The sequence below is a fragment of the Chelonia mydas genome, chromosome 6, assembly GCF_015237465.2.
Source record: "Chelonia mydas isolate rCheMyd1 chromosome 6, rCheMyd1.pri.v2, whole genome shotgun sequence".
Taxonomy (NCBI): domain Eukaryota; kingdom Metazoa; phylum Chordata; order Testudines; family Cheloniidae; genus Chelonia; species Chelonia mydas.
Window position 1 is genome coordinate 72,391,452 of NC_051246.2, and position 576,716 is coordinate 72,968,167.

General features: G+C 43.3%; 9 protein-coding genes and 1 long non-coding RNA gene across 41 annotated transcripts; 4 read left to right on the top strand and 6 right to left on the bottom strand.

The window, feature by feature from the left end:
• Positions 1 to 28,779: 28,779 nt before the first annotated feature.
• Positions 28,780 to 84,415, bottom strand: RTF1 (RTF1 homolog, Paf1/RNA polymerase II complex component). The gene is made up of 18 exons (XM_007055775.4): positions 84,210 to 84,415; positions 80,205 to 80,315; positions 73,666 to 73,813; positions 69,983 to 70,187; positions 55,727 to 55,841; positions 53,255 to 53,366; positions 51,866 to 52,001; positions 50,839 to 51,016; positions 49,531 to 49,613; positions 41,599 to 41,686; positions 41,393 to 41,500; positions 40,622 to 40,699; positions 39,318 to 39,439; positions 37,905 to 37,962; positions 35,911 to 35,988; positions 34,589 to 34,684; positions 33,113 to 33,224; positions 28,780 to 31,612 (listed from the first exon to the last, which is right to left on the bottom strand). The coding sequence occupies exons 1-18, from the start codon at positions 84,285 to 84,287 to the stop codon at positions 31,506 to 31,508; spliced, it is 2,013 nt and encodes a 670-aa protein (XP_007055837.1). The 5' UTR covers positions 84,288 to 84,415; the 3' UTR covers positions 28,780 to 31,505.
• A 2,314-nt stretch (positions 84,416 to 86,729) lies between these two features.
• NDUFAF1 (NADH:ubiquinone oxidoreductase complex assembly factor 1) lies at positions 86,730 to 106,140 on the top strand. 5 transcript variants are annotated; one of them, XM_043550142.1, is made up of 5 exons: positions 86,730 to 86,921; positions 92,704 to 93,332; positions 95,325 to 95,510; positions 95,953 to 96,027; positions 98,750 to 99,076. In XM_043550142.1, exons 2-5 carry the CDS (start codon positions 92,826 to 92,828, stop codon positions 98,888 to 98,890), a joined length of 909 nt encoding a protein of 302 aa, XP_043406077.1. In that variant the 5' UTR covers positions 86,730 to 86,921; positions 92,704 to 92,825; the 3' UTR covers positions 98,891 to 99,076. The 5 variants fall into 5 exon arrangements, with proteins under 5 accessions (XP_043406077.1, XP_027673966.2, XP_043406076.1 ...); XM_027818165.3 differs by having other exon boundaries at positions 86,755 to 86,889; XM_043550141.1 differs by lacking the exon at positions 98,750 to 99,076 and adding an exon at positions 102,924 to 106,140 and having other exon boundaries at positions 86,774 to 86,921.
• Positions 99,981 to 169,867, bottom strand: NUSAP1 (nucleolar and spindle associated protein 1). 2 transcript variants are annotated; one of them, XM_043550140.1, is made up of 12 exons: positions 169,736 to 169,867; positions 124,983 to 125,048; positions 123,058 to 123,249; positions 120,097 to 120,274; positions 117,503 to 117,601; positions 112,563 to 112,675; positions 111,701 to 111,766; positions 111,299 to 111,486; positions 110,724 to 110,908; positions 108,763 to 108,876; positions 101,953 to 102,064; positions 99,981 to 101,297 (listed from the first exon to the last, which is right to left on the bottom strand). In XM_043550140.1, the coding sequence occupies exons 3-12, from the start codon at positions 123,118 to 123,120 to the stop codon at positions 101,210 to 101,212; spliced, it is 1,206 nt and encodes a 401-aa protein (XP_043406075.1). In that variant the 5' UTR covers positions 123,121 to 123,249; positions 124,983 to 125,048; positions 169,736 to 169,867; the 3' UTR covers positions 99,981 to 101,209. The 2 variants fall into 2 exon arrangements, with proteins under 2 accessions (XP_043406075.1, XP_007055839.2); XM_007055777.4 differs by lacking the exon at positions 169,736 to 169,867 and adding an exon at positions 132,253 to 132,498.
• Positions 132,781 to 144,911, top strand: OIP5 (Opa interacting protein 5). The gene is made up of 5 exons (XM_007055810.4): positions 132,781 to 133,178; positions 134,146 to 134,212; positions 135,611 to 135,733; positions 136,769 to 136,850; positions 142,616 to 144,911. The coding sequence occupies exons 1-5, from the start codon at positions 132,872 to 132,874 to the stop codon at positions 142,772 to 142,774; spliced, it is 738 nt and encodes a 245-aa protein (XP_007055872.1). The 5' UTR covers positions 132,781 to 132,871; the 3' UTR covers positions 142,775 to 144,911.
• Positions 169,868 to 174,260: 4,393 nt separating the features above from the next.
• On the bottom strand, positions 174,261 to 213,487 carry CHP1 (calcineurin like EF-hand protein 1). The gene is made up of 7 exons (XM_037900464.2): positions 213,107 to 213,487; positions 203,089 to 203,161; positions 184,302 to 184,382; positions 180,970 to 181,097; positions 179,702 to 179,763; positions 178,193 to 178,315; positions 174,261 to 176,282 (listed from the first exon to the last, which is right to left on the bottom strand). The coding sequence occupies exons 1-7, from the start codon at positions 213,171 to 213,173 to the stop codon at positions 176,229 to 176,231; spliced, it is 588 nt and encodes a 195-aa protein (XP_037756392.1). The 5' UTR covers positions 213,174 to 213,487; the 3' UTR covers positions 174,261 to 176,228.
• On the top strand, positions 213,441 to 246,956 carry EXD1 (exonuclease 3'-5' domain containing 1). Of its 26 annotated transcripts, none has more exons than XM_043550022.1 (12): positions 213,441 to 213,606; positions 214,632 to 214,870; positions 215,962 to 216,030; positions 218,292 to 218,334; positions 222,748 to 222,878; positions 224,958 to 225,025; positions 230,419 to 230,505; positions 231,595 to 231,699; positions 231,817 to 231,897; positions 234,527 to 234,670; positions 236,008 to 236,199; positions 243,982 to 246,950. In XM_043550022.1, exons 2-12 carry the CDS (start codon positions 214,738 to 214,740, stop codon positions 244,759 to 244,761), a joined length of 1,833 nt encoding a protein of 610 aa, XP_043405957.1. In that variant the 5' UTR covers positions 213,441 to 213,606; positions 214,632 to 214,737; the 3' UTR covers positions 244,762 to 246,950. The 26 variants fall into 26 exon arrangements, with proteins under 26 accessions (XP_043405957.1, XP_043405951.1, XP_043405962.1 ...); XM_007055812.4 differs by having other exon boundaries at positions 213,565 to 213,681; positions 243,982 to 246,956; XM_043550021.1 differs by lacking the exon at positions 213,441 to 213,606 and adding an exon at positions 213,681 to 213,756.
• Positions 246,957 to 252,070: 5,114 nt separating this feature from the next.
• Positions 252,071 to 381,471, top strand: INO80 (INO80 complex ATPase subunit). Its single transcript, XM_037900465.2, has 36 exons — positions 252,071 to 252,519; positions 275,428 to 275,613; positions 278,328 to 278,494; positions 278,620 to 278,687; positions 282,126 to 282,287; positions 289,113 to 289,233; positions 290,570 to 290,784; positions 295,415 to 295,468; positions 298,111 to 298,314; positions 299,813 to 300,008; positions 300,224 to 300,291; positions 300,640 to 300,849; positions 301,525 to 301,605; positions 302,587 to 302,682; positions 305,808 to 305,867; positions 306,326 to 306,468; positions 308,028 to 308,112; positions 308,649 to 308,766; positions 310,044 to 310,129; positions 312,774 to 312,941; positions 313,391 to 313,524; positions 315,987 to 316,054; positions 317,982 to 318,075; positions 319,942 to 320,119; positions 328,993 to 329,133; positions 337,170 to 337,395; positions 350,248 to 350,375; positions 364,684 to 364,778; positions 367,120 to 367,192; positions 372,304 to 372,462; positions 373,744 to 373,846; positions 374,444 to 374,532; positions 375,672 to 375,827; positions 377,091 to 377,250; positions 378,097 to 378,312; positions 379,412 to 381,471. The coding sequence occupies exons 2-36, from the start codon at positions 275,471 to 275,473 to the stop codon at positions 379,627 to 379,629; spliced, it is 4,683 nt and encodes a 1,560-aa protein (XP_037756393.1). The 5' UTR covers positions 252,071 to 252,519; positions 275,428 to 275,470; the 3' UTR covers positions 379,630 to 381,471.
• A 25,301-nt stretch (positions 381,472 to 406,772) lies between these two features.
• On the bottom strand, positions 406,773 to 410,544 carry CHAC1 (ChaC glutathione specific gamma-glutamylcyclotransferase 1). Its single transcript, XM_037900468.2, has 3 exons — positions 410,119 to 410,544; positions 409,558 to 409,593; positions 406,773 to 408,655 (listed from the first exon to the last, which is right to left on the bottom strand). The coding sequence occupies exons 1-3, from the start codon at positions 410,320 to 410,322 to the stop codon at positions 408,251 to 408,253; spliced, it is 645 nt and encodes a 214-aa protein (XP_037756396.1). The 5' UTR covers positions 410,323 to 410,544; the 3' UTR covers positions 406,773 to 408,250.
• Positions 410,545 to 438,046: 27,502 nt separating this feature from the next.
• LOC122466246 lies at positions 438,047 to 449,246 on the bottom strand. 2 transcript variants are annotated; one of them, XR_006291623.1, is made up of 3 exons: positions 449,065 to 449,242; positions 446,617 to 446,745; positions 438,047 to 438,849 (listed from the first exon to the last, which is right to left on the bottom strand). It is a non-coding gene; the product is annotated as an uncharacterized LOC122466246 (long non-coding RNA). The 2 variants fall into 2 exon arrangements; XR_006291622.1 differs by having other exon boundaries at positions 438,055 to 438,849; positions 449,079 to 449,246.
• Positions 449,247 to 466,345: 17,099 nt separating this feature from the next.
• Positions 466,346 to 482,333, bottom strand: DLL4 (delta like canonical Notch ligand 4). Its single transcript, XM_037900470.2, has 11 exons — positions 481,288 to 482,333; positions 480,905 to 481,168; positions 480,256 to 480,313; positions 478,930 to 479,199; positions 477,368 to 477,428; positions 477,154 to 477,284; positions 475,281 to 475,450; positions 472,171 to 472,390; positions 470,869 to 471,577; positions 469,961 to 470,069; positions 466,346 to 468,084 (listed from the first exon to the last, which is right to left on the bottom strand). The coding sequence occupies exons 1-11, from the start codon at positions 481,339 to 481,341 to the stop codon at positions 468,079 to 468,081; spliced, it is 2,052 nt and encodes a 683-aa protein (XP_037756398.1). The 5' UTR covers positions 481,342 to 482,333; the 3' UTR covers positions 466,346 to 468,078.
• Between the last annotated feature and the right edge of the window lie 94,383 nt (positions 482,334 to 576,716).

Genomic DNA, 576,716 nt, shown 5'->3' on the forward strand with positions numbered 1-576,716 from the left:
GTGGAATCTCCATCACTGGAGATTTTTAAGAGCAGGTTAGACAAACACCTGTCAAGGATGGTCGAGATATATTTAGTCCTGCCATGAGCGCAGGGGACTAGACTAGATGACCTCTTGAGGTCCCTACCAGTCCTATGCTTCTATGATTCTAAATGCATGGATCACCATGGCTAAGTCTGAATTTGACAGAAGAGGAACAAAGTCTTCTTGCCAGCAATAAGGATCTTTCCTTAGCTGTGGTGATATCCTCCAGTTCTTCTGTCTTCTAAATAATCACAGGCTTTTGGGCTATATAAGTCCTGCCATATCTCTAACTTTTTCATATTCCCAAGGCCTTTTCATTCTCCATTATATCATAATTATATTGAGTTGGTCAAAACTGGATACTGTAGTTCATACTAGGACTTACCTTTGTTTCATAATGCCATCTTTCGTATAATAAAAAGAGCGAGAGAAAACACAGAAGTGTGTGCTTTTTCAACTGTTGCTTTATAGTGGGCAGACATCTTCACTGAGCTGTCCAAGAGGACTTTCTTCTCAAAGGATACTGAGAATCCAGAAGCTTTGAGCATATGAGCATTACTTTTGCGACAGACAAATTCCATCTTTCTCCCAGTGTGAGACCTGGATTTCCCTATTCTTTGCTCCCAGGGCACCAAACTCATGCAAGTCCCCTTGTGCCCATTTCAATTCTTGGGCAAAGCTGGTTTCACAGCAACATTAAGAGCTTTTCCATTTAGAAAGTTTGAGAAATAATCCAAGCAATTAGTTTTCAGTTAAGAGGCTCTGAAAATGTTAGGATTTTGTGTGCTGCATAAAGTATTCTCAGTTCGTTTAGTGCATTGGTCTATTATAACATGTGCTTTAAGATATGGCCTTTCCCATCCATCTACACAACTAGAACGCTCATCCAGGCTCTCAGCATCTTGCACCTCAATTACTCCAACATCCTTTTCTCTGGCGTTGACAAATGCAATATTGTTCCAATCACATCTGTTCAAATACCATTTTCCTAGCCCCTTGCTGTGACCATGGGACCGCACTCTTTGCATTCCCCTGCAGACACCCCCTTTTCCATCACATCAAACATAAGCTACTTGGATTCACTGTCAAGGCCCTTTGTAGTTACCCCCCTACTTTACTTATTATTTCTCATTCACTACGGAGATGCTGACTCCCAACTCCAGTTGGCCTATGGTGCCAGTCTCCATTGCCCATTTGTTAAATTTCAAACAAGCATCATTGTGCTTTCTTCCATGCTGCCCCACATGCTTGGGAGGTGCTCCCCATAAACATCTGCAAAGTTACCTCATTGCCCTCCTTCAGATCCCTCCTTGAAACGCCTTTTCTGTGATGTCTACTGAAAACTTTGCAACAGTTAGGTTGCTGGTGTGCTGACACCATGGTTGATCAAGCAGACCAAGATTTATCATTGTTTCCTTGTACTCCCCCCCCAGTGTGTCTATCGCCCCCTGTTGTCTCTTCTCTTATACTTAGATTGTAAAGCTCAGTGAGGGAGGGACAATCTTTTTGTGTTTCTATAATGTCAAGCACAGTGGGGTCCTAGTCTATGGTAACAAACAACAACGTTGATATCACTATAAATGTTATAATATATGCATCTTGGAGCTCTTTGGGTTCAATTCTACCACCCTTGTTCACAATAAGTAGCACCTCGCACAGAGATTTCAAGTGGACTACTTGTGGAGCAGGGCGCTACTCAGCATGAGCAAAGGTGGCAGCACCTGACCCTTAATGTTGATCAGTACATATATTATTGGCATACTTGCCTTTAACATTACTAGACAAGGCAAAAGGAGATAAGGTTTGTTTTCATCAGGCAGTCACCACATAGGGAGTTTAGAATGTTTCCATTTCTATTCCAGATAAACACTGGTAAACATCTAGGATGAATACATTATATGGATTAGAGAAATTTACAGTTCAAGGGGATGCTTCAGAACAAGTCTAAACACTGTTTGTTCTTCAACTTATCCTTGCACGACATGTGTAATCAAGATAGGAGTGAAAAATGCCATTCTTAGATCAGCAGAGACCACAATTCTCAAAGTCAGGAAACTCAGCTACAAAGCATTGTGTCAGGAAATCTACCCCAAAAAGGGGAACAATCCAAGTATGGCTCCCCAAAATGCTATTATTCTATAGGACTGTCCTCTGATTCCAATTTAAAATTCTTACAAAAGAATCAGTTCAGGAGAACAAGCATCTTACAAGTGTGAGGATGTTGTTACACTACCTTGATCTTTTTCGCCATAATCCTACACATCACTCTCTGAGTTGCACTAATCAGAACTGCAATACACTGTTGCAACCAACCACTGTCAAATACCCTTTATAGAAAAGTTCCAGTGATACTATTTGAATATATCACTCCTCATGTAAAGTTTCATTTTCAATTTTATAAAGATAATTAAACAAGGAGAACTCTATCTGGTACGGCTCCTTTATCTTCTGAGTTTGCTCTGAGTTGAACTTTCCTGAGGTACTCCATAGTAATAGCATCATTGGTCTGTTTCTCAGAGCAAGATGACTTAAATTAGGTAATGCAAACTCTAATGCTCTTGAGAACATGTTCAGCATACGGCTCCAAGGTCTCATACTTCCCCTAAACCATAATGAATGTTAGGAGGATCACAAAGAAGAAACACTGGTTTCCAGTGAATATCCAAATGGTCTTGTTTTCTTAACGTTATAAAGTTAAACTCCTGGAAAGTCACCTTTTCAGTCCAATTTTTGTTTTTGCTGAACATGGCTTTAACCTCATCTGCTACCCCTACATAATATGGCTCAGAGTGTGCAGGAGTTTCTGTCCGTAAGCTGAGACCAGCATTTCCAGGGGATCCCTGGCGAACATCACTTTAATGTAACTATTCAGCAGCTCCACCTCCTGGGTGGGAGAGTAAGAACTCAGTCTCCCCATCAGTAGAGAATTATGGACCCTTTTTTTCCTGTTTCAGAAGCCTTCCTGCTCTGGTTCATTGTAAGGAGAAAAACTACCCTCTTCCACAGTTGACACAGCCCACTTTGGCACCTCACAGTAGATGAACTTGCGGTTGTGCTCCACAAAAAGCTGTCTGGCAACTTGAGATTGCAAACGATTTCCAAATCAGAGAGGCTGTACTTCAGGCAGATGGCACTCAAAGTGGGTTTTCGATAGAATTGATCCATCAGCCAATCTTCTGTAGGGCCTGAAAGAGATGATATGCAGAAGAAAGGAAGATAAACAATCACTATGCAATAACCTCCTGGAATTGTCTTTGCATTCAGCCATTCATAGAGCTCAGGTTAACTTTCTGAAGAGTCTAAACTAGTCTAACCCCCCTTCCCTACCTGGGTTACTTGGGAGCAGGCAACACTCACCTGTGTGCCTGGGTGCCTGATGTTGTTGACAGTAAAGGAGATCCTGAGTACCCCAGTGGCGATGTTGGATAGTGTTAAGGAAAAGTTAGCATATGTGACTCCATTTTGGTTTGGGGCCCACCATTGTCTAAAAGCAAGCACATCATGCACCAGGAGGAGTGTTCCTTAGATACTGCATTCCTGTGAAACTCCCCCCACCCCCCGCCCCTTGTTTCCAGCCTGTCTCGACTCCCAGTTTCTGTTCTTTGTCTGTTCCTAACTCCCTGCCTCCTGGCCTTGATGTGAGCCTCCCATCCTGATAAGAAAGGCTACTGGCGCATTGCTTTAGGACCATGTTGTGTAGTTGAAGTAATGGTTTAGCACGGGGGATGAACTTAGCAGGGATAGGTGGTAGATAAGGGAAGGTTTGTCTATTGGCTAAGGTTTCCGATGCACGAGGGCAACATGCTTTGCTAAAAGGTATATAATCTCTGTATAACCTGCATTCGGGGTCCCCTCTTGATTAGCAGGGTGGCACGATGCTCGAGCGTAATAAACTTAGTATCTTTGGGAACTCTGCAGTTGTGGACTTTGTTCGTGTGCCTCAGCCTAGACTCGAACTGTGCGTGACCTGTCGGATATAATTCGCAGCAGTTCTTGTGCGTGACCTATCGGGTATAATTCGCAGCAGTTTGTGTGCGAGACCAATTAGGTATAATTTGTAACAATAGGAGGGAATCCTCTGTCCACCCCTCTGCTGCAGTCTTTTTAATTGTAAAGGAAATTAAAGTGCTTCCACCTGGCTGGGCCCTGTACACACTCAATGTTGTTTTGGGAGCCTCCATGAACAAAACTAAGCTATTCTCCCCAATGGGTGTAACTCAAAAATACCAATTATAAACAATACGCACCCAATATACACTTTGATTTGGTTAAAAGACCTTTACTTAACAACCTAAGGAAACATGGTATAAAAGAGTGAGATTAAATATCACAACTAACTTAAATCAGCTGGGGGGCAGTTTGATAAATCAATTAACAAATAGAGTTTACAGTAGTAAATGAAACTTCTCTAACTTGCATTTACACTGTCACCATTTACCCCACACTGAATGTACACTCTGCTAGATTTCAGTGTTCTAAACACTTGCTTGCATGGGCATGCTTGAAGATCTTGAAGCTGGGGACAGCACCCTGTTGGTCCAGCCAATGCAACAAGGGGCAGAACAATTCTAGTTTGGGATAATTCCAAGCTGCACAACCCTTTGAACACTGGAATTGTTTAAACCAGATGTCAGCAACCCTGGGTTCTCGTTAGATGACAAGACCACTCCACCTCTTTTCAGACTCAGACAACCCCTTTAAGTCTCTTTGCTGTCCCCCTCTCCTTTCAAGCAGTTTCCCAGACAAAGGTGGTGATTACTCACAGTGCCTGTACTGCAGACCCACCTCTGTCAGCTCTGGGCACAGCAACAGTCTCTGCCCTGGCTCCAGTGAAGCCCACCAACAGCCTCTGGGGGCCCCTGTTTGACTCTCAAGAGCAGCTTCTGGCTTTCTAGCAGCCGCTCCTGGTTTGGACAAAGCTTCATCAAGCTATCTCAGCTCCTCTCCAAAATGGAGCCCACCACATGGTCTCCCTGCACTCCTTGGAAGTCTCTCTCTTCCCCAAGGCAACACGGAAGTTGCGGTCTCCAAAACTGGATAGCAGCACTCAGGATCTTCCCAACTGGGACACTCCCAGTTAAGTTCAGTGGCCCCTCTAGCAAAGGGTGCCTAGACCTACACTAGCAAATCAAGGTTAAAAACTATCTACAGCTGACTCTGCATAAGAGTACGCTTCATAGCATAACTCAATGTACAGTTGGTAGGGGGCAACAGAGCCTTCCCCCAAACACACTTTTGTTTAGGTGGGAAGGGAGGGGAAGCAGCAAAGGAGACAGAGGCTAAGTCTGCTGAGGGCAGCGGTGCTCTCCTGAGGGCAGCGGTGCTCAGAGCTCTCCATCTTCTCACCTCTCGTCCCCTGCTGGCTGCTGAGCCCCTTTAGCTGCTAAGTTCGACAGGGGGAATCTGCAACTGTAGCCTTCCCATCAGCAGGAGTCACTACTTCCTGCACTAGGCAGGCAGGAGCCTTCAGCTGTGGGTCCAGCTGTCTCAACCCTTCTTGTGCTGGTCTGGAGGGCCTGCAGAGCAGGAGAGTCCTGGCTGGGACCTGGGGGAGGCGCCCTGGTTGGAACAGTACTGTCTTTTCTCTTCCCCTCAGCCCCCTTGGGGGCAGGCACAAGGTCAGGGGAGAAGAAGGGGGACAGATACAGGAGAGGACAGGCACAAGGGGGAGGAACAGGCACTAGAGGGCAGCTATGAGGGGAATTTTGGGGACAGGGCTAGATGATGGAAGGATTTGAGAGGGAGAAGAGACTGGGGCAAGAGGTGTTTTAGGGGAGAGAGAATGAGGGGCTTGGGGGATACTGAGATGAGTTTGGGGTAAGGAAGAGGGGAGACTAGGAGAATGAGAGTTTTGGAGAAGGAGGTGAAAGGTGACTTGGGGGAGAGGGAGAAGACCCTAGAAGAGTTTGTGGGAAGCAGTGGAGTCTGGGACCAGCTCTACGCTACAAATTTACAATTGATATAACTATGTCACTCAGGGGTGTGAAAAATCTACATCCCGAGCAATGCAGTTACACTGACCTAGCCCTCCATGTAGACAGCCCTACGTCGACATGAGGGCTCCACCCGTCAACATAATCCACCGCTGTGAGAGGCAGTGGCTAACTATGCCAACAGGAGCAGCTTTCCTGTCAGTGTAATAGCACCTTCACTGAAGTGCTACCGCGGCACAGCTGTGCCGATGCAGTGGTTTAAGTGTCGACCTGCCCTGGGAAGATTTGACATTGAACAAAGTCTGGAGGGGAAACAGGAGAGACTGCAGGATTTAGCTTGAGGAGGGTGGAAACTCCTGGCTTCCACATGAAAACTGCTACAGAACAGGACAAGAACTATCACAGACAGCAACATAGAAAGAGTGGCAGGAGCAAACCAGCTTAAGTCCTGGGAGGTTTTGGGGTTCTTTTAACAGTGTTGGTTGGGGAGAAAGGAACTTGTATTAAAGCCTTTTTGGGGTTGCAGTGGATGGGGTATTCTTGTAGCACTGTAGGGAAACGTATTCGACATTCAGGGCAAAGTTATTCCACTGGCTTAATTGCCCATTGTCCCTGAAAAGTGGTCAGTGTTGCCCTCTGTAGATGTAGTAGGCAGTGATAAAGGAGGATACAAAATCTCACATTTGTGGATGTAAATGTTTATGGGAGGAGAAGAAGAAGAAAAGAATCTTAGAGAGCCAAATGTGCCAGATGGATGTGTCTGGTATTTGAAGAGGACAGAGAACAGGCTAGAGAATAGGACAGTTGGAAAGATATTGAAAGGAAGGCAAGTTCAGAATCTTGCAGAAATTTTGTGCCAGATTCTGAACTGAAGAGGCAGACAGTGAAGATGTTTTGAGGACAACTGTGACTTGTTCCCATGTCAGATAATAGAAGATACAAGTAGCAGCTGTAACCCATATTAGCACAGTATGTGTCTTTCTTTCCCCACTAGCAGATGATCAGAGTTTAATACAGCTAATAGCTAAAGGAATCACCCCTTCAGCTCAACAAGTGAGGCTCATGTTTGTCTTAGTACTGAAGGCCCAGATTTCAAACCTGCTGATGATCTGAACAGAAGATAATTACACAGCCACAATAAGAACAAACTGAAGTTTGGAGATTAGAAACTTGGAGACCAAAAAGAAGGGCATTTTGCATAAATTATACGTAACAGACATGCAGTGGATCAAATTATAATGACTTCCAAAGATCAGAAACTCTACAAAGTTTTTAATATGAGGTTCTACTAGAAAATGTGAGGTGATTTTTTTCAAAACAAGTAAATTAAATTAGTAAAAATCTCCAATGAGCAGAGGAATGGTTCAATTAATCTATAACTTCTTACTCGTTGGAATAGTCTGCCACGCCAGTTTCTGTAGGAGGGATTTGATATGTGCACATCTGTTTATTAGGAAGCAGACAGAAACCACCAGATAAGTAATTGGTATCTGTGAAATTATCACTTTTGACTGCTAACACACTGTGTAGTATTTGAACCAATGAACTGTAGTGAAAAGTTTCTATATCTCATTACCTGTCCCCCAAACCAACCGATCCCTGCCTTTACTATGCATTTTATAGGAATCTCTCCCATCTTCCACAACTTTTCAGAGATAATCGCTAATGGCTCAGATACCTCCTCAGTCAGCTCCTTGAGTATTCTCGGATGTATTTCATCAGGCCCTGGTGACTTGAAGACATCTAACTTGTCTACATGATTTTTAACTTGTTCTCTCCTTATTTTAGCCTCTGATCTTACCTCATTTTCATAGGCATTCACTATGTTAGACATCCACTCACTACTAACCTTTTTAGTGAAAACTGAAACAAGTCATTTAACACTTCTGCCATTTCCACACTTTCTGTTATTGTTTTTCCCCCTTCATTGAATAATGGGCCTATCCTTTCCTTGGTCTTCCTCTTGCTTCTAATGTATTTACAGAATGTTTTCTTGTTACCCTTTATGTCTCTAACTAGTTTAATCTCACTTTGTGCCTTGGCCTTTCTAATTTTGTCCATACATACTTGTATTATTTGTTTATATTCACCCTCTGTAATTTGACCGAGTTTCCAGTTTTTGTAGGACACTTTGAGTTTCAGATTGAAGATCTTGTGGTTAAAACAGGGTGGTCTCTTGCCAGACTTCCTATCTTTCATACATAGTGGGATAGTTTGCTTTTCTGCCCTTAATAATGTCTCTGAAAAACTGCCAACTCTCTTGAACTGTTTCCCCTTATACTTGCTTCCCATAGGGTCTTACCTACCAACTCCCTGAGTTTGCTGAAGTCTGCCTTCTTGAAATCCGTTGTCTTTTGTGTGTTTTCCCTTCTACCATTCCTTAGAATCATGAGCTCTTCTACTACTTCATGGTCATTTCCACCCAAACTGTCATCCACTTTCAAATTCTCAACCAGTTCCTCCTTATTTGTCAAAATCAAATCTAGAACAACCTCTCCTCTCCCCTAGTAGCTTTCTCCACCTTCTGAACTAAAAAATTGTCTCCAATATGTTCCAAGAACTTGTTAGATAATCTGTGTCTTGCTATATTATTTTCCGCAACAACTGTCTGGATAGTTGAAATTCCCCATTACCCCAAGTCCTGGGCTTTGGATGATTTTGTTAATTGTTTAAAAAAAAGCCTGACACACCTATTCCTGGTTAGGTGGCCTGTAGTAGACCCCTCCCATGACATCACCCTTGTTATTTACCCCTTTTATACTTACCCACAGACTTTCAACAAGTCTGTCTCCTATTTCCATCTTAACCTCGGTCCAAGTGTATACATGTTTAATATATAAGGCAACACCTCCTCCCTTTTTTCCCTGCCGGTCCTTCCTGACCAAGTCTTACCCTTCTATACGCATATTCCAGTCATGCGTATTATTCCACCAAGTCAATCTGTGATGCCAACTATATCATAGTTGTGTTTATTAACTAGCATTTCAAGTTCTTCCTGTTGATTCCCCATACTTCTCGCAGGCCGCTGTCTGCAAATCCACACCAGGATCTAGGTTCTCTGTCTGGATACAGGCGCAGGTGGATGAGACAGGAGCAATGCTGGCACTGCTTGTCTTATTTTTGAAATTAAACTACTGAACACCTTAATCTCAAAACAGTAAAATATCCTAGTGTAAGCAGTGTCAGGATGAGCTCCACCCTGACATCTGGTGGTGAGGTGTGGCAAGTTGTGAAAAAAAAACTTCAGGGGCCGATCTCATTTGCATAGGCACACCCACCCCGCCTAGACTGAGGCCATAGCTGCCCAAATGGTCACTTTGGCTGCTGTGGGATCCCCAGTGTCTCTGTTATTGGGGCAGGAAGAATAAATTGTTATTATGTTACATCCATTGTGTTATTGGAATGGATCCCCTAGATATTGAACCCGGCCCTTGCTGCTGCCAACTCTGATGGGCAGAAGGGTTACATTTTTGGGGGCTCGTCCGGGATCCCTGGGTCAGTACCCCTCGCAACACAATGCAAACCGGCTCGAGCCCCCACCCAGTGACCTGGAACAAATATATACCACCCCCGCTGGGCGCCTCCAAGAGGCAATACTTCCCCTCTCGCAAGCACATAGTCTGAGTGTAGCAAAAGCCTTTTAATAACAGAGAGAAACAATGTGGCATTATGTTGGGGAACACCACCAACAGGATTCATAACACAACCCATGAGCAAAAAAAAAACCACCCCAAGCAAATTGGGGCATGCCCCTTTCCCTCGGGTTCTTGAGTCCCAGCACCCAAACGTCTCTTGAGTCCAGCAATCCACAAATCACCCAAAGTCCAAAAAGTCCAGCCCCTGAGTTCAAAAGTTCATCTGCATAGTGTTACTCCCCAGTCTGGCTAAAATGTGCCTGTGTGTGGGGGGAAAGGGGTAAGGGGCACCTTACGTGTCCTGAAGCTGACTGCCCCACAGGGCTCTGCTCTGCTACGCTGTCTCACGAACAGCTCTGCTCCACCACGACCGGCTCCGCTCTGCACAGCTCACCGTCTCACGAACAGCTCTGCTCAGCTCGCTGTCTCATGAACAGCTCCGCTCCACCACGACCGGCTCCTCTCTGCACAGCTCGCCGTCTCACAAACAGCACCACTGCACTCTAGATCTTCCGGCTCCCCACTACTTGACAGAGTGCTCAGTGATTTCAGCTCATAGTAGTGGGGGCCTTAGTGCTGGTGCACCATAAGGCCAAAGTGAATGCAGCACAGTACCTGCAGCAAGACTCTTAATAGACCCAAAATTAGCTCTGACATTCCACAGTGGAGAGAGACAGAGGTGCAGTTGGTGCTTCAGGCCCTCACAAAGGGGCCCACACCACCGGGTACTAATACCTGTCTCAAGTCTCTCTCAATTCACACAGTTTTGGAACCCATGACCCTTGCCTAGCGAGTGCTACTTAGTTGATGGTGAGTCCCTCCATCATAGCAAAAGGCCAAGTACAGTTCCAAGCACAGTTCCCATAATCAGGGTAATAACAATTTATTCTTCCTGCCCCAATAACAGAGACACTGGGGATCCCACAGCAGCCGAAGTGACCATTTGGGCAGCTATGGCCTCAGTCTAGGCGGGGTGGGTGTGCCTATGCAAATGAGATCGGCCCCTGAAGTTTTTTTTTCACAACTTGCCACACCTCACCACCAGATGTCAGGGTGGAGCTCATCCTGACACTGCTTACACTAGCATTTGGGGGGAAAGACCATCTCTACATAGTACAGAGCACCTCTGTCTCTAGTTATCCCTGAAAAAGAGATTGAATGAAGGAAGAATATCACAGCATCCTGTTAAAAGGTGTGAAATAATGCAGTGAAGAATGGGGAACACACTTTCAAACAGCTATATAAGAGAGACAACAGGAAGCCATTCAGAAACCTATTTCATTCTCTCTAAAAGAGAAAATTCACAAATCTGTTAAACAGCATTAGACAGAAAATAAAGAAATATTTTATTGGTGGAACTCTGAGAATTACACTAATTTTATATATAAAGGTGAGTAAAAGAAAGGATTGCTAATAATTTACTGTACCTATACATCTAGATCATGCATAGTTTCTCTGTTTGTAAGCCTTTCAGCTAGGGATGCCTAGAATTTGGCATTCCTGTTCTTTCCTCCTAAATAATCCCTTGCACGTGATGTTATGGTTGATTGGTTTCCCGTTGTATATTCAGCAGTTGATTCTTGTGCTACCAGATTGGTGACAAACCTCACGTTAGACTGGTTTCCATAAAATTATGTTTTGGATTTATAACAGTACCCAGAAACAGTCTGTACAAGGATCATGCCTTCTAGAGGTTTCATGGGGAGTTTTAAGCATAATGGACGGTCAGTTGGTCAAAACCTCATAGATAAAGTGGAAAGGAAGATTGAAGTTATGTAATGAAAAAAAGTAAAGCTGAGTCTTAGCTGCAATGATGAGCATGGCATAAATGCCTAGACAAATACCCAGGGTTTGGAACTGAACTTTCAAAGATTTGGAGTGTGTTTGTCTTCAGGGTCCTATTTTGGATTATTCTGCTATATCCAACCCCTTCACTGGTGGAATATTTGTATGTCCAAGATGCCAATTAAATAAAATTTCTGTTAAAAGTAAAATGAGCAAACTCTCAGGGTAAATTTGTTTTGTCACCACCCATGACATTCAATAGGAATTGGGATGGATGAGGACATTCCTGCTTTGAAACCTTCCTAGCCTCCCTTTTGGAAAACAGCTGGCTCATTGGGCTTTTTATCTCTATTCTGATCAATTGTTGAAATTTGATTCTGTTCTATGTCCAGTGACTTGAATTCCTCACCAGTTGACCTCTTTTTAGAGGTCTGTATGGAATGAGTTAGTGGGTCTCAGCACAGTATCTGCTGACGAAATATCAGCATCTCAAAAAAGACCATTATTATTAGCATGCTGTGACAATTTGGAAATATGCCTGTACACTTTATGAATCGTGTGAGATTATGACTCTTATGTGGCTGGGTTGTGCTGCAAACTCCATTTGGAATGTGCAAGCTTTTCCCTTTTCTATGGTTGGTTTTCCTCCATGTTGGGTTGAGTTTCCAATGGCTGGTGGCAAAAGAACAGAAGGAAGTTGACTAAATACCCAATCATTGGAAATCTAGTCACTCTAGACAAAAAAAAAAGGGTCCCTTCCCAAAAGAACTGGTTTAGTAGGGAGGGGGAAACTCACTTGGCTGGGAGAAGCTGGGAAGGGTGTCACCTGCTACAGGGGGCTGAAGGTTTTTAAAAGGGAAAAAACTGTTCTACTCAATGGCCAATTTCTTCACTGCATGAGGGAGAGGCCCGTAATCATGTGACAGCCTGCATGAGGCAGGGGATGCCCTGCCTGGACACTACTGCCTATGGACTCACAAGGGAAGGGTGAGCCAGAAAGTGAAGGACTATGTGATTTCAGCTGTTTATTGTTTTGGATTATTTGTACTCATTTGTGCTTTGTGCGATTGAGTATAAAAGAGCATAAAGGTGTTAGACTCTGTGCAAAGTGTGCAAGTGTGTGTTAATTGCTTCACACCTGCTGCATTCCCCTGACTGATTTAAACTGTAACCAGAAGCCTCACACCTTTGGGGTGGAGTTCTGGAAGAAGGGTGACTTTTTTTATTTTAAAGTACCTGAGTTATTTGGAGTGTCCGTGCCAGTCCAGGGGGCCTAGGACAGGGGGATGGAGGTGCGCTATTTCCAAGAAGTGGTAGCAGACAGAGTCAGTGCCCAGGAAGTGTTCCAGAGAGGCCAAGGGAGGAACTAGGGCGGTAGCCTGTTGAGACCTACGGGAACTTGAAATACTTGGGAATTCAGAGCAGCAAAGGCTTGGATTCCATCACAGCAATCCTAGTTGGTGGCCAGGAAGTAGTGCACACTAAGATAGTGACACATGCTTATGTGGTTTCAGGCCAGATGCAAAAGACTGAATGGACCATGGAGACCAACATACCCGCTCATCCAGAGCGGTGGCTCCTCCAGGGCAGGGATGAGGCAAACTGGAAGAGCTGCTGTTTAGTAGAGGCTGTGAAACTATCACAAATACGGGGCCTCAGTCTCCAGAGGTATCAATTTCGTACCGCTTTTAAATATTAAATACCACATATACTTCTGGGCTAGAAAGGAAAGGGCCTGTGCTATACCTGTTCTGTGATTTAATAGTGGACTTCAGTCTCCAGGACTGTCAAGTTGGCACCTTTCTCAAAATACTAAATTCGTGTTTTAAAAACCCTCAGATGTCACAAAAACAGAACATCATTCAATGGGATGGTAGAAAGCCATTGGGAAAAAGTCTTGTGCGGAGTTGTGAGGCAGACTGAGGAGGACGAGACACAGTGAAGATTTTGAGGAAATCCAGAGAAATTAGTTTTCAAAGTCATCAAACCCAACCTATTCCTGTCTACCACAACCACATACATATTGCTATACTAGCAAAGTAGTCATGGATGTTTGGCTCATATTAACACTGCAAAAATAAATAAAACATATTATTCCAAACAAAAGATGTCCCATTTCCTTGTGAAGCTATGCAGTCCCCACACGTTGCCCCTAGTCTAGGGAAATCAAGAACCAGCTTATCAAAATGTCTGTCCCCAACATTGAAAAATTAAGTTAGGGAATTCCCAGGCATGTACCCTACACCCAACACTAGGAAATTAAATCTCGACACACTGTTTACTCGACATATCCTCTCACTCTTAGCTTCTGCACCATACTTCACTCTCTGACATTCCCTGGGAGCTGTAACAGAAAATCCCCACCATGCAATCGCAACACTAGTGATGATGAACAGAAAGGAAATCTCAAAGAGGGAGTGGCTGTTTAATTCATTCTGGGTGTGTTCAAAGCAGCTTCTGCCACCAATCACCTCCAAACCTTGTTTACAGACAAGTCATAGTGTAATTTTTCAATAAGCAAAATTGCTATTCTATAGTCAAAAATGTATATATTGCTCTATTGGTTTAGTAAATCAGAATAAACAAGACAAAATCCATCTGATATAGCTCCTTTATCTTCTGAATTTTCTTTTGGAGATACTCCATGGTAATATCATCAATAGTCTTTCTCTGACCTATATCTCTTAATATGAAAGTAATGCAGACCCTCTGGGGCACCAATGCTCTTGAGAATCTGTTCAGCATCTCACCCCATCATATCACATTTCCCCACAATATCAAAGTGAGTATTACAGGGATGACAGAGCTGAAACATGGGTTTCCAATGAATGGTCAAGTTATTTATGTTTTCTTGTCAGAATAAACTCCTGGAAAGTCACCTTCGGAGTAGAATTTTTGTTTTTGCCAAACTTGGTCCTGATCATCTTTGCCACAGTGATAGTACAGTATGGCTCAGAGTGCAAAAGTTTGCCTGTAAGCTGAAACTAACCATTCTAGGGAATCTCTGGTGAACATCACTTTGTTGTAACTAGTCATCAGTTCTGCCTGCTGATCAGGAGGGTAAGAACACGACCTTATTATGAGTGCAGTGTTATGGACAGTCTCACGTTTTACCTCAGAAACCTCCTTGCTCAGGTTCATTGTGAGTAGAAGAATGATTCTCTTCCAGTTGGAGCAGCCCACCTTTGGCACCTCATAGTAGAAGTACTTGTGGTTATGTGCGACAAAGAGCTGTCCAGGAACCTTGGGGCTTAGTCCGTTTTCTGAATGAGAGAGGTTGTACTTCAGACAAGTGGAACTGAAAGTGACTTTGTCAGTGCTGACTTGTCAGCTAGTCTTGTGTATCAGTAGGACTTGGTATGCCCAAGAAAAGGAGATAACATCAATGATAGGATTGGTAAAAGGAAAACTGTGGGAATTCCTTAACTGTGAACATCACTAGGCAGAATATAAACAATTCAATTATTTGAGGATGGGGAAAATGAGTAAAAAAGAGTAGGAAATTTACTTTACCTATATGTCTGGCCCACGCTAAGTGTCTCTTCCTTTCAGAGTCTTTCCTTTCAGGTTCACACACTTGGTTTTTTTTTACTGCTAAACTAAATAAATCTTGGTGTGTGATGTTAAATTTCAGGATTGGTGTATACTCTGTGATGAGTAAATTCCTGTTCTACTAGTTTGTGGTCCAACTGCAGGACTTGAATACAGTTAATTGGGGCAAGACAAACATTGTGATCAGCAGTCACCCTATCTATATAGGTTCCAATGTAGGATATGTCAATCATAGCCCAGTGGTTAGAGGATTCACCTGAGAGGTGGGTGGGAGACCCCTAGTCAAATCCTTTCTCCCCCTCTGGCGGTGAGTGGGGAGGGGAAATGAAACCTGGGTCTCTTACATCCCAGTAGAGTACTCTAACTACTGGGTTAAAAGTTACGAGGTGGGCACCACCCCTGATTTTAAATGGGACCCAACCTGGCAGCCATGGTCAGAGGCCACCTACAAGATCAGCCCCTGCACATGACTTAGATGGCCAAATATCTGTCTTCCCCAGTTTGTGAATTGCTCTAAGTTTGGGATTGTGGATCTGGGCCTAGGAGATTTCATTGAATGGGACTTGGACATAGAAGCCCATTGTGTGACACAAATTCATAGAGTTTAAAGCCAGAAAGGAGCATTAGAATATCTGCTCTGGCCACCTGAATATCCCAGGTCATTAAATTTTACCTAGTTACCACTCTATTGAGCCCAATAACTTGTGCTTGGCAAAAGCCTATCCTCAGAAAGGCATCCAATCTTGATCTGAAGACGTGAAAAGAGAGAATTCACCATGTCCCTTAGTTTGTTCTGGTGATTAATCATCCTCACTGTTAATGATTGTGCTGTATTTCTAATTTGAATTTGCCTGGCTTCAGCTTCCAGCCCTTGATTCTTGTTATGCTAGGGTGACCATATGTCCTGTTTTGGTCAGGACAGTCCCTTTTTTAAGTCCTGTCCTGGCCGTCCCCACTTTTTTGGCAAAAGTGGTCATTTGTCCCATTTGCTTTTGCCAACTTGATCAGTTGGCAAGAGCAAACAGGACAAATGCCCACTTTTGCCAAAAATGGTGAGGTGCAGAGGAACATGCAGAAGGGGGTGAGCAGCGATGCCGGGGTCAGCTAAGCAGGAGAGAGGGGCCTCGGGCTAGCAGCTCAGGCCACTCCCATGAAGGGGGAGGGCTCTCAAGAAAGTGGCTCAGGCCAGCCCCACACAGTGTCCTGTTTTCCCTTTGTTATGCCTTTCTCTGCTAGATTAATGCAAGAAGCCTGGGAAACAAGCAGGGAGAACTGGAAGTCCTGGCACAGTCAAGAAATTACGATGTGATTGGAACAACAGAGACTTGGTGGGATAACTCACACGACTGGAGTATTGTCATGGATGGATATAAACTGTTCAGGAAGGACAAGCAGGGCAGAAAAGGTGGGGGACTTGCATTGTATGTAAGAGAGCAGTATGACTGCTCAGAGCTCTGGTATGAAACTGCAGAAAAACCTGAGAGTGTCTCTGGATTAAGTTTAGAAGCGTGAGCAACAAGGGTGAAGTCATGGTGGGAGTCTGCTATAGACCACCGGACCAGGGGGATGAGGTGGACGAGGCTTTCTTCCGGCAACTAACAGAAGTTACTAGATCACAGGCCCTGGTTCTTATGGGAGACTTCGATCACCCTGATATCTGCTGGGAGAGCAATACAGTGGCGCACAGACAATCCAAGAAGTTTTTGGAAAATGTAGGGGACAATTTCCTGGTGCAAGTGCTGGAGGAACAAACTAGGGCAGAGCTCTTCTTGACCTGCCGCTCACAAACCGGGAAGAATTAGTAGGGGAAGCAAAAGTGGATGGGAACCTGGGAGGCAGTGACCATGAGATGGTCGAGTTCAGGATCCTGACACAGGGAAGAAAGGAGAGCAGCAGAATATGGACCCTGGACTTCAGAAAAGCAGACTTTGACTCCCTCAGGGAAGTGATTGGCAGGATCCCCTGGGAGAATAACATGAGGGGGAAAGGAGTCCAGGAGAGCTGGCTGTATTTTAAAGAATCCTTATTGAGGTTACAGGGACAAACCATCCTGATGTGTAGAAAGAATAGTAAATATGGCAGGCGACCAGCTTGGCTTAACAGTGAAATCCTTGCTGATCTTAAACACAAAAAAAAAGCTTACAAGAAGTGGAAGATTGGACAAATGACCAGGGAAGAGTTTAAAAATATTGCTCGGGCATGCAGGAGTGAAATCAGGAAGGCCAAATCACACCTGGAGTTGCAGCTAGCAAGAGATGTTAAGAGTAACAAGAAGGGTTTCTTCAGGTATGTTAGCAACAAGAAGAAAGTCAAGGAAAGCGTGGGCCCCTTAGTGAATGAGGAAGGCAACCTAGTGACAAAGGATGTGGAAAAAGCTAATGTACTCAATGCTTTTTTTGCCTCTGTCTTTACGAACAAGATCAGCTCCCAGACTATTGCACTGGGCAGCACAGCATGGGGAGGAGGTGACCAGCCCTCTGAGGAGAAAGAAGTGGTTCAGGACTATTTAGAAAAGCTGGACGAGCACAAGTCATGGGGCCGGATGCGCTGCATCCAAAGTGCTAAAGGAGTTGGTGGGTGTGATTGCAGAGCCATTGGCCATTATCTTTGAAAACTCATGGCGATCGGGGGAGGTCCCAGATGACTGGAAAAAGGCTAATGAAGTGCCCATCTTTAAAAAAGGGAAGGAGGATCCTAGGAACTACAGGCCAGTCAGCCTCACCTCAGTCCCTGGAAAAATCATGGAACAGGTCCTCTAGGAATCAATTTTGAAGCACTTAGAGGAGAGGAAAGTGATCAGGAACAGTCAGCATGGATTCACCAAGGGCAAGTCATGCCTGACTAATCTAATTGCCTTCTATGATGAGATAACTGGCTCTGTGGATGAGGGGAAAGCAGTGGACGTGTTGTTCCTTAACTTTAGCAAAGCTTTTGACACAGTATTCTTGCCAGCAAGTTAAAGAAGTATGGGCTGGATGAATGGACTATAAGGTGGATAGAAAGCTGGCTAGATTGTTGGGCTCAACGGGTAGTGATCAATGGCTCCATGTCTAGTTGGCAGCCGGTATCAAGTGGAGTGCCCCAAGGGTCGGTCCTCGGGCCAGTTTTGTTCAATATCTTCATAAATGATCTGGAGGATGGTGTGGATTCCACCCTCAGCAAGTTTGCAGATGACACTAAACTGGGAGGAGAGGTAGATACGCTGGAGGGTAGGGATAGGATACAGAGGGCCCTAGACAAATTAGAGGATTGGGCCAAAAGAAATCTGATGAGGTTCAACAAGGACAAGTGCAGAGTCCTGCACTTAGGAAGGAAGAATCCCATGCACCGCTACAGACTAGGGACCGAATGGCTAGGCAGCAGTTCTGCAGAAAAGGACCTAGGGGTTACAGTGGACGAGAAGCTGGATCTGAGTCAACAGTGTGCCCTTGTTGCCAAGAAGGCCAATGGCATTTTGGGATGTATAAGTAGGGGCATTGCCAGCAGATCAAGGGACGTGATCGTTCCCCTCTATTCGACATTAGTGAGGCCTCATCTGGAGTACTGTGTCCAGTTTTGGGCCCCACACTACAAGAAGGATGTGGAAAAATTGGAAAGAGTCCAGCGGAGAGCAACAAAAATGATTAGGGGGCTGGAGCACATGACTTACGAGGAGAGGCTGAGGGAACTGGGATTGTTTAGTCTGCAGAAGAGAAGAATGAGGGGGGATTTGATAGCTGCTTTCAACTGCCTGAAAGGGGGTTCCAAAGAGGATGGCTCTAGACTGTTCTCAGTGGTAGCAGATGACAGAACGAGGAGTAATGGTCTCAAGTTGCAGTAGGGGAGGTTTAGATTGGATATTAGGAAAAACTTTTTCACTCGGAGGGTGGTGAAGCACTGGAATGCGTTGCCTAGGGAGGTGGTGGAATCTCCTTCCTTAGAAGTTTTTAAGGTTAGGCTTGACAAAGCCCTGGCTGGGATGATTTATTTGGGGATTGGTCCTGCTTTGAGCAGGGGGCTGGACTAGATGACCTCCTGAGGTCCCTTCCAACCCTAATATTCTAGAATTCTATGATTCAAGAGCCCGTCAGTACCTGGTGTTTTCACCCCAGTGAAGTTACTTCTACACTTTGATTTATCAAAAAAGACTGAGGTGACTTAATTTAACAGATCGAGCTTTTTAAGTCTCTCATTATTAGGCATTTTTTCCAGCCTTCAAATCATTTTTCTGGCTTTTCTCTCACCCTCCCTAATTCTTCAACATCCTTTTTAAAATGGGGACACCAGAACTGTACGCAGTATTCCAGAATCGGTCTCACCAGTGCTTGTATGCAGAGGTAAAATCACCTCACTACTCCCCTATTTATGCATCCAAGGATCACAGTAGCCCTTGTTGCCACAGCATCACCTGGGGAGCTCACTTGAGTTGCTTGTCTGCTATGCAGCAGTGTGAGCTAGTGGATGGAATAGCGGACTGGGACTTCGGAGAGCTGGGTTGTAGTTATGACTCTACCACTGGCCTGAGGGGTGACTTTGAGCGAGTCACTTTGTCATTCTTTGCCTCAGTTTCCCCACCTGTAAAATGAGGATACTTACCTCCTTTGTAAAACTCTGAGATCTATGGATGAAAGTAGTAGTATCATCAGCTCTAAATCCCTTTCAGAGTCACTGCTTTCAAAGATGCTGCCTCCCATTCTGCAGCTGTGGCCTATATTCTTTGTTCCTAGATGTACAACTTTGCATTTGGCTGTATTGAAAATGCATTTTGTTTGAATGAGCTCAGCCTACCAAGTGATCCAGATCACTGTCTCTGACTGACCTTGTCCTCCTCCTTATTTACCACTCTGCCGCATCCAATTTTATCAGCAGTGATTTTATATTTACTTCCAGATCATTGATGAACTTGTTGACCACCATCTGACCTAGTAACCTCCCTGTGGAACCTCACTAGAAACACTCCATTCAACAATGATTCCCATTAACAAACTACTTTTTGAGCTCTTTCAGCTAGCCAGTTCTTAATCTATTTAGTGTGTGCTTTAGTGATATTTTACATTGCTAATTTTTTAATCAGAATGTCATGCAGTACTAAGTCAAACCCCTTACAAAGATCTAAGTATATTACATCTTTGTGGTTAATTTCATCAACCAATGCAGTACGCTCAAAGCATGAAATTAGGTTTGTTTATGGAAAACAGGTCGTGTTAAAACCATGTTGAATGGCATTAATTATATTCCTATTCTTTATCAGTTTAATCCCATATTGACTTTTCCATTATTTTGCCCAGTGTTTGTACCAGGCTAACCAGCCTATAGGTGGCCCAGGGTATCCCACTTGCCTTTTTTGAAAGTTGGCACATTGTCACTTTTCCAGTCTTCTAGAATTTCCCCAGTTATTCCAAGATTTAGTAAAAATTAACATTAGCAGGCCAGAGGGCTCCTCAGTCAATGCTTTGGTAACTCTGAACTGCAAGTTATCCCAACCTATTAATTTAAAAATGTTTATCCCTAACAGATGTTATTTAACATCCTCCTTAGTTACTATGAACTGGAAAGTCTCCTCCATCTCCTTATGTGATACAAGTATATCATCCTGCTTCTTTCAAAATACAGAACAGAAATATGTATTGAACACACCTGCTTTTCCTGCATCATTTTTAACAATTTTACAGTCTATCAAGTAATGGGTCCATACTATTGCTAGGATTATTTTGTTCCTAATAGACAAACTCGTCGTCATCCTCACCCCACCGGTCATTTATTTTTCCCTTATGGGTTTAGCTTCCTTTATCCGCTCTCTGTACTTCATTAACTTCTAATTTATGGTGATCACTATCTATTTCACCTTTTTTTCCCCCATCTGATATATTTTTCTTTTACTTCTAATTGATTCCTTCACTTCACCACTGAGCCAGGACGGGTTTTTACCCAAAGTTGTCCTAGTCTTTGATTGTAGAATTGTGGGGTTTTGGCCACATCGAATAAACTGTAAGATAGGTAGGGAGGGGATAATGGATAACCCACTTTAGTGAGATGTGGTAAGTGTAACATTTGTTTAATATGTTTACATGTCAGTTGACAATGTTGATGCTAGACTTATGACAAGTTTTTCATGGCTTTTTTTTGCCCTGATTATGTTGGATTTTGGCATTGCACTCTCATACCTGCATGCACGCACCCCCCAGTGTTCAGAGTTTACGTGGGGAATGTCTATTTGATCATTACAGCTGAACGTTCACTAACTGAAAATGAACTGATGAAACTGAGCTTCCCAAAACAGAGATGAATAGAACCTATATTTCCCTGGTGTAAGAAAAATTTTTTTGCCAGGAATTTTAATTCCTAGACACATCAGTCACATCAAAATGAACACTTTCCAGCACTTTCTGCAAATTACAGAATATACCATCAGCCAAAATACAGAATCTTGCCTGCCTCGGCAGTAAAATAATGTTAAACCTGATTTTTACAATCAAAAGCACTTGAGGAAAGAGGTGTGAAAAATACAAATGGAACTAACTGTTCCTCGTTTTCACATGCTTCTGAGCCTGGTCAATGCCATGAAGTACTAAAATACCATGAGAAATCTTACATCCAGGCAAAATTAAAAACTCAAGGAGTTTACCTATAGCATGCATAACTATGGCATCAATGTTAGTAGTAATTATCAAGTTATTCATCCCCTTTTATATATATCCTAGTATTGAGACTCTTTTAGGCAGCCAATCTGAGAATTAATGATTTTTTAATCCATTTCTGATCAACTCAAATTATTCCAAAACTGCAAAACAGGGTGTTCAAGCACATTGGTCTTATACAGCAAAAATATGTAGTGAAGCCTGGAGGGAAAAGTTTAAGCATCTGACACTTCCAAAACAAAGAAAAGAAGTGTCTCCACCATTGACTTGTCCCAGCACTATTCATGTACACAAACCAATACCACCTCCTCCCCATTGTTTAATTCTAATTTTAATAACTTAATACTTTTTCTTTTATGTGATTTTTTCAGCTGATAATCTCAAAAATCTCTGATAAGCATTAAGCAAGCCTTTCAACATCCCTGGGAGGGTGGCTACAATCCCATTTTTACAAGCCATCTGGTAATGGCTTAGTTTAGTGCTGTGCTTGCAACTGTAATTCTGTAACATCAGAATGTTCATATATTTCATGTAAAATGGAGGACTCTGAACTCTGAGCCAGGAGGTTGAGTGTATGTGAATTCCAGTAACTCATAGCTCTCATTAAACGAGCAATGATTCTGTTTCCCCATCTCCATGGAACAATACTGGGATTTTTAAAACTATCCAGATCTTAAGATAAACACCACCTTTTAAAATTCCAGGGTGGAGAGAAGTAAATAGTTTGTAATAGTTAACATAAGTCACTCACCAATATGTTCTCTAAATTCAGAAACATATTTGAGAACATGGCTGATTCTGAAAGGGATTTTCAACAGCGTGGGTGGAGATAACAGTTCTCTGGAACCAGACACTGTATTATAGCTCAGACGGGAAACAATATTTTATATCTTTAAGTCAGCCTGCCGTAAGAGCTAGATCTTATCACACCGCCACCCACAACAGGAGCCAGATCCCATTGTGAGGGCAATTGTATACATGCAGAGACAAAGTCCCCAGAGGGCCTCTGAACTATATTTAGACAGTTCACAGGTGACCTTCAGTAACATATGGTAAATCTGAGGAAGAGTAATGCAGTTCAATACTGGACACCAATGACTTCTGATCCTGACAGGTCAGCCAGCTCTTCGTTACACTGTCAGCAAACTAAGGCCATGTCTACTTTTACTGGTAGATAGGCACTGCTGTGATTGATTGAAACCAGTTGGAGAACACTTCAACATCCCTGGACATTCAATTACAGACCTAAAAGTTGCAATTCTTCAACAAAAACAACTTCAAAAACAGACTCCAACGAGAAACTGCAGAACTGGAATTAATCTGCAAACTGGACACCATTAACTTAGGCCTGAATAAAGACTGGGAGTGGATGGGTCATTACACAAACTAAAAACTATTTCCCCATGCTAATTTTTCCCGTACTGTTACTCACACCTTCTTGTCAACTGTTTGAAATGGGCCACCCTGATTATCACTACAATAGTTTTTTTCTCCTGCTGATAATATCCCACCTTAATTTATTAGTCTCATTAGAGTTGCTATGGCCACCCCCATTTTTTCATGTTCCCTCTGTGGGCGTATATATAAAATAAAATGTGTGTACATATATCTTCCTACTGTATTTTCCACTGCATGCATCCGATGAAGTGAGTTTTAGCCCACGAAAGCTTATGCCCAAATAAATTTGTTAGTCTCTAAGGTGAAACAAGTACTCCTCGTTCTTTTTGAATAGGAGTGTCCGTTGTAGCCACAGCTGCAGCCCTAGGCTCTCGCAGCTATGGTAGCTGAAGGCATAAGGGGTAGGGCAGCTGCATTCATCACTCAGTTCCTTCTTATCACCCATGGTGTGAGAAAGTATCAGCAGCATATGTGCCTCCATGCAATGTAACAGTTTCCATTCACTTTGTGAATTCTTTCCTTATTTACTTTTCTTCATTCTTACCCATTGCTTTCATTATGGTGAACTCCAAATCTCCCAGTTTTAAGACCTGACTCATGTAATTCCACCACAGCCATTCATGAACACTCCAGATGCCTTATCTGCCTGGGAGACAGTGTCAGGGACTGTGGATCTCAAACCCTGGTCCACAGGGCGCTTTAGAACTAGCAGGTTCCAACCTGCCACCTAGGGACCTGCTAACTGTTGTCAGAAGAGGAGCTGAACTCAGACAACCAACCCCAGTGCTGGGAGCAGATTGGCAGAACGCTGGGGGTTCTGACTGGTCCACAGCCCCTATTTAAACCGAGCACTGGAACAGGAAGTTGTCCATGCAACTGGAATCCACCTTGCTCTGGACTGTGTGCCTTGTGCTTCCTGTTCCTGCTCCCCTGGCTTGACTTCCTCGTACCCCAATGTGGTCTGACTCTGGTTATCAATCCATGGTTCTGCTCTCAAGTTTGTCTCTTGCTTTTTATCTTCTAGTAACCTGACCCTGCCTGCCTCCTGACACTCTACTCTTGGTTTGCCCCCTGACCTATCTTGGACTCTGACCTTCTCGTATCTGACCCATCCTGGCTCCCAATTCCTGTTTTGACCACTAGGTCAGACCATCCACATCTTGGTCTTGACAGAGGGGCACATTCCAGATCACAGCTCCATATGCCACTTCTTGAAAGGTCCTTCTAGAAAAGAACCCAAAGGTGAGGCTGAAATTGTTCTTGATGGAGAAATCCATACAACCTCAGTTCACAGCCACCAAGACAGACACTCAGTATTGGCTATGTGCACTACTACCTACACCTCTCATGCAGTATCCTTGAATAGATCTCACTCGGCTACCATGTCTGTGGCACGAGAGGGAGGGAGGGAGGGAGGAAGGAAGAACTGCTCTGGTAAGGACTTCAGACCTAGATCACCCTCACCAACCCTAAGACAGACATCTCCTTGGGTGTCCTTTCCGAGAGTTCACAGTCTAAACATTCTCCCTAGCGTCTCAACACCTAAGGGTAACTCGACACTGGCAGCTTCTTCATGCTGGAAGGACTGCACTGCTTCAGGCACTGTGTCAGCACAGAATGTTCCGGTGCCTACCCCAGCACGAAGACCTATGGAAGTACCATCTAGCCTCTGGTACCAATCATTTCCTCAGCATCCATCCCTACTCCAGTGCCAGATCTCAGCTACAAAACCATTTATAGTACCAGCAGTACTATCAATCAGTCCAATACCCAAGTCCCTTTTTCTAGATCATTGGACAGAGGTGATCTTTAACCAGCTCTCTCCTTTGGCCTCAGTCCATCCCACACTGTACAGACCCCATATCCTGGACAGGACTGCTCCTCAGCCGGAAGAAACTTACTCCTAGATCGAGGAGTACTTATGGCACCTTAGAGATTAACAAATTTAATCTAATTTAATTTAAATTTAAATTCCATGCAGGGGAAAATACAGTAGGAAGATTATATATATGTATGTATATATACACACACACACAAGATTATATACATACACACACATACACACCCACAGAACATGAAAAAATGAGGGTTGCCATACCAACTCTTAATGAGACCAATTGATTAAGATGGGCTATTTTCAGCAGGAGGGGAAAAAAAAACTTTTTAGTGATAATTAGGATGGCCCTTCTCAAACAGTTGACAAGAAGGTGTGAGTAACAGTAGGGGGAAAATTAGCATGGGGAAATAGTTTTTAGTTAGTGTAATGACTCGTCCACTCCCAGTCTTTATTCAAGCCTAATTTAATGGTGTCCAGTTTGCAGATTAATTCCAGTTCTGCTGTTTCTCACTGGAGTCTGTTTTTGAAGTTTTTTTGTTGAATAATTGCGACTTTTAGGTCTGTAATTCAGTATTCAGGGAGGTTGAAGTGTTCTCCGACTGCTTTTTGAATATTATAATTCTTGATGTCAGATTTGTATCCATTTATTCTTTTGTGTAGAGACTGTCCAGTTCGGCCAATGTACATGGCAGTGGGGGACTGCTGGCATATAATGGCATATATCACATTGGTAGATGTGCAGGTGAATGAGCCTCTGATAGAGTGGCTGATGTAATTAGGTCCTATGATGGTGTCCCTTGGATAGATATGTGGACAGAATTGGCAACGGGCTTTGTTGCAAGGATAGGTTCCTGGTGTGACGGATTGGATCATAGAAACCCCCTGGGAGCTGCCACCTGATGTGCCAAGACTGCTTCTGCTCCTGCTTTCCTGCCCTGGCAGCTTAGGACTTCAGTGCCCTGCCTGGTTTGAGCCAGACCCGCTAGCCTGCTGCAAACCCAGACCCAGGTCTGAACCACGTCCCCTAACAGCTGTAGGCTTAACTGAAAGCAGCTTACAGAAGTGTTCCTGTCTTTAACACTCAGATGCCCAATTCCCAATGGGGTCCAAATCCTAAATAAATCCATTTTGCCCTGTATAAAGCTTATACAGGGTAAACTCATAAATTGTTCACCCTCTATAACACTGATAGAGAGGTATGCACAGCTGTTTGCCCCCCCCCCCCCCCGCCCCCCAAGTATTAATACATACTCTGGGTTAATCAATAAGTAAAAAGTGATTTTATTAAATACAGAAAGTAGGATTTAAGTGGTTCCAAGTAATAACAGACAGAACAAAGTGAATTACCAAGCAAAATAAAATAAAACACAGAAGTCTAAGTCTAGTACAGTAATAAAAACTGAATACAGATAAAATCTCACCCTTAGAGATGTTTCAATAAGTTTCTTTCACAGACCGGACACCTTTCTAGTCTGGGCACAATCCTTTCCCCTGGTACAGCCCTTGTTCCAGCTCAGGTGGTAGCTAGGGGATTTCTCATGATGGCCGCCTCTCTTTATTCTGTTCCACCCACTTATATATCTTTTACATTAGGCGGCATCCTTTGTCCCTCTCTAGGTTCCCACCCCCTCCTTCTCAATGGAAAGCACCAGGTTAAAGATGGAATCCATTCAGGTGACACGATCACATGCCACTGTAAGACTTCATTACCCACTTGCCAGCACACACGTATACAGGAAGACTTACAAGTGAAACAGAGCCATCTACAGACAATTGTCCGGGTTAATCAAGTGTTTGGAGCAACAAGTTACTAATCCTGAACATAAAGGTGTCCATGTATCAGGCTGGTGTCCTTTGTACCCTCCTTTAGGATTGTGAAAGCTGGGTTACATACTCCAAGCAGGAGCAAAGATTGAACCGTTTCCATCTCCAATATCTTAGAAAAATCCTTGGAGTTACTTAGGACCAACAGATCACCAACAACAAGATCCTTGAGAGAACCAGCCTACAGTCTATGCAGACTACGCTGGATGTTCGCAGGCTTTGCTGGTTGGGACACATGGACTGCATGCCAAAGGCTGTGCTCTTAAGAACTGCCTGCAACACAGAGGAAGGCCAAAGTGCCAATACAGCAGCAAGGTCAAGCAAGGTCTCAAGAAATTCAGCATTCCCATTGGGAAAATCCTGCCCACAATTGCTCAGTTTGAAGACGACGGGTTAAAGCTGGTGCAGTCACTGTGGAGTGCCATCACAGAGCCCAGGCTGAGGCCTGCAGGCAAGCCAGGAAGCAGAGTATGCTTCAACCTCCATCTCACAAGTGGACCTGTAGCCACTGGAAGGTTTGCTGCTTGTGCATTGGGTTCTTTTCCCATACCATTGCTAAGCACCACTCGTGGACTTTGTTGCGTCTCCTTTAATCTGTCAAAATGTTAGATGGCGCACTGGGAGCTAGTGTTCAGCTGATTATCCACCAAGAGCCCCAAAATCTTTCAGATCACTGCTTCCCAGGATAGTATCCCCCATCCTGTGAGGCCTACATTCCTGGTTCCTAGATGAAGGCATTTATATTTAGTGACGTTAAAATACATTGTTTGCACTCAATTCATCAAGCAATCCAGGTCACTCTGAATCAGTGACCTATTCTCTGCATTATTTACAACATCCCCCAATTTGTGGGTCATCTACAAACTTTATCAGTGATTTTGTTTTCTCTTCTAGGTCATGGATAAAAATATTAAATAGTGTCGGTCAATGCCTCTGGAACCCCACTGGAAAAAGACCCAGGATGGAAGGCAACAACATGTCTTCAAGCAGATGACCGGACATATGAATTTGCATACCTTGGGGAGACTGGCATATCAAGAGAAAGAATTTGGAAACCTATGGTCTATTTCTTGACATGTATGATCAGTGATCCATTGTTGTACACTGTAACCCTCATATCATTTCCACTTTACATGTGCTATTCATTGAACACTTAAGTTTGTCTTCTCTTACTGCCAGTTCTTTCTTCAGGGAACCAGCACCCCCCCTTTGACTCAAATTTTACCTACTTACGCCAAAAAAAGTTAACGCCCCACACCCCCAAATATTGCCTTCATGAAAACTGCCAGAAGTCTTGTGATGCTGCAAGATTCCACTTAGCATTTTAAAAGTGCATTTACTTTGAATTCAGCAGGAAGACAAAAGCACAGATGTATTTTAAAGAGTTCAACAGTGACCAATAGGTATATACCTACCTAAAAGTGACAAGACAAACTATTATAAATAGCAAACTTAGCAGATGATCCAGACACACAATTTTCCCAACGGATTTAGTGAGATAGGGTCAGTTTCTGCAGATTTGTTTTCTTCAAAAAAGATTCCTTGATGAGAAGTCTCTAGACCAATTTAGAAAATGTCAAGGAAACAAACATGCTACCAAAACAATAGTGTGTCCACCATATAAGCCCCCTAGTCTCATGACAGCTCTCTTCAGACAAGGACCTGTGTGTACGGAGGGCAAGCCAGAAGGAGACAAGCCAGATAAAACTGAAGGAAGTTTAAGTGATGGGGCATCCATTTCTTTAAATAGCTTCTCTGACCTCAGTTTCATGGTTCAGCATTTCTGACAAATAATGAGATGGGAAAAGAGTAGCTCAGGTTTCTGTGGAATGAACAGAAGTAAGTTTGGGTCTGCAGTGAAGGACAATAGAAAGGCATAAATCATAGTGAACTATCCTTCCCAGTGACTCTACTTCACTCAACACTTAATAACATCAAGGAGCCCACACTTGATTTTCTTGTACCCAGAAGTAGAGAGCTGCTCAGAAAACAATTGTCCATTTTACCATTAACAACAGCAGCGCTTTTCAATAAGTATGTTATAATGTTGGGCTTTTTAATCATTTCAAGTCATGTTATGGACAAAAATGCATAGGAACATGGAAAAAACACAGGTTCCAAGCATGTGGAGACCAGAGTGCCCCATATCAAGGGATTAAACATGATCAATCTTATTAAACCAACCAACCAAGTTTATTTATAGAAGTCTGTACATTTGTAATGAACTCAGCTAGGACACCAATGAAACAAAAACAAATAAACCCATCCCTTCCCAGTGAACGGGAGGTGTCACTCACCTTTACATGCACTTAAAAAAGCAAAAATAAGATTACATCTTCATACACAATTAGTTCTGTAACTATTCAAGAAATGGAGTCCCTTGATGCATTATTCTCAACACAGAGTGTGGTTTGCATACAGTAACTCCTTGGCTATTGCCTCTGTTCGACAGTATTTCCGCAGAAACCATTCAGACTTCCAGAAGGTTGCAAGTGGTAGCTGATAACTGGGGATGCTCAGGACATAACCACTTTACAAGTTCTGCACACTAAATTCACTGTGTGCACCCATCTTTTTAATTTGATAAACTCCATTAATTCATGTGGGAAAACAAAGCAGATGTACTATTTACAACAATATCAGGGTCTCATCACTGTTTTTATTATAAAGTCTGTATCTTAGTTTGTAACTCAGTTGCAGACGTTTACTCTGGGATGAAACGGCACATCAAGTGAAAGCATGTAAAAAGAACTGAGGAGTAAAAAGTTTCTCTGTAGTCATTGTACCCCACAATAGTTTTTAGTAATTTTTGTAGGCAATTCAAGTTTTGCCTTGCACAATTTTGCAGTTATTTTTGTAAATCTTCAGAAATTTTGATAGTTGGGAAACCGTCTACTGCAAATAAAGTTTTTTTATTACATATCTGTAACATCATTGTAGTTGCTGCAAAACCAAAATGATATCAAATGCATATCTATCCAGTGGATCATGATGTCTCGTACAAAGCTATAATGGCAGATTCCATAAATCCACTTTTTAAAAAAATGTCAAAAGGACATATGTAAATGAGAGCCCACAACAGCTCCAGAGAAGTTGCTACAGACAGACGATCAGGAAAAAGTCTATGATTACATATTTACACAATAGTCCATAAAGGAGTTCCAAAGCTATGGACTATCTAGTAAATAAGCTATTAAAAAGTCCACAATTTGTTTACACAGCAAATAAGAGCTGCTTCAGAGGTGGAATTTTTTTTATACACAGTTCATTATATCAATTTTCACACAATTACATGACACTTCTTTAAAACTACTGTTAAAAAATTAACAAAAGGAAATTAAAATAAGAGCTAGATTAAAGTTTCATTAAGGATCCAACAAGTAAGTCACCAAGAGTCAGACTCAGGTTTAGATATAACCACTATATGCAGCTCTTAGAAAAATAATGCTACAGCACTCCAGGAGGAGGTGTCAGGATCTTCCGTTCCTTCAAGACTCAATTTAGAAGAGCATCCTTACTTGTTCAGCACTTAAGCTCATGCTTTGGTGCTTAACTCAAGCAGGGTCTCTGAATTGTCAGACCTCTAATGCTTTTTTAATTTAGTTCTTAGTTCAGTATATTCAGCTGTATTTGTTTTGAAAAGCTCTTTGTTAAATGCCACTTATATTTACACTTGGATTTTTACACCTGAGTGATTATCAAGCAGTCATCTTGTTTCTAGTCAAACATTCCATAAAGCCACACAATCCTTGTGCTAGTGTTTTACTGCACCTGTACCACTTATATATAGAAAATATGTATCAGCAACTGCCCTCAGACATTTTCAGTACAGTTTCTACCTTGTCCTTCCCCTTCCACACAATATGAACTGATTTTTTTTTTTAAAGCCTAGTTTAGAATTGCTCACAAAGCTAAAAAACAAAAACCACAAACAGATTGGAGCCCAGTAAGGACAAGGTGACATGAGAAAGATGGGACGTTGAACGATTAGTTGGATTTGTAGAAGAAATATAGGAGCCTACCTCATGAGCGCCCAGGGGCATCCCAGAAGGAGCTACTTCATTCAGTTACAGCAGGAGACTCAAGATACTCTACAGATCTACAGAGGACGAGTCTCACACAAGAGCACTTTGTGGAACTCTCAACAAGTATGTGTGAGTAAAAAGGGGAATGTGAAGGTACACAGCTATATCAGCCAGGCCTGTTTAGTAAGAATCACATTTAATGAGTTTCTTTCTTTCAATTTCAGATGCTCAAATACAGCTGATAGAAATTCAAAAACAGCCGTAAAGAAATGTGACAGACTGATACAAATAGTACTGCAGCATAAAAAATGATAAAAAAAACACCTGAAAAAAAGTCACGTAACACCCTCCCCCCACAAAAAAATTTACACTTTGAACCTAAGCCAGTTTTTGAAGTTTCCCTTCTCCAGAGCTAGGAGGAGGAAGAAGAGGAGGAAGAAAGTGCAGATGACCTTCAAGCCACAAAGGTCTTGTGCCAATGTTTACTCGCCATGCCTGTGGTGGTATGTACGGAGAGATCACCAAGTGCCGATGCTGCCACCACCAAAGAGATTCCTACAGAAATCCCAACTTGAGGCTAATACTGAACACAACGAGCTGCATCAACAATAAAAACAAAAAAATAAAAATAAAATCAAACTAAAAAGTGGGAGAACCCCAAATAGCACAGATCCACATTTGTGAAAGGGCAAGAAGGGAGGTCTATACAGTAAATAGTCAAATGGTTTATGTTACAGATGACTGGCAGTTTTAAAGAGTCTCTTCCCAGCTCCATTGCTGCTCCAACCCAGAAGGGGAACGGAAAAGGAAGGAAGAAGAGAAGTTGGGACATCGTCATGGAGCATGCGGGATCAGAAGCAGCGGAGTGGGTATGCTCAAATAAGCCCCCGCCTTTTCTTGTAGTCTTCCAGGTTCAGTGATCGCCGAGGGGCACCATCTTTTGCTGGTGGAGCTTTGGAGGTGATGGCCAGCGTCTTAGATTCTGTGAGGAAATAACAGAAAGTCAGTGCTAGAATACATGAAAGTGGAAGTTCTTTTGCTTGGTGGTAATGATAGGAGAGAAGAGATTTCAACCTTCCTGCCACAAAATAAACCAAGCTTCTTTGTGACAATTTCACCTTGGAAATATGGTTAGCTTCTCTGCTAAACATTAGTTAAAGTAATAGTACATTGAACTAAAGGCATTTCCAATTATATGACAAGCATGTTCAATTTTGACTTTGCACTTCTTAAACCTGCTCTCTGCCACCAATGCTTCCATCTCCAGAAGAAACTACTCTGAAGTTACTAATGTTGCTGTCTCACATGCTGCATTGCAGTGTTCTGACAATGAAGGACATTTGTTACATGAGCATAGCAGAGACACAGGACAGACCTCACAAGGGGGTAAAACCAGTCAAGTTTTCTATGCAACATTTCTTTACTTCCATAATAAAAAGCTTTGTCCAAGCTGAGTTTTTTCATGTTGACTAGTGCAACCTCCCTCCCTCTGACCTCCCTGACGCCCATCTCATTCTCCTTCAATTCATCCAACACATTAATGTCAAAATGCAACGTCACAAAGAATCTATCTGCTCTGAACACATACAGTCACACTCAGATCCCTATACTGGTTCTCCCTCAGCAGTAAAAGCCACATTTTGCAAAATCCCAACTTGTCACCCAATCTTACATTAGATTTAAGCTCCCTGCCGTGGCATACACTGCACTGTCTACCTTTTGGCTCTACTTTGGATTTACCTCCCTTGCTCACTTCATTCCTCCCAAGCCCTTCACTCCCACTACCCCCTTGTGTGTCCTTCAACTCATCTTTCTGACTTCTTCCACTCTGACCCTTATGCCTACAAGGCCCTTCTTGGCCTGTTCTGCCATGACTTGACGTTCTCTTTCATTTCCCTCCTGAAACTACAACATAGGAACTTCCATATTGGATCAGCCCCATGGTCCTCTTCTGAGACCCTTGCTAGCTCTAGTCCTCCCAGCAACTTGATGCAAGTTAATCTTCATTATTCACACTGTGTTACACCCCCACCCACTCCCTACATTTATAAAGTTGTCTGTTTAGACTGCAAGCTCTTTGGGACAGGGGTCTTGTCTTCCTATGAGTCCCAAGCCGATTGCTGGCAGTGCATAAACAAACGCCACCATCAAAAAGACTATGTAGAGAGGTAGCCACAAGTTCACTGCTACAATTAACATCTTATCTCCTTACCTCATTAGGCTACTGTCTTGGTGCCCCAAGAGTTTTACTAGTAACATGAATCTCAAAGCAAAGTCACAGATGTTCCTGTGGTACAGCACCTTCTCTTAAACGTATTTGCCAGAACTACAGTACAAAGCCCGCAAGTCCCATTCCCAAGTCTGCTGCTAATCCAGACAGCAGCTGACTCCCAACTAAAACTGGCAGCCCTGGTCCACATACTTCTGTAATCTATCAAAAACTGGAAAATCACCTCCCTACACATACATAAGAGACACCCACCTGAGCTGGGAACCTGGAGATCAATCTTCACATCAAAGTCATGCACTTTGAACAGGTCCTCTGAGAGGTCACTAGCTGATTTTGAGTTCACGTCTTTGTCCTTCCCCTGACCCTGAAATTTAAACAAAGTTTCAGCAGTAGCAGCAGCACAAATCTGACAAAGTAGAGTCACAGAAAGAGATGAGAACGTTTTATTAGCCACCAACATGTTCAATCTGGACCTTCTGTTGTAACAGAGGCTACACATTTATCCTAATTATGAGCTTAATTGTAAAAAGTGAGTGAAAATTCACAAAATGTCACAATAACCTATAACAAACAAACAGATAAAAAGAGGTCCAAAACGGAGACAGAGACTGAATTAGTCCAACCAAAAAGGCCTGCTGATATAACTCCAGGCCAATGTTAAGATCACGCCTGGTAAACAAGAGAAGTATGGAACTGGAAATCAATTAACCAAAATGGGTATGTAGAAAATTAAGCCTAATGGGTGAACAAAATAATGAGGGGATGGGGTATTGCCCCACCACTCCCTTTTGGGGGTCTTTAAAAGACTTTGGGGGAAAAAACAATTGAAGGACAAATATGGACTCTGGCTAAAAGACTGGAGAACAGGAAAGAGCAAGCTTCACCATCAGGGCTGCCATTTTCACCATCTCTCAGACCTTGAGATCTACCATGAAACCATTAGGCCTTCATTATCCTAATCCTGAAAATATGTCCCCAGACTGGGAGTGGGGGGCAGCAGCAAAAGGGACCCAAATGACATTGCCATCTCCACCTGACTCTTGACCACCACCTGGGGTACAAGATTGTCTTCCCTGTCCCCTTGTGTGTCCTTTCCCTCCCCCACTTCATTTTCTTCTCTTTTCTATCCCTCTCCTTTTTCCTTCTGTCTAATAAAAGACTGGCTTAGCCGGCTAAGACTGTGTATTTCGCAACACTGCTGTAACCAAAAGGTAAATAAAAGCAGCTCAACTAACTTCTTTTCTTTCCTCCAAAAGGACAGTTATTACCACCTTTAATGCCATGTAACGCCCTGCCAATTAGAGGGGGTGGAAAGGTTTCTTTTTGAAAATGCTCTCCAGCAAGAAGGTACAAGGAAGGTTGTTAACATGAAAACCTTAATAGTTTACATTTCAAATGCTCTCTTTTTTCCCCCCTCTGTTCTGTATTTTTAATAAAAGGTTAAAAGACATTTAATGGTGTTTGCGCCATGGTACTAAGCAGGCTAAGGTCTCTGTACCCCAAACCTTGTGTAACACTGTTTAATACTGGACAGTAATAGCGTCATATTAAAACCTTCAATTCTTTGGGCCCATACGTTCCATCTCAATTAATACAACACTTCTCTATACCCATGACTCCAAGGCACTATGATAATACAAATAAATAATAATAGTACCTTAAAATTAAACTGCAGGATTCTAAATAAAAAGGTGGAGGAACACAGCAGAGGAGGGATGCAGTACTTGCCTTGCCTATGTCCTTTGGTGCATCCGGTAAAGCACCAGATCCATATTTTGCATTTAGTTGGGCGAGGATGGCAGCTTGGACAGCAGGATCCCTGGACTATGAGCAAGAGAGACAGTGAGCAACTGCATATCCTTAGTGATACCCATGCGAGATCTGTCCTGATATTAAAGCTCAAAATGCTCAGATTCAGAGAGCTTAAGGCCCGAATGGACCATTAGATCATTTAGTCAGACTTCCTATATATCACACAGTTACCCCTGTATTGAGCCCAATAACTTGAGTTTGGTGAAAGCACAGCTTCCAGGAAAGCATCCAGGCTTGATTTGAAGACATCAGGAGAGGGAGAATCCACCACTTCCCTCGGTGGTCGTTCCAACTGTTAATGACCCTTACTGCTAAAAAAAATTGTGCCTAATTTCCGATTTGAATTTTTCTGGCTTTGGCTTCCAGCTATTGGATCTTGTTATGCCTTTCTCCTCTACGTTAAAGAGCCCTTTAGCATGGGGTATTTTCTCCCCATAGAAGGTACTTGTACACTGTAATCAAGTCACCTCAATCTTTTTTGATACGTTTAAGTCTCTTACTGTAAGGTATCTTCTCCAGTCCTCCAGTAATGTTCGTGACTCTTCTCTGCACCCTCGCCAACTTTTCAACATCCTTTTTATACTGTGGACTCCCAAACTGTATGCAATATTCCATTGTGCTATACAGAGGTAAAACACCCCTCCCTGCACCTACTCCCATTTATACAAGGATCACATAGCCCAGTTTTGCCACAGCATTGCACCACGAAGTCATGTTGAGCTGCTTGTTCACTATGACCCCTAAATCCATTTCAGGGTCACTGCTTTCCAGTCCACAGTCCCCCTCTTCCCCCCGGGATGTTTTAGGAAACTATGCACTCAACTAAATATTTTAAGCATTAAAACATATATTACGTTACACAGGGAGACTTTGCAGCTATACCAGAGCAGGTTGTTATATACAGAGCAGGTTGTTGACCCAAAGGTGTCCTATAAGAATTTACTAGTGAGTTCCAAAGCACCATCATCTCCCCGCTCCTCCATGCCCATGTCCAGATCACGAATCCGATACACTTCGCTAAGAATAATGGGCTATAACACCTTTTCCTTGCAGTGGGTGTATTGATCCTGGTCCGAGTATGTATCACCGTTGTATCTGGACAACTGTTCCCAATAGTCCTTCCTGACTGTGACACAACAGGATATTTATTCTTTTCCTTTCTATTCCACACACGGACAGTCTGCACTGCTCCCAACCATCCTCCACTTGCCTTGGACTGACTTCAGTGTTATACTTACATTGGAAACTATCGTGGGCTTGCACTGCCGCCTAGTAAAAGGGTCCATTTGCTGGTTTTTCATATTGTGACTTTCAGCCTACAGAAGAAGCAATGAACAGTCTTACATACCTCACTACGTTCACCTCTCTCGTCTTTGTCAACCCCAACACAGACATCATAGCCATCTGCAGCATCAAGGTTAGAAAGACAACAAGCACCACCAATAACCTCTACTAGATCATATCCACAAATTTTACACTCCAATCACTCTACTCCAGGGGTCGGCAACCTATGGCACGCGTGCCAAACACGGCACGGGAGCCAATTTTTAATGGCACACTGCTGCCTGCCCGACCCGGGCAGACAGCAGCGTGCCACTAAAAATCCTGCCCGGCCCGCTCTTTTCTGCCCTCCCTCCATCGCTCTCTCCTAGCAGGGCAGGCAAGCTTCCCCCTCCCCCTGCCTCTTCCCCCAACTGGGTTCCTGCCCCTCCTCCTCTCCCTCCCTGCGGCTGATCAGCTGACAGCCCTTGCCACGGAGCGGGAGAGGTAAAAGCAGAGCCGCAGCATGCTCTCTGCTCTGGGGGCCTTGGGGAAGGGGGTGGGAATCAGGGCATATCCCCTCCAGCTCCCTGCCGTGAGCCGCTCAGGGCAGGGGGCTGGGAGCATCCCCACGACCCTAGCCCTCTGCCCTGACCCCTGAACCCTCCTCACACACACCCAGCCCTCTGCCCTGATCCCTGAACCCTCCCCACAACCCCAGCCCTGACTCCAGCACCCCCCACACATACCCAGCCCCACCATGCCCTGACTCTTGCACCCCCCACATTCCCACTCCCACCCTGAGCACCAAACGGGAGCTCTTGCACACCCCGTCCCCCACATTCCCTCCTGCACCCCTTGCACCAAATGGGAGCTGCCCAGGTAAGCGCTCTACACCCAAACCTCCTGCTCCAACCCTGAGCCTCCTCCCTCATTCTAGCTCCTGGCCAGACCCTGCACCCCAACCCCAAGCCTGTTCTCAGCACACTCCCACCCTCATGTCAGTGCAGAGAGAGGAAGAGAATGGCTAGAACCAGGGAGAAGGTAGGTACCTACTCTATGTGGACAGGGCCGGGACTCCAGACCGGCAGCGGGCTGAGCGGGGCCGGTAGCCGGATCCCTGGCTGGCAGGAGCCGGCGGACAGAACCCCAGACCAGCAGCAGGCTGAGCCGCTCAGCCCACTGCCAGTCTGGGGTCCCGGCCATCGGCCCTGCTCAGCCCACTGCCGGTCTGGGGTTCTGGCTGCCTGCCCCTTGCCAGCTGGAGTCCCAGCCGCAGGCCCCACTCAGCCCGCTGCCAGCCTAGGTGAACGGAACTCCAGGCCGGCAGTGGGCTGAGCGGGCCGGGGTGTAAGATCAGCATTTTAATTTAATTTTAAATGAAGCTTCTTAAACATTTTGAAAACCTTGTTTACATACGACAATAGTTTAGTTATATAATATAGAGACTTAGAGAGAGACCTTCTAAAAAACGTTAAAATGTGTTATTGGCATGCGAAACCTTAAATTAAAAGTGAATAAATGAAGACTCGGCACACCACTTCTAAAAGGTTGCCGACCCCTGCTCTACTCCCTGAAAGACAAAGTGGAGACGCTACTTGCATATTTCTCATGGATGTTGTGAGGCTTAATTAGTGTTTGTTAAAATACTTTGAAGTCCCTTGAATGAAAAGCACTACAGGGCAGAGCAGTATTTCCCTCCATTACTATACCTTCGTAAGTCTGATTTCTGACTCATGCAACACCCAATATTCTACTATTACAACCACCATGGAAACCTGCTAAGAATGTGGCTGGTCATGGGAGGGGCATGTAATTTCTTTATAATGCCACTTTCTGAGTTTTGTTTTTAAAGAACATCTTGTAGGATAAAATAATATGTGGTAAACCTCACCATATAATTAGCTACCCGCCACTCCCCTGAAAATTCCTTTTTTTCTTGTAGCCCAAGAATTGCTTCAACATTCCTTACCACTAGAGCCTTCTCGGACTCCACAATGTTCCATTCTCTATTCCTCTGGTTGATGTAACTGCAAAAAAGAAGGGGGGCAGAGGGGAGGGGAGAGGAGACAGAGTACAACAACAGTGTTATTTAATGCATGCTACCAAAAAGCAGGAAATCATAGAAACCCAGGACTGGAAGGGACCTTAATAAGACATCTAGTAGAGTCCTCTTCACTGAGGCAGGGTTAAGTATTATCTAGAACAGTGGTTCTCAACCAGGGACCCGAGGCCCCCCGGGGTGCCGCGAGCAGGTTTCAGGGGGTCCACCAAGCATGGCTGTCATCAGACTTGCTACGGCACAGGACAGAAACCCAAAGCCCTGCCACATGGGACTGCAGCCAGGGCCCCCGAATCCCACCACCAGGGGCTGAATCTGAAGCCTGAGCACTTAGCTTTGTGGTGCCCCAGGCAATTGCCCTGCTTGCTACCCCCTAACGGTGGCCCTGGCTTTTAGACGTAGAAAACAGCTGTTGCGGCACAGGTGGGCCATGGAGTTTTTATAGCATGTTGGGGGGGGCCTCAGAAAGAAAAAGGTTGAGAACCCCTGATCTAGAAGACCATCCCTGACAGGTATTTGTCTAACCTGTTCTTAAAAACCTACAAAGGAGATTCCACAGCCTCCCTAGATAATTTGTTCAAGTGCTTAACTACCCTTGCAGTTAAGAAGTTTTCCCTAATGTCTAACCTAAAGCTCACTTGCTGCAATTTAAGCCCATTGCTTCTTGTCCTGTAGATATGGAGAACAATCCCCTCCTCTTTATAACAACCTTTTATGTGCTTGAAGACTTTTGTCCCCCCCTCCCCAATCTTCTCTTCTCCAGATTAAACAAATCTAGTGTTTCCAATCTTTGCTCACAGGTCATGTTTACTAGACATTTCATCATTTTGTTGCTCTCCTCTGTATTTCTACAATTTGTCCACATCTTTCCCAAAGTGTGGTGCCCAGAACTGGACAAAGTACTCCAGTTGAGGCCTTACCAGGGCTAAGTAACCCTTTATGTCCCTGGCTAGTTTAATCGCACTTTGTGCCTTGGCCTTTCTAATTTTTTCCTATATGCTTTTAATAGTCATTTTATTTAAGTGACTGCTCTCACTGGCAATCACTTTCTGGCACACAACCCTTTATTTGAGATGGTTGGGAAGAAAGTTTTCATTTTTGACAACAGGAAATGGATTCTGGTGCATACGATCAAGGGAGAGAAACAGCAAGTGAATAAGTAGCATAATTAGCAATCAAGGTATTCAGGTCATAAGTATATGTACAGGAAAGACATGCCAGAACTTGCAAGTAGCACTAAATGTTTTTTGTAATTGGTTTCTCTCTTCTGTTGCCTTTTTATTGATGTGCTTTAAAGGGACAATGTCAACTTCAGGTACCTACCTGATTGCAGAAATGTTTTTTGTCCGCTGGCGATCCAGGGCCTCTGCTCTTTCTTCCAGTTCATTAAGCTGATCTTGAATCTGTTTTGCCTTGTCCTGGTCCCCCAAGTCTTCTGCCATAGCCTTCAACCAACCAGTAATTTGTTAGGCATAATTCTCCTCCACAAGGCCAGTCAGATATTAGGGATAGACCTAGAGTCATCTAGCCTGTTTTACTTCAGTGCCGTTCTTACTTCTACCACCAGAATAAGAGGATCTCATTTTTTGTTCCTATACAGAAGGCTGCTATAGTTTGATTAAAACTCATCTTTCCCCTGCCCAGTACAGGAAAAGACTGATTATTATTGCAATTGTGAATTTTAGTTTAGTTAATGCAATGGAAGTTTAATCAGACTGCTCATTTAATGAGATATACACTACCACCTTTGTCATCCTTTCAGAAGGTCAAAACTCAAAAGCTTCTCTCTCACCAACAGAAGAGGGTCCTATAAAAGATATTACCTCACCCATCTTGTCTCTCTAAAACTGAAAATACACCACCACACAACCCACAACTCTGCATAAGTGAATTTCAGTAAATAATGGTTTATCGAAAAAGTTAAATCAGTCCAAAGCGTGCAAGAGCAAACTTAACAGGATGCTAAATCCCTTGTTTTCTTGGGTTTGTATTTTCTAGTATCAAACTTAACGAGAAAACCAAGTGTAGATTTTTCCTTGGTGTGAGAAGCTACGGCAATTTTTATTCTTCAAAGGTATTTTAAACTGTTTGACTTTTAGGCCTGTGCTATGCACATGACCAAGTAAGCCACTCAAGGCTCTGAATATTCAAGTCTCTTCACATCACACAGCTGCATGGAAAGAAACCATAATGGCCAGTAAATGGTTCAGCCATCCATTCCTTTCAATAGGAATTTGAACAGCGGGCTGTAGAAAAACCAGTATAGGCAAGCGATTTTCAAATTCTCCAGAGTATATAGTAGCAACAACGAGGAAAGAAAGTGAGCTTCTACAGCCATCAACTAGGAGTGTCTCACCCTGAGGACAAGAAAGGACAGCTGAGACAGCTGCTGGCCGTTGTGCCTCATCAGCAGGTGGCAAGTGCCCTCTGGTGGTGAAGGAATTTAATGATTCTGACTGGCCTCCAGATGTTCTGGAACCCAGCAGTTCTCTGCGTTCTATTTGCTGTTGAATTTAAGTCAAGTTGCTGCAAAGTACGTGGTGCTTTGGTTATAACTAGCATCCAAATAAGCTTTGATTCTTCAATCAAAAGAGCTTTGCACTAAGTAGGGGAGTATCATCTCTTACCTTCTCCTTTAGTAGCTGAGTTTTCTTCATGGCATAGTTGGGAGGGGCTTTTCGGAACCTCTCTTTCTCTTTTACAATCTTTCAAAAGAATCAGAACAGAGAAGTTATAACAATATATACATTTTATAATATCTGGAGGAGCTACAAGTGACAGGCCAACCAGTACCGTTAAACGTAAGACGATATTTACTTCTACAGAATTTTTTTTTCAGCTGTATCTGACCTCTGCATTCGTTACTCTACCAAAACACAAACTAACAAGTTACAACCTTTTACTGTATATATGGCCTATAATAGACTAATGACACCAAATTACACTTAGTAAATACTGAGCTAGTAAAGAGCTGAAGAAATTTATAATAGCCAACTTTAACTTTAACTGTAATGCTAATAACTACTTAGGACTCCGTACTATTTTACTCTGCTCAGAGAAGGTGTAACTAAGTGAAGGAACTCTTTGCAAGGCTGCAGCATAAGCCTGAGATGGGGCACAGAACACAGAGAGGATATAATAAAGTAGGAGCGGGCATTAAAAATCAGGCCTACTTAGACCCTAAACTATTCTTTCCATCTCTTTCATTTATTCCACTTAATTTTATTACTTGCACCTTTCCCACTCACCCTCACCACAGTGAAACCAAGCATGTCTGACTTCACAAGCTCCAGAGCTCTGCTCTTGTGAGTTTCTGCTCCTTTTGAGCACTGCCCTAGTGTCACTCTAGGAGACCTTACTTACAGGGCCCCATCTCAAAGTACAGTCATTTTGTTTACCTCCTCAATGTCTTGGTCATTAAATTTGTAGTTGAGGGCTTCTTTGATGGACACTTCCTTCTTGTTTATCTCATCTAGTGTAGGCAACTGCATCCCAGCAGAGAACATCTAGATACAAAAACAGAAGGTGTCAAGATCATTCTCCACTCATCAGAATATCCCTGGCAGAGAGCTGCTGCGAAGAGGAAAAATTCGGGCAAACTCACCGCTTCCTTCCACTTCATGAACTCACTTTCAGTAAATTCCTGATTTGAGACAAACTCCAGACGAAACACACGCTGGTCACTGCCATGCCTGCAACAAGAAGAAAAAAAAGTTACTGGAAAACTTATGCCAACCAATACAGCAACGTGCCCATCTGCTGGATACAGGGCAATGACTTGGGTCTACAAAGAAAGACAAAAGGTTCAATGTACTCTAGCCAGTTAAGTGACAATTTAGGCTGCTCTAATTGTGTTCACTAGGTGTCTACCTCCATCCCAAAATTCCTGCACACACACTCCAGTGGGTCAGTCCTGTTCCAGTCTGCATGTGAAAAACTGTATGGTGGGGGGGGGGGGGGGGGAAGCATACTATCCTACAGCCTGGGGATAATCAAGGAGGCCTGGGGGCTGGGCTATTTAAACACATGACCAATAAGTTGAGGGAAGGAGACGCCAGACAGGCTGCAGTGGGTGGTGGTTTCTCTCAGAGACCAGGAGAAAAGCCTAACCTGATTCTCAGATTTGGGTTTGTGGACTTGTTTGGGAGCTCTGAAGCAGGGCCCTCATGAACTGTTTGTTGTAATGATTCCTGTCCTGTAACCATATTAAGAGGGGAGGTGGCATTTGGTCAATGTGTGTTGTTTCTCCCTGCCCTGAGCTGTTTAAGTGACTCTACCTTGGGAAATTAATGAGACTGACTGACAACATCCTTTAATATGTTGTGAACAAGCCTAATGGAATTAAGATAAAAACTTAATTCAATAAAGTTAAACCTCACTTAAATAGGGTTAATACTTTTGGGTAAATTGTATTAAAAATGCAACTGTGTACTTTCTCAAGCAGGAGGGAGGATGCTAAATGAACTTCCTCCATCAGCAGCCTTGGAAGAGCCAGGCCATCCCTCTCCTCCCCAGCCCGCCCCCGCCCCCCCAGGAGATACATATTCTAGTTCAAACTAGATTCTTCAGTGACTAACAGACAAAGAAAATACTTTGATAAATAACTTGGGTTTAGATGGACTCAGGGCCTTCTTCCTGATCCAGCCAATGGACAGGACCTCTGATACATGGAGGGTCCCAATCCTTCAGGGAGGGCTGGAAGGATTTGGTCTATTAAGGCCCCATAGGACTGGGTGCTTGTTCTGAGTGGGAGCTGTGGTAAACTGTTAAACACAAGGACTCCCCTAGAGTGGGGGGTTAAAGGACTTATCCTGGCAGAATCCATGTTGGGACTGGGGTTCCTGGTAAGCTTATTAGTGTGCATGGAGATTCTTTTATTATTTTCTCTGTAACGTATAAAGTAGGCTTGCTTAGAAAGAACTGTGTGGTAACATATCTATAGCAATTATACTCTTTATCCATCTCTGAAGAGAGAGCAAAACAGGTCTGTTTTGGCAGACTGTCTTGGCTGGGAAATAAACAGGGAAAGCAGGGAACTGTGCAGCCTGCGAATACCCTGATCACAAGGGAAGAGACATGGGTCTCCACCCAGAAAGGCAATGACTAGGAGCTGGAAGCCGAGAGTCAGTGTCCTTGCTGAACCACTGAAGGGAAGTGTGCCCTGAACTGTGAAAATTAAGGTGGGGCATACTTGCAGTGCCACAATAGCTAAACGGGGCATGGAGGGACTGCCCATGCCTTTACATTGCATTACTACTTAGTAGCCAGTTTCTAAGGAGCATGAAGCTGACGATATCCAGGCATATTATATGGTGGCACTAGTTCCATCCAAAGGCACAAGAACACCCATCTCTCCCCCAAACCTTGACAGCATATGGCACTACCCACTAATAAATAGGATTCTCCTCCACTACCTTAGTTTTGAACAGTGACATTTGATAAAAGGAAGTTACTCACCTTGTACAGTAGTGATGGTTCTTCGAGATGTGTCCCCCTATGGGTGCTCCACAACCTACCCTCCTCCCCTCTACTTCAGAGTTCTTGTCAAGTACTCTGCAGTAGAGAAGGATCTGGGGGTGCGGGGGGGGAGGGGGTCAACCGCCTGCATGTGCTGGTTAATTCACAGCACTTCATCAGCTGGTTAGTTCAGCAGCAGCACAAGGACACATGTTCACCTGTATTGGAGCATCCACAGGGACACAAATCTCAAAGAATCATCGTTACTGCACAACATGAGTAACTTCCTCTGAGTAGTGTCCCTATGGGTGCTCCACCGCAGGTGACTCCCATGCAGTATCCCCAGTGGGAGGCTGGGGCTTCAACATCGAGTCTGCTATGAATGACAATGCTGTGGAAGCAAAGACAGCATCAGAAGCAGAGCCCCTGGTAATCGCATAGCATTCTGCAAAGGTATGCTCAGACGCAGGGGTTGCTGCCCTGCAGATTTCAGAAATAGGGACATGCCTGAGGAAGGTAACAGAGGAGGAACCCAATCTCGTGGATTGTGCGTGGATTCCAGATGGAGGTACTACGTTATGAACTGATAGCAGTGTTTGATACAGTTCAAGTTCCATTTGGAGAGTCTCTAGGATGATATCGCGGTGCCTTTAAACCTTTGTGCAATAGAAAGGAAAAGCTTAGGAGATCTCCTAAAGGCCTTCATCCTGTCCAGGTAAAAGGCCAGGGCTCTTCTAATATCTAGTGTGTGCAGTACAGCCTCCCTGTTATCATGGTGAGGCTTAGGGTAAAAGGTCAGATGAATCAGTTGGTTTATGTGAAAAGATGAGGTGTAGTGTAAGAGTAAGCCTGTCCTGAAAAAATATTGTATAAGGGAGGGGGGGTGCTATCAGTGCCACTATTTCCCCTATTCTTCTCACTGATGTGATCACCAACAAGAAGGCTGTCTTCATAGACTGGTATGTGAGCAAACAAGTAGCCATGGGTTCAAAGGGCTGCCTAGTCAGGCTCTTTAGTATTAAATTTAGGGCCCATGTTGGGATAGGATGTCTGGGTTGGGGGAAAAGGTTTACTATACCCTTGAGGAACTGATTTGTGGTTGGGTATGAGAGCACTGAGCATCCCTCCTATTTGTTGATGGAAAGCTGCGATGGCAGCTAGGTGAACTTTGAGTGAACTAAGAGATAGTCCTGATTTCTTGAGAGTCAGTATATCATCTAAGACCACTGGGAGAGTAGCAGATGTCAGGGAAATTTGTCTGGAATTACACCAAACTTAAAACATGGTCCACTTCTGCAGGTAAAATACAATGTGTAGCAGATTTTCTACTGCGTAGTAACACACCCTGTACCTCCTCAGAGCAGGATCTTTCTATGTGCTGGAACCATGAAGGAGCCAGGCCTCGAGTCAGTATCTACAGGCTGGGATAGAGAGTGCATCCTTCATTCTGCGAGAGGAGGTATGGAGCAGGTTAGAGAGATATCAGCAGGCATGTCGCCAATTATGACAGGTAAGGGTACCACGTCTATCTCAGGAGGGAGCAATCAGTATGATGTTTGCTCTCTTTTTATTTTTAAGAGGACTTTCAGCAATAGAGGGAATGGGGGGAAGGTGTAGAGAAGGTCCTTGTCCCATGGAAGAAGAAGAGTATCCCCTAAGGAGTACTGTCCTATTTCTGCCCCGCAGCCTCGACATTTTTTGTTCAGGTAAGTTGCGAACAGGTCTACAGTTGGTGTCCTCCACCATCTGAATATGTTGTGTAGCACTGCTGAGTTTATCCCCCATTCATGGTTGCATGGGAACTTGTGTCTGAAATAGCCTACTTTCATGTTTTATACTCCTGGAAGATAGGTCGCTGATATGGTGACAATGTGGGAAACACACCAGTTCCATAACCCACACAAAGGGAGAGCGATCTGGCGCCTCCCTGGTGATTTATGTAGTACATGCATGCTGTGTCAAGTCCCGAGTGTGTGTACCCTTGATTACTGGAAAGAAGTGGGTGCAGGAATTCTTAACCATGCTGAGTTCGAGGAGGTTGATGTGAAGAGATGTCTCTGTGGATGACCACTTGCCCTGTGTCGTAAGATTGTTGAGATGTGCACCCCACCCTATGAGGGGTGCACTGGTGGTGAGGCGAAGTGATGAGCAAGTGTGCAAGAAGGGGATCCCTGTGTAGACATCTGATGTGGATGATTGTGATGAGGAAGACTGGGAATCTGACAGTTTACATATGGAAAATCTGGATTTTTTCTTTTGTGGCTCATAATAGCATTGAGTTGCAAAATGTGGTGTGCAGGATTTATGTTGTGGTTGCGGACTACATTTTCTTTTTTGTCCAGGTGTATAAATCCCTAATGACTGGAGAGCGACCCTTGAGTCTTTGAGTGTATGGAGGGATGCATCAGTCTTCATGGCAAACAATTTGGTGCCCTACAAAGGGGAGGTCCTCTACTGTAGTCTGTACTTCTTTAGGGAAGCCAGACAGGTGCAACCAGGACACTCGCCGCATAACCACCACTGTAGAGATGGACCGGCTGCTGTGTCAGCTGCATCAAGCGCTGATTGTAGCGCTCTCTTGGCCACCAGGTTTCAGAGTGGTAGCTGTGTCAGTCTGTATCAGCAAAAACAATGAGGAGTCCTTGTGGCACCTTAGAGACTAACAAATTTATTTGGGCATAAGCTTTCATCAGATGCATGGAGTGGAAAATACAGTAGCAGGTATAAATACACAGCACATGAAAAGATGGGAGTTGGCTTACCAAGTGGAAGGTCAGTCTAATGAGAATTCAATTAACAGTAGGATACCAAGGGAGGAAAAATCACTTTTGTAGTGGTAATGAGACTGGCCCATTTCAAACAGTTGACAAGAAGGTGTGAGTAACAGTAGGGGGAAATTAGGTTTTGAAATGACCCAACCACTCCCAGTCTTTATTCAGGCCTAATTTGATGGTGTCCAGTTTGCAAATTAATTCCAGTTCTGTAGTTTCACGTTGGAGTCAGTTTTTGAGATTTTTTTGTTGAAGAATTGCCACTTCGAGGTCTGTTATTGAGTGACCAGAGAGACTGAAGTATTCTCCTACTGGGTTTTGAATGTTATAATTCCTGATGTCAGATTTATGTCCATTTATTCTTTTGCGTAGAGACTGTCCAGTTTGGCCAATGTACATGGCAGACGGGCATTGCCACCAGTTGTCCTTCACTAACAATGGCTCAAAACTGTTCCCGATGTGACTCCGGGAGCTGATCAATAAATGCATTAAGCTGGTGTAATTGTCGTAGTCGTATTTTGCAGTCAGAGCTTGATAGTTGGCAATTCTGAATTGCAGTGTGGCAGATGAATAGGCCTTTCTCCCAAATAGGTCAAAGCACTTCCAATCCCTGTCGCTGGGGGTGGGCTTCACATGGTGTTGGCAACCTTGGGAGTTCATTCAATCCAAAATGATAATTGCGGGGGAAGGGGTGGGAACAAAAGAAATTCCATATCCTTAGCTGGGACATATTTCTTATTGGCCTGTTTGCAGGTAGGCATGACTCATGCCGGGGTTTGCCACATAAGTTGGGCTGGGTCAAGAAGGGCCTCTTTGATGGGGAGGGCTATTCTGGAGGAAGAGGAGGAGTGCAAGATGTCCAGGAGTTTGTGATGGGTGTCTTTTACTTCTTCAAGAGGAACCTGTTATGCGTTTGCCACTCATTTAGCTAGATCTCGAAAGAGCCTGAAATCATAGTCTAGGGATAATAGAAGGGGCATCACTACCTCATCTGGATAGGAAGAAAAGATGTGAGTCTGTGGGTGTGACTTCCTCCTCAAATCCACCCTTCTGTTCCTCCATAATCTCCTCTGGAGGTTCAGAGGCTCTGGATACTGTGGCTGAGGGAAAGCATCTCAAAGGCTCACAGCAGGCCAGATGATTGAGAGGCTTGGAGTCTGTATGCCACCCAGGGATCCCAGTAGGGCCAGTGGTTCCCACGCTGGCCATACCAAGGTGGTTGAGGAGCAGACAGAAGGTATGACTGAGGGGGCCCAGGTTGGTAGAGGGCACAATGAGGACTGGGGGAAGAGTGATGGGAGACTACCTCTTCCTGCTCACTATCTGATTCACCACTGGAGAATGGAGATGTGTGACACAGCACGAGATTCCTGCACCCAAAGTGAACTCAGTACTGGAGCCCCATGAGGTTTTAGAGTGCCTGAATTCTTGTTGTGCCGACCTCCTAGGTGCTGATGGTCATTGTCGGTGGCCATGGCACTGAAGGGATCGGTGATCTGGGCTGTACTAAGCGCTCTGAGGCTGGATGGCTTGCTGTTGACAGTGCCAATGGCAAAGCTTGTATTGGCAGGGTCTTCTTAGTGGTGGTGCAGTCTCTGTCCTTGCCTTTATCTGTCAGTACTGTTGCTTCGGTGCCCATCAGGTCTTTCAGCACAACAATACCTGCCACTTCAGACCCTAGTGAGTCTGGCTACTGTGTTTAAACTAGTAAACTCAGTACCTACGATACCAAATGATGATCTTTCCCAGCTAGCTTAGGACTCACGGTTCTCTTTTTTGAAGCCTTACATGAGGGGTCCGTGGCTATTTTCTTTGACACATAGTCCTTAGATGTCAAGGGCTGTGGGGAAGATTCGCACCATCTGGGTGACTCCTGGCATGGGTCCAGGGATGGCTGAAGAGCTGCCTCCATGAGGAGTTTTAGTCTCAGCTCTCAGTCCTTCAGAGATCTGGACTTGAGTTGTTGGCAGAGACTATAGTTTTGGGAAATGTGGCTTTCCCTAAGGCAACAGATGCAGTGGGAATGTTTATCCACTACAGTGATGGCCTCCTTGCATGTGAGGCACCTCTCAAAGCCCAGTGAAGTGGGCACACTCCCATGCTGGGGCAAAGGTTGTTTTTTTGTTATTTTTAAAGAAAGAGAAAATAAAGATAGCTCTACAACTCAGAAAGGGATTAACTAAACTACTGAAGTGCTAAGCAAGAGATTAGCAGTCTGTTCACCGTATTGTTAACAGCTCAGTCTCTAGCCAGAGGCGGTTGAGAAGGAACTGGGCGGGGTGGGGGGGGGGGGTGGGGGGGGGGGGGGGGGGGGGGGGGGGGGGGGGTTGTTCACCTGTGCACACTGGTTAGCCTCATGGCAGAGCACGAGGGGGGGACAGCACATGTGCAAGCTGAATGGACACTTCTACCAAAAGTTTTCTGATCAGCTGGGCTGGACACAAGCACCCACAGGGACACTACTCAAAGATGACTAAATTATACTGTCCTTAACACTAAGAGAAGGAGTCCTCCTTCTAGTTTCTAAACAGTATCAAAAGTTCTCACCATCAGCCAGTCAGCATTCTATTTCTGATGAGCATCTCACATGGCTCTCAGATTACCAGGGAATCCCTACTGCCTGAGGAAGTTAGCTGCCCTGATGAAACATTCCCTTAGACTCTAAGGCTTACAGTAAGGATTTCTCTCCTTAAACTAGGAAGCAGAGGCTATTACCAGCCATCAAAGTGTTAATGATTAATAAGGCTCTTTCAGAGAGTTTATCAAGTTATTGCAAACCTGCACCAATATGCAGTCTCCAAACATCTGTGAGAATTAAGAAAGCAGGTGTCTCATTTTTGTACCTCACCAGGATGTTGTGAGGATCAATGTATTACCATGCTGAGTGCCTCACAATCTTTAATGGGGTCCATATAGGTACCCGAGAGAGAGATTTGATATGTCACCCTGTCCACCATCTGGTGTTTAAGCAGCACTGTGTGCCGATCCCTGTTCTACCTCTGCCATAGGAAGATACATTTTCCCATTGCCCTGTCTGGAGGTGGTGAAGAGGAAGAAGAAATACAGATGGCTGACATCGCACAGCAGGAATATGCAGACCTCCGCTCTGGCAGTCTCCAGATGAATTTCTTGGACAGCAAGGGAAGGAAGTGGCCATTTTGTGAGCTATTTACCACCTCCCTATTTAAGGGGGAAGAGCGTTCTGACAAGCAATCTGCTTTATGGCTCTTGTCTCCATATCACACAGGAAACATTCCATCCCATAAGAGGGCAATGTACCAATTGATAGAGTAATTTTATCACCTTACCGTAACTGTAGTCCTTTGTTTGTCCTGGTACCCCCAAGCTGGTAAACCTTTGCAGTTTCTACAACACCAGTTATTTCAGCAACCTAGACCATTAAAAAAAGATGTGCAGGAGAACAGACTGAGGACTAAGTTCATGACATTTTCTGAACACTCTCCGTACTTCGAAGTCCTCTCCGCTTGAGACCAAGCTTAGTCTGATTAATAATTCTAACTAGAAATCATCATTTAGAGCAAAGAAAGTTACACTGAAGACTCCTCCCTGCTATGTTAGCAGATATTATACAAGTTACTTCCTATAGTTTTGTTCTTCACCTTCAGCTAGCAACTAGCTGGCAGTTTATGATGCCAGCTGAAATAGGTATGGCGTTTAAGTGGTCTCAATTCTTCCCCAGTAGCATGATGTATATAATCCTACAGTAAAACAGCTGTATCTGGTATAGGGAGGAAATAAAATACACCTTCAGCTCTGCCCCATGTATTAGCACAATCACTCTGAAGTACCAGTTTTTGATTGGAACTTCAGAGGATGCTGCCATATTCTTTCATGTAGTCACTGTGATGAACAGCAATTAAATGATTAAATTATCTCCCCAAGGATAGTCAGATGTGTCAGATTGTGTAAAATAAAATAAATTAGCACAGGAGAAAAAATGGATCTATGGTCTCTCTCATCAGTTCAAAAACCCAGTTTGACAGCACTATCTTGTCTTCACTGTAGAGCATAGCTGGTGTTAAATCCTTTACCAACGTCCTCAAATTCACTATCAGTTTTGAAGCAGCAAAGCATCATTTCCCCAATTACCCTCTTTTCTGAAGAGCACAGGCAAAGTGGAAATGTCTGATACCGTAATGCATACTTTGATTTCTCAAGAGACGAAGCGGTAAGAATTTATGGGAGTGACCACAAATTACAGGAAGCGGGAATCATACTGATCCTTACTTGGTCACAGCAACAACTCAAAAACTAATTTTCAATACAGAATATAGAGAAGCAGAGCAGCATCAGTTAGGGTTGGAAGACTAGGTTTTCAATATTGTTTTAGTATGGCCCCAATTTATCGCATTGGATTTAGAAATCAGTAAGCTGCGGCTCCCTATTTGGTCACCTTTCCCCCCTCAACTTTTTAAAAAAAATACAGCCGTCTCCACTACTCTAACAGCAACAGGCTCCGCAGTACATAATGAAGAATTGTTTACTTGTAATCACCCAATAAATTATGGGCACTTTCTCGTGAGATACCAGACAAATAACGGTAGCTGTGAATACTGCTACCAAATGGGAATCAAATCCCTGGAAGACAAACTTACCCGATAGACAGGTTTACTGTTGTGGTTCCCAATGCCAATACGCACAAAGCAGCCGGTGACTGTCTTGGCAAAGAAAGGCATATGACACCAACGCTCCAGCTTATGCCGAGATAACCGTACCCGATTCAGTTCTTCAGGTAAGGAGACTGGCTGGGATTTGGGAGGAATTTCTTCTTTTCTGGTTTGGAAAAGACAAGGAAGACAAAAGGAATATAAATCTATTAGCACCAAACAAAGGGGCTTTAGATAAGGTGTGGACCACCAAATGCTAACTAACTGAAACATTTGTAAAGGAATTCAATTTGTCAGGATGGAACAGTGTAGCTATGTGAATTTAGTGCTCATGAGAGGTGTCCAATGGAAAGCCCTGGAGACCAAAGCCCTCTATACATAGGACAGGTACAGCATGGGCAGTAGTTTCCCTTACACTTCTCAACTATGAGCCATGTTCTTCAGGGTGCAAGTACTTTAGTCTCCAGGGCAATTTAATCCTTGGCTCAAGGTCACCAAATCACAAATCAATGGTAGTAAATTTCAGTCACTAAAAATATGGGCACAATTTGAACAGTAATGTAGGCTTCTTATCCCATCATTATGAGGCTCCTCAACCAGCCACTTTATACTCAACGTTTTTCACAATGCAAGTGTGTAGCTTCAATTTTTCAACACAACTGGGGCTATTTCAAAATGTTTCCCCAACTGGCTTAGCCCTCAAGGTTCAAGTGCAAACTCTGGTGCCAACAAGCAAGAATTACCTCACCTTCCAATCACTGAAGACAACAGGAAAGAACACACTTGGGCCAAAAGAGTCTTAAATCCTAGCTGCTGATCCAGTGGTGGGAAGCTGGACTATAAGAGGGAATGCAAATAAATCCCAAATCTACCTGCATATAGAAGCCTGCAAATGACATTGCCACCTCTGATGCACCAAATTGCCCCCACTTAATCCTCTGTACCAAAACATGGACAGGTATTTTAAACACATACACAGAACAGCAGTTTTCTATAACCTGTGCTCAATACTTACTCTTCCTCCTCATCAGATGAGGATGATCTGGACGTGCGATCACTCTTCTCACTAGACTTATCATCTTCCTCTTCCTCTTCATCGTCTGAGTATACTTCACTAGTTTTTAATGGCTGTTTTTTTGCAAGCAACTCAGCTGAAAAAAGAAATAATTGAGCCTTTATTTTTGCTGAAAGCTACTCCTTGCACATGTAACCCTCAGGCTGTAAGAGACAGGATAACCAGATAATTATGTGCTCACAAGCTGGAAACCACTTCATAGCATGCAGTTACACTTACACCTAAGCATTCAGTTAGTCACTGTAGGTATACTGTTTGAAACAGACAAACAGGAGTATGCAAAAGTTTCCTAAATCTCAACTGTGCTCATTTGAAACACTTGGTGGGGAATAGCAACGTGATAAGGAAACAGGATTCACATACACATACTTGAGCTTATCACTACCTTGCCAGTCTATCTGCTCAGGACACCAACTTTTGGAAGAAAAGGCACAAACCCTGAAGGTATCAGACCTTTTTAACCATTCTAGCCAAGGACCAAGGAAGGCCAAAAGACGGTGTCGCAACTGTAATCTGCAACAAGAAGCCTGGGGCATGTGGTGGAATGAACAAAATGTGTTCGGTTTACATGTATAGAAACAGATGGCCATAGACAAAACATTACTAAGAAATTAACAGAATCTGGGTGGTTTAGGGGATTAGTAATGGAACCTTTCATCTCGAGGTAGTCACTTGAACTATATCTCAAGCTGGCAGGAATGAAATGTTGCCATGTGCTCACGATTCAACAGACTGTGTCAAATTATTTGGTGGTTTCAGTCCACTCCCCAGTGAATACATATACATGTCTCACAAGCCACCACCGCCAACTGGCACCTTTGTTTGCAATTTCAGTCAAAAGACCAAGGAAAGAGAGAACATGGAAATGGCAGTTCTGGAGTGAAAAAAGGTCAAAATTGGAGCATGTTAGGGGTGGAATGTGAGAGCTTAAGGATTTTGGGCTAAGTTTACATGAAACTGTATTGAAGATTTTTTTTTTAAATTAAAAACCACACAGTTTTGGAGATATTACAGGGTTTAGAATCAGTACAGTAGGCCACTAAAGAACAAATGTACTGGCTTTTAAAATGGTGGAGGCAGCACTATAGGGAGAAGTGGGTTCAGGAAAACTCTGCCCAAATCAAGAACTGGGGGCACACAAGGAGGAAATGGGGCACAAGACCACCAGCATTAGTTTCAAAACCAAATCAACCCACTTAACTGAGTTTTTTATATTGACACCAGTTTAGAGACTAATGCCCCAGCATTACCTGTTATAGCCATATTACATGATTAGCAAACACTCCAAATTAGGTTCTTTGCAGGTCGACAACAAATGTTCATATTCACCTGTTCTGTTCTTCCTTTTCTCTCTCTCTGCTTTCAGTTCCTCCATGGCCTGAGATTTCTTATCCAGTTTCTCATCCCGCTTTGACCGTCGTTCTTTGTTGTGTGACATCACCTAAAGGGCGTGCACAGAGAACACTTCACTACCTAGCCACAGCTCAGACTGAAATGAGGAACAAAATTAAAAAAGTTCTCTATTCTAGAGCTGGTTGAAATTTTTCATTCAAACCATTCAATAAAGTCCCTTTCCCTGCCCCCAAAAAACCTGAAAATTTTCAGAAAAGCCTTTGAAAATCCTAAGCTCTTTGTCAAAACTGAAGATTGATATTTCAAATTTCAAAGTTTAATTTTTTGTTTCTCTCCTGCTTTTTCCTCCTTTTTTACTTCCTAATTCCCTTCTGCCACTGTGTGTTGCCTCGGGTTTGTTTTCACTTTTTTTTTTTGCTAAATTTCAGAACTTCTTCAATTTTGGAAGAGTTACAGAATGGCAAAAGCAAAAATGAAACTAACTTTGCCACTAACTTGGAGAGTCTCAGAAGTCTTGAAAAGTTAAAATGGCAAAGGAAAAATGAGTCAATCAAGGTAACATCATTACATCATACACCTGGACATCATTCATTTTATTGCACGCAGTGACAAAAAGGGAAAAAGGGGGATGATGGGGAAAAAGTTATACATTTTTCAAAATATATTTTGCACAGAATTTCAAAAAAGCTAAATGTTGTTCCATTTCAAACTCTGCAAGATGGAAACAACTTGAAGATGTCATTTCTCACAAGAGATTTTTCCATTTTGAGCACCTCTATCTCAAATACCTGGTAGTGTAATATGGAAGGTTCTATCAGCATAAGTCCTGAGCGACTTATGCAGGATATTCTTGGACAAAACCCTTCTAACACACCATTATCTGAGTGTTCTCTTTATGCTGTGTGTTACAGAACTACTATAGTACAAATGATTTGGGTTCAAGAGTTACTATTTTTCCCCCCTCCAGACTTTCTTGGTACCACAAGCCCAAGAGCATGGACATCAAGGGCAAAAACCAACTAAAGTTTTTAGATGTAGCTGAAAGTTTCCTGAAGTAGCTCTACTATCATCACTGTAAAGTCTGATCTTGGAACTTCCCAATGGAACACAAGCAGAAAGCTCAGACTCTTCCCTTTCCAGTGGTATAAAACTCTCATTTCTAGCCCTCCTGGGTTATGAGATAGCAGACTTTACAATCTGTCATTGGTGCAAAAGTGCATATTGCACAACCTGCACTTCAGACCAATGACATTTCTTTGCAAGGTCAAAAAGACCACCACCACCAAAAAAATCATCTCTCTGGCAGGTTGTTTTTCAAAAAAAAAAAAAAGTGCAGTTTGAAGTTGTTCAAATGTTTGGAATTTTAGAGGTAGCCCCTAGGAAAGATGGAATAGTTGGCAGAATACATGCCAGTCAGTTAAAGATGCAGGAAAAAAAGTAACATGTGGCTCTGCCATTTATCACATATAAGTAAAGTACACAAGGGAGGTTACCCAGGTAGGAGACAAAAGACTATATAGACAAAGTGGATTCTTTCTTTATATTTGCTAGATGACAAAAATTGTGTAAATTAAATTTCACACAGAAAGACATACTAAAAGAGCATTCAGGTTGCAAAGTGAAGCACTCAAGAGGCAAGAAATGCCGAAGTGTTCTTGCATAATTAACTCTTACCCCTTGTGCATATGAATTACAATACAGTCCTTCATGACATGAACACATTCCTTCAGAGCCCTATCTCTGGTCCTCCTAGAACATTGCCACATACACTTGCAGGTGTAATGAGAAATTCAGCTCAACTTCCTTATAAATGCAGGTAATAGAGTCATTAGAATATTGAGAGGTCATTCTTCAAAGAGAACTCCTGTATAAAAGTCTGTACACATGCACAACACACGTTTAAGAAGTTATAACTTAACTTAATGCTAAACAGATTTTCACCAGACTACAGAAAGTCTCTAGGTTGCAGATGTGCTTATTCTTTGTGCTCAAAAATGGCTTAACTGTTTTTGGTCAAACTCCCTTAAAAATGCACTTCCGCCATGACAACAAATGTGGGAAATTTCAGCTTGAAAGGTAAAAAGTTTGACAAAAAGATATAAGCAACAACAAAAAGCCACTTTAGAATGAAAGCAGTTAAGCAAATATTATATAATAGCACAACAAATATAGCTATAGTTTTTCTTTAATTTATACATTCTTTGTGAAGAGTCGCCTGTACATTCCTCAATAGACAAAAGATGTTTGGTAGCTTTATTTTTTTTATTTATTTATTTATTTTAAGTGATCTGAAAACTCAAGATTGCATTGAGCACAGAAGGGACCTGACTTCCCTGCCCCCTACCAGGTTGCCAAGAGGGGTATGGAAAGTGGCAGGAAGGAGGACAAAAGACAGCAGCATTCTTCTGTGGGATAAAGTGACTAGTAGTGAGAATTGCTGTTTCTTACCTGGCACTCCTGGATCTGTGTGAGCTTTTTCTTCTCCTGCTCTTCCTCTTGCTTTTTCTTTTTCTCCTTTTTTTCTTTCTTTTTTGCTGTTTTTAGTTTCTTCTTAATTTCAAATCTGGACATAAACAAGTGGGGGTGAAGAAGTAGATGAAAGTATCCCTCCTCGGGGGGAGGGATAGCTCAGTGGTTTGAGCAGTGGCCTGCTAAACCCCGGGTTCTGAGTTCAATCCTTGAGGAGGCCATTTAGGGATGTGGGGCAAAAATTGGGGATTGGTCCTGCTTTGAGCAGGGGGTTGGACTAAATGACCTCTTGAGGTCCCTTCCAACCCTGATATTCTATGATTCTATGAAAGGGCTGAAACCAATTTCTGGCATGACTCAGACAAGGACAGCATCAGATTCAAGGAGCATTACGGATTAAAAACTGAGATGGACAGTAAGTGTAAAATCTTGAGTTCTCTACCACTAAAATAGTGCCTGAAGTTAAAGAAAATGGATACATGCTCAGACTCTCACAGCTGAGCCATAGTTATGCCGTGATAAAGTGGGAATTGGAACAGTCAAGCGAAGTACAGTAAGAATCAGTAGTTGAAGTTTGATAGTAATCTAGAACCCAGACACAGACTCGTTGGAAAGGTACATGTGATACCACATTATACCTGGGGGAACAGACATACTAACTAGCAAATTTTGTTATTTGTTACATTGCAGCACAGTTCCTAAATGTAATCAGGTTCTTTAGATTTCAGCCTATAAGATTGTGAAGTTTCTTCTTCAGCACCTATACAAATCTCAGTGTTCAACTCCACAGCTATAGACCTTTCCAAAAGAACCAGAAAAAGCATGTATCTAGTATTCATAAGCTACAAGAAACAAAATAATCAAAATTGCATTTCAAACTTGGTCCCAGTTCTATTATACACATACTTCACATTATAAGACAGCCAGAGAACAAAGACATGGCTTGACAACTTATATTTATTATTATAAAAGTACAAATAGGGTTTCCATTCAAACACCCGCCAACTTAGGAAGAGACATGCACAGAATGGGTAGGAGTGCTGGAGCAGAGTGATTGAGCCTGCAGCAGAGAAAAGCAGCATATTTTTGATGCCTGCATATACAAACTCAACGCTGACCTGTATAGCATCATTTATGTAGATGGGTCTTCCCATGGGTTTGAATGTATTCCATGGAAACAATGTTAATTTAAGGAAGAGAAGAATCCAGATTTTCTGGTTAGAGAACACCATCTCCACTCTAACAGCCCAATCCTGCAAAAGATTGAGCATGTGAGTAACTTTACTCAACAAGTAGTTCCATTGGAACACTTAAACCCCAAAAAGAATGTTGAGGGGCTTTTATTAATGTGCTCTGTTGAGGGACCAGAGCTGAGTAAATGAGTTTCCAGTTCTCGTCAACCTCCTTTCAAGAGGCTCAGTCAATGAAGACTCTCTACCACCCCACTAAGAATCTCCAAAAACCTGCTGCTGAGCCCTGGAAGAAGATACCCTTTTTGGAGTGAGCAGAATATCACTTGCTACCCACTGGCCCCAGCTCCCAGGATGCTATCAGAAAACCACAATTAGTGTTTCCAGAGTTTCAAAACACCAGCTCCATGCTGGTGCCTCCCCATATCTTGTTCAACATGCAATACACCTTGCCTTAAGAGAAAGGTAAAGTAGAACGGAGGGGAAACTGGGCACTGAAGAGCACAGATCAGGGGAAGTTGGAACTACCCCACAAGGGGTGAGGAGGAGGCCATGTGGGACTAGCTTCTCCCTAGAGTCCAATCTCAACTTCCTCTTCCTCTTCTCCAGCACAGTGGCTCCCTCCAGGTTGCCGCAGCAGACACCTTCAAATATTCAAAGTTGACTATTCCAAGGTGTTAAATCTCCATAACCTAAAGGATGATCACATAAAACCACCAACATGTTAACATTTTTAGTTCAACTCCACTTTCCTAACGCACAGAACAACATAACAGCAAGTCACTGAGGTGGATCCAAAACATCATGGATTGAGGAGTTACATGGGTATATCACGGAGTATTTCCTCGGATGAGAAACTAAACTTAGGTCACTTCTCCTCATCTAGCAAACTTTTGCAAAACACTTTAATTTTTAAAGATTTGGCAACTTGTTCAATTTAAACAGAAGACCCTGAAAAGATCTTGAGCCGCTCTTAGCAATGCTCAGCTGTTTATAGATTTTCTTAGCCAGCATGGTAACTAGACCAACTGAGCAGATGGTTTGTAAGAGATGGGGATTCTCAAGTTATTCTCCTGGGGATTTAGAGAGACACTAGCTCTATTCTGGCCCTTTCAGTACAGCAGGAATTACCTGAGCATCAGGAATTCTGCACTGAAGGTGATCAAAGCAGTAGCAATGTAGAAGCCCATGTAAGTTTTTAAAATGAAAGGAAATCATAGAATATCAGGGTTGGAAGGGACCTCAGGAGGTCATCTAGTCCAACCCCCCTGCTCAAAGCAGGACCAATCGCCAATTAAATCATCCCAGCTAGGGCTTTGTCAAGCCTGACCTTAAAAATCTTCTAAGGAAGGAGATTCTACCACCTCCCTAGGTAACGCATTCCAGTGTTTCACCACCCTCCTAGTGAAAAAGTTTTTCCTAATATCCAACCTAAACCTCCCCCACTGCAACTTGAGACCATTACTCCTTGTCCTGTCATCTTCTACCACTGAGAATAGTCTAGAACCATCCTCTTTAGAACTACCTCTCAGGTAGTTGAAAGCAGCTATCAAATCCCCCCTCATTCTTCTCTTCTGCAGACTAAACAATCCCAGTTCCCTCAGCCTCTCCTCGTAAGTCATGTGTTCCAGACCCCTAATCATTTTTGTTGCCCTTCGCTGGACTCTCTCCAATTTATCCACATCCTTCTTGTAGTGTGGGGCCCAAAACTGGACACAGTACTCCAGATGAGGCCTCACCAATGTCGAATAGAGGGGAACGATCACGTCCCTCGATCTGCTGGCTATGCCCCTACTTATACATCCCAAAATGCCATTGGCCTTCTTGGCAACAAGGGCACACTCTTGACTCAGATCCAGCTTCTCGTCCACTGTCACCCCTAGGTCCTTTTCCGCAGAACTGCTGCCTAGCCATTCGGTCCCTAGTCTGTAGCGGTGCATTGGATTCTTCCATCCCAAGTGCAGGACCCTGCATTTATCCTTGTTGAACCTCATCAGATTTCTTTTGGCCCAATCCTCCAATTTGTCTAGGTCCCTCTGTATCCTATCCCTACCTGCCACCGTATCTACCGCTCCTCCTAGTTTAGTATCATCCGCAAATTTGCGGAGAGTGCAATCCACACCATCCTCCAGATCATTTATGAAGATATTGAACAAAACTGGCCCGAGGACCGACCCTTGGGGCACTCCACTTGATACCGGCTGCCAACTAGACATGGAGCCATTGATCACTACCCGTTGAGCCCGACAATCTAGCCAGCTTTCTATCCACCTTATAGTCCATTCATCCAGCCCATACTTCTTTAACTTGCTGGCAAGAATACTGTGGGAGACAGTGTCAAAAGCTTTGCTAAAATCAAGAAACAATACATCCACTGCTTTCCCTTCATCCACAGAACCAGTAATCTCATCATAGAAGGCGATTAGATTAGTCAGGCATGACCTTCCCTTGGTGAATCCATGCTGACTGTTCCTGATCACTTTCCTCTTGTGTAAGTGCTTCAGGATAGATTCCTTGAGGACCTGCTCCATGATTTTCTGCGGACTGAGGTGAGGCTGACTGGCCTGTAGGATCCTCCTTCTTCCCTTTTTTAAAAATTGGCACTACATTAGCCTTTTTCCAGTCATCTGGGACTTCCCCCGTTCGCCATGAGTTTTCAAAGATAATGGCCAATGGCTCTGCAATCACAGCCGCCAATTCCTTTAGCACTCTCGGATGCAACGCATCTGGCCCCATGGACTTAGGGACTATTTAGAAAAGCTGGACGTGCACAACCACCTCTTTCCCCACAGAGGGCTGGCCACCTACTCCGCATGCTGTGTTGCCCAGCGCAGCAGTTTGGGAGCTGACCTTGTTCGTGAAGACAGAGGCAAAGAAAGCATTGACTACATTAGCTTTTTCCACATCCACATCCTCTGTCACTAGGTTCCCTCCCTCATTCTCTAAGGGGCCCACACTTTCCTTGGCTTTCTTCTTGTTGCTAACATACCTGAAGAAACCCTTCTTGTTACTCTTAACATCTCTTGCTAGCTGCAGCTCCAGGTGTGATTTGGCCCTCCTGATTTCATTCCTACATGCCTGAGCAATATTTTTATACTCTTCCCTGGTCATTTGTCCAATCTTCCACTTCTTGTAAGCTTCTTTTTTATGTTTAAGGTCCGCAAGGATTTCACCGTTAAGCCAAGCTGGTCGCCTGCCATATTTACTATTCTTTCTACACATCGGGATGGTTTGTCCCTGTAACCTCAATAGGGATTCCTTGAAATACAGCCAGCTCTCCTGGACTCCTTTCCCCCTCATGTTATTCCCCCAGGGGATCCTACCCATCAGTTCCCTGAGGGAGTCGAAGTCTGCTTTCCTGAAGTCCAGGGTCCATATTCTGCTGCTTACCTTTCTTCCCTGTGCCAGGATCCTGAACTCGACCAACTCATGATCACTGCCTCCCAGATTCCCATCCACTTTTGCTTCCCCTACTAATTCTTCCCGGTTTGTGAGCAGCAGGTCAAGAAAAGCTCCCCCCCTAGTTGGCTCCTCCGGCACTTGCACCAGGAAATTGTCCCCTACATTTTCCAAAATGTGTTCCTCTGAGGGGTCCAAGCTTCTCTTATGGCACATAAGCTGTAATATAATGGCTATGCAGCATTCTCCACTTGGCTAAGGGAGAAATAAATGGATTCCCTTTTCTCCTACCCTCTGATTCTTTGCACAAAGCCTGCATCCATTCACCTCAATAGAGTGTTAATGCAAACCTAGAGACAACAGTTTAAATTCTCAGCTTCAACTACTTCCTCTGCTGATTGCTTTAGCAGAAACATGCATTTCAACTGAGGCTGTGAATGCAGAGTGGGTAGAATACCACCTGTTTTTCACGCAAACTGATTCATGAACCATCTTAAGACAGATATGGTTCAGAGAAGACTTGGAAGAAACTGCTAAAAGCAGACTCTTAACAGCCCTGCTGGGCCAGACTCATGAAGATCACATAACTGATCATACTGGCATGGGTTGTAAGCCAGAACCTTCCCCTCTACAGACCTGCCACAGGAAAGGTGGGAAGAAGAGATGAAAAACACTGAGAAAAAGCAGAATAGAAGGGAAAAATCTGTTTCGTGTAAACCATAATTTTGTCAATTACACACAACAGCACCACCTTTAACGGAAAGGATTTTGTCACTGAAATAGCAAGTCTGACGAGAGAGACACAAAACCCACTCAATCTAAAGCCTTGTCTACACTACAAAGTTTTGTAGACAAAAGGCATCTTTTGTCGACAAATCAGTAGATGCGTACACACTGCGATGCGACTTTTGCCAGCAAAAGTGCCCTGTTTTGGCAACAAATTAAAACCACCCCAAACGAGAGAGACAAGGCTTTTTGCACAAAATTTGTGTCTACAAAGTGCCAGTGTAAATACCATGCTTGATTTTATAGCTTTAATTGGCCTCCAGGAAGCGTTCCACAATGCCCATTGTGGCCGCGCTGGTCAGCAGTTTGAACTCTACTGCCCTGCAGCCAGGTAAACAGTTATTCTCCCCTCCCCGCCGAAAAACCCCGGGAATTTTTGAAATTCCATTTCCTGTTTGCTCGGCATGGAGAGGTCTCATCACATCTTCCCAGGTGACCCTGACAAGTTATTGCACAAACGTTTTCCCACTTAGACCACTGCGGAGCTGCTGGGTATATGGGGAGAGGAGGCTGAGCAGTCCCAGCTGCACTTAAGCCGTAGGACTTTTGATACCTACGGACAGATTTCTCGAGGCTTGCGTGAAAATGGCTATGATCGGGACACACTGCAGTGCAGAGCGAAGATAAAGGAGCTGAGGCAGGCGTACCATAAGGTGAGGGAGGCAAACCATTGCTTTGGTGCTGCACCTAAGACCTGCTGGTTCTATAAGGAGCTGGACACTATCCTTGGTGGTGACCCCACCTCCACTGCCAAGAGCTCCATGGATAGTTCGGCAGACCTGGAGGCGGCGGAAAGAGGACCTAACCCAAAGGACCAAGTCACTGATGAAGAGGTGGAGTTAGAGGACGATGTGGAGCAGACAGCCAGGAACTGTTCACCACTTTGGAGGTGTCTAGCCAGTCCCAGCAGTTCCTCTCCAGCGAGCAAGAAACAGGAGAGGAGACACCTGGTAAGTGGCTGTGGTTTGTGTAATGTGATGGATTCAGGGTATTGAAATGTACAAGGCTGGTTGTGTTTCTGTGTGCTGGACATTCCCTGTGTAGCTAATCAGTAGGGCAGAACAGGGTGTTGATGCATGCCCAGATCTCACAGGAATCCTCCAGAGAGATCTCTAGGAAAGTTTCCTGGAGGTACTTGGTAATCCGCTGCTGAAGGTTCCTTGGCAGATCTGCTTTGTCCTTCCCCCATAGTAGGAAACTTTCCCGTGCCATTTGGCAATCACTTGTGCAGGGACAAAAGCGGCACACAAGCAAGCAGCATAGGGACTCAGGGCGGAAGCCACAAGCATGTAGTAGATGAACCCTTGCTTCCCTTACTCTCAGCAGTGAAATACCTACTACAATGACCTCCCGCCTGTGGAAAAGTGTGGGAGAATTTTAGAATTTTTCCCCTAGCCAGCTGCACCACAACCCTTGCAGAGTGCTTTTTCCCCCCAGTCAACACTCATCATGCTTTGGGTGTTCACCGAGATGTGTGCTTGCCAAGGGTCAGTGAGAAAGTGATTATGTTACAAAAGGTATTTTACTGAAGTGTTTCAATGCTGTGCGTGAACTTAACAATCATGCTTCTGTGCATTGTTCCTTCTGCTTCAGCAGATGTGGCCTTCAGGAACACAGCACACACCAGCTGAGCGTCTCCGATAAGAAATCGCCGAAGACAGAGCAAAGAAGACATGTTCCGGGAGGTACTGCACTTCTCCAATGCAAAGAAAAGGGAACGAAAGGAGTGCTGGGAAGCCGAAAGGCAGGACAGAAAAGAAAATCAGGAGTTTGTTAAGGATGCTACTGAGCAGATGATTAAAGTCATGGAGGAGCAAAAGCGGATGCTGAAGTCCTTAATAAGGCTGCAGACTGAGCAGATGCGTGCCTGCCCTCCCCTGCAGCACGTTCACAATTCTTTTCCATGCCCCTCCCCCACCCCAAACTCCGCCCACATAGTCCTTTCTGCTTTCCCCTTCACTCCACCCCCTTGGACAAACTTTCAAAATGATAGCTGGACCTACATGCAGCTCTGAAGGTCTACCTTTCCCTGATACCTCCTTTCCCACCAAGCATCTTTGTGTGTGTGCGCTTTCTTGTGCAATAAAAGCAAAGTTTTTGAACGATAACTCATGTTTGTTTCCTATAAATTGAGATAGCAGGCACTACCAATACATACACAGGTAGGTCAAACATTTCCTTACTGGAATGTAAGGCTCCAAACGCCACCATTGCTTCCCAGGAAAACTACATGCAATGTAACATTGCAGCACCAATCGCAGAGACAGACATTACTGGTTTTTATTTTCAAATGTTGCCTCAAGGCCTCCCTGATTTGAATTGCTCCCCTCAGGGCCCCTCTGATACCCCTACCATCTGGTTGCTCAAAATCAGCAGTCAAGCAGCCTGCCTCAACACTCCATCCTTGAGCAAACGTTTCACCCTTAACTTCAAAGATTATCCAACATACAACATGTGGCTATGACCATGGGAATATTATCTTCACTGAGGTCTAACCTGCCATAAAGGCAGCACCAACACACCTCTAATCTGCCAAAGGCACATTCAACAACTGGCTGAGTAGATGCAGGATGACAGTGGAACCGCTCCTTACTGCTGTCTAGGTTTCCCGTGTAAGGTTTCATGAGCCATGGCTGTAAGGGGTATGCCGGGTCTCCCAGGATCACTACGGGAATTTCAACATCCTCCACTGTAACATTCGGATCTGGAAAGAAAGTCCCTGCTTGTAGCTTTCTATACAGGCCGGTGTTCCTGAAGATGCGTACATCATGCACCTTCCCAGACCACCCTGCGTTGATGTCAGTGAAAAGCCCATGGTGATCCACAAGCACCTACAACACCATGGAGAAGCACCCCTTCCTATTTATGTACTCCATTTCAAAGTGGTCTGGTGCCAAAATTGGAATGTGCATGCCATCTATCGCCCCTCCACAGTTAGGGAAACCCATTTCTGCAAAGCCATCCACTATTTACCGCACATTTCCCAGAGTCACGGTCCTTCTTAGCAGGATGGGATTAATTGCCCTGCACACTTGCATTAATGCAGCCCCAACAGTCAACTTCCTGACTCCAAATTAATTCGCAACCAACTGGTAGCAGTCTGGAGTCACCAGTTTCCACACAGTGATTGCCACACGCTTCTCTACCAATAGGGCAACTCTCATTCTGGTGTCCTTGTGCCGCAGTGCTGGGCTGAGCTCTGCACACAGTTCCAGGAAGGTGGCTTTCCGCATCCGAAACTTCTGTAGCCACTGCTCATCATCCCACAACTGCATGACAATACGATCCCACCATTCAGTGCTTGTTTCCTGAGCCCAAAAGCGACAGTCCACCCTCTGCAGTTGTTCTGTGAATGTCAAAAGCAATCTAATATTGCTCCTATCCGTATCACACAGCATGTCAGGCAACTGGGAGTCTTCTTCAGTTACGAATTTCACGATTAACTGCACTGCCATCCGCAATGTCTTCATGACAGTTATCAGCGCATCGGAGAGCAGTGCAGGATCCATCCCTTCTCACAAAGATGCTGGGGTGCACAGCAAACAAGGGCCGTTGAAAAATGCCGGGAAAGAAAGCCAGAAGCCCAAGGAACACTGGGAAAGAAAGCAATGCATCATGGAACATTGAGCCCAGTCCCAAGATAGGCTGTGATACGCTCCGCCTTCCCACAAGACCTAGCGGCAGAAGGCGTCGAGTTGGACTGTGGGATAGGTATCCACAGTGCACTGCTCACACTTTCTATGCTAGTGCCCCAAGTTTGGACGTGCTCTGCTGACAGAGGGATGAGTGTGAACATGCAATACAGATTTTTATTATAGTGCTTTTTGAGTGTCAACATAACTTTTTTTGACAAAACTCTGTAGTGTAGACGAGGCCTAAGATAGGAAACCAGAAACAACCCCCTGAAAATGACAGAGGAGAATGCTGAGAAGCCCACAGAAGAAAACAAAGAAAGGTTACATAATTTCTTTTGACTGTGTGTGGCTTAAATGTGTTGACTACAGATGCAGAGGTAGTTTATGCAGATAATTTCCAGATGCTCCCTCTCCAGCTTCCCTCCCACTTCTGGCCCATCCAAGAACTCTCACTCCCTCTGCAGTTTCCTTTCCCTTTCTAACTATGTGTTGCCCCACTATACAGCTCTCCATGATTTCTGAAAAAATTGCAGAGTCCAATACTACCTGTTAGATTTACCACTCTAGGCAAAGTATACTCCTTGTATAACCTCTCAGACCATATAATGGTATTTTAGAAAACAGTAATGGGGAAAGGCAAGAGAGAAATGGATTCTCTTTTGTACAGATTAGCTGGCAACAAATCCCTGAGAAGCAGCAGGAGCTTTAATAGTAGTAGGCAGAGACCACCCTATTATATCCAGCAATGAGGAAACAAGCTTTTACAGCTACTTGAACATCTGAGAGTTACAACATTAAGATGTGTCTAAGTTTTATCTTCTGTGGAGGGAGTGGAAAAATAGAAATTCCATTCCTCACACACTCACCACCATCTATTTGTTTTTGGTGGCATTGGAGGACATGGATGGCCACCAGTTCACACAGCACAAACTAATAGATTAATGTAGTCTATAGCCTTGTTAATTAATTAACATAGGAACTGACAGAACAGGACATACTAATTACATCTGGTCTAGTTGCCAGTTTCCAGCAGTAGCGAAATCTGGAAGCCTCAGTCAGTCCTCCTCCTTCCTCTGGTAGATTCTCAAAGAAAGGGGGGGAATCTCTATTAGGAATATTGCACAGCTGCTTTTATGGAATTAGACTCAAAGGGATCAGGTATTTGCTCAGCTACCCTGAGCCTTGGCTTCCTCTGGAGCAACTCTCTCCCAATATCTAGACTGATTCTACCTCCCTATTGTGATGTGATCCCGGCACTGTGGTGTTTTTAACAAACCTTAAAATTTAGGGGTTGGATTTCTATGTGAGCATGTAAATGCATCAAACCTTAGTCCCCTCATACCTTTGCTTTACACTTCCACATGACGTGAGCAGCAGTCAGTCTTTACCAACTGGTGCCCATTAGGTCTGACAGGGAAATTTCTGTACTATTTTTTCCTTCCCTCCTTCATTTTTTTGGTTTAAAAATAAATTAAATATAAAAGCTATGCTAATGCAACCTCAAAGTAACACACTGTAAATCACAAACCCAGTAAGATTTAAGACTTCCAGCAATACTTCCAGCTGTAGTTTCTATTCCTGTTTCTGTATACGTTTTACACACCATACAACACACAGGATGCGCAACAATGAGTTAATGTGGCTGTAGGATTTGTGATTTTACCTGTGTAACCTTGATGGTGCGTTAATTGTTCTTTCAATTTAATATCAATATTGTAACACACCAGTTTCTGTACAGATTATTAGTTATTTGTATTACTGTAGCACCTAGGAGTCCCAGTCATGGGCCAGGACTCAATTGTGCTAGGTACTGTACAAACAAAACAGACAGACCCTGTCCCAAAAAACTTATAAGCTAAATATGAGACAGGTGAATAGACTGGGGAAGACAAGGAAACAATGAGAGAATCTTGGACAGAATGATCAACAGTGGTCTCAGCACACTAACGGCGTACCCACTGTCAATATATTGTATTTCAAGGAGGGATTCAAAGGAGAATTTCAAGGAGGGATTCAAAGGAGAACAACAAAGTGGCTTTGTGAATGTTTACAGGGAGCTCCTCCCAACTACAGGGACAGCATGGGATCACACACGAAAGTGCTTGTTTGAAAGATCGTCACAGGCCAGTAGGAGGCAGGACTTCATCTCTCCATAGCAAATGAGAGAAGTAGGTTGGGGACTGATCATGAGGGGCCACAAAGGTGAAAACATGCATTTTATGTCTGATGTGATAGAGAATGGGGAGCCAGATGAGGAATACAAAGAGGCTGTGACATGGTCAAAGCAATGGACTAAGAGAAGGATCTCTGCAGCACTATGAACAGGGTAAGATTGCATTTGCCCACACCAGGAAAAAACAAAACAAAACCCAAAGGGTTCATGCAGGGTTCATGCACTAGGAAACATTCAGGGCACACCCTGAGTGTTGTGTAGGAGCAGTGCACACACTGCTCCTTCCAAGGACATGAACCATAAAAAGTCGCCCAGAGGACATGAACCGTGGGAAGCTTCCTTGAACTGGGCTCAAGACCTAAAAGCAAAAAATGTAATAAATAAATAAATAAAAATATTAATCAAAGTCATATTATTCCTTATTGTTTTCCTTTTGCAGTTAAAGTATATAATGCGCATAAGTAAAAAAAAAATTAAAAAAGGGTAAAAAGCCGACACGGCAGACCTTCCCGCTTGCTTGCTAAAAGCTTTGTTTGTCTTGCATTTAAACCACAACAAAAACCAATGTTGCAATAATTTACACACAAGGCAAATTAACTGAAACTATAGTGAACAACAGAATTATCAGACACAGAGATGAATGCGGCATGTTGGGGAAGAGTCAACACACAGCTTTTGTAAAGGGAAAATCATACCTCATCAATCTATTAGAATTATTTGATGGTGTCAACAATCACGTGGAAAACGGTGATCCAGTTGATATAGTGTACTTGGACTTTCAGAAAGGTTTTGACTAAGTCCCACACCAAAGGCTCTTAAGCAAAGTAAGGGATCATGGAATAAGATCATGTGACAGTCAGTACGTTTAGATTCACCCTTTTTACAAGACTGAGAAATTTTGTACAAATTATGCCTTGTGAGGTATCATTTGAAAACTCATGATGTGCTGATCATTATTGTCCTGGTCAAATGTGTGTGGCAACACTGTATGTAAAATTATAAGAGTCTACTGTATAACGTTAGTGAAACATATTCCAAGTTTAGAAAAGCAGGCACAAACAGTTCCTTGAAGACAAAAACCAAACTGATGCCTCAGCTAGGTATAAACAAAAATCAAATGACCCATCACCTAGTTAAGCGGCCATTCTTTAGCAGGAAAAAGGGTGTGAGCAAGAAATTTATATCCTGACAGTGGAACAGCTGGAAGTTCCCATGCAAACAGACTTGCTGTCGCCTGAATCCCAGCTGGAGATGATTCTCAAAGAAGGGGAATGCTATATATGCCTGGCTGCTGTAAGCATGTGGTGAGAGAAACCTTTTTGCTTTAAATTCACTTAGCTTTTAAGTATTAATTTGCATTTTACCTTTTATTTCTTTGTAACCATTTCTGACTTTTATACCTCATTACATGTAATCACTTAAAATCCATCTTTCTGTAGTTAATAAACTTGCTTTATTGTTGTATCTAAACCAGTGTACATTTGGATTAAAGTGTTTGGGCAACTTCATTTGAGATAGTCTGTCATTTTATTAATAGAAAATGATGTTATCTATGAGCTTGTATTGTCCAGAAGGAAAGAACTGGGTAGTATAAGACGTACATTCTGGGGACAAATCTGGGACTGGAAATTTGCTGGTGTAACTATGCAATATAATTCAGGAGTGAATGGCTAGAGCACTCTCATAACTCAGCTGGCAGTAATTTACTTGCTAGAGGCCGTGTGTGAGCAGGCCAAGAGTGGTTGCTCTCACAGCAAAGCAGCGTAAAATGCACCTAAGGTTGGAGAATTGAGAGGACACAGCTGTTCAGCAGTCCAGATTGTACCCTGAGTAATGTCACATGGTCTTCTCATGAGTCAGTAGCTGGTTAGAAGACAGGAAACAAAGGGTAGGAATGCATGCTCAGTTTTCACAGTGGAGAGAGGTAAATAGCAGGGTCCCTCAAGGATCTGTACTGGGACCAGTGCTGTTCAACATATTCATAATAAATGATATGGAAAAAGGTGGCAAAGTTTGAAGATGATACAAAATTACTTGAGATTGCAGTCAGCTTTGGATTTAACTACGAGTTACAAAGGGATCTCACAGAACTGGATGACTGGGCAACAAAATGGCAGATGAAATTCAATGCTGGTAAAAGCAAAAATAGTGCATGTTGAAAACATAATCCCAACTATACATAAGAAATTATGAGGTCTAAATTAGCTGTTACCACTCAAGAAAGAGATACTGGAGTCATCACGGATAGTTCTCTGAAAAACATCTGCTGAGTAGCAGTCAAAAAAGCTAACAGAATGTTAGGAACCATTAGTAAATGGATAGAAAAGACAGAAAATATAAGGCCACTAGATAAATGTATGGTACGCCCACGCCTTGACTACTGCATGCAGTTCTGGTCGCCCCATCTCAAAAAAAAAAAAAAAAAGATATTAGAATTGGAAAAGACACAGAGAAGGCAACAAAGATGATTAAGGGTATGGAACAGCTTCCATACGAAGAGAGATTAAAAAGACTGGGTCTGTTCATCTTAGCAAAGAGACAACTAAGCAGGGATATAACAGAGGTCTATAAAAGCATGAATGGTGTAGAACAAGTGAATAGGGAAGTGTTATTTACCCCTTCACATAATACTAGAACTAGGGGTCACCCAATGAAATTAATAGGCAGCAGGTTTAAAACAAACCAAAGCAAACACTTCTTCACACAACAAACAGTCAACCTGTAGAACTCATTGCCAGACGATGTTGTGAAGGGAAAAAGTATATGTGGGTTTAAAAAAGAACTAAAGAAGTTCATGGAGGATAAGTCCATCAATGGCTATTAACCAAGATGGGCCAGGACACAACCCTATGCTCTCGGTGTCTCTAAACCTCCAACTGCCAGAAGCTGCGAATGGATGACAGGGGATGTATCATTTGATAGCTGCCCTGTTCTGTTCATTCCCTTTGAAGCATCTGGCACAGGCCACTGTCAGAAGATGCAATCCTGGGTTAGATGGACAAGTGGTCTGACCCATTATGGCCATTCTTATGTTCTTAATTCATAAACTTACCTTCTCTTCAGCACTTCCCTCTTCTCTATCCGGTTAAACAGCTCCTGTTCCCTCTCCTTCTCTGTCATCTGTTCCAGCCGAGCTCTGTCCTCCTCATCTCCCATCAGGTCCTCCCCATAGCCATCATGGAACTCCTCATCTTCAGATGATGAATCTGAATCTGAGCTGGAGGAGGAGCTGTTGCTCTCAGAATCAGACACTTCACCTGAAATGAAACCATGGGACAGTTACGTTATGCTGCAGTAAAACTAAGTACTCCAGCTTGGCCCTACCAACAAGGGATGTGGAATATGGCATCTGTATTAGTTCTCCACTATGCTAGTAACAATAGTATGGAATAAGGAATCAGAATAAAGCCAATTAAATTGAAAGACAATACATTTAAAAACTCAAAATGGAATACTCAGTAGTGCATTCTGTGTGAAAACAATCTTCAAAGTATCATGGAGTCCAAGGATTTTACAGAATTTCCAAGAGATTATGGTGTCACTACTGTTCCACCATAACGTCCACTTAAAGATGCAATGAAGTTTTCATTTTGACAGGACTGTTAAAAATGTATTTTTCCTGAAATGTAGAAGTAACAAAAATATTGAGTGACAGAGTATGTGAATTTTTCACATTGTTTTGATGCAGATCAGGTTGACACACACGGAATAATAAGATATCAAAAGTGACTACCAGTTTTGAATTTTTCAATCCCTTTTGACAAGAACGTTAAAGTCCTGTGATCTGATTTTTGCCCCATATATTACTTTACATCTGCTAAGTAGGACACAGAACCTACTTATAAGTGGCATTAAGTTTCCAACAAGTTAGTTTTAATACACTAACATGAAGCTGACAGCTTAAGCACTGTCAACATCACCATTCCCATAGTTGTTGAAACAACAGAATGTTGTCTGCATAGGACTTCAGGTGACAACATTGCTAAGCTACAACACAGGCTAGAGCTGAGACAGACTACCCTAATGGATAGTTCCTTGAGGGGACCTTAAGTTCATCTCTCAACTCAACTGATGGTAGTTTATAGTTCCATACCCTTCACCACCCTTATTGCTAGGCAACCCAAGAAGGCAATTAAAACTGCCAGTACCTCCCCACCAACACTTTACAAACAAATTAGCTTCAGGCACTGCTGAATACAGAGCCCAGGCCTCTGATATGACCACCCAAATATTACCCAGCCATATTGCACCACAGATTGATTGTTCCACATTGTTATTTTAACCAATACACCATATTGCCCTCCCAGAGTCACGGATAGAATCTTGGATTCCTGACCCCATTCCCAACAGATACTAAAAAGCAATACAGCCCTAGGGCCCTATGAAACCCATTTTATTATTGTGGATTTTCAGATTTATTATTTTCTGATTGTTTTTCCCCCCCCATTTAAAAAAAAAATCCGTCTTTATGGGGTTTTTTAAATCAAAATTGTTTGATATATTGACAATTAAGTCGCCTTACCGTAAATGCATAAAAATGTTCAGATTTGGACTGCAATGGGAAAAACTGATTTTACAAAAACAGTCCTACCATTTAAACAAAACATCCTGCAGATATACAGTAACACATTTTAAATCACTTTTTAAAGTTGTGCTCAGTAATGTGACCAAACTGACACTGCTGAACAGTAACACAAGCCCACAGAAGTAAGAGCTCTTACAGTGTCAATTCAACTGAATTCATATTTGAATAATTAAAAAATTTTTAAAATGCACAAAGCATAAATATTTCATCCTTGGAGCAGTTGCCATTTTAAATTAAACTCAGTACTTTCAAACTTCTTATATTCTGAAGGAATGCTTAAATTCATTTTGAATGTGATTAAATAATTTTGAACTATCATATCAGTTTATTGCTGAGTCGCATTACAAATTGACAAACTTGAATGTCATTTTTGCCATCTCTGGCAGACATCTCCACTGTGATACAACATGGTTAGCCTCGTAGTGTTTTCTTCAGAAAGTGATTCCCTCTTGGCTGTAAGTAGATTTTTATATTTACTAAAGCTTCTTTATGTGTCTACAGAGCTGACAGAGAAAAAGACATAAGGGTAGGACAATCTCTGCTATTTTAGGCGCTCGTCCCTTCATAACCTTCCAGTAAGTGCAAAGATACAGTGCATCTGGGACAGGTTCATTCTCAGTGCTGCACAGAAATACCAGCCATTGTTTATACAGTTCTGGTGAGGGGTGGGTGAGAGGTGGTAGCTTGCTGTACTGATCAATGTTTTGTTGCATTGCTGGAGTTTGCCGGAGAGCTGCAACTCCTGTGAAACTAACACAGCAAGGAACTGAGTTCTCAAAAGCTTCATTTAAATCCCAGATGCTGGCCCTTCTCCCCTAGCCCTTGCACTCACGGGTGGCCCTAGCGCCCTGCGTGTCCCTCCCCACACCCTAGCCCCTGTGCCCCCGTCCCAGCATCCACTGGTCTCTTACCTCCGGGGCTGCAGTTAGCTCAGCTGTGTAGCCTGCACTGCCCACCTGCCACTGCGGTCCTAATGCCGGGGAGAGCCTGGATTCTGTATTATTTTGATTCCACGATTCTGTCTGAGTTCTCATTAATGGAGATTTCATATGGCCCTACATCCCCCAACTTCAAACTTGCAATCTAGCACAAATCCTTAAATAAACTCATATGCTTTTATATCAGCAGATTGGCATATCTAACTGTCACACAGTTCATTCACTTAGGAAATTATTCTGCCTTAACATTGCTGTGGTCACTGTTAAGTTTTTCAGTTAGAGTGAGTTTGATAAAGCTGGAACATATTGTTTTTCAGTATTTGTTGGAAATGGAAGTAACAACCCTTAAACTTGTCAGAATGTTACCACCACGGTTGGCATTATGAAAGTGGTGTAGAATATGGGCGAGTTTTCCCTTAAATTTATTTTAATTAGAGATGTGGGATGTGTCTGGATACAACAAGATGTGCCGGGATGCAACAAGAACTGTCATTGAAAGTTTTTCTTTGCATTAACATGGATTACAGCACCTTCCTCTGAAATATCTGTTACCAGCCATTGTTCAAGACAGAATAATGGAATAGATAAACAATGGGTCTAACATCTTCCTAGATCTATTCCACTCCCAGGTACCTGCCTGACATTTTTACTATAAACAAAGTTACACTTGATTTTTCTTCTACAATTTCAGCAACACATAGTATAGAATTTTGATACAGTGTATAGGATAATGAGCAGTCTTATATGAATACATAATTAAGTATTCCCCATACAGCACAGTACCTGCAATAACAGCCAAAGGAAAAGTTTATGGGAGTGTGGGCAGGAAATGAGGAGGAACATCCATGGGAATAAAAGATCATGGGCCCTAAAGGGGAGGAACAAACTAGAGGGCCTAAAAACTCTCCCCTCCCCATCTTTAATTTCTAACAGAGACTGAGATAGGTTTAACATTTTTCTGTTAAAGTACTATTTAGTATTTTTAATAGGTGCTTTCAGCAATACTGTAGTCAACTACATGCAGTTTGAGGTCAGCTCCGAGCTACCACAAGTCTAAAAATTATTTGACAAAACCATCCAGATTACTAGGAGGGTAACACAAGTATTCTGAAGATGATTTGGGGTATCACTGACATACTGAATAGCACATAAAATGAGGTAGCTTCATTCTGAGTAGCCCTGGCAGCTAGTGCACAAGGAGTGTTTTCTTACCCTCTTCAGGTGCTGAACTCTCAGCTGAGCTGTCTTTGTCTGAGCTGCCTGAGGAGGCAGCTTTGTTCATCTGTTTCTTCATAGCTCCCTTCTTCTCTACTTTGCCAGCTTTTCCCTTCTTTTTGTTTTTAGAACCTCCAACAGTCCACTGAAAAGTAAAAGGAAAGGACAGAAACATGAGACAAGACACTGGAAGACCCCACCCACTATCCTCAAAAATAATCAGTACCACACCACAGTGTAAGAAATACAGTTTTGAGAAGCATCCCAATATACAGACAGCTGGAAGACAAATCAGTGCTACAAGAAAACTGAGGCAAATGGCAAGCCGTGCATTCATCCCATCAGACTTAACAGTCAGTCACATGAAAATCACCCAGATTTTTACCAGCTGCTAACAGATGGCTCATATTGATAGGACAAAACAGTTTTAAGTCACAGGAAGGTCCCCAAACTCTAAAATCATAGTTTTGTAATATTTAACAGCAAATCTGAGACGTGAGGGCTTTTACTCAGAAAAACAAGTTTACCGATATAGCTGGACATTGCTTATTCAGTGTTTTAGCTTTAGTCTCCCACTATTAAACAGGCAAAAGCGATTGATTTGTTTCCAAATCAAGTTTATTCAAGAAGCATATTTTAGATTCCACTAAGGGAAAGAGGTAGAGAAACAGAGTCCTGCGAAAAAGTCCTCACCCTCAACCCCTACCAGGAATACACAGAACAGACAAGTATCAGAGGTGCAAGTAATTGCAGCTTTTCTTGCCCCAAGATTAATGCATGAAACACCATATGCAGTAATACAAAATATTTCCACATACATAAGAGACACAGTAACCGCTGCAATGGGAACTATAAATTTAGTTTGACTTCTATACTTAAAAGGCTCAACTTCAGCATTCTCTTAACATCCTTCTCAGCTTGTTAATATGCTTAAATTATAAGCTTCCTGGGGCAGGACTGTACCTTCTTGTAAGGGGGTGGGTCGATGAGGTTCTGTGGCCTGCAATGTGCAGGAGGTCAGACTAGAGGATCATGATGGTCCCTTCTGACCTTAAAGTCTGAAAGTGTGTATGGAGGGCACCTAGGACATGGTGCAAAAAGATTAACATTGTGTCCCTGTAGTTGCACAAATTCCTTTTACCTTCTATTATACAGTATATTTTTATATTAGGTTTCTTCATCATCCCTAACCACTCATCACCCAGTCACAGCTGACCAACCAACAAGAAGGGTCAACGATCATTCAGTAAACATATACTGTGTTCATGTGCTCTGGTCCATCATTAACTGCCAGTAGTCTTGTGCTTTTGAGAATTCCCACTTGATATGAAAGAAGGTTCCTTTATCTCCAAAAGGGGTAAGAGTTTTAAAATTTTTGTATCTTGACACCATGCCATTACATTAACTTCATCCCCATGACCACGCCAGTCAGGGTCCACTGACATTATTTAAGCAACCAGTCCATTAAACGGAAACTCCTTGTGGTATAACAGATATCCTTTTGCATGAATGAGATCTTGCACTCAAAACCATTCCCCCAGGCTATTTTAAAAAGAGAGGGGACACAAAACTACTGCCTAATTAATAGGGCTGTCAATCACAGGTAACTCATGCAATTAACTCAAAAATTAATTGTGATTAATTGCACTGTTAAATCATAGAATACCAATTGAAATTTATTAACTATTTTTGGATTTTTTTTTACATTTTCAAATATATTGATTTCTATTACAACACAGAATACAAAAGTATACAGGGCTCACCTTATATTATTTTTATTACAAATACCTGAACTGTAAAAATGAAAAAAAAAACAAAATAGTGTTTTTCAATTCACCTTATACATGTACTGTAGCGCAACCTCTTTATCATGAAAGTGCAACTTAGGAAAAAAAACCCTACGTTTGTGTTACAAAACTGCTCTCAAAAACAAAACAATGTAAAACTTTAGAGCCTACAAGTCCACTCAGTCCTACTTATAGATTCATAGATGTTTAGGTCAGAAGGGACCATTATGATCATCTAGTCTGACCTCCTGCACAACGCAGGCCACAGAATTTCACCCACCACTCCTGCGAAAAACCTCTCACCTACGTCTAAGCTATTGAAGTCCTCAAATCATGGTTTAAAGACTTCAAGGAGCAGAGAATCTTCCAGCAAGTGACCTGTGCCCCATGCTACAGAGGAAGGCAATACTTCTTGTTCAGCCAATCGCTAAGACAAACAAGGTTTTTACATTTACAGGAGATGCTGCTGTCTGCTTCTTATTTACATTGTCACCTGAAAGTGAGAATAGGTGTTCGCATAGCGTTTTTGTAGCCAGCATTGCAAGGTATTTATTTACGTGCCAGATATGCTAAACATTCATATGCCCCTTCATGCTTTGGCCACCATTCCAGAGGATATGCTTCCATGCTGATGATGCTCGTTAAAAAATATTGCGTTAATTAAATTTGTGACTGAACTCCTTGTGGGAGGACTGTATATCTTCAGCTCTGTTTTACCCGCATTCTGCCATATATTTCATATTATAGCAGTCTCGGATGATGACCCAGCACAAGTTTGTTTTAAGAACACTTTCGCAGCAGATTTGACAAAACGCAAAGATGATATCAATGTGAGATTTCTAAAAATAGCTACAGCACTCGACATAAGGTTTAAGAATCAGAAGTACCTTCCAAAATCGGAGAGGGACGAGGTGTGGAGCATGCTTTCAGAAGTCTTAAAAGAGCAACATTCAGATACAGAAATTACAGAACTAGACCAATAAAAAGGGAAATCATCTGAGTCAGATGCCACCAGCAGAAGGTTGATGAAAATGAACATGCGTCGGTCCACTCTGCTTTGGATCGTTATTGAGCAGAACCCATCATCAGAATGGACACATGTCCTATGGAATGGTGGTTGAAGATGAAGGGACATATGAATCTTTAGCAATTCTGGCACATAAATATCTTGCGATACCGGCTACAACAGTGCCATGCAAACACCTGTTCTCACTTTCAAGTGACACTGTAAACAAGAAGCGGGCAGCATTATCTCCTGCAAATTGTAACCAAGTTTGTTTGTTCAAGCGATTGGCTGCAGTAGGACTGAGTGGACTTGTAGGCTCTGAAGTTTTACATTGTTTTGTTTTTCAATGCAGTTATTTTTTGTATATAATTCTATATTTGTAAGATCAACTTTGATGATAAAGAGATTGCACTATAGTACTTGTATGATGTGAATTGAAAAATAGTATTTCTATTGTTTACACTGCAAATATTTGTAATAAAAAATATAAAAAGTGAGCACTATACACTTTGTATTCTGTGTTGTAATTGAAATCAATATATTTGAAAATGTAGAAAACATCCAAAAATATTTAAATAAACTGTATTCCATTATTGTTTAATCGCGCGATTAATCACAATTAATTTTTTTAATCGCTTGACAGCCCTACTAATTAAGTATTATTAGGAGACCGTGTCAGACCTGAACGTAGTCACATATATACCTCAGACTGCACCTGTTATTCCTTTTGGCACATATCAACTCCCATCCTCCCTGCCTGCAATCAATGGTTACAAATCAAATTTGACTTTGTTCTCCTTCAGCAAGTACCCTTTTTCATCCAGTTAGCCTGCCATTCCTAGAATGCATGGACACCACAGATTTCTGAATTAATTCTCTTGATACTCAGTTATAGACTTTATCCTCTGATCTGTCAACAACTTTTTATTTTTCCAGCTCTTGATTTCTATGTTCCCTCTTTCATCCTCTCGATACAGTTCTCCACAATTGACAGTTACTTAGTGCTGTGCAGTACATTCTCTTCCTATGTTTAAATATCCTTTGCTCATCAGTTTATGGGGGAGGCTCCATCACTTCCAGAGTTTTTGAAATGTATACAAGTACTATAGACTGATCAAACAGCTAAAGTATATTCGTCTCAAAACCCACTAGCAGCTATTATGAATACTAACGACCAACGATCTTGTGAGATCTTGGGATAGTGAGATTTGACAGATGACTAGCAAGGTGTTTATCGGTGTATTCCATGCTCTCAGCATCCTTCTAAGTGTTCCACTTAGTGTCACAGATGTTAAAGACCTGCAACAACCATGCAATTTCTTTATGAATTTTTTTCTTTTAACATTAAACTCTGCCCTGCTTCCACATGGCTGTTCAGCAGGGAAAAAAGCAGAGAGAGGGAATGAAGTAGAACATGACGGATAGCTAGCTTCCTTCCCCCCATTTCCACCTCACAAGATACGATATAGCAGAGGTGCTGCTGCATTTCACTTAAGAGGCCAATGAGTTGCTGAATATTATAATTATGTCTGCTGCCGATCATTTACTTAGAAGCACACTTCTCACCAAAGCAGAGGAAGCCCCAGAGGAGCCGCAAGAATAGAGGTGACAATAGCGTACTGACAGGTTTCAGAGTAGCAGCCGCGTTAGTCTGTATTCGCAAAAAGAAAAGGAGTACTTCTGGCACCTTAGCTTATGCTCAAATAAATTTGTTAGTCTCTAAGGTGCCACAAGTACTCCTTTTCTAATAGCGTACTGCTGACTCTCAGCAGAAACACTGGGCTAGTTTACAAATCTGGGGATGGAGTATATAAGCAACTGGATAATTGACTGAAGGAGAACAGTCATGGCCCTGTCCCTCCCTCCTTGCAAACCCTACCATGTCAAGAGCACCAAACACAGCAGAATTTAGCCATAATGAAAGAAAGAAGATTTTCCATGGTTACCTTCTTGCTAAGACGACTCCCCTCTGTTGCATACAAGATATTTTATGTCGGAGTCTTCACTTATGGAAAAAATCTACTGCAATGATCAAGGTGCATGAATAGCACATGATGGAGCAGAAATATGTACTTCATCTTAAAATTCAGTGTGGGTGAAAACTGAACACTTTGCTTTATTTTTCCTGCAATTTACAAACCCATTTATTTTCATATTTTGTGCACAGTGAATATGGAGGTTTGACGACTGAATCGTGATGCAATCAAATCCTAAATTAAACTTCAGAATATGTATGGACAGGTTTTTTTTATCTGTATTTATTCAGAGTCAAAAACCTGCATATAAATACTTGCGCAAAGTGACAAGACAGTCAATGACGAGGAACTGAATTTTTCACATCCCTAAGATGTACACTACATTTAGAACAAATCAGTTGTGTGCCAGAAAATCAGAATGCATAAAATAAGTGATTAAAAGCCAACAGTCATCAAATAAAATAATGTACTTGTTAATAATACCACCTAGCTCTGATATAGCATTTTTCATCTGTAGATCTCAAAGATGTACTAAATATAATAGAAAGTCATTGGAATGAAGCTTCACAGCATCATCTCCTTCTTTAAAGACTTAACACCACAGTTTTGTTTCAATCCTTGTTTTCTATAAATGTCTCAGCAGGAGAACTATAGCCAAACACATTCTTCCTACTCGTTTATATTTATTGGAAGAACACTTTACTACGTGCTAGAAATTTGGGAGAATGGCTGTTTATCATTGGTCTACACTAGTGGTTTTCAAATTGTCAAAATGTTCTTTCTTGCAATTATAGAAAGAAGAATTCCACAGCTCCTGGTGTGACCATTTTTAAAGGGTGGAATGAACCATCACTCCACTTAGAACAGAAGAACTGAAGAAACTTCCTGCAGAAAGATGTTTGTAAAGCTAACTGTAACACTGCCAGACTCTTGAGCCCAACATTGCAACAGAATATTTTTACTCATGTAGTTGCACAAACAGCTTGTTAATTTTTGTGTCTTACTGGGTCATTTTTATTTTAATTTTTAATAAAAATGAAATTAGGAGGCACCGATCCCCAGTTCTAGAATTCCTAAACACCAAGACCAAACAAAAAAACCAAAGCCAACAGCCAGGCCTTACCGTATAACAGAAATAGTCAGCCAAACCCTTAGAACAAGAGACATCAGAAATATCTTGCTCTCCCCAGGCATCCCCACTTCCTCAAAAGCTCTGGTAAAAAGATGTGCTCTGTAGCATGCTGATGATCATCAAATCTGGGCTATTTCAGACAAGGTTTTCTGGAGGAAGTTAGAGAGGAACAATGCAAAGGGCAGTTCTAACGCCAAGCCCCTCAACTCCAAAGAATACTCAAGTTCTAAAACAAGCAGTCCCTCAAACTGAAGGGCTCTCAAGCACCTCCACAGATCTCACCTATGACAATATCATATGAGGAAAGCAGTAGTTTTAAGCACGCAGGTCAAAAACCATTTAAGCCATTTTCTCATAGCATTAAACAAGTGCTGAATTTTCTAAAGATATTCAGTGTACCGAGCATACAACTACAATTCTGCATTTGCTGAATTCCAAGAGAAAGAAAAATGTTCTTTCTGAAGCTATTTTCTCTAGGCTTAGTTAAGCCTCTCAGAGAGGCCAGCCTCACTTTATGTGTGTCTATACACAATGGTTCTGAGCATACTGTATAATAAAAATATTATCACTGCTAATAATGTCAGAACTCTCAAGACAAAAGCTGTAGCAACTCAGATATACCGTGTCAAACTTACCTCATCATCACTGTCTGAGGTCTCAGAGTCTGAAGAAGCTGTTGGTTTGCTAACAGGTGGCTCTTTCTCCTCAGAGTCGCTGCGTTTCCGTTTGGCCAAAGACAGGAGCTCCTAGTACAAAAAATAGTTTACACTTATTTTAAAGACACATAACTGGATCTGCTAATCCATGCTTTTATATTTGTACACCTCTCTATAGTATCCAAGAACTTTCCAAAAACAGTAGGTCTCTCAGTCAGCGTCAATCATCAAGTTTGCGTTTGCATTACATGAAAATAAAAACAGATCAATTCTGGAAAAAAATTTTGAAGATGACAAGCCATAAGTGCTAGGTATCATTATTACTGTTTACTTTGTAAAGAGACACAGCATCAAGACTGATTACTTTCAGAGACAGATTACCTTTTGGTGATGCCACATGGCAAGGTGCGTTACAGACACTTTAAGTGCATTGTTGCATGATCCAAAGGCCAACTGCCTCTAACTAATCAGGTAATTCCTAAGTAATCTCATTTTTTGAAGTATGTTAGTAGTTATATACTTTTAAAGTAAGTTATTTTAAAGTTGCAAAGACATTAAGACATACACGATTCAGAATCCTAACTGGTCCATTCAATCCCTCTTCACATCCCATAACTACAATAAAATGACACACTAAATCTTTGTATAAACACATTCATATGGCAGGCCTCAGGCTGGAAGATTGTAAATTAGCAGAGTCATGCTCCCACAACTCAAAGTTCTAATAAGCACTTTCAAAAACTGGGAATGAAAATAAAAATTTATTATCAAGAGGAGTAAATATTAGCCAAAAGTAAATATCAACTGTCAAGAATCAAGGGCTCCACTAATAGGTCCAGGGGCAATAAAATAAACTCCTACTACCTCAGCTAGGTGGAGCTGGGTGCTGGGATTCTATGTTCTGCAACAGCCTTTGGCTAGTTTGTGTCTGATAAACCAGTGGTTCTCAAAGCTGGTCCGCCACTTGTTCAGGGAACGCCCCTAGTGGGCCGGGCCAGTTTGTTTACCTGCTGCATCTGCAGGTTCGGCCGATCGTAGCTCCCACTGGCTGTGGTTCGCCGCTCCAGGCCAATGGGGGCTGCGGGAAGGGCAGCCAGCACATCCCTCGGTCCGCGCCGCTTCCCGCAGCCCCCATTGGCCTGGAACAGCGACCAGTGGGAGCCGCGATCAGCCGAACCTGCGGACGCGGCAGGTAAACAAACTGGCCTGGCCCACCAGGGGCTTTCCCTGAACAAGCAGCGGACCAGCTTTGAAAACCACTGTGATAAACCAGAAGTGTCAACCCTCCCTAGCTGTTAAAAGGAAGAGGAGCTTTTTGTCTTCTGTTTGCTGTAAGGATGTAAAGAGTCACAACTTCTCTAACCTTACCTTATTTCTGGACTCTCCCACCATGAATAATTCCACTCCCTGGCTCCATTCCTACCTCTTTCAAGGAGCACAAACAACCACATGAAATTGACATGACTCTAGAGTTTAGATGTTGCCTGCATCGTTCTGAACAGCAGATTCTCTAAAATCCTTCACTGCTGCTGCTGAACTTAAGCTATCAGTAGCAGCATCACCACATGGGAACTTTTGCAGTCTTGGGAAGATAACACTAAACTGGTTTACAAATAGTTTCCACAAATGGAAGGTTTACCTCACAACCATATGATTTGGAACTTCAGTTTTTAAATGCATGTAAATTCTGCAGAAATTGATGGCTTAGGTCAGCACACTTGCCAAGAAAGCGTCCACTGGCAAGTGGTTTTTTCAAGCCTCTCTCTGAAACAAAGGCATGTAACATCAGAAGATTAAGTTTATATAAGATTGTAATTTTTCTGAAGCAGTGGTTCCTGATCTTTTTTGTTGGAACTCCTAACCACTTGCACAGAAATGGCTGAATAGCATCCCTCACCCCACCTCCCTGTGTATCCCCTCACACTGTCACCATTGTCCTTTTATTCTTGACCATTTTCCTTCTTCTGTCCTAAATGTTTTGGGGTTTTTTTTTCTTTTCTGAGTAACTATTCTGAAGGGTTCCTTCTTCTCCAATTTACCAAAAGACTATATGCTGCAAGGCTAGAGGGGAGGCACCAGTCAGGGCCCTATTTAGCATATGCTTTCCCAGTGGAGCCACAGAAGATAAAACTGCATCTCTGCTACCTGAGCCTGAAGTCCAATACACGTGAGCGGCTAATATGGTTGTCTCAAAGGCCTCTGTGGAACAGTAGGAGTAGATGGGTAGCTTTGATGGAGCCATCGACTACTTCACCCACAACTGTGAACACATGTTTGTAGTGTATGGGGGAAGGGGATCCACAAGCTCCCCTCACGCACAATGATTCTCTGGCCTATGCCAGCCTGCTCTAGCCCTGGCTTGTGGTCATTCTCAGGCTGTTTAACACTGTGAAATTAGTATGAATTTAGTGATGGTGAAGAGCTGAAAGCTCTAGAGACTGAAGTTCATTATTCATGCAAAGAACAGAGATAAAACCATAGCATCTGTGCAAGTTTTCCTATCACTGCTCCACTACTATTTCTCAACCTTTCCTGAAGGAGCCACCTCTATGGGTCATAGACAAATTCAGTCTCCAGGCGATGTTCATTCTTCATCTTTCTACCGAAATGCCAAACAACAAAAGTTTGTTTAAATTTGTATTATTTCCCAACACTACAAAAGCTTCTCCTATGAAGTTACCAGTTAATGGACCAGTACCTGCATCCGCTTCAGATATATGTATGCTTAAGAATATTTAACCAAGATACCCAACTGGATGAACCTCCTTATGTGAGTTATAATATATACTGTACAGAAATATATCACATCACCAGTGACTGTTAAGATTACAGGAAAATTAAAAAGATGGGATGTCTTTTGAACAAAGTCCACTCCACAGGGCAAAAGAAGTGGAGTCTAACTTCCATGCCCTTTTTGAAGCTCTCATGCACTTCAATTAATGCCAGATATAGTATTTTTCTTTTGGATTCCTCTTGAGATGTGCAGACACTCTACCTCATTACTATTTCTGGGCTCATAACCTCAAGTAATGTCCCACCAATTGAGCTCCCCAGGTTCAGCCACTGAGGCTCAGTGGAAACTAATGAATGTGTATTAATAATTCCCACAGTAGCCCATCTTGACCCTCTACGGACATACGGTGCTAGAGGGTCTGGAGAGAGAGGGGACCTGATTATATTTATCTTCCCCTAATTGGTCTCCTAGCATCTGAAACACCATGAGAAAACTAACTGTTCTTTTAAGTATATTCCACTTATTCCTGCAGTTTTTGGTGTACCTACAGGCATAGGCCACCTGAACCCTCAATCTGACAAGCATCAGCAACTGAGTGACACTTTTCCCATGGAGCCAGCAACAGGAACTAAGTCCAGGGGATGAAAGCATTTTAGAGCGTCAAAATTCCTCCAACTTTTAACAGCCTACCTGACCCTCAGACCTTCATCTTTAAAACAGAACACACTAACACTTTTTCCTAGCAAGTAAGACTAGCTATGAAAGAGCTCTTTCCAAGGCCTGGATGAAAGTAGCCACCATTCTACAGCACAGACATTTACCCTCTGCCCCACATTCTAGTCCAAATTGATGCCAAAGTTTCCATGGATTCTTATATCCCCAGGGGGGTGTACCATAATTAACACCTGTATCCAGGGCTCTAGAGCTTCTGTTGTCACCCCCCGCCTCCCGCAGGGGGCCCCACCACCCCACGCCAATTTCACCCCATGCCACCCGCAAGTGCCGGGCTACTCTCTACCAGCACCCGCTGCCTCCCTCCCCCCACATGCGCTATGCCCGGGGCCTCTCCCGCGGCCCCGGAGCCCAATCGGGACCCCATCCCCGCAAGGGGAGGAGGGTCCGAGGCCTCCCCCAGCAGGGCGGAGCGAGCTCCGGCCGGCCCCGGCGGGGGGACAGTGGCGCCCAGCCGTGTGCCCCGAACAGCGAGCCCGAGCCCAGGCCCCGGCCCTGCCTCCCGCTCAGCTGCGTACCTGGTCCAGGTTCTCCTCGCTGCCGCTGTCCTCGGTGTCGGAGTCGATGAGGACCCGGCCTTTCCGCTTCTTCACCATGGCGGGGCCGACTCCGCCGCGCTGAGGGGCCCGCGGACGGTGCGGCACTGAGAGCGGCTCGGCCTCCCCCGCGCCGCCCGACCGCCCTGGACACAAAGGGCACCGAGCATGCGCCCCGCGCCGCCCCGCCCTCCGGGGCGGGGCCTCCGCAGCCACTGGCAGAGGGGGCGGGGCCTGGGCCGGGTGCACGTGCCTGTGGGGGGCTGCTGGGACGCGGTGTCACCCGTGGGGCGGGGGTGTCTGTCACCGCAGCCTCGCGCCTGCCGCCACGGCCCCTCGGCGCCCCGGGCCGCCGGTGCGCTGCAGCTCGTGGCTCCCGGGTGACTGGGGCCGACTGGGATTGCGGAGAAGTATGTTCTTCTCCGTTTTCCAGTGCGGGCTGGTGTCTCAGGGCATCTGGCAGCGCTCTGAGCGCAGACACGTTTGCTGCCGTCCCGGAGAGTCAGGCCGATTGCCCCCCTGTCTGGGTGGGGCTTTCATAGCGCAACTGGGTTGAGAAAATATTTAAAACACGGGAAACTGTGACTGTGAAGTCTCCAAACTGGGAGGGAGGGGGGACACGACTACAAAGGCGTGTGTGTAATACGCAAAAATACTTTGAACTGAGGCTTGAAATTGACTAGATAGCAAAGTAAGCACTGACACCTTGGACAAAGCCCCACTGACGTCAGTAGGGCTCTTTAGAGGTGCAAGTGTCATGATGCAGAGCTTGTTTCAGGATTAGGGCTCAAGGGCTCGATCCTGCTTCCACTGAAAGTCAGCGATCTAACTCCCACTGACTTCACTGGTGCAGGTTTCAGAGTAGCAGCCTTGTATTCGCAAAAAGAAAAGGAGTACTAGTGGCACCTTAGAGACTAACCAATTTATTTGAGCATAAGCTTTCGTGAGAAGTGAGCTGTAGCTCACGAAAGCTTATGCTCAAATAAATTGGTTAGTCTCTAAGGTGCCACTAGTACTCCTTTTCTTTTCACTGGTGCAGGATCAGGCCCGAAATGAGGACAGAATGTATCCTGTTGTTTTTATATTATAACTGAATGGGTTCAATCATGAGAGTGGGTTTATAAAATCACCTTTTAATAAGTAAAGATCTAGAGCACTGCAGCTTCATGACCACACAAACATCAAAACATTCAGCTAGCTGTACATATGAGAGTACAACCTGACGTTTTTACTTAGGTTGTACTTGAGCAAATTTCCCATTGACTTCAGAGAGTTTTGACGGAGCGAAGTGCTCAGATACCATACCATGGTGATAGGTACCATATAAGAAATATTATAGAATTCAAGATTTGCCCCTGGAGAATAGAATATAACTTTCTTTTCTTAAAGCACAGATTACATACTTCGTCCCTGATTCTGCATGAGGCTCTGCAGTTGGCAAGACATTTTCTTAGCTGTACATATGTTTAGATAAGGACTAACGGTTGTTATTAAGAATAATTACTTTTGTAATCAATACAAAAATCTTCAGTAAATTATAGTTAAGATTGTAAATCAGTATATATAATCTAGGGGGGTTCCATTAAATACCATTGATATTGGAAAGCCATGAACGTGAAGGTAGTGTTTAAAACCCCAAACAACAGATGTTGAGATGTATCAATGATATAGTTAAGGTACTCTAAACCAGTGGTTCTCAAAGCCAGTTCGCCGCTTGTTCAGGGAAAGCCGCAGGGCAATGGGGGCTGCTGGAAGGGCTGCCAGCACGTCCCTTGGCCCTCGTCGCTTCCCTCGGCCACCATTGGCCTGGAGCGGCAAACCGCGGCCAGTGGGAGCCACATTCGGCCAAACATGCGGACGCGGCAGGTAAACAAACCGGTCCAGCGTTCCAGGGGCTTTCACTGAACAAGCGGCGGACCAGCTTTGAGAACCACTGCTCTAAACAGCCTTAACTCTGACCTTCCCTAACACCACAGAGTATCGTCGTTACTCTGGATACTTTCAATGTAGTATAAATTAGCCTGTACTGTACTAAGTATCACACGCTTAACTAGTTAACAGTTCATATAATGAAAAACAAATCCTTAATGCTGTTCATAGCATACAGAAAAAAAAACCCTTCTGATGTTTCAATAAAACTACATGTACAATTAAATAATACTTTGCACTTATAAATCTCATTTAAAAAATTTCAGCTGAGGATCTCAAAAACACTTTACAAGCATTAACGATTTAACCTTCACAACCTCTCTGTGGCTAGGAAACGTTTAAGAGACACCTGACGAACACAAGTGACTTGCTCAGTATCACACAAGGAAATAGTGATACAGTTGGGAATAAAAACCAGGAAACCTGATCCTCAGCCCTTGTTCTAACTAGTAGGTGATGCTGCCTCCTGGCAGAGGGATCTGTATCCTGGAGGGACGCGCGCGCACACACACTAGGGAACCCAGCTGCAGACAATGACATGCAGGCTGAGCGGGGACTGCGGTGGCTGTAACTGTGAGCACTGAGGTTCCGAGTAACTCGCTCCCACGTGAAGCTAGTCCGCCAAAGCGTTGCAGCGCCTCAGGGGGGTGCGGAACCTTTGCGACGCGGCCAGGGTTCCCCTGACGGGGGCTGAATGCGGCGGACCGGGTCGCTGGAGGCTGAGCTGCCTGTGGTAAGGGGGAAGCCTGTGGTCTCTGGTGTTAGGTGAGGCCGTTGGAGGGGGGGCGTGGCTGTCCTACGGCGGGCTCGCTTGGGAGCGGCGGGTGGCCAACCTACCCCCGGGGAGTGGGGCTGGTCTGCGGGGAGGAGGTTCCTGCCTGGCATCGGCCCGTTTCTCCTCAGCACCGATCAGCGCCCCCAGCCTGGTGTTCTCCAATGAGCTGGTCTGGGGAGGCTGCTGCAGGCGGGCGCCTTGTGACAGTCACCGCGTCGTGACATGATGCTGCCGAGCTAGCCCTAGAGTAGCGTCCAGGGCCGCTGTAATCATGTCTGGAAACGGTGGGGTTGGCCCCTCAGAGGTAAATGGCGGAGCTCCTTTGTGCTATGTGTCATGTCCCCCCACGCCCTCACACATCAGGGGGATTCGAGAAAACAATCTGTTAATTAGGGCAGAGCTTAAGTGAGTGCATATATGAGTGCAGAGGGGAGCATGGTGGGAGCGCTTGTGTGTTAAGGGGGGGGTGAATGCATGGGCATTATTCAGCTCTGGGTGCATTTGTTTATAGTCACAAAATGCTGCAGATTCGGTAGAACCCCAGCTCTCCAAAGGTCTCTGAGGACCCCTGGAGACTAGGCAGTGAGGTGCCTGCCAAGGCAAACTTTAAAGGTTACCTGCAAAGAAGAATAAATTGGGCTTTTGCTCTGATTTGCTTCTCTGTGATCTATATAAAGGACTGAATGGCTTTTTTTTAAGATTGTTTTTCACTCCTCCCTTTCCCTGCTTGTGTTGTAAAATCTGGGTTCTGCTTCCACTGAAAATTCTATGATGACCAGAAAACTAGTGAAATGGTGATATCACAAAGGTAAAAAGAGTAAACATTGAGCCCCTGAGAGAAGGGATTTTTAGTCAGACTGTTTAAAACTCTCTTTTGAGTTGTTTTAACATCTGTGATAAATTAACATTTTGGAAAAAGGATGTCTTTGCTAAAGAGTAAAAGAGCCCTCCACTAATATATGTGCTGAAATCTGACTTTACTTATAAAAATTTATGCAAATAATTTCTACTTAACTGACTAAATTGAAGTTCTATAACAGTTAAGTTTTATCAGCACTCTGTCTCTTAGATCAGTGTTTACATGCTTTTAAAGTGGAGATCAGAACTGTAATGTAATTTACAGAATGAATAGTAAATTTGCCAATCCATCTCTCTCCAAAGCCTATGGGGGACCAGAATAAATCTATGTTGAGCCTGGCCTATTAATCTTCACTGCACTTTGGAAGGGCTGAGGTCTGCATAACATTCCTAGGACTGTCAATTCTCTTTTAGTTAGTAACTGTACTTTGTTTTAGGGAGGATCTTTACTTCATCCCTTGCCAGCAGGGAACTGCAAAACTTGAGCGCTTTCCTTGCCAGCCATTCTGATTGAACAGTAGTGTGTGTGTTTATGGGGTGGGAATTCCTTGTCCTGAAAATGATTTTAGGCTACAACATGTATCCCTTGGTCTGTCAAGAAGCAAACATGGGACATGAGAATAACAATAATGCTACAGTCTATTTCTCCACTCTCATAACAGTTATGTGCTGGATAAGCAACACTTTCTTCTTTTTTTGACACACATGTTCTTCTGTCATGCTTTCTAATCTTTGGTCTGCTACTGCTTGCCTGGACCTATCATTGGTTAGGTGGCAGACTCCCACAGGACAACCAGCAACAGCTGCTTCAGAGTAGCACAGTGCTAGTGTTGAAGCTGGCTGTAGAGGCAAATGGCAAACTAATTATAACTGATCTAGTTTCCTGATGCAGTCAGTACTACATGTAAAGTGCTTCTGTGCTTGAGTTAGTTGCTCCTTTGTAACTGCTTCTGACACTGCAAGGAAAGGAGAAGAAAAAGGGGAAAAGAGAGGAAGAAAATGAGAAGGACTGGAGGATAAGCAAATGCAGAGGGTTGGAGATAAGAGTCCTGCTGATGTTCCACAAAAAATTTTAACTTTGAATTATATGGGACATCAACATTCAGAAGAAACTCTGGGGTAGGGAAGTTGGACTTTTGAATTAAGAATTCCCATGGGGAAAGAACAAGTACAACTGTTGAGCATTATTGGCACTTTGATAATATTTATCTTGAACACCTTTCTTAAAATCCCAGAGAAAATAGTGTATTTTAAAATGTCAGGTCAATTTCTATAGCAAGTCCAATCCAGTCCAGTTTTACTTGTCTGAAATTATAATAGCCAATACATGGGGCTGTGAACATTAGGGATGTGAAATAGAGGGAAAAGTGCGTGGGTGGGGCGGAGGGTAGCTGTCTAAAAAGAATACAGAGAACATCCTTTCTTCTCCTAAGGGGAAGATTGTCATACTACTTCGGGGTGGAAGCTTTAAAAGCATTTTTGGGAATGTTTTCGGATGCAATCTGCCATCTTAAATCCTCCAGCCAATTTAACTCTTCCTGGCATTTCTATGGTGGTAGCCTAAATGTGATCTGTTAGATATGCAAAGTGGGTGAGTGATGCTTAATAATGACAGGCAGAATGAGGGAAGGTACAGTATGACTGCTTAGACTTTCTGCATATTTGCATCTGAAAGGTCATAACTGAATGCCAGATGAAAGGACCATAGCAGTCCATATGGCATTATGGTTCAGCTGCTGTGCTCTTCCCTATGGACTGATCTACACTTAAAATGCTACAGCTACGCTGCTGTAGTGCTTCAGTGTAGACACTGCCTATGCCAACGGGAGGGATGCTCCCATTGACATATATAATCTACCTCCCCAAGAGGCAGTAGCTAGGGCCATGTCTACACTAGATAGTTTACAGCAGCACAGCTGTAAGATCTCTTGTGCAGCCGCTTTATGCTGATGGAAAAGAGCTCTCCTGTCAACATAAATTACACCACCTCCAATGAGCAGCAGTAGCTATGTCAGTGGGAGAAGCGCTCCTGCCAACATAGCGCTGTCCACACCAGTGCTTATGTCGATGTAACTTAAGTTGCTCAGAGGTGTGAAAAAACATAAGTGGCATAAGTTATGCCAATATAAGTGGTAGTGTAGACATAGCCTAGGTCAACGGAAGAATTATTCCTTCAACCTAGTGCTGTCTACACAGTGGGTTAGGTGGGTTTAGCTAAATTTCTCAGGGATGTGGATTTTCACACCCTAAGAGATGTAGCTATACCGCTGTAAAATTCTGTGTAGACCAGGCCTATGCCTCTTACTGACTCTGCCATGTTCCCCGCAGGGAAGAATATTGTGCAGATGAATTATGGGCTTTTCAGTTTTTCCATGTCTGGCATTTGATACTGTTGGAGACAAGATACCACAGGGGTTTTCAAACTTCATTGCATTGCAACCCCCTTCTGACAACTAAAATTACTACATGACCCCAGGAACGGGGAACTGAAGCCTGAGCCAAAGCTCGAGCCCCATCGCCCCGAGTGGGGAAGAGGAGGCAAAGTGAAAGCCCAAGTCCCGCTTCCCCAGATGGGGAGGCCAAAGCTGAAGCCCAAGGACTTCAGCCCCAAAAGGAGGCCTGTAACCTGAGCCCTGCTGCCCAGGGCTGAAGCCCTCGGGCTTCAGGTCTGGCCCCGGGTCCCAGCAAGTCTAAGCCAGCCCTCGCGACCGTGGGTGCCGACTCTGTGGGTGCTCTGGGGCTGGAGCACCCACAGGGAAAAATTAGTGGGTGCTATACACCCACCGGCAGCCAAGCTCCCCTCCCCGCTCCATCTCATCTCACCTCACTTCACCTCCGCCTCCTCCCCTGAGCGCGCAGCGTCCTCGCTCCTCCGCCTACCTCCCAGCACTTGCCACTGCAAAACAGCTGTTTCGTGGCGTAACAAGCTCTGGTGGGGAGGGGTGAGGAGTGGGAATGTGGTGCGCTCAGGGGAGGAGGTGGGGAAGAGACAGGGCCGGGGTGGGGATTTGGGGAAGGAGTCCAATAGGGGCAGGGAGGGGGTGGAGTTGGGGTGGGGACTTTGGGGAAGGGGTTGGAATGGGGGTGGGATGGGGCGGGAGGGGACAGGGCAGGGGTGGAGTCAGGGTTGGGCCAGGGGCAGAGTGGGGTCGAGCACCCACCGGCACCAGAAGAAGTCGGCGCCTATGCTGGCGATCCCATTAAAATGGGGTTGCGACCCTCTTTGGGATCCCGACCCACAGTTTGAGAACTGCTGAGAGAGAAGATGATATGGGCCATTGCTGTCCTAGTATGGAGTTCCTGTTTTTTCCCACGTTAGATACCAGATTGCTTCAGTTACTGGAATGGCCAACATCGGATGATATTATCAGAACAAAGATTACAAGGGATGTCGTACTGAATCTGGTCTTTCATAACATTTGCTCCATGACTTCTTTAGATGAGGTTGTCGTCTTCTTCAGGATTGTCTTTTAACTTGTGCCTAAATAAGGGATGTAAAGCAGGGGCTGAGCTATTGCACTACAAGGTCTACCTTTGTCAAGTGACCTTCTCCTGTCCTGTGACAGAATTCAACATACTGTGGTATCTGGGTACCACTGACCTTAGAGTCTGAGTCCCAGTCTTCATGTTAATAGCTAGGCTGTGAATATTTCTATGCAATTACATATCTGCAGTTCTCCTTTCACTTCCTGTCAGGCTATGGTGCACATATGTAGTGATTATTCCCAGACATATAGTTATCTTGAAATTGTGTTCAGATTTGTTAATTAGAATTCAGGAGTCCTCTAACAGTTATGGTAGGGTATTTAGGAGCTATTTATACAAAGAGATGAAATGTGTATTTTTTGAGCTAACATGCCTTTTTTTTTTCTTTTCTTTTTTTTTCTCCTTTCTTCGGTTCTCTCTTTTGCTTAGCGTATTCCCTGCACACTAAGTTCCATCCAGCTACAGAAACTTTTCAACTTTTAAAAATATTTTATAAGAAATTATGTGGTTGGGTTATCAGACATGAGCATCTTTCAGTCTGTGAGTTTCTAGTGGGATGCCTTTGATATGAACTCTAAAATAAATGCAGTAATGAATTGGAAAATTAATAGTCATTGAGATGGATAATAACATACGTAAGTAAAAAAAAAAAAAAAAAAAAAAGTGAGGTGGAAATTCCCTTTGCATGAAACCTAGTAATTTAATCTGTACTTAGTTGTCCTAAAAACACTGTTTACTACATGATGATTCCTTAACTGGTTTGGGTCAAAATTGTTCACAAAATTCTGTTCACACAATGCTTTAAAGCAGGGGTTCTCAAACTGGGGGTTGGGACCCCTCAGGGGGTCGTGAGGTTATCACATGGGGGGTCGTGAGCTGTCAGCCTCCACCCCAAACCCTGCTTCGCCTCCAGCATTTATAATAGTGTTAAATATAAAAAAATGCTTTTAATTTATAAGGGGGGGAGGTCGCACTCAGAGGCTTGCTGTGTGACAGGGGTCACCAGTACAAAAGTTTGAGAACCGCTGCTTTAAAGGTACACCATCAACTTGAAAATTTTATATCTCTTTGTAAAAGTTGTATCTACTGTTGTTACAAGTAGCACCTGAATTTACTATAATGGAAAGAGAATAAATGGGGAAATATCTTTCAGTTGATTTACTTTATGCATTTGAGAGTACTTTGTGTAAGTCAGTCATTTTCTCCTGTTTGTGTGTGTCTTCAACACAACAAGGGCAGGCAAAAAGTATTTAAAAATTAGGAAAATGTCACTGTAAATTCACAAGAGGGCTCAGCAGGTGTAGTACCTGAAACTACTTTTAACTCATATTTTTTGAATTGACTGGATTTCAAGTTGGTGTCCCTTTTAAAATAAACTTGCAAGAATGCTTCAGGTATAGCTTCTCTAATTGTTTCTTCTCATTACAGGTGGAGGCAAGCTACATTAACCAAAATAGGATCTATCTCAGTGGTTTTTTTTTGAAGAATTTGTTTCCAAGCTGATAGTTATCTTAAGGAATTCTAATTATTCTTCAACCTTGTTTATCATTATGGCTCTATCTTTTAAACTGCTGGACAGTATCTTTCTTTCTAGTAGGTGCCATAGGCAAAATGCCTTGCATCCTTTGCTTGGACCTCTCCTCAGTGATTGCATCTCAAAATTGTACAGTAGCTATAGGAGACCAGGGACATCACCTGATAACACTCAACCTTGGAAGATGAATTTCAGCTTTGAGAAGGGAGTGGATGGAATTAAGAAACATTTTGGTGTCCTAAAAAAGGAGTTGGTGGATCACTGGAAAGGGCCTGAGGGCTATCGTTTCGACGAGTACTTGTTGGAACAGACTAGAGTGGTCTGGGAGTTTCGCAGCCAGAAAGATTTAGATGAGTGGGTGATTTCTTCTGATGTCGAGATCGGAGGGAAAAGTGAAGCCTACCTAAAACTGGGTAAGAATAATCAGACTGCTCTGCTGTATGGGACCCTCAATACTGAAGCACCTCGTGATGGGGAAACAGAATACAGTGGATATTGCGCAATGAGAGCCAAACTGCCAAAGGTGAGTATAACTTAGTGACTTAAGTTATTAACATTGTGTTGAATCAGTCAGCATTTCTCTGCAATCAGGACTGGAGCAGTAGAGACTTGGGTGGAAATTCTCTCTCTAGAAGAATACCTTATTGTGTCATGTTTAATTTAAATGAGGAAAGAAAACAAATGTTCCCTGATGCAAGAAAAAGAGAAACAGGCTGAAGTTACATACTATGCATCCAAGTCTTATTGCACAAAATTGACTTCATGCCACGCCCAACTGGAGAAACCTCTACCCCTTGGGTACTCGTTCTTCTGAATATGAATAGCTGATGTGTTTACTTGGCACGGTGCAGGGAGCTTACAGATGAACTTTCACTATTCCACACATTTCACAGTCTGTCCATTGAATAAAAAAAGCAAAGCTCATACTATTGCTTTTTACTGGTATTAGCTAATTAGGTTTCTGAATTTAAATTTATAACAACTTAATGTGTCAATTTGACTAAAACAAAGGCAGCCTTTCACCTAGGATCAGAACCTCTTGAGAATTTAAAAGGAAAATCTATTGTCCTGTGTTTTACGGCTGTATAACTGCTTTTCAAACCAGCCAGAATAAGTGGTCTTTTACTTGTTGCAAATGTATCGGAGCATCTGAAGGAATGAGACACTACTGCATCAATCCATTTAGTGATGTAATTGTTGCCCTGCTCCGTGAGCAGGCTCAATGAAGCCTTATCTCAGGGCTAGATCTTCCTTTTCAGGAAAGAAACAAATGACTTTTTTTTTATCAGCATAAAGTGGGTTTCCTACTGCACTTTGATAACTGAGTAAAAGACAACCTTGTGTATGGTCTCCCCACAAACCAAAGATCTCCTGCAACAAAGTTTTGTATCCAGAATTGGTTTGTTTTAAATGATTGGTTTAGTGACCAATCTGGACACTAATCTGTGTTCCCCCAGAGTCTCATTCATCTCAGTGGGGCTCCTTGTAGGTGCTTGGGTCTGCCTGTGTGGAACAAGTTGCAAGATCAGGGCTGCATCTTATAAAATAAAGGTGATGAAATAGGGAAGGTGTGCAAGGGTCAGAGGAATTGGACATTTATATGGATAACAAGGGTGTTAGCATCTAATACATTTTGGAAAGGATGGTAGTTATATAAATGCTAGTTTCAAGGCTCAAGCTAATTTTTATTCGGGATTAGAACGAGACTTTCATAGGGGGCAGGGTGTCCCACATCTGCCATCTGTGAGGTTTCTTGCACCTTCCTCTGAAGATGCTGGGCTAGATGGAGCATTGGTCTGATGTAACATGGCACCCCTTTTTATGTGTGGAAGTAAAAACAGATGTTAGGTCTGCTACCTTTGAGAGGGTAATCTGGTGCTGGAAATGAAGTCTCACTTGTTGTTGTGATTGAAGAAACAGCAAGCATGAATCTTTAGACCAGTGGTTCCCAAACTTGTTCCATCGTTTGTACAGGGAAAGCCCCTGCTGGGCCAGACCGGTTTGTTTACCTGCCGCGTCCGCAGGTTCGGCCGATCACGGCTCCCAGTGGCTGCGGTTTGCTGCTCCAGGCCAATGGGAGCTGCTGGAAGCGGCGCGGGCTGAGGGACGTACTGGCTGCCGCTTCCAGGAGCTCCCATTGGCCTGGAGCAGCGAACCGCAGCCACTGGGAGCTGCGATTGGCCGGATGCGGCCGGTAAACAAACCGGCCCAGCGTGCCAGGGGCTTTTCCTTCATCAGTGGTGGAACAAGTTTGGGAACCACTGTTTGAGCATTCAATCCCATTTGAGGCCTGTAACACATTACCGAAATTCTGTGTGACTGATAGCGTAGTGGAAGTCACTCACTCTAGCTTTCCTTATCCTCCAGTTTCCAGTAGGTCACAGCAGATAGCTTGGATAAGGAGAGTGCCCAGAAAGGGGAAATTGATCAAAGTGGTGGTTACCTGTGGTCTTCATAGTAGTAATTCTCATTGAAATATTGAGCTGCAGTAACATGCTTTATTTATAACTTCTAGGGAGCGTTTGAAAGGAAGAAGTATTATGATTGGTCAAACTTCAATAGTCTGTATTTACGCATTCGTGGTGATGGTCGACCCTGGATGATAAACATCTATACAAACCCATACTTCTCCCATCAAAAGGATGACCTGTACAATTACTTCATATTCACCCGAGGGGGTCCATACTGGCAGGAAATTAAGGTAACTTTGAATATTTCCTTGGGACTGAGGAAGATTAATCCTCTTCAGTACTGTATTGCTTTAAAGATTGCTGCACTTATGCATACTTAGTTCTTTGGCTTATCAATACTGACAGAAGCTCCCCCAACAGCTATTCTTTTTCTATCGAGAAAATAGCTAGCTTATATAATTCTGTCTAGTCACAGGGTGAGGTCATGGAGTTCCACAGGGCAACCAGCAACAGTCACCACAGAAGAGTATAGGGCTGGAGCTGGCTTCAGAGGGAAACAAAGAATAAGTTTGATCTGGTCCATCTTCTGTGTATTAACTCCATGTGTATGACTGGCACTATTGCAGGAGCCAGACAGAGCATAAAATGGGTTATTAAGCCTTTTGGGGAAAGTGGTTCTTCTGGTATTGTATGTGTACATGTAAAACTAAAGTCCGTATTCCTTATTGTCAGATTCCATTCTCCAAGTTCTTTCTCTCAAGTCGGGGGAGAATCCAGGATGATCAGCACCCACTCTGGTTAGATAAGGTAAGTTGTTTCTGCACTTTATACTACTGAAATTCTCATTAAATGATAGTAACTGTGTAAGTGAAGACCATTTAAAACTCTTCAAGGTATCTAGAGCTATATGAACTTGAAATTGCAGTATTTTTTCTCCACAGATATTAAATATATCTAGTTTCTCACCTTTCCTCTTAATATTCCAAATTTAATTAAAAATCTCTTATCTAAACCAGTGGTCTCCAAACTTTTTTGATCGCGCACCCCTATCGGTAAAAAATTTTTGAGCACGTACCCCCAATATATGTATATATTATATACATGTACTAATATAGGGTGTAAATTATAAAACATACACAAAAAATAGAAATTAAACGATGAAATAAAGATGAAATAAATAAAAAAATTTAAAAATATTTAACAGTACAAAACCCCTTTTTGCTCATTAAAAAAATTATTATTAATTTAGTGAGCAATGTGATTGAATATGCTTTGTTATTTTTGAAAATCTTGGTTTAACACTTGGTGATATAGCAGGCGCTCAGGGTGGGAGTGCAGGGTGTGGGAGGGCGCTCAGGGTGGGGGTGCGGGAGGAGGCTTAGGGCTGGGGCAGGCAGGGGGTGCAGAGCACTTACCTGGGGCAGCTCCTGTTTGGTGCAGGGGGTGTGCGGGTGGCTCTGTGCAGCACCACCCCCATGGCCACGATTCTGGGAGCTGTCCCCCCACGGTGGCAGGCAGGGCCACCCAGAATGCAGGGGCTTCAGGGCCCTGGGCTTAGGGGGCCCCGGGGCCCTGGCCTGCAGCTCTAAAGCCCCTTTTGGAATGCGGCCCTGCGAGCACGGGCCAGAAGACTCAGGAGGAACTGGGGCAGCCGCACAGCCAGTGGCTGGAGAGAAGCAGCGCTTTCCCCTTCAAAGCGCCGCTTCTCTGCGGCCGGCTTTGAAGGGGAAAGTGCCGCTTCTTTCCGGCCGCTGGCTGCCCTTGCTCCTCCATGGGCCGAAGGACTCAGGCCTGCCCCTCCCCCCCACTTTTTTCCCTCCTCCGGCGGTGCTCCTCCTGCTGTGCCGCCTTTTTGCTCTGGCGGTGCGCCTCCTGCTGCACCTCCCCAATCAATCGTCTTGCGCACCCCCCTTTGGAGACCACTGATCTAAACAAATTTGAAGAGATGTGGTTACTAAGAATCAGTTGACAATTTATTGAGGCTTTCAGAGAGCCTTGAAAAACTAGTGATGAGAAGAGGCAAAGTCCTGCATTTAGACAAAAAACCGTCAAAGAAAAAGTAGATCTAAATGGTCAATTATGGCAAGAAAGTGGGGTGTACTAGGACAGGTATTAAATATGTATTAGCAACCTCAAAAGGGCGAGCAGTGAGGTGATAATTTGTAGCTCACAATTCTTTAGGATAGTCAAGACAGAAGAAACCAAAAGCTAGGTGAATGGGTAACACTGTAGCATATGAAATTCACTGTTGGCAAATGCAAGGTGAGAGACATTGGAAGCAATGGGCTATTTGTACACCTTACTGGGTTCTAAGTTAACTCACGAGAATGCTGGTCATCACTGAGGACTGGTCAATGTACAGTTTGTCAAAAGTAAGCAAACAATGTAAGGAGAAGAGTCATTTTATGTAGTACCCATTACATAAATCAATGTTATGTACTCACCTGGAATACTGGGTTCAATTTAAGAACCCAGTTAAAAAAAATAGATAGGGGGTTCAGAGAGGGGTGATGAAAGTGATTAACAGCATGAAAACACTTCAGTAGTAAGAATGAAGAAATTGGAACTGTAGATGAGACATGGTAAAGGTATACAAAAGAGCAATTGATAGAGTAGGTAAATCAGATATAAGAACAAGGAAAATTCAATGAAATTAAAGCTTAAATACAAACCTAATAGAATACTCAACGTTACCCTGTCAGACTCCTTACCACAAGATATCATTGAGACTACAGGCTTAAGGATCAAAAAAGTATTATACCTTTTGTACAGTTAATGAGAACATCCAGAGTTACATTAGTGAAGATTAAAAATAAAACCTAAAATCTTGTAAGAGAGGCTTTACATTTCAGGGCATTAGCCACCCTCTGTTTGATGAGGGCCAGAAAGAAACTATCAGAGTAACATAAGCCAGAATTGGCTACTACAAAATTTCATGCACTTTCCTTGGTCTGATTGGGTATGGGAATTCTTGTGTGTAATACCTGACATTTCCTCCTTACATCCCCCCCTTCCGCAATGGCCTCCATCCTTTTAACATTTTTGTTTGTGAAAACCTTTAGCAGGCTACTTAAGTTTGAAATCCTAAATTACATGGAAATAGTCATTATGTCAAATGGGAAGTTTGCCGTGAATAAATGTCTGCATATTTAGCAGTATACTTAAAGGCAGAATCAGAGAAATATGCAGCATTGAAGAATTTCCTGGGTTAAAAATTCCAGGGCTTTTCCAGGATCAATAACACTCCTTTTTCCATATAGCTCAACATAGTTCAAAGGGTTTAGAAAATACACAAGGGCACATTATATCACTCTTAATCCCATTCTGTAGTATTAATCCAAAGTGTTTCAGGAGTTAATTTTGCTGTAGCAGTGTTGCACATTTGAACAGATTCCTGTTGTAACATGAATATGCTTGTGTGGTCAATGCACTGTATGGAGAACATGGAAAAGTTTCCTAGGCTTTACTACCTCTAATCTCCCCATTACTTGAAACAATATACAAATGAATAACCAATTTCTTTTATCAGATTAGTACTGTTGGATTCACACTGGGAGACAAGGCAGATGGCCCTTTCCAGCTGGAGATAGACTTTATTGGATTGCTGAATGACAGAGCTCATACAGAGGAATTCGCCTATGAAACATATGAAAGAAATCCCAAGGTCTAGATGGGCCTGCAATCCTGTGGAACCTGCTTCAATAGCTCATTTTATTAAATACTTATACACCATGTTAAACTTGAGTTTCTTCATGCATGATGGGGGTGGGAGTTCACATAAATATTAAAGAGTGACTGCATGAAGTGAGTGGGATGGACTCCATAATAAACTGAGCAGACTTGCAGCTTCAGAACATATGGTATTAAAGGTTTCTTGTGGTTTCCAACAGCCAGTTGCAGAAGTCCACTGTGAAAACAGACTATATGAGATTATTGCTCTATTGTTGGGGAGATAGTTTCAAAGCGAATCAGGGTCCAATAGTGCAAAGTTATGTTAGAAACTGCTGTCTGGATATATTGTTCAGGCACATGCCTACTCGTTAGAGGCAGTTTCTATCCCAAAACTGACACTAGGATTCTCCAGAGTGGGGATTCAAAAGCTGGGAAAGGCCTACACATCTTAATTTATACAACATGTAGCAGGGTGTGGAGGTGATGAGATTTTCCTGAAGAGGGTTTAGTTTTCAAAATGCATACGTTTGTTTTAGGACAAGGGGTGCTGGGTTTCAGTTCTTCCATAATCCTGAGGAAAGGTTTATATTTAATAAAGGATTTCAATCAAAATAGTGTTCAAAAAGTGCTCAACTTAAAGTCTAGAGAGTTAGAACAGTTCAGATGCTGTACCTGCTTATATTCCCTGCCAGTCTGAGGCATATTTTCCTATTCAAGTGTCTTTCTCCCATTATGTCAGACTCAGACAGTAAACTGATAAGACCATACACAATATTGTCAAAAACAAAGTAACAGATATTCTGTAACATTATCCCTCTGTCCCTGCTAATCACTATCAGTAAGAGTGTTTCAAAACTCTAATTTAGGACATCCCAACAAATGAACTGCATCAGTAAAAGTGATTAGGTGGACCACGAAGCTTGGCAAATGGTAATACGTTCCTTTTCTTTAGTGGAAGAGAGGATATGACCTGTATGTATGAGCACATCTGGCAATTGCATACGGTTAAACTTTGTGTCTGTCTCTCTCTCTCTCACACACACACACTAACAGCCATACTTATTATTTAAGTCATAAGCAACAGCATATAATACAAAAAAAAAAGTTTATTTTCCCCAGTTAAACAGTATAAAAATTTATATAAAAAGCTTTTCTATTTCTGCATCTAATGTTTCAGCAAATATCACAGGAAAGGTTAAGCCTAAACACAAAAGTGAACCTATTACTTTGTAAATATTTGCTCATAAGTCCAAAGAGCTGTAATGAAATAGCAACGGCAATGCCTCCTCCTCCCCCCACTCCCTTCCCCTGTGCTTCCAGTCCATTCCATGATGTTTAATGATAAAATCAAGATGATTTTTCTTTACATATTACCTTGGGAAATTGCTGATATTACTGCTACAGGCTTTCTAAATCTACTCTAAGTACATCATACCTCGAAAGAACTTGGTTTACTAATATAGAGTATCTTGTAAACACTTCAGACTAGACAACTGTTCTATTATGCCAAATTTTATCCTGTAATAAACATGGAGAGGGACAAAAAACTTAATAACTGCTCTTCACATATCTGATTAGCAACCTACCAAGGTTTGTGTTAACCTCTACTTATTTTTTTCCTATTTTATTCTAACAGGGTACCATTATTTAGGGCTTTTAGTTCTCCAGAAAGCCCTTATAATATGGTTTTCCCTCTCCTAGAGATTGTCGTTTACTTCACAAAGGACTTAAATATAGGAAACCGCTCTAGCAATTGCTACTACATATACCCTACTTGTCAGAGAAATCTCCCAGTGTCTTAAATTTCTTGATAATGGAACATATTTGAAGTTATTTAGCATCTAGAGAAATATGCCCCACTGATAAGTGACAATGTGAATAGGCTTCATGATTATTCCTTTAACATTTCCTCTCCCCCCCACCCCCCTTAATATCTCTTCAGTCTAATAGTTTTATGGAATCTGCTTACTTAGGAGAAAGCTTTTGTTCAAAATCTACAATCAAGAATATCTGGCCAATCTAAAACCTAACTGGATGAATGGCTCCAAGTGATTTGAGATACTCTGGGGCTCTACTTAAAACATATTAAAAGATTTAGAGTATCGATATTTTATCCAACTTGTAAAATCACTAACAATGTTAAGCTCAGCAGCACTAAGAAAGCCTGTCCTACATGGCTAGTAACATCCAGTCAACTCAGGTGACTTGACTCATCCTTTAATGCACACATTACAACCAGAAATATTTACAAAGGTTGGAAAGATTTTTCCTGAGAACAGTATTTACAGTGAGTCCTTAAGAAGTTACTAAATTCCTCCTAAGCCATAGATAGTCCCCTGCGGGTTCCAAGCAGCTGAGCCTTTTTCTGCTTTCTGTCCTGCACATGCTTCTCACGCCTCCCTTCTCTGAAAGTGAAAAGAAAACAAATCACACTAAATCGGAGCAGGTGAGCAATTAGTTGTATAGGCACAGATAACTATATGCATAAGCAATTAGAAGGAATCTTTTAGGTTAGCCAGACTAGAGGCTCCCAAATTCGCTTAGTTGCACTGGCCATCTGCTCCATTTTTTACTCATTAGATTACATATAGAAATGTGTGGCTGGAAGGAACCTCAAGGAGCCATCTAGTCCAGCCCCCTCCACTAAGGAAGGACCAAGTAAACAGAGGCCATCCCTGACAGGTGTTTGTCTAACCTATTCTTAAAAATCTGACTCTTATGAACTCTTTTGCAGAAGCACAGCCCATAAAACATACAGGTCCCACTATACTAGGCTACATCTTGAGCTGATCAACCTGTTAAAATCAAGGTGGGGCCTACCATGCTGGCACCTGTACTTTCCAGCAGTCACATTTAGCCTAGGTAGAGGGCAGCTGTGAGCTATACTTTGGTCATCCTGATGCTAAACATTTTGATAGAGATAGAAAAATTTCTCTAACATAAGTATGGTTAAGGACAGTGCATTTATTTAGAAGTGTTGGCTTGTCACACATTTAAGTCTTAGTGCTCTCCTACAGAGTTCTAGTGTTAAAATGGCACCTAAAACACCCTTGTACTGACCTGGTCTGGAGATGTGGCTGTTTGTAATCTTTTGTGTGTGAAGAGATGCTGCTATTCATAGATTTATTCAGGACAGTGTTTTCTTTTGAGTCACCCCAAGGTTTCAGTCTTCCTATATTGTAAGAAGCAAAAAAACCCAACAAAAAAACCAACAGACCAGCTAGTTATTAAAATTTAGTAATTGTGTGAACTTATGTTGTTAATACTGGCATTCTTATCCTCAACTCTACAGATAACACAAGTTGCCGGACTGCATTTAAGATCAAGCACAAACACCCTGGTGAATTACATCAATCTGGGTACTAGCCAGCTATTTGGGGAGAGGGCTTTCTATTGGGGGTAGAAGAAGCCTCTGCTCAGAACCCTGCCTGTGGGGTAGTATTAATTGGGAACTACCCCATAATGGAGCCCTCTCTGCTACTGTGGAAGGCAGGGATCTGCCACGATGGTCTTCGGCTGACAAAATCCTTCCCGTTCCTTAATCCACTGTGCCCTGTTTTAGAGGGAGGGGAAGTGGCCTGGTCCAGAAGAAGAGCAGCCTCAGCTCCCTGCCATCTGAGCAGAAAGCTCTGAGTGGGGCTGTCTTGCCAACACAGCAGCAGACTCTAGGGTCAGCAGAAAAAAAAAGAGTTACCAACCTTTCGTAACTGTTGTTCTCAGAGTTGTGTTGTTCATGTCCACTCCATTGTAGGTTTATGTGCTCACCACATGCACTGGTGCTGAAAGTTTTTCCCTCCGTGGTATTCATAGAGAACCAGCTCTGGTGCCCACTGGAGTGGTGCATGTATTCACTGGTATAAGGAGCGCCGCCAGCTTCTCCCTCCCTCAGTTCCTTCTTGCTGGAACTCCGAGAGAGGGGAAGGAGGGTGGGTCATGGAATGAACATTAGCAACACATCTCAAAGAACAGTTACAAAAGGTTAGTAATGGTTTTCCTTCTTCGAGTGATTGCTCATGTCCATTCCATTCTAGGTAACTCCTAAGCAGTACCTCTGGAGGCGGGCAGGAGTTCATGGACGTGTCAATTGCAACACAGCTCTGCCAAATTTAGCATCATCTCTGGCCTACTGGGTAATGGCGTAATACATGGTGAACGTGTGTACCAAAGACCGGCTCACAGCCCTGCAGATGTCCTGGACAGGGCCACGCACCAGGAAGGTAGCTGAAGACACTTGAGCTCTAGTAGAGTGAGCCTTCACTATTGGTGGAGGCACAGCCTGTGCCAACTTGTAACAAGTGCAGATGCAGGTGGTAATCCAGTTTGAAATCATCTGAGAGGACACCGGAAGGCCCTTCATCCTGTCAGCGATAACAGTAAAAAGCTGAGTCAATCTGTGGAAGGGCTTGGTGCACTCCAAGTAGAAAGCCAGGGCACACCTGACATCTAGAGTGTGCAGGCATCTCTCCTCGTTGGTCGTGTGAGACTTTGCACAGAACACTGGGAGGAAGATATCCCGACTGACATGGAGGTGAGACACCACCTACAGCAGGAAGGCCTGATAGGGTCAGAGCTGAACATTGTCCTTCTAAAATACTGTATACGGGGGCTCCGAAGTGAGGGCTTTAATCTCGGAGACTCAACTTGCTGAAGTAATGCCTACAAGGAATGCAACCTTCCATAACAGGAGGAGGGGGAACAAAAAGCCATAGACTCGAAGGGTGGACCCGTGAACCTGGAGATGACCAGGTTAAAGGTCCCATTGGGGAACCAGGCTGGAAAGAGTCTTTCAAGAACCTGAGTCATCTCATGTGAGAATACAGATCTACCCTGAACACAGGGATGGAAGGCCAATATGGCTGCTAAGTGCACCTTGATCGAGGAAAAGGTGACGCCCTGGTGCTTCAAGTGAAGCAGGTAATCCAGATGGGACTGCAGGGACGACTGGGTCGGGGAAATATTCCATTCCGACTCCCAGCAGGAGAAATGCTTCCACTTTTCCAGGTAAATCGCTCTCGTGGAGGGCTTTCTGCTCTCCAAGAGAGCCTGCTGTACCTGACTAGAGCAGGCTTGTTCCTCTAGGTTCAGCCACACAGCAGCCAAGCTGTGAGGTGGAGAGCGGCGAGGTTCGAGTGCAAGAACTGACCGTGATCCTGGGAGATAGGTCCGGGCATTTGTAAAGTGTCCAGGTCCATGAGCATGCCGAACCAATGCTGGTACAACCATGATCCATGCCTTGTCCCGCTTGATCTTCAAGAGAACCTTGCTCATGAGTAGAATCAGCGAGAAGGCATACATCAGGTCGGCTGACCATGACAGGAGAAAGGTATCGGAAAGTGAGTCTCTGCCTAGGCCTTGCAGAGAGGAGAACTGATGACACTTTCTGTTCTGTCTGGTGGCAAACAGGTCCACTCGGGGAGCTCCCCACTTCTGGAAGAGTATCTTGACGACCTCTGAGTGAAGGGACCACTCATGGTGAGAGAAGAAGGACCTGCTGAGATGATCCGCTAGCGTGTTCAGGACGCCAGGGAGGAGCGAGGCTTCCAGGTGGATTGCATGCTAAATACAAAAGTCCCATAGACAGAGGGTTTCTTGACACAGAGCCAATGAATAAGCTCCACCCTGCCTGTTGACATAGATGATGGAGGCTGTGTTGTCTGTCAACACCTGCACCACCCGAGCAGACTGCTGGGGAGGAAGACTCTACAAGCCAGGCGGATGGCTCTGAGTTCTCTGATGTAATGTGAGATCCTCCCGAGACCATAATCCCCGAGTCTGCAGTGCATAGAGATGTGCTCCCCACCTGAGGTCAGACGCATTTGAAATCAGGGAGATTGTGGGTTGTGGGCTTGCGAACGGCACACCTTCCATTACCAGAGTTGGATAGGACCACTACTGCAGGAAGGTAAATACCTGTGTGGCGGGATTGTGACAGTCTTGTCCAGGTGATATCTGGCCAGGGAGTAGACTGACACCAGCCACATCTGGGAGGGGAGGCAGCCTGAGTCTTGCGTGACGGACAACATATGTGCAAGCTGCCATGTGCCCCAGTAGTCTGAGGCAGACCCAGGCAGTGGCGAGTGGATGGGCCATGATGCTGGCAATCAGATCTGCCATTGCCCTGAACCTGGTCTCCGGCAAGAATGCTCTAGCTTGGATAAAGTAGAGTATCTCTCCAACAAATTCTATCCTTTGGATCGGGATTAATGTTGATTATTGTTCGTTTATCAACAGGCCTAAAGCTTGGCAAGTGGCCCACAACTTCTCAACGTTGTGCTGGACCTGGAGCGGCCTTTGATGAGCCAGTCGTTGAGGTACTGGTAGATCTGGAACCTTGACGTCTGAGGTAGGCCGCTACCACCAACGTGCACTTCGTGAATACTCTTGATGCCTTTGCTAGGCCAAAGGGGAGCACGACATTGGTAGTGACTGGTCCCAACTATGAAATGTAGGAACCATCTGTGTCCTTGAAATATCAATATGTGAGTAGGCATCCTTCAGGTCAAGGGCGACGTACCAGTCTCCCAGATCCAGAGAAGAAATGATGGAGGCCAGGGATACCATGCGGAACTTCAATTTCTTGAGATACTTATTGAGGACCTGCAGGTCGAGGATGGGGTATAGACCCCCTTTGGGATAAAAAAAAATAGTGGGAATAAAACCCTTTTCCCCTTAAGTGCAGAGGAACATCCTCTACCGCTCCCACCTGCAGAAGGCCCTGCACCTCCTGAGCGAGTAGATGCCTGTGAGAAGAGTCCCTGAAGAGGGACAGGGAGAGAGAAGGGGGATAGAAATAAACTGAAGGGTATGCTCCCCTGCTACTGTGCTGAGGACCCACTGGTCCAATGTTATAGAGGCCCAGGCAAGGAGGAAGGGAGACAGGCGGTTGTAAAAAAAAACAAAAAAACAAAAAAACCAACGCCAAGCCATCAAAGGGAAGGTCCTGGATGGGTTGCTGAACCTCTGCTGACAAACCCCGACGACTGCAACCAGAATGCCCGCCTCATTGAAATGGCCAAAGTCATAGACCAGGACAAGGAGTCTACTGCATCTGAGGCTGCTTGCCTGCCCTGACTACCGCTCTGCCCTCCTCCAGAATAGCCAGGAATTCCTTCCTGGGCTCCTCAGGCAGCGACTCTGTGAACTTGGCCATGGACTGCCCAATGTTATAATCAAAGTGGCCAAGTAGGGCCTGATGGTTGGCCACTCTTAGCTGAAGGCTGGTTGTAGAATAAATCTTTCTACTGAAAAGATTGAGCCTCTTCACCTCCTTATTCTTAGGGGTCGATCCCGGTTGGCCTTGTCTATCGTGCTTATTGGCTGCTGACACTTCCAGTGAGCTTGGGGTGGGGTGTGTGTACAGATATTCAAACCCCTTAGCGGGAACATAGTACTTCCGCTCCATCCGGTTAGAGATGGGGGGCAGGGAGGAGCGGGTTTGCCAAAAGGGCTTTGATCAGTTTCACAACTCCCTTGTGTACTGGTAATGCCACCTTTGAGGGGGCTGCTGCACTCAGCACATCGAACAGGGAGTCCAAGGGCTCCGCCAGCACCTCGGCTTCCAGCTCGAGGTTTGAAGCCACCCTCTTCAAAAGCTCTTGATGGGCTTTTGCATCATCCTGGGGGACCGTGTGAGAGGGCCCCGCTGTCACCTCGTCAGACGAAGATGAGGAGATGGGTATAGGTGGGCCTTGTAACTCCACTGCCTCCGCCAGGGGAGCCTCAGTTGGAGCTTTCTCTGACTCTGCTTCCAAGTCAGGGGGCGGGTGGGAGACTGTGACCGACTGTCTTTCCGATGCCCGAGACCAACTGATTCTCTGGCAATGGTTGGGGAAATGCCCAGAGGTTCCACAGGTGCCAGGGGGTTGGCAATTGGCCCTGGGGCCGTGCAGCCCGTGGGGGCCCAGAAGGAAATGCCGATGGCCCCAGCGGCTGGCCTTGGCCCGTGTGTAGGAGTTCCTCCTTGCTTTCAGAGCCTGAAGACAGGGAGGCTTGTCTGGGGGGGACCAGGATGGGACTGATGTTGCCTGTCTAGCCTGTTCCTGTCAGCTCTCTCTGTGGACCTCCACTGGGGAGCTGTACTGGGACGATGATGTCTCTTGGTGCCACGATTCCAGTGACTGGCAGCTGCGTTCAGTGACAGTACCCCAGCAATTGACGCCTCACGCCATAGGGGCGGTGCTGTTCTGTGGACCAGGAGTGAGAATGGGAATGAGAGGATCGATGTCTTGGAGACTGTCAACGCACCCACGGGCATCTGTACCAGTGAACTGGAGACTGGTGACAGGACTCTGCGGACCAGCGGACCAACCCTCCGGAATGGTGCCGTGAGCCTTATGACCGATTCGGATGTTCCAGGTGCTGGGGCTCTGGGGACCAGTGATGCGCTTCCAAGGGTCTGTGCCAGACAGCAGGTGATTGATGCTAGGATCCCAGTGAACACCGCCTAGAGACCGGAGAACAACGCTGGGAACTCTGGCAGGTAAGCTGACCTGCATCCAGGGGCTGGTGGGCGGATCTCAAAGGGGGCTTGACAGCTCTGTAGGTGCTGGAACCAGGCCACCGTCTGTAGAGAAAGAGCTGCCCCTCACATAAGGGTCTTTGCTGTCCTCCAACTCTCTCCTTCCCTTTACGAGACACAAGAGAACACCCTCTCCCGGCCTTTCTTTGCTTTTCAGCTGGTACCAGGGATGGGGATTAGCGCCAGTCTGAGGTTGGTGCTGGCAGCATGCTCTGCACCGAGGCTTCAGTGCTCAGAGCAGAGTCCAATCTAGTCAGCTCCAATGCGAGTGCGAGGGCCGACTCCATAAGGAGCGCTCAAAGACGAATGTCCCACTTCTTTTTCGTTTGTGGCCTGAAGCTCTTACAGATGCGACACTTGTCGCTCACATGGGTTTCCCCCAAGCACTTTAGACATCTTTTATGGGGACCACTGACTGGCATAAGTTTCTTGCAGCAGTCACAAGGCTTGAAGCCCAGGGACCAGGGCCTGCCCCATCCCTAGGCTAAGTCCCATCCAGGACTAACCAACTATTACTAACTCTAACACAAAGGGAACTGTATAAACTATATACAAAAAGTTCACAACTAGACACAGTTGAGAGACGTAAGCTTGCGGAGGCAAGGAGACGTTCCAGCACTGTCACTGGCAGTAAGAAGGAACTGAGGGAAGAGGGAAAACCAGCAGTGCCCCTTACACCGGCACATATGTGCACCACTCTAGAGGGCGCCAGAACTGGTCTCCTACGGATACCACTGAGGGAAAAACTTCCGGGACTGGTGCATGTGGTGGGCACACACACCTACAAAGGAATGGACGTGAGCAATCACTTGAAGAAGAACTTGATTTATGTGGGTCATATGTTTCTGTGGAGATGTCTCAAAACTGACTTGTTTTGTGTGGTGGTGGTGGTAAGAGGGCAGTATTAATTGGCAGCAGAGCTCAGTCTGTAGGAATCCAGTATCTATAGGCCCAACAGGAGGGAGTGTTTTTCAGCCTGGTGAATAGGTGTTTGACAGGGCTTGGGAAAAGTTGCCTGTTTATTTGAACTTGATGTTCTGATACCTAGAATGCAGTATGTCTACACACTTAAGAAAAACTAGAATTCTTCTAGCAGCAAACAGAAAGAACCAGTCCAGCTGTTAAAAGCCCAGATTGTTTTACCAAAAGCCTCTCTGCTAGAGAACATACTTTGAATGGTTTAACTTCAGAGCACAAGCTGTCATTTTTAAGGCTGCATCCCCATGTAGAGTGTGTGATCAGATATGGAATATGACAGAGCTGCTTTGTTGCTGCCCATAATGTAAGAATGCCCTCTTTCATAAGTTCAGTACTTGTGTCCCCCCTATGGAAATAGCACAAAGTCATAGTACCTCTGTGTGGCTGATATCCAAGTGGCCTTGACAGACTTGCTTTCAGATCAAATGTTGGCTTCTTGGTACTTGTGGGTTCTTCAGTCTGAGCTGCAAACTTGAACGGCGTAACAACTAAAAAGAAAACCAGGGTACCATGTTTAGAGAGAGGGAACAAGAGTTTCCAAACAGCCAAATTTAAGCAAACAAACAGTTAGGAAACTGTACAAGGAGAGCACTACAACAGCCCAATTCTATAAGCCAGCCAAACCAAAGAACCATAGGGTCTTACAAACTACCAAGGATTCACACACTATAAAATGTACTCCACTGAAAACACATTTAACACATGGGATAACAGGGAAGAGGTTGAACAATATGGGGCAATAGTGTACAAAGGACAGATGTGGAAGATCTCACACTTTTGGTTGGTTTTTAAGTAGATCGCCCTGGTGTGTAGCAGATCTGCTAAGCCATACATCTAGTCCAGTACTTCTCAACTGGCCTGTGGCCTCCCAGTGGTCTACAGAGAGCACGCTGATCACATGATGCTTATTTCCAGCTGTCACATTAAATCACAACTAAAAATACATTAAGTACTTAATGCTATTTTTTCATGTAAGCAATTACTGTAGGTTACATAAGGTTGGTCTGCAATCATGAAGAGCAGGGAAGGTGGTCCACAAAACTATGAATGGAAAGGGAAGTGTCTGTGACAGTCTAGCATGTGATCTACACTGGAAGACACTGAGGGTAATGGATGGCTGTTAACAGTTCTACCTGCACACCACTGAGCAAACTGTTAGTGCCAAGTAAAAGTTGTGAGTCACATATATAATGCAATTTACATGGTCATGTAGTTTGCTATGGAACCATGGACTATTTTAAAAGGCTACATAATTTACTCCAGAATCTAAGTCTTCATTTAAAAACATTAATTCTCTAGTAGTTCAAGATTCTCTATGTCTTGATCTCATGTTTCAACAGAAAAACAAAACAAAACAAAACAAAAAACAAAACAAAAAAAAACAGATAACCAACAAATGGATACTGTACTGATTGGCATAAGTGCCTGCATGCCATTCTTGGGTCCTTGACACATAGGTCAAACGTGCCACATAGGACATAAAGTGTGAATGAGTGAGGAGCTCAGTCCTTTCTTAAGATGTTTAAGAAAACAAGACTACGTGGGGTGCCTTATCCCTTTTATGTAAGCCAGCTACTATCCCATACAAACTTAAATTCAACATTTCCTGGAAGTGTTGAATGTAACCCTAATCCTGAACTACCCAAAACAAAGTAAAACACTCAAGCAGTTCTAATATTGACTTCTTGCTCAGGATTGATTTATTTTAGCTATCGAATTTATTTCTATCTCAGGACATGACCTTCACATGCTGTCCAACACTTGCTTCCCTGCTCTCAACTTCAGTACTCTGTAGGATATGAACTGTTGGTTTTATTATCAGGAGTGGGACTTCTATACAATTGTATGAGCATGTTTCGAGACTGGTAAGTCATGCATCACACCATACATGATTTTCCACTTCTCCAGAACAAGTTTGATAGCTCGTTCCCTATTCCATTGTATGGTTATTTGGTTGTCCAGGGAGCTTTTATACAAGGACACTTAAACCTCTTCTGGAGTACTCTAGTACCAAGTCTGCAATGGTGTTTTTATGTTTCCTTGGGGCAGTTTTATCTGCTAATAGCATAATACAGAAACTGCTCAACCACACACAATAAGTACAGCTAGACTGGAGATAATTTCTTGCCTTTTATCGTATCCAAAGATTTTTAGCACCTACCTTTTTCAGTTCAAAGGATTGAAAGAAAATGTAAAATTTAAAAACAAGATATTGCCGTCCCCTAAAGAATCACTCCTGTCTTGGGAAGTATTTCCCCTTGCCCTTTGCTAAAGCATTAAAGTTTGTTTCCAAATATTATGTAAATTTTAAAGCATCAGTTTCTCAGAAGATTACCATTAGGGTTGGTCTTTGATGCAGTCAGCTCCTGGTTTGTTGCATTTCCATTAGTGCTCTTTCTAATTGTGGGTTTGCCACTTTTCTGGCTATCAGGTGTGCAGATCTCCAAGAATGGTGACTTTCTAGATGGAGTCTTGGTAAGGGAGCGCTTGTGTTCATTATCTTTTGTAGCTTCTGAGAATCTGAAAGGAAGTAGTTATTAGTCAGAATAAAGATCTGAACCTTCCTGCATTAACAGGTGCTCATTAAAAACATTTCAACCAATGTAAGTCTCTTATTATCTACCAGAGAAAACACGAAATGCTGTAATACATGATCCTTTGGCACATTCCTTGTCATGAATATGCAACAAGAATTTGAATCTGCATCAAGTGCTATCAACAACTAATGCAACAATCACACAATGTTTTTATTACAATTTGATTTTTGAAGTTCAATTTTTAAATTTCATGATTTAGTTCACTTTTGGAGTTATGAATGTAGTAGGATAAATCAAAGTAAGTGTTCATTAATCTTGTTGTTTATATATTGTGCCAAATACTTGACTGATGTTTTTGGTGAGTCCTTTTTACCTGACATTCATTTTGGTTGTTGAGAGAATGGAGGGATTGAATGAAGATTTCTGTGATAAAATACTCCGATTTGTGGTGCCTACAGAGATGCGTGGGGAGCGCCGCAGGTTGCCTGGAGTACAACTGGTAGAGAACCTTCCTCTTTGGGGATTTGGGCTGAATAAAAACACTCTGCCGCTGGAGCATTTCTAGAAACAGAGACGTGGGCGTTTAGCACATTCTATGAGAGTTTGGCATTTGGAACGGCATTGCTGCCTGGATTGTGCTGGAGCTACAGAACAGAATACATTTAATCATAAGTGCACAGATCAGTCTGCTTTAAAGAATAGTATTTCAAAAAAGAGAAGAAGATCTCCCTCATAACTAGACAGACAACATTATCTGGGGGGAAAAAACTCTCACCTTAGCATTGCTGTGTGGAGTTCCTTTCTCACATGCCTTTGCGTGGTTAGCTTTTTTAGCCAACATCTGCAAAAATAAAATGTAAGGGGTCTTAAATAGATACCAAGTGTATGGATGAGTGAGTATCAGCAAGATAAGAAACATAACATTCAGAATAAGTTTCAATTTTCCTGTTTTGACCATATTCATTGGTGTACATTTCTGTAAATCTTAGCATGTGCACACATTTGTCACACCTGGAAATGCCATTATTTTGGAATTCCCACACGTTCAAGTTTAGAATACAGAATTTGAGAGAGATCCACGGGCCATCAAGAACCATTTACATGCCAGGTCTTTTGAAGGTGAGTTGAATGCCTTTCCCTGAGAAGGTATATAAAAAGCACTTAAGTTTTCCACTTTGGATGGACATTGACCAGTCAAGACCATCATTTAAATCGCACTTTTTAAGATGCTCAAGTTCCATGGCAACCCAGACACAATTAAGATGTTTGGCTTTTTTGTCTAACAACCCCACCAATGTAATTAGGAGTCTACTTTTGTAAAGAACTACTTATAAAGTATTTATGCTACCCTGATAGAGTCAAAGAAAGATTAGTTCTGTGGGAGACAGAAAGAGGCCCTGGGGGACAGTCAGAGTACTCAGGATAGACTTATATCCTCACAGTCTATGGGACGTTAGGATTGTTGAAATTGCATGGGCCCCCTACCAGTCAATTAGTCCTCAAAAATGGTTCTTTAGCCACATGGGAAAATGCATGACTCATACTGAGGCACTGTGGGGAGACAATGCAATAAAGAACCCTCTCTAGATTTTAGAAGAATGTAGGGATGAGGGATATGATCCTCTATTGATTCCTACCTTGACCTCATTGATAGAATTGCTGAAGTTTTCAATCAGTTTATTTTTTCTCTCAATGTAAGCATCAATAGACTCCATTTTCTCGAAGTGAGCCTCATGCAGCTTCTTGAAGTCTTCAAAATTCCAAAAATATGGAAGAGAAATTGTCAAGATTGGTCATTTTATAGGTAAGTGTAAATGATCAGAGGATGGAGCAAACCTGGAATAATTGTCACTAGGGGATAGGAGAAAAAAATATTTAAGTGCACTATTTTTTCTGACTGTATCCTGTGAGTCTAAGTCAGTGGTTCTCAAATGCGGCCCACTTGTGGCCCAAATCAGCACACAGCTGCGGCCAATGTGACATCCTCAGGCAGTATTATTTATCTATATATTTTAGTGTAGATGTGGCCCACATAACAAAGCCCTGGTCTACACTACGAGTTTAGGTCGAATTTAGTAGCGTTAGATTGATTTAACCCTGCACCCGTCCACACGACGAAGCCATTTACTGCGACTTAAAGGGCTCTTCAAAATCGATTTCTGTACTCCTCCCCCAACGAAGCGATTAGTGCTGAAATCGATTTTGCCAGGTCGAATTTGGGGTAGTGTGGTCGAAATTTGACAGTATTGGCCTCTGGGAGCTATCCCAGAGTGCTCCATTGTGACCGCTCTGGACAGCGCTCTCAACTCAGATGCATTGGCCAGGTAGACAGGAAAAGGCCCGCGAGTTTTTGAATCTCATTTCCTGTTTGGCCAGTGTGGCAAGCTGCAGGTGAGTGCAGATCTCATCAGCAGAAGTGAGCATGATGGAGTCCTAGAATCGCAAAAGAGCTCCAGCATGGACCGAACAGGAGGTACGGGATGACAAATCCATGCTATCAGACCTCCGTTCCAAAAGAAGAAATGCCCAAACATTTGAAAAAATCTCCAAGGGCATGAAGGACAGAGGCTATAACAGGGACCCGCAGCAGCGCTGTGTGAAACTTAAGGAGCTCAGGAAAGCCTACCAAAAAAAATGGCTGCTCAGGGTCAGAGCCCCAGACATGCCGCTTCTATGATTAGCTGCATGCCATTCTAGTGGGTGCAGCCATCACTACCCCACTGCTGTGCTTTGACTCACTCAATGGATTATCACGCAACAGGGATGCGCATTTTGGGGACGAGGAAGACGATGACGAGGAGGTTGAAGATAGCGCACAGCAAGCAAGCGGAGAAACCGTTTTCCCCCGAGAGCCAGGAACTGTTTCTCACCCTGGACCTGGAGCCAGTACCCCCTGAACCCACCCAAGGCGGGCTCCCGGACCCGCCAGGCGGAGAAGGGACCTCTGGTGAGTGTACCTTTGTAAATATAATACATGGTTTAAAAGCAAGCATATTTAATGATTAATTTGCGGCCAGTACAGCTACTGGAAAAGTCTGTTAACGTGTCTGGGGATGGAGTGGAAATCCTCCAGGGATATCTCTATAAAGCTTGCTGACAGAAGGCAGGAGTCAATTCTGAGGCTACTGGAGGATCAAACTGATATGCTCCGGCATATGGTTGAGGTGCAGGAAAGGCAACATGAGCACAGACCGCTGCTACAGCCCCTGTGTAACCAACTGTCCTCCTCCCCAAGTTCCATAGCCTCCTCACCCAGATGCCCAAGAACATGGTGTGGGGGCCTCCGGTCACCCAACCACTCCACCCCAGAGGACTGCCCAAGCAACAGAAAGCTGGCATTCAATAAGTTTTAAACTGCAGTGTGGCCTTGTCCTTCCCTCCTCCCCCAGCCCTCCCGTGCTACCGTGGCAGTTATCCCCCTATTTGTGATTAATTAATAAAGCATACATGAATTTGAAGCAACAATGGACTTTATTGCCTCTGCAAGTGGTGATCGAAGAGGGGAGGGGGCGGTGGTTAGCTCACAGGGAAGTAAAGTGAACCAAGGGGCAGGGGTTTTCATCAATGAGAAATAAACAGAACTTTCACACCGTAGCCTGGCCAGTCATGAAACTGGTTTTCAAAGCTTCTCTGATGCGCACCACGCCCTCCTGTACTCTAACTGCCATGGTATCTGGCTGCATGTAATAAGCGGCCAGGCAATTTGCCTCAACTCCCACCCCACTATAAACATCTCCCCCTTACTCTCACAGATATTGTGGAGCGCACAGCAAGCAGTAATAACAATGGGAATATTGGTTTTGCTGAGGTCTAAGCGAGTCAGTAAACTGCGCCAGCGTGCTTTTAAACATCCAAATGCACATTCTACCACCATTCTGCACTTGCTCAGCCTATAGTTGAACAGTTCCTGACTACTGTCCAGGCTGCCTGTGTCTGGTTTCATGAGCTATGGCATTAAGGGTAGGCTGGGTCCCCAAGGATAACTATAGGCATTTCAACATCCTCCACGGTTATTTTCTGGTCTGGGAAGAAAGTCCCTTGCTGCAGCTGTTGAAACAGACCAGAGTTCCTGAAGATGCGAGCATCATGTACCTTTCCCAGCCATCCCACGTTGATGTTGGTGAAACATCCCTTGTGATCCACCAGAGCTTGCAGCACCATTGAAAAGTACCCCTTTCGGTTTATGTACTCGCTGCCTTGGTGCTCTGGTGCCAAGATAGGAATATGGGTTCCGTCTATCGCCCCACCACAGTTAGGGAATCTCATTGCAGCAAAGCCATCCACTATGACCTGCACATTTCCCAGAGTCACTATCCTTGGTTGTTGCATCCGATGAAGTAAGCTGTAGCTCACGAAAGCTTATGCTCAAATAAATTGGTTAGTCTCTAAGGTGCCACAAGTACTCCTTTTCTTTTTGCGAATACAGACTAACACGGCTGATACTCTGAAACCTACCCTTGGTAGCAGCAGCTCAGTGATTGCGTTGGCTACTTGGATCACAGCCACCCCCACAGTAGATTTGCCCACTCCAAATTGATTCCCGACTGACCGGTAGCTGTCTGGCGTTGCAAGCTTCCACAGGGCTATTGCCACTCACTTGTGAACTGTGAGGGCTGCTCTCATCTTGGTATCCTGGCGTTTCAGGGCAGGGGAAAGCAAGTCAAAGTTCCATGAAAGTGCCCTTACGCATGTGAAAGTTTCGCAGCCATTTGGAATTGTCCCAGACCTGCAACACCAGTCTGTGCTTGTTTCCCGGGCCCAGAATCGGCGTTCCACGGCATGAACCTGCCCCATTACCACCATCTGTCCCTGTACTTGGTGTCCACGTTGCTGGGGCACGTACTTGAGAGACGTCTGTGTCCATGTCCTCATCGCTCTCCTCACCGTGCTGCCGTTGCCTACTCGCCTGCTTTTGCAGGTTCTGGTTCTGCATATACTGCTGGATAATGCGCATGGTGTTTAGAACAGTCATAACTGCTGCGGTGATCTGAGCGGGCTCCATGCTTGCCGTGATATGGTGTCTGCAGGAGACCAGAGTGGCAGTGGAAGCGGCAGGTGGATGACAATGCTGACAGAAATATGGCGCCCGCACGGAAAAAGGCGTGAAACGATTGGTGGCCATTGCTTTCACGGAGGGAGGGAGGAGGGAGCAAGGGGTAGGCTGGCAGCAGACGGTGGAGTATGACTGCTAGCTATCATCGTCTCCTGGGTGCTCGCTGTGCTGCTGGCTGGGAGAGCAGCCTAAGGCAGAATGGCCCCTTCAAGGATTGAACTCACAACACTGGGTTTAGCAGGCCAATGCTCAAACCACTGAGCTGTCCCTCTGCCAATATTCCAGGCAGGACTGAATCTCCATTAGATAAAACTTAAAGAAGAGAATGACCTGAGTCACTCCCATTTATATCAAGGAGCCCTGACAGACCTCACTGAGGTCTGCCAGGAGCACCCATGTCTGCCCAGGTGCCCCGACCGACCTCACCGAGGCTGGCCCAGAGCACCCAGGAGACGACAAGGACAGCTACCAGTTGTAATGCACCATCTGCTGCCAAAAGGCAATGAGCTGCTGCTGTTTAGAAATGCAGTCCCGCGTCTGCCAGCACCCAGGAGACGTACGGTGAGCTGAGCGGGCTCCATGCTTGTCGTGGTATGGCGTCTGCACAGGTAACGAAGGGAAAAAGGCGCGAAACAATTGTCTATGGTTGCTTTCACGGAGGGAGGGAGGGAAGAATGGGGGGGGCGGGGGGGGGGGGCGGCTGACGACATGTACCCAGAACCAGTCATGACAATGTTTTTTGCCCCCATCAGGCATTGGGATCTCAACCCAGAATTCCAATGGGCGGCGGCAACTATGGGATAGCTACCCACAGTGCAACGCTCTGGAAGTTGATGCTAGCCTTGGTACTGTGGATGCACTCTGCCGACTTAATGGTCTTAAGTGGGGGGGACACACAATCGACTATATAAAATCAATTTCTAAAAAATCGACTTCTATAAATTCAACCTAATTTCGTAGTGTAGACATAGCCGTAGAGTGCTTCATATGTGGCCCACAATGGTAAATAGGTTGAGAACCATTGGTCTAAGTGATTAAAAACAAGTGGAAGTGGTCGCCTATCTCTGCCTTGACTAGTCCTAAACGAATGGCAAGTCATTATTTTTTCAGTTACTGGGTGTTCATTTTAGTGCAGATCATTAGTTCAAAGAAAAAAAGATAGCAACATAATTTAGCATTTCCTGTCTGATGTTAAAAAAACCCTTACATATATAAATGCTTTTCATTCAGAAGAGTTTCAAAGCACTTGACAAACTGATTTTAAAACTAAGCACATTTATCTACTACCAACACACAACCAGCTCTTGGGAGAAACACAGGCAGATATACACCACACCGGAACACTTCGGAGCCATGACAATTGCTTTATAAAAGAGCAAGATGTTTTCCCCAAGCAAGTCCTATGAGATTTCAAGCCCCATATTAAAAAAAAAGAATGAGATTGGATTCATTTAGGCAGTAACAGGCAAGTCTCCTTTCATACACGTTCAATAAGCCTATTTTCAGAGATAGTAAATAACTTACTTGGCGTAATGGGTTTCACTCCTGTTTTTCCAGTTTTAGACAGACGGTCTACATATCGAGGGATCTTCCCAGCTGGAGGATGGGCTGGGAGAGTGTCATCTGGTACAATCAAATCAAACAAGACTGTTAAAACTACTGGAAGGTTAGCTTAATGCTACTAAAACTCAAGCTATTCTTTTGCTTCATGAAACTCTGGAAGCTTCCAATACCGAAGGAGTACTCACTCCCTTAAATTGGGGCTGTAGTATGAGAAATAAAAATGGAACTGTGGAGTCCCACGTTTAGAGTCTCTCCATTAAAGGTGTTCCCAAGAAATAGGATGACTTTGCCAACTGCAAGCTCAATATGGTATCAGAAAGTCAAGGTAGGTTGTTTCCTTCTCATGCATCACTATCAGTAAAGGTTCTGCAGGCCAAATTCTGCTCTGGGTGGCAACCCAATTGCCTGTATTGGCTCTGCAGCACTACTACTAGTAATAATAAAAGCTTCCATGACTATTGTACATGAATGCACATCTGGGAGCTTATCTGTTTAAACAGGGGGTGACATTTTTACTTAGAGACTTGAGAGCATAACCACACAGTGACTAAAGATTTAGCCTGTAAGTCTTGAAGCTTTTCCTCATTTTTATGGTTTGAATTTCAGCTTCTTCTGTATCATGTTTACACCGATATTTCTGCTGAGTTCAGTTAGTCTTCTTTCTTAATTTTAAAACAATTCACAAACAGCTGTATTTTTTAAAAAGACGTTAGATTAGAGTATGATAGCATTTGTACACAGAAAGTGAATGCTCAATTATTCCTTATTTCAGGCCTGTCCTAAAGTCAGTATAGAATGGCCCCCAAGATATTGGGGGGAAAAAAAACCAACACGATGGGACCAAGGGGTGGGAAAATTAGTGATTTCTTTTAACCCATGTGTGTAAGTTTCTCTGTAGGCTTGTGACAGAACACTTGTTGAGTCACTAGAAGGACACATTGCTCAGATAGAAGGCAGCAAGTGTAAACTCAAACAAGAACTATGGTCATGGTATAAGAGAGGGATACTGCAGCTGTTTCTCAATGTGAAAGCTCAACTTGTTGGGTCAAATAGAAGGCTCTTTTATATTGTGTGTGTTGATTGGTGTATCTAACTTGGGGCGAAACATTAAAGTTGGCTTCCCATAACAGTTTTCTTGCATACTCTACTGAACAGCATTTATGCCCATGCTTCAACTCAGAGACTGTACATACCTATTGTGCCATCTTCCTGGAGCAGAGCATAGGATTGCATATGGCTTAGTGCTTGGGTTCTCAACCTTTTTCTTTCTGAGCCCCTCCCCGCCAGTATGCTATAAAAATTCCATGACCCACCTGTGCCACAACTGTTTTTCCTTCATATCCAGTAGATTAAAAACCAGGGCTGGCATTAGGGGGTAGCAAGCAGGACAATGGCTCAGGGCCCGATGTCACAGGTGGCCTCGTAAAGCTAAGTTGCTCAGGTTTTGGCTTCAACCCTGGGTGACAGGGCTCTGTCTTTGGCTTTCTGCCTTGGGCCCCAGCGAGTCTAACGCCGGTCCTGCTCTCTGCTTTATTTTGGCAGATCCCCATAAACCTGCTCACGGCCATGGCCACACACACAAGTGAGGAAGACACCTGTTCTGATTTTCAGCATCATATCAAACACAGCAGGCAGGGAATGATGAAGTTTCACTTCCCTGGACATGTTTTTGTGCTGTCTAAGCTGCCCAACAATAATATTTTTTCCTAGCCTGCATATAAATTTATACTAACTACACACCTGGGAAAGTTGAGTCATCTGCAAGCAGAGGCCAATGAAGTACAACACCTGAAGTACACTTCCCCACCTCTTTCCTCAGGAAGAGAGTGCCACGTTTCTGATAATCCAAGAGGCACTGAATTTAAAGGTGATCTCCAGAGGAAAAGAGTTGGGATTGTGCACCTCATCGTCTTCTTCTTTTTTTAATATATGAAGAAGGCCCGAAAGATTTTTTTTTAAATATTCAGCTTGCTTTTCACATAAGAAATTCAGGTCTTGTCTACCCTGAAAGGCTACGGTGACTGGATTTAAACAGTTAACAAAAAAGGTTTTGAACAGCCTGACACAAAAATCTTTCTATTCTCAACTGCTCACCTTTCACTCACTTTAAGCTTGTGAAGGTTATTTTACTAGTTCTCCAAGAAGTAATGTTTGGGAAACGGACCTTTGCTAAAGATTTGATACACTAGTCAATTTAAGTAAGGGCATGCTTAGACCCCCAAGAAGTCCTTCACCAAAACTACAGAAGACCAGACTTGACATTCCCAAGGAAAAAACCCAAGCAGAACCCCCAGCATCTCCGAACTTTCAAGCATCCTTTACAATTCATAAAGGAAACAAGTGCACAAGCCCAATTTTAAAAGATTCTTCACATATCACCTTTAAGTGAAAGGTGTTCCTCAGACAAACAAACAATCTGTCATGGAACAACGATCTAGGCTATTAGACCATCAGGACATTTCACAATATTTTTACGGACATAGTACATAAATCAAAATTCTTATCTGAAGTATCGTAAGTACCCAAACTAAGAGCTACTTGCATTTTCCCCTTACTTTCAACTCCATTTCTTTTAGCAGAAACCATCTTCTCCCTTTGCTGGCTCTTCATGGGATGCATCTCTGGGTTCACAGGAGCTTTGTTCTTAGCTACAGGTTCCTCATTTTGCCGTCTTTTCAATCTTTTGCTGTCTCCATCCTGGGGTACTTCTTTTTCTGTCATTTTTGGATAATTCTGGAGTTCAAAGATGTTTAGGTTAAGCCTTTTTTTCAGGATGTTCTGCCTGTTCTTTAGGACAAGGTCTACAGTAGAAAAGGTTTGCCGGTATAGCTATACCATCAAACCCTAGTAGTGTAAATGAAACTTATACCACCAAAGAAACGATTTTTCTGATAGCTTATATTTGGCAAGCAAAATAAGCCTACTCACGGTCACTTTGTTGCCAGTATACCTGCATCTACACCAAGGGGTTTGCTGGTATATGCGTTGCAATCTCTCACCCCTTATAAACAAAAACAAACAAAAAAACCCACTGACATTGCTATGGTCACAGTTCTGGGTTTAACTGCACATCTGCCCCCTTTGTGGTCTCCTCAAAAGCATCCCCTTAGGTTCCCCACCTTTGTTCTTCTCCCTCCAGATCAGAGTTTTAGCGATGCAGTCCCCTTGCAATTCACTGTGCTTGTCGGAGAAAATCTGACTTTAGTTTAACACTTGCAGTTCTGGTCTCTCAGGAACAATGAGAGTCAGTGACCAACCAGCTTTTGCAAAGTACAGTATATTTAGTTAAGTCAAAGCATTACAGAGAAAAAAATTCAACTATTAATCTATATGCATCCTAAGCTTACCAGATATGACCCATCATCTGCATGAGATTCTGGTAGGTCCATAAATTTGTCAGTTCTCTGTTCCAGAGTGAATCTTTCCATGAGTCAGATCAGGCTGACTCTTTATATAGTTTTTGGGTCTTTGTCTCTTAGGCCTCCTAAACCAGGTAAAACCAGTTAATTCTACTTCTCCCATGGGGAGAAGCTTCCAAGGGCTGGGTAATTGCATAGTCAGCACTGGAAATTTGCATTAAACTTCCACCCCTCACTAATTCTAGATTCCACTGCAAACCCACCCTGTGAGCCAGAAACACAAAGATATATACACCACTTATTGATACAATGGTCTATCACTATTCCATGTGCGCATAGCATCTGACACATCTCCACGTAATTGTCTTTGATGTTTCCATGGTCTCACATCTGTCACAGGTATACTGGCAAAAGCTTTTAGTTTAGACCTGGCCTAATATGCTATACCAATTTGGCACTTTACAAACAAATAAACAAACAAACATTCTCCTTCTGCACCCCTTTCTTCCACCCACCCTTTTCTTTTTAAACAAAAAGTCTCACATGCCAACTTAGAGAGAAAGACCTACTGTCTATATAAGGGAAAGTGAAACATTCCAGACACCAAATGCCGCTAAATGCACAAAGCAAACCAACTGAAGAAAGTTTTTCTTTCAATTCTGGTCATCTGAGGTGTTGCTTGTGTATACTAGTTAACATTTCAGAAAGCGGCATGACAAACTGAAAACATCCTTTACTCTATTTTTCCAAACTGACCAATGCTCTTTATGTTTAGGATAAAGAGTGAGATCACCTAGTTATCTCAGCAATTACATAATGTTCCAGGAACACTAGGAAAAGATTTTGACCATTTTATTTTAATTAGATGGACTGCTTATAAACAAGGTAGGGCAAGCAAAGTTCTCAATCTTGCTAGAACTCCCTTTTTATCAAAGCTAGCCAGCAGAGATAAGGAGTATTGTAGAAGCATGGAATTTAATGCAAGTTGATTGGCTGGATGATGAACATGCCTGGCACCAGTGCTGCGCTGGATGTATCAGGTACAGCATAGAGTTCCACCCTTTTATTGGAACACCCAAGAATATCGCAATACACAGATGTGGGAGAGGAGAACACAGAAACTCTTATTTATCTGAAAAGAGCAAACATGAAGGAAAATATTTTAACAAAGATAGCCAGACGAGAAGGAAAATTCTCGTTGGTCATTAGTTGTCATTCTGCCAGAGTAAGTGAGGAGGAGGAGAAATTCAAAAGCTGCAGGACCAAGTTAAGAAATAGTGATGTCTCTGCAGCTTTGGTGCAACTGCACCTGGAATACTGTGTACAGCTCTGCTTCAGACTGCAGAAAATTGGTTGTTTCCTGAACAGTGACATTTCAAAAGTTCTGGATAATTTTAAAAACTGACAACAGGGGGACCATCTTTCTTTGAGGGCAACTTGGTTTAAATCCCATTGGGGGGAGGGGGGGGTTGTGGCCATTTTTAAAAAGAGGGCGGTTCATATTCAGAATTCTCTAAAGAACTCGCTTTGTCAACCTTTGCTGAAGAAACCTGCAGTTATGAAGAACAAGAAAAAAGGGACCAAAAGTCTAAAAAATGTTTCTTCAAATTTAAGACACTTTCAGGAAGTTTAAAGCACTCAAAAAGCCATACTTAGAACATGGTGTACTATAGAGTACAAAAGGAAAAGGATATTTCAATGCTTGAAAAAATGCAAAGATGGCTACTAGACTCATCTGGTGATCAGAGCGTCTATTAAGAAAAAAACTTCAAGAGTTGAGTGTATTTAGCCTGAAAAGAGAGTGAAACATGATTATACTGTCCTGGTACTTAATCTCTAATAAGGTTCTTAAACTGCACCCACTGTGGTATTTGAGCACCTAATGTCAAATTATGACTCTGGGAAAGACCCATGAAGATTACAGGTGATCTGAAGTTGATAAAGAATAAGCTTAAACAACAGGAATAGTTGATTGCAGCTAGCAGTTGACACAAGTTTCAGAAAAGTAGGGTACCAAAATACAAAGTCAATAACATTACTGGGTTTGCCTATTGAAAGGCAGGCATTTCCTGCCAAGTGGTGGCAGAATAGACCAAAGGTTCTATTTAATGTGTGTTTCTCTTAATAAAAAAATAAAACCTGAAAAACTTGAGTTACCTCTTTCTCAACACAAAGCACCATATCTTCTTCATTAGTATTAATTTCCTCTTTGGAGGCCATCTTTCCAGTTGCTACCTTCCTCCCTTTCCCACGCCTTTTTGTGACAAAGGACACTGGAATAGGTTTGACCTGCTCCAGACTGCTGAGCTCCTCTGTATCTGTGGAGGAGGATTCGCTCCTTCCAAAGTCCTGTATAAGAGAAATGGGATTATTGTCTAACATCCTTACATGTGCATATTCATGTCAGATGCACTAACGAGAAAGCTTCACAACTTATTAATGGAACACAGATATGTCACACCCATTGTTCACAAACAACAAACCTGTTGGCATTCTCGCTGTTCACTGGCATTACAGTCAGTGTGCTGATGTCAGCTTTTTCCTCAAACACTGAAGTTAGAAGACTAACAAACTGCCCTCAAAAAACTATCTGAAATCCTCTCATTTGTTTTTATTGTATACATAGCATTCTGTCAAGGTATTTAACATATTCAGCATTTCACATTTGACACCTGACTGGAAGAATCCTGGGGCTCTCCAAGTTTTTATGATCTCATAGATCTTTTTAAAATCCTGCAAGAGATCATGTCATCTGTGCTCCTCCTACAGGGCTACTCTGATCTCTAGCAATGGAAAAGCATACCTATGCTGTTGATACTGCATATACCACAGCCCAAGGACTCAGCAGAAGAGTGAATCTGACAAGGATCATAACAGTTCTTAATGGTTTCACAAAAGGGGCCACAATAGAAGTATATGCAATACATAATGACAGAGAAAGTAGCTTCTGATTTACCTTATTTCATAACATAAAAACAAGTGGACATTCAATGAAACTGAAAGGCAACACATTTAAATAAAAGAGGAAGGTTGTTTTTGTTGTGTTTAAAAAAAACAACACACATACAGCATAACAATATAATTAGGATAAAAAAACTATATAAAAAAACAAAACAAAACAAAAAAAAACCTTTTTCTCTAGGATGTCCTTTGGTTATAGCATCCTTAGGAGTAACTTGTAAGTGTAGTAGGCACAAAATGGACAGACAAATAGGATTAGACATTCATAGAGGTGAGAACATCCAGTTAGAGAATATAAAAGGTAGATAGGATAAACAAATGAAAAAAGGAAGGGACACTCCCTCCCACCCCAACTGCCTAGGTTTAGCAAAAGGCTTCCTATACAAGCTAGTTTATTCCATATAATAATTGTCTTTATGGGGTTTCTTGTACCTTCCTCTGAAGCATCAAGTATTGACCACTGTCAGAGAGGATAGTAGATTTGATGGACTATGGATCTGGAGTGACATTCCCTGTTTGTAGGCTATCCTGGGAAAGCATTAGTTGCAGAAGCAGCACAGGTGTTCCCTGGTGGTGGGTTCAAAGCTTCACAGCTAGTATTTAAAATATTGAGATCTAGGTTGTCATTGGTTGGTTCAGCTCCTGAAGATGATCTTCTTTTAAAGGACACAATGGAGAATTTTGTACATTTCCCATTGCTAATGTCTGGAGCTGAACAGATCAGAGCAAATTTGAACCTTAGCATATCAGCTTCCATTTGACTACATTTTAGTTCACACTAAAGATAAATCTATGTAGGTACTGGAGCACGAGTTAAGTTTTAACTCCAAATTGTTTTGTCACAATTCCATTACTGGGATGAACACTGGCCTAGTCCTATATGGAACCATTTCAAAACTAAATACCAAAAATGTCAATTTCCAGCAGTAGGTGAACACAGTAAGCATGAGGCAGTGATTTTAAGTAAAAACTTAAATTTATATTACCATTAAATGAGAAGCACTTGTCATTAAATGCAATGCACTGCAATTATCAAAATAGGAGCAACTTTCTTAGAAAGAATGGTTACTGCATATTGTCTTTCATAAGATTATAAGAAGTCAGCAGACATCTGTTCTTACCTTACTTCCATTTTCTTGTTTTGGCTCATGAAAGTGCTGCTTCAGAGCTTTCAGCAATTTGTCTGCCTGCAGAGGAGTCAAGAGTATAAAATGTGACCCAAAGAAGACACTAGTCCATTAAACAAAAGGTTGCATAAGCCAACCCTGTATACCGACCAATTCAGCAAAGCACTTGAGCATCTGCATATGGCCTTTTCTATTCAGTAAAACACATGTTTAAGGGTATGTCTTTTGGCAGCATGCAGAGTACCTACCTGCCAAGCCCCCCAGCACAAGTATAAATAAGCAGCGTAGCTGGTGAGGCTTGGCTTAGGCAAGCAGAGTAAAAGACATGTCTGGGGGAGGTGGGTGTGTATGTACGTACTAGCCTACAAACTCTCTGCTGGCCCAAGCTGTGCCTCCCCGTCTACACTGCTGTTTTTATCAGTGTAGCGTCCTGCTGCTGGAGCCTTTTCCCTCTGTAGGAAAGACTCCCACAGCAGGGAAAGACTTCAGCAGCAGGGGTGCAGTGGGGAAACCTCTGCCAGCTCCCTGCTGCTGCAGCTCTTCCTTGCCGCAGAAAAACTCTACGGAAGCTATAAAAGACTTTGGCAGGAGGGAGGCAGCAGGAAAAGACTGAGACTTTTCCCGCTGCCTCCCTGCAGTGAAAGGCTCCAGTGACAGGGAGGTGCTGAAGCTTTTTCTTGCTGTCTCCCCTCTGCCAGAGCGTTTCTCTGGCACGTATAGCTATGCACTGCAGTATGGACGCAGACTGCTTTTCACTGCAGCATGTGGCTACATGTACACTACACGCCGTTTCCAGTGGCGTGTAATATAGACATTGCCTAATTTTAAGCAGGTATTTGAGTCTCATTAAAATCAATAGGACTTAAACACATCTTAAGTGCTTTGCTGAATAGCTTGCTTGCTTCATTAGAGTGGAGATGTAGATTCTCCTGACCAGAGATCTTACAATCCAGCTGTTTTCCAGAGAAGCCAGTAGTTTTAGGACAAGGTATTTTGACTCATCTAGTTAAACACAATCTACTTAAAACTTGTATCTAATTTCTGCAACAGCAACACTTACTTTGAGCCATGCTCACATGCAGATCATACTTTCCTAAGTAATTAATGCCAATAGGGAAAATACTCAATACAAAAAAATTGCAGAATGGAATTTTTAAGCTGCTTAATGGCAATTTTCCAAGGACCTAAATGGGAAAAATCAGCATAATACCAAAGTTTATCTCCTCCCTTATGTAAAAGTTCCTATTGAATAATGTTAAGGATTACCCATTGCCATGTTTTTCAGATTTAGAACTATATAAATCTATGCGCCACTTTTGCAGCACTGTAAATGAGAACATTAGCACTTCCATAATAAACTAATTTTCAGAGGTTAAAACAAATGAAATAAAATTAATTAAGTTTAATTAACCCTAACCCAGATTATTTATTTTTATTTTAGGAAACTTGGCAGGTGAAGTCTCAGCCCAACATAAATTTGAAGACATTATGGCTCAACGAAAACTATAAGCAACTTGAAAACACTAATAGCCATGCATAGTATATCGTGTAGCCATTTAAGAGTCCTTGCAGATTTTATACATATACCAATTTTTTTTTCCAAATGTCAAGGGTGCTCATCCCAGCTGGAGATGAAAGGGTCAAATTCAGCTTTGATTTGGCATGACTTATTTTTTGCTCTAAATACACAGCTGGTTTAGCATTTTAAAAAATAACATTCATTCCAAACACATTATAGGAACAGCTTATTCTCTATTCCTTATTGGTTCTATAATGAGACAATCAAGTGATTGGTAGTAGCTTTCCAAAATATAAAACTGAGTTTGAAGTTTTTAGGAGATTTCAAAATAAAGGGAAAGCTTTGGAAAAGTTTTTGAGGGATTTTTGAAAGGCGTTTTCAGTCCAACACCATGTTTAAAGTAGTTGTGAAGCCATTCATTGTAGCAAAGGTACCAGAAGTCAGTGCAGGTTTCTCAGAATGTAAAAAGTTGATAAAATTAAGGCTGTTGAAATGCACTACCAGTTACATTTTAAACACTTAATCTTCTTCCACACCTCCCACTCTGTAATCTTAGACCCTATCTTGACAGGCAAAAATGCTGTGGTTTTTCCACCTTACAGATTAAAAAAGTTGTCTTAAGTTTGCAACAGATAATACTACAAAGAAGTTAGCTTGAAGATGCACTCAGCCCAAAGATAAAAACGAGAACTGGCTAAACACTGTTTTTAAGTTTCTTGGAACAGGAAATTAAAGTATCTGTTGTTAAAAATCTTGTACAGACATGCTCTCTCTTGAACCACCACAAAACAATAATTCAGTGATTTTAGAACAGGACAATTTTACATACAAGACTGATACAAGAACAATTTAATTTAAATAGTCAAGAGTGAAACTTGCTTGGTTTGTTGCCATGAAAAACTGAAGCAAGCTTCTGTTCTCTTTTTGGTCACAAAAGACAGTTTACTCCAATGTCTTTCCTGAGTGGCATTCTTACCAAGCATTCCTCTTCCTCAATACCTTCTCCCACTTTTCCTTTGTCTAAAATAATAGTTGCAAAATGAAGGATATTGCAAGGATTCTCAAATGTGATTACTGTACAAATACACATTTCAATACAGAAATGGTCTCATGGATCATTTCCTCTCCCACGTGCAGTCACCGTAATATCCATGAGGCACCTATAGCACTTACTGCATAGGAAAGTAATATTAGGAAAGGTTTCAGAGTAGCAGTTGTGTTAGTCTGTATCCGCAAAAAGAAAAGGAGTACTTGTGGCACCTTTGTTAGTCTCTAAGGTGCCACAAGTACTCCTTTTCTTTTTAATATTAGGAAAGTACGGATTTTGTTTATTTGTTTTAATGCAGTTTAGCTAATGAAAACAAGGCAAGTCAGTATCATGTGACTAATGCAGCCTCCATGGATTACTATTTAAGACCTGATGTATATTGTATTTAACTTTGGGGATAGGTTATTGTCACAGATCTGACTGGGCGCTCCCTGCTGGTGACTCACCAGATTGCTGTGAAGGGACCCAACTGCTGAATCCTCAGGTGTTTTAAGCTCCCAGGAGTCTTAACAGAGTCATACAATTGCTGTATCCTAGAGAGCTCCTGTGTCAATGTATATCAAGCTATGCACTGGAGCAGAAAGAATGACTTCAGATGGGCCCAATGGCCTCTGATCCCAGCTCGCAGAATACCCTGGAGTGGTAAGGAAATGGAGGCAATGAAATGCATGTAGTTTGTTTGTGAATAGTTCTGTGCATTCCTCATGTGATTAGGTAACGATCAATAATGTGGTATAATTCTGTGCAAAGCATCTCTGTGCTATATTCTCCACTTACGATGTGGCCCCTTGAAGAAGGAAACTAGAAAGCTCACTCTTTTGGGTCAAGTTCTGGGAGAGGCTTTGTTTAAGCTATGGGGGAGTGCAGGAGTCACCAGGGTTTCAGGAACTGGGCAGAGGGACCATGTGGCCACAGCTTTGAGGATGAGATGATAGAGGATCTGGAGCCCAAGACAGGGGCAGTGACTGGACTGGATTCTAGGTAAGTTAGAAATGTGTGTAGACTGTTGTTTCAAAATCCTCTTTCTCTAATGCTTTGTTCCTAGTGGTAAGTATTACTTTTGCTTTAAGAAGGCTGTTTAGGTCACTGTATGCCACTGGTTTTAGAGGGGTAGCCGTGTTAGTCTGTATCAGCAAAACAACAAGGAGTCCTTGTGGCACCTTAGAGACTATGCGGACAGAGTTGTTGCAGGGATTGGTTCCTGGGTTTGTGTTTTTGTTGTGTGGTGTATAGTTGCTGGTGAGTATTTGCTTCAGATTGTGGGGCTGTCTGTAAGCGAGGACTGGTCTGTCTCCCAAGATCTGTGAGAGTGAAGGATCGTCCTTCAGGATAGGTTGTAGATCCTTGATGATGCGCTGAAGAGGTTTTAGTTGGGGGCTGTAGGTGATGGCTAGTGGCATTCTGTTACTTTTTTTGTTGGGCCTGTCCTGTAGTAGGTGACTTCTGGGTACCCTTCTGGCTCTGTCAATTGGTTTCTTCACTCCAGCAGGTGGATATTGTAGTTTTAAGAACGCTTGATAGAGATCCCGTAGGTGTTTGTCTCCCTACGTGCCACAAGGGGCCACAACAGTGGTATTCTTAACTCACCCAAAAATATCGTTAATCTATCCAGCTATACTCTTAGCCCGGCAGAAGAGTCTGTCCTATCTCGGGGCCTCTCCTTCTGCCCCACCACCTCCACAAACATGATACAGTTCTATCCACATATCTATTCAAGGGACACCATCACAGGATTTAACCACATCAGCCACACCATCAGGGACTCATTCACCTGCGCATCTACCAATGTGATATGCGCCATCATGTGCCAGCAATGCCCCTCTGCCTTGTACATTGGCCAAACTGGACAGTCTCTACCCAGAAGAATAAATGGATACAAATCAGATATCAAGAACTGTAACATTCAAAAACCAGTAGGAGAGCACTTCAATCTCCCTGGACGCTCAATAACAGACCTTAAAATGGCCATTCTTCAACAACAACAACAAAAAAACTTCAGAAACAGACTTCAACGAGAAACTGCAGAACTGGAATTAATTTGCAAACCTGACACCACCAAATTAGGCCTGAATAAAGAGTGGCTGGGTCACAACAAAAAATAATTTTCCCTCTGCTGATACTCATACCTTCTTGTCAACTGTTGGGAATGGGCCACATCCACCATGATTGAATTGGCTTTGTTAGTACGGACTCCCCACTTGGTAAGGCAACTCCCATCTTTTCATGTGCTGTATATTTATACCTGCCTACCTTTTTTCCCATTCCATGCATCTGATGAATTGGGTTATAGCCCACGAAATCTTATGCCCAAATATATTTGTTAGTCTCTAAGGTGCCACAAGGACTCCTCGCTGTTTTTATATGCCACTGGTCACACACTCCTGAAGGGAAGTCAGCAGATGACTGAATTCAATTTAACCAGCAGGATAATAAATGGTGGTAATGTGGGGTATCATAGCCTAGGTCCCACTGAAAAGTAAAAAAGTTGTGAAATTCCATCTCAGGATACATAAAGGCCCGATACCTAAGCTAAGACGATGCACTCAGAGAGGCCAAAAAGGGTACAGAGGTGCAGCTAGCTCTGTAACCATGATGGTCCACATCCCCTCTCCTTGTGTCTCTAGGGGAAGGATCAGTGTACCTAGGGCTTATTCTACAATTTTGCGCTGCTACCAGATAGCTGCTAAGTTCTGTGCACCATAGTTCCTCCAGTGATGTTTTCCATGGAAGTCAGCTACTGATGGCTTTCTGGATAAGCTTAACACCACCACAAAGGGTCACTATCAACTGCAAAATACCAACACACCCTGCATGTGCCTGATGTTATCGATCACATGACAACGGACAGGTGAGAGGAAATGCTTCCCCCCAGATTACTTTGTGCCTTTGACAGCACCTTTTTTATCGCCAGAAATGCATCTGGCCCTGTGTTGAGAGTTACTGACATGTACGGGGTGGGAGGAATCAGAAATACCAGAGCGCAGAATTCTTTGAGGGGAGTCAACAAACATGCGGACAAAGAGAATCCATAGGATATAGCGTACTTGGACTTTCAGAAAGCCTTTGACAAGATCCCTCACCAAGGCTCTTAAGCAAACTAAACAGTCATGAGATAAGAGGGAAGCTCCTCTCATGGATCAGTGACTGGTTAAAAGACAGGAAAAAAGGGAGGACTAAATGGTCAGTTTTCTGAATGGAGCGAGTAAATAGTGGTGTCCCCCAAGGATCTGTACTGGGACCAATGCTGTTCAACATATTCATGAATGATCTGGAAAAAGGGGTAAATAGGGAGGTGGCAAAGTTTGCAGAGGATACAAAATTACTCAACAGAGCTAAGTCCAAAGCAGACAGCGAAGAGTTACAAAGGGCTTTCAAAAACTGAGTGACTGGGCAACAAAATGTCATATGAAATTCAATGTTGATAAACGCAAAGCAATGCATATTGGAAAATATAATCTCAATTAAATATACCAAACGATGGGGTCTAAATTAGCTGTTACCACTCAAGAAAGAGATCTTGGAGTGATTATGGATAGTTCCCTGAAAACATCTACTCAATCTACTCAGTCAAAAAAGATAACAGTGTGTTAGGAAACATTAGGAAAGGGATGGCCAAAAAGAAGTAAATGCCTCTGTATAAATCCATGGTATGCCAACACCTTGAATACTGCAGGCAGTTCTGGTTGCCCCATCTCAAAAAAAGACATATTAGAAATGGAAAAGGGACAGAGAAGGACAACAAAAATGATTAAGGATGTGGAACAGCTTCCATATGAGGAGAGATTAAAAAGATTTTCAGCTTGGAAAAAAGAGATAACTAAGGGAGGTTCTGATAGAGATCTATGAATGGGATGAAGAGGATGAATAAGGAAGTGTTGTTATTATTGGGAAGTGGTCACCCGATTAAATTAACAGGCACCAGGTTTAACACTAACATAAGAAAGTACTACTTCACACAAGGCAGTCAACTTGTGGAATTTGTCAACTGGGGATGTTGTGACGGCCAAAAGTATAACTGGATTAAAAAAATTAGATAAATTCATGGAGGATAGGTCCATCAATGGTTATTAGCCAAGATGGTCAGGGACACAACCCCATGCACTGATTGTCCTTAGCCTCTGCCTACTTGGCCCAGCCAGGGGATGGATCACTTGAGAATTGCCCTGTTCTACTCATTCCCTCTGAAGCACCTGGCATTAGCCACGGTCAGAAGACAGGATACTGGGCTAGCTGGTCCCTTGGTCTAATCCAGCATGGCCATTCTTAGGTCCTAGAAGTTCACATGGAAGCTTAGGGGCTGTGGTCCCACTTCTGCGCCCTGTCAATCCATGTCGGATAGGGATCAGACAGTAAGTTGGGAGCCTCCACACATAGTGGTGCCAGGGGCACGTGCACCCTGCGCCCCCACCGCAGTCGCACAGAGAACTGGAGCCCAGCTGGCACAAGGACCCAGGAGTCCCGACCCCCAGCCACAGGAGCGTCAGCCGCGCCCGCTCTGCCACCCTTAACCCAGGTCCCCGCTCACACCTTTGCTCGGCGGTATCATCCCTCCCTCCCGCTGCCACCCAGCGAGCAGACCCCTGGCCCGGTCCCGAAGCCGGCGGCCCCGATCCCCTGTGCCATTCCTCTCCATGGGTACCCCATCTCCCTTCCCAGCGGCTGGGGGACTCTCCCCGGCCGGGGCGCCACCTCCTCACCTTCAGGTTGGCCCGGAGGCCGGCGGCTTTGGCCACCTGCTGTAGCTCACTGTATTTGAGCGACTCCAGCTGCGGCAGCGAGGGCGGCTCCATGGCAGCAGGACTATAGCAACTACCGGGACCCCAGCAGCCGGTCTGTGAGCGCTCCCCGGGGTAACCGCCGTGCCCGTGCTTCGAATCTCGCGCTCAACTGACGCGAAGCAGCTTCGTCCCACCCCCCACCATTCAAACTCACCCGTCCCGCCCTGTCATTGGCTGAACAACCTACCAGCGGAGGAACTGTGAGACACACCGACAGCCAATGGCATCCTGGGGAATGCCGTTTGTTTTGTTTAAACACGATAGGCACATGTACACAGTCTATCAATTTAAAGACCCGCCCTAGCCCAAATTATCGCTATCTGATTGGGAAGTAGAATGATTGGTATCCCCCATCGTCCAATGGCCGGAGGAAGTTATTTCCTTGAGGCGAGGACCTAGTCAAGTGATTGCTTGTATTCCGTCCAATCGGAACGCAGAGCTATAGGTAGTACTCCAATTGGAACAGGAAGGGGGCGGGCATTGGGTTCGAATCCGGGCGGGAGCGGGAGGTCGGGCACTGCGGGGGGAGAAGAAGAAGATGGCAGTGCGGAGGTGCATCCAGCGGCTGTTCCAGGAACCTCAGGTTGACGGCGCCATCACCTTCGAGCGACCGGGCCCTGCTCTGCAGAGCTGGGGCCGCCCATCGCGGGAGGACGCGGGCATGCCGCGCGGCGGGGAGCTGCAGCGGGAGCCGAACAGCCCCGGCGGCGGGACGCTGCTGCCCCGAGGGCTCCGGCTGGAGGAGTGCGCCCTGTTCCACTGCAGGGGCTGCCGCGCGGTGCTGGGCGACTCGCTGCACCTCTGCGCCCAGGAGGACCGTTGCCTGCGGGTCCTCGTCTGCTTCAGTGAGTCCCCGGAGAGCCAGACTCTGGGCCTGGATTCACTAGCGCTCCCTTGGCCTGAGTGCCTGTGGGAGCCCCGGGTCAGCCCCGTGGGCTGGGCAGGGCTACCTGGCACTGGCGCTGATGTGCCCCTCCGGAGAGGGATGCGGCTGCTGCGGCCCTCAGTGATCTAAGGGCGGGCCTAGCATCCTCTCCATGGAGAGCAGCGTAACCAGTGGGCTACGCCAGCCCGAGTGAGCTGGTCTGGTAGCTCCTTGTTTTCTCTGGGCCACCAAATGGCCCTAATGCGTGCTCGGAAAGCACGAAATGTTGGGAGACTTCATAAAACGTGGCATCAGTTTCAGTTCTGCTCTGAAGTGACATAAAAACAGTAACTCCCTCTTAGCTCTACTCAGCTTGCAAGTGAAACAGCAGACCTGTAAAAACTCAGTCGGGACATAAGTGACAGTAAAGCTGCTCCCTTCCCCTCACATTGCCCCCGCCCAGCGCCTGTTAGTTTCATTCCCACTCAGATCTGTCCGCACTGTCTGCCAGCTGTGAGCTGTCCCTTCCCTTTTCCTTGTGCTCCAATACAGGATACTTTCACTAGAGCAAAGTGGAATTGCATGAGTCTTTAAATACACCCGTTTTTGCGCTAGCGGGTGGCTCCAGCAAAAAGTCAGTATTCTATTATGCTTACACAAATTAAATATTACAAAACATATTTGAATCTGGGATTCAGTCACATAGTCTGAATAACAGCATTGGAGGATTTAAATTTTCTATTAATGCAAACATTTAAGTCGATGCAAACATTTAAAAAAATCTACTAGGATTAAAATGTTTTTTTTTCCATTAAAATAAATATAGAACAAAAATAAATCTTTCCAAGCCTAAAGATAGAAAGTTCAGAACCTTAATGTTGGGGAACATATAAAAGTATTGGTGAATGATCAGTGGTGTATGACTATCTATGGGTTTATCTTCTCAGAAGTCACAAATGATGTTGTTTTGGACGATTCTTTAATGGTCGGTATTGAAGGAGCCCTTCTAGGATGGTAGGTACCTCAGATGTTGCTTTTTGCTTTTGGTATTAGTTCTCAATTTGAGATGGTCACCAAGCAGAGCAGAAAGGCATTAATGTGTTGCTTCTGAATTTTAGAAATGTCTCTGTGCCAGAAGAAAATAAGTTTCTAAAATCCCTCCAGCTCCCTCTTAGAGGTGTCTCATAGAATTGACAAATAATCTAGTTTGGTTTTGGACATGTCCACTGCTTTTTCAACTGAGAAAGCCTTTGTAAATCGATAGCCTATATTCCCCCCCCCCCCACCGCAAAAAACCAAAAAAACAAAAAACCTAAGTTTTTGCCTTATTTACCCTTGAGGTGAGGGGGGATCAAAAAAGGAAGCAATCTCTATCAAAAATAAAGGTTTATATACCTGTTAAGATGGAAAGTCTTTTTATATTCTTTAATAGTGAAAGTGAACAAGTTTTGCTGGTAGTGAATTAAACGATCAGTAGAAGCTGGTTCACCTAGATAGGATAATGTTTTTTCTTTACCTATTAAGGGGTGAATCTAATGGGAGGGAAATAATGAGTTAATCAAAACTGCAGAAAGGGAAGTGGCTAGAGAAGAGTATCTTTGTCAAGCATGGTTTACAGTGTTTTTATTAGACTTTACAGAAGAAAATAAGAAACTGAGTTTGAATCAACTTTCAAAGTTGAGTAGCTGAAGCAGCTTGAGCTGTCTGCAGATTTGAGGAGGCAGCCCTGTGTCTGTATTGTGCTTGATTCATATTTGGAAGGTTTGTCACAATTATAAGTGTTCAAACTTTGCTTTAAAAAAAGTTTCTTATTCTGCAAAAGGTGATAGCACTTGCTTTCTACTCCCCATGAGGAAGTGAATTTTTCACAGGCATCTTGCACAGGTTGTAATTCTTACCTGTTACCACTCTTGTGGCCATTTTTAGCTTTTCTTCTCTAATGGGGTAGGAGGGACAAGACAAAAAGGAAAACTTAATGGTTGTATAGCTAATGAGTTGATGATGTTATGGTTACACCTACCTCAGTTTCCTCTGTGCATCTTTCTATTTTTTGTTTTCATTTTTAAGTCTGTCTGAAATTATTTTCTCTTTAAAATTAATAGATGTGTTTCAGTAGCAGCAGAGTGTCCTGAAATGACCTTTTAAGTTAGATTTCAGTTTTCATATTTTAACCTCAGCTTCTGGGGTTTTCCAAACTTTTGAGTGGGTAACAGTCTTTGTATTAAAGGCAATCTTGTGGACCATCTGCCCCACTGCTTTGTCACAGAGGTTATGGGACTCCTATTATAGTGCTTGCTAATATGGAGAAGTAATAATACATGTATTGTTATGGCCTGATGGCACCAGTAAGCAGTGTTTGGACTACAGTTTGGAAACCTCTGCTCTACGGAAACCTTTTCTCTCTCTTTTCAGCGCTTACTATGCATTGTATTGTCGTTCGTGTGGATTAATGGTGGGCTTCAGCCTCTATTCTGCCTTTGCTGCCCTGGTTCATCTGCGAGGCCTCTTTTGTCTTTTCAAGGACAGCATCCTCTGGTTAGTACACACCAATATGATGGAGAGTGACAACTTAGAAATTAGGTCCAGAGCAGAGCTCTTCATGGGAATGGAGGGAATACCAATATAAGGAATAATATTTTGATTTGTATAAAACAAGAATGGGAAATGCAGGTTGGTGATATTTTCTTCTGCCAGTGAAAACTGATAATATCAAAGCTAACCTTGAACTGCTTGTTCATAGTTTCTCTTTCTGGTAATAAATGCAGGTCAATCAAAAGCTGTGTGAATTCTAGTAACAAAAATGCTTCCTGTGGAAGTCCTTACTTTGTCCATAAATAGCAAAATCCTCAGCTACCAGTCTACTCTACATTTTTTTAATGTAGTGCTGAGAAGCTTATAAGAAGGCACATTAAACTTGTCGTCTACAAACATTCCAGTATCATTACAATCCTTTTTGTTTAGAATGACACCGGCTAAGTTTTATAATGTATTGATTAATGTATATTATATTACTCTACCTTATACCACCGCTAGAATGTAGCCACCGTTGTGCACTCTCCACCTGCAACATCTATGTAAATTCTTGGAGAAATTATTTGGCCCTTGCTTTCTATTGCAAGGGTAATAGAAGTAGAGAGAGTGCAACTTTCCAAATTAATACATCTAAGCTAATACATCTGTATTGCTTGAAGACCATTTCTAGCCAGCCTAGTCATAAACACTAAGTTTTGTTCCTCACAATACAGAAATATATCACAATTGTATATCACTTAACTAGAATTGAGTCAAACTTACTAATAGATTGTTATAATAGCATGCTGGTTGTCAAGCAAAAGTGATCTTTTTAGACTGAGGGTCTATCTGTGGCAGCTATAAATTGTAGTTGGTGAAAGAGAGATTAAACAATTGAGGAAAATGAAAACTTTATTCTATTTTAATATTTAATGATTACATTGACTATTTTTGGTCACAGTTTGGCACCTGGATTAATTTCTGCATAAGTACCTTTTTATAGAATGAATGTTTCTCTGGTTTTTATTACTATTCTCTCTTTTGACTTCTGTTTTTCAGTTATCTCTTAAAAACTAAAGCCATAATAGAGGCCTCTGAGATGAACTTTCCTGCATTGAGCCTAAAGGAACATCTGGGAAAAGTAAAGTTTTTTTTGTGATTTTGTGTGTGTTAAAATGGGGGGAAGGCAAATTTCAGACAAATTAAGTTTTCAGCACCACCCCAATACACTAACCTATTAGAACAGTCATTCTTAAAAATCCCATAAACAAATGGATGTGCATGTTCTTCTGGCACAGGACAGAAACTTATCTTTAAAGGGGATTAAAGGAACACAAGCAGGTTTAATTTAACCTATAGTTCTTGTCTGTGTCAACATCCTGTTGTTAAACTGAAGAAAAACAAATTTCATTCTTCACCACTGACATTTACCTTCTGCATCAAACTTAGGATGGACAACAATTAGTCAAAGTCTTATCTAATTGACGTCTATGTTCTCCTATATTGCAACATTTGGGCTGTGCTAAATGTAGAAAAATGCTGCTCCCTTAAAATTTGGTTCTACTGTCTTTTATTTAAATCCTGTAACTGCTTTTACAGTACCTATATTTTAGGCCTAAATTAGTTTGAATATCCCTTTTTCTTCAAAATTTATTTCTCCTAAGTTGTAAACCACTTCTGCCTTTGTTTTTGTCTTTGTTTTCTGGTCTGAATATGAAATTGGGCCGGATGTGTTTTCTTAAGGCTTCTCTCCTCCTGCAAGTCATCATCAGGCCTTCCTGGGTACATCTATGTATCAACTAGATACCCCTGCAGCTGGCCCAGGCCAGTCAACTTGGGCTTGAACTGCAGGGCTGTTTCATTGCTGTGTGGACTCCCAGGCTTGGGCTGGAGTCTGAGCTCTAGGACCATGTGAGGTGGGAGTGTCCCAGAGCTCAGGCTGCAGCCTGAGCCTGGAAGTCTACACAGCAGCGAAACAGCCTCAGGAGCCAGAGTCGGTTGGCCCTAGTTGTGTAGATGTACTCTCTGTGACCTGAATAGGGAGCATTCTGTTTTTCACGGTCACATTAAACACTTTAAAGAGTCAATTGTTGCAGCCCTTGTTCAAGCAAAACTTCCACTGAAATCAATCAATATTTTGCTCAAATAATGGTAGCATTTGATCAGAAGTGCAAACAATGTTTTTGAAAGGTTTGCTTACAAGGGATGTTGCTAGAATGATCATAGGATTGAACTCTTTATGGACTCTTTGCCATTCATAAAATAATGACATGTGCAGGACTCTGTTTACAGTGGTAACCTGATGGTATCGCAGGTTCTCCTTCAAATAATTGTCCACACAGATTCCACTTGGGGTGTCCACTTGGGCGAGATCAGACACTGTTATTAAAAAGAATCCTTTATGACTGCACCTATATCCTGGATGTCTTATTGCCCTCTGTAGTTGGGGACATAAACGGTGGAGAAGCCTCAGCCATCACTCAGTTCCTTCTTACCACCTGTGGCTGCAAGACAGAGCCCCTTTAGTGTCTGCATCCTTTGCGACTTTAGCTTTTGCATTTCTATAGTTACTATTTATTCTGTAGCTTACTTTTACCCACTGGTTTTATTAAAAAAAATATACCCCCATATAATACCTTAAAATGCTTGACATCAAATCACCAGGGTTGAAAACATGTCCATCTTGTGATGCAGCAATGCCCATTATTAATGGATATTCTAGGTGTCTAATTTGCCTAGGAGGGGGATATGTCTCGGAGTGCTGCTCTGTATTCCACTCCTTTTCTAAATGTGCTTCAGCAGACAAGGGAGGAAAGGCTTAAGCTCTTTCTTCTGGAAAAGCTTATGCAAGCCTCACTGGATCGGCAGACCCCTGGCATAACTTCACCAATTAGGTCAGTCACATGCCTCCAGAGCCCCAGTGAGCCAAGGCACCACTCTCAGCTCCTGAGCCACCTTTTAAGTTCTGTTCGTCCACCACATTAACATCTACTTCCAAAAAGGGGCTTCAAGGAGAGCCGCTCCTGGGATCAGCGCAGGTACCACCCCCTTTCCAAGCAGAAGACAGAGATCCTTTCCGAAGACTATTTCTGTGAAGAGCTTGAAATCAGAGTCCTGCTTCAGTACCTCCATACTGAAATCAGTCTGATGGTTCCTTTTCAGCACAAGGACCTGTGAGCACCAAGTGCTCTGTATGCAGCACTGGCCTCTTCAGTACTGTCTGAAACAATCACACCAAATGTCTGAGCACCTTGGCACCAGTACAACTTCAGTGCTGGGCCTAAAACAAGGTCTCTTGGTGCTGTGGAGTCACCTTTTATAGAGAGACTTGGAAAGGTGATCACCAAACCCTCAACTTCTCACCCAAAGGTTCACTCCTTTTTGTCTTTCTCAATAGAACACATCAGGCCTCCTCTCCTGAGCCTCCCCTTCCACCCCCTGTGGGTAGCACAGTGGGAATTGGGCTGGGAGTCTAAGGATTAATCTCTGAAGGGTGTCAGGAAGTCATTGGGGTCCTGCAGGGAGCACTCCATTGGTATTCACCCATGTGCCCTCCGTCCCACTGCTCTACCAGGTTTGGCCATACTTGTCCCCCTCAGCTGGGAAACCATATTCTAGGAAGTCAGAATCCTTCGCAGTCTACAATGCCAGAGCTCTGTCACCAAAGAAACCACTCCAACCTGCACAAGTACTGTCCTAGCCACAATTCATGAAAGTTGAGGAAGAATATAAGGAGACCACCACGCTCCTGCACAACCACCTCATGCCGTATCCTTGTGCTCGTCCATATGAAGCAGTTAATCCTCTATCTGTTGCCTCATTGGATGAGCTAAAAGTCTTCCAAGACCTGATGAGATGAATGGTGGAGATGCTGGATACTGTGATATCCTGCAGACTTCATCTTCAAGGAGATGGGTTAAAATAAGTGGTGGACTGCTTGATCCAGCCAAGATAATTTGGCATACACGTGGCTCAGTTCCACTTACCTCCAATAAAACCATAGGAGGGTACCAGGTATCAGCCACGGGATTTGAATATTATCAGCATCCTACTTCAGGCACTCTGATGGTATAGGCATTTTAAGTAAATCTAAACATCAAGGCCAGCTGAAATCCATCCCTTGAGAGAAGGACCTCAAAAAACTAGATCTCTGGTAGAAAAGTCTACTTGTTGAGCCTCCAGATGAGAATAGCAAATTACCAGGTGCTACTCAAAATATGATTCTTTGATTTGAGATCAGTTTTCCAACTTTCTCAATAAATTCTTGAAGGAGACCTAAGAGAATTCAAAATCTCTAGTGGCAGAAGGTCAGCTTATAGGCAGCCTGGTACTTCAAGCAGCATTAAATATATCTGATATGGCAGAAAGAACCATGCCCATTGCTGTCACAATAAGAAGGTCCTCTTGGCTGCAAGCATCTGGGATCCTGAGGGAAGTCTAAGTTACCATTAAGGACCTCCCATTTGAGGGAAACTAGCTATTTAACAGTGGCACAGATGAGCACTTCCAACCCAGAAAGACTTGTGAGTGACCCTGCAATCCTGGGGACTAGAACATACAGCACCAAAGAGAGAGCAACAGAAGCATCAGCTGTTCTATGGTCATTTGTCTATCACAATATTATTCTCAGATTTTCAGCACCCCAAGAAAGAGGCAGAGACTTCACCTGAGGCAAACCGCTGCCTCTTCCTCAGCTGCCTCACAATCTAGGGCATCCAACAGGAATCAAATTGGCAACAAGGACGACCCATCACTCTCACCGATCTTGGGAGACAGGCCAGTCCTTGCTTACAGACAGCTCCCCAACCTGAAGCAAATACTCACCAGTAACCACACACCACACAACAGGAACCTATCCTTGCAGCAAAGCCCATTGCCAACTGTGTCCACATATCTATTCAGGGGACACCATCATAGGGCCTAATCACATCAGCCACACTATCAGAGGCTCGTTCACCTGCACATCTACCAATGTGATATATGCCATCATGTGCCAGCAATGCCCCTCTGCCATGTACATTCACCAAACCGGACAGTCTCTACGTAAAAGAATAAATGGACACAAATCAGACGTCAAGAATTATAACATTCAAAAACCAGTCGGAGAACACTTCAATCTCTCTGGTCACTCAATTACAGACCTAAAAGTGGCAATATTACAACAAAAAAACTTCAAAAACAGACTCCAACGAGAGACTGCTGAATTGGAATTAATTTGCAAACTGGACACCATTAACTTAGGCTTGAATAAAGACTGGGAGTGGATGTGTCATTACACAAAGTAAAACTATTTCCCAATGTTTCTTTTTCCCCCCTACTGTTCCTCACACGTTCTTGTCAACTGCTGGAAATGGCCCACCTTGATTATCGCTACAAAAGGGTTCTTTTCTCTCCTGCTGGTAATAGCTCACCTTACCTGATCACTCTCGTTACAGTGTGTATGGTAACACCCATTGTTTCATGTTCTCTGTGTATATAAAATCTCCCTACTGTATTTTCCACTGCTCAAATAACACGGCTGCTACTCTGAAACTGTCAAGGGGCTGTCTGGACCACCTTCAGATCCTTCCTTTTTCACCCCAGCCTGGCAACTGCCTTACTTCCAAGAAGCCTAGGCTAGGATAACCTCAGACTGATTAGTCCTCAAGATAATCATCAATGGGTATCTCTTCCAATTTTAAACTGCTCCAATGTCCTCCTAATCCTCCTAGTCTCTCTTCAGGAACCCTCCCATGCGGGAGTCTACCTCCTGCTTCAACAAGTCTCTCATATGACTGGGAGCAGTGGAGGAAATGCCTCCAGATATCTGTGGCAAGAGCTTTTATTCCCATTGGGATTAGGAAGTAAAGAAGAGGATGGGTCTCTATTTCTCTGTCTTTGATGTTTTAATGCTTTCATCCACCATTTCATGTTCCACATGCTTGCCCTAGATTCTATAATACCTTCTTTGGATCCAGTGGTCTGTAGTTCTCAACTTCAGGATGCCTATTTTCACACTTAGATTTATTAAACTCACAGAAAGTAGCTGAGATTCATAGGAGCATCTCATTAGCAATACAGGGTCCTACCCTTTGGCCTTTCCACCGCTCCGTGAGTCTTTAAAGTTCTTAACCATGGTGGCAGCTCATCTGAGAAGGCAAAGAATCCAGGCATACCCCTACTTAAACTGGCTCATTTGAGGGAAATTCCCATAGCAAGTGATCAGCTATTTTCATGTGTCTTTTAAATCTTCATCTCGCTGGGCCTCAAGGTCAGAGACAAATCCACAATTGCACCAACTCAAAGGATAGAGTTCATCATGGAAGTGATTAGATTTCACACTTGTGGGAGCATACCTCCCTCAGCAGAGATTCCAAACTATGACAGATATCCGACAGCTCCAAGCACTCTCCAGTTCATGAGTGAGGACCTGTCTACTTTGTATACTGTGTTGTAATTGAAATCAATATATTTGAAAATGTAGAAAAATATCCAAAAATATTTAATAAATTTCATTGGTATTCTATTGTTTAACAGTGCGATTAAAACTGCGATTAATTTTTTTGAGTTAATTTTAATGAGTTAACTGCGATTAATCGACAGCCCTATTATTTACCTTACAGTAACACAGCAGATTCCATGCCTGGCCCTCCTTCCCTGCTAATTCAGAGTCCTGTTGTTGTAGGATTCTTATTAGTGAAGGGTGGTTGAGGCAGCTCTCCCCTTTATGCCCTCTGCTGAAGAGGCAAGAGGGCACTCAGGGTGCAGGCACAGCTACAAAAAACACTGCTGTTCAAAATAATTTGATCTTTGGCACTGGTGCACCAACAGTGGAATCGGGACAACACATCTCAAAGAACCACAGTTACTGTAGGGTATATAACTGTTCTTTACCTACCCTTAATTTTTAATTTATTTTTTTTCTAGCTGAAAGAACAACTTGTGGGGGTCCACGTGCGTCTAGAGTTACTGATTAAGAGGCTGGAAGAACTGAACCAACAGATTAACGTGGCTGACAAGCAGGGCTATGCATCAAGGACAATTGGCCTAAAGCCAGGATTTGCAGGAATCAAGTCAAACCATTAATATGCCATCATAGAATATGGAGCCATTTGTGTATAATTGCAGGTTTCTTCATTGTGGTGAACAAAGCGGTTTGAAATCACCACCACCCTGAAAAATGTCAGAGAAAGCTAATTTGCTACTTTGTATATGTGTGAAAAGCGTTTGCTGAAATATAGCTCAGACTGGTGAAGTGGACTGGATTTTTGAGAAGCAAGAAACTATTTCCTCCTTCTGCGACTTCAAAACAAATACCTCATCCTTGCAGAACTTCCATTCTTGGAGGTGTAATACAGCTTGTACTGTGGTTCTTCCTGAGCAATGTATGGTTTAAAAACCAGCTGTTGGAAACTAAGATTTTAAGTTCCTGAGTGATTCTAAATATGCTACCATGTGATATTATTCAAGATCAGCCATTATACAATGTTTTTAGTGGGGGCTGAAACCCTGATATCATCTCTTCATGTAGAGGAAATGTTCACAGGAGCTAGGCCTTGATCCAGATGTCTTCCTGTTGAGTCTTGAATTGGTTCTTTCTCTTGTTGTGGATTTAATTTATTTATTTATTTATTTAGTAAGTATGTGTGGGTATATGAGGGAGAGAGTGAGAGGGCTCTTCTTCCTCCCTGGCTGTGGGGGTAGAAGCTCTTATTTCTCTCTATACCTGGGAAGATGAAAGGAGCTGCCCTTTTCACTCCCCCTCCACAGAAGGCATACTTATGTTTTAAAGCCTCCAATACGTTTGGAAATTATGCCTGAAATTCTGTATCAGGCATAGAGGGGAAAGTACTTACGTGCTCATTTTAATTCCATTGATAAGTGATTTTTTTTCCCCTCCGCGCCGAGCAAAGGACTACAAGCAGTATTGGTTCTGGCCTGAGTTGCTGATCTCAGCAATCCTAGTACCTCATGCTTTTTCAGTTAGTGATTGGTTTGATTTTTCTCAAAAGTGAGCTATGTAGGGAAAATGCAAACTTCTAAATGAGAGAAGGGAGTCTGGGACTGCTGGAAAATAGCCCACTCCATGATACTAGAATGGTCTGGATCAGCACCTATTACATAATAAATCATGTGGAGTTTTTTGGTTACTGATCATAGGAAGTCTTTTGAAGTATCCATTCTGGTTAGGCCAAATACTTGGCAATAACCTAGAATAGCAACAGCTGTGTTTTGAGGTACTCAGACTGAAATAGGAGAACTTAATATCTCCTAAACTAGTGCTACATTCAAATCTTGTAAATTACTTACTACATTTTTAAGATGTAAAATTGTGTATGCTCCACAACCATCACAGGAGCTGATACTCCAATATATCATAGTATTTTTCAATAGTAACAGAATTCGTAACTAGAGGTGAAGTCAAAAACTAGGTGTGTGATGTAAACATGAGATTTTTGTATATGTATTTTGCATGTCAACCTATTTGTTTGAGACAAGATAGGTGCAATAATATCTTTTATTGGACCAACTTCTGCTGGTGGAAGGTACAAGCTTTCAAGCTACACTAAGCTCTTCTTCAGCTCAGTGTTGCTTAAAAGCTTGTACTTTTAACCAGCAGAAGTTTGTCTAATAATTTCCTGACCTACCTTGTCTGCCTCTTATCCAGGGACCAACACAGCTACAATATGCAGACAACCTATTTGTTCATACTAGCAGATTTTAATTTTATTTCCTCTTCTATAAGAGCTGTAGTCAGAGCCTCTCAGAGCAAATTGCTCTTTTAAATAGCAAATACTTCAGAAGTCCTTATTACAAAAGGTCCAAAGTTACTGTATACTACTTCACTAGTGTAAGAATAAGGGAATTTCTTGGCCATTGTTCAAGAAGTGATGACCACCAAAATCTATTTTATGGTCTAGGCTATACTACCAGCAATATATAGTTGATGTTAATAGACTTGTCCAAAGATCAAGGGTAGAGTATGATCTTAATATTGTAACTTCATTTTTCAGTTATTTGTTCAGCCTCTTAACTGTTGCATTCAGCGTTAATCTTGAAAAAATGCTTAACCGTGGGACTAATTCTCTTCTCCCCCCCCCCCCAATTTTCCCTCCCTTTTTGTCTCTTGTCCCCTCTATCTCTGCAGTAACTCCAGTTAGCTCCCCTGGGCTTTAGTCCTACCTCCTGTCTGCTAAGATTAAATAAATAATGTTTGTAAAAAGTGCCATGTTTCAGAATCCGCACCCTAATGGGGGAGCAGAGGTGTCGACGCAACCCACTGTTTCATTGTTGTTAACTTGGAAGAGAAGCCTCTGGTCAGTTACATTTTGTTCATGTATTCAGCATTATCTTTGCCACTGTTAAGGCTAAAAAAAATTTTATTTTTGTTTTTTGAAAGCTGAAATTCAGCAGAATCTGATTACCGGTATATTCTACAGCCCATGTGTATATCAGGCAGGTTTGATCTGATCTCTGAAGTAAGTCTAAATCCCCTTTCTCTTAGGCCAGTGGTTTTCAACCTTTTTTTTTTATTTATTTGCAGACCCCTACATTTTTAATGGAGGTGCGGACCCCTTTGAAAATCATAGCCAGTCTGTGGACCCCAGTTTGAAAACCACTGTCTTAGGCCATGTCTACTCTGCAGCTGTAGAGCCATAGATGCTTCCTATATCGACAGAAGGGGGTTTCACTTGATATGTAGTTAATCCACCTCTCTAAGAGATGGTAGCTAGGTCGATGGAGGAATTCTTCTTCATCTACACAGGGAGTAGGGGGAGGAGTAGGTCAACCTAACAATGGTGCGAAAATTTTCACAGCCCTGAAGTGACTTAGCTTGACTTAGCTAACTTTTCAGTGCAGAGCAGGTCTGGGTCAAGCGATCCGGGCCAGCCATGGCCTGGGTCTTTTATTCTAGTGTAGATGTACCCTTAATGTGTAAGGCACTGAACTGAGGTCCCGGGGTGGGGTCCCATACTGAAGGCAACAGGTTAAGGAGTCCCTCGAAGAATTTTGCTGTTGTAGGATATGTGAAGACCGAGAAACCGTCAGTTGACAAAGTAGAGTGCAGTGATGGCAGCTAAATGAACCAATATCAAAGTCAAGAACAACCCTAGCAATTTCAGATCTGTGATATCCACCCTCAGCTACCTACTAGGAGAATTAGTAGGAGATATGGAGCATTTCTGCAGGTAAGTCTTTTGTGGGGTAAATTTTCTATCTAATAGCACTGACCTGGACTTCAGGAGAACATCCCTGCTTTAGGCCCGAGAACCATCAGGGAGCCAGGCCTTGTGGTGCAGGGATGATAAGTTGGGGTGGGTTATGGAGCTCAACTCCTTGGTTAGGGGGGCTGTCACTAGAGGGAAGCAAAGAGGCAGACATGTTGCCAGATCAGTCAGGATTGGGAACCACACCTCTCAGCCACATCAGAGCTATGAAAATGGTCACTGCTTTCTCATTTCAGTTTGAGCAGGGCTTTGTGGATCAGTGGAGTTAAGGGGAAGATGTAGAAGAGACCCAAAGGGCAAGGAGGGTGTTCCCAGGGAGTTGCAACCATGTTCCACCACCTTAAGAACTGATGACATTTAGTGTTGGAAAATGTGGCGGAGGTCTACCTGCAGAAGACCCCAGGTAAGGCAGCTCTTGCCTGTGGTCTTGATGGAAAAAATCTGTGGTCGATCATGTTCTATAACGCCATCAGAGAGACAAGTATTCATGGAGCAATGCATTAGTTCCATTGCCTCACGAGCTCTGCGTAAGAATCAGGATTTTGCTCCTCCTTGGCAGATTATATAGTACATGCTCATTCAGTTGTCCAACATCGCTGTGGTTGGCCTTGAATGAGATGTTGGAAGTAAAGCCTAAGGTACTGCTCAAAGTTAGAGGACAACTGATGTGTAGCAACAACTGTAGTGGAGCCCATCTGTACTATCCTTTAAATGAGTGCCCCAGCGGAGAAAGGAGGTGGAGGTGAGAAGGGGATTCCCATGCAGACTGACATCCTTGCATCTAGGTGTCTCAAACTGGGTACACCTGAGAAGCTTTTGGTTTAAATGACTTGCCTAGCATCAGAGGAATGGGACAATTCAATTCTCCAGAGCAGCATTTAACTGCCTTAACCCCCTCTCTTTCTGCCATCCACTGCCTCCTTCAGTGCATGCTTTCCGGCTTCTGCAACAAATGGTCCTATAGGTGGGGTGGGGTCCTATAGGCAACAGCCTCCTTCACTACACAACTCTGACTCATTGCCAGAGGATGTCTAACCTGTGCACTGATAGGAGACAGGGATTCCTGTGGAAAAAACAGACCGTGATCATTAATTAAAGACTCTCTCAATGCATGCACACAAGGGGAATGAACTGATATTGCATAAGAAACCTTAATTCTGGCATTTCCTTACTTGAGTATTTGACGCTGCAAGGTTAATGTAGTTTGTGTATGTAGGTTCCTAGGTTTTTAAAAATCAAAATTCCATCATGTGGCATGATATTAACACCCACACAGGTTATCAGCAGTGTTGGAACCTTTACATCTACCACACCAACCTCTGCCAGTTGAGCTAACACAGTAACTGATTAGCAGTAGTAGGGTCTCATCCTTTCTGTGGACCAGTGCTAGATGGGGACTGGACACTCAGCCAATGGGTTTCCCAGATATTTGCTGACAGCTGATGAAAGCAATCTTGGGTTCCATTTCTAACTCTGGAGGGGAGTGTTTTCTAATGGTCACAGGCTCCTTTCCACCCCTTCTGTGTCCTAGTTCTGTCTCTTCCCTGCTCCTAATCCCACTCCCATCTTCCTTACTTAGCCATTCCCAGTCTGCCCATCACCTCCAATCATTGCCCCAGTCTCCTTGTCCAAACAGTCCCACTTCTCCCACGTATACATGCAGGTTCCTTATATAATTTCTTTCCCCAACTACACTGATCTCCAGTTCCATTCTCCCTTACCACTCCAACTCCCACTTTCAATTTCCCTCTCCCTTTTCAGTCCCAGTTTCTGTCCCCCTCTCTTCAGGCTACCTGTCCCAATCACACTGAACTTTTGTTCCCTCTGCATTCAAATCAGGCAACTTCCTCCTACGCACTGCTTTGGGGATGGGTGTGTGTGCATGTTGTGAGTACAGCATTACCCAATGCAGTCCGGAGCTACAACTGCAGAGTTAGTGGACTGAATCTTCAGAGGATGTAGCTGCTAAAATCTACTGAAACTGAGCAAACTGCGATTTTTCACAATGGATTTAACTTATGAAAATCTGTCCAAATTTGTTCAGGAATGGCAAAAGGCACATCCCTGACACAAAAGCCACTTGCCAAATTGGGTGCTAGAGATTTTCAAAGAAAAAGTCAGACATTTTTTTAAATGTATGCAATACAAGGTACATTTCCCTAGCTGTGCTTTTGTAAATGGCTGAATCATTTTGGCTCAAGTTTTCCAAAATAATTCAGCCTGAGGCACATTAAAGTTTTGGCAAAGTAGTTTATAACTCTGAAAACAAGGTCTTATAATGAGAAGGGTCGGGTAACCTTAACAGGCAGAACTACCAGTTCCACCTGAAACAACATGGCTACCTTCTAGCTTGTCTTTTTTCCTAACAAATGACACACAATGAGGTTTCAGTGCATTCTCAGCCCGTGCTGCTTTATTGCTAAAAAAAATTGTATACAGGTGCAGAGTTTCCAAGTTCATTTTTAAACAGTTCCTCTTTACAGTGTCAAAAGAATAAAGTCTTTTCTTCAAATCCCCAAAGATGCATAGATATAAAAGCAAGCTGCCTTTTGGAAAACGTCAACTATATACAGGGAGAAATTTTCAGTATTACCACATAAAACACAGTGCGATGGAATAAATGGTTTCCAGTGTTACCACTAAATTCCTTCACTAATCTTTCCTGTGCATGGTCTATTGAGTACAATGAATATGTGATCATACTATCAGAAGTTCAGTATAGGAAGTATTCTCTAGCCTAGTTTCCAAACTTACGGACAATTTTTTTTAAAAAAGCATCTACTCAATCCCCTTCCTGTTAGAGCTGAAAACCACCTTCAAAATTTCTCCTCTGCTCTTCCACCATGCTCCTCACAAAGAGTTTACTTACAATGAAGTCTTATTTCCTTTTTGTTTAGAAGGAAAATAAGTGTGTACTTGTAAATACACTAACTGCTTACCCCTCAGGCAATGTCTACACTCCAAATACTACAGTGGCACAGCTGTAATGTACATTACAGCAATGGAAGAAGTTTCTCTGTCACTGTAGTAACTCCACCAACTTGAATTCTTAAGCTAGCTACTATCACTCTTTGTGTACCTAGCCATAGGGGGTTTATGTCAGCATAGCTGCAACATTCAGGGGTGGAGATTTTTCTGAGTGCAGTTACTATGTTGACCTAAATTTTAAATGCAGACCAGGCCTTATTTGAAAGAAAAAAGAAAAAAAAAAGGTACTAATGCAGGATTTTAAACTGAAGAGTAGTCCTGAAGGATGTCCAGTAGAGTTTAGTGGCATGCTTGACCACTTGGGCTAAACATGTTTTAACCATTCCTTTTTGCCTACAGAAGTTGGCCCAAAGGAAAAATTTCAACCATATTCTGATACTATAAAATACAGTCAATCACAGATTAAATCTTAATATTCCCTTTTTCATTTTGCAACGACTGTACATCTAAAGAGAGAACAACAATGAGAAAAAAATATATGGCCCCCCACACCAAGCCAGCATTGTGGGTGTGCTTGTATTACACTGGCTAAGAATGTAGACAGGAGTTAACTTGACCCATAAACCCTTCCTCTTGCCCCATTTTCTTTCTTCAAAGAAAGAGGTGGGAATTTCTGACAGAGGAATTTCCACATAAACTAGGTCCCTCCTGCAAAGTTAGATGTAGCCATAATAAGATAGAAGTAATGAATCTCGAAGGCTACGTGTCTCAAGTCTGAGAGCTTCTGAATTTACATGCTCTACACTAGGAAAAGCAGCATTAGTTCTTGTGCTCTGCTACAGATATCATAACTTTTTTTTTTTTTTTTTTTTACATTCTCAGCAGCAATTTTCCCCAAATACCCACAAAGTGGCTCAAGAAATATTCTTTGCAGAAAACATAGTGAAAGTTTGCAAACAAATAGATGGCACCTGATTTCCATTAGTTCTCTCATGTCAAAATTACTATTTTTTTTTAATCAGTTAAATTAAGAACAAAACATTGTCACCTATGTTGCTAGAGGTCAGGACGCTCATTGAGCAAATCTCATTTTATAACTTTTTCAAAGTTTTAGTCACAGAGCTCAACAAAATAAAAACACAAGTTTTATCAAAAATTTCACGTTCATTCCTAAAGGTTGCCATTACTGCTGGTTCATACCAGTATGCTTCAGTACAGTGGCCTATGTGGCTAAAGAGTTACCTGAAAATACGATTAAAAAGCTATTCAACACCTGAAATATGTGGACTGTGCTTATTGATTTCAACCCCTTGCAAAGAATTTACCTCACTAGGCCAAGACCTCTTTCACCTATTGTCAGGCAACTCCTACACTCAGTTTACTATGAGTCAGTTGTATGTTATCCAACTTGGATTTCACCTGTTGCCCTCCCCACACCCTGGGAAACTCTGCACCTTTCTGTTTGCTACAATTGCAGCAGATGAGAAATCTCATCTCGCCACTAAACATGCTTAGTTCATGCCCTGTTTTTCACATGCTCAGGGCACTAATGTGAACCAGGCAAGAGGTTAAAAAGGCGAGTTCTGCTGATCCTCGTTCCTGATATGCAGTTTTGGTGCCATGCTTCTGTCCCTATCTGTATAATCTGCCCCTTTCTCTACAGAGGCAGTGCATTCTTTAAAAACAAAATTTGAGAATCAAAGCAGTAAGTTCAAGCTATTGGTATATTAGTTCCTATTGCTTCATTATGAATAAATGCATATCTGAATTTACTGGTAATAACTATGTAACACTAGACATTTTGAATCATGCATAATTAGAATACTAGCTCTATAAGACTTGATTTGTGGGCCTGTGCCACTCTTCCTCAGTTTGTCCATGCAGTTCTTTGTGCCTAGGGCTTCACAAATGAACATTCTTTTAGTTGCTCTGCAAACACACATTCAGTTTGGAGGGAAAACAGAATTTACACAGGACATGCTACAGCAAGTTAGAACATCTAACAGTAAAGATAAAAGGTAAGCCTTAGAGAATTTGAGTATACTGTGACTGCTTGGTACGTAGTGCCAGACATATCCTTTATTTATGCTGCACATGTATACACATTATTCTAAAGTCAAACTTCAGGAAAAAGTGCAAAGCAGACTGAAGGAAAATGGGGGTGGTGGGGGTGGGTGTCCATAGGTAGCATTCTGCACTGCTGTGTGAGACACCCAGGTTCCGCTGCTGGCCCTTTGTGCCTTAGCCTGGCCAGTTGTGAAGGCAACATGCTGAACCTTTGGGAGGAAAGGCTACACCTTGAATTGCCCAACATATAGCCCTCTGGCGCAAGTAAAAAGCTGTACAAATGGGCTTGGAAGGCAATCTCAGCTAGTCTCCATTCACAGCTGAAAGGATGGTCACTGCAATGCAAGGAAAAAAGGGGTCTCTAAGAGCACTGAAACTTCCTCAGGAAAGGTTCTGTTCTCCCATTATTACTGAGGAGTACTTCCATAAAACCCTGAAAATAACCTTCACAGCAGAGCTGGTAGCGAAGCCCTGTTTAAAATATCATTTTCCTGAAGCTTGTCACAGCTCTCTATTCCCAGAAACTTGCCACAAGGATTTCTTAGTGCTGAGAAGGTCTATAACAGCCAGCTGTATCGAGCAAGAGCTGCAATTCACAGGATAGGTACTGGCTAGAACTTCTCCAGCAGCACCAATGAGCAAGAAAGCAGACCACAGGTTTCTGCACAGTCCACACACTTATGATCTAGACTTAGCATTGCTTAGACCTAGTATTAGCATGCCACTACTTGAAAACCATCACATTATCTGAACTTTCTGCTTTGTTTTGCAAGCAAGGAAATCAAGGGCTTGGGAGGGGAAAAAAAAAATTATACCACAGCTCAGTGGCCTCAGGGCGGCAGGATCTCTGACGTTGCTGCTGTGAGCAGTCTTTGGAAATTTAGTCACCCCTGGAGAATAGTTCACCAGAAAGTCTGCAATGGCAGCAACAAGCAGATAGACAGCCTTCAAGTTTTCATTGTAACTGTGTAACACAGCCTTGCAAAACTCTACTCGGCTAGGAAAAGTACATATTCTGGAGATATGAGCAAGATAGTGTTTTCATTATTATGGTAAAAGACTGGCAAGCAGATTTTCGCAATTGTATAAGGCTGGTCTAATACCATCTAGTATGCCTAGGACATGATCAAGTTAAGGTCTCTTCTTGGTATGTTTCCTGTTTTAATAATAATTTAATGGCTGGAATTTATTTCAAATCACCATCTTTTAGATCACAGGTTTTCATGTGCAAGACTACTATTGGATATGCCCTACTTGCCAACACTTAACTACTTATCCATACATCCATCTTGGTTACATTAGATTAGGGGTGCCCACATTTTGCCCCAACAGAGACTCATGTTATTGACTTGCCAGGGGACAAATGGCCCCACCTAGTTTACCGAATAATGAAGAAAAGTTCAGCCACTCTCAGACACTACAGATGGTAGCATGCAATGTCCCATCCTGATCAAAGAGATTAAGCCACCACATGGATCAATACACACTTTGGTTTAATAATTCAATTCAGGACAGAACATGGCATGCTGAGCTGTATATTCTCTGCAGGCTACACTTCTGTATTGAAGACAAGGTCAGCTGTGGGTTGTATTTTAAAACTCCATGGCTCTTTTGAGTGCCCCTCTAATAGTTGCCAGGGACAAAGACCGCAGCAGCAGATCAGTTCTCCTCTGCCTTACCAGAGAATCTACTGCAATTGGCTTTGCAAAACTCAAAGGGTGAACAGAAAAGTTTTAATCTTACATGGAAGCGTATGGCCGGTTTGTACTTAAAATTTTAAAAGAGGAAGAAGGACAGTCTTTTGAAAGAAATAAATCCTGCAATTCTGTCCCTGCAGAAGAAACATTTGGTATGTCAACATTTTACAATACTTTCTTTTTAGGACCTGTCATATCTCTACTTAGTTTATTTTTACAAAAAACAAAAACCCCTCTCTGCAATAAAAGCTTTAAATCATGCTTTCCAACTGTGGGAAACGGGTCTTCTTTGTATCTCAGCACTTTCCTCTCAGAGGCACTGCACATGCTACACTACAAAACAAGCAATAGGGAAACCAGCCACTCATACACAACTGCCCACTCTTCCCCTACATGCACCAATTCAGATGCATGACCTATAGCTATCCAGGTTTTATACCAGGCTCATCACCATGGTATTTAAGCGCCATATTCCCTCAAAAGAGGGAAATAGTAAGAGGAATTCTTCCATCTTCTTGAAAAGAGACACTGTTCTCTTCATGCAACTCCCTGCAGCACAGACCACAAACTTATTTGGTTATTACCACTTATTCTACTGTACAATCTTGCTAATGCAAGTTAGTTACTATTACATGCAAAACAGTTATTGCTACTAAAATTCTAGTTTTATTAAATCTTTTTATGGCTTTGTTTGCATCAGGGATATTTCCCCCTACATACTGTGCTATTTTGCATTCCAGTTTCAGAGGTATTTTTTTATCAATTGATTCCCCCAAGCACTAAGCTACTTGATTCAATGGTATAGCTACTTTTATTCAGAACTGAACTAGCTTTGAGCACAGTTCCCCAGAGCTCTACTGTAAACAGCCCACCTGCCCAATATACATGGAGAGACGGAATATGCAGAGACTCTGTTTTTTATTACATAATTAACTCTGCAAGAATCACTGGTTTTGTATCTCAGTACATTTTGCCCATTTAATTAATCTAGATCAACTCAGAAACCCAAGCTACCCATTTTTCCCAGGTGGCCATTTACAGGCAGGGCTCAAGAAAAGATGCAGTACCCTCTCTTAGCTGACAGCAGTCTTTGTTATTTTTAAAACAGAGGTGGGTGAAAACCAATAGTGAGAGCAATTAAAAAGCTATTCCAGGAAATCAGACAGATATCATACACAGGTTGTTGTAAACCTGGGTTGGGAGTCATTTCCATCTCTTGCTTCAATAGTCCAAAAGGCCTTTTGAGAAAGTGATAAATAAAGTTAAGATTTTGTCACGATTATTTTTAGTAAAAGTCAGGAACAGGTCGCGGGGAATAAAAAAATGCAGGGAAGCCCATGATCTGTCTCTGACTTTTACTAAAAATAATGGGGATGGGGGAAACTGACCAGGGGATGACTGAAGCCCAAGCTCCGCAGGGGGGATGAGAGCCCAAGCCCTGCAGTTGGAGGAGGGGGAGCTCTAGCACCCACCATGGCTGACAGCTCTAGGGCCCCTGCCGCCTGCAACGGCTGATGGCTCCAGTGCCAGTGACTGAGAGCTCTGGGGCCCCCACCGTCCTTAGCAGGCTGACAGCTACAGGGCCCACTGCTCACGATGGCTCGGAGATGTGGGATCCCCACTGCCCACAATGGCTGACAGCAGTGGGGCCCCTGCCACCCGCAGTGTCTCGGAGCCCCCGCCGGCTGACAGCTCTGGCCCCAATGCCCCAGGCACAGGGCTGAAGCTGAAGGGAAAATGTCACAGAGGTCTCTGAAAGTCACAGAATCTATGACTTCCATGACAAAATCTTATCCTTAGTGATAAACCATTTGGATTTCACCTAGCTCAGCTTTCCATTCTCAGAAGGTAGAGGGAGAGGCATTGTGGAGAGAGAGAAAATTGCCACTCAGTTAAAAAAGAAATCAGATAGCTGGGAAAAGTACTGGAAGTGTCAATCTATAATTTAGGATGCTAAGTGCACAAAATTGAAAAAACCTGTAGACAGCAATTTGAATTTAATAATTTAATTAGTCTTACTAATTAAGTTGATCATTAGCATATCATTTTTTAAATAGAGTTATTTCTGCAAAATGTGAGTCTGCTCAACAGTTAATAGAGCTCATTAATTATACTCATATGAGAAGGTAGCAGAGTTGCCTATAAAACACGTACAGTGCCTCTTCAGCTTCTGTACGGTGGATGGGATAGGTAGTAATGAAGTGGTCTACACGAAGACAGAGTCTGCAAGAACAGTTTAGGGTGTTTCACTAAGACTAAAAGGAAACAAATACCACTGTCAATTTGGTGGGTGTCCTGGATTTGTCTTGCAGTTCACCTTGTATGGACGAAGAGATGATTTGTCTGGATGCTCACAGTCTACTGTTTAGCTTGGATAGACTTTACCAAAAACAAAACAAAAAAAAGTCAGCTATTATTCCACAAAGCCCTTCAAGTTAATAAACTCTGTTTCCAAAGATAGCATTGTCACTACCACTGCCTAAGGAGGATACTGCATCTTTAGACCACGTTCATAACATCTGTTACTGTCTGCTTTCTACTGTTAGTTACATTATTGTCAATAATAATTTGCCACTCTGAAATTGTAAAAATACTACTAGGCTCATGCACTGATCCTAACATGGCACTACAGTTTGCTACGAAGCACTAATGCTTATGGAACTATACACATCTCAAAATGGAAGACATTGGTGATTTTGTTGTTTTCAAACAACTTGTAACATCATTTTGTCCACAAGTATTAAAATATATATATATATATATGTATATATATCTATTGCACATGCCCCTTATTTATTTGTTTAACCTTTCATATGGGAAGATTTCCTGCCAACATGGAGAAACAGAAGCGGAGCAAAGAGTAAAGTCTAAAGGCTGAGGCAGTATTGCCTAATACAGCAGTTTCATAAAGAAACTGGCAGGAAGCATACTGCAGTGGGGTCTTCTGGGCATGCACAACTGCAGTTACTCCTGTGACAGCCACAGAACATTAGCCGGATTATAATTTTATCTTAAAAATTAATCAAGTGGTTACATGTTAGGGGGCAGGCAGGGAAAGTCAACATTTGCTTCCATTTCTCACTATGAGGCAGAGCTTGGAGACAATTATTCCTATCAATGTGGCAAAGTGGGCTAAAGTGTGTCCACCTCCTCCAGAGTCCATTCTCTGCCTTTTACAATATATGGGAAACAATATCAAATTTGCTATCAGGCTGTGCTAGAAACAGCTGCAAGTGGTTATGTCAGAAGGGAGACAAACAGGAGTCAGGAAGGCGAAAAGAAGAATCACCAGGCTTAAGAACAAACATTTGCCATAATGGATGCCTTCTAATCACATTTAAACCTGTGACATGGACAGCAGATATTTCCCTCACTAATGGCCTGATCTTGCCTCTACTGAAATCAATTCTAAATCCCATTGACTTCAGTAAGAGGAGGCTCTAAAAGGGAACGTATTTTTCCAGTTGTCTTTAACGCTCAAAAATCCAAATTCTGTTTGGCAAGGGACTGCACTGTATTTAAAAGAAACCAGCCCAACTGCCTACCCATGACGAATACAATTATTTCTCCAAGTGAACAGATAAACACAGCTGACTGGTGCATTGGTGCTTATTATATTCTGATGCCATTACATCTTGTATTATTTTCAACATGAAATGTACAGCTCAACATTCCCTACCCAATGAGTCTGATTTTCTCTCTAAGAGAGCACAAAACAGGAAACAATGTAATTAAACCTTATTGTCACAACACAAGTTCCTTGTGGCTCTATACAACTTTATTCCCAGGAGTGAAGAGCAGGACCAAAGCCAGTGCATGGGTTTGTTCAACTCCAGAATTTGTTCTCCTTCAACTTCCACTACAATAGATAGATTAGATAGACAGATTAGACAGATATAAGAAAAAGTTTCTTTAGAGATTCTCTCTTCCCCATCCTTTTATAATCCCTTCCCTTCTCTACCAGTCATAAAATGTTGCTCTCGCTACTTGTCACCAGGAGTTAAGTAGAATTGCAGCTGTTGGGTTTTTTGTTGTTGTATTTTTTTTTTTAAAAAAGCCATTTTTAGGTTGTCTGGCTCTCTCCAGCGGTTTTCTAAAAGAAAATAAAAAATAATATGAACAGAGCCTATACCCCTTTTCTGATCCAGATTTGAAATTATATTTTTTTAAATCAGCAAATCACATTTGCTAAATTCACATTAACACAAGCTTGAAATAAGGTGCACTACTAAGTGGTCCAGGTTCAAGTGGAAGAAAACAGATAAACCAATTATGGCCTTTCCACCAAGAAACCTCATTGACCACACAGACTACCACTGCAGCGAGCAACTAAACAACATAAAGCTTCTATCTCAAATGGAAGGAAAACATCCCGTATAAGTCACAAGTGATGGAGACAAAGACTCTGGTGTAAACACGTGAGAACCATGATCTCCTCCTTAGTTTGGGAAGAAGATACAGGAGGAGCCAGAAAAAGAGCGCACTTCCTTCAGCATTTCTGCTCTCTCTGAACTTGTTTCTCTATCAGACCTCCCATCACCTACACCCTGGAAGAGAACCCATCCCAGTATTCCAGTAGCCAAAGGAGAGTTAAAAACCAACTCCATCAGCTGTATGAAGAACTTATAAACTGCATCCAGGACGTTGAGGGGATGAGCTGGAGCATTACCCTTGTAGCCTCTCCCATCCCACCAGAGGTCAGTTCCTCTATTAAAAAGAAGTTCTGTTCCATATCTTGGATCATAGACAGTTTTTTTGTTCCTTTTGCTGCTGAAGCTGCTGGAGAAGACTGGAGGTACAATGTAAACCCAACACTATAGCATCATCTTTTGCACTAGGAGGTTCTCAAAGATTCACCTTCTTAGGGAAGGGGCTTGCTACAAAAGAGACAGTGCAGAGCAACTTCTTTTCCTGGTGAAAGCTCCTCACATTCACTGGTTATGTGGATTTACACATGCAGATGTTTTTGATCACAGAATGTGAGGATTCATTCATCCATGATAGACAAGGTAATTCTGTATTTGTTTCTGCGCATTAGCTGCTTCACGAGGTGACATCGAGACATTTATCTACAAAGTCAGTTCTTTGTTCTGGATTAGGACATCCTTATTAAGGGATTTTCCAGGATTGTGGGATTTTTTTTTTTTTTTTTTTTTTTTTTAAGTTTGTTCCTCATTTCAGGGTGGAAATCTGTTCTGGTTCTCTTGCTGCAACCTTTCACATATGTTGAAACAGCTTGGCACAGCATCACATGCAGATGCACTATCCATTTACTTGGTTCTCCAATAGGGCACAGTGGGAGAAGACGTTACACTCCTAAGATTATAGAAAGGAGATACCATTCAAGAAGACTGGTTTCTGTGAGAGCATGTCTGTAAAAATCTTCTCTAGGGTGCAAAAACAGAGCTCAAAAACTCTGAAGACATCACTTCAGGGACATATCAAATATTGATTTCAGTTGCTCGCTTGTAAGGGTTGGTTAAATGCTTGCTGTGTGCTCCTATGGCGGATGCCAGCTGGTGCAGGCTACACACATCAAATGGTGGTTTAAGAAGTTGAAACATAAAGAGAAGAATCTTTTCTCATTACATGCCATGGAGATAAGGAAAAGACTTTTCTTCACTAGTAGTGGAGCATCCACCTTTCACTGTCTATGATCAGTTTCTAAGCAAAAGTAACAGGATAACTTCCGCAGGGATGCCAGGAACAGACCTGAAAACACAAAAGGAAAAACAGAAGGAATAACAGAGAACAGAATGAAATTAACTCAAAATTAAAATGCTCAAAAGTTCACTTCTTCAAAATCTGATTTCAACTTATACAAGATCAGGATGTTGCACAAACTGCAATGATAGCGAGACTTAAAGTTCTTAGAGTTCTAACTTTAGAAGTTTCTAGACTGGCTAAGTAAACACTACAGATATAATGAACTAAAAACTTACTTGCTCACACAGAAGCAGTGTGTCCTGCAACAAATATCACACTGTTGGGAATGTGGTAGGTAGCTATATTGTTTCTTAATTGTGACCCAGAAATATGCTGTTGCAAGGGAAGTGTGGTGCCAGGAAAAGAATACACATATTGCACCTTGATTGTCTTTTTGGCCAAAATTTCAAAACAAACAGGTACCATAAACCAGGAGCTAACTAATCACAATCTACAAGACTATGAATACCACAAGTGAAGAAAGGTGTTCATAGTGGCTGTAAGATCACACAAGTTAGGTACTTTTCCTGTGCCCACTTGCTTTTCTTCATTCACTGAAGAGAGAGAATCCCAGTGTGACTACACCTATGCTCCTGCACCAGTAGCACTTTCTTGGCATATCTGATCATAGTGGCAGTTTGAAATGAAGCTTCTGTTTTAAACTGATGATGCAACTGTGTAGGGGCACAGCCATGTTGGTGCCAAGAGATCATTTTTCTCTTCTATGTCAGGAAGTCCATCAATGACCCTCTCTATGCTGCAATGTGGGAAAGGGGGAAGATTTCATATACACACCAGTTTTTATTCTTCCTCCATTATCCTCTTCCCCCTTTATCAGGTCTTTTCTTGCCTATGTCTCCCTCCCTGCTCTAGATCACCTTCATTCCTTGCTTGGCAGGTAGCTGAAATTAATCTCCTAGTTAACATTTTAGGGTCCCATATTGAAAGAGTGGGTGGATCAGAAAAACACAGCTATTGTACACATCCTTCTAACTTTCTCACCAAGGAGCTCAAAGCACTTCACAAATATTAACAAATTTCACATCATCATACCCATATAAGTAGGAAGGTCTTATTATTCTCATTATACAGATGGGGTAACTGTGGCAGAGAGGGTGAGTGACTTGCTTAATGTCACACCAGAAGTCTGTGGTGACCTGGAAAGAGAATCCAGTGTTTCCTGACTCCCTGTTCTATGCCTTAACCGCAAGAACATCTTTCCGCATTGCAAGAGACAAAAATGAAATCAAAGCCCTCGAATTAGTTGTTTAATATTTGACATTTTGACTATCAGCATAAAATAGAATGCAATTAGCATTTATTCTTGTTGGAATAAATCATTAAATCAGGCTCAGTTATCAGGAGCAGTTCAAGCAGACACTGTGGTAATAGTCCAGTACCCCTATAGCATGCCAAGGAAAGCCAAATCCCTCTGGGACTGACTTAAAAAAAAATCAGAAACAAAAAAGAAACAGATAGTTTATACCTACCCTTAACCTCATGGCCACACATGCCATCATTTTCCACCAAGAGCCTTTCCTTTCAGTTTGCTGATTGGCACTCAAAATGGAACACAAGTGAACCTGATTGGCACAACAAGATGGATAATAAATAAATAAAACAAACAAACGAGCAAAGCAAGAACAAAATTTCTGTTATCCTGACATTGTGCAGGGTACAAACACTAGGAAAAGAGCAACAGTGGTTATCTTTCAGGGATTAGTTAAGCAAGAATCATGATGTTACTCCATAAATTATTATACAGATGAATTAGTCTTTCCTTCCCCCGATAGGAAAAAGCCTACTGAGCCACCCTAGAACTAGCTCATCCATCCCAACAAATACCTCATTCTAAATGGTAGCAAAATGCCACTGGTTTTAAAGTTTAGTTTTCAATGGATTAAATGGGAGCAAATCAACTTTCCCCCTCACTTCTGGGGAGAAGAGCACCTACCCAAGACATTTCCAAAACGCTTTTGTTCAGAAACCATTCTGTCCCTGAGGTAAGAATATGCATGTTATTTAATAGATCAGTTGGTGAAATCTTTCACGTTAGTCAGTTTGTGCAACACTTACTCCTGGGGGAATCTGACACTACTGCGCGTGTGCATATTTAATGAGCCCCGCAGATTTCTAATTTTTCAAGCAGAAAAAAGTTTCTGCCAAAATGTTGCTACAGTTCTGCCTTTTGCCCACCGGGGACGCTGTGGCGATAGAACAAAGTTGCAGCTCCCCGCAAGGAGGGAAGAGAGAGCTGCCTTCGCAGCGCTTGTCAGGCCAGGTCAGGAGATGGGCTGTGGGGGGCAGGAGAGGTGTGTCAGACAGGGGCTAATAAGGGCTAGTGAGCGAAGACAGACTGGGGCAGGGGCTGAATGGGAGTGGAGGCACAGGGCCACACGGTTAGGGTGGTGCAAAGACACATGGGGATGTGGCGGGGGGGGGGGGGGTGAAGAGCTACACAGGGACAGGGGAGTGGCTGGGTGAGGGCACAGAGACACGTGGTGACAAGGGCAGATGTGCCTGACTGAATGGGAGAGGCTAGGGGTCAGCCAGGATCTGCATGGGGGAAGCTCCCTAACAATCCATCCCTGCCACACACACACACCCCAAAAAAATGGTTCCATACTTTTTCCACCCATACTCAACAGCCCTCCAAGTTCACACCCAGGCTCCTTCCCAGCAATTTCCTTCCCTCTCCCTCAGCTCCTCCATTACCCCTGACTCCCCCAAGCCTTTGCTCTGCTTCTGAGGGGTGTGAGAAATACGGTTCTGCATTGTTGTTTAAATGAATTAAGAACATAAGAATGGCCATACTGGGTCAGACCAAAGGTCCATCCAGCCCAGTATCCTGTCTGCCAACAGTGGTCAATGACAGGTGCTCCAGAGGGAGTGAACCTAAAAGGTAATGATCAACTGGTCTCTCTCCTGCCATCCATCTCCACCCTCTGATAAACAGAGGCTAGGGACACCATTCCTCACCCATCCTGGCTAATAGCCATTAATGGACTTAACCTCCATGAATTTATCTAGTTCTCTTTTAAACCCTGTTACAGTCCTAGCCTTCACAACCTCCTCAGGCAAGGAGGTCCACAGGCTGACTGTGTGCTGTGTGAAGAGCTTCCTTTTATTTGTTTGAAACCTGCTGCCCATTAATTTCATTTGGTGGCCCCTAGTTCTTATATTATGGGAACAAGTAAATAACTTTTCCTTATTCACTTTCTCCACACCACTCATGATTTTATATACCTCTATCATATTCCCCCTTAGTCTCTTTTCCAAGCTGAAAAGTCCTAGCCTCTTTAATCTCTCCTCATATGGGACCCGTTCCAAACCCCTAATCATTTTAGTTGCCCTTCTCTGAACCTTTTCTAATGCCAGTATATCTTTTTTGAGATGAGGAGACCACATCTGTACGCAGTATTCAAGATGTGGGCGTACCATGGATTTATACAAGGGCAATAAGATATTCCTCCATCTGATTCTCTATCCCTTTTTTAATGATTCCTAACATCCCATTAGTTTTTGACTGATGCTGCACACTGCGTGGATGTCTTCAGAGAACTATCCACGATGACTCCAAGATCTCTTTCCTGATTAGTTGTAGCTAAATTAGCCCCCATCATATTGTATGGAAAAAATAATACCAACTATACAATGTGTATCGCTTTACATTTATCCACATTAAATTTCATTTGCCATTTTGTTGCCCAATCAATTAGTTTTGTGAGATCTTTTTGAAGTTCTTCACAGTCTGCTTTGGTCTTAACTATCCTAAGAAGTTTACTATAGTCTGCAAACTTTGCCACCTAACTGTTTATCCCTTTCTCCAGATCATTTATGAGTAAGTTGAATAGGATTGGTCCTAGGACTGACCCTTGGGGAACACCACTAGTTACCTCTCTCCATTCTGAAAACTTACCAAATTATTACTCAGAGTGCTGTATTAATAAGCCTAGTAAGAAATCTATTTGTCAAAAAACATTTCCTGAATCTTTTTTGTTGTTGTTTGTATTGTTACAGACATACCTGCTGACAGGTATTTTGAAATAAGTGACCAAAAATAATTGAAACTTGGTGTGACTATATTGTGTTATTTTGACAAATAAAATATGCAGAATTTTAAAATATTGTGCGAACTTAATTTTTTGGCGCAGAATGCCACCAGGAGTAAACACTGTACTCCTCATCCTCCTAAAATTTACATACCCATACCTAATTAAGAACACCAGTAAATCCATGCACGGAAGAGCTCACCTGGAGAACTATATGTACAATACACTACTTCCCACACTGCTCTTAATTGGATTTGTTCCGTAAGAATTTTTTTTTTACGGTGATAATTGCTCAACACACTGGGACTGAGATTTTCCTACAGACATATGTCCAACTCCATTTCCTTAGAAACTGAGGTGAATGGAATTATTGCAGATTGATAAAACAAATACATCTTTAATGCCTGTCTAAACAGTTGCAGGGGAAGGAATAATGTCAGGCCTCAAGAATGTGATGCTGACAACCCAACTGGTAGAATGATGGATCACCTGTAAGCAGGGCTGCTTCATTACACAGAGCTTACACAATTAAAAAACACTCCCAACATACACACGAAAGCATTCTGATCCTTTTTATTCTCCTCCTCCTGCACTGCGGAACATTTTCACAGGCAGAGAAGAACCAGAACCTTTAGCCAAGATATAATCCACTGTGCTCTATTGTGATTTCTAGCGCTATTCTCTTAGGTTAGCCCTTACATTTTCACATTGTGAAAGGTCAGAATTTGACAATCTCAAATCATATTACAATAACTAAATACACAATAGATTTTGAGAGCATGTGAACACAACATTAAGTCCTTCATAGAACAATTCATTTGATAAAGAAGAGTGATTCCGAGCTCTCAGAAGCCTATGCATCATGACCAAAGGAAAGAAGAGACAATTTCTAAGCAACGTTAGAATGAGCAAAGTAAGACCCAAGACTATAAGTGAATGAACTACACATTAAAATAAGTCAAATTTTAAATATTTCATCTGCTGCTGCTGCTTTTTCATAACTACATCATGCAAATGAGTGCCTCAACTAGTAATGTGCCTCAATTTGCTAGGGGCAAAATTTTCAGACATTCACTAACTTCATATTTAATTTTTAGAGTGCTCAGCTTGACACCCTTTCCACCTGATTTTCAGAGGTGATGTGGAACCATTCATCACACGAACATCAAAGGAAAATGCAGGTGCTCTGAACTTTTGAAAATCAGACACAAGTGAATGAAGTTTATTTAAAATTAGTGAACACTTCTTAAAAATGTTTATCATAAATATAAAGGGAAGGGTAAACACCTTTAAAATCCCTCCTGGCCAGAGGAAAAACCCTTTCACCTGTAAAGGGTTAAGAAGCTAGGATAACCTCGCTGGCACCTGACCACAATGACCAATGAGGAGAGAATATACTTTCGAAGCTGGAGGGGGGGAGAAACAAAGAGTCTGTGTCTGTCTGTGTGTTGTTTTTTGCCGGGGACAGAACAGGAATGGAGTCTTAGAATTTAGCAAGTAATCTAGCTAGATATGCGTTAGATTATGAATTCTTTAAATGGCTGAGAAAATAAGCTGTGCTGAATGGAATGGATATTCCTGTTTTTGTGTCTTTTTGTAACTTAAGGTTTTACCTAGAGGGATTCTCTATGTTTTGAATCTAATTACCCTGTAAGGTATTTACCATTCTGATTTTACAGAGGTGATTCTTTTTACTTTTCTTCTATTCAAATTCTTCTTTTAAGGAACTAAATGCTTTTTTCATTGTTCTTAAGATCCAAGGGTTTGGGTCTGTGGTCACCTATGCAAATTGGTGAGGATTTTTATCAAACCTTCCCCAGAAAAAAGGGGGTAAGATTTGGGAGGATTTTGGGGGGAAACGACGTTTCCAAACGAACTCTTTCCCAGTAACCGGTGTTAGACGTTTGGTGGTGGCAGCAAAAGTCCAAGGGCAAAGGGTAAAATAGTTTGTACCTTGGGGAAGTTTTAACCTAAGCTGGTAAAAGTCAGTTTAGGAGGTTTTCATGCAGGTCCCCACATCTGTACCCTAGGGTTCAGAGTGGAGAAGGAACCTTGACAATGTTGCTACTTACAAAAAGAGGATTGTTTGGTCATAAGGTTAGTAATTTGCAGGTATGCTGCACAGGATTTAATTTTAATTGATAACTGTCAGTAAACATCCATTTTAGCAGACACTGAAATCAATGGAAAAAACAAGCCTTCTGCACTCCTGGTGTCACAGGAATATGAGGTGCAGAGGAATCCCTGTGCTGCCTCAGGGCCTGTAACACCTGATCCTTGCAGGCATAAGGTGTGGGGGAGGCTGTGGACCTGGCAGGGCAGAGCAGAGACCCCTGGCTAGGACTGCAAGAAGAAGGACTCCCCTAGCTGAGGGTGAGGTCACAAGGTGCTGAATGGCTCCTGCAACAGTGCAGGGAGCCCTCTGCCCCGCTGCTACAGACCCACTCTCACACTCACCATCAGGGAATGCCAGGGGTCTCTGCTCTGCCAGGACCACAGCCTTCCCCACAATTTGTATCTGCAGGGATTGGCAGCTCCCCTGTGGCAGAAGTGTGTTCATGACGTGGGAGGTGCAGATGGCTCCCTGCATGGCCGCAGGGACGTGGTGCCCAATCCCTGCAGCCACAAGATGCGGGAAAGGCTGTGGTCATCCTGGCCCAGTGGATCAGAGACCACCCAGCTAGGGCTGCAAGGAGAAGGACAAGCTTCCAGCTGCAGGGGAGAGCATCCTGCTGCTGAACAGTTCCAGCCCAGGATGGCTCCCAAACATTTGGCCAATGAGTGAGTGAGTGAGTGGGTGGATGGGGCCAGTGACACCCAAATTCAGGGAAGGCTTCGGGTCCTGGCCCAGTGGAGCAGAGACCCCCAGCCAGGACTGCAAGGAGGAGGAATCGCCCCCAATAACAGAGGAGCCCACCCCACTGCTGAATGGCTCCATCCCTGGGCAGGAGCCATTTCAGCAACACGGTGACCTCAACCATGGCTAGGGACTCATGGTCCTCCACAGGGGGGTTCTGCTCCTCCCCACTAGGACCCCAGCCTCCCCTGCACCTTGTGCCAAAGGGATTGGGATCACCAGCCCCGCAGGGACCCCTCCGTAGCTCCACTGTCATGACCGCACTTCTTCACTCATGTGCCAGGAATGTGGGATCCATCTCTGGTCTGGACTGTTCAGCAATGGGGTGACCTTCCCCACAGTGGGGGCTCGTTCTCCTTGCAGCTCTGAACTGGGAGTCTCTGCTCTACAGGCCAGGACCACAGCCTCCCCTGCATCTTGCGCCCTGTTGTCTTGGACGCCTCAACCACTCAGGGAGGCTCCCATAACCCTGCTGTTAGCACTGTCATAATCCTAACCCCAGCCTTACCTGCCACAACTGTAAAAATAAAAATACTTAAAAATGGGGGTGGGGGAGGTTAAATTGATAAAAACTGTCAAAATAGGAAGAAGAAAAAAATCTAATTCTGCCAAGCCAATTTACTGGAGTTTCTCCCCATCCCAGCCAGCATTCCTACTGATGTACGTATCTACCATTGTGAGGTTAATGCGTTATTGACAAAGGAAAATGGGATTCTGAGAATGTGTTGATGTTAGATACTGCACTTCAATAACTTCCTCAAAAGATGTGCTTAGTTTACAAGACAATCAGATTTTCCAGCTGCCAGCACTGAAAACTTAAGGTGGTTTCTAACATACCACAATTTGTGTGGAAGTGCTCTCACTCTCTCCTCCATACAGTATAATTAAAAATTAAAGTTAACCAGCATATATGGAAGCATGAGGCAGAATAAGATACAGCTCACCTTAAAACTTGAAGACTTATTTTGCTGCCACTAAAAAAAGCAGTTAAAACTTGAAAGCTCTGTGTGGAACGCATATACTAGTAAGGTGTCCTTTTTATAGTTAATTATGGAGGTGTCAGTAGCAACTCCAATACTAAGATTAAGAAGCAATCACAACACAAACTAACTAAATTCAGAACTAAAATTCCTCTGTTTTATACTATTAATGCGTGAATACAGTCTACAAATTTGGAACAATAACTACAAGACAACTGAATTGTCTCAGTAAATATTTTTACTTCAAAACTTACAAACTGTTGCTATGGAAATATTTTTCAAGTGTTCTCTTTATGGAATGTCAATCTGTTTCCCCACGTATTTCTTTGGTTCCCTCTAGCTAAACCACCCTATTCCCCCACCAATTCTAAACGTCACACTCACACAAATAGCATCTTGGACATAAGCCACTGTTGAAATTTCAAAATTAAAAAACACATGAAGAGTTAGGGCTTATTTACATGGGAAAATTTACCAGCATAATTATACTGGTATAACTCTTCATGTGGACACTCTTATTAAGGTAAAACAGTGCCCTTTTCCAGTTAGGTTATATTACTTTGGAAATGGTATAAGCTAAACTGGAAAAAGGTACTCATACCAGAACAAGATTGTTCACACAAGCAGTTATACCAGTATAGCTACAGTGGTATAATTATGCCAGTCAATTTCCCTGTGTAGACAAGCCCTTAGTCCCCTAATTCAAGATCATTTAATTTTGTCCAGATTAGCCAACAGAACTATTCAGATCCACCAAGTACTGGTTTTTCCAATACCACCTGCCTGACCAGCTGTGCTTTGCCAAGCAGAGCAGCAAGGGTTGATCTCTGGGGAACAGAATGGGATTGGAATAGATAGGAGTGGGGGAAAAGAAGTAACATAGATTTGTGAGGGCACACAAAGGCATAGTGCTTGAAGGTCATGTGTGATGGATGTAGGTAAGGAAGTGTGGAGAAGGCAAAAATCAAGGTTATAGGTTGCAAGAGACTGCTAAGGTCTTAACTAGGGATTTCCTGTTTTTCACGGTTGCACTAGTGGCATTGTCACTTGAGCAAGTTAAACCAGGGATGGCATGGTATTTATGAGAGGTGGTTTTTACCACCATGGGAAAAACCAGTTAGTCCCAGTTTAAGGCATTTTCTATTTCTATCTGCTGTTTCATCAACACACACCTCATTTCAATTAGTTTTAGTTACATATTCAAACGTTGGTTACATAAGGCAGTAGATTTATAATTAATTTAGGGTTATACAAATAAAACAAAACTGCAGTGGGCATAATACAAATATATGTAAATATCGAAATGTCTGTATGCAATTTGGTTTTGTATCTTCTCAAGGAAGTTATACACGTTATCACATATTTCAGTTTTTGATATAAAACAAAAGTAAAAAACAGTTGATTACATGAAAATGACAATAATGCAGAGTTGCCCACTTGAAGCATTAAGCAATCAAAAGCATGCAAAGTTACAGACTACCAGTCTAGGTCCATTTGGTCAGGCAGCATTCTGTAGCAGAAGACTAACTTTGATGTAGTGGACAGATCAAGCCTATTCCTCCATTTTTAATGGATGTATCCACAGTTTCAAAAAATTCATTCTGTGTTTGCTGAACCTGCTGGAAACCGGTACAATTATTTTTCTAATTCAAACCAAGTTTAAGACAGTATTTACCAGCACCCTGTCCTAAGCTAGTTTTTCCAGGAAATTGCCAATTGGAGTTTAACCACTTTTTAACCATGTTTTTTGATTTGAGGGAATATACATGAGAGCTACACTACCTGCAAGACTCTAATGGTTTCATAAGCAATGGTCCCCAGAGTTAATTTTTCCTTCAGATCCTCCTCTTCTATCACAAGTATTGATTTAAAATGCAGTTTTGGTCAGAAAACTGAGCAACTGAAAATGGCAGCTTCTTGATTGATCTGCTTTTTGTATTGCTTCTAGTATTTTCTTCTGTGTTCTTTGATAAAAAGATTTTGCCCGTGTTCTCTGGCAGCATAAATTGGATTCCTTTCAGCAACAAAAATGTCAACTAACTTCCAACTTTTTATACACACAAACCATGAAAAAATGGGTGATTATCACTACAAAAGGTTTTCTCTCCCCCAACCCCACTCTCCTGCTGGTAATAGCTTACGTAAAGTGATCACTCTCCTTACCATCTGTATGATAATCAAGGTGGGCCATTTCCACCACAAATCCAGGTTTTCTCCCCCCCCCCGCCATCACCCATTTTTTCATGGTTTGTGTGTATAAAAACGTCTTCTGTATTTTCCACAGTATGCATCCGATGAAGTGAGCTGTAGCTCATGAAAGCTTATGCTCAAATAAATTGGTTAGTCTCTAAGGTGCCACAAGTACTCCTTTTCTTTTTGCAAATTCAGAGTAACAGCCGTGTTAGTCTGTAACCTGTAATATTGCTTGTGAATCCTGATTTTGAATTTTTAAGCATCTGAAATCCATTCCCTTGTGTGCACCCCTCACCTAATGCAATATGCTCACAGAAAACAAAGGTAGAAAAAATAGGTCAAGTCATCAATTTAACAGCGTTCCACTAACATCCAGACTTCGTGTATAAAAGATACAGTCTTTTAATAGTGTAATTTTCAGGCCTCTATTTTTGTAGTCTGAAATATTCAGCACTCTTTTCACCAGCTGAATGGACTAAATTCAAATTATGTATTTTGATTTTTCTGCCGTGCACATCAACAGTTGCAGCTGTTCTCTGAACATAAATTACAGCTGATTTACTATGCAGGAAACGTTCTTCTAACCATCTGCTGCAGCCTACTAACAACTCTGTATCTAATGCATCGCTATGGGTTATCCATACTTCCAGTGTCTCTGAAGTTATTCAGACTTCTTCAGGGTGTATTCGAGCTCTCCTCATTCAGACAGACTTGAATTCAGGACCCTTTAAACCAGCACTCCAAACTATTTCTGCTATGGTTTTCTACGAACCCTTGAACTACATTAGTGTTTAAATACAACAGTGGTAAGCCCAAAGATAGACAGACGACGATGCAAACCACAGCAGACGGGTAGCTTCGGGAGAAGCATTATCAACTGGAGTAAACTAGCGTGTGTGTGTGTAAAATTCAGATACAAGGAATCTAATTAAACACTCCCCCTAGAATTCCGCGGCTCCAGTTTTGGAGCATCGCTAATACACACAGTCTGCCAGGCCCGTGGGCGGGGGGGGCGGGGGGACGAGGCACCCAGCCGAATCAAGGGGATACCATACACACAAACACACACACACAGCGCGGGAGGGGAGTGGAGACATCGAAGACGTACGTGCCCAGGCCCAGCCGGCTCAGGGATTAAAGGGGGGGGTGGGGGCCGGTACTTAACCAGAGCGAGTACCAGCCGGAATTCGTACACGGCCAGGCCCAGCCCAATCAGGGAGCAGGAAGGGGAGGCGGGTACATAGATGCCCGGGCCCAGCCCAATCAGGGAGCGGTGAGGTCCCGCCGCTACCCAGGCTCAGTCTCGCTCCTCAGGCAGCCGTTCCCCGCTCCGTTTACCTGCCCCTGGCCGAGGCCGCCAGGCCGCGGCCGGCCCTCTCCCCTCAGCCTCTTCCTCTCACTCCGCCATCTTCCCCGGCTCACCTCGGCCACCCAGTCGGGGGCTCAGGCACCCGGGCGCCTCCAGCCCCGCCCACTCGAGAGCCAACCTATGGGGCACCGCATCATCATCTTTCCGCCTTCGACGAGCATTGGTCAGTGGACGCATCCGTCAGAGGTACTTGGAGGCCGCCTGCAAAACTGTCTCCTCTGATTGGCCAGGAGAGGAGCACCCTTTTGCGAAAGTATTGGTTACCCCGTGGGATAAGACCTCCCCTCACCTACATGTAAACGGCCCGTTTACGATTGAACGTGTGTTCGTGTGACTGCGATTCCAGCCTGCTGGCGCGGAGGGAGGGAGCCCTGGCCTGGAGCGGGCAGGGCAGGGCAGGGGGCGGCCCAGCAGTTACCGAAGGCGCCCCAGGTTGTGGCGCCTCCCCGTCACCCAGGGATGTTTTACTAGGAAAGCCCCACGCTGCCTAGAGCACGTGGGGCCAGCCCAGGGAGGCCTGAGCTGATCTCCCGGCGTGGGATTTGAGCCTGTTGTGCCAGGGAACATGTAGTACCACTAGCAGCGCCTGCCCCGCCCTAGCAGCTGTGACAGACAGCGTGGAGCCGGCCTGGCAGCTACTGAGGAAAATAGAAAAGAGCAAAAACTCTAGCAAGCCCAGTGAAAGTATGAAGAATTTGAACTAGTAAGACAAAAAAAATTGTTAGTTTTTCTATGAATATCAATGGGGCCACTAGCCCATCAAGGTGGTAAGGGAGGACTCAAGGAAGGTAAGGCAATTACGGGAAAGCAAAATTAATTGTTGCTTTGGTCTTCACTGCAGAGGACCGAAGGGAGATTTGCATACCAGTCATTCTTTGTCAGTAACAAACCTGAGGAACTGTCTCAGATTGAGGCATCAGTGGAGGTGGTTTTGGAACAAACTGATTAAGTAGTAATAAGTCACCAGGACCAGATTGCCTCTGAAGCATCATCCACCAGGCATTATCAGAAGACAAGATACTGGGCTATATGGATGATTGGTCTGACCCAATATGGCCATTCTTTTGAATCTACTCCTGTCCTTGGTAGTTTGTTCCTATGATTAATCACCCTCACTGTTTAACATTTGTGCTTAGTTTCTGAGTGGAAGGTGTCTGGTTTCAATTTCCAGCCATTGGTGGTTGTTATACTCTATATTAGGTTAAAAGAGCACTTTTAGCATGCAGTAGGCTCTCCACATGAAACTATTTCTACACCAGCAAGCCCTGCCACCCCTGAATCTTTTTTGGTAAGACCATCAGAATTATGGGTTGGTCTCTCACTGTAAAGTATTTTCTCTAGCCCTCAGGATCACTTGTCTTCTCACCCTTTTTTCCAACATCCCTTTTTAAATGCAGACACCAGAACTGTACACACTATTCTAGTATCAATGCCATAAACAGAAAATCTCCCTATACGCTACTTCCATTTATACATCCAAGAATTACTTTAACCTTTTCAACACAGCATTGCAGTGGGGTCTTATAGTAGACAAGCAACTCAACATAACTCCTAAATCCTTTTTAGTCCCTGCTTTCCAAGATTCACTTGCCCCCATTCTGTAGGTGTGGTCTGCATTCCTTGTTCCTAGGAATCCAATTTTGTATTTGGCAATATTAAAATGCATTACTTGAATAGGCTCAGATTACCAAGCAATCCAGATCCCTTGGTATGACGGCCCTGTCCTTGACATTGTTTACCACTGTCATCTGCAAATGTACTGATTTTATATTTACTTCCAAATCACTGAAGAAAGTGTTAGTGTATCAGGCCTAGTACTGATCCTGCATAACCCCACTAGAAACAGACCCATCTGATGTTTCCCCATTGACAACTATTTGAGATTTGTCAGTCAGTTCTTAATCCTTTTAATGTGTGTGCTTGATAGTGTAGTGCTAATTATTAATCAGTGTGTCATCTGGTACTACATAGGTCTAAGAATCTCAGTATATTGTATCTATGCAATTATTACCCAAAATCATCATCTCCCCACAGAATGAAACCAAGGTAGACAAGATCTCTTCCATAAAAATCATGTTGAGCAGCCTTATATTGCTGTCCTTTAATTATCAATTGAATCATTTTTTCCCCATTATTTTCCCAGGATTGATGTCAGACTAACCTGCCTCTGATTACTTTGGTCATCTGTTTAAACTTTTGACTACTAGCACAACAGTAGCACTTTTCCAGTCTCCTGCAATATCCCTGATATTCCAAGATTAAAAATAATCAGCAAGCCTCGAAGTTCTTTGCCAACACTTATGACCGTTGCATGCAAATTATTCAGGCCTACTGACAACTTCTGGTAAGGATAAGAGGATGTTTAAACATCCTTGTTTCAGTTACTAGTGGAAGTGAAAGTACTTCCTCATGTTAAGTGCAGCATCCTGCTTCTCTGTAACGATAGAAGTATTGAACACTTCTGTGTTTAAATTGATAGATGAACTCACCCTCTGAGATCTCTACCTTCACTGACTGTTTCAATTCTCAGCTATAATTAAATGCAGTCTGTGGGGTAAGCACATGAATGCTACCAACAGGGCTTCTGTTGAGGTGTGCCCACAACCAGGAGATTCTTTTGTAGGATCTTAGATCCATCACAAGTCCATGTTCAGATTGAAACTCAAATCTTGCATCTTTGATACTGCTTTCCCACACAGCAACTTATTACGCACCAAAACGCTACAATAAAAAAATGTGTAGATTGCAAAAATCAACACCCCCAACCCCAATTTAAGGCTATAACTTCAATTCTTTCCTGTTATGCAAATGCATTATGCTAGTCTAGTTAAATTAGTGCACACATACCTTTTCCCCCTCAAGGATCCTTGCTCCTTTTGTTACACTGTAGATCTACCTTCACTACTCAATTATAGCTTGATAGCTAGTAAAAACAAACAAACAAACAAAAAAAACTTACACCTCTCCCATCAGCTAAAAGCCCTGCATACTCCAACTGGTATGTAAAAGTCAAGCTTATTTCTGCCCTCACTCCCTCATGCATCAGCCCCACACTAAGATGTTCTACAGGCTCAATTTGGTCCTCAGTTATACCTTTACACTCCATTTGTCATCAATGCAGTTGCATAACTAGCAGCAAAATACAGCCCTGAAGCAGACTTTTTTAAACTCATGCATAAGTCAGTATAGCATTCAGCTCCCTGTCCCAAAGCTGTGTGGACTCTAAAGTGTCACAGTACACAACTAGATATGATTAAGTATGCAGAGCATATCTAATGTATTTTTTAAAATCAGACTAGAAGTGCACTTAACACACGGACTAACAGGATGGTGACAGGAAGCAACAAAGGGTAGTTTAGAACAGTGGTTTTCAAACTGTGGGTCATGACAGAATGTAAGGCACTGGGTTGCAGCAGCTCTGGTCAGCACCTCCAACCGGGCAGTTAAAAGTCCTGTAGGTGGTGTTGCCTGGCTAAGGCAGGCTAGTCCCTACCTGTTCTGACACCGCCCTGCACCCCAGAAGCAGCCAGCAGCAGGTCCGGCTTGGGGTGGGGGGTGTGTGCAATGCCCCTGACCTGAGCATTGGCTCTGCACTCCGGTTAGTGGGGACTGGGGGTGGGGGCGGTGCCTGCAGGCAAGAGCCGGACAGAGCTGGGGGAGCAGTGCCTGCGGGTGAGAGGCGCATGGAGCTGCTCGTGCGCCTCTGCCTAGGAGCCCGACCTGCTGCTAGCCGCTTTTGGGACGCAGCGCAGTCTATGGTGCCAGGACAGGCAGGAAGCCTGCTGTAGCACCCCTGCTGTGCTGCTCACCAGGAGCTGCTTGAGGTAAGCCTATGCCCAACCCTGCACCCCAGTCCCTACCCTGAGCCCCCCTACCAATCCTGGAGCCCCTTCCTTCACTCCTAACCCCTCATCCCCAGCCCCATCCCAGAGCCTGCGTCCCCAGCCAAGCCCTGACCCCCTCCTGCACTCCAACCCCTGAGCCCCGACACCCTGAACCCCTCATTCCCAGCCCCACCCTACAGCCTTCACCCCAACCCTCTGCCCCAGCCTTGAGCCCCTCCCACACCCCTCATCCCCAGCTCCTTTGCGTTGTGGGCATCAATTTTCTTCAACTGGGTCACCAGAAAAAAAAAGTTTGAAAACCACTGGTTTAGAACACTGGAGAGCTGAGTATAGAGCAGTAGGCTCAAGTTATGGACTCATGGGTAAGTACTGCTAGTCTTCCCTTTAGCAGATGCCCTGTTATGGAGCTGAGGCTTAGAATAATCTCTTCCCCAGTTTGAACTTCCTTGCAGGGTGGGTAGGATGGCAAATGACTGCTTGTTTCAAAGTCATGACTGCTTCAGTTAATTATAGGATTTTTCAAAATCTTCTTGAAGAAAGGAGATCACTTTAGGTTGCTTTCTGAAATGTGCAGAATCAGACTGTAGAGCCTAACAGCCTTAAGATTGTTCTATAGTGAACAGAGTCTGTCAACACCACACAGGCACAATTTTTACAGTGAAGACTTATTTATGGATTGATAAATACAGAACTCATTGGGACAATAAGGCACAACAGCTGACTACAACTACATTGGCAGAAGAAATAGAGAAACATCTTTTAAATAAGCAAATCAAAGCCTATAACATCTTGTGTACCTTTCCATGTTAACAGTCACATTTCTTTCCTTTTTACAATTCCTATTTTACATATGGTCATAAAACCAGAATGTTTCCTTCTTGTACAGAACAGAAATCTTTTACAATTCTCCAGCCTTACTATTGAATTGCAGTCTGAAAATTTTGAAGTGCAGCATCTTTCTGCAAAAATAGAGTGTCTGAAGAATCCACTGAAGGATTCCTTAATACAATTAAGTAAAGGAACTAAAGAAATCCATTTGAGGGTTGAATCTTAGCTCAATACTTACAGAAACTTATGTTAACACATGATGTGGAGGTGTGTGGAAGCACTTAAACACTGATTCTTCCATAGAGATGGACCTCCAAGTCAACTCAAGACACTCCACTTGTATTGGTTGTCAGATCATTTGTTGACTTATCCACGTGTGCACAAGAAGCTGTGTAGCCAATGAATTTGGAGGTTAACAACTGAACACATGCATTGCTTTTGAATCCTTGATTTAATATAGTCTTGCTGTTAAGTTTTTAATTTAAAAAAAGTTATCCTTTCAGTTGTGTTGGTTTCATAAAGATTTGTGGAAAGTATCTGATCAAAATATATTTTAAAATCTCACTTTTTAATTTGAACTGGGATATACTAGGCAATTCCCTAAAAACACTGGTTATCTAAACTTCCATGAAAGTGTTCCAAGTGCAGCTAAACACCCACAGTGCAGATCCACCAGCCAGGGTGGGGCTCAGATAGATGTTACCCCCCCAAAAAAAATCATTGGTTTTCAAATAATCTAAGGATTAATATGAAAGCAGCACAAGGTGTCACTAGAGCTATTACCACTGGATGGTGACAATGACATGAAATCAAACTTTGTGCATGGCTAGTTTTCTTGAATTATAAACACCGGTAAATAAATCTGCACTAATGAAAGCAGCAAGTTGTGATGGTGGAGGTAAGAGTGCCCTGTGGGAAGGAACAGTCATACAGAAAAAGCAACCTAGGGAGGGGTGCTTTGTGGTCCACTGGCAGTCAGAGCCTGCAAGCTGCTCTTAAGACAGCCACTTCTGCACCTGGTACTGGGGTCGTTTGAGGGTTATGAATCACTGTGTGGAGTCCAGTTTGTTCCACAGAAGTTGCAACCTGCAATCATGACAGATTCCTCTCCCCACTGTGGATTAATTCTACAGAATCCAGTCACAGCATTTGAGACTGCTCAGAACTGGCACAGTATTCCCAATCCTACAGTCCTGGGAAAGAAGCTACATGACTTAAATGATTAATTTAAGGTTGCTCTAAAGGGCAAATCTGGAAAGAGGGAAGAAAGGTCTTGGAAAAAAAACCAAGAGGGGAGCAAAAAAGGCAGCTCTGTTGCACTAGCATGGGAAGGAAAAAGGCAGTGCTACTCTGACACCTAGGACTTACTGAAGGAATGATTTAGCTGAGGTTTGTTTCACACTATACACTACTCCCAGTAAAAAAAATTCAGATGGCTTTTCTGTGGGATATTACCCCCCTTTTTGGCTTCCTAGATGTAGAGCTCCAGAAGAATAAGTTTGCAGCAGCAATACATAGGAAGGAAAGGCGATCATTATATTCATACAGCAATGCAGAGGAAAAATCTGAAATAGGGACTTTTTAAATGCTCCATTCCGAGCTGCACTGCAGCCACTTCCCTTTGTTCCTGCTACACAGGGAATGTTCACCTTTGTGGAACAAGCTGGTGAGGGATTGCAGATGTGTTTTTCCATGCACCAGTAGCAATGCACTATGGAAAGATGGTGGGGAGAAAGTGGAGTTCTAGTCCTTAGAAATTAGGAGTGGTAAGGAATGGGTCTCCCATCCATCAGTGAAGAAATCGAATGCTCATTTTCTGCTCTACATCCACCTTCTCCAAAACCTGCAATAAAACCAAGAGACAGCTGGTTAAGTCACTTATGTACACAGCTCTGTTCCAGTTAAAATGTTGAATGATATTAAAAAAGCAAGCAAGAGGAGTATGGGGCATCCTGGCAAGCCAGTCTTTCATCTGGAGGCTGCTAATGCTGTGCCCCAGAAGCTAAGCTTTCCTTTTAAAAATTAAGAAAAACCACAAATGTGAACCAAGTGTAACTAATATAGTAATAGCGGCAAAGAGTCCTGTGGCACCTTATAAACTAACAGATGTATTGGAGCATAAGCTTTCGCGGGTGAATACCCACTTGGTCAGATGCGTGTAGTGGAAATTTCCAGAGGCAGGTATAAATATGCAAGCAAGAATCGGGCTAGGGATAACGAGGTTAGTTCAATCAGGGAGGATGAAGCCCTCTTCTAGCAGTTGAGGTGTGAACACCAAGGGAGGAGAAACTGCTTTTGTAGTTGCTAGCCATTCACAGTCTTTGTTTAATCCTGAGCTGATGGTGTCAAATTTGACAATGAACTGAAGCTCAGCAGTTTCTCTTTGAAGTCTGGTCCTGAAGTTTTTTTTGCTGCAGGATGGCTACCTTTAAATCTGCTATTGTGTGTCTAGGGAGGTTGAAGTGTTCTCCTACAGGTTTTTGTATATTGCCATTCCTAATATCTGATTTGTGTTCATTATTCACCCATGAAAGGTTATGGTTCAATACATCTGTTAGTCTATAAGGCGCCACAGGACTCTTTGCTTTTACAGATCCAGACTAACACGGCTACCCCCTGATACTAATATAGTAATGTCAATCTCCAGACAGCCAGAAACAGCTAAGAAGTGTGGACTATCCTCCTTTGTTAAGAGGTTGTTAACCTTTAACTCATGTGACAAGTATCAACACTACACAGTAGAACCTCAGAGTTAAACTGACTTGTCAAGCACACTCCTCATTTGGAACTAAAAGTACGCAATCAGGTAGCAACAGAAACAAAACCAAATACAGTACAATACTGTGTTAAACTACTAAAAAATAAAAGTTTAAAAAAAGATTTGACAAGGTAAGGAAATGGTTTCTGTGTTTGTTTCATTTAAATTAAGATGGCTAAAAGCATTTTTCTTCTGCATAGTCAAGTTTCAAAGCTATATTAAGTCAATGTTCAGTTGTAAACTTTTGAAAGAACAAAACGTTTTGTTGAGCATTAAGAACATTTCAGAGTTACGAACAACGTCCATTCCCGAGGTTCTATCATTTTTCACTACTGGACAAGGTATATGGGCTTGTCTACATCAGGAATTTGACTGGCACAGATACAGAAGAATAATTACTCTGCTTTAGTTATGCTAGTATAATTCCCCTGGGTGACTATTTAAGAACATGGAGTAATTATTCCGCTATAACTGTGCCAGCCAATTTCCCCATGGAGGCAAGCCTCAAGGAAGGAAGTGGATTATCATTTTCTGATCTATTGTGATCGGAGTCTCATTTTGGGATCTCAAGTGGACCTTGGAAGACCACTATTTTTTCCCTAGTTTGACTCCTGGCACAGGCCATTTAACTCTCTCCCACAAGAAAGTTACCCTTGTGGTGGGCCTCTTGCCTGAAAATCTACTTGACTAAAAATTCAAAACAGATCCAGCTACATAACCTCAGAAGAAAAAGTTCACAGAAGAGGTATACAGGCGGATTATGAGGGATTATACGCTGGCAGCACAGCCCCAGAAGGGAACCCTGCCCTTCAAGAGGCTATGATCTCATTCCCTCTGCTAGGGCACAGGGGAATTATGATATACTGGGAAGGACTGCTACACTAACTGCAAAAATGAAGGGTAGTATCTTTTTGGCTCATTTCCAACTATTTATGTGACTGCTCAGTGATGACCACATTCAATCACTTCCGTAATTCAAAAGGTTAATTCCCAACCTTGACAAACTCTGTGAAGGAGATGGCACTGTCTCCATCCTGATCAGCCTCCTGGATTGTCCTGTCAGCAATACTACCCAGCTGCTCGTCTGAAATGTTTACACCAACCATCATCCGCAATACCTGCAAGATACAGAAAGCCCAGGAAGTCTGAATATCACTATATAAATAACCTTTAAGCTAAGAGTGTTATGGGAAGATTATTCTGAAAGCCTTGTGCAGAGTTTAGGCACAGTACTCGGAACAAGGATACCATCCAAGTAGCAACCCTGTGTAAATAGAACACAGCAGGACCCTTGTTACTGTCTGGAAATGTTTTCAGTGATCAAGATTTTCAGTTCCTCTTGTACACCAAACCTATTGACCAAAATTGCCTCCACACAAATACAGAATATACAAGGATGCCTTTATGTGCCCCCTGAACAGAAGTGCAAGCTTCCTCATTCCCCAAAAAGTGGAATTCAAAAGAGCTCCTATAAAGTGAGTGAATAGGATTCTCGGAATAATTTTTTTTTAATCTGGTAGTTTCAACTATTTTTAACAAGACTGACGACTGCTTGATTTGACCTTTCCCTGTTTAGGATTGTTTGGTTGCTTTCTGAAGCCTTGCAAGTTGCAGATATGCAATCAAAACTGCACTAGTCAGCTCTTCTCCTTCCTGCCAGTTTGTAAGGTGCTTTTCTGTGCTGAAGACAGAAGTGAGCAGTTTTGATCAAATGCAGTTCCTTGCTCAACGTGAGCCACAAATTACTGCCTACTTGGCAGGATTAGTAGAATGCAGTTACTCCCTACTCAAATCTAGCCTGATATGCAGATCCATGCCATTACAGTACTGATTTCTTGTTGCTTTTCTCCATCCAGGAGGAAGGCAACAAAAGCTTTATCCCCATGGGAAAGAACTGGTCAGATAAACTAATCCACCTCAAAAAACAGACCCATACCTAGTCTTGTTGTCTCTGCCATAAAAACTAAGTATTGTGGGTTGTTTTGTAGGGGCAGGTTACATCTGCTCAAGTCTTTGTTCCAATGAAAGTATAGTCATCCATAAATAATCAAACATGTTAAAAATTAACCTAACGCTCTGCTGAAGTTTCTGATGGAGTAGGAAGTCTATGCTCTTACTGGAGATTGAAAGACAAAAGTCACCACATTTTTGACGCTACAGGTAGACAGAGTCCAGTCAGCCATACATTTTTGAATGGCCTGTAAAACTGGTCTAACCACAGTTGCTTGCAGATGCACCAACTATTAGATCAAAGGCCGTCATTAGACTTCTTCCATATTCTAAAGCGGTTTTAGGTCGATGGCACATTTTTTTGGGAAGGTCACCCAAATGCCCAACTTCCAAAAAAATCTTTCACATGTCAATGTGATGAGCAGGTCAATTTCACTCTTTTACAAAAAGCATTCTTAGGGAAAGAATTTTTTAAGGGTTAAAGTTGCAAGCTCGGTCATCTAAAGACCAACGGACTCAATTTAAGTCCCATTGTAGCCCAAAGTGCTCTTTACCTGAAGCAGCTCATCTCGGGATATCTTGTCATCTTTATCCAGGTCATATAGTCGAAAAGCAACTAGAGGGAAGGTGAGAATGAGTCAGCTGAATTCAGGTACTATTTGTTCACCTTCCCCACCCACATATGTAAATTTAAATTTCATGCACTCAAAAACATGGTTGTCTGAAAGCTGGCAGCAATGTAGGTGTTGGGTCATTACAAAATGACCATTGATGTAAATATTAGACTACAACTTTTATAGGATCCTGTTAAAAATGTTTTATAGAATTATATAATTCAGAGTTCCCACCTACCACGATAATCAGTTTGTTCCTGCAATTTGCTAATGTCTCAATATATATAGTCCTTTTCAGAGGATTGCACATTATTGTCAAGACACAACAGCCACTTAGAAATTACCTTTCAAGATCAAACCAGTAGTCCATCTAGTTAAGTATCCAACGTGACAGTGGTCAGTACTAGATTTACAGGAAGACACAGCAGCCTCCATAATGGACAATTTTATAAATAGCCTGCTTGCAGGGGAAGTTTCTTTCTAACCCTCAAGCATGAGAGTTTGTCCCTCCTAAATGTATTTCTTTAATTCCATAAGGAATCATCTTTGCACTGTCACTTCTCTGACTGGCCTACACTTTGCCTTAAGTATATGGTCAAATCAGAGCCTAGAGAATGCTGATCAGAAGACTGCTGCAGACTACCTAGTATATAGGAGTAATCCACTTTCCACTCTGACCATATGCTTCAAGCAGAATAAGGAACAATCATGACGGGGGAGAGTGGGATGGAGGTGTGAAGATGAGTGGCAATACCATATCATATGAAGGACTGGAGAAATAGCAAGTGGTATGAGGAAGGGAACTGGAAGGCCCATTCATGGCCGGAACACTACTCTACTTCCAGAGAGCATCTCTCAGAACTGCTCTGACACCACAGCATCCTGTCATGAGACATTTAGGGAAGAGCTGAAATTAGTCCAGCATAATCAAGTCTCCACAGTGAGCTCTGAGAATCTCTGTACGTAACGCCATTTTTACTAAGCTTCAACATATCCTACTAGCTTCTGAAATGGCTATGGCTGCCTCTGTTACAATCTACTACTTACAGGTTTTAGTAAGTCAGTTTGTATTTAAAAATAAGTACTGCAGTATGTCAGCTCAGACAGTGTGTGTGTAGGGTCACTCTCTCAGGAAACATAAGGGTGGAAGACTAAAGAGCCAGGAGGCAAGGAATGGAATTGTCCAGGTAGAGTGTGAAGTTCCTTACAGTGCAGCTTGTTACTCCGGCTGTTGAGTGGTTCTGGTCCATTCTGGTCTTTGCTTTTTTCATTATCTTCAATGGGTCGGAAGTGGGCCAAAGTCCTCATGAATCCACGGAAATTCACCTGGTCCTCTCTGCAAGGTATTACAACAGGTAAATTGTCTAAAATTTAGCATAATACAGGTTGTCTATTGCAGTTGTGAACTCAAGCTTCAGTGACCAAACAAGTCCCTTTGTGGTATTTCTGTAGGGGCAAGTTAATTGAGTGTTCTATAAATTTTTTATTTACATCCAGCAAGCCCTTGTCTTCTTGGTCTCCTTCAGTAGAGGGAAATTTCCTTGTGGTCATCCAGGAATTGCAAGTGTTTTCAAGAGCAGTAGCAGAATTATTGGTGGATACATGACGCAATGTAGAGAGGAAGTGTGGTCTGAGGTAGTAAAAAGAATCAAGATTTCTTAAGGTGAGGTTGGATAAGTCATTTAGTTTCTATAAAATAGGTATATTTACTCACCTCAAAACTGTTGTAGGGTGTTTAAGATTTCTAAAACATTTCAAAATTTCTTAGATGAAGCACAAAATGAGGAACCAAAATTTAGAAATGAACAAGGTTTGGTGCAAGTAGAGTCCGAAAATCTCAGGCACTAGTTCTTTACAGTGACGAACTTTGGGTGTCAAATTTGACACTTTAAAAGAGCTCTAAATTCAGGAAGTGTGAGCTCCCACTTTCTCAAAATCATGCCCCTTTAAGGTGCCTCAAGTTGGGCAGCTCAGAAGTTCAGGAACCCCAAAATAATTTGTTGAAGTCTTGTACAAAGCTTTTTACTACAGGAAACCACACTACCTATGACCTCTCTTCTCAGGCCCTTTTTATCCAACAAAGGAGGAAGAAAGGCATAAGCCAATCTTGTTTTTCCCTTAGTGGGTCAACGCGGAGGAACTGGGGAGAAGAGTAGAGATCTGACACACTGGACCAAAAAGGGAGTTCCAGGTACATGAGACAGCTTGGTAGGCAAAAGATAGGAGGAGAACACAGAATGACACAAAGGTGCTCTGAACAAAGTGAAGTGGTTAGGAGGCAGACAAAATGCAGTTTATGCCAGACATTCAAGGCAAGGAGCTTACTGAACTGGAGGGTGAGAAGCCAGTGAAGCAACTACAACCCATGCAGAGTGTAGTCAGAGTGACAGGCAAGAAAGATTTTGCAGCAGATTTCTGGACTGATCAGCTAGGGGGTGTGTGGGGGAGGAGAACATCAGTAAGCCCAAAGGAAATTGCAAAAGACATCCAAGGGCTTGGACAAGGGTCTTGGCACTGGCAATAGGAATGGATAATTTTGGAGATTTGAAACAGTTTGAGGGGAAGAGAAAGAAGAGTCTGGTTTTAGCCATGTTAAGTTTTAGCTGGTGGTATGGTATCCAAGATGTCAGATGCAGATTTGAGGATCAGTATTGAGGTGGCAGCAGAAGCCATGTAGCAGGTTGACATTACCTATTGAGAAAAGGCCCAGGACAAACCCCTACAGAGAAAGGGGAAGAGGAGGCATCCCCAAAGAAGATACTGAAGGATCAGACAGATACTAAAGTAATCTAGAAGAGCAGTGTCTCTGAATCCCAGAGAAAGTGTCTCTAGGAGGGTCCGAATGACCATAGGCGCCAACTTCTGCTGGTGCAGGTGGGTGCTTGACTCCCCTCTGCCCCCGCCCCCATTCCAACCCCTACCCCAAATCCCCACCCCGGCCCCACCTCTTCCCCTGAGTGCACCACGTTCCCGCTCCTCCTGCCTCCCTCCTGGAGCTTGTTACACAGCAAAACAGCTGTTTTGCGGTGGCAAGTGCTGAGAGGTAGGTGGAGAAGCGGGGATGTGGCACACTCAGGGGAGGAAGTGGAGGCGAGGTGGGGCAGGGAGCTGGGCTGCCGGTGGGTGCAGAGCACCCATGGAGTCGGCACCTATGTGACTGACTACATCAAGACAGCAAGAAGAACGAGGACAAAGAAGAGGCCTTACAGCTGATGGATTGACAGTCTGTCAAGCTGGAGACTGAGGTGCAGGACAAGGCAGCTTACACTTGAATAAAGAAAAAAAAGAGGACTTGTGGCACCTTAGAGAGACTAACAAATTTATTTGAGCATAAGCATCCGATGAAGTGAGCTGTAGCTCACGAAAGCTTATGCTCAAATAAATTTGTTAGTCTCTAAGGTGCCACAAGTCCTCCTTTTCTTTTTGTGGATACAGACTAACATGGCTGCTACTCTGAAACCTTACACTTGAATGTCACTTTTCATTGAAGTTGATGATCCTGGGAGGAAGGCAAGGTGGTTTAAAGAAAGTCCAAAGGTGGAGAACCAGACAGTTAGGGAGTAAAGCTGCTTGATAAGAGATACTAGTGCTAGAAGTGAGTTTGTAGCTGATAAGTCTGTATTGTCTCCTCTATGCAGGGTTGCTGTTGCCATATTGGTCCCAGCATATTAGAGAGAAGGTGGGAGAGGTAATAGCTTTCATTGGATTAACTTCAGTTAATGAGAGAGAAGCTTTCAAGCTTACACAGAGCTGTTCTTTAGGTCTGGGAAATGTACTCAGCATCACAGCTAACTGCAAGGTGGAACAGATTGTTTAACGTAAGTAGTTGACACCATAGGCGCCAACTCCGTGGGTGCTCTGGGGCTGGAGCACCCACAGGGAAAAATTAGGGGTGCTGTGCACCCACCGGCAACCAAGCTCCCCTCATCCCCCACCCCATCTCCTCCTCCCCTAAGCATGCTGCATCCCCGCTCCTCTGCCTATCTCCCAGCGCTTCCCACCTGGCCGCTGCCAAACAGCTGTTTGGCAGCTTTAGCATGCTCTGGGAGGGAGGGGGAGGAGCAGGAGGTGGGGAAAGAGGTGGGGTCGGGGCAGGGATTTGGGGAAGGAGCTGGAATAGGGGCAGGGCCTCATGGAAGGGATGGAGTGGGGGGAGGGCCGAGCACCCACATGAAAAAGTCAGCACCTATGGTTAAACACATTTCAAGGCTCTTGGACTGTCACCAGAGGCATTCAGCAGCAAGATAACAGGAATGGAGAATAGGTTGACATGTGAACCAGAACTGAGTATTGATTAAGGATCATAACACTCTGATAAGGTAGGCAAGTGTCCCCATATTACAGACTGGAAACCATACAAAAAAGATGTTAAGTGACTGCCCAAAGTCGCACAGCAAATGCATGGGAAGATTGAAGATAGAATCCAGGTATCCAATTCCTACTCCCATGCTTTAACCATAAACATACCTCTGATTAGAACTTTGCAGTGTTTGTCACAAAACTTGTAGACCATTTGGAAATGCATTCAATAGGAACTTACCCCTCTGGGAAAAAGGCATTGATAATCCGGTCTCCCAGGGGGTTGATGGCAAGCTCAGGAATCCGTTGGAAGTCTTCACGGCTAAGGGAAGCAAGAATATGAGAGTCTTCATAAACTTAGCTGTAGAGAAAGTTGCATAAAGACTGAGTAAAGTCTAATGAGAGGATCCACAATACAGTACATCCATTTGGACTTAACTTCTTCAGGAAAGTACTTTGCTGTTTGCTTTCCAACCATAATAGTGCAATAGCTGTTAAAAGTTTATTAATGGCACCAAGATAAGGAGAATAGTGCTGAGTTTGTATTACATTACATGCCTATAATAGTGCTAATTTATCAAGTTAATAGCACTTCTCCGATACAGTGAATATCAATTTGTGCAAGAAAATCTACCAAAAAATTTTAGTTATCCCTCTAGAATGATTGGACAATACGCAACTACAGGAAAAGAAAGCTACATAATGAAAAGCAAGTAACAACTAAAGTAAATTGTGTTTAGGAACAGAGTCACTTGAGTTGGAAGGAATTTTAAATTAGTTCATCTGGAGCGATGTATCACAGTCTTGATATCACCAAAAACCACTAATCAATTTTCAGGTTTTAAATTTTAATTTCTTTCTGTCTAGACCCTTTGTTGTCTGATCAAGATATTTAAATAATGCTGTGGAAATTCAATTTGAGCTTGTTTCAAACAGGAAGCGTTCCCTACTTTAGAACAGTAGCAATTTTCTATAGGCACCCATCGAAACTAAATAAGGTCAGGCTTGACAAAGCCCTGGCTGGGATGATTTAATTGGGGATTGGTCCTGCTTTGAGCAGGGGGTTGGACTAGATGACCTCCTGAGATTCCTTCCAACCCTGATATTCTATGATTTTATGAAATACGTGTGCTGCTTAAAAACTACACTGGTAGACAAAGTTACGTTAGTATAAAAGAGTTTGTACTTGTATAGCTTATTCAAATTAAGAATGCAAAATAAGCAACAATAAAGCACCTTTATAGTTATACTGCTATGTTTGTAAAAAAAAAGTTCAATCAGTATAACAGTTGGTAATTGGTACAAGACTTCCTTATTCATTTAGGCCTGTAGCTGGAAAAGTATTAAGGCATTAATTAGTGGTAGAGGCCAAGATGTACTAAAATGCCGGTTGAAAGTTTAAACACATTTCTGCCAAGAAGCAATTTCAAACTCTTCTTTGTTGGGTGCCCAATTTGTGACCTTGTGCCAGATCTGCAGAAATACTAAACACAGACAATTCCACTTGAAATCAACGGGAGCTCTGGGCACTCAGCCCTTCTGAAATTCAACTAAAAGGTCTCAAGTTGGGCACCCAAGAACTAGTTGCTTTTGAAAGCTGTCTTAAGCAAATGAAGTGGTGATACAGACGACAGTCAGTTCAAGCTTCTCTAAGCACCAGGCCTAGTAATGCAGGAACCTGAACCTGAGGACATTCTGGAGACAATTGTGAGCTACCACTTCACAGAACTATAAACATTAGACAGAAAGAGACCTATGGAGTCTAGTCTCACCTATTGTCAGTGGGAACTGCTCCCCACAATGTTCTCTAGTGCTCTTCCAGTCTAGTTTTAAAATTTCTCCTGCTGTTGCTATACTTAGGACCCAGTTGTAGTGTAACTATTGCTGGGGTCCCAATCTAAGTTCCCTCTAAGCTGTGCGGTTGTGCAGCTGCCTCTTCCCCGGATCTGCCGTGGCAGGGGAGAGGAGCCCCTCCCAACCCTTGGCTCAGGCCAGGCCTGCCCGAGCTGATGCATCCAGGGAGAGGCGCCTCTCCCCCGGCCCTGAGATGCTGTGGCAAGAGAGGGCTTGGGGGGGGGGGGGAAGGGGTGTCCTCTCTCCCCCGTGCAGCCCCAGGGCAGCCTGCACCCCAAACCCCTCATCCCTGGCCTCACCCCTGTGCCTGCACCCCAATCCTCTGCCCCAGACCTGAGCCCCCTCCCACACTCCAAACCCCTCATCCCCAGCCCCACCCCAGAGCCCGCACCCCCATCCCCCCCACACTCCAACCCTCTGCCCCAGCCCTGAGTCCCCTCCTACACTTCAAACCCCTCGGCCCCACCTCATGAATTTTGTTATGTGCACCATTATGGAGGCGATGTGTCACACATTGCCTCAATACTGGGTGCACATAACAAAATTCATTCCACACATGTAAGTAAAAAATGAGAGAGGACACTGTCCCAATTATAGTATATTTGTCATAACATGGTTAAAACAGAGTGTGATCTTAGAGTACAGTGGGGAAGTGACCAATTTTTTTTTAACTGTCTCTGAACAATGCTACTGCCCTGTGCATGCCCACGCCTGTGTTATGCTTCAGAGACATGATTAAGACGCATCTATACATCAAAAATAGATAGCCATGTTGTAACTCAACCCCTTCAATATGGTTGTATTTGAAATAGACAAGGGGCACAGCACACAGATGCTGTGAAGCAAAGATGCGGTGAAGCATCTACATTGGGATAAAAGCCATTTTAACTACAGTGCTTTGGCTCAAATTCCAATGTGTAAGGCCCTACCAAATTCACAGTCCAGTTTGGTCAATTTCACGATCGTAGGATTTTAAAAATCATAAATTTCATGATTTCAGCTATTTAAATCTGAAATGTCGTGGTGTTGTAATTGTAGTGGTCTTGACCCGAAAAGGAGCTGGAGTGGCAAGGCGGGGGGGGGGGGTCACAAGCTTATTTTAGGGGGGTTGCAGTACTGTTACCCTTACTTCTGCACTGCTGCTGCGGGCACTGCCTTCAGAGCTGGGTGCCTGGCCAATAGCTGCTGCTCTCCGCCGAGCTCTGAAGACAGTGTCATAGTAAGAGTGGCAATATTGCACTGCTCCTAAAACAACATTGTGACCCCCCTGCAACTCTTGGGTCAGGGCCCGCAACTTGAGAAAAGCTGGTCTCCCCCATGAAATCTGTATAGTATAGGGTAAAAGCACACAAAAGACCAGATTTCACGGTCTGTGACGCATTTTTCATGGTGTGAATTTGGTAGGGCCCTACCAATGTATACAAGTCACTGAAACCAACTACTCCCACATCCTGTCTAGAATTTTCCATTGACATAATGTCAGATTCCTTGCTTGTTAAATTTCAGCTTCAGAGAATTTACATTCAACATTTCAGCCTCATGTTGTGCCTGGTTTATGGTAAGAGTTTAACAATTAACTACAAGTAACCCCTAGGTTTCAAATCCACTTCTATTTTTGCTCATTAAGGGGACATTATGGGGTAGGTATTATAATTGGAATAGCTGTAACAGCCATAAAAATAACTGAATGCAGAGAGGCAAGTTGTACCTCATTTTATACACTCATTAGGGACCTACTTCACCTGGCTGAGGCCGGAGCCTACAGGAAATTGGATGTTCTATTTCTTCCTTATTCATGGGGCCATAGCAACAGGCTTCTTCCAATGAGACTTTCCAGGAATCTTTTTCTACTAAAACCTTGCTTAAAGGTTGCTTTGCCTATGATCTTTAACTGCAAATTGGTTAGTCTGCATAATAAAGAGCGTCCATGACATTTTTCAGTACTATACAAGAGTTTCTGCTGCAAACAATTAGTAGCTTCTAGGTAGGCTATGCATTTCTAAGCTGTGGGATGTGTCTTCTGAAGGGAACACAGGAGCCCAACATGGGGGACACACCCATCTCATTGCCTTGTCCCAAGCATCTGCAGGGCCATTACTGGCCACTCATTCTTTCACCCGCTACTTCTCTTATGTTCGGTCTTCCTTGACTAGGTGGTCACACATAGTGCTGTTCCCTGATGTCTGCCAAGAGAGGGAGCAGCACTGTGTAGAACTGAGGAAAGAACTGAAGAGAATGTGACAGCAGCTGTGGGGGTAGATAAATGGAAGACAGTTCCCAAAAGTGAGGAAATGGGAAAGAAGAGGAACTACTGGAGAAGTGGGGAGAGAAATAAGTGAAATAAAGGGAAGAGAAAACTGGCAAGGAGAGCAAAGCTTCGTCTATGCTGGTTTCAAACACACAAGACACATTGGAAGTTTCCCTGTGTAGACCAGGCCAGAGAACTGGGAAACATGTCAGAAGTGGAAGAAAGAATTAGAAGAGAAACGGGTAGAGAGGAAATGAAAAACAGAAAGCAAAGCAGAAAAATACAAAGGAGACCAAATGTGTAAGTGAGTCAGGTGAGATGGGGGAGTGGCACTATACGCAAAAGCAAGCATAGAATCAAACATAGTAAAAAAAATTGAGTGACAAAAAAAAGTGACTCATACACTACTGCAGAATCTCTATAGACAGAAATTCCATGTTTGAATAATAAGACTAGCAGTAGGATATACTACAGCCCACCTGACCAGGATGGTGAAGGTGAAATGCTCAGGGAGATTACTGGGTTTTCTGTTTTTGTAGCCTCTCTAATGGGGGATTTCAGCTGTTCCCATATTGAATGGAAACATGTCACCTCAGTACCGGATACAGAGACAAAAATTTATACACACCATTAATGAGTGCTTCTTGGAGAAGCTAGTCCTAGAAGCCATGAAGGGAGAGGGAATTTTGACTTAGTCCTAAGTGACTCGCAGGATTTGGTCCAAGAGGTAACTATAGCTGAACCATTCAGTAATTGTGACCATAATGTAATTAAATTTAACATCCTTGAAGAGGGAAAATACCAAAGAAACCCACCACAGTAGCGTTTAACTTCAAAGAGGGGAACTACATAACATTGAGGTGGCTAGTTAAACAGAAATTAAAAGGAATAATCACAGAAGTAAAATGCCTGCAAGCTGCGTGGAAACTTTTTTTCCCCTAAAAATACTGTTAACAGAGGCCCCAACTATATGTATACCCCCAAATTTAAAACCAACAAAAAAATCTGCAGTATGAGGGTCAAAAAATGCCACCATGGCTAAACAAAGTAAGAGATGGTTAAAGACAAAAGGACATCTTTTAAAAATTTGAAGTCAAATCCTACTGAGCAAGAAAAAAAAAGGAGCATAATCTCTGGCAAGTCAAGTATGATTAGGCAGTCTTCTTAGTAATGCACCATCCCCCTTGCAGCTCCCAATGGCCAGGAATGGGGAACTGTGGCCAATAGGAGCTTCAGGGGAGGTACCTGCAGGCAAGGACAGCGCGCAGAGCCCTCTGCCCTCCCCTCCTCCAGGGACGTGGTGCTAGCTGCTTCTGGTGCGGGGCCGGGGCCGGCAGGGAACCTGCCTTAGCCTCACTGCGCGCTGCTGCCACCCTGTCACCGCTCCATGTAAGCGGTGACGGGCTGGAGCCTGCACCCTGGTCCCCTCCCACACTCTGCACCCCCAACCCCCTGCCCTGAGCCCCCTGCCGCACCCCAACCCCTTGTCCTGAGCCATTTCCTGCACATCGCACCCCCTCCCACACCGCCTCCTGCACCCAACTTCCTGCCCCAGCCCTAAATTCATGGTCGTGCATGCAATTTTCCCACCCAGATGTGGCCCTCTGGCCAAAAAGTTTGCCCACCCCTGGGTTAGATGATAAAGACAGAATATCATAATGCCACTGTACAAATCCATGGCACACCCACACCTTGAAAACTCCATGCAGTTTTGGTCAACCCATCTCAAAAAAGAGGTCTGAACTGAAAAAAGTATAGAGAAAGGCAACAAAGGTAACTGGGGGTATGGAACAGCTTCCATATATGACAGATTAAAGAACTGGAACTGTTCATCTTAGAAAAAAAGATGACTAAGAGGGGATATGATAGAGGCCTATAAAATCATGAATGGTGTGGAGAAAGTGAATAGGAAGTGTTATTTACTCTTTACAACACAAGAACTAGGGGTCACCCAATTAAAGTAATAGGCAGCAAGTTTAAAACATAAATACTTCACACAACGCACAGTCAGCTAGAATTCATGGCCAGGGGATGTTGAAGGTCGAAAGTATAACTGGGTTAAAAAAAATTAGATAAATTCCTGCAGGATAGGTCCAATGGCTATTAGCAAAGATGGCCAGGGATGCAAGCCCATGCCCTGGGGAAGGAAGAATCACGCAGTAATTGTCCTGTTCTGTTCATTTCCTCTGAATCATCTGGCACTGGCCATTATCAAAAGACTGGATACCATTGGTCTCATCCAGTATGGCCATACTTATATTCTAGATGTGGTATTTGCATCAGAGCACAAAAAACAGTAAATTTATTTTAGATAAAACTAGAATCCCTCTTCCCCCTAGTATGTGTGAACCACGTCATGTCCACAAAGTATTCCAACCAATTTCATAGAATCATAGAAGATTAGGGTTGGAAGAGACCTCGGGAGGTCATCTGGTCCAACCCCCTGCTCAAAGCAGGGCCAGCACGAACTAAATCATCCCAGCCAAGGCTTTTATCAAGCTGGGCCTTAAAAACCTCTAAGGATGGAGGTTCCACCACTTCCCTAGGTAACCCATTCCAGTGCTTCACCACCCGTTTAGTGAAATAGTTTCTTAATATCCAACCTAGATCTTCCCCACTGCAGCTTGGCCACTGCTCCTTGTTCTGTCATTTGCCACCACTGAGAACAGCTTTGCTCCATCATCTTTGGAACCCTGTTTCAGGTAGTTGAAGGCTGCTATCAAATCCCTCCTCACTCTTCTCTTTTGCAGGCTAAATAAGCCCAGTTTTCTCAGCGTCTCCTCATAAATCATATGTCCCAGACCCCTAATCATTTTCATTGCCCTCTGCTGGACGCTCTGATTTGTCCACATCTTTTCTGTAGTGTGGGGCCCAAAACTGGATGCAGTACTTCAGATGTGTCCTCACCAGTGCTGAATAATCACTTCCCTTGATCTGCTGGCAATGCTCCTACTAATACAGCCCAATATGCAGTTAGCCTTCTTGGGAACAAGGGCACACTGCTGACTCATCCAGCTTCTCATCCACTGTAATCCCCAGGTCCTTTTCTGCAGAACTGCCATTTAGCCAGTCGGTCCCCAGCCTGTAGCAGTGCATGGGATTCTTCAGTCTTAAGTGTAGGACTCTGCACTTGTCCTTGTTGAACTTCAGATTTCTTTTGGCCCAATCTTCCAATTTGTCTAGGTCACTCGGGACCCTAACCCTACCCTCCAGCATATCTACCACTCTCCCCAGCTTAGTGTCATCCGTAGACTTGTGAGGGTGCAATCCATCCCATCATCCAGATCATTAATGAAGATGTTGAACAGAAACAGCCCCAGGGCAGACCCCTGGGGGTACTCTGCTTGATACTGGCTGCCAAATAGACATTGGTCACTACCAGTTGAGCCTGACGACCTAGCCAAATTTCAGTCCACCTTTAGTCCATTCATCCAATCCATACTTTAACTTGCTGGCACGAATACTGTGGGAGACCATGTCAAAAGCTTTGACAAAGTCAAGATAATCACGTCCACCGCTTTCCCCATATCCACAGAGCCAGTCATCTCATCATAGACGGCAATCAGGTTGGTCAGGCATGACTTGCCCTTGGTGAATCCACGTTGACTGTTCCTGATCACCTTCCTCTCCTCCAAGTGCTTCAAAATGGATACCTTGAGGACCTGCTCCATGATTTTTCTAGGGACTCAGGTGAGGCTGACTGGTCTGTAGTTCCCTAGGTTCTCTTTCTTCCCTTTTTTAAAGATGGGCACTATATTTGCCTTTTTCCAGTTGTCCGGGACCTTTCCTGATCGCCATGGGTTTTCAAAGATAATTGCCAAAGGCTCTGCAATCACATCAGCCAACTCCCTCAGCACCCTTGGATGCATTAGATCTGGCCCCATGAACTTGTGCATGTCCAGCTTTTCTAAATAGTCCTTAACCTATTCTTTCACCACTGAGGGCCGCTCACCTCCTCCCCAGACTGTGCTGCCCAGTGCAGCAGTCTGGGAGCTGACCTTGCTTGTGAAGACCGAGGGGGAAAAAAAACCCCACACAAAAACAAAAAACCATTGAGTACTCCAGTTTTTTCCACTGTTACTGAATGGAGGGGGTAACCTAGTAAGGGCCCCACACTTTCCCTGACCACCTCCTTGTTGCTAACATACCTGTAGAAACCCTTCTTGTTACCCTTCATATCCCTTGGTAGCTGCAACTCCAGTTGTGCTTTGGCCTTCCTGATTACACCCCTGCATGCTCAAGCAATATTTTTTATACTCTTCCCTAGTCATCTGTTCAAGTTTCCACTTCTTGGAAGTTTCCTTTTTGTGTTTAAGCTCACTGAAGATTTCTGTTAAGCCCAGCTGGTCGCCTGCCATATTTGGTATTCTTTCTGCACATCGGTATGGTTTGTTCCTGCACTCTCAATAAGGCTTCTTTAAAATACAGCCAGCTTTCCTGGACTCCTTTCCCCTCCTCATATTAGCCTCTCGGGGGATCCTGCCCATCAGTTCCGAGGGAGTCAAAGTCTGCTTTTCTGAAGTCCAGGATCTGTATTCTGCTGCTCTTTCTTCCTTTTGTCAGGATCCTGAACTCTACCATCTCATGGTCACTGCTACCCAAGTTGCCACCCACTTCTACTTCACCTACCAATTCTTCCCTGTTTGAGAGCAGCAGGTCAAGAGGAGCATGGCTCCTAGCTGGTTCCTCCAGCACTGGCACAAGGAAATTGTCCCCAACACGGTGTGTGCGCGCGCGCGCTTTGAATAGCCTGGAATAGCTTGCTCTCACCAGTTCAGAGAACTGGTAATGTTTCAACCTGGATTAGTTTGTGTGGACACAGACTTCTTGAAGTGATTCAACTTGTCCTCTCACTTTCTCACAAGGCCAGTGAAAAGTTCTCCAGAATGTACTGTTTGTGAACTGTATCAAGAACTGTACCCAGTGCTTTGCCATTTGTTTAATATGGTGATAGTGTGGAAACATAATAAGAGTGCAATTTTTTTTTTAACTGAATTAATATGACTAGTGGGCATACTGAACTCTTTGTACCTAACAGTTCAATTCTCTAATATAGAAGAAGTCACTTTGAGAGGTCACAGGAAGATCAATTTTCTATTAACTGTTGGCTCCAAGAGTGTTGGGAACCACCAACTTCAGCAGATACCTACTTGTCTAAAGCTCAAGACACCAGCAAAGTAATTCCGACATTTGACTGCACACCCAATTTAGTTACCTCCTCACTGACACTCAAGCCTACCAGGCTATTTTGGCAACACTTATAGCTTGTTACATCAATAAAGATTTAATTTGGATTCAGTAGTGGAAAAGGAGCTAAGCGGATCTTTTTTCCATGCAGCTCAATTGCACCCAGATAAGTCATTTTAATTTAAGATAGGTGGGGAAGGATGGAAGACTATCTTTCAGTTCTACTTCCCCTAAAGATTCATCCCCCTCATTTAAGAGGGCTGTCTTTCAGGAGTAGAAAATGGAATTTAGAGATTAAGGGGCATAATAGCATGCAAGAAGGGGAAAATGCTAGAACAGGGAGTGCATGAATACCAGTACCAATTATTTATGTCCCGCTCCCCACAATTTGTTTACAATGGTTTTTCAATACAGCTAGTCAGCAAGTGTTAGAATGCGAAAAGATGACTTTTAGAAGTTTATCTGTCCAGGATAAAGGTTTCATTGTTTAGATTTTATCCTATGACTATTTCTCATTGCTCATAAGACGACTGATGGTATTTCTTTCATCTTTTGTCTTTCTCCAGAACAGGGGTTCAGATTATCTCAGGAGGGGCTACATCTTAGACACAGCATCATGAACACTTCCCCTTTTGATCATGGTCACATGGACCACCTCCTCTACCAATTACAATCACGTAACATCCATGTGACAATAGCCATCACTTACAAAAAGTAAATAGAAAGCTAATGCACTTTTTGCAGATTGAGAATAGAGAGATGGTAACTGAGAACCACCGGACCAGCCAGTTTTCTAGAGTAAGCATGGAAAGCTGGTGAACCGACTGGTCAAATCATGTCTGTTGACCACTGTCAAATATCGACAGATATCCAAGAAACAATGTCCTGATGTAAGCAGCAGCTACTTTTATTGATTGCATCATGGTGCCACTCATTTTTTAGGCCTTCATTGTGTTTTTTAGGTTTCTAAGTTAAAATAACTTGCTGACTAACTCATTTTCTGTAATAAGGCATAATTATTTAAGACCGAGCCTACGAGAGACCCTAAAGTCATTTGTTATTGTTACTGTTCTAATAGTGCTTTAAAATATTTGACAGGTGAACTGACCAACTCTGTTCTGTACCATGAGCAAGTGTGCTGCACATCAGTGCTAATTTTCAGAATAGTAATTTATTCAAAGATTCAGTTTGATCTGAATCAATTTCTCTCCAAATTTTTCAAAACAGCCACTTAACCAAAAAACCCAAAACCAATTGTTTGCCCAGATGTATTCCAGAGCTTGTGAATCTGACCTGGAATTGTATAATTTTTCCCTTATTGGTTTAGTGGGAACTCATCTTTCTTATAAATTGAGTGTTGCAGAACCTCACATTTTGAGCACTGGAATAGAAAGGGAGTGCAATTCCATTATCCATAAAGTCACTCCTCTCTGGGACTAAATGTATTTAGAATCTCCCACTTTCTACCTTTGTCATAGTTTGTTCTAGATGATTTTTCGGAGCACAGAGCTTCCTACTTCAGACTCCAAGACCTTATCAGCACTGGAAGTTAAACTGTTTTCTACAGTCATGTACATACCCTTTGAAACCAATGGTTAGGCCACAGACATGTGACAGGGAGTTTGACACTGCAGGAGTAGTTTAGTAATTATTCACCCTAGTAAAGACAAATGAACTCCCCTTTCCACAAAAACTTATACTCTTAAACTACACTATTACAGACTGAGCTACAACTGGTAGTAATATATTTGTATAGACTCAATAGATTAATTTTAAGCTTCAACAGAGGAAATAGGTGCGAATTGGATCCAAGAAAGTCTATTCTAGCAGCCACCACCTTCATATGCTAACTTTGATGTTTAAACTGTTGGGTAGAGTAAAAAAGGTTTATGTACATCTGTGCAGGTATTTGAGATTAACATGAAAATAACTGGGGTTAGAAATGGTTTCCCAACACAGTACACTTTCCTGTTTACCTTGAAGTAGAACTGGCAAACTTATGGACAAATGGCATTTCAACTTGTATGAAAATGTTCCTGAAAAATTCTCATTCTGGTAGAAACTAATTTTTTCTAACAAAAAATGACTAAAAGCGTTTGGTTCCGTTTGTGTCCAATGCAACACTAAAATTTGCATCAAAAAGTTAACGCATTTTCAAAGTTTGCCTGTGAAACATTGCTAATTTTAGATGAGTCTAGCTTCAATCGTATGTCCACTCCTTGGAAAGTAGCAGCTTCAACAACCTTCCCATTACAACAGTATTTTGTCTCAGTCAATTGCTAACATGTCTTTGCCAACAAAAAAAATAAGACTAACAATGCATTCTACCTTCTTATTCTAATAAGGATCACATCATTTTGCTCGGAGCTGAAGTCATTCAAAACAGATTTAGCACTTATCTTTTCAGGATGCAAATCCCCAAAAGCAACAGTTTACAGTAAACCATATCTCTAAAGTTTAAGAATAAGGCTGAACTGGAGCTATTTGCAAGGACTAAAGTTGACTAGATTCAACTGGGATCAAGGAGTCAATGATCTAGGTTATTCATTCTCAGACAGTGGTCCACTGAATGCAATCTATGGAGCACTTCCTGGAGGTCTGCAAATTGGTTTGTCAAAATTTTCACACCCTGAGAGATGTCTTACAGTGAAAAACGCTGTGCACAGACTAGTGTACCTGAGCTAGCTTAAAGCCAACAATAGCAGCAAAGACAGTATAGCACTAACTTCAGTTTGGTTAGTACAGGCCTAGCACAGACTCTGGATAAGTATAGAGTGGGCTAGCAAACATTGAAGCCCATGCTGTGCTATCTTCACTGCACCTAGAAAAGGAGGACTTGTGGCACCTTACAGGCTAAGGAATTTATTTGAGCATAAGCTTTCATGAGCTACAGCTCACTTCATTGGATGCATTCAGTGGAAAATACAGTGGGGAGATTTATATACACAGAGAACATGAAACAATGGGTGTTACCATACACACCGTAATGAGAGTGATCAGGTCAGGTGAGCTATTACCAGTGGGGGGAGGGGAGAACCCTTTTGTATTGATAATCAAGGTGGGCCATTTCCAGCAGTTGACAAGAACATCTGAGGAACGGGGGGGTGGTGGTGGTGGGGAAATACTTTCTATTAGTTCACGAATAGAATACCAATTGAATTTTATTAAATATTTGAGTGTTTCTACATTTTCAAATATATTGATTTCAATTACAAAAGAATATAAAGTATACACTGTTCACTTTATATTATTTTTATTACAAAATATTTGCATTGTAAAAACAGTATTTTTAAATTCACCTCATACGAGTACTATATTCAAGCCTAAGTTAATTGTATCCAGTTTGCAAATTAATTCCAATTCAGCAGTCTCTCACTGGAGTCTGTTTTTGAAGTTTTTTTTCCTTGAAGAATTGCCACTTTTAGGTCTGTAATTGAGTGACCAAAGAGACTGAAGTGTTCTCCAACTGGTTTATGAATGTTATAATTCTTGACATCTGATTTGTGTCCATTTATTCTTTTATGTAGAGACTGTCCAGTTTGACCAATGTACATGGCAGAGGGGCATTGCTGGCACATGATGGCATATATCACATTGGTAGATATGCAGGTGAACGAGCCTCTGATAGTGTAGCTGATGTGATTAGGCCCTATGATGGTGTCCTCTGAATAGATATGTGGACAGAATTGGCAACAGGCTTTGTTGCAAGGATAGGTTCCTGGGTTAGTGGTTCTGTTGTGTGGTTCCGTTGTGTGGTTCCCTGGTGAGCATTTGCTTCAGGTTGGGGGGCTGTCTGTAAGCAAGGACTGGCCTGTCTCCCAAGATCTGTGAGAGTGATGGGTTGTTCTTCAGGATAGGTTGTAGATTCTTGATGATGCGTTGGAGAGGTTTTAGTTGGGAGCTGAAGGTGATGGCTAGTGGCGTTCTGTTATTTTCTTTGTTGGGCCTGTCCTGTAGTAGGTGACTTCTGGGTACTCTTCTGGCTCTGTCAATCTGTTTCTTCACTTCAGTAGGTGGGTACTGTAAGAATGCTTGATAGAGATCTTGTAGGTGTTTGTCTCTGTCTGAGGGGTTGGAGCAAATGCGGTTGTATCGTAGAGCTTGGCTGTAGACAATGGATCGTGTGGTGTGTCCTGGATGAAAGCTGGAGGCACGTAGGTAAGTATAGCGGTCAGTAGGTTTCTGGTATAGGGTGGTGTTTGTGACCATCGTAGTGTCCAGGAAGTGGATCTCTTGTGGGGACTGGTCCAAGCTGAGGTTGATGGTGGGATGGAAATTGTTGAAATCATGGTCAAATTCCTCAAGGGCTTCTTTTCCATGGGTCCAGATGATGAAGATGTCATCAATGTAGTGCAAGTAGAGTAGGGGCATTAGGGGACGAGAGCTGAGGAAGCGTTGTTCTAAGTCAGCCATAAAAATGTTGGCATACTGTGGGGCCATGCGGGTACCCATAGCAGTGCCGCTGATCTGAAGGTATACATTGTCCCCAAATGTGCAATAGTTATGGGTGAGGACAAAGTCACAAAGTTCAGCCACCAGGTTTGCCGTGACATTATCGGGGATACTGTTCCTGACGGCTTGTAATCCATCTTTGTGTGGAATGTTGGTGTAGAGGGCTTCTAGATCCGTAGTAGCTAGGATGGTGTTTTCAGGCAGATCACCGATGGATTAGTTTCCTCAGGAAGTCAGTGGTGTCTTGAAAACAGCTGGGAGTACTGGTAGTGTAGGGCCTGAGGAGGGAGTCTACAAAGCCAGACAATCCTGCTGTCAGGGTGCCAATGGACCTATTACCTGTGCTAGCTGCATTCAAGTTAGTGTGAATAGGCTAGCTTTTGCTGTGTAGATGTACCCACAGATTTCAAGGAGTGATGCTTGCTATTGTAGCCCATTCCAAGGCTGAGTTTCCTGAGATTTATTTGGCTAAACAAACCCTAATCAACTCTTCACACTTTGCATGGCTGACTCCTCTGTTACATGTTTCCTCATTGTGAATTCAGTAGATCAGATTTGCAAGAGACATCAAAATGCAAGGGTAGCAAATGTGAACAGAACTAAAATCCCAAATTACTTCAGTAGATGGACAATTGAGTATTAATATAACAGTTCAACAACCCCCAAAGAAGTTAACAGTAAAGACCAAGACACTGCATTTATGTAATTAGAACAAAGTTTAAATTTCTGTTTGTGAATATATATTTAGAAAACCAGGAAGTAACAAAATGTCAGAGGGGAAAGTTTTGTGAAGAATCAACTTCAAACTTTTCTGTGCCAAACTCTCCATGGCCTGGTTGATTGGAACACAGTGCTTAACTCAGTTTTCACTTTATTTTTGTAGTTCTCATTTGAAAGTTGTACACAAGACAAACTATGAAAAAAACTCACACCCTGCACCCTTTAGACATGAACAATTACTTTTAAGAACATTCACAGCCCCCCATGCCCCAGATACTTGGCTCCCACACTCCTGTTTGTTCTTTTATTGAGCAAAGTATATAAAATACATTTAAAAGGTGCAAATGAACAACAAATACTATTTTGATCTGCAAACCATTTATCAAGTTAACTAGGCGTCACCAAGACAATTAATAGCCTGTGACTCAGCAGCAATACAAACAATCCTTTTAGTCACAGAAGCAGCTGCAAAGCTGGTATCATGGAACAACTTTTGTGATAAGTATTGATAAAAGTTCGAGGTGACCTACAAAGAAAATATGGGTTTGTATTTGTGTCCTTGTAATAAGGCTTGAACATTTTTTTGTTTAAATCTTAGAAGTATCAGGAATGTTAAGGCTGGTCTTGTATTTTTCTGAGAGATTTCTTTCATGGCTCAGCCTGTATATTTGCATTGTAACCCCATGTAGCTAGAAAAGTTCTTAAGTCAGTTGCAGCTTTCTGAAATCACTTTTAAAACATCTTTAGGTTTAAAATAGGTTTCCCCAAACCTCAGGAAGAATTTTGCTTCAACACTAATATCTGCAGCATGAGGGCCACACAAAACAGCAGCTTCCATAGCTAGATCTTCCACTTACAGCTTCCTCTGAGCTTAGATGGCCCTGGGGACAAGGAATATTTAGAAGGATCTCAACTAAGTTCAGCAGATGTTAGAGCTTTAAAGCAATCTGAACAATAAAACAATTCTGTCTCAGTCAGGTTCTCACTTGCATGGTTCACCTTATGCTATACCTATCAGTTCTCCACAGAATTTCATAAAAGACAAGACCTCAATTTAATGTAAACAGGCAAAAAGAAAACCTTTTATAACATCTTTTGCACCTTCTATAAAGAAAAAGAATGGCAGCAAAGTAGGGCTGTCGATTAATTGCATTTAACTTATGCGATTAACTCAAAATTAATTGCGATTAATCTCATTTTTAAAATCACTGTAAAACAATAGAATACCAATTGAAATGTATTAAATATTTTTGAATGTTTTTCTACATTTTCAAATATATTGATTTCAATTACAAGAGAATACAAAGTATACACTGTTTACTTTATATTATTTTTTATTACAAATATTTGCATTGTAAAAACAGTATTTTTAAATTCACCTCATAAGTACTGTAGTGCATTCTCTTTATCGTGAAAGAGAAACTTACAAATATAGATATTGTTACAAAACTGCACTCAAAAACAATGCAAAACTTTAGAGCCTACAAGTCCACTCAGTCCTATTTCTTGTTCAGCCAATCCCTAAGACAAACAAGTCTGTTTACATTTACGGGAGATAATGCTGCCAACTTCTTATTTAAAAGAGAGAAAGTGAGAACAGGCGTTCGCATGGGACTTTTGTAGCCGGCATTGCAAGGTATTTACGTACCAGATATGATAAACATTCATATGCCCCTTCATGCTTCAGCCACCATTCCAGAGGATATGCTTCCATGCTGATAACGCTTGTTAAAAAATAATGTGTTAATTAAATTTGTGACTGAACTCCTTGGGGGAGAATTGTACATCTCTGGCTCTATTTTACCTGCATTCTGCCATATATTTCATGTTATAGTAGTCTCAGATGGTGACTCAGCATATGTTGTTCATTTTACAAACAAAAACTTTCATTGCAGATTTGACAAAATGCAAAGAAGGTACCAATGTGAGATTTCTAAAGATAGCTACAGCACTCAATCCAAGGTTAAGAATCTGAAGTGCCTTCCAAAATCTGAGAGGGATGAGGTGTGGAGCTTGCTTTCAGAAGTCTTCAAAGAGCAACACTCCAATGCAGAAACTACGGAACCCAGACCACCAAAAAAGAAAATCAACCTTCTGCTGGTGGCATCTGACTCAGCTGATGAAAATGAGCACGTATTGGTTCGTACTGCTTTGAATTGTTATCGAGCAGAACCAGTCATCAGCATAGACGCACGTCCTCTGGAATGGTGGCTGAAGCATGAAGGGACATAAGGCATGTAAATACTTGCAACACCGGCTACAACTGTGCTATGCGAACACCAGGTCTCGCTTTTAGGTGACACTGAACAAGAAATAGGACTGAGTGGACTTGTAGGCTTTAAAGTTTCACATTGTTTTATTTCTGAATGCAGGGTGGGTTTTGTTTTTTTTAAACAATTCTACATTTGTAAGTTCCTTTCATGATAAAGAGATTGCACTACAGTACTTGTATTAAGTGAATTAAAAACTTATTTTTACAGTGCAAATATTTGTAATCAAAAATATAAAGTGTGCACTGCACTATTCTGTGTTGTAATTGAAATCAATATATCTGAAAATTGAGACAACATCCAAAAATATTTAAATGGTATTCTATTGTTTAACAGTGTGATTCATTACAATTAATTTTTTTAATTGCTTGACAGCCCAATAGCAAAATATTTTAGCTAAAAGTTTAGCATTTCTTGACCCCAAATCTGTCTAAGAGCATTGAGTAAGTAAGTGGCAGAAAGTTTCAAAACTCATGATAAGTGGAAGATACAACTATGGAAGCTGCCGTTTTGTGGGTTCTTGTGCTGCAGATATTAGTGTTGAAGAAAAAAGTCTTGCTGAAGCTTTGGGGAAGCAATACTTTAAGCCTAACAATATTTTAAAAGGTGTTTAAGAAAACTGCAACTGACTTATGAACTCTTCTAGCTACACAGAGATGCAATGTGAATAATTTCTGTAGGAAAAAGAAAATCCGCACAGCATCATAGGTGTGCACAGTGTTTTACAAACATTAGAGCCTAGAGGACCTCCTCCCCCCATTTGTGTTAGGTATTTAAACAAAAACAGTCCCTGCTCCAGAGAGCTTACAATCTAAGTGGTCAAGACTCAGCTGAGCGTAGAAAACAGCTGCAGAGGGGAGGTAAGGTAGAGGGATAACAAGGGTGGCCAAATACAAGGTTGCATATATTAATTGTGATGCTTTTTTAAAAGTAAGTGAACAAGAGATATTAGTGACTCAGCAACAGGTTACTTGTCCCACTGCCATTAGGCCATTAACATGGGCAGAGGTGGGTCTTAAGTATTTGAGGGAGATCAAAGTGGTGGCTATGAAAATTGGTTTGGAGGAAGAAGCCTTTTGGTAGGGTTGGGCATTTAACTGGTCAAAAAATAATTGGTTAACTGACTGAGTCAAACATTGATCAAATATCATCAGTAATGTCAAACGTGGTCAAATATTTTAAATTACTAGTTTATTAGAAAAGTAACAAAAAAGTAAGGCTTTATGGTCTCTAATGTGCATAGCCATGGATAGACATTTATGCCTAATTACAAAGTTACTTAACTAGGTTATTTAACTCAGAAAAATTGACTCAAGCAGCAGCAGAAGGAAAAACAGAGCAGGAAGGGAGGGATCTCTCTACTCCCCTCACTAGCACAGAGCTTTTAATATGATCAGCAAGGTCTAGCTGGGGACACAGGTGGAACATGAGGATTACAAATGGCATATTTGTGGAGGGAGGGAACTGGATGTTTATTTACATAGTCATTTAATGCAGAGTTGTTTGCTTAAAGAGGGTGGAAGAGTTAATAGTTGTGATGCATTTGAGAAGGAAGAGGCTTAATGGCTGTGCAGATTTTCTTGGTTTTGGGAAAGAGGTTTAGTGACTGAACCCTTCCTCCCTCCACAGCTCCCTTCTGAGTTAATTTCTGTGCATCTAGTCAGTTTAGATCAGATTTTAAACTCAGGACCAGGGATGGTACCTTTAAACTTGTTTAATGGTGGTTTACAAAGCACATGTACACTGAAGGCTTGGTATTCAAATAAATAACATACGTTTGAGAAAATTCTAGACAACCAAGATACTCAACTTTCTATTAGTTCACCTTTTTCCCAACAGCATGTAGTAAGTAAGCGATCAAGACATTTAAGAAGGCTTCCTAACAAACAGTACCATAATGAAATCAAAAAGGTAGGCCATCACCAATATCAGGGCATTCTTCCTGGAATATCTGACATTATTTGACCAGCCAATTACCTGGCTTGTCAAGCTTACCTTTTGGTATAATTTTTTAAGAGGTCTGATTTTTGTTGACATTGATTTTATATGCATTTTAAAACATTGTCTGGTTTATTGTACTTTAATTGTAACTGTCTGTTGCTCTCCAAATACCCAACTGCTTTATAAACATTTAATATATAAATTTAAAAACTGCTTTATTTTAAGAAGTTCATTTTAGGTCAGTAGAAAGAAGACTCCTGATTTATCAGGTGGGAAGATCTGTGTTCAAAATCTTATTACATTAACCATCATAACTAACTTGGATTATCACAAGATGAGTGGTAGAAAGTACCTACCTAAGAGTCCCATTCTCTCCTTTGTCTAGGCTGGTGAACCGACTGTACAGACGAGTGATCTGACTGTGGGAAACTGGAGGGAAAAAGGAAAATTAGACAAGTCAGTTAAACAATAACCCCATCTCCAGATTGGTTCAATATACTGAACAAGTCATCTGCAAACAGACAGATGAAAACACTAAAGCACTGGCAAACTTGTCAGAAGTCTGAGCCGCACTGCCCCTTCCCACCTCCCCCAGTAGCAGGGAATAATTCTGGGGTTCTCCCATGAAATCAAAAGAGTAGAGGCCAGTGCTGTACATCTGTAAGTGGGATCAGTTAGTTTGTGGTCTTTAACAAAAATATCACTGAGAAGTTTTCAACCCTGGCAATCTGCTTAGTTTACATTTTTGAGGCTAAATATTTAATGATAGCCAAGTTCAACCCCAATGTGTCTCTCCCCACCCCTAAATTGTCAGAATCCATAATCGAAAGCCTTTCATGCCCCAAAAGTCAGTTATGTTCACTGTATCAACCCCTTCCCAAATCCCTACTCAGGTTTGAAGAGTGGAAGTTTGCATTTTTATAAAATTACATTGATACAGATTACACTTGTAATTTGCTTTCAAATTCACATTCTAAATTCATACAATGTGAATATCCTTCAATAGCATATTCTGTATTGCTAAACAAACCAAAGCTCTTATCTCTGCCATATTTCTGATGAGCAAAACATTTTAAAATCTGGCTTACAGCTAGGGTAGTTCCCTCTAGAAAGCTAGCTGGGCATGCAAGGGAAAAAGGCAGCGAAGAATACATCAAACCTACTTGCCTCCTCCTGCAAAAGTCTGCCTGAATCTGAATGCAACTAGTTTCCAGGGTTCCTTGCTGCACTTGTTTCCATCTCCACGACGCATTCAAATTAAATTAAAGACAGATCACGCAAAGGAGCTCAGTTTTGAGAGAGCAGAGCAATAAAGCTTTCATATCAGAAAGTTCAAGGGATCCCACATGCAGACAAGACAAACATTACATACCCAACAAGTCTACAATTAGTGGTAGAAATGCCAAATTCAAAACAAACTATTCAAATCAGCCCAGGTTTTGGAGGCAACAACTGATATGGTGCTGCCGAAGATATTGTCTAACATCTTACAAAGACTCTAGTGAGGGAGTTTTCTGTGGATTCTGGAGTCCTGATCCCCGAAGTCAACAGGTAGGTCTGCACTGGCAGTATGGCTCAGGCCTTGTTAGGTATTTCAGATGTGTACCAATTTAATATAAACCTAGAGCAGGGGTTTCCTAAATCCTGATGTTTAGTCTACAGCCCTCTACAAGACTTAGTTATAAAAGTGACATTAAGGGCAACTGTACACTACAAAATTAAGTGAAGCTACTTATGTTGACATACAGTCACCACAATAATTCAATTGGTTTTACACATCCATGCTACACTTCTTGTGTCGGCGGTGTGCTGTAAGGATAGTTTTGTCTTTATAGTCCCCACTTCTCTATTGTGGGAATGTATGATCTCGGTCTGGTTCTTCCATTGTTTCTGTCTGTTACATAATTAATTTTGCTAGGTGTAAATCAATTAAGGTGGTAGGGTATGATTGGTTAAAGAATTTTCACACAATAGGTTAGAATTGGTTAAAGAACCGTTAACCAATTATTTAACTAAAATATTGCTAAAGGTATAGCTAAGCAGGACTCAAGTTTCACTATATAAACTGGGGTCCAAGAAGGAGACCAGCAAAGGGAACAGAAGGAGGAGGAGGAGGAGGAAAGACCTGGAAGAAGAACTCACCTCTCAGACACAGCCTAAGATCAGAGCTGCTAAGAATCCTCTGCACGACCAATCATGACATGCAGCAACCAGAATCCAGATGAGACTGGCCTTGTGTGGCTAACAGGGAAAGTCAGGATTGGTGAGCATAGCATTGTGTGCTTAGCATGTGTATTTATCTTGGTAATTGTTAATAAATAGAGGATAAGGATATTACTGTGTAAAGCTCTTTCACTGGTAAAAGGTCCTGAAAACCTGCAAAGAGTATACCTTGAACGCTAGGAACTGGGTAAAGGTGGGTGCCCCTAGAGCAGTGGTGGGCAACCTGCACACGGCCCGTCAGGTAATCTGCTGGCAGGACACAAGACAGTTTACATTGACCATCCGCAGGCATGGCCGCCCGCAGCTCCAAGTGGCCGCGATTCACCGTTCCCAGCCAATGGGAGCTGCGGGAAGCGTCGTCCAGCACGTCCCTGCAGCCCACGCCGCTTCCCGCAGCTTCCATTGGCCAGGAATGGCCAACTGCAGCCACTGGGAGCTGCGGGCGGTTGGGCCTACAGATGGTCAGTGTAAACAAACTCTTGCAGCCCGCCAGCAGATTACCCTGACGGGCTGCAGGTTGCCCACCACTACCCTAGAGCGCACATGTAACAGAATTTTGTGCAGTTAACAGTGCGTCCTCACCAAGACCACTTTTAACTGCCTGCGTGGGGCATTGTGAATCAGTGCAATGGTTTCTGATAGGCAGCAACTGTTGCTGCCAGCAATGCAGTATCTACATTGACACTGCATTGACCTAACCACATCAACTTAAGGGCTATGCCTTTTGGAGGTGGAGTTACTAAGTCAGCGTAGTGGGCGAGTTACATCGGTGGGAGCTACATTTTATTGTAGACTAGTGATCCTCAGATCTCAGTGGTTTACAGGAGCCAAATTAACAAACAACATTACCCAAGAGAGCCACAATAGCGTGAATTCATTTTTTCATTTACTATTGTTTTTATATACATCTTATTCCCACAGCAAAATGACTTACAATGTTGACCAATTGTAGAATACTTGGTCAAAGCATCCTGATTAGTTAACTGTTTTATCATCATGTGCTGCAAAAAGCTTCAGGAGACACATTAAAGAGATACTTACGGCTCCCAAGCCTCAGTCTGAGTATCACTGGTTTAGATGCTTATGTCAACCTGACTCTATAGTGTAGACAAGGCTTTAGTGCACTAATTTGGTACCATGCCAACTCAGTTGTTTCAAGAGCTGATAAATAGGATTAATTGCAAAGGTTTATTCTTACCTGAATAGGTTGCACAGCAGGTATCAAGTCTGTATGATTGGGACACAATAACTGAATTCTTTTATCAGGCTTGTTCTTTCACTAAGTTATTTGTTTAAACTCTGCTGTTCCCTTCTCTAGGATGGGCTGCCAACAGTACTTTGCTCAATGCTTCCTTGACAACCTTGTGTCTTAGCATGGGCTGGGCAATATGACAATTCCAAATAATGCAAGCACATAGCAAACTGGCTCTGGTCTTTCAAAGATTGAAGTTCATTGTATTATAGACGCAGCCGATAGGTCCCAGAGCTTCAAATATTTACCAGATGCATACTTTTGAGTAGAGTTAAGTGATAGGGAAAGAGGGATGCACTACCATCTAAGTCTAGGCCAGTGTCCAGAATTGGAAGCCACTGGAAAGGAGGAAGGTGCCAGGATTTCTACTCAAGTATCATCTCTGAACAATGATCAGGTATTCCATCTTTTGGATCACCTCCCAACTAGTAGAAGCTTGATGAATTTGAAAACTGTGTCCTTGCTACTAGAGAGGGCATTGTCTTCTCCCCATTGAGAATCTCATGACTGCTGCAATGGGGAAGCAATTCAGGGCTCTAATATGTTCCTCTCTCAACTTCTTTTTGGCCCTACCCACAGAGGCACCGACTTTCTGAGTTCCTGAAGGGGGCTCGACCCCTGCTCCACCCTAGGCCCCACCCCTTCATAAGCTCCCACCCCCCAGTCTGCCCCCACCCAGCCTCTTTCCATCCCTGTTCCTCCTCTCCCCCACCAGCACCTCCTGAATGCCACTAAACAGCGGATCACCAGTGGGTGGGAGGCGCTGCGGGGAGAAGGTGAGTAGCTGATAAGCAGGTGGGTGCTGAGCACCCACTATTTTTTTTTCCCTGGGTGCTCCAGCTGTTGAGCACCCACAGAGTCAGTGCTGATGCTTAAGGCTGTGAGTTTGTCATGGAGGTCACTGATTCCGTGACTTTCCTTGACTTCTGCAGTGGCCAGTGCGACTGGCCCAGGGGCTGCCTAGGCTGCTCAGGCAGCCCCTGGGCCAGCCGCACCAGCCGCTGCTGGGGCAGTTTTCAGCCACTGTGTCCCCCTGTGCCCCAGCAGCAGCAGGAGTTTGGGTGTGAGGGGGAGCTCAGGGCTCAAGTACAGTAGGGGGTAAGGGCTCTAGGCAGCGCTTACCTTGGGGGTCTCCTGGAAAGCGGTGACATGTCCCTTTCCTCAGCTCCTAGCTCCGTCTGCTGCCTCCACCCACAGACACTGCCCCTGTGGCTCCCATTGGCCACGGAGCCATCTGGCAGAGCCAGCGCTTGGGATGGAGGCAGCGCATGGAGCCACCTGGCCACGCCTCCACCTAGGGGGGAAGCTGTGAGGAGGCAAGTAGGGAGCCTCTTCCCCCCCCCCCCCCCCGGTACTAGGAGGGGTCCTGCCCCCCCCACCTCCCCCCGTCCCAAGTTTTAGTCAGGGGTATGTAGTACAAATTATGGACTGGTCACAGGGACATAAATTTTTGTTTACTGCCTGTGACCTGTTCACGACTTACTAAAAATACTTGTGACTAAAAGAGCCTTATCTATGCTCCCCCATAAAAATCGGCAGTGCTCAGCTCGGCTGTCCTCAGCATTCTCGAATGGCAGTGTGAGAATGACAAGATTCTTGGCATTTTCACTACTATCCACAAAATTCTGAAAGGCAACAGTGAAACTGATTCAAGTTGTGTTAATTTCACTTTGATTTTAGCTTTACCAAGCAGCAGCAGCAGCAGTCCTTGAGCAATCTGCAGCCTCAGGATGATAACATTCCCTACTTTAGTCATCCTTATTCATAAGATCACTTGTAAAATTTAAATTGTACATGCTTTGGGGTAGAAACTGTCTTGGTTTTTCCACTAAGCACTTACAGTGCCCCACTGTATGCTATCACTTGCATACGTTTACATTTGTTTCATGTTTGGAAAGTTCCTTGCAATCAAGAATCCACTTGAACTTTTCTATTAAAAATTAAAAATTTCACACACATCTACAAACTCTTGCACTCTCTTCAGGGAAATCTTCCCCCCCTTGTAGCCTGCAAACTGCTTTTAAACACCCTGATTGGGACTACTACAATAATCCTTTTGGTGCACTTACATTTAATATTTCTGAATCACATGCTCTTAAGAGCCTTATAGTACAGATGTATTGTTATCAAATAAAAGTGCATTTTGAGAACTTAGTTTTCCGTGTAACAGATATTCATCTGAAATGAGTTTCCCTGATTAGTTCTCTTTTGTGATCTTGTGCATACACACCTAACTTGGTCTGTAATTCCCTCCCACTGCACAGACACAAAGGAAGGGGACAGATCAATATTAATCTGACTAGTCATGAAACAAGATAATTATATGATCAAAAAATTCAGAGACAGGTCACAGGCAGGGCAACAGATATTCTATGATAGAGGTATACTCTAAATGTTTGCGTGCATTACTTCAGCACAAGGGGAAAAGGGTGTGACCTAATAGTTCAAGTACTGTAACATTCCTGTCTATTCAAGGACCTGTAAAAACCAAATGTCAACAAGCAACGTTTTCCAAACCTGGCATCATTCCAGACTTCTCCCCTATTTCTTACACTGCCTACTGAAATGTGCACTTCAGGGGGGTTCTTAAGATGGTCTTGAAACAAAGTTCCAAGCAAATTTCTAAGTTGATCACAGCAAACTAAGGGGGAGGAAAAGGAGGAGCAGGACTGTAAAATGCCATGTAAGATCTTAGCATGGTACTACACTACCTTGGACTAAGGAATTCAGGGAGCAAAAGTTCAGAAGTTACTGTGGTTACACAAGAATCTACTGATGATTACTTGTCAGATAGCTGGGTTTTAAGGAACATTTAACCCATTTTCCTTCTTGAAAGCCTTAACTATACAGGTATAGCAGAATTACTATTATGCACAGAATGAATCTCAGACTGTCAGCACAGAATTTAAGTATGAAACAATCTAAAACTTGAACCTAAATTTTAAATTCAATATGGGAGAAAATAAAAAGCATTCTGCCACAAAGATCTTTTCTATCCACTCCAGGTACAAAGGCTAATATGGAGTACTGTGTAGCTATTAATACTATCAGCTGTAGCTTTGCATTGCCTGTAAGGGGTCCACTTTCAGTGGTGGGAAAGACAAAGGTCACCCACAATTGAGAGAACTCCACAGGCAAGTATCCGCCAATAGACTTAATGTTTAAACCAAATGCCCTTTTCATTTACTTCCTCCGATCCAACAGAAACTGGAGAAAATACAGTTTAGTAAAATGGAGACAGACGAGTATAGAGTCCCCAGAGTAATTAACAGTGTTACCATTTCTCAAGTTGGACATTTAGTCACAACATGATGTTCTGCTTTAGCTGGTTTCAGAGTAGCAGCCGTGTTAGTCTGTATCCGCAAAAGGAAAAGGAGTACTCGTGGCACCTTAGAGACTAACAAATTTATTAATTTGTTAGTCTCTAAGGTGCCACGAGTACTCCTTTTCTTTTTGCTTTAGCTGGGTTCACTTTAAGAACTATTTAGCAGAGGAAGTATCAGGAGCACCAAGCTTCTAAGAATAGGTGGATGTTACAGAACCTTCAGAATGACCCACAGTCACAGCAATACTAACTGTTTTTCCACCAAACTTTGTTCCAGGTACTTTATGATCTGCTTTTTAACTACCTTTTACTTGTGTAGACATTTACACCAGTGGAAAGGGAGAGTAAGGTGCTAACCTAATGGTGGAATTTTCCATCCACTGTGCAGACTACACAAGGTAGAGCAGAACAAGCTTCTAGTCTAAAATTAAAGACTAGAAAAGTTAAAGATTACTGAAGTGAGAAAAAACGTAATGCCTTTGAAAGTCCATACAGACATGAATCATTGTAAATTAATCTCACTGACAGCAGAGTTTTGTTTTATAAATCCTTAAACAAAAATTAAATCCTAAAAATAGACATTAACATTTTAACTCAGACCTCAAAAACAAGAATCTGAAATTTAAGTTGCAAACGACAAATATAAGTCTCACACTAAAAAAAGTTAAGTGAAGCATTCAAGGGTAATCAGGGCAGGAACTCTCCTAGTACCAATGCTGTCACTTAAATACTCAGTCTCTACACATACTCTAAATCGGGGTAGCCAACCTGAGCCTGAGAAGGAGCCAGAATTTACCAAAATGTACATTGCCAAAGAGCCACAATAATACGGCAGTAGCCCCTCCCCCCGAACACCTCCCACCCACCAGCAGCCCTGCCAAACAGCATCTCCCAGTTCGCGGCATGCAGGAGGTTCTGGGGAGGGGCAGGAGAAGGAGCAAGGGCATGGCAGGCTCAGGAAAGGGTGGAGTGGGGGCAGGGCTTGTGGTAGAGCCAGGAGTTGAGCAGTGAGCACCCCCTGGCACACTGAAAGTTGGCACCTGTAGCTCCAGCCCCAGAGTCTGTGCCTATACAAGGAGCCACGTGTTGACCACTCCTGTTCTAAATGTTCATAAACCAGGCCCATTGCTCAGTAATGATTCTCCAATATTAGCTGAAATATTAACAGCAGCATAATGCACCAAGTATCAGGGACCTGTTGGAAAATCATTCCCAAATATTTGCTAGTGGTACCGGGACGAGCTAACATTCGGACTATCTAGAGGCCAACAGTTTAAGTTAAACCTTTGCTTGTTTTTAAGTTTCCTCTTTTTAGTAAGAGATGTCTGAATACACATGCAATGATCAGCTGGGCAGAGCAAATTCCAGCTGACATTGTGCAGGGGGCTACAGGTAATAAAGATCCATGGCTGTTGATGAATCCAACGAGCACAGAAATAGTCTACATGCTCAATCTACTTGTGTCAGGAATATGTACGTGGTGGAAATGCATCTTTCTGGAAGAGATACAATATCCTCATAAAGGCAAAAAACAAGAGGTAGGGAAACATTTAATTTGGAAAGATCTTAATTCTTTGCAGGGGCTGAAGCAGCAAGACGATACAAAAGACAAATGAAATCCTGGAAGTAAAAAAAAGTGATTTCCTAATTCTAGGGAAAGTGAACGATTGTGGTTCTCAGAGCTGCAACAATCATGTCTAGTCCACAACACACGCGATTTTACCAAGACAGTTTCATTTACTAATACATGGACGATTAGTGACACCACTCATATTTTGCCCAGATTCTGTATTTATGGAAAGGCAATGTTCAACAACTAGAGGATGAGTAGGTTATACAGAGCACAGTTTTACTATAACAGTTCTTAAAATGCTCCATCTGCATTCATAGTACAAGGATTTGCAAACTTTTCTGTTGTTGACCACATCCGCAAGTCTCATGGATCACCTCTCTTGCATACATGGTGCTTTCAACATCCCCTCTTACTGGCAATCATAACATCCCTAATGCAACTAAGCAATCACTTCAACGGCAAAGTAATACTAGGAAGGCATTTACTGTATTTTTAGCCTTTTTTAAAGCAGTTTAGTAGCTGGAAACAATGAAAACCAGAAACATGCAATAAGCCAGCTCTCCAATGACTACCAGAAAGTACCCCATCAATTTATATTTTGGTAAATACAAAAGTAGATTGACGGTTGTCTTCTTCTCCCTTCGCATCTCAGGCAATGCGAATGCAAAAACTATCTGTATCTTCTAATGTCCATAGTAACAGCTCCTGTGCTTCCTACCTTCCACCCTATAGCACTGTTGCAGGGGACAGTGAGTGTTGTATTCCTGATATTCACTCAATAGCAGTCCCTATTCAGCACTTACATGTTCCCTGGGCTACAGCACAGAATCAGAGATTTGTACTCAGCTCCCTGACAGTCTCTGCTTTCTATTGTACCATGTAGATCTCCACCACAACAGAGAATCTGTCTTGCTGGTTTAGGCCTATCAGGTTAGGAACTCTGCTAGCACTAGGAGTTAAACAATGGCTAATATTAGCACAGTTTTACCTATGAGGCAGGTAGGACCTTTGCAGACAAAAAGAGGATTCTCAGCAAAGGTAACTGATTTTGACAAGAAGTGCTGCAGTGCTTCCACCCTGCGTAATGACAGGTTTCAGAGTAGCGACAGGTTTCAGAGTAGCAGCCGTGTTAGTCTGTATCCCTAAAAAGAAAAGGAGTACTTGTGACACCTTAGAGACTAACCAATTTATTAGAGCATAAGCTTTCGTGAGCTACCGATGAAGTGAGCTGTAGCTCACGAAAGCTTATGCTCTAATAAATTGCTTAGTCTCTAAGGTGCCACAAGTACTCCTTTTCTTTCCACCCTGCGTGTTCCTCCTTTACTAACACCAAATAATGGGGGCGGAGGGTGCAGGTCAGGGAGTGTAAAGGCCTCCGATCCGCTACAGCAAAACCCCATAGAGATGGTCGGCCCCTTTTGCTGGGATCGCATCCCCCCCAGTCATGAGGGGCTCACGCGGGCCGGCGAGTCACATCCCTCTTCCCTCCTGGGAGGCTCGTTCCCGGGACGGGGGGAATGACCAGGGCAGAAGAGACTTGGCCATGCGGAGAGCACCAGTGCACAGGCGAGCGAGCGGCCCCCGCCTGGCCGGAGCGGGAAGAGAGAGAGCCCCCGGCGGCCCAGCCAAGGGGAGAAGGCAAGGGGCTGGCAGCACGGCCGGAGCGGGGGACTGTGCCTGCCCCGGCACCCAGAAGCTGCTGTGCCCAGCCGGGGAGAGCCAGAGGCGGTGAGGCAATCTCCGCACTGCGGCTGGGAACAAGCCGGCAGACGGGCCGGCACGACGCTCGCGGCATGGAAGCGGCGCTCAGGCTCTCAATGACCCCGACCCCCGGGCCTGAGTTCAGGCGACCGCCAGCCCGAGTCTTCGCCGGCGCCGCAGCGCCCCCGCTGCTCCACCAGCCCCGGCTGCGGGGCAGAGACCGGCCGGCCGCCCGCCCGCTCCCGTCCCGGCTCGCCCAGCCCAAGCCCGCAAAGCCCCGGCCTGCAGCCCGCTACTCACAGCCCGTCTCCTTCTTGATCTCCTCGATCTCCTCGTCCCGCAGCAGCGAGGATGCTCGTGAGCCCATCTCCGGCCGCCGCCTCTGGCCGCAGGGGAGCGGGACAGTGACAGCCGCGGCGCCGCGCAGAGAATGGGGGGGATAAGCAATGGCGGGCTCGGCCAATCAGCGGCGGCGGCGTGCAGGCCCCGGACGCTGCGGCCAGACACCGGTGCGGCTGGACGCCAAAAAATAGGGAGAGAGAGAAACCCCTGCGCTTCCTCTTATCAACCCCGGCCGCGGGCCCGGCCCCTCCCGCACCACGCTGTAACCCCGCCCCGCAGCTCCTCGCCTCTCACAGAGGAGAGCTCATCAGCGCCTGCGCGGAGCGGCTCCTATCTTCTTTCTCGCTAACGGTCACACTTAGGGCTGTTTAACGTCATCACGAGAGGCCCTAAAAGCGCGGCCCTTGAAAACTACTATTCCCAGCATTCTGCGTTCCGCGTTGCCCTGATTACTCACCGTAAGGTGGCGCTTTGTTCTCTGGGAGTTGTAGTCCCCACCATGGCTCTGATGCCACGCTAGGAGCAGGGAGTTTGTACGTTCTGAGGTGGCCGCCGCCCTGCCCGCGCTATCTAGTAGCGAGTAGCTCCGTACGGGTCCGGAGGACTTGGTAGCGGGGAGGGAACTTGGGAGCTGCCCCTGCGGGATCCGAGCCCCCTGGTGTGATTCCGAGCCCCATGCAGTGACCTTAGTGGTGACCTATCCACAGGGCTGTCTCTGGGTTCCCCCTCCCCTGGGAAGAGCTGCCCTGGGGCCCCCAGTGCGAGCCCTTCCTGACTGCCCTGCCCCTGCGTGCGGGCTGAGGGGCTCCCCACACGCACTGTCACGCCAACTTGGTGAGCTGCGACTTGAGGTCGCTCCCAAGGGCGGCGCTGAGGTCACAAAAAGCCGCCCCAGCGTGGGACGAGTTAGTGCGCTGCACAGTAGGGAGTACTGGCTGGCAGAGAGGAGGATTTGGTCTGGCAGACCAGTAGAGACGTCCATAAAGGTTGGGAACCGCTGCCTAGCTGATAGGTGCAGAGAAACAGTTATACAGGGACCAAACAGTGCACTGACTGTATTTGCTTTTTAGTGAATGGATCTGCTTAATCTTAACTGTTAACAGGTCCCATTTAGGAGAGAAACTCCTGATCTGTTCAGCAAAATTTCTGAGATTGTTCTACTTTTCTACAGTCATCATAATTTCAATCCTGTAGTTTGCAAAGGGTCTTCAGATTTTGGCATTTATGCTCCATTTGACTGGGAAGCCTACAATGCTGGTTTTTAGAGCTAAATGTAATTTCTTCTATTACTATTGCCCCATGTATGCAGTTGGTTGGTGGAAAGAAAAAATGCAGTGCCTGTATGTTATGAATTATTACATGCTGGGGTGCTTTCCTCCTCGGTCTGTAGCTTTATTCTACTGGATGCTGAGTGTCACAGCTGGAGGGCATTAAAATGATTCTGGCTCTGTCTTTTCATTTTTCTTCTTGGATTGTCCTGCAGAGGTCCTAAGAAAAGTAAATCTTTTGACAGAGGAGTTCCCCTTTTCATTTCCTACTCTGCTTTGAGAACCAGACTATTTGGGGAGCTAGTTTGGGGATATACCAACATGGATCCGAGCAGCGATTACCAGTTCCTCAGTGAGATTCTGGGAAAAACAGTGAAAATCACCTTGAAATGTGGCATCTTCCAGGGAATATTGCAGCATGTGGATTCCAGCAGAAGTATCGTTCTGAGCAGAGGTTTAACTCTTGTTCTGTACTTGTCACCTAAATTAATGTAGTTCTTCAAATCCTGGGGGGGGGGGGGGGGGGGGAATGGGGGAATTCACGAAGGTGTATTTACATATTCTAGATTGGATACGGTAGGGGCTCATTGGCATGCTATATCATATGTTGGAAGGGTGTGTGGGTTGGAACGTCATGTCCCACATTGTAAAGAGAACATTGTTTCCCACATGAGGAAGAATAGATTCATGTGATAGATATACATTGTTTGATGTGCCAGGACTGAACAGAGTGTTTGTTCTATACCGTTCTCTGGTCTTTTCTGAGACTATTTAGACTGAGTAGATGGAGGGCATTGCTTGCCCAAATTCTGAATGTAGTGAACAAATCTGAGATTCTGTTTATTTTAAAAGATATCTGGGATTTTAAGTGAAATAGAGGCATAATCTACCTTCAGGATTTATCTTGAAGAAATTAAATCTGCATGTAGTCCTCATTTCAAGAGAGTTAGTAGGAACAGGAGTGGGTTCTGATGTACTTATGCCTTGCTCAGCAATAATTATGTGTAACTGGAATTTGTGCCACTCAAATTACTCAATGGCTGACTTTCACTGATAACTCCAGAATAATTAATCTTCAGCCGTTCAGAAACTAACTAGAACTAGACAGCTCATTCTTTCATGTGGATTGCACCTACTGCTGATTGCACCAGGCACAGACTAACCTTCCATTGATTTCAGAGGGGCATAGTTGTACTCATGCAATGAAAAACAAGCAGCAGAAGAGTGAACACTCTTACTTAATGTAACGTTACAAAGGATGTGGGCCCAGCTGTGCTCACAGCTTTGGGATTGCAAAAGAATAACTGAGCCCAGAATTTGCCCCGTTGTGTCCACCAGACATTTGCATACAACAGCCTCATTGTTTTTTGTATTAGTTTTACTCAATACAGTAATTTTAAATTGTTGATTTAGTGCTGTTGCCAATTGTCATTAGCGAAGACCGTTTTCTGGCCTTATTTGGTGTGTAATCAGTTCTTACCTTTACTTTTATTGCAGAGCTCAGTGTTTCTGTTTATTTATCTACCTGTCTCTTAATTATTTCAGTGAAGAACTTGGAAACAGGCAGAAGCATGCCAGGTGTGAAGATGTTTTTTGGTTATGAAATTGTGAATGGTGAGAACTTTCTTTGTTCTGCAAGGGTGAGGTTCATGGGTACTATCACATGTTTAGCACTTTTGTTTTTCTTTTCTAATGATGGGCCCTATTCAGGACTTCTTACTTAGATAAAAGTCCCATTTTAGTCATTGAGAGTTTTGGCTGAGTAACTCCTAAGTAAGGAGAGGAAGGATGCTCCAGTGGTAAGGGCCCTAGTCTAGGACTTGGGAGATCTGAATTCAAGTCCCTGCTGTGATGTTGGGCAAGTCATTAACCTCTCTGTGCCTCAGTTTCTCCAGCTGTAAAATGGAGATAATACTACTACTTTTCCTCACAGGGATGTTGTGAGGATAGATGCATTAAAGATTGTGATGTGCTCAGATGCTACAGTAATCAGGGAGGGCCATGTAAGTATCTTTAGGCTTTGTGTACACTAGCACTTTTGTGGGCAAAACTTTTGTAGTTGAAAAAAACAAAACTGAAAAAGATTCAGTGAGAAGTTTCTTGTTTAGATTTTCACTTTTCCCTAGAGTGTTTAAGCCAAACACAATAGAATTGTGTTAAAAATGAAACTGATTATAACAAATGAAACTGACTATAATAAAACTTTATAATCCAAGTGTTAAGTAATTAAAAACTGGAAGCATTTTAAAGGGACTCATTAAGACATAATAATTTGAAAAGCACAGAACTCTCTCTTCAATATTTCATTAAACTGTGCATTCTGTAAAACACACACAAAATAGCTGATGTTTTCCTGTCTTTCAAAGATTTAATAGTAGATGTTATAATGAGGTCTCTTATTACTATGATTTAAAGGGATACTGTCAACTTAAAAATCACTCTTCTGTCTGAAAATGTACATAAAATAATAGATAAAACCTAAGATTACTATAGCTGAGAGGTCAGGGGGAAAAATATTTCCTGTTCATCTTTCCCCACTCCCCCTCAGCTTATTTACTTTTTGCATATAACAGCACTTAGCATATCATCAATTTTGGTCTTTTCCCTATATAATGAGTCAGTTTTCCCATTCATTTGTTTTGGGTCTGTCACGTAGCAATATAGGTGAGAAGAACATTTAAAAAAGTAGGAAATTTTGATTATGCAACAATAAAATCGGCAGGGAAGTAGTATCCAAAACTGCAAAAATTATAAAATGGGGATTGTAGTACTTGATCATCAATCTCAAAGGGCGTTGTTAGGATTAGTTAATGTTTATAGAATTCTTGAACATATAAAGTGCTTTATGGGGCTGATCCAAAGCCCATTACGGTCAATGTAAAGATTGCCATTGCTTTAAACCTTGGATCAGATCCTTTAATTTAAACTATTTTAACGCTTTTTTAAAAAAATTGACAATATTTCAAGTTGATGGTCTCCTCTTAACTATTTTTATAAAGTATGCTACATTACATTGGTTAGTATACTGTGCCAAATTATACTGATTAATATGCTCTGAAATACTGAGTTCATTAAAACTAGGCAAAGTAAATGATCAAAGTACATTTTGAGATTTATTAGCCTTGTGTTTATGTCTTGTTCACTTAGTTCATTAATTCATGGAAACACCTTGTGGAAAGGCTGTGTTGGGCCTCTGCTTGTCTTCTTCCCCAGATCCAAAAAGACAAAAAGAGGAGTCAGAGCATTCTGTTCTCAGACACAGAAGAATTTTACTGATGAAACAAACTATGGAGTCAAACTGTCTAAGATAACTTTATTTTGAAGCCACTCCCACAGATAAAGAATTTATGTGCAGTATGCTACTCTGAGGCCTTTTTAAAGCTTCATTTGGGATAGCCATTGTGAATTTTTTAGAAATGTCCCTAGTGAAGACAGGCCTATCTGTCTCTGTGTACTGCTGACACTCTCAGTTTTGCATTGGGGGCAAGGAGATGGAAGGCAGCTCTCAGAGTGATCTATGTACTATACATCCTTGCCTCCTTCTTCAGGTTATCACATTTACAACAAAATTTAATCTGTAAACTGGTGGTGCAATATTGGCCTTAGGCAGGGCCATATAGGTTTCAGTAGAGATGCTGTAGCATCAGCTGATTCAACTTAAATGCCACTGGTGTAAAATATTTCTACTGCATGCTATTGCCTTTGATATCTGATCTATGATTACTTTTTACAATGAATGCCCTGCCATGACTGTGTTCCACACTGGTCAGTACTAGTTCTGGCTCGTCTTCAATTTCTTGGGGATTAAATGTAGTTCTTAGTCAATGAGTTGCTGATGTTAGAGCTGTAACAGAAGTTGTTGGTTTGTATTACAGTGGAATTGCTGGAGGAACTGGAACAAGCTGCAACTCCCATCAGGTATGTTGGAAGGGACGTATCTTTCATGACTGGAAAAAGAATGTACCTATTAGAATAGCCAACAAATGGATGGAAAATCTTATGAGTATAAGGTTAAGTGACACCAAGATTGTGTTGAACTGTTCTAAGAGGGAATGGGTAAGGAGATGGCTGGGGTGTTTCCATTACTGAAAAGACTCTTCTAAGATGTTCTTCCTTTCTCCATCAATGAATAATTTGTTTGGTTTGTTTGATGATGAACTCGTGGTTTCCAGGGAATATTTCTCACAAAAAACCCTTCATCCACGGCCAAACAGCTGTACAGGGGAAGCTACATTTCAAACCTTATCAAATGTAGGTAAATGTGACATCTGGAAGCTGGCACAGGTGTGGATTTGTACGTAAAACTCTTGAATTTCTACTCAGAGTTGCATCTCCAACACAAATTGTGTTAGGTTACTTGGTTTTCAAGTATTTCCCAAGGCCATATTTGAAACTATTTAATTTCCCTCATAAGGGAAATGGGGATTGACTGGCTTTTGCTAACTGATCCCTTAAACTGCAGTTTGCAAGGTGAATACCATTCTGTTTAGCGGCAATCTTTTACGTGTACAAAAAGTTGAACTTAGTCTTTTACCAAAACTTATTCCTGTATTCATCAATCCTTTAAAGAGAAGCTTTTTGATAAATGACCCTTTATGTCTTTAGGGGCTTGTCTCTTGTACTGCTTTAATTATACTGGTGTAAAAACAGATGTTGTTCAAGAGGTTTAACCCCCTAGTGTGGATGCAGTTATAATGGTGTAACCACCCTTATAGCGATATAGCTTATAAACACCAGGGATTGTACTGATGTAAGTATTTGGTATAAAAGCATACTCCTAAACAAGATAGTGAAATCGTGCATAAAACTGTGTAGATCAGTCGTAAGCCAGGTGCTTCAGAATTCCTTGAAAATATGGGTAACATCTGATGAGAAACAGTCAAATGAAAGTGACAAGTTTTTAAAGTGCTTTTATACAAATGCTAGAAGTCTAAAATAATAAGATGTGTGAACTAGAGGGCTTCGTATTAAATGAGGATAGTGATATAATAGGCATCACAGAAACTTGGTGGAATGAGAATAATCAATGGGACATAGTAATACCAGGGTACAAAATATATCAGAAGGACAGAACAGGTTGTGCTGGTGGGGGAGTGGCACTCTATGTGAAAGAAAGCATAGAATCAAATGAAGTAAAAATCTTAAATGAACAAAACTGTACCATAGAACTTCTATGGATAGTAATTCCATGCTCTAATAATAAAAATATAGCAGTAGGGATATATTACCAACAACTTGACCAGGATGGTGATAGTGACTGTGAAATGCTCAGGGAGATTAGAGAGGCTATACAAATAAAAAACTCAATAATAATAATGGGGGATTTCAACTATCCCCATATTGACTGGGTACATGGCACCTCAGGACAGGATGCAGAGATAAAGTTTCTTGACACCTTAAATGACTGCTTCTTGGAGCAGCTAGTCCTGGAACCCACAAGAGGAGAGGCAGTTCTTGATTTAGTCCTAAGTGCAGCACAGGATCTTGTCCAAGAGTTGAATATAGCTGGACTGCTTGGTAATAGTGACCATAATATAATTAAATTTAACATCCCTGCGGCAGGGGAAACACCACAGCAGCCCAAGACTGTAGCATTTAATTTCCGAAAGGGAGACTACACAAAAATAAGAAAGTTAGTTAAACAGAAATTAAAAGGTACAATGCCAAAAGTGAAATCCCTGCAAGCTGCATGGAAACTTTTTAAAGACACCATAATAGAAGCTCAACTTAAATGTATACCCCAAATTAAAAAACATAGTAAGAGAACCAAAAAAGTGCCACCGTGGGTATACAACAAAGTAAAAGAAGCAGAGAGAGACAAAAAGGAATCCTTTAAAAAGTGGAAGTTAAATCCTAGTGGGGGAAAATAGAAGGAACATAAACTCTGGCAAATGAAGTGTAAAAATATAATTAGGAAGGCCAAAAAAGAATTTGAAGTACAGTTAGCCAAACACTCAAAAAGTAATAGCAACAATTTTTTTGAGTACATCAGAAGCAGGAAGCCTGCTAACCAACCAGTGAGACCACTGGACGATCGACATGCTAAAGGAGCACTCAAGGACGATAAGACCATTGTGGAGAAACTAAATGAATTCTTTGCATCAGTCTTCACTGTTGAGGATGTGAGGGAAATTCCCAAACCTGAGCCATTCTTTTTAGGTGACAAATCTGAGGAACTGTCGCAGATTGAGGTGTCATTAGAGGAGGTTTGGAACAAATTTATAAACTAAACAGTAAAAAGTCACCAGGATCAGATAATATTCACCCAAGAGTTCTGAAGGAACCCAAATGTGAAATTGGAGAACTACTAACTGTAGTTTCAGAGTAGCAGCCCTGTTAGTCTGTATCCACAAAAAGAAAAGGAGTACTTGTGGCTCTCTAAGGTGCCACAAGTACTCCTTTTCTTTTCACTGTAGTTTGTAACCTATCATTTAAATCAGCTTCTGTTCCAAATGACTAGAGGATAGCTAATGTGATTCCATTTTTTAAAAAGGGCTCCAGAAGTGATCCCGGCAATTAATTACAGGACAGGCAAACTGGTTGAAACTACAGTAAAGAACAAAATTGTCAGACACATAGATAAACATTATTTGTTGGGGGAAGAGTTTTTTGTAAAGGGAAATCATGCCTCACCAATCTACTAGAATTCTTTGAGGGGATCAACAAGCATGTGGACAAGGGGGATCCAGTGGATACAGTGTACTTAGATTTTCAGAAAGCCTTTGACAAGGTCCGTCATCAAAGGCTCCTAAGCAGAGTAAGCTGTCATGGGATAAGAGGGAAGCTCGGATAGGTAACTCAGTAAAAGATAGGGAAAAAAAGGGTAGGAATAAATGGTCAGTTTTCAGAATGGAAAGCGGTAAATAATGGTGTCCCCCAGGGGTCTGTACTGGGACCAGTCCTATTCAACATATTCATAAATTATCTGGAAAAGGGGGTAAATAGTGAGGTGGCAAAATTTGCAGATGATACAAAACTACTCAAGATAGGTAAGTCCCAAGCAGACTGTAAAGGGCAACAAAAGGCTCTCACAAAATTGGGTGGCTGGCCAACAAAAAGGTAGATGAAACTCGATGTTGATAAATGCAAAGTAATGCACAGTGGAAAACATCATCCCAACTATACATATAAAATGAGGTCGAAATTAGCTGTTACCACTCAAGAAAGAGATCTTGGAGTCATTATGGATAGTTCTCTGAAAACATCCACTCAATGTGCAGTGGCAGTTAAAACAGCGAACAGAATGTTGGGAATCATTAAGAAAGGGATAGATAATAAGACAGAAAATATCATATTGCCTCTATATAAATCCATAGTACACCCACATCTTGAATACTGCATGGAGATGTGGTCGCCCCATCTCAAAAAAGATATATTGGAATTGGAAAAGGTTCAGAAAGGGGCAACAAAAACGATTAGGGGTATGGAATGGCTTCTGTATGAGGCGAGATTAATAAGACTGGGACTTTTCATCTTGAAAAAGAGATGACTAAGGAAGGATATGATTGAGGTCTATAAAATCATGACTGGTGTGGAGAAAGTAAATAAGAAAGTGTTATTTACTCCTTCTCATAACACAAGAACTAGGGGTCACCAAATGAAATGAATAGGCAGCAGGTTTAAAACAAACAAAAGGAAGTATTTCTTCAGACAGTGCACAGTCAGTCTGTGGAACTCTTTGCCAGAGGATGTTGTGAAGGCCAAGACTATAACAGCGTTCAAAATAGGACTAGATAAGTTCATGGAGGATGGATCCATCAATGGCTATTAGCCAGGATGGGCAGGGATGGTGTCCTTAGCCTCTGTTTGCCAGAAACTAGGAATGGGTGACAGGGGATGGATCATTTGATGATTACCTGTTCTGTTCATTCCCTCTGGGGCACCTGGCATTGGCCACTTTTGGAAGACAGAATACTGGGCTAGATGGAACTTTGGTCTGACCCAGTATGGCAGTTCTTACGTTCTTATGTCTGCATCTTGGGACCCCTCCTCCCCTTGTCAGGGCCTTCATCACCAACCTCCTCAGTGGACCTCTTTTCTGCTTGATTTTGCCTTTGGCTTCTTTACATTTGCCCTCTGAAATAAATATCCAATAAACAAAGCAAACTTTTAGTTAAGAGACGGCCCAGAAGCTCTCAGGAAACATGTGAATGTTGACTAGGAAGCTATTACAATATGTGGGGCAGCTCACCACATGGCTGTATGTAAGTGTAGGATCCTGGATGAAAGTCAAACAATGCCTTACAACATATTATCAAGTTTATGTTGTATGTCCCAATGTGTGTTCACTGCAGCACTGTCCGTGATATCTTACACTGTCGTCTTGTGCAGGGACAGTCTAGTTACTGGAGGAACTGGAATGGAGAGGGGAGAACCAGCAGAGCACAGCCCACAGAGTTCTACTTGCATTTCCCCAAAGAGCCGGGTCACCACCCTGAGTAACTTAAAATATACCCTGGCAGGTAACTGTGATATTAGGAATGCAAGTTCCATCTTTCTGCAAGCCAAACAATTAGTATGCGACACTAGCTCCTTTCCCAGGTTCTATATCCTTTTCACACTCTATGTCCAAATCGGATCCAAAATAACTAAATAGGTTTTGTTTTTTAATTCTCACCTTCAGTTATTTTAGGCATATCTGTGTGGGAACGCCTGTATTTTGGAATAAGAGTGCCTTTCTCTTAAGTCAAATTGAAATAAGGCACTCTTGTTCCAAATATGGCAGTCCACACAGACTTGCCCTGAAATAACTAACTGTGTGAATTAAAACCGATTTAGTTATTTCATTTCTATTTTGTGGGTAGACAAGCCCTAATTCATGAAGCGGTTTGAAACCTTAAACAGAAGTGCAAGTTTACATCAGAGTGGTACAAGCTCCTTGGCTTGTCATAAACTGAAAACAAGAAGATGCCATTGGCACTGGAGCTGCTATTAAAATACTCTCCAATTTGTCCTGACTAAGGAGGAGGAAAAGGTTCTCTCCATAATAAATATATGCCTTCAAGAGGCATTTTGAATAAACGTCATTAAATGGGCTCCAGTTATCTCGTAGATCAGTTAACACTAAAGCCTAATGATGCCAATTTAAATGTCAACATTGCTGACTATTTCACTGTTGATTGTTTCAGCATCAACAGGCAGCCATTCTGGGACTGTGACCCTGTAGTCTCTCCCTCCTCACCTTTTGAACTCAAGTGGTTCACAACGTCTTTTCCTCCCACGTTCAACTGCAGGCTCATAAGGAGCAGTATTAAAATATACAATATATATTCTATAAAAATAAGGAAATCTTAGTTGTCACATTATAAAATTTTTCATAACACTTATACTATGGATTTCTCCCAGCTGTAAAATGACTCTTTCACAAAGCACCACAACTACTCTTGTACAGAAGTCAAAGTATTTCATGCAATAAGCAATACATCTTGTGAGTGTGTTAATCTGATGTTTCATTATTTTGTGATGTCAACTAAAAACTTAAGCCTGATTGGCCATTGATGATCAGTGCGAGGCTGGTTATTACACTTGGAGGATACTTGCAGTGCGTTGGTGGTCAAGTAGAACAGTTTCTGCTTTGTGTGCAAGTGGTCCCAGGTTCAAAATCTGGCTAATGTCTTGCAAGGGGTTCAGATACCAGGGTGCTACAAGAACCTTCTGTTCTGTTCTGTATTGGAAGTACAGTTATAACAACTCAGGAAGTGGGAGAATGGAGCAAAGTTTGAACATGACTTGCAAAGGATTTTTTTAAAGTGAGGTTTATGTTCTTTTTCAGTTCTTTAAGATGGACAAAAATACTGAAAGGAGGGGTTTTTTTAATCTGCATTAAAAAAAAAATTAGAAATGTCAGGATTGTGTCAAGTCCAGTCTTTCCTAGCTTTGCTAGAGGACCTTCTGGGGGTGTCAGAGATGTGTGTTGTGAGCTCTCACACCTTAACTGAAAGAAAAGGGAGTGCTCAATCTTTGCAAAGAGAGCCTTGCTCCAGGTGTTTGTTAGGCATTATTGTTAACTAAGTATTAACAAAACCAAAAAAATCAGTTTTAAGACTGGCTAAAAATCCCTTTCTCTCTTGATTGCTTAATTTTCACTCTCTTGTGATGTCATCACTTAGTAGTTCTGCCCTCATTATAACATGTTCCAGCCTGGACAGAAGCTGAATTTTAAATGTTAAAAACCTTTTTACAAAACTTTTCCTGACTCCTCTGTATTTCATAACAGAAACTAAAAAGGGCACCTACCTATTTTGTTTACCCTTGAAGATCACTTTTAAAACTCATTAGTGGTTTCTGTTTCACAGTGAGATCAAAATCCTGGAGGCTGGAGTTGCTGCTGACAGACAATCATTCTATGTTTGCTGGGAATAGTTGCAGCAAACTTTGTTTGGAAGTGCAGTAATGTACTTGGAGTTTTTTGTTTTGGAGGAAAGGGAAGGTGGGACTGTGTACAGCTATTGTAAAGATGGGACTTGAGTGCGGGTATGAATATACACCCACTGTGATTACTGATGCAGGGAAAATCTCTAATGTTGTGTTTTTCATTGCAGAGGAGGAAGAAGAGGAAAATATGGAGTACATAGTCATTGATCAATTCCAGCAGAAATTTGGTCCCGCTGTGAGTAATAACAATGATAATATTCGGGCTATGTCTAGATTACAAAGTTAAATCCACTTAAGTTACGTCAACCATCATCCACCGCTCTAATTCTACTGCTTTTGCAGTCCACACAATGCTCGTTGTGATGGCGGAGCACATCCATATTTGGCACTCTTGCATCGAAAGACAGCAGTGCACCGTGGGTAGATATCCCACTGTGCAACTCGCCACCATCTGCCGCTGGGTGTTCTGGGAAGGGTTTGCAGTGCCGCGTGGGGGCAGGTTCACAGTCCCATGATGCAGTTTTCTCCATTCCATTATTCCATGGGCTTCCAACTATATTTTGTACCACTTTTCAACAGCCACTGTAAACTGCTTGCCTGCCATCTCTGTCCCAAAGCATGGATCTTATACTGCTCTCCAGTATTGTGATGAGCATTATGAACACAGTATTTCATGAGCTGCAAATCTGATGATGACTCCTGCTCTATGTCATGGAAAGAAACAATTCAAGATTGCTTTTTGCATTCACGGAGCAGCTGCACATGGTGGACCGTTGGTTCTGGGCACAGGAAACAAGCACTGAGTGGTGGGATTGCATCATGATGCGTATATGGGATGATGAGCAGTGACTGCAGACATTTTAGATGCACAAAACCACCTACCTGGAACTGTGTGCGGAGCTCACCCCTGCCTTTTGGCACAAGAAGACCAAAATGAGAGCTGCCCTAACAGTGAAGACACAAGTGGTGATCGCGGTGTGGAAGCTGGCAACTCTGCACTGCTACCGTTCAGTCACAAATCAGTTTGGAGTTGGGAAGTCCACTGTGGGGGGTTGTAGTGATGCAAGTGTGCAGAGCCCTTAATTACCTCCTGCTATGAAGGACTATGAGTGGGAAATAGTGGATGGCTTTGCAGCAATGGGATTCCCGAACTGAAGCAGGGTGATAGATGGCATGCACATCCCCATTTTGGCGCCAGACCACCTTGCGACAGAGTACATCCACAGAAAGGGCTACTTTTCTATGGTATTACAATCTCTGGTGGATCACTAGGGTCGTTTCACCGACGTCAAGGTGGAATGGCCAGGGAAGGAGCATCGAGATGGATCATCAGTCTGCTGATTTTGAGTAGCCAGATACTAAGGCTGTTAGAGGGGTTCAACAGGGGGCTATATGAATCAGGGAGGCTTTGAAGGAACATTTTGACAATGAGCCCCAGTAATATGTCTCTCTGTAATGCATTTAGCCAAGAATTGTTTTCTTGTATTGTATTATGAACCTTGTAATGATTGCTGTGTGCGCATTAATTTTACAATGCAAATGCACCAGTTGCCACTGGGTATGAATTTCAGCAGCAACCACCGTTTGTAGGAGACAAATGAAGATTCCATATCTTTCTATAAATACATTGTTATTCAACAGCGATACAAACATTTATTAGTTCTGCAAGGGACATGAAAATGCAGAGTACATTTTCAAATGAGGTTCTCACAGTTGGGTATATGTCCAGCTGTCATTGTGATACATGTCCTTTGGGGCGGAGTGTATGGGGTACTGAGACGGCCCAGGAACATGCAAGGAGTGTGTGTGGGGAGGGCATGGAAGGCAGTTCTGTATGGGCTGCAGGTGGAGGCAAGCATGGATATGTTCTGTCTGCAGTTCAGTCAGGGACCTCAGCATGTCTGTCTGGTCCTGTAGCAGCTGTATCATCTGCTCCTGTCCCTGTTTCCTATCCTGGCTATCCATAAGCATTTTCTCATTGATATCCTCTCTTTATGCCCTCTGCTCACAATCCGAAGTATCTGAGGATTGCTGCACCCCCTGGAACATGTCTTCCTTATTCCTCCTGTTTCATTTCCTTATCTGTCAGAGCCGCTCAGCCGGTGTGCAGGAGGAGACCGTCAAGGGCACATCTGCAGAACCTAAAGAAATAATAGGCAGAGGAACTATTGTGAGTGCATTCACAGCCTTGATTCAAACTAGTTAGAAACACCACTTTCTCACTTCCCCTTTGTAGGCACACAGCACGGTGGAAGCCCCAGCCATGGGGAGTTCGGCCCTTGGGTAGAAGAGGCAAGATGGGACTAAGGGTGGGGGGCTTCAAAGCGGAATCACTAGAAGCGCCTAGGGCCACTATTCTGAATACTGGCACCATTTTCCACAGGCGGGGGTGATAGCAGCTGTTATCTTGCCCCTGAGGGTAACCGAGAATGCAAGGTTGCAGCTCCTGCTTACGTGTGGCTGCAGACCGGGTCCGTGTGCTGCTTGCCTCTGTGTCGCTTTGTTGCCTGCAGAAATAATTGCCTATTGGTGCAGCAAAGTTTCCTATAGCGGGGGGGTGGAAAACAAAGTAGCCCTCCCAAGCAATTTTTGGGAAAGGATTGCAGAGAACCTACAAGTAAGTTTCCTAGAGATCTCTATGGATGATTCCTGGGACATCCTGGTGGGCATCAAGAAATTTTCCTGCAGGACCCCCTCTGCCTAGGTGCACAGGGGAATGAGAAGCATATACTGTGCCTGTGTTGGTTATTTCAGTCCCTCTTCTGCCCTGATTAAAAAAGCAGAGTTCTACTTCTTGTCTCCCTGCAGTATCAAAGAACAAAGAGTATTTTCCAGAGCTCACCTTTCTTGCATCATGCGCGCCACAGCCAGAGTGCTGGGACTGGCTAGACACCTCTGGAGTTAAGAAGAGGTCCTGGCTCACCATGCCACCGGACGTCCTTGTCACCTGTCCCAACTCCACTTCCTCTTCCATCACATCTTCTTCGGGGTTGACTCCACTGACCACTGTCTCCAGCCCCCGTAAAGTATCCATGGGGCTTTTGGCCTTGGAGGTTGGATAGTAGTCGCCGAGGGTGGTGTACAGCTCCTTGAAGAAGCAGCAGACCAACAATTGGCCTCCCTTGCCTTCTGGTATGCCTGCCTCAGCTCCTTGATCTTGGCACGGCACTGCTGCGTGTCCCTATTGTGCCCCTTCTTCTCCATGCCATGAGCTATCTGCCCATAGATATCAAAGTTCCTGTGGCTGAAGTGGATCTGTGACTGCACAGCTTCCTCACGCCACAGACCCAGCAGATCCAACAACTCCAGTGTACTTCAGGCAGGAGCACGTTTTGCTGCAGGAAGCCAGCATGGTCAGCTGGGCAAATGCTATGTGAGCTCTCCATGCTGAGCAAACAGGAAGAGGAATTTCAAAAATTCCTGGGGCTTTAAAGGAGTTGGGGCACATGCCTGTGTACCTGGCTGCAGGGCAGCAGAGTTCAAACTGGTGGGCAGAGCGGTCACAATGGGCTTTGTGGGATACGTCCTGAAGGCCACTTAGGGTGACATAAGCAATTCAGTGTCTACACTGACGCTGTGTCTGTCTGCCTTATGTTGACTTAACTTTGTAGTGTAGACATGGCCTTAGAGTGATGACCTGTGACCCTGTCTTAGTCCAATAGATTTTGTTATGCAAGATCTTGAGCAGTTCTCCATGAGATCTTGTTCTGGAGTACACTTTACAGCTGGTGTTACCTAACTCCTATAGAGATGTGGTAACCACTGTTTGTCTGAGCAAAGTGGCAATGATCTCTTTCATAACCACCAATGACTTCTTACACCAGCATAACAATGATGCGGAAAGGTGTGTGCACATGTATCAAATGCGGTGGGGGGAGTTCTGTGCATGTTGGGGTTTGTTATCTTTGTGAAGTCTATCAAATATGGGGATCTGTGTCTATTTTTTTTGTGTGTGATTTATATCAATTGTACATAGCGGTTGTGCAAGGGGCCATGTGTGTATGGGGGTCTATCAATCATTGGGGGTCAGAATTCAATGGATGTGTTTTGTAGGAATTAAAATTAAATGGTCTGTGTTGTGTGGAGCCTCAGAATTACTTGGTGTTGGGTGACAGAATCAGTTGGTCTGTCTTTTCAGTGGTGTGTGGGGCTTTTGCAAGTTACCACCACTTTCTTTTTTTTTTTCCTTCCCCAATCTGCCCCTGATCTGGAAACTGGCTTTGCTGCTGTAGATTCAACAGGAGGCTTAAGTACCTGGTGGTGAGAGGGTTCTGTCATAGCACCCTTTGAACTAATGGCAGGTTCATGATTAAAAGCCTTATTTGGGGGAAATGATCTTGTCACCTGTGTTTGTATAACATAAACAGTTATTGTTTTTACATGGAAGTAGGACCTGCGAGGGACTGGAGCCCCATTGTGCTAGGCCTTGTACACACACATAGCAAAAAGATGATCCCTGCCCCAGAGAGCTAATCTAAGCATTGTTTGAAAAGGAAGATGTGAGATTTTTTTTCCTTCTAAAAAACGATAATGTTGGCCTTTGCTGTTGTGAATGGCCTATGCTCTGAGACTTGCTTTATTATAAGAATACTATAATGGTCCAGACCCTTTTTCCTTCAGTGTCCCAACTGAGCCTCTCTTCAGTTTCTTTCTCTGATTTTTAGTTCTGCAAAAGATATTGACAGAACTTGACAGTGGTTAGGCTGCTGGTGTACTGAGACCACTGCCAGTCATGCTGACCAATACTGTGTCATTGTTTTCTTGTATTCTACCATCTGTTTGTCTGAATCCATTTTGCCTTATACTTAAATTGTAAGCTCTTTGAGGCAGGGACCATCTTTTTTTGTTCTGTTTTTGTACAGCACCTAGCACAGTGGGATCTTGGCCAGTGCGTGGGCTCCTCAGTGCTACAATAATATAAATAATAATATGTACAGCTTTAGAGGATGAACTCCTTTTAATCCATGGGCAGTGGGTATCAAAGGCCGGGGGAGGCTAGCTTCCACAAACAGCCCTGACTGGCCCAGTCACGCTCTACCCCCAGACCCCTTCCTGCTTCCCGGCACTCTGTGGCTCTTCCCCTGTGGCCGGGACCCTGGGCTGGGGCTGGGGCTAGTGTGGGCTGGCCTGTGGCAGCTGGATCCGGTGCTCACGACGCCTGCCCTACACTCTGGAGGGGATGATCTGGGTTCCGGCAGGGGAAGGTGGGCGGTAGGGGCGGGCCGGGGGCTAACCTCCCTGAGCCCGTGGTTCACCCACCACCCATATTTTAATCCATGGAAAGAGGTAAAGTACAGGGAGCAAGCTTATCCATACTATCTCAACAATATGCCTCAAACCTTCTCTAGTGGTGAAAGAGTTGTTCGTTATCCGTGCGCCATACAGTCCTGGAGCTCTCTTCCTAGACTATCACTGAAGGCACTGATTATGGTATATATTGTGCTTTATATGGCTATCTTCCAGTAATTGGACTGAAACCTCCAGTGTATTTCTCACAGGCCACTGAACATCTGTCAGATGCAAATTACTTTTGGTCACTAATGACTTCTGTTGAAAGACTCCCTGTTTTTATGATCAGTCTCCCAAGCCATCCAATTCGTATATTCCTTTCCTTCTTGTTCTCACTAGATGCTGCACATCAAAAAACAGTGTGTTTTTGGTGTGGCAGCAGAGGGTGTTAATCTGTGTCGTCATGGAAGACTCTGCTGGCTTCAGGTAAGGGGCAGTTAAAGAAAGAGAGAATGTTTTTTTTCAAGGTGTTCCACTGTTAAGAAGGCATAATCTGGGGAAAAACTTGGGCTAGGTCTACACTTAAAAAAATATACCTGTATAACCCACATAGTTAACCTGGTGAAAGCCATTTTATAGAAGCGATTATACTGATATAAAGTGTTTCATATCAGTATTACTTATTTTACTTTGCTGAACCAGAATAAGCTATAACAATATAAGCAATTTGATATAACTGCATCTACACTAGGAGAATTTTGCTGCTTTACCTATGCTAGCAGCAAAACTCTTATATGTAGACAAGGCCTTGATGATGATTGATCTTGAAACAGGTCAGAATATGGGAAGATTAGCTTAAAAGCATGAGTCCAGAGATGTTTAGATTCATGATAGTAAGGCCTTATCTAAATTAAAAGTTGCATTGGTTTAACTTTCAAGGTTTAAAAAACAATTTATTTAAATGTGTCCAAAGCCTGTGTGGATGCTCTTAATTCAATTTTAAATCTGGTTTATGTAAAATTAAGTGTCCACACAGGGTTTGAATGAGTTTAATTAAATTGTTTTAAAATAACACCTTTAGTTAAGCCAGGGCAACTTTGAATGTGAGCAAGGCCCAGTCTTGTATCAAAGTCTGGTGGCAGAAGACAGGAGACAGTGTTTTCATTTTAACCCTTGCAGTGAAAGGGGAGTCAATGAAAGGAAAAGTTCAGGGGGGGTTGTTGTTTGCTTTGTCTATATCCAGTGAAGGAAGTGGGGAAATGGAAGGTTGTTTTTAATTCAAGCATTGTGGCTAGGATTTTTGATATGCATGTTCTGAAAATGCCCATTATGTAACTACACACAACAAGCTACTGAGTTTAATCCCTTATGGCAAACTTGTCTGCGAGTATCTGTTTGAAAACAGCAGAGATTTTCTCCAGATTAATATTCATGAAACTGTAAACCTGCTGTCCTCAAGATACTTTTTGTGAACGACATTCTTTAACAAAGCTGGGTAACAGCAGACCTCCCCCTCCTTTTAGATCTCTCTCTGGCCTCCCCACTTGCAAATAAATTGGGATTGGTTTGTTTTAGGTAGCCACGAGGAGTCGGGTTTTTTTATTTGATATTTTCCTTCTGGGGCCTCGAGTTTTCAAAAATGGACTGCAAATGGTGCTGGAAGACAAGAACATTTTGAAAGTAAGTGTTCAGAAGGGTGGCAGGGCGTGTGTGAAATGGTTGAGCCACATCAGTAAGAAATTGCAATTGGATATTGAATCAACAGCCAGGTTCAAGCATCTTTCTTTGGTTCTTCAGGTCATCCATGACTGCCGTTTGATCTCAGACTGCCTCTCACACCAGTATGGAGTCATTCTTTCCAACGTGTTTGATACACAGGTACCCTGCTGACTAGTTTGGTTTGTAACCAGAGAATAATTTCAGCAAGAGAAAAGCTTATTGGCTTGGTGTAAGGGTTTCTCCTGACTAGGATACAAGCATTTTGCTTCGAATGTACTAGCTGTCACATTCTAACTAACACACTCTGAAACTCCAGTACAGGCAAGGCAAGCTGTATATATGTGTGAACAGATGGTCAAAGGCTTCAATTTGACCAGCCAGCTTGTGCTAAAGCATAGCTTGCCTTGTCTAAATTGGAATTTTTGAATGTGTCAGTCAGAATGTGTTAGCTAAAGTTCTGAGTCCTTCCCCGACCTTTTTATCCTAGTCAAGATAAATCTTAACCTACGAAAAAGGTGTTTGTTTGAGCGCTGGTTTAAAAATATGTTAGCAACTAGTGTAGACAGGTCTTAACACCTTTAAAGATATGTTAGTTGATCATGATCAACCTTGGTGGGAGCTTGAGGCTTACTCCCACTTACATGAAGGCCAGATTGGCCCCTGGATAAAGTCAGTGTAAATCTATTTTTACTCTTTCCATCCCTGTTACAAGTGCAGAAACAGAGTGAATGAGTTAGACCACACATGTCTACTGCTGGTACAGCTCCACAAATGCTAGCAACAGTGAGAGTGATAGAGTAGACCAGGCAGTGGTAAAAGCATCTGGTTCCACAGTTGCTAGCTGTGATAGAGCTGCATCTGTACTATGCATGAAGCTTGTCTTGACTACTAAATGCTATTGTGTTGGAACTTGATAGCGAAGAAATGAGTTAACCAGCACATGCCAACTATGACTCCACTCAATGTAGACAGGGACAAATTGTTGTTTGGCTAGTCATTGTGCTAAGCATGACTTGTGAAAAGACATAGTCAGCATAGTGTTACTTGTCTCAACTCTTAAAATCCTAGTCTAGCAGGATAATTTTTCTTAGTGTATGCAAGGCTTCTCTCCTAACCCATCCCGAAACATATTTTATTAAATGACTTTCGGAGCAGATGGATGAACTGTTGTTCAGAGTCACCACCAGCAGCCAAATATCAATCAGAATCACCAAGCCAGTGATAGGCTTTGTCTGTACAAGCAAATTTTTGCAAAACATTTCCTTCAGTACCCACCATCAGATAACCTTCCATGCTAGAGCAGGTTTTCTGGCTCCTGCATGGTTAACTGACACATTGCAGATGGCTCTGCAAATTGTTTTCTACATAGTAAGTGCCTGGTCTAAGTAGGCAAGTTGCATTGGTATAACTCCTCTTATTTTGGTGGGAACTAATATGCTCATATACTTCCTCCCGCCCCCATTGATAGATCTCTTGTCTGATTCATAATCAGTCCAGCTCTGTCTTGGTGGGAGATAAATTGGTTTAGTGGCAGAGCAGATGCATTCCACTTCCAGTATATCTAAACTGATGCAAACAGTCCTTCCACTGCTGTCTCACTGCACCAGTCACTGAAGAATCAACCTGTTTTCCTTTCTGCACTCCATTGCACTGGAGTCAATGTGCACAGAAGTCACCACATCTTAGTGCAGGCAAACCCACATAGATCTCATTTATGAGTCACTTTATAGCAAGCAAATACCAGTTCTTAAAGAGCAACAACTTTTCAGAGGAAAATTCAAAAGATGTATCAGTATGCCTCACTCAGTGGCATGGTCCCGCTGTTACTAACAGCTGTGCAGATATTAGGAACAATGAAATTATTTGTTTAAAAAAAGAATCTCCAGTGTAGACACAGCCCAAGTCTGCCTAGCTTGTCAAAAATATTTTATTTACCTTCTACCTGTGAGACAATTGTTGTAGTAACTGCCCAATCAGGTGCTATTAGTTAGGTGATATAACATTCAATGCAGCCCCTTTGTGCGTAGCTATGTGTGGCTTTTAATGTACTTCCGCGAAAGTATTGATTCTTTAGCTTTACTACTGTGTTATAATACTGAAGCTTATCGTTTTTGTGTATAAATTTGTTTCATCATATTTTTCCTCATTTTTGGGCATGGCTACACTGGAAACTTCAAAGCGCTGTTGCAGGAGCTGAAGTGCGAGTGTGGTCGCACTCGCGCGCCAGGAGAGAGCTCTCCCAGCGCTCCTGGTAATCCACCTCCATGAGGGGATTAGCTCCGAGTGCTCGGAGCCTGTTTACACTAGCGCTTTAAGGCGCTCTGGTTTGCTGCCCTCAGGGTGATTTTTTGCACCTCTGAGCCAGCAAGTTAGAGCGCTATAAAATATAAGTGTAGTCAAGCCCTTTGTGTCAGTAGTTTAATAATTTAAGAAACAACAAGTTTAGTGAGAAAGGAAGGAATCTAACAGGAACTCTCCTTAAACATAACTGTAACATTTTAAAGGGAGTGGGCAGAAAACTCTTAGCTCTGAGATTGTACACAGCCGAAATAAGTTTGCTGCCATCAAATTAATCCTTATCTAGAGGATGTGCAAAGAGTGGCCAAGGATAGACAGGGATGGCGGAGCCTTGTTCATGCCCTAAGCGACATTTAAAGGCATGGAAAGATTCTGATTTGGACATTTTATTTTTAATTTACTCTCCAGTAAAAAACTTCTATATTCTCTGCTTTTAGGGCCAACAGATGCTGGTCATGACATACTGATCCCTTTCATATTCCCTCTGCAGGTTGCTGATGTCCTGCATTTCTCCAGTATAACAGGTGGGTTCCTTCCACATCGGATCAGCTCCCTACAGGAGTGCTTGATGCGACACCTCAAGATGTCCCCCAGAAAGGTGTCCTTCCTGGTGTACAGGCAGCAGGCTGTTCAAGTGAGTGGCTCAGCCAGTTCAATACCAGTCATTGTCTCTAAGGAGACAATCAGGAACTGTACATTGCCCCTTTTAAATGTTTGTCTATCATGATTGTCGGTTGGAAAAGGAGCTTGATGGTAGGAAACTCAGATTAATTGGTGTAGTTTGGGATTGTAACTGAGGGAGTTTGACTCTACTTGGTATTATCCAGGCAATCTCTGTAACCACCTAGGAAGCACATTAGACGACTGGTGCCACCCCATACTCAGGGTCACCAACTAAAGGGGAGGACATGTGACCTCCCCATATGACTCCTCCCTGCCCCACCCCCAGCCAGTTGCCCCTGCGCTCTCCGTGGCCCCTTCCCACCCCACGTTACCTGGGTGGGGGTCTCTGTCCTCCTGTTGCGCCGGCTCCCCCTGCCATGTTTGGTTGCTCTCCCTAGCAGCCAGGCCCTGGAGCCACTCCCAGATTCTGCCCAGTACAGCACAGCAGCTGCCTGGGAGAGTCAGCGGACTGCCTCCCGCCCAGGCTTGGCTTCCGGGACAGCAGTTGAGCGAGTTGGAGCCCCCGCAACATGTTCTGTGCGCAGCAGTAGCTGGCTGCGAGAGAGCTTGTCTGGGGAGGGGGCAGCAGCAGCCTGCTCTCTGCTCAGGCTTGACTTCTGGGGACATGAGACGACTCTGAGCATACCCGGGGGGGGGGGGGGGGGGGGGGAGGAAGGCGCTCTGTGTCACTTGACCACTGTCTCCAGAAGCTGAACCTGGGTGGAGGGCAGCTTGCTGCTGCCACAGCCAGGTGCTTTCCCAGCTGCACCAGGCAGCATCCAAGGCAGCATGGCTAGAAGAGGCTCTGGCCCTGACTCCGCCTCTTCTCTTCCAGCTCTGGCCCTGCCCCTTCTTCTCTCTGCCCGGGCCCGGCTGCTGGAGAGGCACTTGACCCTGCTGGAGGGGCACTTGACCTTTTGTGCCCCTCTCATGAGTCCCCTCAACAGCAGGTTCAAGCTTCACTTGCTATCAGTGCTCATAATTGTATTTTCTAAAAGGTCATTTTGAAATTATGATTTATAGGCAAAAAAACTACAAACCATGAAGAGACATGAAGCTCTTAGATAATTTAGGGTATGTCTAGATTGGAATAGTTAAACTGGCAAAACTTTTGTGCATAAAGAAGGCCTTAGAGGGTGCTACTGCAATGGTATAGCTAGCGGGCGCTTAAACAGCCCTGGGAATATTATGAGCATCTGGAAATACAGTGTGAGCAGGTGAGAAAAGAAAGCACATGAGCAAAAGTTGCTCTGAAAAATTTTGCTAGGTTAATAACTGGGTTTTTTCATTTATATTTGGGACATGCAGGAGACCCCTGATATATGGTTTGTGAGACCTCTTCCACCTTCGCTGCTGAAAGTGTTGGCTCTGGAAACCGTTTACCTTCTACCTCTCCGCTTGTGGCTACTGGATGAGATGATGTCTGACTTAACAACCTTGGTGGATGGATACTTAAATGCATATCGGGAAGGGTCTGCAGATCTGCTGGGGAGCACAGAGGTAGACACATTCTTGCTTGCAGAGAGCCTGTCAGACAGAGCCCAGAATTCCTTGCAGTGGCTCCTGTGATACTTGAAGGAATGTGGAAGCATCCATCTTGAAATATCCATCAATGGCTATTAGCCAGGATGGGGAGGGATGGTGTCCCTAGCCTCTGTTTGCCAGAAGCTCGGAATGGGCGACAGGGGATGGATCACTTGATGATTACCTGTTCTGTTCATTCCGTCTGGGGCACCTGGCATTGGCCACTGTCGGAAGACAGGATACTGGGTTAGATGGACCTTTGGTCTGATCCAGTATGGCCATTCTTATGTTCTTATGAAAGTGGTTCTGGATTGTTATTGCAAGACTCCTGATATCAGGAGGAAAGAACTGTTACACAAACCAGAACCAGCAGGGACGCTCAAAGGGCTGCTGACTTCAGGGAAAGAAGTTGCAATGCTTTTCAAAATGATCTTGCTACTCTCTGTGCGTACATTCTGGTGTATATATTCCTAGGCATCTGCATTCCCTCTCCTGTCACTCCATTCACTAGCACCTCCATAACCCTCTCTGTAACAATTCTCTTAGACGTATTCTCCAATTTGGTTTCCCTTCATAAAACCCCACCCATAGGCTTCAATCTTGTAAACATTTATGTGCATATAGTTAAACATATCCATGAACAGTCCCATTGAATGGGACTACAAACATGAATAATTAAGCACCTGCATAAGTGTTTGCAGCATCAGGGTCTTCATTAGTATTTTATCCCTGGTTTACAGTAATAAAGGTCTGAGTTACCATCAGCACAAATGTCAGTAGAAACCATGTAATTTGGGCCTGGGATCAAAGGTTTAAAAAATGTTAGTCTTGGATATGTGAGTATTTTTTAAAAGTATGCAGAATTTTTTTCTTTCAGCGTATAATTTTAGAAGCCATTGTTTTAAAAAGTATCATTATAATCTTTAATATGATTTATTTTGGCTTTTGACTTGTCCCCTGCATGAGAATCACTTTGGGTCGATGAGTTTTTTTTTTCCTTAAGCCTCATTAGAATCTCTGCATTGGATTCAATATCTGAAGGGTATGTCTGGAATTAGACTCACTGGAGAATTCAGATGATAGTGATTGGAAGGGACCTCTAATCCATCCTCTTGCATCACTGGATCACACTTCACCAGGATTTGGGTCTTGGAATACCTACTCTTGAGTTAATTTAATTAGCTATTACTATTGTAAATAAGAAATGAGGCTGGGATATATCCACAGAGGAAAAATGTTCTAAAATTACTGATAATGTTCTTCTGCCCCACATTTAAATGGGAAACATGAGATAAGGAATAATAATGTAGCTCACTTTTAAGAAGGAGACACGCTCTAAACTTTTTCTGGTCTGGCCCCAATTCAACAAAGCGCAAATTTAAATCCTATGGGACTACTCATATGCTTCATCCAGTAGATGTCACTGTTGCTTCACAGATGAAGGGGAAGAGGCCATAATAATAAATTTTTCTTGTAAAGGTGACCTGCAAAGGAAGAAAAAGGTGTCCATAGTTTTTCAGGAAAAATAGGTCTGAGGGGACCTGAATTTCTAATGTAACATACATGCCAAAAACAGGGGTGGGGGCAAACCCAACTTTTAGACCATTGTTATTTGTAATAAAGAAGCAAAAAAGCATAAATTTATTTTCCCGTCCCCACCAGCTCACCCAAAAAAAAAAAAAAAAAAAGTTTGTGGGTTACTCCGATGGAGTAGCCATACTAACAATGGGTCAAATCTTGGGTTATAATCCATTGACGCTATAGGATTTAGATTGGGAATTAATCTGGCTGTGTTCATTTAAAAAAATCCTTACTTATTTTTTTTTTAATTGCTATTAAAATCTAAATAGTTCTTACATTTGATGATCTATTTTTCTTCACACTATCTGTTTCCTTTTTAAAAAACTTCTCATCTGGGACAGTGAAAATAGTTGGTTTCACTTCTGTTTCTGTTTGGCATAGTCATGCCAAACCCACGAAAAACCCTCAGAAATTGGACTTGTTTTTGGCTTAATTGGCTTGTGAGTTGCTTGTTGGCTAGTTTTTGCCTTGTAGCTTGTTGCTTGTTTGGCTGTTGCTTGTTGTAGCTTGTTGCTTCTTTTTTTTGATCGGCTCCTGGCAAGCAGGGGCAAGGGGGGGAGAGAGTCGGGGTGCACAGCGGGCCCACCACAGTCCCAGACTGCATGCCGGGGGGATCTAGTTACATAGAGTGTTGGGGTTCTTAGGGATTGGCTTGTTTTGGCCTTGTTTTGAAACGGGATTAGCTTGATTTTTGGCTTATTGTGAAAGTCGGGGTGCTTATTTACTGCGTGAAAGTTGGCAACTGTGCTTTCAGCTACACTTGCACTAGCAGAGGTAACCTCAGTGTGTGGGGGAAACAACTAGATGTTCACTAGATTATGGCCTTCTGTTAAACACAAAGTTGCACCAGTTTAAGTAAAATGTGTTTAAAAACTGATTTATTTAAATCAGTGCAAAATCACTGTGCAGACACTCTTGAATTGAATTAAACTTGGTTCCTTAATTAAACTAAACCAATTTAAAAGTATCTGTGATTTCCTTCCCCTTTGAATGTTTGAGTGCTCTCCCCTCCCCAGTGCAAAGCCTCACTTTCCTGCTGTTTTCAGTTTTGCAGCCTGAGTAATAAAGGGAGCACAGCAGACAGCTGTGGTCCTATAAGCTCCCTTTGTGTCTATCTCCTTCTTTGCTGGGTCCAAATATATCATTCTGAGATGCAGGATTTCTATCCTACAAGTGTCTACAGCTGCCTCTGCCTGAGGAAGAAGAAACATTAAGCAAATAATACTATGAAAAAAGGGGAAAAGTTTATCTAGAGGCTCAAGGTGGCAGACTGCTGATTTTGCTGCTGGGACAGTGTGAACCAGCCAGCTAGAGAGGGGGAATTGGCAATTAAAAGCAGAACAAAGGAAGAGGTTGCTGCCTGGAGCTCCTGCAAACAAAGCAGTGAGGCGAAAGCAAGCTGCCATATTGATTGACCACAGGCAAGCGGCTGGCAAGCAGTTTAAACCTGCACTGAGGGTCTATAGCCAGCAGAGGGAGGCCACATACAGGCAAAGGAAGAAGTCTGCAGAAGGAGTACAGATAGTGCACTAAAAGGAGTTTCTCTGTGGAACTAAAGGTGTTCAGGAAGGTGAAGTCCAACAAGAGAACAAAGAAATGGCAACTTTTGTGGGCATTGCTGGTGAATTTGGTGACAATCCAAATCATGAATGGTGTTGTACCTCAAATGTTTTGAGCAATTTGTAATCTACAACACCATTCCAAATGAACGAGTTTCAACCTTCCTGACAGTGATGAGTCTGAAGGCATATAGACTGCTATTATCTCCAACTGTGACCGAAACTGTTACATTCTCAGCATTTTTCTTCTACCCCATCAATGATAGCAGAACATTATTGGTTCCATCAGGGAAGTGGAGAGTTGGTAACATAGTTTGTTGCTGCTCTAAGGAAGTTATTTGCGCATAGTCAGCTTGGGTAAACATTAAGTGATGCCCTGATTGATCAGTTATTCTCTGGATTAAGCAGTGACCCGGTTTGGAAGAAGTTACTGACTGTATCAGTGCTTACATTCAAGAAGGCTGTTGAAGTATCAATTACAATGGAAACTGCAGTGAAGTAGTCTCTGGAATTTAGTGTGAACCAAGATGTTCATCTCATGAATTAGTGAGACAAGACTACAGGAACGGAAACAATTTCCGTGTGGCCATTGTGCACAAACTACGCACGCTGAGAAGGATTGCTGGCCATGCCAGTTTATTTGCAGAAGTGCCAGAAGAAAAGAGACATTGCCATGACCTGTTGCTCAGCTCAGCAACCAACACAGAGTAACCATCCATCCAAGAAGACACCTATGAAGAGCGAACCTAAGAAAGGATGGAATTTGGGAATTCATAATGTGGAAAAAGATTAGCTCTAGTGACAGTGACCGAGACCTAGCATTACATGTGTTATCAGAAGCTGGAGTCAGCGATGGCATCTGGGTCATACCTTTGATCAAAGGAGTTCATACAAGAATGGAGCATGATATTGGAGCTGCCATCTCACTGATTTCTGCATTTACCTATCACCAGACTTTGTCGCTAGTTCCTCTGGAATAAACTTACACAGTTCTGAAGACTTATACTGGAGAAAAGTTTGGTCCCAAAAGGGATACTCCAGGTGAAGTTTCAACTAGGTGGACAATCACTTGTTTTACACTTACAATATGTGATTGAAGGAAAGTATCCACAATTATTTGGTAGATCTTGGCTTGAGACACACTCAATGTGAGTTGGACTGAGATCAAGGCGATCATGAAAGCATCTCAAAATCTTCAGGAAATACTTGACAGGCATTCTAAAGTTTTTGAAAAAGAACTTGTACAGATGAGCAACAAGTCAGTGAAGCTCACTGTTAAGCGTGACAGCCAGCCAAAATATTGCCAGTGCAGAGTTGTGCCTTATGCTCTGAAGCCTCTGGTGGAGGCTAATTTGGACCGTTGAGTGAACATTGGCATCTTGTCACTGGTTTCACACAGTGAGTGGGCTATACCCATTATACCGGTGATCAAGAAGGATGGCTCAGGTCAAATCTGTGGAGATTTCAAAGTGATGCTGAATGCAGTTTTATGTGCAGACCAGTATCCACTACCTCCTATTGAAGATTTGTTTGCTACTCTTAGTGGAAGATGTTATTTCAATAATTTGGATTTGCTCAGTGCATACCTACAAATAGAGATTGATGCAGCATCTCACAATCAACACACATAAAGGTTTATTTTGTTACAACAAGTGGCTTTCTGGTATCACATCAAAACCTGCCCTGTTCCAGAAAGCCATGGATGAGATCCTGAAGGGACTGAATGGCATACAGTGTTATTTGGACAATGTCCTTGTTACAGGAAATGATCAAGAGTGCTTTTTTCAATTTATATTTGGCAACATTTTCTTTTGCATTCAGACCTGTTACAGTCTTTTGTGTAGAGACACAGGAAACCATGAAAGTCACTTCTAGAACAGATTACTGCAATGTGCTCTGTACAACTACTCCTGAGAACTACTTAGAACGTTCATCTGGTACAGAATGACTGCCTGTTTACTTCTCATTGGAAGCATGCTATGCTTGTGTTCCACAGATTGCACTGGCTTCGAGTTTGTTTCCAAGTGACCCAGCCCTAAATGTTTAGGGCCTGGCTTCCCGTCTCCCTGTAGGATACCTCAGCACTTAAGATGCTAGACACACATCCTCCTGGTCAAACAGGACAGGGCTAGTGACAGGACATTTTCAGTTAAAAGCATTTTACACTAGAATTTACTACTACCACCACCATTTTGATCCAGCGGAGCCAAACCATTGACCTTCAGGGCAAGCTAGGAGGCTTATCTATTTCTCTAGGCCTTTATGAGGGGGTGGTTAAGTGGGTGAGAGTGGATTGAAAGGAGAAGAGTTGTGGTCCTAAAGGGCTGGGTAGGTATTAATGTGACATTCTTTAATACGTATGTTTATGTTATGTAGGCACTTAGAGCAATGAATAGGGGATTTAACAATACATACATAAAGTCTCTAAGCCAAGACCACATGTCTGGGTTGCAAATGCTGTAGGGGAATTAAAAAAAAAAAACAACTACTTCCATTGGAATTTAAATAACCAGAACATATCATGAGCATTTTTTAGGTTGTTCTTACAAAAAATCTTGTTTTTATAAGCCTAGATTTTTGGAGTCAATCTGATTTGACCTGTCCCTTTCAAAGGTGACATGTTAAAGGATTTTTTAAAATTATTTTGCATTTTTTTTTGCCACTTTATGATGCATAAGGATGGCCTGAAACTGCTTGCTTCGTATGTAACCAGTATTGGGAATGGTCTTCTCTAATTTAGCTGAAGGACCTCCTTGCTGTCTCTAAGCATGTTAGTGAACTTTTTGCACCTTAATTGAAAGGGTGGAGGTGTGAATCTTTAGCAAAGATATCCTCCGTCCAGAATGCTAAGTTTACTTTTGTGACAATGTAGCCCTCTGTCCACACCCTACACACTATTATAATAAATGTTGAACAAACTATGCCTTGAGAGGTATCACCTAAAAACTCATAATTTGCTGGTCAGTGTTGTCCTGATAAAATGTGTGGCAATATTGTATGTGAAGTTGTAATATTTCTCTGTATAATGTTGTTAACACATGTTCCAAACCACAGCAGAAGTTGGCAAACTGGTCTGTCTCAAACAAAGGAATGTGTGCGCTGCTTAATTTGCATTTAAGTAGTAAACAGAGTCATCAAGCAGGAAGGGTAGACAAAGAAACTCCAAACAGGTGAGGAAAAGCAGCAGGGAACATCCTTCTCTGTAGACTTTTTGTCTCCAGAATCTCAGCTGGAAATGTTTTCCAAGAGGAGGACTGACAATATAAAAAGGAGAGACAGACACCCCAACGCACCCCTCCTCTCTGTCCATCAGTTCATGTTCCAGAGGTGACAAAGAAGCACCTATTGAACTGGAAAAGGGGTCCTGGCCTAAGCAGTTTGGTCAGTAAGACTGCTGAGAGCATGTGGTGAGAAAAACTTTGCTTTGAATTTAACATAGTTTATGTTAAGCACCAGTTGCACTTTATCTTTATTTTTCTTGTAACCGTTTCTGACTTTTATGCCTCATTACTTGCACATACTTAAAATCTCTCTTTGTAGTTAATAAACTTTTGCTTGTTCTAATCTAGCGTGTTTAAGTTGAAGTGTCTGGGAAACTCTATTTGGGCTAACAAGGTGGTGTGTGCATATTATTTCTATTAAAGAAATGTGGAGTTTATATGAATTTGTACTGCTTAGGAGAGGGCTGGGTAATTCAAGACATACATTTCTGGGAGGAAATCTGGGACTGGGAGTGTGTAGGGGTCACCTTGCAGTATGACCAAGGCTGATAAGAACAAAGGTGTGGTTGGCTGGCTGCAGCACACACAGATGTAGCTGGGAGTGACTTGCACACTGGAAGCTGTTTGTGAGCAGTCCAGGGAAGAGGCAACAGCAGTAAAGCATTGTAAAGGGCACCCTAGGTTGGAGGACAGGGGTGACATAGCTGCTCATTAGTCTGGATTGTCCCTAGGTATGTCACAACATTGGAATAGGTGTTAAAAAAAAACCCAACAGATTTTAAACTGTCTAAAAATCCCTTTCCTTCCTAGTTGTTTGGTTTTTGGAGGGGAGAGGTTTTTTTGTGGGGGAGGTTGAGGGGTTTTTTCTTTCTTTCAGTCTTTCTTACTCTTATGGTATGGTCATTTCCCTAGTTCTCCAGTTCACAATAGGGAATTCTACCAATGCTTAAATGACATGGCAGTAAAAACCCCAGAAGCCACTGGAGCCTTGTGTAAAAGAGAGACCCCACCACCAGAGCAGCTGAACTGGTGGTGCTATCAGTGGGAATTTTTTTTACTACAATTCCCTAGTGCAGAAAGCCTTTCAGGGTGGATCAGCCTAAATTTCTAATGTAAAAATGAGCAGAAGGATTTTTTTTAAACCTTTCAGTTCTTTATACATCATAAAGAAGCAAAAGGTACAAGCCCAAATATTTTTTCTGTGGTAGGCTGCCTTTAAGAAGGAAGTTGAAAGTTTTTTGTGTTATTCCTCTCTTCCAGAGAAACTATACTTTAAATTTGGGAGGCATTATAGTAAACAATTTTAATGACAGGCGATTATTCTGTTGGGCTGTGACTTGTACAGAGGTCTCTCATGCTCTGCCTGTATTTTTTTTTCTCCTTGTCTTTTTAATCAGACCTCTTGTATGGAGCTGCCAGAGGAGCTGCATCAGCTGGCAGATTTCCAAAAGTTGCGAAGAGAGACAGCATTAAAAAAGTACAAGGTAAATGAGGAGGGTCTCCTGATCAGACCACCTCTGGAATCCAAAGGAAAGAAGGCAGTGGAGGTGGAAGAAAAACAAGGAGAGGATAGTGGTTGGCTTTCTTCTAATGGAGCAGCCTTACAAAAGACATCCTTCCATCCCCAAGATCCACTTCATCAAAATTATGATGAGCAAAAGCAAGTGGTAGATCACTGGGAAAATAAAAAGTCTATAATTGGCTGTAAAAATCCACCCTTGGAAATGGAGGCAGGAGCAAGAGACTTGATCAGCTGGAACTCTGTATCAGAGAACACGCAAGCAACGGGGAAGGGATTCTCTCCAATGCAGAAACCTCACACACAGGCTGCTCGATCTTTAAAAGAAGAGGTAAGTCTATTGTTCATGGGAAACAAGGATGAAGACTTACTTTGTGCAAAGCAAAGCGCCATTGTGTCTGCCTATACCCCTCCAAAAACTAGCAGTTCTTTTCAAGATTCATTCCAGGTTCCACGGCAGCCCTCGCTTTCTGTACTGCCTCCTTGCCCAGTCCTAGAGACTGTTGGTTTGTGGCAGAACCCATCTTCGAAGATGACCCAGACCCACATTTCCCATTTCCCAGTAAGGCCAGAAAGGGAAAGGAGTTCCGCTGTTCGCTTTGCCTTCCCTTCAGGTCTCAGCACCCGGATGCCAGCACCAAGCCCTGCAGGAAAATAGCAGAGTTATTTTTATTACTCTTTCAAAAAAAGAAAATATAATTGTCTCTACTGTCCTGTCTGTACAAGTGTCTTCGAGAATTTTTAGGTATTGGAGAAAAGTATTTCATTTCTATGTTCCCCACTGGTTGAAATAGTTCTACAGAACTCTCACCCAGTTCTAGCAAAGTTTTTGTAGTGCAGACGAGGCCCTACTGTAGATATAGCTTGCTGGTATAGTTTATATCAGTTCCCTGAACAAAATAAGCTATAATAGTAAAAGCACTCTTGCGCAGGTATAACTGCATTTTACATAGGACTTTTGCTGGTATAAAAAAATCACATCCCTAAATGACATTACTATATCTGCAAAAGTTTCTAGTGTAGACCTGGCCTCAGTGTGACAACACTGATGTAGATTTAGCTCCATCATCTTCACAAACTGCTAAAGTAACTGAGCTGTGTAGCATGGGATTGTTCAAGATTGTCCATGATTTGGTAAATACATATATTTAAGTATTGCATGGTCAGCACTTTTGATATTTTGGAAGAGAAAATCACCTCATTCTGTTGGGAGTGGGGGGAGAAATGAGAAGGTTGTGTTGTGAAGTTTTGTGACTGGTTGTCTCCAGTAAGATTTCACTGAGCACTAACAGTGTACATAACAGGAAGGAGGTGTGGTTCTCTGTCCCAAAAAGATTGCACTCTTTGGTCCCCTCATTCTTAGATTGCAGAGTTACATTAATGAAATGTGAGTCTGTTTCACTATCATATGGAATCCAGGGTTGGTGCTTTTGAATGTATAAAAATACTTGTTTGAGTTGTGTTGACTGGGACACAAACTGTTGAGTCATTGATTTCCAGTTGTCAGCCTGTGATGTATATGTGCATTTTTGAAGTATTATTGCCAGGGAAAACAAACTCCATATATTTTTACAAACAATACTAAACTAGCAGTTCCCAAATAGGACTTTCTTTTGGTACTGGCTTACTTTTTTTCATTGTTGTGTGGAAGGTGTTTCAGAGGTGGATTATGCTCCCTATATCAGTGCATTTTGGGGCTAAAGAGAGACAAGCTTCCACAAGTTCTCTGAAACATTTACAGTGCTCTGTATTTAAGAAAAAAAATCAAGGGTCTGCTGTCATGGTTTAAATAGAAAAATAAAACCAGTTTGAAACAAGCTTCTTAATTTTTTTAGTTTTTTAAACTTAAACTCAAGGCTCTGAAAACCAGACACTACAGAGTTAAGGTGAACACCCACCTAACCTTAACTCTGCCCTCTGGAGCTGGCAGTAACAGCTGGGAATAATCTGCGTGTGCTCAAGCTGTGTTCATTATATTATAAAGTTGCTGTATTGAATAATGGAGGGATGAGTTGGAGAAGTTTGGCTGAGCTGTGAGATGAGGCAACCTTGGGGGGGGGGGGGATCCTTCCTCTCTGAGGGGGTTTCCTGAGTGCTCTGCCTGACCCTTGCCCCATGTGTGTGATAAATGCATAATTCCCCTGCGGATTGCAGTTTAATATCTCTAGAATGGTGGCAGTTATTCAAGCACATACTAGCTTGCATAACAGTAGCAGTGAAGCTTCAGCAGCAAAGGCTCTCCAGCCCTGTCTGAGACCCTGGATACGTACTTGAGCATCTAGCTTGTGCTGCCTTCACTGCTATTGGTATTTGAGCTAACTAAATCAAAGCTAACTTGGGTATGTCAACTCATTTTTCAGTCACACCTGTTTGCAGTTGTCATAAACATACAGCTAAGGGTAGCCTAGAATTCCTCCTTACCTGTAAGGGGTTAAAAAGCTCAAATAGCCTGGTTGGCACCTGACCAACAGGACCAATGGGGAAAGAAGATACTTTCAAATCTTGGGAGAGGGGAAGGTTTTGTTTGTGCTCTTTGTTTTGTGTGGGGGTTCTCTCTTGGGACTGAGAGGGGTCAGACAGAAATCCATCTTCTCCAACCCATCCCAATCCAAGTCTCCAATGTTGCAACCAATATAGGTAAACTAGGCAAGGCGGATTAGTTTATCTTTTGTTTTTCTTGTGAATTTTCCCTGTGCTAAGAGGGAGGTTTATTCCTGTTTTCTGTAACTTTAAGATTTTGCCCAGAGGGGGATCCTCTGTGTTTTGAATCTGAATACCCTGTAAAGTATTTTCCATTCTGATTTTACAGAGGCGATTTTTACCTTTCTTTTTTTTAAATAAAATCCTTCTTTTAAGAACCTGACTGATTTTTCCATTGTTCCAAGACCCAGGAGTTTGTGTCTTTGATCATTTTGTAACCAATTGGTTAGGATATTATTCTCAAGCCTTCCCAGGAAAGGGGGTGTAAGGGCTTGGGGGGATTGCTGGGGGAAGAGGAACTCCAAGTGGTCTTTTTCCCTGGTTCTTTGTAAAATCACTTGGTGGTGGCAGCGTTACTTAAATCCAAGGTGCAAGGGAGAATTTGTGCCTGGGGAGTTTTTAACGTAAGCTGGTAGAAATAAGCTTAGGGGGTCTTTCATGCGGGTTCTCACGTCTGTACCCTAGAGTTCAGAGTGGGGAGAGAACCCTGACAGCAGTGTAGACATATCCACAGCAGGGCAGGTCTTCCCCAGTTACACGCTCTCTGGGGGGTGAGGATCCCCTGAATACCAACGCACACAGAAGGCAGGAAGAGGGGTTAGAGCTCCACACATTGCAGCTGATATGAGTCCCTCTCCAATCTCCTCCTAACTCCTGGAGGTGCAACATCCTCCAGCTCCAGGCTCATATGGGGAAATAGGGAGAGGGGCTCAGACTTCCTCCAGAGGGGGCAGGCCCCCTCAAGATCTTGGCTCACCTATGAAGGGCAGGGAGCAAGGCTGGACCCACCAAAGGGGCATTGATGAATCAGTGCTGGAACTATGGTATAATAATCCCTCAGGTGGAAAAGTAGACACATGCCCAGCAATCATTCTCCCATATCTGCACAGGGCATGTGTAATTTATTATCTTTCAGAAAATAGAGGCTCTTCTAAATTAGCAGGGCAAATTTCCCAAAGAGAAAAATAACCCTTGACCTTGGCAGATAGTACCAACATGCCTATGGATCATTTTTAGATTTCTGCTAACCTTAGGGTTCATGTTTACATTGCATGCGTGTAGCTCCGGTTCCATAGACAGCATGCCCCTTGAGCCACACATGTAATGTGAAAATGGAAGGCTGGAAACCCTCTTGGCTAGTCTTTCTGCATGTGTGCTTTTCAATTGCTTTGCTGTGTGAGTGTTTGGCATGTACTATTCTAGAGAGGTAAACTGTTTCTTTAATAAATATTTCAACATTGCTTCTCAAAGGGGCAGCAGGTGACATGCACTAGCTCAGATAAATGTTGCATAACTGAGATCTGTCGGGGGAGGATCAGAGCTGTGATTTGAGGCCCAGGGTTGTGTGTGTGGGTGTATTGGGGGGAATTGATAAACTACTGATATTGTGAAATGCTATTCTTTTCCAGGGCCTGTATTTCAGGAACCCCTTGCTCAAATGACCCAAAATTTAGACCACTAACTCTACTCCACATCCTCATGAGGCACAGCAAATTTCAAGACAATCTTTAAACAGAAAGAGCATCTGAACCTTTATTATAAGAAAGCCAATGCTGCACAATAATAAATTTAAAAAAAACATACTTCAGGGATCTTTCTATTAGCACACTCTTGATTGGATAGAAGTTTGAGGAAAAGTGGGAGGCACGATATTCAAGCAGGCCTTCCCTTGTTGTGGTGGGGGAACTTTGCATAGCCATATACTCCTAACTGGAGTTAGGTCGGGAGAGGAACAGAAGCCAATGAACTATGATGTCCAGGGGACTCCCAGAGCCATCCTCCCCTTGTTGCAGTGTGTGGACTCTATATGCATGCACACCTCATTGGATTGAACTCGGGGCAGGCTGGCACTTAGCACTGCATCTGCAAGGTTCTTTATCAGCATTCACTAACCTCCACAACAACCACGAGAATGGTAAATATTATCCCTATTTTAATAACAGGGAAGGTAAAGTGAAGAGAGGCGAAGAGGCTTACCCAAAACCAGATAGGAACTCTGCAGGAGATATACCATTCTTGAGACACAGCTCTTGAGGCATTTACAAGTGCCTCAGTGGTTTATAATATCACTTGCCTGCAGCCCTCACTACCCACGATTTTAAAGAAGATAAAAAGCAAAATATCTTTGTTGAAGGAAAAGGAGTACTTGTGGCACCTTAGAAACTAACCAATTTATTTGAGCATAAGCTTTCGTGAGCTACAGCTCACTTCATCGGATGCTCACGAAAGCTTATGCTCAAATAAATTGGTTAGTCTCTAAGGTGCCACAAGTACTCCTTTTCTTTTTGCGAATACAGACTAACACGGCTGCTACTCTGAAACCTTTGTTGAAGGTTAGCTCAAACCCTTGGCTTGGGTCTTTCTAAGTAGTAGGGCCATATATTAAAGGTAGAAGCACCTTGTTAGAGAAAATCATAGGTGCACTCTATAGCATAGTCACAAATAAAATTGTTTCTTAAGTTACATTCAATTCATGTTTTAGAGCTGCTTAATACTTAGTATAAGATACTTTGTTTAAAATAAATACATCAAAAACCTGTAAGGAGTTCAGTATCATGGCAACAAGCCTGGTATAAAAACGTAGAATGTGGTTTTTGATCCCTCTGTGGACTTACTTGAGATCATGGCAACCATGAATTAATTAGCAAATCCTAAAGTAATGTGACTACTGCAGCTATTGATCACTCTTGTGTACAGAATATTTTGAATGTGGTCTGTACATATTTTAGCATAGCCTGCATTCTTCCTGCTAAAAATCCTGGAATTAATTGTTTACTAGTCACTTCAGGACATCCTTTGGCTCTGATGATGACAATTCCTGAAGCAACCAATCGTTCCTGAAGCAGTTGAGTGGCCCAGTTGTGAGACCAGATCCTTCATTTTGGCATACAGTAAGGAAGGACTGAAGGTGGTGTAGAATGGATGGGAAAGAGTACAAGGAATATGTATTGTAGATATGATTAGTTGCAAGTAGGCCCACTACAGGATAGTAGTACAGCTGGTCTGCTTTCTTCTGAAAAGGCACTAAAATGTGTGCTTGCTCTAGTGCAGAGACCATCCTGGCTTCCGAGTAGCAGTAATAAAGGAGCTCAGCTGCAGTGTCTTGTCCAGGGATTCTAGAAATCCATTTGCCACAGAAAAATGCAGAATTTACATTTTTACAGAGTATCTTTAGTTTTTGCATTTTGTAAAAAAATAAAAACATTAGCAATTAACTGAATTTTACCGAAAGTACTGGTGTCACTCACTCAGTGCACACAAACTTCCCCTTTTGTGGTTGATTTTTGAATGCACTTTAAATTTACATAGCTAAACGTACTCCAATAAACTGCTTCTGGTGTACAGAGGTTACTCAATGGTGTGTAGGAGTTCATGTTTTAATGCATCTCAAATTTCACTTCAACCTCCAGACATAATTAAAGTTATGGAAAGATGCCGAACACTGAAAATCACCCCTAAACATTGTGTCACTGAGGTTGGCAAGGACAAATTTCACATTGATGGTAATATGCTTTTCTCTACTGTATGCAGCAAGGCTATAGATTATGTTTGAAGGCAGTCACTTGTAGAACACATGGAAAGCGCTAAACATAAACTGAATTAAAAGAAATGAAAACAAAAGACCTAAAATAGCGCAGCCATTGACAACGTTAAAGAAACAATGCACTGTGACTGGATCATTCTATTAATTGTATTTTATTATGATTGATGGCACTGGTAGGTTTTGAACTAGCTTAACAATTCGAAATATATCAATAAAACATTGTGTTCAACCGATACCTATATATATTGTGGCTAGAAAAACTAAAGTTCAGCATTTAATTTTAATTGTAGAAAAATGCAGATTTTAATGTATTTTTATCCGAGAATTTTGGAGGTTTTATCACAGAAAACTGGGATCCCTGCCAATGTTCCCTCTAATTTTTGACAGGACGTGTGTGCAAAAAATTTCTTCTGTGCAAATTTTTGTGTGCATGGTGTTTTGTCGTGTGCACGGGGTTTCGGATCTGTGTGCGCATGGACACGTGCACAGCTTAGAGGGAACAGTGATGCCTGCTTATGTCCCACTACTGCTACCCCAACTTGTCACCTGGCTCTTCCTACTATCCATCTTGCCTCACACCAAGCTCCTAGCTATATATCTCAAAATGTATCACAATATATTTGTAGGAGACTTGATTACTCAAGGGATTAGTAACAAGATGTAAAATCTTGAACTTCTGGTCTAGCGTTCATGTCCAGTTCTGATAGTTGTGAATTAAACTACTTGATGGGTTTTGATAGTTTACACGTGAGTGAGTGATTGGTCTCAGTCCAGGTCTCCATAGCCAAATGTCTACATTGCAAATACCCCCATTAGCACATGTACTGGTTGCTTCAGAAGCAGAGGCCAAGGACTGAATGGGCCTGAAGACTGAGCTGCTTCTCAACTTGGTGGTGATCCCTCTGGATTGACACTGGTGATAAAACATGGAGAAGTCATTCTTCACGGCACAGATTGTCTCTTTACTGTATTTATATATTACCCAGCACAATGGGGCACCAGATCAGGCTTTTGAGTGCTTTCAAAATACATTTTCTACTACTACCAATTCTCCACAGCTGTGAGGCCAGCAAGTTGCCCTGGCACTTTGGTGTGCATCTTGCAGCTCTCAGTGCTGCCCATTATGGTCTTATTCAGCAGGGAAATCCTGTGCCCGGGTAAGGGGTGCGTATCTCTTGCATGCAGAAGGACCCCCCCCTCTGTGCCTCCACCACATCCAGGAAGAGATGAGCATGGAGCAAGGTGCAGTTGCACAGCGGGGGGGGGGAAATCAGCAGTCACTTAACCCCGCTCATCGTTGCTGCCCGCCCGATGGGAGGGTGCTCCAGCTGGACTACTGCAACTGCCCCTTGACCACTTGCTTGCGCCTTGTCACAGTGGGGGGGTGCTGGCAAGTGGCTGCTGCCTGTGCCTTGGGGCACCCTGGGGAGACGTAGGAGTCTCACAGAGGCCTTGCTGCTGGGGCCTGCAGCGACCTGCCAGCGGAGAGGCCCCACTAGCTCCCTCACCCGCTCCACGCGCAGCCACCAAGCCTGGCCAGCCACAAACACACGCCCCTTCCGACTATCAGACCCCGCCCCTCCTGATGCTAACCATCGCGAGGGTTTCCTCCTCCCTCACGCGAGATTTGCTGTCTCACCCCGACCGGCTTGGCCGAATCCCTTCGGCAATTTTCGTCATTGCCAGGCTCTACCAATCGGCCCTAGGAGCGCATCGATGAGCGCGGCCCCGCGCGACAAATGTGTGGGGGGCGGCCCCGGGGTGTGGACGCGGGGGCTGTGCAGCAGAAGCGGCCTTACGCGCGGGGCGGCAGTTGCGAGGTGGGGTTCGGGGTAACGGGTGGGCGTGCGGGGCTCGATTGTTTAGGCCTGGCCATGGCGCCTCTCCTCCCCCCCGCCATGGCTCCCCGTGTCCCTGCTCCTCTCCTCTCAGTGAGCGAAAGTGGCCGCCGCCGCCGTCCCAGCGCCCGCAGCCGCCGCCTCCTCCTCCTCAGCAGCAGCGCGGCCGCCATCTTGGCGAGGCAGGAGCTGAGAGGGCCCCGCGGCAGGAGACAGGCTGAGCCAGCCCAGGCAGCGCAGGGCGAGAGGCCGGGTGGAGAGAGCGGGGGAGCCAGCCCAGGAGACACCCCCAGCCCCCCGCCGCTCCCGCGCCGCAGCCGGGCCCGCCACCCAGGTGAGCTACAGCGGCGGCCGGGCAAGGGCACGCTCGCCCGGGGCGGAGAGCGCCTAGAGGCGGCTGCAGGGCCCGGCCAGGCCGCAGCTTCTCCCCCACCTCCCCCCCCCAAGCAGTGGCCGCAGCAGCCGGGTCTCTTCTTAAAGGGGCAGGTCTCTTCCCTCCCTCCCCGGGGACACACCCCGATATCAGCGCGGGGGGAGGGGCCCCCGGGCACGGTTGACTCTGGAGACCGCTTCGGCCCCCCCGGACCCTGGAGGAGCTGCCCCTCGAGCGGGGGGAGGGGCGTGTGCGTTGGGCTGGGCTGTGGAGCTCGCCGGGGCGATGTGTCCCGGCTTGTACCAGGAAGGCCCACGTGCCCGGGCGCTGCACGACGCGGCAGCCGGGTGCGAGGTGTAGTCACGCTTGTCATGCACACGCGTAACCGTGTCACACGGGGGGGTGACAGCCGGCTCTGTGGGTCGGGCTGGTACCTGGAGCACACGTGCAATAATCTTGCACATAGATTACTTGCTGCTGCCCAGCGGAGGGAGTCAGGGTGCGTGGCACACCTGTATCTCGAATGCATCTCCAGTATTGTCCCATGGAAGTGATAATCAGTGCCATGCCTCCTAATGGCACTTGTAGCACCCAGATGCAATAATGTTGCTCAAAAACAAGGACTGGGGGCTATTTCATATCTGTACCTATAAGCTCAAGCAATCATATTGCACAATGGTGCTTGCCGTTGCATGGCTAAAAGAGCTGGGACATGTGTCCTATGTATACTTGTAACATGCATTACCAGCAAAGTGGCACACTGATGTTTGCTGTTGCACAAGCTAATGCTTCCATATATACAGTTGTGTTTGCAGATAGAAAACAGTATAGTTAAAGACGGGATAAATACTTATATCCTGAGTTTAGTCACTCATAACTTTTCCTGAAATCTTGCTGTTAGAACAGTAGATGCAGAGAGGGGATTAAGTTTGTGTGTTTGGTTAATGATCTCCAGTAAACAAGTATCTATGATTTGATGATTATAATTATGGTTGCTGGTGAAAACTTCTCTACTGCTCTTCTTGACTATAGAATGTAAATCCATCCCAAACACACAGCTCCATACAGACAGAGCCACAACTGTCAGACTAAATATAATCCACCAAACACCAACTGTGCAATGTCCAATTCGTTCACCCGCACACTGTAGCTACTTTTGTCATGGGCAGCAAGGGGGAGCTGTAACTGTCCTTTTGACATCACTGATGATGTGAATCATATTTGTACATTTTGCATGTCATCAAGTAATCTTTCATTTATCATTCAGATGTCAAATTTCAATACTCTTTTATTTTAGATCTTAGATACTTGTTCTTGTATCTTGGAGGAGTATGGGGTGTTTGGCAAGATGTGCATAATGAAATGTATATATGCATTTTATTTTACTGTGCAGCTGAATCAAGTTTCACCAAATTTAGTCAAATCATCAGATCTGAGTATTCCAGTTTCAGTATCTTAAGAGTTAAAGGATTCTGAGATGTTTGTAAAATCAGCTTAACATTGGCTCCCACAATGTCCTGTACTGGGCAGTGGTGGTTATGAATTTTCTGTATAATGTAAATATGTGACACAGTTCTTAAAATCCTAATTCTGCAATGAGCTTCATGTAGATGGGTCCCTGCACTTATGCATTGGGTGGGCACAGAGATTGGTTTATGAGGTACTCCGTGCATATTTAGAGTCTTTGTTGATTAAAAGGTAACACATTAAGTTAAAATAAAATAAAGTTAAATATTTTGCTTATGCAGGTAAGTGCACAAGTCAGAAAATGTTGAATTAAGACTCATTGATCAAACTTAATTCTGCTTCCTTGCAAGAGTACATTACCATACAATCTCTATGTGATCGTATAATATTTCTCAATAATACACCAATCTTTATCTTACTAATATGATCATATATAGTAAATTTTCATCTCAGTTATGCCATTTTCCCTTTGCATGCACATGGATATGTGAATAATGCTGTACTATTTTATACTAAAACTGTTTTTTATGGATATTCTTTTAAAATTTTAACGTTTATATTTCCTTAATTTGAACAAAACTATATTAATACTGTTTAAACATTACTGTCATGTGGTTGTACATCCACCAACATTAAATACATTTTTTTCTTTAGTTTATGCAGTAACGAATTCTTCATGTGCTAATGTAGTGGTTCACAAATGAATTTTATTGTGGACAAACATACCGACAGCAAATTCATTGTGGCTGCATTTTTGGCAGTTTAAACTGTCATTAATATAATATTTTGTTATGTGATTATTTGGAAGTGTCTTGTAAATAAAATAATCAAGTGTGAAGAATAATATGTACTATGAATACCACAAATGTTACATGGGTTTTTATTAACTATATACATTTTAAAAAAATTGTAACAATTCTCACGCTTCTTTTTGTAGTAACGTAGTTGTAAATGTCAGTGAACTTTTGTTTATTTCAAAAGGCTCTTGAAAGGGAATTGTTCAATGTTTCTCTCTCTTCCAGTAGTGATGGCCACACATAAAGTTCCTGGTGGCTGCGTGCTGTCATGTACTGCACTTTAGAATCACTGTTCTAGTGTATTCTTCATAAATAAGACTGCGGTTTAGTTACAGAGACCTCCGTGACTTCAGCCAGCCCTGGCTGGGAGCTGCAGGGTCCCCTGCCAGCAGGTGCACCTCCTGCAGCTCCAGGCCACCGCAGGCGGCAGGGGGGACACCCGCTGCTCCTGACCGCCACGGGCGGTGGGGTGATCCCCGTCGCTCTCCGGGCGGCACGAGACCCCCGCAGCTCTCCGCCTCTGTGGGTGACAGGAGGGACCTCACCGCTCTCGGGCAGGAGGGACCCCCAGAGCTCCCGGCCTCCGTGGTGGCAGGGGGAACCCCCGGAGTCTGGAGCTGCCAGTGGAGGGGGACCCTGGAGTTCACAGTCCACCCGCAGCTGCCCAGGCTCCTTATTTTATCCTGGATATTTTTAGTAAAAGTCAGGGACAGGTCACAGGCTTCCGTGAATTTTTCATTATTGCCTGTGACCTGTCCGTGACTTTTACTAAAAATACCCATGACAAAATCTTAGCCTTATTCATAAACAATATCTTCAAACTAAAAACGTTCTCGGATCAATATGTAATGAAAAAAACAAGAAATGGACTGCAATGTGAGCTTGTTCTCAAGATTTATAGAAAGGTTTTCTTTAACTCGCTTTTTGCCAGTGTGTTCCCTGTGTCTCATTTATGTTTGCAAGGCATTATTTTAACATTGTCTAGTAACTGGGGGAACACGTTCTTACTCACTTGGTTATACTGTATAAATTCTATACCAAGCATACAGCCTGGCAAGCCTGTGTGCTGGAAATCTCTTTAGGGACTGGCAGAAGAAAGATCTTCTCTCCTCTAATGTTCCACAGCCAATATTCCAACCTGGGGTTGAAAAAACCTCCAGGTTGGAATTGTACCCCAGCTATGCAGAGGGAAAGGCTGGTGTACCAGGATAACAACAGATGTCCTGAATTACTCTCAACATGCAACTTAATTCTCACTGTGTGGCAAGTGCACGTGAAGCCCCTGTAGACAGGTGCTTCAGGGGGCACAGAATGTATGTGACTCTTTGTGCAGGGGCTCCAGAAATCCAGTCCCCTGCCCTCTAGAGCTGGATTTGCCCCTTATTGAACAAGTATATAGTCAATTGCATTGCTTGATTTCTCCAAGTCACTTTTCTAGTCTGCGGTTTACATAGTTAAAGGTGGTATCTGTGTTGCTGGAAGTACTGTCAGACTTTTCTGTTTATTGGCTATATGCATATGTATTAAGGTTTTCTCTTCTCCACTTGTGTGTATGTTTCCAGTAAAACTGTCATACATGTTTGTAATTCCTTTTTATAATCTGTAGGACCCCAACCCTGACTGGGATATTTGGGTGCAATAATAATGAACCCATTATTCAAAATAGCTAACAGAATGTAATTGATCTTCATCCCACTTAATTTCCTTCTTGGAAAAAAATGCAAAAAAAGTAATGTAGCAAAAGGAAATGTACTATAAAAAGATAATAGTGTAAATTCAGCCATTAGGGCCATCAATCAGAGAAGGCAAAGAAATGATCTATCTCTCTCTCTCTCTTTTTTTTTTTTTATCCTAAATTGAAAAGGGTCGCAAATGCTTCCCCCCCTCCCCCCCCCCGGTATATGTACGCAGGTAGTCAAAGTAATTTGTATTTATTCAGGCTTAACATTAATGGGGACTGAAATTTATAGGTTCGTAAAATTAAATTTTCTTTGCCTGCCTGCAATCTTTTGTTAATAAATGTACTTGCTTGTTACCCTGAAGTTATACTGAGAAATATTTCCCCAGAAAAAAGAATAAATGGGGACTGCACTTGGTTTACTAAGGCCTAGTGTATGCTACGAAGTACTCCTGGGTGGAATTCTGCACCAAAAAATTAAAAATTCTGCGCACGGTATTTTAAAATTCTGCAAATTTTGTCAAAATAACACATATAATCACACCACTTTCAGTTATTTTGATAATTTGTTTCAAAATACTTGTCAGCAAGTATGTCTGTAACAATACAGAAAATTCCTTACTAGATAAATCAGTACAGAACTTTGAATAGTTCATTTAAACTACACTACAGAAACATTTCTTGCACCCCTCCGAAGCAGTGCAAAGGCATGGAGTGTCAGGGATAATGGAGGAGCTGAGGGAGAGGAAAGGAGCTTGGGAGCGAACCTGGTGGGAGTTGGGTGTGGGTGAGAAAAGTATCAAACAGTCTTTTTTGTGGGGAGCGTGGGGGTTGTTGGTGAACCCTGGCTGACGCCTAGCCTCTCCCATTCAGTCAGACACATCTTCCCCCGTCCCTGTGTGGCCCTGCAGTCCCTTTTCCATTTAGCCTCTGGCTTAATGCTGTCACTCCACTGGCTCCTGAGCCCCTGCCCCAGTCTGTTCCTCCCACTAGCCCTTCTGAACCCCATTCTGTGACCCTCCAGCAGCCCTGTGTGCCCTACTCTGTCTTCCCCCACCATATCCAGTGCCTGCTAACCTGGCTCTTTGGGCAGGGTGCTGTTATGAATGCAGCCAGCTGCTGGCTGTTATTGCCAGTCAGCCGTGCTGGCTGTTCTGGTGCCACAGTGGCCTCTGGTGGGCGAAAGAAAGAATGTATTTTCTGCGCATAAAAAAATTCTGCTCATGTGGTACAGGAATTCCCCCAAGTGTAAATGAGGGTTTACCTGCGTGGCTATATTGGCAAACCCTCCTACTGTAGACATAACTTATACCAGCAAAAGCCCTCTAGTTACCCAAGCAAATTAAGCTGTGCTGGTTAAAGCAGTCTGGTATAACTGCATCTGCACTAGGGCTTTTGTTGGTTAAAAACAGTAAAAAAAAAAAAAAAAAAATATTGCATTCTTAATCGGCATAATTTATACTGGCAAAAGTTTCTGGTGTGGACGTGGCCTTCAGCCTCTTTGTGTATGTTTGTTTTTAAATTGGATGCTTACCTTGGGAACATTGTTGCTGTTGATGCTATTTCTTGCACCATTCTGGTGTTATGTTTTATATGTCACAATGGAGAATTTTCCTGGAAAAAGAAAAATGAAATGTATCTCTTAGAGAATGGAGAGAAATACAATTTGTCTGGGATTCTTTGGCTGTGGAGAAACTCTTGTAATGGCTCTTAGTTAGAATGCAAAACATGAAGGGTTGGATGAGGGCAAAAATAGTGACAGAAGTGTGAAGGAACTGTAGAGGCCTGATAGATTGTCGTCTTGTTATTCTGGGTTCCATTCTTAGGCCTTATCTATGAATGTTTTAGTACCATACCTATTTCAATTAGGGTATGACTCTTGCATTTTTAAAAAAAAAAGTTATACTGGGAAAAGTCCAATGTGGACACAGTTATACTGATATAAAGGTATATTATACTCAAGGGTGAAAGTAAGTCTAGGGACTTACCACTATGGGGCTGGGCTGGGGCCGGCTCTGGTCCCCGGAAGGGGCAGGCCTCAGGAGGAAGGGGCGGGGCTGGGGGAGGTCAGAGCCAGCGCCAGTGCCAGCCCCAGCCCACCCTGTACCAGCAAGTGCCTCCTTCCCCCTCCCTGGGGGAAGAACAGCCCTGGGCCCTTTAAATCGTCCCCGGAGCCCCGCCGCCGCTTCCCCAGGGCTCCGGTAGCAGGGCTCTGGCTGCCACTACTGCCGCGGGCCCTTTAAATTGTCCCCGGAGCCTGCCGGAGCCCTGCAGAAGCAGCAGTGGGGCTCTGGGAACGATTTAAAGGGCCCAGGGCTCAGCCGCCACTACTGCCCTGGGCCCTTTAAATTGCCGCCCCAGCCCTGCTGCCGCTACCCCAGGGCTCCGGCAGTGGGGTTCTGGCAGCAATTTAAAGGGCCGGGGGCTCCAGCTGCTGCTGGGAGCCGCAGGCCCTTTAAATTGCACCTGGGGAAGCCGATCCACTCTGGTACAGCACACCGGCACGCTGTACCGGGGTGTACCGGCTTACTTTTACCTCTGATTATACTGAACATAAGAATGGTCATAATGAGTCAGACCAGAGGTCCATCTAGCCCAGTATCCTGTCTTCCGACAGTGACCAATGCCAGGTGCCCCAGAGGGAATGAACAGAACAGGTAATCATTGCGTGATACGTCCCCTGTCACTGATTCCCAGCTTCTGGCAAACAGAGGCTAGGGACAACATTCCTGCCCATCCTGGCTAATAGCCATTGATGGACCTATCCTCCATGAACGTAGTTAGTTTTTGTTTTTTTTAACTCTGTTATAGTCTTGGCCTTCACAACATCCTCTGGCACAGAGTTCCACATGTTGACTGTGTGTTGTGTGAAGAAATACTTCCTTTTACTTGTTTTAAACCTGCTGCCTATTAATTTCATTTGTTGACCCCTAGTTCGTGTGTTATGAGAAGGAGTAAATAACACTTCCTACTACTGGTATAGTTTATTCCCCTTCTTGTCTGGGAATAACTTTGTCCACACTGTGGAGGATTGTACCATTTTCACTGTACAGTATAGTTTAAGTAATACAACTTACTACTGTAGACAGGGACTTAGTACTGCTGTCTGCCTCTCTCTTTTCCTTCCCCCAGGCCAGCAGAGCTATGCAAACATGTCAGAGATATGGCCTTTTCTGTCTTGGAGGAGTTCCTTTTTTGTCATTAGCAGGGTAAAGTGATTCAAACCATAATTTTAATCACTTTAAAAAAATTGATTTGAAACAAATTGAAGCTTTGTAATGCTAACATGAAAATGTATGGTATTACGACTTTAGATTTAAATTGATAGTGAACTAAATCAGTAATGCTGTTTGGGGTTTGTTTTTTAAATAGCACAACTGGTAGGGTATCCTATTTGAGTTTGATGAAACTATTAGGCAAAAAAGAAAATATTGAAAGTGAAGGCCCTGATCCTGCAAATGCTTAAGCAGTGTGTACTTTTATTTGCATGAATAGTACCGTTGACTTCAGTGGACTACTCGTGCTCATAACTAACATGTACATAAGTGTTTGCAGCATAAGGGATTCAGTTGTATTTTTATTCAACTTTTCTTTTAGTGGCATGAAGCCTTCGTAGTGGTTCAGTGTTAACAGAGGTTCAATATATTAGCAAAGTTATTGTGAACTTTTTTTAAACACAGGCCAAAATTATCAAAATTGGACTGCTAAGGTAAGACTCTATATTTAGGCATGTAAGGATGGATATTTCAAAGTACTTAAGTGACCTAAGAGCAAAGGTCCCATTGACTTCAAACTGCCAATGCTGATGGAACATTTCAACTTTCTTGACTTGTGAAAGTATATCAGAACATGATGTAGGTTGCAAATATACCACAAGCTATTTGCTTTCAGCTTTGTGTTTGCATTTGTGTTCTCACAGTAAAGGATGTTAGTGAGGCCCTGGACTTGTCATTTTCAGCACAGATGAATATTTTAAGTGTAAAACTTCTCAGTAGAAAATCCTGCAAAATCTGAAATTCTACTAAGAATTTGAAAACTAATTAAAAAAATAAAAACAAGTACAAAATATCCACTTTAGCAGTCAGAGACTATAAAATGGGAAGAAAATAAAGAACTAGCAACATAATAAAAATGTTTGAAATAAAAATATATTTTGTTGTTTTTTTAAAAAATCGTGATTTTTAATTCACCCTGCTCAATAATGATCTCTCCAGCTGATTAAAGGATAGTGTTGATGGTTTCCAAAGGAAGCCTAGTCAACCTTTCACCAGCAGGTTGGTGGGTTATCACACCATTTGGCCTCAGTATTAAATGTAAAGGAGGAGAAAACAGCAATCCTGTGGGCTTCAGCTAGGATGTAGAGGTTCTGAGGCATGGGAAAAAATGTAAGGCAAGAATCTCGAAGAAAGATCCACTGTTGCAACCAGACATACATAAAAATGCTCTCTATTTTTGAAGTGAAACGTACACAACTTAAAAATTATATGTCATATATAGGGCTTCTGGTTTAAATGGACTTTTATTGTAAAAGCATGTTGAAATCAAAGTCAGCAATAGCCAGCAAATATTTGTTTAAACTGGAAAACCCAGTGTTTTAAAGCTGATCTTTCTCTGTGCTTCTAGAAGGCAATATGTTTGCTGCTGTTTAGTGGAAATAAATGCCAAAACCTTGGAAGCCCTTAATATAAAACATAACTAGTGGCTTTCCGAATATGTCCTTGGAGAGTTCTCCTCTAGTGCTGTTTGTTGACTGACTGACTAGACATTGTAATAGGCAGACTGAAAAAAAAGCAAACAAAAAACCCCACACCTAAATTATAGTTCAACTAAATAGTGATCTAAAAGCAACATCTGTGGGCAAGATACTTAAAAAAAAAAAAAATTAGCTTAAACCTTAAGTATTTCTCAGCGTATCTTGATGAAGGTGAATTGAGGTTACTCCTACCCAACTTGAAGGTGGTTAGAACTCTACACCCATTGGCATAACTTCACGTTTGCCTTTAGTAACGTAGAGAGTCACGTAAGAATGGCCCTACTGGGTCAGACCAAAGGTCCATCTAGCTTAGTATCCTGTCTTCCGACAGTGGCCAGTGCCAGGTGCCCCAGAGGGAATGAACAGAACAGGTAATCAACAAATGATCCATCCCCTGTCGCTCATTCCCAGCTTCTGGCAAACAGAGGCTAGGGACACCATTCCTGCCCATCCTGGCTAATAGCCATTGATGGACCTATCCTCCATGAATTTATCTAGTTCTTTTTTGAACCCTGTCATGGTCTTGGCCTTCACAACATCCTCTGGCAAGGAGTTCCACAGGTTGACTGTGCGTTGTGTGAAGAAATACTTCCTTTTATTTGTTTTAAACGTGCTGCCTTTGAATTTCATTTGGTAACCCCTAGTTCTTGTGTTATGAGAAGTAGTAAAGAACACTTCCTTATCTACTTTCTCTACACCAGTCATGATTTTCTAGACCTCAATCATATCTCCCCTTAGCCGTCTCTTTTCCAAGCTGAAAAGTCCCAGTCTTATTAATCTCTCCTCATACAGAAGCCGTTGCATACCCCTAATAATTTTTGTTGCCTTTTTCTGAACCATTTCCAATTCCAGTATATCTTTTTTGAGATGGGACGACCACATCTGCACACGGTATTCAAGATGTGGGCGTACCATAGATTTATATAGAGGCAACATGATATTTTCTGTCCTATTATCTGTCCCTTTCTTAATTATTCCCAGCATTCTGTTAGCTTTTTTTTTTTTTTATTGCCACTGCACATGGAGTGGATGGTTTGAGAGAACTATCTGCAGTGACTCCAAGATTTTTCTTGAGTGGTAACAGCTAATTTAGACCCCGTCATTTTATATATATAGTTGGGATTATGCTTTCCAATGTGCATTACTTTGCATTTATCAACATTAATATGACACAGCCAAGTAGTTACTCTGTGAGCTCTTGATTGAATCTTTTTATTATCCTTATTTCAAATGCCAACCTTCAGCACTCCAACCAAAAAAACCACAAAAATAACTTCCTGAACAACTGTGGAATAGTTTTTTTTAGAACTAAGACAGACAACCTGCTAAATTTGATATTAAAACTTACTAAAGTGTTGGAGCAAATCAGAAAGAAAATCAAGATGGTGGAGCCATTTACTGGGCAAAACCTAGCCATCAGGGCACCAAGATAAATCACCCAAACTTTCCCACAGTAATCATAGAATCATAGAATTGGAAGGGACCACGAGAGGTTATCTAGTCTAGTCCCCTGCACTCAAGGCAGGACTAAGAATTATCTAGACCATCCCTGACAGGTGTTGGTAAGTAATGGATGGTAAGTTTACAGAAATCAAAATGTCTCTCCAGTCCTCTTTAGACCAACTAGCTGATGGAATAAATGGATTTCAGAATCGTCTAACAGCAGGGAACACATTGTATTGCCATCTGAAACAGCCCAAAAATAATAGATGGCTGTCTGTGGCTCCTTGAATAGTGTCGCCTAGTTACTGATGTGGATGAGACTGAAGACATTTTAAAAAAAGGAAAAGGAAAAGTACTCATATCTTGAATCTCCTGGAAGGAGGGGAGAACCCTGATCAAACAAGCATTATTTCTCAATGGTTCAAAAAAATTACCAGATTGATAAAAAGGACTAAGTCTAAAAATAAGAGCCTGTCGGGTGCCAAGTGTGCAAGAAATGACTGTTACCCCCAATTTGCAACTGTCTACCTACATAATTTTAAAGACATTCTACTTTCTCAAATGCAAAAAACTGTAATTTGCTTAAGAGATTTCTCCCTATTTGTAGTGACAGAGAACAGCATTCAATCCAGCAAGAAAACTATTCAGAGATTATGGTTTTAGATGTGTATTACTTTGTATCCAGCAACCCTAAAGATCTTTAAAGGAACACAAATTTGCAAATTTCAGAGCTTCCACAGTGGTTTTTAAACAGGCTTAAGAAATATGTAACTCAAAGTGTTAAGGCACCTTTTTGTGAAAATTAATGCAGATGTATACTTTAAATGGCAATATTATTTGGGTGAAAGACATTTCAGTATTTTTACTTATTTCTGTGTTATGTTTATCTTTGATATGTTAATAGGAAACATTATAATACTTCTAATTGAGAGATGTCTTTAATTTCCATGTAGCCTACAGACTGTACTAATTAAGGGGGCCTATATCTGTGACGCTTCTTGGGATACCCAGAGCTGTGAGTCAGCTTACCACCACCTGCCTCCAGAGCGAGGGAGTCTTGTCTGTACCCAGTAAGTGTTAGTTCCCTAACACAATCACCCTGTTAGTCACTCAAGCACTCTCCTCTGGGGTGCATCAGACCTGTCTTTGCCTTGCAGGTTGATGACAAATGCCCCCGACTCCCTTCAAAGTGTCCTTCTGTGGTATCTGGTCCCGATCAGTGGATCCCCACAGAAATCCCAGATCCTCTATTTCCAATGGAACGGTGTATTGCAGTTCACCAGTTTTACCTTAGATCACCACTCCTATAATATGCACAGTGCTTGATTTCAGTTATAAAGCAAAAGGAGAGAATTTAAAATTCTTAAGAATAAAGAAAGGTTGTAGATTCAAATAAAAACCAGTATGAGAGATGGGATCAAATGGTAACATAAAACAACATCACAGCACACATTCTAAAGCCTAAACCTAACTAACAAGTTATCTTCCTGTGTAAAGAAGCTTATCTCACCCAAAATTCTCTCCAGCATTTTCCACCAGTTTGGTCGAGACCCTTTCTCATAAAATCAAGCCTGCTGAGAGCTTGTCTTCTCAGACTGATAGAGTACGGCGGGCGTTCCTCTGTACACCAGATATAGTTTCAAAAGTTAATTGTATTACTCCTAAACAGGATAACACCTGCTGTTTACTTCTGCCTGTTAATTTCCTCTCTCTGAAGATTTCACCATCCTTCATTGGCATTCAGTTCAGATTTGTGAGTGGAGGTCCATTGTGAACCATATAATACTTAATTTATGTGTAAGCAGACATATAGAGAAACATTTCTTGTTTGAAAGAGAACCTGCTTTTTACATTTGCTTGTGCCCAGCCCTAGACACAGATCTTAAGAACATAAGTTTCAGTATTTATATATATAAATCCTTATACAACATCCATACATGCATTTTTGTAATGATTTTGATGACTCGAGTGATGCAATCTTTCATTAGAGACCTCACGTGATACTCTTTACATTCTAGTTCACCAAATACCAAACCCAGGGGATTCCTGTTAACCTTATGCCAGTTGGCATCAAGAAGTCCTTGGGTAATACTATCAACTACCATTCAGATACTTCTCTTACAGGTTGTTCAAGGCAGCTTTCTTGGTATCCTTTTCTTACAATTCTACTGCTGATCTTTACGTCTGACTAAAACTGTGATATAGGGATGAATGAAGTTTACTGCTTTCACTTGCGGGCATATTTTACCCTATTAATATGTAATAACCAAATAAAAAAGTGTAAATGACATTCAGATTTTGCCATCGTTAACATTAAACACAATAAGCAAATTTTGTAGCACTTGCAAATCTCAACCCTTTCCCCTCTCTCTTTACACCCAACTATATTTCTAAGAGGCAGAGATTTTTAGGACATTATTTTATCACTGTCAATGAGTTGAGAACCACTATGAGTATATTGTGTAAGTTTAAAAAAAAGTTCCATGATTGGCCCTTTGTTCTGTCCACAGTATGACTGTAAAATGGTTTAATGAATTTGTCCTCAGCAGAGTTTTAGTGTGTTTAAGAACGTGTGTTAAATTCAGAAGTTTTATTTAGTTATTCAGAGGCAAGATATTGATTACCCAGTATAACTGAATTGAGAGGGATATTCTAGCAACCAACATTATATGTAAAGCTTATTTAGATAAGAATGCCTTGCATAAAGAGATTAAATATAATGCAACCTTCCACTTGTTTTCATACAAATCCTGTAAGTGGAATATAAATGTCATTTACCACCTAATAAAATGTAAGAAAGTTCTCTTCTGTCTCAAGTGTGGAAGTGGGTATTACCCTAACTCAAGAAATGCATCTAAATACTTCAGAACACAGTTAATTGGGGAAAAAAAATGTTTGGGTGGGACAAGTATTTGATGTATCCAACAATACACCCATCAAAAGGAAGTTACTATGTTAATAAAACTTACCCTTTGTGGTTATTACAGTTTTTTGAAGACCAGAGAGGAATTTTCTCTCTTGCTTTCTGGCATACTGCCTGGGAATCTTAATATTTGGTGTATGTATGCCCCTCTAAATATATCTGTTTTCTGTCAGATTTATTTACTAATTGTTCCCACCACACAAATAAATTATTTATGGGAGGAGACTTTAGTGCTGTGTTTAAAATTTGGGTTAGATGAAATTCCCCCAATTTACAGATTAGCAAAAAATCTAAAATCTTCAATTCTGTCCTTATGGGAAATAATGTAGTTGATGTCTGGTGGCTGTTAAACCCAAAAAGTAAAGAATCTACTTTCCAAAGTTCATGATTCCTCATCTGGAATAAGTTTGATTTTCATAAAGGCTGAAAAAGCCTCAAAATATTTAGTTTCTGAGGCTCTGATCCTGCTAAAAGTATGCATGAGTTTAAAGTTATCTATATTTGGGAAAAAGTTGGATGATGTATTCATATCCTGGTGATGATATACTTCCCACTGCAACGGTAACTAAGGGGGATATTAAACAATAACTGTTCAAGTTAGACATTTTAAAATCATCTGGTCTGGGAAACTTGCATCCAGGAGTTTTAAAAGAGCTGGCTGAGAAGCTCTCTGGACTGTTAATTAATTTAATAAGTATATGAACACTGGAGAAGTTCCAGAGGAGTGGGAAAAAAAAAAACCCTAATGTACCAATACTTAGAAAGAGTAACAGGATGATCTGGATAATTATAGGTCTGTCACCCTGACATTGATCTTTGGCAAAGTAATGGCATTGCTGATACAGGGCTAGATTTAATAAAGAAATAAAGGAGGTTAATTAATGCCAGTCAGTATGGGTTTATGGAAAATAGACCTTGTCAAACTAACTTGATATCTTCAAGAGACAAGGTGGGTGATATTTTTTATTGGACCAATTTCTGTTGGTGGGAGAGACAAGATATAGAATCATAGAATATCAGGGTTGGAAGGGACCTCAGGAGGTCACCTAGTCCAACCCCCTGCTCAAAGAAGGACCAGTCCCCAACTAAATCATCCCAGCCAGGGCTTTGTCAAGTCTGACCTTAAAAACCTCTAAGGAAAGAGATTCTACCACCTCCCTCAGTAACCCATTCCAGTGCTTCACCACCCTTCTAGTGAAAGTTTTTCCTAACATCCAACCTAAACCTCCCATAATGCCACTTGAGACCATTACTCCTTGTTCTGTAATCTGGTACCACTGAGAACAGTCTAGATCCATCCTCTTTGGAACCCCCCTTCAGGTAGTTGAAAGCAACTATCAAATCCCCCCTCATTCTTCTCTTCTGCAGACTAAACAATTCCAGTTCCCTCAGCCTCTCCTCGTAAGTCATGTGCTCCAGCTCCCTAATCATTTTTGTTGCCCTCCGCTGGACTCTTTCCAATTTTTCCACATCCTTCTTGTAGTGTGGGGCCCAAAACTGGACACAGTACTCCAGATGAGGCCTCATCAATATCGAATAGAGGGGAATGATCACTTCCCTCGATCTGCTAGCAATGCCCCTACTTATACAGCCCAAAATGCCGTTGGCTTTCTTGGCAACAAGGGCACGCTGTTGACTCATACGCAGCTTCTCGTCCACTGTAACCCCTAGGTCCTTTTCTGCAGAACTGCTGCCTAGCCATTCGGTCCCATAGTGGTGCATGGGATTCTTCCGTCCTAAGTGCAGGACTCTGCACTTGTCCTTGTTGAACCTCATCAGATTTCTTTTGGCCCAATCCTCTAATTTGTCTAGGTCCCTCTGTATCCTATCCTTACCCTCCAGTACTACCCATTGAGCCCGACAATCTAGTTAGCTTTCTATCCACCTTATAGTCCATTCATCCAGCCCATACTTCTTTAACTTGCTGGCAAGAATACTGTGGGAGACCATATCAAAAGCTTTGCTAAAGTCAAGGAATAACACATCCACTACTTTCCCCTCATCCACAGAGCCAGTTATCTCGTCATAGAAGGCAATTAGGTTAGTCAGGCATGACTTGCCCTTATAAGATAATGAAATTACAATTTAGGTTGTAAAGGTAATTGTGAAAAGAAAAGGAGTACTTGTGGCACCTTAGCGACTAACCAGTTTATTTGAGCATAAGCTTTCGTGAGCTACTGCTCACTTCATCGGATGCATACTGTGGAAAGTGTAGAAGATCTTTTTATACTCACAAAGCATGAACAAATACCTCCCCCCACCACTCTCCTGCTGGTAATAGCTTATCTAAAGTGATCACTCTCCTTACAATGTGTATGATAATCAAGTTGGGCCATTTCCAGCACAAATCCAGGTTTTCTCACACACACACCCCCACACACACACACAAACCCACTCTCCTGCTGGTAATAGCTTATCTAAAGTGACCACTCTCCTTACAATGTGTATTATAATCAAGGTGGGCCATTTCCAGCACAAATCCAGGGTTTAATAAGAACGTCTGGCGGGGGGGGGGGGGGTAGGAAAAAACAAGGGGAAATAGGTTACCTTGCATAATGACTTAGCCACTCCCAGTCTCTATTCAAGCCTAAGTTAATTGTATCCAATTTGCAAATGAATTCCAATTCAACAGTTTTTCGCTGGAGTCTGGATTTGAAGTTTTTTTGTTGTAATATCGCAACTTTCATGTCTGTAATCGCGTGACCAGAGAGATTGAAATGTTCTCCGACTGGTTTATGAATATTATAATTCTTGACATCTGATTTATGTCCATTTATTCTTTTACGTAGAGACTGTCCAGTTTGACCAATGTACATGGCAGAAGGGCATTGCTGGCACATGATGGCATATATCACATTGGTGGATGTGCACGTGAACGAGCCTCAATAGTGTGGCTGATATGATTAGGCCCTGTGATGGTGTCTCCTGAATAGATATGTGGGCACAGTTGGCAACGGGCTTTGTTGCAAGGATAGGTTCCTGGATTAGTGGTTCTGTTGTGTGGTATGTGGTTGCTGGTGAGTATTTGCTTCAGGTTGGGGGGCTGTCTGTAGGCAAGGACTGGCCTGTCTCCCAAGATTTGTGAGAGTGTTGGGTCATCCTTCAGGATAGGTTGTAGATCCTTAATAATGCGTTGGAGGGGTTTTAGTTGGGAGCTGAAGGTGACGGCTAGTGGCGTTCTGTTATTTTCTTTGTTAGGCCTGTCCTGAAGTAGGTGACTTCTGGGAACTCTTCTGGCTCTATCAGTTTGTTTCTTCACTTCTGCAGGTGGGTATTGTAGTTGTAAGAATGCTTGATAGAGATCTTATAGGTGTTTGTCTCTGTCTGAGGGGTTGGAGCAAATGCAGTTGTATTGCAGAGCTTGGCTGTAGACGATGGATCGTGTGGTGTAGTCAGGGTGAAAGCTGGAGGCATGTAAGTAGGAATAACGGTCAGTAGGTTTCCGTTATAGGGTGGTGTTTATGTGACCATCGTTTATTAGCACTGTAGTGTCCAGGAGGTGGATCTCTTGTGTGGACTGGACCAGGCTGAGGTTGATGGTGGGATGGAAATTGTTGAAATCATGGTGGAATTCCTCAAGGGCTTCTTTTCCATGGGTCCAGATGATGAAGATGTCATCAGTATAACGCAAGTAGAGTAGGGGCGTTAGGGGACGAGAGCTGAGGAAGCGTTGTTCTAAGTCAGCCATAAAAATGTTGGCATACTGTGGGGCCATGCGGGTACCCATAGCAGTGCCGCTGATTTGAAGGTATACATTGTCCCCAAATGTAAAATAGTTATGGATAAGGACAAAGTCACAAAGTTCAGCCACCAGGTTAGCCGTGACATTATCGGGGATAGCGTTCTTGACGGCTTGTAGTCCATCTTTGTGTGGAATGTTGGTGTAGAGGGCTTCTACATCCATAGTGGCCAGGATGGTGTTATCAGGAAGATCACCGATGGATTGTAGTTTCCTCAGGAAGTCAGTGGTGTCTCGAAGGTAGCTGGGAGTGCTGGTAGCGTAGGGCCTGATGAGGGAGTCTACATAGCCAGACAATCCTGCTGTCAGGGTGCCAATGCCTGAGATGATGGGATGCCCAGGATTTCCAGGTTTATGGATCTTGGGTAGTAGATAGAATATCCCAGGTCGGGGTTGCAGGGGTGTGTCTGTGCGCATTTGATCTTGTGCTTTTTCAGGGAGTTTCTTGAGCAAATGCTGTAGTTTCTTCTGATAACTCTCAGTGGAATCAGAGGGTAATGGCTTGTAGAAAGTGGTGCTGGAGAGCTGCCGAGCAGCCTCTTGTTCATATTCCGACCTATTCATGATGACAACAGCACCTCCTTTGTCAGCCTTTTTGATTATGATGCAGCTATTACCAGCAGGAGAGTGGGTTTGTGTGTGTGTGTGGGGGGGGTGTGTGAGAAAACCTGGATTTGTGCTGGAAATGGCCCAACTTGATTATCATACACATTGTAAGGAGAGTGATCACTTTGGATAAGCTATTACTAGCAGGAGAGTGGGGTGGGGGGAGGTATTTTTTCATGCTTTGTGAGTATAAAAAGATCTTCTACACTTTCCACAGTATGCATCCGATGAAGTGAGCTGTAGCTCACGAAAGCTTATGCTCAAATAAATTGGTTAGTCTCTAAGGTGCCACAAGTACTCCTTTTCTTTTTGCGAAAAAAGACTAACACGGCTGTTACTCTGAAAGGTAATTGTGTTGATGGAATATATTTAGACTTCTGTAAGTCATTTAACTTGGTACCACACAACATTTTGATTACAAAACTAGAACTATACAAAATCAGTATGGTACACACTAGATGGATTAAAACTTGTCTATTTTTCAAAATGTAATTGTAAATAGGGAATAATGGAGTGGGTGTCTTTCTAGCCAGGTCCAACAGAAATCAGTTCTTGTCCCTCCGCTATTTAAGACTTTTATCAGCGATCTGGAATAAAACATAAAATCATTACTGCTTAAATTTGACGATGACAAAAAATTGGGGGAGTGGTAAATAATGAAGAGGACAGGTCACTGATACAGAATAATCTAGATCGTCTGATAAGCTGGAGTCAAGCAAACATGTTTCTATACAGCCAAATGTAAGGTCATATTCTTAATTTCTATATATGTAGGCCCAGGGTGGATTTGATTTAAATCAATTTGATTTAAATCACTAGTCAGGAAGTCTTGAATTAATCACGGTTTTCTACATAAAAGTGCATTCTTGTTGGTTGTTATAACCTTAATACATATTCTTCACAACTCAGATAGATGTAGGTTTCATTTTTAGAAGGTACACACTATACATTTTTAAACAGTGATTTATTTTGAAAACTTTTCAGATGAATTTTACAGCTATATCAGAAAATGAATGATTGTTTGGTCATTTCATTTACCAAAGGTAATTGAAGCAGATATTTATGAAGTCATTGGGAGGTGAACTATCTCCAATTCAAAGGGTTAATCATTAATATTTGGAGGATTTTCTTACCAGGCTGTATTAGGAGGAGAACATCACCAGACAGACATTTAAATTGTTTTATTTAACTAAAACAACAATGTTAAGTATTCTGGATTTTTTTTCTTCAATGGCAAACATATAATATTTTAACAAAACCAAGGAAATGTCCCTTGCTTCTCACATTTATCTCCAGACTTCTTCTCCTTGTCCAGATCTATTCCTCCCCAACAATCTTCTATTCATTGAACTTTTTGAAACTTTGAACTTTTAGAGAGAGGTAAGGGATTGATTCTGTGTACACAAATTTGCAGAGGGACAGTAGAGTTGAGGTCTGTTATTTCTCACCTCTATATATTTATTTACTTAAAAACATTTTTGCTGTTAATAAGCACGTTATCTCGGGAGACCCAAATCGGAGAACTGCAAAACTAAGCATCTCTGATGGTATCTTCTAGACTGAGCACTGAGTCCCATTGGGTAGACAGAAAGATTAACCTAAATAACCTATACAGAAGCCCCTGGAACCCCATAAGACTGGGTCCCTAATCCATTAACTATTGGAACTAATTTACAGAGCTTTTCTTAAACATTACATGAATATATTGTCTCATACTATAGAATTAGAATTTATAATCCCTATTCCATGAGATATCTTTGAGCTATAATGTATCTTAATTAAAACTATCTTTAGATAGGTTTTTCCTCAAAAAGCATTTTATCAAAAAAATCCGATTTAAATTAAAAAAAAAATTGATTTTTATCCACCTTGTGTAGGCCATACTTGAGGGATGGGGCTCTGTCTTGGGAAGGAATGACTCTGAAAAAGACTTAGGGGGTCATGGTGGATAATCCGCTGAACATGAGCTCCCGATGTGAATGTGATCCTTGGATGCAAAAACGGTTAATATCAGAGAGTAAGGAGATTATATTACCTCTGTGTTTGGCACTGGTGGAACTGCTACTGAGTTACTGTGTCCAGTTCTGGTATCTCCAATTCAAGAAGGATGTTGATAAATTGGACAGGGTTCAGAGAAGAGCCACAAGATTGATTAAAGGATTAGAAAACATGCCTTTATAGTGAGAGATTTAAGGAGCTCAGTCTATTTAGTTTATCAGAGATGGTTAAGGGATGATTTGATCAGTTTATAAATATTTACCTGGAGAACAGAAATGTGATAATAGAGGGATCTTCAGTTTAGCAGACAAAGATGTAACAGTGTCTGGAAGTTGAAGCTAAACAAATTCAGATTAGAAATCAGATGCAATTTTTAAATAGTTGTGGTAATTAACCATTGGAACCATATACCAAGGGTTTTGGTGGATTCTCCATCTCTGGAAATTTTTAAATCAAGACTGCATATTTTTCTAAAAGATATGCTCTAGTTCAACCACATCCATTGAATTTGAAGTAGAATTCAGTTCAGGGAAGTCTTATGGCCTGTGTTATGCAGGACGTCAGACTATGTAATCTCAGAAATCCTTTCTGGCCTTAAAATCTACAAATCTGTACTAAGTCCTTGCAAGTTCAATGCCAAAAATGAGTACAGTACTCATTTCAGATGATGTGCCTGAAGACCCAGACCCTTGACTAAATGCACAAGCGAAAAATAAAACACATTTGTTCACTTCAGTCATTGAAAAAATGTAGCAATATCTTGACGTAAATGACAATGGAAGAAATCTCCTTTCAAGTTTTGTGGCATTCAAGGATACCTTTTGAGAAATTGTTATTACACATATGACACAAACCATAAGAATTATTTAGAAGGCAATTGATCTTGGCAAAGAAACTATAAAACTCTCCAACAGCTGATTTATGGTGCTTCCCAAGAAACAAAATCTCAAGCTGAACAAATTTATTTGCAACTGAACATCATTATCACATAGGTAGGGCCCTACCAAATTCTTGGTCCATTTTGATCAATTTCATGGCCAGACAGTTTTAAAGTTGGTCAGTTTCACGTTTTCAGCTATTTACATTTGAAATTTCACAGTGTTGTAACTGGAGGTCTCAACCCAAAAGGTACCTGGAAGTGGATCTGATCTGCCCCCTTCCTGCCTCCCGCCGCAGAGCTGCCATGCAAGGGAAGAACAAGTCCTGTCCCTCCCCAGCCCAGCAGGGACTCCTAGCTAGGAGCTGGGGCACTCCCAGCAGCAGGGGAATATTGGATCCACCTCCACAAGTCTCCTCCAGCTGCAGGAACCTCTGGGGCTGGAGCTTCCTGCAGCAGTGGAAAGCACTCCAAGGTAGGGCTGATCTGCCTGGGAGAGCTGCCCTGCGGGGAAGGACCAGTCCTGTCCCTGCCAGCCCAGCAGCAAGAGGCAAATCAGATTTAACAGGAAAGGGCTTATTTCACAGTTGGTGACACGTTTTTTCACTACCATGAAATTGGTAGGGCCCTACACATAGGGCATAAGTAGCTCTCATATGCACAGTAACTTCTTTGAATTTGGAAATAAAACCAATTGTGTGTTCAAAAATAATCTTCCTACTACTGTCCTGACCATTATGCCTGTATTTGTAACAGAAGAAAACAAAAGAACAATTGATAAGGTTGTAGTAGAGACATTCTCAAAGTCTGCTCAACATTTATTTACCTTGAATAACTTCAGCAACATAAATATTTCAGGCTTTTTTTGGAGAACCTAAAATCCTGAAGATAAATGAAGAACAGTTTGAAGCAAAAAGTCTATTTGGATTAGTGTTAAAGAACCCAGGAGCTTTCACTAATGTTACAAAATGGGCTGGGTAAGAAAGGAATTTGGATGATTTTTAAAAAATATATACGCAAAAAAATACGTAGGCAATAGTTGATACTAAATATAGCAAAAGGAGCAATAGTCTAATTTTAGACTGTAAGCTGTTTTGGGCAAGAATTTGTTGTATGTTTGTAAACGAAATATCAAGCACACCTTGTGGCACTATAAAACTAATAGTTTTTTACAAAAAGATATGCATGAGGAAAAAATACATTCTAGTTTCAATTGTGAACTTAAGGGGGTCCACTCAAAAAGTTCTTCTCCCATGTTGGTTTTTGTGACTCCTTTCTCTTCCAGAACACCTTATATAAGATTCAACTGAAAAAAGGTTTCTCTAACTTTTTTTAATCTCTGGGTTACAGGTATGCAGTTCATATGATATATGTGGCTGCCCATTTCATTCAAAGTTCAGCTTGTTTCCTTTAATAAGGTGAATGTTTCAGTACATGATTCTTTCTTTCATCGGTTGGATTCTTTGTACTTCCTGTGTTCCTAACTCAATATTATTTGATATAAGGCATTGTTATACTAGGTCAGGCTCAGTCTCTCTGAAAATAGGCCATAAATGCCTATAGGAAAATACAGAGAACTTATTTGGCCAAGTTAACATTGCTGTTGAAATCCTAGTTTGTGCATTTCCTGATACTTTTTAACTGTGCAGCCTTAGTATTGCATTAACACAGATTTTGCAGCTTATATACGTATACAAGGTTGTGTAATTTAATATGCCCAGAATTTTGTAGTCCTATTCTTGGTGACCATATATTGAAATAAGGTGCTTGCCGGCTAGCCAACTAGAGGAACAGGAGTTTTATGAGCTGGGGATAAAAGTGATCAATGATATAGCAACACTAGAATAGCATAACTGCTGGCTTGTTTTGAAACTTATTTCAGGCAATTGGTTGACCAGTGTGCTTGAAATAATCTCTTATTAAAAAGTTATTGCCATATTTAAAGTGCTATAGAAACATTAATGAATCCCCATAACAATTTTGTGAGGTAGCTATATATTACTTTTCCCATTTTACGATGCAGACTGAGGAAGAGTGGTGAAGTGACTTGTCCAAGACCACACATGGTGGTGAAGTCCACAACAAAATTAACGTGGAGAATGGGCTCTCCTGACGCCACACCCCGTATTAGTATCTCCAGAACCCAATACTTAATAAAAGTCAACCTTCTGTGTTTCTAATATCTAGGTGCCAGTAGTTCGACCTGTTTGTAACAAGAATGAAGGTGCACTACAGAAAAGAGCAACAACTTTATTGTTCTTTTATTTCTTATTGCTTAGAGTTTTTTGTTCCCAGACAGTTTTGTCAATTTGATTTGTTTGGAATGTTTTTGGGAAACCTGTTTCACATCCCCAGTCACTCCAACTTTGCATTGTTCTCTGGTTAATCTTTTGGTTACTTCAGAAATCTCTAGATTGTAAGCTCTTTTGATCAGGACCCCTGTTTTTCTCTGTCTTCTATGAAGTGCTTAGCTTCTTTTGGGGTTCTATAAAATAATATGCAGTACATTCTGCCAGTGCACTTAATTCCTTCTCTTCAGTCCCTGCTAAGTGAGGTAATAGTAATGGGTGCATTTTGTTCTCACCCAGCTGTGTGTTTGGAAGCATCTGTGCATGAGGAGAGATTTGTTCTATGGCCTCGGAGCTGGGTGCCAGGGAGGATGGCAGCTCCACAGAGCTGGCGAAGCCCCTCTATCTGCAATGTCTGGAGAGAGCTCTGCGATTGGATCAGTTTCTACGACAGACATCCACCATCTTCAACAGGAGTATATCCAGGTACCAAAAACCTATCCTGTTTTAGGTTGGGAACACCCAGAAAAGAGACATTGTATAGTATTGTTTCCAGGCAACCCCCATTGTAAGGGGTTAGTAACCACTTGTACAGTATAAATCCTGCTTTTTCAAGGATTTTTGTTCTCTGGTCTTTTTACCTCACATAGATTGGTTACTTGGCTCATTGTTAGCCCAGATATAATGGTCAAGAATTCTTTTTGTCAGCTTTTACTAAAAAGTAGGCTTAGTTTATTAAATCTTAAATTAGTTTTGAAGAGAATTGGCCCTTAATCATTTGTAACATCTCAGTGCTGTTGTCAGACACAGAATTGTGTGGTAGGAAACAAATAGAACTATTAAGAAACAAAAATCTTCTCTTAAAAAAAACAAACAAGCAAGCAAACCAACATACCAGTATCATCTTTGTAAAACATGTTGAGATCTTCCAATGAGAAGTGCTGTGTAAGCGTCAAGTATTATTACTTGTACAAGCCAAACATGACTTTAGTAAAGTGTCCGTTAGCATCCTTGGTAAAATGTTTCATTCCGACAAATTTCATTTTCTATATGAATTTTGGATATGGAAATTGATGTGAGATAAGAGGTTTTGGGGGGTCAAAAAATTGGTTACCCACAGGAAAATATAAAAAGGAGTAGACTTCTTTTAACCACCATTTACTGCTTTTATGATTTCTTCTGTTGTTATTACTGAAGAGCAGTAGCAATGCCATAGCTAAAGTTGAGCAGAGCTTTCTGTTCAAGATCTCATTTTTCAGAGTGCTCTAAAATGCATATGAATATTTATAGACAGATTTGCCTTGAAAACTTCCATGAAATATCAGGGCAGGGGTAGAGTTAATGGTGCGAATCTGGGGTTATTTGCTCCAGTGGGTCAAGTTACAGACTCCCCTTCAAAATGACCCACTTTTAAAAAAAAATTCTGTTCTGAGTCTTCCCTCCTCGTCCCTCCCCTCCCTGAGCTGGGGGAAAAATACAGGAAGGATCCCCATGAAACTGATAACAGTGGATTTCTCATTATTTCAGCTAGTGACTGCCACAGAGAATTATCTATACTACAGTATTTCAAAAGTTTAGACTTTTTCTGGTTCTGTAAAGGGGTTTACAACTATTGGTAGTCAAATCTGGGATGGAGGATGGAACCAAAACACATCAATTTCAAGTTGATTTTTCAAAGGGTTGTGTAATTTACAGGCACATCCAGATTGGTTTAAAATTTAGTGTGCCAGTAGAGGACCTGGATTACAGTTTGTGGTGTAAATTTGGAGTCACTGGGTCAAGAGTTTCCTAAGATACAGCCCTTAACGAGGCTTGCTTTTACTTTTCAGTGTGTTCTAAATGTGTGTCTAGGCAGATTGCCTTGAAAATAGTTATGCCACAGGGTAGTAGATATGGCAGATTTGAGTCATACCTGGCCAAGGAGTTCCTAAGATAAAGTCCTTCCCCCCAGTTACCTGCTTTTAATTTTCAGAGTGTTCTAGAATCGCACACATCAGCGAAACTGGTGGGTAATTGAGAATGGTCATGCTACAAGTACACAGCATTGAGAAACATGGGGAACTGAGAATGGACATGTTCTATACATGACACAGCTACATAGTTCTGAGATGTGGGCAAGGAGCTGAGACAAAGGAACCTGTGCCCAGGCTTATCTCAAGGCTCAGGTTCTTACTCAATTCATGCTCCCCAAGGAAATGCTCAGTGAGTGAGAAGCTGAATGACCGACCTGCTCAGTTGGTGGCTTAGGCTGAGTGGCTCTGATCTGAACCCTAACTTTGGCTTTGAAGCGATAACACTAAGACCTAGGACTATAACAGTACCTTACTCCTGCATACCCAACCCTGTCACTTTGTACACTGCACAGCTCCAAGTCAGCACTCCCATTTATGCAGTCCAGTGGAGCCTTGCTGTGCTCTGTAAAGCCCTCTCAATCCAGGGAATACTTGTGGCTGGTTGGCAAAGGCTAAGGGAGAGGTCAGGTACTATGGTCTTCCTGATGATTTAGGACAGGGGTTAAAGTGGGCAGAGTCACAGGACAATATGTGCACTGTCTTGGTTTATCAGTTAATTGCATATGTGGTTGAGAACAATACAGTACTTGAGGACCATACATTTCCAGCAAAGAGATGAACACATTTGTCTATATAATACATACAGCAGGTAAAGGGTAGTGACTTGTAATGCCCTTTAATACAGATTCCATAAAGGATATCAGACTCCACTATATCAGATTGCTTAAATGGTCTTTGAAATAGAGGGCCATCCATAAGACCTACATCAATTACCTGACTCTCTTCTATCACCTCCTCTTCCAAAATTTTCCATGTAATGTTGCTCTAGACTCATTTTCCTATTTCCCAAGAGCCTTCTCCCTGGAATAATAAGGCAAAATTATTACTACATTTGCTTTGCATTTATATTTTTAAATCACTACACCATTTTATTAAAAGTTTTATGATACTATCAAATTACAGAGCAGTTGACAAATTCACGTAAGAAGTTAACATTAAGCGGTGCTTCAAATTGTATAATTGTTGCAGACAGCTTGAGACCTTTCCAATCCCTAGTTCCTAATCTCCAGTACAGGTGCCACACAGGAAAATTGCATTTTCTATAATGTCTTTTATGAGTGTCCTTGCCCCTAGTTATGAGTGTTTTCCTCTCCTGCTGTGATCATATTTTTGTGTGTCCTATTGCAGTGATGAAAGCGAGGATGGATTGGATGACAATCCTTTGCTGCCACAGTCTGGGGATTCCTTGATGCAAATTAAGGAAGAGCCCCCAAATTCATTGCTTGGGGAATCCTCTGGAACAGGAAATTCTGGGATGTTAAATGCACATTCCCTCAATGGAATACTGCAGCCAGGTGAGTGTGCATCAGATTGAATTCCTGCTTGCTATGGGGTAAGGTGGCTTCTTTGTTTATATTTATAGGTTTTTTTCTTTAAATTCACTTACTTCATAATCAAATAAAATGTCCTCTTTAAACAGAGCCAAAGTCAGAAAAAGGGAGTTTGTATAACTTTTCCAAACTGAAGAAAAGCAGAAAGTGGCTGAAGGTAAGAGTACTGGAGGTGAAGGGGAGCTGTGATCAATAACTATTGTGGTGTAATCTCTAGGGGTATTCTACCTTGACTGGGGAAACAAAAGTGATTGTGTGGTGGTACTCCTTAGCGTTCTTATGAAACACTGAATGCTTAAAAAAAAACGAACTTGAACCTGCTAGTAAACACTGATCAAAATATGGCACATCCATTTATTAACTTGTGTATTATTAATATATTTATTATGGCAGTGCCTAAGGGCCAACCAAGAATGGGGGACTATTGTTCTAGGCACTGTACAAACATAGAGTAGGAGACATTCCGAGCCCTCAAGAGTTTATGGTCTAAATAGACAAGACAGATATGGTGGGGGAAAGGGAGTGAATAAGCAGAGTGAACAAAGTGATGGCAGCCAATGTCATGTTAGTTCCACTTTTTCTTTTTTTTATTTATTTTTTTGATGGGTTTACTTAAGAGAGAAAAGCTAAATGGAAAGAAAAAGGAAATGGAGCGGTGAAGGGGGCGGGGAAAAGAGAATAAGAGGGACAGGTGTGGAGTGAAGCCAAGGTGAATAGACTGCTCCAACCCTCTTCCTTGCCCCTCCTTCACAAACAGCCAGTCAAATGTAGTGCACTAAACGTTTCCTCTGACTATAAGCCTCTCAGTGGTTCACTTCATTTTACCCCTTCCTTGTAAAGACAAAATAATGTGTTATTGAAAGTCTAGTTCCTGGTGTTCCTTATTCATTAGGATTGCTTGGTGATGTACTAAAATTGGCAATTGCAGCCACATGACAACTCCCTCTGCTCCATCAAGGCAAATCTTCACGTGGCATTGAGCCATATAACAGTTATACACAACCCCCCTCCTGGTCACTAGCACAGGATTTGTGGCTGTTGGAAATAGAGCAAGGCCAGGGCTCCCATATGTCTCAGCAACTCCTGGCTACCAGAATAACCCCTAGGGCCATTGGCAGCTGTCACAAACTAGAGCAGTGTAAAGGGTGCTGTAAGTCATATCAGGGACCAGACTGGTATGCTCTCAGCTTCAGGATTGGGGGAATGTCAAGATATTTTAAAGCCACTTTTGTAACCCTTGCTCTTCAGCTGTACCTAGGGCTCACTGGATACAGCCTAAAATTAGGAATATTGTACTGCAGAGCAGTTTTAGGAAGAAAATGCAGTACCCTCTTACTGGGGACAGAACATAGTATTGTGAAGTTGTTTAACTGTGCGGGGGTGTGAGAATGTTTTGTGGAGCTGTGAAAAGAGGAAAAGTGATGTCATGAAAAATTTTAGTTTGCTATTTCCTCCTGGGGGAATTCTGCACCACTGTGCAATGCAGAATTTTGCAGAAACTTGACGTGTGTGCAAAATTTCCTTTCCCCCATAGAAATGGGCTGCCGTGCTGCTAGTTGCCACTAGGGGGGTCACTGGACTCGGTAGAGCCCAGCTTGCACATAGAAGACCCTGCTGGGGGGAGGGAGAGGGAGCTAGGGGGTTCCTGGCATGCCCTGAGGGAAGGAGAGGGCAGTGTGCAGGAAATTCCTTGCAAGTCTGGGACCAAGCATCAGGCTGTTTCTCTCTCTGGATCCATGGGCTCGGGGGGATGGGTAATCTGGGAAGGGGGGTGGGGGGTGGTTGGGTTCTGGGGAGGAGGGGGTTCGGGTGTATTGGCTAGGGGTGGCTCTGCAGGTGGGTTCGAAGGGCAGGAGGGGTTGTGGCTGTCTGTTCCCCCCCCCCCCCCTCCCTGGCTAGGCTCTAGTGGGGCGTGGGGGCAGAGAAACAGGAACTGAATTGTCATAGTGGTTTCTTTAACTCTCTACTCCTGGAGGAATTTTTGTGCGTGTCTGTATTGTTACAGACATATTTGTTTACAGATATTTTGAAATAAATTACCAAAATAAATGAAACTGGTGTGATTACATAGTGTTATTTTAATAAATAAAATTTGCAGAATTTTTAATTTTTTGGCACAGAATGCCCCCAGGAGTAGCTCTTGCACTTTCTTGGTCTCTTCTCATTTGTTCACTGCACCCTCTTCATTAGTTCAATGTAAAATCTGACTACTTTTCAGAAAGCTTTGTTAGTTTCTGTATTATTAAGGGGAAGGACAGCTTTTATTTAGATTTTAAAAAAACCCAAAACAAACGCTACCAAAACAAACCTGTACGTTCTACACTCAGTTCTGTCCTTGGGGAGAGAGTGAGTGAGAGAATGACCACACATGACAGATGTTAGTCACATTGCTTAATGCGCTACTGGAAGGCTCTCTGATGCTATGGTAATGTATGGTATGAGAGCCTGTATAGCACAGAATGCAGTTATGGTCTCCTTGGATCAGAGTCTTAGTCTCCTCTATATGCTAAAATAGTGACTGAACTGATGATACTCAGTGAATTATAGTATTTTTGGTTTGTTTAAATGAGAGGTGTGTGTTCAAAAACATGAAATATACCTACTACGATGTCCAAATTACAATGTGCTGTGGTCAAATAAATGAAACAGACATTTGAGGCCCAATTCATTGCTCCAGGTCTGAATGGGAAAGAAGAGTGGCAGGGATTGATGGCTTTATGCTCCTTTCTTCTGGAGCTGATCCCCAGTGAAGGTAAAGTAGTTTTAGGACATAACATAACTTGTACCTCACTGTTTATGGCCTCAAAGGCTCTTCTGGCTTTGTATAAAGAGAGAGAATGTTTCCCTTAGAGTATTGTGCTTGGCCTTTCAGGAATGCTCTCCTGAAAACTTATCATAGTGGCTCAGGCCGCAGGTTCATCAAATTTGATATCTTGCTTTTGGTAGTTGCCAGTATCTTCAGAGAGAAGCAGAAATCCCAATAAGGTAATAATGTAGTGCAATATGTAGTGAGGTGGTGTGTGTGTGTGTGTGTGTGTGTGTGTGTGTGTGTGTAAGATTCCTGTCTCTCTTTCATCATTGCTCCTCTTTTGTCCAGAATCATGAAGTTAAATTCCATATAGAATTTTTAGCTTTGTTACAGTAATAAATTTACTGTATCCTTTTGTGAATCCAGCTATGGTATTTCTGATCTGTTGCAGCACTAAGATGTGCAGGATAACCTGAATACTTGAAGGAAAAAATGTTTGCCATTTACTACCCCTTCAGTTTAATCAAGTGTCCCTTTAAAATCAAATAATACAAGAAAAGGAATTAGAATCAGTGGTATAACTAAAGGGAATGGTGTAGAAATTGCTGCTTTGGCTGCATATGAGGCATTCCATTTCTTAGGACAGACTAAGAAAACTATTTGTGTTTTGCATGGAAACGCTTCTTGGTGATTTCAAATAGGAAGCACTGTATGAATGGTAATTACTGCAGTTGGGCCAGTTCTGCAGTACTTAATTGGGCAAACAACTGCAGGAATTCTGCGTAAGTAAAAAATTCACTGTGAGGTGTGCTGTTGTAAAACTAGAGATGCTTTCATTCTTGCCAGAGCGTCCTCCTGAGTGATGACTCCAGTGACACGGATTCACCAAGTGATGAGGATGGAGAGGAGGAGGAGGAGTTTTCTCTTAGCAGGGAGGAGCTTCATAATATGCTGCGATTGCACAAGTATAAGAAACTGCATCAAAGTAAATACAGCAAGGACAAAGAGGTAAAATCCCCAGAATGTGACACATTTCTCATGAATTTTTGACTCCCCTCCCCCCCCCCCCTTTTTTTTTTAAATATGGTACAATATTTTAATTGATCTTAAACTTGCTTACAGAACTGAGTGTAGTCTCTGGCAGACTAGGAAAACATCCTATTGTGCAGCACCCCAGGACAACCTAAAACTTGGTCCAAACAAATGTAATTTAGTTTACAGGCCAATGGGCAAGTTGCTGACCTTACATTCTAGAATCCCCTATTCTGAGAATCCCTCAACATTACACAAACACCAATGCACCTGTGGTATCTCTCCTTACCCCAAACCCATGTACCTCCTCGCCAGAGCTAACTGCTGTCCTGAGACCAGAATTAACTCAGCAAGTGTGAGAAGTGTGGTGTTACGGGATACATTTCGGTATAGCTAGCTGCAGCCGTTAAGGTTGAAATGGTATATTTAAACCACATGCAGCAATTCATGGCCCACACAGAGCCTCTTTGCAGTAAGAGAATAGTCATGAGCACTCTGCTTTTTCAGCAGAGGTTTCTGTCCTCCCCCTCCCCCTCCTTTTTCTTTCTCCTGGTTTTGTTGGCTTTTCATTTTTCTCAGTCTTTTTCCTTTCTTCACTTTCCTTTTCACATTCCAGACACTGTTCTCCTCACACACTTACAAATCCCTATAACTTTCCCTCACTAACTGTCCCTCTTTCTATCCCCCTTTTGGGAGAAGAGGGGATCCTGCTGCTGTCACTGCACTTTTAGATCTCCCTAACTGTTATGGACCCTTCTGATTCCAGCATTCCATCCCTTCTTACATTAAATGGATGTTGCCCAAACTGTTTTGCTTCTATTTGAATTGCAGTAGAAAGTGTGTGGAGGTGAATACTCCCTGTATTCCCCATTACATACTGACAAACCATAGTGCTGGGCCAGCGTCTGGAATGAAAATTGGTGGTCTCACTTCAATTTACTTGTCAATTCCACCACCTGGGTGGAGAAATAGATGATTTTCCCACCCTTCTCATTGCTTCTGTCCAGTTTTCTCTGTCCCTATTCATCCAGTGCAATCTTGTCAGAGAGTGGCCTCCTCCCTGCACCCCCTTGTGGCCTCAGGGGAGCCTGGCAAGCAGTCCCTTGGGTCAGTTTTCCCCCCTACAAGGAGCTTCTTAAATGTACTCCATACAGACTTTCATAAGTCTAATGAGAGCAGCCCTCCAGTGACAGCAGCTGATCTTAGAGTCTGATTTTATTTGCATGAAGTTCTTCTACAGTGGCCTTTAGCTGGGAACAGTCTCTCTTCCCTGAGCATCCGTCCTTCAGCTTCCTGCTGCCTTTTATAGGGAAATCAGATGATCCCTGTTTAGTAACTAGGGTTGGCTGGCCTCAGGCCTCTAACCTTTAAGAGGCAAGCCACTTTTTTACAAATCACATATTGCATTTTGGGAAGAGGCCCCAATTTAACTCTACATGCATTCATATTCTTGAAAGTGCAGTATAGAACACAACTGTTAGGCCTTTTTAAAAAAATGAAGGCTGATTACGCTAGTTGTTATTTTCAGACTGCAGTTCAAGGTACCATTCAGCTGAAACACCCACAATATTCGGTAGCTTGTCCCCAAGGAGGAAGAGAGAACATGCATACAAAAGAGTTTTGTTATTTTATTTTTGTGCCACAAATTTATTTTTATGCCGGAAGTCTCACTACTTCTCCAAAAGCTTGCCAGTTAACTGGAGCAGAAGATTAATCTGACAGTGTGTTCAGAAGTAAAAAGTCAACTGAACTAGAGAGCAGGACAGAGATTTCCCTGTATCTGAAATTTGTGTACACCACTTAGTTATTATGGTGACTGGTACTTCAGAAGTGCTGATTTTAGAGACTATTTAGAAAAGCTGGATGAGCACAAGTTCATGGGACCGGATGCACTGCATCTGAGGGTGCTAAAGGAGTTGGCGGGTGTGATTGCAGAGCTATTGGCCATTATCTTTGAAAACTCATGGCGATCGGGGGAGGTCCCGGAAGACTGGAAAAAGGCTAATGTAATGCCCATCTTTAAAAAAGGGAAGGAGGAGGATCCGGGAAACTGCAGGCCCGTCAGCCTCACCTCAGTCCTTGGAAAAATCATGGAGCAGGTCCTCAAGGAATCAATTTTGAAGCACTCAGAGGAGAGGAAAGTGTTCAGGAACAGTCAGCATGGATTCACCAAGGGCAAGTCATGTCTGACTAACCTAATTGCCTTCTATGATGAGATAACTGGCTCTATGGATGAGGGGAAAGCAGTGGATGTATTATTCCTTGACTTTAGCAAAGCTTTTGATACACAAAAGGAAAAGGAGTATTTGTGCCACCTTAGAGACTAACAAATTTATTTGAGCATAAGTTTTCATGAGCTACAGCTCACTTCATCGGATGCACGGTCTCCCACAGTATTCTTGCCAGCAAGTTAAAGTACTATGGGCTGGATGAATGGACTATAAGGTGGATAGAAAGCTGGCTAGATCATTGGGCTCAATGGGTAGTGATCAATGGCTCCATGTCTAGTTGGCAGCCGGTGTCAAGCGGTGTGCCCCAAGGGTCGGTCCTGAGGCCGGTTTTGTTCAATATCTTCATTAATGATCTGGAGGATGGCGTGGACTGCACCTTCAGCAAGTTTGAAGATGACACTAAACTGGGAGGAGTGGTAGATACGGTGGAGGGTAGGGATAGGATACAGAGGGACCTAGACAAATTGGAGGATTGGGCCAACAGAAATCTGATGAGGTTCAACAAAGACAAGTGCAGAGTCCTGCACTTAGACGGAAAAATCCCATGCACTGCTACAGACTAGGGACCGAATGGCTAGGCAGCAGTTCTCCAGAAAAGGACCTAGGGGTTACAGTGGATGAGAAGCTGGATCTGAGTCAACAGTGTGCCCTTGTTGCCAAGAAGGCTAATGGCATTTTGGGCTGTATAAGTAGGGGCATTGCCAGCAGATCAAGGGAAGTGATCATTCCCCTCTATTCGATATTGATGAGGCCTCATCTGGAGTACTGTGTCCAGATTTGGGCCCCACACTACAAGAAGGATGTGGAAAAATTGGAAAGAGTCCAGCGGAGGGCAACAAAAATGATTAGGGGGCTGGAGCACATGACTTACGAGGAGAGGCTGAGGGAACTGGGATTGTTTAGTCTGCAGAAGAGAAGAATGAGGGGGGATTTGATAGCTGCTTTCAACTACCTGAAGGGGGGTTCCAAAGAGGATGGATCTAGACTGTTCTCAGTGATACCAGATTACAGAACAAGGAGTAATGGTCTCAAGTGGCAGTACGGGAGGTTTAGGTTGGATTTTAGGAAAAACTTTTTCACTAGGAGGGTGGTGAAGCACTGGAATGGGTTACCTAGCGAGGTGGTGGAATCTCCTTCCTTAGAGGTTTTCAAGGTCAGGCTTGACAAAGCCCTGGCTGGGATGATTTAGTTGGGGATTGGTCCTTCTTTGAGCAGGGGGTTGGACTAGAAGACCTCCTGAGGTCCCTTCCAATCCTGATATTCTATGATTTTTGACAACTGAAAATGTTCTGTCAACTATATATATTTTTTTTGTTTGACAACCTGAATATTAGTTAGTTGTACAATCAAACCTCGCAATAATTCGCCCCGCGATAACGCAAATTCGGATGTAACACGATCATAAGTGGGCTCCCCTTTAAGGCCATAATACTGTTCGTGTTTTGCCAGAATACTTTTTTTTATGACATTTATAAATAAACCGCGTTCTTCCGGTCTTACAGGATAAAGTGACTCGTGGCCATTGCAGGCCCATTGCACTTAGTTCTCGGGTTGTACATGTGTATGGTGTTTGCCTATTAACTTGTTATTAATTTCCTATATTTTAAAAAATATTTTACTGTTATGTATACGCCAGTTTGCAAATGCAAGTCGTTTTGTGCCCAAGAGAAATTGTATGCCCTGGATCAACTAAAGAAGGGCAAACAACAAACTCAGCTTGCTAGAGATCTAGGAATTAGCAAGTCCACTCTGTGAGGGTAGAAAAAAGAAGAAAAGCTCCGTAGCCTACCCTGCATTCTTGAAGAGGAAACTGGTTTATAGCGTAAAAAGGTCAAGTTTGCTAATGATGAACGCCTAGATTCAGCCTTGTACCAATAGTTTGTCCAGGCTTGCTCAGAAGGAGTTCCCATTTCTGGGCTGCTATCTCTGCACGTTGCATTGAACAATGCTGGATATAGGTCTTGGTCCAACTTTTCCATCATCTACGCACGATGAGGGTCACGACAACGAGCCTGAATTTACAAGATTCATTGAAGACGATGTACGTTTAGCCGAAGAAGCACTCGGAGAATATGAGCACAGTCATCATGATATCCTCAGCTGGTTTTCAGCAGATGACATCTGCCCCAAATATGGACACATGTCAGATGATGTACTTGTTGCAAATGTCAGCGGAAAGAATGAAGCTGCACCACCAGAGCCCGAAACCAGTGGCGCTAATGATGATGATGATGGTACCTCAACTCCCCCACCAAAAGTGTCCAAGGCAGTAAAGCACCTAGAAGCCAGTTTGAAGTGGCTGGAAACTCAAGATGTGGACAGCATCAAATTCCTCCAACTCAAAAGCATTCTTGACTTTGCTAGAAGCCAACAGTCCGCGGCAAATAAGCAGACCACACTAGATAGCTTTTTTTAGAAGTGATGAAATTTCAAATTATGGAGTCATGCAACCAGATTGACTTTGCACTCTGCGCAATGATTAGTGTAGTCAATTTCACATGTTTCTTTCATGTACATGTAATTAAATTACTACTTTTGTGTTTCAAACATGCTGGGATAACCGTTGGTTTTTTTTTACAAGACTTAAACTGAGCGGCTTGAAATGGTAAATTTTCGTAACCCTGCTGTAAAGCGATCCCGCATTTATCGCGATATAATATTTTGGACCCCAATTATGACGTGATAGCGGTGTTTCACTGTACTTGGAGTAAATTGCTTTTAACACTCTTTTCCTAGCCTGATTTATGGACACTCTACTTGTGTTGTTGTCTGGAGAGTCATGGAAATGATGTAATTTCTGGATTAGATTATTAAAAACCAGATGCTGTACCCTCTTCATGCTTAAAGGGATGCTATCCACTTCAATTAAAAAAAAATTATTAAAAATAATTTCAGGTACTACATCTGCCCTGTGGTTTTCAGGCAGCATTTATGGCACTGCAGTTGTGTTTCCATATTTTTTTAAAATGTTTTCCTCAAATTGCTGTGTGAAACACCCACACAAACACCTAAGGACATTGATTGACTAGGTAGGAATGACTTCACACAAAATGCTATCTAATGCACAAAGTATGCAAACTGGAAAAATAGAGCTTTTGTTTTTTCCCCACCTCTCATCTGTCAATTATAGTAATTGTATGATGATAACAAGTAAACACCTGTCTTCAAGCGGGCTGGAATCTGTCTCAGAGGAGGGAGGAATTGGCCCCCACCCATTCTTGTAGAGGATTCTGTGTATGTGGTCCCTTCATGCCTCCTCAGCATAGGACTCTATGTGTTAGGCTCCTACTGTTGCTACCCTAACAGAGCTATGATGGAGTGGCACCATTGAAATCTCCATCACACACAATTAGTCCTCTACTGGGTTGGTGCCCAGAGGACTGGGGAGCACCCATTTGTAGGAATACCTGCCCTGGCTGCCACCCAAACGTATGAGTGCAGCCTTCCCATTCCCTCCTCTTTTTTTTCTCTAGAGAGATTGAGGATGGGTTGGCCTCAGGTCCTTCCTTTACCCAAGAGAGAAGCAGTAGTGTCTGGTTACTCAGACTCAGTACTAGGAGCAATTGCAATAACTCTCACTAATTCTGGCCAGCTAGGAGCTGCAAAGACAGGGCCTCCCCTTTCCCTGGCTGCTGAGAGATGCTGTGGTGGCTGTGATTCCCTTCCTACCCAGAAGGCACCAGAGGAAGCAGGAGCATCCTGCCCCTTCATTGGTGTCTGGGGGTACACCTCAGAGGCCCACTCTTTTCTCCCTCATACTCAGGACAATCAGGAAGACCCCCTCTTCCCTTGATGGTAGTGGTGACTCATACCCTTCTCAAGATACAGCAGTGGCAGTAGTTGTCCCCTTCTCCCCCCCGCCCCCAAGCGAGCAGGTTCCTAGTCTGCTCTGGTGATGGGCATGGGGCTGTACATGGCTTTCTCCCTCTTTGGGAGTCTGTGTATAGTCTTGACAGACAACACTGCATTGGCTACACTGGCCATATTTTCACTCTTTACTTTGCAAACCTGAAGATTAGAAACATTACTTTTTAAAAAAAACAAAAACAGCGATTCTGACTTCATCATGTGACTGCAGGAGGTGGGGCCCTAGACATGTTCTTATAGTGTCTATGCTTTAATTTAGTGCAGCTTTTTGAGCACCCTATTAGCAACTTGATGGGAGCCTGATGGCTATGCCTGCTTTGCATAAAGTAGAGCAGATTTCAGCTATAAAATGGTAATGTGGCCTATAGTAACAATATAGGTCCTAACATGCAGTGTTCTAATTTGAGCCAAGCAGATGGGTATTTGAATTTAGTTGGAGCATTGTATGCTGAGATCTGTAGGCTGTACAGACACTTCTTACATATTACTGTATTAGTGAGTAGGCTGCAATTCACTTTGTAGAGCTTTGGGAACCAAATCTGTCCAGTGGCTTTACTTTGGGCACCTTATCTTAATCCAGTTCAGTTTTAAATATGGAGGAGTACACATTTTTCAAACTTTTCTTTATGGACAATATTTGAATTTGTTTACTCATCTATATCTGCTAGCAGTTATGTTGCTTAACTGTTTACTTCTGCTTCAGTTGCAGCAATATCAGTACTACAGTGCAGGGCTACTCTCCACACATGATCCCTACTATGAGCAACAGCGCCATCTCCTAGGGCCCAAGAAAAAGAAGTTCAAAGATGAAAAAAAATTAAAAGGTGAGGTAACCACCCTGTGTTACTACCTGGAGTTTGTGTGATTAGACTTGTCATATTGTATTTCCACTTACTAATAAACATTAATCTTCAATACCACTGATGGTAGGTAGGTAGGCAATATCACATTTTATAGAAAGAGCCTAAAACATAGGCCGTGGCTTATCTACTCCCCCCAGAGAGAGTTGATAGGAAAACTGGGATTAGAAATTTGGAGTTCCTGCTTCCTAGTCTTGGTCTCTAGCTCTAGAGTGACAGAGACAGGCGTAGTCTAGTTGTCAATCACCCTACAACCTATTTCATTACTCAATGTTTTGGAATCAACAGATATCATTGCATACTGTGGTTCTGGTACTCGGTTTTCTGGCAAATATAGCAAATGCTTGAAAAGCACAAGAAGTTGCCACATACCTGGATAATTCTCCTTATAAGTATGATCCTTCCAAACAAGGAATTATGGGGACTGAGACCACAGTCTGGAAAGTGGAGGGATGTGTTAGGAAACTGCTGTCTGGGGTGAATTAAAATAGATCTACTTCTGACAACTCTCAGCTAGAGTTTCTCAGATGCATGTTTTTCAGGAAACACAGTTTCCTTTCTTGACTGAGCTGACAGCAGCTAGAAATCTGGGCGGAAACAGGAAGAGGAGGTTATGAATTATCAATGCAAAGTGGATTCTGCCTATTGCAAGTACTGAAAGTCTGATCTATGTTCAAGAAGGTTATTTTGGCCTTCCTTCCTTCCTTCCCTATCCTCCTGCACATCCTTCTAGCTACATATGTTTTTCTCTCAGAAACTTACAGTGTACTTGGCTTTGCAGAATCTCTGCAGCTTACTTGTTAATTATCCGATCCTAGTGTCTGTTAGTTTCCTCTAAACACATGGTATCTGTACTAAATATAACTAGACATCTCTTTCAAATGACCAACAGCTTGGTTTGAGACTTATACTGAATGCTGATCTTGCTTTTTTTTTTTTTTTAAATGTCTGTGACTAGAGCTTCACTCAAGGGCAGAAAAACATACCAGCTTCCAAGTATTTTAACTGTACAGGCATGTTTCCCTGGGGAGAGGAGTATCGAGTTCTCATCATCTTGCAATATCAGATTTTTCCTGTCTAATGGCTAAGTAATGAAAAGATAGCTAGTGTTATGTATCGGTGGGCCCAGAATGGGATGAACATAAAACTACTCCTGGACCAGTTCCGTTTTTGCTGGTCCCGTTTGTTGTTAGATATAAAGTGGCTAGGAAAGCAGGGCAAGGGAGGACATAGGAGTTGATGTGGAGGATCACAAATGACAGGAAAAGAAACTGATCTTGTGCCAATTGTTCCCATGCAGCCAAGTTGAAAAAGGTGAAAAAAAAGAGGAGACGGGATGAAGAACTCTCCTCAGAAGAGTCACCAAGACGCCACCATCACCAGACCAAAGTTTTTGCTAAGTTTTCTCATGATGCACCACCACCAGGGTCCAAGAAGAAGCACTTGACCATCGAACAACTGAATGCCCGCCGACGGAAAGTGTGGCTTAGCATTGTCAAAAAGGAGCTACCAAAGGTGAGCTTGGCCAATGGCATTGAATGGGGGATGCCAAGGCAGAGAAGGTTTGAGGAATCAGGAAGTCAGAATGCAGTCTGAGAGCTTTCTGTGGATCACCAGATATCACAATAATATTCCATACTCCATCTTTTGCTGTGTTGGTGAGTGAGGTGCTCTTCCAACTTCTGATTTTTTTTAAAGTTTTCATTAAATTTTAAGTAGGTATATAATCACTGCAAAGAGGAGGGGGTGCATTCCACAGAAACCAAGAAAAGGCTGGAGAAGAGGAGAATGGAGACAAAGGCAAAAGTGTAGGAGAGGAGGGAGCGATCGATGGGTTGTTCAGAAAATAAAGAACGTGTGAAGCAAGGCTTCTCTCTGAACTGGCTTAGCTGCTGCTCAACAGTTAAAGGAAAAATGAGTCATCATACAAAGAGCACTCAGTCACACTACCTTTACAGTGAAGAAAAATTATTTAAAGTAGTATTCAATAGAACACTGGTTAAAGGGTCTTTTAGAGAACCTTGTACAACTTGTATTGAAGTTTGCTTGCTTAACAAAACTAACCGGCCAGGGCCAAATGGAGACTTTTATAGTTAAAAAATTTTTTCAGGGAGTCTTGTTTTATACTTATACTTTTTTAGTATTTTGTAATAACACACTAATTGATCTAAACTTTGTAGCAACTGCAACTCAGGTGAGATTGGGGAGATAAAGAGGGACAATTTTAGCCATAATGTGCAGAGAGAACTGTGCCTGCTTCTTCAAGTATGTGTCTGAGTGGATCTCACTGTGCAAGATTGGAGTCTTTTGAATAGCAATGTCCGCTGGGGCCGTTCATGAGCCCTGTGCCTCCTTGTGTTCCATATGAAGGATGGGGTGGCTATGACCTTCCCTCAGTTCCCTTGCCGATAGCAGCAAGACAGAATCTGGTGAGCTCCAAGTAAGTCTTCAAAAAACTGTTCAGAACTCTTCTGATCCACCTGACTTATGAGTGCTCTGCACAATATTTACTCACTGTACTGAGTACAGATGGTGAGACCCAGTCTGTATAAGCCCTTCCCCCCCTTTACAGGGCCTGTCAACATGGCAAGTTTGAAATCTGGGGGCTCAAGCCTGTCCTTCCTCTGATAGACTAATTCTGTTGCAAGACAGGCACAATGGGTGCCTCTTTTTTGGGAGAATCCCATACACCGAGCATATGCTTGGTGTACCTGTTGATTTGTGCATTCTTACAAAAAATATGGGATGTGTGGTTGAAATTCCATCACTTGGATCCTTCAGATCGTGAGGAGATGGGCAGAGTCTTGGTATCAGACAAGCCAGCTTCGTCCAGTACCCCATCTAGGACACATGTGACACCATCGCTGAGAAGGAGGCACTGAGAGAAGACCTGGAACTGGTCTAGGCACTGAAGGAGTCTCCACTGGCACTACAGACACCTCTGGTACTGAAGTCCAGCACTGAAACAGACTGCTCCAAACATGAGGGCAAAGACCCTAGCTTGGAAGTCAGTGACTTTACGCAAAGACAGACCACTAAAACCTCAGGAGAGGGAACCACCAAACCCTGTTTGTCATTGAGAAGGCACCACTCCAGTTCTAGCAGTGCACCTTTCAGTGTCGAAACCTATAGCTGAACCAGGGTTGTGTGAAGTACATTGAAAGAACTAGGACCGTCCAAGGCATCCTCCAGTACCAGTGCAGAGCCTGGTATCTTGGCGCTATATACCTTGGTGTCACCCCTAAAGGATACTTATTCCACCTCTCCATCACCGGGGCATATGTTCTCATCTCAGGTGAGCCAGAGGACCTTTTCCTCTGAGATCCTTGTGACATTATTGAATAACTAGCTGGTTCTCCCTACCGGGCTCAGCTGCTGTCTTGTCAGGAGTGGCATTGGACTACTCAATACCAGATAAGACAGCCATACCCATATGTAGTATAGTATTCCACTGTGGCCGTATTGGGCTTATTGAGGTCCACTTTCATATGCCTCTTAAAGCAGGTTTCCAACTCATTTCAGGAAAAGGAAAAGATTATTCTCCCGAGTAGTATCCCTGGCCAGACCACTGGTGACACCTGGGAAGAACTAGGAAGAACTAGATGTGGGGGCAGAGCAACACCAGTGTCCTGTCTCACCACCTAAGGACCTCTCAATTTCATCATGCAATGAAGCAGTGTCTTTGGCATGGATACTGGCACCCAGATGACTTCAGTTCATTCCAGAGCTGCTTAGGAGAATCACAGAGACTCTGGGAAATATAGGCACCTTCATACCAGAGAAATCTCCTAAATTGTTTGATATTTTGACACCTTCTGGTCCAGCCAGAATCACATTCCCCATAAATGAAGGACTGCATGACCCTTCTAAAGCCCTGTGGCAAAAATCGGCCATGATAACAGCTATTGTAAAGTGAATAGAGAAGCAGTACCAGGTCCCTCAAAAAGGGTTTGTGTAATTTACACCCATCCTACCCCTAGCTGCTTAATAGTCTTGATGATAAAGGAAAAATCAAAATTGAACAAGAGTGCTCCCAAAGGCAAGGATCAAAAAGGCTTAATCTATTGGAGAGGAAATCTTACTCCTCTGCCTCCCTGCAACTGCAAGTGGCAAATTGCCAGGCCCTCCTGGCCAAATAAGAATCTTTTTGATGTGGAATAGAGTAATGCCCTTCCTGTCTAAGATCCTGTCTGACAACAGGGAAGAGCTCAGAGTAATAATCAAAGAGGCCAATTGGTGGCCAAGATTATTCTCCAAATTGCAGTGGACGCTCTGACACCATGGTAGATCTATGGCCACAGTGGTGACAATGCACAGAACATTGTCTTCAGGGGGCAGGGATCCCTAGGGAAGTACAACCCAAGACTGAGAACCTGCCTTTTGAAGGCATGGAATTATTTAACGAGTGAATGGACAGTGCTCTACACTCATTAAGACTTTAAAGCCATCTTGCTCTCCCTAGGGATTTACACCCTAACGTCAGACTGCAAACTGTAGTGCCCTTAACCCCAGTTGAGGCAAAAGGTCTTAACCATTCCAAACAGCCTGAGTATCTTGCCAGAAAAAGCCTAGTCCTGCAGAGATCGTCAGCCTTCCTTTTCCTTGGCAAGGCACCCCTCTCGTACCATACGTCAACAAATTTGACAAGACTTTTGAGAGCCCATCAGATCCAGTCCCGTGATCATGACCTTCAGAAGCCGTCTAACTTCATTCCAACATCTAACTTCATTCATATCGTAACATCGGACAGACAGATACTAGAGATCATCACCCCTGGCTACCCCCATCCAGTTCCATTCTTTGCTCCTTTCCCATCCCTCTTTAGGGACCCTTGTTACAAGTGGAAGAGGTTTTGTTACTTCATCTAGGAGCCGTAGAGGAGGTGCCCACCAGTTTTCTGGGGGAAAGGCTTCTTTTTCTGGTATTTTCTTATCCTGAAGAAGAAAGGAGGCAGGGTCTATCCTAGACCTAGAAGACTCAGATACATATGCCATCTCGGGCTCAGGATGGTAACTTTTTGCCTCCGTCATTCCATCTCTTGAAGTTCAGGACTGGTTTGTGGCTCTCAGCTTGCATATGTCTGAATAACTATCCATCTGGCCCACAGGAAGTACCTAATCACAGTAGAATCCAACCATTACCAGTACAGGGTGCTGTCCTTTGGCTCTCCAGCACTGAGAATTTTCACAAAATGCCTGGCAGGGGTGGCAGCACGTTTAAGAAGAAAGGGTATCCATGTCTTCTCATACCCGGATGACTGGCTGATCAGAGGCAAGTCACAGCAGGAGCAACAGCCTAGAGTACGACCTTTCCCTGTTTTCCCAGCTAGGATACCTTGTGAACTGCAAGAAATCTTTTCTTACACCATCACAGATGATAGAATTCATAGGAGTTTTGATCAACTCTTGATCGGCAAGAGCTTATCTCCCAGAAGACAGGTTTTGGTCTCTCCAGTCAATGACGAACAACCTAAAATCAAATCCAACAATGACGGTGCATGCATATCTGGAGCTGCTAGGCCACATATTGGCATGTGATGCTACTAGATGTAACTGTCTGTCCTTGCAAATGTGGAAGAGTTCAGTGTACTTGCTATCCAATATCGTATGAACAAGAGTCACTGTCCTGCCTCAAGTTGAGCAAGAACGCGCTTGGTGGCTGGACCCAAAGAATGTATCAAAAGGAGTACCATTCTTTGCCCTCTTCCCAACAATGACACTTCTCACACATGCCTCAAAGACAGGTTGGGGTGCCCAACTAAATCATCTGCAGAGGCAGAGGACCTGGTCCCAGGATGCCTGAAACTATACATGAAATAGTAAGCAAGGAGTCTATCGTGAAAAGAGGGTTAGTGGGACAGCTGAATTGTACTGTTTTTTAGGTTTGTTTTACATGATTCCTTTAACTGTTGCAATACATGAGTGTGCCTCCAGTTGCCAGGATGAAAGCCATTCTAATACTTCTGAGGAAGGCAAAAATCCCCATAATGTTTGATTATATAATTGAAGACTGTATTGTAATGCAGTTATATAGTGCTTTAAGTTTGTGTGTGTATGGTGTTTAAAAAATGGTTAATTACCTTATAAAACATTATCAAACCATAATCCCTTAATTAATGGGTGTATGAAATTTTGTCTTGTTTTAGGCATACAAGCAAAAAGCTTCAGCACGCAATCTTTTCCTAACCAACAGCAAAAAGGTAAGGGTGGTTAAGCTTTATGTTTTCATATTAAATCTTGTGCAAAAAAAATTTGCATGTTCCTGTTGTCTCTTACGTCATTGGCATATCTTTAAGTCATTGCTAATATAGCAATTATGGTAGCACATAATTTGTTGTTTTCATTACAGATCCTCTTCCTCTCTCTCCAGTTTTTAACTTATCCATTTATAAGTAGGAATATGACTATTTGCTGTTGGTGATTTCAGTCCAGCTCTTTGGGCTTGATCCAAGGGTCATTGAAGTAAATTGAAAGCCTCCCATTGACTTTGGTGGGCTCTTGATCAGGACCCTGGTGAGCAGATGTTCACATCACCAACAATTAGAGGTAGTCTCTCCAGATTGGAATTGGATCACTTTTGCAGGGTCGTATTGGGAATACTGTACTTGCACAGCCACTGTCAATTCTACATCCATCCTTTAGATAGAGATCTTCACTCTCCAGATCTGTCTGTGTGGTATGTTTCATAAGCAATAGATGCACTTTAAAAAAATAAAACATGGATTTTTGGAGATTTGGATCTGTTTTATTTTTGGTGGTAAGAGCTACTTTGAGAATTTTTAATTTGCTGTTCTTTGAGACAATAAACTGACTCCATTATAGATCACTTTATTGACTTTTTTTTTTAACTAAGGTCTGATCCTGCACATAGTTATTCACATGCTTAACTTTACTACTGTGAGTAATCCCATTGAAATTGATGGGGCTACTCGTGGTAGTAAAGTTAAGCATGTGCATAAATGTGTGTAGGATCAGAGCCTAACAATTGAGCAGATTTCTGTATAGGTGATTCCAAAACAAATTTATTAATAAATATTCTTAAATCTTTTGGCTCAGCAGATGAGAAGTGCCCCTGTTTGTAGTACGGAAAGTTATTTTTAAAGAGCATTTGATGTTGGCTTTCTCAGCATGTGCAGTAAAATTTTTCTCTGAGATTGTGAGGTGCACATCTAAGGAAGTGCATAGCTAACTTAATTAGCTAGTGAGAAGTTTAGTGAAATATATTGCTGTGAATCAGTAGGAACAACTAGAGATGGGGTAAGGACTCCCACTGACTTTATAAAGTGTGGATAGATTGAGGGAGGGGTTTCTGGGTACATTTATAAGATATTCGGGAGAGGTGGCATCTCCTGTGCATTTTAGGAGCTTTACAACAGGCAGGTTTTTTCCAGCATGCTTACTAAAGTTCATGGGACAGGGTGTTCTGGTGGTATGTGGATGAGTAGTTGGAGATTACAATATTTACAGCAGCTGTTGTCTACCATTTGCCAGCCTGCAGAGCTGCAAAGCTCTGGAGAGTGAAGCTGTGCACTGTTTTCTTCAAAACACACAGCCATACCCACATACCAATTAATAGAAATTAAGGCTTCAGGACTGAGCTCTCAAAAGTCAGGAAATGCCAAAGGTAAGGTAAGGTTGCACATACATCCTTAACTCTGCCCCTTGTGCATATGTGTGTGTGTGTGTGTATATATATATATATATAAATAAATATGCATGCGCACTAAAATACAGCATTTAATTACCTGTTTGTGCGCACAATTCTCAAATAATGCAGAACAACAACATATACTTTTTCTGTAACCTTAGATATATAGTATTAAGAAGCTACATGTGTGTCATTTTGTGATACTAGATAGACAGTCCATGAAAGAATTTATATGAAAAATACACAGTAAGCATTATTTACAGAACACACTACAGACTTAGTGTACTACATAGAGTAATTTTGTAAAATATCTGCTACGTGTAGGCCCACCTACATGTGTAGCTAAATTGGCTTTATACTTGATTGCCTTATCCCTTGACTTGAACCAAAGGAAGACTTCGCTGCTAGTTGAAAAGAAAATGTATCCTACATGTTATTAAAATACATACATTAGGAAAAAAAGAACTTAACACACTGTCTAAGCTAGCAGAGATTTACTGGACCATGATGACAAGGAAGTTAGCATAATAGAATGAAAAAATACAATATGGTACACCTTTATTTAAAGTTGTAGGAATAATTGTATGATAATATACTGTATAAATTATAAATAGTATGTGATCATGTAATTAAAGACTATCATAATGCATATCTAAAGCAGGTGTAGGCATGGACAGCAGAGGAGTTAAAAAGCCAATGGCCACTTTACACTAACACACTATTGCTACCATTGGTGCAGACTCACTCTTGGTAACAGTGAGAGACGTAAAGTGTGGTGCGGGCAAGGTCTATGTAACTTGCCCACAGTTATGCAAGAAGTGTGTGGCAGAGCTATTGTTCAAAATCAGATCTCCTGAGTCCCATTCCAGTGCCTTAGCCAGAAAACACCATCCCCTTTGAGTGCTTAACCATTCAACCTTGACGTTTTTAATGTGGGGCTTTGTAAGGAATGTTTTGTTTGATAATATATCTGTGGAGCCTTTTGGAAGCTCTTTTCTTCTCTTGTACCCCACTCCCACCCCAAAATAAATAAATAAATAAAAGCTTTATAAATAAGCACAGCATCAGAGGTTTTTGGAGGGTCAGCCTTGGTTGTAGGAATTTGCAGCCTTGCAACACCTAAATGTTGCCTTTTGGTGACTGTGATTTTAAATCTTTTTTTCTCTGTCCCTGAACCCTCCCTCTTCACCCCAGCTGGCCCATCAGTGCATGAGGGAAGTGCGTCGAGCTGCTATCCAGGCCCAGAAGAACTGCAAGGAGACTCTACCACGGGCACGTCGCCTCACCAAGGAAATGCTTCTCTACTGGAAGAAGTACGAGAAGGTGGAAAAAGAACACCGCAAACGAGCTGAGAAGGAGGCTTTGGAGCAGCGCAAACTGGATGAGGAGATGAGAGAGGTAGGGCCAAAACACAGACTGCTGAAAATTAATCTGGCAAGAGCTAGAGCATGGAGCTGAAGAGACAGGAACAAGCACAATAGTCAGGGTCTTTAAACCTTGACAATCAAATTCATCAACTGTTCTTCCTTTCAATGATCTTCCAGAGATTTTCTTCCACTGTATCTTAAAAGGATTTACCAGAATGCTCTGACAAATTAGCTATAGCCAGAACCTTCAAATTGCAAGAATTACAGTTACAGATCATAATGTTAGATAAAGAGGGTGTGACTAGTGAGATGTAATGTGTCTGACTTGCACATAGTGCTCAGTGCTCTCTATTTCTAGAGGATGATCTTTTAGTGATTGTAACTCTGGTTCTTCCCCAAGTTCAGAAATCAGGCTATTTTTCAATTCACTGGTGTGTTAGGCTTATTTTATCTTAAGTTATATATAGAACATAATAAAACATATGGAATTTATCTTCAGAACAGATAAGAGTAATCGAGGACCCAATTCATAATTGTTCTGCGGTCCTTTGTCTTTGTGATGCCAGTGCAAAGGGTTCACAAAGCAATCAGATGATCTGCTCAGGGAGTACCCCAGGAGCAGTTCAGGGATGAATTCAGGCAAAATTAGCTATTTTACAGGAGTTTTGTGAGGATTTATGTTCTCCTCATCCTTACTTGCAGGTGAAGGAGCCTGGGACATAAAAATAAATCAGTCTGCCGAAAATTACAAAGGAAGTCAGTGATAGAGCTGGAATTAGAACTCTGGAGTTCCTGATTCCCAGTCATGTGTTCAGATCAAATCATGCATTTATTTATAGTGTATTCTGCATCCATCCCATCTCCCAAGCATTTTGTGAAGCCTTTCTGCTGTTTTTCATTAATACGCTAGCTTTACCACAGCAGTTGTGTAGCCAGATCTAAAAAATGGAATTTATACAACAGAATCGTGTTGAACACTGAGCATTCCGCCTCATTCCTAACTTCTCTCCCTGGTGCTGTTTTACCTGAAGATGCATTTTGTTTGTTAGCTCCATCATTATTCTCTCTTGTGAGTGAGTGAATGGTAAAACAGTTACCACAGAGTTAATTACTGTGACTTAAACATGTATGAAAACTTTTAGTTGGACATGCAGTTTTTCAGCCACCTGGACACTCCTACCTAATTTTTACATTGCAAAGAAAATTGCTAAGCTGCTTTTCCCCAGGTCTTGGTGTTCCTGGTCATAGCTTACTGTGCTAAGAGAAACTAAGCACATAACCACTGTACATTTCAGTATAGGTATTTGTATGATGAGTGTTAGTGTGCAACCAGTATTCCAGCACTCTGATACCATGGTGATGAATGCAATATAAAAATTTAGATTGTTTATATGTAACAGGGTTAAAAAAGGTTGAAACTTATAACTTGCTTGCATGTCTTTGTCTTTTTCTCTTCATTAAACGTTAAACCTCATTTCACTTCCCCCTGCCCTTTTTTTATTTTTTTTAAATAAATTCTCTTGTCTCAGGCTAAGAGACAGCAGCGAAAACTTAATTTCCTGATCACCCAGACCGAGTTATATGCCCATTTCATGAGTCGCAAACGAGATATTGGACATGATGGAATACAGGAAGAAATCCTGCGCAAACTGGAAGACAGCTCTACCCAAAGGCAGATTGATATTGGTGGAGGGGTGGTGGTCAACATTACCCAGGAGGATTATGGTAAGGCTAGAAACAAAATTCCAGCAGGCCATAGGAACCATTGGAGATGATGGTTACTGTATGCAGAGAGTGATACAGACCTAGGGGCTTCGGTGCTTGGAATATTATGTGAAGAAGCCCTTCTGTAAATCATTGGAATTTATCCATGTCTTAATTTGAGGTGGTACTGTAATATGGTTAACTGATGTGTTTTAATGTGGTGATATTTTTTTCAGATAGTAACTACTACAAGGCCCAGGCTCTGAAGAACGCAGAAGATGCTTACCAGATCCACCAGGCTCGGGTGTGTATTGCCTAGGTGCTTGAGGTGGAAGGGGAAGTGGAGTAAATTGAAGAGGCACTAGAACCGGAATTTTCTATAGTGATCTTTCAAGTCACCTATTTTAATTATGGATGCTAAGCTTCTTTTAATTTGATTGTTGCCCTGTTCATTTGTGAATATCTGGGAAACTGGAGGGCAGAGAATTGGATGAAAATAAAGCGTATAATCAAGCTACAGGGACAGCCGTGTTATCCATTGCTTTGAAGGGGACCATATGTGTTAGCATGTGAAGGATGAGAGACCTTATCCCAATGAATGTCTTGTATTAGTTTGCATCCTGTATCTTACCCAAATTTTCCCCTTGTTTAGACCAGGTCATTTGATGAAGATGCAAAGGAGAGTCGGGCAGCTGCTCTACGGGCTGCTAACAAGTCTGGCACTGGCTTCGGAGAGAGCTACAGCCTAGCAAACCCATCTATCCGGGCTGGAGAGGACATTCCACAGCCTACCATTTTCAATGGTAAACTGAAGGGGTACCAGCTGAAAGGCATGAATTGGCTGGCCAACCTGTATGAGCAGGTATGCTAGTGCTTCTTGCAGCCATTTACACTTCCAGGGACAAATTCAATCCTGGTGTAATTCCATGGTAGCCAGTGCAGTTATACTAGGAATACATTTGGCCCCTGGTCTCTATTCCAGATCAAAAGATCTTTTATGAGGTGTAGAAACTCCTCAGTCTCGTCCCTCATATATATATACACTGCCTGTCTTTCTGCAGAAGGGAAGAGAATATTGTGTAGCTCCACCAAACAAGTATCCCTGACTTTTTAAAGAACTAATAAGATAAAATTGCACATGGTATTGGCCTCTAGATTTTTCATTTGCATATTTATGCACCGTCACCAAAACTAGACAGAAAAATGGAAAGTTTATGTACATTGTCGTTCTTTAATGCCTAGCTCAGTCTGTAAACTGGAGACAGCCTTGCATTTGAACGCAAACATGCTTTAAATTAGATTGCAAATTGCAGGCGTGCTGAGGGAAAAAATCAGGTTGGGAAATGGCTGAAGCGGTGGAAGGGAGAGATTACCAGTTCATAGAATCACTGGGGGAAGAAGATGTGGGAGGTTTCCTATGGATTATAAACAGGGCTGCCTGACTTCACTTTGGTCCCTTTGATGGCATGTGTTCTGATAGCTCTACATGTGTTATGGAAAAGTGAGGTCGAGGTATTTCCATGTGGGTTTTTTGCAGGGTATCAATGGAATTCTTGCAGATGAAATGGGTCTGGGTAAAACAGTCCAGAGTATCGCTCTGCTAGCACACCTGGCTGAGGTAAGTGGATTCTTTGTGACCTGTGTACCTGGTGGAAGACACATACTTAACGTGATTGAACTGGGTTCTAGTTGATTAATTGAATGCCTTAAGATGGATGCCTGATGGACTATTTCCTTTCAGTGTGCATATCCTTCTAAAGATGCAACTTTAAAAAGAGAATATGCATACGGAATATGCATACTTGGTATCCAGAGATCAACTCCCTTTGATTTAAGCTGAAGTCTTTTATAAAAAGAAAGGATAAAGACCCAGGGAGAGAACATGATGCAGTTTTATCTGTCCATTGATTTGTAAGACATGAACACATCAGTAGGAGGGCAACTTGAGTTCTGCTTTTTGAAGTCATTAAGCAAGAATTCCTACTTTCCACTGCTCTTTGCAGTAAGGAGCATAGTAAATCTGTCTTCTGTGCTTCTCTCTTTTGTGTGGAAGGGAAACTAGCTTCTCAGAGAGGCTGTTCTCCCCATTGTGTTGTGAGTCATGATTCTGGAAGCCCACACTGGACTTTACTCTCCCTTACTCCCTTGTGTAGGCCAGCTCATGATTGGACCTTGTGTCAGTAGACCTAGAATTCCTTGTTCACCAACATGAATGTGCTGCTATGTGAGGAAGCTCAGGTTTCCATGCCACCTTAGATCTTTTGCTTGCCAAAGTGGCAGATGCATTGAGCCCTGGGTAAGTGGCAGTAGCAATGAGCAAATAGTAATTTTCAGAAAGTGAGAGAGCGGTCACAGTTTGAATTTAGTGGTCACACATCCAATGGCTGTTTGCAGAGCAACATTGTGGATTTGAAAGGAGGCCACACTAAATGTTTAATCTGCTGAATCTAGCTGTGCATCACCCTGCTGTGTTGGTAGGAAGCTTTATTATGATCTGTATACTTCCCTCTCTTGTGAAGCCCTTGTCCTTAATTCGTCATAATGCTGCCTGAAACTGTTCCTGTTTCCCTCCAGTTGATTTGTTTTTTTCCTATACCAGAGAGAGAACATCTGGGGACCTTTTTTAATTATTTCACCTGCCTCTACACTCAACAACTGGCATCAGGAGTTTGCCAGATTCGTTCCTAGATTTAAGGTAACAAACATATATTCAGGAGACTATTCCTTTTGGCTCAGAAAACTAACTTCCTCACTCCCTTCACTCTTTGTCACATCTGGATGATCTGATCAGCTCGACGTTTGAGTGGATGTGAGGGACATGATTCTGTGATCTTGTCCCTGACCTGCTCTTCTGGAACATTCTGTTGTTCAGAACTTGAGTTCCTATCACTTGAATTCCATTACAGACACTCCCCAGGTTACGCAAAGACCCGAGTTACACAAATCCGCACTTACGGAAAAAGTTCCGTAAACTAGAAATAGGAGTTAGTTGGGGTGGTTGGTTTTTTTTTCCCCCCCGTAATGGTCAGGTATACGTTTCTGACTTACAAAAAATTTGAGTTACACAAGGCATTCTGGAATGGAACGATTGCGTAAGTTGGGGAGCCTCTGTATTTTCATTTTGGGGCAGATGTTTCTAAAAAAGCACCTTATCAGCAAAGCATTTAGATTCTGCAGTGACATAGCCATGGAGATGACACAGTTATGATTGTGCCACAATGCCAGGCAAGAGAGTGATTTCTGAATCTTCTGCATTGTCTGTAGGATTAGTGGTTTGTTGTGGGTTGTTCAAAATCCATGTCTGAGTGACAGATGGTTTAATTGTGAACTGAAACAGCTCTAAAAATTTAGAGGGAGGAAAAACTTCAGCATCGTTAAGCGAAAATAAAAAAAATTATTCAAAAAACAAGGAGAGTAATGAAGCACAAATAGTTGCATATATTAAGATAAAATAAACACGTTCTTTAAACATATTGGAGGATGAAAAATATGAGAAATAAGGAACTGCCGCAAAATAAACTATTAACAGTACATCCATGGAGAATATCTGAGTCTTGCAAAAGATAAATTGGAGGAAAATGAGATTACTGATGAAGCCAAATGAGCGATCAGCATTATCCAAAAGAGCCATCATAGTGTGAATGATGGGAAATATTTAGTGTGTATAGAGAGAGAGAGAGCTGCAAAGAGATTCAGTAGACTCATTAAAGAGCCACAGTCAGAGTATCACTGAGTGCTAAGGAAGTATGTGAATAAAACAGATAGACATAGCTATGAGTTACAGCTACAGGCAATAGAAGATTATAGATCAAATATCTGAGTCATCATCAAATATTTTTAAGTAACCAGTATTCTCCAGTAGCAAGAGGCTGATTAGAAAACAATAAATGTAAGTGCAGTTCTTTATAAAAAAAAATATAGGATAAAGAATAAAATGCAAGATGTTTAGGTGTAAAGTGGTGCACTTGAGAACAAATACTTCCAAATTTAATAGTCTGAATGCCTAGTGTTAATTAATATTGTAAAGGAGGGATCTGGGAGTATTATTTGAACTAATATTTAAATTGTTGGCCCAGTGTGCAGCAGTGCTAAAAATTGTTGGCTTATATTGATTAGCTTTTTATGCAAATCACTGATTAGGCCGCATTTGCAGTATCATGTCCAGTGTGGGTCATCCTATTTGAAGAAAGACACTGCTAAAATGGAGAGTATACCACATAAGGCAGCTAAGGTGATAAAAGAAATTGAGATTCGTGTATGTGAAAAGTGTAATAAGATTATTTGGTTTTAGTCATCTCCTCGTCAATTTTTCTGAAGTAGTTAAATTAGCCAAGGGTGGTGATTGTTGAGGTGATTGGACACTTGGGTTCAAATGAAGAGGGAAAATACTAGAAGAATTAAGAATTTACAAAGAGAGTGGACAGTTGGAAAGGACATCCAGCTGAGGCTAGAGATAAGTAATTTTGATGTATTTCACTCATGTCTGAATGTGAATGTGGCATATAGGTAAAGAGGTATGGATCAGTTTTATATGTGGGAAAAACCGGCTTCTTTTTCTGGCATTGTAGAAGTAATTTTAAATTGACTATTTTTGTCTTTAGATTGGCTGGTTTTTTTTTTTTTTTTTTTTTTTTTTTTTTCAGATGCCATTTTCCTCATCCCTGTAACAAAACAATTTTTTAAAAAGTTAAAGTTTTTAAAATGTTCATAATTTTTAGAAGTTGTAAAATATACACAATAAAAATCATAAAACTTTTCCGGCCACAAAGAGTTCATGATCTGCTTCTGATCATACATAACTATGTAGTTAATATGCCTACATTGAAACATAGGTGCTGAATTCCTTCAGGGCTATGGTATAATTCCTAAAATAAAATGCAGATCTAGTTCTGTATAATCTGACATCTGCGATCTTTTTTCAAAATGGCAGAAAGAACATTCAGCATTTAACTTAGTTAAATGCCAACCACAGGGACTTCTGTGAGAGCTGTAGAAACTAGGGATCATCACACGGGGGCCAGGAAGCTGTTTAGGCAGAGTTGTGTATGTGGTTTTGTTTGTTTTCTTCTGTGCCTCAGAAACCAGTATCCTTTTATGCTCAATACCAATTCTGTGCAGTTCCCATATCGGACAACAGATGGCAGTAACTAGTTACTCTGAATTGCTGTGGAGCTAACTGCTGAGCTCAGATCTCCCTACATGGGAAATGGCTCAGCAGGATCCTGAGTTCTAAAAGAATTAATAGAATTCTGAGGCTGTTGTGCTTGCTATTTTATTTCTTCCCTGAGGCAGTCCGGTAGGGATTACTTTACTTTTAGCCCATAGTAAAATATTGAGGCATAGCTTTGAAGCACAACAATAATTGTGCCAGTGAAGAGGGGAATTAAATACTAAGGGAACCGCTGATCATTCAGGGATGTCCAAGAGTAAGTTGCTAAATTGGCTAACAGCCATGGGCAAACTTCTTTCTACAGTGAACTAAAAGAATATCAGTATTATTTTCTTGAAAGGTCTGATTGGAAAAGGCCACAGCTGCTTTGGGGCTATTAAGGGATTCTCTTAGCAGTTTCTCCTTGAGGAACTAAGCTGCTTGAGGCTTTTGTCTGGAAGATTCTGTTCCTTCAATATATTTAAATGCTTTCATATTTCCTCTGGGTTAAGAAAGACCTTCTTTGGTGATTTCCCTTTGGTTGTTTTGGTGGGGGGGTGTGCCACTCTCTGAGGTTTATTTTGCTTTACTATGGAGAACATGACATTTACAGTTTTAGTTCAGGTATATCAATATTTGAAAATAACTTTTGTACTTTTGACTTGTTCTAGGTGCTACCATATTGGGGAAATCCCCATGACAGAAAAGTGATCAGGAAGTTCTGGAGTCAGGTAACATCAGTGTCCCTGTCCTTTTACCCTCACTTCTGCTTTTACAGAGTAAAACAGAAACTGCTGATATGTTCTACAAAGCAAAAGAATGAGTAAACATAGAGTTCTATCTTCTTCATCCCCGTCTGCTTCACCTTTTTTTTATTTATATAAATAAAGTGAAAGGACTGCCCTGTTCTGGGTAACGATGTAGGGTGTAACAATGTAGGGCACACTAGAATTCAGTCAAAGCTACTGCATTCTGCAAATAAAGCAGAGGACTTCAGTGTCTCGCATTGCTGATGGTGCTTTAATAACCCAACTCATTTTTAAAAAAAATATACCAAATTAGGGAAAGGAAAGTATAATGGTGATAGAAGATTATTGAATGGAAGTATGAGACCCCAGTACAGATGAACAAACTCTTCATTCCAATGTGTTTACATGATCCAGATGTGTCTTTCATTTTGTGGTTATAGAAGACGTTGTACACTCAGGATGCACCTTTCCATGTGGTGATCACTAGTTATCAGCTGGTGGTCCAGGATGTGAAGTATTTCCAGCGAGTGAAGTGGCAGTATATGGTGCTGGATGAGGCACAGGCACTCAAGAGTAGCTCCAGGTAATACTTGTAGCAGAAACAAAATCCTCTCTTGCCCAGGAATCTTTTGAGTTGGTAGAGAAGAGAGAGTTGGGAAACCAGGAATACATGAGTTGATAAGAGTTAAAATTTGAAAGAAAGGTTAAATTGCCTCAGGAACTGGCAGAAAAGTAAAGAATCCTTATGACATTGCATTCTATTATGTACATGTTTTTAAGGCACCCAGCAGGGAACCTCAGTTTCTCCCTTCCCCCTGTCAAGGTCCCATTACAACAGTCATTTTGGCTGAAGAAGGATTAACAAGTTCTGATGTCGCCTAGGAGGAGTGCAAGGCTCTCTTCTTTCCCTTCCCAAAAGGAATAAAGATCAAGTTAGTGCTGAACACTGCTATGTGCAAAAATTAAACAAGTAGGCTGCTACCCCAGTCGATGTAACTGCATACCTTTGGGGAACTTAGTATTCACATCCTTGAACTTACTGTATGTGACGTTTTTGATGGAAGGAAGTTACCATTTATAAGTAAAAGCTACCTTTCAAAGTACCTGACTGTACTGAGCGAGGTGTTTATATGGCTCCATCTCCATGGATTTGAATGCCTTGGTATTTGGTCATATGTACCAAACATGCAAAGTGTAATTACAAAGTAACCGTAGGATAGAAGTGGGGGTGGGGAGGGGGTTGTGGCAAAAAAATGGTGTGAAATATTTGTAACAGTCCTCCACCTCAGCCACCAGCAAAGACATTCTTAGATACTGAGTGGTCTGTGTTCATTAACAGCCATATAATGCTAACATATCCGTTAAATACAGCATTATTTATTTGTATTGTAGTAGCACCTAAGGGTCCCAATCAGGAATCAGGGCCCCATAAAACCTGCAGATTGCAGTATAGCCCAGCAACCCTATCCAGGCTTCCTTATTATAAGGTTGATGCCCATGGTGGTTCCTGTCTGTTCTCAGCTCCTGTCTGTTGTTTGTTTATTTAGTAAGGTGCTGTCTGTCTGTCTTTTCTTCTTTAATTGCTTTTTCCTAACTTTTTCTCCAAAAATTGCTACTCATATACTTCGGTGTTCCTTTTCTAAATGTGTGACAGCCCCAGAGCCAGGATTATGCACATTCATGAGCTAGCCTCTTCAGGAATTTCCCATTCTAAGAGGGCTATAACATACAATTCAACTCCCCTTACATAATGGCCTGTAAATTTAACTTTGTAACTGTGCAAAAAGTGTATGTCACCATTTACTTGGGGTACCTATTTGCTATCTTGAGGGGATGAATACTCTAGTGACTGGCCTTTACTGATAGCCAAACACTGACGTGTTACAAAGTAAATAAAAATACACCTGTTGTGTGTAAGATAAACAGTGCTAATCTCTTTATGACCTCCCATAAGAACCAAATCTCCCAATGGGGCAGAGGGAGAGTATTTATACTCTTGTCAATGTTACCCAGTGCCTTCTTAAAGAAAATCATGCCAGGAATGGGTCTGAAAAACGGTTGGTCCTAAAATGTAAATTTAATTGCTCTCCTTTCTTACTGTTTTTACTGTGGTTCATTTTTTAAAACATTTTTGTTGTTCAGTGTCCGCTGGAAAATCCTACTACAATTCCAATGCCGAAATCGACTTTTGTTGACTGGGACCCCCATCCAGAACACCATGGCTGAGGTAAGCAGGAGGCCAGCAAGAGCTGATTTTTGTTCAAAAGAGTAATTTATCCAAAGACATAAAGAATAGTGAGAGAATTGCAGTACTCCTATGTGCTTATGTGTATACTTGGGGTTTTTTCTCCATACCATGCTGTGAGCAATAACTGAGATCAGATTCAAAAGGGATAATGTGGCCATATCCTACTCATTAGGGAAGAAGTACGATTGAAGGTTGCTGATACTCAGTCATCCCTAAATCATGGGATGAGGAAAATATTACTTCTGTGCCATTTTCTTCAGCATGGTGAAGTTATTGCTCTTTACTTGGAACCACGCCCTGACATTGGTTTGAAAAGTTGCACGTATCTGGCTTCTGTCCATTGTGAAAGGAAGATGAGACCACCACTAATTTAGTCTGCTGAGCTTGGCAGAACACACTGTCATTTGGTGTGACTTGGCCCATAATGCTCTGCAATAGGTTGAGATTCATGATCATCCTGTCTAGAATTGGGATGGCTTTCACTGATTCACTGCCTCTTTGCTGCTCCTTTATAGCTGTGGGCTCTGCTGCACTTTATCATGCCAACGCTGTTTGATTCCCATGAGGAGTTCAACGAATGGTTTTCTAAGGACATAGAGAGCCATGCAGAGAACAAATCTGCCATCGATGAGAGTGAGTACTAATCACAGTAGGCTTCAGTTTCCAGTTTGCCTGCTCTAGCTGCCTATGGGTTCACCTCAACTCTAACGGTTGCATACGTGGAATCTGCCGTTCCAATACAGAGAGGCGAGTGAAGTGGCTCTGATTGATTGTCATTTGGGCTGGGAATTCTGCAGTACAGATGTTGTTGTCAGAGACAGAGACATCTTGCTTCTTATATAGAAAGAAAAGCTACTCACAGGGTGAATCAGATTTGCCTCATATTTGCTGCCTCCATTTCCTCCCCTATTCTAAATGAACAAGGAATGATATTTAAAATATTGTACATTTATACAGCTTTTATCATGAAGGACTCCTACGTGTTTTGTAGGCCTTGTATGGTATGGAGATTGTACCACTGAATAGCAGCCACCTTTTTAGTGGAAAGACAACTATTCTATTTCAGGTTTCAGAGTAACAGCCGTGTTAGTCTGTATTCGCAAAAAGAAAAGGAGTACTTGTGGCACCTTAGAGACTAACCAATTTATTTGAGCATAAGCTTTCGTGAGCTACTGCTCACTTCATCGGATGCATACTGTGGAAACTGCAGAAGACATTATATACACAGAGACCATGAAACAATACCTCCTCCCACCCCACTCTCCTGCTGGTAATAGCTACGCTACACAAGAGGTTTTAGGTGAAGTGAAGCCTAAAATACCACAAACTGGGGGGAATTTAGGTAGGCAGAATATAACTGCATGCTTTTGAATTGGGCCAGAATATCAGAGTTAAACCCTTACTTTTATGAAAAGTGCCATGAGTTTTTAATTATCAATGGAGGGTCTGAACTTCAGTTTTACTTCTCATCCAAAAGACTGCACATCTGCAATGGCACAGTGCCCTTTAGCACTGTGTTGGTTCAAGTCTGACTCTGGGAGAAATTTGCCAACTGTTAGTGATGACTAGCTTTATATCCTAATAGTATTGAACGAGCTGCATGATCGAGTATGGTCTTTACCTTTTAACAGAAATTAGATGATAATTGTATGTCCACAGAGTTCTGCTCATCGGATTGTAATACATACTATGCTATAGAAATGCATTGCCTGAGGGAGAGATTTAGGGATTCATGGAGTTATCAGCCTGTCTCAATGTGCTTATAAAAGAACCAATTTCAGTGCAGACAGATCAATCCTGTGACATGCCTGAAGGGAACTGGGTGAGCAAGAAGGGTTTGAGAAGTAACTGGACATGATATAGTTTCTGGCCATTGGGGCAGTAATCATGTTTTCTCCTTGGCATTTCAGACCAGCTCTCCCGCTTGCACATGATCCTGAAGCCTTTCATGTTGAGAAGAATCAAGAAGGATGTGGAAAATGAGCTGTCAGACAAGGTGCGAAATAAAATAATTTGGAAAGCAAGCTCTGCATCTGGCTTACTTTCAGTGCTTCCCTTCTCAGGTTTTTAGTTCATATAAATTCATATGTGGATCTGTTTATCTACAGCTGACTGAAAGATCAGAAAAAATCACCCATTCACATCCCTTTCACTTTTGCTAGCACATTCCTATTAGATCACACCTGTATTTAACTGGAGAACTTACAAGAGCCCCTTAATGACCTCCTCGTCTACAAGTAAAACCATTAATCCAAAGATTGTAAACAAACGATCCTTAAACCCGAGTAAGCTAATGGAAAAGTCAGTACATGAACTGAAGGGGACTAATACAGCATTGAAATATCTAGAAGAAACAAGAGCCCCACAGAGCACTAAAGGCAAGATCCTCTCAACGATATGAGAATTACCTAGTGTCTTTAAAAAGAATAAAATAAATACATGTTGAGTATTCCTTGTTTTTAATGCTCTGTAATTTCCCTTCCTCATTGCCTGTCTCCCCACCACCTCTTTATCTTCCTTTAAAAATGCTCCGAAGTAAAACTGCAGTGATTTGATATACCTTAGAGCAGAAGTTCTCAAAATTGTCCATAGTGTTGACCATATATACATACAGAGATTGTCTTATGGATGCCATCCCACCATTCCAAATTATATAATATCACTGTAGTAATTATAGCAATTGACTATGAAGAAAATGGGGTTCACTCACTGTTGAGATGCTTCATTGTGGCCACGTCTGGGGATTAGCTCCATTCATATCTGATGCCCTCCTTCCAAAAGTTGTTCACACCGTGTCCCCCCCTCACTCTCCAGGACTTGCGGTGCTCCTCCTTTGTGGGTTGGTCCTCCAGCCAGGTCACTGTATAGCCCTCCCCTTCTGGGGTATCAGAGTGCTGCTGGCTCAGCTGTCCGCATGCCATTCCAGACAATTTTCTGGTCCAAGGTCCCATGCCCTTTCTCCATGCCTGCTCGCTACTCCAGGTTCCAGCCTGAGCACCCTGTGTCCAGTAACTACTGTTTGCTTGCTCACAGGATCTGTTGCTATTTCTCTGGACTCCTTCCTACTTCTCTTTTCTGTCTTCTGCCATTGCAGTTTACCAGCCCAAACTACCTCCCCCAGGGCATAACTGTAAACTACTTCCATCAATCCAAACTCTGTAGCCCCAGACAAACCTTCTTTCACCCAAGGAGTGACTGCAGACTACTTCCCCTACAGCCCCCTTCTGTTCTCTGCTTCATCCCTTTATGCAGCCTCAGCCTGCTCCTTCCCAGCAGAATGTCATCAGTTAGCCTTTGTCAGTCTCTTGCTTTCTTCCAGGTGCAGCCTATAAGGTTCATTGTCCTATTTTAACCTGATCTGCCTTGTGTGGGGTGAATACCCCATAACAGGGAATTATTAGATACAGTCTCTAGTTTCTTTTAATGCAGTTTAGTAGCTGAAAATAAGTCAGCGCTGTATATGAACAGCTAGTCCATTTAAAAAAACAAACCAACTGTCGATATGGTGCACTCTTAAACAGAAACTAGTGTCCACACATAGCCTTGCACCAAAATAACGAAAGGTGTTAGTTACAATTGATTTAGTTATTTTGGTGCAAGTTTGTGTATAGACCAACTTTTAGGTCTTGTCTACACCTGAAATGCTGCATCTGCACCGCTGTAGCGTTTCAAATATAGGCACTACCTATCCCGATTGGAGGGGTTCTCCCATTGGTATAGGTAATCCACCTCCCTGAGAGACGATAGCTAGGTCAACAGAAGAATTTTTCCATCAACCTAGCGCTGTCTACGTCGGGTGTTAGGTAGGCTTAACTACGTTTTTTAGGAGTGTGGATTTTTCACACCCATGAGCGATGTAGCTGGTTCACCCTTACATGGTGTAGGCCAAGTCTTGGTTTACTAAGGGACTAATCCTGGTCCCAGTTCACATCCAGAGTAACTAGGCTGTGTGTTAAGGAGTTCGGCACAGAAGGGAATCATCTCCCCCATCCCATGGAGTAGCAGTGGAGCCACTACAGAGCTACAGTATTCTCCAGCATTCATACGCCCTCCTTTTACTAAGTAGAATTGGCAGGTGGAGCCGTGTAGGGCCTGGATCCATGGGTCCCATTCCTTCTCCTCTGAGATGTTCCTCACTTCCTCAGAATGTTCTCCATGGTCAGAGCCAGGGGAGCGACAGGGGCTTGCTGGAGACGTTGATGAAGCAGACAAGGGCTTACGGGATGATTCTTTGCTCTGACAGTGCCTTTTCCATATTGAACACCACCCCATATATGGTAATATGGGATGGCCAGGATGATCATGATGACTGGCACCTGATTTGTGACCCCTGGGTTGAGAACAGCTGCTTGGTGACATGACTTTACCATAGTACAGATCCTGGGCTACATTTTCAAAGGTGCCTAAAGATGCAGGTAGGCACATAGCAGGATATTCAAAGGCACCTAAAATCAGTGGGAGTTATGTGCCTAGGCACCATTAAAAATCCACGAGGTGCCTATTTGCATCTTTAGGTGCCTTAAATACCTTTGTGCTTTTTCTATGGTATGATCGTACAAGGGTTATATGTACTGAATCTTGATCTGGTATTTCTCTGTTTAGGGACAGAATAGGACTATAATGCCATTACTGTTTTGCAGATTGAGATTCTCATGTACTGCCAGCAGACCACCAGGCAGAAACTGCTGTACCAAGCTCTAAAGAACAAAATCTCTATTGATGACCTGCTGCAGTCCTCCATGGGCACTACCCAGCAAGCACAGAACACCACTAGTAGCCTCATGAATCTAGTCATGCAGTTCAGGAAGGTAAGGTCAGCAAAAAAGGTATAATCATCAGCCATCTTGGAAACACCATAGCAAAAAAATACTTCCTAACCCAGGCTGGTCGATTGCATGCAGCCCTCAGTTATGCCCCAACGCAGTGTAACTTGAGACCAGCAGTTCTAATATATACAATAAAGCAGAGTCCCTGCCATACAGTGCATGTGTCTGCTGATTGGGTCCCCCTTCATCACCGAGGAAATCATTCACTTGGGGAAGAAGAGGCAATAGCGGTAACGTGGTCGGGAAATAAGATTATCTGGTATCTAAACTAAGATGGACGCTCTATCAAATAGTTGTTGTTGTGTGCTCACCGGTTCCATGGTTTGAGTGAGCAATTTTTCTAAACGTTGGCTGGAAAATGCTGCATATGATTAGATTTCTATTTTTTTTTTCCCCACCCAAGCAGCTGACATCCTCCTTTTCTTACCCAGGTGTGTAATCACCCAGAGCTGTTTGAACGACAAGAAACTTGGTCTCCATTTCACATCTCCCTAAAGCCATACCAGATTTCAAAGTTCATCTACCGTCATGGACAGATCAGGGTCTTTAACCACTCGCGGGACAGGCAAGCCAATTCAACCTTCCCTTCAGCTTGTTCAGTATCTTTGATTTCGTCTCTTAAAATGTTGGCTCTCCCTCTTTTGTGCTGTTGTGATTCTGCAAGGGTTTTATGGGGCTCGTCAGTCAGTCTCCCAAAATTTTGATTTTAGACAAAACGGAGCTGGTAAAGCTTTTAGCCAGAGACTGAAATAGTCAGTAGCCTACACAACATTTCAATTTTGCTGATAGGGCTGGTTTGAGTTGTATATCGTTTTCTCTCACTATCTTGCTGGGGGGATACATCCATGAATGGATATGTAGCATTGTTTAAGTAGGTATTTGTATTCTAAATCATGTGTTAGCATGTTCCTTTGTGTTATGGCACATCTCTGCATTTTGTGCACTGTTATTTTGAGGCGGTGCTGTAAGCTCTACCTTTGTTTTTCTCTTGTCCTCCAGTTACCTTCAAAACTCCCCTTGTTGTCCTACCCTCCTTGCTGAGGAGGGCTAACTGCAGCTCCCTCTGGAGCCATTTAATGCCTTTAGAGAGATGTATGAGTGAGCTGTCACTAAAGACTAGTGTGAGACGGTTCTTCCCTAACATGGGTCCACAGCACTCTGTCCCTACTGGCTTGTAGCTCACCTGCTTCTTGTGGCACCTGCTACTAGATGACAAGTGAAACTGTTGAAGTACTTTACAGTGTTTTTATAATGTTATTCAGACTTAACTGTAGCTTTGTAAATGACTTGGGAGTTATGGTGGATAATCAGCCAAACATGAGCTCCCAGTGTGATGCTGTGACCAATAGGGTTGACGCAATCCGTGGATGCATAAACAAGGAAATCTCAAGTAGGAATAGAAAAGTTATATTACCTCTGCATTTGGTACTGGTGTTGCCTCTGTTGGAATAGTGTGTCCAGTTCTGGTGCCCACACATCAAGAAGAATGTTGATACATTGAAGAGAGTTCAAAGAAGAGCTATGAGAATGATCAAAAGAGTGGAAAACATGCCTTATAGTGATAGTCAGTTTAACAAAGAGAAGGCTAAGGGGTGACTTAATCACAGTTCATAAGTACCTATGTGGGGAACAAATACTTGATGAGAAGCTCTTCAGTCTAACAAAGGTATAACCAGAACTGATGGCTCGAAGCTGAAGCTAGACAGATTCATAGATATAAGGTGTACGTTTTTAACAATGAAGATAATTAATCTTTGGAACAATTTAACAAGGGTTGTGGTGGATTCTCCATCACAGGCAATTTTAAAATCAAGATTGGATGTTTTTCTAAAATATGTGCTTTAGTTCAAACAGAAAATATTTCAAGGAAGTTATATCAGGACATATTAGGACATCAGACTAGATGATCAGTTATCCCTTCTGGTCTTGTAATGTTTATGAATCTATAAATTCTGATTAACCCCATTCCCTGAGGTTTTTAAATAGAGCTAGCCAAGTAGTGGCTTCCCTGTTTTCTTTCATTTTATTTAGCTGTTACACATCCAATATTCAGTGTTCTCTCATAGCAGAGCCATAGTCATCAAATAATCCTTTAACTGAACAAGCAGATCAGTGCTGGTCTATACTACAAACTTATGTCTGTATAACTGCGTCACTCAGGGGTGTGGAAAATCCAAACCCCTGAGCAACGTAGTTATTTTGATCTAACCCCCAGTGTACACAGCACTATGTCATTGGGAGAAGTTCTCCTGTCGACGTAACTACAGTTTCTTGGGGAGGTGGGGTACTTACGCCAACGGGAGACCCGTCAGCACGTAGGTAGTGTCTTCACTAAGCACTACAGCCATGGTAGACAAGCCCTCAGGAAAAGTAAGACAAAGCAATTTATACTCTCTCCTTTTTCTGCTGATGATGTGTAATGGAATTAAGCTTCAGTAGAATACTGGAGGAACCTGATTTCCCTTGAGTGGCTTTTCATATGTAAGGAAGCTATCAGTGTTGATTAAGTGTAACATGATAAGTTGTGAGCATCTTCCAGTGCCTTGACAGCTAGTAATAGCTTACACCAGATGGAAAAGAGCTGTTCGAGTGCAGTCTGCTGGTTGCTGTGTTTATGGCAACGCCTGCTTAATCTTTATCTCATTCAATCATGAGAAATGTGCAGAGCAGTGTATCACATAAACCATTATTTTATAGTAAAGAATAGGATCAGCACTCTTTCCCAATATGAAAAGCAATCCAGAAATGATGTTCTGACTCATGGTTAAATTAAGTAAAATACATTGTGGCTGCTGCTTTTCATTAATTAATTATCATGCAATACTGGAAAACCAGAGGATCAGGTTTCTTAACATGAAGAACCAAATTCTGTAAACTCCTCGACAGCAAGAGGCGAGTGAAACTGTGATACTGTAACTGAAAGTCATTCTGTAGTTTGGGGTCAGAGCTTAGTACTTCTGACTTCTTGATTGAATGTGAACTAAATTACCACTTTCTTATTTTTTATTTTGTTCTGTTCATTTTCAGGTGGTTACGGGTTTTACTTTCGCCATTCGCTCCGGACCACATCCAGCAGTCTCTTTTCCATAGGAAGGGTAGGTTTACTTCCCTGGGGAAGCAGTTAAGGTGGCTAGCACACTGCAGTATGATGATGCAAGCTGTCTTGTTTGGAGGGAGAATTGGTGTAGATTAACTTCTCCCTGGGACTATAGATTCTGTGCCTCTCTGGTCACAATTAATTAGAACCTTTCAACCTTAACACTTGACATGAAGTCAACAAGCTTATTTCACAAAAAGAAAAGGAGTACTTGTGGCACCTTAGAGACTAACAAATTTATTTGAGCATAAGCTTTGATGAAGTGAGCTGTAGCTCACGAAAGCTTATGCTCAAATAAATTAGTCTCTAAGGTGCCACAAGTACTCCTTTTCTTTTTGCGGATACAGACTAACACGGCTGCTACTCTGAAGCTTATTTCAGTTGATTAATAAAAGGCAAGATAGAAGGATAATCTAAAAGAGCTCTATTTAGCCTCAACGTTCTTCTGCTCATATCTCTTGCCCTTTTAGTCCAGTTTAAAAGAATTAATACAGCTTTTGTATACTAGTTTGAGGTTTGTGAATGTTTCATAGATTCAATCTAGTGAAACCTGAAGAGCATTTTAGTACAATTTCTATAGTACACCAAGCTACATGTTCCTCTTTCCTATGGATGAGTAGGAGAATGGACAATGTGTATGGGCAATGTGTATGGACCTGAATTAAACTGAGAGACTGCTGGATCCAAATTAGTGACCAGTTGAACAGAAAACTAAACAAGCTTTGTACATTTGATGTAGTATTCCATTTAAAATTGCTATTACTAACTGTGCTAGTAAGAGAGAACCTGGTAATTAACTTGCCGAAAGAGAGGGTAGATTTTGAAAGAGGAGCAGGAGCACACTTAAGGCTCTATTCCTGCATCAAAATCTGTTAGTATGGACCCCTTAATCTGTGTGGCGTTCCATTGAAGTCAGAAGGACTTTGCGCAGCCACAGGGATGTGGGCTTCATGGGTGATCGATCGGGTGCTGTCTGTACAGCTCTTTTGCATATCCCATTGGCTACTCTGTAACTGTTAATTAGTTTTGGCTTGATAAATCTTCAGGGAGATAGATTTTTGCATTAACTGAATAGAAAAATGTAATGATGGTGGAGAGTTAAATATGGTAAGAATATGAAACTAAATGAGTGTACCCCTTCTTACATCTTTAATATTCCTCCTCTTGTCTGGCCCAGAAGCAGTGACTTGAATTCAGGGAATAGCAATCAAGGTGAAACCTTTAGCATCCTCTAAAGCAGAGGTTCTCAAACTGGGTGATGGGCCCCCCAGGGTTGGGGGTGCGGAATGTATTCTGGGGGCATGACAAGTTTTGGGGGGGGGGGAATTATTGCACACATTGTACCCATAGCAATGAATAACTAGCAAAGTTGATTCCTACAGACATATAAGGGCCTCAGATGGTGCTGTGCATTTTGACTGATTTGTTAAGCTTGCATAGCGTTATACAAAGTTGTCGCCATCTGTCCGTTAATCTGTTTGCTATGACAAGATGTGCAAATTTAATTGTAAGTATGGACCACAATCACAGTTTTGCTTTTGCTTTTATTACAATGGATCGTTGGCTCATTCGTGCAACAAGAAAAATAAACACTTCAAGTGAAAAACAAGCCAAAACTGACTCAAGTGAAACACCACCGTCACATATATCCACATATGTACTTGTGTGGTGGGAGGGGGGGGATGTAAACTACTACAAACACAAAGAAGGGGAGCCCGATCAAATAAGTTTGAGAACCACTGCTCTACAGAGATAGGTTACAGTGAGAGTTCCTGTATCATTTCACATTCTTTTTGTAATAAGGCATTTGGATGTCTAGAACCTTGGGATCAGAATTCACCCGGACTGGTCATGTATGCTGATTGTCTCCTGTATGTGGACCTGCAACAGGTGTCAGCCTTAACTTGACATTTTTGTGATCTTAGGTGCCAAGGAAGAAAGTTGTTTTTCTTTCCTCCGATTTATTGATGTGTCTCCAGCAGAAATGGCAAACCTCATGAATCAGGGACATTTAGCCAGGTGAGGAAAGTAATTCTATTCATTTAATTTTATAAAGAAACTTAGAGGAAAAGTATGTGCAGTTTAATAAGTATTTCTATAATAAACTTGCATATTCTTGGGCTATGATGAGCTATCATTTATTATTAATTTGTATTACAGTAGTGTCTAGAGGCATCAACCGAGATAAGAGGCCTGTTGTGTTAAGCATTTTGTGAACACACAGTGAGAAAGACAGTCTGTACCCCAAAGAGTTTACGTTCTAAATAGACAAGACAGGCAAAGGGTGTGAAGGAAAAGATTTGCCCATGGTGTCACAGCAGGGCAGTGGCAGAGTCAAGGCAAGAATAAAATCCAGACTTCCATAGACCACACTACTTCTCTGTTTTTATTAATTTTTTTCTTCTCTCTTTGTATATTTTAAAATTCATAGAGAATTACCCTGGGCCATAATATTGGCTATACTTCAACTGAAGTTACTGTTGCCTTCCTTCCAAGTGTGCCAGTCACAGCATGGAATGATTCTCCAAGGCACACTTGCAGGTTGATAGACTTTTAACCATGAAGGACTCCGTGCTGGATTTGCACTGTGAACTCCACTGTAGTAGACAGTGGGGCTACAGCGGTTTTCTGGCACTGACAGCAGGGCAGTGCAACCCACCAAGGCACCCAGTCAGGGCTGCGAGGAGGATGAGGAGCCCCTAGCCTGGGGTTGGGGGGTACCCTGCAGCTGAGGGATGGCTCCCACATTCCGGGCTGGTGATTGACTGAGCGGGCCTGGGAGAGTGGAGCTGCGGAGGGCTCCCTGGGTGGCTGCTGGGCTGGTGACACCTGATCCCTTCAGACACAAGAGATGCTGAGGAAGCTGTGGTCCTGGCAAGGCAGAGCAGAGACCCCATGACCAGGGCCCCAAGAAGGAGGACAAGCCCCTTGCCATTGGGGCTTGAGCCTGCTGGTGAATGATTCCTGCCCAGTGACAGAGCGATTCGGCGCCAGGGTGGCCTCCTTCACATTTGGAGGCTTCTTCTCCTCCTTGCAGTCCTGGCTGGAGGTCTTTTCTCTGCCTGCTAATACTGCAGCCTTACGTACACCTGTTTCAGCTCTCCAGCAATGCAGGGAGCCCTCTGCAGCCCCACTGTCATGGAAGTGAAAGAGCAGGGCTGCAGAGGGCTTCCTGTGCTGCCACAGGGCCAGTGACATTCGATCTCTGCAGGTGCATGGTGCCAAGGGGCTGCACTCGTTCCTGCTGTTACTTTTGGATATTTTGGGGTCGATTTCAGTGTGTCAGCTGAAATGGATTTCTACAGACATCTATCAATTTAAATCAAACCCTGCCAAGCCTGCTTAAATTAACACCCTCCTCCATAGTATTATATAAAATGAAAATTCTGAATCTTAAAATTTTGAAGTGAGCATTTTTTGCAAAATGGATTAGTACCATGCTGTTAACTGAAAGAAAATTCAACATAAAAATGAGGGCAGTGTAATCTAGATATCTTGCTTAAGTAATATGTAAGTGTTCTCGATTTCATGGTTGAGATTATTGGACCAGTCACTTCTGTTCTGTGGTTCAGTAACGTGATAAGACTTTTTCTTCTGAAGTGACAACGTTCACGTAGATCTTTGTGTAGCTCTGTACATTCTTCTTACCATGAGTATCTATATGTGCAGGTGCTTGTGGAGAAGTCAGAGAAAGGTATTAGTAAAAATGAGAAATAGTTAAATTGGAAATTGGATTGGGGGAAAAAAAACCCTGTTTCCCCAAAGCCAGATACTGTAAAAATGAAATGTTAAAGGAATAAGACATGCCAACCACAGTCCTGGTGTATCTATTTAAGTCCCCTCCACAGAGCAGTGAATAAGTGCATTTACTGTTGTTTATTTCAGATGGTTAGCTCTTTTCCTGTCTCTGAAAGCCTCCTACAGGCTCCATCACTTGCGCTCCTGGACAGATCCAGAAGGGGAGCACCCACAGAGGACTCAATGTCTGGGGAATAAAGATTTCTTGCTGGGAGTCAATTTTCCATTCTCTCTTCCCAACCTGCACAGCTGCACTTTTCTGCAGGTAAGGAAAATTTTCAAAGACATGCAGATCCTCCATTCAGTAAATACTAGCAGGCTGTAGTGAAGGGGAAACAGGGAGAACCCTTCCATCCTTCTAAAACACATGGAAGGATTGGCATGGAAATAAGCTTCCTTTTATGATGGGTGCAGTGTGACAGTTAATTATATACTACTCCCTAAGAAAAGTTAAGATCATTAAAGTGGACTTTAGTCTTTCAACGTATTTTTATATACCATACGTAGTGTATTAATAATAATTAAATAAATATATCTGCATCAGAGTGCAGATTAGCTGACTTTTAGTGCCCAGTGCGAGGCTCATCCCTTCAACCAAGTTTCAGCTTGATCTTTGATCTTGGGTAAAGTCTTTGGAAAGTTTTCCCCTTAGGGATGGCTGAATGGGGGGAAGGGTTAAGAGAGGTTCCTGCAGCCAGTGCAGGCCTCACAGTTGATGTTTCCTTTTTAAATTATGTAATGTACCCAGGCAATCGGAGCATAATAAATAAATACCCACATTTTAGTAACCCTTTTGTATGCTATACTCAGCCATTGACCAGAGGGTATCTTTTTTGCACTCAACAACAAAAATGGCGGTTGAAGAAAATCAGAGTGTTTGTGCTTGGGGCAGGGTGTCAGAGGGAGACTTGAGGGAAAAGAAACAGCACAACCTTGCCCAGTGGGGAGTGCATTGCTGTTCCTCGGCTCATGTCTGTTACATATAATATGATGCTGTTGCCAAGCTGTAGACTGAAAATGGAAAACTCTGATGCTATTGTGAGATGCAGGTCACTCGCAGAGAAAAGTGGCCATGCTGCTGATTCGGGGGATTAGGGAGCCCTCATATTGCTCTTAAGCTGTATCTCCTACATGTAATGAAGTACTAGTTCTAGTACTGGTACAGCAGTCCAGGCTGCACCTGAAATGTCTAACACATAGCGACCACAAGATATATTTATTCTTTTTTCTCATGTGCTTTGTGGTTAGGATTGTTGTGATATCGCTGGCCTGATTCTGGGGCTGTGTGCTACAGTGTGGTGCAGTATTGGGCAATATAGACTCATCAACAATAGTACAAGCAGTCTATGCAGCAGTTCAGATCAGTAATTTGAGCCCATGTACCTGGCGCTTGCTTTTGGTTAAATTTCAGATTTTCTGGCCATTTAAATCTGCATTGTGCCAAAAACTAGGCTTAACTAGCTACTTGGGGATTATTCAGCACAGGTGAATCCCCATGTGATAAAAGGTCAACATACTGGCCCCTATGCCCCTACCCCTTCCCAAGCCTGACACAAGGGTCGTGGCCGGGAAGCTATTACAGCTGCCTGATCCATAGCTGCTGAAACAGCCCTTTGAGACCATAAGCATCTGGCATAAGGTAGAGCAGGTTTAGGGCTGTTCAGTCTTGCACATGGACTAGTACCTGCTCTCCAATCCCATGATTAGGGAAATAGAGAGGTGGTTTAATACCACCTGTGCCACCCGCATCTCCTTCAAGTCTTGTGAGTACAGTTTGGCAAGTGTGAATCTAGCCCTAAATATTTTGTATCTGGACTTTCACTTATTCACTTCCATGTGAATAATTTGGGGGAGTTGGAGTGGCTCATGTGTGAATTTATGGAATGGAATGTGCCTTATTCTGGAATATTGGATGATAATCCCCAAATCTCTTTTGGGTTATGGGAGTAGGTAGGACGGATTTTTTGTGTGAGTGAGGGCAGGAAGAACACAGACAGGATGTGCTGGAGCCATGTGCTGTGTGGGAGGGAGTGCTACTTTAATACAGAGTTACTGCTCTTTTTGTGAGTAAGATGCCAAGTGCCTAGGAGCTACCATCTCCAGTGCTTGTGTGACTTTTAAGCTCTCCCTGCTGTTTTTTCAAACTTTAACTATTGCAAGCATCTGTGGACTCAGTGACTGGAATAATGTGTAAAGGGAGCTGGGGTGGATACCAGAATGTTATAAGTGCAGTGTTGCCAATTCTTGCCACGTTATCACAAGTCTCACAGTATTAGTTGTTTTTTTCTTAAAGCCACAGCTTTATTTGAAAATATGTAAATTTTTAGCTCCCTTTGCTGTGGAGAAAATCTTGAAAAATCCAAGTGGCTCAGGGGAGATTTTCAAAGGCACAAAGGGGAGTTAGATTTCAGAGTAGCAGCCATGTTAGTTTGTATTCACAAAAAGAAAAGGAGTCCTAGTGGCACTTAGAGACTAACCAATTTATTTGAGCAAGGGGAGTTAGTTGCTCAGTTTTCACTGGAAGTCTGTGAGAGTTGAGCATGTGACTCCCCTTTGTGCCTTTGAAAATCTTGCCCTCAAAAACCATGAGACAAATAAAAAGAACACCAAATTTCGTGTGTGTGTGTGTGTGAGAGAGAGACTATGTATATATATCAGTCATGATTTTTAAGCCAACTAATTTTTTTGAGTCTTAGGGCTGGCTTTAGATCAAGTGCTGCTTTTCTGCACAGGACAGGTCAGTAATGCACTCCTTGCAGTCAGTGGAAGATGTCAGTAGGGGAAATTGATGGTTCTTGCTGAAGACATTGGGCAGTCTGATATATCTTTGCCTTACTGAGTGAGTTGGACTCTCTTCTTTGTTCTGCTGGATGTGCTCTCATTCACAACTGGTATGCATTCTGTGCACCACAATCAATCTGCAATTTGGGAGCACTAACTAGTCAAAAGTACTATCTTTATTTACCTGGACAAGCTTCTTCATAGCATGATTGACAGTATTGACATAGGATCACAGTGGTTGGAGAGTGAAAATGTCTGTCTGTCGGATGATGAACTCAATTCTCTTTACTTGGCACGATACACTTAACTACTTTTCTGGTTTGTTCTTCCTCTTGAGCTTTTTTTCCCACTTCTTCCTGTGAATATTTTCTCTTTGATTAATTAGGGTGACATTTCAATCCTATAATGAAGTCAGTGTTAATAGGTTTTATAGTGCAGGCATATTGGGTGTTTTATTTTTGTAATTACTCAGGACAGCTCAGCTGCAGTCTCATTGTGAGGTTCCAGTTTTATCCAACTTTTCAACTAGGCCAGATTCTCAAAACCCAGAACCATATAGTGAATCAGATCACAGTTCATGTTTCTAAGCCAGAGTTTTTCCTGGCTTTCTGTCCTTAGCTTGAACCACTACATAGCTTGGGATCCTTAAAGTTGTTTTTTGCATTATCTGTGCATTTCCAGATAAAAGCTGCTGAATGTGTTTTACTTTATATTAAATATAAACTGAGTTCCTGTTGGACTTAATGCAAAAATCGAGTTTCCAAAATTTTGTAGCCGTCAGCCCTTCTTCCCTCACCCTCTCAAGCTTGGAAATGCTGTCACAGGACCAAGTTTTGCTTTTTGGCATTCCATACAATAACTTTTTCTCATAACTAGTCAAATGAGAAGCCAGTCATGCTCAAGAGCAAAATGTGCTGAATGTTGATTGTTACTTGTGCTTTCAAGTCCAAGTGCTATAGAAGCCAGAGAAAATGAAAGGCTTATGAGTTCATTTAGAATCTCACAAATGTCCTTAAAGCAATACAACTTGAGTAGCTAGTTGCCGGAAGTGGATTCTGCACATGAGCTCAGGAGACATGGGATAAAATCTATTCAAAAAGTAAGCAGAGCAACTGACCCACAACCCACAGCTCCCGAGACTCATGCAGTTAAATTGCCACATAGAAGATGGCGCACAAACCCTGGAAGCTGTAGTGTTGGGTAAGGTGAGAGAGCGGACAGAGCCTACAGAATGTAAAGTATTTCAAAGGGGACTGAAGAGTGAAGAAAGTTAGGAAACAACCAGAAGAAATTAGTTTGTAGTTTTAAGGTGCAAAGCCCATTATGGCTTGGGCCCTGGCTGTCCAAGAGATTGCTTTTTCCCCCCCGCACTCTCATATGCTGCTGCTGCAGTCTTTGGGATGAACAGAGATCTCAACCTAACAGTGTCTGAATCTTAAATGTCTGGGGGTTGGTAGTTAGCTATCCTCAGTGGTATGTCTTTCAACTCTGGAATTTGTTTCTTCGGCTGATCAGATGGAACCCAGATCTGTTAGTGTACAATATTAGTGTATTAGTGCACAATACAAAGTCAGTTTCTTTTCCCACCTTTTGCTGGAATGAATGTCTCTTCTTTATGATTAAAAATGATATCAACTTTTGGAAATATACAGTGTACCTTGAGTTTTGATAATTGATCCTCTGTTAAAATGAAGAATCAAATTCACAAAAGACAGATCATTCATTGAGTAGCACCTAGCTTATCTGCAGGGAGGGAGACCTTTTGTGAAGCAGTGGGGTCTTGTTTGGGCACGTCTAATTTCTCTGAATGTGAATTTTGGAGAGGGAAAGGAGACAATGTCTGTGTGGACGGAAACAGGTAGCCAGAATTTAGTTGAAGGAGAAGTTGAAATTGAAGATGCGTAACAGGTAGGAAACCAATCTTGGGCTTGGCGTGTCATATTTTGTAGCATTATCAGAAAAGCCAAGAAAAATAAGCCCCTCTAATTTTCAGTCAAACAAAAACAGCTGGGCAACCATGTGCATACGCCAATTAACTCTGGCTGTGCTGGAGTTTAGACCATGATTCATGTCTGGTTTGATGAAATATCTGCTCTTCTCCTATGAGATTCCTGTGTGGGGTTTTGGCTGAAGTACATTTTCTGGAACCCTGCGCAGCCTGCTATGGACTGCATGTGTAGTACTAGTCTCATAAACCATGAGGTGGCATTGCACTATCGAGAAGGAGAGGAGGGAAACTCTCCCTGGTTCTCACTGTGTGCTTTATAAAAACCTAGAGGCTTTGAAAGCCTATCACAGTAAAGGGTGACAAGACAGTACACACCTGGGCAAGTAAAGGTTTTTGTAGATGAGCTGAAATACCAGTTACTTTTACAAAGATATAACTGACACAGATATAATTGATATAGATAATGTAGTGGACTAATATGTCTATAAACATTTTTCTATGTACCAGAGAAATCAGATATTATTGGGAGTAGGGCCTCCTCTGTAATCATCTGTACACTTGAATTTTTAGGCTTCAGCGATACTATTTTCTCTTGGCTTGATTGTGGCCAGCCCAAAGTCAGTGGCCCATACAAGTGAGTAGCCTCCAGTTGTTGATAAACTGATTATTCGAAAACTGCCTTGCAGAGGATAGCAGTTCATAGTATGAATTGAGTTGTGTATACTTAAAAAGTTTAGTATTCATATTTGCATAAGTGGAAAAGCTATGAACAAAACCTGGATCTAAAATGGTGGGTGTCTGTCCTGAAGTATGGGTTGAGTTTGGATTGGGCTACATACATATTTAAAAATAAATAAAAGTGGATGTCTCAGCTAAATGAAAAGTGCAGAAAACAAGTGCATTTTGGTGTTGAATTCAAGGTGTATTCTCTTGATAGTGTGCTCATGTAGCTGTTACTTGTTACTCCCATTAGTATTACTATGTTGAGAATAATACAGTCCCTTTTGTACTAGAACCTGGCAAGACATAAATATCATCCAGTTCTCCAAATCACCTCTGTTTTCATGGCAAAGATGCAGTCACATGTCACTATTGGTCCAGGTGTTGTGAGTGTTGCAGCCAGCAGCTCCTCCAGGCAAAGCTGAGCCAGCCCGGGTGGGAAGTCCAGTAGTGTGTACAACAGAGGGTGCTTGTGTTACCTTTGGTAGATCTAGAGGAAGCTTGACTCTAGGGCTGAAAGGCTCTTGAGAGCTTTGTTCATTCCTCTCAGCTAGAGTATGTTGCAACTTGGGGCCTGGCTGCAATTAGTTTAAAATATGGTAATAATAATTAAAGTGGGTTTTTAGGACACACGCATTACTGTATATCTGCACTCCCTATGTGGTGTCAGAGTCCCTATCTGTGCAGTTTACAGACATCTAAATTTCATTTCTGTCAGCCATGCAAAATCAAAATAGCTGGTAAAGAATAAGCTGTTACTCAGTTGTGCCTTATTTCAGTTATGTGTGTACTGGAAAAATACCAAGTCACTTTCTTATTGCAAACCCGCTTGAGACATTTTCATGCTCCTTGGGTCTGCATCCAGGCTTAAACCAGATAAGAGCACATAGGAAACCACACAGAAAAAAAGAAAACAGTATAAACATGGAAAGTCTTTTCTCTCGTGCTTCAGGTCAACACTTCCAATTAAAAGTGTGAAATATAAACATAATCTGTCAAAGTACAAAGATAATCCAGAATCTCTTAAATATCCCTCTTGGGATTAAGGAAACAGTTTAATGCTGTCTTGAGTGACCTTGCTAATGTTAGCACTGAAATTATAATTACTTTTAATGTGTGTGTGGTTGGGCAGGTTCTCTCACATCTCCTTTTCAGAACAATATATATTATAAATATAATGTATGCTAATATGATATAGTGGGAGACAGCATCTTGTTTCCTTTCGTTTCCTCATTTGTGTTTGAGAAAGCTGGGAACGCAGTAAAGTTTAGTGAGACTGCAGGAAGCCTGTGTCCCATATCTGTTTTGCAGTCCATTTCCAGCAGAAAGAAGGCTTTTATAGCACTGCTTGGTGACTGCACCCTTGTGCCAGGTACTTTAATTCTTATTTTGTGACATTCCTCTCCCCCCCCCCCCCCCGCCCCTTTTGTTCTTGGCTTAGTTGCACAAGGGTATGTGATCCATCCTAGAGTTGTATCTATGCCATGTCCTGTAACCTTACTCAGTTCCTTCCCATGTATGTGAATCTGATGGGAAGCTAGTTTTCCACTGTGTCTGATATATCTACTGCCTGCTCCAATCATAAATATTTAATGGCAGCACGTCATGGAATTCAAACAGGGACACTTCTCTTGTGACTGTCTCATAATTTGTGTACAGATAACATGGAGAAGTAGACTCTGTATTAAAAGTCTCTTAATGTTCTTTGTACACATGCGTACAAAATATAATTTGGTTTTCCTTATTTGAGATACCGTCTTAGAAGTCTTTCCTTTGTTTTTTCCTGTTTCTAATTGGGCTGAAGCCAACATGGCTTGCTTTTTTATATCAGTGCCCAAAGGAGACTCAAACAGTGAAGATGTGCTGTGGAAAGTGTGTATCAGAGGAATTAATATTTTTTTAGCTAATTGTTGCAATACAGTATCCTACGCTCCAGGCTTTGCATGGAGAGAAATTCCAGTTTCCCACCACCTCATCCCCAACTCTCTCTCTCTAGGAAATAAAAAACAAAAACGTGCAACAGCCAGAGCTGCAGCCAGTATTCCAGTGCTTGCTGTCAAAGAACTTGCTGAGAAATTCCTGACCCTGTTCAAATTACGTAAAAGAAGAATCAATCCAGTCTAGACTCAATCAGATTGAGGGGCAGGAATTGAGTCAGGATGTGTGAATTTGCTTGGTGCCAGCTTAAGGCCTGGAGCTAGACTGATAGCAGCTGCAACACTGCTTTCATAGATGGGGCTGATTGAGTGTACTTGGAGATCTGCGGTGACAGAAGGGCTACTAGCATAGATTGACCATGAAGACAGTTACCCTCATTGTTTTTGAGAGTTTTAAGTTATTGAGCCATGAGAATATTTTTTTGTCTTGCAGTTAAGGTAAATTTTCAACTACAGTATTTAGTTCTTGTGTTTGCTTGGACTGTAAAGTGGCAGAATCCAGCTGATACCTCGTGGAAGTTCTGCAGTACCATGTAGAAACATTTCTTTGGTGTCAGATTTTTTCCCTTCAGTTTTCATTACAGAGCATAGATCTATGGATCAGAAATAAATTTCTCCCTATATTAACTGTCACACAATTGATTTAGAGGCATTATGGGATGTGTATGTTTTGAGTTGTCCTTCTCTGAAGCATCAGGTAATAATTGCTACTTACAGAGCTTAATGAACTAGGAGTCTGACTCCCTACAACAAATCCTTTGATTCTATGAAAATAAAAGATATATGTTCCTTAGTTCGTCTGCTCCTGCTGCTAGTGTCCCCCCAAAATTATCTCCCATTTTTGACATCATAATTATCCCACAGCAACTAATTGTGATCAGATTACAAGTTCAGATACAGAGTAAGCATCAGGAGCGTATTCGTCTCTAGATCACATAAGTCATATTTTGATACAGATATGTATGGTAATAAAGACAAAGGGAAAGAGGGACAGAAACTAATATAAGCAAGCAAAATTGTTCTGAAGTAGATGGTTTTTCATTGTTTTCCTTGAGGACCAGAGCATATTGAGTGGCTTTCCTTTCTTTAAACTGCAGTGCCGTCCCAGACCCCACAATTTTGGCTCCATCTACTTTCATGATGCCAGAAGTATCCTTTGTAAAATGAGGGATCTGCCGCTATGTGGGCACCACAATTCTGGCAGTGGGATATGCATCCTAAGTGCCAGCACCCTCAGGCCACCAATGATAAATTCAAGAGCAATTTTGCATGGAAAGAGGAAAAAAGGATTAGAAAAGGGTTGTAAATAGTGGAAATATAACAATCTGTTCACCTCTGATGTCCTTGTAGAGCTCTCTCCTGCTAAGGTTCTTTCTATCCACATAGGGTGTGCCTTAGAGGAGTGTGAGGGAGGGTCATCCTTACTGGAATATGTATTTGCTTTCCTGCCATTAAAAGCTAAGGTGAAAAAGTGCTGAGGAGGCAAAACAGTGTGTCCAATTCCAAAATATCTGTCAAGAGGGGGAGAAGTGGCAGCTGGGCAGAGTCTCCTTTTCTAATTGAAAATGGCAGTTGCAAATGGAGGCACTGAGAATTCTGTGCACTAACATTACAGAAGCTATGTAAAGATCCCTGTTCCCAAGGAAGTTCTTTGGTGGTTGTTCATTATCATTCTTTCTGACACAGGGATAAACAGCTAAAAAGGATTCCCTTCTTGATTGAATTAACTCTTTAATTTAATTTAATTTTTAGAACCTTGTGTTCAGTAGCCACTGTAAAACAGTTACTGGCTATTCAGACCATGTCATACATCGAAGGAGATCAGCTACCTCATCGGTCCGGTGCTGCCAGGTCACTGAACTGCCATCCTTCCTGTGCATAGCCAGCCCACGGGTAAGTCCTGCAAAGATGATATTACAGTGAGGGAATCTATTCCTTCTTGTAACTATTTATGAAGCTGCTATGATGTTTTGTACGGTACCATTGTCTTTAAAAATATTCTTTTGTGCACTTAAAAAAAGTGTTGCTGTGTCCTGTCCCCACAAAATTTTCAAATCTCTACCTGTACAGATGTTATGTGGCAAGAAATATCTCTAATATTGGCCCAAATTTTGAGATAAATGGTATTAATTTCATTTGGTCAAATCCTAGAGAATTTATTAATAGGATTGACTCCAATGTAATTCTATAGGAATATAATAGACTTTTATAGACATTACCCCCAAAACAGCTATAGCAAATGGTACCCTTTCTAGTGTGGGGGGGTTTTTAAACCATTTTATGGAATGCTGTAGTAGGGATAGAATTCTCTATTAAATTCCGTTGGTTGGTTGGTTTTAAAAAGAACTATAATAAGCATATCTTTTGGTATTAAATTCTATAGAACTTTTTTTGTAACTTTTTTACCCAGGAGGAGGAAGGGCAAGGTTGTAGTAGCAAAAGCAACCAAAGGAAGATGCAAGATTAATTGGCCTATCAGACTCCAAACTTTCATAACCATTTTGTTTTTCTGTTACAGTGCTGCTGCTATGCCCCTTAGTCAGGGTGTAACTTGTACCACCTATTATCACCTTTGAATTTGGTCCATTATGTAGTGCTGTGAAGATTGGATATGTATTTTTATAAAATGAAAGATGCATGTCCCCTTTCTGAAATTCAGCCCAAATACTCTAGCAGTATATCTGGCCAGTAATATGCTGTTTTTCTGCAATATGGGTAGTCTCTTCCAGTAATATGTCTCTTGATTTCAACTCCTCTCTTAATTCCAAAAGCTGTAAAACTAACATTCAGGCTTAGAGTAGTGAGTTATTTAAAGAGGATTGGAGCTGTTTGTTGTCTTCAGTGAGCTTTTTTTTTTTTGGGGGGGGGGGTGGCAGGGGGAGAGTGGGAAGGGAGATTTGTTGGAGGGTGGGATGGGTTTTTGTCTAAGTGTTGGTCAACACTAGGAACCTACATCTGTATAGCTACATCTTTCAGGAGTGTGAAAAATCCACACCCCCTTAGAGACGTAGCTATACCAACCTAACCCCCAGCATAGGCAGTGCTAGGCTAATGGAAGAATTGTAGCTACAGCCGCTCTGGCAATAGAGCGGCTACAGAGGAGACCTTACAGCGGTGCTGCTCTAGCGGTACAGCTGTGCTGCTGTAAGGTCTGTAGTGTAGACATAGGGCTTGACTACACTGGCAATTTATAATGAAAAAACACGCCCCTGAGCACAGCAAGTTTCAGCACTGTAAAGCGCCAGTGTAAACAGTGCACGAGCACTGGGAGCCATGCCTCTCATTGTGGTGGGTTTTTTTGTGGTGGGTGGAGTTCTCCCAGCGCTGCACCGCAACCATTGCCAGTGTAGACTAGCCCATAGTCCCAGAGTGCAAGCTGAACCACTGAATTGCTATGTCACCTTAATTTTCCAGACCAGAACTCTTATTCTACTCTGCTAGTGAAAAGCAGCCTCTCCAAGCACTGCTCACACATCCATTACTATGTAAAGACACACCCAACAAAGTTACTCCCAGCCACTCGTGAACAGATGTAGGGCCACACCCACAAATCCCTCAGTCCCTGACACCCCAGAAATGTGCATCTTACACTGTTCAAGGCCCCCTTGGACAGTGTAAGCTCATTATAAGTCCATCATTCTATCACAGAGTAATGACTATGTAACAGCCTTTGTTAACCTGAATAGAGATTCTCCAGACACTTCAACCAAAAGCACACAGGCTTAGATAAACAATGAAACAAGTTTATTAACTAGAGAAAGATAGATTTTAAGTGATAAAGGCATACAAGTCAGAATTGGTTATGAAAGAAATAAAAAATAAAAACGCAAGCTATTTCCTAAACTCTTCCAAAGCTAATAGTTCTAAAAGCAAAACAGATTGTTTCACCATAAGCTGCAATACATTTCATAGGCTGTCTCCTTCCAGCCTGGGGCCACCCCTCCCACAGTTCAATGGTGCTTCTCTCTGTCTTCCAAATGATCTTGGTTCCATGTGTCGAGGTGTGGGAGTAGAGTCATGGGGAAGCCATTATGTCTTATTTTATACTCTCCTCTCTTTGAGGATTCTTCTCCCGAGGGCCCCTCACCCCCTGCTGGGTACAGTCTGTGGGGTACGTGAGATTCGAAGGGGTACGTGAGATTCAATCTTCCAGGTGAATTGTAAATTTCTTGTTCACCCACCTTCTGCATATGTAAGGGATGACATGCAAATCTTTTGTTTACAGTCCCACCTAATGGTGAATGGTTGCTTCAGTAGCTAATAGTTTTCTAACACCTGTGGTCAGTCCTTTGTTAACACTGGGGAGCTAGTCTGTGGGCATTCCCCAGAATTACAAAATGTTTCAGTAACAAACATATAGCAAAATCTTATAGCTCAATATTCAATGTTGGTGCACACATTTTAACAGGACAACAATGCTCAGCAGATTATGGGTTTTCAAATGATACCTCACAAGGCACATTTTGTACAAAATACATCATAACTATATAAAAGTGGTGAACATGGAGTACAGGATGTCATATGAGGTACAGACTATCCCAATAATACTGCATGAAATCCATTTTTACTCTGTAAATTATTCTTTTTATTGTGGCACTCTAGAGATTCAGTTATCTGTTTATTAATTCCCAACCATGCATGCATACCGTTTTCATAAGGAGTTTTTGACACATTGTTTTTTAATAAAAGGTGAGCCACTGAATCCTGCTTCTCCCAGTTGCCAGGGTAAAGGTGCAGTTTTTGAGAAACAGCATAAAGTGAAAAAAGCATGTGGTGTGCACTAACTACACCATGCTAGACTACATAACACAGATACGATGATGACGGATAAGAATGAGGTCGCTTTGCCAGGGCGTGATCTAGCAAGCTGCTGAGCACGTTGTGCAGTTACAGTGCAGTCAAAGAGAGTTGTGGGTGCTCAGCACCAAGCAGGAGCACTTAGCCAAACAGCAGGATTGGCACCTTAGACTTTTTGTCTTTTTTGAACTATGTAATCCATCATCCTCGGCTTCACCTCCCCCGCCCCTCCCAAAAAAGGGGCGGAGGGGCAAGCTGAACATGGAGAATAAGAAACAGGCTGAATGAGAAGAAACTCCAAATCTACAGGAAATGACTTGTGTGGCATACTTTTACCTTATATTCCCTTTATTTTATGATCCAATAAAATGTGAAAAGCTTTCACTCTCTTGCTAGCAATAACTGTGTTTATGGGTATGAAACCCCTTCATAGGTTATCATATGTAACTCCAGAAGTCCAGTCAACCACCTGCTCTCAAAAAAAAGAACCCTACCCTAAAGGAACTGGAAGGTTAGCTGCAGAGGAGCCACGGGTGAGGACATCTGCTTCCAATTAGCCTACACTCCCAAGCCTGATGTCTACTGTTTACTTTGACTCAATAGCAGGCCAATAAATCCCCGTCGCTGATGGAGAAGCAATAATAGCAATAATCATAGAGAAACAGACTGGGAGCAGAAGACTCTTATCACCAAGCCACCCAAATGTTCCATTCCTAATCTGTGTTTGTGTTATTGCTGGATTTATCAGTGGGCTTGACTAAAGCTGGATGTGTGTGTAATTATACATTGGCATCTGGGGAAAGGAAGATGGCAAATAGCTGTCTACACTCATGGCCTGTTTGCTTCTCCTTGGCACCTCCTGGAATGAGCTCATCTGCTCTGATTGTGAGGCCAAGAATCTGACTAGGCCTTGCAAAATGTGGGATATCGTTCCTGGTCCTAACATCACATTGTTCAAGAACGGACAGACAGCTGAAAATAGATGTGAATAAAACACTGATATCCCTATAATTACTTATGTCAACTCTGCAGCATAGGGGCTCTTCACTGACCTCCATAAATAAGTTGTGTCATCTATGAAGGTATGTGTGTATTTTCTGTACTGCAGGTCCATGTGAGTGGAGCATGGTTAAGAGCTCAGCTCAGGAATTGATATGCTGATCCAGTATTGGGCAGGTGGGGGAAAATAGTGTCTGCAGTTTATTTTGTCATAACACTTGTAAATGGGGAAATTGTCTGGCCTTGGTTTGGCTTGGCTACTACATAGAAAGGATTAAGTGGAGACAGGGCTTTGTTTTCCTGGGAAGTGAAAATTTAAGAGTTTCACACTTGTTATAAACTGTTGGCAAGAATGTACAAGTCTTTAAACAGCAGAATGAGCCCAAATGCTTCCAGAAAGAATGTCCCGCTGTTGCTGCTGAGCTATGATGAGGTGTGGGAAGTTAATGGAGCAAGAGACAGGGATGGGATTGTTTGTAGATGATGGTTAAGGTTGTGACAGAGTATAATTTGTATGCATTTGCAAGCCGTTATACTGAATCAGAGAGAGGTCTAAAACACAAAGGTGATTTGAAGGATACATGTGTGTCTCACGTTCTTACTTTTAGTGGGCTCATGAAATCAGCCCAGAGCATTATGTATTGTTCACTTCAGTTTAAGAGTTTGATAAACCCCTGTATGGATTCCAAATATCACAATGATAGGTGATTTAAAAATCCTACAACATATTCAACATATTTAATTTTGCATGAAAATAGAGAAAGTATTCCTTAAACTAGCACTGATTTTATACTGTATAACTGTTGAGTTAAAGATGATATATGGAGATTACCTCAAAATAGAGTGTCTTCTTACTGATCTAATCCATGATTGCTGCACTAATACAATTTGATAGCATGCATTAATAAACATGAGAATTTGGAGTTAGGGACTATCTGCCTTTCATTACATGTAGCACCACAAGAACAGACCTGACAATGAGGGAGAGGTATGTGCGCACATATATGAAACTTTTCCATTAGTATTATTTGTCTTTCTTTTCTTTCCCTTCCTTTTACAGGTTCCTCAGCACTTTGTATGATATCTTTTTTTCTTGAAGAACATATAGATGTTTATGGATAATGTCTTATAAGTATTTGGTGCTGTCATGACTAACTCAGATTGCCCCAATTATGGCCTAAGATATTAATAACCTTTACATGTGCACACTTCCTACAGGTGAAGGTTCTTTCCTGTTAATATAGAGAGTGCTTTCGGACACCTCAGGCATGCAGAGTTCCCTTGGCATTCTCTCCTAATAGCTCTTCCCTTAGGATCAGATGTGACCCAAGTGCAGCCCTCAGAGTCACTCTCATTTTTTCCATACAGATGTGTAGCCTGAGGAAATTAGGGTTCCTGGAACAAAACTTCCCATCTTGAGTTCAGCAGCCATAATGAATTGCATGCTAGGACCTACTACGCAGGTCACACTTCTTTATTAAATATGAAAGTGGCTACAGATTGTTCTATTTTGAGTAAAGTGCTGGCCTTCAAGCACCTTCCAAGTGGTAAAAGCTAAAAAGTTTGGGCATTACTGCTGTACGGAATATTCTTCTCTGTTCCAACTCAGGTTTGTTCAATGTAGAAATATGAACTACAGCTTGAGGGTAAACAATGCCCTTAACAAAGAGGAAAGATAGGCCCCTGGGTACGTTTTTGCCACTATTACTGTGGGGTCAGTGTTCAGGCAGAGGAGTCTGAAATTCATTCATCATGAGAAACCTTGCTGCCTTGCACTAAATACAGTCTCTTGCTTTGACTGCAGATGGCAGTGTACTGTAGCAAATCCTCTTTGAATCAGTGCTAAGTGCTCAACCCTGCCTTTTGGTTCTGATTAATTTTATTTTTTCATAACGATGGTATTCTGAGTCCTCAGTGTATTAACTGTTCTAGTATCCGTTACTGATTTCAGATTGGTCTAAAGTGCAATCCTGACATCCTGTTCCACCTTCCCAAATTCCTATTCCTTTGCTCTTGGAAGAGCTGCAGCTGCAGTGTATGTCTGTTTGCACTATGGAAACAAGTAGGCTCAAAGCCATTTTTAGTCCGTGAATAAGTCAGACCTTGTGCATGTTGAAATACACAAATTGCTGCACTACTTGTTTTTCTGTTTGAATTTGTACCATAATTGTGTGGCAGAATCTAAGCATTCATTTTAAAAAAAAAAAAACCTCTAGTCCTTATGGTTGCAAAGAAAACCTTCCATTTGGGAAACAAGGTTTATCAATATAAGGAAAAGAGGTTGAAGATAGGTAAAGGTTAGCCACAGCCTTTCCCCTTGTGTAGATGCAGGCTCTAATTCCTTTTACCTTGATTTAATTGGTCTGGATGTACCCTAACTGCTGGAAATTGTGGAGAGAATTCCTAGTTTTCATACATGTGCATAAATAACATCAGTTTTCTACATCCTGCTTCTGGTGTATAACACTGTGTTCTCTGAAGTGATGACATACTTGTTTCCTGGATTAGAGAAGAAAACTACAAACACACCATTATCAATAAATAACTTTTCTCTCATCTTAGGGAATTAATTTAATAATATGCATTGAAATTTGAAATTTAGCTTTCATTGTTTTGAAGCTGTTGAGGTAAATGAATTCAAAGCATCTTTCCAGGTCTCTCGAAAGCATATCAAAACTTCCTCTATCACCTTTGGAATATAAAGAGCTTTTGCAGAGTCTTTCCCCCAGAATGCTTGTCCCAAAGCAGACTTACACTCAGAAAGGAGAAGAGGAAGTTGGCAGTGTAACCCTTCTTGTAAAATACTGCATGTTAAATGGTGGTTTGGTGCTTTAATTTTAGGCTTGTAAAAGAAAGTGATGTATTTGCTCAATCTGCTTTGGATTTTATGCTCTAACTGTTATTGAGAGGTCTATAGAGCATCCCACTAGAGCAGCTGTATGTGTGTGATGTGTCAGACTTTTCCCACAATTCCTTCTGTTTTCATCACTTTGGGGAAATGGAGAGAGAAAAGGAAACTATCAGAGGGGAGTAGAACCCTATTTTTCAACAGTCCTAGGTAAAAATGGACGAGAACATCTGGGATTACATGGCACAGCACTTCCTGTCTTTCCCATTGCTTCTTGCATCCATCTTAACTCCTTCATTAGGGAGCTGTTAAAATGTATTTGTTCTGAGTAGTTATCTGCTGCACAGGATGGCACCTCAGAGTTGCCTGCTAGCCTGGTGAGGAGAGATAAGAGAATACTATAGATTGATACAAAAGGCAGCTTTGTCTACTGGAGCAGACACTTTATCAAGGGACTTTCAGCCATCTGAACACTCAGCTGTTTGGCTAACCAGTCCCTTCTACTCTCCATCCAGATAGCAGCAAAGATTAAAATGATGGAGATGGTCCAAGATAGCTAGTTATGATATAAAGCCTGGGTTCCTGTGTTGGCAAAAGACTATTCTATGTAGCTGGAGAGAGTATACTGAAAGCAGACAGTGAGGAAAGGGATGCACAGAATGACTAGCTAAAAAACATAAGATGAAACCCCCTACTCATCTTAGATACTGAAATCTTGTATTAATATTTGTATGGCCCATCATTGCCAAGTGCTGCCTCTGAAAGACTACCAAACTGTGTCTTCTTTCCCCCTTTTTACATTTTTCTTTCCTGATTTCCACGTCTTCAGTATTTCAACTATACATAGGTCCCTGCTGAAATGCAGTAGCCTTCTAGGGTAGGGGAGAAGTTGAGGGAGTTGTGCAAAGCTGGACTCCGACAAGTAGGAACTACTAGACAGTGAAGAATTCCAACCAAACATAGATGAAATGAGCTATACAGTGACAGTGCACATTATTTTATCTTAGTTTTGCCCTCCATCTTGCAACTATTGGCACTAAATGCAAGTCAAAGTACAGATTAGCAGAAGGACAATAGTTCATGCCTGAGCATTGACTGGGCACTTTTTTTCCAGCTCTCATTATTTTAAATCAGTTTAAGATGGTATTACCATTTGTATATTAACATAATGACTTTGCTTTTAAATCTTGTCCCTCTGGAAACTAATTTAACTGAAGACTTTTTTTGTGAGTAGAGGGAAAATGTGAGTGTATGTATTCATTAGTTTACTTGTGTTTACTCATAGGTAATAGCAGTGCCTCTGGATTTCTACTGCAATGATAAAAGTGCAGAGTATGAACATAGGGCATTTAAGGAAGGAGGAAGTCTTGAAGCAAAGCAGTGTATATTGAATGGGGCACCCGAACTAGCAGCTGATTGCCTGAAACGATGTTCCCAGTTCTTCCCAGAGTATCCGGGAGGGTTGTTGGGGGTCAGGCCTCAGAATGGCTGGTCTTTCATCAGAATACCAGGTGAGTTTCTAATTCCTTTCTAAATTTCTATAGTGGAATAGATTAATGGGACTAGGAAAATAAAGTCATCTGTTCTTTTTCCTTTGAGTGAAAAAGTATCCCTTCAACTTCTTAAAGTGCTCTGATTTCTACCCATACGTTTTCTGAAGCAAAGCAGCCAGTGGGGGGAGAGCTAGTTTAACACAACCTCTTCTGGTGCTTAACTCAACAGGGCCGGCCTTTGGGCTAAGGTGGCTGCCCAGGGCAGCCTGCCAAAGAGGGCACCGTGCACTGGCCTGGCCCGGAGCTCCACTTGCATGCTGCAGCCAAGCGGTTGCGGCATTGGTTCCTCTCCACCCAGCCCAGCCCCTCTTGGCCACCGGGCCCAGGGCTGTCCCCTCCTCCCTGTCCCTTCCGCCCCGTCCCCCCCTTGCTCCTGTCAGCCCACCGGCAGTCAGTTGAGAGCTCCTTCCAGTGACGGGGGTGGAGAGGAGCCCTCAGCCGCTGCGGCTCTGCTTCGGCCTCACCTCCTCCCCACAGAGGCCCATACCACTTGGTGGAGTGAGCGGGGGTAGGGAGAGGCTCGGCGGCAGGCCCAGGGTTTCTGGCTGCTGCGTGCCTTGGACTCTTGGGCTCCCAAGTGGTGTAGCTCCCGCCTCCTCCCTGGGCTCCCGGGTCCCTGCCAGGCCTGGGGCAGCACTGGTGGGAGGGTGCTGCACATGCAGCTCGCCCCAGCCCCACCATTATTCGAAATCAGAGGCCAGGGAGTGTGGGGGTCCCGGACCATGCTGGGCAGTAGGCGGCACCAGCAACCAGTGGACGGACACCCCAACCAGTGGGTGCTCCTTGCTCCAGGTAAGTCCCCTTGGCCCGGGCCCCGTGGAGCAACTAGAGTCCCTTTGCCCCATTCCCCCACCAGCATCCCTGGGGGAGACCCAGTGCCCCCGCCCCTCTCCAGCACCCGTGGGGGAGACTGAACCTCCCCCAGGTCCTCCTGCCCCATCCCCCCCACCAGTGCCCCTGGTCTAGGCAGGGATGTGGGTTGGGTCCAGTTCTGTCTGGGGAGGGATGTGGGTCAGGTCCAGTTCAGGGAGTTCGGTCCAGTTCGGGCTGGGTAAGGGTGTGGGTTTGGTCCGATTTGGAGAGTTGGCCTAGTCTTTTGGGGGCACAGCTGGTCCTGATCCTAGCCTCGGTGCCTCTCTGTCTGTGGGGGAGGACTAGCAAGATTAGTATGCATAATGACACTGTAAATAAAATGTATTAAAGTTTTTCATATTTTTTATTTTTAAAATGTTGTTTTAAACAGTTTTTAAATTTCCCCCAATTTCATACCAAAATTTAATTCCAGCCCTAGTCGTTCATATGAGAAACGTGAAGATGAGATAGTGGGATGGTTCCGTTTTAGTGGGAGCAGCATATGGCTGGTGTTTTGGCCAGTTTTGGCTTTTGTTAGCTGTTTTTACTCACACACACTCTTACACACAGTCTCCCTCACGCAGTCCCCCTTCGCACACACACCAGGGCTCCCTGCATTCAGGTCACTTTCCCCACCTGGGCTGTGAGGCATCAGGAGCTGCTGCTCTCATGCCCTCTCCTTTCGCAGCCCATGTGGGGAAAGTGACCTGGCTGCAGGGAGCCCATATGTTGCTCCTCGCTTCCCCCCGCTCCCCACAGCCTTCTAGGGGTGTGCGGGGCAAAGGAGCAGCAGTCCAGGGGGGAGCGAGCAACAATGCCAGCTGCTTCGTGCATCCAGGTCACTTTCCATGGGTGCAGGAGGGGGATGCAGGGCTTAGGAGCAAAGGAGGTGCCGGGATTAGGGGCGCAGGAGGGACAGCAGGTCTTTGGGGCGAAGGGAGGGAGGGGAGCCTGGGCAGCCCATGGGGGCCAGGGGCAATGAGGGGGCACCACGCCCACGGGGGCCAGGGGAACCAAAATGCAAGTTCGCCCAGGGTGCCATTTTCCCTTAGGCCAGCCCTGTAACTCAACCAGCATTTTAGGCTATAAAGAGATGTTTTTGATTGCTAGACCACAATACTAGGGCTTTGTGTTTTGCCCCTCCCCTTGTCCCTTGTCCTCCTGCTAGGCACATATTCAAAAATACTTCTTCCACCACTGCTCCAGAACAGAAGACTCTTTAGAGATTGGTGGATAGACACTCATTTCACAAGTGCCTCCTGTGAGCAAGTCCACTGAGACACTGTGGTATTGGTCTAGGAGGTCTGTTTGACAGTCCTCTGAACTAGAGGATAAACATTATACTTGCAGCAGTCTGCAAAGAAAAGGCAGGATTTGGGGTACCAAATATAGGGTAAAATGGCCTGAGAAGCAAAGGCGAGCGGGGGGATGATTCACTGGATTTGGACTGGAAAAATCTGTGTTTGCTTAAATTCTGGGGCCAGGGGAGGAAAGATGTCACTGCAATAATAAAGCAATCTCAGCCTTCATTTTGATCCTCTTGATTAGCCCATAATTCTGAGCATAGGTAACTAGCTCCCAGTTTGATTACCGGTACCACAGTGACATTCAGTAGCTGGGAATACTGTCACTTTGCAGAATGATGGTCCTGAACAGTGGCCTGCATGAAGCGCTAGAGATTCATGGGGGGAGGGATAGCTCAGTGGTTTGAGCGTTGGCCTGCTAAACCCAGGGTTGTGAGTTCAATCCTTGAGGGGGCCATTTAGGGATCTGGGGCAAAAATTGGAGATTGGTCCTGCTTTGAGCAGGGGGTTGTACTAGATGACCTCCTGAGGTCCCTTCCAACCCTGATATTCTATGATTCTATGATTTGAGAGATAGTCAAGAGGAAAAATAGCTCACGCTGACAGATTGCTAGTTTGTACCCAAGACCCTTTTGGGTCAAGGATCTTTGGAGGGGGACATGAACAGGGTAAAAGGAAAATGGTTTTTGCTTGCTGCTTTCTGGTTTACTAAGATTTCTCATAGGGGAATTGAAGACAGGTTATCAGAGGGATATGTGTGTGTGGATGTGGATGTATGTGTGCACGCGCACACACTATTAAGTGGGGCTAACATACCTGCTGAGATAGTTTCAGATTAATCTGATTTATACAGTGTGGTGAACTCTTATATGTTTGATCTCCAGCAATTATACAAAATCAAAAGGTTAATTACTGCTGTGACGGGTTGGATCACAGAAATCCCCTTGGGAATTGCCAACTGATGTGCTGAGACTACCTCTGAGCCCGCTTTCCCTGCCAGCTTGGGACTTCAGTGCCCTGCCTGGTTTGAGCCAGAGACGCTTGCCTGCTACAAACTCAGACCCAGGTCTGAACCACGTCCCCCAAATGCTGCAGGCTTAACTGAAAACAGCTTAAGAAGTGTTCCTGTCTCCAACACTCAGGTACCCAGCTCCCAGTGGGGTCCAAACCCCAAATAAATCCATTTTACCCTGTATAAAGCTTGTACAGGATAAACTCACAATTTGTTCGCCCTCTGTAACTCTGATAGAGAGATATGCACAGCTATCCCCCCCTCCCCCGGTATTACATATTCTGGGTTAATTAATAAGTAAAAAGTGATTTTATTAAATACAAAAAATTGAATTTAAGTGGTTCCAAGTAATAACAGACAGAACAAAGTGAATTACCAAGCAAAATAAAATAAAACACACAAATCTAAGCCTAATACAGTAAAAAAGTGATTACAGATTAAATCTCACCCTCAGAGATGTTCTAGTAAGTTTCTATCACAGACTGGACGCCTTCCTAGTCTGGGCACAATCCTTTCCCCTGTACAGCCCTTGTTCGAGCTCAGGTGCTAGCTAGGGTATTTCTCATGATTGCAGCCCCCTTTGTTCTGTTCCACCTCCTTATATAGCTTTGGCACAAGGCGGGAATCTTTTGTCTCTTTGGGTCCTCACCCCTCCTTCTAAATGGAAAAGCACCTGGTTTAAGATGGATTTCAGTACCAGGTGACATGTCCTGTGAGACCCCAAGCCTTCATTCCTCCCAGCCTGACTCACGGGAAGGCCTGCAAGCAAATAGAGTCATCCACAGTCAATTGTCCTGGTTGATGGGAGCCATCAAGATTCCAAACCACCATTAATGGCCCACACTTTACATAATTACAATAGGCCCTCAGAGTTATATTTCATATTTCTAGTTTCACATACAAGAATGATACATACATACAAATAGGATGAACACACTCAGTAGATTATAAGCTTTGTAATGATACCTTACAAGAGACCTTCTGCATGAAGCATATTCCAGTTATATTATATTCACACTCATTAGCATATTTTCATAAAATCATATAGAGTGCAACATCATAATTGCAGCTAAAAGAAAATGGGAGGGATAAAAGTGTTGGGGTAAAGTAGGTGGGGGGCATGAAAGGAGAGGTGCATGAGTGTAAGAAACTTTTGTGGCTGAGGTGGACCCCAAAAGATGAGGATGTGTTCTGAAAAAATCTTGATATCTCATTCTGCCACTTGAAAAAGTTTATAAAAGAAAAAGTTTGGAATTAAATATTGTTTGAATAACAATACACAGGAATCTTGTGGGTGTGCATTCGTAAGTAACTATATGGTGAATGATGCAGGTGCAAGGTTAAGCATATGGGTGTCAGGGAGAGAGAGAAGCAAAGGTAAGCAGGTGGGTGCTGGAGGAAGTGTATACCGAAACTGGGTTAAGCAAGCGGATGTTGGTTAAGTGAGAAATAGAGTAGGTTTAAGTTTGAGCGCTGAGAAGGGACATAGATGCAGGGACAGGGGAGCGGTGTGTATGGATGGATGCAGGTGTGATCCAAGTCATTATGGAAAGTGAATAATGAAGCACCGAAGAAGCAATTTGATGCAAGGATAAAGCCCAGTGAATGTAAAATGGAACTATGGGTGCAAAGCTCTAAAATAAGTAGGTACTGAAGCAGCTTGTATTTCTTAACCCTGTCCCCATCTCTCTCTGAGACTGAATTCCCACTACCCCTGGCAGCAGACGTAGTTGCGATCACTGTGGGAATCTCTTGAGGCTTTTCCTGTTCTTTGAAAGAAAAATGGTCCTGGATTAAATGGCAGGAAGCGTCTGAGTCCTTTTAGCATCGATAAAAAGCACTGGCTGTTTACTGTGAGAGCCAGCTAGCTTCTTATTGACCCCATTGTGCTCTGCAGACTGCCCGGGGGGAGGGTCACTAGAATCCAGACTCGTTATCTCTCTTTCTTCTATATTTTTATATATCCAGAGGGGCATTTTCTAATTCCCCAGGGGTTCATGTGTCCGGCCACAGTCATCAGCCAGAACTCTCACTGAGGTTATTCTGAGTCATAATCATTAGTGACTATCTGTTTTCCACAGGCAGTAGTATCTATAGCACCCCCTCTCAGCCAGCTTCAGTCCATCCCCTGCCTGGCTGGTTGGTAGTTTTTTTTTTTCTGTTGACTGAAGAGGCACCATTAGGTCCGCAGCCCCTTTCCTGCTGTTGTTGATTACAGGACTGACTGCTTTTCCTCCTCCACTTTATATAGTAATAAAGAATTTGTTGTTGGGAACAGTGCAATCTGTAAGTCATAGGACTGGTTGACTTCTTTTTAATGAAAAATAAAATGCCAGTGATGACATTTTGAGCTGGAAAAAATAACTTTAGTTGAAATTTTATGATGAAATTTAAAAATAAAAATTTTTACCATTTCAAATTTGAAAAAAAAAAATTATTTTTTTTCAAAATTTTGGAGAAATTCCACTCTTTTAAAAAAAACTTTTTTCCACAGGGGATAAGGGGGAATGGAGAGGGAAAGTAAAAACAGTGGGAGAAAGTGGGTAGGGAGAGAAAATCTTTTAAACTCTTTTCTAGTAAACTACACAATGTTGCTTTCTATTGGGGATAACATATAGGTGGAGAGGGTATGTGCCTGATCATGGCTTTGCAGAAGCAGTCTGTGATGCTTCTTGAACAGTAGGTGGCGATCTTTAAACATACAGAAATTATTGAGTTTTAAATAATATTGTCAAGATAGGAGGACACCGCAAGACTCAAAATTAAAACAAACCAATTTTCTCTTCCAGATATAAAAATATTCCCTTTGATACGTTTTTCTTGCTTTCCGGTTGGTTGCATTCCTCGTGGGATCTCTGCCTAAATTCTCAGTAGTTTAGTTTGTTCTGTATGCCAAGAGATTAGGCAAAGATCGGGATCAACAGATTATTTTTGTGACAGTGTGACCTCCTTCTCACCTGACTAAGAGTCAACTGATGATAAGTTGTCCTTCACTCCCAATATGCATCCAGTTGTTTGTAATTGTTTAAAATATAGTGAACCATTAAAGGGGAGATGGTTGGAACCAGTGATGAGGCATCTAATGTTTCCGGTTACCAAAACTTAATCCCCTATTCACACTTGTTAAGAGATTGCAGAAGAAAAGCAGTAGTATTTTGCCTTTTGAACCATGCCAAAAGTTCTTCCTAAGCACTACAACGGACTCCTTCAGTTGGGTTGCTTGTCTCAGCATAATTTCTTTTGGCAAACTGACTAGCCAGATTTTACATTTGAACAACCACTGCTTGTTATTTCACTTCTTCCTCTCATACTCATCCCACTGATAGTTAACAACCACATCAGCTTTTTATCATTTCTAAAGTCTTAATGTTTCATAACTAATGAAGCTAAATAATTTAATTCATCCTGCAGTGGAAAGCTAGCAACCAGAAGAAGAGCAAAATTAAATGGGTCTTCATTTAAAAGTAAATTTATACCTTTTTTAAAGATCCCAAATATATCAACTTAAACCAAATGGCTCTTAAAGCATTTCATCTGTCACTTAGCTGCCAAAGCCTGAGTTCAGGGTTCTGTTTTTCTTAAGAGAGTTGATGAAATTACTAACACTGTTAAGGTGGCTGTGCTCTGTTTTAGAGGTTACTAATGCCATCATTTGCAGCTGGAAAACATCTGAGTGCCTAAATTCAGGTCTTGAACTGTCTGTCTTCTTCTTGTGCTGGTCCCAATGTGTATTCCACTGTGGGTGCACGTGTGCTTCATGCGCGTGGAGTCAGAGAATTCTTACAAGCAGTGTCGGTTGGTCTATACATGTGCCCTTGTTCTCCTCATGCTTCTAAGGGTATAAAGGGCAGAGCAGCTCAACTACCTCTCCAGTTCCTTCTTACCACTGTGTGGTTGAGTCAGAATCTCCCAATGTCCAGAACGGTTTCTTCATCGTTATTCTTCGATCTGTAAATATTTCATAGTTTGCTTTTACTGTGTTTTGTGCTTAGTTCTTAATACAGTAAAAGCTGTTTTATCCAGCATGTTGTGGGAATAGAGGTGCTCATAAGTGCCGGTTAACTAAGAGGGAGGGGGTGCAGGGCTGGGGATTGGGGTGTGGGAGGGATTGTGAGGTGCAGGCTCTGGGAAGGAGTTTGGTTGTGGGAGGGGGCTTGGGGCAGGGGGTTGGGGCATGGGAGGAGGTACAGGCAGGTGCCAGATCTGGGGGGCACTCAACTCTGGCGGCTCCCCGCAAGTGGCGACCTGTCCCAGCTACTCCTAGGCGGAGGTGTGGCAGGCAGCTCTGTGCGCTGCCTTTGCCCGCAGGCACCACCCCCGCAGCTCCCATTGGCCGTGGTTCCCAACCAATGGGAGCTGTGGAGCTAGCACTCGGAAAGGGCAGGGGCAGTGCGCAGAGCCGCCTACCATGCCTCCGCCTAGGAACAGCCAGGACAGGTTGTGGCTTGCAGGGAGCCGCCAAGGTGAGCACCTTCTGGATCCGGCACCCCCTCCCGCGCCCCAACTCCGTGCCCTGAGCCCCCTCCCGCACCCAAACTCCCTCCCAGAGCCCGCGCTCCGCATCCCCTCCTGCGCTGCAATCCCTTGCCAGCCCCGCGCCAATCAGACTATAAACCGGAATTTCAATGAAGATCAGAAATGCCGGTTTATAGATCTTTCTGGTTGGTGAAGTGCCAGATAAAACAGCTTTTACTGTAATTTTAATAAGTTAGATTCCCTGCCTGGGGGAGCACCCACCTCCACCTGCCCTGGGGAGGACAGAGACTTATATTACACCAGAAGATGTTTTTCTCTTCCCGAGCCTCAATTTTCCCCATCATTGGGACCTTCTCTCACTAGGGATATCTCTAAATGGATTTCTGGCTGTATCCTACTCAGCTACCAGCTGTCCTACCCTATATGGAGTAAAGGCTCATTCTACAAGAACACAAGTAACATCAGTGCACTGCTGCAGGGAGTATCTCTACTTTACATTTGCAAAGGAACTACATGGAGTTCCATCCATACAATCACAAGACATGATGCTCTAATACAGGACTCCTCTGCTGACACATCCTTTGGGACAGCAGTCATTCAGATGACTCTGTCACCTGCATCCTTGCACCTTCCTCCTACTTGAGTACTGCTTCTCAGCTGTACTCACCCACAGTAGAATATGCCTAGGGACCAGCACTCAAAAAAGAAGTTACTTACCTTATAATAACTGATCCAGAGAATAGAAGGGTATGCTACTGGTGCAGGAAGTGCAATCAGATATTATAGGGATAACAGAAACATGGTGGAATAGTAGTTGTGATTGGACTACAGGTATTGAAGGGTATGTGCTGTTTAGGAAAGACCGAAATAAAGGTAAAGGTGGTGGAGTAGCATTGTATATCTATGATGAGGTAGAATGTAAAGAAATAAGAAGCGATGGAATGGATAAGACAGAGTCTGTCTGGGCAAAAATTACACTGGGGAAGAAAAGTATTAGAGCCTCCCCTGGGATAGTGCTTAGGGTGTGCTATAGACCGCCGGGATCTAATTTGGATATGGATAGAGCCCTTTTAAATGTTTTTAATGAAGTAAATACTAATGGAAACTGCGTGATCTTGGGAGACGTTAACTTCCCAGATATAGACTGTAGGACAAGTGCTAGCAATAATAATAGGGCTTAGATTTTCCTAGATGCGATAGCTGATGGATTCCTTCATCAAGTAGTTGCTGAACTGACTAGAGGGGATGCCGTTTTAGATTTGGTTTTGGTGAGTAGTGAGGACCTCATAGAAGAAATGGTTGTAGGGGATAATCTTGGTTCAAGTGATCATGAGCTAATTCAGTTCAAACTGAATGGAAGGATTAACAAAAATAAATCTGCAACTAGGGTTTTTGATTTCAAAAGGTCTGACTTTCAAAAATTAAGGAAATTAGTTAGGGAAGTGGATTGGACTGAAGAACTTATGGATCTAAAGGCAGAGGAGGCCTGGGATTACTTTAAATCGAAGCTGCAGAAGCTATTGGAAGCCTGCATCCCAAGAAAGGGGAAAAAATTCATAGGCAGGAGTTGTAGACCAAGCTGGATGAGCAAGCATCTCAGAGAGGCAATTAAGAAAAAGCAGAAAGCATACAGGGAGTGGAAGATGGGAGGGATCAGCAAGGAAAGCTACCTTATTGAGGTCAGAGCATGTAGGGATAAAGTGAGACAGGCTAAAAATCAAGTAGAGTTGGACCTTGCAAAGGGAATTAAAACCAATAGTAAAAGGTTCTATAGCCATATAAATAAGAAGAAAACAAAGAAAGAAAGAAGTGGGACCGCTAAACGCTGAGGATGGAGAGGAGGTCAAGAATAATCTAGGCATGGCCCAATATCTAAATAAATACTTTGCCTCAGTCTTTAATAAGGCTAAAGAGGATCTTAGGGATAATGGTAGCATGACAAATGGGAATGAGGATATGGAGGTAGATATTACTATATCTGAGGTAGAAGCGAAACTCGAACAGCTTAATGGGACTAAATTGGGGGGACCAGATAATCTTCCTCCAATAATATTAAAGGAATTGGCACATGAAATTGCAAGCCCATTAGCAAGAATTTTTAATGAATCTGTAAACTCAGGGGTTGTACCGTATGATTGGAGAATTGCTAACATAGTTCCTATTTTTAAGAAGGGAAAAAATGTGATCCAGGTAACTACAGGCCTGTTAGTTTGACATCTGTAGTATGCAAGGTCTTGGAAAAAATTTTGAAGGAGAAAGTAGTTAAGGACATTGAAGTCAAAGGTAAATGGGACAAAATACAACATGGTTTTACAAAAGGTAGATCATGCCAAACCAATCTGATCTCCTCCTTTGAGAAAGTAACTGATTTTTTAGACAAAGGAAACGCAGTGGATCTAATTTACCTAGATTTCAGTAAGGCGTTTGATACGGTGCCACATGGAGAATTATTAGTTAAATTGGAAAAGATGGGGATCAATATGAAAATTGAAAGGTGGATAAGGAATTGGTTAACAGGGAGACTACAGAGGGTCCTACTGAAAGGTGAACTGTCAGGCTGGAGGGAGGTTACCGGTGGCGTTCCTCAGGGATCAGTTTTGGGACCAATCTTATTTAATCTTTTTATTACTGACCTCAGCACAAAAAGTGGGAATGTGCTAATAAAGTTTACGGATGATACAAAGCTGGGAGGTATTGCCAATTTAGAGAAGGACCAGGATATCATACAGGAGGATCTGGATGATCTTGTAAACTGGAGTAATAGTAATAGGATGAAATTTAATAGTGAGAAGTGTAAGGTTATGCATTTAGGGATTAATAACAAGAATTTTAGTTATAAGCTGGGGACGCATCAATTAGAAGTAACGGAGGAGGAGAAGGGCCTTGGAGTATTGGTTGATCATAGGATGACTATGAGCCGCCAATGTGATATGGCCGTGAAAAAAGCTAATGCGGTCTTGGGATGCATCAGGCAAGATATTTCCAGAAGAGATAAGGAGGTTTTAGTTCCATTATACAAGGCACTGGTAAGACCTCAACTGGAATACTGTGTGTAGTTCTGGTCTCCCATGTTTAAGAAGGATGAATTCAAACTGGAACAGGTACAGAGAAGGGCAACTAGGATGATCCGAGGAATGGAAAACTTGTCTTATGAAAGGAGACTCAAGGAGCTTGGCTTGTTTAGCCTAACTAAAAGAAGGTTGAGGGGAGATATGATTGCTCTCTATAAATATATCAGTGGGATAAATACCGGAGAGGGAGAGGAATTATTTAAGCTCAGTACCAGTGTGGACACAAGAACAAATGGATATAAACTGGTCATTGGGAAGTTTAGACTTGAAATTAGATGAAGGTTTCTAACCATCAGAGGAATGAAGTTTTGGAATAGCCTTCCAAAGGAAGCAGTGGGGACAAAAGACCTATCTGGCTTTAAGATTAAACTCGATAAGTTTATGGAGGAGATGGTATGATGGGATAACATGATTTTGGTAATTAATTGATCTTTAAATATTCATGGTAAATAGGCCTCATGGCCTGTGATGGGATGTTAGATGGGGTGGGATCTGAGTTACTACAGAAAACTCTTTCCTGGGTATCTGGCTGGTGAATCTTGCCCATATGCTCAGGGTTTAGCTGATCGCCATATTTGGGGTTGGGAAGGAATTTTCCTCCAGGGCAGATTGGAAGAGGCCCTGGAGGTTTTTCGCCTTCATCTGTAGCATGGGTCATGGGTCAGACGACTAAATCACCTCTTAGATTTCTCCTGGATAAACAAATAAATTAAGCTTCTAGCATCTCTCACCATAAGGCAGGTTTTCCAGCTCACTCTGTATAATTGACCTGTCCTTATTACTTACCACTAATAATTTTGTGCTAACTGTAGACTTTGTCATAAATGATTTTATATTTTCTTCCATATCATATTATTGATAAGCATATTGAATAGCATTGGACCAAGAACAGATCTTTACAGGACTCTACTAGAAACATTCTCCTTGGATGAGTCCTCATTTATTATTATTTATTTATTTTATTATTTAGATCTATCAGTTAACCAGTTTCTAATCAATCAATTTAATATGTGCTACCGTGATTATTTTTTTTATATTGCTATTTTTAATCAGAATGTTAGGCTGTACGAAGTTAAATGCCTTACAGAAGTCTGTTATGTTAGCCCATCACTTCTGGTCTAATCTATACATTGACAAGTCTGCAAAAAAAAAAAAAAAAAAAAAAAGCAGGTGGGTGAGAGGGTACCTGCTAGTTAATAGGAAAATATATGCTCAAAATCTCAGGACTCTGCTACAACATGAATTATCTGCAGTTATCACATTCCATCCTGATTATAAGCCTAGGATTCAGACATCAAAAGGATAAAGTCATCTGTGATCTTTCTAGCTGAGAATTTTTGAGGAAATTTCTCCACCACCACCATTTCCCTCCTCCTGTCTCCTTTTCAGTGGTAGTACATTGCTTATGCACAGAATCTGCAAACAGAAACTCCTTCCTGCCCAAACTGCTGCTGCGGTGCTGAAGGAGAGAGGATATGAAAAATTATATTTAAAGTGTCTTAAAGATTGTCAGCTGGAAACCGCTCTTAAAAACAAAAAGAAAACTAGAAATGAGGGGGGAATCCAGGCAGTGTGTGAAGGATGTTTTGTTTCACAATGAACCAAACTTGTTTCTGTGTACTGGTAATACTGTTGGTCTTGTGCATGCATCAGTAATATGAATAATATAACCAAACCTCGGAGGGTGGCAATAGCAGATGTCCAAAAGACAGAACTTTGTTGTCTGTGTGGTATAACATGAAGAGATTCCTTATTATACTAGTGTGGACATAGTCCCCGGTGATACTAAGAGAGAGGCCTTGACAGTGGGATGTGGCTATCTAAACAGGACCATGTCTTATTTGTGTGGACGTGATTCCCAGGTTGGGGAGATCTATATGCCAGTTCCAGCCCAAACCAGCAAAAGTTACTATAAACAATGAGGTTAGACATGCTGGCCAGAAGGGAGCTTGCAGCTCCCCCAGTCCCAGTCACTTTAGGAAATGATACTGCAGTGAAACACTACGAAGTTTCAGAAATAAATCCTTTATGTTAGCTTGTTTCATGCAGCTGTTTCAGCTTTTTACTCACTTTTTTCTCACCCTCTCCTTCTCAGACAAAGAGAGCCTGATCACAGACAGTGGGAAGCTTTATGCTCTTGACCTTCTGTTGACACGGCTGAAATCTCAAGGACACAGAGTTCTTATTTACTCTCAGATGACACGGATGATTGACTTGCTGGAGGTAGGTGGTGGATTCTGAAGACACTGATTTGAAATCTAGCTCTTTTGATACATTTAATTGTAATTTGGATTAGGCAAATATGGCATACAATTATTATAGGGCCACCCAGGAAACACATTCTCATACAGAGGTTTAATGGACATTAATGATGAGTGTAGATGAAGTATGAAAGGGGGAAGATAATGGCCAAGGATGAAGTTGGAACTCGTTGAAATATCTTCAGTCCTTGCCTCAGAAGTGAAATTTCCATTGGATTAGTTTCTTGGGTAGGTGAGAAGAATCTGTCTTAGAGGAGGTATGGGTGAGAACCATGATCATAAACCAGGTGGCCTATTGGTAGAGCTCTTAACTGCTGTGTGAGAAATGAGATCACTTCTCAATACCCTGTCTCTGTGGCTGCAGGGTATATGAGTCCTGCCAAAACAGCACATGCATCCCCTAGAAGAAGGGATGCATCGTGTCCATCAGTGCCAACCCCTCCCTTTCAATTAAGGATCAGCATTAATAGCTTTTGTGATTTTGCAGTACTCTCCCAGTAGAAAGATAGTGGCCGCAATGCATGCTACGTATGAAATGGCTTTGAGGTTTCAAAAGACCACTGGAGTGTGTGTGGCTGAGGGTGAAGTTTTCAGACTGAGTAGTGTGGCTGGCAAATATGAAAAACGTATGAGGCAATGAAATTTCAGTACTGCTGGAACATCAGGGTCCTGTGATCATTGAGGTGGCCTTCCATAAGTGCAGGTGGTGGTTATTAAATAACATTTTATATGCTACAGTATCTCTGCCATCTATTCAAAACAGCCAGGAAAGTATTTTCAGTACTTAAAAATGTGCAAAGGCTGAATCAACATTGTGTATAGGTCACAAATTCTGGAGTCTATGAGGAGTACAGCTGACAGGAGGCTCGGTAGCCATCTGCATGCTGAGTTGTATTTCTACTGCTATGAGATGATCACACATTTCCAAATGACAGAGGGATATAAGGCTGCCTTTCTGGATCTTGGCCAATTCCCCAGCCTGCTTCTCCTCTTGCAATACTGGACGTAGTTCAGTCTTGTCCCCAGGCATTAAAGGCCGTTCACACCCCAGATTGTACCTCAGAAGTCAAAGAAAGTGGCAATTAAGTGCTCTCATCTTGTCTGTTAGCATGCTAGCTTTTAAATCTTGTTGTGGAGCACCAGTGAGCAAATTTTCCCCCGTGATCTCTCCTCTCCCTCAGGGAACCAACATTTTCCAGGGCTCTGTTCCCCAAACAGGTCCACCTGTCAAGTTCTCTTTGTTTGTCCTCTTCCTCTATCATGTCAGAGAAACTTGTGCTGAACAAACCAAAGCCCAACAAGTGCTCCATTTGCAAGAAAATTCTCTCAGAAACTATGTCAATGCTGCTCTGAGCCCTTTGATCCTTGCTTTACCAAAGGAAGGGACTGGACTGCACATTGGGGTGTTTTCCTCTCCCGGTGGTAGCCAAGACTTCTCCACAAATATTTTTGTAAAATGTGGATCTATCTTCCTTGATGCCAGGGAACAGCAAACCCAACACCCCTCGCTATAAAAGGTGTTCTCAAATGCAAGTCCCATAATTTCCCAGGTCTTTTCAATCCACCTGAAAAAGGAAAAGCTCCAGGGATATACCTTCTACCTGAAGTGAATAATTGGTTCACTTGTGCAGTAGTCTGGCCTGCTGTCTGACTCTCCTTCTCAATAAGAGGCTCTTAGCAGTTCTGGCATCTACACCTGCATTACTTCTCCCTTTGCATGCTGGAGCACTGAGGAACATAGTCTTTGTTTGGAGAATAGAGGACATTACTTGTCGCGTTAATCCAGAAGGGCGTGGAGGAAGTGTGTATGTGAAAGCTTGGTGTTGGGTTGATGGAGTGTTATGAATCCACCATGCAAAAGCATTTCGGATGTGGGGTGAATCAAAATGCACAAGTTCAATTAGATGCACCAAGGCTGGTAGATGCATCAAATTTTTTGTTCTGTGAGTGCATATGTGGTAACAGGAACATGCACATTTATTCTCTTTACCCATCTTTGCCTGCCAGCTCTCTTCTAATTAGTGGACATGATAATGAAATAGGCAAAGTTTAGTTTTCTGAAGACTTAGAGGTTTAATACTCATATGCGTCACTATTTTGTCCTCTACCAATAACTGTGCAGATAGGTAGAGCAGTGGGATGGTGTGTGAATGTGGAATTCCATAGACTATCATGTGCTGTCCCAGGATGGGTGTGGCTTCGTTGACAATCACTCATCAGAGAAGATGATTATTTTTTCAGTGTTCCAGCCCACGCTTTAGGGAGCGGATATTTATGGTTCAGAAAAACTATTGAAAAAACGAATAATGATGTAAAGATACATAAAACATTGGGCTTCTCAGCCTTGATTATGTCTCTGTAAATGTAAATTACAGTTAAATAGAGGGTTCTGCACTTCACATCAGTGTAGAAAAAGTCAAGTGCCCTTATTTAGACCAGTTTTGTAACAGTGGTGTCTTCGCTGCTAGCGAAAGAAAAAGCTTAATGAACTTACAGAAATACACTTCGGTTAAAGCAGGGGCTGAGAATCAGTTGTGGATACTATTCCTAGTTCTACAACTGATTTGCTCTGTGACCATAGGCAAGTAACTTGTCTAAGCTTGTCTGTAAGTTTAGATGACAGGGTGGTAAAAAATGTTTGACTTCTTTACACTACAGCTTCTACAGTACAGCTCTACCACTAGTGGAAAATTGTGTCCGGTTTCTCCTAAGGGTGTAGATGTACCCTTAGTGCTTTAAGTTCCCTGTCTACAAAGATGGGGAAAACACTTACCTACTGTGGTTAGATGTTTGGCTGCGTGTGTGTGTTCTCCCTGTGTGCTGCCCAGCTCTGCGCAGACAGCTGGCACATCAGACCTTGAGCAAACTGCCCAATGACCACAAGAGCCCTTAAAGAACGAAGGTACCAGGCCAGGTTTATTGTTGACAAAGCATGGTAATAGCACCTGGCAGACTCTATGAGGATACTAAGAGATGTATACCCATGACAATGGACTAGCTCAGTGAATGGCGGGACTTTCCATTCCCCCCCTGGACTGGACAAAGATACACCCTCTGACATACATCTTTATTCCCTGATACAAACAAGTTAGTATTACTTCCCCCTGACATGGTGGCTAGTTATCACCTCGTACATGTTGGTTTGATCAAAACATCTTTATTACATACTGTTATCCTGACCTTATCTTTTAGAAGGAGTCAGTGTGTTCCTGTTATCCTTGGGGAATGTTTTTTGTACCATCCTTAATATCAGGATGTTCTGGTACTGCTTAATACTGGGATGTGTTTGCATGAGTATTCTGTGCTTAGCACTTCTGAGGAATGTGTATTTTTGCAATATTAGCCCTGTTGCCAGATTCTGTGAGCATGTCCTGCCTCATACCAGGCTTCTGATACAAGAGCTTATGTCTTCCCATTACACCTACCACTTAGAGGGGTTGGAAGACTTATTTAATGTTTACACAGCACTTTGGAAATGTTAAATATTCTATATCTGCTGCTGCTTACTTATTGTTGTTTATTAAATGTTCGAAAAATGCTTGGATATTCTTGGATGAAAGGCACTACAGAAGTACAACGTAGCGTTAATAATAGTAGCAGTTTATTGCTGCTTCTCTGGTTCACTGAATATTGCAAAATATTTTGACAAAGGTAAAATATAAGATAAAATTAAAGAATATATCCATCAAGAATGTTTTAGGATGAGAAACCATAATTAAAGTGCAAATAGAGTATTCAACATACTTTAAAAGAAAAGAAAAAAGTGTGTATAGGGGGGATAAATAATGCAGATCTGATGATTCCTCGTAGCTCATATTTTTAATGTTCTGTTTATTTCAAAGGCATAAAGCTAATTACGGGTAATATCCACAATAAACAGTGGCTAAAGGGCTTAAATGTTAATTTGACATGTAACCAGAGCAGATATAGCAATTATAGAAACTAATGAAATCTTAAAGAAAAAATAACCTACCCCCAACCAAAGTTTTTGCCCCAAAAGAGAAATGCCAGAGACTCCATGAAGTCCGCTAAGGGACTTCACTATTACTATTGATTTTACAGGGAAAGACTCAAATACTGCAGTGATAGATGGCAGTATAAAACCCAAGATAAATAAATAGCAATTATGTGAAGTGGTGCCACTAATTTAAAATGAATAACTCTTTGTGTAGACAATCCCTAAGTCCAGTACCTAAGCACAGTGGAGCACTACTTTAGCAGGCTAGTAGAACACCCTGTTGTATCTAGTTAGTGCAGGTTTTATCGTAAACTGAGTTCCCTGACTTATGTGGGTTCATTTTAGAAAATAAATGTTCTTTCGGTGCCATTTTTGCTCTCCGTATATTGACAGATTCTGCATATAGACATAATGGCTTTGTCTACACTACGAGCTGGGGTGTGATTCCTAGCTCGTTTACACATAGTCATGCTAGCTTGATGAGAACTAGTGGGAGTATAAATAGTGAAGCTGTGATTGCACTGGCAGTGGCAGCCATGTTAAGTACATACCCACACGATTCAGGCAGGCTTGTACTCAGCATGGCTAAGCCGTGCTGCTACTGTCTGTGCTACTTGCAGTTAGCACTTGTATGTGTACTCGAGCTGGGATTCACCCCTCACATAATGTAGACATAGCCAGTGTAGTAATTTTAAACCATGTTATCATGTTCATGACATACTAATGTGGGTCACTGCTGTATATGTACAGCTTTCATACTGTTAGAGGAATCCACCAGCAGTTCTACAGTCTGTGGACTGTGACTCACAGATAGGCTGAGAGTCCAATCAACAACTACAGTCTTCTGGGTATGAGCAACATTTCTTCCTAAGGATACAACTAAAGTCTTGTTCAGAAGGGCCTAGTTTTAGCAGGAGGGAGATTTTGCTAGCTACCTATTTTCCTCTGTTGTTTCTAGGGCTGTCAATTAATCACAGTTAACTCACGCGATTAACTCAAAAAAAATTAATAGCAATTAATTGCAGTTTTAATTGCACTGTTAAACAATAGAATACCAATTGAAATTTATTAAATATTTTGGATGTTTTTCTACATTTTCATATATATTGTATTCTGTGTTGTAATTGAAATCAAAGTGTATATTATTTTTATTACAAAGTAAAATGATAAACAAAAGAAATAGTATTTTTCAGTTCACCTCATACAGGTACTGTAGTGCATTCTCTTTGCTGTGAAAGTGCAATTTACAAATGTAGATTTTTTTAAAAAAATTTTTTGTTACATAACTGCACTCAAAAACAAAACAAAGTAAAACTTCAGAGCGTACAAGTCCACTCAGTTCTACTTCTTGGTCAGCCAGTCACTAAGACAAACAAGTTTGTTTGCATTTACAGGAGATAATGCTGCCCTCTCCTTATTTACAATGTCACCAGAAAGTGAGAACAGGCATTTGCATGACACTTTTGTAGCCAGCATTGCAAGCTATTTACGTGCCAGATGTGCTAATCATTCGTATGCCCCTTCGTGCTTCAGCCACCATTCCAGAGGACATGCTTCCATGCTGATGATGCTTGTTAAAAAAAAAAAATGGGTTAATTAAATTTGTGACTGAACTCCTTGGGGGAGAATTGTATGTCCCCTGCTCTGTTTTACCCACATTCTGCCATATATTTCATGTTATAGAAGTTTCGGATGATGACCCAGCACATGTTCATTTTAAGGATATTTTCACTGCAGATTTCACAAAACACAAAGAAGGTGCCAATGTGAGATTTCTAAAGATAGCTACAGCACTCGACCCAAGGTTTAAGAATCTGAAGTGCCTTCCAAAATCTGAGAGGGATGAGGTGTGGAGCATGTTTTCAGAAGTCTTAAAAGAGCAACACTCAGATGCAGAAACTACAGAACCCGAATAACCAAGAAACAAAATCAATCTTCTGTGGTGGTATCTGACTCAGATAATGAAAATGAGCATGCATTGGTCCGCACTGCTTTGGATGATTATCGAGCAGAATCCGTCATGAGCATGGATGCATGTCCCCTGGAATGGTGGTTGAAGCATAAAGGGACATATGAATCTTTAGCATATCTGTCATGTAAATATCTTGCGATGCCGGCTACAGCAGTGCCATCAGAACACCTGTTCTCACTATCAAGTAACATTGTAAACAAGAGGTGGGCAGCATTATCTCCTGCAAATGTAAACAAACTTGTTTGTCTGAGCGATTGGCTGAACAAGAAGTAGGACTAAGTGGACTTGCAGGCTCTAAAATTTTACATTGTTTTATTTTTGGATTCAGGGTTTTTTTGTACATAATTCTATATTTGTAAGTTCAATTTTCATGATAAAGAGATTGCATTACATTATTTGTATTAGGTGAATTGAAAAATACTATTTCTTTTGTTTTGTTTTTTTTACAGTGCAAATACTTGTAATAAAAATAAATACAAAGTGAGCACTGCACACTTCGTATTCTGTGTTGTAATTGAAATCAATATATTTGAAAATTTAGAAAACATCCAAAAATATTTAAATAAATGGTACTCTATTATTATTTAACAGTGCGATTTAATCATGCGATTAATCGCAATTAATATTTTTAATCGCTTGACAGCCCTAGTTAGTTCTTAATCCATTGATAAACGTTGACTCCCACAACTGCCTATAGAGAAGATAAAGAGGTACGACTTGAGAGCCCAGGCACTGGGTGTGTTCTGATAGATTTAGTGAGGAGCGTGCAACATATGCTCAGCCAAGAAGCTGTAGGGCATTTCTGACAGCCTGCTTAAATTGGCTTTTAGCTCCTCTTCTTTCTCCCCCACTTTCCTGTCCTGTGCTGTGGGCATTGATTTTTGTGCTGTGGTGTTTGATAATATCTGCTGAAAGGGAGGGGTGGAATGTTTAGGAATGTGGAAGGGCATTTTTGTTTCTGACAATACCAAATAGGGATTGCAAAGCCAAGTTGTTCACATTAAATAAGGAAGGGGTGTGAAGCACAGTTACCTAATAATAGAGACAGGTATGTATAGATTCTCCTTGCAGGAGTCTCTATGAGAAAAAGAAGCTTAAATCTACCTATAGCCTTTGCATCAGGGAAGAAGCATTATTAGAGTGAGTCTGCAAATTTTCCTCAGCACTTTACAGTTTGCTTTTCCCTGGGACCCAGTCACATCACCAACTTTCCAAAGAGCTGGGGGTCGAGCACTCCCCGCTCTTTGGAAAGTCGGCGCCTATGACTGCTCTGTCCCAAGCCCTGCCCCCACTCCACCCCTTCCCCCAAGGCCCCACCCCCGCCCCACCTCTTCCCGCCCCCACTTAGGGTGACCGGATAGCAAGTGTGAAAAATCAGGACACAGGGTGGGGGTTAATAGGCACCTATATAAGAAAAAGCCCCGAATGTCGGGACTGTCTCTATAAAATCAGGACATCTGGTCACTCTACCGCTGTTCCATCCCCACCCCGTCTCTTCCTGCCAAGTTCCGCCCCCTCTCCCAAGCATGCCATGTCCTCGCTTCCCCCTCCCAGCCTCCTGCACGCCATGAAACAGCTGTTCGTGGTTGGCAGGAGGCACAGGGAGGGAGAGGAGGTGCTGATCTGCGGGACCGCTGGGGGGTGGGAGGCACTGGGGAAGTGGGGAAGGACTGACGGGGGGCTGTCGATTTCCCCCCCTCCCCGTGGGAGCTCCAGCCCCAGAGCACCCACAGAGTCAGTGCCTATGGAACCAGTAATGGCTGTAGTGGGGAAAGGAGGAAACAAGAGAGCACAGAACAGGAAAGGATTGTCTTTCTACCTTTTATAGGCAGGGAGAATATAGTGGGGACTATCAGTATCTGCCCTTATGTACAATTAAAACTAAAAGCTATAGTCAGTTAAATTACTTGCTTTAGAAATCCAAAACTTAGTAGCCAGTGAATATACAGCATTATAACTTCTGGGTATGGAAAACAGCACCCTGTGCAGCTCAATTCCAGTTCTCAAACTGTGGGTCAGGACCCCAAGGTGGGTTGTAACCCCATTTTAATGGGGTCGCCAGGACTGGCGTTAGACTTGCTGGGGCCCAGGGCGGAAGCCAAAGCCCTATGGCTTCAGCCCTGGGTAGCGGGGCTCAGGTTATAGGCCCCCTGCCTGGGGCTGAAGCCCTTGGCTTTGACTTTCGTCCTGGCCCATCAGCCTGGGGCAGTGGGGCTCAGGCAGGCTCAGGCTTCAGTCCGCCCTCCTGAAGTCATGTAGTAATTTTCGTTGTCAGAAAGGGGTCACGGTGTAAATGAAGCTTGAGAACCCCTGAGTTATAAGGAATAAAATGTCTCAGAATATAACCCAGGATCCCACTGTACTGTAACCTAGGTGACAGGTTTCAGAGTAACAGCCGTGTTAGTCTGTATTTGCAAAAAGAAAAGGAGTACTTGTGGCACCTTACAGACTAACCAATTTATTTGAGCGTAAGCTTTCATGAGCTACAGCTCACTTCATCGGATGCATCCGATGAAGTGAGCTGCAGCTCATGAAAGCTTACGCTCAAATAAATTGGTTAGTCTCTAGGGTGCCACAAGTACTCCTCTTCTTTTTGTAACCTAGGTGGAAATCCATAGGTGTAAGTGGGATTTGTAAGCAGAAAACATGAGACATTTTTCAGTATTCCTCTCACTCCTCAGCTATCTGCCATCAGAAAAGCCTACTATGGGCAGCGGGGTGGTGTGTGTGTGATTCGTTGCTGCGTTAGATCTAGCTTGTTCTGCATTTTTGGCATTTTTATGTTTTGTTTAAATCAGTTTGCTTGAGGAGTATCTAAAAGTTTCTCTAGTATCCTGATGTCCCTGTAGGTCCCAGTGGATAGAGGGGAGGAGGAGATGGAAGTGGCTTGACTTCTTTGTTGCTTCAGTGAACAGACTTTCTGCACCCAGAATTGTTTTAAATATTTTCCTGGATTAATACCCTTGCGATCAAGCTGACCTTGTTGGCTAAACAAGATTAGCAGGAGGATTTTCAGGTGGGTTTAATATAGGTATCCCCATAGGATTAGTCACCAGCTTCTGTTTTACTATAAAAAACAAAATATACCAGTCTGTACTTGGTTAAAGAGGTTGAGTCACCGTTTGGTAAGTATCGCAGTGTAGTCCTTGGACCCTTTGGTATAGTTGCTGTATTGCCTTGTCTTATTTCAGCTGGGGTACTCTGCTCAGTATTGTTGTGACTTTCTGAATCATTATATGGGTCTTGGTGTGGAATGCTGATTTTCTTCATCACTATTGTGCTTTTTTAGATCTCCATTTTAGGGGAGCTTGAATACTTGGTTGTCATTAGGCCTCTCCCTCAGTCACAATAGAGGAGCTGGTGTACTAGTTTACAACTACCATTTAGTTTTGTATAGTTTCTTTGCGTTAGAATTATCTCCTAAGTGCTTTGCAGTCTGTTGCTATGTTCAGATATTTAACCAAAATACAAAATTCAGGGGAGCACCAAGGACACCAAATGAGGTATGGGTGAAGTGAGAATAAAAAGATTTTAGAAAAAAGTGGTTTGTTAAATTTGTGTATTTGAAATGATGAGATTATTGAATAAAATGTAATTAATAGAAAACACTATCTAACTGGGGAACTATCAAAACACTAATGAAAAAAACCCCTAAGAATAATGCATACATTTGAAAATTTACAGGAAAAGCAGAAAGGATAAGCTCTGGACTTAGCTAATGCCCAGGATACTTCAAAAAGATAATGCCCAGGGCTTCAAAAATTGCATCTCCTGCCCATTTTTCGTCAGTGATGACTACCAGCACTGCCTCTACTGTCTCAGAGAAGCTCATATTAAGTACACTATTTGCCACTCTTTTCCCATCCAAACTCAGCAGTTGTGAGAACTCCAGCTTTGGAAACACCTTATAGAGCGTGCAGTGAGGTCCAAGTCAGACCCAATCTTGGGAGACGCTAACCTGTACATCAGCCAGAATCATCAAGGAGTGCACCTCCCCAGTACTATGTCAGACTCCAGAGTGGAGAAGAGTAGAGGGAAAAACTCTTCATCTGGGCCCTCTCACAAACAGATCCGCACCTTCTAAGAGGAGAAAACACTCCCATACCCTATCCAAGTCGGGTGAGCCTTCACACCCAAGCCACAAGGATTTAGGCCCCCTAAGTCTCATGGGCAGGATCAGAAGGCACATAGGAGCAAGGGTCCTTTAACACCAGCCTCCGCATCAACTTCAACACTAACTGCAGTACAAACTAAAATGAAACACTGGGACCTGAAGTACTGGGTGCCGTTGAAAACCACCAGGTCGAAGACTCATTCACAGACAGTACCATCACGGCATCATAAGGAACAACTGTCTATACCTACTCCAGCAAAATGGAGTAACAAAACACAACTGCCAAAGGGGCTAGTGACTTATACCCACTTGGAAGGATATCTTCATCCTCCTGGACCCACAGTTTCCCTTGTTATCAAGACATACTCGTGAGAGAGATTCTAACACCAGTGGCAATTGAGGACTCTGGAAGAAGTTTATCTCCTGTCTTCTCCACTAGCTGCTGTGTCCCCTCAACAGGACCAACAGCACAATAGAGCCAGATCTGACTTTCTCATTCTTGGGAGATCAGATGTACCGGTGGAACCAGCTTCATCTCTACTTAGAAAGATCAGCCCAGACAGGCTCGAGAGTCTCCTATAACCAGCCTCAGACACAACAAACAGGGACCTCCTCCTTGGGACCGGTGGTACCCAATGCCTTAGGGACTATTGCAACCTATTTTTGAGCCCTCATACTGGCCTTATTAGGGTCACGGTACCTGGAATCTGTGCTGCCCAACAGGGAGTCTTACCACCCCTCTCCTTCAAAGGGTCTACCAAAGTCTCCCCCTATGGAATAGAAGGAAGACTATCCGGTACCAACAGGAATATTATCCTCATTACCTGATGAGGCTGTTGCCCCAGCCTCATTTGCAAACCAGACAATTGGACAATTTCAAGAGTTGTTACAGAGAGTGTTGGAAGAGCTCCCATATCTTCTTAGAGGAGATCCAGGACTCTCAACACATGCTCCTGGATCTCTCTCAGCCTATGGGTTCCTGTTGGGTTGCATTCCTGCATATTAAAACTGGCAAGGTCAGTATGGCACATGCTGACTACCTTTGACCCTATACCCAAGAGTACAGAAAAGCGGTACTTTTGTCCCAGCGGGGAGTTCTTGTTTACCCACCCTGCCCTTTACTCCTGGGTGATCCAGGCAGCCATAGAAAGATCCAAACAACAACATAGAAGGGCCACTCTTGCATATAAGGAAGAAGGGTGTATACATCTACCAGCCTTCAGTTTAGCATCTCAAACTATAAGGCCCTTCTTGCCAAATATGATTTCTCGAATTACTCTTAAGTTCCTGGACTTTAGGAACAAGTTATCTTAGGAAGACAGGACTCAATTTCAAGCCGTTACTGACAAGGGCAAACTAGTAGGCAAACCTCATTACAAGCTGTGGTTGGTGCAGCCAATGTGGCAGATACGGCATCAACTCTAGGGCGGCTGCCACTGTGATGTGATGGGAATCCTGGTTGCACTCTTCAGGATTTCCCAGGGAAGTCCAAAACACTGTTTAAGACTTACCCTTTAATCTTTTCAATGAGAAGACAGATGAATCTTTGCACTCGTTGAAAGACTCTAGGGAAACCCTCAGCTCCCTGAATATATATGCGCTGGCCCCGAAGAGAAAATGCCATAAACAGCTCTACAAACAGAGATCCTTACTGCAATCTTCCTTTCACCAGTGCTTTTATGAGCCACCTTGCAAATGTCAGAAACTGGAATGGTCAAGAGACCTTGCACCTTCTGCTTCAACCACAACTACTGAACCTCACCTGCGAACCAAGAGAGATTTTTGATGAGGCACTTGAGAGCTGCAAACCAGTACTGATGTTATCTCCACCCGATTCAGAGATCCACTTTGGGGTACACCTTGCAGAATTTTCCCACATTCTGTTTCCAGTTTGCTGATCCATTTACCTCCCTAATCCTGTCTCCCAAGAAATGAGGCCTCACCCGTGTCCAATTACTTATGTCAAGCCAGGCCTACACCATTAGCTTATTTTCCACCCTCAGTGAGTTCCTGAAGATATTGGTAATCAAACTAGTGAGACTGGTATCCCAGGGGACACAACTATATCCCTTTTGTGGACAGCATTTTAAAAAGGTCATCATCCAGAACAGCTTGGTGCAAAGCAACAGATCAGTCTTTGGAGATGATCTAAGTGCACAAATTTACAGTAAATCTGAGGAGCTCACACCGTCCATTTAATAAAATCTCCCATCTGGGAGAGGCAATACATACTGCTGTGGTCAAAGTGTCTGCATAATGAGATAGATTACCCAAAATCTAGACCTTTGTAAAAAGAATCACAGCAATCCACTGTTAATGATACCACTTTGCCTTCAAATTCTGAGTCTGGATGTCTCTTGCATAGATATCGTGCCATGGACAAGGCTCCAAGAGACCTACAGAAATTCCTGCTAGGGATCTGAAACTCCTTATCTGACGTGATGCAGAGGCAATGTTGTCTCCTCTTGATGCATACTTCAAGCATAGACCAGGTCATACTGAAAGGCACTCCCTGTTTTGGCTACTGGACCCTCAAATATTGATGTCTAATGCAAGTCTCAAGATGGAGAGAGCAATTACATTGTATAGCTCAGGGAGTATGGGATCCAAGTTAAAAAAAGAATCTGTTTATGTTAAGGGTAGGGAAGCTGGTGCTTCTAAGGGTCAAGTGCCAGCTTCAAGGGAGTATACTTCCTAGCACAGTCAGACAGCGCTACAACTACGGCATATCTACACAAGTGAGAGTGGTGGTGGGACAAGTGTTTGAATGTGATTTTTTTTTTTCATTATTAATTAATTCATCTAAATGTTTCTGTAGCTTTAGAAGTGCTTTTCTAGTGAGAAAGTGAGGGGGCATGCTTAAACCCAGTTTCCTAGCAACAAAGCTAAACTGCCTCTGAGATCTACACAGATCAAGACACGGCATATTACTCTGATGGGTCCAGAAGTTAACACTAGAAAAGTTTAGATACCAAATTTTCCAGTCAGAGTTAAGAAGGTGAGTGTTCACCTTGCTTTTCATAAAGCTGCGAGACAGTCATTTAGCAAAAAGTGAGGTTTTTCCAGGCATTGATTAGAGAGAGAGATGGATAAAGGGCAGAGGTGTCTTCACCAGGGCTAAACAAGAGAAATCTGAATGTCATAAGGAAAAAACAAACCAACAAATGAAAACCCTAATACTGCACTGAGAGATGAGACAGTACAGGGGGAATGGAATGAAAGTGATGAATAGGGGGCCAGTGAACACAGCTTGATGGGTTGGATAAAGTGCTCGTTTTGGTAGAGGAGTTGCACCATGAATGGCAACCAAGACACATGTAGAGCTAGGGTGAGAGCCAAAGATACAAGCAAAATGTTCAAGATCTTTGAAGAAGTTGCTACAATCAGGATGATGAGGGAAAAGAGTGACACTGTGAACAGTAGGAGGCCATGGATAAATGGAAGGCTGTTGCTATATGCTAGTTAGTTTCAAAAGCTGTTTAGCAGATTGTGTATGTGGGGGAGGAGTAAATACTGAGAAAGCTGGGTGAACACTACTTTCTCAGATACGTATCTAGGAGGAAGATAATAGGCAGTAACTGGAAAGTGGATTAATATCTAACCGTTAGATGTTGGTGGCTACCTGAAGTCAATCTTTGTTTTTCAAGGCACCACTCAACTGGTTCAGAACCAGAAGGTTTTATGCATAATGGTTGGGGATATCTTGTTGGTCTAATGAGAGCAGGGTCATTTAAAGACATACTGTCAGCTCAAAATTTCGTCCAAAAATTAGATTTAGTAATAACAAGCTTTTACCAAACCATAAGACCAGACCTTGTTCATGATCCTTTTCTCTTTAAAAAATGAATGCATTGGAAACTTTTTTTCTGAATAAACAGATACTCTTAGGCAGTGTCCGTTACCAAACCAATACGATCCTGAAAATGAAATGGTAATGAACAAAAGTTAAGCTAACTTCATTGGTCATTGCCCAACTTGAGTGAAATGCAGAAAATAAACAAATGGTAGAAATGGCAAAAAGTAAATTGGATTTTTAAATGTCAGTTTTAATCATTTTAAGATTTTTTTTTTTAAGTTGATAGCGTCCCTGTACCAGGCGCATTCTGAATTTTTTTTTTTAAATCTTTTCATTAGTATAACTTCCGTCGTTGGTGTCTTCTGTTTGAGGAGTCAGGATTAAATGACTTCATGACACTGACTCAATATTTTTTTTCCGTGCTTTGCAGGAGTACATGGTTTACAGGAAACATACCTACATGAGATTGGATGGTTCTTCAAAGATCTCCGAGAGAAGGGACATGGTAGCTGACTTTCAGAACAGGTAATCTACTTATAAAAGCAATGGATTATGCATTTGAGAAATGTTAAGTAAACTAAGTCACTGTCTCAAAAGGCTTACATCCTAAATAGAAAATGTATATATGGAGGGAAAGGGATGAGATGTAATGGAAATCAGTCTGATTGACCAGTGAAGTTTAGCTAACATCATGGAAGTTCCATGCTTTTTATTTTTGTCTCTATTTTTGTTTGTTTGTTTTTAATTTCAAATTAACCCTGATTAACTGAAAGTCTCACTGAACATGTGACACCTTCAGATACATGGCATTTAGTTAACCAGGATTTCTAGTCCTGTGGTGCTTGGAGCTCCACAGGGCTGAAGCTAAGATGCTGTGAAATAGAGTAGCACAAAGCAACTCTCCAGTACAAGAAAATCTGTCCTTACTTGTCTTGAATATGGCCTTGTCTATAGAGAATCCCAGTGGGAATGAAATGGTGGTATGTGGAGTACTATATGTTCTGTGGAGTGACATTCTGAGAGTTAAATTGAAATCACAGATGTGATTTTGAGCTTTCAAAATAGGCCTCATTCTCTTAAGTGCAGTATGTTTCACAGAAGGGCAAAAGAAATAAACTATATATTCTTTTAGGCAGTAGGGCTCTACTTACCAATTTTGAGGTTAAACTATAGGAACTGAATTATGTAGGACCAGTCCATTGTAATGAAGCAAAGTTTCTAAACCAGCCCTCTTAGGTTACACTAGCACAAAAAGAAGGGATATGGAGTCTACCTCACCTTATTACAGGGTTACATATTGTTGCACAACTTCATCTCCATCAATGCAAGTTATACCGACTATCTGTATTTATGTTTACTAACTCAAGTTCCTTCATGTAGTCATGGGATGTAACTTGCTAAGATGTTGCTGTGACAGATAGTCCACAGTCTGAGATGATGTGATGTTTATTGGTAAAACAACCCTTGTGAATGAATTGTTAGCCATTGAGAACAAGATCACTATCCTTTCACAGCAATAGGATTTATAAAATACTGTTGTTTTGCATCTTCCAAGGGATAAAAATACAGGTTCTAGAGTACAGGATGGTCTTTGTGCTGGCCTTGTCAGAGTGGAATTGCACTTTTGAAGGTGGAGCATGTGAACTCTTGGGTTTTGAAAATAAAACCAAGCAATGCCTTTGAGGCAGAAGGACTTAGAGGGATTGTGTGCTATGTAGTGTCTATTAGGTAAGCCTCCCTGAGCAGGAATATTTGAAAAGGGCGAACGTGTGCAAAACTTAAAGAAAAGTGAGATGAAAATACACTACCTAATATTTAATTGATTCCAGCAGTCAAAACAGGTTTCCAACTGGTTATGATCTCCTCTCTAGAATTTTAACACTTCTTCCTATGACAAGTTCAGCAAATTATTTTTATTAATGAATAGAACATCTATAAAGAAAAATAATCATTTCAGCTAGAAATCCCTTTGATATAAAGGTCAGCCAGTCTAAACAAGAATTCCTATAAAAAGCAATTTAAATTCCCCTTGTGCAGTATTTATTTGTGAGGAATAAGTCCGGGAAAAAGTCTGACTGAGACTAAAGGCTGTTCTGCAGGATGTCCTGGCAGGACACTGTTAACACACAACTATAGAACTATGATACATTCATAAGTTCTATAGTAAAATCCCCCCTCTCTCCCTTCCCTGTGACTTTTCCAGAAAAGGATATTTGGACCTTTCAAAACTGCAGATTTCATGCATCATCCTATTATTGATATCACATAGTCATTCAGCTTCAAAATATTTTACAATAATTCACTACTGTAGCCCCACAACATTCTTGCGAAATGGATAATGTTATCTGCATTTTACAGATAAGGCAAATGAAGAAAACAGACTGTAGTTTGTAGCTCAAGGTCAGTGTCACAGCTAGGGCCAGAATTCAGGAGTTCTTAGATCCTAGATTTATGCTCAGGTGACCAGATATTGCCTTTTTCTATCATGCTGCTATAACAGTATGAGCTGAAACAGTTGGAAAATCATATTTTATTTTATTTTTTTAATAAAAGGAACAATTTGTTGGGACCTTGAAGAAAACATTCCATTTAGGAACAATTTTTTATCTATGTAATATTTTCTGAGTTCCTCTTCCTTTATTCTTTACCAGTAGACATTTATAGTGAGCACTGAACTGTATTTTAACTCCCTTTTTTTCTGCCTGTCTCCACTCACCCCTTTTTCTCAGACCATCCAATGGGAGTTAGGTGCATAAATACCTATAAAAACCTCCTGGGGGGGCTTTTGTAGCTCGTTATATAGTGTAATGTTTGTAATGATGGCATTATAAACTAAGCAGATTTTTTTTTCTCTTCCTGTCTGCAGGAATGATATCTTTGTGTTCCTGTTAAGCACAAGAGCTGGAGGATTGGGTATTAACCTCACAGCTGCAGATACGGTAGGTGGATAGTTTAGTGTAGTAACACCAGATCTCAAGACTTATGTCTGTAGGTTAGTTAGCTTGCTGGTATTTTGGTTAATTTCAGTTGTAACTGTTCTCTTGCTTTATCCTGCCTTCACATATCCCAAACATCCTTTTCTCTCAAGCTTCCCTACATTTCTCTTTCTCCATTCTGTAGCAAAACTGATAGTCTTGCCTGTCTGTGTGAAACTCTGAGCTGTCTCAGCCATGGTTAGTTTTTAATACCACCATTCTTATCACAAAACTGCATTATCTTATTGATTCCATTCATATCTGGGAAACATTACTGCAGTTTGTTGCGTGTATGAGAAATAAAGGAACAGTTTGTAGACAATTGCCGACCTACAGCATTGGCTTTGTGAGATCTTGGAGACAACCCTACCCCTAAGAGTTTTTAATGTCTGCTTTATGGGTGAACCTGGAATGTAACTGAATGACACTGGGAGCTTACAAATAGCAGATAATACATTTTCACAATGGATTGTACTTTACCGCTGGACAGTTTAAACTTAAGCTTCAGTAGTAAAGGAATATGGTAACATATCTCAGCAAAATAATTACAGCTCTGTCCATTTTGAAAGCATTTGTGAAGTCAGAGAATGGGCAGAGCAGCCAATAAGCCAGGCTGTAGTACTTGTTGAATCTGTCAGTAGATTAGTACAACTCTGGCAATACAATTTCAGAATAATGGGTCAACTTTCCATTTCATGTCTACACCATATCAGGTGGCTGTGTGTGAACTGCTGCTGGATCACTTTAATTCTCCTTTTAGGACTTTAAAATTGGCGGTTGTTGAGTTTCAGTGGCCTTTTTTCTGAGATGATAAAAATTAGTTCAATAGGCATACACTGCTAAAAGAGAAGTAGAATAGAAGAGACATAATGTTGGCATTCAAGAGGGCATAGACTGAGTATCTTCTAAAAGGTGCTATACAACTTACATGATAAATCAAAGAAAATGGAATTATTACTGGGGCTTTTTCCCTCCAAGTATATGTACAGAAGGACATTTCAGGTGTCAAATAGCCACTATAACTGAGAATCTTGCCAAAATCCAGCACCCAGGTGAGGTTAATAGGATTTAAAAAAGAATGTACAATAAGTAAACAAAGAAATAAGCACAGTGGTCACTTTAATTAACATAGTGAGCACACTTTGATCCTTCCAAGCAACAGTTGGGACTTGCCTGGCTGTACAGCATTTTTTCAATGAAATATATTAAAAACTTGTTTTGGTGTTTTATCTTTTGTTTATTCTTTCAGTCTGATAAACTTAAGTTTTATAATGTCTGTTAGGTATCTGTTTGAGACTAACTTTAGTAAATAATGCACGGAATTGAAATTATTAAAGGCATTACATTTTAAATGGATGAAAGGAACTATATTTTTATATTATAATTAACCAATGGAATTTGCTGCTACAGGATCTTAAGTTTCCAAAAAAAAAGTGACACTAAAAAAAAAAAAAAAAAAAAAAAGAATAAGAACACAATTATAAATTACTGAGGATAAGAACTACAAAGATTTCCTACCCTGATGCTTCAGAAGTTTAGATCACCACCAGCCAAGGTCAGAAAAACATTTCTTCTTCCACCTACCCATGGTATAATATTGCCCAATTATGTAGGTGAATGGCAGGGGAGAGGTATCTTCTGTTGAAGCATCTGTCATTAACTACTGAGACAGGATATTGGACCATATGAATCATTGATCTATTCCAATGCTTGTAATCTTTTTAGTTTGTGTATGCTTAGATTTGACAGCAAGTAAGACTGTGGCTCTTGGTCTCAGAAAGGCAGCAGGCTTCTGAACCTAAAATCTCCATGGCCCTCTCCCTTTTTCAACCAGTCTGTCCCCATTTCCGGCCTCTTAAAGAAATGAGAACAAAGCAAGCACCCACCTGGTTACCTGTACAAACAAAGATGGATAGATGTCATAGACTTTCACGTTGTTTGGTATAACCAGTATATTTCTTAATTTGGGGTATTTTGAACTGGAATTTTGAGATTTATAGGTAGATACGGATAAGGTTTTTTGTCATGATAAAATTAAGCAAAAATTCTTGGAACAGTCACGGTAAAAATGTACTACAAAATCAGAGTATGGTGGGGGAGGAGGTCGAAGCCCGAGAGGGCTGGGGCGCTGACAGCCCACGCCCCACCGCCACCAGGAGCTGACAGCCTGAGCCCCACTGCTGCCTGGGGCTGAAGTTGACCGTCTGAGCTGAAGAAGTCGTGGAGGTCTGTTAGTCATAGAGTCCGTGACCTCTATGACCAAATTGTATCTTTGCTGATAGAATACTCTCTTGCTACGGTTATAGTGTTCTTCTGAAAGGGCTTGCACTGTGAAATTAAGAATGATTAACCTAGATTTTCTGCAACTTTATTCTGTTACACTACGGATTTATTTGGGAGATTGCAAAGTTGCCACATCCTTTGCATATTTCAAGGGCCAAAGAAGAGGTTGTATATCAACAGAAGCTGAAATAGCTTCACATGACTTGAAAACGAGGACTTCTTGCCTGGTTTTTTTTAGTCCATTTAATCTGCTTTTGTTTTGGGTTTATTGAAGATACTGTCTTCTGAATTTGAATTAGGGCAACTATATTTTGATATACAAAATACTTTCTCTGAATAGTCATCTTTACTCCTCCTCTAAATGTACAGATCCATTTACCCTTTACATGTTGGTCAAATCTTTTCTGCTGCTTGGATGATGGTAGCTACTGCTAGTGTTCTGGGCAAACCTTGATAGGCAACTTTGTGCCAGATGTTTCTGCTCCCACCTAAGAGACAGATAGTTCCGGAGCACCTGCTCTCTCCACTATTTTAAATCAAGAGGTGTTTTCTCTATCTAGGGAACTCTGCAACTAGCCAGTGCAAGAGGATGGCACAAGCAGAAAGTGCACAGTGCAGGGGACCCCTTCTCCTAGAGCCCAAAAAGTGTCTTGTACTCTTAGGTACCCCATATTTATAGGGCTCTGCATAACCTTAAATATGTTGTATCCCTGTAACATCTTTGGTCTCTAGATAGGGGCCAAACTCTTCAACAACAGAAAGCCATACGATCCTCATCAGACCCCAAACCTGATAATCAGGAAGAAAGCATTGCTCCCAGATTCAGCATGGCTCTCAAGTGAGCATCAGAAGACCAACAGTAGTACATGCACTTTTCAAAGAAAAACAAGAAGGCTGGCAAGCAAGACAAACCTTCCTCCTACAAGGGAAAATTATTATGGGGCTCCTCTCTTGTAGTAGATATATGGGGAAGCAAACCTTCCACTTCTGTACCTGCAGTTATTTGCTTGGTCAGCATTTCTGGTCTTCCTGTTCCTGTGAAAGAACTCTTCCAATCCCCTTGCGCCCCCCGGTGCAGTTGGATGGTTATACTAATGGGTCAGAGGGCGGGCACTACCCCTACAAGATAAGGGTCCCATGTGAGGCCCCATCAACCAACAATTATATTAGAAAAAGCCAAGAGTAACTTTAAAATGACCAAAAAGAAAGCAATTAAAGTCACTGCTCTTCCCTATCAGAGTTCACCAGTACTTTTCTTTTGAATGAGATGCCTGAAAATCTAATAAGACCGGGATAGCAAAGAAAACACTCAGGAAACTACTTCATGAAGTCAGAATCCTCCTTGGATACCTTGCCCCATGAGATTGGGAGTTTTCCAATTAGGAGAAACCAGAAGCTGACTCCCAGGTCAGGTCATTTGCCCACAAATACTTCAATACCATGGAGAAATAGGTGATCCTAGCACTCAGCCTGCATCAGATTCCTGATTACAGCAAGGGAGAACTGAAACACTCCATGCAGAAAAGGATTCCAGTGTAAATTCAGAAAACAGCCAGGTCTCTTCTTGTATGTGTCAGCATTAATGAGGTAATTGGATAAGAACAAGACCAGTCCATGAAACGTAGACACATCAGCAGACCATTTATGAAGCAATAAGGATTCTAAAAGAAGAATCAATTTCATATGGAAGTGCCTTAAACTGAAATAGCTGTTGTAGCAGTAGGGTTGAAAAACCAACCGAGACTTTTTTATCTGAAGAAAAATAGGAGAGCTTCTGCAGTCTTGCATAAGCTACGTTAGTTCTGGGTTTCCTTAATGTTTGGAGTGCTTCACTTTTCAATCTTAATGTTTTTTTAATTTCTGTTTTGTATGGTATATGTATGTAAAGTATTTTGGGATAAAAATGGAATATAAATTTAAGATGGCAGTCGATGTTTGTGATATGAGCACCAAAAGAGTTTTTTTTCTGATTTGAGAGAAGAAATTGTTCTTGTACAAAGAAAAGGAGTACTTGTGGCACCTTAGAGACTAACCAATTTATTTGAGCATAAGCTTTCGTGAGCTACAGCTCACTTCATCAGATGCATACTGTGGAAAATACAGATGATGTTTTTATACACACAAACCATGAAAAAATGGGTGATTATCACTACAAAAGGTTTTCTCTCCCCCCACCCCACTCTGCTGCTGGTAATAGCTTATGTAAAGTGATCACTCTCCTTACAATGTTTATGATAATCAAGGTGGGCCATTTCCAGCACAAATCCATTCTCCCCCCCCCCCACAACACATCCCCTGCAACAAACCCACTCTCTTATTGGTAATAGCTTATCTAAAGTGATCACTCTCCTTACTTGTACAGAAACCCTTTACATGAACAGCTCACTTAGAATGAATTTTTTGCAAGCAAATCACACAGCCTCTAAAAATGGGTTTTATAATGTAGATGGTCCCAGACAACTCTTATTTTTTGCATTGTAATAAACTTTAGAAATCTGTTCATCCAAGCAAAATATATCAAGGTAGATACTTCCTCAGTTGTTCCATAGGATTCCAAACACTAATGGTAATCACCAATTTGGAAGCACCTGAAGGGCAGTGCAAAAGATTTTACAATCCTGTACCATGGAAGGCTTTGAGGGACTTTAGTCTGCAGTTAGCAAGTATAGCAGAATAAAGTTCCCAGTGGCAGGTTATTTTCTTTTCTCAATACATACATTTAAATACATACATTTAAATGCAAATTCTAGTCATTTTAAGCCTGTATGTGCTTCTCTGATGTTCCTATGCAGGTAATTTTCTACGACAGTGACTGGAATCCAACAGTGGACCAGCAGGCCATGGACCGGGCACACAGACTGGGTCAGACGAAACAGGTCACTGTTTACCGGTTGATTTGTAAAGGCACCATTGAGGAGCGCATCTTGCAGAGGGCAAAAGAGAAGAGTGAGGTAGGAATGAAGAAGCCATCTGGAACAAGAGTGGGGTAGAGTAGATAGCAGAGAGTTCAGCTGTGGAATTGCTCTGAGAAGTAGAATAGTCTCTTCAGACATACAGATACCCACATGGGTATCTCTATGCTACAGGGGAAAAAAATAGTATCCATATTGTAACAGGGTAGCCGCACTGTGTAATGTGGACAGAGCCCAGGTGGTATCGTGTCATGTGGTTAAAAAAAAACCCCACTGTTCTTGCTGAAAATGCCTGAGCCCAGTTTAAACTAAAGCTTACGCTGTTGTTAATCTAGGAATTCCAGTTTTTCTGGCGTAGACAAAACCATCATGGCACATCCACCACTAAATTCTGCAAAACTAAACCAATCTGCCTACAATTTCAAATATGTGATCTTATCTTATTAAATATATGTAGAATTTTTTCAGAAAGTTTTGGCAAAAACCAGACAGGGTGTATTTAAGATATGAAGGTTCCCAAAAGTGCTCAGCATCTTGCAGAATCAAGTAGTAAATGCTTTAAAACCTTAAGCCTCACAACACCTTTATATACTTACAAAAATTGGGCGCACAATTAACCATTATTAGCGGTAGCAGCATTGAAAGTTGTGTTGCCGACAGGGCTCAGGAATTGTAACATCTTTCCTCTGGATTAGACTTTGACTACATTAGAGCCTTCAATCAACTGTGCTTTGGCTGGTTGTATTGCAGCAATTAATGCATTGCTAATTGAGTGCATCCACATTGCCCACCCTGAATCAGTGTATGTTTTCCCCTGTGCATGCAGATTAGGGCTGCCTAACACCGAGTGTGTCGGGAGGTGGCTGTCCTCTTTGACAGTTGACAAATACTTCTGATCTTTTTATACTATAGCTTCCACAGTTATTACCACCCGTGATGACTTGTGCATCTGATTTTTGTCAGTGTAGATCCACCCAGAGAGGTTAAGGGACTTGGTCATGTCCACACATTGAATTGTTGTCAAATCTAGGGTTTAGAACCCAGGCCTCCTAAAACCATAAACCACACAGCCTCCCACATAAGTCACTTGAAAAATAGGGATAGTAATACTTACCTACCTCACAGGGAGGCTGAGGATTATTAATTAATATTTGTTCAGTACAGGGTTAAATTTTGCTGCTGAGTTTATCAGGATAGAATAATCACAACCTTTTTTCCTGACTTTCACCCTTTTAACTAGCACCTTTTCCTGGTTAGTATTTAGTAAAGAGAAAAGAAAATAGCTCATGGTTTCTCTGTTTATATTTTCTTTACTTTTAGATCCAGCGGATGGTGATTTCAGGTGGCAATTTCAAACCAGACACCTTGAAACCCAAAGAAGTGGTCAGCCTTCTGCTGGATGATGAGGAACTTGAGAAGAAATGTATGTGCAGTGCACGTTGTTTTCCTTCTCCTTCTGTCCTGTGCTTCACTGGTTTAGAAATCTTTCCTCTCATCCCCTACAAACACATGCACTGTAGATAACTCTTTCTTTTTCCTGGCTCATTTTGTATCACTAGTTGTTTTTAGTTCCAGCTCATTTCATATCACTATTGAGTAAAATGTGAGTGAGATATGTGATGGTGCGGTATAAAGTTTTTACTGTCGCTTTTTTAGGATCACCACATTATTCATGAATGACCAAGCTTTGGCAGAATTATGAAGGTTATTCCAAATAAATGCTAATAAGAACTTTATATTTCAGCACACGTTTGGATGTACAATATAGATGCACATTTTAATACCGCTTGAGAGAAGAGTTTCCCAATAAGGCTTTTACTTTTCTGATTTCAGGGAGTTTGAATCTAGCATTACTCTTTAGGGACTTTCAGTGTGTTACTGTGATATTGCTGGGTTTTATCCAAGGCTTTTTCGAGAACCGGAGTCTTTTGTGAGATAAAGAATATTTATACAGGGATAGGAAATAGCTTTGAGAAACTGATTCTTACATTATGCTTTTGCTACCTTTGTTTCCTGACAGTGCGTCAGCGTCAGGAGGAGAAACGGCAGCAGGAGGAGACAAATCGTGTGAAAGAGCGTAAACGAAAGAGGGAGAAGTATGCTGAAAAGGTACTTGGATGCAAGGATTGTGGTGGAGAAGAGCCTGAAAGGCTTTAAGCAGGGGTTCTCACTCTATTATATAGTATGGACCAAGTTTTAATACAAAGATGATCTCATGGACATCTTCTTCTCCCATTCCCTATTATGTAACAGCCCTGTGGCAACTACAGCAATTGCTTACATATAAAAGTAATATTAGGAAAATATGTAATGTATCTTTTACTTTATCTTTATCTGCCTTTTAATGCAACTTGCAGCTTGGAAATAATGAAATGCTATGCGTTTATACAGCTCTCTGAATCACCAGTGATCCACAGAGCAATTTGGAACCCCCTAGTTTAAAGAACTAAATGGCATAATACTTTTCTGTTTTCATAGTTCATAAATCAGAGGCTTATTGGTGCCGTCATCTTATCAGATTTTGTTCTGGGAGTGTACAAATGGAACGTAAATTCAATACCCGATACCAGTAAAATCTCACTATCTGAATGGCTTAATGAGAGGGGAAACAGAAATTTGTAAAATCAGAATTTCATTTGCTGGCTCTTCGGATTTGCATAGTCTGAATTTAAGATACTGGAAATTGGATAATCAGTGTTTATAAGAAAGCATTTCATGCTCACTTTTTAACAAAAAATTGAAATCGAAATCCTCTAACTCAGTGATTCTCAAACTTTTGTACTGGTGGCCCCTTTCACATAGCAAGCCTCTGGGTGCGACCCCCCCCCTTATGAATTAAAAACTCTTTTTTATATATTTAACACCATTATAAATGCTAGAGGCAAAGCGGGGTTTGGGTTGGAGGCTGCCCCCGGTGATCCCCACATAATAACTTCACGATCCCCTGAGGGGTCCCAACCCTCAATTTGAGAACCCCTGCTCTAACTCTTCAGTAGTGGAAATGCTGATAAGTCATTCAAGCCATTTTAGAAAACCTTACTAAATCTAATGTAGGAGCTCCTGATGCATCTGGTGCCATGTCCTCCAAAAAAAAAAAATCCCAAAACGCCTTATTGGTAAATGTCATGCATGGCCTTTATCTTGTTATATTGCAGTGGATGGTGAGCTTCCCAGTTTACTTGCCCCATTTCTTCTTCCTTAATGTGTTTTCAGTCCCTGTATTATTGGTTTGTTTTGCTTATCTGCAGAAGAAAAAGGAAGATGAGTTGGATGGCAAGAGAAGGAAAGAAGGCATGAACCTGGTGATCCCATTTGTTCCCTCTGCTGATAACTCCAACCTTTCTGCTGATGGGGATGACTCGTTCATTAGCGTAGACTCTGCCATGCCCAGCCCCTTCAGTGAGGTAAGACAGTCTTCGAACCATCTCCCATGCCACCTTAGTCTCGTGGTCTTTAGGACTCTTGCTTTCTGCCCTCTAGCTAGAGTGGAACCTGTGTACTATTAGGGAACCAGAGATGTCTAAACCTAATATTGACCCATAGAGTTCAAACCAGTCTATCTAAAGTAGAAGCTAAAATAATCTTCCCCTTCTGCTGCTCTGATGATGTCACCTCAAACTTAATCATTGTGTCTCTTTCACTGACTTCCTGTCTCTTTCTATGACAAGCCCTTCCTCTTTACCTTCAGACTCTGCATAGCTCCACTCCTGCTTGCATTCCAGCTTGTTTCCGTCTACTTTCCCCTTGAGGGTGATCAGATGTCCCGATTTTGAGGGCTTTTTCTTATATAGGCACCAATTACCCCCACCCCCGTCCCGATTTTTTACAGTTGCTATCTGGTCACCCTACTCTCCCTCCTCTTCTTTATGTTCTCTTCATATTTGTGATTTTGTGTCTTTTTTCTTATCACTACTTCCCATGCCTGGAACAGTCTCTTTTTTTGTGAACCAAGCAACTTCCCTCTCTTCCTTCAAATACCTCCTCAAAGCTCAGTTTCTTTGTGTAATCATGCAGCACTAGTCTCTCCTAGAGCTCTTTCTTCTCCCTCATGTGCTTCTGATCCTTAATTGTTGTGTTCTGTAATTTAAACACATACCTCACAGGACAGATCTTGTCTTCCTTCATGTTTTTAAAGAGCCATGTTCTTCTATAGTACTAAATAAATATTATTGCTTTTATACAAGGTTGAGTTAATTAAGATCCTTCACTCATTACTAAAAGATTTTGATTAGCAGTAGTGGTTGAGCAGAGAACAGGATTCTCAACCTTTCTCCTTCTGAAGTGGGTGCTCTCCTGAGGGTAATCTGCATGGGAATCAACAAGTGAATGAAGAGGAAATAAAGGTTCTCTTTGGATCTCTGCCAAATCCCTGAATCTCCCATTTTTAAAGTTAGCATATATTTTAGTTCAGAGTTGAACATTAAACATGGGCTGGAGAGAGACTTTAATTTTGCACTGTGTGTAAGTAGAGGACATGGTGTGGTGAGACAGGATATATATTGTGTTTCCAGTCTTGCATTGAGAGAGCGCCCAGGCTAGCTGTCATTTAATTGCCTGGGAGTAAAATGCTCTTTAATCTAGTTGCACCTTTTCTGAAGTTCTTAGTATGCTTTTCCCCTTGCTGTAAATAAGCTGATGTAAATAAGTTTTGTCTCTGTGCTGTCTAGATCTCCATCAGCAGTGAGTTGCATATGGGGTCTATCCCTCCTGATGAAAGTAGCAGTGATATGCTGGTGATTGTGGATGATCCAGCCTCTTCAGCACCACAGTCGAGGGCCACAAACTCTCCTGCTTCCATCACTGGCTCAGTCTCAGATACCATGAATGGTCAGTACTCTTCACTTACCATAATACTTACAAGGAGTAGTCAAGCCTGGACTTTGTATATCTACATAGTATAGCCATTTTACCCCCACTTTACACCTGCCTTGTAGGATTTAGTGAGGGGTGAAAAGGTCTAAGAAAGAGTTTCTTCTCATTATGAATTTTTTTCAACTTTGGCAGATAGTTTCATCTACTGCTGTATTCAATCATCCATCACGCTTTACCATTCCCATGATATTTAATACAAGTATTGTTTGCTCCTGTGATGCAAAGGTCCATTCCCCTTTTTGCAATGTGTACATATCCGCAAAGCTCATTGCTATTACTAGACAGCTGGGTAAAGAAGTAGAATCCTCCATAGGACCATTCAGTTATATGTCTAAGCTTTTTCCAGAGCTCACTGTGGAGCCCAGGGACAGGTTCTGTATTGCCTACCTTTCTGTTGCATGATTGAGCCCGCTGTAATTGCATGACATTAGCTAGACATAATTCTAGATTCCAAAATAATTATAGCCCTAGTTTTTGATGGGTTAATTTACAGATAGCAAATGGAAGAGCCAGAGTATCTCCAAATAAGAGTGTTTTTATCCTGTGATGTTAAAGGAGAGTTCTCCCCTGGATTTAGGAGTGGGGCTCACAGTCATGACAGCTAATTTGAGTTAGTGAGGTGTGACTAATTAGAGAAAATTGAGGAACAAAACTTGCGTATTTGTTTTTTCTTGGGGGTTGATGGTTTAGTTACTAGCAGGCTGATGTAGATATCAGGTATGTGTGAAGTTGAATTTAGCTCATGAGTCACCTTGTGTATTATAACAACTAATATTTTCATCTCCTCCTTTGTTGTTTAAGGAATTTCAATCCAAGATACACCTGTCACAGGGAGAGGTAATTCAGGTAGAAGCCGGGGTCGCCCTAAAGGTTCAGGCAGTGGATCCAAAGGCACAGGGAAAGGCCGGAGCCGGAAGTCAACAGCAGGAAGTGCTGCTGCAATGGCAGGCGCCAAAGCAGGGGCAGCGGCGGCCTCTGCAGCAGCATATGCAGCATACGGGTACAGTGTGTCTAAAGGTAAGGGAGTCTGTTACATAGAGCAAATTAAACCATATTTTGATGTAAGACTGTTCAGATATCCTGCCAGGGAACAGGAGTTGTATTACAGTATCTCTAGAGTCTTGTGTTCCTTTTCATTGCGATTCAGTCATGTAACTGTACTGAATGGCATGTAATATGATGTCATAACATTGTGATAGTACAGGAAGTTCCACCACCCCAGTGCAGGGGAAGTAAGAGATTGGGAGCACTGCCTCTAAAACCCGTCTAGGTTTTTGCTCTTATGTGTTATAGGCGGAAATCTTGCTTGTTCTTGGATTACATAGCACTTCATGCATTTCCTTCCTCACACATTCTTTCTCTCTCAGGGCTTGTCTACACTACCCGCCGGATCGGCGGGCAGCGATCGATCCAGCGGTGGTCAATTGATCGTGTCTAGTATAGATGCAATAAATCCAACTGCTGAGCGCTCTCCCATCGACTCCGGTACTCCACCAGAACAAGAAGCGCAAGCGGGGTAGACGGGAGAGCGTTAGCTGTTGACTTACCGCAGTGAAGACACCGCGGTAAGTAGATCTAAGTACGTCGACTTCAGCTACGCTAGTCACGTAGCTGAAGTTGCGTATCTTAGATCAACTCTGCACAGTAGCGTAGACAAGCCGCAGTGAAATGGGATTTTGTTCAGTCAGATTGGACAGCGCTGCTTACCACTAAAACATGGCTGTTACTGTTCTTTGTGGTTGTCACGGGGTCACCCTGTAGCTATAGCTGTAGAGCCAGACCTTCAGCTGTTTGAATTGACATAACTCCATTGAAATCAGTTGGTGCTACAGTGATTCACACCTGCTGAGGACCTGGCGAAGTGGTGTATACCAGATGGGCTATGGCTCCCTCTTAAACCTCTCTCCCTTATGTGATCAACAGGCTCAGAGAATTCATAAGCATCATGGGGTCAGTGAAAGCTAGTTGGATTAAAGAGCATGAATTAAGGGTCCATTAATATATTCCTATAACGTAAACGCAAGTCATAGAAGTTAAATGTTGTGTGTTGCTGACAAGCCACAGTGTGTGAATGGTGTGTTCACGTGGAATCTTTTTTTTTTTACCCTGTTGCTAGGTATGTCTGCAAGCAGCCCTCTCCAGACATCAATAATTCGGCCTTCTGGACTTGCAGACTTTGGACCTTCAAGCGCCTCTTCTCCTTTGAGTTCCCCCTTGAGCAAAGGCAACAGTGTTTGTGGGACCCCAAAAAGCTTAAATGTGACGAGCACTATGATACCAGAAACCCCAGTTCGGAAACAAAGCAAAGGAGCCCACACCTCAGGTGGGCGGTAGTAAATTTGAGCCCTGGAGCTTACCTTAACCGTATTGGCTTTCAAAGTAGCCCACCCTGCCAGCAGAAGGCATGCAGAGAAATGCCTGTTGCCATCCCACACGTATGTGAAAAGAAAATCACAGCACAATGGGGATGGGTGGTTTACGTGAGCACTTTGATTACATGTATCCAAAAAAATTACTTTTGCAGATTCTGTGAGGAGTATGGATAAGGAGTGGGGTTAACTGAGAACGTTTCAGATTAGTTTTTCAATTAAGATTTACTGACACATCCTACAAGCGTGCTGTTAGAGAGATCCTGCAGCGATTTGTGTTTGTGGACACACCAGTGTACTGTCCTTCCTCTTCTTTCAGCTTCAGATGGAGTTCAGCTCCATTCTTATTCTAAGAAATCACTATCTGAACTCGGAGGGTATTCTGTGAAGTCAGAGAAACCCTCTGCACTGAGGACCTGACAGTGCATTTGAGGGTGTGCCCATCCAGGGGTGCTGCGTGGTTGAATAGTCTGGCTTCTCTAGTGTGAATCGGTAGTGAATCTAGGGATTCTATGAAGGATTATCTGAAGACCTTGATTTCAAGGCTACGGGAAAGAAATCTCACACAGTTTCCAGAGTCTGGACTCTTGTCAGTGCTATGCTTTTGAATCTGTTGTAAACATCTGGCAGTAGCTGGAACCACAGTTGGCCAGAGTATGCCTATTTAATGTTGCTGTGTCTGCTTCACAGAGAAAAAGAAGCTGCAAGTAACTGGTTTACATTTCAAAGCCCAGGTCTGTTAGCATTGAGCATTCGCTATGATCTCTCTCATTCTGAGCTATGCTGAGCTCTTAAAGGTGTAGGAACCATCAGGCTTTGCTTGTGTATGTTTCAAGAAGAGGGAATGCTGATGTGTAGGGGGGAGAAGTTCACTGCTATTCCTCTCATTGTGCAATAGCAGAACTTGTTGACATTGCCTTTGGGTACCGCAGCTTGCCATGCCACAAAGGGAGCAATGGGGAGCTTTACTGAAACAAGGAGTGTGCCAGTCAACTCCCTGGGAAAAATGAAGTCCCCCATTCCAAGCCACCTACACAGTATGTTCTTCCAACATGTTTCCCATTTGTCAGTGATGGTCTTACACAGCAGCTTGGCTGAGTGCATTACAATGTGCAGGCACTGGTAGCCAAGCCCCATAAGACTTCTAGAAGCCATTAAAGAGAACAGGAGTGCTGTCAGTGTCACTCTGTGTCCTCATTCTCTCAGATTTCTCTTTCCCCATCCTAAATGCACAAACCTCTCTATAGCCCCTCACTTGGCTGTAAGTGTTGTCTGCATTGCACTGAGACAAAGGTTGGGTGGGGGAGGAGCAGTTCTCCTGGCAGGCTCATTGAAATCAAAAGGTTATACTACTGGGGCACTTTCATCCCGGGGGGGGGGGAACAAGTTATGAGTTACAGGTCTCTGCTGTGACAGCAGATGATGATTTTTTTTTCATCACCAAACCCCTTGCCTGGCATCTCGCAGTGTGAAGCAAGTGCTTCTTGTGGGCTCTGCCTCAAATTTGCACACCTGAAAATAGCGGAACTGAGTTTAGTTAGATTGATTTTTAAACAGATTTGTAGGGGATAATTGGGGGGAGGTGTCACTTAAATTAAATCATGAAGACTTCCCCCTTCCCCTCATATTCACATGTATATAATGATATTTAGAGGGAATCAGAAAAATGCCAAGCCTTTTTTCTCTTTGAATGTGCTGTCTATTTTTATAACTGAACTTGTATATATGTATAAAAAGAGACACATCTTTCTTTTACTAATTGGAGAAGAAAATCTTAAATAAATGCAGTGAGATAATTTTATGTAAATCAGAGTCTCTGTGGTTTGTACTCATGTAGCCATATGAATGGGATGGGGTGAGGTGAGGGAGTGAGGTGTGTGGGAGTGTATGTCTGTGGGGATGTGTAAGTGTGCATAGGCTTCGGAATCAGGAGGTCTGTGTGTTCTACCCTCTGAGCAGTAGTGCACTCTAATTATTTTCCACTGTTGTCCAATTAATTTACTGGATATGTACATTTTATATAACTAAGCAACCTACTATTTGCAGTGCAGACAGAACATGTACAGTACACTACAGGATACAGTAACTCCTTGCTTAATGTTGTCGTTATGTTTCTGAAAAATGCAACTTTAAGCAAAACGATGTTAAGCGAATCCAATTTCCCCATAAGAATTAATGTAAATACCGGGGGTTAGGTTCCAGGGAAATTTTTTTCACCAGATAAAAGACTATAATATACTCTGTGTGTGTGTGTGTGTATATATATATATATATATATATATATATATATATATATATATATATTTTCATAGAATATATATATACACACATACACACACACACAGTGTAAGTTTTAAACAGTTTAATATTGTACACTGCGATGTTGATTGTGAAGCTTGGCTGAGGTGGTGAAGTCAGAGGGTGGGATATTTCCCAGGGGATGCCTTACTGCTGAATGATGAGCTAACAATCAGCTTGAGCCGTCAAGGGTTAACCCACTGTTGTTAATGTAGCCTCACGCTCTACAAGGTAGCACGAATGGAGGGAGGGGAGACCACATGGCAGACAGACACACACACCGTGTGTGTGTGTGTGTGTGTGTGTGTGTGTGTGTGTGTGTGAGAGAGAGAGAGACGCGCATTGCCCCTTTAAGTACGCTGACCCCACTCTAAGTACACAGCCTTTTTAAGTAGATCAGCAAGTTGAGACAGAAGCTGCTGCCAGGAAGCTCCCTCCGTCCTGAGCCCCCCCGCCGTATGGAAATGGGGTAGTCGGGTGTAGGAGCAGGGGGGACAGGGACACCCTGACATTAGCCCTTCTCTCCCCCCACCCCCACTTGCACAGCAAGCAGGAGGCTCCAGGGAGCAGCTCCAAGGCAGGGGGCAGGAGCAGCACATGGCAGTGGGGGGAGGGACAGCTGAAACTGCCCAGCAACTGATAGCCTGCTGGGCGGCTACTGCACAGGGAACTTAGGGGAGCTGATAGGGGGCTGCCGGTCCTCCCTGGTTCCAAGTCCTCACCGGCACGCTGCAACGGGCTTCTCTTCGTGCAAGCAGTGGACAAAGCAGGCGGCTTCCAAAGGACGTTATAAGGGAGCATTGCGCAACTTTAAACAGGCGTGTTCTCTCATTGATCAGCAACGAAACGACATTAACCGGAACGACTTTAAGTGTGGAGTTACTGTAGCAGATGGATTTATTCAAAGGAAGGTCAGAGATCTCGTTTCTGGAAAATGGTGTTTTAGTTCAACCTGGTTGATTCCTTTTTCAGTGCTTCAGCCCATATAGTTATTTCACTCCAATTTTCAAATGGAGTTGTCAAGGGCTTGTTTATATGCATTTTTTTATTTTTAAACTGCTAGAAAGTTATGCCAGATATTGAAATAATGCCACAGCAGGGTAAAGAAAATAGTTATCAGTACGAGCAGAACCTTGCATATAGGAGGAGATTGCAAAGATTTATTATAATTTAATCTACAAAGGCTTAAAGTGAGGATACTAGATTTGATGTAGTCAAATTAATTTTTTTTTAAATTCTCAAAGACCTGTCATGCTGTGTCAGGGAAGGTGATGGAAGCCTAATTGCTTGGGACATTTAAAGTAGGCTGTGCAAACTCTAGAAGATGTATAGCAGGGAACAATTATCTATCTCCCTCCCTTCATAGGCAGGAAGATAGGATGACATACACTAGCTCTACTCTACAGACCTATATCGGTATAACTATGTCGCTCAGAGGTGTGAAAAATCCATGCCGCTGAGTAACATAGTCATATCAACCTAAGCTCCGGGATAGATAGCGCTATGTCGGCGGGAGAGCTTCTCCACAGCTACCATCTCTTGAGGTGAATTAACTATGCCAATGGGAGAAGCTCTCCTGTCAGCATAGGCGTGTCTTCACTTAAAATGCTGCATCAGCGCAGCTGCACTTAAGTGTAGACCTGCCTGAAGACACTTCCACCTCTCACTTCTATGAAGGATTGTACTGAAAACTGATCAGGGCTGGCTTAGATTTACTGGGCCCAGGGTCAAAGTCCAAGCTCCAGCGCCCGGGGGCAAAGTCAGAAGGCTTCCGTTCTGGGTGGTACGGCTCAGGTTAGAGGTCCCTTCCTGGGGCGGTGGGGCTGACTTTGCTCCCCCCCCCCCCCCCCGCCCCGGGCAGGAGGGCTCGTCCAGTCTCAGGCTTTGGTCCCTCCTCCTGGGGTCGTGTAGTAATTTTTGTTGTCAGAGGCGGGTCATGGTGTAATGAAGTTTGAGAACTCCTGCTTTAGGCCATCTAGATTTAGAGATTGCAGCCTGTGCACCAACTCTTTGCTCTCAATCCTGGATTAAGTGTCTTGTCCTTCTCAGTAGCTATTCAAGGACTAGATCACCTCAGTTATACTGGTCTGCTAAATATTGAACAAGATATTCTAAAAGGGATTTGATCTGGGAGCTACTTAATTTCTTAACTTCACTAGATTTATATTGCACTGCTAGGATAAGGCTAATTACTTCTCATGCTTAAGGGCATAACCTGATCACCTGTGGAAGTTGGGAAAGATTTTTGTTGTTGTCGTTGTGAATGGGGAATAGTGTTGGGGAGAAGAATTCATCTCCTTCGGAAGCATCAGCTATTGGCAAGATACCGGACTTAACAGCCCAATTGTCTGAACCAATATGATAAGTCCTATGTTCCAAATTACAACCTTCCTCTTTCTTGCAGCACCTTGGAATGCTCCTCCAGAAAGCCTTCTTGACAAATGTCCTCTGAAAATAGGAAATGCAAAATGCTGTGTTCTGGGCTCTCTCTAGCCTTAACCTACCTCTAATTTAATTCCCACCTCTCCTCTTCCTTGTAGCAATACAATCATTCCAAAGCAGATGAAGCTTCCAACTCATTTGATGTTAGACTTTACTTACATAATGTTCTTTTCTGGGATGTGTGAGACTATGAGTTTGCATTCAGGCGAGAGGAAATGTTTCAGTGTTCAGGTATGAAATAACAGTTCCCTCTCCCCTTGACTGATGAGGATCATCCATTGTGGCTGAAAGGATGGGGTGATATGGAGTGGGAAGGGAAATTCTTCAAGCAGAACAGCCGTGTGCTCTTGAATTCCTGTACAGATAGGCTCCTTCTCGCTACAGCCTAAAAGCTTTGTTTTTTCCTCCATGATGGGGCTACAAGGCTAATTTTCCCTCTACTGTTACTCACACCTTCCTGTCAATTGTTTGAAATTTGCCATCCTGATTATCACTACAAAAGTTTTTTTCTCCTGCTGATAATAGCCCACCTTAATGGATTAGTCTTTTGAGAGTTGGTATGGCAACCCCCATTTTTTCATGTTCTCTGTGTGTGTGTGTGTGTGTGTGTGTGTGTGTGTGTATATATACCTTCCTACTGTATTTTCCACTGCATGCATCTGATGAAGTGGGCTTTAGCCCACGAAAGCTTATGCTCAAATAAATTTGTTAGTCTCTGAGGTGCCACAAGTACTCTTCGTTCTTTTTACATTTACACTGTTAGCACCTTTCAAATGGCACAAGACAACAGTAGCAAGTTTGGGATGAGCAATCTTTACAAGCAACAGTCCTTCCTTCAACCTTCCTCATGAGTGTTACACCACCATTCAAGATCCCTACATTGCCTTTAGTAAAACCTACTTCCATCCCAAGGTTATGGAAACAGAACGAATTATACTAAACCCAAATGTATGTGTAGCTTGCAGGTATTGTTACCATGAACAGTCCTCACTGACCTTTCCAAAAACAAGAGGTGCCTTTATTTTTAGCCTGAGACTAGGAGAACCAGTTTGAAACTATTACTGTTGCTTTGGACTGTTATACAATGTTTTTGCGTAAGATGAGGCTAAAGTCGAGCTTATTCCCATTTCCATATTCGTAACCTGAAGCTGGTTATTTTGTTAGATTGCATTAGAGGGGTGCCTCACTTGGGGAAAAGTCATCTATACACTTAATTCACCCCCAGTTACTCCATTTTGTGTCTTACTGGACAGACGCTGCCTCCACATCTGACCTTCACCTCTGTGTGTTTTACTTGGAGGGCATAATCTGTTTTTAAAAAATCCCTGGCATCTCACAGGGAGGGGCCCTCTCTCCATACCTCTAGCCCTCAGCTTTCTCTGTGTCCCAAAGCTTACGAAGATGCTGGTTTTGCTTTTCAAGAGTCTTACTCTTCGAGTGTTGCTCATGTCCATTTCCACATCGGTGCACGCGCATTGCGTGACTATCACTGGAAGACTATTTTCCCCTAGTGGTATCCGTCGGGTCGACTCTGGGGCCGCTTGGAGTGGCACCTCTATGGCGCGGTATATAGGCACCTGCCGGCCCACTCCGTCCTCAGTTCCTTCTTTCCGTCCATGGTGGTTGCTGGAACGCTCCTATCTCTTCCTTAGCGAGTGATTCTAATAGTAGTCGTCTTCCTGTAAATAGATTGTAGATAGCTGTAAATAGTTCGTTAGCGTAAGTATAGTGATACTTAGTAGATAATAGTCAGTAAGCACCTGCTCTGCCCTGGGGTGGGGGGGAAGGCGGTATCCTGCCTGGCCCCTGGGGCATGCCTCGGTCCCAGGGCTTCAAACAGTGTGCAGCGTGCTGTAAGCACATGCCAATTAATGACCCTCACAAGAGCTGTTTAAAGTGCTTGGTAGAGGGTCTTATTCAGGATAAGTGCCGGATCTCTGGGAACTTCAAACTGAGGACCAAGAAAGAAAGAGACAATCAACTGAAGTTCCTACTTATGGAGGTGGCACTCTGTCCCACTTCAGAGCGGCAACCGGACCCTGTACTGAGCACCTCCTCTACCAGGAGTGTGCCGGCGTCCTTTCAGGACACCCAACATGGCTTGGGATCCCCAGCACAATCCTCCAAGCACCGGCACGCTTCTCCGGAGCCCAAGGCTGCAGCACCAATGATACGGCACCAACCCCATCACAGGGGCCGAAGAAGCGGTCAAAGAAGTCTGATCAGGCACATTCCCCCTCAAGAAAGACTGTTGAGAGAGTGTGATCTGTGGCAGACCACTCTCAATCAGAGGCGACTGAACCAGCACCATTGACTCCGGCCCCAGCAGGGAAACCGTTGAGTCCGGCACTGAGAGGCTCCCCACAGGGTGAGACAAGAAGGGGACACGACCCTCACAGCACCATCGACGCCAGAGGCTTCTGAGGTGGCGCAAAACCTCTTGACTGTCCTGGCACCACCGTCCCCAAACCGAGGCCTGCAGGGGATAAACCAGACACTGCAGGTTCCAGCCACAAGAGGACAAGCACCAGTCCTGGGCAAGTCCGCAATGATGGCGAGGCGCCGTTCTCCATCCTGCTCATCAGGAGACTCAGCACTGAGACCACAATCACCACAGTAATGCAGCAACTTGCCTAGATGCCAGTTGCAGTCACAGCGCCAGTCTCATTCCTGGCACCAGTCATGCTCCAGGCACCGATCCCCACTCCCTGCCCCAGTGCCACTCGCAATCTTGGCACTGCTTGTCATTGAGGTGCCGCTCTCCACCACGACAACGCTTCCCATGGCGGCACCATTACTTGTCGTGGTACCATCCTCCTTAGAGACACCAGTCCGCATTGAGGCAAGGCCACTCGGCAACACGGGGCACAGCACCATCTTGGTCACCTAGGAGAGGGTCTTCTGGCTCGGAATCGCAGGCAGAGTCATCTGCCTTGCAAGGAACTGGATCTAGAGCAGATCACAGACTAAGTATATTACTGCTACTTTAAAACTGTAGCATCCCTCATCCATGGATCTCAGCTTTTTTCAAGCTACAGTTAAACCTCACAATAGCCCTAAGCGGTACATAATAATTTATAATCATTTACAGATATGTATAATACACTGATACTTTAATGGACCACCCTAAACAGTTCTCCACTCTTCGGTGTTTGCAATGTGTTTACAATTATTGTGTCTTTACTCTTAGTCATAATTTGGCCAAGTGAACATTTAGTTCTGTTAATCTGTTCTCACAAATTAATCCTATCTTTTTAATAATTTTTGTTGCTCTTCTCTGAATTCTTTCTCCAGGGTGACGTCTGTCTGGCATTGTGATGTCTGGAATTGCAGACTGTGGGTGGATTTTCAAAAGTACCTAAGGCTCCCTGTAACTCTCTCTATTTTTTTGACCCTCTGAGGCACAAGTACTCTGGCTTACTAGGACAGAGTCTTTGAGCTAGAGTATTGGTGCCTCAGGGGGGTCAAAAAAAATATAGAGCAGGTCTTGGCACACAATTATTGTGTGGTGCCAAGATCTGCTTCTCTGCTGTCCCCTTCTGAGCTCTGTCTGTCCCCCATGCCTCTTTTGTCCAGTGTCTCTCCCTGGCATCCCAATGGTCTCTGTGCTGAGCTGTGGATGGGCTAGTAGAATTGGAATATGGAAGTAGCCAGCAGAACTTGACAGATCCAGCTCTTCCTTCCAGAGATATAATAGTTAATGAATGCAAGAAACAGTGTTGTTTAAATGTTACAATTTAAACCATGGCTTGTGTCTGAGATGTTATGGGAATAAATGTGTGTGGGTAGTTTGGAATTGCCAGCAACCACGTTTCTTTAATTAGAGGAACTTGAGAAATCAATATAAACTGAGAGGATATGTTAAAAGAACTTGTTTTTAAATGTTTCCTTTGCCAACATTAACATTAATTTGACCACACAAATATTGTAGGAAGTTCAGTTGTCCCATGAAAAGTGGGGTAAATATAGAGATTATTATACACACAAAACTGTTAGAAAGAACATTATGAAGTTTCAAAGTCAAGCACTCAGAAGTTAGGAAATGCCAGAATAAGGGTTTCTTGTGGAATCTTAACTAAGCTGCCTTGTACATATGCATCTATGTGAACCTTTCATTACAAAATCACATCCTATTTTTCCCACTTGCCTGATTCGGTGCACAGAATGGATGGTGCCATTTAATGAGCAACCATTCAATTATTTTTCCTCAGTTGTTCAAGGTGAGACCCCAGACCTTATCTACTGCACATTATTTAAACACTGCTCTGACTACAGAATTCATTTCTTCATAGGCATTTCTGTGGGGCTCATCGCTAGTATCTGAGGGCTTCACAAACATTAATTTATCTTCACAACATCCCTGTAGGGAGAGGGGGTGCTCTTTCCCCCATTTTACACGTGGGAAATAGAAGCACAGAGAGATTTGAGTATCCACTAATTTTTGGTGCCCAATTTGAGACACCTAGAATCTAATACTTCAGAGTGCTTAGCGCTATATAGGCACTATATATACATTGTGACAAAGTTCCTCCTCTACCTTGGTGGGTCTTGCGCTTATTGGCGGATTTGCTTGCCTTGGAGCTTCACAGCAGCCCTCAGTTTGGCCATTTTCATGAACCCACAGTCCAGGTCAACTCCTCCTGTATCTGACCAGGAGTTGGGAGGTTTGGGGGGAACCCGGGCCCGCCCTCTACTCCGGGTTCCAGCCGAGGGCCCTGTGGTATGCAGCTGTCTAGAGTGCCTCCTGGAAAAGCTGTGCAACAACTACAACTCCCTGGGCTACTTCCCCATGGCCTCCTCCCAACACCTTCTTTATCCTCACCATAGGACCTTCCTTTGGTGTCTGATGATGCTTGTATTCCTCAGTCCTTCAACAGTCCGCGTTCTCACTCTCAGCTCCTAGCGCCTCTTGTTCCCAGTTCCTCACACACACACCACAAACTGAAGTGAGCTCCTTTTTAAAACCCAGGTGCCCTGATTAGCCTGCCTTAATTGATTCTAGCAGCTTCTTGATTGGCTGCAGGTGTTCTAATCAGCCTATCTTAATTGTCTCCAGAAGGTTCCTGATTGTTCTGGACCCTTCCCTGTTGGAGGACGGGACCGTCCCTCGCTTGCTCCTCAGCTATCTGCTTTCTTTTCTTTCCTAAAGCCCCCTGGCCTGGATTTTTCTTACTTTTGGACCTTGCGTAGTTCCCCCCCGAATGGGCCAGTTGCTTTTTTGTGTTTTTTTTGTTTGTTTTGGTATGATCTCTGCCGCTTCTTGCTGAGTGCTGGTCGGTTACCAGCTTGCAGCCAGCACCCGCCCCCCCCCTCGCCTGCTTTCAGGCGCAGCTATTTGTTCCAGCTGAAACCCCCGGAGGAGGGGGGGAAGATTGCCGATTTTGTCATCCGGAGGGGGGAGTGGAAGCCCCCAGACCCAGCCGTTTTGCTGGCAGCTCGGACTTTATTTCCTATCTTTAACATTCTTAGCATGCCGGAAGCCTTGGAACACGGCCAACACGGCCGGAGAAGAAGGATTTCAGAAGACAGGAGAAATAATTTAAGAAGCTACAAATCATCGTGAAGGGGGCCGTAAGACTGAGTAATTTTTCGAATTCTACTCTCGTGGGGGGGAGTTTGACTGTGTTTTAATTGTGTTTGTGGTGGCACAGGGAGTGTGGCACAGAGCCGCCTTCCGATCCATTGGTGCCCCCCCCCCACCGTTACTACAACTGTCACGGCCCCCGTCATTCGTCCCTGCTGGCAACCTGCCATCTGCCCTCGGATCCAGCTGTTTGCTTTGGACTTTGCCTTTCGGACCGGACATAACAGCCGACCAAACGAGACTCTTTGGACAAACGTGCGTGGGTTTACACGCCCCCCCCGGATTGCTTACTTTACGGCTTGCCCCTATTATTGGATTCCTTTTTGTTTTTTCCCCCACTCCCTGTCCAACCCTTTTGGCATTCCCCCCTCCCGCCTGCAGCTTAGCAGGGAGGAGTGGTTAATTCCCTTTCCCCTCCCCCTTCCTCCTTCCGGTGTCTCCCCGTCTCTCCCTGCTCACAATGGCAGGGAATGAGAGGGGCGAGGCCCCTTTAACAATATTAGCTGTTTCTCCCCCACCCCCCCCCGCCCAACCCCCAACCTTGCCCCCACCACCACGATTGTCAAAATACTTGCCACCGCCCCTGCTGGGGCACCGGCAGCAGGAAGTACCGGAGTGATTACTGCTGCTGCTACGCCCCCTGCCCCCTCAGGTTCTAGGAACCCCCTGCCAGCTGGCCGCAAAAGCCAGGGCGGGCAGAAAGGAAAGGGCCCCGCCAAAACATCTGAGCTCTCCATGGCAGGGGCGGCCCCCACAGCCGTGGCCTCGTCATCGACCGCGGCACCCCTCCCCGCAATTCCCTCCACCAGCTCTGCATATGTTCCCCCCCCGGCCCCCAGGACGTATGCCCAGGCGGTGGCAGGCTCCCCCCTGCCTGCCGCCTCGTCATCTCGCCCACCCATTGCCTCCGCTACCATCACCAGCAGTCGGGGCCCTTTTCCCACCTTGACCAGGAAGCACGGTGTCCGTTGCCTCCTGGTGCCCGCCTCGCCCCACGTGGAGGCATACGTGCAGGCGTTGGCGAAGGTGGTAGGACCCACGGCTATTGTGGCAGCCTCCAAGATGTATGGGAAGGTCGTTTTTTTCTTAGCTACGGAGACTGCCGCCCAAGAGGCGGTGGAGAGGGGCCTGGCGGTGGGGGGGGTGTTTGTCCCCCTGGAGCCGCTAGAAGACCTGGGCGTTCGCCTCGTCCTCACCTCCGTTCCCCCCTTTTTACCCAATGCTGCCCTATTACCCGCTCTCTCCGCCCTGGGGAAACTTACCGCTGTCATCAGCCCTCTCCCGTTGGGCTGCAAGGACCCCACCCTCCGTCACGTCCTTTCTTTCCGCCGGCAAGTGCAGCTTCTACCGCCGGCGGGGGTGCGTGACGGGGAGGCGCTCGAAGGGTCCTTCCTAGTCCCCTACCAGGGAGCCCGCTATCGGGTCTTTTACTCCACCGGAGAGGCCCGGTGCTACCTCTGCCGCTCGGCCGGGCATGTCCGCAGAGACTGCCCTTTGGCCCGGAGGGGAGGGGCACCTGAGACCCCCGAGACCCGGCAGGATATCGGCCCCGTTGTTGCCGATGCCCCTGGCTGCCCAGCACCTGAAACCAACCCTCCTCCTACTCAATCCATCGCCGCTCCCGCCCGGGCCCAGGAGACTTCTTCCCTACTATGCCCGGGCGAGCAAGGGAGTCCCACCCTTGCTATTACCACTTCAGCAGAGCCTCTGGAGGAGGATGCGACAAAGATATTATCGGGCATAGGAGAGGGCCCACCCCAAGGAGACCCCCCCCCCCCATGCTGCCTCACCGCTGCCCCCCCGAACCCCTGAACCATCGCCTCCGCCCCCCGACACGACCCCTGCTAACCAGCCCCCAGACGACGCTATGGAGGGCTGGAACCTAGTCCAGGGGAAACGGAGCAAGCGGAAGGCTCGAGCTCCGCTGCATCCATCCGATGCGGAAGCCCCCCGGAAGACCAGGAAGGGAGGCACTGACATCGAGCCCTCCGCTACGACCACGAGTGAGGTCCATCCGCTGGTGTCGGGAGGAGAAGACAGACTGGCTTTGGAGGGCAGAACTCCCCCTCCACGGGAGACCCTCCCCTCCGAGACCCCTGAAGACGCCCCTTCTGCCCGGATACCATCCGAACCCCCCGCGAACCCCGAGGCGACCGCTGAGGCGGGCCCTAGAGGAGAGGCCCCTGGGGTAGCAGGCGTTGGCCTCTCCTCCGTGTACGCGGAGATTGAGGCCCTAGATTTGACCCCGGTCACCCAGGGAGAGGATGATCTACTCCCGGCTGGCCTCGGCCTGGGCAACCTCACCCCAGCCCCTCTTTCCCCATGCTCCCTCCCCCTGATTGCCTTCCCGGGCGAGCACCCTGCAGAAGGTGGTCCACCACCTGATGCCACGGCCGCCAAGACCACCGCGGAGCCAGCGCCTAGCATTACTGGGAGCCCCCTCCCTTACCCCTTAACCCTCAACTCTGCTCAGGAGGCACCTTCCTTCAGCTGCTTGCCTCCTGAATTTTAGAGCCTTACCTCTGCCCCTGCCCCCTCCCCTGCCCCCACCCAGTTTACCCCCTCCTGCAATGCTCCTGCCGCCCCTGGGGTCGTTTTTTTTCCGCCTTTTGCAGATTCCCCCCAGGGAGCAGTTTCTGCACTTTTTAGTCGCGACCCATTAGGAGTTGCAATTTTTCCCCCGCCATCCCCTTCCACCCCAAGGCATGAAATGGATTTAATAACCCCAGCCTGTCAGACGCCCCGTCGGTGGTCCGCACCCTGCCTACCCGCCTTAGCGGACCTCGAGGCTGTATTAAGAACCCCACCGGGGAATACCCCGGGAACCGTAACCCCACCCCCCCATGAGCTGCGGCATGCACTACGGAAGTTCTTAGAACACACCCGTGGTGCCCGCAATAAGGTACAGCTAGCTCTTCAGCTCTGGGGGGACTTTGAACAAGTTTTTCAGGCCACAAGGGCCCTTATAAAGGAGGGCAGAGGGCAAGGCAGGCGCGGTGCTGCGGCCTACGAGCGGGCCCGCAGCTTCCAAAGCGATCTACTCATCTATGAGATGGGTCACGGGTTGCTGCGCAATCCGCCGGGGGCCACAAACACCCCCGCCACTGAGAAACCTCCACCCCACCAGCCCTCCGCATGATGCCTTTTCTTATTGCAACCTTGAATACCAGGGGCTGTAGGATGGCTCTCCGCAGGTCCCAGGTGCTCTCTTACCTTCGGGAAGGGGGGTACTCTGTAGTTTTCCTGCAGGAGACCCATACGGACCCGACCTTTGAGGACAGGTGGCGGCTGGAGTGGGGAGACGGGGTCTACTTTAGCCATTTCACGACTTGGCAAGCTGGAGTGGCGACCCTGTTCTCCCCCACCCTACGGCCCGAGGTGCTAGGGGTCACTGAGGTCGTGCCGAGCCACCTGCTGCACCTTCGAGTCCGTATGGAGGGGCTCGTGGTCAACCTTGTTAATATCTATGCCCCACAAATGAGCCCAAAGCGGCCACAATTTTACCAGCGGGTGTCCGACTTTCTCAGCACCCTAGATTCGCACGAGTGCCTGGTCCTGGGAGGGGACTTTAACACCACCCTCGAGGAACAGGACCGCTCAGGCGCCGAGCCGAGCCCGGCTGCCGCGAATATTCTCCGGGGAATAGTTGAATATCACTCCCTAGTGGACGTCTGGCGTGACCATCACCCAGATGACACCTCCACGTTCACTTTTGTCCGGGTGGAGGCCCATCGGTCACACCACTCCCGGTTGGACCGTATTTATTTATCCCGTTTCCATCTTTCACAGGCCCACTCCTCCACCATTCGGCCGGCCCCTTTTTCCGACCATCATTTAGTTACTATAACCGTCTCCCTCCGTGCAGAGAGACCGGGGCCGGCCTATTGGCACTTTAATAATAGCCTGTTGGAGGACGAGAGCTTCGTGACGTCCTTCCGGGAGTTTTGGCTGGTCTGGCGAGAGCAGTGGCGTGCCTTTCCCTCGGTGCGGCGATGGTGGGATCTAGGGAAGGTACGCGCCAAGCTCTTCTGCCGCGACTACACTCGGGGCACCAGCCGACGGAGAAATGCGGCGATAGAGCAGTTGGAACGGGAGGTCTTGGAGCTGGAGAGGCGCCTGGCCGCCGACCCCGAGGATCCGTCCCTCTGCGGAGCGTGCCGGGAGAAGCGGGAGGAGCTTCGGGCCCTCGAGGACCACCGGGCCCGAGGTGCCTTCGTCCGGTCCCGCATCCGCCTCCTTCGGGAGATGGACCGCGGGTCCCGCTTCTTCTATGCCCTGGAGAAAACGAGGGGGGCCAAGAAACACGTCACCTGCCTTCTAGCTGAAGACGGCACCCCCCTCACGGATCCGGAGGAGATGTGTGGGAGGGCCTGCGACTTCTACACAAGCCTTTTCTCCCCGGATCCGACCGATCCTGGCGCTTGCGGGGTGCTCTGGGAGGAACTCCCCACGGTCAGCGTGGGCGACCGAGAGCGGCTGGAGCTGCCTCTCACCCTGGCCGAGTTCTCGGAAGCCCTCCGCCGCATGCCCACCAATAAATCTCCGGGCATGGACGGGCTGACCGTGGAGTTTTACCGCGCGTTCTGGGACATCCTCGGCCCAGACCTAGTCACTGTCTGGGCTGAGTCTTTGCAGGGCGGGGTCCTCCCTCTGTCGTGCAGGCGAGCGGTGCTCGCCTTGCTGCCGAAGAAGGGGGACCTCCGCGATTTACGAAACTGGCGTCCCGTCTCACTCCTTAGCACGGATTACAAAATCGTAGCGAAAGCAATTTCGCTGCGGCTAGGGTCCGTGATGGCGGACGTGATCCACCCAGACCAGACCTATACTGTCCCAGGTCGCTGCATTTTTGACAACCTATTTCTAGTCCGAGACCTTTTGGAACTCGGGCAGAGAGACGGTCTGTCATTCGCCCTCCTGTCTCTTGATCAGGAGAAGGCGTTCGATAGAGTAGACCATGGGTACCTCCTGAGCACTCTGCAGGCGTTTGGATTCGGACCTCAGTTTGTGAGTTTTCTCCGGGTGCTGTATGCCTCCGCGGAGTGTTTGGTTAGGCTCAACTGGACCCTGACCGAACCGGTCAGCTTCGGGCGAGGAGTGCGACAGGGGTGCCCCCTCTCGGGCCAGCTGTACGCTCTTGCGATCGAGCCTTTCCTCTGTCTCCTCCGCAGGAGGTTGACGGGGTTGGTGCTGCGGGAGCCAGAGCTGCGGCTGGTCCTGTCGGCGTATGCCGATGACGTACTTCTTGTGGTCCAGGACCCGGGTCACCTGGCGCGAGTGGAGGCATGCCAGGCCATCTATTCGGCAGCCTCCTCCGCCTGAGTCAACTGGGTCAAGAGCTCTGGCTTGGCGGTGGGGGACTGGCGGCAGGCAAGCTCCCTCCCACCCGCGCTTCAGACCATCCGGTGGAGCGAGGGTCCTCTGCTCTATCTCAGCATTTACCTTTCCGCCACGCACCCTTCCCCGCCGGAGAACTGGCAAAATTTAGAGGGCGGGGTGATAGAGCGGATCCGGAAATGGACGAGGCTACTCCGATGTCTCTCCCTCTGAGGGAGAGCATTGGTGCTTAACCAACTAGTCCTGTCCACGCTCTGGTACCGGCTCAACACCCTGGCCCCGGCCCCGGGCTTCCTGACCCACCTCCGGAGATTGATTCTAGAGTTCTTTTGGTCAGGAATGCACTGGGCCCTGTCGGAGTTCTTCATTTACCCCTGAAGGAAGGAGGGCAGGGCCTGAAGTGTCTGTACACTCAGGTCCGCGTTTTCCGCCTCTAGGCCCTGCAGAGGCTCCTTTACAGTGCAGGTAGTTCGACGTGGAGCATATTGGCGCACGCCTTCCTGCGCCGCTTCCACGGGCTCCGATACGACCGGCAGCTCTTTTATCTTTGTCCGAGAGGTTTTCCGCGAGACCTCTCCGGGCTGCTGGTCTTCTACCAGGACCTCCTCCGGACCTGGAAACTGTTTCTCACGACCAGGTCCGTGGCGGCCACCGTGGGAGCAGATCTCCTCACGGAGCCCCTGCTACACAACCCCCAACTCCGTGTGCAGGTGGCGGAGTCCCGCTCGGTGTGCCAGAGGTTGGTCCTGGAGGAAGTCACGAGGGTCGGAGACCTCCTGGACTACGACTGGAGAGACTGGCTGGATCCCCTGACGCTCGCTCGGCGCATGGGGCTCTCCAGCCCCCGTACTCCCCGGCGCGTACTTCAGGAGGTGAGGGCCGCCTTGACCCCCGCTGCTCGGGCTTATGTCAACCGTGCCTTGCGCGAGGGCGCACCCCGCCCATCCTCTACCCCAGGCCCACCGGACCTTTCCATTGGGCCCCTGCCCTGTCGATCCCGACAAACCCCTCACCCTTTCACTGCGAGCCGGCTGCATGAACTGCAGCCGGTCAGTTTTCAACTTGCATCACGGAAATATTTGTATACACTCACGCTTCACACCCTTCACGCCCACACCCTGGTGTCCCGCCCCGACACAAAGTGGCGGGACCTCCTGCCACCTTTGGAGGGTGTGCAACCTCGGTGGGCCAGCTTGTATTCCACCTTGGTCCCGAGGCCCGTCGGAGACATCAGTTGGCGGCTCCTTCACGGAGCTGTGAGCATGGGCGTGTTTTTGACACGGTTTACTTCCATTCCGGATACTTGCCCTTTTTGTAATGTGAGGGAAACCCTGGCGCACGTCTATTTAGAGTGTGCCAGATTGCAGCCCCTTTTTCGGCTCCTCACAAATATTCTGTTGCGCTTCTGGCTTCCTTTTTTCCCCCCACCTCTTTATCTATACACTCCCCATTCATGGCCCCACAAAGTCGCGGGATCTCCTGGTTAACCTCCTCCTAGCTTTGGCAAAAACAGCCATTTATAAAACCAGAGAGAGGAGGTTGACCCATGAAACGTCCTGCGATTGTGGGGCCTTTTTCCTATCCTCAGTACATTCACGTATCCGGGCGGAGTTCCTCTGGGCGGCGTCCACCGACTCCCTTGACACCTTTGAAGAGCGGTGGGCACTGTCCGGGGTTCTCTGCTCGGTGACCCCATCCGGTTCCCTCCGTCTAACCCTTTGATTGAGGGGAAGAGCGAGAGACACCAGCCCCAGCCGTTGCCGCTGTGGATACCATCGTTACTGTCATCTAGGAGGGCCCTATAATACGTGGGTGTCTACCCCCCCACCCCCAAACTGCCCACCCCGCAGCCGTGCCCATCTTGCCGGGTACTCTCAGGGGGGGGATAATCGGTGACACTGGGCGCGGCACTAGGTAACTCGAGGGGGTGGAAGACCACGAGTGTCGAGGAAGCCCCCCTGCTCTAGGCCACCAGGTAACTCAGGAGGGTGGAAGACCACGAGTGTCGAGAAGCCCCCCCCGCTCTGGGCCCAGGCTAGCCTGAACACTTCTCCCTCCTGAAAGCTGCTGTGTTATACCTTCTGTTTGCGTTGTTTTGTTGCATACTTTGATTTGGTTCTTTGGTAATTCTTGTAATTGTCACAATAAAATTTTTTTCTGTTTCAAAAAAAAAACCTTCCCTGTTACCTTACCCAGGGAAAAGGGACCTACTTAACCTGGGGCTAATATATCTGCCTTCTGTCACTCTCCTGTAGCCATCTGGCCTGACCTTGTCACAATATATATATGTTAAAAGAGGTCCTGTGGAAAAAATAGTCTATGGTCACCTAATTAAAGACTAGCTCATAAAGCGTATGCACAAGGGGGCTGAATTAATGTTGCACAGGCAACCCTAACTCTGGCATTTCCTAACTTTGCACACTTGACTTTACACACACAGAAAACTTGCATTAAAAAGTTAAGGTTGCAATATCCTAGGGTTGTTTTGTTTTATTTAAAGCCAACTGTGAAACAACAGAAAATCCATCATATTGCCACCAACATGGGTGGTCATCAGGGTAGGACCTTAGATCTAGGGCACAGACATCTGCCACTCAAGCTAATGGAGTAACTGAAAGTAGGCTGTCATTCAATAGGTGGACCAGCACTGGAGGGATGAGACGTACACTTTGCCTGTGGGTTGCACAGATATTTGATGATAGCAGAGGAACAGTGATACTCAGGAGTTTTGTGTTCCATGAATGTGCTGTAGTAGGCACAGATCCTTCTGTCTGTTCTCTCCTCAAGCCTGACTCCTTCTGTCCCATCCCCTCCAACTTGTCTCTGTTCTGGTCCTGTCTCTTCCCACCCCCAGCTCCTCATCCCAGTCCCACTCTTCTTGTCTTCCCAATCTCCAATTGTCATGCTTCTCAACCCTGTCTGTTTGACCAGCTACTCCCCATCACCCCCAGTCTGTCTCCCATCACTTACAGTCCCATTCTCCTTGATTAGTCACTCCCTGTTCCCCCTCCTGGCTCCTCATCCAATCTTTCTCTCACCTCCCCCTGGCCTTCAGTCATCACCCCTGCTTGTTTCCCCTCATGCACATTGGCTCCCAGTCTTCTCCCTGGGCTCCTTATCCAATCCCAGTCCTCTCCCACCCCCATTGGTCTTTGTCCCAATCTTCCTGTCCCAAAAGGAAAAATTCTGTGTAGCCTCAATCTTAACCAGCTGCTAAAAATATACCTTAAGGCCAATTCTCTGGGGGAGAGAGCACCTCAGTATAACAACTGTTTCCCTCATAGGTCATTTCAATGAGTGCTGTCTGTTTTCTGGTCCCCAGAACAATCAAGGTGAGGTGGGGCCAAGGTGGTTGTCCTCAGTTCGCTGTAAACGACACCTCCCTGGCTTTGAGTTTCACTGACCTTTCACATAATTTCAACTGCAATACTGAGCATGTTATTTACAACACTGGTTTTTTTTAGGGCCTCTGAAAGTGTAAACACATACCACAGTGGCTGGCACAAGATGATTACTAGAAGTCAAGAGAGGTAATGTAAACACATCCACAAACAATTTATGGGATTTCACAGTTTAAGACAGAACTTCCTCAGCATTCTCTGAAAGAGGGGCAACATTCACTTCCTCCCCTGAGAACTAACGCCATATCTATTGTGCAACTTTCAGCTGAATTGGAACCAGTTAGACCTTATCTAGACTAGGAGAAAAGAAGTGTTTTAAATTTAACATTAAACACATTTCAAACACTACTTAGCAGCTGCGGGGCGGGCGAGAGCTGCTTTGTGGACATATAATAGCGTTTGTTGTAACTGGGTTAGATGGGAGGGTCGTGAACTGCTTCCAAAAGATAATTGTAGTGTAGATGGATCCAGCCATGCCTCTGGTTCAGAGCAGAATGGTGATGTAGTGGTTTGAACAGAGGACGGAGAGCCACGAACGAATGAATTCCAGCTCTGATACTGACTTAGCCAAGTCACTTATCCCCTCTGCTTCAGCATCTTCATCTGTTATTTACTTCGTTCTCAAGGGTTCTGTGCAGATTTGTAAAGCACATTGCAGATTAAAAGTGCCATAGGTGCAAAGTATTACTATTAATACGGATGACTCTAGTTCTGTTTTAATAGTATAGCACCGGCTAACACCAATGAGGTTTTTAACCTTTTTCACACACACACTTCACCCATTTAAGAATTCTACTTTTACATCCCCCTCAAGTACAGATGGTTCGAAAAAGTCTGGGTGCCCCCAAACACTGACATACCCAGTATCCTTGCACAGGCAAAGCAGACATTCTGTAGCTCTGTAGCTTCCCGTTCAGACCAGTCTTTGAGCAGTTTAGTTTAAAATCCTCCCATTTCCTCAAGCTCTCTGTGATGTGAGCTTTAAATGCCAACAACTATTCAGGTTTGTCCTAAACTGCAAGACTGGCAACACTGGCCCAAACTGATCCTGGTGGAACTCCCCTGATTTTATTTAAAATTCACCAGGGATGAATTTGGCTCTTTGTGTTCTCGGAAGGTGGGAATGGAGAACAGTGAGGAAGGAGGCAAAAAGCTGAATAAATGGGAGGGCAGAAGAGAGAGAGGTCTTTGTCTCCATATCCCCAGAACAGTTCAAGATGGCCTGGGAATGGAGTTGGAGGTCAGCTCTGGCTATTCAGCACCTCCCTATCTTTGGATTTCACTGACCTTTCGCATTATTTCAGTGTCATTCTTCAGAGTTCAAGGTACTGGCTGTGTCTCAGGAATTCAAAATCATAAAAGCACATCAGGTTGGCTGGTACAGTGGACAGGATGAAAAGGATGCTGGGGAGAGATTAAAGCACTTCCAAAAATGGGGGGGAAGGAGGAGGAATTTTTAAATAAAGCATGTAGAACTTCCACTGCATTCTCTAGAATGCCCACTTCCATGTACCCCTTCCACCGCCCACTCCCAAAAAGCCTTAAAGCCCTTGTAAAACATTACTCAAATATTGTGATTCTTAATTTTCTAATATTTCTATAGCACCAAAACAAACCAATGAGGATTTTCACATAGGCAACGCAGCCAGACTGGAGGCAAGGAAACCCAAAGGCTGGTGAGCGGCAGTGGGGTGACTATCTGGGGCAATGACCTGTATTTGTGGTTCCACTGACCCCTACCCTGTCTTTTCCCCCACTCTGTTCATGGAGCCATGCAGAGCTGGGCTATACTGCATGCAGGTAGTGTGCCCTCACCTGCACACGCCGGCAGCACCAGTTCTGCTGGAGAAAGGCCCTCTGAAGCCACAGAGAAGGGGGTAGGATTTGCCTCCAGACTGAATAGAATCTCTTTGCATATCTTTAACCTTCCTAGGTTCTGATCCCATGCTCCTCTGTGCGAGCAAAGCTCCCACTGACTCCAATGGGAGTGTGGGTAGAGGAGTGGAGCAGGTCTGACTGAGAGGAACTAGATACCGCAAAGGGCAGACCGTGTTGTATGAGCCTAACTTGGATGGTTTGTGGGGTGATGTATTCATTTGGGGCCTGAGGCACCTCATGATATGCAACGTCCTCCTGGAACATGAGGAGGTAGAGAAGAGACTAGCTAGCAGTACAGGCACAGGAAGCACTGGAATGAGATGTTTCCAGAAAAACAACTACTCAGCAACAATACAGTTAGCGGATATATCTTTACCACCTTATGTCTGTTTTAAAACAAAAACTTAGAATGTTAAGGGTTGGGGTTTTTTAAGATGTTTGAAAGGCGGGAAATTCAAAGTTGAAGTTACATTTAGGCAAATTTAAAAATCTGGAAATTCAGTTAAGGCTCCAAAAACAGCCTTAACGCTTCTCCTTCACCCTGCTAAAGTGAAGCATTCTTATGCCTCTGTTGCATGTTTCAAATATTTGCAGACTTTGTCCGTTATGTGGAACAAAGCATAGTTATGTGGAACAGAAGTTTGTTTTGAAGAATGTGGTACAACACTCTGTGATTGGTAGATACATTTGTACATTAGACAGAAGTCATAGTTGATATCTAGTTGTATATAAATGGTTGGGCCCCAGATCAACCCTGGATGTGTCAACAAGTTTCGTGGAGAATATAGTGAGAGTTTGGTTTGTTTGGGGGCTGGTTGTATTCATTTAGATGAATAAATGGGCCAAAGGTGTTGTTATAACCCAGTCACTATCCAGCATTAAACCATATTAAACAAAGTCCAGGGTTTGGTACACAGAGACCTCAGCCTGCTTAGTTCCATGGCAAACACACCATTAAACATATTTTTAACCTTTATTAAAGATACAGGAAAGAAGGAAAAACAGTTAAAGCATTTGAAATGTAAGCATTAAATAAGGCTTTCATTTTAACAACATCTCTTGTTCCCTTTCCCTTTAGCTGGAGAGTTTTAGAAGGAAAAGAACCCATGTCTGACAGTCTCTTAGAAGATGGTATGAAAGATAGTAATACCTGCCCTTTTGGGGAAAAGAGAAGAAGTTAGTTGAGATGTGATGGAGTGGCTGTTGCTGATGAAGTCAAATCCCATTTCATCCAGGTGGTGGTTGGGATTTAGCTGGTGCTGGTAGAGGTGGTGATGTCATCTGGGTCCCTCTCTCTGGCCCTGGTCTGGTCAGGACATTTCTCAGGGTGACGAAGGTCCGGGATCTCAGGAAACAGTGGGGCTAACGGCCATGATGGTGAAGCTTGCTCCAGTGGCCTCTGTCTGTTCTTCTCTATTTTTCCCACACGGTCTCTTTCTTTGAGGACCCCCAAAGGGAATGGTGGGTGAAATAGCCCATTCCCTCATTATTTTGTCCATCAATTAGGCCTAATATCTGACACCAATTTTGGTTTATTAATATCTGGTTCCACATCTGTTTTTAACCAAGCACGATTTAAAGGTAGTCCTTGAGTCTCATCAATGTGGCAGCCTCTTTTGTCTGGACTAATTTAGTCTCTCTCTCTGGTTCTTTTGCACCTGTTCATAACATTCATTACTGAAAACAATTTGACTTACTTTCCATCAGCATTTGTTGTTATAGGATATTGTAATATCTTATGAACTTTCATATATTCTTTACACTTGAGCTCACAATTAGGGTAAATTTGTCAGCCCAATTATCACAAAAGGCCATACATAGAAGGTCAGATGTAGAAAAAGTCTCTTGAATAACGGGAAATATAGGAATGGGGCTAGAGAGTCTTTGATCTCAGTAAGGGATGGAACAGGGTAGGTGGCTCATTGTGAGAGGAATCAGTGACTGGGTAGATGATGTTTATGCAGTCAGCTTGAGTTCATACCTACTTTTGCAGGAATCATAGAATCATAGAATACCAGGGTTGGAAGGGACCTCAGGAGGTCATCTAGTCCAACCCCTGCTCAAAGCAGGACCAATCCCCAACTAAATCATCCCAGCCAGGGCTTTGTCAAGCCTGACCTTAAAAACTTCTAAGGAAGGAGATTCCACCACCTCCCTAGGTAATGCATTCCAGTGTTTCACCACCCTCCTAGTGAAAAAGTTTTTCCTAATATCCAACCTAAATCTCCCCCACTGCAACTTGAGACCATTACTCCTTGTTCTGTCATCTGCTACCACTGAGAACAGTCTAGAGCCATCCTCTTCGGAACCCCCTTTCAGGTAGTTGAAAGCGGCTATCAAATCCCCCCTCATTCTTCTCTTCCGTAGACTAAACATCCCCAGTTCCCTCAGCCTCTCCTCATAACTCATGTGTTCCAGTCCCCTAATCATTTTTGTTGCCCTCCGCTGGACTCTTTCCAGTTTTTCCACATCCTTCTTGTAGTGTGGAAGGTGGAGGAGTTTATGTGGCTGTATTAGAAGGGCATGAAAAGGTAAGGGTGATTGTGGGATACAGGTGCGGGGTGAAAGATAGGAATTGCCATACTGGGTCAAGCCTGTGATCCATCTAGCCCACTATCTGTGTTGGACAATCCAGTAGGAAATATTTTGGAGGAGGGCACTCTTTAATGGACATGTATGGAAGGCACTCAGATACTACAGTAATGAGGGACATAATAAATACCTAGATGATAAAAAGGAGTCTCTCTTGCGTATGACAATAAAAAGGAGTAACATGCCCACGTAGGATGGTGGAATCTCCTTTCCTAGAAGTTTTTAAGGTCAGGCTTGACAAAGCCCTGGCTGGGATGATTTAGTCGGGGATCGGTCCTGCTTTAAGCAGGGGATTGGACTAGATGACCTCCTGAGATCCCTTCCAACCCTGATATTCTGAGATTCTATGTTTTTTAATCTGGTCAGTGATTATTTTATGCCCTGAACATGAGTCTCCATCCCATACATGTTATATTCTACCTACAACAACTGTAGATGTTCTCATTATCCATATAGAATCATAGTCTCTAAGATCAGAAGGGACCATTATGATCATCTAGTCTGACCTCCTGCTCAACGCAGGCCACAGAATCTCACCCACCCACTCCTGTACCAAACCCCTAACCTATGTCTGAGCTATTGAATCCTTTTTTGAAGCCTGCTAAACTCTTGGATTCCATGATATCTTGTGGCAGTCAGTTCCACTGGTTAATCATTCATTCTGTATAAAATGTATTTCCATGTATAACTTTTATCTGAAGACCCTTAATTCACAAATGTATTTTAGTGGCCTCAGACTTCCCAAGAATATTCTCCTCTGGCATAAGACTTGAGGCATTCAAAACTTGAGGCTAAAAGGGGAGTTCTTCTGTTTTTGACTAAAGATAGGGGTATGTGTGTCGAAACTGGGCTTAGATTGGAATTACAGGCTTTTAGCTATTGTTGCAACACTGCAGCTCCTAGTGGATAAATGTCAACATCATTAAAACCACACAACCTTTGTCTGGCTGCTCTGCTGAGATGTCCAAGAATTAAATGAGCTTGGAAAATGAGCCTGGTGTGTCAGTGTTAAGGTTAAAGACACATTGGCAGAGTGTTTATTTATTTATTTATTTATTTATTTAGCTCATGCTCAAATAAATTGGTTAGTCTCTAAGGTGCCACAAGTCCTCCTTTTCTTTTTGCGAATACAGACTAACACGGCTGTTACTCTGAAACATTGGCAGAGTGATGTGTGGGGAACTGTGCATATCTACTGTCCATACTGAACATGTTAGATGATTTATAGAGAAAGTTTCAGACTTAGTGGCACTCAGTTCAACACATTTCAAGAGAATGCACATCGCTCAAAATAGAAAACTAAACTTAAAACAACCCCAAAATTAAAACCCTGGCAATTCCTTAATTTTCCTGTAACTTTGGGAGGCACGATGTTGACCTGTCAGCAGATGGAAACTGGAATTTAGTATAAAGTGAGTTAAAGCAAACCACCACCTACATCCTTTCACTCATAAATTGGATCAGTTCCTGGGATGGCTTGTGATGGGATTTTGTAACATGTTGGCTGCTGGTGGTGCTATTCTCGTCTTTTTATTTTACTTGCAAATGTACGTGATTTATGTAAAATTGATGGGTTTGTGTGTAATTGTGTATTTAAGAGCTTCTCAGTATAATATGTAACAGCTTCTACATGTGCTACTTTGACTGATTCATGCAGCAGTTTGTGAGTCAGTCTTACTACTATGATTGCTGGTGTACAGCTGTCAGGCTCCTATTTTAAGGTAGTAGGAACGGAATACGTGACTGTGACAGAAAATACTATTCTCAATATGAGGTGCCTACCATCGAATGTATATACCGAATGCTGCTAGTGCCATGGCTACAGATGGAAAAGCTCTGTTTGGTTCAGCCATTGTTGACCACATTGAGTTTATTATAAAGTATGTGGACCTCTTTCTAGGGTATGCACAAAAGCCAGAATACACATCTCTAGCGGTTGAGTGTGGCTGGCATGATCGCAGATACCTATGGTACATTTTTACTTTTTCTCTGCCTGTGAAACACCTGTAAGTGATTAAACCAACAACAAAATCTGTCCCCCAGCTAGCTGGCAGGCTAGCAAACACAAGTGGAATCATGTGTATGCCAGATATGAACAGCTATACATGGACTGCTGATACAGCTACAAAATGAACAGTTTGCCAGTTCCATCACTGGGAGCAAATGCCAGAAAGAGACAATTCACACTATGGTGAACTCTCAGAACTGCCTCAATTGTAACATACACCCACTTTCCAGCTGCTTAAAAAGCTCTCAAGGAAGACTGACCCACCCCACCACTAGGCTACCGAACCTTTCCACCCAGACAAAGAACCTCAGTCCCCCACCACAAATCTCTAGTGCTCTTGCACCCCTTTCCTTTCTCGCACCCCTAGGCTACTACAATCCAGAAACAAGTACTTCATCCCTTCTTCCCTGCCAGTTTTTCAACCCTCCTTCCATTTCCCATGGCAAGCAACATAAACCCTTTCCAAGCCCCTCAAGGCTGCATCTAATCTAGCAAACTTCATACCTGTAATTCATCACCAGTGCAGTTCAGGTACTTTTATGACCATGTCTTCTAACCCAGACTAGGGGTAGGTGACATGGTAAAAACAAACAAATCCTGAGCCTGATCTGCATGACCATTTCTATGTCTGCTACCAATGTTGGAATTGTACAGATGGTGAATGATGGGCATGAAGTTTGCTGGTATAGACCAGCTCCCAGCTTTTAGGTGGTGGTCAGCTGGAAATTAGATGATAGTCTAAGGTTGAAGAACCAGATTTTTTTATCCCTTTTGTCTCCTCTTAACCCTTTTCCTGTCCGAATTTGTTTCCCCCCTTCATACTCTGGCCTCGTGGGAACAGTACCATAGATGTGTATGGTGATTTATATGTGAAGAGGAAGAGGCAGATTAACTGGTTTCCTGAACCTTATATAGTTAGTTATAGCAGTGTAAAGTGGGTATAAAATGCTACTGTTGTGTTGTAAGGCAACAGTGAATCAGGACCAAGTTCCCTCCAGTGAAGAGTTTATCATCTCATCAGAGGATGGAGAAAGAGGGATGGATCAAGCAGGGATTAAAATCATGTGACTTGTGTGGTATTATTTAGACTTGACAAACACTTTGTAGAGTTTAATTTGTTCCTAACGTAGATAGGAGAGGATTGTTAAGCAGTGGGAGGCAATCTACTAGAAGTGAGTGTGTAGGAGGGGGCTTGAAGAAGAAAGTCTAGGGGTAATGGAGGAAGGAAGCTGTTCTAGGTATAATCATGCCTAGCTCATATGGCACTTTTCAAACCAGGTAAGTATCGTTATCTCAGATAGGAAAACTGAGTCACAGAGGAGTGGCGTGACTTGCCCAAGGTCACACAACAGGTCAGTGGAGGAGCTGAGAATAGAGGTCTTCTGAGTCCCAGTCCAGTTTTCTAGCCCCTAGGCAACACTGCTTCCTCTACAAGCAACATGATAGAAAAAGGCAGGAAGGTGTGAGTAGGCAGAGGAGGCAGCCTCTGGGAAAGAGGGAGGAAATGGCTAAACCGATAGCACACAAATGGCATAGTCCCGTCTGACTCCACCTAGCTATTTTCAGTTTGGTTCTTGAGATACCCAAAAAGGGCAGCTGGGGTGGTTTGTACCAAGCATGTCACATTAGCTGGGGGATGTAGTGAGTATTACAGGCCTCAGGCTTTCTTTACTCACAAAGTGCCACAGGTCAAAATTGGGATGCGGACCTTTTAGATCAGGAAAATGTGACATCCTGTCAGAATCTTGTGAAACAGGAAAGCCCTCCAGCAGAAAGGGAACTTCTCATCCCTCTGACATCGATAAGATACAGTAACAGGGTGATGATGGGAGCTGTACAGCCTTCTCCACCCCAGAGCTAGGACTGGAGGAAAACTACTTGTTCTAGTGCCCTGCACCAGGGAAAATGAGTAGTGCAGTCACTTGTGTGCCGGGTATTCTCTCGGTGTGGGCCATTAGCTTTTAATCCACCCCCACAAAAAATGCAAAAACTGTGCTGCTTAAAGGAATCCATCAGGTTTGTTTTTCATTTTAGTGTCAGTTGGTTTTATTACTGGGCACAATACAATTTCACTTCCTCATATACGCAAGCCACAGTAACATGTCAGACAAACGTTTCCTCTCCCCCATCATGGTTAAACTGTTTAAAAAACAAGACTAGTCCATGTTGTCAAGAGTCTGTTCTTGAGAGGGATTCAACCAGACCTTGCACTAGCAGCAGCTCTGTCGCATACACTATTTAACAGCAGGGAACTTGACGGGTGAAGCTGATGAGTTTAGGCCTTAGTGCTTCATCAGCTTCCTTCTCCCCACTCAACACTGTCAGGACAGCTTTTTCTCCACATGTAAACTCAAGGTCTGGTAAGGGGCTCATGCCTTTGTGCCACACCCTGCACTGCAGGGCATGAGCCTCTACACCAGCAGAGGGACGTTCCTCCTCTTAAGGAAATATATATTACTACACATTACAATACATACATCTTCAAGTTGCAAAAGTAAGTGCATTGGTTCTGTCCCTTTGAGACATATATAAGGAGGTAGGGCTCATAAGAACCTATAGAGGCAAATTAATTTTATATTGCACAGGAGCCCCGGCATTATACTTTAAAGAGTCAGGTCACTGTACTGGAGGTGGGAGAGGGAAGAAAGAGGAGGTCTCATTTGATACCAAGCATGCTCTTGTCCCCACCACTGTATAAGTAGCTTTGCCAGTCTGAGGTAGAGTGACCGTTATACTGTGAAACAACACTGCAGTCAAGTCCAGCTCAACTGGTGTTCAAAATAAAAGTACACTGAAGAGGCCAGCATCCTCTCTGAAAGGAGAGGTGTGAACGATCCTCCCACCCAGCTAGGAGACCAGGCATGGCCACCATGTTTCTACAGGTGGTGAGTGGCAGCTCAAGTATGCTTGTAGCAGTTTCCCCACCCCCAATTACTTGCTCAGGTCTCCCCCAGTCCAATGTATTTGGTCCTTGTTTTCCTTCCTCCCCCCGTGTCTTCATTTGACATTTTGAAATGAAGACGTCCCCCCTTTCAATCCTTCACGATGTTCACACTTCCACTAAGGGATCCTCAGCCTGGCATAGACAGGGCAGGATGGAAATGAGGGCCTCCTCAATGGAAAACAGGTGTTCGTCCTCCACCTTGGGACAAAAGTAGCGCATGAAGTCTGCCAGTCGCAGCAGATACTCTATGTTGTGTCCAGAGCGACCGCTCGAGACAATGATCTGGGCTGCAATGTCCTCTTCAGACGCTGGGCCAAGGTAGGTGGGGTTCTGGGGTGTAGCAATGTAAACTAGGGCCAAGATGGGTTCGTCAGCCTCTTTATCCTGGGGGTGGAACTTCACCAGTTTAGTGTCATAGCCCCCCAGGACTGCTTCTCGCATGTCCAAGTACTGGAGTGATGCAGCAATCTGCTCTCCACGGACTTCATAGGCAACACCCCACGTGCATGCCTGAAATTACAAGTGAAGATTATTTGCTGCTGCATTGTATCTGCAAAAAAACACCTTTTGTTTCAGGATGCATGGTCACCCTGTCTAGTTAAACAATGGAAACAAGGCCTGAAAAGACAATCAGGCGTCTGAGAAGGGATCACACAACTGATGGAGGAAGGGATGGAGGAAGATATGGTCTCCCTCTTCTGCTCTCCAAGAAGGCAACAAGGAATAGTCACCTCTGTCTTTCAAAGTCACTTAAAGTGCAAAATTCAGCCCTTGCTGTATGCCATTGAAATAAGAGAAACTGGCCCCAGAACACTCCCAGCAGCCTAGTACTCTTTCACAGGGCAAAAAGGGTCTCTCTATCCTCTGACTAGCTTATTCTGGAGGGGTAAACCTAGTGTTCACTTTCATCTTGCAGGACGAGGGACCAGATTAATTCCTGGTGAAAAGCACTAAAGTGAGTGTGAGTATATGGGTGATGAATTTGGCACATCATATCCCATTTCATTTCATTTGTCAGGTCTCTAGTTTTAACTCTAAACCTTCTTTGGCTGAATGGTCTAAAGTAGTGTCTGCAATTCCCTCACTTCCAGCTGAGTTTGCTGACTAATGCAGTCAGCCCAAAGGAGTGTCAATAAAAAAATAAGAACTCCAGTAAGGCCATCATATTGATTTATACTAACCCACAAAACAGCTTCCCAGGGTTATTATACCATTATTATCAGATACAGTTGCCAAGGGGTTACCATTGCCATGTAGTTAATGATAGAGATGTTGATTAGCTACTGAAATAGTCTAGTGTCATTACTATGGGAGTAATCCACCTAAAGCCATATAATAAACCTGAATAGTAGCAGCTATAGGTGTTTTTTATATATATATGAAAATAAGAGCTGTTAGATGTAGATACTTACATCATAATCCTCCTGGAGGGTAACCACACGGCCAGGCTACACAGGAGAGAAACATCATTTTAGAAACCAGATCAAGTACCAAGTCACCAGTACAGGCAGGCTAGGATGATACAGCCCTGCTGATACCCACCGCAGCTCCAGGTACCACCACTACACTGCAGGCTCATGAGACAGCAGCAGCTGCAGGCCACCCAGCACCATAATGATGGCACCAGCTTCAGACAGGGTATGGGTTGTGCCAGGAGGCACAGCAGGGTGGGAGGGAAGCAGATTTTTTCCAAGATTATTAGATGTGGAGCTGAATCCTGGAGAGAGAGCTTGGGCAGGTGCCTTTATCAGTATCAAGAGCCACTTACCACTTCCAACAGGGGTAAGTGGCCCATCCCATCCAGGCACCAAGGGCAGGTAGGTTCCAAGGGGTGGCTTTGATTGGCCACCTCCATGGCCAGGGCAAGGAGAGAGAGAGAGAGATTCACCACCAGGGTTACCCACCTTCTCCCCTCCCGGGGCCCGATCCCCCCCCCCCCCCCCCCCCGCAGCCGGGGCCCGATCCCCCTTTACCATCTTCTCGTTGCCGCGGTGGAAGGTGTCTCCCTGCCAGAAGCGGCGGCTGTAGCCGCGGATGAAGCCCACCTTCCTGGAGCTGAACTCGAAGTCGGGTCTCCACACCAGGGAGCCGTAGCCGAAGATCCAGAGGGGCGTTTTCTGCTCCCCAGCATCCTCCTCCTGCGCCTGGCGCTCGGCGGGCGGCGGGTCCCGCTTCATCGCCCCGCTGCAGGAGCCCAGGCGGCGGGTGCAGCAGCGCGGCAGCAGGCTCCCGAGGCGGGTGCACGGGGGCAGCCCCAGCGGGGGGCGGGGCGCGAACACGGCGGGGGCGGCTCTCCTCGGCAGGTGCCTCCAACGGCGGGACCGGGCGGCCGGGCACTGAGCAGAACGCCGGCCGCCCCAGCGCTTTAAACCCCAGCCCGCCGGCAAGCTCCGCCCACCTGTCCATGAGGTGCGTGAGAAAGGGGCTCCTTGTCGCCGCCTCCAATCAGCGGCCCCGGCTCCGGTCCTTTGCCTCCATGCGGAACAGTGATTGGGAGGAAGGGCCGTCAGTCCCGGCAGAGCTCGCTCGCTGATTGGTCGAATGCTGACTCCTGTATCAATCCGGGATGATGCAACTGACCGGGGATCTTTCGGCGGGCCGTGCGTAGAGCAAAGCCGGCGGCTGATTGCATCAGGTAGCCAGGGCATGGCCAGGGGCTGGGCGGGGCGGCAGAGATGTGGGTCAATAGGAAAAAGGACGTCTCGTGGACCGCTGAGAGCCTGGACCGGGCCAAGCCTCCCAGCCGAGTTCAGTGCCTCTCTCTGTCCCTCACTCTCTGAAATGGGCACAATCGTGCTTCCCTAGGCCACAGCCTAAGCTAAATAGTGAGGTTACACTGATGGGGGGGATGTAAGTAGCTAGCGAGTAAGGAGTCCGATGGCACCTTAAAGACTAACAGATTTATTTGGGCATAAGCTTTCACGGGCATCTGCGGAAAAAGGACAATAAACTATCTCAAACTCCTACATGCCACAGGGGGCTACAACAGTGGTACCCTCAACTCACCTAACAATATTGTTAATCTATCCAACCACACACTTAGCCCGGTGGAAGAGTCTGTCCTATCTCAGGGACTCTCTGTCTGCCCCACCACTCCCACGAACATGATACAGTTCTGTGGTGATCTGGAAGCCTACTTTCGTCGTCTCCAACTCAAGGAATATTTTCAACACACCATTGAACAGTGCACTGACCCACAGGAACCCTCCTACCAAAACTACAAGAAGAAGAATTCTGCATGGACTCCTCCTGACGGTTGAAATGACAGACTGGATTTCTACATAGAGTGTTTCCGCAGACGTGCATAGGCTGAAATTGTGAACAAACAGCATCACTTGCCCCATAACCTCAGCCGCACAGAACGCAACGCCATCCACAGCCTCAGAAACAACTCTGACATTATAATCAAAGGGGCTGACAAAGGAGGTGGTATAGTCATAATGAACAGGTCGGATTATGAACAGGCGGCTGCCAGGCAACTCTCCAACACCACAGTCTACATGCCACTATCCTCTCTCTAATCCCACTGAGTAGTACTAAAAGAAACTACACCAGCTGCTCAAGAAACTCCCTGCTACAGCACGGGAACAAATCCACATGGACACAGCCCCAGAGCCCCGACCAGGGATATTCTATTCGCTACCTAAGATCCATAAATCTGGAAACCCTGGACGTCCCATCATCTCAGGCATCGGCACATTTACAGCAGGATTATCTGGCTATTTAAACTCCCTCCTCAGACCCTACGCTACCAGCACTCCTAGCTATCTTCAAGACACCACCGACTTCCTGAGGAAAACACAATGCATTGGTGATCTTCCTGAAAACACCATCCTGGCTACCATGGATGTAGAAGCTCTTTACACCAATATTCCAAATGAGGATGACTACAAGCTGTCAAGAACAGGATCCCTGATGAGGCCACGGCACACCTGGTGGCTGAACTTTGTGACTTTGTCCTCACCCACAACCATTTCAGATTTGGGGACAACTTAGACCTTCAAGTCAGTGGCACTGCTATGGGTACCCGCATGGCCCCACAGTATGCCAACATCTTTATGGCTGACTTAGAGCAACGCTTCCTCAGCTCTCGTCCCCTAGCGCCCCTCCTCTACTTGCGCTACATTGATGACATCATATGGACCCACGGGAAGGAGGCCCTTGAAGAATTCCAACTGGATTTCAACAATTTCCACCCCACCATCAACCTCAGCCTGGACCAGTCCACACAAGAGATCCACTTCCTGGACACTACAGTGCAAATAAGGTCACATAAACACCACCCTATACCGGAAACCTACTGACCGCTATACTTACCTACATGCCTCCAGCTTCCATTCAGAACACATCACACGATCCATTGTCTACAGCCAAGCGCTAATATACAGCTGAATTTGCTCCAATCCCTCAGACAGAGACAAACACATACAAGATCTTTATCAAGCATTCTTAAAACTACAATATCCACCTGTGGAAATGAGGAAACAGATTGACAGGTACCCAGAAATCACCTACTACAGGACAGGCCCAACAAGGAAAACAACAGAACACCACTGGCCATCACATATAGCCCCCAGCTAAAACTTCTCCAGCACATTATCAGTGATCTACAACCTATCCTGGAAAATGATCCCTCACTCTCACAGATTTTGGGAGGCAGGCCAGTGCTCGCTTATAGACAGCCCCCCAACCTGAAGCAAATACTCACCAGCAAGTACACACCACACCACAGAAACACTAACCCAGGAACCAATCCCTGTAGCAAACCTCATTGCCTACTCTGTCCCCATATCTACTCTAGCAACACCATCAGAGGACCCAACCACATCAGCCACAACATCAGAGGCTCATACACCTGCACGTCTACTAATGTTTTATATGCCATCATGTGCCAGCAATGTACATTGGCCCTCTGCCATGTACATTGGCCAAACCGGAAAGTCCCTACGTAAAAGAATAAATGGACACAAATCGGACATCAGGAATGGTAACATACAAAACCCAGTAGGAGAACACTTCAATCTTCCTGGACATTCTATAACAGATTTAGAAGTAGCTATACTTGAACAAAAAAACTTCAGAAACAGATTTCAAAGAGAAACAGCAGAACTAAAGTTCATTTGCAAATTTAACATCATTAATTTGGGCCTGAATAGGGACTGGGAGTGGCTGGCTCATTACAAAAGCAGCTTTGCCTTTCCTGGAATTGACACCTCCTCATCTATTATTGGGAGTGGACTACATCCACCCTGATCGAATTGGTCCTGTCAACACTGGTTCTCCACTTGTGATGTAACTCCCTTCTCTTCATGGGTCAGTATAATAATGCCTGCATCTGTAATTTTCACTCCATGCATCCGATGAAGTGGGTTCTAGCCCACGAAAGCTTATGCTCAAATAAATCTGTTAATCTTTAAGGTGCCACCGGACTCCTTGTTGTTTTTGTGGATACAGACTAACATGGCTACCCCCTGATACTATCTAGATAGTAGTAGTGGGAAGGAATAGAATACAGTAAAGATCTGGGGTTAAGATGTAAAGAAGCAGGTCTATCAAAATAAATGGTTTGAACTTCCAAACTGTTAAATCATTTAATTACATAGTCTTATTACTGATACCTCCTCCTCCGACCCCTCCTCTCCTATTGTTTGTCACCGAGTTGATATGTTTGATCTCAGACTAAACTGTACAATCTCTAGGGCAAGGACTATGTGTTTTATACAGATCATCTGGCACAATGGGTCCCTGTTCCTGACTGGGGCTACTGCAAGATAAATGAATAACACTGGGAGAGAGGGGCTAGGATGGGAGCAGTACTGGTTTAATGGAATAGGGTGGAGCGTGTGGCTGGGCTGGGTTGGGGGAATTGCTGGGCAGAGGGGATTGAATGAGAGACAGTGCCAGGTGAATTAAATAATTATCAACTTTATTACAGTAGCACTTAGAGAGCACAACTGAGATTAAGATATTCTATTGTTAGATTAATAGGATAGGAGTAGTCAGTATTGGATTAATTATATAGGAATAGTGTCCTAAGGGAATTGTTTGAAGTGCCAGGGTTTGCAACATTTAAAACTGAACTAGACCAAGCACAGGAACACACCCTGATGAAAAACCCTGCAATGATCTAAAAGCAATTTACATGTTCAGCATCTCTGATATCCAGCCATCTTGAATAAGCATATTAGCTGTGTGATTCTGATAAACTGATCAGAAGTAAAATAATTTAAAATGCTGACAATGAAATTATCACGTTGATCTATAGGCCAGACTTCCCCCTGATGCTCTGGGAGTCATGCTAAGAAGAGAAAATGCTAGCCTGCTCAGAATACATATTTTCAGAGATGTACTATATTAACAAACAAATACATATGCTTATGTTAACAAAATTTTGATGGACTTACCGAAAAGATATAAGTTAATAACAAATGTCTGTATGGGAAAAAGAGGAAGGAATAAGACTGAAATCGTAAACGGGACCGGCTCTAGGAAGGTTAATTTTTAAATCCAAATTCAAAACTAGGACTAGACAAATAGTGCAAGCTAAACTGTCCAGCAATGGGTTTTCACGGATTGTGGTGATGTCTCTCTCTTTTTGTTATGCGCTGTCTAATTAACTAATTATATTAATGAATCCAATCAAGCTTACTTATGCTCTTTAATTACTGAATAAATTCTAACCTCATTAAAACTGATTGATTACAAATTGGCAACATTAAGTAGCCTTGGTATTAACAATCTGTTTAAATGAATGGGAGCTCTGCAGCTTGCTCTTAGCGTGACTGAGGTTATGCCATAGGTGCCTGTGTTCCATTCTGCATCTACAGCCTCATGTAAACAGAAAACCACTTCAAATTCACAAAGTTTCTAAGCAGTCATACGAGTTTGACATTTATCTCAAAGAAAGCACAAATTTTAATGAAATTAGTAGAGCCCCTAAAGACAAACCTAGCTCTTTTCATCAGTAAATCTCACAATGCCTTACAGAGGCGGTAAGCCTAATTATCCTCATTTTACAGACAGGGAAACTGAGGTACAGAGCAGTGATATGAATTGACTACGGTCACCAAGCAGGCCAGGAGCCAAGTCAGGAATAGAACCCTGCTCTTTCAAGTCCCTGTCCAGGGTTCTATCCACTACACGGACTTGTCTGGTGCCCTGGTGCATTCGGACTTAATTTAAACCCTGGTCCCAAAATCCATTTGTTTTCTCAATGATTTGTTTCGGACCATTCATAATATTGTGACAATGCCACAGAATATGTAACATTGCCTGAACGCCCATGCAAAATTCTTCAGACCTCCAGCAGGCACCTTATCCACAGCTGTGTGGTGGTGACTGCATGGCCCTCAGGTGAGTTCTGTGAGGAAAAGAGTTGCCCAAAGAATTTGTGATTGAGAATTGTGGGTCAACATTCTTCCATGAAACAAACTGTGATTTTTTTCCCACTTAGCCTTAAGTACTTGGAGTGACAATCTGGCAGAGGTCAGCCCTCAGAAGGTGGCACCTATGTGCAAAACTGGATGTGGTGCCCATTTAGATAGCTGTAGGTGAGCAAGGGATATGCAGGCAGGGGCTTTAATGCTTTGCTGTATGCTGCGTACAAATGGAATGAATTTCTGCTACTGAGCAGGCTGTAGAAGAGATTGATTTTGCCGTGACAATGGTTTAAGCAACATCAGTGCTCCCCAAGAGAGCACATCATCTTTTCAACACCTGCCTGCATTGGGGCCTCAGTGAAATAGTCTTCTCATAATTGTCAGGTTTGTCTTGCCCCCATAATGGAGATTTTAGTAGTAGTCAGGGATTGGAAAACCTAATTCACCCTACTGCAGCAATCTGAGTGCTTGTACTGATGTTCTCCTTTTACGCTTGTAGAAGCTGAGGCCCTGAAGTACAGCAGACCTGTCCATCTGAGGACTTCTAGGCCCACACTGTATGCTTTAAGCCCTGAGATAAATATCTCCATTCCATCCTACTGAACATGTGGAAAAGTGGAGATGGCAGTATAATTGAAAAGCCCACTCTCCTAGTCCTGAGGTGTACAGAGCCCTGGCAATTCCAATGGGAGCTAGAGGTGCTGATTGGGCCCAAAATGTGGGAGGGGTCTCTGAATGGGAGCTGCATTTCTCACTGAGAAAAGAAGAAGTGCAAGAGATGGACAAGTGTGAGCATTCATTTCTCTGTGTCCGTGTGCAGATGTTTTGCCATATTGGCAATATTTTAAGTTCCATGGTAAGTACAGATTGACAATTGGCAAAGTCTTGGGAGGAGATTGAAGAAATCAAGGCTTTGCTGTGATCTACAACAAGAACACACTCCTTCTCTGTGTGGGGATTCCACATCTGGTGTTTTGCAACAGCAGATGAACATTGTTGGCCAGATTGGGAGCCCCTTACTTGCAATGATAAGCAGTTGCTCACATGAGGAGTCCTACTGTAACTATTTGTATAGGTAGCTGCTCACCAGTATACAGGGTTTACAATCTGGCCCTGTGTGTTTCCCAACAGAGGTTGTAAGATGACAAGAGTCTATTGTCTTATTTAAGTGGAAGCAAGAAATGAACATTGGAATGCGGAGGGAAGGAGGCTGGAGCTGTCACTTAGCTCTCCTTGTTCTCCAGCCTGGTCACACACATGCAATAGACTCTAACCCAGGAATGGATGATTAATTGCCGGACATAATGAAGCTAGGTGCTCAGTCAGTACTACAAACTGGAGAACAGGTTAGTTTTGCAGACAAGTCTTCCATTGTCAGACTACTTCTCTTCTCCATGCTGATGGGTGTCTGAGTGTGGGCAATGGAGGCACAAGAGAAAAAATGTTAATTTATTTGCAAAGTCTCCTATCCTGGATTTTACCTGCCACAGGTAACTTCAGTTTAACTTCAGTCAAGATCATTAACTGGCTGTGTTTAATCATTAAGCAGTTAATATTAACTACTAAGTGAAGCAAAAGCCTCCAATATCAGCCGAGGTCAGGAGTAATGATCGTAAGTGAAGCAGAGGGAGTGTTTGGTGCTTGGAAACTATTATGAATTAGGGCATTACATAGGCCAACTGTACCAATAAAGGCAAGTCATGCCTCAGTTTTCCCTACAGGCCCCAGGGCTGATGAAGTTGCTCATCTTCTCCACCAAGGTTCAGACCAACAGTCACCTTCCCACCTTGGAAAGGAATGTTGTCCCTCTTAGAGTTCATTGAAGCCCTGACATAATTTTAATACAAGTAACAACATTCTCCAGCCCCCAAAGTAAGACATGTTAAAATGAAGCAGGTCTCCATCCCCACTTTAGGCTGCCTACCCAAGAGTCAGCCTCAGCACCTATTTCATTTCTCAGTTCCTTTTCCCCTATTCCAGGGCCCCACTTTCCAGGCCATGTACATCAGTATTAACAGGCCCTCTTCTTCAAGTCCTGTACACCTATTTCAGTGGCTCCACACCTCGGCCACCTCCATGCTTGTTGCAACTCTTCTCCCACACAGCCCTCTACTCAGGGCTTCTGCAGGCTGGCTCCCTGCAGTGTTCCACTCCCCAGACCCTCTTCACCAATACCTACAAATCTTACCTCTGCTGAGCATCATCTCATGGGAACCTCCCTCCAGAATCAATCTTCCTTTACTGGGCTCAGCCTACCCTGACTGAGCTGAGTCTCCCCCTTTGCTGATGGGCCGCTGTCTGAGCTGTCTACTCAGCAGGTTCCCCAGCTCTGGCCAGTTCTTAGCCAATGCAGAGAGCATGCTGTGGTTATCTGCACCAGCAATTCTCAAGACTGCTCTCTCAAGTGTCACAGTCCCTGCCAGTCCTTCCCACTCTCCCCCACACTTTTTTTTCCCCTGGTGGAGCAGACTTGATTGGATAGCCTATCGTCACCACCAATTATACCTCTTAACTATATAGCAGTTTATATTCTCTCATTGTGCTAAGAGGAGAGATACGTGTGCAGGAATAAATCAAATAGGTGCCAAGGAACCAATCTGGAAAAAGACAAGGAGATCTGGCCTCTTCTCTGTGCATGTGTGAATGGCAATGGCTATTAACATTAGTATTACTAATGCTTATATGTTCATATTGCAGGGAGAACAGACCTCCAAGCTAAAGCACATGGATGTTATAGATGCCAAGATAAACAGGCATGTGTGAAGGCAGGATATGGGGACAATGATGTCGTGGAGTGTTGAGGAGATGGATGCACATACAGGAATAAAACAGAAGGGGATAAAGGAGATGGAAAACTGTAGAAATCTGGCAGTTTATTATTGCCAGTCAAGCAACTAATGGAAAGGAATGGCATTGATATGTTAACAGTGGAAGAATTAAAACACATCCAATCCCAGGCTCACTGACATTTAAGAAGGAGAAAAAGATAATTGTAGATTTAGGTTTTGCAGCCTGAAACTGGTTTTCTCAGGCTATAGGAGAAAAAAAGACCTGGTTTATATTTAGCGGTAAACACAGTGCTCCCTCAGGGCAAACATTCTGTGTGTTAGTCTCAGGTGACTGATGCATAAGTACCAACACTGGCTAGGATTCAGTGCAGCAGTGAACCGCTACAGAGCAAGAGCACCACAAACAGGTCTGGTATGATGCACAGGAACAGATTGTAACAGAAATAATTATCTTCAGCTCGAATTTCAGGTCTGTAAAAATATATCTCGACAAGCCGTGGATGTGCATGGATTGGAAGATGTGTTCTTGTTATTGAGAAAGGGATTGTACTGTACAGAAATCGTTGACAGTGAGATAGCACAGGGAGTCCTAAGACAGGAGAAACATTGGCCCATTTCCATCCACTCTGCTTGGCATGGCTTTCCTTCTCTGCAGGGAAGAGAGGAGAGAATTTCAACACACATTTACTTCCCTCCCTTCCCCTCCGGCTTCAGTGGCTACACTGGATTTGGAAGTGATTCACAGAATCATACAAACGTAGGTCTGGAAGGGACCTTGAGAGGTTCCAACAGTGCTTCATGCACTGGGCCAGAGCCGCACGTGATGTAAATTGGCATCACTCCATTGATTATGGTAAAGCTACACTGATTTCCACCAGCCAAGGAGCTGGCTCACTGTCTCTAGTGAGACAAAAAGAAAAGGAGAACTTGTGGCACCTTAGAGACTAACAAATTTATTTGAGCATAAGCTTTCGTGAGCTACAGCTCACTTCAAAGCTTATGCTCAAATAAATTGGTTAGTCTCTAAGGTGCCACAAGTCCTCCTTTTCTTTTTGCGAATACAGACTAACACGGCTGCTCCTCTGAAACCTGTCTAGTGAGACAGACTCAGTGCAATTCTTACAGCAGCAACCAATGCTCTTCAGACCTGAATATGGACAGGACAAATACAAATTGCTATAAACCGTCTGCATTTGGTTAGTTTAAACAAACCAAGCGGGAAAGATATTGCCAAGGCTTCTGAATAAAGGATTGGATGATATAAAATGAAGTGGGGAAGGGTGGGGCATGTGGGCTACATCCAAAGGGAATAGACGTTCATTGGGAATTTTGACTTAGGTGTACAGTCAAATACATTTGAATCAATGTCACTCTGTCCTGAGGGGGGAACAATAAAAAGAAAGGGCAAAGGTTCACTGGTGATGTCCCAGCGTCTTTTTCTAAACCAACTGTAGCAACAGTAGTGCTAGTGTAACGTGCTGATTGACAGCCCCGGTGACCAATGCCCAAAGCAGCGAGGCAGGCTTCTCAGGCTGTCCTGGCACTGTGCTTTCATCTTAATGATGCCTTGTGTGCTGTTAGCACACGACAAATAATAAATAATTAATAACTTGGGGGATCCACCCATAAGAGTGAGAGGGGACTTGAGACTGCTGATGCAGCCAGCGTTGAGTCTGTTCACTGATACTGCTAACAGGGGTACCAGTTAGTGCCAGCGGAGTGTGTAGTTTTTGTGATATTGCGTGTGGGTCCAAGAACTGGCCTGAGACCAACTCATTGCACATAGATCATGTGACTCGCCTTCAGCTAGTAATTAATTATAATCACTCTAACCTAACCTGAAACTGACTGGTGATCTAATAATGAAAAACTCCATGTAATCTATTAGCAATCCCTTGTGTCAAACAGTCTCTGGCATCTCAGTGTTTTACCTGGAAATCATCTAAAGTTCTCTTGGAGGTTGTTCGCTTCTATACAAAAAATGTCCCGATCGTTGTACTTTTTCCACGATTTTCTTCCCCCCTCTCTCACACCCAGGAATCAATGCAGTTTCAGCACTGCTTCTATAGGCCATGGACTATTTGGACATGCCAGTGTTGCTCTGGCCACATAATGATAGTTACTCTGTCCTGGAACTGTTATTTCTCAGTCAGCCAGACCACATCTGTGTCCTAGTGCTTACTGTATCTGACTGATCATCTCTTCCGGGTACTGATCATGTCCTGGCACTCTCAGAGGCCTTATCTATATGGGTTTGAGCAGTTCTGGAAATCACAGGTTCTGTGAATGAAAATGGGAACTTGTGCTATATATGTTTTCACTCTACAGTTCCTGAGTGTAATTTCTTCATAATGAACTGAAGAGCTGGTTGATTTTGAAGTGATTTGTCTTAGTTAATTCAAAGAAGGCCACATGTTGACTTATTTGAAAATTAGAACACTCCATTCCAGTAACATCACTAAAACTAACTGGCCTGTATGGGCAATTAGGATAATAGGCCAGATCCGCAGCTGGTGTAAATTGTCTTAGCTCCATTGACTTCAGTGAAGATATGTCAATTTACACCAGCTGAGGATCTGGTGCAACATGTCTACAATTATTTCTGCTCTTAGAGCCACAGAACATTTCTCGTGACAGATATTGGATCTTCTAAGCCAGGGGTTCTCAAGCTTCATTGTACTGCGACCCACTTCTGACAATAAAAATTACCACATGACCCCAGGGGGGACCGAAGCCTGAGCCAAAGGCCAAGGCCCGCTGACCCAGGGCATGGGAGTGGGCGTGTGGAAAAGCTGAAGCCCAAGGGCTTCAGCCCCAGGCAGGCAGCCTGTAACTTGAGTCCCAACACTCAGGGCTGAAACCCTCAGGCTTTGGCTTCAGTCCTTGTAACAACCAGGGGCTTAAAGCCCTGACCCAGAACTATATACAGGACAAGTGATCGGAGCCTAGATGTCTCTTTACCATATCTTGCAGCTTGGTTACAGACACCCACCGACATGATAGGACGGAGCACTAGACGCAGGCCGTGACAGCAGGCTCCTGAGGATTGGACCTCCAGACAGGTAAGCTGACAACTCTGTTCTTCTCTTCACAGACCTTCCTCCCTGCGCCGTCACGTGTCCGTGTGTGAACTGGAACCAAAGGACAGCAGAGGGACCGCTATCGTCGCATGCAGGTATGTACCCTACCCCAGCAACCCTTAGTGTGATACCTGTCTGCCTCTCAGATGGGCAGCCCTGTGTGACTGGCGGGCTGGACTGTTACTAGGCAGATTACTAGTCACATGGCCTGTCTCTTTCCCCGCCTTTAGCAAAAAGGGCACCAAAGGCTGGGGAAGAAGAGCACCAAACATGGATTCCCAACAACAACGAAGGGAAATCCAAGATGGCTATGTGGGGATAACTGTAAAAATTGAAAAATAAAGAAAATTCCCCTACAGAAGGACTGGCAATGAGCTCAAGCAAGTCCTAGGGAGGGTCAGCAGCAGTGTCCCTGAGTAACAGCAAGCTGGGGAAGTTCTATGGGTGCTGGGCTGGTTCCTTGTAGGGAACGAGCTGGGGATGGAGCCCATGAGTGGCTTGGCTAGAGAGACCTGAGGAAGGTCCAGGAGGAGATGAGCAACATAAGCAGTGGCCTAGGGGAAAGTGAAGCTGGAGTATTTGAGTAATGGAGACAGTTGCTTCCTGAGCCCAGAGTGGAGGAAGCGCCTCAGCTCTCCCATACCTCATCTGTGCCACCTGGAGGGTGGAGCTGCCGCTAAGTGGCAAAGGCCTTATGATGGGGTGCAAGCTCAGCCCTCAAAGGGTTAATGCAGCAGATGTCAGGGGTAAGGACCTGCAGCTAGACTGCTCACCTGCTCCCTTACTCCAGGCAGTCTAATGAGTACATCTGGGCCCCAGCTGAGCTGCTTGATTGGCCTAACCCTCCGATTGGCTGAGAGGATCAGCAGACCTGCTCTGAAGACTGCAGCAGGTGGGTACTAGCTGGTTGATGGTCAAAGCATTTGCCCAGGGTTATGATACCTTCTGTCTTGCCGTGCTACAGATAATCATGTTCTGATCCCTAATGTCTGACTAGCTCTGACCCTTGGCTCTGGCCTCTAACCCTGGATGCCTATTCCTGGCTACTGACTCCTGCTCCAACCACTGTGATTGCCCATGTCCCAGTCCCTAATGCTAGACAATTAACCCTGACCTGCTAGAGGGAGCAGGGGAAATATAAAGGGGAGGCAGTAAGGGGGAGAAAGCTGGGTGTGAGTAGGAGTGTAGCGTACAGTTCTGCATAATTGTAGCGACTGTTGGTGGTAGTGGCTGCCTTTGTTTTGTTAGTACTATTGCTTTTCTGTTGGCAGTCTGTATAAGTGCCCATGGCAAGCAGGGTCCACAACTGCCTGGCTGTTCTATTTAGTGCTGGGAGATCAGTGTGTCAGCCCACAGGCCTCTGCCAGAAAGCGAAATGGTCAAGACGCCAGCGCAGGCAAAGAACCTCCCCTGCACGAAGGGGAGAAAATTTGTTGTGTAGGGTTGGACTTTTGCTTTGATCAGAGGGCTAAAGCACTAAGTCATTGAGCCACCACAAGGAGACTGTAGACAACTGCTGGGAAACTGAGGCACATAACCATCCAGACAGCAGAGGGAAGCTGCTCCTTCATAGGATCCCTTCACCTGTACCTTACCACACCCTTCATTGTTTGCATAAACTATCCCATGTCTTGCTTGCTTTATAACATTTGTCTGTGCTGGAAGGAACACAAGTGAGTGAGTAGCTGGATGCAGTACCCAATGTGTTCAATATTTTGTCAGCTAACTCGAGTGTAACAAATTGTGCAGATAATCTGGGAAGATACAGGTTAAGGGTCAAGGGATCCTAAGTGACTACAGATAGCTTGAAGTTCTGAATCCTATCAAATTGTTTTTGGTTTTATGTAGCATATATAAAGGAATAAGGATGTGACAGATGTGCAATGTTGGAAGTGTGGAAATGTCAAAAGACTGTTATACTGAGGTGTGCCAGATGCTATCGGAGGCACTGGGATTATTCCTATGCTTGTATACACTCTGATATCTGTGTGCATTAGGGACTGTATTATAGCTCCATGGGGAATGGTCACTGAACTTCCACCAGGAACTAAAATCTGTGGGGTGTAATTAATTCAAATTCTGGGACAGGTAAACAACTCTGGGGAATTCTCCCACGCCCCCGGGAATTGCCTCTACAGGTTCAGAATAGGTTCAAGAGGCCCAGCAAACGAAGAAAGGGCTCTTGGTATAAATGGTCAGCCTGAACAGGCAGGGGGACCCTCATTTGATCCTAAAACTGACATGAAACTGTAACCAAGAGTGTGAAACTCTGTGGGAAGGGCTTAAAGGATAGGTAACTTGCCAGGGTCTCCAAGTGGAACATGGGTGACATGTTTCCTCTTTGGATCCAGGTTGTACAAACACCTGCTTTCTCTCTCATTCCTTAAAGAAGGCTTTGGAATTTGTGCCTTCAGTGAAAAGCTTTTGAGCTCTAAACATGTGCTCTAAGCATGTGCTCACTGGGTTGACTCTCATGTCCTGATATTGGGTATGTCTATGTCTCAGTAGATAAGAATTCAGGAGTTGTGATATCCCTTGGGGAGTTTGTTTTCAAATACAAGTGAAAGCCCATTTCTTTATGGTTTAGAAGATCTAATACCTGTAATGAGAGAGGTTCTGAGACTTTAACAGCTGCAGTAATCACAGATGTGTTGTCTATGAGTCTCCAAGTTTGTTCTTGTGATGTTATTGAGGGGGAGCTTTGTTTTCAAGTAAATCAACATGTGTCTTCCTTAAGTTAACTAATGTGAACCACTCCAAAATCAAATCTCTTTAGTTTATTATGAAGGAATGCCCCTCACCGGCAGTGTGGAATGAGGAAATAGAAAGCAAAAGTTCCCATTTGCAGCTGTGGAATTTGTGAGCACAATGTCTTTAAAAGCACATCCATTTTATTTCAATATAAACAGAATGAAGCACTTCTTGTTACACTGCCAACCCTGTGACACTATCTCAGTGCATCCTCTGTGTGGTTCCCAGCCTGGTAAATAAAACTTCTATGAAACTTTAGTTGCATCCTCCATATATTTTTGTCTCTGCACCAAACTCTCAGTATGACCATGCGGACGTTGCATGTTCTGTAATGATCGTGCTGAAGTGTATTAAGACAGAAATGTTAAGGATCATCATGGCGTGTCATAGTGTTCATTGGAAAATGGTACCAGAAATGTAAACAGGCATGTGTTTGCATCAGACTGCAAAATGCTGGTACTGACATAACCCAGGGCATGGTAGGGCAAGAACAATATGGGCTTGGTTCCAGATACTAAATCTGGTTGTCATTTTCTACTTCACTTTCCCCTGCCTTGTCTATAGGGAAAAGATTGCATCAAGTCAAACACACACTCACACCCCTGCCCTTCCCTGGAAGATGGTGTGGGCTGGATGGTGTGGGCTGGATATAATGGGTTTGGAAGTGAAATTCTAGCAGTATCACTACACTGTACCTTGGCTGAGTGAGAGACACTAAATGGGAAGGATTTTTCTATCAGCCTGTGGTGGGGTGTTCACCCCCCACTTGCCCTGAAAGGGTTAATGCAGACTGAGAAGGAGCTAATTAACCAGACAGGGCACAGCTGAGGAGAATCACAGGACTAAGCAATCCCCTGACTGAGTGAGGGAACCTAGCTGAGGAGGAGGAACAAGCTGGATTTATAAAGCCAGGAAATTGGAAGCAGAGGGAGCTGCTGGGAAAGCCTGCAGTCACTCCCTGGGAGAAGGAAGGAGTGTTTGGTGGCTGTAGAGACATGTAGCCTGCAGTTACTCCCTGGGAGGAGGGAGTTGGGAGGCTGGCAGACGAAGAGAGGGCGAGTGCCAAATGGCAAGGAAAGGGCTCAGGGAAAGGCAGTAAGGTCTAGGAGGGAGAAGACCTTGGCTCCTGATTAGAGGGTCCCTGAGCCAGAACTTGAAGTAGAGGGCAGGCCTGGGCTCACCTGCCAGTTGCTGAGGAAGTAGCACTATGAGGCAGAGAATGGGAAGACTGCTTAGGATTGTAGAAGAAGGACCTTTGTACTGTGGATGGGGAAAACATGTACAGTGGCCTGGCCAGAGGGCCAAGTTGCAAAGAGGCAGCAGCAACTTGTGGAGCAAGAGAGGTGCTGCAGACTGAGACAGAAGGACAGAGACGGTATTCAACTGTGGGAGAGGGTATCCGCCTCCTGAAGCTAACCCCCAGAATGGCCAGGAAGAGGTGCTGGCCCACTGCAGAGTACAGCACCCTGTCACACAGCTGCACGTTCTTTTCCCACCCAATCAAGAACTGAAGGACAAATACAGTTATTCAGCTATGAATTCACCTTTTTAGCTTTAAAGATATGAACTGAAAAGACCTCATGTAGGTTTTTGATTGAATGATTGCAGGTGGGAGAAGGTAAAGCGATGGCTGTTGTTGAATAAAGTGAAGATTATTTTCAGAGTGTTTCATAGCCTTGCAGATGGGTCATATGAAATGACAGCTGCAGAGTCTGTCGTCTCCTCCCCAGCCCCTGATACAAGGAAACTTTTTCAGGGGACAGTCTATTGCCCTTCTGATCAGGGCAGTAGTTAACTCTTGGGAGTGGCAGTGCATTGCATAGTAGCTAGCTAATTGTCAGCAAAATGATCCAGGGTGCGAGTGACTAAAGTTACAATCTGATGGCTGTGAGGTGGCCTATGATAAATGAGTTTGATTTCAGCTCCCTGAGGTCCCTTGAAGGTGTAACTAACTACACAAAGTGTACAACAATGGAGAACAGGGCCCGCGGTAACTAGTACAACACAGGAAAAGGGCTTGTAAAGAACGCCTTTCTAAATTGCAACAGTGGCAGTTGTCCCCCTCCCCTCCCCTCCATCTCAGAGGGGAGGGATTGATTGGGCTAGTTGCATGTTAAAAGCACCTACTGTGGATTTGCTTTGGGGTGTGCCTAAGAGATCCTTGGTTCACATGATACATGTGGATTCCATCATGTCCTGTGTAGCACTGACTCTGGGAAATTCCTCAGCCCTCTCCTGTGAAACTTTCCACATAGCTTGCAAAGGCAATACTAGTTTTCTTTATGGACCATTCCTGCGTGTGCTTTGGTAGCACATGTTCTGGAGGATGATGGTTATCGAGTGGCTGTACCATTCACAATGGAATATCCGAGTCACAATATGAACATGTGATATTCATACTATTACATAATGATCCCACTGGCAGGTAATATGTGAGCAGACAAATCATCACTGTGCTATTCTCTGGTACCAGTGAGACACGTGGCCTCAGGATTACATCAGGCTGGAGAGCGCTGCCAATCAAATGGCCCAGGCAGTTCTTACTGGCCGAGTGCCAAGCATGAAGTCTGGCTTAGTCAACTTCTTGCTTGGTATTTTTTCCTCCCCACATGAGGGAAAAGATAAGCTCATTGCAGCCCCATTGATGCTGGGTGCTCCACTTTACACCTCTCATCTGAAGTCTGCCTTGGAACCACTTCCAGTGTGAAACCCAGCTTGGTACAGATTGTTCTGCTGAGCAAGGGCTCCCTCCTCCGGCTGCCTGTGCCTGTTATAAAATACCACTCTGACTTCAAAAAGAGATGTGAGCCACTATCCTCCAAGCCCCGGGGGGGATGATTAATCCTGTGCGCTTGTACAGCGCCTTTCCTTCAAGATTCTTGCACACTAACTAAGCTTCACAAACACCTGTGGGAGGCAACAGATGCTCATTATAGGCTTTAATGTGTGGGTTGTCTACCCTCTTTCTGGTGTAATAAATTGGACTCTTTCCAGTAAGATGTCCAAACCCTGCAGTCCTTTCTCAGGTAAAGCTCCCAGTGAAGGCAGACAGAAATGCTCTCACCTTCCAGCAAGCCCCTTTCTGAAGGGGTCACGCTCCTCATCCATTTTTACACTGTAGGCTCATGAGCCAAAACTCCCACAGCCCTCTGCCATTGCCAAAAGTGTTGTGGTCTCAGCAGGGAACTAGTTTGGAATGCAGGGTGGGGGTGTTGGGGCTAGGGCTGGAGGCATGCTAGCTGGGGAATTGTTTGGTGGAGCCTTAACCCTAAAGTCTAGGGCTAGCACTGGAGGCTGAGGCCAAAATCTTTTGTTTATGTTCTAAATACGTTTCTTTGAATGTGGAATGATGGTGACACCAGCTTGTGGGTTGGTTTTGTGGAATGTTATGACAAACCCAGCGTGGTGCACCCCCCACCCAAAACCAACCAACCAAAAATGACAAGAGCTGAGATTTCACTAAAGCTGGGTCATGGAAGTCAGAGGTCTCTATTCAGAACATCACTTAGGCACCCACTGACATACCATTGAAGCCAGACATAAGCATATGCTTAAAATCAAGCAAGTGGTTAAAGCCCAAGTTTTTGTAGGTATTTAGGTATTGCAGTTACTCAGCCTTGCAATGCCTAAGGATTTGTCTACACTTAAATAGATTTGTCTACACTTACACTGCTGTAGCTCTTCATTGAAGGCACTACCTACACTGACAGGAGGGGTTCTCCTGTCGGCATATGTAATCTACCTCCTCGGCAGGCGGTAACTAGGTTGATGGGAGAATTCTCCTACCGAACTAGCATGTCTTCCCTGAGGGGATAGGTTTGTTTAACTGCATCACTCAGGGGGTGTGGATTTTTCACACCCCTGAGCAACGTACTAATACAGATCTGCAGTGAAGACCAGGCCGAAGTCTAACTTTCAGAAGGGGTTCTGTCTCCTACTCCCTTTTTTAAAAAGAGGCATAGGCCAGGTCTACACTACAGCCCTATATCAGTATAACTACATCATTCAGGGGTGTGAAAAATCCATACCCCTGAGAGACAGCTATACTGACCTAACCCCCTGCATGGACAGTGCTATGTCAATGGGAGAGTTTCTCCTATCAACCTAGCTACTGCCTCTCAGGGAGGTGGGTTAATTACACTGGCGGAAGAAGCTCTCCCGTCAACACAGTAGCATCTTTACCAAAGCATAACAGCGATGCAGCTGCAGCACTGTGTGTGAAGACAACCCCGTAAGCTCCTAAATCTGTGAGACTTGCGATACTGAGGATAGCAACGCCTAAATACCTCTACAAATCTGGGTCTCTGGCCCCTAGTCAGGAAAGCACTGAGTCCAGCATTAAAAACTACCTGTGACTTTAGACATTTAGGGCTAGATCCTCAGCCACAGTATAAGCTACACAAGGTGTAGCTGGGTAAGGGGGAGTAAAAGTAGTGTGGCTCTAACCCACCTCTGCTTTTCCCCGCTTCGCGGGCTGGTGGGGTGTGCCGGGTTTCACTCTGATGCCCAAGGGGCTATTTCAGCAGCCACAAGTCTCTGGGTAGTGCTGCCACTTCTGAAGCACAGAAAAAACAGCTGTTTGATGGGTGGGAGCAGATCCCAGGGGAGGCAGGGCTGGTCTGTGGGTAAAGCAAAATCCTAGGGCTTGGGGAACCCTGGGGAGAGGCTCAGCTCTTGGAAAGTTCCGTGAGACTTGGATGGGTTTGGGGGTGGGACTAGGGTGCTGTTTCCTCACTGGCTATATCTGCCCCTGGAATGCTGCATGCACACAGAGCGGGACCTGGGTGCCCGCCAGGCAGCCATGGCACACTCCCAGCCATGATGTACACAAACGATAATTAAGATTTCTGCGTGCATGGCCACACAGCAACAACCCTGGCAAATTACTGCTTCTGACCCGCACGTGGTGAAGTACTAGGAAAACCAGCCAGGCCAGTCAAAAACTGGCCAGGTGGCAATCTTATCCCTGGGTGAAGGGATGTCCTGGCTAAACCCTTTCTCCCCCTTCTGGTGTGCCCTCCCCTGCACACTAGCAGTAGGAGGTTATATAGAGCCATTACGCCAGCTCTATATCAACCAAATATTCTTCTTACCCCTTAATTGGCTAGGTAAGCCAACTTTCAAACCTCTATGTACTGTCAGAATAGCACAGAGCTGGGAATTAGGCCCTTATCCTTTCCCTCACCTCACAAAAAATCTAAGAGGGCAGTGGGTATGAGCAGGGGAAGTCTGACTTTGGAGGGGTAATAGATGAGGGTGGATAACTGAGCTGTGAGCTGTTGGGAATGGCTTGGCAATGGAAGAGTGGGCTGGGAAGGGATGGATGTGATGGTGGGTAGGTAAATACATGTAGGGGGAGGTGCTTGAATAAATTTCAGGGCAAAAGAGAAACCCTGGGTGGTATGGATCAAGGTTGTGATGGACATGGTATATGAACCTACCCAGATCTGCCCATCTAACCCTAGGGCTTTATATATCACTTATTGCTGTTGTAGCTATGTGCTGAGCAAAATGGTAGTGTTCTCTCTCTCTCTCTTCCTTCAGGTCAGAGTGACCTTGTGTATGTAGGATATATTTTAAATAAGCATTGATCCTGGGGAGGGGCATCAAAAAGGTGTATGTTTTATACCTTGTTCTCAAGACCATCAGGCTTGAGCCCCACTTGATCTCATGTGGCCAGGAATTCTGCAGGCAGAAATGCTTTGTTCCCAGAGATGGTCATAATAGAATTCCATGGCAACCTTTCAGCCATTTTCCCCATAAAGGAAACTATACCTTAGAACTGTTTCTGAGTGAGCTTTGGTGAGAGATGTACTTCTGGAGGATGAATGTGTTAATAACCCAGGGAATCAGAAACTGGACCGTTCATAATGGAAAACTGGTGTCATGATGTGAACATGTAATGTCCATAATATATTGCATAATGCTCATGCTGGAATGTACTGAGAGAGAAGTGTGGCACCTGAGAGGAAGGGTCGTCATGTCATGGCAGTAATGACACACTAGTGACTCAATGAATAAAGCACTAAAGGAGGTTGATCTAATTAACGCCATTCAGCTTGGGTTTATGGAAAATAGAACTTGTCAAACCCATCTGACTTTTTTCGCGATTACAAGTTGGGTAGATAAGGTAATAGTGTTGTAATACTTAGACTTCTGTAAGGCATTTGACTTGGTACCACATGACACTTTGATTACAAAAAACTAGAACAATATAAATGAACATGGCACACACTAACTGGATTAAAAGCTGTCTAACTGATAGGTCTCAAAATGTAAATGTAAACAGGGAATCATCACTGAATGGATGTATTTTTAGTGGGCTCCCCCAGGGATTGCTTCTTGGCCCCTAGACTATTTAAAATGTTTATCGACAACCTGGAAGAAAACACAAAAATCATCACTGCTAAAGTTTGCAGGTGACACACAAGTTGGGGGAATGAGAAATAATGAACACGGATCATATTGATACAGAGGAACCTGGATTGCTTGGTAAACGGGACACAAGCAAATGATATAAGTTCTAATGTGACTAATATAAAGTTAAACATCTAGGAACAAAGAATGTAGACAATACCTCTGTCCTGTGACGCAGAGACTGTGAAAAAGACTTGGGGGTTATGGTGGATAATCAGTTGGACATGAACTCCCAGTACGATACTGTAGCCAAAAGAGCTAATGCAGGGGTGGGCAAACTTTTTGGTCTAGGGCTGCACTGGGTTTCTGAAATTGTATGGAAGGCTGGTTAGGGGAGGCTGTGCCCCCAGTTCCCCGCCCTCTGACCGCCCTGACCCCTATCCATGCCCCTGACCACCCCCTGAACTCCCCTGCCCTCTATCCAACCCCCACTCCCTGCTCCCTTACCGTGCTGCCTGGAGCACCGGTGGCTGGCAGTGTGGCTGCACCAGGACAGCAGCTACGCTGCGCAGCACAGAGCACCGGGTCAGGCTGGACTCCGCAGCCCCACCATGCAGAGCATTGTGCCGCATGGTTGCGTGGAAGGGAGGACAGCCTCCAGGGCCAGGAGCTCAACGGCCGGCCAGGACAGTTCTGCGGGCCAAAAGTGGTGCGTGGGCCGTAGTTTGCCCACCTCTGAGCTAATGCCATCCTTGGATGCATAAAGGGGAATCTCAAGTAGGAGCAGAGAGGTTATTTTACCTCTAAACTTGGCACAGGTGTGACCGCTGCTGGAATAGTGTATCCAAATACAGAAGGATGTTGATAAATTGGAGAGGGTTCAGAGAAGAGCCATGAGAATGATTAAAGGATTACAGAACATGCCTTATGGTGATAGACTCAAGGAGCTCAATCTGTTTAGCTTAACAGAAAGAAGGTTAAGGGGTGACTTGGTTACAGTCTAAAAAGTATGTACCTGGGGAACAAATGTTTGATAATGGGTTCTTCAGTCTATCGGAGAAAGGCATAACACAATCCAATGGTTGGAAGTTGAAACTTGACAAAGTCAGACTGGAAATAAGGTGTACATTTTTAACAGTGAGGATAATTAATTATTGGAACAAGTTACCAAGATTTGTAGTGGATTCTTAATCATTGGCAATTTTTAAATCAAGATTGGGTGTCTTTTCTCTACCTAAAAGAATAAATGGACACAAATTAGATGTCAAGAATTATAACATTCAAAAACCAGTCAGAGAACACTTCAATCTCTAAAAGTGGCAATTCTTCAACAGAAGAACTTCAAAAACAGACTCCAGCGAGAGACTGCTAAATTGGAATTAATTTGCAAACTGGATACAATTAACTTAGGCTTGAATAAAGACTGGGAGTGGATGGGTCATTACACAAAGTAAAACTATTTCCTGCTGGTAATAGCTCACCTTACCTGATCACTCTTGTTACAGTGTGTATGGTAACACCCATTGTTTCATGTTCTCTATGTATATAAATCTCCCCACTGTATTTTCCTCTGAAGGCATCCGATGAAGTGAGCTGTAGCTCACGAAAGCTTATGCTCAAATAAATTTGTTAGTCTCTAAGGTGCCACTAGTACTCCTTTTCTTTTTGCGGATACAGACTAACACAGCTGCTACTCTGAAACCTGTCTTTTCTAAAAGATTTACTCTAGGAATTATTTTGGAGAATTTCTGTATAACATGGGCCAGAGAACGTCAGACTAGATGATCACAATGGTCCATTCTGGCCTTAGAATCTATGAGCCTATGAATCAACATGGCCACAGAATTGCATCAAGCTGCAGAGCAGTGGAAATAAGACTGCCCCAGGAGTCACAGGGCAAAAGAAACTAGACCAGTTCCAGCCACTCAAGCAGGCTCAGCCAGCTTGCTGGTTGGTGTATCTGATCTTTTCCTGTGAGGGACGATCAAGCCAAATACAAGCTCAACTCTGCACCCTTCATGCGGGGTATGATAGGTGCCTGATACCAGGGGTGCTGGAATAATATTTATAGTGGGGATGCTGATGATGGAAACCATGTATCTGGTGTTTGTTATTACTACTTCAAGCTGGGGTTGCGGCAGAACCCTTAGTTTCAGCACCACTGCCTGATAGGTGGCACTTCACTTCCAAGTCCAGTGTATCCTGTATCTCGACTAACAAGGAAGGATTATTGCAGCAATCCCAAATGCTTGCAACCCAAGAAACAATTCTGGGACAGATCTACATCTAACAGTCAAAAATAAACGAACAGGAAAGATTCTGTGTAGGTTTCTGAGTTAAGTGTTGTGAAGATGGGGATGTGATGCTGGCAGACCAGGTGCCAGCTCATGCCAAGGCCTCTAGGCCTAACAAATCACTGACAAATGCATAGCTGGAAACCAGTCTGACACACCAATGTGTTAGCATTGTTAAAATAGGTATTAGATTTCTAAAAATGTGTTTAGACTTTGATATGCTTGTGAGTTGCTGCCTGCATTCACTTCACTTATATTACCTGTATCCCATGTTATAAGGTAGTATTTTACTGTTTGCTCTGAAACTATAAACCCCCACAGACAGGAGAGAAGCATTACCAAGTGTAAAATACTAGTTTTCCGCAAGAAATGTCGTCTGCCCAACAAAAGAAGGCTCACAGACACTAAACAAGCCATTGTGGAACATCAGAGGACAAAAGACTTTGAGTGTTCTCCCCACACCCATGAAGAGGAGACATGCAGGGGGACTTGTCCCATCAGTTTGAACTCTGGGAGAAGGTAATAAAAATCCCTGACAAGAAGAAACTGGGTCTCTATGCTGTTTGAACTGAGGGGTGAAGATTTCTAAGCAAGAGTTCCCCAGTGCTTTGGCCTGGGTTAGCCCTACAGGACACATAGAGCTTGCATAGTACAGCAGCTTGTATTAGTCTTAGGTTCCAAAATGGTAACTCATTTGTGTGTATGTGTGTGTATGTTTACCAGCTTTAACCTTGTAAATAACTCATTTTTCTTACTTAATAAATCTCTACTTAATTTATTATGGAATAGGCTCCAAGCATAGTCTTTGGCATAGGATCTGAGGTGCAATTGACCTGAGGTAAGTGACTGGTCCTTTGGGAGTAATCTGAATGTCGGTTGTGATGACTTTTGGTGTAATGGACCATTTATCACAAAGGCAGGTTTGCCTGGGTAGCAAGACAGAGGAGTGCCTAAGAGGACTGCCTATGACTCCATGTCAAGTCTGTTATAGTGCTTGAGGAGTTTACACTTGCTGCTTGGTTGGTGAAATCTAAGTATAGACCACACAACCAGTTTGGAGTTTGTGCCCCGGTTTGTAACAGTCTGCCCTGAGATTGGTACTCACATTCATGAGCCACTCCAGACAGCTTGATGGGAAACCAGCTCAGTGCCCTTTGATAAAATTAATTGTTCAGCTATTTACAAGTATCCCACAGACTGACAAAGCCAGTGGGCTACTTGTATGAACAAATCTATCCGATTCTGTTATGGTGCCTTCAGGTGAGAAAAATTAGATCAACAGGAGATATGTAATTTCCTAGTGTCTTACCTGGAGACCCTCTGAGAGCACAGAGCAAGTGAATAGTGCTTGTTTACTGCTCAACACAAGGGCTCTTTTCTTTTGTTAGTTAGTTCCTTTACAAGTCCGTCCATCAAGCCATATGGCCCCTCTCACATTTCTGAGGACCTGGAACAGCAGAACCATTCATCCCCATCACGCTCAACAAGACACATGAGCAATGCAAAGGGAAGTAACGGGGCTGACAGTGGGGTGTTTGAAATTAATATTGATATTCCATAAAAGTCGTATGAATTTGGCCAAAAGTGAGCATGGAATCCGGACTTTGTCCATGCTGTGGCATTGACTCTGAGCCACTTCCACCTTTGTTGTTCTGGCATTGTATTGATCTCTTCCAATCCTAATAATACTTGGGACTTTCCTTGCTCTAACTAATTTTAACTACATCTGTGATAAATGAAGGGGGTGGTGGGGAAACTCCCTTTTATGGGCAGCTAGCCAGCCAGTAGCTATAAAATTCCTCTTAGTAGCTGTTCTCTAATTGCTCTACATGTAAAGGGTTAAAAAGTCTCTCTGCTCTGCATAGGTAAAAGGAAGTGAGTGGGCACCTGGCCAAAAGAGCCAATGGGAAGGCTAGAACTTTTTAAAATGGAAACAAAGACTCCCCTTTTGTCTGCCTGTTGTTCTCCCTTGGAGAAGTGAACAGGGCAGAGCTATGCTGTAAGAAGCTTGGGCCAGGTATGAAAAAATCCTCAGTATCATAACTAGAAACTACTCATTTAAAACCCCAGATATGTAAGTAGATCAGGAAATGTTTAGGAAGACGCGATTAGGTTTTTCCCTTTTATTTTGTTATGGCTTGTGGATTCTGCTGTGCTAACCCCAGGTGCTTTTGTTTTGTTTGTAACTTTTAAGCTAGACCTCAAGAAAGCGATTCTTAATGCTTTTAATCTTTGTAGTTGATCTTCTAAAATTTAGTAATAGCCTAAGTTCCCAGATGTGTATTTTCTTTTTTATTAATAAAATTTACCTTTAAGAACAGAACTGGATTTGTGTCTTAAAAGGTTTGTGCACATGTGGCTTAATTAGCTGGTGACAACAGCTGATTCTCTTTTTTTTTCTTCTCAGCTTTTCCCTGGAGGAGGCGGGGGTGTGTGTGAAAGGGCTTTAGGGTACCCCACAGGAAGGGATTCTCAAGTGTGGCTTCCTGGGCTCTCAAAGGGGTTCTGCACTTGGGTGGTGGCAGCATCTACCAATCCAAGGTCAGAGAAAAGCCATATTAAACTCCCAAGGTTACAAGCCTGGAGTGGCCAGCATTAATTTTTAGAATCCTTGCGGGCCCCCACCTTCTGCCCTTGAAGTGCCAGAGTGGGGAATTAGCCTTGACAACATCCCTGAGAAATAGGTGAGTGTTGTTTCCATTTTAAAGATGGAGGAAAACAGAGGTTAAGTGACATGCCTAAGGCTACAGTGGGAATTAGTGTCAGAGCTGCAGTTAAAATGCTTGAGTTCTTCCCTTTCAGGCCCTTGCTCCAGCCACTAGGCCACACCTCTCTTGACCTCTGTGCAGCCCTCACTCTAGGAAGTAAAACTTCCATGAAACTTCACCCATTTTTCCATGAAGGAAATTGTTTTTATTTTGAACAGTGTTGAATGTATTGTGGCTACTAATGTACTGGATGACGACTGTTATGAAGGGCGTTAAAAGCCAAAGGAATCGGAAGAAACTATACTGTTCCCAGTGGAGTCACGTGAGTGCAATACTCTGAGTTATATGTGATGCATGCCATATGTAATGCATTGACTGAGAAATGGATGTATAGCACCTGAACAGGGGTGGCAGGTTTGTAGAAATTTTGGTGGTGCCCAGAACCCGCCCTGGCCAAACTCCACCCTCCACCTGCCCAAGGCTCTGGGAGGGAGTTTGGGTGGGGGAGGAGGTCTGGGGTGCAGGCCCTAGGCTGGGGCAGGGGGTGCAGAGGGAGGAGGTGCAGGGGTGAGGGCTGTGGCTGCAGATGAGGGGTTTGGGGGGGCTCAGGGCAAGAGTAGGTGTGTAGGGGGTGAAGGCTCTGTCTGGGGCTGGAGATGAGGGGTTTGTGGTGTTGGAGGGGGCTCAGAGGTGGGGCAGGGCTGGGGATGTGTTTGGGGTGCAGGCAGGCTGCTTTGGGACAGGGGCCAGAGAGGACTCCCCCCCCAGCCCTTTCCCTGCCAGCAGCAGCAAGCTCTGGAGGAGGAGCCCCCTTTCCTGCCCTCCCCAGCAGTGCACTCACCCCCACCACTGTCATTGCATGTGCTCCTAGGGCCCCTCAGGTCCATGAATCTCCCTCGCCTCCTCCTTGGTGGGTGCTGGTGGGTGCTGCGTGCGCCTCCTCCCCTGCTGTTGCCCCTGACTGTAGCCTCACTGGGGGTGAGGGATGGGGCTGCCTCCTTGCCCAGCATGGGGCAGGAGTGGTGACTGAGGGCGGGGGGGAGCCCCTGTGCTAGTGGAGGGTCCTGCTGGAAAAGGGAAGGGTCTGAGGTGGAAGGGCAGGTTCAGTCAGTGTGCCCTGGCAGTGGAGATTGCGGGCATTAAGACCCCGCAGCAGCAGTTGCTGCAGGGAGGCAGTATGGAGCTGCACAGAAGAGGCACAGGCAAGGATGCTCTGCTCCAGGGCCTGTGGAGGTGCAGGGCGAGGGCAGCAAGAGGAGGCCGGGGGCGGGGGGATACCTAGCCCCAAATATTGGTGGAGCTGGGCCCCTGGGCTCTGAATATTGCTGATGCTAAGGCACCACATGTAGATATAACTCGCCACCCCTGCACCTGAATGGAAAGGTCATCGTAGCTTGTCATACTGCTCATTAGAAAAATAGTACTAGTGACACCATGGCAATAGATTTGCATCAGGCTGTAGTGCACCAGCAGAGACCGCCTGGGAAGTCCTGAGGAAAAGGAATGTTGGCCTGGTTCCAGCCACTGAATCTGGCTCTGTCAGAGCCCTGCTTGGCATTTCTTTCTCTCTTTTCTAGAGGAAAGACAAGATAATTAAAACACAAAATCAACTCCTTATCCTCTGCTGGGATTCCCCCGGTGCAGATGTACTGGGCTCTCTACAGTTCTACTAAAGATCAATTACGTTTGCAGCCCACGCACAAAGAAGTGTCACTTAACTTCCATCAGGAATGAAAAGGTCTCATCTAATTAAGCACATCATTGTCCTCTGCACCTTTCAGTAGGTGAGTATCCCAAGATGAGGACATTCTAAACTACCTGAGCCTGACAGAGGTGGGACATGAGTTGGTAGGAACTTCCTGGCAAAGAGTCAGGGTGAGCGGTTTAAAAAAAGACCAAGGAGGGCTCACCTGATCTCTCCGATTAGCATCTCTGCCCCTTTTGTCACTTTGCCCCATGCCTAGAATAGCCTCCTTGATCCTATGACCCAGGCATCCTTACTTGGCTCCTTCCTATCCATGCTCAAGCCTCTCTTCTCTTTCAACTACTGACCTGGAATATGTATTGTTAGAAAGAAAAAATAACTAATATGAGGTGTTCATATCAGAAGCTTACATCAGGGTCCTTCACTGTTGCAAACCTTATTTACTTTACCTTGTCACCAATTGTGCTGTGTCTATGCTAAATTGTAAGCCTCTTAGAGAAGGGATCTGTCTTTTAGTTATGCTGTAAATCATCCACAGTTAAGGAGCTGTATAAATAATAACCACTAAAAATAGAAGGCCAAATTCTGCCACCCTTCCTTATATTGACTAGTAAGCTTATTCCATGAGTAGTCCCCTTATTTTAATGAGATCATGCAGAGTAAAGTACTATTCAATATGAGTGAGGGTAGTAGAATTTTCCTGGAATAATAATACCAAGTTCTTATGGAGCACTTTCCATCAATAGAGGTCAATGCTCTTTACAAAGGAGGTCAGTATCATTATTCACATTTTACAGATGAGGAAGCTAAGGCAGAGAAATGAAGCGACTTCCCCAAGATCACCAAGCAGCAAAGCTGGGACTAGGATCCACGTCTCCTAAAACCCAGTCTAGTTTTCTATCCACTAAGCTACATTGCCTCCCCGTATACATTACTACTAATTCATAAAACATAAGCTCCCTGAGATAGGAACTGTATGTGTGTCTATACAGTGGCCAGCACCACAGGGCCTTGATCTTGATCAAGGATGCTACTATAACATAACAATACGGTTCTTCATTATGAGTTGAAGGGTGAAATTCATTCTGGGCTTATTCAAGAGACTCTCCTTGACTTACTTAACAGGGCTGAACAAGGGATTCCATCCTATCCTTAGGTAGCCCCCATTCTGGAAAATGAACACTGGTGAAAATGTAGCCTCCTTTCTCCATAAAGGAGACAGTGGACCAGATTTTCAGGCATGGCTGAACATGTTTCTCCCACTTGCATGGCTACTGTGAATGACTGCATGCAATACTCATCCCTGATGCAGCTGCATATACAAATGTGCATCTTGTGTGAGACTCTCAGGTCGTGTTTGGAAAAGTTGATCCTCTGGACAATTCATCCAGATGCTAATTCCACTGAAGTCAGTGGTGATGCACAAGGTATGGATTTGGCCCTACATGATGTCAGTGAATTATTTTTCAACTTCTTGTCTATTCAGCTGTCCTAGTTTGGTCCTGTTGGCATTCCCTCCACATCTTTCATCACTGGGTCCACAACTTTCTGGCAAAGGTAGCACGTACCAGCTCAGTCAGTCTGTGCTGGAGGTCAGAAGAAGGAAGAACCGGCTCAGTCACTCTGTGCTGGACTGGGGATCTGTGGCAATACGTCAGGAAAACATGAGTAGGATTAGTTATTTGTGCAATTACTAGATGGCCGCAAACACACCCTGTGAACAAAACAGAGTGTGGAAACTGAAGATAGAGAAGTGCTTCCTTGTCTGTAGCTTTTTTTTTTTTAAATCCTACGTGAAGTAGGTGATGGTATCCCAGTTCTACAAATGGAAGTTTTGAGGTACAGAAAAGGGGAGAGACTTAGCCAGAGTCTCACACAGAGACCATTACAGAGCCAGGAATGGGGAGAGGGAAGGAAGGTACCTGACTACATTCACTTACAGTGGTGTGATAAGGAGTAACTCCATTGAAGCTAGTGGAGTTGCACTAGTGTAAAACTAGTGAGAGACCCCAGAATAGAGACCCAGGTCTCTTGACCCCCTGCCCTTTGCTCTAACCATTAGCCCATGCTTCCTCTATACTGTAGATCCAGGTTTGGGTGTGTGCCACACAGTGATCCTGTGCAGTGAGGACTGTTACTCTCCTCCTTCCTATGTACAAAACATGTAAGAGGAGACATGAGCTGTGTATAAAATGCTGCAGAGTTTAATGAAAACAAATCTGGGACGCCTATTTCAGCAGTTTGGCCCTAGTTTTGTTCTGACTCTATTGAAATGAAAGGCAGCAACATTAGTAGATCAAAGGAAATGATTCCTTATGCAGTCACAGCAAGTCTATGGAATTCATTGCCATAGCATTTCACTAGGACAAATAGCTCAGCAGTATTCAAAATTAGATGGTTATACAATTATGAATAACTAGGTCAAAGCTACCAAGAACATTAGCCACCATGCTTCTGGGCATAGGGTGATCTCCTGTGGTGCTCAGGAAGGAAATTTCCCCCTTGTATATTGTGCTATTAGACAGGTGTACCATGGACCTGTGTGGAATTCCTCTGAAGCATCAGGTATTATATATATATATATACACACACACACACACACACATACTGTTAAGCAACATGCACTCAACTTCCCCCTATGGGATTGCCCTCCACCACCCAATTTGCGGACACTAATGGAGTCAGATGTGTAATTGCTGTCCTGTGTTTAAACATGGTGAACTTTCATTTATTCAAATATTATGAAGCCCTGCACTGCCCACACCTCATCCTTTGTGGGTAAGGGTTTGCAATGAAAGCATTGATCCATCAAGCTAGCTACTGTGAAGGAGAGAACAGGGTGTGCATGGACCGGGGTAAAGCAGGCTGGGGGTTAGTTCCTGGGTCTGTAAGAGGGATCTCTGAGGGCAGAGACTAGCAGCATAGCTGGCCCTGGGTGTTCTCATTTGATTGTGAGCTGAGAGTAAAGGTGGAAGAAATGAGACAGGGTGCAACATAGTCTAAAGGATTAGATGCTCTTGGCTTCCTTTTTGGTGGTTGTAGATGACAGCAGAAAGTTTGGTAGTGCCTCTCACCTAGTGCCACATCTGAGCAGGACACAGTCCCTGAATAGACAGCAGTACCACAGGATTCTGAATGAAAATACAGAAAACTTCTGCACAACAGAGCTGTACTTCTAATGACAACCCTGGCAGGCTGTGGGTTATAGATTTCCCCATATCTGATAGGCTCTGAGGAAACAAATCCTTCTGCTCTGCTGGGGTCTGAGGTAGTAAATCTCTCCAGCTCTCACAGACTCTGGGGGAGTTACATTCAATTTAAAATACACCACACAGCTGTCCACTCAATGACAGGCTACAGCTCCGGCGCCTGCAGCAAAGGCACTGCATTCACAATGACTACATGTACCCCCTAAATGCACAATACAGGGTGTCCCAATGACCACATACAGCTCATGAGACAATTCTATTCCCAAGGACAACCAATACTAAACTGTCAGAGCCAGCCCCTATCTTGGCTAGTTTGCAGTGTAAATGAACAAGTCAGCCAAAGGGTGAGAACAGATGTGCTATTATTTCATTTGTAGAGGAGGAGCAAGGAGATTAAGTGACTGACCCATCACACTATAGTAGGGCTAGGATTTGAACCCAGCTTCCCTGAGTCCCAGCCCGGTGCCTTAATGGCTAGACAATTTTAGTGTTCCTGTAGTGATATACATAGGGCCCCCCATGACCTAAGACTAGCCATGGCTCTTGAGTTCCATGACTCCTAAACCACCAAGATCACTGCTGGCTTTTAATGTCCTTCTTGCAGATGTAGACTATGGAACATTTTACAGATTCATTTATACAAGGCCAAACAAAAGCAGATGTGAGCATGCAGGGGCAGAAGTAGGGTCTACTTAGCTCGCCAGTTAGACTTCCAACCCACAACATTCTCTTCCAAGATTGTTACAGAACCCCTTTGAAATTATCATGTTTAATGCCATATAAAAAACCAACAGCATTTCATGTGTCACTCGGTTTATTAAAAAAAACAAAAACAAAAAACCAACCTCCAGTTAGCTTCACGTGACCTATTGTTTTTATTAACCCATATTTATGAACACAAGATCTAAGACTGGATGAGGCCTGAAGAGGTCATCTAGTTCCACCCTCCCTCTCCCCACCCCCATCCTTCTATGAAGAGGCAGGATTAAGTAAACCTAGGCCATCCCTGACAGGAATTTATCTAGCCTGTTCTTAAAAACCTCCAACAGATATGCCACCACCTCCTTAGGTAACCTGTTTCAATATTTAACTATCCTTATAGTTAGAAAGTCTTTACTAATATCTACCCCAAATCTTCCTTGCTGCAAATTAAGCTGATTAGTTCTTCCTACCTTTGGTAGACAGGGAGAGCAATTGACCAAATAAGTTAGCGCTGTTATAAAGAGAACAGGTAAAGACTGCTATCCAGTCCCCCCTCTGCCTTCTTTTCTGTAGTGTAGACTAAAGATGCACAATGCTTTCAACTTTTCTTCATGGACCATTCTTTCTAAAGCTCTTATAATTTTTGTTCTCATCTGGACTCTCCGATTCATTCACAACTTCCTTAAAGTGTGGTGCCCAAAACTAGATACAGTACCCCAGCTGAGGCTTCACCAGTGCTGAGTAGTGTGGAACAATTGCCTTCTGTGTCTTCCAGAGGACACTCCTGTTACATTCCAGAAGGATGTTTGCCTTCTTGGAAACAGGCTTTTACTGTTGACTCATTCAATTTGTGATCCACTAGAACCCCCAGATCCTTTTCTGCAGTACTGCTGTCTAGCCAGTTATTTCCCGTTTTGTAGTTGTGCATTTGATTTTTCCTTCCTAAGTGTAGTACTTTGCACCTGTATTTACAAAATTTCATCTTGTTGACTTCACACAAGTTCTCCAGTTTACCAAGATGCTTATAAACCCTCCCAGCTTGGTGCCATCTGAAAAATTTATAAGCATAGTCACTACTCCTTCATCCATGGGTTAGTGAAAATATGGAGTGGTGCTGGACCCAGGACAAACCCTTGTGGGATCCCACTGGATATGTCCTTCCAGTTTAACAGTGAAGCATTGTTTTAAAAGAGTAGGTACCAGTCTATAAGTTGGGTGGGTGCATAACTGGCTGAAAGTCATTTCACCTAGACTGTACTTCCCTAGTTTGCTTATGAGAATGTTGCTGTGATGTTCTGGGATCACCTAGAGCAGTACTGCCTGCCCTGTAAGCTGGGGAGTTCTAATGCTATGGCTCAGAGCACTGATGCCGGTAGCCAGCTCACAGCCATCAATGTCTGACCTCAGCTTTCAGCAGCCTAGTTATTCCTTCCACAAACAGCCCTTCCACTCCTGCGTATCCCTAAATCCCTCCACCCTGAGTACTTAAGCACCAGGTACTTGGACTTTTCCCCCCTCTGGTTTGTCCTCCCCCCCCCCCACCCCCAAGGGTATGAAACCAGCCCTGTTATCAGTTCACTTTTGCACACACACTCTGCACAGTTTGCACACCAGAGATGTGCTTGGGGTAAAAATAAACAAAAGGTGGGTTTTCTATTAAACAAAAACAATTCAAAGACTAAATAGTAAGGGAAAGCAAATGCAGGCAAGTTACACAGAAAACAAACAAAGAAGCAAACTTGGGCTTTACTCTTTCACATTCGATAAACTCACTTTTCTAATCCAAGTTACCCATGGCCTCTGAACAGATGCCCAGCATACCCCCCAGCCCCGCCATAGAGGCAATCCAGCGTTTCACAGACACCTGCCTCTTTGGTTCTGGATGAAGACCTCAGTTTCAAGCCTCCTTTCTAAAAGGGCTCTGCCACTCCTTTCCCTCCCTTGCAGGCTAACTCAGGTTTATTCAGGGTGGGGGAATTCTAGCCAGGATGTCTCCGGGTATGTCTACACTGCAATAAAAAACCTGCAGCAGCAGCGAGTCTCAGAGCCTGGGTCAACTGACTTGGGCTGTGGGGCTAAAAATAGCAGTGTAGATATTTGGGCTTGGGCTGGAGCCCCAGGCTCTGAGGCCTTCCCCTCTTGCTGAGTTTCAGAGCTTGGGCTTTTGCCCAAGCGGGAATGTCTACACTGCAATTTTTAGCCCCACAAGCCTGAGGCAGTTGACCCCGGGCTCTGAGACTTGCTGCCTTGGATCTTTAATTGCAGCGTAGGAGTATCCTGTAGGTCTTCCTGTTAACCCTAATGGGCTATTCTTTGTCTTTCCTGGGTCATACAATGCTAGGTGTTTGGAGTTAGCCTGGTCTGGTTGGGAAGGCAGCCCCTCCCTGCCTGATTGCCCACTGCTCTGCTGTGAGATGAGGTGAAACTTGTTATGAAGACACAAACTCATGACCACAGCGTGTATATATAAAACTCATAATTAAGGCTACGTTTTAGTCACAGGTATTTTTAGAAAAAGTCATGGCCAGGTCATAGGCAGTAAACAAAAATTCATAGCCCCTGACCTGTCCATGATTTGTACTATACCCCTGACTAAAACTTGGGCTGGGGTGCTCTGTGGGGGGCAGTCAGGGAGCACCATGGGTGCTCTGGGGTCATGGGCAGTGGCTGTGTGGCCCAGGACCTGTGCTGGGGGGCGGAGTGGGGCAGGGGAGAAGGGGAGGGTTGGCTGGGCTGGCAGGCTCCCTACCCAGCTCCGCGTGTCCCTGCAGCTCCTGGGGACCAGAAGCCCAGGGGGGCTCTGCGCCCCTGCCACAAGCTTTGCACCCTCGCCACAAGCTCTGGCTGTGCAGCTCCCATTGGCCAGGAACTGCAGCCAATGGGAGCTGCAGGGGTGGTGCCTCCAGGCAGGCAGGCACAGAGCCCCCATCCCCTCTACCTAGGAGCTAGAGGGACATGCTGGCTGCTTTTGGGGAGCTCCCCCCCACCCCCCCAAGGTAAGCACTGCCCAAGCCCCCACTCATATCCAAAATGCCCCAGTAGTGGCCGATGCAACTGACCCAGGGGCTGCCTGATCTGCTTGGGCAGCCCCAGAACCAGCCACATTGGCCTCTGCAGAAGTCACGGAAAGCCACATAATCCATGACTTCTGTGACCGACAGTCTTATTCATAATGATTACTCAGTTTAGAGCATTACAAGCTTTCATAAAAGACCTTACTCAACATATTTTTATACACAAGATCGTATACAATCTGTTGAGTCAACAACATATTCTTTGGTGTTCAGGCCCCTTTTATTCCCTTGGTGGTTCTGGACCCTGTGACAGAGATCCTGGAGGCCCCCCTCCTGCTTCACCTTAATTGCTGCTCTCTGTGCAGGCTTAGGAAGGAACCTCTCTTGTGCCCTGGCAGTAGCTGCAGAGGAATCCTTATCTCTTGTGGCACCCTATGGCAGCCCCATTACAGGGCTGAAGTGCTGCAGAGGGGATGGCATTGGTTCTCCCATAGGTGAATTTCACCCTTTGATGATAATCTTTATTTTAGATACAGTCCAAGATGCTTACTGAGCTGCTTATTCCCTATGTATTATCCCATGCTCCAGATTCAAGAGTTGGTTAGACTGTGGGCTGCTGGAGTCTTATGCTTGCAGAGACAGTAAAGGTGCTTTTTTGTGACTGCTCTGTGGTCTTGAGTTTGTGGATCAGCATGACAAACCCCAAAACGTTCAAAAATCATGAATTGGGGGGACAAGTTTTTTTTAAAATACATTTTGGTTATTTTGATTTGCCTTCTGGTTTTTGAGCTCTAGGGGGTCACATTTCCATGGTTTTCCTCTGCAACCATGAGGGCTAGAAATGTACTGTTTCCTAGATGAAGTTGAGATTCTCATTTACATGACTCTAGGAGCTTGGGCTTTAAGAAAACCACCAACTATAAGACTCACAATAAAATCATGAGAGTTGGCACCACTGTTTAATGTGCTAAATCTGTTTCTTTTTTTTAAAAAAAGCTAATTTTAAGTAGGAATGGATAAGGGCTGGGGTTGGGGGCTTGCAGATATTTCCCACCGGTTTTGGAATTTGTAAGAAAAGTGCTTGAGTTCTGTGACACTGTCTACCCAAGTGCCAGCTCAGGACAGGGCTGCAGGCTAATTAACTCATATGCTAATAGAAGTCAAAGGAGTGCCCAAAGGTACCGTAATCAGGCCAATTCACTTGTGTATTAGTTTAGTTCAAAGCACATGTTAATGGTATTGTCTTCACTTACCTATAACATGTCGATTGCTATTGCATAACTTTAGGTATATTTCTGTAATTAGTTAACCCTTGTCTATCAAAAGTGTGTGTGTTAGTGTTAAGATGAGACTGTACGTGATGTGTAAACTTCATGAAAACGAAGGAAGAATTGTTGTTCACTGTTACATTACCTTTTACATTGTGTATATCCCTTTAATTAAAATTACTCAAATGCAACTGGAGCCTTGGAAATGTAATGAAGAAGAGTGCTAACTTCAAAGCAATTGGTTGTTGTGTGAGTAAAAACCACTTATCGGGTTATTGTTTGTAGAGGAAGCTATAAGTACTGTTTCAAAGGAAGATCCTTTATCTCTGATTGTTTGGGCTCTTACAGGGAAGACACCAAAGGCAAGGTAGAGATCCCCAGAAACATGGGTTCCATGAAATGACTACTGGGAAACTAACAGTCAGATTACATCATATCTGCTACCATTTTGGATTTACAAACTTTGACTCACCTGTTAATGTATTTACCTGCTTTAACCTCTCAATAACTCATTTCTTTTCTTAGCTAAGAAATCTTTAGTTAGTTTGCTAACAGCCAATTATCTAGTATAGTCTTTGGTGTGAGATCCAAAGTACCAGCTGATCTGGGGTAAGTGACCCTTTGGAATTGGGAGTAACCTGATGTGGTGTGATTTTTAGTTTATGTGACCATCATCACTAAATCCAGTTAGTCTGGGTAGCAGGATAGGCTGGAGTGCCTAAGGGGACTGTCTGACTCCATGGTAAGACTGGTATGGTGATTCAGGAGTGCACAATTGTTACTGGTTTGGTGAAATCTAATTACAGGGGACACCACCAGTTTGAGGTGTCTTCCCTGTTTTCTGACCATCTGACCTGAGATTGGCACAGTCAGACCTGAGTTGTCCGCGACTCTAGAGAGTATGACAAAGTTCAACCACCATTCTTCCTGAAATTTAAAAAGAGTTCATTAGCAAGCCCAGCCCAACCTCATAATTGGCTCTTTGACGGGAAGCGTGTGCTACGTGTTAAGGACAGAAGCTAAGCTGCTTTAAGTGAGTGTTGGTGTATGACAGAATCAGCAAGATACTAAAACAAACGTCTTATTTTAAACTTGGGAGTAGTTTCATTAAAGTTAATGAAACTACTCCTATGTTTAAAATTAGCCCTGTGCAGAATACCTTTCTGAATTAGGGCCATAAACTACATTTATTGTGCTCTTTGGATTTTTCCATACCTTTATCGGTACTTTTTCCAGAGACTCTCAGGAGGTAGCTTTCTCTTTTGCTCTGACTTCAATTTTTTGCTGCATTTTTTCCACTGGATTTTCTCCCCCACTCTGTTTGCTCCTGTTTTGTCCTCTCACCTAAGCAGAGCATGAACAATGTTTGAGTCAAGCTTTCAAGACCACATCATTCAAGTGGGATTGACATTAAATGAGATGAGTTTACCTGTCATTAGTAGAGCTAGTCAAAATTGGGCATTCCATCAGAAACTTTGAAAGGGAGAATAGTTAGGGTTTTTTGGTTTTCTGATGAAAAATCAGAACTATTCAAGATAAGCACTTTCCACAAAAATGTTAGGTTTGTTGATACCTCAGTTTTCCATCAAAAAATTTTTTTTGGCAGCCCTAATCACTAATTTCAACTCTGCATTGAGGAAGCCCTTCAGCATGGTGCATTGATTGGTTTAAAAATGTTGGCCACAGTAAAATAAAGGTTTCAGAGTAACAGCCGTGTTAGTCTGTATTCGCAAAAAGAAGAGGAGGACTTGTGGCACCTTAGAGACTAACCAATTTATTTGAGCATGAGCTTTCGTGAGCTACAGCTCACTTCATTGGATGCATACTGTGGAAATCGCAGAAGACATTATATACACAGACACCATGAAACAATACCTCCTCCCACCCCACTCTCCTGCTGGTAATAGCTTATCTAAAGTGATCATCAAGTTGGGCCATTTCCAGCACAAATCCAGGTTCTCACGCTCCGCCCTCCCACAAACAAACTCACTCTCTTGCTGGTAATAGCCCATCCAAAGTGACCACTGTCTTCACAATGCGTATGATAATCAAGGTGGGCCATTTCCTGCAGAAATCCAGGTTCTCTCACCCCCCTCCAAAAACCACACACACAAACTCACTCTCCTGCTGGTAATAGCCTATCCAAAGTGACCACTCTCCTTACAACCTGCATGAAAATCAAAGTGGGCCATTTCCAGCACAAATCCAGGTTCTCACTCTCCTGCTGGCAATAGCTCATCCAAACTGACCTTGATTGTCATGCACAGTGTGGGGAGAGTGGTCAGTTTGGATGAGCTATTGCCAGCAAGAGAGTGAGTTTGTGTGTGTGTGGGGGGGGGGGGGTGAGAACCTGGATTTGTGCTGGAAATGGCCCACCTTGATTATCATGCACATTGTAGGGGGAGTGGTCACTTCGGATGAGCTATTACCAGCAGGAGAGTGAGTTTGTGTGAGTATGGGGGTGGGGGAGTGAGAAAACCTGGATTTGTGCTGGAAATGGCCCACTTTGATTTTCATGCAGGTTGTAAGGAGAGTGGTCACTTTGGATAGGCTATTACCAGCAGGAGAGTGAGTTTGTGTGTGTGGTTTTTGGAGGGGGGTGAGGGAACCTGGATTTCTGCAGGAAATGGCCCACCTTGATTATCATACGCATTGTGAAGACAGTGGTCACTTTGGATGGGCTATTACCAGCAAGAGAGTGAGTTTGTTTGTGGGAGGGCGGAGCGTGAGAACCTGGATTTGTGTTGGAAATGGCCCAACTTGATGATCACTTTAGATAAGCTATTACCAGCAGGAGAGTGGGGTGGGAGGAGGTATTGTTTCATGGTGTCTGTGTATATAATGTCTTCTGCGATTTCCACAGTATGCATCCAATGAAGTGAGCTGTAGCTCACGAAAGCTCATGCTCAAATAAATTGGTTAGTCTCTAAGGTGCCACAAGTCCTCCTCTTCTTTTAGTAAAATACAGAGATTTAAAAACCAGCGTGCCTGAACTTGAGCTCCTAGATTTACACTAAATGGCCTGATTTTCACAGGTGCTAAGCATCCAGCCTTTGACCTACAGTGAGATTTGCGAGTGCTTAGTGTCACAGTTCAAAGCAACTGCACCTATATTCCCCCTCTGTGGCCTAGCAAGGGCACCCATGCATAGGCTTCCAGCTCCCCAGTCATCATCTCTTGGGCAGAGACCAGTCTCTCTCTCCTCACTGGGGTATTTCCAGGCTGCACAGTTCCCTGCCTACACTGTGGGTTTCCCCAGCAGTCAGACTGGCTGAGAGGGCCTATTCTGCTTTCTCCTTAGAGCAGCAGTTCTCAAACTTTTGCACTGGTGACCCCTTTCATATAGCAAGCCTCTGAGTGCGACCCACCCCCTTATAAATTAAAAACACTTAAAAGATATATTTAACACCATTATCAATGCTGGAGGCAAAGGGGGACGGGGGGGGGGTGGAGGCTGACAGCTTGTAACCCCCCCCCTAATAACCTCATGACCCCCAGAGGGGTCCCAACCCCCAGTTTGAGAACCCCTGCCTTAGAGGCTATAAACAGTTAATTAGCCCCAGTGACATTACTACTCAGCACTTTCTAAGCAAGTACATGTATTCTTAAGGGGAAAGCCTTACAAGAGAAAACATTAAAAACAATAAGAGAATCCACACACACCTTAATAAGCTTACCAGAGATCAGCCCCACAATCTCCACAAGGGTTCTGGTTGGTGTCTGTCCTTTCACCCCTTCGCCTTGGACAGAGGGGCCTGTTGGTTTGCTGGATCAGAACAAAGACCCTAAGACAGTTTAAACTCAGGCTATTTATCCTAAAGTCTTTTCTTTGTCTGCTGGTCTCTGGAGAATCTAGTTTGAGCCAGTATATGTAGGTCTCTCCAGGTGGTGCTGCCTCTTGGCAGCTGTTACAGCTTGAGTGAATTTGTCTAACCACCCCTCACCGCTTTGTGAGGGCTGTGGTTTCCCTCCCCCCACAGAATTACATACCATCACTGGCCCACAGGAATATATAATTTTCATACAGTAAGATCTAACTTAATTCAGTAAGGTTTGTCCAGGTTATTGCAGGAAATTGCCTTATCTGTCACACTGAGAACTTTTGGAAATCAGGCTACTTATATGTAGCTACTTAAATATGGCTTAGGACCCTAAATTAAGACACCTAGGAATGAAAACTGTGCTCTCTCTCTATGTAACAGCTGCCTAGATCACTGATGATGGCTGTCTAATAAATAGGTTAGTAACACAAATTTTTATTTTTGCTCATACAATCCAAGCTGCACTGGGGGCAGAAGAGTCAGTTCAGAGAATTTGGCCTGATATCTTCTCTTCCTTCCCCCCCACCCCCATGTATAATGCTTATTAACTAGTTGTGAAGATTGGTCCTCAAAAGTGTAATCCCACAGTCCTTGTGAACCCAGACATGCCAACTCTCGCGGATTAACTGCAAGAGATCCAGTTTCTACGTACAGTTAAGCCTGACCCAAGATCTCATGACAGAACTCTCAAAAGTCAAGATTTTTTTTCCAGCTGACTTTTGAGAGTTCTAGCCTGAGATCATGTCAGGCTTAATTTTACTTAGAAATTGCTGTCAGTCTCGAGCGGCCTGGCCTGGCCTCCGGCTGTCAGGTAAGCTTCTCTGCCTCTTCCCACCTCATCCCACGGCTCTGGCTCAGCCCTCCATCCCTCACTTCTTTCCACTGCCCTGGGGTGCACACTGTTTTGGGGAGACACTTCAGTACATCTCCTCTGCTGTGGCTGTATGTTGCCTCCCCTGGCAGCTGCTTGGAGCGGTACTGCCCTGATTGCTCAGCTTCCGCCAGCACCTCCTTCTCATTTCCCCAGGGTTTTCCTTCCTGCACTGGGCACTAGTGCTGCTTCTGGCCAGGAGCGAGGCAGAGTTAAGGTTCCGTCATCTTCCTCTGCATCCCCCCAATCCTGAGTGAGGACTTCCTGCAGGAGAGCAGCAGGATATGAGGCAATAGTAGGACCACAAAAAGTCTGGGGCATTCATTTACTTTGCGGGGGGGAGGGAGTAAAGTTTTGTGAAGCTCCTTGCATGATGTTCCTCTTTGCATTATTGTGAGGGCTCTGCAGCAGGAGCCCAAATCCTCTTCCTTTCAATAAATATGCAAATATAGGGAGTACTGTGCTAGTCACGCATACACTGGGAGTAGGCAAGGGCAGATCAAAAATCAGAAGGTGAACTGTAAGAATCTCGTGATTTTTAGGCCAATCTCGATTTTTGGGGGGGTCTGATTCATGATTTTTGAACTGTTGGGGTTGGCAATACTGTGAATCTCACTTCTAGTAAAGTCAGCGAAAAGTTGTGGTGTGCTTGGAACACAGGGTCTGGCCCATGATTCATATGTATTCTGGGACTGTGGCAAAAATAACACGCTGAAGAAGTTTTTCTCTGTAGGCTGGACTGAGTATGGCTGATTGGAAGGAATTGGGGAGTTGCGTAAGAGCAGCTCATATAGCTGAAAGTAGATGCTCAGAGCTCTCTCCACTCAAGGCAATTAGCTAGGAATGCCCAAAACTGGGTATGTGCTAGCATTTCATATGTGTTCCAGTAGCGCCCTCTATTGGTGCATGTTTGCAGAGGAAACTCGCCTTAGTACAAACCCTGAAGGGGCTGCTAGTTTCACAATGTCTATGGTGTGTGCTTTTGTTGTAACTTGGAATCAGAATCGATATGAAATCAGAATGTGTGCTGCAGCTCTACCGAGCCGCGTACCAAATAAAGCTTTTTAATATAAAACTGTTTTGAGTAAACAAATGATGCTTATATGCAAATAAACAAATATAATACATTGATATAAAATAACTAACAAAGGCAGCAACCATTATAATAATTATTTATTAGTAGTAATAGCAAAGTCTAAGTCCTTTTTTCTTGTTAACAGCTGGGCTGCAATTTCTCAGCCAGATGCTGATCATTTGGGATGGCTGGGAATTCAGAAGTATCCATGCTCCCTGTGTGTTGGGCTTTTCAGAAACCATGAACTTCAAACTGCTGCTTGGTATGGGTCTGTTGGCATGGCAGCGTGGACAGGAGCAGTCTCAGGGGAGTCTGTGTTTGCTGGCTGTGCTTATCAAGCAGTTAATTCCAAGACACCTTACTGAATGTTTACTTTGGTTGAAAAAATATACGGGACACTTTTTTAGCCCCCTAACACAAGTTTAATCTGGAAGGAAAATTCTGCTGTTGCACCCCCAGATGGAGTCCTGAGAATCTGCACCACTTTTTACTTTACCTTATACCCATTTCCCTTAATGTTGGGAACAATCAAGACAGACAACAAGGTGCAGTTTTTGGAGCATGGTTGGGTGGGGTCACTACTGAGCAATGGGCAGCTCTAAAGCCTGTGAGTGCTCCAAGGTCTGGCTATTGGGGGGGAAGGGGGGAAATGCATTTTTAGACAGTGAGGTTGCAAACTGGGATCAGCTTCCCTCTTCCCTTGCACCAAGCTCCCTTCCCTCTCTCCTTCAAATTCCTCTTGGAAGACCCGATCTTGCAAACACCAATGTGCATGAGTAACTTTATGCATGCAAGAGTTCCCAGTAGGGTTACTCAGATGTGTGAAATTACTCACATGCATGTTTGTAGGATCAGGGTGTAAAGGCCACTTCTTTTGCAAAGTGTTAGTGCTTGAATCCCCAATGCCTCTGCACCTCTTCACCCTGGAGGTAATGTTCTTTGAGCTTATTTGCCAGAGTGAGATGGTTAACTCTTTAATAAGGTGCCTGTCTTCTTGTGAGTTGTGCACAAAATGCTGCGGTGCTGTGCAAACAGGGAAATATACAATTAATAATTAAAAACTGATAAAGCATATGAAGCTTAAGATCCACTAAGCACCAAGCCTTAAATAAAATGATGGTCATTCAGTGTTGGTTTGATTCTCTAAGGTTGTAGCTGGCTGAGTAGCGGTGGTGCCAGGCATTCTAGCAGTGGAAAGGTTAATTGGTAGAGCAGTGTTCTGTCAGGGCCTCCGGTTACAGTGATATTTATTATGGTATTTTTGTTTAAAAAGAAAGGGGGGCGATGGGAAGTTGGTTAATGTTTGAGAAAAACAGTTGGCAGGCTTATAATCAGACAGGAAACAGGAAATGATGTCATTAGGTAACAAACAGGAAGCAACCATTATAACACAATGAGATCTCCTTGCTTTGGGCTGAAACTTAAGGAAAATTCTTCCCCACCATGAATTAAGGAGGAGGGGACAATTGTGTCTCCAAGTACTTCAACTCCAGTGTTTTATTTCCCCAGATACTATTTACCCAGAACTATTAGTTAAACAATAAGATGACAGTAAATAATTTGCACTTCTATAGCATCTTTCACCAGAGAATCTGAAAGAAATTTACAAATATTAAACCATCAATCCTCAAAATTCCCCTCTGAAGTAGATAACCCATTACTTCAATTTTACAGGTGGGGAAACTGGGACAGAGAGTGATTAAAGGAGATTTTTTTCAAAGGCACAAATGGGAATTAGGCACCCAGCTCCAACTATCTTTCAGTGGAAGTTGAGCACCTAATTCCCTTAAGCCCATTTGAAAATACAACTCTTGAATGACTTATCCCAATTAACAGAGCAAGTCAATTGCAGAACTGAGAGTAGATCCCCGAACTGCCATAATATAACCACTAGGCAATTCTTCCTCTGAGGCATTTGTAAGGAGAAGGCGTACGAGGGCATCCCAAATCATGTAAACCATCTCTGTGAAAGATGAAGAGGGCCACTCTGAGTCCCCTGCCCAATGTTCCCTGACCATTAGTACAAGAGCTTATATACCTCTTCCTGGGTATAGGTGCACCCTCCTTCTAACATGCTGCTCTGTATTATTGTTGTTTATCCTTTACATAGGGGCATAAGTGTACACCGTGCTTCAGAGAACTTGAAAAAAGACCGGCCCCCACCTGAAAGTGCTCATGAAAAAACTCAAGCAAATACAGTTGCCAGTGTGAAGATCAATTTAGCAAGGTTGGATGAAAGGAGTAGGTCTGAAGGAAGCAAGAGAGGCTGTGTGGTACCTGAGAGGTGGAGGCTGCTCCAAGCCTAGGCCACTGCTTGAAAGCAGCTAAGAGTGAGAGGAGAAAAAGGGGACAACTAGAGGAGAGGATGTGGTGGAACACAAGGAGCAAGAGGGATGAGATGAAAGGAAAGATTAGAATGGGGACAATACTTTCAAAATTATCACAAATATTTGTTTGGATTTATAAATAAATTTGCTTTGGCCCCTCTTGTGTTCACTTTCTGTGAATCTTCCAGCTAGCATATGGGTTTATTGGCAGGAATGTTTGCCAACGCAGTATGCAGTGATACTGTAGACATGTTGGTCCCAGGATATTAGAGAGACAAGGAGGGTGAGGTAATATATTTTATTGGACCAACTTCTGTTGGTGAGAGAGACAAGCTTTTGAGCTGCACAGTGTGCTTCTTCAGGTCTGGGAAATGTACTCCAAGAGTCACAGCTAAATACAAGGCCAAACAGTTTAGCATAAGTAGCGCACATTCTAAGGGACCATTCAAGGTGAAGTGGCCAGTTAACAGTCTTGTAGTCATAGGACAAAGATGGAGGGTTAGTTGGTTACAGATCGTTGTAATCCACTGTCTTTATTAACACTGTGATTTTTAATGTCTAGCAAAGTTATGAATTTAAGCTCCCAGGTTTGTATTCTGAAAGTGTGCACCTTTCCTTTGAGGATAAGGACTGATAGCTCAGATATAGAGTGATTGCTTTGTGAAAAGTGTTCAACTACAGGTGATATGGTGTTTTTGTCTTGTATAATTTTCCTGTGTGAGTTTATTTGAGAGCTTAGGGATCGTCTGGTTTCACCCACATAATTGTTGTTGGGGCATTTAGTGTACTGGATGAGGTACACCACATGTTGTAATAATCATATGTAGGACTCATGGGTCTTTGAATTTTGTCCAAACCATGGGAACAGCCAGGGGTACTAGAATGGCTCCCCAATATGCCAACCTCTTCATGGGCCACCTTAAAGAAGAATTTCTAGACAAATGCACCACGAAACCAATGATGCACCTGAGCAACATCAATGATATTTTCATCTTCTGTAGGGATGACTTAAACTTCCTCATAGATTTCCACCACAACTCAACAACCACCCCAAACACACCAAGAAATCTGTTATCTACAGCTCGGAACTCAGATACCATAGAATATGCTCAGAGGAGAAATTCTGGGATGTACACCATAACACATTCAAAACTGCTCTCACCAGACAAGGACACTCCACCAGAGAAGTAGATTGCATCATGGAATGGGCCACCCAAATACTTGGAGAGAACGTGCTTCAAAACAGAAATAAACCACCTTCTGACTACAAACCCCTAGTTGTCACATGCCACCCTTTTGGATCATATTAAAGAAGTTCTGTATTAAAATCACAAATGAGTTTGATTCCCCGTAGTTTAAATTCCAGGGTATTACTAATTAAGAGGTCTCTTGGTTTTTGGTACTGTGTCTCTCTCTCTATGTGTGAAACTTGCAAGCTGCTAATTGTGTTAGTACATTCTAAGACAGAGTCTGTTCTCAAAGCAATTCTTTGTAACAACTACTCCTCACACAGAGAGAGACTCAAAGCAATACTCTGTAATAACAGAAACAGCACCCAGAGACTCCCCGCCCTTTTGTTGTATTCGTCTCACTTTGTTAACAATTGTGATTAAAACAGAGATAGAGGATGTATGTGGATGGATGCTTGGTGTGGATAATAACTGAATGATCAGGGAGGTGCCAGCCTAAGAATCCAGTGTCCATCGGCTGAAGAAGGCATCAAGTGGAAATAACCAGAGGACCCCCGGAGGGCAGACTGGAATCCACCCAACAGCCTCAAGAATGGGAGAACCAAAGAACAAGATAACATCTGGCAGCACGGAGCCGTCAGGAATGTGTCATTTGCTTATTGATTCAGCAACAGCATGATGAAGCAATTCCCACATACTGGCATAGGAAGAAATTCCTATAAAAATGGACTCTAGAAAGTGAGAACTTTGGGGGTCTGATTCTGCAAACCAACTTCCAGGAGCATCAGATGAGCATCTGACAAGGCCCTGCTCCCTCCTCATGTCCAGGCCACCTGGCCAGTGGCTTGGCATGAGCAACTCTAAGGCTGGTAACTATGATAACACCCTTGCAGAACCTGTGTGTGTGTGTGTGTGTATGAATGAATGTGTGAATAAATATGAAATTGAATGGAATGTTATAGCTATAACTAACTGTTTACTATAATTCTTTCTGTATTCACAATAATTGTGGCATTTTGCCTTTTCCCCTTTAATAAGATCCTGCTGGTTTTTATTTCATTGGTATAACAACCCCACATTGGAACCCTCACAGGGTATAATCAAACCACTAAAACCCATACTCAATGGAGACCCCATCCTGAAAGAAATCTTTCTGGAACCCCCTTTTCTCGTTTTCAAACAACCCCCCAGGCACTCCAAGCTCATCACCAGAAACAAGCTCCCCACAGACCAGTACACACCAACTCAAAGCATCACCAGACTCTGCCAGAACAACAGATGCAAAACCTGCAGACATATCTCCTCTACATCTGCTACAATGATCTTCACCCCCCACAATACACTCCTCAAGATTTGTCACATGTGGTATACCTATCATATGTAGTATATCTCATCTAGTGCACTAAATGCCCCACTAGCAACTATGTGTGTGAAACCAGACAATCATTATGCTCTGGAATAAACTCACGTAGGAAAATGATACAAGACAAAAACACCACATTTCTTGTGGGTGAACACTTTTTTCACAAAGTGATCACTCCATATCTGACCTCTGTCCTCTTCCTCAGAGGAAACCTGCACGATGCTCTCAAAAGACGAGCCTAGGAGCTTAAATTAATGACTCTGTAAGATACTAAAAATCATGGACTGAACAGAGACACTGGATTTATGGTTTATTACAACAATCTGTAACCCACTAACTCCTCACCCCCCCTTAATCCTATGACTACAGGGATGTTAATGGGCCACTTCACCTTGTATGGTCCCTTGGAATATGTGCGAACTACTTTTGCTAACCTCTCTGTTCGACCTCATATTTAGTTCTGACACTCTTAGGCCATGTCTACACTACAGAGTTAAGTCAACTTAAGTTATGTCAAGTAGCCTAAACCACTGTAATTACATCTCTTGTGCATGTTAACACAACGCTCCTTGTGTCGGCGGAGTGTGTCCACAGTTGGTGCTCTAGCACTGACAGAGAGAGCAGTGCATTATGGGTATCTATCTCACTGTGCAAATCACCACCTTCTGCTACTAGGAGTTCTGAGAATGGATGGCAGTGCGTGATAGGGGCAGGCTTACTGTCTCATGATGCAGTTTTTCTGTCCCATCATTCCATAGGCTTCTGACTATGTTTCACGCCATTTTTCAACTGCCCCTGTAAACTTTGTGCCTGCCATCTCTGCCTGAAAGCATGGATCCTGCACTACTCTCCAGTCTTGGGATGCGCGTTATCAACACAACGCGGCCGATCCTGCAGTATTTCATGAGCTGTGAATCTGAAAATGTATCTGTGGTGCCTGCCCTGCTTGATGTTGGCATTCATGGAGCAGCTGTACACAGTGGACTGTCACTATTGGGCTCAGGAAACAAGCACTGAGTGATGGGATTGGGTCATGACACAGGTATAGGATGGCAAGCAGCGGTGGCTGAACTTCCTGGAACTATGTACGGAGCTCACCCCTGCACTGGGGTGCAAGGACACCAAAATGAGAGCTGCCCTCATGGTGGAGAAGCTTGTGGCGATAGCTGTGTGGAAGCTGGCAACTTCAGACTGCTACCAGTCAGTCGCAAATCAGTTTGAAGTTGGGAAGTCAACGATGGGGGTTGTAGCGATGCAAGTGTGTAGAGCCATTAATCGCCTCTTGCTACGAAGGACTGTGACTCTGGGTATTGTGAGGGAAATAGCGGATGGCTTTGCAGCAATGGGATTCCCTAATGGCAGCAGGATGATAGATGGCATGCATATCCCTATTTTGGCCCCAGACCACCTTGCAACGGAGTACATAAACAGAAAGGGCTACTTCCTTGTGGTATTACAGGCGCTGGTGGATCACTGGAGTCATTTCTCCGACATCAATGTATGATGATCAGGGAAGGTGCATGACGCATGCATCTTCAGGAACACTGACCTGTATAGAAAGCTGCATGCAGGGACTTTTTCTAGACCAGAAGATTCCAATAGGGGTGTGACGTTGCACTCCATATGTTTTATGGAAATACATTATATTCACACTCATTAGCATAACTGGAATATGCTTCATGCAAAAGGTCTCTTGTAAGGCATCATTACAAAGCTTATAATCTACTGAGTGTGTTCATCCTATTTGTATGTACGTATCATTTTTGTATTTAAATCTAGAAATATGAAGTATAACTTTGAAGTCCTATTGTAATTATGCAAAGTGTGGGTCATTAATGGTGGTTTAGAATCTTGATGGCTCCCATGGACTAGAACAATTGATTGTAAATGGCTCTGTTTACTTGCAAACCTTCCTGCATTCCTGTGAGTCAGGCTGGGAAGAATGGAGGCTTGGGGTCTCACAGGACATGTGACCATGTCTCCAGGTACTGGAATCCATCTTAAACCTGTTTTTTTTTCCATTTAGAAGGAGGGGTGGGGATCCAGAGAGAAAAGATTCCCGCCTTGTGCCAAAGCTATAAAAGGGGGTGGAACAGAACAAAGGGGGCTGCCGGTCATGAGAAATCCCTTAGTTACCACCTTAGCTGGAACTAACAAGGACTGTACCTGGGGAAAGGATTGGGCCCACACTAGGAAGAAATCTAGTCTGTGAAAGAAGCTTATTGGAAAATCTCTAAGGGTGAGATTTACCTGTATTCAATTTCTTAATGTATTAGGCTTAAACTTGTGTGTTTTGTTTTATTTTGCTTGATAACTTACTTTGTTCTGTCTGTCTATTACTTGGAACCACTTAAATCCTGCTTTTTATACTTAATAAAATCACTTTTGTTTATTAACTAATCCAGAGTAAGTGATTAATACCTGAGGGAGCAAACAGCTGTGCATATCTCTCTCTCAGTGTTATAGAGGGAAGACAATTTATGAGTTTACCCTGTATAAGCTTTACACAGAGTAAAACGGATTTATTTGGGGTTTGGATCCCATTGGGAGCTGGGTGTCTGGGTGCTGGAGACAGGAGTACTTGCTGAGCTGTTTTCAGTTAAGTCTGCAGCTTTGGGGGCGTGGTTCAGACTCTGGCTCTGTGTTGCAGCAGGCGAGGATGTCTGGCTCAACAAGACAAGGTTCTGGAGCCCCAAGCTGGCAAAGAAAATGGGCTCAGAGGTAGTTTCAGCACATCAGGTGGCAATCCCAAGGGGGTCAATGTGACCAGACCCATCACAAGGGGATACTGAAATGCCCATAGTGATCCTGGGAGACCCAGCCTACTTACTCCAGGGCTCATGAAGCCATACACCGGAAACCTTGACTGCGGCAAGGAGCGCTTCAACAACAGGTTCAGCAGGTGCAGAATGACTGTTGAAAGTGCATTTGGCAGATGAAAGTGTAGCTGGTGTTGCCTTTTTGGCAGGTTAGCCCTCAGTGAGGAAAATATTCCCGTGGTCCATAGGAGCCTGCTGTGCTCTGCATAACATTTGTGAAGCCAAGGGGGAAAAGTGTCCCCGGGGTGGAGCACCTGGTGGCTGATTTTTGACCAGCCAGATATCAGGGCTATTAGAGTGGTTCAGTGAGGGGCTGTTTCAATCAGGGAGGCTTGGAAGCAGCATTTTGACAGTGAGCCCCAGTAATTTCTTTCTATAATGCATTCAGCCAGACATTGTTTACTTACCACCTTGAATGACCCTTGTAATGATTTCTGCTTGATTGCCACTGTATATGAATTTCTGCTGCAACCACCATGTGTAGGACCCAAAGAATCCTTGTATTTCTAAGACTAAATTTTTATTAAACAGCAATACACAGATTTCCATTTCTTACAAGGTACATGACACTGAACAGCACTCTCTCAAATGAGGCTCTCAGGCTGCGTGTAAGTCCAGCAGTCCTTATGGAACATGTCTGTAGGGGTGGAGTGCAGGGAGCACTGCGATGGGCCGGGAACATGCAGAGAATGCATGGGGGGAGTTTGGGGAGGGCATGGAACACAGTTCTTTATGGGCTGCAGAGGAAGATGAGCATGGATGTGTTCCGACTGCAGTGCAATCAAGGGCCTTAGCATCTCTGCTTGATCCTCCATGAGCTTTACCACCTGCTCCTGCCCCTGTCTCCTCTCCTGGCTCTCCACTTTTAGTTTTTCGTTTATTGTCTCTCTCCACACTCTGTGCTCGCTAACTGCATGATCAGACGATTGCAGTACTTCTCGAAATATGTCCTCCTTACTCCTTGTTTGCCTCTTTATCTGACGGAGGTGCTCCGTTGGTGTGTAGGAGCTGACTTTTAAGGGCTCATCTACAGAAGCAAAAGAAACAATACACAGAGTCAGTATTTTGAGTGTACTCCCAGCCTTGAATCATAAAAGTTACATCCATTTCTTACTCAATTTCCCTTGGTGAGCATGCAGCCTGGCAAGAGCACTAAACATGGTGAGTTTGGCCCAGAGAGGAAGGTGCAAGATGGGACAGAGGGTCTGGGTGGTTTCAGAAGGGGATCAGTACAAGCGCCTGGGGACACTATTTTGAATACTGGCACCATTTTCCATAGGTGGGGGCGATCGAAGCTGGTTTCTCCCTACTGAGCATAACCAAGGATGCTAGGGTGCATATCCTGCTTGAGTGCGGCTTCAGACCGGGTCTGTATACTGCTCACCTGGGTGCTGCTTTAGTTCCTGCAGAAGTAATGGCCAGTTGGCATAGCAAAGTTTCCTACAATGGGGGAAGAAGCAAAGCAGCTCTACCAAGTAACCTTCGGCAGAGAATTGCAGAGTACCTTCAGGAAAGTTTCATAGCTTTAGAAGCTAAGCTCACGTGACCTAAGTGTATGTTCACACTACAGCTGAGAGCCCACCTCCCAGCCCAAGTAGACAGATTCACACTAGCTTGGCTTGAGCTGGCATGCTAAAAATAGCAGTGTGGATGTTGCAGCTCTGGCGGAGACTTGGGCTATGTACCTGAGGTCAGACCCAGGGAGTTGGGTGGGCTTGACAGCCCAAGTTACCATGTGAACTGCAATGTCCACACTGCTATTTTTAGTGTGTTATCTCTAGCTGAGCTAGCATGAGTCAATTTACCTTGGCTGGGAGACTCATTTCCTTGCTGCAGTGTTCACATACCTTGTGTGTCCAATCTCAGGAATTGTGTGCTACTCTGTGTTTGTACGGTGCCTAGCACAATGGAGATCCATTCTTGGTTGGTCCTTAAGCACTACCATAATAAACATCACGATGATGATTATTGTTAATAATCAAAACTGTTCGATAAAAGTTGAGTTGATTTGTAAAACCACAAAGGATGTTGGTCTTACAAGCTGAGCACCCGGGCAATTTATTAAAAATACAATCAACACAGTTAAAATCAAGCCAGCAGGAACTGTGCTTCAATAAGACGGCTCACAGAGAAAGGTACTACTCGTTGTCAGAGCATCAGAATTTGGCCCTTGTACGCACCACTGGCACTAGAGAAGGAGAATGTCCTGTTACGCACCTATTAATCACCTACATATACCGTGGAAATGACAGCTTTGAAGTGGTGATGATCACACTGGGTAGTTTTAAACTAGAGTCTGACATTTGCTAGGCACCCAGTGTGCCTTCATCAGTCATATTCCACTAATAGTGGTTGGAGCTGTTGAGGAGACTGATCATATGCACACATTGTTTTCAGAAGGAAAAATTGCTTTATCTCAGTATCGCATTTGCTACTGAGTATTTGCTACTTCTGAGTAATGCAGCAATTCTAGAATAAGAGTCCATCCCAGTCCCCATTAAAGTGACAGGAGTTTCCCAATTATTTTCAATGGGAATAAAATCAGGATCTAGCTATTACAACTTTCTTCCAGTTCCTTCACATAGAGGAGAGAGCTTTTGGTTTGGTTTTCCTCTCAATCTCTAAAATGTGTTGGATAGAACCATTTGGAGTTTAAAAAAATAAATAAATAAAAAAATCTTCCCAGCTAAATTGAAAGCAGGTATCATTTGACAATTAGCGTGGCCTTCGTTCCATTGTGCTGTAGTTTTGGACTCAGTGTAGGACTGGCATGAAGTCATCAGGCTATTGGGAGAATAGGATAAATCAGCTCTGATCTGTTAAAGCTATTAAAATTGCAGTGAGCAGGTGCAGGAGGTAATTAAGTGCTTTCAGGTCTGGTGCATTTGGTCAGATAAAGTTGTCCAGAGATTCTCTCTGTGTCTCGATAATATTTTCTCAAGGTGTGGGCCACTGTACTTGCCTCCAGTCTCCTGCTCTTTCCTCTTTCACTGTGAGTGATGCTGATATATTACTTAGGAACCCTATATGACCCAATCAGAGGTGCAGAGAGGAAAGTGGGATTGAGATCCAAGAGTTAGGATTTATTTTCAAGCGCAATTTTTTTTTTAAGTGATGTTTCTAGTTTGTTTGGATTCCTCTTACCAATAGGTAAAATGCAGTCCTTTGCTGGCAGTCTATAGAAGGCCTAAACGCCACGTAAATCTTCAAAATAATGCTTACTAGAGTACAGCCTAGAGTACAGCTGCAAAGGCTATTGCAAAGAAGTGAATTTCACCCTGCCAGAATAACTTGAATGATCCTCCTAAACACAGCAGCTTTGTGTCCTTCTCATTCATCACATTTCCCAAGAGCTGTCTGGCAAAGATGTAGGGAGGTCTGAGCTTTCCACCTGGAGTAAAACCCGTCCCCAGGGTTGATGGTGGCTGACAGAGAATAAGGGAGCGAGGAAGGAAGGGACATTCTGATCTCCTTAACCAAGTTGAGTGTGTGGCATTAGGGAGAAGTGGAAAGGTTCCTGCCCTGCAGTGCTTACAGTGTAACAGACCAAAAACTACAGGGCAACAGCGTAGATGGGGAAAGGAAGGGACAATATTAGGAGGATTAATAGAGTGGTTTTATAGATGAGAAGGAGGGTGGTGCCTAGACAAAAGGTGGGATGCTGTTCCAAGGCCAGGGAACAACATCAAAGGAGGCACAAAGCTGATCATAGGAGGAGCTCAGTACTTCAGACAGCAACCTGCCCTCAGGGTCTCCGGACTTCTGAACACTTTGTTAGATGTTGGTAAGCAAAAGGGAAACTGAGACAGGGAGGAAGGGGAAAATCTTTATTTACAGTTGTGTCCATTTTACTTTTGAGACTCTGGATGGGTTATAAAAATTCAGGCTGTGAAAACAGAGAACATGACAAAGGGCCACTGAGTTATGTCACATATTCACATCTGGCATTTGGATTCTGAGCAAAATACATTGGGAGTGTCTTATCTTTTATGTAAAACCAATACATAGTTATTGATCAGACCAGATAAGGGGAGGCCGACGAACATATACCCTTTGCCAGCTTTCAGTATAACCCTTATGGCATGGGTATCATTAATCACTTTCCACGTCTCCCTTAACCAAGCAAACAAAAATACATTAAGCAATAATAACAATAGCATTTGAAAAGTGATTATTTTTTAGTGATATGTTCATATGTTAGATTGTGGCAGTTGCTCAGTAGTCATCCTTATCTCCCACAATAGCACTTTGAGGCACAAGGTTCAATTTTATTACCTCCATACATTGCATCCAATAGAAGCTTCTCCAAAAATCCCCTTTATCCAATTTTAGGTACATCATTTTTGTGTGTCCCCCTTCTTGACACATTAAGTAAATTGTCCTGCATCCATTTGAATAAATGCAGTGCTGATGCATATTGTAACAGCACCATTAGCACTGTCGTAGTTAGGGGTATATCCCAGCATTTGTTTTCCTTACATACCAGCTATTTTCAGAGATAAGGCCAAATCCTGAAACTGGATCCATTCAAACAGACTCCTACACTGCGTGGAGCCCCGCTGAAGTCAGTTGGCCTGACAGTGTCAAAACTGACAATGTCAAAGTGTTCTTTTTGGTACCAAAAGAGTATATTTTTCTTATGCTTTGTATGTATACTTGCAGTCTTTTAAAACTAGAAGCTGACAAGTTTAGATATAAGCCTTGGGACAAATCTGCAACTCACTGTAGTTGATGATCCTGGAGTAATACCCAGGATGAATTTGGTCTCTCTAGTCCATAGGGCTATTACATTTAGTTTGAAAAATGTACGTTTGTTAAATGAAGCTACACCATATGAATCAGGCAAACCTAAAACTAGTTACGTCACTGCACCTATGGTACTGGTGCTTTTTCTGTGTTCCTGAGAATATTTTATATTCATATAGAGCAGTGATTCTCAGACTGTGGGTCGGGACCCCAAAGTGGGTCACAACCCTGTTTTCATGGGGTCGCCAGGCCGGTGTTAGACTTGCTAGGGCCCAGAGCCAAAGCTGAAGCCCGGGGCCCAGGGTCAATGCTGAAAGCCCAAGCCCCACTGCCTGGGCCTGAAACCTGAGGGCTTCAGCCCTGAGTGGCAGGGCTCACGTTACAGGCCCCACGCCTGGGGCTGAAGCCCTTGGGCTTCGGCTTTAGCCCCCCTCCTCCAAGATGGCAGGGCTCAGGCGAGCTCAGGCTTCGGTCCCCCATCCTGGGGTCATATAGTAATTTTTGTTATCAGAATGGGGTCACGGTGCAATGAAGTTTGAGAACCGCTGATATAGAGCTTTCATCCTGAAGCATCTCAAAGTGCCTCACAAATGACATGCAACACTGCTATGATGCAGCCATGTCTTAGTGACTGGGAAGTAAACAGCCCAGGCACAGCACTCTCTGATAGTCCTCTATCATTTCAGGGATGGAACTGTGTCCCAAATTACGCAAGGTCATGGTAGGGATGGTGAACTTTTGGCCAAAGACATCAGGTTAAATCCTGGTCATATTGTGTATTCAGTCCATGTTTTCAGTTTTTGATAATGTTTCTGGGATGTGTACATGTGCATGGATTCACATATATTTTTTTCCTTCTTGTCCATTGTGGATACATACACCACACCTGTCTTACCTGTGTAGGATCTATGATCTACTCTGTTGTGTGGTAGTATCTCCAACATGTATATACAATTTTCCTTGTGATCTGATGCATGTCTTTTTCATCTCTCCTATATGGGTACACACAAAAGCATGTGCTGTGCCTACTTTACCACGGAGCTACATAATCTGTTCCATGGGTTTTAATGGATTCAGCTCCCTCCAGCCTACAGATATTATTTCCTGTTTTGTTTTGAGCCGGCAAAACTAGGTCTTGTTTGTCTTTGCATTGCTGCTTGCCTAGTGCTGTAGGAAGAGCTCTCTGGCTATTTTCCTGTTTGATTTTGTGTGTGTTTTGTTTTAAACAGGACAGAGTGCATGTGTGTATGTAATCCGTGTGTTCAATTAAGAGAGGCATCTGTTGGGTTTATTTCACATTGCCAATGAAGGGCTGCAAGCCGAGAGCATCTGCTCAGCTTTTTGTCAATGGCTTGTTTTTCATAATTTGCTCTACAAGGTGAATATTTGTTTGGGGATAGGAGAGAGCTTTTTATTTCTGTTTTCCATCTTGAATGTTTTTAAGTGGTAGCCAAGGAAATTGATTAGGATTTAAAAGTTACTTTTACTAAGCAAGGAACTGAAGAGCAGGAGACACAATCAAACCACTCAGTAATAGCATTGCTGTACATTAAGGGTCTTTCTGTATTTGTTTTAGGAAGTGTTACTTGTAGTGGTTTAATAATGGTAAAAATTCTGTGATACTGTGTGTTGTAGTTTAAAAACATATATATATTTTAAACAGTCATTTGGAATAAAATTTAACATGCTTTTTGGCACTTATAACTGAGGAACAACTTTTTCCTGTTCTTGCTGTTACAGTTTTTGTTTATGCACCCAGTATAGATTCACTACTGCCAAACTTATATGCTACAGTAAGAGATTCAGTTGCCTACATGTAAATTTTATATAATGTATGTTCAAAGGCCTCTAACCCTGTCAGCATTATCTTACAGGAGTTCCCTCCACTGCTTGCTGAAGCTTCCTCTCAGAGCGCCTTGGGGTATTAGGATATCCTAAGAGGATAGTGATGCTTTTGGAGCAGAAGGATCTGGGAAGTATACTACATAGAAGCAGAGGCCCCCAATAAAGGTCGCAGGAGATGTGTGATGTTGTTGGGAGAAGGGGGCATGAAACTCTGCAGGGGAGGGACAAACCTACTCCCAATTGAACTAGCAGGAATAAATTCTTCACGTCCAAACCTGTGGATGCTATGCAAGAATAAACTGCAGAGGACAAGATTTGGTCTTTACTCAAGGAGTTTTTGAAAGAAATGTGAGATTGACCAATCCTCATTAATTCTTACCCCATAAGTGCACTGCAAACCTTACCAAGGAGTTAATTTTACGACTTTATAAGCACATAAAATCCATAAGAAGTTTGTATGGGGATGTAAATGCTTAGAGTTAATGCACAATAGCAACTTTTCTGTCAGTTCAGTTCCATACTACAGTACAACCTCTCTGATGTCAGTTAATAGTCCAAGTGGGATAATAGCAAGTCTGCGTAAGATGTAAATTTGGGGCGGCTGTGGAGAGCTGACAGTCAAACTTGCTTCTGGGACAAGGAGTTACCCTGTATATCATAGGATCATGAAACCTGAGTGGTAAAAAGACAAACGACATAAACTTCATAGTAGCAGGAAGGTATTTTCATTGTTTGAAAAAAAAAATAAAATTCAAACTTTATCACATTAAAAACATTACATGAGAAGTAATAAACATATTTACATTTCTGGTTTGATTATAAATATACATTATATACAAAATAATGTTATAAAACGTAGAAAGTTCAGTGCTTCTGATTTTTTTAAATTACTGAAATACTAGACTTCAAAATAAACTACAAACAGACAAACTAAAATCCATATTATTGATTTCTGAAGGTCATCTTCAAAATGATCTCTGTGGTCAGAGCAGAAGTCAGTAGTGGACATTAGGACAGGACCTTGCCTGCACAGTTCAAGGCAGCAGATGGTCTAGTCCAATACTCGGATTTACAAGGTCAGGAACAGTAGTAGATAGCATAGTCCCAGGTTGCCTTGTATGAGATCTTGTTTCCTCATTCCGCCCCACCTCACAGTTTTCTCATCACTACAGTATGTCACAGCACTTTCCACTTGGCTGTCAAATATTATTGCTGTATATATATATGAGTCTATGTGCAGTGAACCTACCAGTTCAGAACTGCACCTCTGCATTCAAGGAGTAGCTTCCCCATTTCCCTGTTGCTGCGGGTGGGAGTGAAACAAAGAGGACCAGCTTAGAGCCTTCAAATTCTATTATGAGTCTGTCCTTAAAGAGGGCCTCTCAGACGCTGCTTCTCTGTTGGGCATGTGGAACAGGGATGAAAGGACTGTGTGTGTAGGGAGAGGAGGGGTGGTTTCTACAACAGGGAAGTAAAGAATAGGGAAATAAACCCCTCCCCCTCCTTTGAAAAGTAACAGCTAGGACTTTGAGACTATTTGCAGATGAAGGTGGCACCTGATTCAGAATCATAACACAAAATCCCAAGTCCTTGCCAAAAAAAAAAAGTAGTCAGAAGAAAAAAATTCACTTCTATTCACAATCATTGGTAGTGCAAAGGGCATGAAAAGAGCTGAGACAGCTCAGCATGTGTAGGGTCCAGTAGCTGATTGAGTTGAAACGCATTTGTAAGGCTTTCAGTTAGGGCTGGTATTATGTCTCTCCACACACCAAGGGGAAAGAGCCAACATTCATTCATTACACCACCCCCTTCTCAGCAGTTTAAAGTTGAAGAGTCCTCTATCATTTCAGGGATGGAACTGTGTCCCAAATTACTGCTCAAGTCCAAAGTTCTCCAAAGCAACACCAAGTGAGAGAAACGTAAATTCAGTATCCCCCTTTCCCATACCCGTTAAATTGCCTGAAATAAATGCAGCTGGAGACAAGAAGATGTAAATAAATGAGCAGCAGGAAGAGTCAACCACCCCTGCCCAATACTGGTCAGGTACTGCAAAAGAAAGCAGTCAAGTCGATGTTTGGGCTCCCTAGATTCTGACATGCTTTAGGCACTTTTAAACCTAAGAAAAAAATTGAGATCTTATTTATTCTGTATCCAATATCTGTATAGCAATTTATCTTTTTCTTCATGTGTGTTTCCCACGGCAACATCTGCACATATAAGTGATAGTCAAGTGCCTTCTGCTCCAACTGGAATCTCTCAGAGTTAGAGTTTGGAAAGCCACAGGTCTGTCCAGGAGGAACTGGCCTCAATATCATTTAAAAAGCTAGTCAAAATAACATTTTTCATTCTTCTCTCCTCTGCCCCCTCCCTCTTCTATAGCCAATTAAATTCCTTGTATCAAATGTGAAACAAGGACACTAAAAACCAAAAAGGTGTATTGCATCTTTCGGTAAATTCACAGTCTGTCCAGTTCACCCAGTTCCATCCTCCTCCTGAGAGCAGCAAGTTGCATATAATTAAAAAAAAGTCCAATCCAGTTCTGAATTGTAAACAATGCAACAGAAATGTCCATCTCCTGGCATCACCAAATCTGAGGTGCATACAAACTGACCCTTCAGTCTTATACCTGTCAGGAAATAAAATAATTTTAAAAAGGATTGAGAAGAAGGCACCATGTGTAGAATATTGTAGATTTAAAATAAAACAAGCAAATAAAAAAACCAAGTACATCCAAATCAAACTAATTTAAGCCAGAGGTTTCTGCAGCTTAATAATCATTACCCAGGGGTTGAGGCTGTCCCGCAGGTCAGAGAATCACTAGCTAGCAGCTCTGCCCTATTTCAAGTAGCCTCACTTTCTACAGGTGAATTATCTAGTTTGAATGCAAGATAATTTAGGTTAAAATTTTCAAAGCCTAAAGTCAGGCTTCCAAACCCAAATTTGTCCGACTTTTGAAAGTGCTAAGAATCATCAAGCAGCACCCTTGAAAACCAGACCACTTTTATTTAAATGCCAAATATGGATTTAAGAGCTTAACTTTAGGCAGCCAGGTTTGAAAACATTAGGGGAGATTTTCAAAGGCACATATAGCAAGTAGGGCCTAATTCCCACTGATTGTTAGTAGGAATTAGGCACCTAACTGCCATATGTGCCTTTGAAAATTCCTTCCATTAGCCATAAGCTTTCTATTTGATCTGATTTATTTGTATTCCCACTATTTTTCAGCTTGCCTTTTAAGTAGGAATGTTAGAGGAGCTAGAATTCTGTTGTACTGAGTGTTAATGCCACAGCAGATTTCTCCTCCTCTGGGCCCTCAAACTACAGTACTAAACTGGGCACACAGGCAGAAAAGTAGAACTAGAGCAAACTCAGTTCAAGGTATTTCTTCAGATAAGAAAGCCACCAGTTGGCATTAAATTGCCCTTAACTTCTCATTGGACCTTTTTCCAAATGGTTGTTAGTTCCTTAATAAATATTCAGTTCCTTGACAGCTTTTGTTTAAATTCTCAACACTACCCCACGCTGAACTCTTCCTCTAAAGATCCGTTTCTGTATTGTCCCCTGGCCTCTCAGATAACACATCAAAATCTACACAAGTAATGGGATCCGGTGTGGCAAGGGATTTAAGTGCCCTTCCCTGACTTTTCTACACTAGCACGCAAAACCGGCACGGCTGCGATTGATGCAGTAGGATCAATTTAGCAGGTCTTGTGAAGATGCGATACGTTGATGGCTGTACTCCACTTCCTCAAGCGGCGGAAGGTAAGTAAGTCGGTGGGAGAGCTTCTTCCTGTTGACATAGTGCCGTGTAGACAGCGCATTAGGTTGATGTAAGCTACGTCACCCAGGGGGGTGCTTTTTCCACACCCGAGTGAAATGACTTACATGGACTTAAGCGGTACTGTAGACCAGGCCTCACAGTACTCTTCCTGGTGCTTATTCAGCTATGTTACATCTATTGATGGAACTCCATGGCTATATTTGTGTTCCCATAGAACAGATACCACCCATGGATTATTCTCTTATGTCCTCTTGCTGTTGGAGGGACTCTCCTAGCTTTATATCTATGTCCTAGGATTTATCACTTTTTCATTTTGTGGACCATATATTTAAGAATCTTATTTACCACTGCCCCACTACCTCCACTCATTAAACTTTTATGATCTGATTTTCAGTAGTGCTGGGCACCCTCAGCTCCAATTGACTTCACTTCTGAGCTCAGCACCTCTGAAAGAAGTAAGTTAGGAGATTACCTCCCATATCTCCCTTCTGGATTTTCTGTTTGTTCTGGTGCTCCTGTGGGCCACCAGAAAGAGTTCCATGTACCACTGATGGACCACCAATCATAGCCTTTGATCATAGAATAGATGAAAACCAGAGGGTGCTTGAAATCCCTGCAATACAACTGCCACCCTCTCAGACTTCAGTTCTGAAGTATGACTTGCCCTGTCACTCTGAATCAATAACTGCCTAGATAGGATCTTAAGGAACTGTGCACTTACCTCTGTGGCTATGACGCACTCGTTCCGCTCCTCTGTTATCACAAAGACAGACTGGTACATAGAATCTCTCGGAGAGCATATTGCTGATATTCTACATTCTGGCTTTTCACTAAGGGAGACACAGAGACAAAGTAAAAATCTAAGGATTCTGAAGATAATAAAATCCCTTATAAAAGTCTTCTAGAAATATCCATAGGAGAAATAGGAAGGTAGAGGATGAATGGGAAGGGCAAGATGGGTAAAAAGATGAGGTAATACCCTGAATCAAAGTGTTCTCTACAGTGAGTAGGAGGTTACAATTGAAAAGACGATTCAGTACTGTCCTGCTACACTTCCACCGTGCCCTAATAATTTACTACTCAGCTCCATCTCCTGTCCCTTTTCATTTCCTGCAATGTCAGCATTACAATTCAGCATTTAAATCACATGTGAAATCACAAGTGAGAGATCTGTACATATATCAAAAGACTGAACCAATGGAAACCCATCTTTTTTCCCCTTTGGCTAGAATACCTCTATTCTTATTCCAGCCTCCCCACGCCCACAAAACAGGACGTTCTTGGGAGGGTTGGCCTAATCTATATTGAGATCTTAATAAAGCAAAGATCTGTTCTTATCTCTCCACCATTTAGTTGGGAAGGAAAGAAACTACTTATTTTCACGAGTGGACTGACTGCAATCCACTCCATTACACATGCTGGCCACATCCTGGGCAGAAACAGAGTTTAATTGACAGGCACAGTTAAAGATTCCCATGCACAGTGAAACTCATGCTCCAACCTGAAGATTCCCCACCTATCTATTTTTTCCCCCCTACTTCTGCTCCCTGAATAAAAAACTGCCTTTTCTCTCATATGCACCTTGGACAGATGCAGCTTAACAACAGCCAGGGAAAACTGCACTCTTACCTGTATAATCGGAGGGGAGGCTTCTCTCCTAAACACTTTTCACTTTTATAATATTTATCTTCCTGTGTCCCTCTGCTGGTCAGATCCTTTACCAGGTTATAGTCCAATATATGGTTCTTAGGTTTGTAGTTTGATTTTTCCAGCCCACAGTCCACCTCTAAGTCTTTATTTTTATTGGTGTTTTTGAGCTGGGAAGCTGGAATAAGGTTGTCCTTCTGGAAATCAGACAGATTGTTCATTGTCTCCAAGTCCTGCTCTGGGTGCCTCCGCATCTGTCTGATGACCATAGCTATCATGCAGAATAATACAAGCAAAGCCACCAGTCCCACACCCATGGATATAGCTATCCAGGGAACCGGTTTAGGAGGATATGGAACGGGCACTGTATAAACCGGGAACTCACAACGGCTGCCCATGAAGCCATAAGGACAGTTGCAAAGAAAGTTAGCATTATAAAGTCCACCGTAGCACGTGGCCCCATTCTGGCATGGCCCAGAGGCACATTCATCTCTGGTTTTAATGTCACAGTTCCTACCAGTGTAGCCTGGCAAGCAGGTGCAGGTATAGTCATTGATCAGGTCATGACAAGAGCCCCCATTGGAACATGGATTCCTGGCACACTCGTTGATGTTTATCTCACACTTCTGACCAGAGAAACCAGTGCGGCAGCGACACACACGGAGTTGACCCAAATCAAAGCAATGACCACCTGGAAAAAAATACAATAAAAAGTTTAGTCAGCAATGGACTTAATCCTGAACACTAAGTCACTTCCTCTGTGAGCAATTCATATTACTGCAACAGGTGGGAAAGAGTTTTATATAAACACAACATGCATTTTTTTAAAGCTCTACAAGGTGCCTAATCAAGCTACTGTGATTTATAATCATGTCCCTTTAATATAATGTATGCAATGTTGTTGTAGCCACATTGGTCCCAGGATAATAGAGAGAAAAGGTGGGTGACGAAATCTCTCACCAAAAGAAGTTGGTCCAATACAAGATATTACCTCACTCACCTTGTCCCTTTAATATATAGGTAGTTTAATTTAGTCTGCATACTTCTCCCCTTTCCTCCTTCCCTTGATAAATCTCCTGCAATCTCTAATGCACTGGTAATTTATGTACAACACAACAATGTCAGTTCCTTCTGAGAGGCCAGGGTAGGAAGTGAATATATAATGGGAAGGGTAGGCTGATAGCAGAGGAAGGATTAGAGATCAAATTAAAGATTTCCATCACTTTAGCACTGAAAGTGTGAAGGATCCAGAGATAGACAGGATCTTCTGATGGGAAGACTTACCATTTGCACAAGGGTTGCTTGTGCATTTGTCCACTTTCTTTTCACAGTTAGATCCTGTAAAGCCGAGAGGGCAACGGCAAGTATAGCTGGCCCCTTGGTCCTTTTCCAAGCATGTGCCACCATTAAAACAAGGTGAGTCAACACAAGTCAAAGCACTGTGCTCACAGTGAGCACCATAGTATCCAGGAGGGCATAGGCAATGGTAACCATTCTCCATATCCTGCAAAATTAAAAATTTAACATTGGACTTTTGCTATTTGACTCTATTCAAAGGCAGTTACTCTCAGGTATCCTCTGTTGATCAACAGCAAACTTTCTTCCATCCCTCCTCCTCTACCTGATGGGAATGTATTGTTCTCTGCAGCCAGTGAAGCATTTATAGGAAAAAAATGCAGATGGGACTCAGAGGGATTAAGTCACTAGACAGCAGGGTGGAATTGATTTAAATCAAATTGATTTAAATCACTAATCAGGAAGGCTCGATTTAATCGTGGATTTCTACATAAATGTGCATTCTTGTTGGTTGTTATAACCTTAATACATATTCTTTACAACTTGGAGATAGATGTAGATTTCATTTTTAGAAGGTACACACTATACATTTTTGAAGTGATTTGTTTTGAAAACTATTCAGGTTAGTTTTACAGCTATATCAGAAAATGAATGATTGGTTGGTTATTTCATTTACCAAAGGTAACTGAAGCAGATATTTATGAAGTCTTTGGGAGGTAAATTATCATTAATATTTGGAAGATTTTCTTGCTATGCTGTATTAGGAGGAGAACATCACCAGACATTTAAATTGTTTTATTTAACTAAACAACAATGTTATGTATTCTGGATTTTTTTCTTCAACAGCAAACATATAATATTTTAACAAAACAAACATCTGAATTTTTGAATTTAGTTAAACATTCAAGTTTTAAAAATCAGGTTTGTTTTTGTTAAAATTGTTTTTAACTAAAATAGTTAAATGAAATATATATATATATATATATATTTTAAATAGATTAAATCTACTATGTCAGCCAGGTCAACATGATAAACTTAAAATACTGACTTCTGCAGCTAACTCAGTCATCTTCACCTTCATTTTCCTATTTGTTCATAATTTGGAAAAGAAAAACAAGCTTTCCTGCTTTTTCAGGTCCCAGACGATTTCTCAATTTGGAATGAATTAGTTCAAAGGAAGAAAATATTCTTTCTACACTGGCAGAAGAAGCTACTGCTGTTAAAAGTGAGATTATCACTTCAACAGTCTCTGAACCCAAGTGCTTAAGTGACTTCCACCAGTTCACTGGTGTGACTTTCTTTAAATCATCATCATCAAACATATATTTCTTGAATGTTTTTTTATTCCCAAACTGGGTGTCTTTTATGGCCTGCTGCCATTATAGGTTTTCCCTTCTAGTGAGAGAATAGTATGGTAGAACTCAAATCAATGAGGGCTACACTCAGAAAGACTTCAAGATTTATGGAATATGCTGCTCAGACAGTTTCACTTTTGTTTCTATTGCTTGTGCCTCCCTTCCCACATTTATCTCCAGACTTCTTCTCCTTGTCCAGATCTATTCTGCCCCCAACAATCTTCTATTCATTGAACTTTCTGAAACTTTGCACTTTTAGAGAGAGGTAAGGGATTGACTCGGAGTACACAAATTTGCAGAGGGACAATAGGATTGAGGTCTGTTATTTCTCACCTCTATATATTTATTTAAAAACATTTTTGCTGTTAACAAGCATGTTATCTCTGGAGACACAGATCCACAGTTTGAGAACTGCAAAACTAAGCATCTCTGATGGTATCTTCTAGACTGAGCACTGAGTCCAAGTGGGTAGACAGAAAGATTAACCTAAATAGTCTATACAGAGGCCCCTGGAACCCCATAAGATTGGGTCCCTGAACTATTGGGACTAATTTACAACACTTTTCTTAAACATTACATGAACATATTGTCTCATACTATAGAATTAATAATCCCTATTCCATGATGAGATATCTTTGAGCTATAATGTATCCTAATTAAAATGATCTTTAGATAGGTTTTTTCCTCAAAAAGCATTTATATAAACACAACATGCATTTTTAAAAACATGCAGTTATATAAGATTTTTTTTTTTAAATAAATGATTTTTATCCACAGCCACGTTCAGAGCAGGGGTAGTCACTGAATTAGTCAAGCAGAACAGGTGCAACTGCAGGGATCCAAATGGCCAGCTAAACAAAGACACTTATAACTTTACTACTGTTTATTTAATCGGATCCCCTAGGCCCTCTTAGGCCTGCACTGTGTGTATCTCATAACAGTTGCAAGCTGCTCATTCATCTTCTGCATGGCAGCTCATTTCTGGTGAGGACCGATTTTGCTACTCTGTGAAGAAACCCACCTGTAAACCATAATGAAACCCTCTGCTATTTCTGAGAGTGATCCTTTGGGGCTGAACAGAGGGGCTTAATGCACTGGCTTCAGGCAGAAGATACAGAGCACATTTGATATCCATGATCTGTTGTTCTTTTTCAAATTAACGAGTGAATGGTTCTGCAAATATATTGAAACACTAGACAGCAGAACACTCTAAAATGCATAAGCTTGTTGTACATAAGTTTTAATAAATCAGCTTCATATTGTATGATATTGTACTCCTCTAGTGTAATGCAGGTTTACTCCTTTATTGATGGCTAGAAAGGTTTTAGTGCATTTCTGGGTGCATTTTGGTTTGAGGAAGTTTATTTTTGATATCTATTCTCTTACTGGGCCAGCATCTTGCATGGATTTCATAATAGCCTCCCCAGCAACCTAAGGCTCAGTTGACTAGTTTTAATCTAGGCAATACATCTCTTCCTTGCATCCGATGAAGTGAGCTGTAGCTCACGAAAGCTTATGCTCAAATAAATTTGTTAGTCTCTAAGGTGCCACTAGTACTCCAGCTCTTCCTATAGTAAACTTCCTCCCCTGACACTTCCAGGAAAGGGTTCAGTATGATATCAGAGTTTTAGTAATGGACCTGTCAACTATCAGATTCCCATTGTGTTGTTACCAAGCCATTTTTTAAAAGGTATACTTGTGCTTGTTTCACAGACTGACTTCCCATTTAAAATTAGCTCTTACCGTGCAACTACCACCATTCCTACAGGGGTTGCTGTCACACTCACTGATTTCATGTTCACAGTCAACACCAGTGAAACCAGGTTTGCATGAACATGTGTAACTGCCTTGGCCAGTGTTCAGACAAGTGGCTCCATTTTTGCATGGTTTATGGTGGGTGCAGTAGTTGAGATCTGCAAAGACAAATGTTAGAGATTTTGACAACCTAATAGAACCCACTCATTTGTCAAAATAGGACAGCACAAAAAGTGAAAACGGACGTTTTAGACAGGAAAAAAATAGTTTCAGCTAAGAGGTCTATCATTTTGTTGTCCGCAGAATGAATGCAGATTACTTAACTCTCCAAATCACCAATAAATCTGTTATTTCTCCCATCACAGTATATCTCAGCTCTGAAATGTGGAAGACCTGTTAAAACTTTAACTGTATAAGTGCCTTAGTATACTCTCCCCGCTGTGTGTGTATAAACCCATTAGCCTTAATGGGATTTAGATGTGCACTTATCAAGTTGAAAAGTATACATTCTGTGAAAGACAACACATGCCTTGACAAACTTAACAATAAGCCTTGCCTTAAATAGGTGTGCTCTTTGGCATATTGCAGAAGGGCCTAAAAAGGGGAATCTTTAAACTCAGAGACTTAAAACTACCTAAGAGAGAGTTTATTTATTTACCATATGTATGTTGTTGAGAGTGACACTGGTATAAATTGCCTAAATGTATACCATGTTTGGGGTTTTTTTAATTGAGAGATGGGGTTAAAAACATAAGTCCATAGAACATAAGTAGGAAATCTTTGTAAGTGGTATAAATATAATGAAGTAATTAGGATGCAGGTGGCTAATAGATATGTGTACAAAAATTCTGCTTTTCCTACTTAATCACACTTAAGAAACCTAACCGTATCACAACCATCTCTGCAGCTATTTGCATTGTTTCACGACCGTAGTTTATTATCTCAGTTTCAACAATATAACTATGGCCTTGAGGACGCACTCAGTTGGCTAAAGTTCAGAGATTCAATGGGTGAGCAAGTAAAATGGTCTGGTATCCCTTAAAACAGAACCTCTGCTTTACAGTCTTGGTCTATGATTTTTCTCATACACCTCAAACTCATCACGAGTTTACTTCCTCATGTGTAAAAATAAGGAAGGCTCAAATGGTGGTGTTTACTTCTGTTGGAGTTAGTAAACTGCTTTATTTCTACTAATAAATAGCTGAACTTACAGTTCTTGTTTGAACAAGAAAAAAGACTGCATATTCAGCATTTCAACCAGTTTTTAAAGAAAAAGCCACAATTACCAAAAAGACAGGTTTCAGAGTAACAGCCGTGTTAGTCTGTATTTGCAAAAAGAAAAGGAGTACTTGTGGCACCTTAGAGACTAACCAATTTATTTGAGCATAAGCTTTCCTGAGCTACAGCTGTAGCTCACGAAAGCTTATGCTCAAATAAATTGGTTAGTCTCTAAATTATCAAAAAAAAGTTAATTTATGTTTTCATGTATACTATTAATAAAGTATGAGAGAGACGTTCAACAAATTGTTGCCTATTGACATTTCACTGGAAGAGATTTACTCCAGATGCTCTGGGTTAGGGCTCGAATACACGAACAATTAGTTCAAGGCAAGGTAGGGTGTGAATCTATCCTGCACTAGCTAAGCTGCTGTGGAGTAACTGTCCATATGCACCCTGCTGAGGCACATTAACAGTTGGTTAGAGCACTCTGCTCTAATCCTTTGAAAAAGTTAGTCTGCGAACCGGCCGGGAGGGGGGGGGGGTAGGGGGGTAGATTCACTCCTCAGCTTGTAGTGAATTAAATGTTTGTAGACAAGCCTTTACACTTCTTAGCTCAGTACCATGAAATACACAAACTAACCTTGGTCACAGAAGAGGCCACCCCAGCCTTCATCACATATACATTGCCACTGTGTTTTACAAGTCCCGTGGCGGCAGCCTATATGAGGAATGCACTCATCACAATAACGGCCTTGCCAACCAGGGCGACAGCTAGAAAAAAAAAATTAAAACGTTAATTACAATAAACGGTTAAAGTTGCTGTCAAGTTCAGGTTGAGATCATCATCTACTCACATGCATTCTCCTGGCTTGTTGCAGTATCCATTTTGCTCAGTACAGCCAGACAGACAGATGGCTATAAAAAAAAACAACAACAACCCCAAAGGTTTAAATACATCTGGCAGTATAGTTTACACTTTTAAAAAAGTAAAAAAAAATCTTGAAACCTACAACACACTTTAAAACTTTAATTTAAAAATTCAGATCACAGACATCTTTGGAGCAGGAAGAAGTGAACCAGAGAAACCCAGCATTTGCTATGAACAGAGGTGTCCTTTAATTTTTCTATTTACACAACAAACAGAGCCTCCTGCTTCTCTAAGCTTGAGAAAAAACAGGAGGGGGTGGCACTATTGCACTACTGCTGATGCCTCTCCTCTGGGGGTAGCCGTGGGGAAAGAAGGAGCATAGGCAAGCTGCTGTCATTTCAACGCAGAATACAGAGGAGACAGCGCTTAAAACGCTGGTATCCTGTCGTCATTGCTGCCACCGGCGGAATTGCACCAGAAGTACCAAGAAGCTGAAAGTTTCGAGGGGGAGGAGGGAAGCCAATGTAGGCAAGGCCTCACTGGGCAGAATGTCTTTTTCTTTCCAGGGCTGTGAGCTTAGGGGTCAGTGGGAGGCCGGGCTCGGTGTAGCTCTACTATTTAACTGTGTAAACGGGGGTGGGGACAGGAGCTGTTAGGCCTCGGCTACAGCTAGGAAAAAAGGGTTTGTCCTCACCAGCTGCTAGCGCTCAGGCATGGCCAGGGGGCCGGATGGGAAGTCCTCGTGAAGACAAGGCAGCGCAGCGAGAGAAACCCTCCTCTTTAGCTCCTAGCCCTGCTAGCACGTCTGCGAACTACACCTGTCTTCACTAGGCTCTCCCTGGACTGGGTTATGGCGGCTAGCGAGGCTTGGCAGGATCACCCCGCTTCCCCAGTCAACACTCCCGAGAGGGCCGAGAGCGGGGCGGGCTGGCCGCTGGAAAGAGGCGCCTGCGGGCGCCCCGCGGGTTTCCCCGGTGTGCGGGGCCGGCATTGGCAAAGCCGCTCAGCAGGATGCGGTTGGCCGCCCTGGGAGGTGAATCACCGGCCCCAGAGGATACGCGGCTGGGAGGAGGTTCCGGGGGGTGGGGGGGAGCCCAGGGTTGGGGGAAGGCGACACGGGCGGCCCACGGGCTCGCCCCCGCCCCCGCCCCGCGAGGGCCGCCACGCCACTACTCCCTGTGGCGACGGCACATGGCAGCGCCGCGGGCTCGCAGCTCGCAGCCCGTTGGCTTCTGCTGCGCGCGGCACGCGCGCCCGCCCTTTACTCCCTGCAGCGCTCCCGGCTCGAGGACAAGGGCTAACCGCCTTCCCCGCCCCCAGGCGCTGGCACGCGCCGCTTTCCGCTCCACCACCGATGGGCAGCCCGGCAACGGGCGCGAGGCGGCCGCGGCTGCCCGCGCACAGCCCCGCCCTTCAGGTGGGGGCGATAGGATTCCTGGAAGGGAGCGCGGTGGCAGAGCAGGGGAGGGGCGTGCCGGGATCCCCCTGCCCCGAGCGGCGGGTAGTGGCCACCGGGCCCGGGGGCTAGCGGCGGGCGGTGTCACTTACGCTCGGTGCAGTACTCGCCGGTCCAGCCCGGCAGGCAGGCCAGGCTGCCGTCCGGCTCGCACACGTAGTGACCGAAGGGGTCGTCGCGGCGCTTGCAGAGGCGGGAGCAGCTGTCCCCGTAGTAGTGCTCGCTGCAGATCACCCGGTAGGAGAAGCGTAGCTGGGTCTGCGAGCTGCTCTGCACGTCCTGGGACCAGTTCTCGCCCACGGCCAGCGGCCGCTGGATCGCCACCTGACTGATCAGCCACTCCTCGGCCGGGGCGCGGGAGCCTGCGGCACACACACAGCTCGGGCTCAGTGCTGCTGCCAGATACAGCCCCTCCAGCTCCCCCACACTGCGTCCCACAACGCAGCTCATTGCCATCCCAGTGATCTACCCTGACTCTGTGCTACATCCCACAGTGCCTTCCGATCCCCAGCCAGTGCCACCCACAAGCTGCTCAACGCAGCTAGTGACACCCCCTCGGCTAACTAGCAAAATGTTAAAGATTTCTAAAAACTAAACAATGCATGTTACTTTCTCGATGTAATGGCACCGATCCTGGTCCCAGTGATAGCATTACTATTTTTCCATTTAAATGAAATAAGGACCAGGGTCGGGCCCGGAAACAGTGCATTAGTCATAGCAACAAATAAACATTACTTATTGTCTACGTCAGATAAAGGGATAATAACTGGACGGACAATTTCAAAGAAGCTCGGTGCATTCTGCTATTTGTTTGCATGCGATAGGGGAAAAAAGGCACAATGTGCTAATGCAAATCACACCAGTGTGGAGTTCAGGAACAGCACTGCAGCTATTGTCTCCAGTATCAACGATTATTAACCATGAACCTAAGAGGCTTTGCAGAAAGCTTTTCAAAGTGAGAACAGTTGTGCTGTTGAAATATCCTTTTCCTCTATGTCAGAAAAACATCCCAAAGCCATTATTCCTTTTCCAAAGGGCGGAATTTGAAAAAGGTGTAAAATACAGGAAAAGGCAGTCATGACTTTTTGGCAGCCTTGTAGTTTTCTCACCAAAGAGCTCCTTTCTTTCCCACGCCAAAAATAAACTGGAGGAAACGCAATTGTGTTGGAGATTAGGTAGGGGACAAAATCAAAGCAAACCTGATGGATATCATTTAGGGAATAGCTCCCGATTGTAGGATAAAGCTAGCATCGAGATTATAGTATAAACATCGGAATTCAATAAGGTCAATTTAGTTTACTTTAAAACTTTTCTAGTGACGTTGACAGGTTAACTATTTCGGATTAGTTTACAGACAAGCACCGAATTTTAGGAAACGGTCGCCCCCTCGTGATTGCTAAGTGCAGTGTCATATTCACCTTCTGGAAGGTAATTTGCAGGAGCATGCCAGGCTTCAATGATCAGTGAGAAAGTTCCCTGCGAATGGAAACAAAACATAAGTGACTGGAAGATACAGAATTTAAGACAAGCGAGATCTTGAGTTAGATTGATCTGAAAAGGTTTTGGTCTGTCACAGAGTCTTCCTTGCAGCTGAAACAATTGGGTGAAACCAGGAAACCGTAGCGCTGCCAGGTCGGAGATATACATTTTAATTAATCTAATTGCAGATAGCATTACTTTGTCCGAGTCAATGAAATGGAGCTTCCTTAGAGCTGTTTTCATCTCTTGGGAAAACGTTTCTCTTGTCTTTCACTGACAAGGGCATTTTATTTCTGTTTTGATGGTCAGAAGGGTACTCTCAACCCCTCCCCCGCCCCACTAGTTTTGTTGAATGCAAATTTTCCCAGCTTGCGAGTATTTACATCTCTCTTCCTTTAGGTAATACTGACATCTAACTGCCTTATAGACTGGATGCATTATTCCATCTCTTTCTTCTTGAAAAGGAAGTTATGGGAATAAATCTAAGGACGAAAGTAGTTTGTTTTCACTATAGATTAACAGCGCACTCTGTTTAACCTTTTATCTCCCCTCCATACAATTTAAATCATGTTTAAGGTGGGATCTTACCGGCCAGGTGAAGTTAAAGGGTAACTTAATGGGGCTTCCAAATCTCTCCGTTTCTTTGACGCTGAAGGAGTTTACTCCCAGGACTGGGGTGACAATGCTGCCGAAAGTACAGGAACCCGGAGAGACCACGGCCTGAAAATGCTTCAGACAGACGCGAAAAAAGGTCCTACAGTGGGGCGAACAGGGTTTTCCGCTAGCCAGGGACCCCTGGCTATTCGCAAACTCGTGCAGCTCCAGTTGGAAGACGCCAGAGCCGGATACCCTCTGCACAAAGAGGAGACATACAAAAGAGCCACATCAGCGCTTACCCCAGGTTTTGCCATACAACTGGCTTCCATCACCCAATTACATTTAGGACCCCCTTTTTTTCAATGCGTGATTACCTGCTGCAAAATCATTAACAGAAACGTCAAGCCAAAGATGCGCAAAGCTGCCATCCTCCTGTTATTCAAGGCTTCACAGTGGGAATTGGGTTTAATTTTCCTCCGGTATTCCTCAATTGGACCAAGAAAATGCTTCTTCCTTGAGACAAAAAGTCGTCACAGCAATTCACCTAGAACACCCTGTCCTTCCAATTATTCCCCAAGCACCAGCAGAAAATGGAAGGTATAATCCAGGTGTTTAAACCATCCCCCTCTGGGAATTAATCCTGCAGCCAACGACCAAACTCTGATTGCTTTAGTCGCCTTTATAAACTCCAAAGCCGAGTGGATTTGGTGAGAGACGCACAGGGGGAGTGTTTAGTGTTGAACCGCTCCTCCTTCACCGGAGCTAACAGCGCTCAGTAAATGGAAAACTTGCTTCCCTTCGAGCTCTTTTATATAGTTGCCTCTTGTCCTCGCAAGCTCATTATGTAAACTGTCAGTCAGACTCACGGGCGATCCCTCCCCCTTTTCCATCTTTCCTTTCTGGAAAAAGAACCAAATGTTGTGGAGAGCCCTCGTATCCAGAATTAATTCCCTGCTGCTGCTGCTGCCGTACTGACCACCAAGGAGTCGAGCTGATTATTAACAAGCCAAGCATCTGTTGAGATATTTACAGCACTCACACTGGGAGAGGTCCCTCGAAAATCAGACGCTTTTCCAAGGAGATAAGCTTTCAAAAGTATCCAAACACTGAATTCTAAAATATGAAAAATGTGGTTTTTATTTTACGCTATCGCCATTCAGCTTCAAATTCCTTCCAGAGACACGTGATCGCTAGAGACAATCATTGCACAAGGCAGTACAGCCCTTTAGTGACGAAGTTACCTGCCTTGCCTACTTGTGGTGATAGCAGGTAGAAAGTAAAAGTAAAATCGGGCGTATAAGAAATTGAAACTGTAGAGTTTTGTCACGGCAATAAACTCCTGTAATTTTGCCGCTCCCTGTCCTCCTGGATCACACATGTTAATCTTGAGGTACACGTGCTGACGCCCTCTGGGCATCTGAATTCGCTCTTTTAGTTATTTTTAATCACAATGAAGGAAATTCACTAAAGACAGTCAAGAGAGGGAGCAGAAAAAAACAAGCACAAACCTACATCCACATTCTCATTTGCTCTCTCAAGAGCAATTTGGTTATGTCTTTAATTTCTGCCTAACCGTTTAAAGGAGGGTCCTGTAACAGGTCACAATGCTGGCAAATCGGTTACAAAACCAAGCAAGCCATTTTGCTTCAAAAGCCTGCAATCCGTCTGCCCACGGCCACATCCATGTTGACAAGATAAACTCAGGTGAGGGAGACCTTCAGGGAAAGTTAAATCAAACTGGAACTGGGAAACTGTAAGATCGACTTGGATTATTTTGGGGACAAACCCAGCAAATCATTATAGAGTTTGTAAAACGGATTTTCAGTGGCTATTCTTGGTCTAAGCGTGTACCCTGCTAGTTGTAAGGCTGGCTTGTGCCAGTAAAGCCGCCTGATTGCAATGTGTGCTTATTGTTGGGTCGCGTGTCCCTCATTAAAGCCAAGCACAGAGAGGGCCTTTCATGTGGCTTTTTATTTCAGCTTGTTAAAAGGAGGGGGTTGGGGGAAGATAAACCTTCAGCTGTATGATAATGAGGTCTTGCCACCTTTACACCGCGGCCTAGCTCATAAGGCTATAACCCTTTCTGCTGCAGATCACCTGTATAACAACCAGTTGGTCCAATCATTTAAAAAAATGTTCTATCCATCGGTGATACACTTTTACACAAAGTTGTTTCAATACAACTCGAACTCCCAAATCCACTCTCTCTGAAAAGCTCGGAACCTCGCTTATTTTGATGCGAGGAAACCGATACATAGATGTGCGAATACGACCTAAACTGAGATGATCATTTAACCTCATTCTTAGATTTCCATCAAGTCACTTGTTTTTAGAAGAGCTTTGGGACTCGGAACAGCAAACGTCGGGGAGCGGGCGGATAGAACTTTTGTGAAGAAATATCACTGCTACATTACAAATCTTCAGTGTAGGAGGGGGCAAATCGTCAACTTAGACGTGCCCAGCTGCAACCGAGAGTTGCTGAATTGCCTTGAATGGACAGAACTGCATTTGTAATTCCGGCATCCAGGTGGGTGCTGAAAAATTGCTCGCCTCAAAAACGGGCGTAAACTTCTGCTGCGTTTCGATTCGGCTACTGAAAATAAAGACACGCTGAAATTCGAATCCTGAATTGAGGCCGGAATGATTCAGCGCAAACATCCCCGAGTAGAAGGACTAGCCCTGCAGGAGTGGAGCCGCTTTACATGCACCTGTAGCATCTAAGACTGTTGTTCTCTTCTCGTCCCCAGTCGAGCGTGGTCCAGCTGCTGCTTTCTCCTACAGCTTGAGCGAACTATAGACCGACTTTCTCCTTTTTTGTCCTTAACCCCTTGTGTACACTCTAATCCTCTAAGGACTCTCTGGCTATGGTATGGTACAAGGATTACAGGAGGGTGTTTGATAGGCACCTCAAAGCAAAGGGAGGACGTATTTGTGATGAGATATGTACCAGGTATCTTACATAGGCACATAAGAGGGGCTGCAAGAAGGCAAGCCTTTGTCTCTCCAAATGAAATTGCCTAGTAAACAACTCGGAAGAAGGAATGTGCCGGCGCCTGATGAACGCGGAATTCTGCAGCGATCTGACCAGCAGCGCTCCGCTTCGCCAGCAGCAGCTTCAACTGTCAAAATCAAATCTGATGCTAATAGCTTCGGTACTAAATAAAATGAGAGGCCAGATAACATCAGTGCTTGATAAATGGTAATGAGTGCCTAACCTAGGGGAACAGAAGGGCTGTGGGGCTCTTTAATTCACTATTGAAAGGCTAGCTGGGTACTGCAGGCTCTAGCAGATGTTAGTATGTGTGTGTTTTGATTTTTGACTTGTATTGGAGGTTTATTAGGCTAACCAGAGCCACCCCACGCATGGCCACTTGGCCCAGGCACCATCTGGCACAAGCAGGACGGCGTGTAGGAACAGGGCATCGCATTGGTGCTGAAGATCCACAGGCAGCATCTACCATATGGACTCGGTCTATTCTTCTGAGCTAATGTAGGTTAAAGCAAGACAAGCTGATCTCTTCTTTTCACAGCCCCGCCAAAGCTCCCTGAAATCCTCCCAACGTGCACCTTTGCAGATAGAATTTCACATTGAATCTGAATGCTTTAGGCATCAGCTTCCCTGCATTGATCAAAATATTGTGATGGGAGTGTACTTTCCAGTCCCCTGAAATGTAACTGGTCTGTCTTTACCTACTTAGCGCGCCACTGTTTTTAGTTTCAAACCTTTCCCTCATTTCTCTCTAACTGCCAGAAACTGGAATTGCTCATATTTCCCCAGTGTCCCCACAAAATAAATATTTTCAGGAATCCTGTTTGGTACAAAACAGATGTAAAATCCTCCCTAAACGCCAGGGATTATTGTGATTGCAGCCATAAACGAGGTTGTAATAAAATAATAAATGCGAAATATAATAGACCACCTGCTGCGTGTTGACAAAAAAAGTTTAGATAAAAAAGCTGCATTAATAGTATCGAGCAGCTGGGACTAAAAGTTGACAGAGTGCAGGTGAGAAGCAGAGTTTTATCTAATTGTTTGTCTTCTGCATACCTATTAACACGCAGTCTTAAGTCATTTTAGACTGCATTATACGGTATCTTTCGTAGCACCCTCATAGGTTGGTCTCCGCTTTTTAGAAACTCTGATTTCAGAGGTTTATAACTTTGGTCGTTGAATGCCATTTTTCATCTCAGGTGGATTATTCCTCCCCCACTTTCTCCAATCTATTGCTCAAGCCCTTAAAAAGCTCGAGACTAGGCAAATGGATAAGAAGGGATTTTGGATTTCTTTTCATCTCCCAAATGTATTTATTTATTTTTAAAAAAAATCGAAGTTCCTATCCCTCCAAGATTTACACTCGTGCTTGATTTTAAGCAGAAGTCCCACTGAAGTTAATTATGCGGTAAGTGTTTGTAGGCTCGAGGCCTTAATTTAAAAAAAAAATGATTTTTGCAGACAGTGTTTTTATGTAAAGAAATTGGAGCCATTTAATATGGTGAGGGGAAAGCCCTTTGAAATGCCAGATATGTTTACTTTGCTAAATAGCTACAACGCATATAGGAAACTACATTATGCACATTATTTTTACTAATTTTCATAATTGGCTTGTTATTTACACAATACATGGGTAGATGTTTACGTAAGGATATAATGTTTTGTAAACTATTAAATCCCAGTGGAGCCAATCGGATTAAATTTACCGTTTAGATCCTTCTGTGACAGGCACTATATAAAAAACTTTCAAAGGACAACCGTTAATTATTTTTAAAGCTCGGCGGAGTAACCAGTCTTTAACGTCCTGCTCCAGCATCCAGCATGTTCAGCTATTCACCGTTTTAGAGCACTGTTCACTAATGTTATACTTTTAAAAGTTTAGTAGCTGCCATTTTATATCAGATGAAGTTCAAACTTGGCATATTAGTTGCCAGGCCAAATGCATTTACCCTACAAAACAATTATTGTTGTTCTTTTAAATAATCTAGTACTGGTGAAAGGTACCAGACTGCTCAAATTTTCTATTCACAGAACAAGTAATCATAGTAATGGGAGAGAAACTTAATGTAATTTTACCCAGGCTGCCCTTCTCATCCCCAAGGATCTTTGTGTTCAGTTTCCATCTCCTCCTTCTCTCTCTCTCTGGGGGAAATTCACCTCTGTTTTGAGGGAAGCTTAAGGCCTGTGCATCATTTAAGTCCAGTTTAAGCCCTGTGTTGAGGGTTTAAGTGGCATTTCAGTAGTACAGTGCTGACTCTGACAATGATGCCAACTGATTCGGTGTGTTATGTAATGTAGACTCTTTCAGCAACTCATTTCACATAGGTCAGTGAATAACCATTAAAAACAGCTTCTGGTCACTATTGGGCACCGGCTACTACTGGCCTCTTCGTTGTGATCACTCAGCAGAATTCACACCACTGCCCTAGATGTGAGAAATTATGTTTCTCAGTACCAGCATTCTGAATTACCCGGTCAGTATTATTTGTTTTTGGCTATATACTTTATAATTATCTCGGGGTTTCCGGTGATTTTTTTAACCTCTGAGCCAAAATTGACAAAACAATAATTAATATGGGGCAAGGCCTTTTATTATTTTGAAAAACAAAACCCGACGAATTTGTGATATCACCAACGTATACTGTTATAACCAGGTAGGGTTAGGGTAGCCATGATAAGAGCTTGTTTTGTCTTTGCTTTTCTAGGATGCATGACCCATCAGAATTTGCTTCTGGCATGAGATGGAGAGACAATTTGAATTCCAAGGCTGCATTTTTCCTTTGCTAATTTTCAGAGAAACTGGTATAAGTATATTGAATAGTATGATTATCCAAGTTAGTTTCATGAGCATTGTCTCCTCTTCATCTACTGGACTAGCTTGGGAGATCCTTCGGGAAAAAGAAGAGGAGAGGGACAGACAAGAGAGGGGAAGGAGCGGAAGAAAAGAGAGAGAGACTGAAAAAGAAGTGGAAAAATGACATAAAAGGTGGAAAGTAAGAGCAGTATTAGACTAGACATTGTTTACTAACCTTCATTCCCCCAAACTCTCACTGCAGATTATGTGGGCCACCAAAATTCGTATTGTGCTGCCATAATCTTCTTTATTATATATGCCGGACTACCAAACTTTAGATTAATTACGTCATATCTCACGTGGGCTGCTTGAATCTCAGTGCGACTTTGAGTGTGTCAACAATATTGACCAGTATTCCATACAGAAATAAACAACGTGCTGCTTGAACCTTGATACTCTATGGTACCACACATTTTAAGAAAAAAGGCACAACTGAATCCAGAGGTCCAACTGCTCCACTTCACTGTACGCTGGGGATGTAGGCTTTCCACATTTTTCACCATGTTTGAGCAGATTTAATGCTTATGAGAGTGCAGGGCTAAAACCACTGTCTTGATCCAGGAACCTGCCTAGTGGCAAGTGCTTTGCAAACGTCCTCACCTAGAACCACGTTCTGCCCTGTTGTACCGCTCATACGTACATCATTGAGCTCAATGGGATTGCATGGGGGAAAGGGAGTGGTTAACCCTAGCAGAATGTGGTTGGAAAATGCTTCCAGGGACACATTCTGCCCTTGGTTACCCCTCTGCAACCTCATGGATTTTATTGAAGTTCCCTCTAGGAACATAGGAAGTGCCATACCAGATCAGTGGTCTATCTAGTTCAGTATCCAGTCTCTGACGAGAGCCAAACCCAGCTGTTGCAAAAGAAGGTGCACAGGTGTAACCGAAGGCAAAATCTGGCATTGCATTACATATCTGATTTGCAACATTGATGCTCCGCCAGTCCTCCGAATCTCCTGAGAAAAAACCATACAAAAATTGTGTGTTTATTTCTGATGTGCTCAGTCTGGGACTAGTTTTAGACCAAACTCTTTCTCACTCGTAACCAGGCTTCTGAACCCAGCTGTCCAAAGGTGAAAAGTGCTAACCCAAAGTACCAGACCGTACATAAATTAACACATCGTTAGTATTTTTAATCTCTTCCCAGAGAAAGTGGGGGTTATCCAGGGAAAAAGTCAGAATCAGACTAACACATACATTTCCTTGCCTAAATTGAATTACTTGCTATCTAAACTAGTACAACATTTTCTCTAAATAATGGCTAAGTAGCACATGACGATCTCCTGCCAGAATTGTAAAATCTTTCCATGTAACAGTTACATTTAAAAAATATTTTTTTTTTGGAAATTTAGAAATCTGCTTAACATTTATTTCCTACAATAATTTATTTCTGTTTCACCTGGGTAATTAGAGGCAGGTCCATTAGTGAGTAAGCAGTGAGGCAGACAGACTGTTAAGGTTATACAGGTAAATGATGTAAACAGGTGCACAGAGTATACTTTTCTAATACCTTGTGTAAATACCATTTTTGTAGGTTTACATTTGTAGGTTTCTGCAACATCTGAAGGAATAAACTAAATAAATAAATTTCCAAGCAGCCTCTTTCAGCAGTGGTTAATCAAATTAGTCATAATGATCTAATACAGCACCCCCTCCCTATGAAGATTAGATTTTGTCATGTACCTTGAATGTTTTTATTGGTAACCGTCCCTCTTTCTCCTATGCACGGATTCATTTTGTGGTTTGGCTCTCCTGATCTCTTTTTAAACCCTTAGTTAGAAAGTTGCCCATCTATTCAGTGCTCACACACCAAGTTCCATGTGCACAGATTCACTTTGTGAGCCGGATTCCCTAATGGCTTTTAAACCCCTTAGTTAGAAAGTTACACATCTATTCAGTGCTGACATACACCGAGGGACGGGGGGAAAAGTCCCACTTGCTTGTTTTGTTTCAGTCTAAATGTCCATAGCACAGAGCATGTCTCCGGGGAGAGCAGCTCCGAGGGGTGTTAATGTGGTCGATTTGGGGTACAAATGTTTGGAAATGTTTCCTGATTTGCACAGAAGGAGGGGAGATTTGCAAACTGTTGCTACCACATGGCTCCTCCATTCTGTCCATTCTCATTGTAATGAGGAAGGCGCGTGCCTCATCTGCTCCAGGGGAGCTGCCACGAGCCAGCCAAGCACGCCACGTGCCAACTGGGACAACAAGGCCCAGCCCAGCCTGGCATGCAGACACCAGGCAGCAGCAGCAAGGGAAGGAGGCACAAAGGGCACCTGCAGACCCGGCAGCTGCAGGGAGCACAGCAAACCTTAGAAGAGGAGCCAGCTTTCCTTTAACACTTGCCACTTATCCCCTTTAAAGCCATCCCAGCTTGCGTTGCTGTGTTTTTTATTCCGATCTGTGTCTAACAGCAAGCAAGGCATGTAAATATCACACGGACGGAGGATGTGACCAGCCTCTGAATGGGAAGTTTAGACTGCATTTCACCGGCTGTCGCTTCCCCAGCCTCGCACCTGCAGACCTGGGGCTCGATCCGCTTATCAGGACTCGAGCCCTGGTGCCTTCTACTCTAGCTGATAAAGTGGTAGGTACAAATAGCGCACCCCCAAAGTGCCCGCTGGAAGAAAGCGATCCGTCTAGATATAAATCCGGCAAGACAATTCTAACAATTGAAACAGCTCTCTCGTGCCAAGGGGTATAACTCGGGCTGGGTTTAGTTACAACACGTGGGTGTGTCAATTCATCTATTGTTATTCAGAGCTTAACCTATAAAATAAGAACATTTCTATTAAATGGTATAACGATTACCATTGAATCTTTGGCTCCAAATCGATGGCTTCTTTTCCATACAAATGCCTACTTATGCCTTTATGTTCTCCATCTGTTTGTAGCTAACACCTGCCATTCAATAAATCGATTTACAATTTAATGTAACAGCTTCCCGGAACATTTTTTCATGCCAGATGCCACAGCAGTTCCAAACCTTTACCCCTCCCCCCATCCCTACCCCAAACCACAGCCCCCACCATCAACTACCCAGCGGTGTTTACAGCTGAAGAGAGGGGCTCTTAATCAAGAGAAATCCGTAGCCAGATACCGCAGGATATAAAGTCGGTGCCAAAAATGGGCTTTTTCATTGAAAGGCTAACACAACAGAGAGCTTCATCCTCACGGTCCCTTTCCTTCAATCATATTCGCTCTCTGAACGTTGTGGGGGCTATAAAGTGCCTTTCCCATGGCTGGACCAGTACAACTCATCACTACGTGTGTGCAGGAAACTCTATGACACTGATGAGCTAAAGGAGAAGGAATCATCCGTATAAGCAACTTTGATCTCTGGTTTTCGGGTTACGATCGCTGGGCAATTAATAACGACCGTTACTTTGCATGATTTAAGGAAAGGGAATTAAGAAGTCCAGTGTACGTGCGTGTGTACACAGACACACGCGAAATCAGTGGAACTTCCCGGGTGTGTGTAACGGCTGGCCAGTATGAGCCAGGGGCTCGCAATCTGTCCCTAAATAATGACTGGGTGACCCGTCGTTCTTGTTTTCCTTTTCCAGTATCGCCACCAAAGCAGATTCCCCCCCCCCCATCCCCCCCAACCCCAGGACATGCTGCCAAAGTTTGGCATGTTAGATACGCCATGTGCTCCCTGCATTTGTTAACCCTGCCTACAGGGGACTGGATCCTTCTGAACCGCGAGCGGAGCTTTCCTTTGACATCCTTGGAGGCAGCTTGCGGCAGCAGGATTTATGGGTTGGTGCAGTTTGCTGGTAACGGGGAAGCAGCAATGCCCCGGGTGGGGCGGACCTCGCTCCCCGCAAAGCCCGGCGCTGGTGATCCTGTTTGGCGGAGAACCCGGCCACCCTCCCCCCGTGGCTGTTTCTGCGGGGGCTGTCCCCCGCAGCTCAGAGGCTTTCTCTGATCTTTTCCCACTCTCAGATTCGGGATTATTAGGCGGCTCCTGAGTGCAGCCTTGCTCCAGCGGCTGCAAGCACTGCCAGAGCCAATGCAGCGCAAGGAAGGCTCGCTGGGCAGCAGGATTAAGCGAGCTGGGGGGTTCTGGACACTGCCGTGAAGGGTGCCGCCGGCTGACATTATGAAGAGCAAAAGAAGCGGGCACTTGTTTGTTTACCCCCAGAAAGCAGCTCTGTCCTACAGTCCGGTCCTATAGGCAGACCCGCTTAGCTTGGCATTGTCTGCGCAGGGCGTCCCATACCTGTGAAAATCAGACTGAATTATGTTGAAGGGATGATGAACAAAAGGTTGTAGGATGTTCCCTCCAGTTTACCCAGGTGGAGATGAAAGACAAACCTACTTAATAGGTAAAGACAGCTCTATCTAGCTATGCTATCAAGCAAGTGAAACCAACACAAGTAGGGAGTACAGGGAGGGTTAGGGTGAGGGTGTGCTGGCTGGCCGATGAAGGGAGGTTGGTGGCTGGTTGTCAAGAGTTCCACTCACTTTAATGCTGCTGGGATGTCATTTAATTGTATTTAGTGTCAATTAATTCAGTTAGGATGCCCAGCACGTTGGAAAGGCATCTTTATTATTTTTAATCTAAAGAAATTTATACAAAGAAATAAATCTTATCTATCTATTTTCTCAGCTACACGTGTGGAATTCATCTATCTATGATTCAGTATCGATGTGGTGTAAATTTTGCAAAAGCAGGACACGTAGGAGCCTGAGTTTATTGAAAGTCAGTGGGAAAGTCTATGGGAAAGTCATGTAGGTATGTTTGATTCCCTCCCCCCACCCCCCCGACATACCACTATACCAACCCCACTGAAAATGTGAGATAGTTTAATTCCAGAGTCAAATTTAGAGCTCAGGTTCCATCTCTAATAAAAGGAGGCTTCAAACCCTTCTCAAGAAAACCCCCAAAGTTAGCCATGCACAAATTTTGCACGAATACCACACATGCTGCCCAAATGGGACATGATCACGAGCAAGGTAGTGGACTAATTCACAAAGAACATTTTGGCCCATCACCAGAACAGCTGGAATATCACTGTCACCATCATACAGAACAAAGAACAAGCTGATGCCATTCTGAGCAGCCATAACTTTGGATACAAATGAGGGGAGCGAAATAGCACTAAACAAGCGTCAGTCAGTCAAATATAGCAGAGTATTGAAGGAGACAGTGCCGGGGACCCTCACATAATGAGGGTCCACAACATATCTCTGATATTGTCCACACTCATAAGACTCATACACTGGACTACAGGTTAGAAGATGTATTGGTGCCTGGCATGGTTTTGCAGGGATTTTGCTGTACTCTTTCATTCCCTGTGCCTTGTGGGTAGCCAAGCCATTAGAATCAGCAGCTGCTGGGCACCTGGGACTGATTTCCTGATGAAATTTGGAGGCCAAATTCACTGTTGGCAAAAGCAGGCACAGCTCAGTTGGAGTCAATAGTGTTGCCCCTGCTTATGCCAGAGGAGAATTTGGACCAAGGTGGTTTTGTAACTTTCCATTTCCCTACATTGCCAAAAAGTGATAGTGCAGGGTTTTAAAATGTCATTGAATATTTGTGTGTGTCTGCACTTATTACAATCTTTGCATTGGAAGTAGAACCACCAACAGCCAAAACTGAGAGAGAGAAGATGGATAATAAAACAGAAAATATCATAATGCCATTACATAAATCCATGCTATGCTTACACCTTGCATATTGCATGCAGTTCTGGTTGCTCTATTTCAAATAAGATATATTAAAAATGGACAAGGTACAGAGAAGGGCAAGAAAAATGACTAGCGGTATTGAACAGCTTCCGTATGAGGAGAGATTAAAAAGACTGGGACTGTTTAACTTAGAAAAGAGATGACTAAGGGGGGTTATGATAGAGGTCCATAAAATCATGACTGGTGTGGAGAAAGTGAATGGGGAAGTGTTATTTATTCCTACACAACATGCAAATCAGGGGTCACCCAATGAAATTAACAGGAAGTAGGTTTAAAACAAACAGAAGTATTTCTTCACACAATGCACAGTTGACCTGTGGAACTCATTGCCAGGAGATGTTGTGAAGGGCAAAACCATAACAGGATTCAAAACAGAATTAGATAAGGTCATGGAGGATAGGTGCATCAATGGGTATTAGCCAAGATGGTCCGGGATGCAACCCCATCCTCAAGGCATCCCTAAACCTCTGACTGCCAAAAAATAGGACTAGATGACAGGGAGTGGATCACTTTAAGTGCCCTATTCTGTTCATTCCCTCTGAAGCATCTGGTACTGGCCATTGTCAGAAGACAGGATACTGGGCTAGATGGACTATTAGGCTGACCAAGTACAGCTGTTCTTATGATATATAATAAGGAGTAGCTGTCTTAATAATCCATCAGAAACAATTGGCCAGATGGAGTCACTCAAGAGAGACGTGAACTAGGACTGCCACCAGTTCCATTATTTCTGGGATTGTCCTTATTTTAAGAAGGTGATCCCACAGCCTGAAAACATTGCTTGTGGATGTTCTTTGGTATCTTCTGGGGCCCATGAGACAACCTTGGTGGAGATTTTGCGTCATGACATGATGACATTTTCACATGACAATGTTTTCCTTTTTAGTTTAGAATCAGCCCTGTAAGAGGAAACTAAATATCTAATGCATTGCTCAGGAAAATGAAATAAATAAAGCAATGAAGCCTGATGCACAATGACTGAACTAGCCTCTGTGGGTCTTTACAAAGCCCGCCCCTCCTCCTATGGTTGGGATGATCAATGCAGCAGTGTATCCAATGCCCTGCTTCCTCCCCTCCCCTCCCTCGGCCCATCTTTGCCTCGGCTTTTTGTCTGTGTGTTTGTGCTGCTGTGCAGGGAGCTAGTGCAGAGCAGCCTTTGTGCACTCTATTGGATCTGCTCTATAAGGGCCCTACTCAAGTCACAGAGGAAGGGCTGGATTTGCCCTTTGTGCACATTGTTTTTTAGCAAAAAGAAAAGGAGTACTTGTGGCACCTTAGCGACTAACCAATTTATTTGAGCATAAGCTTTCGTGAGGTACAGCTCACTTCATCGGATGCATACTGTGGAAAGTGTAGAAGATCTTTTTATACACACAAAGCATGAAAAAATGCTTTGTGTGTATAAAAAGATCTTCTACACTTTCCACAGTATGCATCCGATGAAGTGAGCTGTAGCTTACGAAAGCTTATGCTCAAATAAATTGGTTAGTCTCTAAGGTGCCACAAGTACTCCTTTTCTTTTTGCGAATACAGACTAACACGGCTGTTACTCTGAAACCCATTGTTTTTTAGGGTGCAAAGGAATAAACTGTCGCTGTAATTAACATTACAATTAACTGGAAATGATCATTCACTCCAATGACTGATGTCGGTATCTGGGGCTTAAATCATGCACCACGAGGGAAGAAAATATATATACATTGTGTACAGAAAAAAATATGCAGAGCCTTCATGTCGACTATATAGCAATGCTAGAAGCATTAGGCTGGTGAGAACTGTGTTCTAAGAGATGGGAGTCTTCTGTCTCCCCACAGACAAGGTACAGCATGAGCTGTAGCAGTATAAGCTGTGCCTAGTCAGTGTGCCTGATCTCTCAGCAGGGACCACATCTAGGTACGAAAGGGCTGCTCAGTGTCCACTAGTCCAGTCAACTCTTAGCCTCACTGGTGAGACTGTTACCCCGGGGCCATTTTAGTGTCAACAGTACTGATGAATTTTGTGCTGTGGATACCTGTGGCATGAGATGATCAAACTCACTTCACACAGACCACTGAATACCCAGCAGATGGGAGCAATTTTCAGGCACTACCAACTTGGGTTGGATTCATACTAGGGCTGGAAGTATAAGATTCTACATTTCATTACCAGGCCTCTGACCCATCCAGTCTCCCAGGTATGTTCTTTAAACAAGATATTGCAAGTTTTTTCAAATAATTTGATAGACTAAAGAAAGCAGGTAGTGGCTTAGTAAGTGAATGTACAGTAATAACTGCACCCAGCAGTGACAAAAGATGCAAAACCCTAGCATATCAAAAAGCATCGTGTGTTGAATTTGTTGGTACAACAAAGTATTTCCAGCTCTGACTGAGCCTACCGGGGCCACAAGCCCATGGACTGGAAGAGTCCGCTAAACTTACACAGCAATTTCTCGAACTATGTGACCACAGGATCACCAAGTCAGACTTTTCTTTCCTTTCACATTGATCTGTGCTGCCAGTGCACACACAGAATGTGGGGATCTGGAATTCTGTTGTCAACTAGCATCCTGGTAACTATGACATTGTTTATACTAAGCACTGGTAAACTGTGTGACCATCCAGATCCATCCTCCTTATGTCACCAGGCCAACTGCAGAAGACAGGAAATTGGAGGCTCCAGAGGCTCAACTGAGATCAGGGACCCATTCTGTTAGGTCATGTACATACCCATAGTAAGAGAGAGAACCTCTTTCCCAAGGAGAAAGGTGACGTGATTTGCCCAAGGTCATGCAATGGTAGAACTGGGAATAGAAGTCAGGTCTCTCAAACCCAATCACCTAGTCCAGTGCCTTGGTTAATTCTTGGTTGATTCTACTGGAGACAGACTCAAAGGTCACTCAATTGCAGTGTAAACAAAAGTCTTGATATAAAATTAGTAAAAAACCACCAAAATTAGCAAGAAAAACAGCCTCACGGATCATCTCTCACGGCCTCACTTTACCTCCACTGTAGATCTCCTTCACCCTCTCTATGGCTTCACCAGAATATCTGAACTGAAGTAACTGGTCAAGCCTAGAGATGGATTCTAGAGCTTGAATACCTGAAAGAATTTGGCCATTATACTGGATGGGGTCATTTGCAAAATTCACATTTTAGGTTCATATTTCAAATACCCCCCGACTTTGTGGGTGTTGAGACCTTGATAGTGTTACTATCTCTAGTAAAATCTGAAACTTTGTTGAAAATCTAGAGGAAATCACCTTTCAAATTATATATGGCACAACCTCTGACTCCTAATAGCTTGTAAAGAGTACCCATCACCCCATTTATAAGTTTAGAATGTCCACTAATGGATATGGTGGTGGATCATTAGGCTTCTGAAATATTTTTGGGTTTTATTAATTTATTAGGAGATCTCATAGTGCACCATTGAATAATCAGTTTAAGGACAGAAGGCAGATTTCCTGGCATTCAGTTTTACATGAATGTTTTGCTGGTCAGATGCCAAGATACTGAACACTTTAGACATCCACTGGGTTTATTGTCTAAGATCCAGAAAACTCTTCAGCTTTCAGTGCCCAAAATTCACACAAAGGTGGTGGAAAGTCTTTGGGGTGTCTCACCAAGCTGGGACGCATGACCTCATGCAGGTACAAAACTGGAAAATGAGTGCCACTTAATGATGAACTGTATGACAAAGTCACTCTGTGTACAATTCTGTACAAATGCTTATTATAATGCTGGCTTATTTTGCTGCAAAAGAGGTTGGCCACATTTTCAGCTGTCCTCTGCTGTTGAATGCTGCTTCCAGCCTTTTGCTAGAAACAATCATGGTTAATGATTTTTTTGCTGATTTTTCAAATCAACAAATATAATGAGAATTAGGGCCTATTTCCAGTTTTACAGTATTTCCGGCTGCATCATTTACCACCACGGCTACCACCTTACAGCATAGTAACAGTGGGGATGCTGCTACAGTTTTGGTGCTGTTAGCTGGTGTGTTAACCATTGTGTTATCTGACCTTTCTCAGAGCAGGTGTCCATTACATGGAGGTTAAAACACCAGTGGTTGATGATGCCGTGCATACACTAGCACTCCCACAGTTGCTGCCATCAGTGGAGCTGGACTGGGAATAGCACTGATGGAAAATTTTAGAAGACAGAACCTTACTATAGATAAGGCTGTAGTGCACTACTTGCTTGCTTTCCTTTTGGGTTATTCCTGATGTGAGCGGACACAGTCGACTGGCGCACATATGGTAAAGCTTCCAGGAGCCCTGTAACCCACCAAACACTTTTTGCAGTGGGTGTGTTTTAAAAGTTGTTTGTGGTTTTAGAGATATTACTGTTGTTAGTGGATAAGAATAGGGAATCCATCTCCCTCAGGTACTTATATAGCTCCCATTATCACAGCATCTGACAGCTTCACAGACTTTATTATATTTATCCTCACAATACCTTGATGAGGTAAGGAATTGCTATTATCCCCATTTTACAGGTGGGAAACTGAGGCACAGAGCCTCTAAGTGACTTGGAAGCCTGTGGCATTGCAGGAACTAGAATTCCAATCTTTAACCTAGTGCTCTAGCCTCCGGATCAGGCTTCTTCTACATCTACAGAGGTATTCTAGGCAATATCGCTGAAACCTTTGCTATCTGTCCGTCAGCTTTGTCCTGCTGATGTGTCATGCTGAAGGGACTCAGCTGGATGGCATAGCTCAAGTCAGTCAGCGTCAGGAGGCCATGGGTTAAGCCCAGATGCAGGGACTTCCCCGTGGCAGGATGTATTTTGTCCGTTGACTCATTTCAGCAGCTAGGGCACTGGCAGGATGAGACAGGCACAAAGAATAGAGACAATGGGGCTGAGAAGAAAAGAGGAGAGAAAATTGTTTTATTATTTGTACTGCAGTAATGCCAGGAGGCCCCAAGTGAGATCATACATTGGGCTAGGCACTGTACAGTCATCTACAACTGACGGTCTCTACCCCAAATAACTTACTGTCTAAAACCTGGGGGAGAGAGGGCGGTGGGAATGGAGGAAGAGGAGGAAAGACAAGAATGTACTGAGGTGGAGAAAAAAGGAGGTGAGAGACAATGAGGGAGATAGTAAAGGCGGGAGGGATTGCTCAGTGGTTTGAGCATTGGCCTGCTAAACCTAGGGTTGTGAGTTCAATCCTTGAGGGGCCACTTAGGGATCTGGGGCAAAAATTGGGGATTGGTCCTGCTTTGAGCATGGGGGTTGGACTAGATGACCTCCTGAGGTCCCTTTCAACCCTGATATTCTATGAGAAGAGGAGTGCAGAGAGAGACAGGCAGAAAGCAGGAGAGGAGAGGCTGAGACAGAAGGGAATAAAAAGATGTGGACAGGAGCCATTTGGCCAGAAACAATACCTCTTGTCAATGACAAACAGGAGGTGCTGTCAGCTGATTTTGGCATCTGGAAGTGACAAGGGCAAGAGGAAAGGACTGAGTCAACCTAACTAAGGAACACTGAAACCAATATACAAAGAGCAAGGAGATAGGGATGGAGGGGAAAGGGTGACCAATGCTCCCAGATTAGAAAGGCTTCCAAAGTGTCCTTGATGCCCAAAACTCAGTGACTTATATTCACAAATAAGGATCTCAAGCAAATTCCTGTGTTATGCAGGAGGTCAGACTTGATCATAATTTTTTTTTTTAGGCCTTAAACATCTTAAAAAAAAAACAAACAATAAAAAAACCCAGTCAACACCCAGACCCCCGTGTATGCCCTATGAAATTAATTTCTTCTTTGGTGTGCATGTTTCTCTCCACTTTATTCTAAACTATTTAATAAGTGAGCTTTAACACACAGACATACAATATCTTGTGAAACCTAAATGGGATCTTGTCTGCTCTCTCTCTAGTGTAATGACTTGAAACCCAAACTTTTGCCTCTTCATTTGTACCTCAGTGTATACCAGTTCTCAACACAAGTCTTTAGCTCTGGCTATAAACAGCTCTTGTGCACAGCTATCTGACATATGAATAATTGAAAGTCACATTTGATTTTTTTAATTGATTTTTTCCCATTAATCTTTAAAATTAACTCTGTTTGAGCAATGCTTCAAAGTCTGCTAGCAAAGACAATTACAAGGACTTCACACATGGAACTATACACAAATTAATTATAGCCCTGCTACAAAACACCATCAAAACAGGACACTTAAGGAGAAGGAAATTTTTTAGCAAAAAAGAGGCTGTTGATGAAAATACTACATTTGAGTTTTTGGGGCATATATAGATTAAATACCAAACATTGTCATTTCAGTTTAAAAATGAAAAAATGTTATTGATGCTCAGGGGCTGTTGCTATTTTGAAAGGCATGGTTGGGAATCAGCTGCAGTATCTGCTAAAAACCCATGATCACATGCTACAGCTGATCTTACTCACAGCAGTTTTGCTCTGGTCCATTGGCTTCTGTGGAAATGCAACTTATTTATATGGGTGTAACTGAGAGCAGGTCAAGGCTTCCATGCTTTATAACTGGTCCCAACTGTGTGCCTAAGTAGCTTCCAAAACTCTCCTTTGCCAATACCCAAACTCAGAAATGCTGTATCTTGTGTCATGAGTCCCCTAAACTTCAGCCGGCAGGAAGCGCTTTAGTATTGTGTTAAAAAAATCCACCCCCATGAGGTGAGTAGCTACCAGTGCTGGGAGTGCGGCTCCCAGTGCTGGTGCACTGTCTACACCTCTGAGTGAGAAAGTTTCAGCGCTGTAAAGTGGCAGTGTAGACAAGGCCTAAGTATTGCTCTCCGCCAGGCACTAGGAAAGCAAAGATGCTGCGCCATCTGGGTTTGATGGAAAAGAGGCATAGAACTGTGTGTGCCAGGTGCATCTTGATAGAACTACAGCCCAAACTGTTTTATGATTTTCCTCAACATGACATACAGGAGGGGCAATCAAAATCAGCCTGGCAGAACATGCATGAGAATTGTCTCTGGACAGATAAGCAATTGATCAAAATCACATTCTCTGATCTCTTGGGGCCAAATCCTGTTCCCACTGAGATCAAAAGGAGTTTTGCTATTGAGTTCAATGGGAACAAGCTTTGACATTTGGAGAGGAAAGAACAAAACCATTCACGCAAGGGTTATGCTATTTATACCACAGGTATCAAAGGCTGCTGACTCATGTGAGAAAGTCAGCAGATATCTGATCTTTGTCCGCTGCAAGGGAGAAATCAGCAATCAATGAGGCTAGAACAGTCTCTGTACCATATCCAACTCATAAGTCCGTCTGCAAAGGATCAAGGAAATATGAAGGCTCCAGATGACCTTAAAGTCCTCAGTCCCTTGGTTCGAATGCTCCCATCAGTATATGTTCATAGTCCAGAGGTTGGAGCAGGAATCAAAAACAGTGTTTAAACACCTTCAATCCCCCCCCCCCCCCCCCCCCCAGGACTCCTGACCAACTTCACAGCACAATTCATATGCTAACAAACTTAAACAAAGGCTTTGTTTAAGTTTGTTAGCATATGTATTGTGCTGTTAAACTCATATAAAGAATGAATGCCCTACCTAGCCGAGTTCTGCTCCTTTAAGGAGCAGAGTGCAGCTCCACCCCTCCTCCAGAGGGGATGGCTAGCCTCCCCAAGTCTTTCCGGTACCCCATACCCGGTAAAAATCTCTTGCCGGTACTGCGTACTGGAGTGTACAACCCTACTTGCATTCCTGCTGGCAAAGAGACCATCTCTGTGGAGATGAGTTAACAACCGTTCATTTGTGCCAGTTCCTCGTAGGAAAGCAGCTCACAAACCATGGAAGATATTAATTTGAAAGTTCTGAGAGAGGTGAACTCTTTACTACCTGGAAATGCTGTGTGTGTGTGTGTGTGTGTGTGTGTGTGTGTGTGTGTATTACCCAACTCGGACATTGATCCCCCTTCCTCTCAATTTATGAGTCTTATTCCAAAAAATCAGAAAGTTATGTTGATCAGTCAGGAATTGGCAAAAGCTAATAGAAATTTGATAATTTGTTAGCATGCTGTCTGCCTGCAGTTCCTATCACTGGATTGCTATTTGTTATTAATACCAAAACCTATATACCAACCTCCATCACCATGTATACATCTTCAGTAATACTACTTAACTCTTTTACAGCACTCGTTATCTGAGGAGCTCAAAGCTCTTCACAAAGGTTGGCAATATAATGGCAAGGAAGAAGGGGGTGACTTGTCTCTAATGTCACAAACCCACCATTCAGCCGCAAGCTACAGGAGAGGCAAAAGAGAGAGAGTAGCAATATTCATATTTGTCTGGTATGGGCTACCATGTATTTACTTTCCTAAAAGACACAGAAATGTAGGTCTGGAAGGGACCTCAAGAGGTCATCTAGTCCAGTCCCCTGCACTGAGGCAGAACCAAATATACCTAGACTATCCCTGACAAGTGTTTGTCCAACCTATTAAAAACCTCCAATGATGGGATTCCACAACCTCCCCGGAAGCCTGTTCCAGACCTGAACTATCCTTTGTTGCAAGGCACTTCTTTCACCTTGTTGGCCTCACCATTCCTCCCTCTGGGCAGGGGCGCTGGAACAATTTTTATAGTGGGAGTGCTGAGAGCCATCGAACCAAACTCTAAAGCCTGTATATAATGGAAACCACTTCCAGCCAGGGGATGCTGCCCCTTGTTCCAGAATCTATACCTCTGGGAATGGGGGGACCTAGAAGGAGTGAGTCTGACTCCAGAGGGGTCTTCCCCCCTGGTTTATTTTTTAATATTTACAAAGTGGAACACAGGGTAGGCCCAATTAGTACTCTTCAGCCAAATAAAAAAACCAAACGCCTAGCACAAAAAGGGAATACATTTCCCTGCCCCACTCTCCAGGGTGTTACCTTATTAGGGTGGGTTCTGTATGCTAGTCCTTCCCCAAACAAGCCATTAGCTGGGTTGCTTCCCCTCTAGAGAGGAGGGCAGCCTTTCAGCCAGAAGACACCTTTTCTTCCTGCTACCCCTAACCCTGCTGCAGCTGGTCTCTCATTTCTCCTGCCTATCGCTCATATAGCAGAAAGGGGAAAGGGTTAAAGGTCACAGGAAGCCCTTAATTGGACTCAGGTGTCTTTAGTCAACCATCCGATCATAGGGAAAAGGGCCTTTACCATTCTAGGGTTGAGATACCTTCCTTCCTCCACTCTCGTATAACTGCCAGGTCTGACTTTGTCACACTTTATAGTTAGGAAAATTTTCCTAATATCTACCCTAAATCTGCCTTGCTGCAGATTGAGTCCATTACTTCTTGTAAAATAAAATCCGCCTTTGACAGAGGCAGATTGGAACACTATGCTGACTTTTTTTAACTTCAGATTTCTGCCCTGGGTTGGCACAGTGCCTGGAGTGCTGCTCAGATTCAATGACTGTAACACAGCCTCAGACACGCCCTAGCTCAACCAGAAGGTATGAGCTTGATGCAGGAATCACTGAGTGAAATTCTCTGGCCTGTGTTGTATTGGAGGTCAGTCTAGATTATCATAATGGTACCTTCTGGCCTGGGAATCTATGAATCTATAATCTATCCAGGGTTTTTTTGTTTAGCCTTGCGGCCATTTTCATCCCTGCCTGAACCCTGAAGAACTTTTCTCTACCACTTTCCTTGCCTGTACCTTCCTTGCCAAAATTGCAGTCACCATCTTCCCATCTGACACACTGGATGAGATTCCCTTTGGAATTTATCAAGGCCTTTCCTTAACATGTCAGATGTGTTGCCATTGGATGGCTCTTCCGGGGCCTGACTCAAAGCTCACTGACATCAGTGGAAAGGCCCCCATTTGCTTCAGCTGACTTTGGCTCAAGCCCACGGAGAAGTACTATGGTCCTACAATGAATAATAATGGTTGAAGGGTTGGGAGACATTTCTGAAGAATGCTGCAGTATTTTGTTAGGGGATGCAATTCCACCTCATTGGGGTTGGATTGCTGCTGCTAACTCAGTGGTGGGCAACCTGCAGCCCACAGGTCACAGGTTGCCCACCGCTGCTCTAACACATTCCATGTTTCTTCTTGGGATGGGGAGCAAGTGGCATGTCTCAAATAGCAAGTCAGAATTTTTGATAGAAATGTGAAAAAAAACAATGGACCTTGGGCCTCCCAGGTTGTACCTAACCCTTATATAGCCCTTTTCACCTATAGATCTCAAAGCACTTTGTAAAGGAGGTCTGTATTATTAACCCATTTTATACAGGATGAAACTGAGGCAGGGGAAGTTGGAGGTGCTTGTCAAAAGTCCATCAGCAAATCAGTGGCAGGGCTGGGACTAGATCCCAGCTCTCCTGGGACCCTGTCCAGTGCTTTATCCACAGGCTGTGGCTGTGGGTTCCTGGAGCTTCTGCACCCCATTTGCCCTCAAAAGAGTTTTTACTCATCTACCTGCCAGAATTTTTTTTAAATTTACATATTTTTCTTTATAGCTGTACAGTCAAATATCACCTACGCAGTTCAGGAGAAATATGGTGAATTTCATGTCTGACAGGCTATCTATCTATCTATCTATCTAAACTTCTGCTGTCATGCACAGGATTTAAAAATACCTGTCCTGACATTAACCTAGTTACACACCCAATGGAAAGAAGCAAGTTGGCCCACGTCCCATTTGTAATCACATTCTGCCATTACCTCCCTCCTCTCTGCCCCAAATGAGCAGAACTTGCAGGAGGTTTTTCAGAGGAACGCATTGAAATGCAGGATGGGAGATGTATACATATGAGAAATGTCACTAGCCCAAAGATGTTGGTGGGTGTCATGTCTTATCTTGCTTTTTCTTTCATTTTGTTGCCATTCCAGTCTCCTCCAATGCTTTCCCTTTTCTTCTTTCTTTCTTCCACACCTTCTTTTTACTGCTCCTTTATATCTAGCCTGTTTTCATCCTCTCTCTGTGTTTCTCTCATTGCAAAACTATCCTTATGTTTGAGAAGCCAGAACAACAGCATCCCTTTCCTGGTCTGTGTCCTCATCCCTCTCCCAAGCCTCCTTCTATCTTGTTCTTTTGTCCTTTCTATCCTCTTTCTCTGTTTGTTTGATTCTTACCTCTTGCTTTACCTCCCCCTGTTTTCCTTTGGGGTCCTCTCTCCCCTGGTCCTTTCCATGATGTTTCTTCTCCTTTCCCCCTCTTTCTCTGATGTTCCCACTCCATGCTGTCCTTTCTCCCATTCTCTTTCTTTGCCCTCCTCTTCCCTCACTTTGTTTGCTATTTTCTTTTGCTGCTCTGCCCAGCTCCCTTTCCTTCTACCACAATGATTCAGAGAGGTGCCTTGCTGAACAGGCCCTTTTTAAAAACAGACACCCTGCAAAAAAAAAAAAAAAAAAAAAGTCCCGGCTCTGGAGAACTCATCTAATAGAAATGTCAGATCCTAGTGTGAGGCAAATTCCCATGTAGAGGAGAGACCATTGTTTTAGAGCAGTGGCATTTTCTAGGCAGGAAGTGAAATAAATATTTCACATGAGGACAAATTATATAGTCGTTTCCCAAAATCTATGTTACCTTAAGGTTAAGGTTGCTCCGGTGCTTCTTCTACAAATTCAATCAGTAAATAAATCAAGGACCGTACCAGTGTAGTGTGTATTACCACCCAGAACGAGCTTCATCTCCCACCCAAACATCATAACATCCACAGGCAATCACAGATTCTTCACCCCCTCTACAGACTTCCTTTTGCTTGCAACCCACAGCCTCCCACAATGCACCCCTTCAGTTCCTCTCAATCACACTCAAATGCACAAGCTTAACTACAGTCTCAGAGAGAGGAGGTTACCTTTGACGAATGCACTTTCACTGTGAGAGTATAGCATGTTCTTACCTCTGAGCAAGCCAACGTCATAGTGAAGCTTGTGGTATTTGTGTATTGGGGGTGGTTGGATGTGGGAAGAGATAGTGATTTTGTTGTGAAGGTGAATCAACTGTGAAACAGTACCTGGGTGCTGTAGCCTGCTTCTTGGGCTGGCTGGTGTATAAGGAGCTGGTGACCCATCAGAATGTGGAAGAGGAGAGCTTGCCGCAGTACTTCTATGGTTTCAGAGCAAAGGATTCCTTTCCCAGAGGAGAGCCACAGGAGGTCTGTTTGGTGGGGAGGCAGCAATGTAGCATTGCTGCACTGCCTTTGCCTTCTCCTGTGCTCACCCCGACACCCACTGCCATGGTCACTCCCCCCCTCATGGCAGCTACATCCTATGTCTCCTTCAAACTCCTGTGTCCTGCCCCTTTCTCCTACATCACCACCACTCACTCCCACTTCCACACAGACTTTGGCTCACTCTCTTTGTTCCCCTCCATACTTTGGTTTGCTCCCCCAAGCTCCAATATAGCCTGACTCTTCTCACTTCTTAGGGGACCAGTATGTAAGTGCCTAGATCTATGGTGTGGTGGGTGTCACTTCTCATGTCCATCAGCCTCTGGCAAATTCTAGTAATAATAACATTAAAACTTTTCTAGTTTAAGTTTAACTACTTAGCTTATGAGATAGAGATTGTAAAGATGAGTTAGGGTGTGACCTTCGAAGCCTGTGTGACATTGATGTTTTAAGTTAGAGGTGTTAGCCTGAGACAGATTACAACTAAAATTGTTTGTCAGAAGATGGGCTATCTGCAAGTACTACCCCCCTATCCGCATCTATTCAACGGTGTTTAGTAGTGAATGAAAATGTAGGCAGGATAAGGATGCCAACAAGATAACATTTATTACAGCAACAGGTGATATAATAAGGCAAAGACCCCAACTAAACTAGTAAACAACAGTAAATAATGACTTGGTTGTTAAAAAGTATTATGTGGTTATGAAACCCAGAGTCCCAAACCCCTCATTATAATTGCTAGGGAAACTGAGGAAATGAGTACGGGTAATTACAGTACCACCTCTCATGGGCACAGGGGAGACGCAGATGTCAACAGGGACGAGGAGTAGGAACACAGGATCGGGAACAGGAACACTGGATACACAGATGATCACTGAGGTAAGTAAGTAAGTGGCCTTCCTTCCTTAAGATCTTCTTTCTTCTATTTTTGATCATGACGTCCTGCATGTGGTATGCAGACTGTTCACTGTATGATATTAAGACAGGTGCATGCAGGTAAGTCCTTAAAGGGAACTGGATGGATCCCAAGCGTTCACCCAAATCCTGGTCTGCTCTGGGGCTGATAGCAGCAGGCTGTATGTGTGCGAGACTGACTATCATGTTCTTTAAAAGTACACAGAAAATTCAGTTGTTTTTTGAAGAGTTGCTGTACCAAATCTGGAGACTAAATGAAGTCTTTAAACTATAAAAGTAAGGAATCTGAGGCTCTGTTCTTACAATTTCTTGTGTGCAGTGGAATTGCTGTGTCTTCACAGAGCCGCACTGACATCAGAGGTTCCGCACTGGTGGTACATTCTGCCCGTGTGCCCGAAGTTGCAGGATCAGAGTCTTAGGGTATTGTCTACACTACAAGCACTGTAGCGGCATGGCTGTGGCTCCGCAGCTACATCGGTTTAGCCAGACTGCCATCGGTTTAGCCACAGCAACAGAAGGGGTTTTTCATCACTGTAGTAATTCCATCCCCTCAAGAGGTAGTAGCTGGGTTGATGGAAGAATTCTTCCATTGACCTAGTGGTGTCTACAGTGGAGGTTAGGTTGACCTAACTACATTGCACAGGGCGCAAAATTTTTCACAGCCCTGAGTGACCGTTGCTAGGTCGACCTACCTTTTAGGTATAGACCAGGCCAAGCGTAGAAAGAGCTGAACCATTTTTAACACCCATTATGGAAAGCACACTAGACATCTTGTTCCAGGAGAGTGCTAGCATGCTCTCTGTAATGAGTGCTGAAAACAGTCTGGCCTTGTTTACACTAATGTCCAAACAATTTTCAACCTGGCCCACCAAAGATCATTTTCCTACTATAATGACACAGTGTCATGTTCTGCCATGAGAACAACCATATCAGCCTGAGGGGATTTTATTTTAGATTAAAACAATGACAAGAACAAAAGGAAAGGTTCCATGAGGGAGCACATATCTGAGGCTCCTCTGTAGAGTAGAGCAACTCTGAGAACAAAATAACTGCTTTCTGCACACAGGCAGAGTTCCAGAGATTTAAAGGTACAGTGCACAGAGGAAAAGGCAGAACAGTTTCAAGCTATATATGCCACAGACTGGATCTAGAGGTGCCATTCTCTTGGGGAACTGGTGAACTTCCAGCTACATAATCACCCCGTGAGATGATCTCAGTTAATGGTCCCATTTCACTTTTTGAAAAGAGCAGTTAACATCCCGGGTGACTTGACTAACGTTTCCTCTTCAAGTTTTTAAAATTAGGCACATGCTTACATACCTTACTGAGCCGGGACATGGGAGGATTCAGTTGTGTCACCTCAAGGTTATTCATTGAACACATTTCCTCTGGAGCTGTTTGCAAATGTGGGCATTGCTAATTAGTCTTCATAAAAGATAGAAACATTGGCAGCGGAAAGGCATTTCAAATAAAGGGAAGCAAAGGGTGTGAATTAAACGATATACATTTCAGCCATTTCCTTATGGAGTGAAAGGAGAGTGTAAGGGTATTTCCTGGGGGAAGAATGTCACATTTAGAGGTGTGCTGCCTTTACACAAAGCGGAGATAAAATTCCCTAAAAGTTGAGCATTTCCAGCTCTAACAAGTCCATTACTGGCAGAAGGGTTATAGCTCACGGACCCTTTGGTATCTCAACTGAGTTTACACGTAGGCTGTGAGTTCATTTGCCACAGAGAACAAAGTCACAGTGAAAAGGATCAAGGAAGTTTTTCCGGATCATGTTATTGTTTCACATGCATCTGAGTAATTTCTGCAAAGGGGCAATCATGAACTTATATAGCTTATTTATCACACAGCTCAGAGAATGAGCTGGTCATTGTCAGGGGTGGTTTCATTTCATAAATCTGTTTACTGGATTTTTCACATGAGAAATGACTTTCTATATCACAGCTCCACTCTCCCTCACATCATGTTTACAGCCCCTTTGCAGCTTTCAGCTGGGTCTGATGGTCTATGAAGACTCCACATTGCTCTTGAGCTATTGCCCTCAGGCCAGTCCACATGTGGTGTCATCAGGCTGCAGATGGAGCTCCTTGTCCAGAAGCATATATCAGCCTGGTGCAGGCTCTTTCACAAGAGGCATGGGGTGACAAACGGGGAAGTGGAAGGAATCCCCAAGGCTTCTGTGACAACGTGGTATTTACCCCCTTGTTATGTTCTATGTGAATCTTACTGTTTTGCATGAATACTGTGTGTGCCTCAGTTTCCCTGGGTATTGCACCAAAGCCTATGTGGTGGGACTAAGGGTGTGTGACTTTTGCCAAGGCCCTCGGGGGCAGGAGAGGCCGCCCAGTTGCCTGCACATAAGCAATAGGTGGTACCCTTTGTAACCTGAGAGCCAGGAGAAAGATGTGAGCAGGTAACATTTTGCCCGGAAAGCAAGGCGAAAGACTGGAGGAGGGGCTATGGCCATGTCGGAGGCCAGGCAGCTGGCTTCAGTCAGTCTCCTGTTTGGGACTCGAATGGCAAAAGTGGGTCTGACCCTAGCCTTTTTGGCAGTCCTCTAAAACAATTTTTTCACTGTGCCTCCTCTTCACCCAAACACAAATGATTCTTGCCCATCATTATCACAGCACTAGGGATGGGACTGGCCTAAGGATCTGGGGCAAGGATAGAGAACTGATTATTTGGGATACTTTCAAAGGTAACTGACACACTTTACATAAAAAGTGTACATGTGTGTGCAATGTTCATGTCCTCCTCAGCCTCCCGCACAGCTGGGGCCCAGCCGATGCTCCTAGTGATGGAATGAGAACAGTTTATAGTTCATCTTATATTTTCAAGCCTGCTTTTCCCAAGAAAAGTATGCCAGTGTTCTTTGCATTTCTAGTTCCCTTGAATCTGGCAGTGGGCTGAAGGAGCTGTGCCTGCTGGTTTCAAGGGGCCCAAAAGATGGCCCTGTGCCAACTGGAATGAAATTTTGTGAGAAAAAGTCTGCCTTGTGAGATCTTTAGTACTTTGGACATTCATTCGGGTGAGGCATATCTTAAGAGCAGCCATTCTTGTGAGTGAAGAAGTGTGTGAACTTGAAACAGATTGTATGTGGTGTCTTAACTAAGACTTTCAGAACCTCAAACAGTTGAAGTTCATGTTTCGTTCTAGAAAAGATTTGGGGTAGGAGGCTGGTCTTGTTTTACTGAGTTAATAGCACACAGTCCTAATGCATCAGGTATACTGGGATCTCCAGTTGAAAACTTTCTGGGCATTAATGTTTCCAGCAAAGCTGTGCACAAGCTGCAAAAGTTTGGATCTAAATCTAAACATCCCCAAACCTCAGGTACGTGTTGATCTGGGCTTTTGATTCTGCCCCTTATAAACAAAGGGACCAGCCCCAGTGTTCAGATCCAGACATGAACTTTCAGAGTCTGGGGACGTTCAGATTTGGGGGTTTGCTTCAGCCTCTGTTTCAAGTCTTTGGTTCGCAAAGACTAGGGCCATCTGCAAAATTCAAAACCAGATTTGGATATTAAAGGCTCACTAAAAGTGCAAAGAACATACAGGCAGAGTGCAAGCATCAGGCATGGAAAATACAAGAGTGTCCTTAACCAGGCTCACTGCTAGCACCTTTATTGCATTAAACCTTGAATAATAATAATTGAGCCTTCCACTAAGCCTCGTGTCACCCATGAGTGAACCTTGTCTTTTTGCTGGTGTAGGCCCCAACATTCTGGAGTGCAGGATCTGGGTTTTGGTTCAGACCTATTCTAATTAGTAGTGAAATGCAGCGTCTCTATGATGTCCCTGCAGTACAGAGGCTCCAGGCGGGGTCAGGAAATTCCCATAATTAAAGGGTTTGCTGATCTCTCCCTCTCCAGAAAATGACATTTACTAATTACATCATTATGATGTATATGATACCCAAACCAAACATGTTATAAATTAGCAAATGCTCATTTGTTTCATGAAAAGTATTGTTCTTCTTTTATTCAATGACCTTTTTGTTCTTCTACTTCCTGGACCAATCAAGTGCCATTGCAGTGGCTGAGCCCGGAGCACAGACAATAGCTTATTCCGTCTATTCTGTTCAGATGACTGTAGGAACGGGCAGTCACTTTGTCATGTGGAGACTGGAGGTTGTTTAAAACCCTTTTTCCCACCATTTAGTGAGAGTCTGAATCCTGAGAGGAAAACCCTGTCATAATAATAATACTCCGCAGGCTGGAGTCCACTGAAGTTTTCTCAGCTTTATGGTTTGGGTGGGGTTGGAATGCAGCTCTCCCCAGCTTATGCACAATTTAGGTTTGGAGATATAGCACTGGCATTTGATACGTTTCCGGCACAAGTTTTTTCAATGAATTTCATGGGCAGTCTGCACACTATAAACCTAGTGCTGGCTGATGCCAAGAGCACAGGGTGTTACAGTGGTGTAACCCCATTCATTTCGATTACCAACTCTCAGGGGCAGGGAGTGTCTTTCTACCATATAGCTGTAGAGTGGCCTAGCACAATGGGACTCTGTTCCTTGATAGGGGTCCCTCCGTGGTGCTGTTATTCAAATACATCAGAATAATAGCCCAGATTCTTAGTTGTGCTTTGGCCATTTTACGTTGCTCAGGCAATGCAAAGTGGCTGGATTCTGGTGGTAAGTGGTCAGTGGAGAATTCTCCAGGGGGAGGGGAACTCCCCACTGGTGTTAAAGTGGTACAGCCATTCTCTGCACCAGCTGCCCACTCCCAGCATAGGAGGTGTGCTGGGGGCTGGAGAGGTTGTGGGGTGAAGGTGTAGAGAGGCTTTTTGGGACTTTACACCAGTGCCATAAATTTAAGCAGCCACTAGCCTGCTTTAACTCATGCTGGGAATCAAGGAGCCATAGCCGGTTTCCTGATGGCTCTCCCACTCCCCAGAGCTTAGATGCAAGGAGAATTGAGCTCAGTAGTTTGACAGACAGAGAAACTGAAATGCAGGGGAACCTGATTCTTCATGACCTTGCACCTTGTGCCGCCGTCATTTGCATTCGAGCAAAGAGGGTGCAAGATGCTATCGCTGGTATATGTGGAGCCTTCCGATGCGGTAGCATTTTACCCCCATTTTGCACAGGCGCGAGTGACTACATCTCTTGCCATTGCCCTGGAGACTCAGTCTCAGAGCGGTGAAATGATATACCCATTGTCATACACCACACCACTGCCAATGCCTTATTGCATTTCTAGCTTTATTTGTCTAGTTAGGTGCACCAGCCTTAGGCCAAACAAAGGCGATGAGTGCCTTGATGGCAAAGGCCACTTGAATCAGGACTTGCAGCTCACAGCAACAGGGGAACATGGGTGACTAATGGGGAACCTGAGGGCAGAGCATGGTAGGAAGTGACAAGAGAGTCGATTAATAAATATAAGTAAACTGAGCTGTCATGTATTCAAGGGGTTGCAGTGGATCTATAGAGCCACTGGAATTTTTGTACAGGTATATAGAGGGCCCTGAATTACGAATGCAGCAGAAGTTACTCATATCCTGTGGATTTAAAATAAGGCCCAAGGACTTTATTGGCATCATCTATATTTTTTTCTCAGGGGCCCTAAACACTGCTCTTCTTCCTACATATCCCTTTGGAAGCTAGTATGTACTATACCCAACAAGTGTTTATCTTCCTGCTTTTAAGACCGACGTCAGAATATTTCCCTCCTTATTTGTGCTCCATCTTTTCTCACAATCCAATTATTTATGACATCATCATCCTTTCCTCCTCAGCTCCAGACACAGTGTTTCTGTGGCTACAATTTCCTGATCAAGAATAAGAGAGTGTGTGTGTGTGTGTGCGCACGCGGGGAAGGGGTTTGTTTGGTGCTGAAGAATTAAACGAGAAATACAGCCGTGGAAAACTCAGACGCACATACACAGCAACAACCACCCAGGTTGTTATAATTAATTTAAAATCTGTTTACAAAAGATTCCTTTTATGTTGGACTGGCTCTTTAAGTGGCCCAAGAAGTATGAAAAACAGGAAATCAAACTGCCTCATTAGGAATTGACTCTGCTCAGTAATTAGTGGCTAGAAAACAAAACAAGGAAAAGCAGGTGGTGAGTGAACTCCAGGCAGCCAGCTATTTTATGATTTAAATGCTCATTAGGGCAACAAAATGATTTTTTAGAAAAATGCTGCTTTGATGGGTAAGATGATCACAAGAAACAAAATTTGAATTTTTACTTGTTCAATGGTAAAATGCTACCTGCTCAAAGTTAGCCATTAAGAATTTTAGCTGCTCCCAGTCTGGAGTTTAATTTATAATGAGACAGTGTTTTGCTGTATTTTAAAAGACAACTCTGTTCTCCAGCATCCAGTGCCCTCCTGCTAAAATCATGTTAAAAGTAATTAGTGAGTGATACCATACTTTGCTGATACAATCAGGCGAGATAACCCCAGACATTCATATCAATTATATTTCATAACAATAACCTGAGCAGGGCAAACACTGCAACCAATTTCCAGCAAATATCTGTCTGGATTTTTAAATGAAATGGGTCATGCTACAGCCCCTCTTGTGTTTGCTTTCTGTTAGCATTCACTCAGCAGAGGTTTTTTGACACACATTTTTACAAAAAGCGCATTTAGAAATGTTATGTGTGAGTAGTTGCAGAAAATGGTTTTTAAATTTGTAAGTGTGCATATTCACACTAGAAGCGCTTGTGCACTCATCCAATCAATGACCGTAACAATACCATATGACTTTTCTGACCAATCACAATTAAGCTACACAACTTAAACAGCCAATATCAAATACAGAGAATGTTTCATTATCAGTCCACAGAGTTAAAAAAAAATCATCAAAAAATGACACCAAAAATCATCAAGCACTTCTGTATGAAGAATAAAAACAAGGGAAATGATCTGCTCATGGATATCCCATCGGCAGAAAAAGGAAGCTAAATTCATTATGTACATTTTTTTTTGCTGGGAATTTTATGGCTCATCTCTAATGATAACAAATAATAACTGATTATAAAGTGTGATTATTTACATACTGTGTTTTATTAAGTATGCCCTCTGGATATAGTACGTGCTTGTAAATAAATTTTGATTCATTAGGACACCTGTGGCTTTGCATGATGAGCTAAATAAGTTAAACTGTATACAAGGAATATTTATTAGACTTTTATTTTGCAGAACAATGTTTTGCAGAGATTTGAATTGGAGAGGGTTCAGAGAAGAGCCACGAGAATGATTAGAGGATTAGAAAACATGTTGTATAGTGATAGACTCCAGGAGCTCAATCTATTTAGTTTAACAAAGAGACGATTAAGGGGTGACTTGATCACAGTCTATAAGTATCTACATGGAGAATAAATATTTAATGATGGGCTCTTCAATCTAGCAGAGACAGGTATAACACAATCCAATGGCTGGAAGTTGAAGCTAGACAAATTCAGACTGGAAATAGGTGTACATTTTTAACCATGAGAGTAATTAACCACTGGAACGATTTACCAAGTGGAGTCTCCATCACTGACAATTTTAAAATATATGCTGTAGGAATAATTTTGGGGGAAGTTCTATGGCCTGTGTTGTACAGGAAGTCAGACTAGATGATCACAGTGGTCCCTTCTGGCCTTGGAATCTATGAAACAATATTATTTCTACGCGGCCAAACTCTCCACTGTTACATCAGTTCAACCCTATGGACCTCAATGGGGTTGCACCAGCATAATTGAGGGTAGAAGTTCGCCAGTTGTCTAACGTGCACTGTCATGTGCTGTACACTAAAAAAAAAAAAGAGGAGTCCTTGTGGCACCTTAGAGACTAACACATTTATTTGGGCATAAGCTTTCGTGGGCTAGAACCCACTTAATCAGATGCAAGGTGCCGTACACTGTAATTCCAGTAGTGAAAACCAAGAGCTGGAAAGGAAGTGTTGTCTAGTGGTTACAGTAAGGGAACTGGTGTGATGACTTCTGTGTCCTTGCTGTGTAGGCTGTAGAGCAAACTCAATTAATTTCTCAGTGTCTCAGTTTGGCTATCTGTAAAATTGGTATAAATAGTAATACCACACCTAGTAGTTGAGGTATAATTTTTTCATAGTTGTAAAATGCTTCGAGATTGTTGACTGGAAGGCGCTATGTAAGTTATTACTCAAGATAATTAACTTGGAGGAACTAGCACTTGATTGGATACAGTATACGAATCCGAGACTAGAGAAAAATCCAAAGGTAAAATGTCTGGTTCCCATCGCACTGCTCCATTTGTCTGCCTAGTCACTGCACTACTGGTATCCATTTCATGCCTATGCAATGGGCCAAAATAGGGCTTAAATGGGAATTAAGTGATACACACATAGGTCTTGTGCTGTCCCTGCACAAAGGTGAATGTCACCTCAGGGGTTTGTGAAGTGTTTTGAGATACTGTGTGCGTGAACACTTGGCACTGCAGCGTCTGGTGAAGGAGGAAGAGTGGGAGCAAGCCTGCCCTTCAAGAGATAGGGGAAAGCATTAAAACATTCACAGAACTGATACATTACACATTAAAAACAGAGAGCTGCTGAAGTCACATGCTACTCTCAATGAAACAAGATCCTTGTAGTTCCCTCTGAGGTACAGTTCATGTGTTCTGGAAACTACCCTTTTGAACAGAAAGATATTGTATTAGCGAAAGTGACTAGGTATGCAGAAAGTACCAGAGCTACTAGATGGTACCTCAATGGCATTTTCATAACTCACTCTGGTGACATGCAAATACCTCCCACTTCAGTAACGTCTGAAGCATATATGTGATCAATCCACAGAGTAAAAAAAAAATGAAAAGATTGTTGCTGAATACATTCTGAAACAAATAAATCTGAGGGTACCCAAAATATCTAGAAGCTGCAAGAGACTCAATTAATCAGATACATTATTCATTGTGAATTATTCGTTCAGCTGTAGTAACTGCTAGTAGCCAGGGTTAATACTTTCCATGCTTCTCTATACATGGGTAGCCAAAAGACATTAACTGGTAATGAGTGTATGCCATGGCCACAGTTGTCTTAATCCGACATTTGTAGATGACATTTGTGAGTCCATGAAAATGAAAGCTTAATAGCACTGGCTCGGAGCCAGGTGTAGCATGGGCAGAGGCTGTGCAAACTTCCCTGCATGCACAGCTCCATCTATGCATTTCACTTTTGATCAGCTACTCCAAATCCTTCCTAGTCCACTACTAGGCCCCACTCAGCTCTGCCAATGAATCTCCAGCCTCATTGGCAACAGTCCTGCTAGTTCAGCCTTAGGGAGCCCAAATGTTGCCAGGTTTTGTTGGTTTTGCTATGTTAAGAACCATCTATTAATGGCTAACCTGCGGTGATAATATCAGGCCCCCAAAAGGCAAGCGGTTTCATGTGTTTTTACAAGTCTGGGAAAAGACAGCTATAAAATGCTGCAAGGTTTTTTAAAAAAAAGGTTCCTAAATTTGCATGGTTCCTCCTCATGTTCCTGAAACCAGAAGCGACCTGTAGAACGCTGGAAGAATCCTTCTGCTCTGCTGTGTATGCTTTTTTTTAACTCGTAACATGAAACATTGTTTTTTTTCAATTTCAGGAAGTCTCTTGATGCCCTTTAGTTGATTTTGTTTTGCTTGTTATCGGGACAACTAATATTTTTTCCTGTTAGGGGGGAAAAAAAGATTTTCCCAAGCAGATTAAAGATGTTTTTTAAGTATATGAATGGTGACATGGTTCACTTTCGTTGCTTTGTTTATTTTTAATAATGGAAAACACCTTAATTTATCGTAACAAGACGTCCATCCTGGGGCAAACCTTGAATTGAATTTTCTCTTGTTGTTTTTGCCTTGCTTGTGGTTTCTTATCTAACAGAATTCTGTGGGTTCGTGAAAAAATTGTGTGGGCTAAATTTCCGCTGCACAATGTATTGCTGGCTGCAGAATAGGGGTAACAATAACTTTTGTGAAAAATCTCTATTTTATATTGTGATAGTGGGACAATGGGTCAGTTAAAAAATACAAATAAGCTTCTACACGAGAGTCAAGTGCATCCAGCCCTGATGTTAAATCTCATTCAAATGTCCAGGCTCAGACCTTTATTTATATAGAAATGGGTTCAAGTCATGAAATTCAAATCTGCAGAGGGGTAGCTGTAGTCTAGTACCTTGAGTGCATTCCTGGGAGATAACACACCTGTGCACTGATTTGCCACTGCCTTGCACTTTGTGGTATCATTTACTCCTTTCCAAAGTGAATGCAAATCTCTAAACAGTCTGAATGGTAGTGTTCTAATCCACCCTAACGTAGATAATACAAGGTGCAAGGCAATGGAGAACCAGGGCTCTGGGTTTTAGTCCTATCTCTGCTATGTAACTTGCTGTGTGATCTTGGGCAAGCCACATGTTTGTTAACCTCTCTAAGTCTTAGCCACCCAGTTTGTAAAAGGAGGATAATTCTTACTTTCCTTTGTAAAGTGCTTTGAGATCTAGGGATGAACGTATAATGTACCAAGTAGCTGGGCCAGCTGGGAAACTCATTAGTCAGGCTCGAGAGGTAAGTGAGGAAATGTCTCCTGTCAGATAGAACGCAGCGTATCTATGCACCCTTTCCCCTATTGTGGGGGAGAAGAGAATTCCTGCAGCAGTACATCTCCCCCCATGCCCTATCCTCTATGCCCTGCTGTACAGGGGGCCTGCACAAAGCAGAGTACTGCATTGCAAAGGGGATGCCCACCCCTTGTTATGGTTCACCCACACTCAGTTCAGTAGAACTGCTCTCATGGGCTTTGCTTCACGGGGGGTTTCCATGGAGGGGCTTATTCCTTAAAGCACTGAGTATTATTATTTGGATCCAGATCTGAACTTCCCCAAAGACTGGCACTGTTGGAATTTGGTTCTCCAGTTCAGCCCATTGGGGGTGGGGGAGTGAGAGACTCAAGATGTGAAGTGTGAAGCTAAATCTGAATTCCCCTCTCCCCAGTCTCTGCTCAGTGCCCATTCTTATTTATGGGGCTGTTTGAATCAGGTAGTGCTGTTTTTCTATTTGTTTGAGCAATGCATTAATTCTGTTCTGAGAGCCTGTGGCTGTATATATGGCTCCACTAAAAACACAGCCACAAAGAGATTTAAAGAGTGCATCCCCCGTGCTGAATTGTGTACGTTGTTTGTTTTTAAATTGCATGGTCAGGGATTAGCTACTGAGCTGGAGCTACGAAATGTGTTTTCATAGAGAAATTCTCCTGGCAGGTCTATATAGAAGAAATAGAGCAGCTCCTGGTTAAGTCCAATAAACAGGTTGCGTGAGCTGGTCAATCCTTCAGGTTGCTCCTGAAGACCTCACTAAAGAATGAAGGTGAGTATCTGGTAAGGTCGTATCTCTAATAACGAGCACCTCAGACACTATTTACAGGCCAAAATCTGTGTTGCAGTGGAATAAGCTTCAGTGGAAGTTTTGTTCACTTAGGTCCTCATCCAGCAAAGCACTTTAAGTTGATGGGAAAAGGTGTGAGAGGGAGATGGGCTGAACTAGTCCAAGCAGAACTGCTGAAACTCATAGCCCGCGGTAGATCAGGCCTGGTAAACATGGCAATAGGGGTCTGGAAATTAATGATCCAGAATTGATGTGTGGGGCATTAGGCCTAGTGGGTGGACAAAATAATGAGAGGGTGGGCATTTTAAGTGCTTTACTGCATGTGGGCCTTAGGGACCATAGAAGTTACCTATCTAACCTGTAGAAGACCAGCCATCCCCATATCTAGATGCAGTACTATCTAGTGTTATGGTGATGACAGCCATTGCACTGCTTGGAACTAACGACATTAGAGCAATATACAGGCACTGAAGTTTGTTTAGCAGTAACATACACTGATGTGACGTACACTGACACATTAGCGGAAATGCAACATTAAACCAAAACATCATAAAAAAAAATAGAAAGTACATATTCAGTAGAAAGAAACACATTAAAGAGCATCTCAAGAAGGAAACAGGTTTCTTTACAATTTCTCCACTTGCCCAAATGAGATGAGCTGGGAGCCAATAAAAGCAAACCTTTTATGGAGGTTAAAGTCTATTACCAAAGAGCAAGCAAGCTGTAGTGTGCATAGCACTGTTGTACTAATGAGATTTCCACACTGCTGATTATGGTGAACATAGCAGCTGGACTCAGGCGGGAATGGTTTAGTGTTTGTTTGATTGGCTCCTTTCCCTCCCCAGCCCCTTCCTTGATACCACAGCAGAGCCTTCTCTACCTGCAATTCAAGGTATTTCTCCAGCACATCCTGTTACCCATGAATAAGTCAATGGGATACAAAAGATAAGCACTAGGATTATGAAAATGATCATATCAGAATCATTACTTGTATTCAGATGCATCAATATTCATCTCATTATCAGTATCATTGTTTATCTACTTACCTATTTTATAAATAGTAACTGGCAAGAGTGAATAGCAGTGGATGTAGAATATTTGTATTGGAAATGATTATTTATTATTATTATTAGCAGCTTGGTATTATATACAAGAGACTAAATTCTGCCCCATGGCATTTACAACATAAAGTCATGATACAAAGTCCACTAAAGTCAATGAAAAAAACAAACAAAAAACCCTTGACTTCACAGATGTTTATTAGATCAGGCCCCAAGTACACAGCGAAGTTCAGACACAAATTGCACTGGGTGACCAGAAGATGAAGTTAACACAGGGTGATAGAGTATTATTTTGTTTGTTTAAAATAAAAATATAACAGTGCTTCTTGGTTATTAAAGATGATAGGCTTCTTGAAAGTGTGTTTGAAGGAAATATTTAGAAAGGGAGATGGACGGAAAGTGGGAAGGTTCAAGATCCAGGGCACCATGGGATGGAAATATTACTAAAGGTGGATCCGAACCTTGATTTACTTGTTCAGAAAAAATGGTCATTGGCACTATTAGGAATATTGCATGAGTGAAGAGCATAGGAAGAGGTCCATCACCATTTAATATCACTATAGCCAAGGCAGTGCTTCTTTTTTGAAGACTTAGAAGAAGGTGCTACTGTACATGTTGTTCCACTTAATTTGATCCTGTCTCATTTGTTCCTCCATTTAATTTAATCAAAACCTTTGAAACTGGAGGAAGGATGATCTTGTGGTTAAGGGGCTGGACTGAGACTCAGGGTACGTCTACACTGCAATTGGAGGTGTGACTGCAGTTTGTATAGACATACCCACACCAGCTTTATTCTAGCTAGCATAGCTAAAAATAACAGACTGGATCAGCCTCAGAGGATTGCAGTTTCCTCGTGTGTCTAGGGCCAGCCCTTCCTCAAGGTGCAACAGGAGTGCCTAAGAGGAAAGGCCCTATATTTATTTGTCTTAAACTGTAGCTCATTCCTGATTCCTGCATTTGTAGATACCAAATTCTTCTGGTTCTCAAGGTTACAAACACTCTTATTGGGCAACCTAATGAACTGCCTGATTGGCTACACTGCCTGATTGGTTGGAAGAGTCAGCAGGCCGGCTCATAAACCCAGCAGGGAGTAGCTGTTCAATGGCTGCTTAAAGCATTTGCCTATGGCTGTGACAGTTTCTGTGCCTGCTTGTTCCCAGCCTTGCCTTATTCCAAGGAACATGGTCCTGATCCTGAGCTCTACTTTCTGACTTCAGCTCTGGCAGCTGGCATCTGACTCTGGCTTCTAGCCCTTGGCTCCAGTTCCTGGTGTCTGGCTCCTGCTCTAGCCCCGGGCATGACTGCCCATGTCCTGGTTACTACCACTTGCCTTGCTATAACTGATAAGTTAAGTTCCAAGCCTATTGGCTTGCTCTATGTTAATTGTCTCTTTCCTGGGTAGAGGTGGTCCTTCATATTCCTCTAATCCCTAGAGTTCTCAGCATCCCTCTAATTTATTTACCTTTCTTTTGCTTTAACCCCTTCCACTCAGCTAGCCATCATCCTTCTAGCTAAGGCCTGGATAGTTCTGCTTTTGCAGTCTCTAGGTGTTGTTCTTAAACAGCCTAGAGGGGGGTCTCTGCTAACCCAACATAAGGCAATCTCTTCACACCTCAAGGAAGGGCTGCCTCTAGACACATGAGAAAACTGTGCCTACCACAAGTCAGAAAGCTTCACGGTCTCTTCACTCAAAACAGGGCTTAAAATTAGGTTGGTTTCATGGCTCTGGAGGGTTCAAGGACTGCTACTTCAAAGTTTGTAGGAAACCCCATTTGATTTCAGACCACTGTGAGTGTTCTGCCTTCATAGTGTGGAATGCACTAATTTAAGAATTAATCTAGGCAGCCCTCAGCAAAGATCATTTGTATTACAGTATGTGGCTGGCTGGTAAGCTTCACACTGTCAACCAAAAATCTTTTATACATGGGCATGAGAGAGGATCCAAATACAACAAACTTTCCTATCCATCCATGCACCGCCAATCTGGAGGAAATGCTGGGCTGTCCTGCCCACCAACAACAGAGAGAATGCTCAGCTAAGATATTTTTCTTGGCACCAAGATCTAATATTAGAGGTCTGCACATGCCACCTGACCCCAGTAAACTGCCTCCATCAGGGAATGTAGCTCTTTTCCTCTTTCTCTGAAGAAAAGAGTGCCAGCTGGACTTCTGAGACAACTGGGCTTGTGGCTCCTTGTTTTTATAGCAATCTGTTCATTTTGTTCTAATTTTCTTTTCCGTTTTCCCAACTTTGCAGGAACTGCACAGAGCAGCAATGGGAATTCTTGCTGGCAAAGTGCAGCCTCGACTTGCAGCTCTGGCTATTGAGCATTGAAGCTACAGCAATCTGCAGTTGGGTATATCCACCATGTATGTATAATGCCCTGCATCCCACGCTTTAGGGGGAATTAAAAATAAATTCTTTGTTGTGCTCTCTCAGGAAAGAGAGAGGGACCAGGCAGGAAAAAAACCTCGCCTAAAACCCTACCTGGAATAAGCATCTAAGATTACAAAAATTGTAAGTAATAGCAAGGAAATGCGTTAGATAATCTTTTGTTTTAGCTTCTGAATTTTCCCTACGCTAAGAGGGAGGTTTATTCCTATGTTTTGTAACTTTAAAGTTTTGCCTAGAGGGGAATCCTCTGTGTTTTAAATCTTATTACCCTGTAAAATTACCTTCCATCCTGATTTTACAGAGGTGCTTCTTTTACTTTTTTCTTTATATTAAAGTTCTGCTTTTAAGAACCCGATTGGTTTTAGTGTCCTAAAAACCCAAGGGTCTGGTCTGTGCTCACCTTGTTTACCTATTTGGTTGGTATATTATTCTCAAGCCTCCCCAGGAAAGGGGGTGAAGGAGTTTGGGGGGATATTTTGGGAAACAGGAACTCCAGGTGGTCCTTTTCCAGAATCTTTGTCTAACTCACTTGGTGGTGGCAGCAGTACCATCCAAGGACAAGAAAGAATTTGTGCCTTGGGGAAGTTTTTAACCTAAGCTGGTAGAAATAAGCTTAGGGGGTCTTTCATGCGGGTCCCCACATCTGTACCCCAGAGGTCAGAGTGGGGAGGGAACCCTGACAGAGGTGAAAGCCTAACAGATTTCTCCTGGACCGATTTCCCATCCCTAAACCAAACAGTAGCTAAGCACTCTGTAAAGTGACAGGACGCTTCCTCAGACAAACAAGCCATTCTGCTAAACACTAGGGAAACCTCTACAGGGAGCACCTCAGGCACATACGAATCAGAAGGAAACCCAAAGGGTTCTGGTGAGGTTTAGATGTGAGCCCTGAAACAGAGCTGGGAAATGATGAAACATCCTATACGTATGTTACCCTGGTGACAAGACAAGAGGTGTGAGGGTCCGCTGGGTGCAGGGCTGGGTCAGCCATGCTGCCAAACTGGCAGCCACAGTGTGCCCCCCAGCACTGGGAGTCCCTCTCCCCAGGGACAGGGTGAAGTGCTGGAATGAAGGTGACTGCAAGGGAATAAGGATGATTTTGAGGTACAGGATGAGGTTGTAGGAGATCTGGTTTTTGTCCCCAGCTCTGTCCTTAGCACGTGGCTTTGGATGAGTCAGTTAGCCTCTTTGTCTCCCAGTGTCATCTTTTGTATAATAGGGATGTTGGTTCTTGCCTGCCTCTCTGGGTTATTGTGAGGAAACTTGGTAATGTCTGAGCGGTGTTCAAATAGTATGGTGGTGAATGCTGTAGAAATGCCTATAAGTACATTTAAATGAATGCTCCAGTGTTAGTTGATGTGGAGTATGGGCTCTCTCTTCCTTGGGAGCATCACATCTTTCCCTCTCCTTTTGGTTAAAAGGAAACCTCTTTCCACTAATCTCCTAGCTCACTCCACAAACATGTCGTAGATATTCTACCATGCTCTCGGGAGCTGGATCCCAACATTCCCAAAGCTCTGGGGGCAGGTGTCATGTCTGGGATCTGGTTCATCTCTGACCCTGACATTGCATGGTGATGTGTGTCCTGTCATACCACAGTGTCTACAAATATCCATGCAATGAATGCCCTGATGCAAATCACAAAGTCAGGACATGATTTTGTGACTCTCTGTAGTGCCATTCAGCCGCAGTGGCGGGGTGGGGGAACAGTGTGGCCTGATAGACCACTGGACTAGGACTCAGGAGACCTGGGTTCTGTCACTGGCCTGCTGGGTGACCTTGGGTGAGTCATTTCACTTCTGTGCCTCAGTTTTCCCATCTGAAAAATCTGGATAATGATGCTGACCTCCTTTCACAAAGCCCTTTGAGATCTATGGATGAAAAGTGCTAGATAAGAACTAGATATTATGATTTCCCTTATAGCTGCTTTAGGGGCTATATTCCCCAGTTCTTTTGTTCAGTTGTAGCAGCCATACCATGCATATGTCTGGTAGTGTGTGGCTCATATCTATGATCAGCTCTCTGCTCACTCTGAGACAAAACAGAGCAAGAGGAGCTTCAGTCAAAACCATCTACTTCATGAAAACTTTTCATAGGACTTCACATAGTTGTGTGTGTATCTGAGACACAGGATGAGTATTACCGCTTTAGGCAGTCAAGAACAACAGTGTTAATGGGTTCCCTATGGAGACCTGTCCACTCCTCTACTGGAAGACTTGTGGCTACAAAGCAGGATCTAGAAGGTTAAAATGGAGGACATGGAAGGAACCTCAGATCTCCTTGATTGTACAGATGGTTCTATTTAAGTGCAAGCTTCTTTTCAGCCCTTCTTCTCTTGCCGCAAAGTCATAATGGTGAGTTCATATATCACATAAATTTTAATGGTGTAGTGTTTGCAGCTGCTGGATTGTGACTTTCCTGCAGGATCAAGCAGAAAGAAAATCTTGGCCACGGCAGCAACAAAAATCCCCTTTAAACCACAGATCGCTTCACAAATAGTCCAGGAAACACTGATCAAGTATATTTCAGTGTGTATAAAGGTTCTTTTTTCTTCTTTCAGAAAGGAAAGTACATGGTGTGTTAACTTGTGACCTAGATAAAACAATGTGTATTTGTTTGTTTTGCTTATGGCCCTGTTTATAAAATGTTGCACATGCTGCAAACATTTTTTTGCATGTTGTTGTCCAGTATGGGACTACACTTTCATATTTGCTGCCCAAGTTGTGGCTGAAGTTGTTTTGTGTACCAGCCAGGCAAGTGTGTACCAGTGAACTAGCTCTGCACATGTGCGTGAACCAGCTATGCATGTGTGCATGTGAACTAGCTGTGTGAGTGTGAACATGCGCCAAGTAGGTACTTGTTGTTTTGTAAATTAAACTTAGTTATGCATGTAGAATAGTGAAGAAATCCCACCTGTCTTGATCAGAGCAGCATTTTAACCAGGATGAGAGGAGAAATTCACTGCCCCAGGCAGTTCCAGCAAGGAAACACAAAGGATGCTGGGGAAGTGTTCTTTAACCCTTTTCCATAACATCTGCTATGAAGCGTTGACTGAGCCATTGTAACTAATTGATCCAAGGAATTTAGCCTTCTTATTCCAGTCACAGGTTATTCTCAAACAGGTCATGCTTTTGCCAATTTGTTCATGACTTGCAACGGTTCAAGAAATAGTTTGTGTGGATTTCAGTCAATGGGTAGATTGTGACTGGGTCACCGTAAGTATTCATTGTGTTCTACTTGGTGATTTCAGGCAACATGAACATCTTTTTCTAGAGCTGCCTGGAACATTTTCAGTGAAACAGTTTTCTAGTGGAAAATGCCATTTTGGTAAAACTGCAAAATCACATTGAGTCTGATGAAATTTTGTTTAGAAAAAAAAATTGTACCAGAAAAGTCAACTCAACATTTGACTTTTTTCCTAAATTAAAATTTTTCATTTTGAAACAACTTTTTGTTTTGAAATGTATTTTCCAATATAAGAAGATTAATGTGTGTGTGTGTGTGTGTGTGTGTGTGTGTGTGTATATAAAGGTCAACTACTGAAATGTAACATTTTACATTGATCAAAAGGAAACACTTCAATTGACCCAACGTGATTTTTTTTTTTAATGAAAAATCTCAAGATTTTGGCTTTGTCCCGATTTGAGATTTTCCTCCTCCCCCAAAATCTCCATTTTTAACAAGATTAAAACTCCATTTTCTGACCACCTCTGAATTGTTTCTGCTCCCTGTTTGAGTAGCCTAAACATCATAGACAGAGGGAGGCCTTCTCACTGTTTACAAAGCTATGGCTGTTTATAATCATGATAGATTTTTTTTATCCAATTTTCTCCTTGGCCACCTGGCCACTTCCTGTGCAAATGGTCATGCAAAGAGCTAGTCTAGTCTACACAGTCATAAAATATGAAGTTCCTTTCTATGACCATTCTTGGAAATAAACCTTGCTTCCCAGAATGTCTGTGAATAAACAGGGTTGTGGATTCCTGTGATGGTAAGATACAGTTTTATTTGCAAGAACATTTCTTAATACTGTTTTAATGTCTTTGCCGAGCTCTAGCTCATTTCAGTTCCACAAACAGCTTACTTGAGAGCACAGTGTTTACTTACTGAAGGACTGGCCCCAGAGAATGTTTCAGCCAAAGCGGGAATGAGACCAGAGCCTTGGGATTGCTTGATTGCAGGAATTGAATTAACTCATATTATCTCATTCTCTCTCTTTCTGTTCTTCATGTGTACAAGGCAGGGAACAATCCTGCATTGGGTAAGGGTAGGGGATGGACTAGATGATATAACAGGCCTTTGCCATCTCTAATTTCTATAATTTAATTTATCCCTTTGATTTTAACTTCTGCCTGAAATTGGTTATTCTCATCTCCCCAGTGAACAGCAGTTGGGATTATTCCGTGTGGACTGGAGCTATGTAGAATGCATCACTGTTCAGCTCGGTGTAGGCTGATTCTGTGTCACTGTCCCTCCTATATCTTTTTGCTCGAAGAAATGCTCCACTTCCATTGGTAGCTGTATTAATGAACCCACGTGAAAAATTTAGGGATCTATTTTGGCCAACTCCTAAATGTTTGAGCCTGTTAACAGTCTTACCCTCTTCCTATCTCCTCCATCATGTGCTGCCCCTGCGAAGGGAGGTTCTAGGGGCAGCAGCAAGTGGAGGAGGACCTCATTCTGGAAAGGGATTAGGGGAAACTAGGAGGGGCACAGCCCCTGTGAACCTCTGAGATTCATGCTGAGCTTGGAGGATCAAATTAATCAAACTTAAAATGTGCAGTTCAGGAGTGTTCACCTAGTGAAGCTCACTCAGTGAGACACCACACAAGGGGCCTAAACCCAGTTGGAGTTCTGGTCATGAACACTTGTTACAATTGGTCTGCACTTTGACTTTCCATGTTACCACACCACGCTACTTGGAGAAAATATGGCTTTGGTCTCTTTCTTTGAAGACAACACGTTCCACACAAAACTGCTCATGGGCTAGTGGTAAAATACTGTATTAATTGTAAGATTTTGATCATGCTTTATAACTTCAGCTGGAAATAACTGGCTAAGGGCCAGATTGTGTCTTTTGAAAAATTCTATGTATGGTGGGGGAAGCTGTGGGGATCAATTTTTGTTGGAAGGGTGAGAAGCCTGAGATGTCATCCCACTCCTCCTGCCCCACATCTGCCTCTCTGGACGTTCTTCTGTGGTTGAGGCTCCATAGTAGGGAAGGCAGAGCTAATGAGTGAGATTGTACATCCCCATAGCAGCATCCCCACCACCATAAAAAAAAATCCCCAACACAGCAGCGTTCATCCCATATAAGATAATGCTGATCCTGTCCATATTATTGTACAGTGGCTCCTCTTTTTGTACTCTGAATCCCTTTTTGAGGTTTTGTTGAGTGGCAGACATTGTCGAGGAATCAATGGGCAGTGACAGCTGAGGAAGCTGTACTGCCATGAGTAGGGCCCTACCAAACTCACGGTCCATTTTGGTCAATTTCACGGTCATAAGATTTTAAAAACCATAAATTTCATGATTTCAGCTCTTTAAATCTGAAATTTCACAGTGTTGTAATTGTTGGGGTCCTGACCCAAAAAGGAGTTGTGAGGGAGTCGCAAGGATGTTGTATGGGGGGGGGCTCTGAAGGCACCTCTGAAGTCACCGCCAGCAGCAGCACAGAAGTAAGGATGGCATGGTATGGTATTGCCACCCTTACTTCTGCGCTGCAGCCTGCAGAGCTAGGCCCCTGGCCAACAGCTGCTGCTCTCCAGCCACCCAGCTCTGAAGGCAGCGCAGAAATAAAGGTGGCACTACTACGACCCTCCTAAAATAACCTTGTGACACCCCTGTAACTCCCTTTTGGGTCAGGACCCCCAATTTGAGAAAGGCTGGTCTCCCCTGTGAAATCTTTATAATATAGGGTTAAAGCATACTAAAGACCAGATTTCATGGGGGGAGACCAGATTTCATGGTCCATGGCACGTTTTTCATGGCCGTGAATTTGATAGGGCCCTAGCCATGAGGTATGTGGGTCTGGGAAGTAGCATGGTGGTGTTGCACAGCTGAGATTGGTGGCATTTCCCCTTGGTTACTCTGTAGATATTGACAGGTTCGTAAGGCTCTACCACAAGCCCTCCCAGCAGTGGGGGAAAACTTTGTCCAGTGCCTGCCTCCAGATTAAGATGATCTGTAAGAAATGCTGTGAACTGAATCCACCAAGTTTCCTGGCTTTCAGGGAATGGCCCTAAATTACTATCACTGTATACTCACCCATCAGAATCCTTTTGATCATGAAGGATCTGCTCTAACTCCCACTGAAGTCAATAGACATGTTTCCCTTTAGGGCCTATCTACACTGAAAACACTACAGAGGCACAGCTGCGCCACTGTAGTGCTTCAGTTTATACACTACCTATGCCAACATGAGGGATTCTCTTTTGGCAGCCTAACAGTGTCTACAGTGGGATTTAGGTTGGCTTAATTATGCCACCTGGGTGTGGATTTTTCACACCGCTGACCGACTTAGTTAAACCAACCTAATTTTCTCATGTCAAACAGGCCTCACTATAATGGAAGTTGGACTAGGTCCTGGCTGCTGATAGCCTCCTCCAATCCATTTGAAATCTCTCACAGGAAAAACATTCCACCACAACTCTGTTTGCTCAACTCCTGAGCCCTGATTTCCTTCACCCCTGGGTATCTCTCCTCCTATTCAAATCACGATTCAAAACCACTTTGAAGTGGTGTCCCCATTATGGGTCTATAACATGGTCATCGTTCTAGTTCAGTCATGTTTTGTGCAGTGCTTTCTACATGTTCTTGAGAAGCACTTTATAAATTAGCTGGTGCATGTAACATACATAGTGGATTTATAAGATCACCACTTCCTGCTTCTTTCTGGGCCAACTATTTCATAGGCAGAAGTGCAGGTCTTCATGCAAAGATGCACCTGTGACTCGGCATGGTTCCCACAATCACACATGCAGAGTGAGTAAATGCACATGCCAAAGGCAAATTAGACACAATAAAGGCCTCTTGGGAGCCGTTTGGATAATACCATATGCTGTGAACCTGTGGCGAGGGAGGGGGGAATCCTGCATGCGGTTCCTGCTTTGGGCCATTGTAAACGGGTTTCAAATAGACCAAGGTTCTGCACAACATAACTCCCTTTGGATCACAGGCTCTGACTTTTGTTTTTGCTCATGGGTGCTCCAGTCCTGCTCCTCCCCAAAGCCCCACACCTGCTCAGCCTCTTCCTCCAAGGCTCCGCTCCCTCCCCCGAGGCTCCCTCCCCACCTGCTGCTCGCTCCTTTCCGCCCCCCCCGAGCGCCTCTTGGTCCTCTCCCCAGAGGCCCCCCCTGCTGCTTGCTCCTCTGTGTCCCCTCCCCGAGTGCCTCTCACCTGCTCCTCTCCGCCCCCTCCCTTGAGGCTCCTCCCACCCATCCGCAGCTTGCTCCTCTCCACCCCAGAGGCCCCACCCACCTGTCACTTGCTCCTTTCTGCCCCTTCCTGCCTTAAGGGTGAGTGATGGGGGGAGGGGGCGGAGAGGAGTGAGCGGCAGGGGCCCTGGGGGAAGAGGCGCAGCATAGCTGGGGCCATGGGGAAAGAGGCCAAGCGGGGATGGGGCCTCAGGGTGGAGCACAGGCGGGGCCACAGTTTGTGGGTGCTGAGCACCCATTTTTTTTCTGTGGGTGCTCCAGAGCTCAAGCACCCATGGAGTCAGCGCCTATGCCTGGAATGCCCTCAAGGAGACAGAGGTGAGGTGGTTCCACACCCCTTTATGGCACTGGGATACTATAAGAGAAACCTGAGCGAATGGGATCTTCTAGATAACTAAAGTACTTACAATATGTGCTTTATATATAGTCCTTGTTAAGCTGAGAGATACTGGTGATTGCATGGATCATAAAGCTCTTGGAGGCTGGGTGTGAACACACCCTTCAATTAACATAACTTGTTAATCACAAGCACACACACCCCCTCTTAACCTGCCCAGGAGTTTTGTCCTAGTGGGGAGAGGGGTTTTGCTGAATAGTATTTGGGGAAGGTAGTCTGACCGACCAACCCTGAGAGAAAACTAGGGAGAGGTTCTGGGGTGGGCATTCTGGCTCATAAGCTACAAAACTACTTCTTTTGCCTTTGGGTCCTTCTGCATTAGGAGAAGCAGGACTTTGTACATTTCTTGTAAATAAACAAGATTGCATCAAAGACAATACCAGACTGTATCATCAATTTCAAGTCCCAGCTGGAACATTCCCAGGATCCTGGACTAAGACTAGCTGATGGGATCAGCAAGGGCTAAACACCTTTCAATCACTGATCGTAAAACGCTTTACAAAGGAGGTCATGGGTCAATGGGTTAGCCTCATTTTACAGTTGGGGAAACTGAGGCATTGAGAGGTGATGTGACTTGCTCAAGGACACCTAGCAGGCCAGTAGCAACCTGAGGATGAAGATCATATACCCCAACAGGATACGGAAAGAGGAGTTTTGAGGAACACAGTCCTAGCTCCATTAGTGCCTTGGCCTACCCTAGGAAGAGTGTGTGGTAATGGGATTGCACGCTCCGTTATTGCTCAGAGATGTTGCAAGAAGGGATGTTAAGGACTTCATATTGAAAGTGAGTGCTGGATTTTACTGGCATTGTGTACAAGAAATATGAGATGTTGCAGCAGTGTATGCCTGACTTTGAAGAAAAGCTTGTTTACATTACAGAAATTCTTCAGGAACAGTTCAACCATGAGGAAATGTGACCCCTACAACAGTGCCAAAAACAGAGAGACTGCTGGTGATCTTCCATGGAAGCGTCAGTTGTTTAGCTTCTGAGGCCAGAAGGGACCACTGTGATCATTTGACCTCCTGTCCAGCACAGGCCATAGAACTTACACAAAATAATTCCTACAGCAGAGATTTTAGAAAAACACCCATTCTCGATTTTAAAATTGCTGGTGATGGAGAATCTGCCACAACCCTTGGGCTATTGTTCCAATGGTTAATTACCCTCACAGTTAAAATGTGATGACTTATTTCTAGTTTGAATTAGTCTAGCTTCAATTGCCAGCCATTGGATTGTGTTATTTCTTTCTCTCCTAGACTGAAGAGCCCATTATTAAATATTTGTCCCCCATGTAGATCCTTACAGACTGTAATCAAGTCACTCTCTTCACTGTCTCTTTGTTAAGCTAAAGAGGTGGAGCTCCTTGAGTCCATGACTATAAGGCATGTTTTCCAATCTTTTCATCATTCTCATGGCTCTTCTTTGAACCCTCTCCAATTTATCAACATTTTTCTTGAATTGTGGTCACCAGAGGGACACGGTATTCCAGCAGCAGTCACACCAGTACCAAATGGGGGTGGGGGGTGGGGGAAGGTGGTAGCTGGGGCAGAAACAGAGAGCACTTTAACATATATATTTTTTCCAAAATTTCTAAAGAGAAGACTCTTTGCTAACTTACTCTCTCCCTTCTCCGCCCCGATGCAAGTTTCCCTGGCACCCATCAGAATGGAGATGAAAGGGCATTGACTGGTGAGTGAAACAAGGCAGCCATGCTGATGGTTGGTGTTTCAGGAAAGGGCAAACGCAAGCCATGCAGCATGTGAGATCACAACATTCAGCCAATGGAGGGACAGTAGATTTTAGGGGAAAACAACAAATATAAATCTCTTAGGGGGCCAAATCTTCCCTCTCCCTCAAAAAAAAAAAAATCAAAAAAGGGAGCAAAAGCCAGCAGAAAACCCCACAAGGGTCTTGCGGCATTTCTGTCGCTTAATTTCCTTGAGGGGAACATGATGGAAACTGAGTTTCTGCTGTATGCCCCATTGTTTGGGATGGGTGCTGGGGGTGGAGACCAGGCAGAGTGCACAGGAGGTGAGAGGAGTCCTCTAACCTCCATGGAGCCCAACAAAGCAGGCAAATGCTGCAGATCTCAGGGGCTGCGTCCACAAAGCTGATTCCTTCCACAGTGCTCCCCCTTCCCTCCTGGCAGTGTGGCTCCTGCAGCTGCTATGAAAGATCCAGGCAAAGCCAATAAAAGAAAGAGGGATGAAAAGAACCACCCCCCTCGGTCACGTGTGGGTTGTTTTCAAAGGGTGGCATTGCTACTCTCCCAGGCAACAGCAGGCTGAGAAGCAACTTGGACGGGCAGGTGACCTGGTAAAAGGGAGAAGATGTGCCAGCTCGTGCTGAGCTCAGGATGCTGTTTACAATCAACAGAAAACTATAAAAGGAAGAGGGGAAGGGGGAAGGGGAGGGAGCTGCTGAAATCTCCATGGCAACGTTTAACCTGCTGCAATGGATGCCTTCGAGGGACTGGCACTGCCCAGGTCGTTAGGAAGAAAAGCGCCTGGCATAAGAATGGCAGGATCCTCATTACACACATGGCCCATAGTGAGGTGTCGCTTTCCAAGCCTGCTCATCAGCACATAAGAAAAAGTGCATTGAAATAACATAAAGGTTAAGAAATTCAAGAAGTGCAGGCCAGCTGTTGCTCCGACTCTGAATGTGGGGGAGATGGGGCAAGGATACAGCGTCAGCTTCAACTTGCAACATGATGACTTTTGTGGCTTTCTTCACAGTCTTTGGGGGTACAAAAATGATCAGTGTTCTGAGCACTTTTTGAAAGGGAGGGAGAGAAAAAGAGGGATGGGGAAAGAGAACTCCCCCTGGAAGATCAGCCAGGGCTAGACAGTAACTTCACAATCTGCCCTGAGAAAAGGGATCGTGTGCACTGTTCTGCCCATGGGGCAGAGCGGGGATACATTCTGAGTCACAGTTTGTTCTCTGATGACCACCCGGCTTTACGGGCAAGTAATATGCTAATATCTGTGGCTCAGCACTGCTGGCTAAGGCTTTGTGGCAGTGGAATCAAAGCCTTTTCCATTCTCTACCCCTATGGGGGCGGGGGGGGGGGGGGAAACATAGCAGCCCTGCTTCTCTCCACAACTAGCTATTGTATTGATAGGGCTGCCATTACCACAGTATCACATAGAAAGTGCAAAGCAGGGTTTAGTGCCCTAACCAACAGACAATCATCCTATCGTTGTAACTGGCAATGCTTATTACAACTGGCATAGGTGCCCCACCTTGTGCAAGAAGCCAAGCCAGAAGTCATAGTACCACTGGTACTATGTTGTTGTTACTGTAGGAGAGAGGGTCAGATTGTGGCCTTTTCCCAATCCATCTGTCCCTGGGCTTGGGCCATCCATAACTGCTGTGCTCCTATTATCTTGAGCGGAAAGGGAGCTAGTGCCCCTGCAGGTACCAGCCTCGTCAAAGGGGCTAGCAAGGGCCTACAGCCAGCAGGGTCATAGCTCTGCCACCCTGCATACAGAGCTGCCCTTGGTAGAGAGTTCATGCTGCACTCTCTTAATGAGTGGCACACACCTCAAAGGCACCCACGAGACACCACATCAGCTGCTTCTCAGGTCTGCCTTAATAGCACGATCTTGGAATGTGTCAGGTACAGGAAAGATCATTGGCAGGGTCAGCGCAAGCAAATCTGGGGCCTCCTGCAAAGGAATCAGATTGAGCCCCCAGACCCCAAAACTGCAAGACCCAACATTCAGTATGTTACCTTCTCCTCTGCCTGCTTTAGACTCCCATGCTATGGCAGCTGGAGGCTGAGGCCTGGGGGAAACGCCAATGCATAAGAATTGTCCTGTTTGTTTGGGAAGGGAGACAGACGATGAGCTGATGCAGGTTTCCAGTTAAACAGCATGAAGAGGGAAAACTGTGAGGGATGACACTCTGAAGCCCTAGGGGCTCATGTTCTAGTCACCAGAGAGCTCTTGGGCAGTGGGAAGCAGCTCAAAGCCCAAGCTACATTGCACTGGAGAGTGACAGTAAACATGGACACTTGCATTTCAGACTATCCCTGTTTGGAGGAAGCCCCTGTGACTGCAGTTTCCACAGAATTGTCTTACTTGGCCCAGAGAAGTGGAGAGAAATGACGTGATCCCAACTGAGACCCAGCCAGCTCACTTGACTCTTCTTCTGAGTATGATCGACTGGACGTCAGTAACCTACATGATTAAACTAGTATACATACTGCTCTTATGTGCCAAGCTCTACATCACATGTACATGACAATCACCAAATCCACTTACAATAAACAAAGGAAATGAGGAAGCGGCTTACTGTAAAATTAATGAGAACATGCTCTAGCTTGTGTGGAAATGCGTGTTGGGGTTTGGTGAGAGTAGGGGCTGATAGGCTAGGTGAAAGGGGGACCTGGTCAGGGACAGCTGGTCTTTGCAAGCCCTCAGGAACACTCCCATGGAAGTTAATGCTGGACATCCTCAGCATTCTCCTGCAGAACCTGCTCTGTGCTCTTGACACCTCCCCCCCTCCCATCCCCGCCCCCCCATCCCCCGTAGGATGGGGCAGAGGATTAGGACAGAAGGCAATGCCAACACAGCTCTTAAGGAGGAGGGTGTTCTTTGGGATGGTATGGTTTGACTCCTGCTTTATAAGTACAGTAGATCAGGGGTTATTTTTTCTTATATGTCTGATTTTTAACCTTTCAGCATCCCTTAAATGTCAATAAAAGGGAGCATCCATTTGTAGTTAAATGCTGAACCAAGGGTCCTGCTGCATGTTCTGCCTCTGTCAGTGCCCTGGGGGCAGTGCTTACTTTGTAATGAAAGAGGTGCCGGAGCTCAAGAAATTAGATGCTGGGGCTCAGGCAATTTTTGTACTTTCATAACTGATGCAGCAAGCCCAGAGATGCTGGGGCTATGAACTGCCAAGCCTAGAGGTGCCAGGGCTCAGCCCTGGCAAACCCTGGCACAAATTAAGCACTGCCCCTGGGGGCAGGGTGGGTGAAGACCCACCTCCACAGCACTGGTCTCTCCTTCCCCTCACACTGCACAAGCACCTCTGGAACGGCTCCTTGGAAGTGGGAAACGGGGATGGCCAAAGAGGGGGTTTCTGAGGGCAGAGGTGATAAGGAAATCCAAAACAGCACAGCTGCTGCCATTGTGCTAGCAGAGGGCTGCGAGGGCTAGAGAAGGAGTCAATGAGAGAAACAGCACAGAGCCTCTGTCTGGATGGCTGATGGAGGAGCCAATGGTTTTGGGGGCTTAGCCATCTGCATCTTCTGGGTGTGTGTGGCAAGGGGGAAATCTGCCCTCCTGTGAAATTGTCCCAGGTCACTGAGTGGGGGCTCGAGCCTGTTTTGCCTTGTGTTATTAAAACGGAACCCCTAGATACTGAACCCGGCCCTTGTTGCTGCCAACTATGAAGGGCAGAAGGGTTACATAGGCAACTGAGAGGTGATGTAGTAGTTTCCTTCCTTTACGCAGGCATATCTGCAGAGACAACACAGCCCCAGCTGATCATCCGAGGCTAACGAGCCATGTCGTTAAGTGTCTGCCATAGAGTAGAGCTGTTGTTTAGCCTCTGTAGTTACATTTTTGAAAATCATTTTGTGTTTAATTAGCATATCTGTTTGACTCCATCCCAAATTAACTGTAATGTTGCGTTCAGTTCTGGGCACCACAATACCAGATTGTAAGCTCACTGGGGTAGAGACTAGCTTTTTGTTTGGCATTTGCACAGCACCTAGCACAATGGTCCATGACTAGGAGTGCTAGGCGTTACTATAACAACAACAACAATAATTCACAATAAATGCTGACTAACTGGAAAGAATTGAAGCAAGAATGATTAAGGGACTGATATTGCCCTGATTCCTCGCTCATTTCCACCAGTGTACTTCTCTTGGCGCTGGTGGAGATACTCCTGATTTATTCCAGTGTGAGCGGAGAATCAGGCTGTCTGAGGGATGGTTATAATAACTAAGAATAATTAGCTATTATGTCTATACAGTGTCTAAGGCTGGACACAGTTGTCTCCAAGAATTTAAAGGATATAAACCCAAGAAAGGGAAAGACTTGTTCAGAGTGGTACAAGGATGGTTAACTAGGAGCAATGGGACATATGTGAGGAAAAGAAAATTGAAAGTCAATATGAAAAAAATCTTCCTAACTATGAACAAGTGGCCTCTGGATCCGTTCCCAAAGAAGAGTAGTGGGAGGCTTGCGATTTGCGTTACTTAAAGCTTGACTGGATGATATATCAGAAAATCTAGTGCTGGGAACTCTTCTACCCTGAACAAAATTAGTTTGACCTAAAGATTTTTTTCATCTAGGATTTATATTATTCTGTGTAATGAGTTATAGTGACCATTTGTTTAAATGAACAGGGTTTAAAGATGGGCAAGGAGTTAGAGGCTGTTTGCTTTTGTCTATAAAGTCTACAGCTCTCTTGCTTTTAACAGGAGTCTTCCATTCCTTATGGCTCCCCCCCCCCCACCAATTTCACTTCCTAGCTATACACTGCAGCAGTCAACCTGCTAGGCTTTTTACAGGAAAACATCAGGGTCAGGTTTAAAAAGCCTGGCTAATTTTATAACATTGGTAACATGTAGTTAAAGCTTTATTTTGTTCTTGAGCATCAGGTATTGGGCACTGCTGGACTCAGGATACTGGATTCTTTTGAGCAATGATCTGAATAAACACAGCAGTGCGAATAGCTCACAAAATTAGAATGGCCTTTGAACTTCAACAGTCTACTGGTCCTCAAAGGATAAGGGTGAGAAGATGGATTATGTGATACACTATATCAGACCACAATTAATGCATAGTTTATCAGGTCTTTAGCCCAAATGGTGCCCTCTTACTTTCTTGTATTATCTTTGAAATGCCTAAGGGCTATCCCCTTCCTCACCCGCATCACTCTGTTAGCTAGCAAGTGTGTGTTATTTCATATCAAGACTCTCTTGCTGGGGTCTGCTAGGAAGAGAAGCTCCATGGGAGGGAAAAAGGGAGAGAAGAAAGAAGATTTGAAGTGGGGGGTGAGAGCGTATTTCCTCATCACAAGAGAACACACTCAATGCTAGAGGAGCTGGCCATGAAAACTCATTGAAAAGGAATGAAACAGCAGATGTAACTAACCAGTAACCTGAATTACCAATTTGCATTTCAGCTGAAGAGTCACTTTTCCAAATTAGGGAAATTGCATAAAACCTGCAACAAAGATAAACAGTTTATGTAACTAGCTAATTAATAGACTAAATAACAGTTTTTTCACTAGGATGTTTCATTCATGAAGGCAATGCCAGCTGCTAGCTCTGCTTTAGCTGAGGGTCTGGCTGTATTTCCAGGATAAACTCTTGGTTTGAGTAATTTACCACTCAGCTATAAAACATTGCTGGGGTGGATGAGGATTCCTAAGGGAAATAGTGTAGATAAAATAAGAATCCCTCCTCTCCCAGACCATACGCATATCTTCAAAGCCTTTCCCAGAATCAAACTGAGCTTTTGGCGACATTTGGAAGTTATTTTTAAGAGCCAGATTCTGCCACTCTTACTCAGACTGAACAGTGGGACAAGGGCACTGAGTGGCATTATTCCTCAACGGGGTCAGTCATGACTTCTCTTTGACACCCATGCAGGGGAGAAAGGATCATGAAGAGCTTAATCTTGCTACCTGCATTGCCGGAGCCCCCATGAAGAGGACAGCAGCTGCTGCCAGGCTGCTCCTCCTCGTCCCATGCAGGGGTGGGTGGGCATGGGCAGGGAGTGGGCAGTGCTGATGAGTATCCTAGCACTGGGACAGATGGGGAAGCTGGTGCAGTTCATCTCTCCCATAGGGTGAGGCACAGGCTGCTTCATGTCCTGGTCTTGAGGCAGTGCAGCTATGTCACTTAGGGTAGATGATAGGGTTACAGTTCTGCTCCATGTAAGCTAGGGTGACTGAACCTGGCCCTACATTATTTTTTATTTACATGCTCTTCTGAATTTCCCGATTCCATTCAAGACCAGAAATAGGTTTGGAAATGCATTCCAACTTTTGGCCACTTCTCTGATCCAAATCAGTTATGGGCCTAAAGCCAAGTCTGCTTCATGAATTCAAAACAACACAACACTGCTTCCAAGGTATAGGGGGAATAGATGTGAAAGGCCACCTTTCGGGCACTGGGTTTGTGCCGTCTTGTTTGCTTAAGTGTAATTTAGCCAGACTGTAATCCATAGAGTGGATAACAAGGGCTTTTGGCATTTTTTAAAGACAAGGAGTGTCCGATGTATTGACTAAAAATTGCTGACTGAACAGATTCTGTTATTTCCAGAACATTTTATTAAAAACAAACAAACATGTATCCAAGACAAATTGCAGTGGCTCCAGCGTAGCTCTCATAATGGAGCTGTGGCAGTCTCTTGGATCAATCATATGTGTTTTATCGACTACTTCATCATCATGTATACATATTATAGAAATGTTCCCCTGCAGCATGATAAATTCAACTTCTGGTCACTTTGTGCTTTATGTGGCTGTATTGAATTGTTAGTTTAAATTTGTGGTGTTTAGATGCTGCTTGTAACTATTAGAACTGGGAGCACTGGTTGTTGGGAGTCTGAAAGGACAGGAAGCAGGAAGGGCGGGGGGGGGGGGGGGGAAGTTGAGGAAGCAGAGTGAGAGCTACCAAGGGTGCAGCAGCAGCTTGGTAAGGAGGTTTCCACTTTAAAAATAAAGTCCTGTTGAAATTTGTTAGTACCTGACCTGGTTGCTACAACATTTTGGCAATAAGGATGGATCTTCTGACTCTGAACCCACCTGCACCCTTTCTGCAAAGCCCAGGTGAGCCTCCAATCGCTTTTACTGCCTGGATCCATATGTTTGAGACTTATCTGCTTGAAATCACTGCTACAGAGATTTCTGAAGTAAGAAAGCATGCTCTGCTAGTCCACTGCCTTGGAGCAGAAGGGCAGCATATATTTTACACTTTTCCCCTTGCAGATGATAAATATGAGACTGCACTCATTGCATTAAAGAACTTTTTTGTGCCAAAAGTGAATATAGTAGCTAATCGTTACAGATTTCACCAGCGTGAGCAGAAAACAGGGGAGACTATAATGCAGTGTATTGCTTCCCTGAGGAGTCTGATTGTAACTTGTGACTTTGGGAATATGGCAGATGAGATGATTAGAGACCAGCTCACTGAGAAAACAACCATGCTTCGTGTAAGAGAATGCTTACTTCTAGAACCACAACTTACACTAGAAAAAGCAATAACCATTGCTACTTAGATTGAGTCAGCTACAGTTGAAGCCAAAATACTGAGCATGGATACAGGAGGCACAGTCCAGGCTGTGACTCCTTTGCAGAAAAGTTCACTATCGCTGCAGATAAACGATTACAAGAGGAAAACTAATGGAAAACTACCGAATCAGCAAATTCAAAATACAGTAGAAGCATGCTTTCACTGTGGATCCCCACAACATCTTGCAAGCTACATAGGATGTCCGGCAAAAGTAGCTCAGTGCAATCATTGCAAAAAGATTGGGCATTTTGCTAAAGTATGTTGCAGCAGCCAGTTCAATCAATAGGTGCAGGCAGTTACAATACCAGATGTTACTGTGCTGAGCGTGGACAAAATCACTACTGCACATATTCCAGAACGAATAAAGTGCACTGTAAACATTTCCACCATACCCTCAGGCAAATCACACTCTATTCAGCTAATGTTGGACACTAGCTCAGCAGTATCTATACTACCTGATTCCATCTATTTGCATTACTTTAAAGATGTGCCTCTTACTGAACCCAAACTTCACTTGGTGTGCTATTTGAAAAAACATATTCCAGTACATGGCTGCCTGCCAGCAATAGTTACTTTTGGTGATTGCTGTGTAACTGCAGAGTTCTACATTGTCTACAAAGGCACTCCTATCCTTGGCAGAGATTTATTGGCTTCTTTAAATCTCAGAGTAGTTAATGGACGAATTGATCTTCCTCAGCAAAGCACTCCTGTGGTACACACACCAGTTTCAGCTGGGACCCAACACCAGGTTGAGGAGAAACTTGGCTGTGATTATGGGTTTCTGCATAAAGTTAAAATGCGGAATAAAGTGATGCCTGTACGACAGAAGTTACGGTGCTTACCATTTTCAGTCAGGGAACCTGTTACACAGGAACTTAGAAAACTTGTTCAAAAGTACATTATTGAGGAGATTGACTCCTTGGAATGGGTTTCACATATAGTAGTGACGCAGAAGAAGGGTGGAGGTATTCACCTTTGTGTGGACTTAAGGGAGCCAAATAAAGCTATTGTGATTGACAGCCATCTTCTTCCTCACATAGAAGAAGTTTTGCAGAACTCCATGGAGCAAAGATGTTTTCTACTCTTGATTTGCAGACCACATACTACCAGATTATATTGCATGAAGATAGCAGAGACCTCACAGCATTTATTACATGAGGGACTATTTCATTTTAAATGTGTTCCATATGGTCTCTCATCTGCCCTAAGTGCCGTCCAAAAATGATGTCATTGATTCTGAAGAATCAACATGGAGTTCAGGGCTATCTGTATGATATTATCATGTTTGGAAATACTTCTGAGGAGTATGACAATAAACTGCAGTCGGTACTAAACTGCATCAGCAAAGCAGGCCTCAAGCTCAATAGGTCCAAATGCAAATTTAGACAAACTGAACTCTCCTTTCTGGGGCATACAATTTCACAGGCTGGACTAAAACCTGATCCAGATCTTATCCTGGCAATTTCAAATGCTCCTCCTCCGTCAGATGTGCAAACCTTACATTCCTTCTTGGGTCTTACCTCCTGGTATGCAAAATTCATTCCCAGTTATGCTTCTGTCATTGAACCGTTATGATAATTACTACTGAGAAGTTCAACCTTAGTGTGGACAATGGATGCACAAGCTAGTTTCGAAATGGTGAAAGACTTGATTGTACATAGTCCAGTACTTGCACTATTCACTCCTGCATTGCCCACAATTGTAACTACTGATGCTTCTGATTATGGACTTGGGGCTGTCCTCACACAACTTCAGGAGGACAACACAGAGAGGACTGTTGCATTTGCTCCAAGGACACTAAGTAATGCTGAGACGATATATTCTACAGTCAAAAAAGAAGCACTTGCTTGTGTCTGGGCTACTGAAAAATGGAGAACTTACCTGTGGGGCCACAGACCACAGCCCTTTGACAATGTTGCTCACCATGAAAGGACTGGGAAGAGCAGGATATCGTATTGCTAGATGGTCTGCAAGACTACTCTCTTTCAATTATGAACTAGAATATAATCCTGGAAACCAAAATGTGGTTACTGATTGCCTTTCTCGCCTGCCTTTGCCTTCACCAGATGGTCCATCGGAGGACGGGGATGCAGTAGTTGTGCTTATTACAAGCGCTCTTACTGCAGTTACAAAAGAACAATTTCAAGCTGCTTGTTCAGCATGTCCAATTCAACAAAAACTATGGGAATTTCTGATAAAGAGATGGCCCAGTAACCCTAAAAACCTTGACCCAGTTTTGCTGCCTTATTTTAGAGTTCGGGATGAACTTTCTTTGCTTGATGGCTGTGTGTTACGAGGTACACACTGGCTCCTTGTGCCAAAAGAATTACAGTCAAAACTCATACAGCTGGCACACGATACTCATCAAGGAATTGTCAGAACCAAACAACGACTACGGGATCTGTATTGGTGGCCAGGGATGGGCTGAAGCACTCATAAAATCCAGTGTCACTTGCCAAATGCATGATAAGACAGCAGTGACATGTACCCCTCCATTACAGCCTGTTCCTCTTCCTGAATCTGCATGGCAAAAAGTGGTGATTGACATTGTAGGACCCTTTGATACTGCTCCAAGTGACTGCAGTTATGCCATCACTTTAATAGACTATTTCAGTAAATGCCCTGAGGTAGCGTTTACATCGCAAATCTCTTCTGCTACAGTAATTAAGTTCCTCTCTTCAGTTTTTAGCAGGGAAGGTAACCCCAAAGAACTGGTTTCAGATAATGGTAGTCAATTTAGTTCCCTGGAGTTTGAAACTTTTCTAGCAGAGAGAAACATTTTACAAAGAAGGTCATCCCTATATTACCCTCAAGCCAATAGGGAAATTGAACCATTTAACAGAAGTTTGAAAGAGAGTTTGCAAATGGCTAAACTGGAAGGGCGATTGTGGATAACCTTCACTACTGATTTCTTGCAAGCATACTGGGCAACATGACATCCCACAACGCAAAGATCACCCACAGAGTTACTGCATGGGAAACAGATGAATACTAAACTGAACATTGCTGGATTATTAAAGGCATGACCTGATGCCCCAACCGAGGATGATGTGAGAAAAACCGTTGAACCAAAGCAAGTAAAGTATAAGGCTTTCACAGACAAGCGGCGGGGTGCTAAGGAACCAAAGTTTCAGTGTGGTTCCTTCGTTAGAATACAAAAACCTGGAATTTTACGCAAAGAGGACCATAAATTCACAGCTCCTCTTAAAATCATAGAGAAGAAGAGACCTTACACCTATTGACTTTCTGATGGGCGGGTATGGAATACTTCTTATCTTGCACCTGCTTATGCACCAAGAGGAGATTATGCCAACACCCAGTCTGCATTGGATGACTTCACCGTAGTATCAACACGACAAGACATTGCACTGGAACTGGGGCTTGAGAGACGGCCTGTCAGACCCAGAGGACCACCTACTTGACTAGAGACTCTCTTATGTAGTATCTACAGTGTTTTCAGTGTAATATTTCTGCCAACAGTATAGTGTCTTGTTTCATATTTGTTCCTGTGCTTAGAACAACGTTTATTTTAATTGGGAGAGTTTCTTAAGAGAGGAGGGAATGTGGTGTTTAGATGCTGCTTGTAATTATTAGAATTGGGAGTATTGGCTGTTGGGAGTCTGAAAGGACAGGAAACAGGAAGGGGGGGGGGGAAGTTGAGGAGGCAGAGTGAGAGCTACTGAGGGTGCAGCAGCCGCTTGGTAAAGAGGTTTCTACTTTAAAAATATAATCCTGTTGAAGTTTGTTAGTACCTTGCCTGGTTGCTACAACAAGATTGTAAGTTCTTTGGGTCAGACACCACATCTCCTCCATGTTCTGCACTGTACTAAGTAAATTACAATTACAGAAATAGTAACAACAATACAGGGGCAGCCATGTATTTTAAATGTGTACTGCCAGGCCAACATTTTCAAAATTGCATGACTAAAGTTAGATGTCTAAATAATGGCCTGACCCAGTTCCCACTGAAAACAATGGGAAGGTTCCTATTAACTTTGAAGGGAGCTGGATCAGAGCCTAAACTGCATGATCTTCAGAGATGCTAAGCACTCACAGCTGCCACTGACTTTAGTAGGAATTTTGCCTGGGTAACCATTTCATGATTTGGCCCTATCATAAAGACATTATCGTCTGTCTTATACATCTCATGATAGCTTCCCCTACATAAGAGCAACCATACTGGGTCAGACCAATGGGCCATCTAGCCCAGTATCCTATCATTCAACAGTGGTTGGTGCCAGACACTTCAAAGGGAATAAACAGAAAAGGGCAATTGTCGTCTAGTCCAAGCTTCTGGCAATCAGAGGTTTAGGGTCACCCAGAGCATGGGGTTGTGTCCCTGATCACCTTGGTTAATAGCTATTGATGGACCTATCCTCCATGATGTTATCTAATTCTTTTTTGAACCCAGTTACTTTAGCCTTAAAAACATCCCCTGGCAATGAGTTCCACAGTTGACAGTGCGTTGTGTGAAGAAGTACTTCCTTATGTTTGTTTTAAACCTGCTGCCTATTAATTTCATTGGGTGACCACAGGTTTGTGTGGTATTTGAAGGGGTAAATAAAATGTCCTTATTGACTTTCGCCACACCATTCATGATTTTCTAGACCTCTATCATATCTCCCCTCAGTTGTCTCTTTTCCAAACTGAACAGTCCCAGTCTTTTTAATCTCATCTCAGATGGAAGCTGTTCCATACCCCTCATAATTTTTGCTGCCCTTCTCTGTATTTTTTCCAATTCTAATACATCTTTTTTGAGATGAGGCAACCCGAACTACATGCAGTGTTCAAGGTGTGGGTGTACAATGAATTTATATAGTGGCATTCTGGTATTTTCTGTTTTATTAACTAACCTTTCCTAGTGGTTCCTAATATTCTGGTAGTGTTTTTGACTGCTGCTGCACATTGAGTAGATGTTTTTAGAGAACTATCCATGATGACTCCAATATCTCTTTCTTGATTGGTAACAGCTAATTTAGACACCATCATTTTGTATGTATAGTTGGGATTGTTTTCCAATGTGCATTATTTTGCATCTGTCAACATTGAATTTCATCTGCCATTGTGTTGCTTACTCACCCAGTTCTGTGAGATCCCTTTGTAACTCTTTGCCGTCTGCTTTGGACCAACTATCTCAAATAATTTAGTATTGTCTGAAAACTTTGCCACCTCCCTGTTTACTCCTTTGTGAATATGTTGAACAGCATTGGGCTCAGTACAGACCTTTGTTTTGTGTCTCTCAGAATGCCAAACACCTGCTTAATTTTCTGGGTTCACTTCCCTTTCCCATTAACAACACCCAGTGTGAAGCGTCCGTGTTTTGGCAGCCTCCTTTTAGGTCAAGAAGTACCAAACTCTCTTGGGAGCTCATCAGTGCCACTCCCATTCTAGATGGCAAGATCACGCTTGAATGGTGTGGAGCCCTCTGTCTCCCACAGGAGACAGATGTGCTGCCTCTGAAACGGTCTCAAGCTTTACTGGGGAATGATGTCCAGACCTGGGAACCTGACCCAAAGAGCCTATATTACAGGAGACCTTTACAAGAAGAAGTATGTACAGTACAGAAAGCTCCCCAAGAAGAGCATACCTTACAGTAAATATGGTTCCCCAAGATGGAGAAGATAGATTTTATAATGCTCCCCAAGAAGAGCACACAGTAAAGTAAATTGGGTTCCATGAGAAGGGTAACTACTATAGGCGCCATAAAACATCACACAGTATGTTAATCTCCAGTGATATTCTCTGGAGACCAACAATATTAGACCTGAAATAGTAGCTCAAACTAGGGATAGTTTTCTCAGGCTACCTGAGTTGTGTCTGCTTCTCTCTTCCCCTCTCCCATGGTCAGTTAAGCAACCACCGAGTCATGTGTGTTCTTAACCACTAAAACCAGTAACAGAAAAGCGCATGGTTGTGTGACCTTTGGATACACAAAGCATGGTTGCCTAAGACGGTCTTGTTGTTAATGTGATATTTTGAGAGGGGAAAAAGTTATCTAAAAGAGAGGGGGAGAAATGGGGCTGATTTTGCATTTCTGCCATTCCCCGCATTTTCCCTGCCTTCACTGGGAATGCTGCATGTGTAAGGAATGCCGGATCAGCCTATAGCACTACTATAATTAAGAGCCTCATGGATAAGTTCCATCTAACTCTGATTTCAGCTTTTTCTGTATTATCCACTCTGCCAGTTTTGGCTTCTCCCAGGTAAGCTCTAGAACTGGCTTTTAAGAAACACTGGGGTTATTTTAACAGTTTATCAAATTACCAACCACATTATAAATACAGACTATACAACAACTGTGAAACTTATTCATCCCAATGATTTCCAGTGAGAAATCCCATTCATGTCATGGCTGGGTCATGGGCAGCCAGATCTAGCAGTCAGAGCCGGAGTCTGCAGTCCCAAGACAGGTTTCAGAGTAGCAGCTGTGTTAGTCTGTATCCGCAAAAAGAAAAGGAGGACTTTTGGCACCTTGTGCTCAAATAAATTTGTTAGTCTCTAAGGTGCCACAAGTCCTCCTTTTCTTAGTCCCAAGACAGGAATCAGCAAGGTTAGGACACCAGGATGACAGAGTCAAGAGACAAACTGGAGGGCAGAAACACAAATCAGATACCTGGAGTCACGCCAGGTCAGGATGCCAAGAAAGCAGGAGCAGGCAGCTCAAGGCACACAGTCCAGAACAGGGTAGAGCCTCGTTGTTCAGACAGCTTCCTGTTCCTGCTGCTGGTTGAAGTGGGGCCAGCAGGCCAATCAGTTGCTCTGGGACTTTGCCAACGGAACTGCAGGGGAGGAGCCTCAAACTGGGGCTGGACTTCATGGGTCCCAGGTAAGCAAGTGTCAGCAGGCTGCCAAATGGAGGGTTGGACCATGGCTGCTCTTGCAGACCCAGATTCAAGACTTGTAGATCATGAAAATTTATTCACTCCCATGTTGCATCATCAAACTGGGACTCCTGTGGGAAATACCATGCTGTGTCATCAAAATGGCAGCTCCCACTAGGAGAGATACCAGTCCCATTCACTGAATGGAGATACTGAAACAAGGACTGGTATGTCTAAGAATTAAAAGGTGAGATTAGTTAGATGTGTATGTTTGTACATTTTGAGCCTGATTCTGCCACCCTTACATAGAATAGCACCTTACTCTGCAAATAGTCCTATTCATTTCAGTGAGATGACTTATGGAGTTCAGTACTACTCAGTGTGAGTAAGGATGGCAGAATTTGTTCCTTAGCAATATAAAGCATTATATCGAGAGCTCTGCAAACCCATCAAAACTTGATAATAAACAAAACAAAAACCAAAAAACCCCAAACCACCTCACAAATGTTTATTTGAACTACTTGCATGGGTATGCAGAAATTCAGAAAGAATTGGGTTCAAACAAAGCCCCTTTTTCTCCACGTCTCCAGGTCACGTGTCATGCAAAGATTGGGTATTCACATATTCACATGGGTCTGTCAGAACCAGAACTGGCTACCAGACACACTGGCTGGTGTGGCATTGGACAGAGCTGGCTGAGTTAGGATTTGGAACTAGCGAACTTTGCACTTTTAAAACTATAGCAAAAAAAGTATATAACACCACAGTTTATTTGCACCAACAGATGCAACTGAAAACAACAATAAGCAAGCCCAAGACAGACACACATTGAGGCTAAGATACAAATTTTGTCCGCTAATTTTTTCAGCTACATCAGAGAACTTAGCTGAAATGCAGATTCTCTTTCAGAACCTAAGACCCCATTTTTACTGCAAAGCTAACCATATTTGAACATGGTTTTGAAACATCGTTTTAGCCAAATCATGCTATGATATAGTTTGTTCTTTTTTCTATAGGCCTTGTCTACACTGAGATTTCTGTGAAAAATCTCTACTGGGGGCACTACTGAAGATTGGCCACCAACATTTTTACCATTATGTCATCTAGGCCTTTTCTAAGCCAGGTTGGATGACAGGGTGGTAAAAACACTAGTGTCTTATCTACATTTAGACTATGTCTACACTAGCACTTTTGTCGGTATAACTTACGTTGCTCAGGGTTGTGGAAAGACACCCCTCTGAGTGACATAAGTTACACCAACAGAAGCGCCAGTGTGGACAGTGCTATGTTGGTGGGAGATGCTCTCCCGCTGACATAGCTACCGCTGCTCTTTGGAGGTGGTTTAATTATGTCAACAGGAGAGCTCTCTCCCATCAGCATAGAGCAGCTACACGAGCGATCTTCCAGCAGCACAGCTGCATTGACACAGCTGTGCTGCTGTAAGCTCACTAGTGTAGACATGGGCTAATGCTCCCACCATTGCTACTTGTAATGGAAGCATGACACTATGGGAGATATGCCAGGAAAGTCAGTGTCATGGTAAAATGGCTTCTGTGGCCCCTACTGATTCCATGGGGTAGGCTAGCCAATGATGTGCTCAATAAAAAGACCAAGTGATGTGCCCCATGTGATCTTTCCTAGTGAATGTGGTTTGAACTGGAAAACCATCAGTTAACAGCAGCCTGAACGTATTCATGGCTATCCCGAAAGAGCAAAAGAGTTTATATCCAGCTTTGCTAAAACATTCATGGACATGGTGACAAAATTTTGTGTGAACAGCAGATGGTCCCTGAATGCAGGTCAGACTAACTAGAATGAATTTCTAGTGCATTTGTGAGGCAAATCAAGTGTATTGCATAGCTCTAATGTTACCATAGCCAATCACTGGAGTGTTCCCATTAAACAACCCCCTGAAATTCCCAGAGCCATTTGCTGGAACCAGCACTTCATTCTGTGTGACATGTAGTGATGTTTATGAATTGTGGTACTTTTAGGCACTGGGCCATGCTGACGAAAGTTCTGCGAAACCGCAAACAATTTCTGAACTTTCATACTTATATAATTCCTGGTTGACAACTGTACATAAAAGAAACAAACTCCACTCTGGATTTTCCCCTGCTATCCTGTGCATCTTAAATCCATCATGCTATGAGCATGGTTGTACATGGTCAGGCAGGTGCTGTACACTATCCAAAAGGCGCATTCCCTATGTGTTTGCCGCTGTGGTCAGTGTCCAACTCTGAGCAGCTCAAGGCAGCATCCACCATATTTAGCTCTCTCAAGGATCCATGCCATTTTATTTACTCATCATTTGGAGATGGCAACACCTGGTCAGGTTACATTTTGTCTCACTACATTTCACTGGGGGCATCTTTTCTTCAGTTACAAATTACTGTGTAATGGCTGTGATATTCCCCCCGCCAACCTGCCCTCAGTGCAAATTTGGGGCTACTTTGCAACCCTCTGCCAAAACAAAGCAGTCCTAAATCTGGTGGATCCAGCCAGAAGAGGCTACCTTTTGGCTTGGGATTCCCTAAGTGGCACAGAACCACTATAGTAACTCCTGCACCTCCCTCTCTCCTTCCCTCACTCCCAGCCATGAGCATATGGGGCATGGCCAGGCCCTCTTTGTGCTTTGGTGATCCCTGTCTTCCAGAACGGCCCTTTGAGGCTATAGGCAGCTGGCACAAATATTCTAAGTTGTGCGAGGGACCAAGCCAGGCACCTGAACAGCCCCAAGATCGAGGAAGCATAATCCTTTCTGCCCCCAGCACAATTTCAACACAAGATGTGAGTCAATATGCTTAAATTTCTTGTTGACGCCTTTAAAGCTCTACACATTTCCACATCTCTGACCTTATCAGACAACAACGCTCCCCGTCTAACCAGCCTCAGTGTCCCATTTATCTCCTCCTTTCTCTGTGGCCTTTCGCACACCTCCCCCAATTCATCTTCTGTGATGCCCACAAGAAATGAAACAACCTAAGCTGTAAAAAACTATATAATTTACTCCATATTATTCTATCCTCTGGGCTTCCTGGTGCTTCCCATCTTCTCCATTTCTGTCATACAGGGCCAGATGGTACCTGGCCCTCACACAAACATCCAGCTGAGAAGGGTGCAAGGAACCTTCTCCGACAAATACGGTCCATGTAAGGGCCAACCACAATTGCAGTGCAGGTGCTGTTTCCGCCCTACTGCCCAAGAGTTAGACAGCATTCAAAAGGTAGATGAGAGAGATGGAGAGGAGACAGAGTCATGGTTCTACTCTGCACTGTGCAGCAGCTCTGCTGGTCAGCTACATGGTGGGGGAGGAGTAAATTGCACCCCATGAAGTGGTGATGCCATGGGCACCCTGCCTCTGCACAGCTGGGAGCTCCAGGAAGCATTGTTCTAGTGCTTCTCATGGGGTACTGCAGCCCTGCACTGCCTCCAAATGCGGGGCTGTACCTTGCAGACCCAATAGTTTGTAAGCCCTTGTGGGCAGGGACTATCTTCATTATGTTCTGTATACAGTGTCAAATACATTGTGGACCAGAGGTTGGCAACCTTTCAGAAGTGATGTGCCAAGTCTTCATTTATTCACTCTAATTTAAGGTTTTGCGTGCCAGTAATATATTTTAACGTTTTTAGAAGGTCTCTCTCTATAATATATAACTAAACTATTGTTGTATGTAAAGTAAATAAGGTTTTTAAAATGTTTAAGAAGCTTCATTTAAACTTAAATTAAAATGCAGATCTTATCAGTTTAGTGTGATCCTTGCCCAAGCTTTTCCCTGCTGAGTTTTCCAATGTCTGGTATGTATTTGGATAGTTTAAGCTGCACACAGGCTTCTGAGTGATCAGTTGTTAACTGGCTCCGAGAGGGACAGAGGACAGATTTCATATGTGAAAATACCTCTTCACACAGGTATGTGGATCCAAATGCTGAAAGTATTGCAAACACAATTTTCTTCAGACAGTTAAATTTCACTGGCTGGGACATCCAGCAGGTCAGAATAGAGGCCCCATGATCTCTCTCAGTAGCTTTAAGTGCACTCTGCAGATCCCCTAAGGTTGATGCCCACAATTCTGAGCTTTTTAACTGAATGAGCTGCATTTTGAAATCTTCAACACCCTCCACTGAAATACAGACAAATCCAAGTCGCTTTCGTTGAACTTTTCAGGTTTAATTAGAAAAGATAGCATTGGGCCAAATCGCTGGAAATCTTGAAATCTGTCAGAAAATTCTGATTCCAGTTCTTGCATGTACATTCCAATCTCATCGACACTGACAGTGCAAAGTGTCAATAGCTCTTTTATGTGTTGGAAGTAGCAGAAAGTCGAAGTTCGGATATCCTGGGAAAAAACTGCTAGTTTTACAACAAATGCCTTCCAGGTTTCATAAAGACCCAGAACCGTTTGCCCTGCACCCTGGAGACGGAGGTTGAGTTCGTTTAGGTGAGCGGTGATGTCAGTTAGAAACATGAGCTTACATAGCCATTTGTCATCATCCAGTTCGGGGTAGTTTTGTCCTTTTTCCGACAAACAGGCCTTGATTGCATCAAAACAGTTTACAAAGTGCACCAAAACCTTGCCACGACTTAGCCACCAAATGTTGCTGTGAAGTGAAATGAACGGACATCTAACTTTGCTTTCTTAGGAGCTGACATGTTGTCAGACGTACCCCTCAACTTACAGTGGGGAAAAAAATCGCCGCAGACGGCACGCACAACGTCAAACGCAATGTGCTGTTCCACGTGACATGATAGTGATGTAAGCAGCAAATTGGGACTTCAAAATATCCCAGTACAGTGACGCTGGAACAATTTTTAAGGTGGGGGTGCTCAGCTGCGCCCCCTTCTTGCCCCTGTCTGCACCCCTCAATGTCCCAGGCTGGGGCCAGTGGGTCACAGCTGGGGGTGGCTGCAGACCCCAGGATGGCAGCAGCGCACCCGGGACCTGTGGCCAGGACCCGGGCAGTGTGAGTGCCACTCAAAATCATCTCACGTGCCGCCTTTCGCATGCGTGCCATAGGTTGCTGACCCCTGTTGTGGACACTTAGGCCCAGATCCTCAAAGGCATTTAGGTGCCTAACTTCCAGATTTCAACAGAAGTTAGGCAGCTAAATACGTCTGAGGCTCTGGGCCTTAACAAATGATATATTATAATAATAGTTTCTAAGTGTGTGTCCCATCTGCGATGAAAGGAGATCCCAAAACACAGTGAGAGTTAATACAGCCAGATGTTGTTGACAATGGAATATAGGGTCATGAAAATTCCATGACTATGATGTGGCCATCTGCTGGGGGACAAAAGAGAATAATGCATTGGGAGAAATACATATTCAGAACAAAGGGCTGATCTGGAGTCCTAATGCCTTTGGCTCTGATCATGTTTGATATGCCATGTTAAGCTGGGTCAGCCTGCTCAGTGCTTCATCAGCACGGTTATTTATGCATTTAATTACTTTAGATGTGTTGATAATGAAAAAGAAAGAAAACTGAAGAAAGTAAAGAAAATTTGCCCTTGTCCAACAAGGCCTGGAATGCCTGTTTGGCATCCTCTGGCAACTTCTCTGAGAACTTCAGCATATTGTCCCAGAGGGAGAAGTCATATTGGGCCAATAGGGCTTGTTGGTCAGGGATAAGAAATTGTAGACCAGATGTGGAATACATTTTTCTACCAAAAAGGTCTACTTTCTTTGCTTTAGGGGAGGGAAAAAGTCATCACTGATGCATTCTTTCATTCACTGCTGAGACAACTAAGGAACCTGCCAAAGGATTGGTGTAAAAATGTTCATAGTCTTGAGAAGGGACATGGTACCTTTTCTGGTTCTCTTAGCTGTCAGAGGGAGAGAGGATGGTGTTTGCCACAAAGATTTTGTAGTCACTTCATTGATAGAGCTGCTCTAGAGTGCCCTGCAGAATCCAAATGTCCCAAGCCCGTGGGAACTCTCCTGAGCCTCCTCAATAGGAATATCAAGAGAGATAGCTACTCTCTTTAAAAGATCTTGATAAGTCATCCTGGACAGCTGAGAATCCCAGGAGACTGCAGTCTTGTCAGATTGGGAGGAGGAAAAATGCAGAGGAGGCAGAGGTTGGACATCTTGTAATGCACTGTGTTGAGGTTCCAAAATATGAGTCTGGCCTTGAGGATGTTGCTCGATACTGAGCTTGGTACCAACTATAGCCTCCTGGACTTCCTCATTTGACCTTTCCTGTCATCTGCTAGGAGATCTGTAAGAGGGAGGAATCTGAAGGATCTAGAAGTGAGGGGCATGCCCCATAGGTTCCAGTAAAGTCATGGGTATGGCATAGGACCCAGAGGTGACTATTTCAAGGATCCATGTCTGTGGACTGACTTTGGAAATCCAGCATGCACCAGGAACAGATGAAGGAAAAGCGGAGTGCGTCTGTCTCGGGAACAAGGGGCATAAGAGCCTACCTCAGACTCCAAGGAGAACACCTGACCCTGGTGGTGCTCTACTGGGCAGTGCCAAGGTCCTGGAGTGTCACTCCAGAGATGCTGGCACTGGAGATAGCATGCTGGGTTTAGCCCTGGACTTCACTGGGAGAGAAAGTGCTGGATGCTCCAAAGATAGTATCGAGGGCAGATTTTGTCTCTGAGGTAAGTCTGGCTGAGGCCTAAGGAACCACCATTCTAGCTTGTTTCCTGGGCCATCAGAGAGTCTGGCACCGAGAGGCAGAGTAGTTTCCATGCTGTTGCATAGGCCTCGGTGTCATCAGTACCAAGAAATTTTCCTGCTACTGTTGTTGCATTGAAGGAGTTGGCACTGCAATGGGGGTTGGTCTCAATGAAGGTCTTGGCTCCTTCAGTGAATGGTGGGCTGATTTTTTCTTGGCACTAGCGGGGGTCAGGGCTGACTTGTAGAAGCAATGTCCAGAGGGGCACTCCTCCCTGATGCTGAAGTACTTGGTGCTCACCCACAGTGGGAAGGTTCAGAAGGTGGATGCAAGGTTGCCTCCATGAGGATGTGATGCAGTCTCACCTCTTTGTCTGTTTTTGTCTGGGGTTTGAAATCCCTGAAGATCTGGCAGCAGTCTCGAATGTGACACTCACTGAGGCACTTCAGGCAGGTGGAATGAGGGTCACTCGTCAGCATAGATTGCTTGCAGCCCGCACAGGGCTTACCCCGTACTGTGCATCGGTACCCTGAGAATAAGAGGAACCCAACACTCAAAGAAAAAATAACAATGAAAACCTACATTAATTTAACAATAACGAATAGCACTAACCTAACTATTTAAAGAAAGGAAGATCATTTCCCTGTAATGGGAGAAACTTAAAGTGGCAAGCTCATTCTCTCTGAGTACAGATCATGGGTTGTAAGAAGGAACTGAGAGGGTGGGAGGTTTAGGGTGGCTCTTCCCTTTATACCATTGTGCAGCACCATGAGGAGGCTGAGGGTGCATATGCCGCCGTGATAGGTACCTCAAGGGAAAGATCTCTGACTCTGGTGCATTGGATGCGCACACACACCTGAAGTGGAATGGACGTGCGCCATCACTTGACAGAGAATTAATATTTGTTATTGAAGTTGTGTTGGTTAGTTGTGATTGGTCAGATTAATCAATGCCATTGTTTCGGTTCCCTAACTGAATGAGTGTGCAAACTTTTCCAGCATGATCACTCAGAAGCGTGAATCTGAAAATGGGTTTCCATGAACACCCACACAATCAAATTCACTTTCTGTAGAAGTTCAGGCCAGTAAAACTCAATCACATGACTGTTCCCAAACACAACAGGGTCACAAGGACAGCCAAAGGAAATAAAGTGAAACTGAATATTGGCAGGTTATTTTTTTGGAGGGTCAGTATTAGCCCAGCTGTAGCCGGAGAAGTGGAAGCTGAGTTTCAGTCTGTACTATAGATTTTGCAGTGGGATTCCTTTTCCCAGGGGTGGGCTGGGGGATCTCTTTTTATCCCAGATGGAGTCTTGACAAACTCTAATTCTTTCCTGCTATAATCTTCCCAGTTGAGATCCCAGACTAACAGGGAAACCAGCCTCCCAGCAGGGCAGTCTGACCAGGAATCCTTTCTTCTCCTGAAACTGTTGCTATTAGTGTCATGGGGGTGACATGACCCTTCCTTTTTCTCTCTCTCACTCTATGCCACACTCAGCTCCTGCCATGCAGGAAGGGTCAGAGCAATCAAACCCAGGTATCTTCCCGGTAGTTGTACAGGGTATGATATCAGGGTGCTGGGACAGACAGCGCGCCTTTTGCACTAATTACTCTTTATGACATGGTTACAGTATGTTGGCAATTCTTCCACTGATTAACAAAATGTACCTAGCTCGTTCTTCTCACCTAGCACTTCTGAGCTTTTAATCTGGCCTCTCTCTTACCTGAGTTGCAGAAGCTCGTTCATTGTTCAAGTTGTTTCAAGGAAGCAGGCAGGAGAATTAAAAAAGGAGGTAAAAAATTGTTTTCTGAAGCTCAAAGGGGTTTATTTAAGCCTGTTTTACCCACAAATCCTTCCTCCATGTGGATCATTTTTGATACCAGCTCCCCCCTCCCCCAGACATGCCATGCTTTTGTAAAGCTAATCAGAGCAACTCTTTCCAGGGCTTCCTGGGGCTCCAAGGCTGCTGGGTTATGAAGACCCATGAGTTCATTGTTTAAATTAAGTTCTTCTATATGGAAACACCACTGGTATCCCATATGGTCTCGGCAAACCCGCCATCCACTTCTCACCTAAATTAAATTTCACTAATTGAATTAGTTACCATTTTATCAGCTGCCGCTTTGCAGTAGTTTGCTAACCCCTAGGGGCTCAGACCACGCTTGGTAAAGAGCTTCTTCCATCCCACTCTCTCATTTATCATAGTGACAATGCACAGCATTGGGAAAAGGAGGGGGGTGGAGAATATTCTACCCTTCACAAGCATCCCAGCCATCTCTGAGCATCCTAATGATTGACCTCTGTTAGAAAAGCAGCCCTGCGCTGACCTCAGGCTGCTGAAAGGAAGCATTCTCCCCTTTGTAAAAATCCCACTGAGCCCGAAGAATGGGGTGTGCTGAAAGCAGGAGCGTCAGAAGGGAAGCCCAGCAGTCAGCCAGGGATTTCCTATGTGATTTCAGATTCCATATGCCAAGGGGCTAATAGCAACAGGCCTAGGCTCAGGGGATAATGTCCCCTCTCCTGCTTGCAGTCTCAAAGCGAGAGGAGAGCACGTGGACAGAGGCTGCTTAAAATAGGTCTGCCAGCATCTGGCAGCAGAGCATGAAGCACGTCACCTGCTTCAGTCCTGTTCCTTTTTCAGAAAGGCACTGAAGGCTTCACAATTGTTGCATCCCTGCTTTTGTAACAGTGAAACGCTGGGGCCTCATCACATCAGATGTTGTGACTGATGCATCAGGCGACGCAACATAGCAACAGGTGTTTCTCCACCGCAGGAAGAAACAAGTATGCTATGAGGCCACAGCAGTCTGGTTCCTAGCTTCAGTGAAGTAATCAATAATAATTCAGAATGCTTTGCCCTTCTGTAGTACTTTCATATGGGGATCTCAAAACACTGTACAAATATTAACAAACTAAGCCTCACAATAGCCCTGCAAGGTAGTTATGTGTTACTATCCCCTTTCTTACAGGTGGGGAAACTGAGGCAAAGAAAAAGTAAGTGAGATGGTCAAGGTCACACAGCAAGGCTGTGAACTAGAACCCAGGAATCGACTGCGCCAACCACTAGAAAATGCTTTCTAAGACTCCTAATGCTTAACAAAACCCAAAACAGCTCTGCAGAAAAGGATTCTTATATTACAACATGATCTTGCACTTCTGATGCATAAAGATGACTACTATACACATTTCTACCATATATTCTGAAACTGGGCAGTGAGGTCTGCACAGTGAATGACAGAAGGCCAAATCCAGGAAAAGTGATGCTACTACAGAATTCAACATATATAGCATCTTTCATTACAGAAGGCTCCAAAGCACTTTAGAAAGCATATAATTGAAAACAAACAAACACAAATTATTAAAAAATAGTCAGAGTTGAATACTTGTTTCGGTGGAACCTAGCTGGCGCCCAAAACATTATGCCTCCTTGACAAAAATTCTATACTTTTAAATATCTGAAAATGAACAATTTCAAGGACTCAGCCAGTCCCTACTGCCACATCAGCCCACTTAATTTACATCACCCAACCAACCTTACTTAACATCACGCCCTAAAATGTGCAGAAATATATGCAGAGGTCAAAATAACAAATGACTAGGGGATTATTAGAAATGACTCCCTTGGAGAGGAAATGGGATTTTATAATCTCCTAGTCATTTACTATTTTGACTTGCGTGTATATTTCTGCAAATTTTGCCTGGTTTTCTGCTATAGATTTAAAAAAACACTATACGTATCCTGACATCTTCTCCCCTTTTTTAGTATAAATTATCTTTAATAGGAATCAGGCCTAGACCCTCTGATGGTGAGATTACAGTAATGGAAGCATGAGGTGATGAAAGACTGAACAAGAGCCCTGGCAGTCTGAAAAGGCTGACTCTTTTAAATACTATTGGCTATTATGTAGGTAAAAGTGGTAAGACTTCAGTATGGTATAGATCAGGGGTCAGCAACCTATGGCATGCATGCCAAAGGCGGCACGTGAGATGATTTTGAGTGGCACTCACACTGCCCGGGTCCTGGCCACCGGTCCCAGGTGCTCTGCTGCCATCCTGGGGTCTGCAGCCACCCCCAGCTGTGACCCGCTGGCCCCAGCCTGGGACAATGAGGGGTGCAGACAGGGGCAAGAAGGGGGCGCAGCTGAGCACCCCACCTTAAAAATTGTTCCAGCGTCACTGTACTGGGATATTTTGAAGTCCCAATTTGCTGCTTACATCACTATCATGTCACGTGGAACAGCACATTGCGTTTGACGTTGTGCGTGCCGTCTGCGGTGATTTTTTTCCCCACTGTAAGTTGAGGGGTACGTCTGACAACATGTCAGCTCCTAAGAAAGCAAAGTTAAATGTCCGTTCATTTCACTTCACAGCAACATTTGGTGGCTAAGTCGTGGCAAGGTTTTGGTGCACTTTGTAAACTGTTTTGATGCAATCAAGGCCTGTTTGTCGGAAAAAGGATAAAACTACCCCGAACTGGATGATGACAAATGGCTATGTAAGCTCATGTTTCTAACTGACATCACCGCTCACCTAAACGAACTCAACCTCCGTCTCCAGGGTGCAGGGCAAACGGTTCTGGGTCTTTATGAAACCTGGAAGGCATTTGTTGTAAAACCAGCAGTTTTTTCCCAGGATATTCGAACTTCGACTTTCTGCTACTTCCAACACATAAAAGAGCTATTGACATTTTGCACTGTCAGTGTCGATGAGATTGGAATCATAGAATCATAGAATGTACATGCAAGAACTGGAATCAGAATTTTCTGACAGATTTCAAGATTTCCAGCGATTTGGCCCAATGCTATCTTTTCTAATTAAACCTGAAAAGTTCAACGAAAGTGACTTGGATTTGTCTGTATTTCAGTGGATGGGTGTTGAAGATTTCAAAATGCAGCTCATTCAGTTAAAAAGCTCAGAATTGTGGGCATCAACCTTAGGGGATCTGCAGAGTGCACTTAAAGCTACTGAGAGAGATCATGGGGCCTCTATTCTGACCTGCTGGATGTCCCAGCCAGTGAAATTTAACTGTCTGAAGAAAATTGTGTTTGCAATACTTTCAGCATTTGGATCCACATACCTGTGTGAAGAGGTATTTTCACATATGAAATCTGTCCTCTGTCCCTCTCGGAGCCAGTTAACAACTGATCACTCGGAAGCCTGTGTGCAGCTTAAACTATCCAAATACATACCAGACATTGGAAAACTCAGCAGGGAAAAGCTTGGGCAAGGATCACACTAAACTGATAAGATCTGCATTTTAATTTAAGTTTAAATGAAGCTTCTTAAACATTTTAAAAACCTTATTTACTTAACATACAACAATAGTTTAGTTATATATTATAGAGAGAGACCTTCTAAAAACGTTAAAATATATTACTGGCACGCAAAACCTTAAATTAGAGTGAATAAATGAAGACTTGGCACATCACTTCTGAAAGGTTGGTGACCCCTGGTATAGATGGATGGGTCCGGAGAGAGGACCAAGTCAAAACTGAGAGGCTGTGAGATGGAGGTGTTACCTTCTATGATGGATAGTGAGGAAGTGTTGGAGGGGAAGATCAAAAGCTCAGTTTTGGCCAAGTTGAGCTTAAATTGCCAACTGGACATCCGTGGAGAGAGGTCAGAAAGGAAGGCCAAGATGAGGCATTGGACAAAGGGACTAAGGTCTTGCAGTTGTCTAGCAGCTACTTTAATCAGTTCTAATTTCTGTAGTGAGGCTGACAGGCCCATTAAATACCACTTCTGTGTGCATCTACAGCTTCCCAGTCCCCTGGAGAATGATATAAGTGATCGGTAGCGTCCCTCAGTAAAGTGCTCACCACTCAATACTGTCTGGTACATAGTGTGCAATTAGTTTAAATTTCATGAAACATATGAGCAATTTCTGGGCATCTAAGGCACACCTTGTCCAGGTCTTTACTATTTATTAGTGGTACAAGTGGCTTGTTTATAAGTTTGAAATTAACAAGTCTGCAAATATCTTGTGACTCTCTTCCAAGCCCATGTACTTGCCAAACATCTCTTTATATTTTAGCATAGTTGGTCTTGGCATCTGAAGGCAACCTGGAACAACATGATATGGACGTCCAGTAACCTTTGTGTAATTGGAGTAGCACCCTACTGAGACTATAGATGCTGGCAACTGCTGACATGGGTACAGACGGAGCAGTTTAAAATGCCAGTACTGGAGACGTGATCAATAGAGATTTGGACCCTCCAAAGCATCTTCCTCTGCTTTACCCAAAAGCCATGTTGAATCTTTTCTGTAGCTCCTAAAGAATTTGCTTGGCCTCTTGAGGATAATTTGGGTAAGAATTTACTCCAAAATTTGATCACACAGGGGAACCACATCAGTTCTGATACATTTTTTTATGTGGCAGTATTTCCAATAGAGGTTTGACTTGTTCTCAGTCTGTACTCACCCCATCCTTACCAATAACATGCCTTAAGAACTCTAGTTAGTTTGTTGTATCATATATTTTTCTCTATTTCTTTATAGTTGCTTACCTACAGAACTTGTTTTAACCCTACATGATATTCTGCCTCTGAATTCTCGTGGACTAAAATGACATCCATATAAACTTCTACTCCTTCCACCAGGCCTTACAGCTTCCTTTTTCCTGGGGAGCTTTGATACTGAGTTTGAGGCAATGAAAGCAGTATCTTCTGCATGGCATCAAAAGCACTGTTAGTCTGGCAATCTCAGGGTGGAGTAGAATTTTCCAGAATCCGCTAGCTCCATCTAGTGCAGAGAATGTTTTTACACCAGCTAACATGGAGATTATGGGTTGGATTCACCAGCCTGTTAAATCTGCTTTGTGCCGCTCTGGTTGGAGCAGATTTAAAGCGAGCATAACAGGCTACCTGGGGATTCCATCAGGTGGTGTAGGAAGGGTCAGTGTAGTGGTTCCAACACCACTCCCCACTCCTGGTTTTGGTGTAGGGTGCATGGCTGGGCAAAACAGGTTGTGGTCAGAGAACCATCATGTCTTTCTGATCCATGGTTTTGGGGCCTTCATCAACCAGTGATAAAAGAGTCCTGAGGCCTCAGGGTCAGGGAGCTGGATTAGGGCTGTCAAGTGATTAAAAAAATTAATCGCGCTTAATCGCACTATTAATTGCACTGTTAAACAACAATAGAATACCATTTTAAAAATATTTTTGGATGTTTACTACATTTTCAAATATATTAATTTCAGTTACAACACAGAATACAAAGTGAACAGTGCTCACTTTATATTTATTTTTATTACAAATGTTTGCACTGTAAAAAAGAAAATAAATGGTATTTTTCAATTCACCTAATACAAGTACTATAGTGCAATCTCTTTATCATGAAAGTTGAACTTACAAATGTAGAATTATGTTAAAAAAACCTGCATTCAAAAATAAAACAATGTAAAACTTTAGAACCTACAAGTCCACTCAGTCCTACTTCTTGGTCAGCCAATCACTCAGACAAACAAGGCTGGTTGCAATTTGCAGGAGATAATGCTGCCCACTTCTTGTTTACAATGTCACCTGAAAGTGAGAACAGGCATTCGCATGGCACTGTTGTAGCTGGTGTTGCAAGATATTTACATGCCAGATGCGCTAAAGATTCATAAATCCCTTCATGCTTCAACCACCATTCCAGAGGACATGCTTCCATGCTGATGATGGGTTCTGCTTGATAAAGATCCAAAGCAGTGCGGACTGACACATGTTCATTTTCATCATCTGAGTCAGATGCCACCAGCAGAAGGTTGATTTTCTTTTTTGGTGGTTTGGATTCTGTAGTTTCCGCATCAGAGTGTTGCTCTTTTAAGACTTCTAAAAGCATGCTCCACACCTCGTACCTTGAGATTCTTAAACCTTGCGTCGAGTGCTGTAGCTATTTTTAGAACTCTCACATTGGTACCTTCTTTGCGTTTTGTCAAATCTGCTGTGAAGGTGTTCTTAAAATGAACATGTGCTGGGTCATCATCTGAGACTGCTATAACATGAAATATATACAGAATGCAGGTAAAACAGAGCAGGAGACATACAATTCTCTCCCCAAGGAGTTCAGTCACAAATTTAATTGATGCATTATTTTTTTAACGAGCAGCATGAGCATGGAAGCATGTCCTCTGGAATGGTGGCCGAAGCATGAAAGGGCAAACGAATGTTTTGCTTATCTGGCATGTAAATACCTTGCAACGCAGGTTACAAAGGTGCCATGCAAATGCCTGTTCTCACTTTCAGGTGACATTGTAAATAAGAAGCCGGCAGCAGTATCTCCTGTCAATGTAAACAAACTTGTTTGTCTTAGCAATTGGCAGAATAAGAAGTAGGACTGGGTGGACTTGTAGGCTCTAAAGTTTTACACTGTTTTGTTTTTGAGAGCAGTTATGTAACCAAAAAAAAAATCTGCATTTGTAAATTACACTTTCATGACAAAGAGATTGCACTTCAGTACTTGTATGAAGTGAACTGAAAAATATTATTTCTTTTGTTTATCATTTTTACAGTACATATATTTGTAATAAAAAATAATAATATAAAGTGAGCACTGTGCACTTTGTATTCTGTGTTGTAGTTGAAATCAATATTGAAAGTGTAGGAAAACATCCAAAAAATTCATAAATTTCAGTTGGTATTGTATTGTTATAAGTGCGATTAATCGCAATTAATTTTTTAAATCAGGATTCATTTTTCTGAGTTAATCGCGTGAGTTAACTGCAATTAATTGACAGCCCTAAGCTGGACACATCCTCTGGACTTGCACTGAGCACCATTCAGCCAGTCCAGTGAATCTGGGCCTATCTCTTCCACAAGAGGAAGAATATGCCTTTACTGCTTCATGGAGTCTCTTTAGGTCTATAGAGACACAGCTGTGTCCTTTTTCTTTTTGTAACAGGCATCAAAGAGCACAACCCTGTTGATTCAGTAATGTCCTCACTTACACCATTCTCTTTGGGAAGCAGAGGGATTGAACCCTCTGGGGTAGGCTGAGAACATCAGGTACTGTCCCCTCTGTCATTAGAATCTCTCCTCCCTGGTTCTTCTTTTAGCAAGCCATTTTCACCAAACACTCTCCTATCATTCTCTAAGCATTTAATGCAGATTATCTCAATGGTTCAGTCTAGCAGTGGTTCCATTAATGACAAAGGGGTCAAACACATACTATTTTCCTTTGAAACTAGTCTGGGGTTTGAACTGATTTAGGCAACTTATCTGTCCCCATGAGAGCTACTGAACCCCACCATGGGCTGTTTCAATTTAAGGCTAGGGTTCATGGCCTTCAATGTCTTTTAACAGACCACAATCACCTCTACACTTGTATCAGCTTTAACTTTTGCAACAGTGTTGCAGATTTGGAAAATAGCAGACCAAGCCTATTGATGAATGCTGCTTTGGCCAAAGATCTCTGGAAACAAACATTTATTCAAGCTTCCCTGGGTTATCTCTCTGATTCCATTACTTCAACCAACTCACTCCCAATGTCCTGCACATATCTTCAATGGCTGGGTAAGTCAAAGAATCATAGAATATCAGGGTTGGAAGGGACCTCAGGAGGTCATCTAGTCCAACTCCCTGCTCAAAGCAGGACCGATCCCCAATTAAATCATCCCAGCCAGGGCTTTGTCAAGCCTGACCTTAAAAACTTCTAAGGAAGGAGATTCCGCCACCTCATATCTGTCCTGTGTGCTCCCCTGCCACATATCCACCCAGGGAACTCGGTACTTTCCTGGAAGGCAGTGACTCTGAAAAGGATCGCTGTAGATAACCACCCAATCATGAGCTTCAAGTGTGAGGCTGTAGCAAAAAGGGCTAACATGGTCCTTGGAGGTATAAACAGGAGAAAATGAAATAGGAGTAGGGAGGTGGTATTACTTTTGTATACAGCATTGAGGAGAACAGTACTGGAATAGCATCCAGTTCTGGTGTTCACACCTGAAACAAGATGTTGCCAAATTAGAGGGGACTTAGGAAAGAGCTACGAGAATGATTAATCTTCTGGGAACCTGCCTTACAGTGAGACACTTAAGGAGCTCAACTTATTTAGCTTATTGAAGAAGTTAGCAGGTGACTGGATTCTGGTCTGCAAGAACCTACCCAAGAAGAAAATATCTGATACCGGTGAGTTCTTTAGGTTAGCAGACAAAAGTATAAGAAGATCCAGTGGCTAGAGATTGAAGTCAGAGAAATTCAAAGTGGAAATAAGAGACAAGTTTTAACAGTGAGAGAGAGATTAACCATTGGGACAGTTTACCAAGTGGTGTGGTGGATTGTCCATCACTTCCAGTTTTTAAATCAAGATGGGATGTCTTTCAAAAAGACACATTGTAGTTGAACCACAAGTAGCTGAGGTCAGTTTTGGCATTGCTGGATAAAACTCACTGGCCTGTGTTGCAGGAGCTCAGACTAAATGACCATAATGGTTCCTTCTAGCCTTAATATCTCTGAATCTGTGACTGCTCTGATTGTTCATGCAGGGGTCTTTGTGAGTATTTTCTCTGGGATCCCTTTGGTAATAGCATTATCATGTGTCTGCTACATTCCTTTTGGAGTGAAATACTTATCAACCTTTCTAAGGACAATGTTGTGGTGATTATTATCCCTGTATTCAACAAAGGCATATTTTCATCTTCAGTCCTAATTGCATAAATTAATCAGTGGATTATAACCACTGTCTGCATTCAATTTTGTTGCAGTTCAAAATCTGGTGAGCTGCTCCTTCCACTCAAGCCGTTCCAGGGGTTTAACAAACCAAAAGTGTTGTGGAGAGTGTATCTGTGGCATTTTCTTTTCTCTCTTATTTATATTTGATCAAAATAAATCAGTTTCTGACACCATGCCATGTAACCATGTTAAAGAATCAGAGTTGCTTTCTTCAAACACTGAATAAGAAATTGTATTAGAATAAAGAAAAGGATAATCTCCATACCTATTCTGTCTCTGCTTTGTTGTAGAGCCTCTCCCTAGACTCTGCCCCAATCCCCCTCCTGCCTGGCTTCATTCTATAGATTTAAAGAAACAGTACACATATCACAAGAGCAAAGATGAAAGTTACAGGAAGGGGAAAGATTTCAGAGTAGCAGCCGTGTTAGTCTGTATTCGCAAAAAGAAAAGGAGTACTTGTGGCACCTTAGAGACTAACCAATTTATTTGAGCATCAGCTTTCGTGAGCTACAGCTCACTTGCATCCGGTGAAGTAAGCTGTAGCTCACGAAAGCTTATGCTCAGATAAATTGGTTAGTCTCTAAGGTGCCACTAGTACTCCTTTTCTTTTTAGGAAGGGGAAAGTTACAGGAATGGCAAATATGATATTGCACAATAACCATTAACTAACAGACATCCCCTCAAGCAGCAGAGGGAAAAAACATTCATTGACCTTTTTGGTACAAAATAATTAAGAAAAGGTTGTGTGATTTGAACAAATACTATTTCCCTCGCCTCTGGTATGAAGATAGGACACATTTACTGGAATATCTCGGACTCAGGCTAAAAGGAGGGGATTAAAGAGGGGCTTTCCTCCACACATGCTGGAATAGACAGACGTCAAGTGTCTTTGCATTGTGCAACACATGATTTCTGTAACTTTAATTGAAATGTGTCATTGGGTGGGTGGGGGGGGCATGTTGAGGTCCACTGTTTAGAGAACGTCCAATTCCTGAAGCACTTAACTGAAGTATTCATAATCAAGGGTGGGGGAGGGGTTGGTAGTGCCATTTCTCAAGAACACCCGTTTGGAACATGTTAAACTGTTGCAATATGGGATGGATAAACATGGAGCTAAGGGCTGGGTGGAGAGCAAAAGCGACATTTGTTTCTTCTGCATGATACATTTGCCTCTTGTCCATGTCCCCTTGTTCCTGGCACAAAAGTTGATGTGATGGGATAAGGTGAGTTTTGGTTCTTTATAAATCAGGTCACACACTGAACATAAGAACGATTATTTTAATTGGGGAAAAAAGTCGACATTTTACCTCTGGGCTGGTTCCTTGTCCATTACTGATTCCGCTCCTCAAACTAGTTTTCATGGCATCAGGCTGAATGCTGATCATTTCAATCTGCTGTGTTTTCCAGTACTGCCAGTCCCAAACATTTAAAAAGCAGGAATTAGACCTAAAAAAATATTATGAGATTAAAAATAATGAGATTTTTAAAAAAACAGTAAAATCAGTCATATTTTTTAAACCTGCCTTCTAAAACTTTAGGAGGAAGTCATGTGTCCCCAGTTTGCCTTTGATCAGTTCAAGTACCAAATACAACCTTAAATGCACACACAAAAATGCCAGCCTCATCCCTTACTGCTTGGCGGGAGGGACTCGACTTAGCCTCTCATATCCCCTGCTTCTGCCATTCTGTCCCTCTCATCTGCCCCTATTTCCTTGCAGTATCTTATCCCCTCCCATTCTTCATCTGCTGTTCTATTCCACTGCACTCCTGTCTCCTTCTACTCCCTACATTCTCCTGTAGCCTTCCATTTTCCTGCTGATCTGCAAATTCTCCTATAGTCCCATTCTCCTGTGCCCCACATTCATTTGAAACTCCTTCAGTCTGCCTCATGTTTCTCATATCACCATCTCCTCATAGTTCCCTTTGCAGTTCCCTAACAATACAGCAAGAGGTATGGCCATCTTCAGTTAGGGCAGCCTGACTTCTCTCGTTTTGAAAACAATGGGAGATGGTGGCCATCTTTATTGGGCCAGCCTCACTTTCACACTCAAAAGCTGGAAGACAATGGCCTGTGACTTCAGACTTATTGAAAGTCATTGGAAACAGTGGCCACGTTGACCTAGCGCAATATTTGTGTGTTTGATGGCAGAAATCAGGAGATCAGGAGAAACTTAAAAAAAAAACCATAATATTGTGAGACTTGCAAGAAAATTATAGACATTGGCAGCTCAGGTTTTCACACACAAAATGACCAAACATTTATTTTTTCAGGCTCAGAGACATATTTCAGAATAAGGTAAAGAACAAACCAAGTAAAATCTCCATGACAGTGAGAGAGCACAAAGTGATTCCCCCTCTCTAACATTCTGCATCTGAATTGAATCACAAAAATTGTAAAAAGAAAAGGAGTACTTGTGGCACCTTAGAGACTAACCAATTTATTTGAGCATAAGCTTTCGTGAGCTACAGCTCACTTCATCTTATGCATCTGATGAAGTGAGCTGTAGCTCACAAAAGCTGATGCTCAAATAAATTGGTTAGTCTCTAAGGTGCCACAAGTACTCCTTTTCTTTTTGCGAATACAGACTAACACGGCTGTTACTCTGAAACAAAAATTGTAGCCGTCTCTGCATCAAGTAAGGAGACTTCTGTACATTTAAAGGTGCAGTACACAAAAACCAGAATGACAACTTCTTCTGTTGGCTATATACCATAGTTACATACACCACACCAGCCTTGTCTACATACAAATGCTGTACCCCTTTAACTAGTACCACCCGTTTTACTGTGGATGCAGTTATTTCTGTATAAAGCTGACTTATATTGGTATAGTTATACCTGTATGGGAAGGTAATAACTAGAGATGTGTGGGAACTGGAATTTCCATCCATTCCATGCCAGGCAGAGAGCCTGGAAGCCAGACAGGCTGGCTTCCCACCAGGTGGGCAGCCTGGCAGCCTGCCATCCTTCCTGCCTGGTTTCCACTGAAAGTTTTGAAGAGTTGTCACATTCCTGGAGAACCTTTTGATTCCACTGAATCAGCAATTTCCAGCAGCAATCTGTTCCATTGGGAAATTCTCAACCAGCTTCAATAATAAATAACCTCTATACTGACACCATTGCATTCACCCTAGGGGTTACACTGATATAACTAGTTCAGTAGAAAAATCACACACCCCCTAACCAAAATAGATGAACTGGTACAAAACCTGTGTGCACACAAGGCTATAGTCAGAGCATATCTTCATCTTCGTAAGAAGAGCCAGCACCCATCCATAGCATAATAATAAAAGTATAATAGCATCCTCAGTTATTTCTTGATAAATTATGACTTTTAACATAAAATTAGACCCTTAAAATGTTAACATCTGAAACGCATTTACATCTCAGTTACCAAAACCACCCATTTCAGACAGAACCGGAATCAGAATTAAACCATGAAAATCTGAACACATGTAAACTTTGGGGGATGGGGAGCATTGAGGTAGAGCTGAACCTGGATCTGAATTCCACAATTAGAACTTCTCTCTGTATGGGCTAAGCCTGAACCCCATATCCAAACACTCTCCAATTCTCATGGTGCGGAGACCCAATCCAAATGGATATTTTGCAGCTCATGCCTTATAGGGAATAGAATGGAGAACTGGCTGTGAGAGAGCTCATGGCTATTCCAGCCTCCACCTCTCCCAGCAGGGGGTCAACGTAAGGAATGGAGGAACTGTGGTAAGAGGTATGCTCACCACTGCTAGAGTCATCAACAATTTGTATTTATATAAACTGCATTCATACCACAACTCAGGCAGTGGTACAATCAGTCATTGTAGAATTAACAGCATGTGTGTGGACTCTATTCACTTCCAGCAGGAGTCACTGCAGGGAATATTGTAGGAGCACAGTTAATGAGGAAACTAACCTCCAGTCCTAACCTAGTATATGAGCATTGGCTGTGGGGGTATTTGTGACTATTCCAGCCCCTGACCTGGAAGGACGTGTATTAAGTAAGTTACAACCATAGGAGTGACTGTCCTTCTCCCACTAGGGATCGCTGTACAGGGAAGTGTATGAATGATGGCAGTAGGGAAGCTCACAGCCCAGCCAGTCCTAATCTCTACCTCTTTTTAGGGAATGGAATAGAAGCTTCAGAAATCCCTGAACTATGGAAACTTAAAAGGGCATTGTGGGGTGATGAGCAGTTTTCTTTATGGTAATTTTCCCCAGTGAAAACTGTAACAAAGTGTAATTTATGTATGTGTGTGAAAGGGTTGTGAGAACTCCTTTATCTTTGGAGTGGAACATGGCGATCCCACTGAGATGAATATATAGCTGTCATTTCAGGTCTTCTGATACTGGCACCTGGTCCATGGTAAATCTTCTTTGTGGTGCCATTATCTTTGAGTTCCTGAAATCGTTTGTTTGATTGAACTGCAGCAGAGGCATTTTGTCATCCTTACCAACTGCCAACAACAATAAAATGTAAACAAATACCATTCCTGTAAATCAGCATTTAATTAGTTTACTGGAAAGAGCTGAGAGAGATGTAGCCTAGAAACAAGGTTTAAAAGAAGGCTTCTATCTCAGAGTGGCTCAACCAATTCCTGGTTTTATAAATGGACTGATGAGCACATTGGAAAGATGGATGGAGGATTTGCTTAGTGAACAACCTGCATTGTACCTTGGGCTTGATCCAGTGCCCACTGAAGTCAATGGGAGTCTTTCCATTGATTTGAATGGGCAGTAGATCAGGCCCTTGCACTTGAAGTGAAACCTTTCAATGTTTCTGTAAGTTTATTTCAAATACAAAGTTAACTATGGCTCAGACAGACCAAAACATGGGGTGCCCGATCTCCTGTGTAATGTTTGTCAATTGAAAGTCTCCTTCAGTATGTTAAGCAATATGTTTGCCTTGGGAGAGACAAGATTCACAACTAAGCACCCACTTCAGGTCCTTCTGGAAGCAAATTCTGTATCTCTTCCAATCTGATCATTTCAACTGAGAAACCAGGACCAGATCAAAGCCATAGTATAATTATTTAAACAGCTTTTTAGCAAGAGACCACCTTGAACTGGAGCTGAAAGCATGACATAGACAGATCAAAACTGTTTGCACTGCAATCCCATTTCATGATGTGGGCTTGAGACTTGATTCCACCAAACCTGATTCCATTGAATTTACTAATTAACATTAGTATTTGTTTTTAAAATGTTTCAGTTCACCCTTAAAAAGACCTTGTCCTAGCTAGTTTCACTGGTTGAGAAGGATGGCCTTGTAGCTAATGTGACTGGGGCTAGATTCTCAACTGGAGTAAGTGGCATTAAATGTGGGCAGGAACTGCATTTTTTTTTATTTTGCTGGGAATCCATGGTTTTGAAAATTTCCCCATTCTTAAATGGAGTGTAAACAAAACACTTGGAAATTTCCTGTGAAACAAAATTTTGGAAAAAAAATGTTTTGGGTCAATGAATATGTTTTGTTCCAATACAACTGAAATGTTTCATTCCAATCTCAACTTTTTATATTCTATAATAGAAAAAGATCTGAAATGAAGAGTCATTTTGAAGCAGAAAACTGACATGGTCCACACCAAAAAAGGTTGAAACAGAATATTTTGACCATATAGAAATGTAGTTTTTTTTCAATTGTTCTTTCTAAATAAACTGTTGTTGAAATTGACATGTTTTTGCAAAATGTTTCACTTTTGACAAATTGGCATTTCCCAAAGAAATATGTTCTGTCACAAAATTTCCTATTAGCTCTAATTGGGATAACTCCACTGACTTCAATGGATAGCGATTTATACCAGCTGAGAATCTGACCCATGTCTGGAAGTCTGCAGAGCTGGGTTCTATGCCAGATAGGATTACAGATGTGCTGTGTGGCTCTGGGCACTTCACTATGCCTTAGATCTGATCTGTACTGTTAGGACAATTTACCTGTTTGATCTAATCTAGCTATGCATTTATAATGTACACAACACTGTGGTATGTAGGCACTGCTGTAGTATCTAATAATATTTACCTACTGCATGGGATGGGGGTTGCCTACAGCATAGGGCAAAACTTGATGTTTGCAAAGCACCATGGTCCAGATCCTCAAAGGTATTCAGACACCTAACTCCCTATTGGCGTTTTAGAGGCTCCTCCCATTGGAGTTAGGCACCTAAATACCTTTGAGGATTTTTACCCAAGCTCCTCAGATGGAAGGTGCTACAGAAGTGTAAAGTATCACTGAATGAGATCTGTGTTTCCCTCCCACAGCTTCTCCTACATGTGACACCAAGAGCAGAGGGCAGAGAGAAGCTGCTGGAAAGCGCAAACGCCTGCAGAAAGAGAGACTGATGTTACTCGGAGGAGGCTTCATTTATCACAGCCTGGTACATGTTATCAAACAATCTAGATGATGTTTGACAACACGGTTGACCTCCCCCTCCTCCACCTCCACATGCACTGAAGTGGGGAAACAACATGGAGTCTTTCACTGGAAGTGCTGTTTACAAAATACTGAATTTTCTTTCCAAAATTCCACAGCAAGAGGCAGTCAGCAGCTTTAGCACATGCCAGCATGAACTGGAGCATTTCCTAGGCTGACTTGCTTTCAGTAGAATAAACATAGAGGTTAGACACTTAAGTTTTTTATATATCCAAATCTATCATAACTGTAGTAGTAAAATAACACAGCTGTGCCTGGCCGAGAGCTGAAGGACTGTGGCTACTAAGAGTAATTAAACGGGGTTAAGTAGTTGTATCTTAGAGCTGTTGGTTTCCTGGATCCTAGGACAGGGCCAATGTAGCCAGTTTGTCTTGGTTTTGGAACTTACTGACTGCTGAACTCTAATATGCCCTGCTGATCTAATAAAAGATATTACCTCACCCACCTGGTTGCAGTCTACTATGGCAGAGATAATAATGCAGTCATAGCACTGGAGGTTATTGGATGCAGCTGTGCTGTAGTGTAGCCGATGGAATTGTATTTCAGTCTTAGAGGCTCCTGGATGCTGTGCTATTACATAGCAGAGGTAACACAGCTCAGTCTTATTACCGTAGAGCCCTACATGCTGTGATGTAATAGACAGCCTGAGTCGACTCTCACTTTCACTGGTTTTGTGCAAGTGTAACTCGACTGACCTCAGTGAAGTTGCTCCTCATTTACACTGTGGTGTGCAGGAGCAGAAGCAGCTGTATCTCAGTGAAGGGTGCTGAATGCTCTTCTTTAATATCCCAGAGATTCTGTGATGTATCACGTCTCAATGTCACAGGCAGGTGCTGTATAGGCCTGGGGCAACGCTTATAGCATGGCCTTCCATTATCTTCCCTGAAGACTGTACACAGTGAGGGAGGAAAGGGAACCAGTTTCACAGCTGTCTGGCACACAGCGCCAAGCTCCTCAGTTCGATCAGAGATACTGGTGTACTCACCCCTTGTCTTTATGTCAATTTTCATTAATTATTTTTATAGCAAGGAAGGGGGGGGGAACCTCACAATTACATAATATGCACAGACTACAATGATCAAGAGCAGCAATATAGCATTTTATTACCCTAGCACATGCAGTTATTTGTGTGTTACCCACTGAATCAAAGGGCCTGATTCTCCTCTTGCTAACCCCAGTTTCATACAGTGATGGCAATGGAGTTACTCCTGATTTCTACCAGTTTACGTGGAAGATGTATCAGGACCAGGGATCCTATCACTATGTTTGTTAGAAATCTTATGCCTTGTTCTCCTCTCACTTATATCAGTTTAACACCAGAGCAACCCCATTGACATTAATGGAATTGTGCCCAGTTTATGCAAGTATTAGAGAGGGAAGAAACAGGCCACTTTAGTTCAAGATTCTTCTGTGCCATATCACAATATATTGAGTGTCATTTGGCTTGGAGCATGGGAGGAGTTTCCCCAAATTCCCTCTTGCCGTGATAGTGGAAGGGAGTTTGTTACAACAGACTATCAGCTTTTTATGGAGGCCTTCAGGTTTGCCAGGGAGCAGAGAATTTTTGCCAGCCGATGCTGCTCCCCCTAAAAACCTAGTTTCTCTGTGGCTGCTGTGAGATGTTTGTGACGCCATGCTATGTTCTAGCATCCCGTTAGTCATTTGTGGTCCAGTTTTCAAAACTGGGTGCCTAAATGGACACCGAGTTGTCTAAATCGGGCTGCCATGCACTCATTTAGATACCTCAGGGTACCTTGACACAGCAGCAAAAAAAACCCTGTGGCAGCAAGTCTCAGACCCCAGGTCAAATGACTCAGGCTTGCAGGGCTCACACTGTGGGGCTAAAAATAGCAATGTAGATGTACAGGCAGGCTCATGCTGGAGCCTGGGCTCTGAGACCCCCATCCCCATCTGGGTTTCAGAGCCCAGGCTCCAACCTGAGACCTGCTGGCCCAAGACCTGCAGACCCAAGTCAGTTGACCCTGGCTCTGAGCGGTGCTGCTGTGGGTCTTTTTTTGCTGTTGGACATACCCTAAATGTTGACGTAGGTGCCTATCTTTAGAAAACCGGAGTTTGATCATTGAACTCCCAACAAGTGCTCTGCAGTTGACAATGTCATTGATAGCCACAGAAGGAAATAAGTTTCTATTCTATTTTTTTTTCTGCTTTCAAACACTGAAAAACCGAAACTAGAAAATAACTCAAAACTGACAATTTGTTATTTTTTGGTTGCTTTTTTTTGGATGAAACAGAAATTTTATGAAAGAAGTAAATTTCCCATTACAATGCTAATTTTAAAAAGGGGGCATAGTTTTCACCAAAACACTTTTTTGGCGAGACAAATGTTAACCGCTTTTATCCCGAGCCATCACTAGGGCCAAATCCACAAAGGAACTAGGATTAATATGTGTATGAAGTATATTTTTGGCCAGCTGCACCTCAGATTCTGGAAGATTAAAGATAACTATCCTGTAGTTAAAATAAAGTTACTTTCAAAACTACAAAATGAAAAACATTTCTTTTTTTCCAGTGAAATGTCTATTGTGGTTCTCATTGCAAATGCACCAAAACAATTATTATATTGTAGAAGCAGAAGGCATAGTGGGCACACCAGGCTACAGACAATAAAAGCCAGGTTGACAATAAAAAATATGTCTGTTTCTTAATATATAATGAGTGTCTGTGCTCAGCTGTCTTCACGGGCCATCTCATGTACCTTCTGAACACAGAAGATCAAGATAGTGCTCTAAAGAAGTAAAGAGACACAAAACTGGGGCTATTAATATATACAAGACTTAATTCCAGGTCAGTTGTGACTCCAAACCATCTGATGGCTTAGTGGCCTGTGGAAATGAGTTGGTGGCCTCAGTCCAGCTTCTAATGGACATGTGTCCTTATCACAAAGCTACTGTAACAGATGGCACTTTTGACCCTCTTGCTGGCACACTCAGCAGCGAGGGCAATGAATTAATAAGTACAGAGACGCTCTCACTTCTAGAAATGGCCACTGTAGGTCAGAGTTTTTAGAGTTAGACAGTGAAACAAAAAGCATTGTTCTTGCCATTTACTGTTTGTTTTGATGCAAAAACTCTCTCCGAGTTTGTTTTTAATTTTTTTCTCCAGGAGCAGAGGGGAGTGGGCGAGGATGGCTTTAAGACACTTTTTCAAACTACCTTCCCCTATGCGGGGATGAGCTAGTGACTAGTCTGTTCTACTGCAAAAGTTAGAGCGGTCTATGCTACACGAAACCCCAAGGAGCCATTGGGACATTGGGACACAGCCAGGGATTCCTTGGGGTGATCCTCTGAACTGGAGGCTCAGTATGACAGTGAGCTGCTATCCTAGCACTACATCATCCAGGGATTCACTTTGTGCAAATTATAAGTATTTTCTGTGAAAAAAAATTCATTTACTTTGACTATTTCACTGATTTAATTAAATCAATCAAAATGAACATTTTCTTTTCATTTCAGTTCAGTTAGAAAATGTTCATTTTGTTTTGAATAAAAAAAGTTAGTGTTGGTTTTTTCCCCACTCCTTTGTCCTTTTTCCTGTCCCCTTTCCCTCCAAAATGACATTTTTTTTCATCCTTTTGAAAAGCCATTTTTCATCAAAAAGTATCCTTGACCAGTCTCCATCCAACAGCTCCTCCCCTTTTAAACTGGCTGAGAGATACACAACTCACATTTCAGTCTCGTGTCAACACTGATCTGGGCAAAGTCCCCCCAAAAAGAGAAAGCAGTGAAGACCTGGTACTTCTAATATTTTGTGTGCAAAAAAAAAACAAAAAGAAAAAACCCTTATACATCCTTAAAGAAGAGTAAACATCTCTTTCTCTGCCTTACACACACACACACAAGTTTTGCTTGGCAAGTGGACTTTAAGACAAATTGGGCTATTTTCTGATCTCAGTTACTCTGGATTTTCCCCAGTGTAAGTCAATGGAGTTACGCTGGATTTACACCAGTACAACTGGTTTTAGAATGTGTTGGAGCAGTCAGTGTGTGGCAGTTGGAACTCCCTTTGTCCATTCTATGCCTGTTCTATGGATAAACACAGGTTTTCAGTTTCCAGGGCTTTGAGTCAAGTGCCTTTCACCTCACTACATTCACTGGAGAAAATGTAAAGGTGAGCAAACCTAGTGGTGAGCAATCCTTGAGCACTATTTACAAAGGTGCAAGGCTGCTGTTCTTGCTGGCGGAGCTCACAGGGTTAAACTGGGGATCATGTTCTTGAAGCCCCCTAGGTTTGCTTTATTTGACTCATCAATCTAACTGAAGCTTTGTTGGCTTCAGATAACGCAGGGATTAACTGGGACAGCAAGACAAACAGAAGCTTGAATATCCACCTAGGTTAGCAGTCTCACCCTTCCACCAATCAACATGCCAGGGCTAATTAATAACAGGGGACACTAAATCTTACTCTGTGTCTGACTGATTTATCACTGAAATTCCTCTTCGGGATTTTATTGTTGGGAATATTGATCAGACTGACATTAAATAAATGGAAATGAGAGTAAATCATTATCCAGGAGCTAGCCAGGACTGAGTGCATAAGGACTGGTTTCTCACTCTCATTCTATTTTCCATCTAGAGCTGAAGGGGGATGTATTCCATGTATGACTTCAGAGGCTAAACCACAAGGGAGCATCCCTGCAAATGACTGAAGATTTCCTGATTCTTTTACCTCCATCGGTTCTATTTTTTCTTTCAGCATTCAGCTTTCTCCCTCCACCCAAAGGAGATGTCATCAAGAGCCTTCCCCTCTCCCGGCTCATAGCATGCAGCCACATCATTTTGACACTGTTCATGACAAATGTCTTGATCACACAATCCAGACAAAGCTCAGTTGATGGAAAAATAATGTGCCCTTTAATTTCTAAGGGTATGTCTACACTGGAGTTGGAGGTGTACTTTTCAGCTCAGGGAGACATACCTAGGCTAGCTTGTGGTGGCATGAGCCATGGGAGGGGCCAGCTGCTCAAGTACATACCTTCAATATCAGACAGGATTGTACCTGGCACAGCTAGCCAGTCCCACTGCTCATGCTAGGGCAGCTACACTTCTATTTTTAGCACACTAGCTTGATCAGAGCTAGGGCAGGCATGTTTACATGAGCTGGAAATTACACCGCCAGCTACAGTTTAGGTATACCCTCAGTGTCTGATTGTCTTCTCCCTTACATCTTTGTCAAGTAGGAGTAACTCCACTGAAGCCAATGGAGTTAGTCCTAGTGTAAAATTGACATAAGGGAGAAGACATTCAGGTCCCGTAATCTCTAAAAAGTCTGCTGACCTTCAATCTTTCATACCCCACCTTTACACAAATGGCTTTGCAGGGTCTGAAAACACATCAGGCTGTGAGCTATGAGTGTGTGAGGTAGGAAGCATATTGCATTTTGGGGGCATGTTGTTAGGGTTCAATATCTGTCACTTTAGGAAAAAGGAGGCATTGAAGGGCTGATTCTCATCCTCTCACATCAGTGTAAATCAGAAATCACTCCAGTCCAGTCAGTGAAATTAAGCTTGTAGAAAACAGGAAGAGGAGCTGCAGGCCCACAGGCCTTGTCTCCTATTGGATTGTTTTGCTTAATATTCCCACCATTGCTAACGTTGATCCAGCTTCTCCAGTGACGCCAAGAAAAGTACTTCACAGGGTCCATTCTCACTAGAGGGCAAAGGAACTGCCCTCAACATTACTTGTAACATTTTGTATCTAAAATGCTGAGCATCCACATATAAATATATGCTCAGGCTACATACAAACATTGCTACCTCTGCTGTGAGCATGCTGCCTTCATCATTTCGTACCGAGAATTAGTCTCAGGTGCCCACCAGCTGCTACCTTTGGCAGCATATTCACCTGCCTCCTTGCTTCAGATCTTACCATGGGAAATAGCTGGACTAATGGACAGGCTTGAGTGGAGGTGGAGGAGCTTACTTGAGTCGCTCCGCCTGCTGCTGCTTAGTCTAACTGTATGGTGCTCAGCAATTGGGTCTGTGAGCACGGCTTCATATAGATGGCTCCCATACAGCTGGTGCCTGGGAGCAGCACTTAATTCTTACGTGTCTACAGGGACTTTTAAATCCCTGACTCCATGTAGATAAGTTTTTAAATCTGACTCCGTGTAGATAAGTTTTCGGGGAGTCAGAGAGGGAGCCCCAGAACAGAGGTGGTGACCTCAAAACTTTTGTGCCAAAGTATTGGAAGAAGTTATCATCCATAATGTCCTCCCTGTCATTTCTTAACCCTCTGGGTGCACCATTTTACAGACTGCCAACCAAACAAGTGCTCAGATGGGAATGTTTATGTCAGCAGTATCTAATGAGTTACGCCTATACAGCAGGACCTACATATTAGGAACACCCTTCTGATAGCTGCACTCCTGCTCTCATCAAAGACTCTCTTTTCTTTTATGCAATGTACAGAGTTAATAGCTGCAGTAAAACCACTCCTAGTGCGTGGGTTAATGAGGTGTTAATGGAGACCAGGTGCTCGTGTATAGGAGTACTGAGGGCATGGAAATGAAGGTCACTGATTTGCAACCAGAGTTCTTCGAGATGGATGCTGCATGTTCTCATTCATGGGACTCTCCAACCAGTGCAGCCTGAATGGTAGAACTCTAGCTAGCAGTGTTCATCAGAGCTCCCACGTGCCTCCCTTGCTTCTCCCTCAGCGAACATTCCAGGGAGAGGGTATACAAGGGGCTCCAGCTGCCTCAGCTCCTTCCTCTGTGATCCCAGTTCTTTGCTAAGTAGGACTCCGCGGCAGAAAGGAAAGGTGGATGAGGAGTGGGATTACACAGAGTCCTTCTTGAAGAACTTCAGTTACTAGTAAGTAACATTCATTTCTTCTTTGAGTGTCATCTATTGCGGGAACTTGGAGTCCTAACTAAATACGGAGTGCAATATGTCCTTGCCACATTTTGCATCTGTTCTAGATTTTAAGTCTAATGAGTAATGCTTAATAAATGTGTGGATTGTACTCCATGTTGCTGCTCTGCATTAATCTATTAAAGGAATATGTCTAGCAAATGCCATAGAAGCTCCTTTTGACCTAGTAGAATGAACTCCAATTCTCCTAGGAAGAGGGAGACTCATCAGCAAATTTCTTTAATACACAGTCTAACCAATAGTGAAAGAGACGGTACTTTATTCCTCTTATTGTAAACAAATTGGGAAATTGTCTAAAATGCTTAGTTTTATCTAAATCAAAAGCTAGAGCCCTTCTAACATCTAGCATATGTAATCTAGCCTCCCTCTCTTGAGTGTGAGGTTTGGAAAAAATATAATATTTTGATTGGTTTTTATGAAAATCTGGCACTACTTTTGGGTAAGAATTTTAGATATGTATGGAGAATTACTTTATCCTCATGAAAGACAAGGATAAAGGTCTGCCATTAGAACTTATAATTCACTTATGTGCCTTGCTGAAGTAATAGCTATCAAGACTATAGCTATCACTAACTGTCTCAAAGGATAAATAGAACAAGGTACAGCTCCACATAGGTTCAAATGGATGATTCATTAATTGTGTAAGCAGTAAGTTTAAATCCCAAGATGGTATAGGATCCCTAACTGGTGGCTATTGATTGATAAGACCTTTCAAGAATCTTATGACTGCAACATGAATAAAAATCAATTTACTATCCTCAGGGACATGGTATGCTGAGATTGCTGTGAGATGAAACTTGACTGATGACAAACAGAGACCTGCTCTTTTAAGGTACAATAAGTACTCTAATATGTAAGAATTGGAGTTCTATATGGATCAACTTCAGACATGGAAACCCACAATAAAAATCCTTTCCATTTATAACCGTAACATTCTCATGTGGACAATTTCCTTGAATTAATTAGTACATTTTGCACTTCTAGAGAATGAGACCATTCTAACAGCCCTAGAGTCTTACTCCCCATGCAGTTAGGTGAAGCAACTGAAGATCTGGATGATACACCATCCCTTGTTGTTGTGTCAACAAGTCTGATACTAATAGCAGAGTCTTGTACAGCCCTCTGGACAGGTGAATTAAGTCTGGATACCACTGCTGCCTGGCCCACACCGGTGCTAACAAAATTACTCTGGCCTTCTCTTGGTTCATGTTGTTTAATACTCTTTGAATAAGGGGAAGTGGGGGAAACGCATACAGGAGCCCTTGACTAGAGTTGATCAGAAATGCATCTGATACTGAACCTTTGTCTCTGCCTGCTCATGAGCAGAACTTCTGACATTTCTTGTTGCTGGAGGCAAAAAAATCTTACAGCTGAAGAGGTGGGACACCATTTCCTCCTTCAGTGACCACTCAGATGGTGTGCCAAGGTATTGAGTTTCCCAGATATATGAAGTACTGTTGGGTGAATCTCATGTGTTATACACCAGTCCCAGAGAGACATTGCCTCTCTGCACAACTGTAGACAATGGGCTCCTCCTAGCTCAACTCCAGAACATGTTTCTTTCCCCTGATGACAAATGCCCTCTGATCATCAGATTGTTGCCCTAATGATATTCCCCACCCCCAGTCCCACAGTAGATGCATTTGTGGTAACTTTTACTGTTGCCATGGGGAGATTGAATGGTATACTCTTCTTTACATTTATTTCTACTTGCTGTGGAATTGTCCATTTTTGATGCATACCATCTATGCCTAGTTGGTAGTTGCACAATAACTTGTGCTGTAGTCCCCTCATTAGAGACAAGAGTGTGTGTGGAGGCAATGCTAAAAGAGCTATCAACCAAAGGGAAAAAAAGAGTATTGTCTCTTGTGTGGACTGCAGGAGCAGCAGTACCACTGATTTTATTTTTACTGACCTCTCTTCCAGAAGAAAGGCTTTGGCCACTATGGAGTCCAATATGGCCCCTATGAAAGCAATCCTCTATGT

Coding starts and splice junctions, on each gene's coding strand:
- RTF1 (XM_007055775.4), bottom strand. CDS start 84,287: ATGGTGAAGAAGCGGAAAGGCCGGGTCCTCATCGACTCCGACACCGAG. Junction 39,440..40,621: donor CTCAGCTACTAAAGGAGAAG/GTAAGAGATGAT, acceptor GGTTGGTTGAAG/GCTATGGCAGAAGACTTGGG. Junction 34,685..35,910: donor AGCCCACGATAGTTTCCAAT/GTAAGTATAACA, acceptor TCTTGCTCATAG/TCCAGGGATCCTGCTGTCCA.
- NDUFAF1 (XM_043550142.1), top strand. CDS start 92,826: ATGGCTCTATCTTTTAAACTGCTGGACAGTATCTTTCTTTCTAGTAGG. Junction 93,333..95,324: donor TGAGAGCCAAACTGCCAAAG/GTGAGTATAACT, acceptor TATAACTTCTAG/GGAGCGTTTGAAAGGAAGAA. Junction 96,028..98,749: donor ACCCACTCTGGTTAGATAAG/GTAAGTTGTTTC, acceptor TTCTTTTATCAG/ATTAGTACTGTTGGATTCAC.
- NUSAP1 (XM_007055777.4), bottom strand. CDS start 132,345: ATGGAGCCGCCCTCGCTGCCGCAGCTGGAGTCGCTCAAATACAGTGAG. Junction 125,049..132,252: donor GCCTCCGGGCCAACCTGAAG/GTGAGGAGGTGG, acceptor ACTCCTCTGCAG/GCAGACAAATTGCTGAAAGC. Junction 117,602..120,096: donor TAAAAGAAATGGAGTTGAAA/GTAAGGGGAAAA, acceptor TGATTGTACCAG/ATGACACTCTCCCAGCCCAT.
- OIP5 (XM_007055810.4), top strand. CDS start 132,872: ATGGCAGTGCGGAGGTGCATCCAGCGGCTGTTCCAGGAACCTCAGGTT. Junction 134,213..135,610: donor GAAGGAGCCCTTCTAGGATG/GTAGGTACCTCA, acceptor CTCTCTTTTCAG/CGCTTACTATGCATTGTATT. Junction 135,734..136,768: donor TTCAAGGACAGCATCCTCTG/GTTAGTACACAC, acceptor TCTGTTTTTCAG/TTATCTCTTAAAAACTAAAG.
- CHP1 (XM_037900464.2), bottom strand. CDS start 213,173: ATGGGCTCACGAGCATCCTCGCTGCTGCGGGACGAGGAGATCGAGGAG. Junction 184,383..203,088: donor GGAGAGAATGGGACTCTTAG/GTAGGTACTTTC, acceptor TGCTTCCCTTAG/CCGTGAAGACTTCCAACGGA. Junction 181,098..184,301: donor AATGCCTTTTTCCCAGAGGG/GTAAGTTCCTAT, acceptor AATACCTTGCAG/AGAGGACCAGGTGAATTTCC.
- EXD1 (XM_043550016.1), top strand. CDS start 214,738: ATGGATCCGAGCAGCGATTACCAGTTCCTCAGTGAGATTCTGGGAAAA. Junction 225,026..230,418: donor AGCAGAAATTTGGTCCCGCT/GTGAGTAATAAC, acceptor TGTTCTCACTAG/ATGCTGCACATCAAAAAACA. Junction 231,898..234,526: donor CCAACGTGTTTGATACACAG/GTACCCTGCTGA, acceptor TTCCCTCTGCAG/GTTGCTGATGTCCTGCATTT.
- INO80 (XM_037900465.2), top strand. CDS start 275,471: ATGGCCTCGGAGCTGGGTGCCAGGGAGGATGGCAGCTCCACAGAGCTG. Junction 302,683..305,807: donor GATTCGTTCCTAGATTTAAG/GTAACAAACATA, acceptor GACTTGTTCTAG/GTGCTACCATATTGGGGAAA. Junction 377,251..378,096: donor AGTCTCAGATACCATGAATG/GTCAGTACTCTT, acceptor TTGTTGTTTAAG/GAATTTCAATCCAAGATACA.
- CHAC1 (XM_037900468.2), bottom strand. CDS start 410,322: ATGAAGCGGGACCCGCCGCCCGCCGAGCGCCAGGCGCAGGAGGAGGAT. Junction 409,594..410,118: donor ACCGCGGCAACGAGAAGATG/GTAAAGGGGGAT, acceptor TCTCCTGTGTAG/CCTGGCCGTGTGGTTACCCT. Junction 408,656..409,557: donor CCCTCCAGGAGGATTATGAT/GTAAGTATCTAC, acceptor TTGTAATTTCAG/GCATGCACGTGGGGTGTTGC.
- DLL4 (XM_037900470.2), bottom strand. CDS start 481,341: ATGGCAGCTTTGCGCATCTTTGGCTTGACGTTTCTGTTAATGATTTTG. Junction 477,429..478,929: donor CGGCGAGTACTGCACCGAGC/GTAAGTGACACC, acceptor TTTTTTTTATAG/CCATCTGTCTGTCTGGCTGT. Junction 477,285..477,367: donor AACAAGCCAGGAGAATGCAT/GTGAGTAGATGA, acceptor TTTTTTTTCTAG/CTGTCGCCCTGGTTGGCAAG.